Source organism: Lissotriton helveticus, chromosome 10 (genome assembly GCF_964261635.1).
Source record: "Lissotriton helveticus chromosome 10, aLisHel1.1, whole genome shotgun sequence".
NCBI classification, from domain to species: Eukaryota; Metazoa; Chordata; class Amphibia; order Caudata; family Salamandridae; genus Lissotriton; species Lissotriton helveticus.
The window spans coordinates 170,222,739-170,726,412 of record NC_136071.1 but is presented as its reverse complement, the minus strand read 5'-3'; the positions used below and the strand labels follow the sequence as shown (position 1 = coordinate 170,726,412).

Here is a 503,674-nt window from a genome sequence, read left to right as displayed (position 1 = left end):
GTGGCTCAAAGGGAGCGCACATCAGAAAGGTAAGAACAAGGTTCAAGTCCCACTGAGGCATCACAAACGGAACAGGAGGGAACATGTGTGTGATTCCCTTCAGAAAACGAGTTACAATAGGGGACTTGAACAAAGAAGGTTGATCAGGCAGCCTCAGAAAGGCTGAAAGGGCAGAAAGGTAGCCCTTGATAGTGCCCAGAGCAGAGCCCTGCTGGGCAAGAGAAAGAAGGAAGAGAAGAACCTCTGAAAGAGGGGCAGAAAGAGGATCCACAGCCTTTGCTGTGCACCATGCCACAAATTTGTTCCACCTGCAGGCGTATACCGACTTTGTGGAGGGACGCCTGGCTGCCAGAATGACATTACAGACTTCAGGAGGCAAGTCAAATGGCCTCAACTGTTGCCGCTCAATCTCCAAGCATGGAGGTGGAGACTGGACAGGTTCGGGTGAAGGACGGTCCCCTGCTCCTGCAACAGAAGGTCCTCCTGAAGAGGCAGACGAACCGGGGGATCGACTGACATACTGAGTAGTTCGGGATACCAGTACCTTCGTGCCCAGTCCAGAGCCACAAGGATGACTTGGGCCCGGTCGCATTTGATTTTCTTCAGCACTCTGGGCAGAAGTTGTATAGGCGGAAAGGCGTACAACAGACCGCAACTCCACTCGTGACGAAAAGCGTCTCCGAGCGAGTGCCGCCTTGGAAATTCCAACGCGCAGAACTGATGACATTGCACGTTCTCTTCGGTGGCGAATAGATCTAACCAAGGCTCTCCCGACTGCTGAAAGAGGCCTTGCGCCACGTCCGAGTGCAGACGCCATTCGTAATCCATCATGCACTGACGGCTGAGCTCGTCCGTCCTGGCGTTCAGAGAACCTGCCAGGTGTTGAACCACCAGGGTCACGCCCTGATGTTCCAGCCACTGCCAGAGGCGCAGAGCCTCCTGGCAGAGGGTCCACGACCCCACCCCGCCCTGTTTGTTGCAGTACCACATGGCGGTGGTGTTGTCCGTGAACACCTACACTACACTCCCCCGGACAGAGAGGAGGAATGCCTTCAGTGCTAGAAGAATCGCCCGCAGCTCCAAAAGGTTGATATGGAGCCGGGACTCCGCCGGAGACCAGAGACCTCTGATCTCCGCCTCTCCCATGTGGGCTCCCCAGCCCTGGAGGGACGCGTCCATCCCAACTACGTGCTCCGGTTGGGGAAGGGAGAGGGATCTGCCGCTGACCCAATCGCGGTCCGTGAGCCACCACTGCAGCTGTCTCGCAGTGCCCTCCGAGATCAGGACATGGTCGGATAGGTTGCCCTGATGCTGGGCCCACTGAAACTTCAAGTCCCACTGCAGAGCCCGCGTCCGCCACCGGGCGTGAGCACCAGAAGGATGCAGGAGGCCATCAGTCCCAGAAGCCGCAGCGTCAACCTGACCGAGACCCGGGATAAAGGCTGAAAGAGTGGAATCAGAGCCTGAATATCCTAAACCCACTGTTCGGGAGGATAAACCCGAAACTGCACCGAGTCGAGAACTGCTCCGATGAAGAGGAGCTTCTGAAAGGGGCACAGGTGTGACTTCGGCACATTGATGGAGAACCCCAGCTGGTGCAGGAGGTCTGCCGTTGTCTGGAGGTGGCTGACGACTGTCTGGGGCGAGCCCGCCTTCAACAACCAGTCGTCGAGGTAGGGGAAGACTGAAACCCCTAACCTGTGCAGATGAGCTACGACCACCGCCATCACCTATGTGAACCACCGTGGGGCGCTGGTAAGGCCGAAGGGGAGCACGGTAAACTGAAAGTGCTCGTGGCCAACCGCAGGTAGCGCCGGTGGGCCGGCAGGACGGGGATGTGGAAATTAGCGTCCTGCAAGTCCAACGCTACCATCCAGTCTCCTGGGTCCAGAGCAGCCAAGACCTGAGCCAGTGTCAGCATTTTGAACTTCTCGTTCCGGAGGAAGCCGTTGACGTTCCGTAGGTCCAAGATAGGGTGTAGGCCCCCTTTGCCCTTCTTGGGTACCAGAAAGTAGTGGGAGTAGCAAACACACCCTACTTCTGGCCCAGGAACGCGCGCGATGGCCCCCTTGGCCAAGAGGGCCGTAACTTCCATGGCTGGAGGGGTCGCCTCGAAGGGGAGGGAGTAGCCCCTTCGGACGATTTGCAGCACCCACCTTTCCGATGTGACAGTGCGCCAGTGGAGGAGGTGATGGCGAACCCTGCCTCCCACCGGCGTCACATGGGCCTGAAAGCACGGACTAGGAGGGTTTTGAGGCGGATGCTGCGAGGGAAGTTGTGGACTGGCCTCGCCGTTGTCCCCGACCGCCACCACGGCGGTTTCCACAGCCGCCACCGCATTGGATATTACTCTGCGGTGCGTGGCTGGCAGCACGTGTGGGGGCGCCCCTTCCTTGGCCGCGAAAGGCACCCATTTGCTAGCGCGGGCCGAGAGGCCCAAGGACCTGGCCGTAGCCCTGGAGTCCTTAAAGCGCTCAAGCGCATGGTCTGCCTTGTCACCAAAAAGGCGACTGCCATCAAACGGCATGTCCATGAGTGTATTCTGGACATCGGCCGAGAAGTTGGCGGACCTCAACCAGGCGTGGCGACGAACCGCCACTGTCGTTGCCATCGCTCTGCCCAGTGAGTCGGTGGTATCCAGCCCACACCGGATAGAATACCGTGCTGCATCCTGGCCCTCCACAAGGGCTTGGCCGAGTTTAGCTCGTACCTCCAACGGGCATTCTGGCAGCACGTCCGCAACCGTGTCCCACAGAGAGTGGGTGTAGCGGCCCAAGAGGCATGCGGTGTTGGAAGACCGCAGTCCCAGACTGAGGGAGGAAAATAACTTTTTGCCGTACTGCTTATACCTCTTGGATTCCCTGTCAGGCGGAGCCGACAGGAATACGGTCCGGGAATTTGAAGCCTGGATAACCAGGCTCTCGTGGGTGGACAGGAAACAAGGGTCACCCGGGGCCGGGTAGTGGCGTCTGGCCACGTTCCTATCTACAGGCGAACCTGTAGCGGGCCTGGACCAAGTGCCCACAAGAATGTCGGTTAAGGCCTCTTAAACGGCAGCAGAGGCTCAGCCGAGCTTGACTGCGGTTTAAGGACCTCAGTGAGGAGGTTAGTCCTTACGGCCGCGACGGTGAGCTCAAGGCCCAAGGCCTTGGCCGCCCGCGTCAACACCTCCGTAGCCGCGGTAGGAGGCGAGACAAAACCAGTGTCTGGAGAGGTGTCCATACCACTGGCATCCCCAAGTCCACCTGTCCAGTCCTCCTGGGACTGACACTCCCGTGTCAGAGGGTCCTCAGACCCCTCCCAACACTCCTCATCACCCATCTCCAGATATTCAGGGTTGTCAACTGATGGGGCCAGTTCATTGAAGTAAAACTTCCCAAATGGCGCCGAGAGCGGCGGCGCCAAGCGGCGCCGGATCGAGGGAGGTATCGGGGACGGCGCCGCCCAAAGACGGCGCCGGAGGTGACACCTGAGGGACCGGCACCGGTGAAGTAGTTAGGTCAACCGGCGACAACCCGGATCCAGAAGCGGATCCAGTGGGGCCCTGCGGCACCGAACCCGAAGGCGCCGGGGCCAAAGCCACCGACCTGCTAGGGCCCCCAGACGGGTCCGCTGGGCCCGAAGGCGCCGCGGAGCCCGCCGGAGGAGTGAGAGACCTCATGGCCATGAGGAATCGCTCGATCTCCTCTGACGTTGCGTGCGGCCCAGGGACCGGAGGGTATGGGGCCGGACGCGACGTTTGCGACTCCGACGGAGCCGCGTGGGCGGTGGCACCCGAACCCACGTCGCGCGAGCGTTGGGGGGAGTCGGAAGAGCGATGACATCTCTTCGACTTCTTGTGCTTACCTGAGGACTTCGAACCTGAGGAGTGATGTCGACTCCCGGAGCTATGATGGCTCCGATCCCGCGACCGGTCCCTCGACCTCTGTCCGGACCGGGACCTATCGCGGCGCGGGGCCGACTGCCGGAGCTCGAGTCGCTTGCGGAAACGCTCCCGTCTAGCTTTCGAAGACAGGGCCCGGCAGTCAGAGCAGGTCTTGTCGTCATGGTCGACGCCGAGACAGTGGAGACACCGGCAGTGAGGGTCGGTGACCGACATCAGTCGGTCGCAGTCCTCACAGGGCTTAAAACCTGACATCCCTATCGGCACCGTTCGGAGTCGAAGACTCGAAAAAAAGATCAAAAGGGATCGTAAAAAGTTTAGTAAAAAAATGACTAAGGTACCACTTTTTCCGGATCTGCGCTGCTGGCGCGGAAAAAAGAACTGACGTCAGCACGCGGAGGCGACGTCGAAGTACTCAGACGACGTCATCACGGCGCCCACGATGACGGACGCGGAGCCGCAGACAACGCCTACCGACGCGCAAGGGTACTGCTACGCAAAAATTTCCGGATCCAGTCTGACGCCTGGGGATATTCTAAAGTAAGGAATCTAATACTAACCTGTTTCTTTCAGATACATTTTTTTCATACGGTGGATGGAATCATAAGAGGGTTATTAAGGGATGGTGGGATCCCTCGAATCGCCTTGCCACAACTGATCAGACGCCAGGCAGATGGGGCATCGCTCTTCCGAATCTGACTTTACTACTGGACCACCCAGCTGATGGTAATGAATTACCAGGCCATCTCAGCCCAACAGAAGCCATCTTTGCAGATGGACAGTGTAGCAATGGGCCCTGAACATTACCTGCAGACTCTATGGGGGCCCATCATGCCCTACCCCATGAAAACTGTGATGACAGTGTGGAAACGGGCTATAGGGAAGCTGGGGTGGTGGGGAGGTTAATGCTGGAGACCCCCCATCCCCGTGGGACTCAGACCTCCTGGGCGGGCTGCAGTAGCTTGATGGCCAAGGTAAGTGGGAGCTCCTGGGTACCTCAAATCTAGGAGATGCCTCGAAAGAGGAGGCACAGGTCCCATTTGCTGAATTGCATACCAAATACAAGCTGACTGGAAGCCAGGTCCTAAAGTATCAGCACATAAGGTACTGGGGCCCTCCAAATCACCAGAGACGGGCAATCCGCGCTGGAATACAGAGTACTCCATGTCCCCCTGATGAGTCAAGCAGTGTCTCTAACTTAATCCACTCTACTGAACAATAGTTTTCCATTGGTTCAGAAAGAAATGGGCGAGGGACCTGGGCAGACTTGAGGAGTCAGGTGTACAGGTACCAGAGCGAGGTGTCAATTAGAGCAGGGTTGCGTCTTAGTCAGTTAAAAATACTGCACAGGGCATATTATACGCGGCCACAACCGTTAAAGATTGGAAGGGCAACTGATTACCCCCATTAGCGATGCTTGCGGTTGAAGAGCACCCGGATGCACACATTGTGGGAATGCCCTAGCGAATTGGTAAACGACTGTCAGAAACACTGGGATAGGGGTATAGCTTATTTCCCAGCTGATTTCCCTGGCCATCTGGGGGAGCAGTCCTTCAACAGATACACACAGCTTTTCAGTAACTTGGCCTTGATGGTGGCCCACAGAGACCTTCTTAAATATTGGGTGTGTAGACTATGCCGACAAAGAAGGAGTGCGAGGAAGGTATGGACAGATGTATGGCTGATCTACCAAGCAAGGGTATGCCCCCGAAAGTTTGAAAAATCTGGGGCCCATGGATGGAAAAGAGGGACGACACAGGGTAAAATACCAAGGGAGGATCGAGGAAAGCTGGGGTGGGGTTCCGACTTGTACCCTGGAACCATTATCAGGGAAGTGGGGACCAACGGAGAGACTGGTTTGTTAATTACAGTAAACAGTAGTCCCGTCCTGTAAAAATGAGAAGCAATGTATGTGGGTGGATGCACGCCAGTCCTCATGCACTCTGTATGGAGGGGAGAGGGTTATAGTTACCCATTTGGTCTAAAATACATTTAAAAGATTTAAATAAAAAAGAGCCTCCAAATAGTTAGTAAATATATCTTTCCAATCCTCCCATTTGAAGGGCGGAATTCCTGGTGTTGGCATAAAAAAAACCTGGGAGGGGTAATTATGGCTTGTGTCGAAGAACTTCTATTGCGATTTTGGTCTGTACTGCAATGCCAAGATTATTCGAACCTTAGATCACTATATGGAAGTACTGTTCTTGAAATTATGTTCTTTTGGCTTGGCTGAGCGATGCTAATTTCTAAAAGTTGCTATTACGCTGGTAACTGAAGTAGATTTATCAGCATTTTCCTTTTTAAAATGAAGCAATAGGGTTGCGAGGCACGCGGGTGGAAAAAGAAGGAAGTTTTGAAGGCTATAACTGATGTGTGTTGCTTGAAGCCAATAAAAGCATTTGTATGCACGTGGCTGGGCGTGAGAGTGCTGAGGCAAATTTAACTTTTTTCAACATGACTGGTAATTACATAGTTGATTTTTTATATCTGGCACAGTATGGTGGAAGAGGTGTAAGGTGATTTTAGGCTGTCTGTGGTTGTGTGATTTTTGAGAATTTGTTCCCACTCTCTAGTGCCGCACTAGTCGAATCATTCTGCGTATCTTTGCCCTGACATGGAGCACACCAGATTGTTGCCAACTTGTCGTGGCAACAAAACAAAGCACATGTCCTCTACTCTAAATTGAAATGATGCTTTGTTCTGCAGCAAGGAATCGTGGTAGTCAAAGGCCAGACACCACAAATTACCAGTCTCAGTGACTGAATGCCAACAATCCTGGTCCCAAACTCTAAATGTGAACAGCCATGTAACCAGGATGCTTAGACCTGGCGACTGATGGGTATAACACACTTCTAAAGATACTAAGCATATGTCCTTAAAGGTAAATAAATAGATTTAAAAAAACAAATGATACACTGCTTAGGCAACCTAAAATGTGAGATTCATGTTCTGGATGATCTAGGCATTTTACGACAACGTATGTACAATTCAACCTCCCTACCCCTTGAAAGTAAAATCCTAGAAAAAGAGTGGTACTAGTACATATAGAGAACTCATTATAGTACCTGGCTGCTTTGTTTCAGTTTCATGGAACATGGAGACAATCGTCACAAGTATTGCCTAATTGTCACCGAGTTACTCCATTCCGAATTACCGAACTGACAGTTGGTCACACTCATCATCAGACGTTTACGAAAATAAATAAAATATGAGCTGGTCCCTAGTGGCTGAAATGTTCTTCCCAGCACTCACACGTTTATCTTTTCATTGAACCATAATGTACTCCTGCCATTTACTTAAAGAGTTAGACCTACTTACTAAACAGTTGCAAAACGAAGCATTAGCATGAGGTCATGTTTAAACACTTTATCAATCTAATTGGTTGGTTGTCGACTTTGGGATTAATGTAGAGTTTGACAGACAAGGTGGTATGTAGCAAGTACCCCGTCTGCCAAATCCTGATCTCCCTGCCTGATTGTGAGATGGGCTCACCTTAAGTTTTCTGTCAAAGCCACAGTTGGCTCAGTCAATGCAAAACTTCCTTTGAAGGCCTGACCGAGTTGGGGTCAATGGAGGAAGGACACTGAACCACATCCCCGCCCCCCCTAATTACGGTGGATTGCGTAATGTCTTTATTCCTGTCAATCACTGCAAGAAAAACAAGCATTTGCAATGCAATAGGTCTTGCATTTGAGAGAGTTAGAGTTATTGGTGTTGTAAATGATAATGTCTTTTACCCATATGTTTTGCTTTGGAGTGGAGTGGATGTATGTGGTGTGGAGCAGAAATATGTGGGTTGGATTGTAATTGTTAGTTGTAGAATTGTGTGGTGTGGATTGGGTTTGTGTAGTGGAATTATATGGAATGGTGTGCAGTGGGACTATGTGGATAGTAAATATGTGTTATTGAGTGTACTGGAATTATGTGGAGTGGGATTGTGTGTTATGGAGTGTAATTAAGTGGAATGGTATTTTGTGGCTTGATGTGGATTTCTGTGTTTTGGATTGGATATATGAGATGTGTTGTGCAATTGTGGTGTTGAATTATGGGTTTGTATTAGAATTATGTGGTCTGGAATGGAAATGTGTAGAGTAGAATTGTGTAGTGTGGAAGTGTGTGCCATTTAGTGTAATTATGCTGATTGAAATTATGTGGTAAAGTGTGGAGTGTATTTGTGTGGATTGTGTTACCAAGTTTGAAATAGATGACACAATTACAAAGAAAGGCAGCCTTTCATTGTGCACACATTCACAAAAAAAACAAAAAACATGTTGCTCCCACTAAAAAATGTCAAAGGCACAACTAATATCTGTGAGATATGGGAGACTGAGAAGGGCTCTTCACATTCTGCGAGGTGGAGGAAGGGACATACATTGCATTACACCACTGTGTACATTGAAACTTAAACCTTAATGAAAAGTTGACGAGCACATGAAAGAGGTTTTTTGCGAGGCTAGAGTCTATAATTATTTTCCTGTTTCTTTGTTAATGCTGGTTGATTGTGAAACTGGATGTGCTGCTTTATCGCGAGGTTATTTAACAGTTTTTCTCACAACCATTGAAAGGGCATGGATGTTGGCGTTCTTTTTTTTACTGCAAATGTATTTGAGGCTTTACATGAGCACCAGTTATGTTACACACAGACGGAATCCTTAAACAAAGAATGCAAACCCTTGACGGCTATTTGCACTTTTCAGAGTTTATCATAAAAAATGTTTTTTAGCGCCCTTTTCCCTGCTTTGTGTTTTAATATCACTGCAAAAAAGATAAGCCAACTAAAGCAGGTGTTGGAGAGGTGTTGTAACCCAACATACGCCACAGGTATTTTATACTAATGTAAATGGTATAATTTAATAGTAAAATGTGTCATATACATTCATCAAAGGAAGCATTCTAGAAAAGTTTCAGTTGCCTAAGCACCAAAGTTCTGACAATATTTGCCAATTTCGAACTTCTTTTTGCATTCAGTAAGTGTGATGTGTGAGGTTTACTAAGTCTGGCTTTAACTGAACCAGGCTGCATTATTGGACTTGTAGTTTTGGCTTCTCTTGGTAGGCCCACCCTTCCTAGCCCAAATGGGAGCAGTGCTGCAGTACGCTAAAACATTGGGACTGAATGCAAGCTGTCCACAGAACGTGTCCGCTGGGCTTCAGTTTCCAGAGCCTTCTTCCTTTTCAATGCCACGGGCCTGTGACTTACTTCTTCAAGGCCCTGCCAGTCTTTCAAAGTCAAGCCTCTGCCCTAAGCCGGACAGTCTTTCTGAGGAACTGGACTTGCGTGACTGACTAGGTCACAGCCCTGCCTGCCTTTATGAGGTGCCAGCCTGCTGCATAATTGTCTTTTACCTGTAAGTAGATGGCGTCCTGCCCTGGAAGGTCTTGGGCATGTGAATGTTTATTTAAATAATCATAAAAGCTAATTACAATTCCTTATAACTTATGGTAAAAGGGAAAGTTTGCTTGTCTGCAGGAGGCAAGCAACCATGACATTAAGAAAAAATGCTTGTCCTGATTGAACGAGTTTCTAGAGACCAGACACCCACCCGGAGCAGCATTGGAGCAGCCCATAGCACGCACTGGACACAGGTAGTCATGACAAATGCTTTTTAGAATCCCTCCTGAGTACAGGCGAGCAACCCACAGGCATTCACCGGATAGCGGCCAGCAGAGAAAATGCAGCCACAATCAATGTGATTTAGCGACTACTCTGTAGCGACAGAGCAGCAACATACAAAACCACACTGGTTACGGGCAACCAATCTGCAGCCGCAACTGGTGTCTGTTTAATACACAGACCAGGGTACGAGACCATGTTTGCCTTTCTTTCATGCAAATATCTAATTGGTGGGACTTCAATGTGTTGCGTTTTCAACCACACACCAAATCAGCGCTCTTGATTTAGTTACTGCATTATCACATCCCCTAAAGTGCCCAGAGCATCATGCCTCACAACATGCGGTCCATATTTCCATTTAACGCTGTTACCTTGTTTGTTGTACAGGTCATGTTGAAATAGACGACGAAGAGGTACTCAAAATGGCGCGGTTAACAAAGGAAGAATGGTAAAGGTGTCTACATTATTGCCCCCACAGGGTCACACGATAAGGCCAGCTGGTGGGTGTTTGGGATGCTTCTCAGCGCTAACCCCGGAACGGGAGCTGCGTGAACAGTTCAGTGCGCACTCGCCGCGCCACACACAAACCTCTGACTTACGTGATGAAGGTGGAGCCTTTCCTTTTAATGATTACCCCATTCATGGGACACACAGAGCCCGACCCTTCCAGGCACAGCTCGACCATTTAAAAACAACCTGCGGCGACGATTAAAAGAGCACTGACTGAGTACCTGAGCGCGCAATGCCGCTGTCCCGCTCTTCATTCTGTCCTGGCTGGGCATGTCCATGGGGGCGCTGAATGCTTTACTGCGAAATGGATCCAAAAAAGAGCAAGCCCGCGAGTGGTGTGCGCGCGCCACAGCGAGCCATCTGGTTTCAATTATCGCACCCATGTCTGGGCACGTAATTGAAACCACATGGCAGCGGTGCAGGTAACCGACACCAATAGGCCCTGGGCAGAGCAATGCGCCCGCCTTTGGCCAATTGCGTGCTGTCTTAGATAAAGAGACGTACGCAAAGGCCAATATCGTGGGCCAAAAGGAAAAGCACACGCATGAGCGTGTGCGATTCCTAGGTCCGTTTTGAAACCTCCTACAAGAGGTCTCCCGCTGCGCGACCAGTGCTGCGCACTGCAACGCTAGGCGCAAGACCTAATAATGAGTGCTCAACACAATGGGGTCCTGCTTTGGGAGTTTGCTGCAGAAAAACAAAAACTTTTGAAAAGTTTGGTGAACAGCCATCAAAAACGAAAACTGCAGTCCACCAGACTTATTGTACATTGAAAGAAACATCCATGACGGTGTTTAATTTCCTTTCAATGTGCAAATGTGACCACTGGGCCAATGCTCCTCTTAATTTGGCAGATAGTAGCCCAAGTGGATGGCTGAGGTAATGCCCTCGGCTACACTGACAGAGTACCAGCCATCAAATGATATATCAGGAACTTAGCATTCAGGTGTGAAGAACTACATAAAAGCTTGTGTATGTTTGACCACAGTACTTACGTTATCATCATTTTATCACAACATTAGCAACCTGTAATGGTATAACTACAGAATTAGTGCTTGTGGAACAATTTGAAAAAGGGGCCATTTTATTCTCTCATAAAATACAAAAGACCTTAAAATAGGCAACTATATCAAAGGTTTATCACTCCATGGTCTTCCTAATATCCTCATTTCATGCAGCCGACTTCAAGTCATGTCCAGGTAATGGAAAACATCCTACTCAGAAGTAGGTACTGATCCAGGTCCACGGGCCCCCCCACCACCCAGTTCCTGTGTTGCTTTTCTTCCCACCGTTCTTGCTCTCCGTGTGAAGTTTTCCCCTCCCCATGCCACTTCCCATTACTCCCCACCTACCAGCTACACCTGCAACCCCGTCTTTTTTTTTTTTGCATCTGCACCTGCCTTATAAACACTTTGTAACCACATTTTCATAATCTTTTTGTTTTTCACTACATATTGCATTAGCAATTTTTGTTCTTTATTTTAATTTTGACGAGGTTGCACAGCGGGCTTGCAGATGCTGTACAGCATGGTCAAAAGACATTGGCAAAGTCCTTAGGTCCCAAAGATGACCTACTGGTTTTGCGAATGCCTGTCTCTTACTATTGCCACCCTACACTGTTTAGCCTACCAGATACATCTTTGTGAGACTAACTGAAAATAGAAAAAAAACTGCAAAAAGTCAATATGTGAGCAAAGCCACGTGCCAATTATAAAACTGCACAATGAACCAAAGTACAAGGTGCCTGCCTGAGCAAAGTTATCAACTTTAAACCTAGAATGCAAGGTGTGCAAACACATTTAACCACCGTTCCTGGTCTGTATTCCATTCTTAAATGTATACATGCCTTAGTAATTTATTTAGACCATCCCAAAAACCTCACTGTCCACACAGTATTACAAGTTTAATTGCTAAAACCCTCACATCTGAACAAGGGCTTTGCAGCATCCCAATGCAAGTTGGCTGAAGGGCATCGGGAACCTGAAATAAAGGCTGTACTCAATGGCCATAACATTTGAGATATAGTGCACTATTTGATGAACTGGAAAGGCTACAAATTCCAAGAAGGTAAGAATCCTATGCCCCCTGCCATGGGTCTTGTGTTGCATATTATTCTAGTAACGATTATGAAAATCATAGGAAGGAAGCTGCTCCTTCCTATGATTGGTTGTTTACAGATAATGATTCAGGAAAAAAACAATGCATTGACAAGACTACATAAAAAAACTAAAAGAACATTAGTACACAAACAACATATATATACACACATATATGTGTGAATAAACTGAAGACTTAAGTTTACTCCTGGATTGTTGTGTGGTTCCTGAGAGCGTACTTGATATTGGTACCTGTGTGGAATACACACATATATGTGTATATACATGTGTGTATGTATATATATATATATATATATATATATATATATATATATATATATATATATATATATATATATGTGTGTGTGTGTGTATATCTATACTAATATAATAAAGAACCCTTTTCCGGCTGGAGATTCGGAAACGAATGGCTGTACTTCCCACTCGTACGTAACATTTATTTTTTGATCTTCCTGGTTTCATTGGTGTTAATCCCTGTGGAAATGTCATATCTGAGGGATATCGGCGGTCAGTTTCACCTAATCCCTGCCAGTTTTATAATAGTGACAGCTTTGTCGTATCCCGTCGGTGGTTACACTAGAAACCATGGTGGAAAATGAGGACCAAAAAAAAAAGCAAAAAAAAAAAAAAGCAAGCACCGTGGACTGCTTGGCGCCATCTCATCAGTCCGCCCATGAAGAAGTGCGCTTTGCGCACGAAACGCGTTGGCAATTGGACTCTATTCATTTTGAACGCCGTTTATTTGGATGTGGTGCTGTAGCTTTCACATTAAATGCCAAGACCATACTCATCTGCTGTGTGACTTCTTCCAAGGGGACAACCGAGGGGCAACCCTTGTTTTGTTTGATATATATATATATATATACACATATACATATCCACAGCAATCCTTATTCCAGAAAGAAGGCACGCACACGAAGGCTGAAGGAATAAGGCTTCTTTATTTAAAAGGGCATCCCTCGACCCAAAGAATTTGGAGACTCGTTTTGGCTGACTCAGCAGCCTTTATCAATCTGGTGGGTGCCATTTTGTTTCAACATTATATAGCCCACAACTAGTAGACATGAAAAAAAAATCCTAATCACATAATGTGAAAAAATAAAGTACCTAAAATGTAAATATGTACATTAGACATGTAATACAATTAGTACAAAAGTGCATGGTGAAAATTGCAAATAAATAAACAATATTAGAAACACGGATTGTGCTCAAATGTAATGTATGTCAGCCGAATGCAATGACAATCCACCATGAAATGTGCATATTTATCTAATTGACATGCATAATGTATCACTATGTCTGCTAATGACCTAGGGGCATTGGACACTAACTACCAAACATTATTTGTGTGGCATATACATGGCGCCAACCTCCTTAAATAATAATTTAAAAACGAAAATACATATATATATATACATATATATATATATATATATATATATATATATCAATACACAAACCGCCCTGTCGCAGAGGGAGCAGCTTAAAAGTTGGTGCTGGAGTCGGGACCAGGAGCGGGGTCCCGGTAAGTACTTCCACTCGAAAAAAAGATATACTCCAGCACTCCGCTTGTTAAAGTAGATGATGTTTATTCAGCACTGCAAAGCCTACGCGTTTCGAACCAGAATGGTTCCTTGTCACGGCAGTTTTCACAGTTGTCCTACATCACTTTTCATTATTTATAGTGTGCATTTGTTATCGGTGCATCCTGGATATGTGGTTTTGTGCAAGTTAAAGTAGTATTTTCAACGCACATTGTTATCATCCCATTACATATATGCAGCATTACAGAAAAACATTTCCATTTTTATCATGTCTGCATTTGTTAGCAATTATTTTGTGCGTTATTAGTGGTGGCTAAGTGCCATAAAAATTAATTCAACTTAGCATCTTAGTCCCTGCACGCAGTCGCTAGTGGCACCAAAGCAGTGTTATCCTTGCTGCACATCAATACAAACAAACTTTTTTTGGTTATACCTATTAGGCTATTAATTTAAGCATCCAATCCGATCGTGCTCGCAACCGTTCATTACTAGGGCTGAGTGCCCTTGCCACTGCTTGACTAATGGTCCCCACAGCCTACATATCATTCTAGCAAACTAGTATGAACATTAACAATGTATATTAAGTCCATCGTCCACTTATTTCCATCAGTGAGGTTCATCTCAGTATTTTTTGCTGCGTACATAATTGTCATCCAAATGTTTTTTATTCTGTTTTTTTAATTTTTTTTACAGGTGGAAATGGAGTTCCTCATCCCCGTTCAATCCTGTAGGAATTTTTGTTTTAAATCGCATGATTAGTTTGGACTCTAGTCTTCGTAATTGCAGCTTTCTGTTGCCGCCCCTTTCATGTTGGTGGATCATTGCCAGACCAAAGAATTGGATGTCCTGCCATGTTTTGTTTGTGTGGGTCATGAGATGTTTCGCCATGGCATAATTGAAGTCTCCATTGTGTATAGCGCGTATGTGCTCCAATATTCTTTTCTTTAAGGGGCATGTGGTACTTCCAATGTACCTCTTTCCACAGTAACATTGAAGCATGTACACCACAAAGCTGGTTTCGCAGGTTATGTGTTCTCTCACTGTGAATATTTTTCCTCCAGGTTCTTTCACAGTCTTGGTGTTTCTACCTATCTTGCAAGCTTTGCAAGTCTGGCATTTCACAAAGCCCTTTTTCTGTTCCGTTAGCCAATTATTCGCTTTCTTATTTACAAAGTGGCTGTGTATTAACTGATCAGACAGGTTTGGTGCCCTCCTGTATGTTATTAGCGGTCGTTTTCCCACATCTTTTCCTATGTCAGGATCTTTCTGGATCAGATGCCAGTACTTGCTTAATATTTTTTGGATTTTATAACTTTCTTTGCTGTATGTTATGATCATCCGAGGTGGTTCATTTTTGTTTTTTGTCTCATTTTCATTTGTTTTGTCAGATTTGGGTAATAAGGTTTCAGCTCTGGTTTTGTTTCTGGCTTTTGCTTCTCCTGTTTGAATGTCTTGGTATTTGTATCCTCGTTGAATAAATCTTAGTCTTGTTTCATCAAAATTCTTTTCCATTTCTGTATCTTCCGAGCAGTTCCTCCTCATTCTTAGGAGTTCTCCATACAGGATGCTCTTTTTCAGTTTTTCTGGATGGAAGCTGCGACCATGCAGTATGCTGTTTGTAGCTGTTTTCTTACGATGTGTTGTTGTCTGTATTTGATTGTTGCTGACATACACTTTCGTGTCTAGAAACTTCACCTCCTTATTACTGATTGTATAAGTGAATTTTAGACCCACTTCATTGGAGTTCAGCTCATCAAAAAAGGTTTGAAAATCAGATCTTGTTCCTCTCCATAATAAAAACAAGTCATCAATGAAGCGCAGCCATAGTGCTACGTTGGCCATATGGTGGTCGTTTTCCTCTCTCCAAGCTATGCTCCTCTCCCACCACCCCATCATGAGGTTAGCATAGCTTGGAGAGAAGGAAACTCCCATGGCAGTTCCGCACTTGTTTGTTTAGGAAACTTCGTGAAATGTTTTCGAAGTTTTATACGTAAGGAAACTAAAACTTCGAAAACATTTCACGAAGTTTCCTAAACAAACAGGAACAGTCTCCGACCCGAAAGAATCAAATACAAATGTACCCAGAAATGAATTAAATATAGAGGAGATACCATGTCTACGTACAGCTTACGAGTTAGCTAATGAATCAACCTCCACACAAGTAACAGACACGCAAATGTTATCAGAGATGGAGGTAGTCACAGGAAAAAGGAGGGCTACCGAGTTCAAGGCCAAGTCCAAATTCTGTCCCATAATGAATCCAGGTAATAAAATAGATACGTTTTATGAATTAGTGCTGGGAGACCTGGACAAAATGAAACTAACCGAAAACAACAGCAGAGAGAATCTGAACAAACAAGAACGCCTGGCCATAAAGACCTTAAAAAAGAACGCGACAATAGAGATAAAAACCAGCCGACAAAGGCGGAAATATAGTAATCATGGAAAAATCAGATTACATAGAAGAAGCCAGGCGCCAGTTAGGAAATATCAAAAATTACGAATGCTTACCAAGAGACCCAACACTAACTTTCAAAGCAGAACTAGGAACAAAACTGTATGGATGGAAGAATGAAGGACTAATTACTGAGGAGGAAAGGAAGTTCCTTATGGTAGAACATCCAATCACGCCTACAATATACTTCCTTCCAAAGGTACACAAGACACTCAATAAACCTCCCGGGAGACCCATAATCTCTAGTTGTGGAAGCCTCTATGAAAACATCTCCGTGTATGTTGACCATTTTTTATCCCCGATAGTGCCAACCTTGACGTCATACATCAAAGATACTGGGGATTTCCTGCGCATTCTCATGAATACTGAATGGCAACCAACTTATCTATTAGTGACAATAGATGCCATCTCCTTATACACCTCAATAGAGCATGAGACAGGTTTAAGAGCAATTAAATATTTCTTACAGCAACGACCTATCAAAGAACGTGAACACTCAAAGATGCTGATTGAAATGATCAAACTATGCCTCTATAATAATGTATTCCTTTTTGACAAAAGGATATACATGCAGAAGTGCGGAACTGCCATGGGAGTTTCCTTCTCTCCAAGCTATGCTAACCTCATGATGGGGTGGTGGGAGAGGAGCATAGCTTGGAGAGAGGAAAACGACCACCATATGGCCAACGTAGCACTATGGCTGCGCTTCATTGATGACTTGTTTTTATTATGGAGAGGAACAAGATCTGATTTTCAAACCTTTTTTGATGAGCTGAACTCTAATGAAGTGGGTCTAAAATTCACTTATACAATCAGTAATAAGGAGGTGGAGTTTCTAGACACGAAAGTGTATGTCAGCAACAATCAAATACAGACAACACATCGTAAGAAAACAGCTACAAACAGCATACTGCATGGTCGCAGCTTCCATCCAGAAAAACTGAAAAAGAGCATCCTGTATGGAGAACTCCTAAGAATGAGGAGGAACTGCTCGGAAGATACAGAAATGGAAAAGAATTTTGATGAAACGACTAAGATTTATTCAACGAGGATACAAATACCAAGACATTCAAACAGGAGAAGCAAAAGCCAGAAACAAAACCAGAGCTGAAACCTTATTACCCAAATCTGACAAAACAAATGAAAATGAGACAAAAAACAAAAATGAACCACCTCGGATGATCATAACATACAGCAAAGAAAGTTATAAAATCCAAAAAATATTAAGCAAGTACTGGCATCTGATCCAGAAAGATCCTGACATAGGAAAAGATGTGGGAAAACGACCCCTAATAACATACAGGAGGACACCAAACCTGTCTGATCAGTTAATACACAGCCACTTTGTAAATAAGAAAGCGAATAATTGGCTAACGGAACAGAAAAAGGGCTTTGTGAAATGCCAGACTTGCAAAGCTTGCAAGATCGGTAGAAACACCAAGACTGTGAAAGAACCTGGAGGAAAAATATTCACAGTAAGAGAACACATAACCTGCGAAACCAGCTTTGTGGTGTACATGCTTCAATGTTACTGTGGAAAGAGGTACATTGGAAGTACCACATGCCCCTTAAAGAAAAGAATATTGGAGCACATACGCGCTATACACAATGGAGACTTCAATTATGCCATGGCGAAACATCTCATGACCCACACAAACAAAACATGGCAGGACATCCAATTCTTTGGTCTGGCAATGATCCACCAACATGAAAGGGGCGGCAACAGAAAGCTGCAATTACGAAGACTAGAGTCCAAACTAATCATGCGATTTAAAACAAAAATTCCTACAGGATTGAACGGGGATGAGGAACTCCATTTCCACCTGTAAAAAAAATAAAAAAACCAGAATAAAAAACATTTGGATGACAATTATGTACGCAGCAAAAAATACTGAGATGAACCTCACTGATGGAAATAAGTGGACGATGGACTTAATATACATTGTTAATGTTCATACTAGTGTGCTAGAATGATATGTAGGCTGTGGGGACCATTAGTCAAGCAGTGGCAAGGGCACTCAGCCCTAGTAATGAACGGTTGCGAGCACGATCGGATTGGATGCTTAAATTAATAGCCTAATAGGTATAACCAAAAAAAGTTTGTTTGTATTGATGTGCAGCAAGGATAACACTGCTTTGGTGCCACTAGCGACTGCGTGCAGGGACTAAGATGCTAAGTTGAATTAATTTTTATGGCACTTAGCCACCACTAATAACGCACAAAATAATTGCTAACAAATGCAGACATGATAAAAATGTAAATGTTTTTCTGTAATGCTGCATATATGTAATGGAATGATAACAATGTGCGTTGAAAATACTACTTTAACTTGCACAAAACCACATATCCCAGAATGCACCGATAACAAATGCACACTATAAATAATGAAAAGTGATGTAGGACAACTGTGAAAACTGCCGTGACAAGGAACCATTCTGGTTCGAAACGCGTAGGCTTTGCAGTGCTGAATAAACATCATCTACTTTAACAAGCGGAGTGCTGGAGTATATCTTTTTTTCGAGTGGAAATATATATATATATATATATATATATATATATAAATAAATAAAACCAAATGGTGGTCGCCAGTAGGTAGTTATAGTTAGGACCTAGTTTCCTTAGGAAGAGCGTTTTTTGTTTTGCCAATAACTTTGGTGCCATTTGACGAATCCTCATGAAATTTTCAAAACCAGTTTGCCACTCACTTCAGCTACAGTCCTAAAAGTTTCGGGATGATGCATCAAGCAAGGGCGTAGAAAAAGGGAGGGACCCAAAACGCCTTTTCCCCATGCAATTTCCCATAGGGATTTTAGACATAGCTCCAGCTTGAACCGCTGAACAGAATTACACCACATTTAGCAGAAAGGCCCAGAAAGCGACCCTTTTGGAAACTGGTATAAATCCATTCAGTAGTTTTGGAAATATTAAGGGAAATTCAAATTAGTATACACAAGGACGCAGACCCTCCAAGAATTCGACAGTCCCATGCTGAAATGTGATTAGCTCCCAACACTTCAATTAGGAAGTGTTGGCAGTCATCTTGGTACACTGCTTCAGCCGAGTCCCTGAAATGTTTACATTTTTTAAAAGCAAGGGGGCAGGGTAGGAATACCCTGACACCCTATCTCTGGTCTTGAGGCCCCCCTCCGACAGAGCCAAATCTGAACTGGGAGTCATGTATTCAGTGTGGCATTCAAATATAAAGCGCTTTTAAAAAATTACCCATCCACAGTTGTAACAGCAGGATCAGCCAGCATCTGAAGATAAAGAAAAGCAGGCCTATAATGATAAAACTTAGAGCCCTTAAGATGGGCAACAGGTATCTTCTTTGGGGGAATTCATACATTTACAGAAAATAATTAAATAGTCCAGAGTCTGTAGAGAACTGCAGTCGCAGGTGTAAATTAATATAGAGTTTGGGTTAAATTGCCCTGGTGGAAAACGTAACATAAATCGTATCGTGCTCATTCAGAATTTGGAGAAAAGAGATCCCTCCAAAGCATTTCTGACTTGGGCAAGATAGGGCTCAAGACCATCTCTAGTTTGGATTGACTTGCAGGCTCTTATAATCGGCTTTTCCAGAGCTGCAGATTCCCTTCTCTCCACATCCTGTTTTAAAAACAGCTCCTTGACCTTCCTCCTGTCACTTTTGGTGATAGTCAGGGAGAGGGGTGGGATTGGTACAGTTCAGGGCGTACCAGTTTAATAACTTCATTTTTAATATAAGACAGCCACGAGTTTTATGACAACATAACCGCACAACATAGTAGAAACAGGACAAAAACAACGTTAACCTTTGGCATGTCTTTCTCATCTGAAGACAGAATTTTTTTCAACCATTAATAGATAATAAAAATAAAAGAGGCACCAACACGCACCCCTGTCGGGCAACTCATGGAAGACTTATACATTCGGTGCATTCCCCCTCCTGTCCATACCTAATGTTAGCAGCAATATCTGTATGCAAAATTCGTTAAAAATCCAACAGGGATTGGGGCATTCCTAAATCAGCCAATAGAGTCCACATTTTAGACCGGTTAACTCAATTGAAGGGGCTACTCAGGTCCATAAACGCTAAATAAGTAGCGCCTCGCTTGGCACAACATATTTTCCAATCACCAAATTAAGGCTTAGGCATTGTTCCAATGTATCCCAACCATCTCTGAACCCATATTGGACAGCGCTAAGAATGTTGCTACGCTGCACCCATGTATCTATTCGGTTCAAAATAATTCTGCCTGTCCCTTTGATAATTGAATTCAACAGGGAGATAGGCCTGTAACAGTTTGGGTCCTTCCGATTTAATTTTTTTAATTAAGGGTACAATTGTAGCAACTTTCCATGTCTTAGGGATACCTTCTACATACAGTAGCTACATTTAGGACCTTCGTATTAAACGGTACACAAAAAAGAATGTTCAACTTGTAAAGGTCCATTGATTTGCCTTTATGCAGTGGAGAAATGGCTAGAAGAGTTGCTTTGTTTTCCTGAAAGTTTTAGTTCTTTCTATGTAGAACCAGAGTGCTCACTTCACAGCTAAGATATGATATGAAGAGCTCTGTTTGCAATGGAATCAGGGTGAGGGAAAAAAATGGGAGCTCAAAGGATTTACTGAGGTGAAACTGAGAGACTACCTTAGGAAAGAATTTATGATTGGTACGAAGAACCAGCTTGTCTCTTATCTATTAGGAAGAATGGTTCTTCTAAGGTTAAAGCCTGGAGCTCACTGACACGCCTCAGTGAGGTAATGGCAACTAAGAATGCCACTTTCCATGGTAGAGATTGAAGAGGGCATAATTGAAGAGGCTCAAAAGGTGGGCCCATGAGTCTGGTAAGAACAATGTCAAGGTTCTAAGAGGGTGCTGGAGGAACCCCAGGAGGAAAGACTCCTAAGACCTTCCATGAACACCTAAATGACTGGGATTTTGAATAGTGAGATATGCTGTCTATTTTTAGAGATGGGCAGCATTTGCAGCGCTGTGTAACCTAATGGAAGTGTATGGTAAATTAGCCTTTTGCAAATGAAGTAGGTAGCAGAAAATTGTCTTACACAGTGGCTTTCATAGGATCAATGTTAAGGTAGGTAGTAGCAAACACATTTTTCCATTTTGCAGCATAACATGATCTAGTTGTGGGTGTCGTGGATTGGCAGCAGCACCAGCATATACTCGCCACTAACCTTTGCTCAGATGTCCGGCAGAAACGACGTCGGATGCTAATATCCCCAGCCCTACCAGCTACGGATCCCACAGTGAAGGTTTACTCACTGTGTGAACACATACCCAGCAGGGAAAGGGTAAGTGGATAAAATAAAAAACAGGTAATGGTGAATCTTGAGGACCCCTATTGGTCTGGTCTAAGGATGGCAGGGGACCGACAAGGACACTCCACCTGTCCAGGGGAAACAAAGGAACAACGTTACCCCCAATACTTTTGGAGTCTGAGAACACCACTAACCCCCTTTTGGTTTCTGGATCTTACCAGACTCACACACCACCCAGGCCTTTGGAACCGGATAACAACAGCCTCCTGTGGGGCAGAGAGCCCTCTGACTCTACAGGAGGAAAATGTTCAGAGGATGGTTGATTGTTCCTCAGACAGGCGTTACCAGCACTGGACCTGTTGCAGACAAAGTACATAGACTATGACGGTTTGTTGACAGCACAAACTGTACATAGCCTGAATTCCAAGGAAGAGTACTAGTGATAACAAAAAAGTCAATGAAATATCTCTGCCTCCTATTCAAGGCTTCACAGTACAGGACGTCACAATACTACAACTCCCAGAATCCCTCTCTGGGGGGTAGCGGACGACAGTAGGCAAATCCTCGGCTTAACTGCAGACGAGGTCCCCTCTTGGACTCTTCAGAGGGGAGAGCACCCAGGGTTCTCAAAGCAAGCAAGAGCCCGGTACCAACTGAATCCCTATCTAACTATGGTACCATACAAATACAGGGCTGGAAACGGAGACGGGCCCGTCTCCGTTTAACACAGTACTTATCAGAGTGCAGGCAGCAGACGGCAGGATACAAACGGCTTCAGCTCCTCTGCAATCTTGTGCTTCTCGCTGGAATCCGGCGGGGAACACCATCCGCCTATCCCACGGCTTCCGGATCAATTGTCAAGCACCTTTCTGTAGGAAGGGAGGTGCCTATAAACGCTGGGTCTCGTGGCTCCACCCGCTTTTCCTTGTGCAGGCTGGTTCCTGTAGTTCGTGTGCCTTATCCTACAGCTACTCCCAGGCGCCCTACAGCGACGGGGATTTCCTCGGTGACCGGTACCCAGCCCCCAGGACCCCGCAATTGCTACAGAACCCCCTCTCGAGGACTGCCGACTCGGCGGTCGACCCGGCCTACCCGGATGCAGGGCATGGAAACGCTCAACCAACTCAGGACAATGCAGATTACCCACGGGTTCCCAAGACCGGTCTTCAGGGCCATACCCTTTCCATTCCACCAGATATTGGATCACACCCCTCACCATCCTGGAGTCAAGGATGGCGCGCACCTCAAACTCTTCCTGCCCGTCCACCTCATTGGGAAGGGGTCTCACCGGGAGTCTCGTACTGGGAGGGCAAGGGACGAGGAGGGAAACATGGAACACAGGGTGGACCTTCCAACCCTCCGGAAGCTGGAGTCTGACTGCAACAGGGTTGATCACCTCCTTAATGACGTAGGGACCCACGTATTTGGGCTTCAGTTTGGAATTCCCTTTAACACGGAGGTTCCTAGTGGAGAGCCACACTTTGTCTCCCACCCCATAGCTCGGCTCCACCTTCCTCTTTTTATCTGCGAAGCGTTTCTGCGCGGACTGAGCATCGGCCAGACTACGTCTAGCATCTAACAACACTGCCCTGAGATGTGCATGGTGTTCGTGAATGCTAGGGACTGGGGAACGAATAGGCCATTCAAAGGGCAGGACATTAGGGTGAAACCCATAGAGACAAAAAAAAGGAGAACAACCCAGTGTTGTGTGCACAGCGTTATTATATGCAAATTCTGCCATCCATAGGAGCACAGTCCAATCCATCTCGTTCTGCAGAGAGAAGCAACGAAGGTACTGTTCCAACGTCTGGTTAAGACGTTCCGTTTTGCCATCCGTCTGAGGGTGGTAACTGGATGAAAGACGGGCATCGATGTCCAAGGTGGTGCACAGTGCCTTCCAGAATCGGGACGTGAACTGAGTGCCCCGGTCCGTTATTAGTACTCTGGGAAGTCCGTGGGCCCTTACAACATGTTGGAGAAACACCTTCGCTAGTTCTGTTGATGTGGGTACTTCCCGCAATGGTATAAAATGACCCATCTTAGTCAGATGATCGATGACAACCAGAATCACAGTCATTCCATCACAGGGGGGCATCTCAACAATGAAGTCCATGGAGAGAGTATGCCAGGGTAGGGGAGGTATGGGCAATGGTCGAAGCAGACCCACGGGTCGAGTATGTACTGCCTTTCCCTGTGCACAAACAGCACAATTCCTTACGTAGGACCGGACGTCCTCTCTTAACCGGGGCCACCAGAAGGAACGTTCTACGTTGGCGATGGTTTTGTACATTCCCGTATGGCCACCCAACACGGAATCGTGGGACCATGTCAGAACTTGCTGCCGCAGATTCTCGGTAGGAACAAACAAGGAGGCATCGTGATAAGCGAGGTCGTCCTTCTCTAGGCGATGTTCTGGGTCTTCTTGTATCCATTCTTGTAGATTCATCCCCGCCAGTGCGATCTTAACGTCCTCAAGGAAGTCATTTGCTGACAGAAGGGCTACAGCGCCTACAGTGGTTTCTGCTTCCTTAAGTATCAAAGGAGTTTCTGCTTCATACACCCCTTCCGGTTCACCATCAATCAACCGCGATAGTGCATCTGCCTTGCCATTTTGGGGTCCAGGTTTGTATTTGATGGTAAAATCAAAATCCGAAAAGAACAGGGACCACCTTAGCTGTCTTGGAGTAAGGGCCTTCGCGGTTTTCAGGAAGAGTAGATTCCTGTGATCCGTGTAAATTTCCACAGTATGCAACGCTCCAAGGAGATAGTGACGCCATTCCTCACACGCCCTTTTAATGGCGAGTAGCTCCTTATCTGTGATGGTGTAGTTAACCTCGCAAGGCGAGAGCTTCTTGGAGAAGAAGGCGACTGGGTGTATTTGGCCGGTGGATGGGTGTCTTTGGGATAGCACGCCTCCGACAGCGTATTGAGAAGCGTCAGTCTCCAATATATATGGTCGTTGCGGATCAGGATGGCGGAGGATGGGAGCCTGGGTGAACTGATTCTTCAGATACTGAAAGGACGCAGCCGCGTCCTCACTCCAGACAAATGGTGTATTCTTCCTCAACAGACTGGAGATTGGATGTATGATTTTGGAGAAGTCTTTTATGAATCTTCTGTAGTAATTCGCAAAACCGAGAAAGCCCTGCACAGCCTTAACGGTCTTCGGGGTACTCCAGTTGATGATTGCGTCCACTTTGCTTGAATCCATCTGAAAACCTTGTGCGTTGATCACGTATCCAAGGAATGACACCTCCTGCACGTGGAACAAACATTTCTCCAGTTTTGCATACAAGGAGTTCTGTTGTAATCTTCCTAGCACGGATTTCACATGCATGACGTGTTCTGAGAGGGTAGACGAGTACACCAGAATATCGTCTATATAAACGATGCAATATGTCTCCAGACACCCGCGCAAGACTTCGTCCATAAAGTACTGAAACGCCGCGGGGGTGTTGCATAACCCAAAGGGCATTACCCTGTATTCGAATAAACCGAACTTGGTGCGAAACGCGGTTTTCCACTCATCCCCCTTCTTTACGCGCACCAGATGATAAGCCCCACGGAGATCGAGTTTCGTGAAGAATCTGGCCCCTTTTAGCTGGTCCATGAGCACTGGTATTAGGGGGAGAGGGTATCGGTTCTTGATGGTCACCCGATTGATGGCTCTATAGTCAATACAGGGCCGTAATTCCGCGCAATCCTTCTTCGGAATGAAGAACATGGGAGAAGAGGCAGGGGAAGTCGAGTGTCTGATGAATCCGGACGCTAGGTTCTCCTCTATATACACTTTTAGGTACTGAGTTTCTTTTTCGGTCATGGCATAGACCCTACTGCATGGAATGTCGGCTCCAGGTACGAGGTCAATCCGACAGTCATACACCCGGTGTGGGGGCAAATGGGTAGCTTGTTGTTTGTCAAACACAGGAAGAAACGCATGATAGTCCGCAGGAAGCGCGGTAGCGCAACAATAATGGACTTGTGTGCATGCAGCAGCCAAACATGCAGACGGTGATGTGTCGGGTATGCAGGTGTCAGAGGTATCGTTTTTACAATGTTCCTGACAGTATTCGGAGGACAGCGTGATGGTACGGGCTGCCCAACTGACCTTCGGGTCATGCTGAGTTAGCCAGGGCATCCCTAATATGAGACGAAAGTGGGGGGCGTCGATCAAATCAAACTGGATATGTTCCTGATGATTAAGGCCTGTTTGCATCAGCATAGGACGGGTGTGGTAAGCCACTGGACCAGATGACAAAACGGTTCCATCAACGGCTTTCACCAATTCAGGCTTTTCCTTTTTCTCACAGGCAATACCGATCTTCATAGCAAATTCCTGATCGATATAGTTCCCGGTGGCCCCGGAATCCACCAAAGCGTCTATGGTCATGGGTTTCTGAGGTGTGACCCATAGGGTGACCTGAAGATTCATGTGCGCCACAGCAGGATGCAACGTGTTAGCAAGAGACGGGGAGATCATTAGTGGCAAACAACCCAAGGCAGAGACCTCTTCCTGATTTGGGTTCTTCAGTTTTCCGTCGGTTTCTCGGACTGCAGGAGGGCTTGTACCTTTGGAACGAGGGTTCTTTCTGGTACTGCGTTTCTAGCTCGGCATTCTTTGATGAAATGACCACCTTTCCCACAGTACAAACATTGTTTCAGACGGCGTCTTTTGTCTTTCTCCTCCTGTGTCAAGGGACCACGTATTCCGCCTAACTGCATGGGTTCAGGGCCATCAGGCGTTTTGGCACGTTCTTCCGTAGGGCCTTTAAAGCGAGGGTAGAATGGACGATTGTCCCCTTTAGTTTTGTCCCCTCTTCTCTCCAGGAGCCGATGATCCAGCTGTACTGTGAGATCAATGAATTCTTCACACGTGTCAGGCAGCTGTACCACTTGTGCTAGGACATCTTTCAATTCCCCTCGGAGGCCTTGGTAAAACAGAGAGATGCGTTTATTAGGGGGCCAGTCGGTTTCAACCACCAGCCTGTTGAACAAGGTTATGTACGATAACAAGTCCTGTGAACCTTGCCGAATGGTGAGCAGTTCTCTATCCAGGGTCAGCATGTGGGATTTTCGGTCAAACAACTTTCGTAGTTCCACACAAAAAGTAGAAAAATTGTGCAACACTGGGTCGTTTCTCTCCAACAAGGGGATGGTCCAACTAGCAGCGTTACCACCCATATAGGACATCATAAAAGCGGTTTTAGCGGGGTCGTCCTGAAAAACCCCGGGTTTACATAGGAAATGCAACCTACACTGATTCAAGAATGTCTCGAATTTCCGGGGGTCCCCGTAAAAACGTTCAGGTGGAGCCAAGGGAACACCCACTGTCTGTACTACGTGAACAGTATGAACTGGATCCGTCGTGGGTGCCGTGTTAGGGGCTACCTGAGGGGGAACAAAAAACCCACCCCCTTCTGCTCCCAGAGGTGTAGGTGTCCTGGCGCCAGGGGGGGGTAATGTAGCAGGTTTCAAATACGGACTCCCCCCTGGTCCTTTACGGGATAGACCTGCAACCTCTCTGCGTAGGGTGCCCACTTCTTTATGCAGGGTCTGGTTTTCTGCTCTAGATGTTGCTACTTCTTGCTGCAGGGCAGCCAGGCCTTCCACCACGGAAGCCAACACGGTTTCTATATTCATCGTTTGGGCCGGCGTATAAACTTAGGCTTGACAATCTGTCGTGGATTGGCAGCAGCACCAGCATATACTCGCCACTAACCTTTGCTCAGATGTCCGGCAGAAACGACGTCGGATGCTAATATCCCCAGCCCTACCAGCTACGGATCCCACAGTGAAGGTTTACTCACTGTGTGAACACATACCCAGCAGGGAAAGGGTAAGTGGATAAAATAAAAAACAGGTAATGGTGAATCTTGAGGACCCCTCTTGGTCTGGTCTAAGGATGGCAGGGGACCGACAAGGACACTCCACCTGTCCAGGGGAAACAAAGGAACAACGTTACCCCCAATACTTTTGGAGTCTGAGAACACCACTAACCCCCTTTTGGTTTCTGGATCTTACCAGACTCACACACCACCCAGGCCTTTGGAACCGGATAACAACAGCCTCCTGTGGGGCAGAGAGCCCTCTGACTCTACAGGAGGAAAATGTTCAGAGGATGGTTGATTGTTCCTCAGACAGGCGTTACCAGCACTGGACCTGTTGCAGACAAAGTACATAGACTATGACGGTTTGTTGACAGCACAAACTGTACATAGCCTGAATTCCAAGGAAGAGTACTAGTGATAACAAAAAAGTCAATGAAATATCTCTGCCTCCTATTCAAGGCTTCACAGTACAGGACGTCACAATACTACAACTCCCAGAATCCCTCTCTGGGGGGTAGCGGACGACAGTAGGCAAATCCTCGGCTTAACTGCAGACGAGGTCCCCTCTTGGACTCTTCAGAGGGGAGAGCACCCAGGGTTCTCAAAGCAAGCAAGAGCCCGGTACCAACTGAATCCCTATCTAACTATGGTACCATACAAATACAGGGCTGGAAACGGAGACGGGCCCGTCTCCGTTTAACACAGTACTTATCAGAGTGCAGGCAGCAGACGGCAGGATACAAACGGCTTCAGCTCCTCTGCAATCTTGTGCTTCTCGCTGGAATCCGGCGGGGAACACCATCCGCCTATCCCACGGCTTCCGGATCAATTGTCAAGCACCTTTCTGTAGGAAGGGAGGTGCCTATAAACGCTGGGTCTCGTGGCTCCACCCGCTTTTCCTTGTGCAGGCTGGTTCCTGTAGTTCGTGTGCCTTATCCTACAGCTACTCCCAGGCGCCCTACAGCGACGGGGATTTCCTCGGTGACCGGTACCCAGCCCCCAGGACCCCGCAATCGCTACAGTGGGCTTGCGAGCTAGCGAATGCAGTTTTGTGGTAAGTTAAGATAGCCAAACTCTGACCTCAGCAGCGAAACTGCTTTTTTGGTGTCGGATTGGTCCTTGATTCTGAGTGAGAAGGTTCGGCCTGTTGGGGAGCTTCTCATGTGTAACTACTGAGAGATCTAGTAATATTGTGAACCAGGGCTGACACGCTCAAGTGGCCGCCACTAGAATCAGGGTGAGAGAAGTTTGCCCGTGTCTCTGAACAAGAAAATGAATGCGAGGGAGAGGTGGAAAAGCGTAGGCAAGTATCCCTGACAAACTCATCCATAGTGCGTTGTCCTTGGATAGTGGGTGTTGGTACTTAGACGCAAAGTTTAGGCATTTTGTGTTTTCGAATGTGGCGAAAAGGTCTATTTGAGGAAACCCCCACTTTTTAAAAGTAGGGAAGGACGACTTGTGGGTGGAGTTCCCACTCGTAGGTCTATTGCTGCATCCTGATAAATAGTTGTCACATTGTCCGGTCGGACTAGGATAACCTTGTGAGATAGAGGAGGAAGGAAAGCATATAGTGCAAGGAAGATCGCTTTAAGCTCCAGGTAACTGATGTTTAGTGATTGATGTTTGGCACCCCACAGACCTTGCACTTTGAGGTCTTGTAGATGGGCACATCAACCCGTCTCCAATGAGTCTGCAGTGAAAGTGGGGAACAGGGTCCAGAAGAGGTTGCCCCTTTAGGAGGCTGTGAGTGCGGCGGTCTATGAACACTAGATCTGCAAGGTGACCTGCGATTCAGACCACTGGCGATCTAGACATTGCTCTAATGGAAGCATGTGTAACCTGGTATGGGGAACTACGGCAATGCAAGAGGTCATCATTCCAAGCAGAAACCTCACAGTCCATACTGTGAGAGTTTTGTTTGGTTGGAAATGTGGTAGAGTTACCTAAAAGTTCTGACTGAACTCGATTAGGATAATCTAATACTGTGTGTTGAGAATTGCTCCTAAGTAAGGTTGAATTTGGAGAGGTTGAAGATGAGACTTTGGGACACTTATAGTAAACACTAATCTGAAGTAGTTCCACTGTCAATTGAGTGTACTGTTGGCACTGTAGGTGGGTACTGGCTTTGATAAGCTAATTGTCCAGGTATGGGAATACGTGAACGTTTTGTCTTCCAGATGGGCTGCGACCACTGGCAAACATTTCATAAAAACTCGAGGTACCGTGGTCACCCAGAACAGAAGAACTTTGAATTGGTAATGTTTGCCTGCTATGACAAATCGGAGGTACATGCGGTGAGCAGGGTGTATTAGTATATGGAAATAGGCCTCCTTCAGGTCCAGTGTTTGGCCTAACGGCTAAGGCGCTCGACCTCGGACCTGGGGATCTGGGTTCGAGCCTCGGTAACGACGCCAAAAGCCTCCTGTGATTCTGGGCAAATCACAATCTCCCCGTGCCTAAAATGAAAGTGTGTCCGCATGTAACGTAACTGGTGCCATGTAAAGCGCTCTGATACCCGATTCGGTTCGGGTTTAGTTCGCGCTATATAAAACTCTGCAAAAAAAAAAAAAAGTCTCCCTTTTGGAGCAGTGGAATAACGGCCTGTAGAGCAGTGATATTCAAAGTACAGTCCGGGTGGAGCATGTGTCCCTCCTGACCTTCAATTGCGGTCCCCTGGTGAACAGCAGCCCTGGGTTGCTGTTCACTTGATAGAGCAGGAACATTCTGAAAGCCATGAAACAAATGGGCATACTTTATTTACATGTTAACTAAAGTAACAGTAAAGAAGGTGTCCTAGACAACTTATCTTTAGGAACACCTTTAGTTTTAAAGACCTCTCACAATAAACATGTAAAAACATGATAAACTCTGCAAACTTTTTTTTAAAAGTGCATTTTATTAACATGCATGAGTATTTTACCTTAGTAGATCAGATGGTATCACTGCATTGAGAGGCATTTATTAGTAGTGATAGTTTTTAAACATGATCTTGGAAACATTTGTGCTGCTCACATTCTGAAAACAATGCCATTAATGAACCAAGAGGCAAGTCATTTGTCAGGTGCACCTTGTGTGTAGCCTTGGTTGGTATATAATTGGAACAACATTATAGTTTATCAAATGAAATACAAGGGAAGGTTTTGTACAGCACACATCCTGACCTCGTATACTTTAAGGCGCTCTCATATGTGGTAATGAAGAAATAGGAGGCTATGTGAAATTAACCAATTGCCTAGGATCACACATTTTCGTCAAGTGGGGACGTCGGTGCTAATTCCTGGTTTTCTAGTTTTCACATTTTGCAATTCACTCACCAGCTGAGTCTCTTACCCTCATGTTTTATATTAGAAGTTAATGGTTTGTCTTTAATTCTGTGTGCATGAGAATAGAGCGTTGGTGGCAGACAGAAGTCACGTGAAGCCTCGGTTTCTTGTCTACACCCATCTTTCCTCACCCCAACCCTTTCATTGCTGGAATCTGTGCGGCCTTCGGGCATGCCACAGATAGTACTTTGTGCCCCCCGGGAAAAATATATGAAAGTACCCATGCCGTAGAGTAACCATATAGAAATGTTTTGATAGGATGTATGTTCTTGAAGTGGGACAGGTTCTATAGTCGCTTTGAGTAGGGCTTTGACTTCTTGTTTGAGAAGTGTTAGATGATCCTGTGATAACCTGTGAACGCGAGATGGGATTTTGAGTTATGGAAATGTTCTGATAGGATGTAGTGTTTGAGAGGTCTGAGATTGGGCTCAGTGACCTGTCCATTTTGGGAATGATAAAGTATAGAGAATATACCCCTAATCCTTGTTCTTGAAGTGGGACAGGTTCTATAGTCGCTTTGAATAGGGCTTTGACTTCTTGTTTGAGAGGTGTTAGATGATCCTGTGATAACCTGTGAATGCGAGATGGGATTTTGGGTGGCGTGGTAATGAGCTCCCTACTGGGAGAAAAAACTGCAGTCTGCCCCCCAAGTGTGGGGTGGAGAGGGGGGGGGTTTGAGGGGGGAGGATTACGAAGTCACTGCTTTGTAGTGGGTGTTGCTCTGAGTGTGGAGACACCCCAGCCCCCTCCCTTGTTGTTCTTGCCTTTAAAGTAACCTCTAAAATATCCCTTTGTGTGCGCAGATTGGCCTTGTTTTGATGGGAAGTGGAGACGTCTGTGGTGATGGATTTAGATGAACCCCTGTATCCTGAGCGACGAAAGGACCCCCTGGGAGATATTGTTTGTAAGGTTCACTTGGCTGTGTCAGTGTCTTTTTTTACTCTTGGCACGTGTAGTGTCTACCTGTGGGTCAAAAAGAAGTTCCCTTTCAAAAGGCATATATAGTACTGCCTGCTGGACCTCTGGATTGAACCCAGAACACTCAAGTCATTTTTGTAATATAATAAGCAAACTGATATTAACACCCCTAGCAGCTGGAGCGGTCGCATCTAGTTCACATCAGATGGAATTGTTGGTAATTGCCTGACCCTCTGCCACACTTTGTTGTCCCCTTTTGCGGTGTTCATCCGGGAGGTACTGTAGGAGTTCCTCCATTTCATCCTAATAGGTTCTATCATAGTGGGCCAGAAGGGCTTGTGAATAAGCAATCCGCCAATGATTAGTTGCCTGTGCTGAGATCCTTTTCCCAGCTGCATCTATGAGCTTACTCTCCTTTTCAGGAGGTGGAGTATCCCCCGGAACCCGGCTGGAGTGTATTTCGCATCCCATGGGGCAGGATCATCTAAAGTAACCCTCAATTGTCTGTATCTGGTGACCCTGGAGGTGAAGCTTTGAGAGGGTCGGTTGAGTGAGATGTAGGAGGGGGTGGAGATGTTGGTGATAGCGGAGGTTATGGTGGTGGAGGAGGAGGCTGGTGTGTAGGACTGGTGGCCTTATCTTTCATCTTCCTTTTTTGAGAACAGGACTGCCTAGTGCCTCTTGGAAGGATAGCTTCCTCTTTGGTGGTGGAGAGAAGTATCTGCCCTGTACCTTCAAGGATTTTAATTTTCCTTTGGTGAATGTCCATTTCTGCGAGAATGGGCTTGACTGGAGACAGTTAAGACGATGAAGGTATACAGGTTTTTGGCTCTGCAATTTTCAGTACTGAGGCTTTCGGTGTGGAGACGTGATTTTGCTCAGCACCGAGGTAGATGTGGTCGGTTGTCGGCTCAATCCCGAAGGTCACTCTCGGTCGGAAGAGGTGTATGCCGAAGGCTTGGTCTTGGTATCAATTTTCAGTGCCGGGCCCAGCGCGGGGGTCCAAAACAGTTTTTCGGATCAGACCATGCCCAGAAGGCAGTGTAAGTAAGTAAATAATCTTTATTGCTTGATTAATTAAAATCTTTTTTTTTTGTACTTGTATTGCGCAACGGCTACCCAAATAGGGTTTCCTGGCACATCTCAGCCGCTTCTGTATGGGTAAAGTGTCTTTATTTATCAAACAGCCAGGTTCTTAGCAGTCTGTACAATAAAACAGATAATTAGCATTATTTCATATTCCCTTAAAAGCTGAGACTCTGTATTCTAAAAAACTAGAATTTTACTAGTTAAAATTACATGTACTAAAATTGTGGTACACTTCATTAGTTCAGGCAGAGTCTGTATACAAGTCTGAGTGTTAAAAGCTAAAACACTATATTCTGGAAAAAAAAAAAACTTGAATTTGACTAGTTAAAATTACATGTCCTAAAACTGTGTTGAACTTCATTAGTTCAGGCAGAGTCTGTGTACAAATCCTGAGCTTACGTCTTCTCCTGGGCCCATGGGTCTTAGTTGTGATCATAGGTGAGCACCTGGCAGGGAACCTCAGGCGCAGTTGAGTATACTCGAGTTTCTTCGCCTAGTTTTGCCTGTGCTTCTTCCATAAACCGGACAAAGCGGCAGAGTAGCCTGACGTTGGCCCCTTCGAAACACGCCTTCACTAACTGTCTGCAGGACCGAATATGCAGTGCGTTTATATGTGGTTTTAACAGTTCTCTCCTCTCCGGGTCGAGAGCCTTGCAGATACACAGAAGGTGCAACACATCTTCCTTGGCTTCTCCACATAGTCTGCAGAGGGTGGTTATTGGTGGTCGTTTCCAAGGGGGCATATGAGTTTGGGCAGGTAGAATCCCCATCCTCATTGCCAAAAAGCGTTCCTTCAACGTTCTAGAGAAGCTGGTGCCTAGATACGATTGTGGTAAGCATTTTGAGTAGCTTTGAATTACGAACCAGCTGTGTGCCCTCTTGTTTATGTCTGCTCAATCTTTTTGAGTAGAGACGAGGTTTATTGACTTGTTAACCAGGGTTTTTACGTTATTGTAAGGGAGACCAGATTCCCAGATGTTCTGAAGGGCTAACTCTCTGATCCCTAGTTGAAGATAAGCCTTGGCCGGGGAGTTATTTTTCCGTACAATTTCTTTCCAAAGAAATGAATTCAGTGATCCGGCCGTGGAGCTCTTTATTTTGTACCAGGTTTTAAAGTACGCACCTTTCCGGTTTATTGCCTGGCTTGGGAATCCGAATTCCAGTCTTAGTTGCGTTGGAGAGGTATATTTTGGCAGCTTGAATATTATTCTCAGCGCTTTGGAGACTATTTTGTCTAAGATTGTTTCGTCCTTCCCTCTCATGGCCTCGCTGCCGTAAGTTATAGTTGGGAGGAGCTTGGCTCGTAGTACTTCGAGCAACGGGAGCAGGTTTGGACCAGATATTTTGTTTTTAAGGTTTTTCAAGGTGATAGCTAGGAGGGTCCCTCGCCTTTGTATTGCCTCTTTTTGTTGGTCGAATAAACCTTTGTTATCAATAATTATCGCTAGATATTTGTACTCATTGACCACTTCGAGATTACAATCTCCCAGCTGCCATTTTGATCGTCTTTTTACACGTCGCTCGTTTAGTACCATAATTTTTGATTTGTCTAAGTTGATTTCCAGCCCATTCCTTGTGGCAAAGTCGTTTGTGGTGTTGAGTAAATGCTGTAAGCCTACTTGGGTTTGACTGATTAAGACCAGATCGTCGGCATACAGTAGACTTGAAAGTGAAAGGCCACCCAGATTTGGCGCGTGGTGGTTGCAATTGTCCAATTCCGTCGAGAGATAAGCTATGAAAAGGTTAAATAAAGTTGGAGCAAGAACGCAGCCCTGTTTTAGGCCTCTGGTCGTTGAAATCCGCCTGGACACAATGGTGCCACTCCTCAGCTTTATTTGAACCCATGTCTCAGTGTGTAATAAAATGAGTTGGTTCAGGAGGGGAGGAGTAATTCCCCATCGGGCTAGTTTTGACCATAATTTTCCTCTATCGATACTATCAAAGGCGGCTTTGTAGTCAATGAAGCAAACAAATAGTGATTGGCTGATTGCTTTTGCAGAGTCGGCTAGCAGAGAGAGGGCCAGAATATTTGTGGTGGTCCCCAGGTTTTCCTGGAACCCTGTTTGGTTAATTGGGATTAGTGTTTTTTCCCTGGCCCAATCCTGTAGTTCGGCCAATATAAGGCCTGCATAGTATTTGGCCTCGATATCAATAGGAGCAATAAGCCTACAGTTTTTTGGGTCGCTGCAGCCTTTTTTACAGATGGGGGATATGATAGAACCTTTCCATGATTGTGGTATTGTTCCTGTGTTGGTGATGCTGTCAAATAGTGGTTTTAGTGCCGTGGACCAATATTTAGGGTCTTGCTTGTATAAAATTGGGGGAAAACCGTTTGGCCCTGTTGCTCCCTCACGTCGGCTTTGGTTAATCCTGCTCTCGATCATTTTGGCAGAGAAGCGCTATGGCAAGACGTTCCCTTGGAGGTCGCGAGATGGTTGAGCACCATAAAGCTCAGCTTGATTTAGCCGATTGCTGAGTGGTTCAGGGTTGAAGTAAGTTTGTAAATGGTTTACCCAAACGTCCTCCATTGTATGCAAGTTGATCCCTGGTGCCTGTGGGTTCTCAATGCTCTTGACCGTTTGCCAGAATCGCGCGCCGTTGTTCCTTTTTGCGTCATGCAGTAATTTTGTCCATAATGATTCCGCGCTGTCTTTCTTTGCGCGCCAAATGATTTTGTTTTTCCTGGTCCGGAGCTTCCTTAGTTCTTCTGCAGCTCCGTCGATCAAGTCGGTTTGGCGGAGGGTGCGAATTGCTCAATTTAGGTCTCCCCTTATTAGTCTTAGTTTGGCGTGTTGGATTGAGGAGAGGTGGAAGCGGTGGTAGCGGTGGTTTTTTGCTGCCCTCTCTCCTTGTTTTCGATGGTGCTCACTTGTAATTACGTGCGAAGCTGCTGAGGAGGCAGGGAAACCTAGGGCAATGGGGAGAGTTTCCCAGGCAAGAACGATGTTCGCTTGTAGGGGTTTAATATCCTCCCACAAGGTTTTTGCTGCAGTTGATAGTTTTTCAGGTTCGCAAATTTTGCATTTGATTCTTCTATGTTGATATCTTGTTGTTAGGTGAGGGACCGGATTTGCGTTTGTTAAAGCGGTACCCTGAACGCTTAAGGTGAATTCTTCCGGTTGGTGGTCGCTGTGGTCTAACACGCCGATTCTAAAGTCCTTGGTTAGGGCAAAAAGTGGTAAGGCAACAAAGGTGTAATCAATTGCTGTATTAACTAGTTGTCTGTGAAAGGTTGGGGCTTGGGGCCTGTCCCCTAGCGTGCGGCCATTTAGCGCTACCAGCTATAGACTTTCCAGCTCTCTCTGTAAATCCTTCTAAGTCTTAGTTGGTTTGCCCCACTTGTGTTTAGCCTGGGAGGGGATCCCCCATGCTCGTTGGTTATCATCTTCTCGGCTGTCTTGTTTTTGGTCCTCTCGGTGAGAACCATATTGAAGTCACCAGTTATAATGTAACTTGATTGATCCGTCTCCGTGATTAGCTTGGTTAGTTCGGTTATTAACTGCTTTGCTCCATTCCTCTTGCTCTGTGGGTGTATATAAATGTTTGCCAAAATTAGGTGCTGTAGGTTTCTCTGTCTTTGCATTTGGAACCGAATTGCCATTATTTCGAGGGATGCTGTTTTCTTGCTAATTAGTTCTTTTGCTGTATGGCTTTAATCGAGGCGTAGATGGCTAGTCCGCCTTTGCAGTGACCATAGTTAGAGTTTTGAACCGCGGGGAGGTGGTGGGTCTTGAAGCCTTCGAGATGGAGGGGGTCCTCTAGCCAAGTTTCCTGTAGGAGTACCAGGTCAAATTTTTGAAGATCTAACTGAAATGAGTGGTCGTTGATTTTGGTCCCAAGGCCGTTTATGTTCCATGAACAAAATGTTAAGGCTCCCTCCTTAATCCCCTGTTCGCTGTTGGGTCATGGGTTCTCTGATCTTAGATTTATGGTTTTGGCTAACCAAGACCAGTCGGTTAAGAGATGGTTTTCTTGTTGGCTTCTGTGTCCCCCATTTGAGGGGTTTGGTGTGTCTGGGCCTGCTGGCGAGATACTGCAGGCTCCTTTGAGGACTGGAGTGACTTGACAGCGCCCTCTCGAGTTGGTGGATGGCCTCCTAGTGGAAACAAAATGATGTTTAATCAGTGGGTCAGGGTAACCAACTGGTCGATGATGTTGCACTCGGATCCCCCAAGCTTCTAGTTGTAATTCCTCACTAAGAATTTTCTCCACTAATTCTGATGTTGCCCATTCGGTCCTAGTTACGTCTTGGTCAGATAGATATTTAGAGTTTTCGAATTTTACTGACAGCAAATCTTGGGTTCTGATCCCTGACAAGCTGCCAATTGCATTTAAAATTTGAAGAATATTCCCACGGTTTAAGATATCCCTTCGTCCTTTTGATATATACTCTGGGATAAACAGGATTGTTTTTGAGGTTGCTGGATGACAGTTATTCAGTGTACTTCTGCTGCATAAACGATTGCAGTTTTGCTCTTTGTTTGCGGATGTTATTTGTGATTTTTCTACTTCTTTGCCTTTGCTTGGGCTTGGCTCTTTAGGGATCGGATTTTCCCCGGTACTTGATTGGGGGGGGGGGGTCATTTTGATTTCTAAGTTTGGTTTGACGGCCCAGGACGCGTGCTGGTTGGTATTGCATGTTGTTGGATGGCCATCCATTATGGGATCTTTACTTCCTTTTATCTTTAATTGGAAGTTACTGATTTATTTTTCTTGTTGGTTAAGCGGATATTGGTTGGGCTCCTTGAGCAGGGTCCCAGCTGCTTCTGCTGAATTTATTGGCGCCCGATCGTTGGTTGGAGACTGATCTAATTGTTCGCTTTTTGACGCGCTGGCTCCTATGTGCTCCTGCTGAGAGCCGGTCTGGAGATTTGGTGTAATTTGGAAGTAGGATTTTATTGGTGAGTTCTTATGCCTCCCTTTTCTCCTTTGTTTCCTTCGTTGCTTGGAGTTTTGCCCGCTGCTCTGTACAGCCTTTTCTTCTTTGATGGACGCTTCTTGTATTTTGTGGCTGCTGATAGTTGCTGCTTTTGGTTCGAGATTCATAGTCTCTGCACAACCTGCGGGTATAAGGAGTGATTGAGTGAATGGTGTTAACAGGCCGTGGGGTCCTCCTTCTGCCTCTCGTCCTACCTCGTCAGGGTTTGGGATCGTGCATTGACTTACTTCTTGGTGTGTTATTTTAACCGGCCATTTGCCTATCCTTATTGAGTTGGAGGTGGTAATTGGACTGGGGTCTTGAGCGACCGATTCTTGCGTCTCTTTGTGTGCCCTTCTGATGGGGGAAGCTGGCCTGTCTGATTCAGGACCTCTGTTGCTGGAATTTACGTAGGCGATGTTTAATTTAGAGCTTGTACCTATATTTTTAAGGTCGTTTAGAAGATCGCTCATCAGTCGGTAGTGTTGCAATTTTTCCCACTATTAAATGGCAGGTACAGCTTGGAGGAAGTATGGATGATTCACGTTGGGCTTTTTCTATGAAGTTGTTTATGTCTGAAAGCTTGCTGTCGATGCTGGTGATGTGTAGCACTAGGCAGTTAAGCAGGGTGAGCTGGATGTCCATTTTGTCGGAATGGTATTCCAGAGCTTTAGTAGAAAGTTGCATGGTGTTTAAGAGGGAGGTCCATATTCCTGTTTCGGTTTGCGAGATACTTGCGTCTGCCTTTTTGGGGGTGTTGCCTAGTCCTTGGGGGACCGTTTCTTTTTTCCCCCCCAGATGTATATGTAGTAACCAGGTTTTACCATTCATCCTTTGCAAGACCGGGGTGATGGTTATGTGCAAGGGTTGATTCCTCGGGGTCTCCTTCCGTCGTCTTCGCTGTGTTGGTTGAATTGGGTGGGGAGACTACTGAAGGAAATTCTGACAGAGTTTGCTTTGGAGGCTTATGGTTTATGGTGTTCTTGACCACTATATGGTCTTTTATCGTCTCAGTTGCTACAGGTTCCTACTTACTGTCTTTGCAGTCCAGTTTATTGGGCTCAGTATGGCGATCAATAGAATTAAGATTCGGTTGAGGCAAAGTGGGTATTGCTCTATGCGGGTTTAAGACTGTTAGGTTTTGAGGAGGAGTAGACGGAATCATAGAGCCTGTAAAGTGGAAAACCTTTGACATTAAGGCAGAAGCTCTAGGGGGTGCCAGAGTTAGAGGAACGTGAGACAGTACTGTGATTTTAGGCTCCAGGGGAATCTTAGATGGTTCCGTTGGCTCTTCCTGAGGAGAAGGCAGGGCTTGAGAGAGCGCGGGTTCAAGGTGCATTGGACTCCGTTCAAGTGCATCACCGAAGTAGCTTTCGGGGCAGGTTATGGGGGTTACTGTGGCCGCCGGTGGTCCTGTATTTTTTTTTCTTTGTGGGGCACTGGGTAGCTTGGCCCCCCTGGTCTTGTTGAGTAGATGAACGAGCCGAGGTCTGATAGTGGAAGAACATTTTCCAAGTGCTCAGGGTGTAATGGCGAAGGGAGATTCAGTTGGTTGTTGGGATTAAGATTTAATAACGCTCCTGCGTCTTTAATGAAGGAGAATTTGGAGTAGATTTTGGGTTGGTATTGTTTTTTCCCTTGAGTTGTTAGTTGTTTCTGAGCATATTTTGATCCTGGGGCTTGGGCTTGGTCTTGGTCTAAGTCTACAAGCATAATTCCTGGTTCTGAGCGGGGGCTGTAAGTCGCCTTATCCCTTACTATCGGAGGAATTAATGTTTGAGGATTACTACTGGTCGACGTATTTGTATCCTTGGTGTTTTTACTTTTCTTTTTCCTGGTGTTGGCGGCGACAGTTGTGGCTCGCCTCTCCTTGCCAGACCTCATTGCTGGGTTGCCAACCTACGTAGGAACATGCTGAATTGGTCAGCGAGTTGACTCCTTCTCAAAAAAAAATTGTTTTTTGGTGGTTGTTAGGTTAGGTTGCTAGGTTTTTTTTGTTCGGTGAATTATTAAGTATATGTTAGGTATTTGTTTATTTGCCTGGGGTTTCCTTCCCCACAGCCTTGCGAGATTCTGGTTTGCTCTGCTCTGCTTGCCTTGCTGGGTGCTGTTTTTGTTTCTTTTTATTTTCCTTCTCTGGCGGCGGAGCTCAGTCCTCATCTAGGCTGTCCTTATTGTCTCGAATTGGCTGGTTGTACTGGTTATACTGGTCCTGCCCCCCCCCCCAGGTCCTGACACTCCTCTGTCTCTCCTCTTTTGCTCTTCAGGGGGGGTCTGTAGGGGGGGGGGTCTGTTTGCTGTACTATGGCTCCCCCTGCTCAGGCTCCCCACACACGGCTGTGAGGAGAAGCAGGAACCAGAAGGGTAGAGGGGACCAGTTTGCCCGTATGTAGAATGGTGAGCAAGTGAGCAAATGAGCAGATGAGCAGGGAGGGGGTGAGGCAGCACGAACCACTATGGCTGCAGAAATCCCTGAGTCCTCAAACCTTCTTGCTGGAGCGGAGGCAGGCGACCCCCCAGCAAGGTGAGGTGCTGGGAGGCACAGACGAACAGATGAACTGAGGGACTGAGGGACAGCTGCGCACCCTCAATCGCGCCCACAAAGTCAATAGAGACGCAAAAGCTGAAGCTCGAAGTTGAGTGCCCAAAAACGCTGGCGGCGCACTCGAGAGCACAGCTTGCAGCGCGGCTCAACACTCGCCTGGTCGCCGCCTGTCCGCCGTCGCCTTGTCGATGCTACCGGTGTTTGCTGCCTCGAAATTCCATGATGGCTGGGACCCGGGTGGTCGCGGCCCGTGGAGTCCGTGAAACAAAGCAACAGGGGTGAGGACCGCGGTGATGGCGGATCGCAAAACAGCAACAGCAGCGCAGCTCCTCCTCACAACAACGGTGCGTAGCCACAAGATGGCGCACAAGACCACTTCCTGAACCAGAAAGTGCCAGAAGGCAGTGGTGGTCCTGTGACCCCTATGTTAGAATGTTTTGAGGCTTGCTCGGGTACTGGAGCAGGGTCTAGGGCCGTAGTACTCAGGTGCTGACCGGATGGAAGGTTTCGCATTTCCATGTTCACCTCCACATCAGAGCCTGAGGTTTCATTAGGGGAGAAGACCCCGTCTTCGTCCTCTATAGCTGGCTCTTTGTGGACGTTCTCTTCGCCGAAAATGTTGGGAGTGTCATCTCTGCTTCGGCAAGACATTTCCAACCGACGAGCCCTTCAATCCCGTAGAGGTTTCTTGGATGGAAAGGAGTTACATACGTCACATTCGGCTTCGCAATGGTTCGGCGAAAGGCACAATTGCACACATGGTGTTGATCAGTGTGCAGATTTTTCGCATGGCAACACGGGCAACATCTGAAAGGTGTGCATTCCATCAGAAAGGCATCTTCAATGGAAGCGAGTGCATGTGGGAGTAGGCCAGAGATGGGAGGCGCTCCAAACGGATGTCGGTCACAGGCTGAACCGACAAAATTCGAGAGCTGCGCAAAAGTGAAAAAGCACGATCAAAAACAATACCATTGAAGATAGTAAAGTACAGAAGAATCATACTGAACGAGCCGAAACATGGAGCAGAGGCACATGTATGAGCCTGACTGCAGAGAGAAAATATAACAAAGGAATCGATGTCGTCACTCAGTCTCATGACTCAAAAGACTTCTTTGAAGAAAAACAGCTTTCACAACTCAGGACCATCACTAGATGGCAGGAGTGTGCAGAGCATGTGTATCTACAACCACACATGCCATTGAAAATGTATATATGTGTGTATGTGTGTGTATATATATATATATATATATATATATATATACTGCTTCTAATGAAAATACAAGAAATATTTTTAAGAAAAGCAACCATCAAAATGGAATGGTCTTCAAAAACAGTTACTTTGAGCAAATGAATGACTGAGCAAGAGCTCATACAGTGATTTCTTCAATAGTGAAGGTATCTAAAATGGCCTCCAAGCGTCCCTGAATGGTTGGTGTAAACTGAAGTTAATTACAGTGATGGACTCCTGTTTTGGCCATCATGCAAAACATGGTATGCATTTTAATGTACCAAATACTCCCAAACCTGATGAAGGGTACTAACAGAAAGCAAGTGAATCTACGAAATATCAAACAATGTCAAACTAATATCACAAAGTCAGCATTATTTGAATCCTGGATTATGATAAAACCAAAAGCAAGATTATTTGGTTCTTCCCAAAATGAACTGCCCGGACAAAAAAGTAATCATTAGATTCAAGCATGGGCCAAGTGATGAATGAAGTTGAAAAAAGACCACCTGCAAATCATGTTAATATCAAATATGAGTGAAATCCTGTTCCTTGTTTTACTTGATTCACAGAGACCTAGAGGAAGAATTCAGCATGTTCCTCCTAACTTAAATTTATTTTACCACAAAAATCACATAGAACATATTTCCAGGTTACAAAGACACCAATTTATTTGACACCATTGAATTCACAGCATGGTTTTCCCTTATCAGTCTTACCACTTCTTCCGTTAGGTGTCACAAGTAGGAATCCTTATTAAACTAGGTCCTTTTGAGCCAACAATACGTTTATGTACCTTCATTAAGACTGAATGAACATCAAATATCTGGTCACATTTAGCCAAATGGCATGGAGTTTCAGGGTAGTTTGATTAATATTATGTGACCTGTAAGCTGCAGTGCATACTGTCAGTGCAAGAGTAACTTCTTCCAATCTTTGAGGTTAGGATTTTAATCAGTTGATATCAATGCGATGTATTGGTTTAGTAGAAACTAACTGGAGTTCATACCAGTGATGCCCATCCAAGACACTATAACTGCACATGCAACTTTTTTCTTCATATTTTGCTATTATGGTGCCTGGATTTATTACACATAGGTTTTTCCACATGAGGCATCCTTTGCCAAAAAATATGAAAGAAACAGGATGAGTTTTCAAACCATTCAAATTTTAAACTCAGGACTCCGGGTCCCAAACTTGATAAATAACTCTGAGGTGTTCCATTCAGACAAAAATCTTAAAATAATAAAATGTATTTAGAAATGACGTGGAGAGTTCAACTGCACTCATTGTGTTTTTTAATTTCCAAATACTTTGGAGAAAGAACTTATATGAAAAACACACCTTCAGCAAGGTTACTTGTATTCCCAATACTGTCTTGTTTAGCTCACTAAAGAGACAAACTAGACGTATGGGTAAGAAGATGGCTTTGTCAAGTTTTAATACAAAAAAAAGGATTTCCTCTTGTGCCTATGTAATGTGGCTTTAGTTCAAACTATAATTAATTTAAGAGAAAGGGAAAAGGAAAAGGAAAATGAAAAAACTGAAAGCTCACACAGTGGAGGGAAATTATCTTCTTGCTGGTTTTTAAATAATGGTGTATCAATTGTCTGTTTATTGAATAGGCAAGGTATGGCAATCTTGTCGTTGCTCTACTAATATAAATGTCTGCTTTTCCTGAGTTGGGCTTTGATGTGCAATGCTGAAAAAAAAGTTGCCGTGCTATGCCAATGAGAACATTGAATAGAAGTTTCTAAGTTCTGGCCGAAAACCATAATTGCACATTGGTTGAAGGCATTGAACAGTATATATGTATACACATATTTTTTTGTAGACCCATACTTAAACTGCTCAGTCTGATTGGTTTATGATCATTTCGCGAGTGCTGAATTGTTGATTGATTTGCTTTTGAAACCATCTCAATAGTGTTGTTATTCAAAATTCACTCCACCTCAGAAAAAATACATTAAAACGAGGGCATTGTAGCAAATAAAACCACAATAATAAAGACTTTGGAAAGTGACAACACATTTCAAATACTAACAGATGTCTTTATGTTTACTTTAAACAATTGTTTAAAATTTTCTGATCTGTGTATGTGTACAAATGATAGTTTTTCCCCGCTTTAAAAAATGCCTTTCTAACATGAAATGGAACTACGACAATAACAGTTACATGGTTGAGACCCCCTATTTTCGTGACCAGGAAACTGCAACAATCTGAATCGCCATGCCGAAAACAAAACATGACATGGGACTCCAGGGAAAAAAGGAAGTTGTAACATCTGTAAAAATGACTGGTCAACAAAAACTTGCAAGAAATACAGCTTTTCCTCAGTGACAGCAGGATCAGGAGCTCTAAAAAGAAGACAACGCCTTGAAACTAAACAGTGAAACACTTAAAAGTATGCAACATTAAAAAGCCTTTTTTGTAAATGGAAAGAAATTAATGCTTTGTCAGTCTCTTCATCTCCGATCAAAAGGTGTTTACTAAAGGTAACTGCTGTTTCAATGATCCGCTTGGTCAGTCCTCTCCCACATAAATCAGAAATGAAAGATTAATGGTTATTCTTTCTATGTGTTTCCTTCGGTATTTTGTCGAGTTGTGTTTGGTACCATGTTGCTTTATGGTGGTCACTGTGGTTACCTAAGCCAGCTCTCTGGCGAAGGGTGCAGCCTTTTTTTTAAGAATAGTAATCCATTTAAAAAGAAGTCACGAACGCCTGGCATCTTAAGGCATTTAAAGAAATCTTCTTCCAAAGCTGCCAACTTATAGCACGTTCCTTTCAACATGGTGAGCGATGATCCTCCCACCCCATACCCTACTCCAGCAGAAACGATTCAGAATAGCCGGGTAAAGGGAGAAGAGAGGACCTCCAGCAGCCATACAATCAGTTGTCTATATAGTATTTAAAATCTAAACTTGAAAAAATTAGCTAAGTTTTGCGCACTGTTCGCTGTAGGCTTCTTTTTTTATTCCTTGCGTCCATTTTGGCACCTTAAAATTCTAGGAACTTCAGACCGGTCCTTTAGAACTAACCAAAACAAAAAAGAGCCTTCTTTTTTCTTATTTTTTTTAAACTTTATTTCAGAATCTTTAAATCTCTTGTTGAAATTCTCTCTTCTCTATTCATTTTATACTCCTTCCTCTGACTCTATGGACCGTCAGTCCCCACTAGCTTGCGCTTGTGAAGTAGTGGAGGTGATGACTCCCGGTTGGGATGCTGGCCCCGGTGGGACGGCATCTTCCAGGCGCGCTTTTTTGGTACTCGGCTCTTCAGATGCTGCCATTGTGTTCATGGTATCTACTTCACAGGCCCGGACGACAGCTACAGGAGTGGATGAGCTAGCCTGAGTCGCAAGTAGTTGCAAAGGGTTTGTGAGAGCTGGGAGAGAAGAGAAAAAGTAGCACATTTTGTTTTAGTAAATCATACGTTTTAAGGCATCAATATCTACTTTTTGTATGTTGGTGATTAAGGTTTCAAAACTGAACACAAATATTGAAATTAAAAAAGGCAACAATATAATAAACATACATTTTAAAGCAAGATTGCAATGAGGGATTGGAATTATTGAAAGGTAATTGTTTTCTTGCAATGCCTATCATTTAAAGAGATCAAACTGTATTTCTTTCATGGACAAATTTCAGTCTATATGATTGTTTCCATTATCAACCTGTGGGTATAACTGCTACGTTGTAGCTAGATGAGAAAGTTTCAAAAGCTGTTAAATCAGATCTTTGCATTCAAGTACCAGGTGTGGCGCAGCGGCCAGGGCGACTGATGCCGGAGATCACGGTTCGATACCCGGCACCGGTGGCAGGGGTCTGCCCAGCACCATGTGACTCTGGGCAATAGCTTGCTTAATCTTCCCGACGGCCCCCAGCGCCAGGGAACCTACGGGTAGCTGTGCGCTTTACAAATACAGGATTATTATTATTTATTATTATTGACGAATACCCATCATACAGTGCTATTGAATTCACTGCATGTTTATCCGGTATTGCTAGTTCTCTATTTAAACAATTTAGCTAATTGATGTGTTTTTGACTGTTGAATGAGCGGTTGCAAAGAGTTAAAATGATGGTACAGCTTAAGGCTAAGACTAATAAAGTAAACAGAAAGGTAACTTGAGCCTAATCTTACATGTTGCCATTCCCGTATAAACAGCTGAAAGATACTGTGATAAGCATACTGCAGGTAGGATGTGATCGGAATGCTTAGTGACCACTTGCATGTCCAGAAAATACCACTGAAGCTACCTTAGTCACATGCTAGTTTTGGGCCAGATGAGAGCCCAAGACTCTCCTACACTTGACATTTTTTGATTTCTGCAAACTGTTAGGCGAGTTCATGGGCTGTGACTGCACTGATCCTTCTTGTTTCTCTGCAGGGTTTAACACCACTTGTTAAGTCTGATTTTTTTTTGGGCATGCTTAGCGCTCGTAATGAATTCGCAGCTCAGAAATTCAAAACATCAGTGCCAGATGTCACCTAACAGCCTAAAATGTGTCTGCCCTGTGCGCTCATCAATGATAGGTTGTTGGTGAAGCACAGCATGGAATGTAATTTTTTTTAGACTCGCATAATTCCGCTCTTATCTTTAGGTCTCGCGTGAATTGCAGCACAAAGCGCTGATTGCTCGGCGAGAGATTTTGTGGATGAGGGGTTTTCAGAAAGGGACTCGAAGCCCCGCCCCTCATTTCTATTGTCTGGCGTCACCGTTTCTGCTAAGCGGTGGCCTGCCATTGGAAATGAGGGTTTTTGGTAGACGCCCTTTGGCCTCCCAGCCGGACTGGGTCATCTGCTTTGTGGCTGACGCAAAGCACTTTCTTATCTTTATGGGGCCATGTGTATAAACACATGGCCCCATAAAGACAAGAAAACCCCATGCTCCGGCTGCAGCGCGGTCCTCTTTCACTTTCTGGACCACGCTTGTATAAAGATGTTATGAAGTTTTCACGTGCCATTGTGGCAGTACAGCTGCATGTAACATGAGTGCTCTGATGGGTGATGACTTATTCCTGGCACCTTCATAAAAGGAAATGGTAAATATATGGCACAACTGTGCGCTGCAGAACTCGTCGCGGCCGTGCTGTGTGTGAATTCATAGTATTGTTGGGAATGTTTCCTGCAGTTACTGCGGCCTGATTCTGTAACACACAAGTGACTACTTGTGTAACGATACATCTGTAAGAGATATTAGTTAGTGCTAGATTCCTTACCTTACAATATCCCCAGGCGTCAGACTGGATCCGGAAAGTTTTGCTTAGCAGTAGCCCTAAGCGTCAGTAGGTGGCGTCCTGCCACTCCGCATCCGTTGCTGGCGTCGTAAGCGCCGAGATGACGTCACAGAGACTACTTAGGCGCCACCAATGCACGCTGGCATCAGTTCTGTACACGACTTTCCGCGCCAGGAATGCAGAGCCATACAAGATACTGACCACTGGTGCATTGAAAACTAGGGCCCTGAAAGGGATGTCCTGAACCCTAGTAATCAGTTCTCAGAACGGGGAGGATGGGTGGGGCGGTAAGGAATCTATCACTAACTAATGTCTCTTACAGATATATGGTTACACAAGTAGTAACTTGTGCATCTGATAGAAACACATTAATGATGGATGCCTTACCTTAGAATAAATACCCCAGCAATACCAACCCCGGTGGTGGGTCTACAAACAAGATTACACCAGAAAGTCACGGAGAACAGAACGACCAAAGAAGCTGTCTCTCCGGACTTGACTGTCAAGGTAGTAATGCTTGGTAAACGTGTGCAGCGAGCCCCACGTAGCTGCCTGACAAATGTCCTGCAAGGGAACACCGCGTCCCAAGGCAGTAGTGGCTGCCGTTGCCCTGGTGGAATGGGAATGCAGCCCCACAGGAGGCTCCTTCTTAGCCAACGAGTAACATGCCTTTAATGCAGAGAACGACCCACAGAGAGATGGTCTGTTTGTGCACGGCCCGACCTTTTTGGCACCCACGTAGCCAACAAAGAGCTGGTCATCCACCCGGAACTGTTGTGTGGCTCAGGTAGAAGAGGAGTGCACGTTTTGGGTCCAGACGGTGGAGCCTCTCTTCCTCTTTGGAAGGATGTGGAGGCGGAAAGAAGGTGGGCAAAGTGATGGTCTGCCCGATGTGGAAGGGCGTGACAACCTTTGGCAAGAAAGGAACCACCGTGTCCGGATGAACAGAAAGGAAGGAAAATGCTACTTACCAGTATGCATCTGTTCTTGGCATGTAGAGCTGCAGAATTGCACACTGTGCATAGATGGCCACCTAGTGTTGGGCCCGGATGTTTGCAGTTTGTGTTTCTTGTAGAGAGTCTTTGGAAGTCACGGGATAGGTGACTCCTCCCTTGGGTGATACTGCGCATGGGCATTGGCTCCATCCCCAGATTGTTTTTCGCCATTAGGGAAGTGATGGAGCTAAGAGATAGTGATGACCATGTGTATTTGTATCTAATGTTAATAACACTGGAACAGATAAAAGTAGCCGGGGAGGCGGGTGGGCATGTGCAATTCTGCAGCTCTACATGCCAAGAACAGATGCATACTGGTAAGTAGCATTTTCTGTTCGAGGCATATGAGCTGCAGATTGCACACTGTGCATAGATTATATAGCAGTACCCACACTAGCGGCGACCACCTGTATCTGTTGCAGTTGTTTGAAATAGTGTTTTAAGTACAGCTTGGCCTACAGTAGCTTGTTGTTTTGATTGCACATCTACACAATCGTGTTTTGTAAATGTGTGCGGTGTAAGCCATGTAGCTGCTTTGCAGATGTCTTCTAAGGGAATGTTCCCTAGGAATGCCATGGAAGCCCCTATTTTTCTTGTTGAATGGGCTCTTGGAGGAATTGCCAGTGTACGCTTAGCTTTCTGATAACATATTTGGATACACTTAACGATCCACCTGGCAATACCCGTTTTTGATATTGGGTTGCCTTTATGTGGTGGTGAAAAGGATACAAAAAGCTGTTTTGTTTTCCTGAAGCTTTGTGTTCTCTCTATGTAGTAGAGTAGTGCTCTTTTGACATCTAAGGTGTGCAGAGCTCTTTCTGCGACTGTTTGTGGCTGCGAGAAGAAAACTGGCAGTTCCACAGATTGGTTTAGATGGAACGGTGAAATTACCTTTGGTAGGAATTTAGGGTTTGTACGAAGAACCACCTTATTGTAATGCATTTGCAGAAAAGGTTCTTGGATGGTAAATGCTTGTATTTCGCTAACTCTTCTTAAGGAAGTAATGGCTACTAGGAAAGCCACTTTCCATGTGAGAAATTGCAATTCGCATTAGTGTAAGGGTTCAAATGGAGGTCCCATGAGACATGTGAGCACTATGTTTAAGTTCCACACTGGTGAAGGTGGCATTCTTGGAGGTATTATTCTTAAAAGCTTTAATGGCTGGCACTCTGAAGAGAGACAGGTGCTGTCTGTTTTGTAAGTAAGCTGCAATGGCAGCTAGGTGCAACCTGAAAGATGTGTAGGCTAGATTACACTTTTGAAGATGTAGTAAGTAGCCTGTAATGTGTTGGATGGATACATCCAATGGATTCAATTTGTTGGTTTGGCAGTATATGGCAAAGCGTTTCCACTTAGCAGCATAACATGCTCCGGTGGTGGGACGCCTTGCCTCCTTGATAATATTCATACATTCTTGAGGGAGTTTAAGATAGCCAAACTCTATGACTTCAGGAGCCAGATCGCAAGGTTGAGCTGAGCTGAGCTGGGTCCGGGTGCCTGATCTCTCCATGGTTCTGGGTTAAAAGATGTGGAGATAGGTTTAGTTTTTGGTGTGGTACCACAGATAGCTGTAGCAGTGTGGTGTACCATGGTTGTCTGGCCCACGTTGGAGCTACTAGTATAAGCGTTAGTGAGTGTTGCTGCATCTTGCGTACTAGTAAAGGAATCATTGGTAGAGGAGGAAAAGCATACGCAAATAGTCCTGACCAGTTCATCCATATCGCATTGCCTTTGGATAATGGGTGTGGGTATCTGGCGGCGAAGTGTGGGCAGTTTGCGCTGTCGTGGGTGGCGAAGAGGTCTATCTGAGGTTGACCCCACATCTGAAAGAATGGATGAAGAACTTGTGGATGAAGTTCCCATTCGTGCATCTGCTGGGTCTGCCGACTTAACGGATCTGCCATGGTGTTCTGGACCCCTGGCACGTGTTGAGCTATTAGAAAGATGTTCTGAGGTGTAGCCCACCTCCATATCTGCTGAGCTAGTTGAGAGAGCTGCAGAGAGTGTGTCCCTCCTTGTTTTTTTACGTAATAGATCGCTGTCATATTGTCTGTGCGGACGAAAACAGTCTTGTTTTCCACTTGTCTTTGGAATGCTTTTAGAGCTAGAAACACAGCTAATAGCTCTAGATGGTTGATGTGGAGTAGTTTTTGCATTGGTGTCCACTTTCCCTGCGTGGTGTGATGCAGTAAGTGGGCTCCCCAGCCGGAGAGCGATGCGTCTGCTGTTAGTGTAATTTGTGGAACTGGCTCTAGGAACAGTCTGCCTTTTGATAGGTTTTTTGTGTTCCACCATTGCAGAGAGCGATGAGTCAGACTGTCTACCAACACTAGGTCTGTTAACTGACCATGAGCCTGGTTCCATTGACGTGCTAGACATTCTTAAAGCGGACGCATTTGCAGTCTTGCGTGAGGTACTATGAATATGCAAGATGCCATCATCCCTATGAGTTGCATAAACACTCGAGCTGGAAGCGAGTGTTGTGATTTGAACTTTGTTAGGAGCGTTTGCACACTTGTTATCCTTGCTGGAGAGGGATAAGCTTGTGCTAGTTGAGTATTGATTGTAGCTCCTAGGTACTGTTGTGTGTAAGACGGCAGTAGATGTGACTTGGTGTAATTTACTGTGAAGCCTAAGTTGTGAAGTAACAGTATTGTATTGTGAGCGTGCTTCTGCCTTTATGAGCCAGTCGTCTAGATATGGGAAGACGTGTATGTGCTGTCTTCTTAGGTGTGCTGCCACCACTGCTAGACATTTGGTGAACACTCTTGGCGCTGTGGTTACTCCGAATGGGAGTACCTTGAACTGGTAGTGCTGTCCTTCCAGCACAAATCTTAGATACTTTTTGTGCGCCTGATGAATTGGGATGTGAAAGTAGGCGTCTTTGAAATCTAGTGTGACCAGAAAGTCGTCCTGTAACAGGAGTGGGAGGACTTGCTGAAGTGTGACCATATGGAAGTGATCTGATTGTATGTAAGCGTTGAGTGGTCTGAGGTCTAGAATGGGTCTCAGAGATCCGTCCTTTTTTTGGAATCAAAAAGTACAGGGAATATACTCCCTTGTTCCGTTGATGTTTTGGAACTATCTCTATTGCATTGGACGCTGTTTGGGTGGTATGTTTGGGGGGGTAGATGTTAGTTTTAGACAGTAACCTGACTGAATTATTTGAAGCACCCACCTGTCTGATGTGATGTCTTGCCAGGCTGACAGTTGTTGCTGTATCTATCACCCGACAGGAGTGGAATGGGGCGGGGGAAGGGGAGGAAAGTCATTGGGCAGGGGTGGAGGCAGAGCGGGAGTTGTTATTTTTGCCTCTGCCTTTGTTTTTGTTACCGCGGTAACCTAACCTTTGATAGCCCTTACCGTAGGTGGACTGAGTGGGGCTTTTATAACCTGTGGATGGTGTGTCTGATGAGTACCCTCTGCTCGCACCTCTATATGTGGAGCGACGAAAAGAACGTCTGAGAACCTGCAACTGCAGTGCTCCCATAGACTTTGCTGTGTCCGTGTCTTTTTTCATTTTTGCGAGTGAGACATCTACCTCAGGGCCAAATAAGTGTTGCTCATCGAATGGCCTATTGAGTATGGCACTTTGGACTTCTGGCTTAAAGCCGGATATACGCAGCCAAACATGCCTGCGCAACAGAACGCTAGTATTGACTGCTCTTGAGGCTGTGTCTGCTGCATCTAGTGCGCAGCGGATAGATGTGTTGGTAATAATTTTGCCTTCTTGAATTAGCTCACTAGCTCTATCCTTAAATTGATCAGGGAGATGTTGCATTAGGTCCTCGAGCTCATCATAGTGTGCTCTATCGTATCTGGCTAGTAAAGCTTGAGTGTTAGCAATGCGCCACATGTTTGCTGCTTGTAAGGCTGTTCTTTTCCCTGACGCATCAAGGAGTTTAGACTCCCTGTCAGGTGGGGGAGCTTCCCCTAATGTCTGAGAGTTAGCCCTCTTTCGTGCGTTGGATACAACTAGAGAGTTGAGGGGAACTGGTCCCTTTATCTATGCTGGGTCAGATGGTGCAGGCATGTTTAACCACCCCTTTGAGCATTGGCAGAATTGTGGAAGACCGTTGTGCAGTGTCAAATGTGTCCAGGAGGAAGTCTTCCTCTACTGTATCGGAATGCATGTCTAGCCCATGGTATTGTGCTGCTCTGATTAGTAACTGGTTGAACCCCATGGTGTCTTCTGGTGGTGAAGGCCTGGACGGGTATGTATCGTCTTGTGGGACGTCTGGGACGTCAGGTGTATTGTAATCTACTCATGGGTCTGGCGAGTCTGGGGGATGAACTGGCTCCTGAGGATCAGCCCCTGTGTCTGATTCATCATCCCCATTATCACCATGTGTGCTAGATGGTACAGGGGAGAGAGGTGGTGAAATATGGGGTGGAGGAGTGGGTGCAGGAGCTGGGTAAGGTACATGCATAGGTGAGGTAACCATGTCCTTTTTCCTCTTTGGGGCTGGACCTGATACAGGCACCTCTGGTGGTCGTTTCTTTGATAGTGTCAATCGACTAGTCTTTGGGTCTTTAACCAGAGTCTTTTGCTTTCGATCTGGAGCCAACAAGTCTTTTTCAGGAGTATGGCCTGTCGGCGTGGAAGGACGTTTCGGCGCCGGTACGGCCTCTTTTGACCTTTTATCCTTTACGGGGGAAGCCGGTGTCCTTTTCGGATCCGAAGACTTTTTCGGTTCCGGGTGGTTTTTCGAGTCCGACACTTTTTTCGGCTCCGAGTGGTGCTTCGGCGGTTTTTTGGTTCCGGAAGCTTTTGGTTGCTCCGAAGTTGGCTTGGGTGCCGAGGGAACTGGGTGTTTCGGCGCCGATTGCTTCGGTGCGGTAGTAGATGGTTTTTTCGGTGCCGGTAATTGTGTGCCGGCACCGAGCAGGGGTCGACTCGAGCCAGAGTCTCCCGAAGGCCTTATCGACTTCTTGGCCGAGCCCGAAGGTGGAGTCGTGGAAGTATTGTCTTGGTATGTACCCGAGCCCGAGGGCGTGACCGTAGCCTTTTTTGTGGGTGTCGAGGAAGTGTGGGGGTCGACGATCTTACTTACGACCCGCTGCGCTGGAGTCAGGTCCTCGACATCTGAATCTTCTGCCTCCGATTTGCTGTCAACGTCGTGTTCTTCTGGGACGTCGACGCCTTCTTGGAAAATGTCGTCCGGAACCGGAGCGGAAGATCTTTGAGCCATGGTTCACCTGGCTCTCCGGTCCCTGATAGTCTTTTTGGAGCAGAAAGAGGCACAGGCTGAACAGTCCTTGGCCTCGTGCTCCGGAGAGGCAGAGGTTACAGACCTCGTGGAGGTCGGTGTGGGGAAGCTTCGACCCACATTGAGGACACCTTTTAAATTGCTTCCTTTCCATTAGCTGGAGTTAAGGCCTAGTTGGGCCCGAAGGCCGTATTCGACTACCGGAATGGACGTCCTTGGAGTCGAAGACTTATGTCGACTGGAAAACGCCTTGTAGAGTATTTTCTTGATGCCGATGAAGATTGCACGTCGACGGTTAATCGGTTCCAACACGGAGCGCTGGAACCACATCCGAGGCCGGTGGCGGAAAAAACCAATCTGGGGATGGAGCCGATGCCCATGCGCAGTATCACCCAAGGGAGGAGTCACCTATCCCATGACTTCCAAAGACTCTCTACAAGAAAAACAGACTGCAAACATCCGGGCCCAACACTAGGTGACCATCTATGCACAGTGTGCAATCTGCAGCTCATATGCCTCGAACAGGAGGTTTAGAAGAAAGAGCCTGAAGCTCACTCACTCTTCTGGCAGAGGTGATAGCTACCAGGAAAGCCGTCTTGAGAGTGAGAAGACAGCTATGAGGGGGCTCAAAGGGAGCGCACATCACATATGTCAAGACAAGGTTAAAGTCCCATTGAGACATGATGAACGGCACGGGAGGGAACGTGTGCGTAATGCCTTTCAGAAAACGGTTAACAACCGGGGACTTAAAAAGAGAGGGCTGATCTGGAAGCCGTAGAAAGGCAGAGATGGCCGATAGATAACCTTTGATAGTGCCCAGAGCAGTTTTTCCGCGTTGGACTGTTCGTAATGTAATACTTTCCTGCAGCTGGTGGTGTGGCAGCTTATCAAGGACTGCGCAAACATTGCTTTATGCACCATACTTAGAATACCAATATATAATTTTGGAACAGTCCGCCTATGACATCTATACTCATTAATTGACGGCCCCATGTGATAATCTTATTTCCAACTAGGACTAATTATAATAGTTCCGTGGCTTATCATACTGGCTAGAACTTCTCCATTCAACCTTACTACACCATCTAAAGACTTATCGTTCATTACAACTGCCCTGACGAAGCTCCTTTTGGGAGCGAAACGCGTTGGCTGTCTAGCACCTTGAGAGATAAGAAAATAAAAAGAAAAAATATTTTTGGAATAAACTTCTGGCTCGATTGATTCACTACAAATTTGGTGCTGCCTCCATTTATTTTTGACAGTGCCCAGAGCAGAGCCCTGCTGGGCCAAAGAAAGAAGGAACAAAAGGACTCCAGAAAGAGGGGCAGAAAAGGGATCCACAACCTTCGCTGTGCACCATGCCACAAACTTGTTCCACCTGCAGGCGTATACAGTTTTTGTGGAGGGACGCCTGGCTGCCAGAATGACATCACAGACTTCGGGAGGAAGATCGAAAGCAGTCAACTGTCGCCGCTCAATCTCCACGCATGGAGGTGGAGGCTGGACAGGTTCGGGTGGAGGACCGGCCCCTGCTGCTCCGACAGAAGATCCTCCCGAAGAGGCAGTCGGATCGGGGATCGATTGCCATGTTGAGTAGCTCGGGATACCAGTATCTTCGTGCCCAATGCGGAGCCACAAGAATGACTTGGGCTCAGTCGCGCCAAATCTTCTTTAGCACTCTGGGCAGAAGTGGTATAGGCGGAAAGGCGTACAATAAAGTGCAACTCCACTCGTGACGAAAAGCGTCACCGAGCGAGTGCCGCCTTGGAAATTCCAACGCGCAGAACTGATGACATTGCACGTTCTCTTCAGTGGCAAATAGATCTAACCAAATCTCTCCCCACTGCAGAAAGAGAGCTTGTGGCACGTCCGAGTGCAGACGCCATTCGTGATCCATCATGCACCGACGGCTGAGTTCGTCCGCCCTGGTGTTCAGAGAACCTGCCAGGTGTTGCACCACCAATGTAACGCCTTGATGTTCCAGCATGTACAGAGGCACAGAGCCTCCTGACATAGGGTCCACGACCCCACCCCGCCCGGTTTGTTGCAATACCACATGGAGGTGGTGTTGTCTGTGAACCTGCACTACACATCCCCGGACAGAGGGAAGGAGTAGTTTCTGTCTTGTAACTCCAGTTCTGTAGTAGGGGTATCTCTGTTATAGTCATAATCTAGTGAATAGTCCCACCCATGTGCGTGAACCCCGGAGCAATCAAAAATAATCTCTTAAGTTGTCAAACAATGCAGACCTGCACAGAGACTTAAGAGAGAATTTAAAGACCGATAATGCAGCCTATATCCACAGGCTACACTGTCCAGTACTTCAACTAGAAATTCCACCAAAAATCCACAAACAGCACAGCCTATCCAGATTTCTCCACACAGAAAAACTTGCTTTTACCAGCAAAACCCTCTGGAACGATAGAGAGGAAGGAGTGGACAGACAAGCCCCATAGGCTGCCATTATGTGGCTCAGAACAGGATACTGTGCCTTTAAGAGAACTTTCCAGAACTCTCTCAGTATCCCAGAATGCACAGCAGGTCCCTTTTACTTTCAGTTCTTTTTGAAGGCGTAACACGCCAGACCTGTGGCATTCCTTACATGAATATCTCTCTCCACCGGGGAGGAGGGCGGGCGTTTATGACTATAACAGAGATACCCCTTCTACAGAACTGGAGTTACAAGACAGAAACTACTCCTTCTGTAGTAGGGGATCTCTGTGTATAGTCATAATCTAGTGAATAGAATGGCAAGCCGATCCCCACACCAAAGCGGCGGTGGAGAAAAAATAAATAACACCACTACTGTGCGAACAGATTTCGCAGCGAAGCCTGCCCAACCTGAGCGTCTGTCCTGGCATTAGTGTCCAGACAGTAATGCTTAGCAAAGGTATGGACCGACTTCCAAGTGGCCGCCTTGCAGATTTCTGCAATCGGAACATTAAGTAGCAAAGCAGTCGTGGCAGCTTTGCCCCTGGTGGAATGAGCCTTAGGTTTACCCCCTAAGGTCTTATTAGCCTTCTGGTAACACAATTGTATACAGGACACAATCCACCTAGAGATGGACTGTTTTGAGGTAGCAAGACCAGTCCTGACTGATCCATAGTTGATAAACAATTGGTTTGACCTACGAATATCTTTGGTTTTATCCAGATAAAATTTCAACACCCTCCTGACATCCAGGGAATGCAGAGACCTTTCCGCCGGAGATGAAGGATTCTGAAAAAACGTAGGTAAAGTTATGGTCTGGTTAACATGGAAATCAGATATAACCTTTGGAAGAAATTTAGGGTGAGGATGCATAACAACCTTAGCAGCATGAAATACAGTATAAGGTTCTTGGCAACACAACGCCTGAATTTCACTCACCCTGCGGGCCGATGTAATGGCCACGAGGAACGCAGCCTTCCAGGACAGGTGCTGCAGCGAAGCCTTATGAATAGGTTCAAAAGGCTCCTTCATCAATCTTGACAGAACCACGTTCAATTTCCATGAAGGCGAAGGAAGCCGGACAGGAGGGAACACTTTCTTCAAGCCTTCCAAAAAATCTTTGATCACAGGGATCTGGAAGAAGGAGGTCTGTGAAGGGCATTTCCTGTAGGCAGTCAGCGCGGCGAGATGAACCTTAATAGAATGAACATTAAGGCCTGACTGCGCCAAATATAGAAGATACGGAAGGATGACATCTTCCTTACACGTTGTCGGGTCATAGTTCTTGGACTTGCACCAGATGAAAAATCTCTTCCACTTGTAAGCATAGGAAGTCCTAGTGGAAGGTCGGTTAGCCTCCCTCAGTATGTCCATACAATCTTCTGGTAGATTCAAATGGCTATTTTGCACTATCTCAGGAGCCATGCCGCCAAATTCAAAGACGAGAGGTTGGGATGCACCATCTGCCCCCCGAACTTCGTGAGAAGGTCCGGCCGGCATGGCAGCCGTATGTGAGGAAGGAGAGACCGGTGAAGCAGGTCCGTGAACCACCACTGCCTGGGCCATTCCGGGGCAATCAGGATCATCCGCGCCCTGGACTGGGACAGCTTGATGAGCACCGCCGGAATCAGGGGAATGGGTGGAAAAGCGTACAGAAAGCTGTTCGACCAGTTGATCCATAACGCATTTCCCAGCGTCCCCTGCTGGTAGTACCTGGAGGCGAAGTCTCAGCATTTGCTGTTTTCGGCGGCGGCGAACAGATCTACGTCTGGAGTCCCCCACCATGCGAAGACTTCTCCTAGTACTTCGTCGTTTATGACCCATTCGTGGTTTTCCTGAATCAGTCTGCTCAGTGCGTCGGCCTAAACATTCTGCACACCTGGCAGATGGGTAGCCGTTATCGTCAGTCCTCTGGCTAGAAGCCAACGCCAGATCGCCTGCGCCTCCTGCGACAGAGTGCGCGATCTCGAGCCCCCCTGCTTGTTGAGGTAATACATCGTGGTCGTATTGTCCGTCTGTACAAGCAGAGAGTTGGTCTGGAAGGACGGATGAAAGGCCTTCAGTGCCAAGTGAACAGCTCTGAGTTCCAGGAAGTTGATATGATACGTGGACTCCGTCTGGGACCACGTTCCTTGTATCTGTAAGTCTCCAGAGTGCCCCCCCAGCCGTGGAGAGACGCATCCGTCACGATAGTCTGTGTGGGAATGTCCTTGTGTAAGGGAACCCCTCTGAGGAGATTCTCCGCTGAACACCACCACTTCAGAGACTGAAGAGCATGCAGAGACAGTCGTATCTTGTCGTCCCAAGATTCTTTCCTCTGATCCCACTGATCCTCCAAGCACTCCTGCAATGGTCTCATGTGCAGCCGTGCGTGTGGCGTGAGGAAGATACAAGAGGCCATCGACCCCAGTAGAGAAGACACCGTCCTCACTGTTGTAGATGGAGCGGTCATAAGAGCCTGAGCCTTCCGAAGGAGTGATAATCGTCTCTCCTCCAAAGGAGACACGCTTGCTGACAGCGTATTGATGGAGGCTCCAAAGTACTGTATGCACTGGACTGGAGTCAGGACAGACTTGGACAAGTTGATGTGCAACCCCAGCTTGTTCAAGAGAACGCACGCCTTCTGGAAGTGAGCTTGAGCTTCCGAGAAGGAGGAGGCCTTGATCAACCAATCGTCCAGGTACGGGTAGACAAACACCTTGTTCTTCCTCAGGTGTGCAGCTACCACTGCATGCACTTCGAGAATGTTCTGGGCGCAGACTTCAGCCCGAATGGCAGTACTGTGTACTGATAATGATTGGTGCCGACTTGGAATCGCAGGAACTTCCTGTGTTTGTGTGCAATGGGCACATGGAAGTACGCAACCTGTAGGTCTATAGCACATAGCCAGTCTCCCTGTTGCAGCTGAGGATAAATCTGATGCAACGACAGCATGCAAAATTTCTCTCTGCAAATCCACTTGTTTGCTTGTCGCAAATCCAGAATGGCCCTGAACTCGTTCTTGTCCTTCTTGCGAACCAGAAAGAACCGGGAGTACAGATCTCTTCCCCTTTGAGACAGAGGTACGTCTTCTATCGCCCTTTTCCTTAGCAGGATATCGGCCTCCGCCTGGAGCTCGCGCAGTTGAAACTGCGAGCTGACCGGTGGAATTGCTGGATGCAGGCTGGTGAACCGAAGACTGTATCCATTGAAAACAATATTCGGCACCCACTTGTCCCGAGTAATTTTTCTCCACTCTGCCAAAAAAAATTGAACGCTTCCCCCCACCGGAGTGGGTAACGGATGTAGGGGAAGTAACCGCTCAGGGCCTAGACCCAGCTGGGCCCTTGTTTGCCGCTGCGGACTGCTGGCCTCTGCCCTTCTGGCGCTTCTGGAAGGGCCTACGGAACTGCTGCTGCTGTTTTTGCTGTCCCGAAGCCTGCCCTCGCCCTCTGCCTTGCGCCCGAACCGTCTCTGGAACGGGCGGTAGGTCTTCTTCTCCTTGGGCTTCTCCAACCCGACAGCCGTCAGGGTCTCGGCTTCCGCTTTCATGCGGGCCATTTTGTCGTCCGCATGCTTGCCAAACAGGGTTTCCCCCGAGAAAGGCAGGTTGGCCACCCGTTGTTGGGCCTCTGGCTTGAGGGATGTAAGGCGAAGCCAAGCGTGGCGCCGTTGGTTGACACCATGGCAATATCCATCCATCCATACACAACGCTCCTTAACGTTTGGAAACCATCCATGTAAGTGCCGCTACCCGGCTGAGCTAATCCCCACCATTATGCACGTTTCACAAATCGTTCACTTTTTCTGTCCAAGTGGCTCTTTTTTTAGCCACCGCACCTATCAGCACGTTCACGTATTACTCACACACACGATTAAACATGATGTTATGTATAGTACAATGTTTATATCGCATCTAGTACTTATGGCTATATCCTATTGTTTGATATTTACAGAGCTCCTCGAAAAAGGGCTAATGAGCCCGAAATGCATTGGAGCATTACAACAATATTGATGGACTTGTATAAAGAACAAAATCATGTGCTACCACTGATGATATGATAATATCTGATAAACGATGAAGAAATAAAACAAGAAGTGAAATTGAGATTACCAGAGTGGAGTCTTAACTTAAGAACCAAAGGAGTGCCATTTAAAGCAGGGATGCATCCATGTATGTTTGCACCTTATTAGTAATATCCATGCGCCGCCAGAAGGGACACATCAGCAGCCGCGCTGATGACTTGGTTCGACACCAATAGTCCCTCATTGAGAATCTCTTGAAAGTCCTCTTTCTTCTCTCGAGGAAGGAGCTCAGCGAATTGCTGGAGGGATTCCCAAAACGCTCGATCATATCGTTCTAGCAAAGCCGCGGCACTTGCAGCCTTCATTGCAGTAGACGCCGTCCCACAGACCTTCCTACCAGCCGAGTCTAACCAGCGGCTCTCCTTATCAGGAGGTACCGTGGACGACGGGGTGGTGGCATGCTGCTTCCTAGCAGCTGTCACTATGACCGAGTCCGGTGGCGGATCCATCCTGAGAAAGGCCGGGTCAAAATCCGGAGCCCGGTACTTCTTGAGGAGCCTGGAGGGAGCCGCCTTCGTCACCGCCGGAGTGCGAAACAACTCCTGAGCGGGCTCTACCAAACCTGGTACTAGGGGAAGCAACAGCCGAGACAGGTGCTTTTTATGTAGCGTCTCGAAAATCACGGACGTCGTGGGTGTGGGCACCGTCAACGTAATGCCCAACTTAGCCGCACCCCTCAGCAGAACATCTTGGAATGAGAAAATGTCGTCCACTGGCGACACCCTCGTCACCGGGGATTCCGACAAAGTCGGTGAGTAGTCCCTGGTCCCAGAAGAACCCATGTGGGATCTCGATTTGCGTCTCCTGTGGCGTCGCCTTGATCTTGTCGACGACGACTCCGCGATCTCTCCCTCCGTCCGGAACGAGAGCGCGATTTCCTCGGCTTCGGACGCTCCGCAGGTCTCACAGGAGCAGGAGACTGCGGCCTGACCGGGACCCTCGGCTGAGGAGTCCCCTTAGGCGGCGTCGGGTACCGTGGCAGCGAAACCGACCTCGGCGGAACCGGAGGCAGTCCTTGAGGAGGTAGCAGAGGATGACCATGAGGTGGAACCAGAGGTGGAAGCGGAGGCGGAGTGGGATTCCGTGGCGGAGGTTCCTTGGGCAAGGGAGGAGGAGGGGTAGCCGATCTTGACTTGGAAGGTGTATATACCTCGGAGTACACAGAGCCCTGTAACTCCCTCTTCTTCTTAGGCGGAGGCGATGTAGTGTCTCCTATTGGAGAACGTCGCCGAGGCGCCCCAGCGGACCCAGAGCGACTCCTGGCAGCAGAACTCATTCTGCGCTTGTTTGGCGTCGAAGAACGTTGTCTCGACGTCGAGGAACGCCATCTCGACGTCGACTGGTGCCCTCGTCTTGACGTTGACTCACGTCTGGACGACGAACGTCTCTTCCTCGACGGCGATCGTCTACTTCTCGGCGTCCGAGCGTTGCCTTTGTGACGTCGAACGCCTTCTCGACGGCGAACGCCATCTCGACGTCGAACGTCTCCTCGACGTCTAACGCCTGCGAGTCTTCGACGTCCTCGACGTCGAGGATCCCCTAGACGCCGACCTTCTCTTCGCTGACGGCGAGCGCCGACGCTGGGCCGAACTCCTTCGACGTCGATGACTCGACGACGACACCACCGTCGACGGCGATCTCGACGGCGGCCTCGTCAGTCCCCTCGTCGTCGAACGTCGAAACCGCTTCAACCCAGAGCCCTCGGGAGACGGGGAACAGACTGCTGTCATCCCTCTCGGCGCCGTCGTCGATGCTGTCGGTGGAGAAATAGGACGTTTGCTGGCCTTCCTGCCACTGGGGAGCCCCCCCAGAGGCCTCAGCATGGGCAGATGAAGCATGCCCAGACCCACCTTGTGTCCGCAGTCTTCTATCTTCCAGGCCTTGGAGCCTGATCTTCATCCTCTCTCTCAGGGTCCTGGTGGATAATGTCTGGCAGATGCCACACTCCTCTGGGACATGAGATGAGGGAAGGCAGGCGATGCACACCTCATGTGGGTCCGACTTGGCCTTCTTCCTCGGACACTATGGGCATTTGTCAAACTAAGCTGGCATTTTGACAAATAAAAGAGTGCACCAAGACACCCACAAGAACACCAAAGTACTTCAATGAAAGCACTCAAATACTTGTAAAAGTGAAAAATCACCAAATAAACCCTTGAAAAGGGAGAGCTCAATGCTCCAGGGTCCTGCTTGCAGGAGCCGGAAAAAAGATCTGAAAGTAAAAGGGACCTGCTGTGCATTCTGGGATACTGAGAGAGTTCTGGAAAGTTCTCTTAAAGGCACAGTATCCTGTTCTGAGCCACATAATGGCAGCCTATGGGGCTTGTCTGTCCACTCCTTCCTCTCTATCATTCCAGAGGGTTTTGCTGGTAAAAGCAAGTTTTTCTGTGTGGAGAAATATGGACAGGCTGTGCTGTTTGTGGATTTTTGGTGGAATTTCTAGTTGAAGTACTGGACAGTGTAGCCTGTGGATATAGCCTGCATTATCTGTCTTTAAAATCTCTCTTAAGTGTCTGTGCAGGTCTGCATTGTTTGCCAACTTAAGAGATTATTTTTGATTGCTCCGGGTCCACCCACATGGGCGGGACTATTCACTAGATTATGACTATACACAGAGATCCCCTACTACATAAGGAATGCTTTCAGTGCAAGTCGGATCGCCCGAAACTCCAAAAGGTTGATATGGAGCCGGGACTCCGCGGGAGACCAGAGGCCTCTGATCCCTGCCTCTCCCAAGTGGCCTCCCCATCCCAGAATGGACGCATCCCTCACCACTGTGTGCTCCGGTTGGGGAAGGGAGAGGGATCTGCCAATAACCCAATCGCGATTCCTGAGGCACCACTGCAAGTGTTGTGCGGTGCCCTCCGAAATCTGAACGTGATCGGCCAGGTTGCCCTGATGCTGTGCCCACTGGAACTTCAGATCCCACTGCAGAGCCCACATATGTCATCTGGCATGTTGCGCTAGCAGGATGCAGGAGGCCATCAGGCACAGGAGCCAGAGGGTTATCCTGACTGAAACCCGGGATAGAGGCGGAAAGACTGGAATCATAGCCTGAATATCCCGGACTCGCAGCTCAGGAGGATAAACCCGAAACTGCGTCGAATCCAGAACCGCTCCGATGAAGGGGAGCTTCTGAGAGGGTACTCAGGTGCGACTTTGGCACATTGATGGAGAACCCCAGCAAGTGCAGGAGGTCGGCCGTAGTCTGGAGGTGGGAGACGACTGCTTGGGGCGAGCCCACCTTCAACAACCAGTCGTCGAGGTAGGGGAAGACTGACACCACTGACCTGCGCAGGTGAGCTGCGATCACCTCCATTACTTTCGTGAACACCCGAGGGGCGCTGGTAAGGCCGAAGGGGAGCAGCGCAAACTGAAAATGCTCCTGGCCTACCGTGAACCGCAGGTAACGCCGGTAGGCCGGGGATGTGAAAATATGCATCCTGCAAGTCCAACGCTACCATCCAGTCTCCAAGGTCGAGGGCAGCCAACACCCGAGCCAGAGTCAACATCTTGAACTTCACCTTTCCGGAGGAAGCGATTGACGTCCCTGAGGTCCAAGATGGGGTGCAAGCCCCCTTTGTCCTACTTAGGGACCAGAAAGTAGAGGGAACAACCACCAGGTCCTACTTCCAGCCCAGGAACGAGCTTGATGGCCTCTTTGGCCAAGATGGCCATAACTTCCTGTTGGAGAAGCGCTAAGTGAACCCCGACATGCGGTGGAACTGAGGTGGCATGGCTGGGTGTAGGCTCGAAGGGGAGGGAGTAACCACTATGGACGAGTTGCAGCACCCACTTGTCAGAAGTGACAGAACGCCAGTGGGTAAGGTGATATCGAATCCTGCCACCCACCGGCGTAGTGTGCACCCTGAAGCTCAGACTAGGAAGGTTTCGAGGTGGACGTTGCAGGGGCAGAGGTGGGCTAACCCTCACGCTGGCCCCCGGAGCCACCCCGGCAACCTCCACGCCCACGGGCGCGCTGAGATTGGAACTGTGCAGGCTTTTGGCTTAACAAACGAGCAGGGGCGCCTCTGCCATGGCCACGAAAGGAATGAAAGGTAGATATGGCTGGGCGCATGGTGGAGAGGCCCAAGGACTTGGCCGTAGCTCGAGAGTCCAGTGCAGTGACGGCCTTATCACCAAACAGGTGAGTGCCATCAAAAGGCATGTCCATGAGCGAGCTCTGGACGTCCAGGAAGAACCCGGTGGGCCTCAAACAGGCGTGGCGACGAAGTGCCACGGTCGTGGAGATTGCCCTACTGAGGGAGTCTGCAGTGTCCAAGCGAAAACAAATGGCGAACTTAGCCGCATCCTTACCCTCAGCCACAGCCTGATACAACAAGCCTGGACCTCCTCCGGGCACTGAGGCAACATTTCAGCAATGGTATCCCACACCGCGTGGGAATAGCGGCCCAGAAGGCAGGCAGTGTTCACCGACCGCAGCCCTAAGCTGGATGAAGAGAACAACCACTTGCCAAATTGCTCCAATTTCTTAGAGTCCTTATCCGGCAGAGCCGTAGGAAAGGCACTCTGAGATGTAGAAGCTTGAATGACCAGACTTTCGGGTGTAGGATTGTAGTGTAGCTCCTATTATCCCAATAGGCTCTGCGCATTGGAATAATACCTCCAATAGTATAGACCTAGACCAGACGTTAACTAGGTCTTCTACTGTCGATATTAGACTTAAAGTTTTGGGTTTGCCAGCTAGCTCAGAGTTCACTAGAAACTTTCTCGAATAGGCAAGGAGGAGTTGAACCTCCCTGGATAGACAAGAAGGGATTTAGTTTCTGACAACCATAGAACATGACAACTTTGCTCTCCCCTAATCAAGAGTGTATCTTTAGAGTCGTGTGAAAACAAAAGACAACTTATTTTACTCAGTCAGTACGTGCATTCTTACTTTCACCAGATTGTAGAGAAAAGGAAGAGACGGGCGTGTTCAATAAAAGATGTTATTTATTGATCAGTCTCTTTTCTCGTACAAGAGAAATGGATCGATATTATCGCAATACTTATGGTTAAGTAAAGTGCATACAATAAAAGCAGAAATATAAAATAATACTGTAAAAACATTGATATGGTTTCTAAGCCATACGTTATTTAAAATGGATAAAATAGATACATACATATAAACATTTGACTAATCGTACTCAACTGGTGCTTCTAACTACGCCTACCCCAGTGTACCTGACCTAAGCCTAATACGTGGGCGGGGATAGAAAGTAGCAGTTTAAGTTAAGTTTGTTTTGCCAAGTGACTGATTCAAGAATTCTCTGTAAGGGGTTATTCAGCTCTGTACCTGAGATCTAGGATGGTTGAGGGATAGTATCTCTCGTCTGAGGTCTCGATATTCCAAGCTGCCTGCGAGGGCTGCTCGGAAGCGCCGGAGCTGGATTTCTCGGCAGGAGAAAGCAGCGTCTCGTTCTCAGCGCGTCAGGAAGGCGGGGCAGCGCCGGGGGCTTCGCTCTCTGCTGGGCTTCGGGCAAGTCTCGCTGCTCCGATCTCGTCACCACCGCGTGTGTTTGCTTAAGGCAATATCGGTAATATTTATACCTGTAAGGTGCCGAGATTGACGTAAGGATGGACATAGATACGTCAATAAGGATGTCATACGAGCTGGTCGTTAGCACATTCTTTTACTGAAGTTCTTTGAGAAATCAAAACAATGGCCGCAGGGATTTTCCCAGGTTGTCATAGGTTTGATTTGTTTTGAGAACTCCGTATGCCTTATCAGGGGCTGGAGGAATATTGCTTGCCTAATTAGATGGCAAGCGTTATGACCTAATCAGATAACGCGCTCCTGTGCCGTGGTCTGGCGTAATCAGATAACGGTTTCTGCATCATGGGATGGCTGCTAGTTAATTTGTTAACCAGAATAGGGTCAGGAATAGGGGGATCGATACAGAACCTATAGGAATACATCACAGGATGAGTGGTCAGAAAGGTAGGGTCACCCAGGGCCGGGTGATGATGCCTGGCGACGTTCTTATCCACAGGGGCCCCGTGACGGGCCGTGACCAAGTGTCCAACAAGACTTCGGTGAGGGCATCATTAAAGGGCAGCAGAGACTCCGATTAAGTGGACGCCGGCTAGAGCACCTCAGTGAGGAGGTTTGTCTTCGGGGTCACCGTGGGGAGATCGAGGTGAAGGACCTCAGCAGCCCGACGGAGCACCACCGTATACGAGGCGCGTTCCTCCATAGTAGGCGGGGAGAGGAAAGCCCCGGATCAGAGGAGACGTTGAGGCCACAGGCTTTCTCCAAAGCGTCCACCCAGTCCGGCTCAGAATCACACTGACGAGCAAGCAGGTCCTCAAACCCTTCCCAGTCATCCTCCTCCGCTGGCGCCAGAGGCAGAGGTCTCGGAGGCAGGGCAGACACCGGTGAGGGGATAAACGGCGCCGGCCGGGGCCAGGCCGGCACCGGTTCCCAATTCGGATCCCAGGCGCGGACAAATTCCTCCGGGAACCTGGGGCAGAGGCGGAACGAGCGGTATCCACTGCGGCGCCGCCGGCAGAGCCATGGGCGGCGTTGGAGCCTGCAGCATGGGACCTCTTGGCGCCGAGGCCGGAGCCAGGGGAGCAGGATCCTGCGGCGCCGAGGTTGGATCCGCCGGAGGAGTTGACGGACCAGCAGGATCCGGACACGGGACCGAAGGTGCACTGGCGGGAGCCCGAGGTCTAAACAGGCGGTCCATGGCAGCAAGGAACTCCTGCATTTGTGTGCGAGTCGCCGACGGACCCGGGTAAGGCGGGTAGGCCGCGGGACTCCCAGGATCCCAGACCCCTGGATCTTGAATGGCGTGGGGACGAATGTCAAACTTCAAACAGCTTCCGGCGCCGTTCCCTCAGGGCCTTCGGGGCCATAGCCCTACAGTCCAGACTGGACCAGGAGTCATGGTCGCACTCCAGGCAGTAGAGACAGACATCGTGAGGGTCCGTCACTGACATATTGCGACGACAGGTCCCGCAAGACTTAATACCAGGCATCCCTACCAGCACCAGAGAAAACCAACAAGAGACAAAAGTCTCAAAAAGATAGTTAAAAAATGACTAGGGCAGGTGCTCTAACAAGATCGGCACTTACTGGCACAGAAAAAGAAAGAACTGACGACAGCGCGCACGGGTGGTGCCTAAGTAGTCTCCGTGACGTCATCTCGGTGCATACGACGCCAGCGACGGACGCGGAGCCGAAGGACGCCACCTACTGATGCGCACGGGTACTGCTAAGCAAAACTTTCGAGATCCAGTCTGACGTCTGGGGATATTCTAAGGTAAGGAATCTATCACTTACGTGTCTCTTTCAGATTCTTAGCTATAATGCTCACCTCAGCTGGTGCCGCGGTAATGTTAGTTAAATATTGGTTAAAAGGCAGCAGCTAAGATCTGTGCTGGTGCCTCTCAGCCTTCTTAGTCGGTCCCACGTGGACAGAGGCTGCCTGGTCAGACTCAGTGATGTGTGGATTAATTGACTGTGACTCTTGCAAGGCGCCTCGCACCAAGGAGCTGTGAATTTAAGTAGCCAGCGTGCGCGCTCCATTTGTTATAAATGCAGGTATCTCAAATAGGCGGCAACATTATTTTAATGTTGTCACATAGGCTGTTTGCGGTGGAGTCCGCCTGTGGGGAAGTTGTACGGCGGTCAGCGGTGAAAACGCAGTGACGAAAGGAAGCAGAGCAAGTAGTAAATTAGAAATCTTAATCCTTATGACTGTCCCCTCCACTCCCGGTGCCCAACCCCTGCGAATTGAGAGGGAGTGACGGTGCAGGCCAGGCCTGGAGTCTGAGGAGGCAGGTGGCCTCGCAAGCTGAAGATAAACACTGTTATCTACAGTTTTTTTTTGCATAAGCGGCAGCAGATGCTACCTTCAATATGTGTTTTTGGTGTAAGTGGCAGCGCGTTATCAGCTGCTTGCAGTGTTGGTGAAGATCTGCCCTGGGCATGGCTACAGGCTCGAGGCTGCCAGTGGGCCGCGACCAAGTGTGCTGCCTCACAGAGCCTGAGGCTGCCTTGCCCAAAGTGCCCGGGGGCGCAAGCTGTTGTCTGCTGCTGTACGTTTTCACTTCCCCCTCGGCCAGCCAACAGCTCTAACTGTCCTTTACTTTCGGCAGCAGTGTTAAAACATGCAAGGATTGCTGGAAATACTCGTGTTCTGTTGTACCTGTTACATGTTTAAGAAAAAACAATGAAACTTATTAAACTAAACACGTTACTATAGGGTGCTTTTGTTTACTTGTAATTTTGACTAGAAAGCGGTATATTGTTAACATGAAAACAAACACAATTCACGCATTAGTAGTGTGAACTAACGCACAAATATTTGTGCAGTTCTCTGCATTGCTTTGCTAAAGAGTCAAAGAAGATTATTATGGACACCGAAAGCACGGCTTGGGGGTGGGACTGGTTCCCCCTTAACCACAACATTAGAAACGATATAAAGTGAAACTCTGAAAGGAAACCCAACATTTTCTAAGTATGTGCATTCATTTTTTGCCTTGCCCCGAACGCTACTTCAAAGAATAACTGCTACATTTAACTCATTAAAGTGCTGATTCAATTATGGAAAGAGTTCCGTTCAACATTTGGTTTAGGTTCATTTTAACGGAAGAAAACTGAAAACATTTCCCTTCCAACATGGTGTATATGTTTGTGTGCATTTCCAATCTTCTGGACACCACTCAGTTTGACATCCGTGCTGGCCACAGCACAGAGACTGCTCTTATCAAAGAGGAGATCAGGAAATCTTTGGACTAGAAAGGAAGAGACACTATTATCCTGCTTGATCTATCAGCAGCCTTTTTTACGTTTAATCATGGGTTGCTGATGGATCGCTTGGGCAGGATAGGGCTGTCCGGAACAGCGAGGAAGTTGTTGAATTGCTTCCTAAGAGCAGTCTGCCTGTCTTGGCGAGTTTACCTCTTTCTCCTACTCTCTTCCTTGTGGGGTCCCCCGGGGGTTCTTGCTAATTCAGACACTTGTTAATGTATATGTTACACCTTTGGTTGAACTTTTAGTTCTTATGGTTTGTCCTGACTTCCTATGCAGATGATACTCAAATCGGCATCTCCTTGGCTCCTGGGAATTCAGGTAATGGTTCGAGATTCAGGGAATGTCTGCAGGCTGCCAGTCAGTGAAGGCCCATGAACTGCCTCAAACTTAACTTGGGTAAGACTGAGGTTTTAATCTTTGGGACTAAATCCTCTTTTTGGCCATCTGATCTAGGCTCATCTCTTACTTCAGGCATTTTACATACTTAGGGTCATCAAGAAGATTCACCCTTTTATTCCAACTCATTTTCATAACTTGACAGTAACCTCCCTGATTATATCAAAGGTTCATTACTGCAATGGGCTGTACCTCAATGTCCATCAGCATTTTATTATCAAGCTACAAATTCTGCAAAATGCAGTGTCCAGGTTATTAAACAAAATTTCCATATATTATTTGGTTTTGAAGTATGTTAGGCAACTTCACAGGCTTACGGTCAGACACAGGTTTATGTTTAAGGAGCATTGTATTACTTACAAAGCACTGCAAGGCCAAGGTCCTTACTTTCTTAGGAAGAGTTTTAATTGGTACACTCTAGGTAGGTCACTTCGATCAGCCTCTGCAAAACTGCTGGCACTGCCTAGGTTTCATCATGTCCTGGGGCAGTAGAGGTTTTGTGCTGGGAGCTGCCAAAGCCTGGAATGTTCTTCCATTTTATATTAGAATTATGCCTAATCTTTGGCCTTTAGGAAGGCCTTGAAAACTTAGCTCTTCTCTTAACTAATTTCTTTTTTTAGGGCATCTTCTCTTTGTATCTCAGCAAGTGCCAAGACGCCTTCTGGGTAAACGAGCACTTTAGAAAAATAAATAGCATATCTTAACAATGCAAAGGGACCTAGACTCCAACTTAGATTGTGTTTTTCCCTATGTGTAAGTATATACAGAGATACGAAGCAGTAAAGTCTGTGTGTACTGGTAGAAGAAAGCATATAAGGAAAGTGATCGGAGCTTGCATCTATGGAGGTGTGTGGGCGTATGTCAATCTACAGAACTACAAACTTATAGTTAGAGATAAGTAAAGTTACGTTTTTCATTACAACAGCATGAGCTGCTGTAGATAAATTTCTGTGCATAGATTATAAAGCAATACCCATCTTCCTAAAGCAGTACCTATCTCCATAAAGAAGTACCACCTTGTAGGAGTACTGCAAGCATCAAAGACAGATGGAAAGCAGTACTGTATCCAGGTCTGATTTGTTACTTTTATGCTCTAAGCCTTTTCGAAGTCACTGCAAGAATTCACATCTTTTCAGCTTTTATAGTGATTATTAAAAAAATGGACATCCAGGTTTATGCTTGCAATTCACTTACACAGCGGAATTAAGTAATTGTTAACAGAAAGGCTACTTCCCTTAAGAGGCATTGTAATGGAAAACAATGTCCCAGGTTGAATGGAGGCTCCATAAGATGTGCCTAAAATGAATGCGTGTCCTCATGTAACGAAACTGGTGCTACGTAAAGCGCTCTGATACCTGATTCAGTTCGGGTCTAGTTCGCGCTATATAAAACTCTGCAAAAAAAAAAAAAAAATAATCAATATTCTAACAATATTAAAGGTGCACGAAGGGACTTGTTGCGTTCAAGGTGGGATAATAACCGTTTTGAAGTCTTCTACGTAGCGGTTAAAAAACAGGATTTTGAACATAGAAAGATGTTCCCTGTAGGCAGCTACAGTTGCTAGTTGTACCCTTACAGGCAAGCAGACTAGTCCTGCCTTTTGTACATGTAACAAGTAACAAATTATACCTAGGACTGTGGATTCAAAGGTTTGTTTGTGAAGACTGTTACGGTAATTATTTTCAACTTAGCCGCATTAGTTGTCCATGTAGTGAGCTTTCTAGATTTTTTAAGGAGTTGGAATGCACTTAAATTGTCACTGTACTTCGCCAAATTCTAAGACTTCAGGTGCCAAATCTCAAGATTGAGTGCTATGGGGTTGGAGTGGAGCAACTGACCTTGATCTTGCATGAGAAGATCCGGGTGCAGTGGTAGCTTCTTACATGGATGGATGACATTTTAAGGAGTTGCGTGTACCACAGCTGCTGAGCTCAGGCGAGAGCTAGGACAATTACCTTCATTGGTGCTTGACAGAACTTCCATTGTAAGTATGGAATGAGTGGTAGTGGATGTAAACCTTAAACTAATATCTTTAGCCAACTGATCCATTGTGCATTGCCCAAGGACTGTGGGTACCTGGAAGCAAAGCTTTGGTATTGTTGGTTTTCAGTGTGGCAAATAGATCTGCTATTGGGTTTCCTATCCGATAGCATGGACAGGTGAGTGTGATTCCCCTTGTTTTTGGAAGTACTATATATATATATATATATATATATATAGTGGTAATACTGCCTGCAAAAACGAGATCATTCTGATTTCAAAAATTAAGAAAATGCTTGCTGCACTATCTGATTTGCCGTTAGTTCCAGTACACTGATGTGCAATTGGTGTTTCTAGAGAGACCTTTGCCTCTGAAATAGTGCTTGTGCCATGTATGCTTTTTACTCCATAAGGGAGACAACTGCGTTGATGGTGACTTGCGGTTTTGTGAACTGGTGCAATTGAAAATACCATAATTCCCAACGATTTCATTATCATTAAGTGAGAAGATGCAAAGTCTGATAAAGGAGAAACCACTTCTAAAATACTCATCACTCTCTCGTTGCTGGGGCAGGCTTTGGCTCTCACTGTATTGAGTTTAGCTTTCAAAGAACTATTCCATTTGTTGGGGGCAAAGGCAAACATTTTTGGCATTATATGTGAACCCCAATGTTATGTGTATTTGTAAAACGCACTGGCACCATGGAGGGAATACTGCCGCTGAAGGTGAGGTTCTAGCCTGTCTTATTGCCGGTGATGCGTGGAAGAGTGAGATGTCTTGTTAAATGTGAGCGAACGTGGAGGGCCGAAGCACATTGGCTTTCTTGAAATATATGGGACCTCCTAACATGCAAATCTGCAATCACCGTGGACTATCCCTGAACTTGTAAAAGAAACACAGAAGCCCAGTGGATGATAAGGACTGTCCTGGATGGTTTGAGAGAGTACCATGGGAAAGGGGGGGTTTTGCTGTCTAAATATTATGACGATGACTGAAGTACTTTATGTTATGCCTTGTTGGCATTCATTTTGATGTCCTTATCCAATGTCTGATATGTATATTTAATGATGTAATTATCCTATTAGGAACAAATCAAATTAATGTTGCAAAATTGCAGTTCAAGTTCAAAATTTGTATAGCGCACTACTCACTCAAAGGGTCTCAAGGCGCTTGAGGGAGGGGGGGTATTTTACTTATCGAATATCCAAGTTTTTAGTTGCTTTCTGAAGCAGAGGTGGTTCTGAGTAAGGCGGAGGTGGGTGGGGAGAGAGTTCCAGGTCTTGGCCGCTAAGTAGGAGAAGGATCTTCCCCCCATGGTGGATCTATGGATGCGCAGAATTACGGCGAGGGCTTGATTGGACGATCGTAGTTGGCGGGTGGGGGTGTAAAAGGACAGGCGCGAGTTGAGGGCATTCGGGTCCTAGGTCGTAGAGGGCTTTGTGGGCGTGGGTGAGGAGACGGAATGTTATTCTCTTGTTGACGGGGAGCCAGTGGAGGTCCTTCAGGTGACCGGAAATGTGAGCTTGGCGGGGGATGTCCAGAACGAGTCTGGCCGAGGCGTTTTGGATGCGTTGGAGTTTTTTCTGTAGTTTGGCAGTGGTTCCGGCGTAAAGGGTGTTTCCGTAATCCAGTCGGCTAGTGACCAGTGCGTGGGTGACCGTTTTTCTTGTTTCGGTGGGGATCCAACAGAAGATTAAATAACGAGATTCTCTAGTAGTGTATAATCTCTATTGCTGAGCTGACAAATGGTAAAGATTAATCTTTATAGAGAATCCTTGCTGATAATATAGTGAGGTGCGCAGGTTCCATTAGGGATACAAGGGCTTTCCCCTTTTCTCTATATACTGTTGAAAGTGAGCAAGGCACTTCAGTCAGATGCTGCTTTTTAACAGCCATTTGTCCAGGTATGGATAGACCTGAATGCTGATGCAATGCAGATGCACTGCTACAACTACTTGGCAACTGGTAAACCCTTGAGGGGTTGTTGTGACATTGTGAATTGATAAAGAACTCCACTTACTACGAGCCTGAGAAACTGGTGTGGGCTGGGTGGATAAGCATGTGGAAGCAGGTATCCCTGAGGTTGAGGATAGCAATGTAGTCCACGAAACTGCAAAGTCTGACCTGATGTACTGATTGAGGAGAACATCTATAGGCAGTCGTTGGTGGTATTGGCAGATTTCTGCTGGAGGTGTGGTATATTGGATGGTGTGAAGTTCAAAGCAGTGGTCTTGGGCAATGATTGAGGGCACCCAATGGTCTGAGATTATATCCTTCCACTGAAGATGTAAGACTGCAACTAGAGGTGTTGAGTGGTTGGAGGAAATGCATGGAAGGTCATTGTTTGGAGGTAGATGTGCTCTTGGTTTGGAATCCCTGGACCTATTGCAGTTGTTCCTGTGGAACCATCCTGTAGTGTATGACTTTGATCTTCAAACTTCCTGAATGGACTGATACACTGGACGTTCAGAGAGGTTTGCTTTTTGCTGCAGTCAGTGATGACACCGGATCGTTTATTTTGGGCAGCTCAATAGCCCTTGCCATCTCGGTGTCTTTCATTATTTTCTCCAGTATTTCAGTCATTTGTGCCTACAGCAGAGGTCAACGTCAAATGGAAAGCAGATGAGCTGGTGCTTCACCTCCGGTCAGAAGCTAGACACTAAGCCATGTGCAATGGCATAATAGGATGCTGGTGAAGGTCTCCTGGAAGGCAGCAAAAGCGACGCTGAGAGTGCAGTTGATATTTGCATTAGAATTTATCTTTCCATCCTGGACAATTTCTTTCCCCTACTTTTGCATGCGTCTGGAAAACTTCTCCATTTGCTCCCTCCTTTCTTTCATACCAGGACTGAAGCTCAACAGTGTTGTCCATTCACCATTACCTGGCAGCCCCCACAGCTACTCTCTTGCTCGCAATATCAGTGTTCTTGCTTTTCGTATGAGGTGGAGGGTTATCTCTAGTGCCCTGCATTAATGCTCTTTTTCAAGCTTTGTGGACTACGTGTGAATCAGTGCAACCTATCTGTGAACAAAGATATTGTCTTAGAGCGCAGCTTTGCATTTACTCTACACCCTAGGGATGACCACCTGTGACTTAACTGGATTTTCGAAGTTCTCAGTGGAACACCTGAAATGAAATGAAAAATACATTTGCATAGCGCATGGCTACCCAGAGGCATCCCAGCGCTAGTAGCAGCAGATATATGGAGTCCAGCCAGCTAAGGGAACAGCCAGGTCTTTAACAGTCTGCGGAAGGCCAAGTGATTTGTTTCCATTCGTAGGTGGAGTGGAAGGGAGTTCCAGAGCTTGGCTGCATTATATGAGAATAGCTGACCCCGGCTTCTAGCTTTCTTGATCCTGGGGACAGTGACCAAATTCATATCATCTTAACAAAGCATTCTGTTAGGCCGGTAGGGCTGAATGATGGTGTGAAGAATGATGGGACCCTTTCCAGCTAATGACTTGTGAACGATGCACAGTGCCTTGAAGTCAACTCTCTCCCGGAGAGGGAGCCAGTGAAGGGGTTTCAAAGCAGGTTTAGCTGAGTGATGTTTAGGAGTACCCAGGAGAAGTCTTGCTGCCCAATTTTGTATAGTCTGGAGTTTGGAGAGGGTTGCATAGGAGGACCCAAATAAATGGCATTCCTATAGTCCAGCCGAGACAGGATTAGGGCCTGGATCATGATTTTTCTTGCCTGGAATGGAAGAAGGGAGAGGACCTTTTGAATCATTTTCAAGATGCCATAGCACGTGGCCGCCATATTCCGTGCTTGTGTCTTAAAGTTGAGGTCTTGGTCCACCCAGGCTTTTTAACTGGGTCTTTGGGGTAGGGGCAGGACCGAGGGTGGTTGGCCATATTGCGTTTAGATCAAGGGGGAACGATTCCCCAAGATTATTATTTCGCTTTTTTCCCAGTTCAGTTTCAGGATGGAATTATTCTTCCAGTGGGCAATTTCTTCTAGGCAAGCGCGAAGACTAGGGGGGGGATCTTTCAGCTTGATTGAGCCCTACCACTAGTTGCGTGTCATCTGCGTAGGTCACTACATGCACATCAAAAGGTAATAAAACCTCTGCTAAGGAGCACATGTAAACGTTGAATAAGGTGGGGTTCAAGAATGACCCCTCTGGAACTCCACAACAAAAGGGCATCTGTATAGAGGATGCCTCATTGTCAAAGATCTGAAAGGATCTGTTACTCAGAAAAGACTGGAGCCATGCCAGAGCAGTTTGGGTGACTCCCAGTTTTCTGAGTCTATGGACCAGGATATGATGGTGGCCTGTGTCGAAGGCTGCGCTGAGGTCCAAAAGGATGACCACAGCGGTGCATCCGGAGTCCACAATTTTTCTCGACTCTTCCACGACTGCCAGCAAGGCCGTTTCTGTTCCCTGGTGAGCTCGAAAATCTTTCTGGGACAGGTGGAGGAGTTTGTGTATCTCTAAAAAAGTGGACAGTACCGAATTGATTTGTTTTTCTGCGATTTTGCTGATCCCCGGGAGAAGTGATATGGGCGGTAGTTTCCCAGAACCAAAGGATCAAGGCTAGTTTTTAATTTTAAGTGCCTTTACCATTGCTTCCTTCCATAGGGGGGGACCACTCCAGTGGTAAATGAGGCGTTAATCAAGTCTAGGATGACAGAGGAAACAACTCCTGCCGCCTGTCTCAATATCTTTAGGGGTACTGGATCTTTAGGCAACCCACATACGTTTAAACATTGGCAAGAACTGTACTGAACACCTTGTTTTAGATAGGATCTCGAGAGAAATTTCCCCTCCTCTCCCACTACATGGAATTTAACTTTGTGGTGGCCTGTCACTCACAGAAAGATTGTGCAATACATTATTGTACCATAAGGCATGTATAGCATGACTAAATATTGCTTCAAAGATCGGCTGTTTGGAAGGTCCACATTGTAATTATGCCAAGGGTTTTATTTTGTGAGCACTGATGATGGCGACAGTGCAGGTGATGGTGTGGTTTCTGAGAACTTTTTCTGGTACAGGGTACCTTCTCAGGTGGTTAAAAAATGAGCCATGGCTGTGTAATTGTAAGCCTCAAAAGTGGAATTGAGGACTTCAAGGTTTTAAAGATGCCTGTTCAGTCAGTGTGGTCTGTTGTTGCCAAAACCTGAAATCTGGAGACCAGCAGAAGTATTCTGAGCTTAGTTGCTGATCCCCACAACTTCAGTGCCAGCCTGCAGAGATGGGGAAGGGTAACTCATTGTTTTCTTCACTGATATATTATCAGTGTGCATGTCACCACTGGTAGGAAGGCTTTCAGAGTATATATATATATATATATATATATATATATCAATACCATAGTGCATAGTGAAGAGGCATATCATATCTGTACCATATGGCTGTGATGGAGAGTTCCCTGCAGTGAGCTACCCAACTGAATTTTGATGATTTGTTTGTGAGAAAACGGTTGACAGAGCAGGTTGAAAAAAAAATCCCAACAAAAGGCTTGGAAACTGCTCAAGGATGTGACCAAGAATGAAAAAGATTTGGGCATTTTACAACTGGTCCCAAAGCTTAGTCAAAGAAAACTGAAGGGAGTACATTTGAAGATTGGCACGAGCAAACACATCCATGCAGGATTCCAGTACCTTAAGGACAATTCGGAACAATCAGGCTTGTTAAAGAAATGGTTTCTAAATAGGCTACTGGCCATTAGCTTCTTTGTGTCAAAGACTACCTTTGCCAGTCTGGAGCCCAGAATTACAAAGATGTAACTCAATCTGTATGGAATGCATCAAAAAGAATTTTGGCTAGTTCAGAACCCAAGTAGATCACTGCTAAAGGCTGAACTGTGTTCAAGTGTCAGAACGAAGTGGGTTCTTCTACCGCCCTGAAAAATACTCTGATGAAGCAGTAGCCCCCAACTATGGCTTTTTTTGCAGTCGCAGTCACAGAAGGGTACCCACTGGGGCCAGGATTTGTAAAGTCAAAAGCCCACATTAAGACCAAAATGCTAATTTGGATATGTAGTTGCCATTCTTAGTTCATAAAGCACTGCTTGAGAAGACTGCTCTTGGATATGCCAATTTTACACATTACAGGCTCTGCAAATTATAAGTGATATGTCGGGTCACTAATGTGTATTTTTCATTTGTAGTTCTTTTGTGAATCAGAATAGTATCAGAGCATTAAAAAAAAGACTAAAATACCTATACTGGTAGCAATAGTTTTCTATTAGTAACCGGTGGCACTTAATCCATTTATACAAGTGCAAACAGAGGTGCCCAACAGGTCCACAAAACACAGGCAGCCGTTATTCTGGACAGTAGCGATGAACTAAACCCAAGTCTTTATTGAACTTCTGTAGCAATAGGAACTGATTTAGATAGTAACGATATAGAATGGGGCAGAGTCCTCCAAAATTTCAACCTATCATGAATGATACCCCTGTCCTCTTTCTGGCAGCGGAAGATGCCTTATAGCTCTTTAAACGTTGTTCATCTGCAGAGGTTCTTGATATGCTGGGGTTAGGCAAATGTGACCAGAATAAGGGCAGTTGTGGAATTAGTACATGGATATTCCAGACTAAAAGCAAGTTCATCACCTCTTGCAATGTGAGGTCTTTGGAGATAGATAGTGGAGTTAAAGCACCATTTACATCTGCAATTGAGTGCACCAAGCCTCATTAGCCTCTGCAGAAGTTGGAGGAATGGGCATGTTCTTTCCTTGAAGGATTTCCTCTTCAATTGCTGGTGGAGTGGTATGAGAAGATGATTATGCAGTGACAGACTATATAGCCTCTGACAGCTGAAAAAGCAGAGGTGGGTCTTGGGTCTCAGCTGTACCATTTTGATGGCACTCAGCGATTTGGTCATGACGTGCCCATTTTAAACAGTGGAAGGGTGGCGTCTCTTAAGGGATGAATATGTTCTTTCCATTACATGGGAGGCAGATGACCTTCTTTAATTAGTTACCGGAGGCGGAGGCTAATCCAAGGATTACTTATTTGTTTTCTTCAGTGCAATGAGTTGCACTGGACGTGGGTCTGTTGCTTACTGTGTCACACTCCTCAGGCTACACCATACCGAAGAGGCCCAAATAGGCCAAATACTGCTGAGGTTGATTATGTTCCTTCGAGCTGGAATGTTCCTATTGGAGCAGGATCAAAGCTGATTTGCATATAGCTGGTCCAGGTCTCAGGTGACCTGATGGGAAAAATAAATATGGAGTGGGTTGCAGCCAGAGTAATTTCCAGAGGCTGATATTAATGCAGGCATTTCACCCATCACGGTTTTGTTTTCTTCAGGATGACTTTCTACTTTTCAGCTAGCTTGATGTTGAAAGATATAAGCCAAGCTTCCTATTATATAAGTGGACAGGAACTCAAAGTTTTGGTGGCAGTACTGATAAGCTCCTGTGACATAAGCAATATCTGCTCTGCTGCTTTCTTGCCCAGATTAAGCATACACTTAGGCCACTTCTGGGCATAGTCTAGGAGCAATGTTTACTGATTTACTCTTACCACAAGTGCAGCCTAAAGGTGGCTGCGATGATGTTGGTCTGTCTTAGAGAATGAGAAGACCTATATATTTTCTTTCATATTGGAGATTTTGCCTGCTTGTCTGTGTAAGACAACAATGCTTTGCACTTCACAGAAATGGGCACCACCACGCCGAGCCGGTGAGCATCTTCAGACAAAAACTGGGCTTTGAGAGGGGTGGATGGTGTTAGAGGATGTTGGACATAAGGGCAGGAAGGACTAATTTGAAGCACTTGATTTTTAAATGTTTTCGAATTGTAGGGCATGGTCTCTTGATTGCGGTCCATATCTCCACAATTTCTGCAACAACAATGCCCAGATGACTGATCTACAGGAGTATCGCACGTTCCCAAAGGCCTTCCTTGAACGGGTCTAGGTCTGGAATATACATCAGGACTATCAGTGTTTGCACAGGCAGGTGCTGGAGCTAAAGGCCAATTCTTGGTTGGTAGGCGCTGACCCAAGATTGTTAAGAGCCACATGAAAAGATGGAGGAAAGTGATGAGGAAGGGACAAGAGCAACCTCCTTATAGCTTTTCGCTTCACACTTACAGCATCCAAGAAAGTGAAAGATCTGGGAGCTTATTAGAGAATGGAGACAAAATTTGACAAGATTAGTGGGGAAGAAAATAAGTTTCTTACCAGTATCCAATTCCGGAGAAGAAAATGTTACTTACCTGTAACTGTGGTTCTCTAGTATTGGTATCTTTCATAGATTCACATGCTGCCCACCCTCCTCCCCATAGAGGCTCCCCCTAGCTCTTCTATAATTTAAAATTTCACTCATGCTTGAAAATCTGAGAGCCTGGAGCCTCTGTGGTGAGGGTTCTAAAGTGTGCTGTCGCCTGATTAGCTGGACTTTGGGCCATTTCAAATTACTATGTTGAGCTATTTAAGTGGATGATTTTTCTCCATGAACTTCAATGTTAAGGTTATTGCTTACTGCTTTATATGTACAGTGGGACTCCCACTTCGATGACTGGGAATTATTCAAGCAAGTGAATCTATGAAAGATCCAGTGCTGGAGAACTGGGAGAGTTTTCATTCAGGCACAGCTGACCCTGAACCTGTGGATTAGACAGGTTTGACCAGTTTTCAAAAGCATCCATGTTTCCTGAGAGGGAAACAACTGGCGTAAAAAAAAAAAAAAAAAAAGCTGTGTGGACACAGACTGCAGTTCCTGACACAACGTATTGAGGCTGTAGTAGCAGCGAAGATGCCAGTGGAAATGATATCCCCCACAAGATGTGGCACTGCCGGAGGGAGGTAGATTCACATATTCTATTATGTAGTGCATCTCTCTTGTCAGGGCGACTTCCTAACAAGACAGCTGTGCACTGGCTGATCTGAGAAAAAGTGTCAGAGCCTTTCGATGCTTTGAGGCAAGGATAAAACTATTTATTGTTTAAATCCTTTTATTGATTTTGAAAAGACAAGCATTACATTAGCTGCCACCTACATCCACTAGCCGGTGGCGAACATTAATTTAAAACAGAAATAAAGATGGAAAAAGAAAAGAGTAGGAAAGAGAAGAGAGGGTAAAGAGGTCTATCCCCATCACAGGTGTCCGATTCAGCAGGCAGAGGTCGCCTAGATGTTCTGGCCTGGACATCCAACTGTTATCCTTAATCCTGTGGGGGTGGGAGGGCATTAGTGAGCCAGAGCACTTTAAGGTACTTCGGGCAAGTAAGCTCAGTGAACTTGTTGGACAAGAATTCTATAGTGGTATCCCATGTTTTATCAAATTTAGAGAGGGAACGAGCGAGGACCGCTAAATCTTTTCCGTCCCCAATATTTCCCATATCTTGTAAAGCCAATCAAGACGAGTGGGAATTTCGGCTGTGCCCCATCTAGGCAGAAGTGCCTGTTTGGCCGCTCCCAACGCCAACTTAATTGCTCTGCCCCGGTTTGATCTAAGAGGGTACATGAGGGCATTCGGGAGTCCCAAAATTGTGTATGAGGGGAGTTTAGGTAAATCAGTGTGCTATATATCATCTATATCCCGCAGAATAACCTCACAGTAACTCTGTATCTTCGGGCAAGACCACAAGATATGAGTGAGCGTGCCCTGCAGACCACACTGCCTCCAGCATTGCCCATTCCTACGCGGCTTCCACTTAAGAATTCTCATTGGTGTATAATACCATTAATGTGCAATTTTCAAAAACATGTATGATGTCCAGCCATTCCTTGGAGGAGAACTCGCGTTCCCATTCAGATTCCCACCTGCGCGTCGCTGGAGATTTATTATTCTGTCTGGGTGCGTTTAAGAAAGCATAAATGTCAGACAGCAACCGTTTATCTGACGTTCTGGTAACGTACCACTTCTCACATTTTGTTTAAAAACGACCTGCATGGGGTCTTATCTGTGGTTGGGTGACCCAGTGGCTAAGGGCCAGATATTGCCAATATGCCTTTCGAGGGATCCCAAAACCTTCTATGAGGCCTGTGAAGTCTATTACCCTGTGCTCGTCAAATAGGTCCCCAATGAGTTTACAGTTTGCCTCTTGCAAATGGCGATATCCCTCCCCTGTGTGGACCGGTGGGAAGTCGGGATTGCCTATGAAGGGGGTCAGAGGGGACACAGGGGTCGAGAGGCCATGTAATACTTGTTCCCGATCCCACACACCCAGGGTGGCCCTCAAGACCGGTGACACATATTCCCCACTGTGCCAATGTTTCCTGGGAAGCCATGGGACCGTCCAAATGTACATGCACGCTATCGAGCGGTCAATAAAACACTAGTGCTTCTCCGACTCTAATTTATACCACTCTGGCATGTATCTGAGTTGTGCTGCCTGGAAAGAACGTTCTAAACATGGGACACCTAAACCCCCGTCCTCCTGCTTCAGATGTGCCAAGTTGACGACCAGTCTCGCTTTTCCCTCCCCAAACAAAGTTATTGATAAGGCGTTGCATCTGTGACAACATATTGGGCGGTGGTCTGAGCAGCAACGTCTGCATCACATAAAGGATCCATGGGAGAGTAGTCATTTTAACTGCCACCAGTCTGCCCAGACAGGACAGGAGGTGTATCTTCCAATTAGAGAGTTCATTCCTAACCCAGCTAGAAGAGTGGCGTAGTTCACTTGGGCAGACTTAACCAGGGTAGGGAACAGTTGCAAACCCAGGTACTGGACGCCGTCTGTAGCCCACTTAAATGGAAACTGTGGCCTGAGGGCCTGTTCTGCTTGGGAGAGGGTCAGGATCATAGCTAGAGTCTTAAGGATGTTAACCTTAAAGCCTGATGCCAAACTGAAAAGATCCAGTTCCTCCATTAGAGGGGGTATCGAGATTGCTGGTTGAGTCAGAAATATTACATCGTCTGCATATAATGAAATTTTATGCTCCCTATCTCCCAGGGGGATCCCAGATATTCTCTGGTTCTGGTGGCTAAAACTATTTAGTGCAACATCTATCCACCACCTGCTCCTTAAAAAAATGTTTTAGCCTGTGGGGTGAAGGGGCTTACAAACACCCATATTCGCCCCACAAACCTGAGAAACAGGTGGATTTTGCAGTTTGGGCAGCCACTGCAGGTCTCCCATTGCAGGTGGTTAACCACAAGAACTGACTGAGCCAGACAGTTTGCATACTTTCCGCTGGGCCTAATTTTGCTTCTGAGAGCTAGTCCATTCTGGCTTTACAGGCATTATTAGGTTTTCTTTTAGGGAAAAGCAAATTTTGCAGAAATGGAATATATAAAAAAGTATCCATCACTACGTACTTCATCTTTTGCCTACTGCTTTTAGGAGATAGTGGGGCGGAACAGCTGATATGCCTAATCACTGGACAAAATGGACAGTTTTTTTTGCAGATCTTAAGGTTGTATGCTGGTAAGTGCCCCTACCCCTTACATTAACCACCTTCGTAACAACCTTGGAGGCCGAGATGGTGGCAGGAAATGGACATGCCTTGTGCGGTTGTGAGTGGCACAGAGAATACCTAGAGGATCATCTGGCCTCCACTCTATTGGGCATGTTTCAGGAGCCAGTGGAGTGCATGAGACCTAGTTCACTGACATGTGCCAAGGATGGGAGACTTGCACGATGCCTCAGTGCTATGGGGATGCAGCACTGTGCTCAGAGAGATCAATTAAAAAGCCCTTAGAGCGACATTGACTTGGAACAATCAACCAAGATAGCGGAGCTCAGCACAATGGAGTGGCAAGAGCTGGAGAGTACTTGCTTCATGAAAGGCACTCCACTCTAGGGCAATTAATACTATTTTGCAGGATGTTAAAGACAGGATCAAGTTTGAAACAGGTTGTACTATATCAGAGAAAGAATGATTGAGGGAGCAATCATGCTGTTATTCTTCACACCAATTGAGTAAGGCTGTTGAGGTGACATTTACATGTGGGGGGTCTCTTGACTAGATACCATAATACATTACAAAAATAAATGCTTGGTACAGTGCTGGATGACCAATACCATATACTAGCCTCCTTAATCTTCTTAATTATGAAATCCAAAGACTCATGCAAGGTCAGTTTTCCCTTATTTAGCATAAAAGCCAGACAAAAAACAAAGAGGTTATGAGGGTCAGGTGAACATGGCTGATCACAAAGCACATAGCTTAAAGTTGGGGAGTTGAAACAAAAGCTACACAATCTAAAGGATGAAGAGTAGTGTAGGAAACAAATATCAAGGAATAGCGAATGGCTGGCACTCCTTTTAGGACAACGTAGAGCACAAGAGAATCAGGTTTAAGTTCCCTCTGTTTTGAAGATAAATGGAGTCAGCGAAGATGCATATAAGAAGGGAAGAGGGGTCTTGTAAAATATGTTTGTATGTGCAGTACAGCAAGCAAAGCTATTATGCCGATAAACGTTAGTCAAACTAGCACAGAAGATTAACTAACAAAAGAGCATCTCTAGTGTTATATGTTCAGATATTTGAAGGAAACCTTTCCGATTTTAATCAATCTCCTAAATGAGTGACTTTGCATACTTGCAAGATCTTTGGTAGGGTCCCTAGAGTGAAGAATACCAGTGAACACAAACATGTCATTCATACTTGCTGTTCCTGACCGTAGGAAGCTGGCTCTGTACATACTATACCAAAAAGGAGGTATAGTGTGCACAGAGTCCAGTGAGTCTTCAAAGATATAGCAGAGGATAAAGTAGATAACACCTTACTCTCAATTTAGTAGCTGGGCTGAGTCTTATCAGAGGGTAGTGTGAATGCATTTGTTGTACATGCTCATTCAAGGCAGGAACACACACTCAATGACTAACTGCAGGCCAATGGTTGCAAATATATCACTTTAGTGTATTATTTTAGGAACCAAGTTGAACTCAGTTACAGGTAAGTAAACTTTTCGAAAATGCAAAACTTTTAATTACAGTTGGCAAAGATTTATAGACAATACTTTAGAGATGCATGTAAGATTTGTCAAAATACTTTGTATTATTTTCCAAATCAACACTTAGTGCAATACAGGGAAAACCAATGCAATCCAATGGGAGGAAAGACAGGTAAGTCATTTCAGGTAAGTACTCAACTTAAAAGTTTGGTCTTTGGAGGATTTGACCAACACTGGGCAAGGGTCAGACCAAGGTAGGTACTCCACCACCAGCGGCACTGGAGCGGCCGGGTGCAGAGGTCACTGGGCCGAATGGTAGCCTAAGGGAGCTGGGGTACCTCAAAAAGGAACTAGTTGCAGGTAAATACTTTTGGGTCAGGGACACAGAGCCTGGGGGGGGTGGAGGTCAGCACTGATGGGGCCAACAATGAGCAGCAAAGCTGCATCACCAGTGGCACAGGGGCGGCCGGGTACAGGGTGCAAAGGAGGCATTGGGTGCCCTGTAGAAAACATTGGAAATCCTTGGTTGGAAAAAAATGCTGCAGACATGAACCAAAAGGAATCCCAACGACAGAAGAAGTCGTCCCAACACTAGATCCCAGGTTAGGATTGCCAGTGTGACGTCACTGTGTTGGTGGGCCACCTGGACTCGGGCCCTGGGTGCAGAGTGGTGTAGGGGTCGCGGATCTGCCTGGATCCAGAGTCCTGGGGTTAGGTTCTTTCCGGACAAATCTGGTGCCCACAGGAGAAAAGAGACTTTGTTGAAGACTTTCTAGGTCGTCGAATCGAAGCAACAAGGTTCAGGTAAACCCTTCAATACTAAATTTAAGGGTGTTACTGATGTCGGGGGCAGTAGCCAATGGCTACTGTCCCCAAGGGTGACTGCACCCTTTGGGTGCCTCCTCCCTTTGGGAAGAGGAGCACATCCCTATTCCTAGTGGATCTAATTCTCCAAACGAAGTAGGGGCATACTGCTCACCCGTAGTATAGTGCACCCTGCCTTAGGGCTGTTAGGCTTGCCAGAGGGGTGACTTACCTATGCCTCCGGCCTATGACCGTACGTCTCAGCTGAGACGGTTGGCGAGAGCTAAAGGATAAGCAGCACAAATGTCTACATTGTGAGAGGAGATTGCGCTCTTTTACTAAGACGTGTTTCAAACGGGGGCTGCTTGAAATCGCTTTCCCAATCTTCATATCACTAGGACCCTATTGCATGTGCCCCTGAAGAAGGGTTTTTCAAACCCGAAATGCATTGGGTCGCATTTTGAACCTTTAAGTAAAGCAATATTTGAAGCACAAAGTTTGTTTTTGTCAAACAATTCATGGCATAAAGCTACTTGATTTAACCCTTTCCAACGTCATGAGCCACGGGCGGCGTGTGCTCATGACAGCGTGGAGCCGTCATGCAACTGTCGCCTGCCCACGCTCCGCGACACAAATTCCCCGCCTGTGCGGGAGAATTAGTGAGTGGGTGGGATCATGACGGCTCCAAGCCGTCATGAGCACATGCTGCCTGTGAGTCATGACGGCGTGACGCAGTCATGAGTAAGGGAGTGCCAAGTCCAACCCCGCCCGCGCTGCGGCCGAATTCGTGCCGCAAAGGTTAATGTTTTGTTATTCAACATTGATTATTGGTTTCAACATAATCATATAACATTGAAATAAGAAATACAGGATTTCAGAAACAATTGTGTAAATATTTTATTGTATCCATAAGAAAGGTAGGAAACTAGACAATAATATATGAAAGCTTAGGGACTCAGCTGTGCACTGTGTAGGCACGGATGCTTCCGGGTCGTCGCACCTACAAGTTTTACACAGGGGTTAGGGCTATACCCCACATTGCAGTAGCATGCAAAAACAGGTCACAGCGCTTTTTGATCCATAACCATAAATTTGAGTTTTGAAGCATATTCATTAGGTGTGCAGGTCTATTCACATACAAGATAGGCATGACACCCAGGAAGGTGTGCCACGTCGACTCTTTGTTTAGTCACACCATAACACATAGCCTGCAATGGCAGGATTTATGAGTTTGGTGTGGGACCCTTTGGGTGGCACAATACATGCTGCAACCCTAAGGGACCATCTCTGGTCACAAGGCCCTTGGTATCACTGGTACCTTTTACAAGAGACTTGTATGTAGCCCAGAGGTGTGCCAATTGTGGGAGCAATGGTACAGTTTTGGGAAAGAACACAGGTGCTGGGGCTTGGTTAGCAGGGTCCAGGCAAACACTCAGTCAAGTTAGCATCAGGTATCTGGCGAAAGGTTAGGGGGTACCCATGCAAAAAGTGGCACTTTCCTACACTGACCATACTGGTTGAGGATTAGTCATTTTCCCATTGTCCATATTTGAGTATTACTCCTATAAACGGGTTAACTCCCAGTAATTATTACTGATCATTCAGGCATTCAGACCTTAAAAAACTCTTGCAGGAAATTTTGTTAAAGTGCAATGTTTTAGCAGCGTGACAAACCTTGTAACTTTCTAACTTCAAAAAGTTTGCCACCTTCACAAAAATTCGCTACTGATATTATCATTTTGCACACTGTTTTAATAGACAGTTAGCAAGACCTAATAACCAAGGTTTTTATTTAATTTTGCACCTCAAATGCAATATTCTAGATTATATACTGTACTTGAATCAAGGAATCTGGCCTTACATATTTCTACAGCATTAGTCCCACTTACCTTTTCAGATCATGACCCTTTCATTAGAACTATCTCCAATGATAGGTTAAGCTATTCAGTTAATCCACATAGGTGAACTTTTGTTAGGTCACTCCTACCAGATATAAGGCGGGTCCTAGGGCTCAAACTAAATAATAGATTGCACCAGGGACAATAGAGTTTGAAAATTCAGCATCAAGTTATAGCTCAAATGAAGCCTGAAACTGAAATTTGTGATCTATTTCAAAATCTAACCCTAACGAAAACAAATTACAGCAACTAATTTTGAAAAAGGTGGTTAAATTGGCTCATATAAGACAAAGCTTAAGCACTTTGAGAACAGCGAGAATAAGGGGCACCTCCTGGCTTTACAAATGCAAGAAAAACTAATAAAAACACCTTCAAAGCTATCAAGGATTACATCTGCTGGTATACCAAAAAAATGCAGGTTTTTCAAGAATTTTATGGGATATTATATATTCACAGATTCTCCGAAAATAACTAAGGCTATCAGGCCACTTATATTGAGTAAGGAAGCATGGCCGGATTCAATTCCTTCTGAAATTTATTGATAGCTTATCACCTGATTTAATGGAATTACTGTAAGAAACTAGGTTACTTGTTTTATTTGAAATCCTTTATATAGTGCAATAGTGACCCTAGTGGGTATCAGAGCGCTTTACAAGAAAATGAGGCAATTACATACACATCTTTAAGCATAGCAAAAGTGCACACAGGATTGTAGAACAATAAGCTCAAGTGGCAGAATTCTCTTGATCTATACCAAAAATGTGTTCATTAACAGGAGTTAGATTTTTTTCTTGATGGAGGTAATGGAGGGAGTCAGTCTTATTAGAGGGGGGAGAGAGTTCTAGATTCTGGGGGCGATGCCTGAGAAAGCTCTGTTGTAGGTTTTCTTCTTGTTGAAACATTGCTGCTTTCGCTAAAGTGTGCTGGCACTAATAGCGGATCTAGAGCCTCCCGGTAGATCAAGCTTGTTGGCGAGATAACTTGGGGTGTTGAAATGCAGAGCTTTGTGTGTCATGCATGCAAGTTTTAGTTGAATTCTTGCTGCGTAAGGGAGACCGTGGAGGACTTTCAGGTTAGGGGGGCTGTGGTTGAACCTTTTTGACCGTGTGATGAGTCTTGCCGCCGAGCTGAGTGAGGCCCTTAACGGGGCTGTTGTGGCGCTAGGAAGGCATGAGAGAGTAGCGCTTCCATATTCCGATCTGGGGATTACTAGTGCTTGCCCGGCCAACTAAGTCATTTTTGGGAGGAACGGTTTTAGTTTTCGTAGTATGCTCGTATGTAGCTTTACTTCTTTAGTGGTGCCAGTAATGTGCTCACGGATTTTAAGGTTTTTGTCCAGGATTATTCCTGGCGATCTTGCAGACTCAATGATTTCTGGTGTGCAATTGAATGCTGTTAATTGCTTCATCCAATCGCTCATAGAGTATCTGGTAGGGTGGGGAGATTAGGAGGAATTCAGTTTTGAGAGTGTTAATTTTGAGGTGGTTGCATGAGAGCCAATTTTGGGTGCTTTGAAGAATCGAATTGATGGATTGGATGTCTTCAGGGGATGAGAAGCCATTTGTATGTCATCAGCGTAAAGATGATAGGGAATGTGAATGACAATGAATGTTGGATGCCCTTAGCATTTATGTTAGTGATTCCATGAATAGGTTGAGGATAGTGGGGTAAAGAGAGGAGCCTTGTGGGACCCCAAATGTGACCGTCGCAGTGTTAAAAAGGGATTGATGTACCTTGACTGTTTGCTTTCTGTTTTGCAGAAATGAGGTAATCAATTTAAGACAGACCCTGATGTTCCCATCCTATGCTCTAGTAAATCAAGTAAGAAATCATGCTTTACCGAGTCAAAGGCCGAAGAGAGGTCCAAGAGGATTAGTAGGCATGATTAGTAGGCATGATTCATTTTGATCTAGCATTTTTAGAGCATCGTCCACTGTATGTGTCAGGGCCGATTCAGTGCTGTGTCCCAAGTGGAAACCAAATTGGTGCCAGTCAAAGAGCTTGAATTGGTCAATGTGGTTACAAAGTTGGACATGAACACGTTTTTCAAGGACCTTAACCAGAGTCGGGTTGTTGAAAATGGGGCGAAAAGTTTTTTCTATTTTAATAGGGGTGATCTGTCTGGTTTTTAGGCAGTCCGTTATTTTATCCATAAGTAGTGAAGCATTTACAATCCTAGTCCAGACTGGGAGAATAGACATTTTGATATCATTGAAGTGGGTGGAGTGAAGGGGACCACTAACATGATTTGAGGGTTTTAAGTCTGAAAGCATTTTAAGAATTGTGTTTTGCTCAATTGTTCCAAACTAACTCCAGGAGGCATGGTTTTTGAGGATGCAATCCAGAAGGGGCGCGAGATCACTTGTACGGTAAACAATGTTCATGACGAAACTTTTTTCACGCATGGAATCACAACGCGGTTGTTACGACGACTGCGTTGTGATTCCAGATATCATTACTCCGTAAGTCGGAACAAAGACTTGCGATGGGGGGGGGGGATGGTGGGGGGGGGGGGGGGGTGTTGGATTTAAAATCCAACACCTTCCCTAGTGTCCGCACAGACTAGAGTTGGAATAGTAATGAATATGCTACTTACCAGTATGCATCTGTTCTTGGCATGTAGGGCTGCTAACATTCATATCTTAGCATTAGATCGCCGCCTAGTGTTGGGCTCGGATGATTGCACATTGTTGTCCTGGAAGAGTCTTCGAAGTATCCTGAGATAGGTGGCTCCTCCCCTGGACTACAGTGCGCATGGGCATCGGCTCCATCCCCAGATTGTTTTTCGCCATTGTGGCAGAAGATGGAGTGAAAAGTGTAAAAGATGTCCATGCTAATGAATAAATACAATAGTATATCTGCAGCTGCGACAGGCACCGGGGAGGAGGGCGGGCGATATGAATGTTAGCAGCCCTACATGCCAAGAACAGATGCATACTGGTAAGTAGCATATTCAGTTCGAGGCATGTGGGCTGCTAAATTCATATCTTAGCATAGAATACATAGCAGTCCCTCCATCAGCGGCGGTTGCCCGTGCCAGCTGCAGAAACCTGAAAAAGTGTCTTGAGAACAGCCTGTCCTACAGCTGCTTGCTGCTTGGAATGCACATCAACACAGTAGTGTTTTGTGAAGGTATGTGGTGTGACCCACGTGGCTGCTCTGCAAATATCCTCTAAAGGAATGTTCCCTAGGAAAGCCATGGATGCCCCCAGTTTGCGTGTGGAGTGCGCTCTGGGGGGTATTGTTAAAGTGCGCTTGGCTTTTTGATAACATATCTGGATGCACTTAACAATCCACCTGGCTATCCCTGCTTTGGAAATTGGGTTGCCTTTGTGTTGGGGTGCGAAGGCAACAAAGAGTTGTTTTGTCTTTCTAAAGGGTTGTGTTCTGTCTATGTAGTACATCAACGCCCTCCGTACATCTAAGGTATGGAGCATTCTTTCCGCCACCGTTTGCGGGTTTTGAAAGAATGCTGGTAAGTCAATAGTTTGGTTTAGATGAAACTGTGACACCACCTTCGGAAGGAATTTGGGGTTAGTGCGTAGCACTACCCTATTTGAATGGATTTGAATGAATGGCTCTTGGATTGTGAGCGCCTGCAGCTCACTGACACGCCTCAGAGACGTAATAGCCACAAGGAAAGCTACTTTCCACGTAAGGAACTGGAGTTCACACGAGTGCAGGGGCTCAAATGGCGGTCCCATCAGTCTGGTGAGAACGACATTGAGGTTCCACACCGGAGCTGGCGGTGTCCTTGGGGGAATGACTCGTTTCAGACCTTCAAGGAAGGCTTTAATGGCAGGCACCCTGAAGACAGAGAGGTGCTGCCTGTTCTGGAGATAAGCCGCTATGGCGGATAGATGTATCCGAATGGAAGTGTACGCTAGATTGCACTTGTAAAGATGCAACAGATAGCAGATGATGTTGGGGATAGATGCATCTAGCGGGTCGATGTCATTGGCCGTACAGTAAATGACAAAACGCTTCCACTTTGCAGCATAGCATGCTCTAGTAGTTGGTTTCCTCGCCTCCTTGATGATGTGCATGCACTCCGGAGGTAGGTTAAGGTATCCAAACTCTAGGACTTCAGGAGCCAGATCGCCAGGTTGAGCTGTTGTGGATCTGGATGCTGAATGTCTCCATGGTTCTGCGTCAAAAGACTGGGCGTGAGGCGCAGCCTTTGATGCGGCACCACTGAGAGTTCGAGGAACGTGGTGTACCAAGCTTGGCGCGCCCACGTTGGAGCAACCAGGATGAGAGTCATCTCGTGCTGCCTTAGCTTTCTTGCGACCAGCGGTATTAGAGGGGCTGGCGGAAAAGCGTACGCAAATTTGCCTGACCAGTTCATCCATATCGCATTCCCCTGCGACAGTGGGTGAGGGAACCTGGCGGCAAAGAGTTGGCATTTTGCGTTCTCTGCTGTGGCAAACAGGTCTATCTCCGGATGACTCCACTGCTGGAAGTACGGGTGGAGAACAGACGGGTGTATCTCCCACTCGTGCATTTGATGGCTGTATCTGCTGAGCAGATCCGCCATCTGATTGTCCTTTCCTGGGAGGTGTTCTGCCATGAGGAAAATGTTCCTCTGAATGGCCCACTTCCACATGCTCTGAGCCAGATGAGACAGCTGTGGCGAGTGGGTGCCTCCCTGTTTTTGAATGTAGTACATCGCGGTCATGTTGTCCGTCCGGACTAGCACGACTTTGTTGCACAGATGTACAATGAAGGACTTGAGCGCCATGAAGATTGCCATCAGTTCCAGATAGTTGATGTGCATCTTCTGTTGCTGCGTCGTCCATAGTCCCTGCACTGTGTAAGTGAGCACATGAGCTCCCCAACCCTGGAGAGACGCGTCCGTTGTCAGGATAATCTGCGGCACAGGCTCTTGGAACAGTCGGCCCTTGCAAAGGTTGTGTGGAGTCCACCAATGCAGAGAGTCGTATGCCCGACTGGTAACCAACACTAGGTCTGTCAATTGCCCACGAGCCTGTGTCCACTGATTCGCTAAGCACTCCTGGAGCGGGCGCATGTGTAGCCGTGCGTGAGGGACTATGAAGATGCAGGAGGCCATCATGCCTATCAACTGCATGAACACTCTCGCTGGAAGCGAGTGTTGCGGCCTGAACCTTTGGATCAGAGCCTGCATGCTGTCTATCCTGACCTGGTTTGGCTGAGCCATGGCCGTCAGGGTATTGATCGTTGCGCCTAGAAACTGCCGGACATGCGCCGGCTGAAGATGCGATTTTGGGTAGTTCAGTGAGAAACCCAGATCGTGAAGAAGGTGAATTGTAGTCGACATGTCTGCGGCGCACTGTTGCTCCGACTTGGCTTGCACGAGCCAGTCGTCTAGGTAGGGGTAGACATGGATGTTCTGCCTCCTGAGGTGCGCCGCTACTGTCGCCAGACACTTTGTGAACACCTTCGGGGCTGTTGTGACTCCGAAGGGTAGGACTTTGAACTGGTAGTGCCTGCCCTGAATAGTGAACCTGATGTATTTCCTGTGTGACGGGTGTAGTGGAATGTGGAAATAAGCATCCTTGAGGTCTAAGGTTGCTAAGAAGTCTCCTTGGTTTAGCAAGGGAAGAATCTGTTGCAGTGTAAGCATGTGGAAATGTTCCGATAGTATGTACAGGTTGAGGGGACGTAGATCGAGAATGGGCCTGAGAGAACCGTCCTTCTTTGGAATAAGGAAGTACAGGGAATATACCCCTGTGCCTTCCTCCCCCACCGGCACGAGCTCGATTGCTCCCTTTTGCAGCATCACCACTACCTCCTGCTGCAATAAGAGCAAGTGCTCTGCGGACATAGGCCGTTGCCTTGGCGGGATGGTGGGTGGAGTGGACTTTAACTCTAGGCAATAACCATACTGGATTAGTTGTCGCACCCACCTGTCTGTGGTGATGTTTCTCCAGACGGCCAGGAACCGCTGCAGTCTCCCCCCGACAGGTGTTAGGTGGTCGGGGGGCAGTGACAGAGAGTCACTGTTTGTTGGGAGTAGAGGTGCGGGAGCTGTTGTTTCCTCTGCCGCGACCTCTGTTGCTGTTATTCCTGTAACCTCCCTTGTTCTGTTTAGTGAACGAGGATTGTGCCCCACCTTTTGTGAACTGGGATTGTTGACCCAATTGTCCTCTGGTGACTCCACGTGCACCTGAGCGACGAAAATTGCCGCCACGAAACTGCTGTGACTGTAGGGCCCCCATAGACTTAGCAGTGTCCGTGTCTTTCTTTATTTTCTCTAGGGTGGTGTCAACATCCGGACCAAACAGACTATCAGGATTGACTGGCTGATTAAGAATTGTCGTCTGAATATCCGGTTTAAACCCTGAGATGCGGAGCCACGCTTGTCGTCTCAGCATAACGCTAGTGTTGATAGCCCTAGCAGCTGTGTCCGCAGCATCAAGTGCACACTTGATGGCTGCGTTTGAGATTAGCTTCCCTTCCTCGATAAGCATTTTTGTGCCCTCTTGGAACTGTGGAGGCAGGTGTTGTACGATCTGTTCTAGGGTGTCATAGTGCGCCCTATCATAACGCGCCAAGAGCGCCTGTGTATTGGCAATGCGCCAGAAGTTTGATGCCTGTGCAGCTACTCTTTTGCCCCCTGCCTCCAGCACTTTGGATTCCTTATCCGGGGGAGGAGCTTCACCCGTAGTCTGGGAGTTGGCACGTTTCCTGGCATTGGCGACCACAAGAGAGTCCAATGGCAATTGTCCCCGAATGTATGCGGGGTCCGCAGGTGCAGGTCTGTACTTTTTTTCAATGCGAGGGTTGACCACTCTCGCTCTCGTAGGCTCCTTAAATATGTCCCCAGCATGCTTGAGGACTCCTTTAAGCATAGGCAGTGTCTTTACTGTCCTTTCAGAGACCGAAAAAGTGTCGAAAAGGAAGTCTTCCTCCACAGGGTCGGCATGCATGTCCACATCGTGATTGGCTGCCGCCCTTTCGAGTAGGGCATGAAAACCTGCTGAATCCTCAGTCGGGGATGCCCGTGCATTAAAAGGCTGCGGGTCCTGCCCCGCACCTTGGGTGTTCTGGTCACCAGTGTCATCAAATGAATCCGGTTGCACATCAGGTTCATTGATTGGGAAATTGTACTGGTCGTCCTCATCATACCCCTCACCCTCAGAGTGGTCTGGGGAGGGAGTAGGGCTCCGTCTCGGAGGAGGCTGGATTGGTTCCGTGAGGCCTGAGGCGTCAAGGGGCACCCTTTTCTTCTTCAGTGGAATGACATAGGGGTCCACTGGCTCCGAAGTTATTTTCCTCTTATAGAGGGTCAGTTTGCCTGTGTCAGCGTCGATGAAATGCGCCGAATCGTCCTCGGATTCGAGCACCTGACGTGGAAGTGGGCCAGTCGGTGAAGAAACCACCTGTTTCGGAGCCGATTTGGTTGAAAATGCCTTGGGCGCCTCCTTCGGCGGCAAAATAAAGAGAAGTTTCCCAGACGGCTTCTCTGGAGTGTCTTTTCGCGGCTGCGTTGATGGTATCGGAGCCGACGGGGCAAAGGCCTTTTCCCTGATCCTTTTCAGTGAGTCGGCAATGGGGGACGGCACACTCACAGTTTGTGTCGGCGCCGACGAGGATGGCCTGATTTTCCCCTCGGATCCGACGTCCTTGTGGGCCTTGTGCGTCTTGGGCGCGGATCCCGTCTGTACCGCCTCCGATTCCTGCGTTCGGGGCACAGACTTCTTTCCGTGTGCCTGCGTAGCCTCCTTGGAGCCGACTTTGGCGGGTTTTGACGGCGTCGGAGCCGCTGTCCCGTGCCGACCATCTTTCTTGGAGGACCCCTCCTCTGGCGTCGGTTTCGATTTCGCAGCATCGGAATCGACGGACTTCCTCGACTTCTGCGGACCGGAGGTCGACGGAGTCGATGGGGTAGCAGGCGCCGTCGGTTTCACCGGCACGGCAGCCATCTTAGGGACACTCGAGTCCTTAACTTTCAGTTTCGATTTCGGGTCGACCATTTTAGGTGTTGTCGATCCCGAAGGTTTCGGTTTCGGTTTCGAAACAGTCTGCCCAGCAAGTAAGTCCGTGGCCGGGCCCGAAGGCGGGGCTGTGGCTTGCGGCAACGGGTCTTGGGTAAGGCCGACAGGCGATCCCGTGTCCCGGTCGGTATCCTCGTAACCTTCGGGGCAGAGCTCGTCCGCTGAGCTATCCGCCGCGGCCCCATAAATCTCATCGTCGTCTCCTACCTCGTCGACGTATTCAAGGCCTGGACCCGCGACTCCGTCGTCGTCTCCCGGATCCGCCTCGACCTCCGTCCCGGGTGGGGAGATTTGGAGATGATGACCCTGGTCCTCTTCGTCTTGGTCGCCGAAGATGTTCTCCGGATCCGGTGCCGCTTGTTTAGCTTCCATGCGCACCGCGCGCCGAAGCTTGAGAGTCTTCTTCGATCGGAACTGTGCACAGGCCTTGCACTTTCCGTCGTCGTGGTCAGGCGAAAGGCATTTGTTACACACGGGGTGTAGATCGATGTGTGGGTACTTGGACCCACAGAGCGGGCAGTACTTAAACGGGCTCCGCTCCATGTCCGAAAAGGCTTGCAGTCGTGTCGCGATGAGAAGGCCTCAAAGTTCCGAGAGCGAAGAAAACTCCGCTTATTCCGGCTCCAAGAGACGGAAGACTCGAGACCGTGCGCAGACAATACCGACGCAAGAAAATCGAGGCCTTTTGGCCGCTAAAAGTTAGTTTTACTTGGTTCCGACAGTAAGACGTCGAGACCACATCCGAACCCAATGGCGGAAAAAAACAATCTGGGGATGGAGCCGATGCCCATGCGCACTGTAGTCCAGGGGAGGAGCCACCTATCTCAGGATACTTTGAAGACTCTTCCAGGACAACAATGTGCAATCATCCGAGCCCAACACTAGGCGGCGATCTAATGCTAAGATATGAATTTAGCAGCCCACATGCCTCGAACATTGTACTATTCCAACATCCAGTGCCCTTCCCCGCCCCCCCCCCCCCATCCCTCCTCCGAAAGTCATTGTTCCGACTTGCGGAGTAATGGTATGCGGAATCACAACGCGGTGGTTGTAAGGACTGCGTTGTGATTCCATGCGGGAAAAAAGACTGCGGGACCAAGACCTATATTCCACTTGCACCAGTAAAGGAGCTACTGGTGTTTAGTGATTGGTGACATTGATGTCGTGGAGTCTGAAGTTCAGCTTTCAGGTTATTAGTCTTTTCCAGGAACAAGGCAGCAAATTCTTAACTGTTGGGCAGTAGAAGCGGTCCATTTGGGGTAGGATTGGGTAGGCCTTTAGATTGCTGCTTGACTAGATTGAACATTTTTGGGGCGATTTTTGGCTTGATTCAGTTGGCTTCTGAAGAAATGCGCTTTTACTTTTGTGATAGGTATTCCCAGGAGATCTTAGCTGTATGAGGTGTTCAAGAGTTGGAGGTTCTCCACTTTCACTCTGCTAATCGGAGGTTGCGGCTTTCAGTATTGAGGCTTTCATTGTACCATGGTTGCGAGTAGTCTTTTTAGTTGTAAGGGTGCAGGTGAATCATGAATATTCTTCATGGAGCTAGTATAGTGGTCCATGAGCTTTTGTGCATCTACCATATTTTTAGGGGGTAAGAGGATATTATCACTGAGTGATGTCAGTTCGGTGAGATCGATGTTTCTCGTGTTTCTTTTCCAAATTTTCAGTTTGAGTACTTGTGTGGTAGTTGTTCTCTTAGAAATAGTGATGTGGAAGCTGACCTGATGATGGTCAGACCAATCAGAAGGGACAATAGATTCCATTTGGGTAGAGTATCTTTTGCAATGATAAGATCGAAGATCTCCCACTTGTGTGTGGGGCTATCACAAATTAAGATCCGAAAGTAAAGATTTGAGGCTATTGACTATAGGGTCATTCAGGTTGCTCCAGTGGGGATTAAAGTCCTCAAGGAAGATTTGAATGCCATGTTGACCCGTGTTTCTTGTGATGATATCTATGATTTGTTCTACGAAGGCGAGATTGTCACCAGGTGGATGTTAGAACGTGTGCAATTTGCATACAGGATTATTTTTACAGGCAATTTCGATACATGGATATTAACGGGAGGAGAGAACAGAGGACTGTAACTGTTTAAATACAAGGCTGTTACGGTGAATACACGCGATGTCAGCCCCTAATCTGATAGGTCTATCTTGTCTGATATTGTAATAGGAGGAACTAGAATGTCGAGGGCAGGAGCAGAGGATTCATTTAGCCAACTTTGTCAAGATCAGAAGGTCTAGATCCTGTGCTAGGATGAGATCGGCGAGGTCGGCAGCATGACTAACCGCCAATCTACAATTGAGAAGAATGCTTAAAAGAAAGTATTTAGGGATATTCTCAGAGGTCTGTGTAAGTGTAACTCTATTGAGGTTATTCTTATTTATCATTCTGTGATTGGGTTATACTTCTCTGTTGGGGTTTGCAGAGATCGATTGGGTTTGACTCCAATAGACAATTCTTTCATAATAAAGAGGGTTGTATGAAAGTAGGAGTGATTACATACCTTACTCCGATGAGGAGCTTGAAATCAAAAATCTACAGGGTCTAGAGGATGTTTTTGGGGAGGGATGTGTTTTCCAAATCCACTGTTGGCTATACAAGCTTGCTGAGGATCGTAAGGTTGTGGGGAGAGTGGGAAGAGTAGAAGAGGGAGAGTTGAGTTGTTCACGGTCAGGTAAAGACAAACTGAAATTCTTACTTATTCCTTCCACAGTAGTCGCCTTAAAGGTAAGATGTATAAGACTATTTAAGTCATACCTCATTTGATGTAATGTTTGTTCAATCTCATCCATCCTGTTCGCTAGTAGGATGTGCAAAGGAGAAGTGTAGGGTTGAAGTAAGGGGAGAGAGGGAGATGGTGGAGTTGGATTCTCTGCTGTAAAGGTAAGTTAAACTAGTAGTCAAAGATGTTGGGGGGAATATCCTCAGCGTTATGATCTTGGGGTATGGAGGGGAGTGGGTGGTGTGGAGATGACTCCTGGATGGCCATATTGCTGTTGGCCAGGGGGATGTGCGAGTCACGATACAGGATCCAAGGAGTCAGAGGGCTTTTGATTAGTTTGTAGGGGGTTAAGGTGAGGTGAAGGAGGCAGGGTCAGTGACTGAGGTCCGTGATGATGGATTTAGTCACTGGGACTTAAGTGGGTTGTAGCGGAGAAGGGGTGGGCAGTAAGGTCGTGTAGGTAAATGGTTACCATGGCTATGTGGTTCATCCGTGTGAGCCAGTGGGGTGGGAATGTAATGACGTATCGCAAGCGATTGAGGTTGCCTGTTGCGTGAGTGTTTATAGATGCCTTGAGAGGGGCAGGGGATATTCATGGTTGTAGCTTTTTTGATAATGGGGTAAATGTTCTCTAATAGCTCCATGTTGTGATATGAGGCTTGGATGAGGATTGTTCCGCTACTGTAGATGGAGATGGTTGCTTCTGCATTGTAGGATGAAGAGGGGGTTAATGAGAATCTTGAGCCATGGGGAGTTTTCCTGGACTGGAGAAGAGAGTAAGGCTTTCCACCAGAGTGCCCTTCTTTTCGTACAGAGGATGAGGTCACATGTGACAGCACCTTTTTTTATTAAGTATCGGTCAGAGATCAGGGTTTTAGGATAGGCTTTTAGAAGTCTGTTTTTAAACTTCTTAGCCATATTTTTAGTAAGGTTTGGGGGATAGTTTATTTTGTATACATGTTTGCCATATTTTACTTAGCTTGGATCTATTGCTGTTCCTTGATCCATCACCGTAGAAGATGCGTAGGGCAGGTATTTGAAGTTCCAGCAATTCTATTCTGTAGTCATAACTTGCAACCCACACAAGTCTATTTCCAGAGAAAGCATATCAATCTAGTACAGGCCTACAGATGAAAATTAAAGATTACAGATTTTCTTTTTGTATTTATACAATGGGATTGCAGCAGCACTGTTACTACAGACCAAATGATGCAGATTGATATTTAACAAATATTTTAAACCGTGGAATTGCTGCAGCAAAAGGAGATATTTAGCCTGTTTGTCTGTACGGTTCTTGTCTTTCAACTATCTTTAGTTAAGTGCGGAACAGGTTGCACCAGCCCTTCTTCTGTCTCCAAGGCTGAGTTAGGACCAGTCCTTTGTTAGTTTCTAATTATTTTGCGGGCCGTCCACCATTATGTGGGAAGAAGAACGAAAGAATGACAATGTCTGGCAATCAGTAGCCACCCATCAGAGTAAATAGCGGAGCACTCAGAGAGGCAGGTCAGGGTTAGGTTTTTTCCCTCCATGTAGTGAGCAAGCGTCCACTGTCACAGCTAACAATATAGAAGACGGGGGAAACCTTTCTTACATGCACAATGTAGATCGCACCAAGCATGGTTGATAAGCAGGTATCAATCCGTGGAGAAATGAGGAAGCGAACGGCATCATAAGCACCAGTCCGCCGCCACACGCCCCCAGGCAACACTATGCTCTGCTGGATTCCCTCAGTATGGGACCTGAAGAGCGATTATGGAAGATCGAGAGTGCCAAAGCTGCTCCCATTCGCAGCCGACAAGAGCACCGGCACGAACGGTCATGCCGTGCACAGCAAATTTCTTCTTGGGACCTGGAGGAACACCACGGCGATTAAGGGTATTCATGGAAGGAGCAAACCCTCCACCATGCGTTGGATGCCGCACAGTGCAAATTCGCAGAAAGTGACCGATCCATGGGGTGGCAATCACTCCCCTCTATGGCCGGGACACTTACCCCCTGCGGCAATCTGGGAGCGGGTTCCCAGCTGTCAAGCACTCACAGGGACGTCCCCAGGCTGCCACTCCAGAGTGCCAAGGCTTCCCTCACAGCCGCCAAAGTTGGACGAGGCCCCGGATACAATAGGCCAATTCATTGAATCGAGAAATTGCAGCGCCTAACCCAATATCTCCTTTGTGGATCGTGCAGTCAAACAGAGAGAGAGCGAGGGCACCTCTGGCCCTACTGGTGCAAACGTCCAGCTATAGAAGCCACTTCGGAGCAACCGAAGAAGCTCTGGCCGAATTCCAAGACTGCGATCTCACGTCAGGCGAATTAGAGGCAACAGTGTCCGGCTGCAAGTATGCACGAGAAATAAAATTGTAGTGAGATATCCTTCCGTATTGAGTTCTTGTTGCCCGGATGTGTTTTTCGAGGGTGGATGGTAGGGTACAAATAGGATACTGAGCAATATGATCCCAACCCACGGCGTTCCTTAAGGAGCTGTCTGGTCAGTCGCCATCTTGAGTTCTGTTTTCTGGTGGGGGGGGAGGGGAACCCTACTCAACCAGCAACCACAATCCTTGTTAGGGTGACATCACAAGCAAACCCCATATTAACCTGAGCCCAACTCTCTGGCAGCTTGGCAGAGAGCAGTCAGGCTTAACTTGGAGGCAATGTGTAAAGCATTTGAGCAAAATTCCAAACAGTGACAACATACAAACACACCATAAAAGGACCCCACGCCCATTTAGAAAACCTAGAGTAGAATTTTATAAATAAGACAGGACCCAAACGACAAAAATCTAACCATAAGAACCAGAGATATGCAGGTTTAGAGATTTTAGTGGAAATAGTACCTTAAAGCACAAAATCTCAACTGTGGAATTCTGGTTTCATCGTACTGGGACAAAATCACAAGTTCAGCCCTACAGCAATGGAGCACGGACCAACTACAAGAACCCAGCTATGTCCGCTGAACAAGAAAACTTTAAATTCTGGTTGTGGAGCACTCTGGGGACCCATGCAGAGGATGTGTTTGTTCCGAGGTCCTGTGATGGGTGGTCCTGGGTTGTCGCCGAGGAGCTGTAGAGGACTGCTTGCGATGCGAGGGTCTGTGTTAGGAAAGCTTTGCACAGGTGCCAGTTCCGATGCGACCAGCGAGTTCGATATGGAGTCCTTGTTCTGGGAGAATCCTCACAGCAGAGGTGATGCATCAGTTCGGCTAGGTCCATAGGTAAGTTGGCTGAGCACCTATAAGCTTACTTCCAAGGGTCCAGGAATGGGGTGCACCCACTTGGCAGGGTAGGACTCACAGATGGCAAAGTCCAGATGCTGGGTTCAAGGTTATTGGCGCCATGAGTCCCTGAGGCTCTAGTCAAGAGGCCAGCCAACAAGCCCTTGGAGGCACTCTGTGGACCTGGAGGGCAGCAGTCCTTCAGAGTGGCAGTCCAGCAGAGTGACAGTCCTTTCACAGCAGCAGAGAAGTCCTTCTTCCTGGCAGAATATCCACAGGTCCTGAAGTGAACTGAAGAGTTGGGGGTCCGAGGTTCAATTTTTATACTTAGTGCCCACTTCAAAGAGAAGGACGCTTTTAGAGGTTTCAACCCCCCAGAGGTGTCAGACATCCCTCTTCCTCCCTGTCCCGGCCCAGCTTGTATGGGGTCACAAAAGACTAGTGACAAACCCTTTGTGAAAGTGCTCAGGCAGAGCCTTTGTGATGTGAATTGGTTAAGGAACAGCTACTACCCCTCAGCTACTCCCCCTCATCAACTCCGAAAGGCCCATCCTGCCAACATCTATCTTTCCTTTCTCTCACTGTCTGAGAGCAATACACAAAGTCCAACTGCCAGCAGTCCCTAGTCATTGGACCCAGGATTGGGCCCTGGGTATCAAATGGTTAGGACAGGAAAACAGCAACTTCCTAGAAGTGGCATTTTCAGAATTGTGGTTAAAAATTTGACTTTACCATTAAAGAGGGCTTTTAATTACAATTCTTTAGACACCATCGTGATCTATCTACCTGCTCCCGATTGGAAGTTACAGCTTGTTAAATGTAATAAGGTAACTCCAATGTTATCCTATGGTAGACCTTGCAATGGCGAACAATGAATTTAGGGGTTTTTCACTATCAGGACATATAAAACTTAAAAATACATGTCCTACTTTTCAAATACATGGCACCCTGCCCTGTGGGATGTTTAGGGGCCTATGGGTGACTTATATGCATTAAAAAAGAATGTTTAAACCTGGCAAAAGGTTTATTTTTTCAGGTCGAAATAGCAGTTTAAAACTGCACCCACTGGCTACAGTAGGAGGTCTGAGGCATGTTTAAAGGACTACTTAAACGGGTGGCACAATCACTACTGCCGGCCCGCTAGTAGCATTCAATTCACAGGTCCTGGGCACATGTAGTATCACTTTCCTAGGGACTTACAATTAAATTAAAAAGGCTAATTGGTTGTAAGCCAATTCTGTATTACACAGGGAAGAGACGGAGACCAGGAGCTGATAAAGGTCCAGTACCCGTGCTCCAAAAGGCACTAGATGTTTAAAAAATGGGGGGTAACTGTTCCTGATAAGGCACAAATGCATGCCACGAGAAAAGAGACTAAACTGCTAGGTACTAAACCAGATACAGTACATGCATTAGAATGTAAATCACAGGGGTACATTTATCCTTTAATTTCCATGGGATTGAGACAGAATTACCGGATGCCAGGGGTGGCAACCGCGAATTGAGATTAAGGCAAAAGGAAGAACGGTGGATTATGCGAGTACTTGCGGTTGATAAGGGTCTTAACATCGACAATGATCTTCAGTATTTTTTAGGAAATTAATGGGTCCTAGACCGCATTGTCACCTGCATTTCCTGTCTCAATATTCGCGATGTTTGTATCCATGAGATGACACAATACTTGTCTAGATAGATTGAATCAAGAGAGATGAAGGTTATTTACAGAATTTACCACCAAACTGTTTTCTGTAATATATACGATTGGATTTATTGCGCAATATGCAGCTATTTTTGTCTCTTGTCCCTCACTTTATACTTCTTGTGAAGTCCTGCACTATCAAATAAGAGATGTACATGTGGATGTAACTCGTATATATATGGATTTTTCATCTTATTGAAACCAATATAATTGTATTTTGTTTATGTGGTAAGTTATGACTGATACATGTACAGTAACATTTATGAGATTGTCATTTCATTTGTTGAATAGTGTTATATAATGTGAACCATATTCGCATGAGCGATTTAGGATTTGAACTTCTAATAAGATCACATCTGCTATTTTTCTAATCTTCTGCAGGAGGAAGTTATGACTGATGCTAGTAAATTGATATTTATGAAATTGTAATTTCATTTGTTGAATAATGTTATATAATGTGAACTACATTCACATGAGCGATTTAAGATTTGAACTTCTTATAAGATCACATCGGCTATTTCTCTAATCTTCTTTCTTACATTAATCCACTTCCCGCTCCTTACTAACATTAATTTTGATAATAGAAATGTTACTACGTATTTTTATAACAGAATTTTGATTTCAAAAATAGGCATTGACTTCTTGGAGAGATTGCGGTATTTAAGAGCGGTCTTTACTCAAAACCCCCTTTAAGATGGCGGCCGTCTCCAACAGCGTAATAAGTCCTCTTTCTAAGTGGTGTAGTGGCAGATGCATAAATAGAACACGCAAAGATGGTGCCGTTGAAAGACGCCGATCCACATGCGCGTGCCGGGAACGCCACACTCACCGGTAAGCGCACCTTCCGATGTAGGACGTTTTTGTTTTTTTAGATGATACCATAGCCTGTCCCTGATTTTATTATGTAATAATGGTTGTTACGTTTTCAGAAAGTGACACATTTCTAGTGACACCGCTCTTTGGGATTAAAGTGTGAAATATGCCGTATGCCCGACTATATGCACTATAATCAATGTAACGATTAGATTAGGACTGTGCCACTTCTACTGGGTTAATGACTTGTAAATATGTCTGGCACACACGAGTGGTTTCACGTCTTGATTAAAGACCATATAATTAAGTGAGCATGACATACGAATATTTTCTTCCCTCTCGAGAGGTTAATGTCGATACATATTAGTGGTCGTGATTACTTTTTTTAATATAGATTATAGGTTACTTGATGAATAGATACATTGGTTTTCTCCTCTTTGCCATTGATAGGTCCATCTTCGACTGAGATATTTAAACGACACTGTTAGGAGAGGTTACACATCCTCCTCCTTACACGATTTAGCACAAGTGAGTCTGCTATTATTGTACCTCCCCCAAATATGAGGCTCTAATTATTGTTTGTTTCTCTTTATTTACAAGTGGTTTTGCTTCACAGAACTTTGACTGGGATTTTTTACGCTTCCAGTTTGTTGACACTTGCCTTTTTGCTTGAGTGCAATCACTGATACAATTAGGTGAGTGTTCTTTGAGTGATGACCTTTCTCCCGTATATGACAGGCACAAAATGCATGCGATGCAATGCCTGTTCTCTTTTATTTCACCCATAATTAACTAGGAACGATGGTTGCGATATTCACTCCGTCTTCCCTAATCATGGGACACTATAGTGTTTTTTCCTAGTATAACGATACTTTCTGGTGGTGTTTTCCGCACTTTTTTCATTACACAAACATAAAATGACTTACTGACACATCTGCCTTTCTTTTTCCGTTTCACTTCTGTTGGTTTGGATTAAATCCTTGGTGGTTTGCGCTTACTTCTCACAATGAAAACTAATTCTCTGTATTAGGATTTGGCACACTGTATGCTCAAATAGAATTCACATGCAGTTTATGTTTCGATATATTGACTGTGTGTTTTGTAACATTCTAGCCCTGACGAAGTCTGTGGTTGGTACCACAAAAGACGAGACACCTGTTGGCTAGGCTCGAGTGTGAGGATCATCACGGAATAAGAAAAATAAATGAAGAATATGAGAAGCTTGTGTGGACTTTGATTTACTATTAACATTGATTGCTGTAGAATTTAGCTCAGGATATAGCAGAGTGTAGTTGTTTATAGCAGTTGATTTTTCTCACGCTATTTGGTTGATGGTAGATGGCCGTCACCTTATCCTTTGAACTTGGAGACTGTGACTTATCCCACTAATTGCCACCCTGTGCAACTGTCACCCAGCCATCTGTTCGTGAGTGCTTTGACACATACAAACTAACAATATATCTCTTAGAGATAGTTATTAGCATAAGGGGGTCTGACTTGATCGGAGGGTCCGTTGATGTGAAGGATTGCATATGTCTGGGGCTGGTACAATCACCAGAAATAGTTTCACATAGACACACCCACAAGTATCGCCATCATCTAAAAAAGGTAATTGCGCCACTCACGTATCTGATTATGCTTCGCCATCTCAATAACATAATTATGCTCACCACATGCTCTCTTTACAATCTGATCAAGTAGGACTCCTTATGCAAATAACTATCTAATAGGGGTATATCATATGTTTGTCTGTGTCCTCATTTCTCTCTCCTTATTTGTCTAGGTCGAACCAAGAGTGTTATAAGGAGAGTGTAAAGCATTTTATCACTAGTTAGCAGTAGTAAAATATGCAGAGACCTAAAAGCCAACAAAAACAGAGTTGGTTAACAGGAGGGTGAGGGCATGAAGTTTGGGGATGACCCTGACGAAAAAGGGGCAAGTCCATCAATTACATTTATAGAAGCTGGAGCAGATATGCCATTTTCTTTGGGCAAAGCTTTTATTACAATATTTCTTAAAAACGGAAAAGGTTCCGTCTGCTCTTTTTTTGACCTATACCATTAACAAATTGTGACACTAAAGTCTACTAAAAAAAATTGGCAAATTTATTTGCACAAAGAATTTCAAACTTGATAAGCAGTTTGTCCCTCATGGTGAGTCACAGAGAACACAAATATGGCTACCTACATTTTTGAAGTTGTAGTAAAACTTGGCATACTGGCAGGTATGAATATGCTGGATGCTGAGAAGGCTTTTACAGGGTCTTCTGGCGTTTTCTTTGTGAAACCCTGTGTATCATAGTATTTGGGCCAAGAATGCTTAGTAGGATAAAGCTGTTGTATACTCTTTCGGCTTCTAAGATAGTTATTTATATATACACAAAAAGGGACCCGGCAGGACTGTCCCCCTCTGTCGGCTGCTGTTTGACCTTCAACTAGAACCCTACTGACAGTATCGGACAAAGTCCTGTCATCTATAGCCCCTTAAACCTAATTTGGCGATATTTAGAATAGCTGCTTATGCGAATGATGTAGTCGTTTTCAAATCTATACCTCAATTTGCCATCTCTGCGTTGGAGGCAGAAGCCTCATGTTTGACACGTTTTCAGGTTACAAAATGAATCTACCCACGACCCTAATTTTATATGACTAACCCAGATTATCTGGAGATTCCCATTAGGTAGAATTGTCTATGTAGAATAGGCAATGTACTTGAAAGTGCAGATTTCTCCCGCCACACACAATATAATAGCATTGAATTATGATTAGCATGTTTCCAAATCTAAACAGATGTTTAAGTGTTAGAATAGTCTGCCATTAGGCCTCATCGGCAGAGGCAACTTAATCAAAATAATGAAATTGCCTAAATCTTTTCTGCTTAGGGCAACAAGTGAATGTTAGCGTCATGCAGTAAGTTCAGATGGCAATACTAGCATTCATTTTAATGCACTTCGCTTCCTCCAACTCCCATTAGACAAAGGTGGTTGGGAATTCCCCATCTGATGATTTTATTTCTGGCCAGCCTTCTCTAAAGTTTTTATTTCACAGTGACACTTCCTCTCTTTATCCACTATTCTTTGATTTGAATTCTCAAACAGGCTTTATCGACCCAGCATAAACATACTTGTTTTACAATCTTATCTGTAAAAGCCACAATTATGAAATTATGAAAAAAGTGGCAATAACCCCAATCACACAATATACATGGATCTGGGATAATTTGGATTTGACTTCTTTCTAATATGGTTATTTTATCAATGAATTAGTAAAATCTGAGAACTTTGCGAGGGTCAGCACTTTCATCCTTTGGCGGACAATATCACCGTACATTGTCCCAGTCAAAATTATAATCAAATATATACACAATAGACATTTCTTCTCTAACAAACTTGTAGACCTCAAGTGTTTGACCAAAACACCCTGTATACTATTGCTCAACGGCAGCAACAAAAGGGCTAGAGTGGTAAACTATACGTATTATTCAATCAAGTCAATCCAGAAAATCTATTTATTTTAGCACAAGGATGGTCTGGTCAATTATCCAAGCGGGTTGATACCAACCACATTGTAGAATCTATTTGATTAAATAATCTCTGTGTTACTGTCTCTAGACTCAAACTACATCACTAAGAGGTCCTACAAGATCTTAATTACACTCCTAAAAGACTACACAAATGGGCAGTCATCCCAACTCCGCATGCTTTTGCTGTGGAAAATTCATGGCAGACACTTCTCATTTTTGTCACGTACTTCCCTCGCACAATATTAGGTTTGGATCTTCGCTGAGATTTCCAAAATTATTCAGGCATGGATTTGCTCAAATTCTAAATAAATAATATTGCGATGCTCTAAGTAAATTCCTGCCAAGATTGCAGGTATTGTACTTTTGATGATAATCTCTACTAGATTTTGCATAGCCCACCAATTTGATAGATACTAATCCCCCTTTAGTAACTACGTGGTGGAATCAGTTCTCAGATAGAAGTGTGCAGCAATTAACCATTGTTAAATACAGACTAGAAAAGAAACGGTTAACACAAACCTGGGCCCCCATTATTAACTGGATGGAAGTCCCTGACAACTTAGGCTGCCATATATTGTCATTTTACCTGTGGCTTTCTCGTGATATATATTTATCCTCTTTCCCTTTGTGTTTTTGTTTATAAGTGCATTAGTAATTTATTGCGGTTATGATACTGTGATGATTCTGGAAATGGAGTACCATGTGTTTATTTTAAAAATAATTGTCTTAAAAAATAAATGGATTGTTTGGTGAGTAAACAACTATGCTTAAAACACCATGCTGCTTAAGAAGCCCATGCAAGCCAGTGCCTTTGTGACAAATGAACACAAAACTTTATTGGTCATCCAAGAACTGTAGTGTGATGGATTTATTGGGGATCCAGTGTGCCCTGCAGAGATTATGCAGAGAGACATGAAGCTCCTAGTTATACAGATGAGCAGCCAATTCAAGCAGAACCTTTGTGAAACACCCGCAACCCAGAGGAGCATAGGGTGCTTCCTCCGTTTGGATTCCTGTATATCCAACCATGTGGACCTATTCTGTATGTTGAGGCAAGACATAATTAGAATGGATTCGACTTGGCATTATCAAAATGAATATTTTATGTGAGGAGGAGACAAATATATGGATATGTAAATGGAGATTACATTTTACTTAACTGTATTGGCGTTAGCAGTGTTCAACGAACATCATAGCGTTTAAGTACAATAGACTTTTAAATCAAAAGGAGATTTTTGGAAATCAAATATAGTTTGTACCCCATGCTGTACATATCTCTACAGATGCTCTTTAAAGAACAAGGATATCTTTTGAAGAACCTTACTATTCGCAGAATTTTACAGCATGCAGGAAAAATATTTTGGTTATACAACAAACATGCAGTACCTACCATAGGTGTTTGCAGCAGAAATGCTGTTTGTCGGAACTGCGTGCTTCCCATTCTGCATAACAGCTCGTACAGGAAGCTGATGCTGTCCGATGGTCACTGGGGTTGCCTGCTGGAGAATGGTCAGGGTTTGTCCTTGCATTCCTGAGGTCATTTGGCTGGCTACTGTCTGAATGACTCGGCTGGCAGTGGGAATTGTAGTAAATGCAATGGTAGGTTTATCCTCAAAGCCTGTTGAACACAAATCGAGAAACACGTGTTGATGCCAATCTGAATGAAGACAAGCATGAGTCCATAGAAAGGAAACAAAGGTTGCTATTTGCAGGGTTGGTGAATTCATTATCTTGAAAGTATTTTGCAAGTGAGCGAAGCATAAGGTTATCTTAAAGGTGCTTCCACTACTGCTCGCCGAATTGAGGTTCTCCGATTACCATCTACTCAAAGGTACCCTGATTTCAAAAGCTATAACAAAGTCTAACATGAATGGAAGTAGTGTAATCAGTCATGCTGCCTTTCCCTTGAACGCGTGTGTCCCCTCCCCAATTACTCTTATAAAGGACTCAAGCAGTGTGATGTTTTAACCAATAGCATAAGACAAGGGAGAAGGGTGTTGAGAACAGGACAGAGAGTACAGACTACAAGTACCTGTGTCCCTCTAAAGATACATTTAGCTAACTTTCATTGTGTCTGTAGTACTTTCTTACTGCGGGTAGATCAAGATGATAAAAACAGGAAGGCAGCAAACACAACACTAGTTGAGCAAATAGATTTCTAAGACCTCTAGGAAAAACTGAGTTCAGCCTTGTGAGGAAGTATCAAAAGTGTACTTGCTTGAAGAATGCATGTGGGATGGCCTACATCATCATCCTGCTTAAATTTAGTCGTCGTCTGCAAGGAATAGCAACAGAAGAAGCAAGGGGTAATCCATCCTGCAACTTTGTTCTTGAATATAAGCCTAAATGCACCTGTGCAGGTGATAAAAATGTTCTCAGACAAATACTTATACCTGGAATTTTTCTAGATAATAAAAAGCATCTTCGATATCGCGTGTGAGCAGCACTTTCTTAGCTGAAGAGATACAATGAAGGGCACAGAGAAACAGATCTCAAATAAATTCACAAAACGAAATCTAAGGATTAAGTGTTTGAAGTACCACTTTGTCCTAAATAAAGATGGTGAATGTTTCAGTGTCCCATAAGCATTCATAAACACTAATGTGACTTGTAGTGATATACTGCATGTGCATCACAACATGGAACTACACATCTGTGCTCTAAATAGGAGCCCATGAGCAGAGCTGGCCTCCTATTTGGAAAGGGTGGATAAAGGATGCAACAATCTCGTTTCAAGTACAAAACAAGCATTTACAATGCAATGGTTTCGCCTTTGGAAAAGTTAGAGCTATTGGCATTGTAAATGACAAAATTTGTATTTATGTGTTGGTTTTGAAAACAGATAAATAAATGGCATTGTCATTTACATTGCCATTAGCTTAATCTCTCGCAATTGTGAGACCTATTGTACCCTACGGACGAGCTCAGCAGACAGCAATTACTACCACATACACACACACCCAGAGCCACACACACACACACACCCAGAGCCACACACACACACACACACCCAGAGCCAGCCCCACACACACCCAGAGCCAGCCACACACACACTATCTAACTATCTGGACAGACGTCTTGTCAAGTATCAGGTTGGTTAGCAAGTGGTTCCTATATTCGACATGCAAGTTTTATTGACCACACTTCATTAATACACGAAGCAATGTCTTTTTTTCTACAAAAGTAGACTGTGCAGATACCTCGTGTGGCTGAATAATGCCAACTGAAAACCTAGGCTCAAATCCCAGCGTCCACGTTTACCCAAATTGTATGATCCTGGGCAGACCACCCTGCAGCGTAGTGCCTCGTGTTTCTTCACTGGCAAATTTGGGAACAACAAGAGGTGATTCTCTTCATGTTATGCACTGTAAAAATGTTATTCATATGTGCCTAAAGATATGATGTTTCTCAGTATCTAACGAGGCCAGATTGTAGGCTGGGTTTGGCCAGGGACTATGGGGTGCATGTGATTTTTCTAAAATTGCCCCACTGTACTTGCACTGTTGTTGTATTTCTAGCACTATGGAAACGTGTCTCTGCCCCTCTCACATCTCTCTGCTTCATGCCATAATACTGCCCACAGACACCCAATAAAACGCAGATTCTATCAATCAAGCACAAAAAGATTTCGCTGTTTACTCAATTCCCTAGAAAGCGCTCCGAAGCCTCGTTCGTCATTGAAAGCGCTATTGAAAATAAAATGCTAACATGGAATGATAATACTATGGGGCGGTAGGTTAAACAAGCACTGAAATACAATTAAGTAGTCACTTCTAAGCTGATGCTTGAACAGCGCACAACAATAGCACACAGAGAAGACCACATCATGCCTCACCATGAAAACACCTTCTAACAATGCCCACCAATACCAGACACCTAAAAGATCGCTGCTTCTTGACTAACTAGATCATATAATAATTTTTAATATCAACTGTATAGTAAAGCTATGGCTATATAAATGCAATTACAATACAATTATGCTATTTTTTATATTTTTAGTAAGTCAGTGAGAGACTGCACAGGATACATAGAGCATGGGCTGGGATGAGGCTCAGGGGAAGAGTGGGCAGAGCAGCGGCTTAACGAAAGGTGAGGGGGCTACCCACTTTCTGGACCCTGTCCGGAGCTTTCAGTGCACCGGCCTGCCACACCTGCAAAATTCCGGAGGGGGCCCCCTGGAGGTTGTGAGACCTCCGCATTGCGGAGGCTATGGGGCTAATGTTACCTGCTGGGGTAGAGGGGCAAGAGACAAAAGGGGTAAACAGGGTAGATAGCAAAAGATAGGGCTAGACAGCATGAGACAGCTGGCAGGGTGCAAAAGCATGTTGTGCAGCGCTGCACTGGTGCTATTTAAAACCGGTACGTAGAAAAACAAAAGAAACCGAGGGACAGAAAGAGGGGAATTAGAGAGACGACAGAAGTGACATCCTACACACAAGAGACTGCTAAGAGCAGAGGGCTGGACAGGCCTGACAGCCGGGGGGAGGGGGGGAAGGAGTATCAACACAATGGAGAGAAACCTGGAAAGAATGAGGAAGTGAGGCCGTCCCCAAAGTTCCGTTGTCCCAGGCTCGTCCCCTCCCACACACACCTGCACTTCAAGCGCTGATGACCACTTTCGGCTTCGTGGCACACACTGCACCCTGTCACAAGGTCACAGTGTGCGACAGTTACAGCAGCCTCCGTCTTAAGCACGTGAGTAATAAAGGGGTTGGCCCTTGAGTACTCGGGGACCTGGGTCCATGAAGCAGTACTAAGAAAATCGGATCCGAGTAGTAATTGACTTAATGTCTAATAATATGTGAAACTTAATTTTAACACACAATCACCATTAAATTTGATCAATTGACAATGAATTTTGCAAAAAACCCTTCAGAAAGCTCTTCATATTTATTCATGCAGAGTTATTAATTGATCATTTAACAATAAATTTTTCAACACGTATAACCAAGTTATTTCAATGTAATTGCTGAGTCATTACATTTTGGAGTGCTCTCGTGAGGAAAGGAAAGGATGTGTATAGGGAGTGAGGGACAGGGTAAAGGTGCTGTGACATATTGAAAACATCATATTAAAATCCAAAAACGCCTTTACAAACACAATTTATGAGAGAAAGTTCCCAAATGACATCACTCATAGGTTCAAATCAATTCCATTAGTTTAGTCCTATGGTGTGTGGAGATGGCGTAGTTCTACGTTTCGACCCCCGTAATAGTTAAAGGGTTAGTTCAAGCCTCATGCTGGGGTCTTCGTCAGGAAGGTGACTGGGAGAGCCTAAAAATAATAATATACAGACTGGTTACAGTTCATGAGGTGATTGTGAAAATAATACCTGAAAGGTAATAGGGGATTGGTACCTACATCAGTAGGCGGTAGCTGTCTGTACCGTCTTCCTAGAAAGGGCCATGGTGGGCTCCTCGGGTTTCTATAATAAATTAAACGAAGTCTCAGAGGACTAACATAGGACTTAGAGCCTATATGGGGGGTTGTGCGGGAGAAGGACTTACTTATAAAGTATTCATCCTGGCCAGTTATCTGCTGAAATGAATTAAACAGGTTTTGAGGTCGGGTCCCGTGCTGTGGAATCAATCTGTAATTTTTAAAATAAAATAAAAGGCGCCATCAGTATTGTGACGGGCGCGAGGACGAACTTAGTAGATGTATCAAAAAAAGCACACAAATGTGTGCGCATTGTCAATTATAGTTAAAGAACACAAAGGGTGAGAGAATTCCCTTCTTTCTCCGTCATCGCGGCGTTTAACCAAAGTGAATTACCTCTAAAGCGGGAGAAGAAATTGCCAGGAGTTCGCTGGGTTGCCTTCCAGCGTCTGTCTCACCTCGCGGTGCAGCCGCTCATTGCTGATGGAAGAGGGCTCGTCACTTGCGGGCCAATCAGGGTAGACTAACCCTGAGAGGTATGACGTATGGAGAGACTCTCTCAGGGGATCGGGTGGAAAGTCCCATTTAGTGAGAGGGGGATGTATCTATTTAAAAATATGACTAAGATCCCTGGTCTTTGCGAGGCAAACACAATAGCGACATAATGCACGGTGTTAACAGTGATTGTAAAACATGCAGCGTTATTATACCATCTTACACACATTACTGGTATAATCAAACGGTTGAAATCGGCAATAATTGCGAATACAGAGTTTCCAATGACTGCATAGGAGACGTGCAGAGCCTGGGTTCGGAATACTTCAAGAAATAATATAGTGGCAACAAGGATTTACAAAAAGGTACCGTTGGGAAAAAATTATTATATACATGGTTGGTTCAATGGTATAGTGTCAGCAATGATTTCACATCTGGTACCTTTACGAAAAAACATACATGATTAGATCAATGGTCTACTAGGAGAAGGAGATACCTAGAATTGGATTGAGTAGCTTAGAGTGGGATGACCGTGTGGTCATGGTGTGTCTGGGTTGGGAGAGAATTATCTATTCTGGATTGGGAGGAGGTCTATTCTGGATTCAAACCAGCCATTTGTGCAAAGTTGGCATCAAGTTCGTTAAGCCCTCCGCTTATGGTCTGAAATTTGTGCATCCATTTGCATTCCCTAACGTCGAGGATTGAATTTAGACTGCCCCCACGCGGTCCCCGTGAGATTTTCTCAAGCACTAACCATCTGATGCCCCCATTGTGGAGCAGCGGACAGACACAGCAAAAAGTAAAGAATCGAATTTTCCAGCACTGCAGCAGGATCCGCTGCTCCACAATGGGGGCACCACTCGTGGACCACTTCAAAACTAATGACCATGCTCCTGAATCAATCAGATGGTTAGTGCTTGAGAAAATCTCACTGCGGAGCGGAGGGCTTAACAAACTTGATGCCAACTTTGCACAAATGGCTGGTTTGAATCCAGAATAGACCTCCTCCCAATCCAGAATAGACAATTCTCTCCCAACCCAGACACACCATGACCACACGGTCATCCCACTCTAAGCTACTCAATCCAATTCTAGGTATCTCCTTCTCCTAGTAGACCATTGATCTAATCATGTATGTTTTTTCGTAAAGGTACCAGATGTGAAATCATTGCTGACACTATACCATTGAACCAACCATGTATATAATAATTTTTTTCCAACGGTACCTTTTTGTAAATCCTTGTTGCCACTATGTTATTTCTTGCAGTATTCCGAACCCAGGCTCTGCACGTCTCCTATGCAGTCATTGGAAACTCTGTATTCGCAATTATTGCCGATTTCAACCGTTTGATTATACCAGTAATGTGTGTAAGATGGTATAATAACGCTGCATGTTTTACAATCACTGTTAACACCGTGCATTATGTCGCTATTGTGTTTGCCTCGCAAAGACCAGGGATCTTAGTCATATTTTTAAATAGATACATCTCCCTCTCACTAAATGGGACTTTCCACCCGATCCCCTGAGAGAGTCTCTCCATACGTCATACCTCTCAGGGTTAGTCTACCCTGATTGGCCCGCAAGTGACGAGCCCTCTTCCATCAGCAATGAGCGGCTGCACCGCGAGGTGAGACAGACGCTGGAAGGCAACCCAGCGAACTCCTGGCAATTTCTTCTCACGCTTTAGAGGTAATTCACTTTGGTTAAACGCCGCGATGACGGAGAAAGAAGGGAATTCTCTCACCCTTTGTGTTCTTTAACTATAATTGACAATGCGCACACATTTGTGTGCTTTTTTTGATACATCTACTAAGTTCGTCCTCGCGCCCGTCACAATACTGATGGCGCCTTTTATTTTATTTTAAAAATTACAGATTGATTCCACAGCACAGGACCCGACCTGAAAACCTGTTTAATTCATTTCAGCAGATAACTGGCCAGGATGAATACTTTATAAGTAAGTCCTTCTCCCGCACAACCCCCCATATAGGCTCTAAGTCCTATGTTAGTCCTCTGAGACTTCGTTTAATTTATTACAGAAACCCGAGGAGCCCACCATGGCCCTTTCTAGGAAGACGGTACAGACAGCTACCGCCTACTGATGTAGGTACCAATCCCCTATTACCTTTCAGGTATTATTTTCACAATCACCTCATGAACTGAAACCAGTCTGTATATTATTATTTTTAGGCTCTCCTAGTCACCTTCCTGACGAAGACCCCAGCATGAGGCTTGAACTAACCCTTTAACTATTACGGGGGTCGAAACGTAGAACTACGCCATCTCCACACACCATAGGACTAAACTAATGGAATTGATTTGAACCTATGAGCGATGTCATTTGGGAACTTTCTCTCATAAATTGTGTTTGTAAAGGCGTTTTTGGATTTTAATATGATGTTTTCAATATGTCACAGCACCTTTACCCTGTCCCTCACTCCCTATACACATCCTTTCCTTTCCTCACGAGAGCACTCCAAAATGTAATGACTCAACAATTACATTGAAATAACTTGGTTATACGTGTTGAAAAATTTATTGTTAAATGATCAATTAATAACTCTGCATGAATAAATATGAAGAGAGCTTTCTGAAGGGTTTTTTGCAAAATTCATTGTCAATTGATCAAATTTAATGGTGATTGTGTGTTAAAATTAAGTTTCACATATTATTAGACATTAAGTCAATTACTACTCGGATCCGATTTTCTTAGTACTCCGTCTTAAGCACAGCGCAGCCTCACGCCGCATGAAATAATATAATATATAGATGCAATACTTTTCACTTCTGAGGTATAACTTGGCCGCAAACATGTATTACCAATTTAAATACACATTGTCAGTTCATATATAATTTACCAATAAACATATTGTATTACTCCCTGTATATTTCATACTCACTTAAACTTTCTATAATACTCACAAAGTATAGTTTCTACTTAAATTCTGTAAGTTAGCACAAAAAGTGTATTTATAGCATTTTCTTCAAAATTGTATCCTGTTGGTGTATCTTAAAATTCACCATTTGTCAAATGCTTAATTTCCCTTATAAAGTTGATAAGACTATTGTCAGCTTCATTTGCCACTCCAATGCCATAACTTATAACCAAAAATGCACTTTCATAGTTTTGTACCCATGTACAAGTTTTAATGTAGTGGTGTGAAGTGCAAGTCACTTCAGCACCATACATTATCACACACAGGTTAATTGTCATAAACATATTTCCAAACTTGTCTCTAAACGTAGACTGTTTGTATTCGTAAGGTGCCATGTATTATTTAATTTTGTCTTTAAGAGAAACAATTGTCTATACTAAACGTGTGTTAACACATAATTTTATCACACATATATTTCACCAGGCAGCAAAAGTGTTTGAGGTGTACGGATTGAGTTAGACAGATATCTGCATTTTCCCATAGAGCAGGCTGTGCAATACCCCCAGGCAATCAGAGGCAGATACCCTTGAAAGTTACAGACCCTCAGAGCCTACAGATGTCTTCTTTGTATTGACAGTTGTGTAACTAGCTTCGTGCACCGAACCTCCGTGTGCTATATGTATTTACACACTTACAGCTCTTATGACAATGCAACGACATGAAAAGTGAATGCACAGTTACTCCTGCTTAAAAAGGTCACATGGAGAAGGACTGGAATAAGAGTGCAGGGGCATTTTCTGGAAATAAAAAGAGTGATATTTTGAGAGGAAATGATGACACTACACTGTAAGGTCTTAGGGCGGTTGTGGCAAACAGAGCAGCTGTTCTTAAAGAGAGCACTTTATGAGCAGGGCTTGGTGTAGGCGCAGTTTGCAGAACGGATACATTTCCGGGGCAGGGGTCGGTGAAGGAAACTCCACCAGTCGGGGCAGGGGCTGACGCAGGAGCAGGGATAACGAGAGAACTGTAGATGGGGCGATAACGTGGCCCCCGGGAGGAAAAGATGCGGACGCAGGGACGGGGTCTGAGGTAGCAACAGAGACAGGCGCAGGAACAATGTCTGAGGCAGGACCAAAGATTGGTGCAGGAACAAGGTCCGAGGTAGGGAAGAGGTCTGAAACAGAGGCAGTTCCAAGACAGAGTGGAAACGGCCCCTCAGGCAGAAAAAGAGGCAGGAGCTGGAATGGCCGGTAGGTCACCTGTGATTAATGCGGGGTCTGTATAAAGAACAGAGAGAGGCCAGCCTACGAGCAGGGGCAGCTGAAAGAAGCTGCCACTGTGACCATGACAGAGCTGAGGGCCTCTCAGCCCCGGGCCTCTGCTCTCCAGCGTGCTGGGAGCTGTCCGCAGTGGTGGTGCTGACTCTCCAGGCGCCGCCTCGGGCTGCAGCCTGGCTCTGACTGGAGGGTCTGGCTATAGCACACTTGAAGCTGAATGAAGAGGCACGGGTGGGCCTGCCTGCCTCCAGGCATGCCCTGCCCTTAAGTTCAGACCGCGACGGCCTTGCATCTGTTAATCCCCGGGATTAACAGATGCAAGGCCGGGGTCGGTCCAGTGCACCGGACCGCTGTCCACCCTCGCCTCTTTCAGAAGCAACGCTGTGAGTTTGGCACTTACAGGTAATCTTGTTTGCAGTTTGTACTTTCACCAAGGAAGGCGGACTCAAACTTAAATATATATATATATATATATATATATATATATATATATATATATATATATATATATATATATATATCTACTCAGAATGAATCTAGTGAAGGAAACGGGTTAGCATACCCCCATGAACACTCCACCACTTCACCATTAGAAGGGACGGGCAGACCTCTGCCTGAAGCCCAAAGATATGCTTGGGGTAAAACCCCTCCACAAAGGACTACACGGAAGGTGCATGGTTTCTTGCCCCCTTCCACCCTCCACTGAAACCACCCAAGACTGAAGCCAGCTTTACAGCTGCGAGTGACTCTTCCTACTCATCTGGAAAGAGGATAGTGCACAAAGGCACGGGGCGCCATGGCACTTTTCCAAGCGGCCATTACTTGCAGCAGGAAAACCAAACAAGTCAATTGGAAGCAGGTGTGTGTGTCCAAGATCACAAAGTGAGCAACTGAATGAAACTTCCCTAATCCGTTCAAATAATGCTGTTTTGTGTCTCAGAAGACAATGCCTGGAAAATAAACTTTTTTTTACATGTAATTCAAAGTTATTTTAAGACCTTGTTGTTCACGATTTACTTTCAAAACATGCAAAAGTGGGTAAGTATGGGAAAGGCGGTCCCGGCGCTTACAGGCAATAATTAATTAAACACCTACCTGACGACGACGCCTGCATCGCTCAACAGTCGTAAGACGTAGAAACAAGAAACAAGTCAGGTCCCGGGCCGGCAGCCGATCACAGCGCGGCCCGGGAAATGACATCACGGGGGTGTCCCGGGCCGGCAGCCAATCACAGTGCGGCCCGGGGAATGACGTCACGGGGGTGTCCCGGGCCGGCAGCCAATCACAGCGCGGCCCGGGACACACGGCAACAAGGGGCGGGACTTAAAAAAAAGAGTCAGAAACGCCCACGATTCGCGTTCTGACCGGGAAAAATTGATTGACATTGATGTCTTCCAATGGCTAGCCTCCATTTATGGAGCTAGCCAATGGAAGAAGGGGCGGTTTCAAGACCCCACTACTGAGATAACATTAGATTTCGCCCTGTGCGAGCACTGCTGTGCAGTGCTACCGCCAGGGCAAAACCTAAACATTCCCATGGCCTACTCCAGTAACCTCAGTGGCCACCGCAAAACTCCGCAGATCTTTACCTTTATGCGTGACTGCACCAGGTAAGAAGATTGCTGCCAGTGAGCAAGGCCCACCAACAAACGCCTAAATTCAGGCTCTTATACGTGGAGGTGAATTTTCCAGATTTAAACTTCCATCATTCCCATAGTATGCCATGAATATCCACCATTATGCCCTGGCTAGGTGCCATCATGCCAGAGAGAGCTCCCATCAAAGGAAGTACCAAATACTCAGAATCTGGAGGCGCACCAGTAAGGCAGGTATATATAATGTTGTCCTCAGACCAAGTAAGAAGACTAGCAGCCATTGAGAAAGGCCCAGTTTGAAATACCTAAACTCTAGCTCTTATACTAGGACTTGGTGATGCATTTTTTCGAGGTAGCCTCCCATAATTGCAAAATAAACCATTATTGGTGTCCACTAAATTAAGGGTAGCCCCAAATGTCCAATGTGCTGATAGGAACCAGTTGAAGGGGACAGGCCAACAAATTAACGGGGACAGCTGAGCCAAGGATCTGGCTTGGATGTTAGAGCCCGTGCACAAACTAAGCCCTGTAAATGCTGATTTTCCAAGTCATACACCAAGCATAATGTAAAATATGAGAAGATCTCTTCAATATTAAAAAAGTTCATTTCTTTAGCATGTGGAAGTTTTGATATCAATATGTCACCTTACAGCACCGCACTGAAAAGTACTTTATTAAAAGTGAAATAAAATGTTTGCCTAATATCACACACGAAGTGGGGAACCAAAATTATCCAGGTATTCGGATTGCCTTTTGTACAAATCAGCCAGCAAATTGGTATCTATTTGTCTTTCCTTATGTTATGATTTTGTTTTTACCTCTTTATGTACTTTTCTGCAGTTCTTATCTAGAGGAGCTCAAACCGAAGGTATTGCAGTGCTTTAAATAAGCGCCTGTTACATTACACTAGATAACCAGTCATTGTTTATCGGGATGGGGAGATTAGCCCAGAACCACAGGATGCTGAGCCTACACTGACACGTGTACCTGAATCCTCAGGTCCAAAGTCCACAGCTCTGGCCCTAATGCCACATCCATCAAACAAGTAGGGAGGCAGCCCAAAGTCACATGAAAGCTTGGCTCGATATGGTCCCAAGGTTCCAACATGCCCTCCAGCTGAGCAAAAGCCAGGCTTCAGGCTCGAGCTTTCAGTGACTCACCCACTTCTAGAACCTGTCAGCCAGTCAAACACATACAAATACACATTCAATAAACGCAATCAGCAAAGGTGCCACTCTATCACTTTCAACCCCCACTCCACCACTGCAGTGCCATTGTGCCCAAACTACTCCACTCACACCTGCTAGGCAAGACTAGCGCAGAGGCATCCTCAGATCTGCTCCCGTGCAAAGCAATGGTTAAAGTGACGTTCTAGTTAGGAATTATAGTTATATCTTACTTTACATTAAAAAATATCTTAGAAATTTACAGAAAATAAAGTTTAAAGAAACATTCTAGTTAGGCCAACATTTCAATGACAACAAAACGTTTTAAACTCAAGAAAACTACTGAAATTCACCAGCTATATTTATATCTAGTAACTGAAGTAATTATACTTGGTGCCCACACCATTCATTGCTGATTACCTCACATATTACATTACATCACTCATGAAATGCTCTATGACACCATTGAGGACATCACAGCAATGTCTGAAATGACAATTGATGAAAAGACTGTGCACGACTGGGGCGCAAATGATATTTTTAGAGATACCCGTATCTGGTGCATTTCAGCTGCTTTTTGATTTTAAAATATTATGTTGTCATTTAAATGTTCGCCTAAATATAACGTTACTTTAAACTGACTTTTCAGTGAACATATATATATATATATACATATATATATATATATATATATATATATATATATATATATATATATATATATATATATATATATACACACACAAACTCCGGTTCTGAAAGAAGCCGTCTTACAGGGCGGTCCGTGATCAGGGCACCGGCTGCCCTGTACAATATCGTATCCCAACGCTTCCCCTCTTCGGAAGAGTAATCACGGACACCTCACATGTATTGCAGGTAATTTATTCAAATATTCGACTGCACCGCAACGCAACGCGTTTCACCTTTCGGCTTGATCACGCTATCGAAGCATTACAGTTTACACATTTAAATATACGTCAGTGATAACATAAACAAAGGACTTAACCACAGTGAATGTCAAAAAATAAATCACAGAGGTTCCGCCATTTTGACCTAGTCAATTTCGTCTTACAATGCACATGGGAAAGTACCACAAGTTGCTCATTCCTGAAATACTATTTGCAAAGAATTTCATTAATTACGGCATCATGATTCGAAAACATTTACCCAAGTGGGCCAAACAGTACATAATCAGAGGGGTGCCGTCCAAGTGGGCTATCCATCTCTCAAAAACAATGCATATACAAATTTATACTAAACCAAAAAATGGTTATGTGCACCAGTAGGCCGAATCCATGCCACATTCTTATGCCTAAGTAAAAGGAAGGAAAGTCTCGCCCCAGTGGGCATGAACACTCAGAGGTATTCCATGTTAAGAAGGTACAAATATTTACAAATCAAGGAAGGTCCAATTAGCGTAATTCACCATCACCAATAATGTGCCATCACCTAAAAATTAAAATAGAATGAAATAATCAAACATACACTTGAAATTCATAAAATTAATAAAATTCAAACGGCAGCAACAAATAAAACCTCATCTATATTTACACAGGTACATTGTAACCACATTTCCATGATCATTAATTGCGCTAATATGTCTACCTCAAGATATCTAGGTTCCCAGTTTTTAATGCAAGTGAATTGACAACTCTTCGCTCGAGTTAAGACCCAGTGGGTTTCCATGTCAATAATATATTTAGATTCAAGCTTACGAAGTGCCAGCTTGCGATTGCCTCCACGAATGTTATTAGGGACTTCATCAATGACCACCATTCTCAATAATTTTTCATTTTGAAAATGTTGTTCGAAGAAGTGTCGGGCAACAGGGTACTGTCTATTGTTGTGTCGAATTTAATTTTCCCCAAACTCATATTGACTTGTTTTATTTTTCGCGGAAATTGAAGCTTAAGAAATGGTTTGACACTAAGCATCATTCGAATGTGGTTAAAGAAACTGAAACACACAGTAATTTGAATATAGATGATGTTGAACTGTTAAATGTACTGACATCGCAGGAGGATGCAAACAGTGATGATTTGTTGCAGTATAACCTAAGTGGCGACAAAAACCCTTGCAGTGGATTCAAACCCAGGTCTACATTCTTACCCTTAGTGGAATGTGATGAAGTCCCTAATGACATTCGTGGAGGCAATCGCAAGCTGGCACTTCGTAAGCTTGAGTCTAAATATATTATTGACATGGAAACCATCTTCCCACTGGGTCTTAACTCGAGCGAAGAGTTGTCAATTCACTTGCATTAAAAACTGGGAACCTAGATATCTTGAGGTAGCCATATTAGCGCAATTAATGATCATGGAAATGTGGTTACAATGTACCTGTGTAAATATAGATGAGGTTTTATTTTTTGCTGCCGTTTGAATTTTATTAATTTTATGAATTTCAAGTGTATGTTTGATTATTTCATTCTATTTTAATTTTTAGGTGATGGCACATTATTGGTGATGGTGAATTACGCTAATTGGACCTTTCTTGATTTGTAAATATTTGTACCTTCTTAACATGGAATACCTCTGAGTGTTCATGCCCACTGGGGCGAGACTTTCCTGCCTTTTACTTAGGCATAAGAATGTGGCATGGATTCGGCCTACTGGTGCACATAACCATTTTTTGGTTTAGTATAAATTTGTATATGCATTGTTTTTGAGAGATGGATAGCCCACTTGGACGGCACCCCTCTGATTATGTACTGTTTGGCCCACTTGGGTAAATGTTTTCGAATCATGATGCCGTAATTAATGAAATTCTTTGCAAATAGTATTTCAGGAATGAGCAACTTGTGGTACTTTCCCATGTGCATTGTAAGACGAAATTGACTAGGTCAAAATGGCGGAACCTCGGTGATTTATTTTTTGACATTCACTGTGGTTAAGTCCTTTGTTTATGTTATCACTGACGTATATTTAAATGTGTAAACTGTAATGCTTCGATAGCGTGATCAAGCCGAAAGGTGAAACGCGTTGCGGTGCAGTCGAATATTCGAATAAATTACCTGCAATACATGCGAGGTGTCCGTGATTACTCTTCCGAAGAGGGGAAGCGTTGGGATACGATATATATATATATATATATATATATATATATATATATATATATACATATATACTCCCCACATATATACACAAATATATACATGTATATACATACCCTCCCAACACACAAAATACCATTCCAAAAGGGCCACCTGATTTACAATCCGCTGTGATGAGTTGCAAACAATACCAGCTGGGAGCTTCAAAGTGCTCCAAAAAACATAAAACCAGTAAAATACAAACATTTGCAATGCAATAGGTCTCGCATTCACGCGACTTTGAGCTATTGACATTGTAAATGACAATGCCTTTTATTTATGTTTTGTTTTTTAGGTTTAAAGTATTTTATTCAGCATCTCACACAAAGACCAGCAAACATCAACACTGGGCGTTCTGTTAGGGTGGGGAGAACCCCAATCCTGGCTGAACCGGTTACATGCAGTGAATTTTATCAGCCCCTTGCAGCTACATCTGAAGCGCCAGTCCACAGTATGAGATAATGTTCCATTTCAAACTCCCCCCCCAGACCCCAACAACCCAACTCCCGGATCCCAACCTCCCCCCCTCCCCCCCCCCACCCGCATCGTCCAGTGCACCAACCTCAATTCAGTCCAATCACAAGACCCCCACTCGCCGGGGAAGTACTCCTCCCACTAAGTTACAGAGCCTGCGCCTCAGGACTCGTAAGCCGCAGGAGGCGGAGGTATTTGGGGCAGGTAATTTCCGTGAATTCCGTCAACAGCAGGGAGTGAAATGGCTGCCAAAGCTCTGAGAATTGTGATATATCCCCTGCCACCATCAGCGACAGTTTCTCCATGCCTAACACATGCCACAACCTATGGAACCAGCCCGAAACCGAAGGTACCGTGGCCGTGCGCCAATGGATCAAGATATTTTGTACCGCTGAGCCTAGTGCAATGGCAATCTGCCTACCCCTGCGGGATCTAAGTGGGTACATTAGGCTGTTAGGGAGCCCCAGTAGTGTGTAGGCAGGGAAGCGCGGCAGTTCAATGCCAAAATGCGTATCAATGTTGTCCAGTACCTCCTTCCAATATGCAGCCAGGAGAGGGCAGTCCCATAGAATGTGTGTAAGTGTACCTCGGTGTCCACACCCTCTCCAACACACTGCCTCCTTGCTGTGGTCGAATTCGTGTACTCGCTCCGGTGTGTAGTACCAGTAGGTGGAGACTTTAGTTAGAGTATCAGTAAGGCCCATATGGTACGCTGAATGCCTTGCTCTGTAAGAGATGTTCTCCCATTCCTTAGGGCTCAGTGTCCTCCCCAATTCCCTCTCCCACCTCTCCCTTCCCGGGTTATAGAAGTGTGTGGACGGAGGTTGCAATAATTTATACAGGTCTGTAATCAGTTTAGAGTCTGAAGTGCGTGTAAGCAGCCATTGTTCATAAGGTAGAAAGCGCCTGTCAGCAGTCTCCCTCACCTGAGGCTGGAGGGCCCAGTGGCGTGCCTGCATATAGCGGTGTCTCTCAGTCTCAGGGAGGGAAAACTCCTGTCGGAACTCTGTGAAGGGGATCACCCCGCCCTGACCGTACATATGGCACAGGGCCCTACATCCTGCCCCTCGCCAGTGCGCAAACGCGCCCTGTTCCATGCCCGGGGTAAAGTCAGGGTTATCCACCAACGGCGTAAGCGGCGACGGGAAGGAGGTGAGACCGCACGTAGTGGCGGTAGCATCCCAGACCCGTAAAGGCACTCGTGTAACAAAGGAGGCGTACAGATTTTTAGGACGATGAATCCGGCGCAAGAACGGGACCTCTTGCAAGGGTCGCCCCGCCACCGCCTGGTCCTGAAAGAGCCAGTTCTTGTCGGACTCCCACCTACTCCATTCTACAAGACAACGTAACTGCACCGCTCGGAAATATCTACGAAAGTCCGGGATCCCCAACCCTCCCATTTCAGGGGCCAAGAAGGAGAGGGGTCTACGCATTCTGGGCTTTTTCCCCTGCCAAACAAAACGTGAAACGTCCGCTTGCAACTGCTGAATCCACCCAACCGGAGGCTGGAGTGGCAGAGCCCGAAACAAATACAGCACCTGCGGGAGAATAGTCATTTTAACCGCAGCAATCCTGCCCAACCAGGAAAGGATACCACGGCTCCAGCGGTGCAGCTCCTCCTTAATTTTAACACCCAGGGCCGAATAATTGGCCGTAACCATGGCCGGTAGGGTGGGCGCTATCTGGATTCCTAGATAGGGTACCGCCGCCGATGACCAGATCATTGGGAATCGGCTCTGCAAATCCGCCCTGGTGGACGGCTCTAAAGAAACATCCAGGGCCACCGATTTCCCCATATTCAGCTTGAACCCCGCAACCGCGCCAAAGGAGGCCAGCTCCTCGACGCAGGCCGGGAGGGCAGTCCGCGGCTCATCAAGCGATAGGATGACATCATCAGCGTAGAGGCTAATGGCGTGTGTAAAGCCACCCATCCTTATACCGGTCACGGCCTGGTTATCACGTATACGCTGGGCGAACGGCTCCATATAAAGAGCAAAGAGCAGGGGCGAGAGTGGACACCCCTGCCTGGTGCCCCTCTCGATGTTAAAGGCCCGGGAGGCGAACCCATTCACCCGAACCACAGCAGTCGGGTGCCTGTAGCAGTTGAAGACCATGGTGCGGAACCTGTCCCCTATGCCTGCCTTCACTAACACCTGTTCCAGGTAGGGCCAGTGCACTCGGTCGAACGCTTTCTCAGCGTCCACCGTTAACATCATCCGTTCCCCCGGGATCCGGGAGGCCTTTTCGAGCAGATGAACAATCCGCTTTGTGTTGTCAACCGTCTGTCTCCCCGGAACGAAACCTGCTTGGTCAGGGTCAATAAGACCTGACAAGTGCGGGGCCAAACGAGCCGCCAGTATCCCAGTATACAATTTCAGGTCGACGTTGAGAAGGGATATCGGCCTATACGAGCCACAGTGCACCGGATCCTTCCCGGGCTTGGGGATCACCGAGATGGATGCTCGCAAAAGATCAGGTGGAATAGCTCCCTCCTCGGCAAATGAGTTGAAAAGTCGGGTCAGGATAGGGGCCAGCGACAAGCAAAACGTCTTGTAGAAAAGCGCGGTATACCCGTCCGGGCCCGGCGCCTTGCCATGCTTAAGCCGAGCGATGGCAGAGATCACTTCCTCAATTCTAATGTCCCTGTCCAGGTGTTCAGCCTGCAGGGGATCCAGGGAGGGCAATGCGACCGTATCTAAGTAAGCGGCCACAGCCGGTTCATCCGGAGGGTCTCCAGTGTAGAGGTCCTCGTAGAACCCACGGAAAACGGCCGCGATGTGGGCGTCCTCCGTCTCCGTGGTCCCCGTATTGCTAGTGATCGCCTTTACCAGCTGACTCTGACGCGCCGCGCGGAGTCTGTTGGCCAGGAGCTTACCACAGCGGTCACCTCCCGTGTAAAAGGCATGGCGCAGCCGGAGTGCAGCGTATTCCGCTCGGTCCAAATCCAGAGCTGCCATGTTTTGTTTTTTAAAACAAACAAATAGCATTGCCATTTACAATGCCAATAGCTCAAACTCGCATAAATGCGAAACCTATTACATTGCAAATGCTTGTTTCATATTGCCAACAAACCTACCCCCATGTCACGTGTATTGCTGCATTTACCTATATCAAAATACTTCAGGCTCCCGTTAGGTACCTTCAAGCATGATTGAACAGAGCAAGCGTCCTCCAGGCTGGCCGGGTACCATAGTCCTGTTCCGAGATTTTCATTCAAAACACCAGTGCATTCTGGGAGATGCGGTCTTCATTTCTTTACATTGAAGCTATGCAGCTGCCACTGAGAATAATTTATGAAAAAATGTCAGCCAACGGTTGCCCGGGATGTGGCCTAACAGCTAGATCGGTCGACCTCAAAGCTGGGGCACCAGAATTGAGTCTCGGCAGGAACACTTAACAACCTGTACTTCTGGGCAAAATCACGTATTCTCCCCATATTCCTATTATTCCACCCCATATGGGCTACACGTTAAGCAAGATCAATTGGTGTGCTCTGAGGCTTTACGGCTTGAAGTCTATCACACAGGCTACTCTGAAAAAACCTTATCCGATCATAATCCTTTAGAATTGGGTTTCGGTTGGACATTGTTCCCACGACCATACCCTTCTGGAAATTACTACAGCTATGATTAGAGAGGGAGTGGAAAAAATTGACATATAACTACTTTGAAGAACATTAAGGCACACTGTCCTCCCTCAAGCTATAAAGGGAAGCATTTAACATTGTAATGTAAGTCAATTGTATTCACAAAACGATATGTGTCCGCAGGGTGATAGAATGTGATATTAAGATACCAGAAAACTCCATTTGAGAACTAGAGAGGGTGGAAACTGTAGTCCCTGTGCGCTCAAATGGCTTAAACAGAACAAGAACAGCGAAAGTAAATGCCGGCCAGCAAAGCGCGTGCAGCCTGGCAGACTCGGATTCCACACGCGCCTCTTGCCTGTTTATCAGCGCCGCGCGCCTCTCTGCAGACTCCCCCTGCATTCCAGAGAGGCGCGCGACGCGATCCGGTCTGCATTCGCATGCCGTGGAGACAAGACCTGGCCGCGCGCACAACGTTATCCTATGGAGAAACGATGCGCGCGGCCAGGTCTTGTCTCACTTGATCGGTCTCAGACTGCTGAGACGGCGACTATAGTTCTCGCTTGCGAGAACGCGCTTTCAGCGCGTTCGTCGTAGGCGAGACCTAAAAAAAGGACAAGTTGAGAAAAGAAAGAGGACCTAAAGAGAGGAAATGGAAACTAAACAGGTGGCTCATCAGCCCTCAGAACACTCATTTTTAGACAAATGTGAACGTGATCAGTCGAAATGCAATTACTCACAAGTCAACAGAGCAAAATGCTTAAGTTGGTAGGACAAATTGCTCTATGCGAAATCCTCTGCACTCTGGGTTTGTCAGAGGGGATAACCAAAACCAATGTTACAATGGTGTAACAAAACACATATCTGCAGGCTTTAACACAATGTAATAACACGCCACCTGTCAAGACCAATGGGCTTTAACATATACTTTTACAACATACAAGTTAGGACTACTGCCTATGTCACCTCTTTTCATAATAACTAGATCAGATCGATTGCATCTGACATAACTTTGCCCCATAAACTAGTAAGGGCAGTACCCTTTTACTATTCAGTTGTAACCTTAACCAAAGGGGGCCCTTCTTTACGGAGCATTTGCTTTCCCAAAGTTATCAAAGAGTCATAACATTACAATTATGTACAAACTAACCGTTGAAAAAATGCTACACAACCCGTTCTAGGAGGGATTAACAAGAGTTCTCACTGTGAAAATCTTCTACCCTCAAGGTTGGCCAGAGGGGTAAATTGACACCATTGCCTACCATAATAATCTGTGAGCATCTATGTAAAACAAAATTTAAAAACACCCTACCTGCCTATAGGGCTTAACACTGTGTTCTAAAAATCCAGCCTAAAGGCTTATTAACTTTAATACAACTCCTTCACAATAAAAGGCAGTCTTCTAGCCTTTGTCATAACTTTTCAAAATAGCCAGATGTGGTCTATGGCATTTACCAGAAAGTTTCCTATTGAACCAAACAAATCCTTGACCATTGGTTTGCCACCATATCCAACTCAGGTCTACTATAAAGAGTATAAACTTTCCTAAAAGGCAAAACAAGCACTCTTTGTAGTGGAAGCACACATCTTCTTCTCACTTAACATTTGTACGTAGGATGATCAACATGTGGGTGGAGCCTAACTGCCCAATCTCAGTTCTGCTTCTTAACGCTCTTTAGCTGGTGAGCACATATGGTATGATAATAGCTGTACTGCCAAGACAGACCTAAAAAGAGTCAAAATCTCTATGGAAATCTTTAATTTTGCAGACGCAAGCCAGTGCCATAACAAACAGAAAAATATTTTGACATGTAAGTTCTCCTTCTCAGAAGGCCTGAACACCTTGGCTGCTAGTCAGATCCATCCCCTGTGCTGGACCTTAATGTAAATGGGTGTGGTCATGACGAGCTCAGCTCGTCATGAGCACCCTAGAGGTATACCTCATGACGAGCTGAGCTCGTCAGGAGCACGGAAGGGGTTAACCATGCTTGTTGAGCACGGAGGCAACTGTGTAATACACCATGCACGGGTGTCTCTGAAGCCCCTGAACATCATGAACATGTGCTCAGGTGCTTTTTCACAAAGCTTGAGTATGGAGCCTCTTTCCTCCAGAAGAAACATTTGTGAGCAAGGAGGCAGAAACGCACAAGTTACTACTTGTGTAACGATATATCTGTAAGAGACATTAGTTAGTGATAGATTCCTTACCTTAGAATATCCCCAGGCGTCAGACTGGATCCAGAATTTTTTGCATAGCAGTACCCTTGCGCGTCGGTAGGCGTCGTCTGTGGCTCCGCGTCCGTCGTCGGCGCCGTGATGATGTCGTCGGAGTACTTAGACGCCGCCTCCGCGTGCTGACGTCAGTTCTTAGACACAGCTTTTCCGCACCAGAAACGCAGAGCCTTGCTAAAAACCAACACTGGTGCCATTGAAACTAGGGCCCTGAAGGGGATGACCTTAACCCTAGATATCGGTTCACAGAACGGGGAGGATGGGTGGGTCGGTAAGGAATCTATCACTAACTAATGTCTCTTACAGATATATCGTTACACAAGTAGTAACTTGTGCATCTGAAAGAGACACATTATTGATAGATTCCTTACCTTAGAATAGATACCCCAGGATTACCAACCACGGTGGTGGGTCTGCGAACCAATAATTACACCAGAAAGACCTGGAGGACGGAACAGCCAAAGAAGCCATCCCTCCAGACTTGACTGTCCATGCAATAGTGTCTTGCAAACGTGTGCAGCGAGGCCCAAGTAGCTGCCTGGCAAATGTCCTGCAAGGGCACTCCCCGGCCCAGGGCAGTTGTATTCACCGTGGCCCGAGTGGAATGAGCCCGCAATCCAACAGGGGGATCCTTTTTAGCCAAGGAGTAACATGTCTGGATACACAAGATGATCCACCGAGAGATGGTCCGCTTGTGCACCGCCTTTCCCTTCTTAGCGCCCACGTAACCAACAAAGAGTTGGTCATCCACCCGGAACTGGCGTGTGCGATCCAGATAGAAAGAGAGCACACGTTTTGGGTCCAGACGGTGAAGCCGCTCTTCCTCTTTAGAGGGATGCGGTGGCGGAAAGAAGGTGGGCAAGGTGATAGACTGCCCGATGTGGAAGGCCGTGACAACCTTGGGCAGGAAAGATGGCCTAGTACGCAACACAACCTTGTCCGGATGGACAGAAAAGAAAGGGGGTTTAGATGAAAGAGCCTGGAGCTCACTCACTCTCCTGGCAGAGGTGATGGCAACCAGGAAAGCAGTCTTCAGAGTAAGAAGGCAGAGAGGGCAGTTGTGAAGCGGCTCAAAGGGAGCGCACATCAGAAATGTAAGAACAAGGTTCAAGTCCCACTGAGGCATCACAAATGGAACAGGAGGGAACATGTGTGTGATGCCCTTCAGAAAACGATTTACAATAGGGGACTTGAACAAAGAAGGTTGATCAGGCAGCCTTAGAAAGGCTGAAAGGGCAGAAAGGTAGCCCTTGATAGTGCCCAGAGCAGAGCCCTGCTGGGCGAGAGAAAGAAGGAAGAGAAGAACCTCAGAAAGAGGGGCAGAAAGTGGATCCACAGCCTTTGCTGTGCACCATACCACAAATCTATTCCACCTGCAGGCATATACCGATTTTGTGGAGGGACGCCTGGCTGCCAGAATGACATTACAGACTTCAGGAGGCAAGTCAAATGGCCTCAACTGTCGCCACTCAATCTCCAAGCATGGAGGTGGAGACCGGACAGGTTCGGGTGGAGGACCGTCCCCTGCTGCTGCGACAGAAGGTCCTCCCGAAGAGGCAGATGAACCGGGGAATCGACTGACATACTGTGTAGCTCTGGATACCAGTACCTTCGTGCCCAGTCCGGGGCCACAAGGATGACTTGGGCCCGGTCGCGCTTGATCTTCTTCAGCACTCTGGGCAGAAGTGGTATAGGCGGAAAGGCGTACAACAGACCGCAACTCCACTCGCGATGAAAAGCATCTCCAAGGGAGTGCCGCCTTTGAAATTCCAATGCGCAGAACTGAAGACATTGCGCGTTCTCTTCTGTGGCGAATAGATCTAACCAAGGCTCTCCCCACTGCTGAAAGAGGCCTTGCGCCACGTCCGAGTTCAGACGCCATTCGTGATCCATCATGCACCGACGGCGGAGCTCGTCCGCCCTGGCGTTCAGAGAACCTGCCAGGTGTTGAACCACCAGAGTCATGCCCTGATGTTCCAGCCACTGCCAGAGGCGCAGAGCCTCCTGGCAAAGGGTCCACGACCCCACCCCGCCCTGTTTGTTGCAGTACCACATGGCGGTGGTGTTGTCCGTGAACACCTGCACTACACTCCCCCGAACAGAGGGGAGGACTGCCTTCCGTGCTAGACGAATTGCCCGCAGCTCCAAAAGGTTGATATGGAGCCGGGACTCCGCAGGAGACCAGAGACCTCTGATCTCCGCCTCTCCCATGTGGCCTCCCCAGCCCTGGAGGGACGCGTCCGTCACAACAACGTGCTCCGGTTGGGGAAAGGAGAGTGATCTGCCGCTGACCCAATCGCGGTCCGTGAGCCACCACTGCAGCTGTCTCGCAGTGCCCTCCGAGATCAGGACATTTGTCGGATAGGTTGCCCTGATGCTGGGCCCACTGAAACTTCAGGTCCCACTGCAGAGCCCGCATCCGCCACCGGGTGTGATGCACCAGAAGGATGCAGGAGGCCATCAGCCCCAGAAGCCGCAGCGTCAACCTGACCGAGACCCGGGATAAAGGCTGAAAGAGTGGAATCAGAGCCTGAATATTCCGAACCCGCTGTTCGGGAGGATAGACCCAAAACTGCGCCGAGTCGAGTACCGCTCCGATGAAGAGGAGCTTCTGAGAGGGGCACAGGTGTGACATCGGCACATTGATGGAGAACCCCAGCCGGTGCAGGAGGTCTGCCGTTGTCTGGAGGTGGCTGACGACTGTCTGGGGCGAGCCCGCCTTCAACAACCAGTCGTCGAGGTAGGGGAAGATTGAAACCCCTAACCTGCGCAGATGAGCTGCGACCACCGCCATCACTTTCTTGAACACCCGTGGGGCACTGGTAAAGCTGAAGGGGAGCACGGTAAACTGAAAGTGCTCATGGCCTAATATGAACCGCAGGTAACGCCGGCCGGCAGGACGGGGATATGGAAATACGCGTCCTGCAAGTCCAACGCTACCATCCAGTCTTCTGGGTCCAGGGCAGCTAGGACCTGAGCCAAAGTCAGCATCTTAACTGCTCCTTCCAGAGGAAGCCGTTGACGCTCCGTAGGTCCAAGATAGGGCATAGGCCTCCTTTTCCCTTCTTGGATACCAGAAAGTAGTGGGAATAACAACCACGTCCTACATCTGGCCCAGGAACACGCTTGGCCGTAACTTCCTCCTGCAGAAGTTGCAAGTGATCCCCCGACATGCGGTAGTACTGCGGTGGCATCGCCTCGAAGGTGAGGGAGTAGCCCCTTCCGACTATTTGCAGCACCCACCTGTCCGACGTGAAGGTACGCCACTGGAGGAGGTGATGGCGGACCCTGCCCCCACTGGCGACGAATGGGCCTGAAATGCCGGACTAGGAAGGATTAGAGGCAGATGCTGCAGGTGCAGGTGTGGACTGTCCCTGCCGGTGTCCCCCGGTACCGCCACGCGGTAACCACGTCCGCGACTGTGTTAAGCCTGGGTCTGCGGTCTGTGGCTGGCTGGACGTGTGGGGGCACCCCTTCCTTCGCCACGAGAGGAGTGAAGAGCGGAAGTTTGCTGGCGTTGGCCTAGGCCCAAGGACTTGGCCGTAGCCCTGGAGACCTTGAAACGCTCCAGCGCACTATCTGCCTTGTCGCCAAAGAGGCGACGGCCATCAAAGGGCACGTCCATGAGGGTGGCCTGGACATCGCCCGAAAAGTTGGCGGACCTCAGCCAGGCGTGGCGGCGAACCGCCACCGTCGTTGCAATCGCCCTACCCAGCGAGTCCGTTATGTCGAGTTCACACCGTATGGAATAGCGTGCTGCATCCCGCCCTTCTGCAAGGGCTTGGGCGGGCTTTGCCCGGGCCTCCTTCGGGCATTGTGGCAGCAACTCCACAACCGTATTCCACAGAGAGAGGGTGTAATGGCCAAAAAGGCAGGCGGTGTTGACAGACCGCAGCCCCAAACTCAAGGAGGAGAACAGATTCTTCCCAAACTGATCGTACCTTTTGGATTCCCGATCCGGAGGAGCGGTAGGTAATGCGGTCTGTGAGGTAGAGGCCTGGATCACCAGGTTATCGGGGGTGGGGTGAACGGACTGGAAGCTAGGGTCGGCCGGAGCCGGGCGGTGGCGTCGGGCCACGTTCCAATCCACAGGGAGGCCTGTGGAGGGCTTGGACCAGGTGCCCAACAGAATGTCGGTGAGGGCTTCGTTGAACGGCAGTAGAGGCTCCGAGGAGCTTACCTGCGGTTTGAGCACCTCAGTGAGGATGTTAGTCCTCACGGCCGCGACAGGGAGCCCAAGAGCCAAGGCCTTGGCCGCCCTGTTCAATACCATGCTTTAAGCAGCCCCCTACTCCATAGCCATGGAGGGAGGAGAGACGGATCCAGTGTCCGGCAAAGTGTCCAGATCACTAGCATCCCCTAGCTCGTCTGCCCAATTCTGGCTCAACTGGCACTGCAGTGCCAGAGGGTCCTCAGACCCCTCCCAGTCCCCTCGTCATCCATCTCCTGATAGTCAGGGAAAAATGATGGAGCCGGGTCGTAAGTGAATCAGAAGAGCGTTGACGCCTCTTCAACTTCTTTTTCTAGTATCTCGACTTACCTGAGGACTTGGGAGCCCGACGAGTGGTGTTGACTTGTCGAGCGGTGATGACCGCGGCTCTGCGACTGGTCCCTCGACTTCCTCCTTGACCAGGACCTCTAGCGGCGCGGAGTCGACTGCCGGAGCTCAAGTCGCTTACGGGACCGCTCCCGCCTAGCCTTCGAGGTCAAGGCCCGGCAGTCAGGGCACGACTTGGCATCGTGGTCGGTCCCGAGACAATAAAGGTTCCGACGGTGGGGGTCGGTCACCGACATCAATCGGTGACAGTCCTCGCAAGGTTTAAAACCAGGCATCCCTTTCGGCACCGCTCGAGAAGAGATCAAAAGTGATCCAAAAAGTTAGTCAATAAATGACTAAGTACTGCTCTTCGCGGATCTGCGCTTGCTGGCGTGGAAAAAAGAAGAAATGGCATCAGCGCGCGAGGGCGGTGTCAAAGTACTCCGACGACGTCATCCCGGTGATCACGACGCCGACGACTGACGCGGAGCCGCAGACGACGCCTAGCGATGAGCAGGGGTAGTGCTGACGAAAACTTTCCGGATCCAGTCTGACGCCTGGGGATATTCTAAGGTAAGGAATCCAACACGAACGTGTTTCTTTCAGATACTCACACTTAAGTAATGGTTCAAATGGAGGACCCATAAGTCTAGTGAGAACAATATTTAAATTCCATACCGGAGAGGGTGGTATTCTGGGAGGAATTATTGTTTTTAATCCTTCCATAAATGCCTTGATGGCAGGTACTCTAAACAATGACAAATGTTGTTTGTTTTGAATATAAGCTGCTATAGCAGCAAGATGTAACCCGATTGAGGAGTACGCTAAATTACATCTTTGTAGATGAAGAAGGTAGCATATGATGTTTTGTATGGTGACATCTAATGGGTTAATGTTATTTGTGCAATACACAACTAACCTTTTCCACTTGGCTGAGTAGCATGCACTAGTAGTGGGGCGTTGCGCTTCTTTAATTACATTCATGCAATCAGGCGGAAGATTGAGGTATCCAAAGACCTCAGGGGCCAAATCGCTAGATTGAGCTGCATTGGGTTTGGATGCATGATCTCTCCATGGTTCTGTGTCAGTAGATGTGGAGAGGGTTGTAATTTTTGATGTGGTACTACTGATAGCTATAGTAGTGTGGTGTACCATGGTTGTCTTGCCCACGTTGGTGCTATGAGAATCAATGTGAGGGAATGTTGCTGTAGCTTGCTGTAGCTTGCGTACCACTAATGGAATTAGTGGGAGAGGTGGAGAAGCGTAGGCAAATTTGTTTGACCAACTCATCCATACCGCATTGCCTTTGGACAATGGGTGTGGGTATCTGGCGGCGAAGCTTGGGCATTTGGAGTTGCGGTGGGTGGCGAACAGATCTATTTCTGGCTGTCCCCACTTGTGAAAGAATGGTTGAAGAACTTGTGGATGAATTTCTCACTCGTGTATCTGTTGTCTTTGACGACTTAACATATCTGCAACTTGATTGTGAACTCCTGGTAGATGTTCTACTAACAGAAAGATGTGTTGAGGAATGGTGCACCTCCATATGCTCTGCGCCAGCCGGGGGAGCTGTACGGAGTGTGTTCCTCCTTATTTTTGGATGTAGTACATGGCCGTCATATTGTCTGTACGGACCAGTACAGCCTTTCTTGAGAGGTAATGCTGAAACGATTTTAGAGCTAGGAAAATTGCTAACAACTCCAAATGATTTATGTGGAGTAACTTTTGTTGCGTTGTCCATGTACCTTGTACTGTGTGTTTCTCTAAATGTGCTCCCCATCCTGTGAGAGATGCGTCTGTGGTTAGCCTGTTCCACCACTGCAGAGAGCAATATGTCCGGTTGTCTACCACCACCAGATCTGTTATTTGTTGTTGAGGTTGATTCCACTAACTTGCCAAACACTCTTGTATGGGGCGCATTTGTAGTCTTGCGTATGGTACTATGAAAATGCAAGATGCCATCATTCCTATCAATTGCATGAACACTCGCGCTGGTAGCGAGTGCGGTGGCTGGAATTTTTGTATCAGAGTTTGCATACTTTGTATCCTTGTAAGATTGGGGAATGCAATTGCTTTTGAGCTATCTATTGTGGCACCTAGACACTGTTGAGATAGGGATGGTTGGAGGTGCGACTTCTTTTGATTTACTGTGAATCCCAGCTTGTGCAACAGGCAGATGGTCTGATGCGCGTGCTGTACACATTGGTGGTACGACTTGGATTTTATTAACCAGTCGTCTAGGTATGGAAAGACATGAATGTTGTCCCTTCTTCCCTTCAGGAAGAGGTGTGGCACCACGGCCAGGGCGACTGACTCCGGAATCTGGGGATCACGGTTCGATCCCCGGCACCGGCGGCAGATTAGCCCAGCACCATGTGACTCTGGGCAATAGCTTGCTTAATCTTCCCGACGGCCCCCAGCGCCTAGAGACCCTAACGGGTGATTGTGCGCTTTACAAATGTGGATATTATTCTTAAGTGTGCTTCGGTTGTCGCCGAGCTCTTTGGCAGGGCCGGTTTTTGGCAGATTTTGTTACAGGGCCGATTTTGCCGCAAAAAGGCCCTGTAACAAAGTCGCCCCACATGGGCCCAAAACGGGCCCCCACCCGTGCAGCGCACCGGGGGATTGCCCGGTGCCCGCTACGGCCAGTCTGGCCCTGGGTCTTAGATCCAGTATAGGTCAGAGGGACCCATCCTTTAAGGGTATGACAAAGTATAGGGAGTAAACTCCTGTGTTTTGATGGTGTTTTGGGTCTGGTTCTATTGCATTCTTTAGTAATAGAGATGCAACCTCTTGTCTTAGAAGTATTGAATATGCTACTTACCAGTATGCATCTGTTCTTGGCATGTAGGGCTGCTAACATTCATATCTTAGCATTAGATCGCTGCCTAGTGTTGGGTCCGGATGATCGCACATTGTTGTCCTGGAAGAGTCTTCGAAGTATCCTGAGATAGGTGGCTCCTCCCCTGGACTACAGTGCGCATGGGCATCGGCTCCATCCCCAGATTGTTTTTCGCCATTGTGGCAGAAGATGGAGTGAAAAGTGTAAAGGATGTCCATGCTAATGACTGAATACAATAGTATATCTGCAGCTGCAACAGGCACCGGGGAGGAGGGTGGGCGATATGAATGTTAGCAGCCCTACATGCCAAGAACAGATGCATACTGGTAAGTAGCATATTCAGTTCGAGGCATGTGGGCTGCTAAATTCATATCTTAGCATAGAATACATAGCAGTCCCTCCATCAGCGGCGGTTGCCCGTGCCAGCTGCAGAAACCTGAAAGAGTGTCTTGAGAACAGCCTGTCCTACAGCAGCTTGCTGCTTGGAATGCACATCAACAGTAGTGTTTTGTAAAGGTATGTGGTGTAACCCACGTGGCTGCTCTGCAAATGTCCTCTAAAGGAATGTTCCCTAGGAAAGCCATGGATGCCCCCAATTTGCGTGTGGAGTGCGCTCTGGGGGGTATCGTTAGAGTGCGCTTGGCCTTTTGATAACATACTTGGATGCACTTAACAATCCACCTGGCTATTCCTGCTTTGGAAATAGGGTTGCCTTTGTGTTGTGGTGCGAAGGCAACAAAAAGTTGTTTTGTCTTTCTAAAGGGTTGTGTCCTGTCCATGTAGTACATCAACGCCCTCCGTACATCTAAGGTATGGAGCATTCTTTCCGCTACCGTTTGTGGGTTTTGAAAGAATGCCGGCAAGTCAATAGTTTGGTTGAGATGAAACTGTGACACCACCTTCGGAAGGAATTTGGGGTTAGTGCGTAGCACTACCCTATTTGGATGAATCTGAATGAAAGGCTCTTGGATTGTGAGCGCTTGTAGCTCACTAACCCGCCTCAGTGACGTAATAGCTATTAGGAAAGCTACTTTCCACGTTAGGAACTGGAGTTCACACGAGTGCAGTGGCTCAAAAGGTGGTCCCATCAGTCTGGTGAGGACCACATTGAGGTTCCACACCGGAGCTGGTGGTGTTCTTGGGGGAATGACTCGTTTCAGACCTTCAAGGAAAGCTTTAATGGCAGGCACTCTGAAGACAGAGAGATGCTGCCTGTTCTGAAGATAAGCCGCTATGGCGGATAGATGTATCCGAATGGAAGTGTACGCTAGATTGCACTTGTAAAGATGCAACAGATAGCAAATGATGTCAGGGATAGATGCATCTAGCGGGTTGATGTCATTGGCTGTACAGTAAATGACAAAACGCTTCCATTTCGCAGCATAGCATGCTCTGGTAGTTGGCTTCCTTGCCTCCCTGATGATGTCCATGCATTCCGGAGGTAGGTTAAGGTATCCAAACTCTAGGACTTCAGGAGCCAGATCGCCAGGTTGAGCTGTTGCGGATCTGGATGCTGAATTTCTCCATGGTTCTGCGTCAAAAGTCTGGGCGTGAGGCGCAGTCTTTGATGCGGCACCACTGAGAGTTCGAGGAACGTGGTGTACCATGCTTGGCGCGCCCACGTTGGAGCAACTAGGATGAGAGTCATCGCGTGCTGCCTTAGCTTTCTTGCCACCAGCGGTATCAGAGGGGCTGGCGGAAAAGCGTACGCAAATTTGCCTGACCAGTTCATCCATATCGCATTCCCCTGCGACTGTGGGTGAGGGAACCTGGCGGCAAAGTGTTGGCATTTTGCGTTTTCTTTTGTGGCAAACAGGTCTATCTCCGGATGACCCCACTGCTGGAAGTACGGGTGGAGGACAGATGGGTGTATCTCCCACTCGCGCATTTGATGGCTGTACCTGCTGAGCAGATCCGCCATCTGATTGTCCTTTCCCGGGAGGTGTTCTGCCATGAGGAAAATGTTCCTCTGAATGGCCCACTTCCACATGCTCTGAGCCAGATGAGACAGCTGTGGCGAGTGGGTGCCCCCCTGCTTTTGAATGTAGTACATCGCGGTCATGTTGTCCGTCCGGACTAACACTACCTTGTTGCACAGATGTACAATGAAGGACTTGAGTGCCATGAAGATTGCCATCAGTTCCAGATAGTTGATGTGCATCTTCTGTTGCTGCGTCGTCCATAGTCCCTGCACTGTGTAAGTGAGCAGATGAGCTCCCCATCCCTGGAGAGATGCGTCCGTTGTCAGGATAATCTGTGGCACTGGCTCTTGGAACAGTCGCCCCCCCAAAGGTTGTGTGGAGTCCACCAATGCAGAGAGTCGTATGCCCGACTGGTAACCAACACTAGGTCTGTCAATTGTCCCTGAGCCTGTGTCCACTGATTTGCTAAGCACTCCTGGAGCGGGCGCATATGTAACCGTGCGTGAGGGACTATGAAGATGCAGGAGGCCATCATGCCTATCAACTGCATGAACACTCTCGCTGGAAGCGAGTGTTGTGGTCTGAACTTCTGGATTAGAGACTGCATGCTGTCTATCCTGACTTGGTTTGGTTGAGCCATGGCCGTCAGGGTATTGATCGTCGCACCCAGAAACTGCCGGACATGTGCCGGCTGAAGATGCGACTTTGGGTAGTTCAACGAGAAACCTAGATTGTGAAGGAGGTGAATGGTGGTCGACATGTCCGCGGCGCACTGTCGTTCCGACTTGGCTTGAACGAGCCAGTCGTCCAGGTAGGGGTAGACATGGATGTTCTGCCTCCTGAGGTGCGCTGCTACTGTCGCCAGACACTTGGTAAACACCCTTGGGGCTGTGGTGACTCCGAAGGGCAGGACCTTGAACTGGTAATGCTTGCCTTGAATAGTGAACCTGAGGTATTTCCTGTGGGACGGGTGTAGTGGAATGTGGAAATACGCATCCTTGAGATCAAAGGTTGCTAAGAAGTCCCCTTGGTTTAACAAGGGAAGAATCTGTTGCAGTGTAAGCATATGGAAATGTTCTGATAGTATGTACAGGTTGAGGGGACGTAGATCTAGAATGGGTCTGAGAGATTCGTCCTTCTTTGGAATAAGGAAGTACAGGGAATATACCCCTGTGCCTTCCTCTCCCACCGGCACAAGCTCGATTGCGCCTTTGTGCAGCATCGCCACTACTTCCTGCTGCAATAAGTGCAAGTGCTCTGCGGACATAGGCCTTTGCCTTGGCGGAATGTTGGGTGGAGTGGATTTCAACTCTAGGCAATAACCATACTGGACTAGTTGTCGCACCCACCTGTCTGTGGTGATGTTTCTCCAGACGGGCAGGAACTGCTGCAGTCTCCCCCCGACAGGTGTTAAGTGGTCGGGGGGCAGTGACAGAGAGTCACTGTTTGCTTGGGGTAGAGGAGCGGGAGTTGTTGTTTCCTCTGCCGCGACCTCTGTTGCTGGTATTTCTGTAACCTCCCTTGTTCTGTTTCGTGAACGAGGATTGTGCTCCACCTCTTGAGAATTGCGATTGTTGACCCATTTGTCCTCTGGTGACTCCACGTGCACCTGAGCGACGAAAATTATTGCCACGAAACTGCTGTGATTGTAGGGCCCCCATGGACTTAGCAGTTTCTGTGTCCTTTTTTATCTTTTCGAGGGTGGTGTCAACATCTGGACCAAACAGTCTATCAGGATTGACTGGCTGATTAAGGATGGTTGTCTGAATATCAGGTTTAAACCCTGATATGCGGAGCCAAGCTTGTCGTCTTAGCATGACGCTAGTGTTGATCGCTCTAGCTGCTGTGTCTGCGGCGTCAAGTGCACACTTGATGGCTGCGTTGGAGATCAGTTTTCCTTCCTCTATAAGCAGTTTGGTGCCCTCTTGAAACTTTGGAGGCAGGTGTTGTACAATCTGCTCTAGGGTGTCGTAATGCGCCCTATCGTAACGTGCTAAGAGTGCTTGTGTATTTGCAATACGCCAAAAGTTGGCAGCTTGTGCCGCCACTCTTTTGCCCCCTGCCTCTAGCACTTTGGACTCCTTGTCTGGGGGAGGAGCTTCACCCGTTGTCTGGGAGTTGGCCCGTTTTCTGGCATTTGCGACCACAAGAGAGTCTAGTGGCAACTGTCCCCGAATGTATGCAGGGTCTGCAGGTGCTGGTCTGTACTTTTTCTCTATACGTGGATTGACCACTCTCGCCCTGGTAGGTTCTTTAAAGATGTCAGCTGCATGCTGGAGGACTCCCTTGAGCATAGGCAGCGTTTTCACAGTTCTTTCAGAGACTGAAAAAGTATCAAAGAGAAAGTCCTCTTCCACTGGGTCAGCATGCATGTCCACATCATGATTAGCAGCTGCCCTCTCAATGAGTGCATGAAAACCTGCAGAATCCTCTGTTGGGGATGCACGTGCACTGAAAGCCTGTGGGTCTTGCCCCACACTTTGGGTGCCTTGGTCACCAATGGCATCATATGCATCTGGATGTGCATCTGGTTCATTGATGGGGAAGGTGTATTGGTCATCTTCATCATATCCCTCACCCTCAGAGTGTTCTGGTGAGGGAGTAGGGCTTCTTCTTGGAGGAGGCTGGATAGGTTCTATGAGGCTAGAAGCGTCCTGAGGAACCCTCTTCTTCTTTAGAGGGATGACATAGGAGTCCAGAGGCTCCGAAGTGATCCTCCTTTTGTATAGGGTTAATTTGCCAGTGTTGGCGTCGATGAAGTGCTCAGAATCGTCCTCTGATTCGAGTTCTCGACCTGAAGGTACCCCTGCCGTAGAAGAATCCGACTTCTTTGGCGTCGATTTCGTAGAAAAGGCCTTCGGAGCCTCCTTCGGCGGCAGAAGGAAGAGAAGCTTACTCTTAGGCTTTGCTGGAGTGTCTTTCGGCGTCTGAGGCGACGGCAACGGAGCCGACGTAGCAGCGGCCTTGTCTCTGATTCTCTGTAGCGAAGCGGCGATGGGGGACACTTCACTTACAGTGGTCTTTGGCGCCGACGAGGATGCCTTGACCTTCCCCTCGGATCCGACGTCATGGTGGCCTTTCTGAGTCTTGGACGCCGATGCAGTTGCCGCCGACCCAGAGTCCTTGGATCGATGCGCAGATGTGCCAGCCGCCGATCCGTGTGCTTGTGTCGCCTCCGACTCCACTACGTGACCGACGAACGGAGTCCCAGTCGGAACCGGAGCCGTACCGCTGGCCTTGGCGTGCTTAGACGGTGTCGCAGCGGTTGATCCGTGCCGACCACCCTTCTTAGAGGATCCCTCCTCTGGCGCCGATTTTGACCCTGTGGAATCGACCGACTTCTTCGACTTCTGTGGACCGGAGGTCGATGGAGACGATGCGGCGGCGGGTGCAGTAGTTTTCTGTCGGCCGGCCGCCATTTTAGGGACGCTCGAGTCCATAAGTTTCGGTTTCGTTTTCGGGTCGGCCATCTTAGGTGTAGTCGATACCGTAAGTTTCGGTTTCGGTTTCGATCCGGCCTGCCCAGCAAGTATGTCCGTGGCCGGGCCTGAAGGCGGGGCCGTGGCTTGCGGTACGGGGTCTTGGGTAAGGCCAACTGGCGATCCCGTGACCCGATCGTGATCTTCGAAACCTTCGGGCATAGCTCGTCCCCTGAGCTATCTGCCGCGGCCCCATAAATCTCTTCGACGTCCCCTACCTCGTCGACGTATTCAAGGCCTTGATCCACGACTCCGTCGTCGTCTACTGGATCCGCCTCGACCTCCGTTTCGGGTGGGGATATTTGGAGATGATGACCCTGTTCATCTTCTTCTTGGTCGCCGAAGATGTTTTCTGGATCCGGGGCCGCTTGTCTGGCCTCCAGGCGCACCGCGCGCCGAAGCTTGAGAGTCTTTTTCGACCGGAATTGAGCGCAAGCCTTACACTTGCCGTCGTCATGGTCCGGTGAAAGGCATTTGTTACAGACCGGGTGCAGGTCTATATGTGGGTACTTGGACCCACAGAGCGGACAGTACTTAAACGGACTCCGCTCCATGCTGGAAAGTCGTGGTCGTGTCGCGATGAGAAGGCCTCGATGTCCGAAGAGTGAAAAAACTCCACTGAATCAGACTCCAAGAGTTGGAAGAACTCGAGACCGTGCGCAAACAATACCGACGCTATAAATACAAGGCCTTTTGGCCTTAAAAAGTTAGTTTTACTCGGTTCCGACAGAGAGAAGTCGAGACCGCATCCGAACCCAATGGCGGAAAAAAACAATCTGGGGATGGAGCCGATGCCCATGCGCACTGTAGTCCAGGGGAGGAGCCACCTATCTCAGGATACTTCGAAGACTCTTCCAGGACAACAATGTGCGATCATCCGGACCCAACACTAGGCGGCGATCTAATGCTAAGATATGAATTTAGCAGCCCACATGCCTCGAACAAGATGTTCCTGTGACATGGGACGTTGTCTGGGTGGTATTGTTGGAGGAGTGGAAGTGAGTTCCATGCAATAACCTGACTGAATTATTTGTCTTACCCACCTGTCTGTGGTGATGGAGTTCCAGACAGGTAAGAACGAGTATGCATCTGTTCTTGGCATGTAGGGCTGCTGACATTCATATCTGTGCATAGATCGCCGCCTAGTGTTGGGTCCGGATGATTGCACATTGTTGTCCTGGAAGAGTCTTCGAAGTATCACGAGATAGGTGGCTCCTCCCCTGGACTACAGTGCGCATGGGCATCCTCTCCATCCTCAAATTGTTTCTCGCCATTGTGGCAGAGATGGAGTGTAATACAGTGAGTGATGTCCAAGCTAAATAGTAATTCTGAATGCTACAGCTGCTACAGGCGCCGGGGAGGAGGGTGGGCGATATGAATGTCAGCAGCCCTACATGCCAAGAACAGATGCATACTGGTAAGTAGCATATTCGGTTCGAGGCATGTGGGCTGCTGAATTCATATCTGTGCATAGATTATATAGCAGTCCCTCCTGTTAGTGGCGGCTGCCCGTGCCAGCTGCAGCAGTCTGAAAAAGAGTTCTGAGAACAGCCTGTCCTACAGCTGCTTGCTGTTTAGAATGCACATCTACGCAGTAGTGTTTCGTAAATGTATGTGTGGTGGACCATGTGGCTGCCTTACATATCTCTTCTAAAGGAATATTCCCCAGGAAAGCCATGGACGCTCCTAACTTACGTGTGGAGTGTGCCCTTGGAGGAATGGTTAGTGTGCGTTTAGCTTTAGCATAGCAAATCTGTATACACTTAACGATCCACCTGGCTATTCCTGCTTTTGAAATGGGGTTGCCTTTGTATTGTGGAGAAAAGGCAACAAAAAGCTGTTTTGTTTTCCTGAAATCCTTCGTTCTGTCTATATAGTACATGAGAGCCCTTTTGACATCTAACGTGCGAAGGGATCTTTCCGCGACATTTTCTTGATTAGGAAAGAAAACTGGCAGTTCAATGGATTGGTTCATGTGGAACTGCGAAATCACCTTAGGCATGAATGTAGGGTTGGTGCGTAGTACCACCCTATTTGCGTGGACTTGTATGAATGGTTCCTGAATGGTTAGTGCCTGGAGTTCACTAACTCTCCGCAGAGAGGTAATGGCTATAAGGTAGGCCACCTTCCAGGTCAGAAATTGAATCTCGCAGTAGAGTGTAAAGGTTCAAAGGGTGGTCCCATCAATCTGGTGAGGACCACATTGAGGTTCCAGACGGGTGAAGGTGGGTGTCTGAGAGGGATCACTCATTTGAGACCTTCCAGAAATGCTTTAATGGCAGGCACCCTGAATAGGGAGAGGTGCTGCCTGTTTTGAAGGTAAGCTGCTAATGCAGACAAATGTATACGAATGGAACTGTACGCCAGATTACATTTGTATAAATGCAACAAATAACAGATGATGTTTGGAATTGATGCATCTAGCGGGTTAAAGTGATTGTTGTTACAATACACGACAAACCTTTTCCATTTAGACGCATAGCATGCTCTGGTTGTGGGTCACCTTGCCTCCTTGATGACATCCATACATTCGGGGGGCAAGTTGAGGTAGCCAAATTCTAAGACCTCAGGAGCCAGATCGCCAGGTTGAGCTGTTGCGGATCTGGATGCTGAATGTCGCCATGGCTCTGCATCAAAAGCCTGGGTGTGAGGCGCAGCCGTTGATGCGGTACCACGGACAGTTCTAGAAACGTGGTGTACCATGGTTGGCGTGCCCACATTGGAGCAACCAGGATGAGAGTCATCGAGTGTTGCCTCAGCTTGCGCGCCACCAGCGGTATTAGAGGTGCTGGGGGAAAAGCGTACGCAAATTTGCCTGACCAGTTCATCCATATCGCATTGCCCTGCGACTGTGGATGCGGAAATCTGCTGGCGAAGCTTTGGCATTTTGCGTTTTCGTTTGTGGCGAACAGGTCTATCTGTGGATGACCCCACTGCTGGAAGTACGGGTGGAGTACTGATGGATGTATCTCCCACTCGTGCATTTGGTGGCTGTGTCTGCTGAGCAGATCCGCCATCTGGTTGTCCTTGCCCGGGAGGTGTTCCGCCATGAGGAAGATGTTCCTCTGAATGGCCCACTTCCACATGCTCTGAGCCAGATGAGACAGCTGTGGAGAGTGTGTTCCTCCCTGCTTCTGTATGTAGTACATGGCAGTCATGTTGTCCGTCCGGATCAACACGACCTTGTTGCACAAGTGTACCTTGAAAGCTTTCATTGCCATGAAGACTGCCATCAGTTCCAGAAGGTTGATGTGCATCTTCTTTGTGGCTGCCAGAGTGTTTATTGCCGCGCCCAGGTACTATCGCACGTGGGCGGGCTGAAGATGTGACTTTGGATAATTCAGCGAGAATCCCAGACTGTGAAGAAGATGAATGGTGTGGGACATGTGGCTGGCACACTGCTGGGCCGACTTCGCTTGAATAAGCCAGTCGTCCAGATAAGGGTAGACATGTATGTGCCGCCTCCTGAGGGGTGCCGCTACTGTTGCCAGGCACTTTGTGAAGACTCTGGGCGCCGTTGTTACCCTGAAAGGGAGGACTTTGAACTGATAATGTTGATTTTGGATAGTGAACCGGAGATACCGTCTGTTTGACGGGTGTATGGGTATATGGAAATACGCATCTTTGAGATCCAGTGTTGCGAGGAAGTCTCCCTGACTGAGTAACGGCAGAACTTGCTGTAAGGCGACCATGTGGAAATGCTCTGACAGAATGTAGGCGTTCAGAGGTCTGAGGTCTAATATAGGTCTGAGAGACCCGTCCTTTTTTGGTATTAGAAAGTACAGAGAGTACACCCCTGAGCCCTGGTCTTCTACAGGCACGAACTCTATGGCTCCTTTTTGTAGCATGCTGACGACTTCCTGCTGCAATAAGTGTAAGTGCTCTGCGGACATAGGACGGTGTCTTGGTGGGATGTTGGGTGGAGTGGTCGTCAATTCCAGACAATACCCGTACTGGACAATGTCTCTCACCCACCTGTCTGCGGTGATGGATTTCCAGACCGGCAGGAACTGCTGTAGTCGCCCCCCGACAGGTGTTCTAAGGTCGGGGGGCAGTGACAAGGCGTCACTGTTTGGTATTGGCAGAGGATCTGGAACTGTTGTTTCCTCTGCCTTTGATGTTGTTTCCACGATATCCACCACGGGCAGTTTTATGGGAGGTGGATTGTGTACTGCCTTTATTGTACTGTGTTTGTTGTGCGGATTGGCCTCTTGAAGGGCCCCTAGCATTGGAGCGACGAAAGGAGCCACCCCGAAACTGCTGTGACTGCAGAGCCCCCATAGACTTTGCAGTCTCTGTGTCTTTCTTAATCTTCTCAAGGGTGGTGTCAACCTCAGGTCCAAACAGGAAGTCAGGATTAACTGGCTGATTGAGGATAGAAGTTTGTATTTCTGGTTTGAATCCCGAGATTCTCAATCATGCATGCCTCCGCAACATAACGCAAGTGTTTATGGCCCTGGCTGCAGTGTCAGCTGCGTCAAGCGCGCACTTGATGGAAGCATTGGTTATAAGCTTTCCTTCCTGTGTCAGTAGTTCTGCACCCTCTTTGTACTGATCTGGTAGGTGTTGCTGTAGTGTCTCAAGGGTATCGTAGTGTGCCCTGTCATATCTGGCTAACAGTGCCTGAGTGTTAGCAATGCGCCTGACGTTAGCCGCCTGCGCAGCTACCCTTTTCCAGAAGTTTCCAGTACTTTTGACTCTTTGTCCGGAGGAGGAGCATCACCTGTAGTCTGGGAGTTCGCCCTCTTTCGTGCATTAGAAACAACCAATGAGTCTAATGGCAACTCTCCCCTTATATACGTAGGGTCCACAGGTGCCGGTCTATATTTTTTCTCTATCCTGGGGTTCAACACCCTGGCCCTAGTGGTGTCCTTAAAGATGTCAGCAGCATGCTTAAGGACTCCTTTTAGCATGGGCAGGGTCTTGACTGTCCTTTCAGAAGTGGAAAAGGTGTCAACCAGAAAGTCCTCATCCACAGGATCAGCATGTAGATCTACGTTATGATTACTGGCTGCCCGTTCAATAAGGGCGTTAAAGGCAGTAGTGACCTCAGTTGGAGATGTTTTTACACTGTACATATGAGTGTCAGGGCCAGCTTGCGGATCCCTAGAGTCAGCCGGGTCTGCCCATGTTTGGTTTTGATCCTCGGGATCAGTGTCCACTTGATAGGGGTCATCCTCATGTTCGACATCCCCTGCATCCACATCCGAGTATGCGGGCGAAAAAGTCTGTGGTTGTTGGCCATAGGAATGGAGGGGTTCCACAAGAGCAGGTGACGTTGCAGAGACCCTCTTTTGCTTCAAAGGAATTTTATACGACTCCATGGGTGTTTCTGGAATTATTTTCCTTTTATATATGGACAGTCTACCAGTTTCTGAGTCGATGTACTGCCTGGAGTCCTGGTCTTCAGGCTCCTCCGTAGCCTCCAGTGCCGTCGACACTTGAGGAACAGCGACGGAACCTCTTTTAGGATCGAACATCTTTGGACGCACTGGGGGTGGCAACCCGAATTTGATCGGCGCCGACGCGGTGTGAACGTGTCCGACCAGTTTTGGTGTTGGGGCCTTCTTTGACCCGACCGCTGTAACCTTTTCATTGATGCGTTGGAGGGACTCCGACACTTGCTTGGCTATGAATGGACTCTGATGCGTCGACTCGACAGGGTCCTTGGAGCCAGTCTTTTTCTTGTCCGCAGGCCTCGACCGGGGTTCGATTCCGTCTTTCGGTTCGAGTCTTTTGTGTGTGCCAACTCCTTTTGGCATCGACTTCGTCGGTTCGACAGCCTTGACCTTAGTCGCCGGTGCCCCAACCGTCGGTTCGATGACCTTCTTGAGCTTTCCGGTATCGACGGTCATTTTGTGTTTCTTCGGCTCCGAGGGGTTTGAGGCCTTGGAGCCGACCAAAGTTGGTTGCAATTTCGGTTTTGTTTTTTGCATTAACACTTTCGGTTTCGACACTTTAGGATCGACCGATGTAGGGTTTGAAACCGATGGCTCAATATTAATGTTCGAAGCCGGGCCTTTATGCGGGGCTGTAGAACGAGACTGTAGATCTTGGGTAAGGCCTAGTGGCGATCCCTCGACCTGAGCCGTGTGGAGAGCGTTAACGTCGGCCCCCGTATATCCGGAAGGGCCTAGCTCCTCGCCTGAGCTATCTTCGACGGCCCGAAGGGCCTGTGCGTAGTCTCCTACCTCTTCGACGACGTGTTCGTCTTCTTCCTGCGCTCCTTCGTCTTCGGCGTCATACTCGGACTCAGGGTCGGAAGCCGGATCGGAGCAGTATTCCTGATCCTCCAGATCCTCCTCGTCTTCGGTCCCGAAGATGTTTTCAGGAACAGGCGCTGACTTTTTGGACTCCAGTCGAGCCGCGCGTCGAATCCGAAGGGTTTTCTTCAACCTGAACCGGGCACAGGCCATGCAGTTGGCTTCGTTGTGATCCGGGGACAGGCACTTGTTGCACACCGGGTGGACATCGATGTGCGGGTATTTTGCATTGCAAAGAGGGCACCTCTTGAATGGACTTCTCTCCATCGTAGATAGAAGATCGGGTCGAGAGTGGAAAGAAATTCGACCAAGTCCTCGATGTCCTCTCGAAACAAAGGTACCGGTACCGAACGAAACGATACCGACGCTGTCGAAAGCCTTTTGGCTTTAAGGAAAGTTTTCCTAACTTGAGCTAAGATAGTAACATCCGAACCCAATGGCGGAAAAAAAACAATCTGAGGATGGAGAGGATGCCCATGCGCACTGTAGTCCAGGGGAGGAGCCACCTATCTCGTGATACTTCGAAGACTCTTCCAGGACAACAATGTGCAATCATCCGGACCCAACACTAGGCAGCGATCTATGCACAGATATGAATTCAGCAGCCCACATGCCTCGAACCTGTTGTAATCTCCCCCAACAGGAGTGGAATGGTCTGGGGGGATGGAAGGAAAGTCACTGTTTGGGAGTAGAGGTATTGCGGTTGTTGTTGCCTCTGCCCTTATTGTTGTTACCTCTATATCCGCCTCTGTAATACCCTCTGCTGGGTGAGGTTTGGGTGGGTGCTTTATAAGAAGAGGAGGTGTTGTCAGTTTGAAAACCCTTGGAGGCGCTTCTATATGAGGAGCGGCGAAAGTGTTTGAGTTTGTAAAGCTCCCATAGATTTTGCTGTATCTGTATCTTTTTTCATCTTTTCTAGTACACTATAAACTGTTGGACCAAAGAGATGTTGCTGGTCAAAGGGTTGATTTAAAATACTGGCCTGTACTACTGGTTTCAACCCAGAGACGTGTAGCCATGCATGTCTACGTAACAGTACTCCTGTATTTATCGCTCTAGAGGCTGTGGTTGCAGTGTCTAATGCGCAGCGGATTGAGTTATTTGTAATAATCTTGCCTTCTTTTATTAGTTTAGAGGCTCTGATCTTATATTGCTCTGGTAAATGTTGCATGAGTGATTCCAACTCATCATATTGAGCTTGATCACATCTTGCTAATAAAGCCTGAGTGTTAGCAATTCTCCAGACATTGGCTGCTTGTGAGATGGTGCGTTTCCCTGAAGCATCTAAAAGCTTAGACTCTTTATCAGGGGGCGGAGCATCCCCTGCTGTCTGCGAGTTAGCTCTTTTTCTCGCATTTGATACCACCAAAGAGTCTAATGGCAGCTGACCTTTGATGTATGCTGGGTTAGATGGAGCTGCTTTGTACTTTTTTTCTAGTCTGGGATTAATTACCCTGGCTCTAACTGGGTCTTTGAATACCTCTGATGCATGTCTCACCACTCCACTAAGTATTGGTGATGTGGTTGTGGTTTTATGTGACGACAGTAGTGTATCAATGAGGAAATCCTCTTCCACTGGATCTGTGTGCAAGTCTACTCCAAGAATGTGGCTGCTCTATGAATGAGCCGTGTAAACCCAATAGTGTCATCTGGTGGAGATGGTCTAGAAGGGTATGCGTCATCTTGTGGCAGATCTGGTGCATTATAATCCTCCCACGGATCATCTGATGGTCCAGGAACATTGTCCGGGTCATCTTTCTACCCCCTGTGAATAATCGTCATCATCATCATCATCCTGTGGTATAATGCTATGTGTGCTGGATGGTGAGTGTACTGGAGAAATATCTGTTGGTATCTCTGGTAATGGTGAAGGAATTCTTATGGGGGACGTTTGAGCATGTTTCTGAGAGGAACTGGAGGTGGTTTAGGATAGTCCATTTTCCTCTTTTGAGGCACTGCACTAACATGTCCAGTCTTTGGATTAATATGAAGAGTCTTTTGCTTTGGGTCTGGTCTGAAAAGCTCTTCTGCTGAAAAATCCTTTTTGGTGCCGATTTATCTTGTTTGGGACCAAAATGCTTAGGTTTTACAGTGTCTATGGTCTTTGGAGAGGATTTTGGTTTCGGTTCCGAAGCCTTGGTCTTTCTCGGATCTGCCGATTTTGGATCCGGAATCTTTGCTCCCGAAGTGCGTTTGGAATCATCGACCTTCGGAACTGAAGTGTGTTTCGATGCCGAAGCAGGCTTCGGGTCGACTTTTTTCGGAACCGGGGTCTTCGGTTCGGTAGACTTGGGAACGTCTTTCGGTGCTGAGCTAGATTTCGCCTCGACCGGTTTCGGTACTGATAGCTGCTTCGGTGACAGGGTTAATTTTGGTTTGAAGACCTTTTGCTCGTCGGGACCGACAGACTGACTCGAGCCCGAGTCGACTGGAGGCTTTTTTGTAATCTTCATTGCCGAGCCTGAAGGCGGGGCGTCGTAAGGTTTTGGTCTGTGTGCACCCAGACCCAGAGGTGGAGGTGGAACCGAAGCCTGTCCCGTTATGGGGAGGTGAACAGGGTCGACGCTTGTACTCACGACCTGTTGACCAGCTGGAAAAAAATTGTCGTCTTTTGATCGGTCCTCTGCTCCGGAAGCTGACTCCTCTGCTTCGGAAACAATGTTGTCCTGCTGCTGTTCTTCGGACTCTAATTCGATCGGAGCCTTGCCTATCATGAGGTCTGGTGTCGTTGAAGATGACTGTGCCATGACTCTTCGAGCTCGACGGTCCCGGATAGTCTTCTTGGACTGGAACGAAGCGCAGGCCTCACAGTCTCGACTCTGTGGACAAGCACAGGTTGCAAACCTCATGAAGATCAGTGTGAGGGAATTTGTGTCCACACTGAGGGCACTTCTTGAAAAGTGTTCTTTCCATGAGCCAAAGGCCCAATGGCGCAGTTGGGCCCGACGAACGATGGAATCGAGAAGCGCAAGCCTTTCCTCAACGCGGGTAACTTGTAATTACTGTCAAAGACGATACCGAAGGTATGTTGAAGTTCTGGAATTTGAAAAGAGATCGGTAACGGGACCGAATGATGAACACATCCGAGCCCGATGGCGGAAAAAACAATCTGAAGATGGAGTCGATGCCCATGCGCACTATGATCTACAGGAGGAGTCATAAAACAGACAAAGCCTCTTCCAAGAAAAACAAAGTGTAATCCTCCGGGCCCACCACCAGATGGTGATCTATGCAATAGTGTGTTGTCTGCAGCCCATATGCCTCGAACATACTCTTTTAATGGATCTGAATGGAAAGGAACTTTATGGTAGGCCGCTGCTCTGGAGAAGAAGTAATCGTCGGGGTAGGGCCTTCGAGCTGGAAAAAGATGAGGGTCGGTATCTGCTGGAGGCTGGTTGTGGGGAAATTGGGGTTGGGTCTCCATTGTTATGTCTCCAGTGTATGGAAGTGGTGATCCCTGTGGAGTGTAAGAAAGTGGGCCTCCATGCGAGGAGTGGGGGATTGAGCCTATGTGATCTGTGTTGGTGACTGGAAAGTAGGTAGTGAACTGGTAGCCTTGTCCGTATTTTTCCCTTTTTTAGGGGCTGGGACTATATCCAGGGCCTTTTGGAAACAAATCAGTCTTTTTTGGTGGCTGTATGGGAGTTCCAGGTGAGCAGGAGATGATCCGGCCCGTCTGAGGATGGATTGCCAAATGTCTGTCACGCATCAATCTCCTCTTGGAGCCGATGGAGGAGTGGCTCAACAGTTTCATCACCATCTGGGGTGGTACTCCACTTCGGTGCCGAAGGCTTCGGGACTAAGTGTTTTCGGGCCTGATGACTTATTTGATGCTGAGCCAGTCACTGTCACCGCTGAGATGCCTGTCTTGGTGTGCCAAGCCAGAACTATCCATTATGGGTGAAGTTGATGGTCAGTGCCGACCATTGCACAAGGGCAGTGGTGGCCCGATGGTATGCCGTTGGTGTTCAAAAGTGGCTGTGTCAGCTGTATTGACGAGGGAACGGGTCTGTACTCATGACCTGTTACGCTGCTGGAAGATCTTCGAAATCCAGGTTTGAGCTGGTGCTGTCCTTTGGTGAGAACATTGGCTGCAGACGCCTTGGCGTGATATTTTTGAAGCTCTTCAATGAGGAAGAGGTTCACTGGTTCTTAGCTGCTCCTCTGCGACATCTCCAAGCATTAAGCCAGATGATCACGGAGGGTCTTTTACAATCGAAAAGAGAAGGAAGCATTGCAAGCAAGCTCAATATACTTGGGAGAAATGCAAAGGTTACAGGCATAATGAAGGTCGGACTATGGATATTTAGAGTGGCACCGAGGAAATTATCTAAAGGGCGTTTGTTCCATCACCCTTGTGACCATGGTATGGAACCAATTGTAAGTCCAGAGAAAATAGGCCCCTGAAAGCGTGGCCCCACGAGGGACAGAGATCAATCTGAGGATTACGCGGGTGCAGCTGGAGTCATCAACCAGGAAAGGAAGGAAAAGAGGATACGCTTTTGAAAATCATACGGACTGTAAGAAGTACCCATGGCAACCGAAAAGTACCGAAGATGGCCTTGAACCGCTACACATTTCCGAACCTGAAGCGGAAAGAAAACGATCTGACAACTGAGTCAATGCCCATGTGCAATACCTGCAAGAGGAGGGGGTCATTAAACTTCGTGACTCAAAAGACTTCTTTGAAGAAAAACAACTTGCTCACATCCGGAACCAACACTAGATGGCAGGAGTAAGCACAAAATGTGTATCTATAGCCACAAATGCCTCGAATAGGCATTTCCCGAGGATATCATAAGGATTTAAATTTTAGGTCCCGTCATGCAGAGGAAGCTCTCCTCTATTCCCTGAAAGAGATGGTCCCAGAGTTTGATGGTGTTGGCTTGATTGTCTGTGTTGTTCTCGAGCTAAAAGTGGTTTTGGGTGTCATTAGTGTTCATTGTCATTACTCAATGAGACAAAATTTAACAAATAATACACGGCCTAAGAATTCAATCAAGTAATTTTTGCCAAAAGTAAATAGCAAATGGAAAAGCTATTGGCTGGGAGGAAGGTACAACAGTAGACTACAGAAGCTATAGGTAAGTAGGTTTGATACACCAATGATTAAGTTAATACAAATGTATTGGATGTTTTTTCTAATGTATAGAAAAAATTTGATCTAAGCTACAATTGCCTAAAGAAATATAAATGAGATCACATTTTGAATTGATAAAAAGATGAATACTTCTTCTCTGGGTGCCTGAACAAAGAAGAAAATTATTTAACTCGAAGGAAGTCCACGTTGTGAATTTCTTTAAACAGACATCTTTGAAGCTTAATGGAACACAATCTATGAATTCATATTTCCCAGTTGTTATGAGAGATTGTTCTATGCTCCATTTTATTTTTGTAGTATCATTTGGGGTTAAAAGCGAGATTAGGGAAAATCACAGTAATTTACCTCGTATTTCACCAAGTCCATCGAACACTGTTCTCTGCATTTCATGTGTTCCTCCAGTCGTGCATGGATTGGTTATTATGTATCCATTGGCCGAGTTGGCAGAAGTGGTCATGACCCGGACCATCGTGACTGTGGGTGCTTGCTGAACAACATGAATTGAGTGACCAGAAGGTTGTTGAGAAGTAACGATCGAGGCTGGCATGTACGTCACTGGTTTTGCAAGCAGATTGGATTGCCGTGGAGGCACAGCCATTATTACTGGTTGGGCACTAACCGGAGAACCTGGAAATAAAGAGAACAACGCTTCAAATCATTTTGGTTAATGAATTACAGTTAAGAATGTTAATATAAAACACTGTCAAGCTCCTTACACAAGACAAAGTAAAAACAAAATAGATCTAGTAGTCATTCACACTGTGACCTGGGGATCATTCATCGCTTTGAGACATATTCCAGGAACATGGAGGCACCTTATATATGAATTTATGTGTGGATATTTCTTTAGTTTGACCCTAGCAGAGAGCAATAGAGAACTGTACATCGAGTCACCAGGTTTCTGAACTATAGGACTGAAAGATAGAAAGGTCCTGGGCTACGCTCACCTCAATGTCCCAGCACCACTGAGAGGTCCTTGCCCTGTTCTAAAGCTCAGCCAAATACAACACCTCAAAAGCTGCACAGTACCACCACAATGGGTTGCATTGGTTGTAGCGTTTGAAAAAGAAAGTAAATAAATCACTAACTAAGGGCACATTCTTAAAAAGGCACTTTAGCATCTGTTCTACCTACAACGAACACTGACCGAACGAAAAAAATATACTCACTGAAATACTTGTAACAATTGGGTGGGTTCCATTGGTTTGGACACAACCAGTACAAAGACACATGCTTTAAAAATGAATTCCTTTGCTGAAGGTTTGTTCTCCATCTCCTTACCTATGCATTCTACAGTATGAGGACACTATGACAGTACGCTCTGTGTCTAAAAATAATGATGGTGATCCTAAGCATCTATTCATTGTTGAAAATGTAGTGCTCTGAAAATGACCATTGGCGGGAGGAGACATGCTATGGATTCTCTAGAACAATGCAGAGGTAATACATAGAAACGGTATTCAATAAGTTCAAAATGCAAACTATTCACAGACGGACACAAGTTGTCCCCAAGCAGACATGCTGTATGCTGCATGTACTGCCTCAACAATAAATTTATTTTGACAGCACTTCTGCTTTTTTATGACATATGAAACACAATTATGGTAATATAATTATGACATCATGTTATATATAACTTGGGTTGTCAAACCTGTCAACTACCAATGATCATTTTCGAAACCTAATTAGCAGAGATGCGGTAGCAAGTACCACACATTTCTCAGTAGCCGAGAGACAACTTGTGAGAAACTGAAACATCTACCATCTTGTACAGAAGACATTTTTTTTATCACTCTTGACCCAAATTGTATGAAGCCATACAACCTATGAGTCCATGAGTCAACCAATCATTGCTAGGATCACAAAATAGTTTACAAGTCGCAGAAGCCTTTATTAGATAACCATCAACATTGTTCAGTATCTATCTTTAACATACACGCACATACTCTGGTTTCAAGATTGGTACAACGTCACAACTTTGCTCTTCATAGCAGTAGCATAGAGGCTTGCAGTGTGTGCCTCAAAGTCACTCATCCTTCTAGGCCAACAACCATGTCAACATATTGGTCTTAAAAGGAGAGGATCTTACTTTTGCTTCAGTTTTAGGCAGTGAAGTCAAAATATAGGTCGTTCAGACAAAAAGGCCTGCATCTATGGGTATGAAAAAGGCGGGGGAAGATTGAGATTGATAGATTCAAAGATAAAGGTTGCCGCAAATGAAGATCCAAGAGAAAGTCAGTCAAAGTTACTTCCCACTAATGCACAAACTCGATTTTCATTTTACCTGCCTGCAATGAACATCTTGGAGAACGTCCGAGAGATCATCATCATAACTTTACACAATTATACAAACTTTAGTTTTAGTTAATTGCAACTCCCTAGCATAGGTTTCATAGTAAAGCTGGTACAGGGCAGAAGGTGAAAGTATCACAACCTGATTTTTTTTTTTAATATAACATTCATCAGGATTTTTAGGTTTCTAAAATCCATGTGGAATACACAGGGATGTGGATGGCTCAAGAGGACTGGTAAACACTCACTGGACTATTTGACAGAGTTTGGTAGTCTCAGTAGAGTCTCCACTGGTTGAATGCCAACACACCAGACAAAAATCAACATCACAATTTGATATGAATTGGTAATGTTTATGCAGTGATGTCAAACAAATCACTTATTTAGTCCATGATGTAAATGTTCCATTTTTCCAGGATCCGTCCACACCAGGGTGCAGAAGCACAATTGGGGCTAAGAAATTTGCTGACAGTTCAATTTAAATATGGTTTTATCCTGCCCACAATTCAATTACTTTTATAGTCATTAATTGAACGTGTCTTGATTTATTATTTCATTTAGTGATCTTTACCAAACTTCCCTAACAAAGTAACAATTGTCCATGTGATGGATTCTCATTGTACTTAGTCGCACCTAATTTCAAGTGCATTTATTTGTATTAATGCTACAAAAAAACAAGGCACATTTTATTGCTGTTGGGGATGTAGTACTCTAAATCTCTTTAGGTTTTATTACCTACGAAATACCAAATGTCACCAAACTAGGCTGAATTCTGCCTGAGGATTTGCACTTATATAAGCCCATATGTTTAATTTAGGACCATTTTTTCCTCCTAAACCTGTCTAAAGCACAACATTTTCCACAATAAACAAGTGAAAATATATAGGTCTTCTAAAAGTGGTATTGTTTAAGAATAACATCTGAATCAGAAACTTAGGATATAATGGCAGAAGCTTACCAGGTGCACTCTGTGAATATCGATACTCTGGAACAGAAGCTAGCTTTGATCCAATGTCGTGATCATGTGAAACAGGAGATCCTTCACGGGACAAACACTCTGGGGTCTGCATGCCCGGTGACATTAGGCCGGGGTGAGTAGGTGAGGCAGGTGCACTCCTACATCACGTGTGTAAATAAAATGCCACAGTAAACCATACAGGTAAGGAAAACAAATGCACACACATCACCAATGAGCATACCTTGACATGAAGCTATACCCACTCCAAATGCACCCTATTTTCAAAATGAGCACAACACAACCAAACATCCCCAAAGAGAGAAACGCATTGGAGAGACAGTCCAACACTAGTCTGTTTCGGCAGGCAGGTAAGTACTTGCTGAGCTGATAACGATCCATCTATATCGCATGGGGACAAGACTGGATGATTGAATGCAGACTCACAATCATATGGATGGTGCATCTCACGTGGACTGAGGGTCAAACATATATACAGTTGTTTTGGCATATTTGCTTTCCTAACATACCATTTTCAGACAAGGATTACGTTCACTTCACACTATTGTGGAAGGAATATGCTACTTACCAGTATGCATCTGTTCTTGGCATGTAGAGCTGCAGAGTTGTACACTTAGCAATAGATCGCCACCTGGTGTTGGGCTTGGATGATTGCAGGTTGTTGTCTTCTTGGAAGAAGTCTTTGTAGTCACGAGATGGAGGACTCCTCCCTTGGACAATACTGGGCATGGTCATCGACTCCATCCTCAGATTGTTTTTCGCCATGATGGGAAATGATGGAGTTAGTAGAAGTAAAAAGAAAGGATGTCCATGCGTGTGCATCTAAGTAAGATGAGTACTGGAACGGATACAAGTTCCGGGGAGGCGGAAGGGCGTGTACAACTCTGCAGCTCTACATGCCAAGAACAGATGCATACTGGTAAGTAGCATATTCCGTTCGAGGCATATGAGCTGCAGATTGTACACTTAGCAACGATTGTGCAGCAGTGTCTCCCCTAGTGGTGGTCGCTTGTATCCGTTGCAGCATACTGAAATAGTGTTTTAAGGACAGCTTGGCCTACTACAGCTTGCTGCTTGGCTTGCACGTCAACACAATAGTGTTTAGTGAAGGTGTGTATGGTAGACCATGTTGCTGCCTTGCATATGTCCTCTAGTGGTATGTTTCCTAAGAAAGCCATAGAGGCTCCTAGTTTGCGAGTGGAGTGCGCTCTACGAGGAACTGTTAGTGTACGTTTAGCTTTTTGATAGCATATTTGAATACACTTTACAATCCATCTGGCAATTCCTCCTTTAGAGATGGGATTGCCTTTGTGTGGGAAGAGAAAGATACAAATAGTTGTTTTGTCTTTCTGAGGGATTTAGTCCTGTCTGTGTAGTATAAAAGAGCTCTTCTAACATCTAATGTGTGTAAAGCCCTTTCCGCAACAGAGTCTGTTTTTTTAAAAAACACTGGTAACTCTACTGATTGGTTAAGGTGAAAAGGAGTAATCATTTTTGGCAGGAATTTAGGATTAGGTCTAAGAACCACTTTGTTAGGGTGTATCTGAAAAAATGGTTCTTCTATTGTGAATGCTTGTATTTCACTAACTCTTCTGAGAGAGGTGATGGCAACAAGGAAGGCAGTTTTCCATGTTAGGAATTGCAGTTCACACTTGTGTAAAGGCTCAAAAGGTGGGCCCATCAGCCTTGTAAGGACCACGTTTAGGTTCCATACTGGTGCAGGTGGTAACCTAGGTGGGATTATTTGTTTCAATCCTTCCATAAATGCTTTTATTGCAGGTACTCTAAAGAGAGATAGATGCTGTCTATTTTGTAAATAGGCTGCAATTGCTGCTAGATGCAGTCATATGGAAGAATAAGCCAAGTTGGACCTTTGTGTGTAGAAGGTAGCAAATAATATTTTGGATGGAAACATCCAATGGTTCAATGTGATTGTTGTTACAGTATATTGCAAATCTTTTCCACTTAGCGGCATAGCATGCTCTAGTGGTGGGTCTTCTAGCTTCTTTAATTATATTCATACAGTCTGGTGGTAAGTTTAAGTAGCCAAACTCTAAGACCTCAGGAGCCAGATCGCCAAATTCAGTTGGCTTGGTTCTGGGTGCCTTATTTCTCCATGGTTCTGTGTTAACAGGGATGGCGTGAGCAGTAATTTCTGATGTGGAACCAGTGAGAGGTCTAGTAGCGTGGTGAACCATGGCTCTCGTGCCCATGTGGGGGTCACTAGTATTAATTTGAGAGACTGTTGTCTGAGCTTGCGTACTACTAGTGGAATGAGTGGGAGAGGCGGAAAAGCGTACGCAAATCTGCCTGACCAGTTCATCCATATTGCATTCCCCTCCGACCATGGGTGTGGAAATCTGGCGGCGAAGGTTGGGCATTTTGCGTTTTCGTGGGTGGCAAACAGATCTATTTGTGGCTGCCCCCACCTTTGGAAAAATGGTTGGAGAACCTGTGGGTGCAACTCCCATTCATGAATCTGTTGTGACTGACGACTCAACAGATCTGCTATCCGATTGTGAATTCCTGGGAGGTGTTCTACAGTCAGGTGTATGTTTTGAGGGATGGCCCATCTCCAAATGTTCTGTGCAAGCTGGGACAGTTGCAGAGAGTGTGTCCCCCCCTGTTTTTGTATATAATACATAGCTGTCATATTGTCCGTCCGGATTAGAACAGCTTTGTTTTGTACTTGTAATCGCTAGCAACTCCAAATGATTGATGTGGAGCAGTTTTTGTTGGCTGTTCCATTGTCCTTGAGTGGTATAGTGCAGGAGATGGGCTCCCCATCCTGTGAGGGATGCATCTGTTGTGAGCACTATTTGTGGAACAGGTTCTAGGAACGGCCGTCCCTTTGTCAAGCTTTTGGTGTTCCACCATTGCAGAGAGCGATATGTACGGCTGTCTACCAACACCAGGTCTGTGAGCTGACCTTGAGCCTGATTCCACTGTTGTGCTAGACATTCCTGTAGTGAGCGCATTTGCAGTGTTGCGTGAGGAACTATGAAGATGCAAGACGCCATCATGCCTTTTAGTTTCATGAGCACTCTGGCTTGAAGAGAGTGCTGGCATTGAAAAAGGGAGACTAAGCTCTGAATGCTTTGAATCCTGGCTTGACTGGGATAGGCTAGAGCTGCTGATGTGTCTATGGTAGTTCCTAGATATTGGTGAACGTGCGAAGGCTCTAGGTGCGACTTGGTGTAGTTTATTGAAAACCCTAAGGCGTGTAATGTTTGTATTGTTTGTTTTGTGTGTTGTACACACTGGTTGAACGATCTTGCTTTTATGATCCAGTCGTCGAGGTAAGGGAAGACATGTATCTGTATTTTTTGAGATGTGCTGCTACTACTGCTAAGCACTTTGTAAACACTCGTGGTGCTGTTGTGACCCCGAATGGAAGGACTTTGAACTGATAGTGTTGTCCTTGTATGACAAATCTTAGATACTTCCTGTGCGCAGGATGTATAGGAACATGAAAATAGGCGTCCTTCAGGTCTAGTGTTGTAAGAAAGTCTCCCTGTTGTAGTAATGGGAGTACTTGTTGTAAGGTGATCATGTGAAAATGATCTGATTGAATGTAGTGGTTTAGGGACCTGAGGTCGAGGATCGGTCTTAAAGTCCCGTCCTTTTTGGGTATTAGGAAATACAGGGAGTAGACTCCTGTTCCTTGTTCCTGTAAGGGGACCTTTTGAATAGCATCTTTTTGTAGAAGTGCTAGAACTTCCTGTTGAAGCAGAGTTATGTGTTCTGTGGACATTGGACGCTGCCTGGGTGGTATGTTTGGGGGGGTTGCTGTGAGTTCTAGGCAGTAACCATGTTGGATAATTTGTCTTACCCACCTGTCTGTTGTGATGGAATTCCAGACAGGTAGGAACTGTGATAGTCTGCCCCCCACAGGAGTTGAATGCTGTAGGGGAGGCAGAGGGAAGTCACGGTTTAGGAGTGGAAGAGGAGCGGTTGTTGTTATTACCTCTACCTCTTCCCTTATTGTTGTTGCCTCTGTACCCTCCTCTAAAGTAACCCTTATTAGAGGGGGTTTGTGTATGTGTTTTAAAAGCTGATGTGTTATCTGCACCGGTCTGCTTGGAGCCTCCTCTATAAGAGGAGCGACGAAAAGAACTTCAAGTCTGGGTGGATTGTAATGCACCCATAGACTTAGCAGTGTCTGTGTCCTTCTTCATCTTCTCTAGTGTATTATCTACTTCTGGCCCGAACAACTGGTTCTGATTGAAGGGCTGGTTGAGGATGGTAGTTTGTACCTCTGGTTTGAAACCGGAAATGCGTAACCATGCATGACGTCTGAGGATAACACTAGTGTTAACTGCCCTGGATGCTGTGTCAGGTACATCTAGTGCGCATTTAATTGAGGCATTAGATATTAATTTGCCTTCCTGTAAGAGCTCTGCTGCCTGATCTTTGTATTGATATGGTAGGTGTTCCATTAATTTTTCTAGTTGGACGTAGTGAGCCCTGTTGTAGCGCGAGAGTAAGGCTTGTGTGTTTGCTATGCGCCATATGTTTGTTGCCTGCGCAGCAATTCGTTTCCCTGACGCATCAATGATTTTTGATTCCTTGTTAGGTGGGGGTGTGTCACCAGAAGTCTGGTAATTGGCTCTTTTACGTGCATTTGACACTACTAAAGAGTCCAATTGCAGAAGCCCTTTAATGTAGACTGGATCAGCTGGTGCTGGTCTATACTTTACTCTATTCTGGGATTTAGTACACTACACCTTACTGGAGCTTTAAAAATCTCTGGAGCATGTTTAATGACCCCTTTGATCATAGGTAGTATTTGAGTAGATCTTTGTGACTGCTCAAAAGTGTCTAATAAGAAATCCTCCTCAATGGCATCAGAGTGCATTGGAACTCCGTGGTAAAGTGCAGCTCTGTTTAATAGATGATTGAACCCAATACTATCCTCTGGAGGGGAAGCTTTTGTTGGGTAGTATTGAGGGTCAGGGATGTCTGGTGCATTATTTGGTGGGAAATTATATGCATCATCCTCTTTGGGATATTCTGGGTTGACATCCTCATCTAAAGGGTATGTATGTGGCTCTGGTACATCATCCCCCCACCTAAGTCATACTCTTCGTCAGTGTGGTGTGATGATGCAGGAGATTGAGCAGGAGAGGTTATAGGCTCAATATATGGAGTGATAGGAGAGGAGGAAGGTGAAAGAGAGGAAGGGTGCATTGGAGAAGTTGCACAATCCTTTTTGGCAGGAACCACAGTTGGAAGTGGTGTGTCTGCTGGTCTCTTTTTGTGAGGAATTGCTTCCACATGTCCAGTTTTTGGATTAATATAGACCTTTTTCTGTTTTGGATCTGGTCTAAATAGATCTTCCTCTTGTATAATCCTCTTCGGCGCCGATTTCTTAGGTGCCGATAGTGGTTGTTTAGTGTTTTTTGTCTTAGGAGGAGTGATTGAGTCCTGTGGCAATTTCTTCGGTGCCGAAGGTGGTTTAGGCTTGTCTGTATCAAGCCTTGTGGTCTTTGGTACCGGTATTGAAGATTTCGGCGTGGAGACAGGTTTTGTTGGGCCTGCAGCGCCGGAGTCTATCTTCCCGTCTTTATTTTTGGAACTGGATGGTTTCGAAGTCTAAGCTTACGGGTCCGTTACTGTTTTTGGGTTCGGCACCGATGTCTGTTTAGGTTTGGGTGCCGAAGAGTCTTTGGGCACCGAATGGCGTGTTAGCTTCGGTGCCGAAGAGTCCTTCGGTGTCGAAGGATGTTTCGGTGCCAATGGAGGAGGTGGAATTGGCACATGTGGTCTTTTCGGTGCCGAGGCACCGGAAGGCGTAGTCTTTTTCCTCGGAGCCGAGCCCGAAGGCGGGGCGTCGGAGAGTAAATTTCGGTCTCGACTGGGTCCCATGGGCGGAGTGCTAACCGTTGCCTTTGGTTTGGGCAGTGTCTGTTGTGCAGGGGCAGAGGTACTCACGAGTTGTCGAGATGGAATCGAATCGTCCGAGTCCTCTGCTCCCGATATGATCTGGAGGTCAGGCGAGTCTTCCTCGGCGACGAGTGGAACCTCGTCCTCGGAGATATCTTCGAGTGGGTTCTCATAGACATCTTCTTTGACGATCTCCTCCTCAAAGATGGCCTCCGGTGCTGGCGCTGATCTCATCTCGCGTCGACGGGCCCTCCGATCCCGAATGGTCTTATTCGATCGAAAGGAGGCACAGGCTGTGCAGGTCGACTCGTCGTGTTCTGGCAAGAGACAGAGGTTGCAAACCTCGTGATGGTCGCTATGAGGGAATTTTGCTCGACATACCGGGCATCTCTTGAATGGAGTTCTGTACATGAGGCGTAGGCCGTACGGCGCCGATAGGCCCAACGGCCCGCGTCGACGCACCGGGATGTAGCTGTGATGTCGAAAGGTTTATTCGATGTCGAAAGTTGGTTATCGAAAGTTTCACGCTTCGAAAGTGTCGAAAAATGTATTTCCTAGCCGGAGCGGAAAACTTTCATCCGAACCCAGTGGCGGAAAAAAACTATCTGAGGATGGAGTCGATGACCATGCGCAGTATTGTCCAAGGGAGGAGTCACCTATCTCGTGACTACAAAGACTTCTTCCAAGAAGACAACAACCTGCAATCATCCGAGCCCAACACCAGGTGGCGATCTATTGCTAAGTGTACAATCTGCAGCTCATATGCCTCGAACATATCATCCTGGCAGGGATGAAGAACAGAAATGTAGTTTTTATATTCTCCAATTGTCAAATGCGGTTTTGTAAGTGAATAACCTGCAACATCTTTCTACAATTCTTAATTTGATCCTGTTAAAGAAAACGCAAGTGCCACAGAATCAATTTTAATTACAGGAAAAGTTAAACACCTTGCTATTCATAGATGTCTAACAGTATTTCATAATAAGAGTAACGAAGCATGAGGGAATAAAGCAACCTCTTCAAGATGGGTCCAAATATAAACTGCCATCCCATTGCGAACAACCTATGTGTTTTACAAAAGCTTGAGCAGATAGGAAAATATGTCCTGGTTCTTATTATCCAAGTCAAGGGCACCATATTTTCAGGTTAAAATATTATCAAGTTAAGAACACAGGTTAACCTTTAAAACTAATCGCAGCCAACACTTCACCACACTATTTAATTGTACTGTAATTGCATTTATATAGCACCTACTACCCCTGACGACTATGTTGAAGGGTGAAATCAAACTTTATGATTAGGGGTTCCACCAGTGTGTGGGCAGAACCAGAAACGTTATCAAAGTTGCATAACTGATGTACAGAAGAACATGTGAACCACTTGTTTACCCCAGCCTATCATCAGTTATATCATCTGTATGCCTCATAATACTCATAAGTAATTTACCCCTCGTTATTTGCCTCTTCAACGGCAAAGGCAGAAGGAAGTGATTACACTCGTGGGTGGACGTCAGTTGAAAGGACAGGTCAGATTTTAAAGCATTGTGCAAACCAGTGATTGTTTTGTGTGGTTTTACATTGGCGCACTCACTTAGATAGTCTTGCCAGCCCGTTTTCATCAACATCGATAGTCTCCTTTGATCATCCATTTTGAAAATTTCTATCCTAGAGCACCAAAATATGGCTGCCGGCTACAATGCACCGACAACCGGGTAGTTCTACTTGAAAATAACAGGGAAAAGAGTGATCCTGACATTGTTTGGAGCACAAATGCTTAACAAACCATATTTAATGTTGGCAGAGCAGAAGGAAAACATGCAGATGACAAAGGCTGAACACTCAAGCAATTCATGAGACTCAATACAGTCACAAAGAGGATAGTTTAAGTAAGGCAAGTAAGTTAAATATCAGCATCAACAAGTGTCAAATGATCAGACTTTTATAGTGAACCTCAAACATCACCCTTACGTTTCCATCCAATATCTCGAAAATATAAAAACGAAATGAAGTGACCAAAACTGACATGACAGGTGTCAATTTGCTTTAAGCAAAGAATTAAGCCAAAAACATATTTCTCATTGGCATACTAGTACTCACTGCTGCAACAAAATCTCATTTTGGTGAATAGATATAAAACTGGGTTTCAAACACTTGTATTGAGTGAAAACAACTACCAATGTAAAACACACAATATCAACAACTAAACGACATTAGTTCCCGGCATTCCCCTGGTTCAAATGCACAATGATTTTGATATGACAGCAAACACTAACTTCATCACTATCGTCAGAAAACCTGGCACATGTTTTATGATCTGTGAGGTTTACACAGTTTTCAAGTGCTCCAATTCCGGGTGCTACTGGATTTTTTCAGGATTGACAAAGCAAATTAAGAACCCTACAAAATAAAAAAGTGCAAATGGTCATACCTGGAGGAGAGTGGTCCGAATGGAGTTCGAAAGCATGACACTCCCCGCTGTCTTCTTTTTCTAAATGCTTGCTCCACTAACTTGGCTTCTGATGCAGGGTCAATTCGCCAAAAGGACCCTTTTCCAGGCTCCTCCTGGGAACGTGGGACTTTGATAAAATATCTGTTTAAGGAGAGGTTGTGTCGGATGGAATTCTGCAGAACACAAATATATGATTAAATTGTTTGACAGCACTGAACAAGCGAGATGAATTTTGTGATTTTGTCTGGATAAATGTTCTTCCTGTGAATCACAATTCTTGCAGTTAGTCAAGCACCTCATTTTAATGCTGTATACAATGTTGAGGCGAAGACAGAACAGCTACACATCGGTCTTCCATACTCGAAACTGGCATGAAGTATTTTTCGTGAACTTAAACTAATCTAGAGGAATAATGAAAGTAGTTTTAGGGAATAATGAATGACTGTAAGCCACCTGAAGTGCAACAAGCATTCGATGGTAAAAGGTAAATGGATTCTTACAAGAAATACACCTATAGAATGCATTGGTGACAGCGAATGTATTCACATACTTTTTATTCTAAGGAAATCTGATGTTCAGTGATTACATTTATAATATGATGAAGTAAGAAATGTTAATTCCAAAACTAAAATATACAGAACAATGTGAAGGCTGTAAACATTTATTGCTTTTAGAACCAATATAGTGCTGATTTTCCTTGGGAGAATTTCAAACTGCACTAGAAAGTAATGATTTATGAATATTGCTTATCAGGTATTTCATAGCTCACATTATTGATCAGAAAGGAATGACTGAGATACAAATGTTTATATACGGAAACGATCCTGGAACTCGAATGCTTGTCCTGTTTGTATGTGCAGGCCATATATTGAAAACATGCAAATGATCTCCTCTGCTTGGGTACGCTGCTTACGCACGACATTGTTTTACTTACCCCATTGTATGAATACATTCTCCCAGAAGATGATCATATGGTCTCTAGGATTTACAGTCAAATGTAAAATAATGCATATATATTACTCTTAACAGCAGTTGTGTTAAAATGTACACCATTTCCTTATCAGATTTAGGAAACAAATGTTTCATTTCGGATGCAGGATACAGTCTACAAGGCAGTCTTTGACACACAAAAGGTTATACGTAACAGAGGAGCGACAACGTTGTTTCAAGTTATCTAAATTCTTTATGAACCCTCCACTTAGATTATTTATGGCCTGCAAGTAGAGAGGAGATAGGAAAAGTCCAATGTTTGTGTGTACTATAATCCACAAGAACTGGTCACTAACACCTCCTAGATCATATTCCATCAGAGGAGTGTACAAACCATCATTTGATACGATGGAATTCAAAAGGTTTGTCATGTTTTCAGAGAAAATGTATTAACTAACTGAAAAATCCTGGGAACGGCCTTGAATGAAAACTGGGCAAAAACTAATTTCCCAACCTCCAAATAACACGAATTATATAGACAAAAAAAGCTGGAAATGGAAACACGTGACTTTTTTTTTTTAAACATTTGACACCATTCTGTAAGTCATCCCCAAGTAATCCATTCCCACCACGTTTATGTCTTACCTGCCAGCCTTTGTCTGCAGTTCTGTAATAGGGGTAATGCTTAGTTATGTGGGCATAGATGCCACTTAGTGTTAGCTGTCTATCCTGGGCAGAGGAAATGGCTTGGACTATCAGCTGCGCATACGAGTAGGGAGGTTTGGACTCATCCTATGGAGAGAGTAACAGACACGAGTCAGTGTTGTAGAAGAACAGGATTAAGAAAATCATCTAGCAATGCATTAGGTACGTGGCGTTTCAGAATCATGATTCCAGTGCTAAAACGAAGGACAGTCTCACTGTTGATTGCACGGAGATTACTTCTACCACGGTGTGAGAATCGTTCATTTTCTGTTCTGCATCCTCACTCACAGGTTGTATAGAAACCCATGAAAAAGAACTAATATAAAGTTTAAGCAAAAAAAGTCGCAATGAGTTACCCAGACAGCACTTTTGTATGCTCACCAGAATTCAGTGCACAAGCTAAAAATGAAAATGTTTTTACACTTTCTGGAGGTTATTTCCAACATTCTTTGAAAGACTAGATCTGGGATATTTCAGAGAAAATACAATTTAATATGTGTTTTTTTACCATAAAATTAATTTTTTACATCCAATAAAATACCCTAACAAACAGAAGAAAAATCCAATAGGACTGAGAATTCACCATCCGTTCTACCACTAGACCAACTATTTACATCCATCTATTCTTCTTTTCAACCTTAAAGTACATTTTACTTCTTGTTGCAGGAACAGGAGCAGCAAGACACCTGTAGTGCTTCATAAATTTAGGTCTGTACAATCGTCTCTCATTAACTAATAAGATCTTTAAACAGACTCGATTCAGACCAAGAAAATGTGTTTTGGAACTGAGAAACCTGAGCTCAAAGGGCACACAGTATGGCTTTCCTTATATCCCCAGGATAGCAATTTTGAGTTCCAAATGTACAAACCCGGCAAAAACTGCTAGAGATGTAGAAGACCTGGGGATGGTAATCAGCTATGAGTAACAGACCCTGGTAATGCTACTGACTTGTACATTTTTTCACCTCTTAAACCCCATCTCGCCTCAAGTGTCAGCCATTTGTAATAAGTTATGAACTAGAAACGCCAACGCTACTTACCAGCAAAAATCGGTTTGCTGCTTGTGTAGTAGAGTAACATGCTTACACAGTGTCGCCATCTAGTGCGAGGTGTGGAATACTGCACTTTGTTTTTCGTCAGACGTTTTAGGATTCTCCATACATAGAATAGTCTGTGATCATGTTCCCTGAAACCCACACTGCACAGCATCACATTCCACTTTAGATTAAGTACATATTTCCCCAATTCGAATAGGCGTCTATGAGTGAAAATTGACTAAAGAAATTCTGTATCTGAAATTTCTAAAGTCACTTTGGAGATTCACATTTGGATTTGCAATTACCCAATTCTTGATAACTCCTGAAGCTGTCCTCTTGCTACCTGCATCAAAATGTATTTCCCCTTCCTTGTCAGGGAAATATGTGCTGCATCCTGACCACTAATACAACGAGCCTTGTGGTGCTGCTTTATATTGTCACCAGTTACAGGGTGACTAATCTTGCCTTGACGGGAGCCTTGAAAATCTATGATGTTGATTTTAAATCTGTGTAGCACTAACTAGGAGATACAGATTCGTTTAGTATTTCTTGCGAGAGTATCAATAATAATAATTCACATTTGTAAAGCACAAACAATCACCCACAAGGATCTCCAGGCGCTGGGGGCCGTCGGGAAGACTAAGCAAGCTATTGCCCATAGTCACATGGTGCTGGGCTAATCTGCCGCTGGCGATCGTACCGCGATCCCCAGATTCCAGCGTCAGTCGCCCTGGCTGCGGTGCCACACTTCTCCCCTCAATGAGATAGCCACACTTACCTTTATCGCAACCCAGTTGTGGAAAGCAGCCCTCTGAATGAACACTTGCTAAGATGGTTCATCTGGTGGTCCAGCTGTGATGGAGTAAACAACCAAACGGTCATCTTCAAAGCAATGTATTTCATAGGTTTTCACGCATCATTCTGTTCTTCCTACTCTACAGTGTTCACCTTCTTTACCTTGTGAGTTTGTCTGTTGCGAAGTTGAAGTCAAAGGAAACCGTGGCAGGTGGATCAGCGGATACTGTTTATTTCTTCAGTGTAGGATATGTTTTAAGCTAAAAAGAAACGGCTTCCTTGAAAGTGGATTTTACATTCTTTTGTCGCTGATCCTGCAGTGTGGGAGTCTGTGGATGTCCATCTGGCCATTATGGTACAATGTGGCTTGTCACCAAATTAATGTTCACCTTCCCTTGATTGACATTTGGTCTAGAAAGCTCTGTTGTGGTGGTTCTGCATGCATCTTTCTCCTCCTCTACAATAAACAACTTGTGGTAATGGAACATCCATTCAACTCTAGGCTCATTTTGGGGTCAAGCCTCATTGTTAAAGATGATTGTCTCTGTGGAATCTAAGCTCTATTTGAGGCTTATACGCCCTTGAATTTCTAATCTCTTTTCAAAGCCGATCCTCACAGTGAGATTGGTCTAATCTTAAACTGAGTTTATGGTTCTGGTGTATGTGCGGAGGGGGAAGGTCGCAATTGTACGGTATGAATTCTCTAGTATGTGGTTCCTTCAGTGCTGAGAAATGATTCACCACATAAATTAGCATGGTTTGCTTTCTCTTCATAAATGCTCCTCTACCACTCCAGCGTATTTCTCGAACTAGTCTTCAAAAGACCATTTGGGTGAGCCCGAGTCCCATTAGGCCATCATGGCATAAAGTGCCCAGTTGCTTTCACTCCAGAATGAAATAGTAGTTTTACATAAAAAGATGCTTTAATCTTATCTTTCGAGAACCTAGGACAAGGGAGACCCTACTCACACGGAACCAGGGTAGTTAAATGATTAAAGAAAACAATGGCTCCTGTGGAATAATATCAAAGTGATATTGAAATACTAATGCACAATGGCAATGAAGAGGGTTAGAGTGATGTCAAAAGGAAAAAAGACCTCATACACCTTACTTTTTATATTTCACAATGAAGTTTATATAGTTCTTGAAAGAAATCACGATATGTAGAAGGAAATAATATCGCAGTAGTGCATAGAGTCCCCAGTGTGAAAAAAGAAACCTAAAATATTGGTGACATATTTGTGACATATGTACAAGGTTTCCAATTAATCACAGAGTAGACCATTTGTAAGTATACAAAATGTACACCGAGTTTCTTATACAATGATAAGCGCTGGTTTAATGGTTCGCTTCTGTTATCTGCCGATGACGTTTCGACCCTTTGTGCAATGTAGGGACTCTTCAGGACCTAGAAAAGTAGGGACAGCTGAAGGGTGGTTTGCACAGCCGTGTAGATGTGTGGCACAAGTGAGTATAGGAAAGAGACACAGAAGAAGAAGATACTCACAAGGGTCCCAACCGGGAGCCCATGTGAGGGTAGAGTTGGGCTGGCAGCCTGTGGTGTAGCACGATGTGAGGATTTCACGTGTTGAAACCTGATTCTAACAGCAAGACAGTGCGTGCGTTCCTGGTACGATCTCCAGTTGCTATGAACGAAGTGCACACAGGAGGGGCGGCCGCTCTGTCCTGTGGGTTACAGATAATTTCCTACGTATAAGGCTGGATTAGCATTACTTGTTAAAAACAGATGGATGAATGCCGGAGATGCAGTCACTCCATGTTGGGGGTTAGAAGGTGGAGCAGAGGATGAGAACCTCCGTCTTGTCTGAGTTCAGTTTCAGGCAACTTCATCTATTCAGCGACGGCCTTCATTCCTTCGTAGAAGTTGGTTTTGGCGGTGGCTGGGTCCTTGGTGAGGGAGGATCAGCTGGGTGTCGTCGGCGTAAGACTATGTTGAGGGCGTGCGATCGGACGATATTGGCGAGCGGTGTCATGTAGACGTTGAAAGGGGTTAGGCCGAGGGATGATCCTTGGGGTACGCCGCAGGTGATCTCGTTGGCTTTGGATCGGAATGGAGGGAGGCGGACTCTCTGGGTTCTGTCGGTGAGGAAGGAGGTGATCCAGTCCAGGGCTTTGTCACGGATTCCTGCGTTGTGGAGGCATGTGCGTAGGGTGTGGTGGCAGACGGTGTTGAAGGTGGCCGAGAGGTCTAGGAGGATGAGGGCTGCGGTTTCGCCGTTGTCCAGCAGGGTCCTGATGTCGTCGGTGGCGGCGATGAGGGCGGTTTCGTTGCGGTCGTTGCTGTGGAATCCGGATTGGGACGAGTCCAGGGTGTTGTTCTCTTCGAGGAAGCGGGTCAGTTGTCTGTTGACGATCTTCTTGATGACTTTCTTCGAGAGCAGGGAGATGGGCCGGAAGTTCTTGAGGTCCTTTGGGTTGGCTTGGGCTTCTTGAGTAGGGCATTGATCTCGGCGTGCTTCCAACTCGCCGGGAAGGTGGCAGTCTCGAAGGAGCTGTTGAAGATCTTCCGGAGTTGGGGTGCGATGATGGAGCTTGCTTTGTTGAAGATGTGGTGGGGGCAGGGGTCCGACGGTGAGCCGGAGTGGATGGTGTTCATGGTTTTGATGGTGTCGTTGTCGTGGTTCCAGGAGAGCAGGAGGCGGGTGTGACTGGGGGACGGTGAGTAAGGTGTCGACGACTGTTGGGGGGTGGGGGGGTCTGAGTGTTGAAGCTGTTGTGGAAGTCTATGATCTTGGGGTGGAAGAAGGTGGATAGAGAGTCGCAGAGGTCTTGTGACGGCAGGATGTCGTTGGAGTTAGCGAGTTCCTTCACGATGTTGAAGAGCTCTTTGCTGTTGTGTCGGTTGTTGTTGATGCGTTCCTTGAAGGAGGTCCTTTTGGCAGTTCGAATGAGTTGGGGGTGCATGCGGCTGGCGTTCTTGAGGGCTGCAAGGATGTCTGTTCTTGGCACCATTTCTTCTCAAGTCTGCTTGGATGCCTGGAGGTCAGTGGTGAACCAGATGGCCCTTCTGTCGGTGCGCCTGTGAGGGTTTCTTGATCGGGGCAAGAGTGTTGGCGCAGTCATCGATCCATTGCCTGAGGTTGTGTGCTGCTGTGTCTGTGTGGTCGGTTGGTGGGTCTCGGGCGAGGGTGGTGATTAGCTGGTCTTTGGTAATCACTTCACAGAGCACCATTTGGTATGCTATTTGTATAATAAAATTAAACCTACAGGGTGACTTGTTGCTTTATGATCAATTCACTCAGAGAATTTGAACCATGGACTGTGGATGTGGAGGCGAAATTGAAGTATTCTGCAATTTGTGCGGTGGCAAAAAGGTCAACCCCGGTGACCCACCAGCGACAGGAGTGGAACTTGTGGGTGGAGTTCCAGTTTGTGGGTTTGTGGCTGCAGCTTGCTGAGCAGGCATGCAAAGTCGTCGTCAACTCTCGGCAGGTACTTAACCAGAAATATCTAGTGGTGAATCAACCAATGCCAAATACTCTGCACAAGTGTGGACAACTGCGGTTAGTGTGCACCATCCTGCTTTTGGCAACAGTACAAGGCATTTGTGTTCTTCTTTATGAGGAATACTTTGTGATGCATCTCTTGACGAAAGGCCTTGAGATATAGCTGGATGTCCACGAGCTCAAGTTAACTGATGTGGAGACTTCACTTTATGGTGACCACATGTCCTGAACAGTTAGGTGTTGAAGATGCGTTCCCCACCTTGAGAGTGCGGTGAGCTAGGTGATTTTACCAGTGGAACGGAGTGTGTTGCTATTCCGCCACTGCAGAGACCGATGGGTGTTGACCCTTATCAGCACTAGATCTACTAAGTGACCCTTCACCTGTGACCATTGTGCTGATAAGCTCTGCTAGAGCTGAAGTGCATTCTGGCATGGGAGACTTTGGCTACGTATAAGGTCATTATCCCCAGGAGGCGCATAACTGTTCTGTCTGAGTTGATGATCTTGCTGAAAAAGAGGCAGTAATTGCTGGAATGTTTGCAGCAGCTGGTGAATGCCAGAGAGTGTACTGAGAACAGCTCGCAAGAAGGGCAGGATGAGAAGGGGCTCGAGGTGGTACTTGGTAGTATTTATTGTGAATACCAATCTGTGCAGGAGGATATGGCGGTTTGGGTGTGAGTGAGACACTCTTGTTTGCTAGCACTCTTGATCAGCCAATCGTTGGGGAGGGAATATGAGTGCCCCACGCTTCTGAGATGGGTGCCTATCACAGCTAGACTTTTGGTGAATACTCTCTGGGCTGTGGTGAGACAGAACGAAAATACTTTGAACTGGTAATGTTGACCACTTCCCACGAAATGTAGATAATGGCGATGAGAGGGAAGGATGGGTGTGGAAGTAGGAGTCCTTCAGATCGAATGTGGTCATGAAGTCACCTTGTTGCAGCATGGGGACATTTCGCAGAGTGACCATGTGGAAATGAACAGAGAGGATGTACTTGTTGAGAGGCCTGAGGTCCAGAATGGGTCTTATGGATGCGAGGTATTTGCATGAGGTGGAGTGATGCTGAGCGCAGTTGCTTGGTGTGTTAGTGGAAGTGGAGATGGTGGTTGAGTTAGGCTGGTCCGACGTTGGGTGAGCAGTTTGAATTGACATCACATCTGGAATTGTTGCCAGTGTAGTTCTTTCAGGTGGGGCGTGATGTAATTGTTGCAGAGTATATTGAGGATAAGTCTGGCAGAGGTGGCATTCTGGTTCGTCTGGGGACCTTTAAGATGGTAGGGCTCAGCGATGATCCTTGAAAGAATAGGCAGATGAGGTTTGTGGGTTTACAGGTGTATGGCGGGAGCATGATTGCTGGGTCCTATTGGAGACAAAAGGAGACCAGCCAACTCTGGGAAAGCCCATTGATTCCAGAGTTGCGGAGTGTTGGGATGAGTGTGCTGTGGGGGACTGTGTCGATGGCTATGGAGAGGTTAAGTGGTATGAGCGCTGCAGTTTTCCTTTTTATCTATGATGAGCCGGATGTTGTCTGTTGCTACAATGAGAGAGGTTTCTGTGCTGTGGGTGCTGAGGATTTCCAGACTGCGATGTCCAGTAGGTGGTGGGGTTCAAGATGGATGGAGAGTGGTTTGTTTGTTGAAAGCTTTCTCCACGACTTTGGATGGGAAAGGAAGGAGTGAGGTGGGTCTATAGTTGCCGAGTTCTTTTGGGTCTGCCGTGGTTTTTTCAGGAGAGGTGTGATTTCTGCGTGTTTCTAGTTGTTGCGGAAGGTGCTACTTTGGAGGGAGGTGTAAAAGATGGTGGTGAGGTGGGAACTGAACAGAGTTCCTACTAGGTTGAAGATATGGTGGGGCAAAGGTCAACAGGGGCCCCGGAGTAAATTATCATCATTTTGGCAGTGTCTTCTGATATGAGGGGTTTACAGTTTGAGTTGGTCCAATTTGGCAGTGGTGGGCAGTTGGTTGAGGAATTCTTGTGTCTTGTGTTGGGAGTTGAAGTTGCAGTAGGTGTTGTGGATTTTGTTGTGGAAGAACTTGGAGGGGTTGTCGCACAGGTGATGGAGATGGTGGCTGCTGTGGAGAATTCTTTGACTATGTTAAAAAGCTCTTTGCAGTTGTAGGACGTTTTTTCCAGTTCGAGATTTAGGTCTGTTGTCCTTGCCTTGCCTAGTTCAGTGTGGTACTTCCGGAGGACAGACTTGTGTTTCTTGCAATGGTGTAATGACTGGTTCTTCATTTTTTATACTCCAGCTGATTAAAGAGTTGTTTGAGGTTTCTGATTTCTTTGGTGTTCCAGCTGTCTGGGTGTTGGTTCTGGAGCGTGGCATTCTTCTGTGGGGCTAAGAGGTCTGCGCTGGTAGTGATCCAACTGTTTGATGTCACCTGTGGAACGCAGATGAGGGTTGGTTGGTGGGCAGTGATGGTGTTGGTCCAGTCTGTGTTCTTTATCTTGTTTCAGCTACATCTGGTGTTGTAGGTAGTGATTGCGGGGCATGATGTTTGGTAGGATTGAGGGGAGCTCAAAGCCATGCTCTACGATGAACAGAACTCACTGATCGGAGGTTATCTCTTCTCAGGAAGTAACAACCCCAGAAGTTTCCACATGAACGGTGTTGTGAGATCTGGGTTTTGCCAGGTATGGAGGCTAAGGAAGTAACTGCCTGGAGGAGGCAGTTCCTTTGCCTAGGCATCCTTCGCCCCTAACCCCAGTGTTGTTCCCTCTTGAGATTTTGATGGTAGTTGGCCTGCTGTTTCCTTTGACTGGTGGCGGGAGTGTCTTGGGAGGTGGTCTTACAGCCAGCTGAACTGTAGACTGTGAAAGAACCCTTTTGAAATAGATATCTAGAGAGTTCACTTAGCCTTGGCTGTGTCCTTTTTTAATTTTCTCCAGGATCTGGTTCACCAGTAGATTGAAGAGGTGTTCGCCATTGAACAGCAGGTTAAGCAGGTGCTGTTGCCCTTTGGTTTATATCCAGAGATGGGTAGCCAGGCATGACGCCTGACCAGGATACAGATGATGATCCCACTGGCTGTGGACTTTGCCAAGTCTAATGCACACTGGATAGTGGCATTAGATCGGATTTTCCTCTCGGTTACCAGTTCTTGCCCATGCTGCCTATATTTCTCAGGGAGGTGTTTAAGGAGAATCTTCATTTTCATCCCAATGTGTCGTGTTGTATTGGTAGAATAGACCAAATGATTTGGTAATCTTTCAACGTGTGACTGCTTGCACTGCAGCTCGCTTTTTACTCTCCTGATTAGGAGGCAGAGCATCCCCTTGCATGTGCTGTGTGGACAACTAAGAGGTCCGGAGGTGCGTGGCCATGGATGTAGGTTATGTCACTGGCTAAGGGTTTATGTTTTATATTGACCCTAGGTGTGACCTCCTTTGACTGGGCAAGATGTCAGAGGAGGTCTTGAACATGCCCTTAAGCATAGGGATGAACTGAATTGTTTGTTGGGTATTGGTTAGCGTTTCGACAAGGAATTATTCGTCTTCCTGGAAAATGTGTATATCAGCTTTGTGATATATGGCTGTCTTCTGAATGTATAATGGTATGAAGTAGTGTAATTAGTGGGGTAAGGCTTTTGTGGGTACAGATCAGTGTCTTTAATACCCGAGTGATCAATCTTATAGCTGTCCCATGGGTTATCCCTAGGCCCAAGGACTTAGGGTGTGTCATAGGGATTGGCAGAGTGAAGTGGCCCGTCTTTCCTGCAAGAAGTGTGGTGAAGCCTCCGGTGGTGTAAGAGGTGGTAAACGAGGAGAAGGCTGAGCGAAGAGAGGGCTAATGTCTCTTTCCTTGAGCCTCTTATGTTTTGGAAGTGGAGGATACGCCAGAGCAATCTGCCCCTCAAAAGTCAATTTCTTCTTATGCGTGAGAGTCTTGTGTGGCTTTGGTTGCAGCAGCTTTGTGGAGATCTTACCTATCTGCTGGTGCAGGCATTTAACTCAGTCTGCAGTTGAGGGTTGGGTGATCAGAATCCTTGGAGCTGGTCAATAGCATTTTTGGAGTTGAATGCAATCTTCGATGTTGAAAGACTCTTTGATGTTGAGGCTAATCTTGGGTTTATGTGCCCATGTGGGCTTTATTGCTGATCTGGGCTTCTGCACCAACATTGGCTTTGTTAACTGTGTTAAGAGCTCTTTTGGCTTCAAAGGGTCCTGCGGTTTGTGCATTTCTTTGCGGTCAAAAGAGGGAGCGTTTTCATCTCTGAAGACTTTGGTCAGAGCCAACCATGGCCCGTAGGCAGTGGTGACCCGGGAGGCTGCTGTTTAGGCTCTGGGCTCGATGTGTGACCCACTCTGGGGCAGTGCTCTGCTACTAAACATGGGTTTAGTGTGGTGACAACAATACTGGCAATGTCCTCTTCCGTGATTGCAAAGCACTGGTACCCTGCTATTTTTCTCTGCTTAAAGACTCAGTAGGAGTTCCCCTCTGAACTATACTGGAGCAGCTGGGCTTCTGAAGAAGCAACCTCTTTCACTTCAAAGCCATTCTCCCCAAATATGTAAGGGATGTCAGTGGACTCCTGTCGCAGTCTCCAAAAGGCCCACCTCCACCCGCGTTGATACCAAATAATTTTCTGCAACTGGACGGTGAGACACGTAGCGAATTGTAGTTTAGTTCCTATATTACCAATAGGCTCTGCGCATTGGAATAATATATCCTATAGATATGACGTAAGACTTAGGTCAGTAGGTCTCTATTGAATATACTAAACTTAATAGTGAGTGCCAGCTAGCTCAGAGGTCACTAGAAACTTTCTTGAATACACAAGGGATTCGTTTCTGACAACTGCATAAACAGGACAAATTTGTTTCCCTAGGACTGGAATAACTATCTTTAGAGTCGTGGAAACAATAGATAAGTATTTCACTCAGTCAATCGTGCATGCTTCGTTTCTACAGAGTTGCAGAGAAAAATAGAGAGACAGGCGTTTCAATAAAAGGATTCATTGAACAGTCTTCTTCCTCATGCAAGAGAGGTGAACTGCTACAATCGTTAGGCAGAATGCAAAGTATAATGCGTACAGCGTAAACAGTAATATGAAATAATTCTGTAAGAGCACTGTAATGTTTCTAAGCCATATAAAAATACATACATAAATAACACAGGCTAAAATACTCAACTGGTGCTTCTAAAATACGCCTTCCCCAATGTATCTAATCCAAGTCTAGTATGTGGGAAGAAGTAAGTATAGTCTTTAGCATAGGTTTAGTTTTGCCAAGAATCTGCCCAATGTTTCTCTAGGTTCTAATCAGCTCCATACCTCAGAATGAAGGAGGTCTGGTATCTCTTTCTCAGGACTCGATTTCCCACCACCCCGCAAGGGGAGTCAGAAACACTATAGCTGCAATCTCGGCAGAGGAGGGACAGCTTCCTGATCAATGCGTCAGCTGGAGAGTCGGCTTCCTTCAGCACTTGTTGCAGCGAGCTGCGTCAGGCAAGTAGGTTGTCGAACTGCAGCAAACCACACCGTGCTTTGCCATAGCAAGTGAAGGTATATTTATACCTTGAAGGTGTTTAGGAATGCCATGTTTGACGTAAAGTCGGGCATATGAACGTCATGAATGAACCCCTAAGGAATAGATGTTCATTGTAAACTTAACTGAGTTCTTTGAGAAATCAATATTCAAGCAAGGGGAAGTCCCTAACGGCTTAAGCTGGTTTTCCAAGAAATCGTTGTGACGTTTGGTGAACGGATGGAAGTAGCCATGCCTGTATTTGGGTAGCATGGGCTATGCCTAAATATGGGCTTGATTTCTATGCCTATATAAGGGCAACGTGAATTGTATCTATATAAGGGCATGAATTGGGAAAATTAATTTGGAATCTAAAACGCCATACAATGTGGTGTCATGCTTGGGGGAGTGGCAGAGGTTGCAGAGTTTATGACGGTCTGTCCAGGGAAACGTGGGATGGCAATGGTGGCAGTACTGGAGGGCGCCTTTTCCATCACTGTCCCTGCATTCTCATCGATGGAACAAGATTGGGGGAGTGTGGCAGAATGCCACCGAAGTGGCAGAGACCCTGGCGTTGAATAGTTGAGAGGGTCAGCGGTATACACGGAGTTCAGATGAAAAACTATCAGTGATTCATCAGAGTCTTTCTGTAAGAATGGGAGTCAAGCAATCAAGTGCAACTGGCTGTAAAGCGCAATTAGGCACCAAACAAGGAGCCCAATCGGAAATTATCCATACCAGATGGCAAAAAATATCTAACAGTGGAGTCATTACCCATAGTCCGTGCCAATTAAGGGAGGGGGGGACTATAACTTGGGACTTAAAAGACTTATTTCAAGAAAAATATTTTGCAAACATCCAAGCTCAACACTAGATGCTAGGAGTCCTCACATAGAGCATGGGTATCTAAAGCCAAACATGCCACGAACACAACTTATACAGTACATTTCAAAAGTATTAAACAAAAGTGACCAGGAACACAACAATCTGGAATATATTATGCCCTTAGGTACTGCTTCTACTGCAGTTTTTAGCTCTTTCGTTGCTACTCAAGAGACCTGAGGGGGTACTCCCTTTTATATTTTCTTCTCATGTGCTTTTGAATCTTTGGAGTACAGTGTTTTCAATTACAAGCCTTATTTGGTAACTTTGGACGTTCGCTTCTTTTTCCAGCTTCATTCCTCGTTTCAGTGTACTTTTCCTGTGACAGGTACTTGCCTGGCACTTCAAGGGCTATGTGGACCCTCATTTGTTGCAGGATGACTAGCACAAGCATCTGGCAATACAATAGTACTATTCCTTGGTCTAATTTGCTTTTCGCCACAACAAAATGCCTTATTTTCATCTGTATTCATTGAGGTAAGGGGAAAAGCATACCTCATTTATGAGGAAATGTGCAAGAGCAGGTAACTGAATAAATACGGATTCATGCCTGCTGGCCATAGGTACCACCATTTAAGAGCTGGTACTAAAGGCTGTCTCCGAAACCTTCAACTCACTGGACAACAGCCGAGGACCCTAGCTGTATCCCTTTTGCGGACACACCTTTTAAAGAGGGAAAAGGACAAGAAGAATAACAGAGCCCTTTAAGATTCAGGGAACCCTTCTAGGCAAGAATTGTGCACATTGAAGGCTTGGAAAGGCTTACATCGACATTGCCGGCAATAACAGAATCCCAGGCAAGTGAATATCTGTGGATGCTGGACAGTGTTGCTCACTTGGGACCGAAATTACAAAGTCCCACATGAAATTAAAAGGGTTAGGGAAGACAGTTGATTAAAGGAGGAGTTGTAACGTAATGTGATATAGGTAGGAGAACATGCAGTAGACGCAAGCTTAAACAAGGCAACGGGGACTTGTGGTCTTCCCCAATTAACAAGCTAACTTTTGTTTTCTGCAGTGTGTTTCTTGTGATATCTAATTTTTGGTTTTCTTTCTGGAAGGGAAAGACTAAAGGCTTATTACAATTGTTTTTGTTTATATTACTTTTTGGGAGCTTGTTTCATTAGAAGCCATCACTTTGTTGAATCCTTGTGGAATTAGCAACCCAAAGTCGGTTTGCTGGCAATGTAGATTGCAAGCTTAGTTTGCGGCTTATGAGGGTAAATTGACAGAGAAGGCTTAGATTTGTCCACAGGATAGTAAACCCAAACCTTAAAGCAAATACACAATAGTCTCAGATGAAGTCCACGTTCATTTTCTCACTATTTTTGTTTCACAACTCATTCATTTTCATTCGCAGTGGACATCTTGAGGTAGTCACAAGGTCTGCATGGGAGATTGGGGACTATTCTTGTACAAGAGAATTGGGGCAAGAATATTTAAGCTACGGGAAGATCACCATTACCAGTGTAGAAATCCCTAACCTCTGAAAGACATTCCTCTCCCACCACTTTTGAGTACTGCTCATTTTCAGATGCTGTCCTGGAAAAGAACTGGATAACAAAAAAGGGCCAGAGGTACAGGGGTGCTGTAGGGAATGCACCTGATCTGCAAAGGTCATGGATGCAGTAGCAAGTTGGCAACGTGCACTGGTCGAAACAACAGATGGACAAGAGAGGAAAGAAACAGGTATCTAAGGATCAAGACAGCAACCATGTGTCGCTGTGCCAAGGCAGTGCAGTAATGCCCCCAGGGCATGCAACACCCTGTGGCAAAGGGTAACACCCAACATCCAAGGGCTAAGCATAACACCCAACACACAAGTTTGGCACTGGACACCCAACAGTCAACCCCTTAGGGCAGCATGCACACCCAAGAGCAGAGGACTGGTGCAACATCTAATGGCAGCACGCAAAAGTGGGTGTTGGAGTGCAAGATCTTTGGTAGGTACACATCAACCATGCATCACCAAAGGGTCAAGGAGGGAACACATTACCTAAACGAGAATAAAAGCATAAAAGAGGGGAAGCAACACTTAAGGGCTGAAGGTGGCCTACCAATCCCAAGGTTGACCAGCGGCACGCAGTCCCCAATGGTGCCAGGTGACACGTCGGACCATAGGATCCAAGGTTGGCAGGTGTCATGCACAAGCCAAGAGCAGCAGGTGGAATGCAGGACGTAAGGGTAGCTGGGGAGGGGCACAAAGGACCCAAAGGTGACCGGTGGCATGCATGATACAAAGGTGACAGGTGGCATGAAAGACCCAAGTCAACATGTGGCATGCAAATCCAAAGACCGGCATGTGGCACACTGGACCCAAGGGCCGAAAGTGGCCCACCACATGCAACCATGGAATGCAACCCCAAAGAGCGAGGTGCTACTCCTAGACAACAAGGGTAGCGTGCCACCCAGGGGGGCCAAGGGTAGCTTTCAACTCTAAGGGGAATGAGTTACCCTGGGGGGGGGGATGAGTTACCCTGTGGGGGTGAGGCGCAACCCTGAAAAGAGCCAGGATAGTGGCAAGCAACCACCTCAAGGGCAGCATGCAACCTCACTAAAGGCACACAAGCCACCCCCATGGCAGCATGCAATCCTTCCAAGGGAGGCATGGAACCCCCTCAAGGACTGATGGTGGTGAGAACTCCCCCCCCCCCCCCCCCCACAGGTCGGATGCCCCCTCTCCGCCCCCCTGGGTGGTAGGAAAACCTCCAAGGGTCGAGCACAAAACCCTTGGGCTAAGAGTTGAGCAAGAACAGCAGCCAACAGGGAAGGATGTTAAAAATGTCACCCTTTGGAGGCCTGAGGAGTGTTACATGGGGAGTTAAAGTATTAGTCAGACCCTCCAGGATTTCCCAATTTGCTAAATAATCGTGAAAACGGCACATTTGTATAAAAAGGCTGTGCTTTTTACAAAAGTGTCCACAGTGGCGGCTAATTTTATTGGATGCTTAACTTACATGCGGAAGACGAGCTCTGTTCTGGGACTGTGAGAACGAAATGGGCCACACTCTTGAGTCTCTCAATGAAGTGAGTCAGTTTTATTGACCCTCTTTTCTATCTCTTGCGGGTTTGACTGCTGCGTTGTAGTTCGGGCCTTCATCTTATTTTTAACTCCTGCTATTCTAGTCAGAAATAAATATTTCCAAGTATCGTAATAATCAGCACTAACATTTTAGTCTTTTTTTTCTTAGTTTATCAAGGACTGAAGTATACTTCACAGCAAAATTGCTTTTATTCTTCAAAAGGTACTCTTTCTGGAAGTGCAAAAACCGCCATGAACCCAGCGAATTACATTAGCCAGTACTCCTGGCCATACACACAAGCAAAGTCAAGATATATCCTGAAAGCAATAAATGGCTTACAAACAAACAGAATACAATGCTCAATTGAGTCACTTTGTTGTATTTTAGGATTCGTTTTAGCATACTTGTAAACACTTTGTGCTACTTACAAAACAACATTACCTGGAGTTACCACACTTTTTTTTTTTTTAACAAGCATTACACAAACATTTGAGAGACAGAAATGTACTACACTTTCGCTACACAAATATTCCAAGTAGCCATCATAAATATTCAGAACTGTAAAGTTAAAAATAAATGTTCCCTTTGGAAAAGACCTGTCAGACAATTCACTCCAGGAACGCGTCGACTCCCTGTTTATTTTTGGTGTTAAATTTGGATAAGTCAATAGTTAGTTATAGACAGGGAACTTAGGCCCATGCTTTGTGCTGTCTGTGCAAATATCCAAATTAACATTTGTAAGACAAAGTTGATTGTATTTATGTATTCTTCTTTTCAGATTTATATATTCTGCTCTTTAAATATAGCAATATTGTGCTCAGAATGTATGTAGTTTTAATGATTTTATTAATTATCTTTCTGGAATAAAATCTGTACAGTTTTATATTGATTAAAAAAATTTTTATAATTTTTTTCATAAGTGCTTTAATTTATTCTGAACAAATTGAAAAGAAAGGTCTGTTTGAGGTATGAATGTTATTGTACGTCTGGTGTGCATTGTCTGACATAGGTATTATACAAAGGGAACATTTATTTTTAACTTTACAGTCCTGGGTGCTCTATCCCTGTGGATTTGAGAGACCCCTCTCCTTGATTTCAAGGTTCTGATTTCTGCTTTTGGCTGGAGAGTACAGTTGATATAGACAGTTATTTAACGGCTAGAAAATAAAAAATTGAATTAGGGATTCACAGAGGACCAATTTAACAAGATCATTGGTACATCCTCTAAAACTGGTAGTAAAATCATGGTAGTCACAGGTAATAACGACAAATGGGGGAAAGCACTTAACTTGAAGAAAACACTAGTTTGTACCGAATTACATGCAGAATTTCTTATTTAATATGTAAAATCGGGGGTAATCCCAATAGGACTACAAGTCCGTAACGAACCTGGGTTATTTGTAGAGAATAAAAGATTTTTAGAAACTATGGACCTATGTAGCAAAAAGGTGCAGTAAAGATTGGATTCTACTAATTATAGAAACTGCACAGGAAATGGTGATTATAGAAAAACAGGAAATTGAAGAATTAGAACAGACCCTAAAAGAAATGTCCGCTCTGAAGATGCTAACAAACGTTTAGATGAACTTAACCAGGAAGTCAGCGGATACAGAGAGTACCTGATAAATAAAAAGACGATTGAATGCAAGAAAGATATTAATAAGTTTAAGTTGGAACTGGTCAACCCCTACACTACCAAAGATTATTTACAACAACCCAGAGACCAAAGAGGGGAGAGAACATATGAACAGAGATCCTTGTACTCAAAGGGAGGAAGAAATGGAGTTACTTTCTCTGAAACCTCGGGGTCAAGCAGTGATGATGATGGACCCTCAAGCAGTGAACAGTGTGGACCTGTTCAAAATGGTGCCTACAATGGTTTTTTAGAACAGCGCCAAAGACAAGGTATGAGATCCAACCAAAATCCAAACCAGAATCAGGGTAGGGGCCAATACCAAAGGAGTCAACCTCAAGAATATCTCAAAATGAGAAACATTAGAAAAAGGGTTTACATTCACTACTACGGCTAATGTCAACAAATTCACGTTAGAAAAGGATTTGAAAGCGTTTTTCCGCAAAGTTAGACTCAATAGATTCTTTGAGAACAAGGAGTACACTGGGCCAGAAAATCTCTCCGGCTTAAAGGATAAACCTACCTTTACGCCAGATATTACTCAGGTAAGTAAAAATGTAGAAATATTTGAACGTGTTGTAGTAAGAAAAATTATTAGAGTGGCACATCCAGATGTGAATAACATGTCTACAGATCATAGGATAGCCATGACTGCACTAAAACAAGCATTTACAATGCAATGGTCTCGGCAGCATTAAAGGTAGAGCTATTGGCATTGCTCATTTTTTTTAAAAATCATAAATGGCATTGTCATTTACATTGGCAATAGCTTCATCACGTGCATATGCAAGACCTATTGCATTAGCACCAACACACACAGTAAGTAGTAGAGTGAGAAGTCGATAGTGAGTAGGAGAGAGGTATTAGTAAAGAGTATTAGAGAGCGCAACAGAGCTGTGTGAATAATAACAGCTGTGAGCCCGTGCCTGAGGTGCATCATCTGAGCTATGTGAATAATAACAGCTGTGAGCACCTGCCTGAGGTGCATTATCAGAGCTGTGTGAATAACTGCGTCAGCCCCGTGCCCGAGGTGCATCATCAGAGCTGTGTGAATAACTGTGTGAGCTCAGTGCCAGAGGTGCATCATCAGAGCTGTGTGCATAACTGCGTCAGCCCCGTCCCCGAGGTGCATCATCAGAGCTGTGCGAATAACTGCATCAGCCCTGTGCCCGAGGTCCATCATTAGAGCTGTGTGAATACCTGCGCCAGCCCCGTGCCCGAGGTGCATCATCAGAGCTGTGTGAATAACTGTGTGAGCTCAGTGCCAGAGGTGCATCATCAGAGCTGTGTGCATAACTGCGTCAGCCCCGTCCCCGAGGTGCATCATCAGAGCTGTGCGAATAACTGCATCAGCCCTGTGCCCGAGGTCCATCATTAGAGCTGTGTGAATACCTGCGTCAGCCCCGTGCCCGAGGTGCATCATCAGAGCTGTGTGAATAACTGCGTCAGCCCCGTGCCCGAGGTGCATCAGAGCTGTGTGAATAACGGCGTCAGCCCCGTGCCCGAGGTGCATCAGAGCTGTGTGAATAACTGTGTCAGCCCCGTGCCCGAGGTGCATCATCAGAGCTGTGTGAATAACTGTGTCAGCCCGTGCCTGAGGTGCATCATCAGAGCTGTGTAAATAACTGCGTCAGACCCGCGCCCGAGGTGCATCATCAGAGCTGTGTGAATAACTACGTCAGCCCTGTGCCCGAGGTGCATCATCAGAGCTGTGTGAATAACTGCGTCAGCCCCGTGCCTGATGTGTATCATCAGAGCTGTGTGAATAACTGCGTCAGCCCCGTGCCCGAGGTGCATCATCAGAGCTGTGTCAATAACTGCGTCAGCCCCGTGCCTGAGCTGCATCATCAGAGCTGTGTGAATAACTGCATCAGCCCCGTGCCCGGGGTGCATCATCAGAGCTGTGTGAATAACTGTGTCAGCCCCGTGCCCGAGGTGCATCATCAGACCTGTGTGAATAACTGCATCAGCCCCGTGCCCGGGGTGCATCATCAAAGCTGTGTGAATAACTGCGTCAGCCCTGTGCCCGAGGTGCATCATCAGAGCTGTGTGAATAACTATGTCAGCCCTGTGCCCGAGGTGCATCATCAGAGCTGTGTGAATAACTGCGTCAGCCCCGTGCCTGAGGTGCATCATTAGAGCTGTGTGAATAACTGCGTCAGCCCCGTGCCCGAGGTGCATCATCAGAGCTGTGTGAATAACTGCGTCAGCACCGTGCCTGAGGTGCATCATCAGAGCTGTGTGAATAACTGCGTCAGCCCCGTGCCTGAGGTGCATCATCAGAGCTGTGTGAATAACTGCGTCAGCCCCGTGCCCGAGGTGCATCATTAGAGCTGTGTGAATAACTGCATCAGCCCCGTGCCCGAGGTGCATCATCAGAGCTGTGCGAATAACTGAGTCAGCCCTGCCTCAGCCCTGTGCCCGAGGTGCATCATCAGAGCTGTGTGAATAACTGCTTCAGCCCCGTGCCTGAGGTGCATCATCAGAGCTGTGTGAATAACTGCATCAGCCCCGTGCCCGAGGTGCATCATTAGAGCTGTGTGAATTAATGAGTTAGCCCCGTGCCCGAGGTGCATCATCAGAGCTGTGTGAATAACTGCATCAGCCCCGTGCCCCGGGTGCATCATCAGAGCTGTGTGAATAACTGCGTCAGCCCTGTGCCCGAGGTGCATCATCAGAGCTGTGTGAATAACTACGTCAGCCCTGTGCCCGAGGTGCATCATCTGAGCTGTGTGAATAACTGCGTCAGCCCCGTGCCTGAGGTGCATCATCAGAGCTGTGTGCATAACTGCGTCAGCCCCGTACCCGAGGTGCATCATCAAAGCTGTGTGAATAACTGCGTCAGCCCCATGCCTGAGGTGCATCAGAGCTGTGTGAATAACTGCGTCAGCCCCGTGCCTGAGGTGCATCATCAGAGCTGTGTGAATAACTGTGTCAGCCCCGTGCCCGAGGTGCATCATTAGAGCTGTGTGAATAACGGCGTCAGCCCCGTGCCCGAGGTGCATCAGAGCTGTGTGAATAACTGCGTCAGCCCCGTGCCCGAGGTGCATCATCAGAGCTGTGTGAATAACTGTGTCAGCCCGTGCCTGAGGTGCATCATCAGAGCTGTGTAAATAACTGCGTCAGACCCGCGCCCGAGGTGCATCATCAGAGCTGTGTGAATAACTACGTCAGCCCTGTGCCCGAGGTGCATCATCAGAGCTGTGTGAATAACTGCGTCAGCCCCGTGCCTGATGTGTATCATCAGAGCTGTGTGAATAACTGCGTCAGCCCCGTGCCCGAGGTGCATCATCAGAGCTGTGTCAATAACTGCGTCAGCCCCGTGCCTGAGCTGCATCATCAGAGCTGTGTGAATAACTGCGTCAGCCTAGTGCCCGAGGTGCATCAGAGCTGTGTGAATAACTGCGCCAGCCCCGTGCCTGAGGTGCATCATCAGAGCTGTGTGAATAACTGCGTCAGCCCCGTGCCTGAGGTGCATCATCAGAGCAGTGTGAATAACTGCGTCAGCCCCGTGCCCGAGGTGCATCATTAGAGCTGTGTGAATAACTGCGCCAGCCCCGTGCCCAAGGTGCATCATCAGAGCTGTGTGAATAACTGCGTCAGCCCCGTGCCCGAAGGGCATCATCAGAGCTGTGTGAATAACTGGGTCAGACCCGCGCCCGAGGTGCATCATCAGAGCTGTGTGAATAACTGCGCCAGCCCCGCGCCCGAGGTGCATCATCAGAGCTGTGTGAATAACTGCGTCAGCCCCGTGCCCGAGGTGCATCATCAGAGCTGTGTGAATAACTGTCAGCCCCGTGCCGAGCTCGACTGCCGATACTTACATCCATAAACTTAACTCTCTGTGCACCTACCCACACCAAAATATTAACCAACAGTGAAGTCCTGCACTCACACCACACAAAACAGCAATGCTTATTTTGAATTTCGCGCTTCTTCTGCGTTGATGGTAATTTCTATAAATTACTATTTAATTCTTGTTTTCTACTCCCAGTTTGATAGACCACCATCAATCACGTCGCTTTCATTTTTTTTTACAATATAGGAAGGCAACAGATAGCACAAAGAATTAGGAATACTGTTCCAAATAATTGGTGCACTGAAGACAAAGATTGTGACAAGGTTGTTTCACATTTGAAGGAAATTGGTTGGATAGGCAGCAAATTAGACGTGGGCAGGTGACAGTAGCCACCAGAGACTTTCAGCTTTTTAACGAGATAGCTCGTAGACGCTGTGTATAATACTTTGTGGGTGATGCACACTAACTTAAACTGAGTTTCAGCTTCAAAGCAAAGCTTTTGTAGCAATATGTTCACTAGTATAATGTGATCAAAGTTTCTTGCTTCCACAGTCAAATCGAGTGGCACCATTCAGCACTGCTCTGAGAGGGGTAAGATGGGCTCTCAATAGTCTTGTGAGTACTGAGTTGTAGTAATCAAGCTTGGATGAAACAAAGGATTGAACAAAGGATTTCAGATCCTCCTCCAGAATAAATTGTCTGTTAGTCCAGAGCGGTTCAGACCCGGTGGTCTGGGGACTCAAGAAGGTCCGCAAAGCTTACTCAAGGGGTCCCCAACTGCTTAGAAAATTAAATATTAACAGATTAAAGTGTAGATAAATAAAGCAGAAAAATCTATCGTTGAACATTTACAAATTTTCTATAAACGTGAAGGAATTTGAAATTGAAGGGTAAAAATTAAGGTTGTATCCTCAGACAGATTCGTGGGAGCAGTGCAAGTGCATCAAATAGAATACAGTATATACGATGAGTGGCCTAAAATTGAATTTAGAAAAGTGCCAAACTTTCTAATGACATTCATTTTGTTTATAGATTTGTTTGTGTACTAGATAAAATATTTAATGATTTATGTATTTGTTTGATGAATGCTTGTTTCAGTATTTTTTGTGAATTGTTTTGTGTTTCAGATCAACAAAAATGTTTATGCTGGGTTCTCAGGCCTCTAGTAATGACCGAGTGGGGGTCCTCGGATTCCAATAATGAATCAATTGGGGGCCCCTGGGTTCTAGTAATGATTAAGTGGTGTTCCACAGAACTCCAAAGGTAAAGACCCACTGTCCTACAGTGATCTGAGTTGGAAGTAAGAAGTCTTGCACATAGTAGGGATTGGTTGGATCTTCAGCATGTTGTGGAGTATGACTCCCAACAAATTGGCATAGTCAATGATGGTAGGGTGACATATGAGAAAACCTGAAAATATTCAAGCATAACCATTGAAGGTTATACTGTAATGTTGGCAACCAATGTACAGCCAACTGACTTAATTCAGTAGGGTGAACTGAATTTTTTACCTGCTGGCTGCACAATTGCAATAAGTGTATTGACTGAAGGAGAAATTCTACTAGTAGTAGTACTCAGCAGCAGAGAAATAAATCCACCAAGTTATTGTACGACTACCGAAACCTCAAACCGTGTTTCTCTAGTATTAACCACCTTAGCTCACTTAAGTTGTACCATGAGACTTGCTGGATAACAATTATCACCAAAAAGTGCTTTAACCCCCTACGAGATCCAATAATGTAGCCTGTCTGACTGATAAAGTAAGCAATAACAGCAGTTTTATTGTGCAACTGGAGGTCGGTTGAAAAACATGTTTGGTCGGCCTTATTACATGTTCTTAGGTGTAAATAGGGCAGTATTTCGTGTGAACACATTTACTAGCATATAATTAAAGTGGCTTTGAGCAGTTGTACTCAAAGTCAAAAATGTTTGAGCATGTTAAAGCAGACACAAATTAGTGTGGTACAGGGCAATGTCCCACTATATCACAACACCACCACAATTTTACAGTAACACAACACTGCCTTAGCCCAAGAATCATACAAGACTAGAGCACACACAGCAAAAGCACACACCCCAACAAACCAGAAAATGCAACAGGACACAACAAAGTCTCAAAACTAGACAACATAAAAGCATAAAATAGCAAAATATATAAAAACAAACCAACACGTTCATATAAACGTCACAACAGAAAATAACAATAAAAATACAAGAAACCAGTACCCGGGCATGACACCACAGAAAAACAGCATACCAAATAATTACCAGGACTTTAAGTGGGCCGGGTCCTGCCAGTGCTGAGCACCGTCAGTTCTAAAGAGGAGGTACTAAATGGGTCCCTATCGGGCTCTCCATTTTTGCCCTCACCCTTGGTGAAAAAATAAATCTCAACTCTGCAGCAGTAACTTCAAAGAGACTCGTTAAAGTTCTTTCATAGTCTCATCATTTCAGAACTGAAGAATGTTCAGTGTTATATACAACAAAGCTATAGATGTTGCTTATTTATCTCATGCAACTAACAATCATTGACAAAGCCAATAGTCCTGGCTTGTTGTAGGTGTAATGTAACTTATATTATATATCTGGATACATTGACAGGAGCAGCAAAATGTCAGTCAGACAGCACACTATATTAAACACAGATTTTCAGATTACGTGTATTAAGCCACACCCTTAATTACATCGGCCACGTCGCTTTGAGAGACACTCCCCCCCCATTTTTTTTCATCCCACTTAAAGCTCCGATTATTGCAGATGCAAACACACATCGCCAATACAACAAAATACAAATACAAACGCCACCGCAAAACATAACACACCAACAATCCTACGAAATATAAAAGCCAACACAAACATTAACAGTGTTAGCATGTAACTTCGGTGCCTTTTTTAAGCGTTCGATCGTGTTCTTAGTGGAATGTGTTATTTTGTCGCAATAGTGCTGTTTTGTGGTTTTATTATCTATTTTATAGCGATGAGCTTTCTATTTTGAGCATGCGTACTTCTGCACCCAGGATGTTCAGACACGCATTCTGTATCTTTCTCGACTTTGCCCCAAACAAAGCAGACGCAATACCCTTTCACTTGCTCACTATAAACTGTCATACCCAGTGTTCAAGTAGGAGGAACTAGGCAGGACTCGTTCTATCAATTTGAGAATTCAGTTCTGGGCTGGTTAAAATGTTATTCTATAATTTTGTTTAGCCATGTATACTCCCCTCCCACTCACCTGCACGTTCTATGGTTAACTTTAGCCATTGAAGAACAAGTTACTTACCTTCGGTAACGATATATCTGTAAGAAACAGTAGTTAGTATTAGATTCCTTACCTTAGAATATCCCCAGGCGTCAGTCTGGATCCGGAAACTTTTGCGTAGCAGTACCCCTGCGCGTCGGTAGGCGTCGTCTGCAGGCGTCTCCTGCGGCTCCGCGTCCGTCGTCGGCATCGTGCGCCGTGATGACGTCGCTGGAGGATATAGACGCCGCCTCCGCGCGCTGTCGTCAGTTCTTTGTACATAGCTTTTCCGCACCAGAACACGCAGAGCCATGTGAGAACCAACACTGGTGCCATTTGAAACTAGGGCCCTGAAAGGGATGTCCTTAACCCTAGGTATCAGTTCGCAGAACGGGGAGGATGGACGGGGCGGTAAGGAATCTAATACTAACTACTGTTTCTTACAGATATATCGTTACCGAAGGTAAGTAACTTGTTCATCTGAAAGAAACAGGTTAGTATTAGATTCCTTACCTTAGAATAGATACCCCAGCAATACCAACCCCGGTGGTGGGTCTGCGAACCGATACAATCCTACACCAGGAAGTCCTGGAGGACCGAACGGCCAAAGAAGCCATCCCTCCGGACTTGACTGTCCAGGCAGTAGTGCCTCGCAAAAGTGTGCAGCGAGGCCCACGTAGCCGCCTGGCAAATGTCCTGCAAAGGGACTCCCCGGCCCAGGGCAGTAGTAGCCGCCGTGGCCCGAGTGGAATGGGCCCGCAGCCCAACAGGAGGCTCCTTCCGAGCCAAAGAGTAGCACGCTTTGATGCACAGAACGACCCACCGAGAGATGGTCCGTTTATGTACCGCCCGTCCCTTCTTAGCGCCCACGTAACCAACAAAGAGTTGGTCATCCACCCGGAACTGGCGTGTGCGATCCATATAAAATGAAAGCGCGCGTTTTGGGTCCAGACGATGGAGCCGCTCCTCATCCTTTGAAGGATGCGGAGGCGGGAAGAAGGAGGGGAGGGTGATGGACTGCCCGATGTGAAAAGCAGAGACAACTTTGGGCAGGAAAGAAGGTCTAGTTCTCAAAACCACCTTGTCTGGATGAACGGACAGGAAGGGAGGTTTGACAGAAAGAGCCTGGAGCTCACTCACTCTCCTGGCAGAGGTGATGGCAACCAGGAAGGCCGTCTTTAAAGTCAGGAGACGGAGAGGACAGGAATGAAGTGGCTCAAAGGGAGCACACATCAAGAAGGTCAGAACCAGGTTCAAGTCCCACTGAGGCATCACAAACGGGACAGGTGGATACATGTGTGTGATGCCCTTCAAGAATCTTGTTACAATAGGGGACTTGAACAAAGAAGGTTGATCAGGCAGCCTCAGAAAGGCCGAAAGGGCAGAAAGGTAGCCCTTGATAGTGCCCAGAGCAGAGCCCTGCTGGGCAAGAGAGAAAAGGAAGAGGAGAACCTCGGAAAGAGGGGCAGAAAGAGGATCCACAGCCTTTGCTGTGCACCATGCCACAAATCTGTTCCACCGGCAGGCGTATACTGACTTCGTGGAGGGACGCCTGGCTGCCAGAATCACATCACAGACTTCAGGAGGCAAGTCGAATGGCCTCAACTGTCGCCGCTCAATCTCCACGCATGGAGGTGGAGACTGGACAGGTTCGGGTGTAGGACCTTCGAGCCCAGTTCGGAGCCACAAGGAAGACTTGGGCCCGGTCGCGCCTGATCTTCAGCACTCTGGGCAGAAGTGGTATAGGCGGAAAGGCGTATAACAGACCACAACTCCACTCGCGCCGAAAGGCGTCGCCGTGCGAGTGCCGTTTTGGAAACTCCAACGCGCAGAACTGATGACATTGCGCGTTCTCTTCTGTGGCGAATAGATCTAACCAAGGCTCTCCCCATCGCAGAAAGAGGCCTTGCGCCACGTCCGAGTTCAGACGCCATTCGTGATCCATCGAGCACCGACGGCTGAGTTTGTCCGCCCTGGCGTTCAGAGAACCGGCCAGGTGTTGAACCGTCAGAGTCACGCCCTGACGTTCCAGCCACTGCCAGAGACGCAGGGCCTCCTGGCAAAGGGTCCACGACCCCACCCCGCCTTGTTTGTTGCAGTACCACATGGCGGTGGTGTTGCCCGTGAACACCTGCACTACACTCCCGTTGACAAAGAGGAGGAATGCCTTCAGTGCTAGACAAATCGCCCGTAGCTCCAACAGGTTTATATGGAGCCGGGACTCCGCCGGAGACCAGATGCCTCTGATCTCTGCCTCTCCCAAGTGGCCTCCCCAGCCCTGGAGGGACGCGTCCGTCACAACAACGTGCTCCGGCTGGGGAAGGGAGAGGGGTCTGCCTCTGACCCAATCGCGGTCCGTAAGCCACCACTGCAGTTGTCTCGCAGTGCCCTCCGAGATCAAGACATGGTCGGACAAGTTGCCCTGATGCTGGGCCCACTGAAACTTCAGGTCCCACTGCATAGCCCGCATCCGCCACCGGGCGTGATGCACCAGAAGGATGCAGGAAGCCATCAGCCCCAGTAGCCGCAGCGTCAACCTGACCGAAACCCGGGATAATGGCTGGAAGATGGGAATCAAAGCCTGTATATCCTGGACCCGCCGTTCCGGTGGATAGACCCGAAACTGCGCCGAGTCGAGAACCGCTCCGATGAAAAGGAGCTTTTGGGAGGGACACAGGTGTGATTTCGGCACATTGATGGAAAACCCCAGCCCATGCAGGAGGTCCGCCGTCATCTGAAGGTGGTGGACGACTGTCTGGGGCGAGCCCGCCTTTAACAACCAGTCGTCTAGATAGGGGAAGACTGAAACCCCTGATCTGCGCAGATGGGCTGCGACCACTGCCATCACCTTTGTGAACACCCGTGGGGCGCTGGTAAGGCCGAAGGGGAGCACGATAAACTGAAAATGCTCCTGGCCTACCGTGAACCGCAGGTAACGCCGGTGGGCCGGCAGGACGGGGATGTGAAAATACGCATCCTGCAAGTCCAACGCTACCATCCAGTCTTGCGGTCTAGAGCAGCCAAACCTGAGCCAATGTCAACATCTTGAACTTCTCCTTCCGGAGGAAGCCGTTGACGTTCCTTAGGTCCAAGATAGGACGTAGGCCCCCTTTGTCCTTCTTGGGTACCAGAAAGTAGTGGGAATAGCAACCACATCCTACTTCTGGCCCAGGAACGCGCTCGATGGCCCCCTTGGCCAAGAGGGCCGTAACTTCCTCCTGCAGAAGTGTCAAGTGGTCCCCCGACACACGGTGGTTCTGCGGTGGCATGGCTGGAGGAGTGGTCTCGAAGGGGAGGGAGTAGCCCCTTCGGACGAGCTGCAGCACCCACCTGTCCGATGTTATTGTGCGCCAGAGGGAGAGGTGATGGCGAACCCTGCCGCCCACCGGCGTCACATGGGCCTGAAAGCATGGACTAGGAGGATTTAGAGGCGGATGCTGCGGGGGGAGGTGTGGTCTGACCTCGCCGCTGTCCCCGACCGCCACCACGGCGGTTCCCACGGCCGCCGCCGCGTTGAGAAGTCTGTTGCGGCGCGTGGCTGGCAGCACGTGTGGGACCGCCCCTTCCGTGGCCACGAAAGGAGCGAAACGAACCCGTTTGCTGGCGCTGGGTCGAGAGACCCAAGGACTTGGCCGTGACCCTGGAGTCCTTGAAGCGTTCCAGCGCGTGGTCCGCTTTGTCGCCAAACAGGCGACTGCCATCAAACGGCATGTCCATCAATGCATTCTGGACATCTGCCGAGAAATTGGCGGATCTCAGCCAGGCGTGGCGACGAATCGCCACCGTCGTGGACATCGCCCTGCCCAGTGAGTCGGTCGTATCAAGACCACACCTTATGGAGTATCTTGCTGCGTCCCGGCCTTCAATCATAGCCTTGCCGAGCTTAGCCCGTACCTCCAGCGGGCATTCAGGCAGCAGTTCCGCGACCGTATCCCACAGAGAGTGGGTGTAGCGGCTTAAGAGGCACGCGGTGTTGCAAGACCGCAGTCCCAGACTCAGGGACGAAGAGACCTTCTTACCATACTGGTCGTACCTCTTAGATTCCCAGTCGGGCGGGGCCGACGGGAATGCGGTCTGGGAAGTCGAGGCCTGGATCACCAGGCTCTCAGGGGTGGGATGGGTGGACAAGAACTTTGGGTCATCCTTACACGGACGGTGGCGTCTGGCCACGTTCCTATCAACAGGCGAACCTGAAGCGGGCCTGGACCACGTGCCCAAAAGAACGTCAGTTAAGGCCTCATTGAACGGCAGCAGTGGCTCCTGTGGGCATGACTGCGGTTTGAGTACCTCAGTGAGGATGTTAGTCCTCACGGCCGCGACGGGGAGCTCAAGGTGTAAGGCCTTGGCAGCCCTCATCAACACCACTGAATAAGCTGCCCCCTCCTCCGTAGCCACGGTAGGAGGCGAGACAAAGCCAGGGTTGGGGGAGTCATCCAGACCACTGGCGTCACCCAAGTCACCTGTCCAGTCCACATCGTACTGACACTCGCGGGTCAGAGGGTCCACAGACCCCTCCCACTCCTCTCCGCAATCTACATCCTCACCATATTCGGAGTCAACAATGTAGACCGGTTTCCCGGGGTCAACAGGCCCCATCGGCGTCGGGCGATGCCGGTTCGACTCCGCGGCCGGAGTCGGAGAGGGAATGGGGGCGCCGCCGCCCGGAGCCGGCGCCGGAGACCCGGCGCCGTGGGTTGCCCCGATGGAATCGGCGCCGGAGAGGCCGGTTGACCAGCCGGCGTCGACCCTGAAGGTCCCTGCGGCGCCGGAGTCGTCGGCGACGTCGGGGCCGGAGCACCCGACGGCGTCGAGGCAGGAGCACCCGAACCGCTAGGGCCCCCGGACGGGACCACCGGGTCCGCAGGCGCCGTAGGCCCCGTCGGAGGAGACAGTGCCCTCATGGCCATGAGGAACGCCTCTATCTCCTCGGGCGACGCGCCCTGCCCAGGGACCGCAGGGTATGGAGCAGGCCGTGTCGGCGACTCACGCGGAGCCGCGGGGGTGGGGCCACCCGAACCCCCGGCCGCATCGCGCGAGCGTCGGGGGGGAGTCGGGGGTACGATATGTCAGGCAGAATATAAATTCTTAAATAACACAACACATCATTCCAGGAATATATGGACTCCCTAAGAAACACAAGAACGAAGAAAATCCACCCATGCGGCCCATAGTTAGTTGTATAGGATCCTTATTAGGATCCTTATTAGAACCCCTTAGCCAATATGCCGATGCTTTTTTAAAGTCTTTAGTTCACAAACAGAGATTGTATGTCCGTGACTCAGCCCACATTATCTCAATGATCGAAGGTGCTCCCTTCAATGCCTGCAATCAGATGTTGGTGACCCTCGACATAGAGGCTTTATATATGAACATCCCCCAGGACGATACGATTAAGGTCATCCATGACACCCTTATACAATCTATGACACCTTAAGTGAAGATGATCTTAGCGGTGCGAGCAAGGAGTCATTATGGAGTGCATCACCTTGGTGCTTTAAAGCAACATGTTTCTATTCAAGGAAGCCATATACCTTCAATGTAAAGGGACCAGCTTGGGAGCAACTTGTGCTCCCAGCTTAGCATGCCTGTATGTTTGGAAATTTGAGGACAGGCATATTTACAATGAGGCGGCGCTATTCTTTGAAAACATCTTTATGTGGCCCGCTTCATTGATGATATTTCTTCATCTGGGAACATTGAGAAATCTATCATGTTAAAATTTCTGGAATGGTTGAACTTGGGCAACCTAACCTTAAATTCACCGCAAACTAGAACAGCTCGGTTAATTTCCAAGATATAACAATTAAAAACGTTGAAGGATTGCTTGAAGTAAAACTGCTCACAAAGCCCACTGATGAAACACACTACTCCATTACAGGAGCTATCATCCACAATCTCATTTTTTTTTTTTTTTACTTTTTATTATTGAAGTTCTTGTATCATATTCAAAAAAAGGTAATACAAAAATGAACAACCAAAAAGTACGAAATCATAGTTTACAGAAAGCATCTTCCAATATTACTCAAAATACGATTTCCAAATTTCCTTATCCCCCCAATTCGCTGTGCATAACGAGATTCACTGATTCGAACGTTCCTCATTTTCTGAAGCCAGGTATTAAACGAAGGAGCTTGTGTTAATTTCCAATTCTGGAGCACCAGAGATCTCGCTACTGCCATCATAATAAATAATAATTTAACCATCTGTTCTAACAATCCAAGATCAGAATCATATCAATAAAGTATTAATTTAGCATTATAGACAATCTGAATCCCACAATACTTTCGTAAATATTCGAAAATTTCATTCCAAAAGGGCACAATTTTAACACAGTGAACTATAGTGTGAGACCAGTTAGCGGGACTATATTGCTGACATCTAAAACATGTGGGACTAACATTTACATACATTTTGGAGATGACGGCAGGAGTTCGATAAAGGAGCCATTTACTGAAAAAAGTCATTCTCCTCCAATTAGAGCCTCGAAGAACACTAAAATTCATCTTATTTATACATTTCCAGGTATTCAAAGTAAGAACATGATTTTCTTGATCATACCATTTTTTAATGACTCTTATACTGAGATCTGTTTCAATATGTTGAGCTAAACATCGTTTCCATTCTCCTACTTCTTACTCTGAGGAATCAAAAACAAATCGTCCCTCAACTGAGAAGGAGGGTCAATCATTCTTGGCTCAACTTGTCCCAGTGTTTTAAAAATTGAAACATAAGAATTTAATAACAAAGTTCCCTGAGATTAATTGCTGCATCTCTCCTGGTAACAGCCAGGCCCTATCATCCACAATCTCAACGAGATAACTTCCCTTTTGGACATTTCCTCCGTTTAAGGAAGAACGGTTCAACCATTGAAGATGTTTATAAACACTCAGAATACCTGAAAAATAAACTACTGTAAAGGGGTTATCCAAAAAAACGTATTAAACATGTGTGAAAACGTGCTCGCTTTTACAATCGCGACAAAATGCTGAACCCTGACCCTAATGACGGCCGGAAAAAAAGAAAAACCACAGAGAATAAAATAGTGTTTGTAAGTCAATTCTCCAACATAAGCAATAGGCTAAAAAATGTGATAAACTCTAATTGGAATATTTTAAACGAGGGCAATGAGGTGAAATTGCCAAAACCCTTTTTTGCCTTTAAGTGCAATGACAACATACGCAAAAACATAGTCCACACCTATAGGGAGGCTGGCCCTACGAGACAGAAGACCCTTCATGGGGACAGGGCCCTGGGCAATAGCTAGTGTAGTAATTGCTCTATATGCAATAACTGTATTGTGGCAAAAACATTGACCTATAATGGATATAGTATCACGTCTAGAAGTTTGAACAATTGCAGAAGTAGCAATGTGGTATATGTTCTCCACTGCCCCTGCCGGCTAGCATATGTGGGCAAAAAAGGTCTGGAACTTCGGCTGAGATTGCTGGAACACAGATCAGCCCTAAAAACGAGTAAACAGAACGCCCCTTTGGTAGACCATTACAATACACTGAAGGACAAACACACAGAGTTTGAATGGTTTATTGCGGAAAAAATAACTTCAACCAGGAGAGGGGGCAACATGGAAATAAAGAGGAAAAACAGGGAGCAATGGTACATTTCCACCCTAGACACAATATCAAAATGATTGAACACCTAAGAGGACTGGATGAGAATTGCCTCTTAGAATGGTAAGGTAAGGTAATATTTTTATTTGTGCATGATTAATTAAAATCTTTACAAAAATATAAAATACCAGTAGCAACATTAAAAACCAAACTGTAATTAGGATAAAAAAAAGAATACTGCATTGCTGTGAGCAGGTCAAAGATGTCCTCAGGTGCTAGTGAAGAACTTCAAACGATGTCAAGTCTTTTTTTTAATGAGTCAAAGAACTTCACGACCTGGCAGTTAAATTTTGTGTTGCTAGAAGTAAAGCATAGTATAACTGCCTGCCTACAGGTCCGTACAACATGCGACTTAAAAGATGGAAGCAGGAGATTGCGCCTCAGGTCCCTCAGTCTAGGGCATATACATATCACGTGGACAATATCCTCCGTGCTAGAATTGCACAGGCGACATTGTTGCAAAGCGGGAGGTCTCACCCAGGGGGGAAGGTGTGGCAATATCGGGATTACACCGAGGCACAGTTTTAAGAACTTTTCTTTGACTTGTATTTTCATCCCGATGTTAAGGTATGCTTGTGGCTGTGTTTTACCATAGCCACCCAGGGTTGTCCATCCGTGCGCGTTTGCTAAGACTTTCTTGTCTTCAATCGCAGAGATGATGCATGCTGATTTTTTAGCCAGTTTTTTAAAGGACTGGAGGTCTGTAGATGTTTCCCAGGTGTCAGACAAACCTAGGACTTCAATTGATTCAAAAAGATAAACTCTATGCGGCGACGTGCGGTGCCGTAGTAGCTCAGACCATATGTTGCCGTTTAGGGAGTCGGCTTCTGCATTACGGATTTTGCACCAGGTTGCTACATACGCACTCCGCCTTTCTAGAGTTTGTTTGATGATGCCGAATTCCAAACGAATCTGGGCAGGAGAGACATATGTAGGAAGGTTGAAAATGGCCCTATAGGAGTTGGCTATGACCGTGTCCAGCAGTTCGGCATCCTTCCCATGAAGTGATTTACTCCCATACGTGAGAGTTGGTTGTAGTTTTGCACGCAAGATTTCAAGAAAGGGTTTTAGTGTGAGATCAGGGAGTTTTGCCTTTAAAGATTTTAATGCCAGGTAGGTCATTGTGGCTTTCCCTCGGATGGAATGGAGTTGAGATCTAGAGTTGTTGTTTGAATCCAAGAGGACACCCAGATATTTATGTGAGGCTACCCTGTCAAGTTTTTCTCCATTCAGGTACCAGCAAGGATTTCGTTTTTTCCTATAATTGACCGTCATGGATTTTGACTTATGAAGATTTATTTGAAGGCCGTTCTTTGCTGAGAAGGCATAGGTTGCGTTCAGGAGGTGCTGTAGGCCTACTTGGGAGCAGCTTATCAACACAAGGTCGTCGGCATACAACAGATTTGAGAGAGTGATGTTCCCTAACTTGGGTGCGTGATTACGGCATTTCTCTAATTCTGCAGGCAGATCCGCTAAAAAGAGATTAAATAGGATGGGCGCTAGAAGGCAACCCTGTTTTAATCCCTTTGTCGTCCTGATCGGCTTCGAGACGTGTGTGCCAGCCCCAAGCTTGATTTTAATCCAAGTATTGGAGTGGAGCATGGGGCGTGCTGCCTCAAGGCACCACAAAAAATAATACCCGAACGAAGCTCTCGAAAAAATTCCTTTCCCATTTGGAACAACTCAATCTAAGGGCCTTAAACGGTCGCTACGCCGACGACGACCCTCCAGTAGCCAGCTTCCACTCTAACTTGCACTCCTCGCACCTCGACTACATCTTCGTTTCTCTGCACATGTTTTGTTGGGTTTCTTCCTTCAAAATTGGAGCGAGCGACTTCAGCGACCACCTGCCCCTAGTGGCTGAAATAAGACCCAGCTCGAAACTGGAAATTGCGCCCTTTACTGGCCCAGTTACAGATGTTAGTTCAAACTTAAAGCGGCTACGGTGTAACTCCGGCAACATTGACTCCATCAGCCTCACCGCGAAAACCCTTTTTTCTCAAATCTCTGGGTTCTCCACCAAGCTGACGGACGTCTGGCAAAACTTCTGCGACGCCATGATGGGGAAAATGATAGGTATGGCGTCCAAAAACCCAGGACAAATAAAGGGGTCTTCGATCGGGAAACACTTAACCATGGACATGAAAGTACAAAAACGAATAATAAATCAAACCTTGAGACTAATGAGAAAGGATCAGGCAAACTGTAGCTTGCAAACAGTTCTCCGGGAAGCTAAAAAACAGCTTAAACGGATGAAATGGGAAAGTCAAAGGCAAAGAAAGGACGATTTTTGGATAAAACTTGTCCACGAGGGGAAGCAGAACAACAGCTCCAGGTTTGGGCAAATGGTAAAAAGATTGCAGAACCCCGACCATTTAGGGCAAAATTCTCATATATCTGAGGAAGTATGGACAAAATACCTATCATCACACTTCAATGATAATGACGCTATAGGTGTCACGGCAACAATGTCTCCTGGCTTAACACCTCTAAGGCCTGGTAACGAGGCACAACTCAATTACCACGATATCGCGAGCATACAGGGAACATGGGAGGGTGATGGAATAAGGCCAACGAAATCTGACTATCCAAAAGAGGAAGAAAGTCTAGCAAAGGACGCTGAGCAACAGCGAATGAAAATTATCCCAGCATACATCAGTCGGCAAATAAAAAAAAAGGGAGACCTAATGGAGCGCCAGGGCCAAATGGAATACCATCTATGCTGTATAAATCAGATGCAGATTTTTGGAGTGCATCTCTGGCCCCAATATTCACCAACATAAGCTCCACTTTGACGCTTCCTGACTCATGGCATGGGTCCGTCATAAGTCCTATTTACAAACATGGGAACAAGAGCCATCCAAATAGTTATCGTCTCATTGCTTTGCTTGACGTTGAAGCAAAATACTTTGCAGGACTTATCCTGGAGGAATTATCATCATGGGCCTCCGAAAATGCCATCATTCCCTTCAATCAAACGGGTTTCTGCAAAGGTCAAGGGACCATCACCAACATCATGGCTCTGTCCCTTGTGATGAGTGCAGCAAAAGCCGCTAAGTCACCCTTATTCCTTACATTTATTGATTATTCTGCAGCTTTCGATCACGTCGATCGCAACAAACTTTGGCTGAAACTTTACAACTGGGGCATTCCGAAGCGCCTCCTAGATGTTTTAATACTGCTCCACTCCAATACTTGGATTAAAATCAAGCTTGGGGCTGGCACACACGTCTCGAAGCCGATCAGGACGACAAAGGAATTAAAACAGGGTTGCCTTCTAGCGCCCATCCTATTTAATGTCTTTTTAGCGGATCTGCCTGCAGAATTAGAGAAATGCCGTAATCACGCACCCAAGTTAGGGAACATCACTCTCTCAAATCTGTTGTATGCCGACGACCTTGTGTTGATAAGCCGCTCCCAAGTAGGCCTACAGCACCTCCTGAACGCCTCTTAGAAGGAGTCTGGTTATCTATAAATAAATAAGGGTGGTTGAATGTAACACCCTAACTGTAACATAACATATCTATCTTTCCGACTAGAAGGTAGACATCTAATATCGGAGTCTCTATCACTACATATTAAGATGCAATAGTTTTCGTTACTACAACTAAGAACTCAAAAATGGCGACCACAACGTATGGATGCCACTTGCGGTTGCATACAATGTGTAAATAACAAATCTTAATGCCTGACTATAAAACGAACGCCCATACTGGTACTGTAAGAAAGGGGGAGACAGTATATGCAGATAGGAATAGTTTCCGTTTCATTAATTAGGAACTTCTAAACGGTGACCGCGATAGACTAACGTGATGTGACCTAGATGGACTGCTGTCACACATGGTCATCCATAATGGGCTAATAAACTTTGATGCCTGCCTTAAAAATGAGAATCAATATGGGCACCGCAAGGAAGTGTTTGAAACATATGCTTATATCAATATCTTTTCACTCTTAAAACTAAGAGTTTCAAGATGGCGACCGCGAGAGACTAACGTGAGGTGTAGTCGCATGGGATGTATGAATAACGTTTTTTAATTAAAAAAAACAACGAGGCAACAGATCGACCCACGTTACGTAAATAGGACGCACTAGGTAGGATAAATAAGTGGTAGTATTACGGATTGGTTTAGTTATAGCCAAACCACGGTCGAGAGAAGGCTCCAGGATAAGGAGACTTCGTCGGAATAAAAAGGTGAGGACCTGAGAGCTATGTGCGATACCTCTCCCACCAAGCAGGATTCAGACTATATAGTTTTACGTTTTGAGCTAACAGCTCAGCCGCCATTCGCACGAGATTAGGTCAATACCTAAATAGACCATTATGCATCTATCGGGGGTGTTGTTTTTTTACTTAATAGAAGAAGGGAGTGTCCTTCTTAATCCATGTTCTAATATAAAGTACTAGGGAACATGGCATTTGTATTATACGTGACCATATAGACAACCACAAAATATTTGTGCATAAATATAATCTCACATATGTTTCACATTACATTTAGCCACAAAAACGCGCCCCTGCTGCCAACTATACAGGAAAGTTTGAGACCTGCTATTTGTGCTATACTTGGTGAGACATGCTTTTTTGTTTCAACAGTTAATGTAGACGTTCTTGAATAAATGACATTGATGGCTAAAATGTTGTTGTTTTTTTTAAATTTCAGAGACCGAGATGTGTTCCGGTTTTAAGCATTAATTACATATGACTGATCTCTCAAATCAGTCCAATAAGGTGAGGTTGGGTCATATTAAACTAAATTTATATAGAACAAAACGATATAGTTATTGATCACTAAAATAAACTAAATTAATTAAGCTCACCAACCTTGCCTGTAAACTTTTTTTTAGGGAACAACAATATTGGGCCCACATTGAACCGGCCTTTCACGCTTCAAAATTGAGGACCTTTTATTTTATAAGAAGAGAGGTAAACGTGATGGGATTAATTGAAAATATCCTAGCGATCTGTTATGATGTTGATAACTTAGTAATACTAAAAATGATTAGTCTTTTCTAACATTTTAGATTTGGTTGAAACATCACCCTTTACTCCCTTTCATCTGGAGAATCTCCCACTTGAGTGCAGAGGCACCAGTGAGTTACAAAATGAAGTATAGGTGTGCCTGATGATGTGCGTCTCCTTTTATTAATAAGTATGTGTGTGGAGTATTCTGTGTTTTATACAGAGTCCCAATTTGGGAAGATTAGAGAACTTATAAATTGTGAACTGTATATCCTCAAGGGATCTGGACCAAATTGTGATATTACATTATGTAAATTGTTATTCTCTTAAAAATGAGTTTAATTTAAGTATGAGCTAATTTTGTATATCAATGAAGTCCATGAAAGTGGTATGCATTTTTTTATTTCTACCTTATAATAGGTGTGATAAAAAGTTGCTATAAGATATTTTCTCATTTAAAAATCGAACAATGTCCTGAAGAAGGTGGTCCTATTGTGAATGTGCCTCTGAAACGCGTTGACGCCCTGTTTATTTTTGGTGTTAAATTTGGATACGTCAGCAGTTAGATATAGACAGGGAACTTAGACCCATGCTTCGGGCTGCCTATGCATATATCCAAATTAACATTTATAAGACAAAGTTGATTGTCTTTATGTATTCTCCTTTTCAGATTTATATATTCTGTTCTATAGATATAGGAATATTGTGCTCAGAATGTATGTGTTTTTAATGATTTTATTATTTATCTGTGTGGAATCAAAATCTGTACAGTTTTATACTGAATAAAATATATATATTTTTATATACGTGCTTTAATTCATTCTGAACAAATTGAAAAGCAAGGTCTGTTTGAGGTATGAATGTTGTTGTACTTCTGGTCTGAATTGTCTGACATAGGTCTTATCCAAAGGGAACATTTATTTTTAACTTTACAGTCGTGGGTGCTCCATCCCATTGGATTTGAGAGCCCCCTTCTCCTTGATTTCAAGGAATTATAAATATTGCACATACAAAAAACTATATTGCATAGGTTAAGAAATTAATTTGAAAAACACAATAGGCCTGACTATTTATTACTAGAGGAGTATGTAAGTGCTAGTGTGTTTATTACTATAGAAGGGTATGTATGTGCATGGAATGTGAAATATGGATAGGTGAGCCACCGTTTGGAAATATTGTGTGAGTGGGTGTGTGGGTGAATCTAGATAAGTGGTTGGTGAAGTTCCTGAGTACTTACTGGTAATCTTCATTACTCCTAGTCCTGCTCATCCTCGTTGTATTCATTATATGTATGGTAAATCCCACTGTGACACAGAAAACTCTTGGTAAGTGCTGCAAACAAAAGCCTGAGCACCCATATGTGGCTGTCAAAAAATAAGCCGTTAAGCAGGTAATTGATCCAGTCAAGAGAGGGTGGGCAGTTCGTATTTTTATTTGATAAAGGATTACAAGTAATAAAAATGGTAAATAACTTGCATATCTTTAATACTTGACCAAGTTACTAGTTGAGAAGATTACCAAAGCTGAAAAAGCCTTCTCAACCCAACAGTAAAGACACTATCCACTGTGCCTCTAATGCAGTATACCCAGTGAGTAAGAAGTAAAAAAAAGTTTTAAACAAAAGAGTCATGTCAGTTCTAACTTGGGAGGAAACAGCAGGTTGCATCGAATCACAATTAGAAGTGATGGGGGCGTGGTCTCGCACCGCTGAGAGATGGTGGCTCTCCTGTGAGCTCCGGGCATTCACGGAGCTTCGAAAAGGATTACAGCCCGCATCCTGACCTCAGCGGGACTGCAATGAAAAAGTCTCCCACCTGAAGTGTTGAAGCGGTGATTACGATCGCTCGGACGACTCCAGCGTCTTGAAATGTCCCGGTGGCAGCGGCGGTGATATTCCACAACTCATATCGAGCGGCGGCTGCCATTTTATATCGGCTGCTTGCATAATACAGTCCTGAGGTAACCGGAGTTTTTAGAATACTATATATAATAACGCGCGGCAACGTGTGCTGTTTTTTTCTAATTATTCCGCTTCTTCTTCTCTATCACCTGCCACATCGATGCAAGACCTGTCATTGCTGGAATTACTGTATTATGCCAATATTTTTTGTCACATTAATATTCATATGCTGCCATTATTCTCAAGTTCTTTTTTTCGTCCTATGCGCCCATTTTCCAACTACGACGAATGGAAATCATTTCAGGAGTGGCTGCATTTTATGAATATATGGCATTTTGGGCTATCTTCGGTCAGTTTTAATAGTTTTTCTTTATTTTCATTCCATATATCCTTTATTTCTGTCAAACCTCCTACCCTCATGTAAAAATTGGCATTTGGAATACTACTTCCCATATTGCTTTCGCTACCCTGCCAACTAATACCAAAGTGCTGATGTAGGGTGTCTTAATTCCTCTGATATATTGTTTGCCGGAGCCTTATTCATTACTGTGATCCTACAAGTCATATGGGCAGATTGAAATCATTTTTGAAAATTTCGTCTCATCCGCTTCGCCATTTCAAGATGGCTAATGAAGCTTCAACTTCTGTCAGAGCCTCCTCTACTGGTACCAAATCTAAAAGAGTCAAAAATGACCCCCCCTTCACCTATCCTATCCTCTTAGAACCCTATTCTTGATATTATTTTGGATGAAGTGAGAGGTCTTAAGTCTTTTATGTCTACGACCAACGAGAAACTTCAACACATTGAGGACAGATGGATTAGTATGGAAGCTAAGGTCTTGTATATGGAACAATGCATCAGTGACCTACACGATGTCTCTTCTAAAATTCCGACTTTAGAACAGGAAATTCAACGTCTAAAGATTCACACAGAGGACCTTGAAAATCGAAATAGAAGTAATAACCTACGCCTTTATGGTCTGCCAGAAAATCTTGAAGGACAGGATATGCTTCTCTTTCTAAAGAAATTCTTTTGGAATTTACTGATTTAATGCGTGTCCTCTGCAGCCAAAGCAAAGCGTCATCTCAACTGGTCCGGCCACAACATCTACATATCGAAAGACTTATCTAATGCTAGAAGAAATGAATTCTTGGCTCTACGTCCTCAAATGCGGCAACTGAATATTCGTTATGGTATCTTGCATCCTTATTTGTGTAAGATTACTCAAGCTGGCTCCACACGTTCGTATGAGGATCCTCTTAAGTTGAAGTCATTTCTCCAAAGCATCTCTACATATTCTGCAGCTGGTTCTTTCTTTTGTCCTTAATGGCCTTGTTGCTTTTTACACATATCATATTCACTATGGCAGTTTGTAATTTTATCACTTTTTTTCTTTCTCTCTGTCGTTTAATCCCTCGTCGGTACAGTTTTGCCTCATGCATCTGTTGCTCTTACTTTCTCATAGATCTGGACTTCTTTCCTTGATCCATCTTCTCTTTTTTCTATCTCCATTCCATTTTATCTTTTTGTCCTTTTTTTGTTTTTGTTCATCTGTTTGTTTCATTCAATGAGGCTCAATTTGTTGCATGTGTCCATTCGGAAGGTTTGTTTTCCTGTTAACATATCTCTTCTATTTCTCTTATATGTGGTATCTCTCCAGTTTTAAATGTCTCCCCGAAGTGTATCAACTCCTTCCGTGTAATACCCCTCCTTCCTTCCATTATGTGTAAATTTGTTACGTGGAACGTTCGTGGTCTTGAACATTCCGTCACAAGGCAAAAGGTATTGTCTCATTTATCCAAATTGAATTCTCAAGTTTCTTTTCTTCAAGAAACACATTGTAATGAAGTGGAATCGCTTAAATTAAAAAGACAATGGGTGGGTCAAGTTGTTTATGCTCCTGTATCTAACAAAAAAGGGGGTGTTGCTATATTATTTCACAAATCATCTGTACAAATTGTATCTACACAAAATGATGATGGTGGACGTTGGGTAATGGCCAAGGTTGTTATACAAAACAAAACTCTGGTCTTGTTGAACATCTACGGCCCAGTTAAACCAGACCCTAAATTTTGGAATGACATTAAGACTTTAATTTCCTCTATATATTGCCCTAATCTTGTTATTGTCGGTGATTTCAACCAATGGCTTGACCCCCTCTCTGATAGATTATTTAAATGTAAATTTAATCCTGACAAATCCCATAATGCGTTTCAGTCAGCCATTGCCTCTCGTCCATTATTTGATGTTTGGAAGACTTGTAACCCTGACTCTCTTGAATATACTTTTTTCTCCAATGTACACCAAACAAGTTCCAGGATTAATTATTTTCTGGTTGGCAAATCCCTACTTCCATCCATTCAATCATCGGAAATTGGGTCTATTTTCATCTCTGACCATGCACCAGTTTATACTGTTTTGGATCTTTCCTTTAGCTCTCCAAAATTCAGCCGTTGGAAACTTAACAACTTCTTACTATCTGATACTGCTTTCACTAAAGAAGTCAATACTTTTATTAATTAATTTTTCTAGTTCAATAATCCTTTAGACACTTCAGTTTCCAATAATTGGGATGCCTTTAATGCCTCTTTTTGTGCATTTACTATTTCATATGTTTCAAGGGAAAGAAACTAATCAGAAAAAATATGTACACCAATTACAACACTTTAAATTATTAGAACATAATTATTTCACGTCCAAATAGTCGACTCTGAGTTGATTAAGGCCAAATCTGAGCTTAATAAACTTGCAACAGTTGAAGCTTGCAATACCCTTCTTAAAATTAAATCTAAATATCATGGATGCCAAAACAAAGCGGGGAAGATGTTAGCTAATTATTTGAAAATCTAATCCGAACGTAAAAACATTGGACCCATCTTAAATGATTCCACTAAAAACGTTGTGTCGTCAGATGAGAATATTGCAAATGTTTTTCATGATTACTATCAGTCACTTTACTCAGATGACACAAATCCCTCTAGTCAAAATCTTGACACTTTTTTTGGGCCTTCCCTCCCCTCCTTCCTTGCCTGATGAATTCAACTCATTGGAGGGAGAGGTTACTGGCCAAAAAATAAGTAATGCAATTAAATCCCTTAAAAAATCAAAAGCTCAGGGGCCTGATGGCCTATCTGTTGAATTTTATTCTACTTTTGCCTCCATTTTTGTCCCCAAACTTCTGGCACTTTTTAATTCTATTCATATATTAAACTATTATATTCCTGCCCACGAGCCAGCATTTTTGTAAATAATCACTTTTCTCGATTTGTTTCTTCCTTGAATGCATTTGTGTTAATACTCATATGTCTGGCTTCTCATATAATTCTATAGAGACCAAAATATCAGCTTATACTGATGATATATTAATTTACATGTCCAACCCCCTTACTTCCCTACCGCCATTTCTGGATGAGGTTCGGTTATATTCCAGTATTTCTGGATATAAGTTAAACCTCTCTGATGACAGAAGTGCTACCTCTGAATTCTATTTGTTACCAATACATGTTTAATGAAACTAATTTTGCTTGGTGCCCCTCAAAAATCAAATACCTTGGTATTTGGTTCTTCGCTTCATTGTCTGCCACAATTAAATATACGTTTGATGCATTAATTACTAAAATTCAATCACTCCTATCCACCCGGACTCCCCTATTTCTCTCATGGTGGGGTAGGTTAGACACTATCAAAATGATGATTGAAACTCATGTCCTATATACAATATCTATGTTACCTATTCGGATTCCCATTTCATAAATTAACTCCATTTGCTCAAAATTTTTATGGAATAACAAACATCCACGAATTACTCTTACAAAACTTATACGTCCTAAATCTGAGGGGGGTGTATGTTTTCTAAACTTTAAAGCCTATCACTCGGCCTTTTTGATTAAACAATCCTTTGCATTATCCTATAATTTTGCTGATGTCCCTATTCCCAGATGGATTGTTTTTGAACGGTCATTGTTAAAGGATTTTTCCTTTCAGGATGTTCTATATATGTCCAATTGTACTTTTATATTTAATAACCCAATTTTAAAATATTCTCAGAATTTATTATACAATACTTTTACCGTTGGTCTAACTCCATTTCAATGTTTTTTATCCTCGGCGATCTGGTACAATACATTTCTCAAATATAAGGGTAAATCGTTCTATTACAAATACTGGAAGGAGAAGGGAATCATTTTTGTACACCAATTAATTCACCAAAACTCTGTTGTTTCATTTCTTGACCTGCAGATACGTTATCATTTACCTAGCTCTTGCATTAATGAATATACCGTAATTTCAACTACTTTACAATCACACTTGGCTTCTTTTGATCTACCTGATACAACCTCTCTTACTCCACCCTCTCTGTATATTAGTTTATTTCAGGTACACAGACCTAAAGCTGCTCTTGTATACAAGTTATTATCGTTACCTGTCACTGAAAGACCTAAATCCCCTATTGAACTTGCGTGGGAAACTGATTTGTCTGTTTCTTTTCCTATTGCTACTGGGACAAATTATGGTCTAAGTAATTCAAAGTTTCGGCTGCTGTCCATATAACCCATTCTTTGTATTTTATTTATAATAGAGCTATTATCACACCTGTATATATTTCCAAGTTTTCCCCGTCCACCTCTCCATTATGTTGGTCTTGTTCTAATGATAATGGTACTTTGAGACATCAACTTTATGATTGTTCAAATGTTTTGACATTTTGGAAATTTGTTTGAGATATTTGTATGAAATGTTTTAATTGTGAGTTTGCATTATCATTACAAAATGTTTTTCTATGTTCCTCCTCACCTGATGTTGGTGAATCCTCCTTTTTGACGTTTTTATTGCACTAGCATTTAAAGTTATTTTATCACCTTGGAAAGATAATTCTAAAATATCTTCATTGACTTGGTGGAATTTTATTTGTGATGAGCACAGAATTGCTAATGTCTCTTCTTCCATTCTATCTCAAAAAATGAAATCTGATCTCCTATGGCTGCCTTTTACAACATATCTTTCCACACATGCTCCTGTGCATTAATTCTTTTCTTTTATCATATAATTTTTTTTATCATTCTCTCCCTTTTCTTTTCTCTTTTTCCCCTCTCTTTCTCTTTTTTCTCTTCTTTTTCTTCTCCTTTTCCTTTCCTCTTCTTTCTATTGCTCTTCACATTTTATATCTATAGGTTACTTGTTCATTTATAATTTGTAATATGGTTATAATTTGTGAATGTTATTACCTTTCCTTTTGTCACTTTTCTTTGAAAACCTAATAAAACTCTTAAACACAAAAAAAGAATTGGAAGTGATGGGAACAACCGCTCCCTGTTGAGGGGGAATTCTAGGAATGGAGTAAAAACCTGCAAACATCAGTACAGAAATACTACATTCCACTGTAAACACCCACGGCTAGAAGGAAAGCTTGTGATGGCAGGGGACGGGTACAAACGAGGCACAAGGAGGCAATAGCAGGCACAAGCAGATGGGGACTGTAAGCAAACACGACACCTGGATAAGGAAAGTTTGAGCTGGATGAACTTTAATTCCGTGAATATCTTGAAATGGCGGGAATTACTGACTGGACATACCAATGCATTCCAATCGTCCCGCCAGCTGTGACTTCACGAAAACAAACAGAAATTGCAATATCTTCTGAGATGCTGTCCCCTTTCTTGTCAGAATGATTTTCACTCCTGACCCCTGCTCGACGCTAAAGCTAAAATTGATGTCAAACCTCCCCAGAGACCCGGGGACTGAAAACAACTCCCCAAGAGAGATCACTTCCAGTGATGCCACATTCAATGCCATGAGTCGTGGTGTCATGTTCTATGGTAGCACACGCCATGATGTCACTTGCAAACTACCTAACTTGGTTAGTCCCCCCCACTTTTTTTTTTTTTAGGATGTGTGCCCTGGAGGAGGGGATGGTAATAGGTGGAAGATGGGGGCTAGGGAAGAGGGGTCAGTCGGTATAATCATGTGTGCAACTTGTTGTTTACTGCGCAGTTTTAGTTGCATGAGCAGTTGTGTGAATTACAGCAAACTATGATGTAGGCTTGCTTGTAAGCAGGGTCAGTGGTGGGAGAGGGATGATGCCACTGGTCAGGGTAGGGGTGCCTGCACCCTGACCTGGGGCGAGAGTAGACAGATAGTAGGGAGCAGCAATGGGCACCAACGTATTCACTCTCTTCTTGTTTTGGGACCCAGCAGGGGTGCATTTTGGCTTGCAAGAGTGTATTAGACTACTGTGGGCACGCCAATTTAAAAGTAGAGAGTTATGATTGGCCCTGGCATCTTTATTTCCCTCAGGCTATCTCGCTCCTGGGGAAATTCAGAGACACTCAGGTTCTCTGATTGGCTGCCAGCCACATGAGAAAGTGTTGCTGCCAGCCATTACAGGACTCGGGGATTTAGCATAGCAAACAAATATTCTCATACACTTTAAACATGCCCATTTGAAAGTGGAATACTCTTCTATAACAGTTTCCATTATTTAAGACTGAAAAGGAATGATTACGAGTAAAATAAAGTGCTTCAATAATCTCGCAAAATTTCAATTTTTGTGCTGCAAAATTTCAATTTTTGTGGGACAAAATGTAAATGTTTGTGCCGCAAATTTTGAATATCTATGCCGCAATATCCTGGTGGGCTCTGATTATTGCCACACAAAGGAGGAGAGGTCTTAGTCATGAACAGAAGAGACCAAGCTCTGGCGAAAAGCAAGAAGGGGGAAACCAGAAATCCACTCTATACCGATAGCCACATAAGAAATCATATGCTAGGTCGCAACATACATTTCTTTTTTCAATTAATTGGTTTTCAAGAACAAACGTCAGACACTTCACCATATATCCTGGAGTAACAACAAAAGGAGGTAACAGTCCTACATAAAGAAATAGCTATACGATAACCGGGATTCTTCCTAAACAATCTGAGAAATTTGACTAGGACACTTATTTGCAAAAAAGAAAATATGATAATTTTCATGCACCTTCGGACTGTCTCCTCCAGACGCGTCTGCTTGCTGTTCCGATGCTGCCTTTGCTGCAAACTCTGCTGCCAGCTGCAGATCGGAGGCGATGTTCCGAAAGCGATACCCCGAGGATCCAGCCCCACGAGGACTTGCTGGGCAGGAGTTGGGTACACTAAAGATGAATAGAATGATGATTAGACTGACTTCTAATATCAGATCACAAAATGACACTCCCTCCACTTGCGACTTTCCTGAAGTTGCATTTAATGAATAACAGCATCACAGTTCAATTTATTTACACAATGACTAACCTGAAGAAAATTATCTGAAAACATGCACCGTGTACATATTCCACGTTCTGTTCACTCGTTAAAGTGAAAGAACCTAGAGAACTTGTCCTGTTCCTACAGTTTAGCAATCTAGTTATTCACTGAACCAGACCACCATTTATGTGAGCTATTCAAAATCTAAGCACTACAAGCTAAAGTTTTAAAAAGATACAGTCAAAAACAAGATATAATCAGTCTTAACAAGCAAATCCAATGTTATTTTCTATATTGTAACTTTCTATGGGCAGAAAACATAGTAAAGTGGATTACCATTAAACACTTATTATTTAATCCCTTGTATAACATATACACACTTCAATGTGTAGTAACATGTTATTTTGATACTCCAGTCAAGTAAAGCAGACAATACGAAATATCATAAAAGGGGCAGAATCTGAAGACGTGTTCTACTGACTGTAAAAGTGACATTGTCATATGAGCATAAATATTTGTTTTTAGATTGTTCTCTTTCCAAATTGCTTTGATCAGAAGTACTGGTGGCTGGCGACACCTGAATTGTAAGAAATGTTATGAGCCAAGTTAAAGAGAATTTTGAAATCTGGCAAAGATTTAGACGCACTTAAGAGGTTTCTTCAGAGGTGTGTACTTATTAGAACATTGGAATGTTGGGAGCTCCATTGAAAACAGTAGAGTGCGGCCGGAAGAAGTCCAAAGCTCCAACATTCTAATGTCTGTTCACAGCCATTGATACCAGCAAAAGGCCTCATGGAGCCTGAGAGGATTTTCATCCCCTCAGTCTCCGTGAGGCCTTTGTTTTTACAAATTAAAATATTCTGCCCTCTAGGGGCAAAATGCTCTAATAGCCTTAGAGTCCTCTGAAGCAGGCTCTACCGACCACAGATTTTGATTGCCGGTCGTTTGTATGATGGAGATCGCACACAGAGGCCTGTCTGAATAATTTATTTTGGACGGTTCTGATGTTGTTAAAGAGGTTTTTTCTCTACCTGAATTTTGCTCCATTGGTGTTTTTTCGCTGACCTCTGCATTTGATGACTCTACATTAAGTGTATTTGTTTCCTATTTACAGGACTCCCCTGTTTTATAAATTACTTTCATTAAAATATTATTCTTGTTGGACACAAGGAAGAGTATCATGCTGAACAGCTTTTAGTTTAGAGAAAACTGTGTTAAGTGGTCACTTCCCACTCCTGAAGCTTTTGTCCTGATGATGACCCTTTAAACAACTTTGGGTTGAAACGCCGTCGACGCTTCCAACATGGCCTAAATCTCAGAGGACACTATTGCTTGATTGTACACTGTGTTGATTGTTGTATATATATTTTCCTCTGCCATTGTGTTTTTGATTTTCTGAATGTTATGTGTTGTTTTATGTTTTGTAGGAGTGTAATTGTTTTAGTGTTTTTTGCTTCTCATTAAAATTATTTATACTATGTACATGGTTACTCACTGTAGTATGTTCCTATCAGGCCTTTTCCTTATGTTTTCTTTGTTCTTGTGATTTATATTTATGGGTATCTAACTACACAGTGTTTGAGTATTGCTCAAGAGCCACTGTTTGGATAATAACTACCGACCATTAAAGGCCCGCTCAAAAAAAAAAAGTCAAGGGCCCTCGCCTTTGGCTCAAGCCTTTAATGCTGGAGCACCCCTTTAAAGGCCGGTAGAGCCCGCTACAGCGCGTTGTACGGTTATATTAAAGTCGTTCTAAAATAGGGGGCTAGTTCAAGGGAAAATGACAGTGGCTACATCATGCTTTAGCGATATATCTGCAATAGCATGCTCCAAAATGCACCACTATATACATACCACACCCATCTCCTGCAGAATGGGAGTGGCTTGTTTACTATACATGTTCTGTGTGTGATGCTGGGATTTTCACAGACCCCTGTGACTATTGTGATGTATCATTGATGACAGCACTGCCCCTCTGAAAATTGTTCCAGCACCACTGCCTCTAACCATGTTCCCTAGCAGCAATGCAGACTACTTTCTCTACATTGGCTGCGATGGGACACAAATCAGTTTAGAGTCTACATTCTTCTTCAATGTTTGCCCTCTCTGGTTTGGACGTTTCAATTGAGTTCTGATGGTGGTTGTATGCGAATCCTGCACACTTGCAAACGAACGGTGACCACATTAACATGAGGTATAAGAGAGATCACCAGTTGGTAATGAGCGTAAATCAATGCCAGTGCTCAATTTGTAAAGAGAACGAGTGCTGGTGCCAAAAGCTCTGTTCAGAAGCCAGTGGCCGGTGCTATTAAATGTCAGCGCTCCGAATACCAAGGCTGGGTAGTTTTGATTCACCCTTAATCCACCACCAGACACTCCATGCGCATTTAACTGGCTCCATGCCGAGGACGTAACTGTTACGTCTTCAGCTGTGGCGCTTGTGTGCCAAGAACGTAACCGTTACGTCCTATGTACACCACCGAGAAATCCCTTTGCTATTAACCGAGGGATTTCCTTTTCATTTTTTTACCTTGGGAGGTGGGGGAAGAGCCTCCACAACCTATCGAGGCATTTTATATTTTTTCAGTGTAATGAACTCTTGCATGGCGTGCTGACGTCATTACATTGAAACTGAAATGAACCAGCTATATCAGCCCCCCAAGCACAGAAACACACAGGAGAGGTATCGCTGGAAAGGGGGATCCACCACTAGACACCAGAGAAGGGGGGGAAAAGCCCTTGAGCAAGGGCTTTTGCCCCCTCCCCCCTCCACATCAATTCTGGGCACTTTTAGTCTTGGAGGGCACATAGGGGCAGAAAGTCCACTAGGTAGGCAGGGACTTTTTTATATATAAGTTCAAGGGTGGGAGCTGCCCAGAATGGGGATGTCAATGCCCAACCCCCCACCCCCTCAAAGGAATGTCCCCGTTTTTCTGCCCCCTCTTGGTGGCACAGCTAAGGGCAATTACCCCTGATCTATCCCCCAAGGGGGCAGAAAGCTCACTAGCACCATAGATCTGTTGCTGAATGTCAGGAAGCGGCCCCTATGGGAAGGGTTGCCCCCCCCCTTTTTTATGCACACATTTAGGCAGTTTCTCCCACCCTTGGGGGCAGATCAGCAATATTTTTAGGTTCATCTACCACTATCCACTAGGTAGAAGGCCACTACACAATAGCGAGTGTGTGTGTGTGTATGTATGTGTGTGTGTGTGTGAGAGAGAGAGAACTGGCTATTGGCTGGCTCTGTGAGAACCAGCATTTTGCTGCTGGTGTGTGTGGACTAGCACTTAGCTGGAAGTGTGCATGGACTGTCGCTAGGCTAGCGGTGTGCATGGATGGCACATGTCTGGCAGTGTGCATGGACTGTCGCTTGGCTGGCAGTGTGCGTAGACTGTCGCTTGGATGATGAAGTGCATGGATTGCGCTTGGCTGGTGGTGTGCATGGATTGCGCTTGGCTGGTGGTGTGAATGCATTGCTTGCCAGGATCCTCTAGCGTTTTATTATCAAGATTCCCCTGCAAACCTCAAATGTATCTAAAAAGTTACAATGGGATCACCGCGCTGGCACAAATTTCCCACCACCCAGCATTCCCCTCGATCTCCTGATAAAAAGGATACCTCACTTGTGTGGAGCCACACAAGTCACCCCACAAGGGATTCCCCTGGGTATCTAGTTTTCAAAAATGTACAGGTTTACTATCCACAACTAGGCACTTTGCAACAAAAAAAAGGGTCAGTTTTCAGTGGAAAAATGTGATGTGTCCACATTGTGTTTTGGGCCATTCCTGTCACGGGCCCTAGGCCTACCCACACAAGTGAGCTACCATTTTTATCAGGTGTCTTTGGTGAATGCTGAGTGGATGGAAGTTTGTGGCTCTCTTCCGCAGACCTTGGTATTACCGGTAGGCTGGGTCTTCATTACAACTATTCTGCACCCCCAGGGCCCATCAGCACTAGCCTGCTGCAATTGAGATCTCCCAGTTGATTCCATGGCACTGGGGTCAAACTATCCTGGCTGATGAGGGCTGAAAGCCTGAAACCGGCCCTAGGATGCTTGTTTCCAGTCCAGGGAAGACCTGGTCTGACAGTTCGGGCTGGACTGTTCCCATTGGGCACAGGGTCAAGATTGATTTGCATATGGCTGGTTCCAAACTGGATTGGCACTGTGAGCAAAAAAAGGATGGATATAGGCCCAGATCTCTGTACTGGGGTGAATGTATGACATTGTTCTGCATTCTGTCCATCAATTGTTCTTTTTGCAATTGGTATTTACAATGCCAATAGCTTAAACTCTCGCAAATGCGACACCTAATACATTGCAAATGCTTGCTTAAATAGACTTTATTATATTTTACGTGATGTTTGTTGTATGTTTTCCACAGCAAATATATTCAGGGCTTGGCTGGTGCTCGGGCTCTAAGATCCGAGCAAGAGTCTTGGATCGGCTCTCCATAAATTTCTTGGCGCGCCCACTTCTGCTCTTGCTAAATGTCATATGAGGAAAAATGTGTGCCAGTCTCCAAAAGTAAGTGCCAGTGGCCCCCACCGGCTCAAATTAAGCGCTTATCACCGTCACCAACCAAAGACGTAGTAAGAACGACTCTGCAGTCTTGCAGCAAAAAGTTTCAGGGGTCTGCGATGTGATAGTATGGAGAACAGACTATTTCATTCAAATCATTTACAACACAGTGAGGAATGTAAAGGAAACAAACTCCCAGCTACCACCAGATGGCGCTTTAGGAACATCTAAACGTGAGCCGTAACCAAGTACCAAGAATATGACATTAAACCGGAAACATCTCTTTAAAAGAAGGCTTTCTCGTGTCAAACTGTCGGAAAAAGCAGACAATGACAGGGGCTGAAGTCATCGACCTCCGCCCCAGACTTACAACTGGGCATGCAGCGTCTGAGATGATGGTGTGTGTATATAATAAATGCCCGTCCTGCGCTTACTGAATGTAATCTTACGACCTATACAAGTAACAGAATGCGGAGTGCGTCACAGATATCAGGGGAGGCTCAAGACCGAGTTTATCTCTGTCCCCACGCCTGGTGGGTTACGAGTCAATGAATAGTTGACAAAATGCATGCATGCTTTGAACGAACCCCCGGAATAGTGGCATCACCCATGAGCAACACGCACTGGCTGCATCTCGTCGGTGGGGAGATACACTGCTCAAGCACCCACGTGAGGATGGTGAGGATGGAAAGAAGGACCGCTCAACAGTTCGCTGCAACATTCATACACACTCAATGCAGGGAATGGAGGAACTTTACTCTACTCTGACAACCCATACACATGGCAATTAAAGGGTGAGGCCAAGAGCAGCAGAGTTCTGATCATCAGCATAATTAGGAGAAGGTAGTCGGTTTGTACCCTGTTAAAGAAAAAGAAACTGCTTCCAGATATACGGACAACAAAAACAAATGTGACAGTAACGTTGTTCGGCTTAACAGGTACAGTGTGTACTGCAAATCATCTTATTGGCTTAAGGCACCTGCTGCAAGGCTCTGTGTCCAGAAAGGTAATTCCGGTGCTTGAGATACCCGGATGCAGGCCTGCCTGCCTGCAAATAAACAGCACAGAGGGTTTATGCGCGGCAGCAAAGCACACAGGGCACCAGTTAGGGATATACATACAATGCTGAGGGATAAATGTTTTTTGTTTCAGAGATCCTTAGGTCAAAAGCTGCAATCCTAGTAAACAGCTTATCGTCTTACTTAAGAGCTGCAAGTAACACGCAAAACAGAAGCCTCTGCGTGCTAGATTGATCGCTTAATGATTGCTGAACTTAAAAGATACGTTTGAGACAAACCAAAAATACATCCAAGGGTAAATTGCATGAAAACGTTTTTTCTGTTTTCACTATTACGCTGGTGATTGAATGGCATAGGGTTTAGGATTGTTAAATATTTCCCCTTACATTCACAAGCAGAATAAACAAATCAATTTTAAGTTATCAAATTTCAATTACAATGGAGATATTACCACAGTCAACATTAACAGTTTTGTATACGAAAACAAGTTTTGAATTTTTCGTTTAATGTTTCAAAAAATAAATCCACGTATCTAATAAATAACCAATTAGAGTAACATTTAATACACATTAATTTTGATGTGAGCATGGCCAGAAGGCCCCTGGTGAGAAGTGTTTCCCCCTTGTTATGGCTTTAGCAAAAACCTTTTGATTTTAATAAAAACGATATCTTTAATATACTTGCTTCAGGAGCTCTCATTCAGCCCTCTTCATCCATTGGTCTGTTATTCGGGCATTCACATTTTTATTCTGCCTACTACAGCATGAGGCAAAGGGCCAGCTCACGTTAGCCACTGGTTAACTTCTCTGTTTTTGGGGTTGGTTAACTTCACTGTTAGTGAGGGCATTCTGCCCTTTCACAAGAAGCACATTCAGACACGACGTAGTTCCCTTCAGTGCCAGTGATTTCTACAGCAATGCTTTTTGACACCAAAAAGTTATTTTTGTTTTTGACCACAATATGTTTTTAAAAGACTAAAAGGGGCATGGCTCCTAACAAAGTTTTTCAAAAACCTCGACAAAACAAACAAACATTGGCAATGCCAAAATGCTTGGCAGCAACATCAGGCATTTCGGCCTCACACAGTATAAAAAGGCTGAAACCAGATAGTATAATAGCTCAGTCCAGAACTCCTGCGCACATTTAGATGTGTGTAATCTGTAAGAGGGGCAAACACCATGTGATTACTGTTTAAAAAGTGTGTTATACTGAAGTACGGATTTAGGGAGCAGTGTGAACTACTCACATTCTCCAAATTTGGTTGACCCTGGATAAAGCAATAGAAAATGTTTTAAAGATATTTTTCTGTTTTGACTGAATTACTAAACTGTTGCAACCTTTGTGCAAAACGTACTTAAGTTTTATAGTGATTATATCCTGTTAATGACAGTTTTTTCAATATTGGTGCTTTTGTGAGGAACTGAAGTAATGTGCTGCTAGGATAGAAAAGCACTCCTGGATGACAATTTAGTTGTTGGTTGTAGAATCAGGAACTCTCTCAGCAACGTGAAGAGAATGAAGCATGGAAAGTAGGCATTTTAGAGGAAAAGTGTCATACGAAAATATATGGGTCTGTACACGTTTCCCCCACTTGAAATACACTGTCGCTTTAATTGCCCCATTTCTCACTAACCCTGTACACCACTCATATCTTTTTGTGGCACTTTAATATGCACATCTCTGTTTGTACCGCTTTATTCCTGGTAAATACCAACAGACGACAACCCTCTCTTGTCCTGGTGAGGTTTGCCCAGCATTTGGACTGGTTCCTGCCTTTGAGTAGAAAAAGTTGCTTAACTAAGAACTGAAGGAGACACAGCAATCTAAGTTGCATCAAGTGTTCCTATGTCCAGCTAGAAGCAATGAATGGTTGGCACAGATCTCACTCTGCCCATTGAATGCTTACCCAGAGTGCAGATGGAAATGCTCTCCATTTAACAGAGACTGCGAGAGTGGCAGAAAGGAATCAGAATCATCCACATTCACAAAGAGTTTGAGTTTGGCACTCGAACTGAGCCAATCAGCGACTTGTTGGAATCCAGCCAGCCTCGGTAGCCTTGGCAGCCACATCACTGTTGGCATGCAGCTAGTGCACCTCCAGGACAAGAGTCTGAGTCTTAGCCTTAGGCACAAGGGACAAAACTGCAAGCAATTCCTGTTCACATTATTTATACTTTGGACAACCAGGAAGTAGTTGCAGGCCTGCGGAGCAGAGATCAGAACCTGTGGCTTTTAAAACCAGGGAAATGAAGTTGAAAAGGACCTCTGCAAGTGATGCCCACAGATGGCCCATGCATCACCCGAGGCCTCGATAGACCTTGATGTGAGGCTGCTCTATTTTGAATCTACAAAGTTTCTCCACTTTCTTTTGCGTCGTTTCAACCTCAACCTAGTTAAAATGTCATATTCAGTCCTTTGGGTTCGATTGTGCACAAATGTATCGATTACAGTAGCAGCTACACAAGGATACAATTATTTTCAATCACCAGACACCCCCTCATGATTCAGTGTACAATGAACACTACCTTATAAATGCCTGAAACAAAGTGACCCTCACTGCTGCATAGTAAGCAGACCAGCTACACAGCTAAGAACAAAATGGCCTGTTACGAGCGTTATTTCTGGAAATCCCCAGTAGATGGCGGTGCCTAAGCGGCTTATATAATGTACCCATTTCAGAATGTACCTGTGCAAGAGGGAAGGAAAGTCCACACTTTCTCTTTATCGTCAATGAGAGCAATTTCGTGGAAACAAACCGGTAACCAACTAGCATTTGCTCGAATATTCTCTCCATAACATTTAACACATTCAGCAGAAAAGAGTCAATATGACCATTTAAAGCAAGCAGGTTTTGCAGTACTGTTCTTCAGTTTGAGCTACGTCTAAGTGAAAGCTTCACAAACGTATGCTATGCACACTTGTAAAGATTAAGGGAGAGAACAGCACGTGGAGGCCTTGTCCTCAACGGAATTAGTCCAGATTATCCCGTCAATGTTGCCCCACATACTACTAATACTGCTAAGGAAACAACTAACCTCTAAGTTAACAGTGATTTATTTTCACTATAAACACATTTTATTGGTAATTATAAATTACATGCAGTACTTTAATAACCTCACAGGAATAAACAATAAAGCAGTTTGGCACGTGTTACTTCTACATACAAACCTCTTCTATTCACTGTCAAAGCTATGTCTGCCACTTACATGAAAGTCTCCAAAAATGGATAAAACCGCCAGCACACAGACCACAAAAGAACCAATTATGGTACTGCAATATTCTAATGCATCTATGAAGGCGCTCATATTTTTTTCATGCCTCTCGCTTTATAAATGGGAGCTTTGCTAAATAAGGCAATAATTTTATGCCCCAACTGGCAGTGGGGCAGGAATGTGCAACAAACATTTGCAGGGATGACCATGTGCCCTTCTCGTGAAGGACAGACAAGGGAACAACTCTGGTGAGAGCTGTGGAAGCAGACATGGACCTACCTGGGTTGGGACACACAACCACCATAGGGGCTACCTTGGTCATCACTCAGCATATTTTAGTTATAAGATGACCTTATACGAAATGATATGTATGGTCTCCATCTTGCTTTACTTAGCTCGCCACCACACACACAAAGAGCTGGTTGTCTACTTCGTACTGTCAAGTAAAGCTGACGTAATATACGTGCTAGTCAATGTAGTTTCTTCTCGTCCTTGGTTAAAAGAAGGAAAGGATAGAAAGTCAGAAGTACGATAGACCTACCTAAGGTCCTAACAAAGAGTCCATGACCCTAGGCCACCATGTCTGTTGATATAACAGATGGCGGGAGTGTTGTCCGACATGATCTGAATAGCTTTCCTTGAAGGTAGGAATGCCTTCAGGGCAAGCTGAACTGGCTGCAGTTGTAGCACGTTTATGTTTAGACTGTTCTCATGCTGATCAAAGCCCAGGGCCGCCAAGCTGTCAAGGAGGGCATCCCAGCCCCGGGAAGAGGCATCCGGGAAAATGGTTGCATGCACTTGAGCAGGCTGAACATACAACCGACCATGAGACTGTAGAGGTACATCCCCCAATGAAGGTCTGGGTGAAGTGCCTGGAAGGTCTGCACCCGAGCCAAGACACTTGGAGATGGAGTCACTATCATCAGAGGCACCACTGCATGGTCCACATTGGCTATTTAGATAATGGGACCAGCAGGATACACAAGGCCGTAAGGCAGATCAGAATTGAGACCGGTAGGACCAGAAGACACATTTGATTCGAAAAAGTTGCAATCCTCTCCCAAAAACGCATGACCCTCCGTGGATGAGAAAAAGGCTTAATGCAGGTTGCTTCTAGCCCCATACCTAAGAAGGTGAACAATTGCACTGTAATGCAGGCTTTGGGGCATTGATGGTAAAGCCCATGTTGTGGAGAGGAATCACTGCGCACAAAGATGTTTTTAAACAAGCGCCGGTGAGGTGACTCCACCTTCATCGACCGGTCATCCAAGTAGAATCAATAGAGTCCAGGCGGGTTCAGTGTAACCACCAGCACGTTTGGAAAAACAGGATATGAGGTGGTCATTCCGAACAGCAAGACCACAAACTGGTATTGCTGGGATCCTGCAGTGAACCTCAGCTAACTACTGTGAGCAAGGAGAGTTGTACAATGAAAGTAGGCACTTGAAGGTCCAGAGTGAACAACCAATCTCTGTGGTCAAGGCCAGCAGGACTTGGCTCAGGGACAGTGCTTGATCATGTCCTCACAATGAACGAGTTCAGAAGGAGGAGGATTTCAAAAAAGGGTGTCAGACCATCATCCTTCTTGAGGACTAAGTAGAGTGTGTAATACACTGTCGCCCTTTCCTCAACAACTACCATTTCTATGGATGCTTTGCTCAGAAGGGCAAGGACATCCGCCTACGTAATCAAGATGTAAGCTGGAGATCACAGGGGAAGGGCAGAGTGGAGGCCTTAAAGTTCTAGTGGAAGGACCAGCAGTCGGTCATGACCTAACTGGTGGAAAATTGGCATATCCTTTCATCCCCTGGAAAATGGTGGTTTGGTTGACAAGAAGAGGGGAAGGGAGGGGGGAGGAAGAGAGGAAAAGAGGGGGGACTAAGGGGAAGGAGTGGCCAGGGAGGTTTTGAGGCACTAAATTCACCAGAGGATGGAAGAAACTAGTTTTCTGCTTCTGATCCACCCTTACCTCGAAAGGAGGGGTACATGTGTTGTGGTAGTTGGACTGACTCCGGCAGCTCTCTCTATCTGGACTTCTGAACTGTAGAGCAGCACCGGCTTTTCTAGCAAAAACAGGTAAAAAAAGCAGGTTACAGCCCTAGAATTCTTTAGGCACTCCAGAGAGATATCAGACTTTTTGCTACGAAGCTGCTCACCGTAGACAGGCATGTCAATCAGAGTGGCGTGCATGTCTCAAAAAAGCCAGTAACACACAACCAGGCATGGGCACCCATGCTTTAGCTTAAGATGTTTAAAGCAAAAGTTCAGGTTCCTCAATTGTAACAAAATGAAGCAAATAGAAAGAAAATGGGGTCCACGCTCTTTAAAAAAAGATTTATTTACCTTTGTTACAATAGCGGCATCCGCGCTTTAACTTTAAACACCATAAGCTAAAGCGCAGGAGCCGCAATTGCTTCAAAAGTAAAGAAATAGAAAAAAAGGCAATGCGCTTTAGCTTTAAACATTTTAAAGCTAAAGCGTGGGTGCTATTATTTCGTCGAAAGTAAAGAAATAGAAAAAATACTTCTCTATGCCTTTTTTCTATTTCTTTACTTTTGAAGCAATCACTGCACCCGCTCTTTAGCTTAAGATGTTTAAAGATAAAGCGCGGGTGCCACTATTGTAACAAAAGTAAATAAACAGAGAAAAAAAGTATGTTGCTGCCATTTTTTTCAATTTGTCCAATTTTGTTACAATTGAGACACCCACACTTTTGCTTTAAACATCTTAAGCTATAGTGCAGGTGCTGTGATTGCTTCAACTGTAAAGAAATAGAATATATTGCAATCCCAACTAATAATAGGAAGGCGCGGCCGCAATTATGCCAGCTGAGGTGTGCCTCGCTGGTTAAATAAAAAATAAAAAAAACGTAGCTGGAGAGCGTGTCCGTTGCAGGCAGGAGAAAGCCATTTAAGAAAATAGTGCTCCGAGGCAGCAATTAAAACGTACAGAGTAATATTAATACATTTAACTGGGAGTGTCCTCATGGGATGTTACAAGAAGAGAAAAGGCGGTACTAACGGGGGACTACTCAGCCTATTGGCCAATGAAAAGCCACCATTTACAAAGGACAGTGACAGGAGACAATTAAAAAGATGGGTGGAAAGTGAGCGGAGCTTCATGTCTACATCTAGAATTACAGCATATCTCAAAGAGACCGCACAAGCGCTGCCTAGGCAAGACCTAAAAAAGGGTTTCTGCATATGTTGCAAGAGGGTTATGACTGGCTGTATTAGAAATGTCCACAAGACATGGAGAAAGAGGTCAAGTAGCCATGTGGCATTCGCTCTTATGGAGAAGTAGACTGTCCAAAGATAAACATTCCAGCTGAGGATGTCTAGCCATTATGACTCCCTGTCCAGAGGAGCTTTAGAGAAGACTCTGGGGTTTAGTTTGGAAGAAGAAGCATGAATCACCAGTACCTGCCGCCAATCCTTGAGTTGCAGTTTTAGAATTCTCACTTGGGGACTGAGTCTATCTTCTGTTTTAATCCCTTTGCTTAGGACGCTTTAATTATATGTTGAAGCTTTGCACACATTTTTCATGTTGTTGTCTGTTTGTACGAAATTGCGCTATATTAACGTTGCAATATTAGCTCAATGAATGTTGGTACTTGTTACTATAACGGTTTTAACTAGACACACAATAAAGGTTAAATTATATGAAGTGATGCTCTGGCTGGGGAAAATACCTGCTACAGGTTTTCTAAAGAAGATACATTTAACATATCCCACTTTATGTACTCAAGCGCAAAACAAACGTGAAGCTAGAAAATGGCAGTATCTGCATAGGCGTTCAACTAAAACAGGACCCTGGTTTAATGGCTCATCTGGTGTGCGTTTTACATTAAATCTGCTGGCAACATGACATTCATCATACCGGCAAGGCTGTGCATAAAGATGCTTAACCTGTCACAAACATTCATACCTCTAACAAATACCTAAAGCTCAAGTACACAAATGAGTTCTAGAAATGGAGATTGCATTTGATTGCGCGAGGAAAACATTTTTGGCAGTGCTGAAGAGAACGGAAATTCATATGTATAGCTGTGGAAAAACAAACAAAACCCCTTTGTGTTTGTCCAAGTGGAATCTCTGACAACTTTCAGGTTGTGTGCGTTTAATGAATGCCTTAGTACAATTTCCCAGTTAAATGCTTCTTTGGTGCACATTCACAAGGGCTTCTGGCAGTAAAACTGAAACCATAATATTTCAGCTTGTCAGGAAACTGGTAATTAGGGGATGAGCAATGGAGGCAACGCTGGTTCAGCGTGTACAATGCTCTTCTTACAAGTCCGCATTTCATAATTAGCACTCATGGCAAGATGATGGCCACAGATAAAGAAACCAACGACTGCAGGCACTTATGGCTCACTGCACGCTAGTTGGTGAGATATTTCCTGCAGAAAATGAGCCTTGGCAAAGCCAATAGTTCTTGCATTTGTGACCGACTGGCTTTGCCAATGTTTTTTAGCCACGCTGCACTGCATTCCAGATGATTCGCAGCATGGCTAAAGAAAGCAAAAACAAACAAACACAAATAGCTTTTTGACAGCCGACTGGTTCCTTCTGTAGTCACGAGCATGTCCCACATGGGAGCCTACAAAATGATGCAGCCGTTTTTTTTCTTTTTAATTAGCGATAGGTGTCAGATCAGTAACTAATTACAAACCATGCAAAAGCATAGTTTTCTGAGGTGCTGGAAGGAAATGCCAGTGTACAGGGTGTTGCCATAGTCGAGGTGGCTGCTGACGAGGACCTGACTGATGGTCTTTCAGTGTTAGTTGGGATCCCTCTGAAGATTCTGCGGAGCATGCAAAGTTTGTGAAAGCAGGAGGAGGAGACTGTGTTGACTTGTCGTTTCACGGTCAGTTGGCTGTTGAAAATGATGCCAAGGTTGTGTGCATGGCTGGTCGGTATGGGTGAAGGTCTGAGTTCTGCAGGCCACCAGCTGTGGTCCCATGCGGAGGTGTTTTTCCCCTAGATCAATACTTTAGTCTTGCCAGAATTGAGTTGGAGGCAGTCGTCTCTCATCCATTAGGCTACACTGGTCAAGGCGGTGCAGAAGTTGGTTTTGGCGTTGGAGGTTCTTCGGTGAGCAAGAGGATCAGTTGAGTGCCGTCTACGTAGAAGAGTATGTCGAGTCCGTGGGAGAGAGAGGGCGTTGAGCAAGATACTATGAAGTGGTTGTGGGGTGTTCTTGGTCTTTGGGGCAGGAGTGGTGCAGGATCCTTCGTAGGTTGTGTTGCAGGAGAAGAGAAAATGCCGGCAGGCAAAAGGCCCTTCTGTGCACCGTGGGGAGGAGAAGATGCAGCTGTTGTTTCGGCATCTGGGTCCAGTTCTAGGAGTACCTTGGCGGTGTACCCTCGGTTGGCGGGAGGGCCAAGTCCTTCTATGTTCATGGTTAGCACCAATATACCCCTTAGGAGACCGAGCACGCGCTGTCTAGTAGGCTCAACCTAAACAGAATTGGCACATTTACTGGTATGTATAATGACTGCAGCAAAAGTCCACAAACAACCATGAAAAGATTATTGCAAACGTCTTGCAATATAAATTAATTTTGGGTGTCGTTTTATTTAAAACAAAGTCTACCAACTTGCGATCCATGGAAATGAAAACGTTTAAAAAGAAAAAGCTGAAATAGCGAAATTAAGCTTGCAGTCACCACCTTCTCTTCTACTTCGCTGTCCATGCTTGCTAGCCCTCTTACACATGTAAGGAGAGGGAGGGCTGCATGTGAAACATATTAGGCAGTGATAGGGTCTTGCGCGTGCACTATTAGTATGCACTACATGCCTCATGGTCTTTTGAGTCCCATTTTTCAGTAGTCAAGTACAAGTTAATAAGGTATTTATTTACTTTAAGCATACCAACATCTGACATATACATTTTGCTGTACCAGTGCTATTTTGATAAGTTTTAAATGACATTGTTGAATTAGTCGACTGATGCTGCATCATACTTCTAACCTGGTAAAATATTTCACATATGGTGATGGCTTGCCAGAGGCTAAAAAAGCCCAACCACTGTCAAGGTGGTAACAGTAGCATCTTACATCTTAGACAGCTGGTGCTGATACATGCAAGTATCCATGCATAATTTTACGCAATGGTGTGTTCAGATCTGAGTTACACAGGTGACACTGTGTTCCGATGGTGGATATTCACTTTGGAACCGAAAGCGTTATTGCTCCTTTGTAATACAAAAGACTACCAACTGGTATGGACCAGATACCCTGGAATCTGCACTCTTCTGATATTTATGTGTTATTTAATTGTGATTTATCAAACTCATTACACATACTAATACAGATACATATAATAAATAAAATGAAGTTACAGGCGGACTGGCCCTCATTTATGAAATATAAAAAAATGAAATCACAGAGCCACTGTAACAACATATTAACAAGCACTAGCATTGCCAACAGGTCTCACCTTTTCAAGTACAGTGCTTTTTGCTGATGCTGTGCACAATCTGCCAATAATTATTTTTGGGCAGTGAGGGGTGGCGGAGTAACGGGGAGTGGGTGTGGGATAGCAACAGGCAAGCTTGGGGCATGAGGGGGTAAGTATAAAACAATGTAAAAGAAAAAAATGAGTTACCCGAATGTGAGAAGAGAAAGCATAAAAGAATTCCAACCAAAAGGATGATAACAAAGCTATACTCTAGGGAGGGACAGACACAAAAAGAGGAAGGAGAGTCATTAAAAGAAGCAAGCAAATGAGTGACAATGAAACCAACAAGTAAATGCTAAGCAGTGGTCTGGCTCGAAGCTGACTCGGTTTTTGTTTTGGTCCACATGAGGACTTTTGACAACAGATAACTTTAACAGCATCAACTTCTGATCATGCTCTTGTTTTTGTTAATACTTCGATTCTTGTTGTACTACTCTGGTGCGTTTTATTGTATGCTTTTATGCTATTTTGCTCTTCGCGCAATAGGGCACCGCTGACAGCCCCAACTCTTAACCTGATCTACTTCCCACATTTGTTGTAAACCTCTCCAACTGGCTCATCTTGTTTATACCCTTGCTTTCGCCAATACTGTACAGCGCTCTGATTGATACCCGTATGGTTCTTGTTTGCGGTCTATACAACTATTCAAATAAATAAATAAGATATTAAAACTGTCTGCAGGCAAGAACTAAAAAACCTAGGAAAATCAAAAAATGTAATTCATACAATTTAAAAATTACAATATTTTCATCAAAAACTTTAAAACAAAACGCCAGCCAGCTAGAGCTTAAGTATTAGATTCTAACATAAATGGAAACTCCAATGCTTCCTTAATAGACATCGTTATTTTCCTTCTATACTGGTTTTGAAACTTATTTTCCACGAAGATTAAAGTCGGGACATGTCAGCGAAACAAATGACTTCTGATGACGGAATAGGGACTTTTGGGTTCACTGGGTACAATTGAAATAAACAGCAACAGGAGCAGGCAGAGAAAGTAAGATGACTGGGTAAAGGGACAGAGGGAGAAACCACCGAGGAGTGTTGGTGTGACATGCACCTGGTGAAGGTACCGTATGTGTATCCACAGCTCATGCCCTCTACGTATTCAATTAGTTTACCGACCAGTAAGATTAGTGTTGTGCTCTCCCTATATAATTTGCTAACCATCTGCTTGCTGGTATAAAATGAGGCGGCAAGAAAGGGAAATAACCAGAGGTTCAATGGATGCATGTGCAGTTGTATGCGCGTTGCTGCCACAAAAGAGTAGATTGCACCAGATGCTCATACTGTACACAGGCTTGCTTGATTCCCATGTGGCCCAATAGTGTAAGGCATCACATACTGGCAATCTTGGCGCTGAAGCCTAAAGGGTGCTAAAATTGCTTAAATAAACACCACTAATGAGCTTCATGACATACATATTGTGATCCCTGAGCAAAAGATACAGCTACCATTGCCAGAATCGGAGACTTTGGAGTCCTCAATCCATGTTTGGTCCTACAATAAACTCCAATATCGATTAAACCAGTCATCTGCAATAGGACATTAAAATATCAGGAGTTTGTAAGTTTTTAGAACCCATTAAACAGTAACCACTCGGCAGGCTTGTGAGCTAGGTGAATGGATAGAAAGGACGGGAATGATAACAGGAAAAGTTGAATTTGGTTTAGTGGGGTTGGGGGGTGTAAAGGAGTGTGAACCAGGCATAGCTATTAATAGATGCAGTCCCAGAAGTGACAGAGAACTCTGTATTAAACTAACCAATGTGTTTTGTCTACAGATATATTTCAAAGATGTACTTGTAGAACTTTCAGCTACTGTTTGATTTGATGAAAGGGGGTGTAGAATTTTTACAAAATACGTAAGTTGTCCAAGCACCAACTCATCCTATAAAAAATCCACTTGACTCTCTTAATGTCATGCTGTCAGGTGATGAGGCAGAGTTCCCAAAATATCAGACTTCTGATAACGGCCTCTCTGATTAGATTATGGCCCATATTACATCAGGGTTTTGGTTTTAGAAAGGGACTGTTTTTTTGGGAAATATTGTCAATCTACATAGAGGAGTATGTAGCCAAGAAACGGCTGTTTGAGGGTTGGAAGGCCACGCAAGTCCGTGCACCAACTCATCTCCGAACTCTTCCAATACTGGAAACGGTTGGAAATGTACTTGAGAGAAGAGCAGGAGTAAAACATTTTCCAGGGTGGGAAAACGGGATGCAGGGAAAGTGAATTTGCAACCCTAAAGTGGATTTTAGGAAATGAAAATGAATTAAAAATGGTTACTTACAGGCTTACTTCTGTAAATGCCGGTGAATAAATGCTGGGCATACATCTGCACCAAAGCAAGGGCATATACCAGTTGGGGTACTTTTGTGACTGTCTTAATGAATACAGGCTTAATGTTATCTTTATGCTGCCCATACTGCTTACCATAATGATTTTACATCTATTCTCTACTATTAAACTTTTTTTTTTTTTTATATATTGGGATGCAAACACGTTTTAGTAACTGATGTCCCAGAAAAATGGTATTTAAAGTTGCAAAACAGTTATACGGAGTTAAATTTTTTTGTGCATACTTTATTCTGAAAGTAAACAATCACCAATCTTCCTTTTGTGAATTTTCATATAATTAGGGAGCATTTAAATTAGCCTTAACTTGTTATATTTTGCTAATATGTGTACACATTTGTACAGTGGAATCACTGCAGCAATGCAGGCTGAAATAACAGTGCACTGCACTTCCTTTGCACACTCCCCTTTATAAGGAATATGCTACTTACCAGTATGCATCTGTTCTTGGCATAGAGGGCTGCAGAGTGGTACATTTATGAATAGATCGCCATCTGGTGTTGGGCTCGGATGATTGCACTTGTTTTTCTCTTGGAGAAGTCTTTTGTGGTCACGAGACCGATGACTCCTCCTTTGGGTGCTAGTGCGCATGGGCATCGTCTCCATCCTTAGATTGTTTTGCCATAGTAGGGTTAGATGGAGTAGTATAATAGAATACAGAAAGAGATGCCCATGTAAGTGTATCTAAATAAGATAGTGTTGGAACAGACACAGGTTTCCGGGGAGGCAGGGAGGGCATGTACCACTCTGCAGCCCTCTATGCCAAGAACAGATGCATACTGGTAAGTAGCATATTCCGTTCGAGGCATATGGGCTGCAGATGGTACATTTAAGAATAGATTATACAGCAGTTACCTCCCTAGGGGTGGTCACCAGTGTCTGTTGCAACAGTTTGAAATAAAGTCTTTAGTACAGCTTGGCCCACTCTAGCTTGTTGTGTTGCCTGCACATCAACACAGTAGTGTTTTGTGAAGGTATGTGGTGTAGACCAAGTTGCTGCTTTGCATATGTCATCTAGGGGAATGTTTCCTAAGAATGCCATAGATGCCCCTAGTTTACGTGTAGAATGAGCTCTAGGAGGAACAGTTAATGTTCTCTTTGCTTTTATGTAACATATTTGTATACATTTTACAATCCACCTGGCAATGCCTGCTTTAGAGATAGGATTGCCCTTATGTGTTGGGGAAAACGCTACAAATAGTTGTTTAGTTTTCCTGAAAGTTTGTGTTCTCTCTATGTAATACAATATTGCCCTTTTGACATCTAATGTATGTAGGGCCCTCTCTGCTACAGTCTGTGGTGTTGGGAAAAAGACTGGTAGTTCCACTGGTTGATTGATGTGGAATGCTGAAATTACTTTAGGCAAGAATTTTGGGTTTGTTCTAAGAACCACTTTATTCTGGTGTAACTGTAGGAATGGTTCTTGTATTGTCAATGCCTGTAATTCACTCACTGTTCTGAGGGAGGTAATGGCTATAAGGAAGGCCACCTTCCATGTAAGGAATTGTATTTCACACCTATGCATAGGTTCGAAAGGTGGTCCCATTAGTCTGGTGAGTACTATGCTGAGATTCCAGACCGGCGAAGGTGGTAGTCTTGGTGGAATGACTCTTTTGAGGCCTTCCATGAAGGCTTTAATTGCTGGCACTCTAAACAGGGATAGATGTTGCCTGTTTTGCAGGTACGCTGCTATAGCTGCAAGATGTACTCTAATGGAGGTGTAAGCAAGGTTACATTGCTGTAAGTGTAGTAAGTAGCAAATAATATTTTTTGTTGATGCGTCCAGAGGGTTGATGTTACTGTTACAGTATACAGCAAACCTTTTCCACTTTGCTGCATAGCATGCTCTGGTGGTGGGACGTCTGGCTTGCTTAATGATCTCCATACAGTTTGAGGTAAATTTAAGTATCCAAATTCTAAGACCTCAGGAGCAAGATCGCTAGGTTCAGTTGTTTGGGATCTGGGTGCATTATTTCTCCATGGTTCTGTGTAAGGTGCATGGGTAAGATTCTTAATTTTTGATGTGGCACCTGTGAGAGCTGCAGGAGCGTGGTGAACCACGCCTGTCGTGCCCACGTGGGTGCTACTAGTATCATGGTCATTGAATGTTGTTGTAGTTTTCGAACCACTAATGGAATTAGTGGGAGAGGGGGAAAAGCGTATGTAAATTTGTTGGACCAATTTATCCATAATGCATTGCCCTGCGACAGGTGGTGTGGGTACCTGGATGCGAAGCTTTGGCATTTTGCGTTCTGATGAGTGGCAAAGAGATCTATCTCTGGTTGTCCCCATCTTTGGAAGAATGGTTGCAGTATTTGGTTGTGCAAGTTCCCATTCGTGTATTTGTTCTGACTGTCTGCTTAAGATGTCTGCTATCTGATTTTGAACTCCTGGTAGGTTTTCGGCTAACAGATAGATGTTTTGAGGAATGGCCCATCTCCAAATTTCCTGCGCTAGTCTGGATAGTTGGAGAGAGTGTGTCCCCCCCCTGTTTTTGAATATAATACATTGCTGTCATGTTGTCTGTTCTGATCAGGACTGCTTTGTTGAGAATCTGCATTTGAAAGGCTTTTAATGCTAGAAACACTGCTAGTAGTTCTAGATGATTGATGTGCAGTCTTTTTTGCTGTACACTCCATCTTCCCTGTACTGTATATGTCTCCATATGCGCTCCCCATCCGGTGAGCGATGCATCCGCTGTTAGTATCACTTGTGGAATTGGTTCTAGGAACGACCGCCCCTTGGAAATGTTTGTTGTGTTCCACCACTTCAGAGAGCGATGTGTGCGGTCGTCTACCAACACCAGATCTGTAATCTGACCTTGAGCCGGATTCCACTGTGTTGCTAAACATTCTTGCAGCGGACGCATTTGTAGTCTGACATATGGTATTAGCAGTATGCAAGAGGACATCATCCCTAATAGCTGCATGAACACTCGCGCTGTTAGTGAGTGTTGTGGTTGGAATCTTTGAATCAATGTGAGCATTGTTTGAATCCTGACTGGATTGGGGTATACTTTGGCTTTTTCTGTGTTTATAGTAGCCCCTAGATATTGTTGAACCTTGTTTGGTTGCAGGTGGGATTTTGTGTAGTTCACCGTAAACCCTAGCTGGTGCAGTAACTGAATTGTCTCTTGTGTGTTTTGAAGACATTCTTCTTGTGACTTGGCCTTTATTAGCCAGTCGTCCAAGTAAGGGAAGACATGTATTTGTTGTCTTCTTAGGTGAGCTGCGACCACTGCTAGGCATTTTGTGAACACCCTTGGTGCTGTTGTGACCCCAAACGGAAGGACTTTGAACTGATAATGTTGTCCTTCTACCACAAACCTGAGGTATTTTCTGTGGGCTTTGTGAATTGGGATATGAAAGAAAGCGTCTTTTAGATCCAGTGTAGAAAGAAAGTCCCCTTTCTTCAATAAAGGAAGTACTTGTTGGAGCGTGACCATGTGGAAATGTTCCGAATTTATGTATGCATTGAGAGGTCTGAGGTCTAGTATTGGCCTTAGAGACCCGTCTTTTTTGGGAATTAGGAAGTATAGAGAGTATACTCCTGTTCCCTGTTGATGTTGTGGAACCTTCTCTATAGCATGCTTTTGTAGTAGTGATAGTACTTCCTGTTTTAACAATGTTAGATGATCTTGACTCATTGGACGCTGTTTGGGAGGGATGTTTGGTGGGGTAGCTGTGAGTTCTAGGCAATAACCATGTTGGATAATTTGTCTTACCCACCTGTCTGATGTGATGTTTTCCCAGACAGGTAGGAACTGTGATAGGCGTCCCCCGACCGGTGTTATATGGTCTGGGGGGAGTTGTATGAAGTCACTGTTTTGGGGTAGGAGAGTTGCGGTTGTTGTTATTTCCGCGACCTCTACCTTTGTTGTTATTACCTCTGTAACTGCCTCTAGAATTACCTTTGGGTGATGTTGGCGTAAAGGAGGTTGATTGCTGGCTTGTGCCTGTATTCTTTGATCCTCCTCTATAGGTGGACCTACGAAAGGAACCCCTTTGAGTTGGCTGTTGCAATGCTCCCATTGACTTAGCCGTTTCTGTATCTTTTTTCATCTTTTCTAACGCCTCATCTGTACTTGAGCCGAAAAGTGTTCTCCCATCAAAAGGCTGGTTCAATAAGGATGTTTGTACCTCTTGTTTGAACCCTGAGCCATGCATGTCTTCTTAACGTGATACTGGTGTTTATGGATCTTGCTGCAGTGTCTGCTGCGTCTAAGGCGCACTTAATGGAAGTGTTAGTTATTATCTTCCCTTCTTGTATGAGCTGATCTGCCTTTTTTTGATGTTCCTTAGGGAGATGTGTAATGAGTTTTTCTAACTCATCATAATGAGCTCTATCATAACGTGCAAGTAGCGCTTGCATATTAGCTATGCGCCAGCTGTTTGCCGCTTGGGATGCTACTCTTTTGCCAGAGTCATCTATTAACTTGGACTTTTGGTCAGGAGGAGGAGCTTCTCCTGTAGTTAATGAATTTGCTCTCTTACGAGCGTTTGTGACTACTAGCGAGTCGAGGTATTTGTCCCTTGATAAATATTGGGTCCTTTGGGGCTGCCTTATATTTTTTATCAATTCTTGGGTTTAATACCCTAGCCCTCACAGGGTCTTTGAATATTTCTGATGTGTGATTGAGGAGACGCTTAAGCATTGGTAGTGTTCCTGATGTTTTTTGTGCAGCAGGTAGTGTTTCTAAAAGGAAATCCTCTATTTGAGGTTCCGCATGTAAGTCTACCTTGTGGTATTTTGCTGCCCTATTAATTAACTGTGCAAAACCTGTATTATCATCAGGTGGTGAGGGTTTTGAGGGATACAGTTCATGGTCGTTATCATTATCTGACACTGCGTTATAATCTTCCCATGGGTCTGCGTCTTCTGGGACAGTGTCGTCATCATCCCTAGGAAGTTCCCCCTCCCCTGTGTCACTTTCTACATCTGTTTGAGGTAGAGGAAGAGGAAGAGGAGAAGAGGGTGTCTCTTTAGGTTGTGGAGAGAGGAGAGGAGTTGTATTTGTCCCCATTGTTCTCTTTTTAGGAGGAGGAGGTTTGTCGTCCAACTGTTCATTCTTCCTCTTTTTAGGCAGTTTTGTCACCACCTTGCCAGTTTGCGGATCAATAAACAAAGTCTTTTGTTTTGGATCTGTCTGATGCTCTTGTGTCGGTACCTAAGTTTTTGGTTCCGAAAGGTGCTTTTGCTTCTGTCAGTTTGTGTTTTCGGCACCGAGAGTTTGTTCGAATCCGATATTTTCGGTGTCGAGGAAGTCTTCGACGTCGAAGCATGTTTCGGTTTCGACATGGAATGTTTCGACTTCGAGCTTTCCTTGGTATGGAGCTTCGGTGTCGATGTCGAGGTCGACCGCTTCTCGGATCCAACATGGTGGGAGGCCGAGTGTTTCGGTTTCGTTGCCGAGCCCGAAGGCGGGGCGCCGGAAACTTTTTTCGGTTCTCTGACCGGGCTCGAAGGCGGGGTCGACACCAAACGGGGTCGGTTTTTTGGTAAGGGGACGTCGTCATTCACGGTTTTCTGAACGTCGATTTCTTCGACGTCAGACTCGTCCGCTTCCGACCCCGACTCGTCCTCATTCTTCTTCGGGGTGCTGGGCCTCGAACAGCTCCGGGATTGCCTCTGACTGCATTCTTGACGCTTCGTGTCTTCGGGCTCGACGGTTTCTAATCGTCGACTTGGAGGAGAATGCCGCGCAGGCTTCACAGTCCCTGGATTTGTGTTCAGGTGATAAACAGAGGTTGCACACCTCGTGTAGGTTCTTGTGTGGGAACTTAGCACCACACGTTGGACATTTTTTGAATGGAGTCCTTTCCATGGACTCCGGGCTGGACTACGTCGAGATAGACCTCCCGGTCTCGTCAACGTAGAAGTTGGAAATGTTGTTGTTGACGTCGAAGCGCGTCGAAATGGAAATGTACTCGCGCTCGATAACAATACCGTCGAATTGGAAAGGGAATACGCGCCGAAATATAACTTTTTTCTCGAAGTCGATCTGGAGCGCTTCGATCCTCATCCGAACCCATGGCAGGAAAAAACAATCTAAGGATGGAGCCGATGCCCATGCGCACTAGCACCCAAAGGAGGAGACATCAGTCTCGTGACCACAAAAGACTTCTCCAAGAGAAAAACAAGTGCAATCATCTGAGCCCAACACCAGATGGCGATCTATTCATAAATGTACCATCTGCAGCCCATATGCCTCGAACTTAAGGTTTTGATTGAACGAATTATAATTATATAAGTCTGGCCAACTTATACATATGGATACAAACATTTGGCTTGAACCTTCTAGTTAAGCGAATAAAAGAAATATGAAAACTTGTTCTCCTTGAGCACAATCAATGTCCTGGGCATAGGGCAATGGGAATTCTACATAAGGGATCAAACAAGAATGCTAGTTTTTGCAATCACATTAAAATGCAATAAGTGAAAATTTGGACTTTCCATGACCACTTTTTTTTAAAGTCTAATCTGTGGGTCAAAGCCGGAACAGAGTTACTCAACAAAAAGGTGAGGATGTGGCCTAACCACTAGAGCGGTTGACCTCGAAGCTGGGGAACTTGGTTCGAGTCTCGGCAGGGACGCTCAACATCCTGTGAGTCTGGGCAAATCCCTTGATCTCCCAGTCCCTAAAAAATGAATGTGTCCATCTGTAACGCAACTGGTGCTCACGTAAAGCGATCTGATACCTTTGGGTCTAGTTTGCGTTATCTAAAAGTCCGGGGGGGGGGGAATTTTGCTAGTATGAATATTTTATATGGATTCTTCTTTTAGGTCTTGGCTACAAACTGTTTTAGTACATATACTTTGAGCTTCGTTTGGTTCAGCCCCTTGCCTATGACCAATAGCGGCTGCCTCTGAACGGGTGTGGTGGTGTTGGGGGATTGAGCGGGAGGGACAGGATTTGCCAGGATGAAACAAAATAAAAATACATACTTGCTTTGCTGCCGCATCCGCCGAACCGAACCTCCATCTTCTAATCTTCTTTCCCACTGCTGCCTGCAGCATGCACTGAAAGCACCCAGTCCTCTGACTCTGCCGGCCAATCATGACGCTGCAGGAGCAGCGGCGTGATTGGTCTGCGAGGCCTATTTGGCCGCTCAGGCAGTGCCGCGAGAGGATGGGTATGTTCTCCACGGGGCTGTGCAACACAGTCCAATGGAGAACATGCCAAAAACGCATGAATGTTTGGCCGGCCCTACAGGGCCGATGAAAAGATCATGTGCATATAATATAGGGAGGGGGTGCAAACCACTCCTGCTCCCTCAATGGCAAGCCAACCATGCCCGGAGCCACAAAGGAAAACAAAATAATAGCTTCTTGTTTTTATCCTTTTATTTTCCACTGCTTAACGAGCAGTTGGGCAATGCTCCACTGCCTTAGCGGAGGAGCCACCACTGCCTATGACTGCATGGATCTGTTGCATATCTCAGGTGTTTATCCGATGTCTTTCTTCCTTATTCTTGTGTTTGTCCCGCCCAGGAGCTTTTCAGTCTGTGTTCTTTACTCCTGATATAATGCTGCATGGAAGTGCATGTATTTTCATGCTCTCTCTCTCCCTCTCTCTCCCCTGCTTGAATTTGTATCTGTCCCCACCTGCATTTATTTTTTCTCATCTCCTTCTCTGCTCCCCCACCCATTTTTATTTTTATTAAAGTATTTATTTGTACGAGGGTCTGGCAGCTGCAGGATGCTACAGGGCCACTCACTTACTTTGCAGTCTGAGCACTTTGTTTACTTTTTCTTTTAATGTACAGTTCTAACATGGCTCTCTGCCAAGTTAGAATAAATTACAAACAGCCACCATGTGTCCTCAAGCGTGTCAATGAATGAAATAGCTTAGGAGATATTATATTTTAAATGTCCATCCAGAAGTCCCCTATTAGGCAATATTTTATTGCAAACAATACCTTGCTGCTTATGAACTAGCATATCAGTGATTTATAATTCCCATGGGTGAATACTATGTCATGCTTCAATATGGAGTATGGCTAAAGGCGAATCCATATTTGCATTGCAAATACTGCAACAATGCTCATTCCCGCACTTCCTAGGATTTCTGACGGTTTTACAAGATCTATTAATCCAAATGTCAATATGGACATTTGATGGAGTATTTACAAGGAGTGGTGACAAATGCAGCATAATGTTTTGGGTGACTGATTAACTGGTGCATGGGTGGTACATGAACTCTAATTTCACAACTTTTTGCGCAGTGGGTACAATTTAAAGAAGGAAAAGTAATATTTTTGCCAATGTAGATTATTACACACCAAAGGCCTAATGTTGCTAGTACTGAGGTCAAAATTGTCAATAGCCTTGACGTTGTCCTCATCCACAAAGTCACAGTCACTACTATTGTTAGTGGTTGCTTCATAGTCTGGATCATTGCCAATACTCTTGTCCCTGGCAGAGAGGTCATAGTCAATGGAGTCTTGGTCATCATCAACGGAGCCCCAGATGGTATTTCCTTTGTTACGGATGCTGTTGCCGATGGAAACTGAACAGTTTAACTGGAGATACTGCTGCTGAAAAATATTTGAGAGATCTCACAAGGGTTGCCTTAAAGCCATCAATGTGTTTTCTAGATATTTTCAAATAAATAGGGCTTGGCAGCTGCACCATAGGTCTAGTGCTTGCTGAGCGAACCAGAGAGCACTTCAAAAATAGTGGATGATTCCTTCACTGGATACCCAGGGGTGTTTGGTTCAGGACTGCAATTCTTAGATGTTGTCGCTCAGGGAGTTCTTTTAACAGACTAGGTGAAGATATTTCAAGTGCTGAACAAAGTCAGTCCTCGCCACCTTGTAAGGTTATGGCACTGAAGTTCGTACATAATGACCACTTACTTCGAAAAAGGTTTGGAGCTTAGTCACCTGATTCGCTGGACTTCGGATCACAGAATGAGGTAGATGGGCTGCTGGATTTCAATTTGTTTTCAATGGAAGTAACTGTAATAATTAATTTCTGAGTTAATACTCATTACGGAGGATTATCAGGCTGACATCGAGGAATACTTCGAGCATGTAAATCTATGAAAGATCCAATGCCGACGACACACTATTTTCAATGCACTCATGATGGGTAAAATATTGCATAATGCAACGTGACAATGCAACATGGTGTCTATCATGAGTGTATAGAAAACAGCATTTTCTATACTTTTAAGTATAGTCCCATACTTTAAGGATCATATAAAACGATTCTATACTTTAATAAAGGCAGTAGCTGGGGGCGTGGCCAGGCGCCGATGGGAATGGCCGCCTGAATCCCTAGCTCCGCCGGGACTGTCAGTGTCCCCTTGAAAATCCGCACTAAATCCTGGATGGGAGGCTTTCCGAAGGCGGCCCCCAGCTCCCTCAGGTGCGGTGACTCCTCGGTGAGATCTCCGGGCTGACCGGACCCTCGGAGGCCCCAGAATCCGACCGCGACTGATTGCGGCGACCAGACGTTCCACCCCTGGAGCCCGCGTACGGCCGAGTCGGCCACTCGAGGTCCCGGACTGCGGCGGCCCGCGGCTGTGAGGCGCGAAGGCGGGGGGCGTGGCCTCAGCATCGGCGCGAAAACGCCGGAACGCCAGAGAAGTGTGGCGGGGTGCCCAGCGAGGCTTTTTGAACACGGGAGACCCGGGTCCTCTGCTGCTCGTCTACCCAAGCGGTCAGAGGGACTGCCGCGCACAGCGTGTCTACCGCGGGGGCTGGGGTGAGATAGCCCGGCCTGTGCTGCTCCCAGCCTTCCACAGACTAGCTGCCCTTCACTACTGCATACAGGTGGCCCTGTGAGCCGGACACGTCCCACGGCTGTGGAGGAGGCTGGCCCCGGGGGAAATTGACGGCAGGAGGACCGGCTGGAGGCAATAACGGACCTGGGAGGCATCGGATCGCGACGTGAACTCCCTGACACACCCCTGGAAGTGGGCCCCGCACTATTATAGCGCCTGGACGGCGGCTGCTGTGAGTCAGAGTCTCTGTCATTGCCTGAGATCGGCTGGAGCGGGGAGTGGACCAGACCTGGTGGCAGTCAGGAAGACGGTGGGCGACGTACCATCGGACCCCAGAGGCACCAGATCAAGCATGAAGCCTAAAGGGGGTGCGGTGTCCCAAACGAATAAACTAGACCAGTATACTGTGCCTAAGAACCAGACACAGCCTGGGGGAGAGACGAGGGATGTCAGGGAGAAGGCGGAACCCTCTCTAACGTCCATCATGGCCGCGATCCAGACACTTGGCACTAACCTAGAAACAAAGATGGACAAGATCACCATCGAGGTGAATCTGCTCCGTACCGACTTGGGGAAGACCGCGGACCGCTCGAAGGCCAATGAGGTGGACATTAAGGCCCTCCAGGACTCGGAGAAGAAGCTCACAAGCAGGGTCGACGAGCTGGTCCACCAGCACCGACAGATGGCACTGCGGCTCGATGATCAGGAAGGCAGGGCTCGAAGGAGCAACATACGGGTGGTGGGCGTGGAGGAAGACCTGGAGGGTGACAGTATGGAGCTTTTCCTCGAAGACCTGATACTCCATCACCTTAAGCCTAAGAGACTTTCCAAGATTTTCACTATAGAGAGAGCCCACCGGGCTCCAATTCCCAAGCCTAAGCCTGGAGCCCCACCGCGAACAATTATCGCCAAAATCCTTAACTACCGTGACCGAGATGCGATACTACAGGCTGCCAGGCAACACGGTGATCTACAATACGAGGGGTCCACGGTGCGGTTTTTCCCTGACTTCACGCTGCAAGTGCAACAAGAACGGCGGTCCTTCCAGGGGGTCAAGGCGGCGCTCCGAGACCATGGAGTTCGGTACATGATGTTCTTTCCCGCAAAATTGAAAGTTCTGCACGATGGCCGGTCCCATTTCTTTACCTCGCCAGCAGCAGTACAGGACTGGATCGACGCAAAGTTGGCTGTGGCCCGCCCTCTCCAAAATGGCGGACAGTGGAGAGACAATGGACAACCATCTCCGGGATCGGCGACGGGAGGAGCTGAGGCGGGGGGGCAAAGTCAACGATCCTGGCGCTCGAGATCTAACAGTCCCCGTTGGGACTCACCCGGAGAAAACACAGCGCGAAGAAACGACGCACACAGGACTTGGAAGAAGCCGGACAGTAATGTATAAAGTGTGCTTGTTTGTATGCCTGGGCGCTCCGAAGGGGCGGAATGGGGCTTGCCCGGGGATCTAGGGCCGGGCTCCCTTTTTGTGCTTGCGCACCCAAGGCCTGAGGGACTGAAGGACCTGGGACACTGCCGGGGGGCAGCCGGGACGGAGCTGGCCACGTGTACCCCGAGTTAGAAGTTCCTCGGTTTTTTACCGGGGTAGGGTTGGGCGACAGGCGCTCTGCTAATTGGGGTGGTGGGTAGTTTGAAACCCACGGAGCAGGGGGCAGGGAGGGGGGGGGGTTTGTTTTTGCAGAGGCGGGCGGGATGGTTGGGGTCCAGGCAGGGAGGAGATCAAGGGAACTCTCGAATATGCATATTACTGTCTGCACTGTTAGAGCATGTTGGGGGGGTTCCGGGATGGGTGGTGACCACTGGGGGGGATCCGGGGAGGGACGGGAGTTGGGGGTTTGTTATGGTCGTACAAAGTGATTATCTATGATGTCATTCATGGTTCAGTGGTGCGAAGTAGAAATGGTTTACAAAGCAATGGTTATGGCTAGGCAATGGGAAAAGAGCTTGAGAATCATGAGCTGGAATGTGAATGGACTTGGGGACAGACTCAAGCGCACTATAGTCCTTCAATTCATTAAACGACACCAACCGGACATAGTAATGTTGCAAGAAACTCACCTACTTGGTAACACATGTCACGCCCTCAACAGGTGGGGCTATACTCTAGCTTCGCACTCTGGCTTCACCTCAGGTTCCAGGGGGGTGGGGATACTATTGCGCCGTTCGCTTCCCTTCCACATTGATAGTACTAAAGCAGACCCACAAGGCCGCTTCACGGTGGTCACAGGACGATGGGAGGGGTTCACGCTTAACCTGCTTTCGACATACATCCCGCCGGGCCTGCAGGTTCCTGCCTTTGCAGACTTGGGCAAATTACTGCTCTCCCTTCCCGAAGGTCAGTTAGTCCTGGGTGGGGATTTCAATTCCGTAGTGTCAGGACTCCTGGATAGGCAGCCCCCCAGGGACCTTCCCCAAGGGCAAAGATGGTTAGCTGACTTTCTTGAGGCCTTTGGACTCACCGACGTTTGGCGTCACCTTCATCCCACAAATAGCCAATTCACCTTCTTCTCAGGGCCTCATCATACCTTCTCCCGACTTGACTACATCCTCACCTTCATGCAGCACCACACTACAATACGGGAGGCCACACTCTTGACAAGGGGTATCTCGGACCATTCGCCAGTTACCACGCACATAACGTTCGGTACCAGGAGGGAGGGGTGTGTAGCGCCGATAAACCCCTGGCACCTTAAAAACGAGGACACGCGGGGGAAACTTGACACCTCCATCTCACACTACTTTGAAGAGAATTTGGGATCGGTAGACTACCCCGTCACGGTATGGGAGGCATTTAAAACAGTGGTAAGAGGGGAGGCGCTTTCCGCCATCGCAGGTAAAAGACGGGAACGGCGCTGCCAGGTCACTACAGTTGAGGCGGACCTTGCTATACTGGAGGCTGAGGCACTCGAAAAAGGGGCTAGGATGGTTAGGCATAAGTGGCAGGTCAAATTGGCAGAATACAGAGAGCTGGTCTCCCTGGAGGCCCAGACGGTGGCTAGACATTAAATGGGTAGGTTGTACGATCAGGGCGACAAAGCTGGAAAGCTCATCGCCTGGTTGGATAAAAAACAGCTAGCCAAGAAGGTAGTACCCTTAATTCATACGCAATCCGGAGCGATTCTCACAGAGCCTCGAGATATAGTGGATGAGTTTGCTAGACACTATAAACAGGTCTACACGAGGGTATCTGACCGCCCGGAGGAAGATTCTATTGCCCTCCTTGCTGATATCCAAATGCAGTGTCTATCTGATGATGATCGTGAGACTATTGATAGCCCACTCACAGAGGCCGAAATACGGCGCGCGATAACGGAACTCCGGCCTGGGAAAGCATTGGGTCCCAACGGCCTCCCGATAGAATTGTACAAGATTAAACCGGATACTATCAGTAAGCACCTTAAAGCCATGTTTGAGACAAGCAGAGAGGAGGGAATACTGCCGCGTGACCAGCGAATTGCCACTATAGTGGCGATCCCAAAGGAGGGAAAACCGGTTGAGCACTGTGCCTCATATAGGCCGATCTCACTCCTCAACGCTGAGCCCAAAATACTGGCAAAGGCACTTGCCAATAGACTCAAACCAGTACTGAGTACGCTGGTACATCCTGACCAGTCCGGCTTTATGCCACACCGGAATACGGCCCTCAATATCCGACGCTTACACGGGGTGCTTGGCCAGCGCCATAGACTGACGGAGGACGCGGTGGTGGTCTCCCTGGATGCCACTATGGCGTTTGACACCCTAGAATGGCCGTACATGTTCGCTGTCCTGCGTAAGCTGGGCTTCGGACCCCGATTCATATCGTGGATTCGTCTCCTTTATTCGGAACCGCTGGTGCAGGTCCTAGTGAATAATAAGGTATCGGAGATCTTCACTTTAGAGCGGGGTACTAGGCAGGGCTGCCCCCTTTCTCCTCTCCTGTTCGCCCTCTCCCTCGAACCGTTGGCTGCCTGGATCAGACAGGACGTTTACCTTCGCGGAATAGAGTGGGCGGAGGGATGGGTAGATAAAATATCCCTATACGCTGACGACATTCTTTTATACCTCTCCAAGCCGCGACGTTCGATCATTGCTGCACTCGACATCCTCGCTAGCTTCGGTCGTAATTCCGGCTTCAAAGTCAACTGGAGCAAATCCTATCTCTATGTCCTCAGAGGGGGGACCCCGAGGCTTCCTGACACTTGTCCCATCACAGTTGTAGAGGAGGGCTTCAGGTACCTGGGAGTGTTCATCTCCACGGACAAAGCCTTATCCTACGAGCGCAACCTACTGCCTCCCCTTCGGCGTCTCCAACGAGAAGCCAAGTCCTGGCAAGGTCTGCCATTGTCGCTGCTAGGCCGGGCTGCCTTATTCAAAATGATGGCGCTGCCTAGGTTCCTATACGCCCTCCAAAACTACCCTGACCTGGTGCCCAACGCCTACTTCACAGCGATAGAAGCCGCTCAGCGTACCCTCCTCTGGGCGGGCGCCCCCCGTATTGCCTTGCAAAAACTCACACTGGGGTGGTACGACGGAGGCATAGCCCTACCCGACATCCGTAAGTACTACTGGGCGGCCCATCTCTCAGCGATTAATCAGGGGACCTACGGGGATGGCAATGATCCAGCCTATGGGATGGACAGATGGCAGCTCCCGGGGGGGGAACTATGAAATCGCACTCTACTCCAAATTGGGTAAACATCAATTCACTGGCCCCACACAGCATTCGGTACAGATATGGCACATAGCCCAGAAAAAACTTGGCTGGTCCGGGGTCCTCACCATGGCCACGCCGCTCTGGGCCTCTGGCACGTTAGGCAACCTGGGTCGTTCTAAAGGGTTCCGGAATTGGGACTTGATCGGGATCTCCCAAATTAAAGACATCTGGGGCCCTAAAGGTGTCCACACATTTGATCACATGCAGGCAACGTACGAACTGGCGCACACCGAATACTTTAGATACTTACAGTTGCGACACTCACTTCAGACAAACATTCCGCCAGACACTACACTGCCTTTATGCTCACCTCGTGAAGACAGGCTGTTAGATGGCCTTATTCCAGAACATGCTATATCCCTCACATACAAAAAATTACTTAATAACTCCCCCGACCTACTCCTTCCCTTAAAAGAGAAGTGGGCGGCAGATGGACTAGAAATTGATGAGGAGGAGTGGACCTATGCTCTGGCATCCCCCCGTGAGGTGGCAATATCAGCCCGATTGCGCCTAATTCAACTGAAGATCCTTCACAGAATTTATATTTCAGGTGCAAGGTTGCAGAGAATGGGAGGTGAAGGGGACGGACTCTGCAGAAGGAGTTGTGGGGCGGAGAGTACTTTCTTTCATATCCTTTGGGGGTGTCAAAAAGTGCAACAGTACTGGGGGAGAGTGGTACGCTGCATGCAAGAGGTGTGGGAGGTAGAAATACGGCTGGAGGCCAAAAGATGTCTGCTCAACATTTGGGGACCAACGGACCTGTCACATAAAGGGAGGCTTTGGGTCACGCTTGGGCTGATGGTGGCTAAACGCAACATTGCTAGGCTGTGGGGTGATCCCAACCCGCCGAAACTGAGAGACTGGAAATGTGACATGGACTGGTGCATGCTGCAGGAGAAGACGGTGTATGTCTCACGAGGCTGTCCTCGCAAATGGGTGGAAATATGGTCCAGGTGGAACGACTACAGGGGAAACATCTGTGAGCCCCCGCTGACCTCACAGTCTAGCTCACTGGAAATGTAGGGCAGCCCATTGCAGCCAGACTCCTAGCACTCGTTCTCGTTTAGGTATCGTATATGCACCTGAAATGCTCTGAACCTGATAGTCATATAACGTATCGACCAAGTTAAAGGGGGGGTGTTTTCTGTTTGTTTCCCTTTTCGGGGATACCTCCACACATTGACCTTATTATATATGTGTTAAACTTGAAAATGTGACCTTCCTCATCCCTCATTATCCTTTGAGATCCCACGGTTGTGTGCTCTGCAACGCCGCCGTACCCCCGGGTTGACGGTCTGGGCTGTGTTTTTAAAATTTTATGTACACTGATTGGGTCTTCACTGTTGGCCGGCCCGATGGGTTGTAGGCGAGGAATGTTTGATGTGATCTGCTAAATAAAGGTCTTTATAAAAAAATAAAAAAAATAAAAAAAAAATAAAGGCAGTAGCTGCTATTGTCTGTCAATGTCAGCCTAAATTAAATGCGTCTGACAAAGGACAAAGCCGAAAGAATCGACAGCAGAATAATGGCAAATTGCATCCAATTGGTCCTGCCAATACTTGCTCTCTGTAGTCAACCACTACTAAAAGCAAGCATAGAGGGTCAAAGAGGCTCTATCTCCAAAAAAAACCAAGGCATTCTTAGAGAACAGGAGCAGAGGACGACTGGTGAGCTGAGGACTTCAGTAGCCCTAGTGTTGTCCACTGTGCTTCCTTAGACCGACCTTGCACTCAAACTTTCAGGTCCTCTGCACTAGTTATGGCATTTAGGAGCCCTAAAAGAGGGGCTTTAGCCCAAAACAGGGATAAGGCAGGCTAAAATCTGCAATGACTTTCCTCTATTTGGCAGTGAGAACTCATCTGACATCTAGTCTGCATTTGCAGCAGAGGAAATGCCTAAATTCTGCAGAGTCTCAAATTAGGAAGTATTTCCATTCCGGCTCTGCCTTTACATTTACATTGCGCAAAATTGTTGACAGCCAGTTCGTAATTTGCACACACAAAAAAAACATAAATTGAGGGGTCGAAGGTTTTTTTGAGAGCCACTACTTGTACTGCTGAGTCCCACTCTTACCTTTCCTGTATTTCAAACCTACCATAGTAGTTTGAAGTGGTCACAAATCACTGTCTAAAACGACTATATACATATTCTAATGAGTAGCGAATTTATTGTATTAGTTCACACTGTTTGCTGTTACTTACTGATATTCACTTCAGTGGAGGTGTAGATGAGGAAGCAGAACTAAAAAAATAAATATTGATAGTGGTGATTTACAACGGCTACACAATGCACTGGTCTCCATTATCTCAGCCTATTGCCGTCCTTTTCAGCACCTATCTGAACCCAACCATATTTATCTCCTGCTCAAAGCAAACATGAATGAGTCACGTTGAAAGAACAAGCCTCCTAGCTTCAAACGTCAAATAGATGAGACCGGAAACAGTCTTGCAAAAGATTTCATGCTCCACTTCGGCGTCCTATGGCAAAAAGAACTGCCACCAGAAAGAAGGCCTGGGGCATACAATGTCCTAGTAGTGAGTGAAGGGGATGGCAAATGTGTAAAACTGTCTTCAGAGGGAGAATACGCCTTGTTAAAATTCACTGACCTGATTCATCACTTCAGAATACTCTCCAAGACTTGTAAGCAAAGCGGCAACCACCAAAACCAACAAATAGATGATTATACTATGTTCTTGCTACATCGTTTAAATCTTAAACACATTTGCAGAGCAGCTGCAACTCCCATCAAACAGACAAGAATCAAAGTATCAGCCAAGGAGATTGATCAGCATATCTAAAGGAAGCTGTGGGCTGATAGAGACAAACATAAGGCTGCAACAGCAAGCTATCTCTTATATAACAGAGCGTTATGAGGAAAGCAGTATTGTTTCACCTAAGGATACTGGCCCTTACAATGTGCTAGCCAAGCTTACCTTATCTTTGATTTAAAATGTTGTAATGTTTAGTCATTTGGTAGTTCAACTACCCTCACAATGTGGAAAATATACATGCAATTTACAATCTGTAAAACAGATTCTAAATGATATTTTTACATTTCCATTAGTGATAGTTTGTTTTTGTATAGACCTCGTATAGTGAGGACGTGCTCTAGATCACTAATAAAAACAAAACATGAGAACAAACCTCTTGGATTGCTGCATATTTAGCTGCAAACGAGTCCAATAGCACACTTCTTGCAAATGAGATATCACGAATAAGTGTATTTGACACGTGTAATATCTCATATTACCTTGCTGAGTTCCACGTAAAAGTTAGGAACAGTTCAAAGCTTTTTAAAGCAAACTCTACATTCCTAGTTTCTGTTTAACACAGGAGCCATTGTTGAACATTTATACAAGCACGGATTAGGTTTTAAATTAAAGATTTAGTGGTACCTTAAAAATTCACTGCTTTGTGGCACCAACTGTATGGTCAGTGATGATCAATTTAAATTAGCAGTGTGCGAAATTTGTCTAATTTCGTCTTATGTAGATTATGTGAAATTTTGGAAAAATTATGTGAAGTTACACAAAATGTACACCAGCTATTTTGCACCATATTTCAGAATGAAATTTGTCCTTTCGTCCATTTTGGAAAAGAAGATGCATATTGCGCTGAAACAAAAAGCAAGAGACGCTAGTGCTGTGAACAACAGCGTGCTGGTTGGTGTTTATGTGTTCCTGTGATAGAATTTCTTTACCGTAATGGTCTTTAAGTATGTGACCAGGCATAATTTCCGGAATTTTGCATAGTAATCCTAGCACTGGAAATTCACAAGATTATGCTGGTATAATGGAAATTTCTCAAATTCCAAATAAAAATACGAATGTTTTGTCGTGCTGGGGGCTAGTCCTTTGACCAATCATTTACAATTGCATCTACTTTTTAGTATTAATTCGCAATATATATTTTACCTTACAAGGTTCCGGTTAGGAACAGTGCACTTTTTGGCAGCATTTCCATAGCAAGGAGGTTGGCCAGACCATACCATGCCCTTGTGACAATTTGTCTAAACAAAGCACTTTGTATTATTTTGTACACTCTACAAAACAAGAGCTAGGTTTTTGCTCCCACTAATGAGAATTGCAAAAAACACAGTTGATGGACAGAATGTAGAACAATGTCATACATTCACCCCAGTACAAGGATCTGGGCCTAAATCCATCGTTTTTTTGCACTCCACACCAACCTGGGTTAGACACTGGCTATATGCAAATCAGCTCTGACCCTGTGCCTCATGGGAACAGTCCAGTCCGAACTACCAAGCCATGTCTTTCCCAGACCGGAATCAAGCATCCAAGGACCGGTTTCCGGCTATCAGCCTTCATCAGCGTGGATAGCTTGACTCCAGTGGTGTGGAGAGCCTGGGACTCACGTCTGAGCATCCCCAGCCCACTCGGGGTGAAAATTGCAAAAAACACACTAACGAGAAAGCAACATCCCTTTCCCCTTTAAAGGCGGCTTTAGATATCTGTATTCATTGGCCTCTATTGACAACTGTACTGCGGTTGTGAACTTTATCAGTGGGCTCTTGTTATTAGAAAGCGCTATGGGCAAGATTGTTAGGGCAATGATGATCTAGTTCATGGTTTAATCTGAATACGGTTTACAATTAAGTCTGTTTTACATAACTCTGGGTTGCATCCCCCTTTTATATTGTCGTGTACATGAATTGTTCGAAGATTGGATCAAATCATTACTATGATGATTGGAATTGATGGGAGACATGCAACCCATTTAGGTTTTATAGTGTAAGCATTTTTATATTGTATAATAATATAAGTGCACAACTTTTTCTTAGCCATCCCTGGGAGTTGTTGAGATGCCCTTAATTGAAAGCCATATAGATAGTTCCGAGTGGCATAGCAGACTACTTAGGAGATCCTTCATAGATTCTCTTGTTGATGTTTTTGTCTCTTTGGTTATGATCCTAGTTTTGGAGGTAGCATCTTGTTAATTGATGTATTATGACTGGAATTTTTTTTAAATATTTTATACTACAATTGTGATGTGTTTTATATTCATGGATTTTTTGTGCGTTTAAAATGCTTTTACACTGTGCACTTTTATGTTTCATTGAACGAAATAAAGTTAATATGACTAACTCAAATACAAAAAAACACATTACAAGTTGCCTATTAATGTGGTGAGAGCACTCCACATGAGAAGTGACAATTACCCCCCCTCCACCCCCCCACACCTTTTTTTTTTAAGGCTGTTTTTCTGCTTGGAGGTTCAAGGGATTGAAGCTTGGGTGTTCAGCAAAGGGTTGGTCAGTGCAACACAAAATAAATTAGCAGCTTATCAATGTTTCTGGAATGTCAAGCATCTATCACATGGGCCATGCTGGGCACCACACCTCTCATCCTCATTTGGAAAATTGCACCCTCCTTGGGTTCATCTTCAACACTCATACAAGAAAACAGTCTCTAATAGACTTTAATAGGATCACCCAATGTGTTCCTTGCCTGCAAAAAAAAGATTTCTTTCATATTCATTTCAATGGGCTTCGCGCACTCTAAAAACACACCTGACCACAAGTGTCGGACTGGCCTGTAGGGCAATCAGACAGTGCCTGGTGAGCTGATCTGACAGGTTAGTAGGCAAGCTGTTTTTTTGGCTGTTTGTGGGCCTGTTTTATTGTCTGGTGGGTATGTTCGGTCGAGCCTAGCAGCTCATTGAGGCTTCTTGTAGCTACCCTGTGTGGGTCTGACTCCTCCCACACATTTGATTGGCTTTGGTGTGTCTTCCAAGAATGAAAGCACGCAGATTGCTAAAGGTAGGTGCATGTCCCACCTCTTCTAAAAAGATTCACTCCCACTGCATTTTGCCTTGGGAGCAAGCAGCGGCGCTCAGGGCGGCAGCAGCAGTGCCTCCTTGTCTCTGTGTGCCAGCCCCCACCACTCCTCTTAAGTGTCTCTGTGCTTTTTTTGCCCGCCTGCACCTTGTCTCCCTTTGCGTGCTCCTTAAAGCTCTATTTGCTTTCCCCCCTACCGCTTCGCATTAAGAGTCCTCCCCTCTCTAGGCACAAACATCCCCTCCAAGGCCTCTCAGCTCCAGTAACTCCCCCTCCCCGAGCTGTCCTGTAGCTCTTCTCTATGCCTCTCCGTGAGGCTCACGGTCACATACCTTCCAAGGCCTCTCAGCTCCAGTAAACCCCACGACGAACTGTCCTGTAGCTCCTCTCTATACCTGTCCGTGAGGCTCACTGTTCCATCCCTTCCAAGGCCTTTCAGCACTAGAACCGACGCCCACCCCCGGGATTTGCAGCCTCTTCCTCCCTCCATTAGCTGCCTCCCCTCTCCGCTGCCTCATTTCGCCACAACCCCCCTTCCAGGTGCTGTGTCCCAGATGTAATTACATCTTGGGGTTCTGCCACACGCCATACATTACCGCTGGGATTGTCTGTCAAGGCCAATCTATTAGTGTTAAGAAACGATGATCTGCAGCTCGTGGAGCTGTGTCAGAGGTGGGGGGGGGTGCTGCTCCTCAAGCCGGAAGCGGTCGGGGAGGCTTCTGGTGGCCCTCGCTGCCAGGTGCCTGTGATAACAAGGGCATCCATATAGAGTCTAGTGTGGGGGTGAGGGCTTCACAGCACTACCCGGGCACCATGGGCACCCCATGAGGCCTGCCTGAAAGAACAGTAAGTCGGGGACTGTGTTAAGACCCCCAGGGGCCACTGGCCTAAGCGGCATTGGCAACAGGAACCGCTGTCACTACAGGCACTGAACGTTTCACCAATAAGTTGTTGTTTTCAGATGTTGGTCTAATCTGTTCAATTAATTTATGGATTACAACACCCATAATGCACTGGGATATTGCAGGAAAGTCCGGGACCCGAAACAGTGTCCATTAAAGACATGGAGCCAGATGGTACCCCTAAGAGTGGCCTTTTTAGGTCTCGGCCTGCGAAAGACTGCGCACATGCGCAGTTGAGCTAGCGAGATTGAATGAGGTACGGTATTTTTTACTAGCGAGGTTAAGCCTTGCCCCTCTTTTCCATTGGCTGGCGTGACCGTTCATGCTAAACGGTGTCCAGCCATTGGAGAAGAGGTCCTAGTGACGTCGTTCTTTCTTTTTAAGCCCCGTCCTTTTCAGACTGGCTTACTTGACTTACTGCTGGCGTAAAAGGTTTCTTATCTTCTTTATGGGTCCAGATGGCCCCATAAAGAAGATAAGGAACCTTTTATGCCAGCAGAAAGTCAGGTGCTTGTTCCGAGCGCTTTTTAACCGTCACAGGGAAGTTTTTTCTTCTTAAGCACCCGTGACTAGGACCTTGCTACCGAGGATGGTTATCCCTACATAACCCACTGTGACCCACCCTGAGATGCTGTCTGCCCCTCCACCTTGATTTATTCTGACTGGGGACGCTCGGTCACTCACCCCAGTCTTCGCTGCTCAGCAGGTTATCGGCGAAGAAGCGGCTGTCCAGCTCGCTGAGGAGCAGTTCGCTCCCCATGCTTGTTGCTCGCTCGCTGTCGCCGGGCCGCAGATCTGCTTTTGCGGTTACTGCCTGTGACAGACTGCTTGGGGGCAGATCATCACAGCTTCCGCCAGCCTCACCATCTTGACTTGGTTGTCGTTGTGGTCTTGCTGATGCGTTTTGTCCTGCTCGGATTGTGGGTACTGGTGTCTGAGGCAGGCGTTGGTGATTGCATGCGGCGAGTCTGGGCCCCCCCCTTTGAGGGGCAGTTGTATATGCCTCATGGTTGGGCCGGTTGCCACTAATTGCCTTTGGGCATGTTTTCCGGCACGGGGGCCCCGATCAACATGTATGATGGTTAGGCGGTGCGAAGACAGACACTCTCCGAGTCTGTCCAGGGTTGTAGGCGGCGTGCGATGGGATTCACAGCTGCACATTTAAATTGGGGCGGCATTGCGGAAATACCGTTGTTGCATGCACAAGCGAATGACCACTGGAATACTTCCGGTCGGGTCACGGGGTCAACCATAAGATGCATAATTACGGAGCTCGGGTTCAGAGAAAAGATTGCTGTACGTGGCACTTCCAAAAGCGCTATATAAAAAATAAGCTTTCGCATTCCTATTACACTAGTTATTAGATCAGCCGCACGGAAAGGCTGCATAGTCGGCGGCTGTCTGTACGCGCCACCCAAGTGGTGCATACAGTGTGCTACGCGCAATGGAGCATTGAGTTTGGGGAATGATGCCTGCTTACAGATGCTGCGGTTGCACGGGCTGCCAGGGGCCTTCGCGGTGGCGTGAGTTTAGGGCACGGACAGCGGTGGTGGTCATGCGGCTGAGTATGGATGGCACGGGTCAGGGTACCCGGCGCCAGTGGAGCATGTGCTTCGTTGCACCCCCTGGGAACATGTTGTCGGGCTCCCCACCCAAGGCCGGCCTGCAGCCCCCCATTTTGGCCCGCTCATGGTTAGTACTATGTCGTGGGAGGGGAGAGAAGCATGGCCGTCCCCTGGTCTGGCGGTTCCATGTACGTCAGGATTCTTGGGGTCAGCATGGGGGCTTTTACACATCCTCCCTAGTGTAATCCCCCCCGGAGCCTGCAATATTGCCTTCAATTCACGGTCAGCATGGGGGCCTTAACATCATCCTCCCTAGTTTAACCCCCCCAACACTCGAGCCTGCAATATTGCCTTCAATTCACCTTTCTGACTGCTACTATCCTTTTTTTAAAATTTCAATTAGATCCCGGGTCGTTTGCAGAATAGAAAATGCTAATTTCGAAGGAAACTACATATATTCTCATCTGCTTCATAAGAGGTGGACCAGACGGCGCCTAATGCAGCGGAATATTTCACTGCCTCCGATATGATCAGTCAGTGTCCTGGAGGAGCACGTGCATAAAGTATATTTCACTGGAGTTCACTTGTCAGCGGAGAAGTCGTTTGATCAGAATCAGCATACACAAATTGTAGCATATAGATAATTTTACAAATGCAGCGGTGTAAACATCTGGCAGGGTGCAGCAGCTACTCTGAGTTTTCTCTCAGCCCGAGACACGGGTCCACCCGTTCATGTGCATCCAAGAAGAGCTCTGGATTCCAAAAGGAAAACAAGCATTTGCAATGCAATAGGTCTCGCATTTACAAGAGTTCAAGCTATTGGCATTGTAAAGGACAATGCCTTTTATTTTTGTTTTAGTTTTTAAAACATAAATAAAAGGCATTGTCATTTATGATGCCAATAGCTTAAACGCGCGTAAATGCGAGAGCAATTGCATTGCAAATGCTTGTTTTTACTGTTGATTTCCTTAATATTGAAACAAACATTGCCTACAGCAAACTCAAATCCGCGCTGTCCACCATACATGGCAAAACATTTGTACAAAGTGTCTTTACAAATTCAAAATATCCCCAATGTGCAAACGTGCCACAAACGTGCCACTGTTTTAGCTATCTAAAACACAAATTGGGGTCACTATTATTTCAGTGCCCGGGGCAATTTTCTGACCCATCTCGACCCTACAGACTTCACCCTTCTTCGAGACTCAAAAGGCTGAAATGTATGACCTTGGTGAACCTGGCTACTATGCTGTTATCACTGCATTTCAGTAATACAGGAAGAGATTGGGTGAGTAGTTGTTTATATTTTACCCACCGCATGAATTAAAACGACTTAAAAAAACCTAAATCACGCCGTAATGCTGTATAATGCTAAAAACGAAAAGCTATCTGCCACTGGGGAACTTGGAAATAAAAGGCTGTTTCTATTTCGTTTCGTGTTAAAGACCATCCCCTATCCAATTCACCCCATCCTCCCTCCTCCTCGCAAACCGAGTTCCTCCCCGTCGAGCTGCTGAGATCAGCGCCATTTGTTCTCACGTATTGGCTTTAGGTGGCACATTTCCTGGAAGGACATTATGTTTCTGAAAAGGCGACCGTTTCCAAGCTGCAGCGGCGTCACAGCTGAATGTAAACACAAGTGCGGGTCAGGGGGTTGGCTGTGCGTGTTTGTTTTCACCAGAGAGCTGCGTGTCTGCGCATTCCGGACGCTTGTCAGCATACCAAGCAGAGAAAGTTCACTGGAGACGAGGGGAGGTGCTGGGGAAAAAAACACTTTCCAAAAAGGAAAGTGGTCCGTACTCGGAGCTGCCACCATAACCACCCTGGGCCAGCCAATCACGGAGAAGCGGCGCGAACACGCACCAAATTAGGAAAGTAAACATGGAGGGGATGTGACAGAGGAGGGGCGTGGAGCGCGAGCCTTGTGAAAACATTCTCCTGCAGAGCCAGCAGCGGCGCTGGAAGGGAGCTGGCCCACGGCGGCTCCAGGCCTGCTCCTTTCAGGCACACCCCACGCCATGCCCTGCCCTGCAAGCCAGATGCAATGTTTACTAGTAACACTGCAGCAGCCAAAGTCCATGCAGCTATACATACACAACACACGCGCCACGTGATTACAGCGCTGCTTTTACACGCTGGTTTCCTGTAGAGTAAACATCGACCAGTGTGCTAATGGCATACAAATGTACACAACATCTTCCTCTGCTTCCCGCATTCAACTCTTAAGTGCTACCTGCACCTCATCCAGTACTGGATGTCCAGCACCTACTAAAAATCACCAAACCTGAATGCCTCCTATTCACCAAAAAACTACAAAAAAAGACTAATCTACACAGGCTCAATGACTTGAATCTGGATTAAATAAACCCCCAACTTTCTTTCAATGCCAAATCACTTGAATCGCCATAGCACCAGTCCTCAAACTCAAGGAACACGTCATCGAGCAGGCCAAGACCAAAGTGGCAGACCCCATCTTTCATTATTGAATAAAGTGAAACTATTCCTCCCTGAATGCTACTTCAAAACTCTTTTTCCAGCGCTGGCACTTGCACCTAGATGGTGGCAATGCCCTGCGCCAAGTTCCTCCAAACACCACTCTTAAAAGGCACCCTACACACAGCACACGGTGGCTGAAATTCTGACATCACTCCCACCCTGCTGGAATTCTACTGACTGCCAGCATCATTGTCAAGACTGATTGCATAGTCTACACAGCCTTCACAACCAGCATCCCTGAATCTCTAGCTGACAAGCTCATCACCACCAGTGGCTCGTAACATATCAGCAGCCAGAATACTTACACTGTATCAATGGCAACGATAGTCCCACTCAGAACTAAGCAACACTCACCACCTGGGAAACAAGTGTTGTAGTCCTACCTTTGGCCAAGTAAGGCGGTGCATTCCTCTTGCTACGTCCCCCCCATAATAAATAGTGCATGCATACAATTTAAGCCTTGCACTTTGCAGGTGCTTTTGGCGTATAAACGGTATGTGGAAAGTCTTTGCACTTCCAAAGCTTTATGCCCTGGGATTTCTTGCCTTTGCACCTTGAGGATACTTCCAGAAAACTCCTCGAATACTGGCAAACCAACAATTTCCATAAATCATTTTAAGTTTAGAATGATACTTTTTTTATCATTCTCCATTCCACCCCAGCTTTGTTCACCAATAACTTTCAATCATTCACTGGCTGCATCCGAAGCCCTTTGCAAACACAATACATATCTTCACGGTTCCATACAGATTGCTGCAGGTTACACACATGGAATAGGGTGAGCAATAGGGTGGTGTCATTTAGATCACAACCATTAAGGCCCGTAAAAAAGTACTAAACATATTTACCCCGCAGATCTTCTAATGACATTAGTTTAGGAGAATTTCTCCAGAATTAGTCTTGAATGCCGTTGATGTTATTTTCGGTTGAAATATTAAACATTTACAATTAGGACAACAATGCTGTGACGCTGTTAGGCCGAACTACGCCTAAATTAGGCATTGCCTCGATCTAGGATTTAGAAATTGACGTTTTCACTTCTCATTGACATTGCAAGCAGTAAAATATGCACTGATGGTTTGTGCTGACAGGCTGTTCCTGAAGAGCCTGTGAGGGAATTCTTTGTTTAAATTGTTGCACTCCAAAGTCGCGTCCTCCTCTCTCACTCTTGGTCTATTAATCCACAAAACGCGTATGGTTTGTGTAACCAGATTTGTGCTCACACTTCGAACAAACATTAGGCCAGGGAAGATTCATTAATATTCATTTAGAGGGGCGTTATGAAATGCCATGTAATATCACCTTGGTGGTATTACATGACGATGTAGGATGGTAATATTACATGACGTTTTATAACGCTGCATTATGATTTGATGTTATGTGATACATTTGCTCACGGAATGCTGACAGTACAATTTTCATTGCTTTCTATGGAGAAGTTGTGTTTCTGGGTGAGCCAGATCGTCCAGGGATGCTGTCCGATTTTCTATCGATTTGCTGTATATTCTGGACTGAAAAATGTTTTTTCAAATTGTATACAGTCTGTATCTATTTTAAATGATTTCGGAGCTTTATGCTTATGGCTGAAAAATTATACATCTGGATTAATTTTGATATACTTTTGCCTTCCGTATTGCACTTAATATTTTAATAAACCTTTACAATTTCCCAATTACTAATCTCAAGCCTCTGAGTCGTGGCTAATTCTTACCGACTTACATTTAAAATGCTGTTTTGAATCTGATCTTTAAGGACGGATTACCTCCTATATGCTTGAGGAAAACACCATTCCTGAACCTGCATTAGGTGCTATATTTTTAACATGACCGACTATTAAAATAGCATAAACAATACCAAGCATAGTCACCATCTACTATGAACTGTGTTAAGTGATGTTTTTAAAACCCTATAAACACACCTTGCAAAGTTACCAAATGTTTTCGTCAACCTACATTCCAGGCATTAAGTCAGTATTCTAAATATATGCACGTCATTTGACTCTCAGGTTAAGTATTTTTTGGTCTCGCCTGTCAATGCGCATGCGCATTGAGCAGAGCGAGACTATGGGGGCTTAAACAAAGCTTACCTACACTGGCGATTCACTGGCGATTTGATGAAGTGCATGAGCACTTTTAACTCAATGCGCAAGCGCAATTAGTTAAAATGCGCGTGCACAGCATCGAATCGTCAGCTTAGTGCCGCCAGCAGCTCTTCCCGCTCCGCCCCCTGCTGCATCAAAGGCTTGGCGCTGTGCCTCAGCCCAGCCATTCTCCTACCCTAATTACCCCCTGCGGCATCAAAGGCTTTTTCACGGCCGACCGGCCGTGTCTCCTTTTCTTTTTTTCATTTTCATTAATTGAATGTCTTCCAGCAAGTTCTCCTCATCCGTAGCTTTAGGTGTGATGACAGCATTTCCTTATAAGATTACTGCTCTCTTGGGAATATATGAGGGCAGGAAGCCTTCTGAATTCGGCTGATCATTATCAGAGAGTGTTTTGGTGAAAATACGGGACTTTTCTTATGCGTGCTGCTACAAAAAGAGCTCAGCTCTCCTTAGCTACGGGAAAGCTGTTTGGCTTACTTCTGCTCGCTCAGCCAGCAATTGTGCCATGTGGTGTGTTTTTAGCTTTACTAGCTCATTGGTGTGTACTGGCTTGCCACTTTGCTGGAATAAAGTACCGGCCATAACGCTGAATACGACTTTCTTTTAATTAATTCACCAGTTTGCAGCCAAGGGAATTTGAGAGTAATAGTGGCAATCATGTTTGAAACTGCATAACGTGAGCGGAATAAGCTTGCAAGCCGCAATCACCCCACCTCCACATCCACCACCACCGCATCCACCACCACATCCACCCTCACCCACCCTCAACCCCTCACCCTCAACCCCTCACTCTCACTCACCCTCAACCCCTCACCCTCACCCTCACTCACCCTCAACCCCTCACCCTCACCCACCCTCACCCTCACTCACCCTCAACCCCTCACCCTCACTCACCCTCACCCTCACTCACCCTCAACCCCTCACCCTCACCCTCACTCACTCACCCTCACTCCCCCTCACCCTCACTCACCCTCACTCACCCTCAACCCCTCACCCTCTCACCCTCAACCCCTCACCCTCACTCACCCTCACCCTCACTCACCCTCAACCCCTCACCCTCACCCACTCACCCTCACCCATTCACCCTCACCCTCACTCACCCTCACCCACCCTCACTCACCCTCACTCACCCTCACTCCCCCTCACCCTCACCCTCAACCACTCACCCTCAACCCCTCACCCTCAACCCCTCACCCTCAACCCCTCACTCACCCTCACTCTCACTCACCCTCACCCACCCTCACCCTCACTCACCCTCAACCCCTCACCCTCAACCCCTCACTCACCCTCACTCTCACTCACCCTCACTCACCCTCAACCCCTCACCCTCACTCACCCTCAACCCCACTCACCCTCACCCTCACTCACCCTCAACCCCACTCACCCTCACCCACCCTCACCCTCACTCACCCTCACCCACCCTCACTCACCCTCACCCTCACTCACCCTCAACCCCTCACCCTCACTCACCCTCAACCCCTCACCCTCACTCACCCTCACTCACCCTCACTCACCCTCAACCCCTCATCCTCAACCCCTCACCCTCACTCAACCCCTCACCCTCACTCACCCTCACTCACCCTCACTCACCCTCACCCTCACTCACCCTCACCCTCACTCACCCTCAACCCCTCATCCTCAACCCCTCACCCACCCTCAACCCCTCACCCTCACTCACCCTCACTCACCCTCACCCTCACTCACCCTCAACCCCTCTCACCCTCACCCACCCTCCCTCATCCTCAACCCCACTCACCCTCAACCCCTCACCCTCACTCACCCTCAACCCCTCACCCTCACCCTCACGCACCCTCACTCACCCTCAACCCCTCACCCTCACTCACCCTCACCCTCACTCACCCTCAACCCCTCACCCTCCCTCACCCTCACCCTCACTCACCCTCAACCCCTCACCCTCACTCACCCTCACCCTCACTCACCCTCAACCCCTCACCCTCACTCACCCTCAACCCCTCACCCTCACTCACCCTCACCCTCATTCACCCTCAACCCCTCACCCTCACTCACCCTCAACCCCTCACCCTCACTCACACTCACCCTCAACCCCTCACCCTCAACCCCTCACCCACCCTCACAACACATATTGTGTTACAATAGGTGTCACATTTGCGAAAGATAAAACTATTGGCATTGTAAATAACAAAGCTATTAATTTTGCTATTTTCAAAACAAGCACATAAATAAAAAATGTGTCCTTTACAATACCAATAGCTCAAACTTTCCTAATGCGAGACCTATTGCATTGCTGTGCTTCTCTCCCCTGCTGCACTCTCCTGCTCTCTAGAGATGTGGCCTAACGACCAGAGCTGCCATCTAAGTCACGTAAATACAAAACATGTTGCATTCCAAATGCTATAGGTGTCACATTCGCGAAAGTTATAACTATTGGCATTGTAAATGACAAAGCCATCAATTTAGCAATTTTAAAAACCAACAAATAAATAAAATATGTCATTTACAAGACCAATAACTACAACTTTTCTAATGCGAGACCTATTGCATTTGCAATGCTTGTTTTTTAAGCCAATGTGTTTTTTAAAAACAGCTTCGAAAGTGAAGCATTTTATTATTTCAAATCTTATCTTGGTGCAAGTAAACAAACTCAGATCTTGCCTAATTATATGCGTGCTGTCATCTTTGAATGTGTTTATTTTGCTTGATTAAATCTGTTGTAGGTTGCCCATGTTGGACTATTGCTTGACTTAGCCAGGTGGAAATAACGCCCACCACTGAGAAACAAAAGGCAACCTTCCACATTTAGAGTACTAACATGTCCCTCTGAAGGTGTAAGGTTTTATAGTCACTGAACTAGAAGATTCCAAGTCTGCTATATCCTTTATAAAGGTTTTCCACTTTTGTTTTGTTTTTTTCTTCCGTTTGTTTGTCGCTTTCTTTTTTTGTTTTTATGTACCATTACTCTGTTGACTTCTTAGATATTCTACTGTACACAAGGATAAACCATTTCTCTGGTTTACTGTAAAGCATCAGAACCCATCAACGAGACCTCAGGGGAATCACTTATTTCTTCTTAATACTTTTAATGTATTTCTTTTATTTTCTCCTTCTTACTGACAGACGGCTGGCTGTTGTAGATTGCTAATATTCCGAGAGAAAAGTAAGGATAGATAGCAAAAATCAGTATGCATCTCATTTACCGTTGTTTTTGGGTCTCAGGATCAAACTGCGTTAGTTAATTTGGATTGATACTACTGGGTATCGTGGTAACCATACCCATGGAACTGCAATCTGGATCTTAGAACTCACACAACAAAAAAATAAGGATCTCTAGGTCAAAGCGGGCGAGCATTACATGCAAAACCCACAAACTGTGAGGAAGCAGCAAAAGAAACTATAGAGCCTAGACCCAATAGATTCAGTAAGAACTCCCGATTGCATGATAGCTAGAGTGTAAAACTAGCTGAACAGGGCTTTTGCTTATGTTTGTAGACGATCCATGTTTCCAGCACAAGTTTCCTGGAGGTAAAGTGGTGAGACATTTGTACTACATTTGATGTAGCCGGAGTGAACGAAGGGCAGAAAGACTTGTTTGGCGTCTTCACAAAGAGCACATTTTAAAGGATTATGTAAAGTGGAGCTTAAGACTTAGATGCAATTCAGATGGGAAACACCACAGACTTTGGTGATTGCACCTGAGGGGTTGGCAATGTATGTTTGTAGGAGTGAACTAGTCCTGGCTCCAAGACTTACCAAAGAAAATTATCAAAGAATTGGGAGAATTACATTCCAGTGTCACTGTCTAGGGTTGCACAATTCATAACATGACTTTGAATATACAATTTGTGCCTTACTATCTCATAAACTCTTGAATTTCGTGTGCATCTTCCTATCCATACCCTAAAACTGGACACAGTACAGGAGGAGCCCTGTTTGATTTACATACAGATGCAGACCTAAAGGGAGTCAAATAACTCTGCTGCATTGCAGAAGACAGGGGAAGATTAGGGATTAGTGTCTCTGTTAATCTGATATTTCACAGACAATTGGAAATCTGCACTTAATTCTTGTTTGCATTTCTTTTTTTGTTTTTGGGTAGAAGACAATTAAATTTGCAGGAGTTAAATGAAATTCAGTTTTCTGAGAAAGACCACAAAAGGGGGGCTGAGAATTTGCATGGAATGAGGATCAACCTCCTGAAACTCCAACCACAGTAAGAGATAAAGGATGTCTTTTTCCTTTGGTAGGCCGAGTGTTAAACAAAAAAGATGAGTTAACGTAAGTCTCAAGAGAACACCACTATCCCACAAGTAGTTTGAGATAATGTCCCTAGGAAGATCTACCTTTACTCATCCAGTGTGCAATGAGAAAAAATCCTTCATCTAGCGATGGGAGACATCCTGAGAAAAGCTGGATTGTAATGCATTTTTATTGTGCTGGAAAGTGACCCAGGACGTGTGAGAGTCAGCTACAAAGATCCGCTTATATACAGTGTGGAAGAAGAAGCCATGTGTGATAGTACACACGTCTTGGAGAGGTCCAGCATTTGAGGATACTAAACCTATTTCTGACTCAAACTGAACACTCTGTGCACATGCACGAGTGTGCTAAGTAAAACTACTGTTAATCTGACAAGGGGCTTTAGTACAGAGTGGAATCTGTCTCTATTTGTAAAATAAGTGGATTGTCAGACATCAGGACACAAAACACTAAGTGGGTACTGCTGAAAAGAAGAGATCAGTCAACGGGCCAGGCTATGATAAGTGCTTGAAGAGTTGTGTGCTAGGTTTGTGGGGAGCATGAATTTTCTAATCTTTATGGAAGAGATTGTTGTTTTCACTACTTTACGTTGCTACCACCAGCAATATTCATTAATGATCTGGATTAGCCTTGAAGGAAAATGGTGATAGTGTCCTCAGCCTACAGGATTTAACTTTGTTAGAGAACAAGATCTCCTTTCGAAATGAAGTCCCAGGCATTCAGTATTCAAGTGGTTTAGCAAAATTAATTTTTAGGTAAACTGGTTTGTATTTATGAGATGTGCCATGTTTTGATCATATCTAAGTCGGAGACCAACGAAACCTTAAATACAGCTTAGTGCCATCTGAGTTTTGGTGGTCAAAGAAGCCTTTGACTCTCAAGGTATCTCCTTACACATCTTGTAGTGGAATCGAAAGTGGACAATGACTAACAGGTGCCAAAGTGCCTGTTCCTCAATATAATCTTTAAAATTGGGTTTCACATCATCTAGGTAGAAAAGCCAAAGTCAAAAATTCTCTTAAGTGCTCCTCAGTATTCACACAATATTGGAAAATGATTGATACTTTCCCTGGCCTCTGTTTTCATCAAAAAAGTTGATCAAACATGAGAACCCGGTCAATGTTTTGAAGCTAAAACATAAAAAAAAAAATTGTTTTAGGGTAAGCAAAATGAAAAGATCGTATGGCCAAAGCATATGTTTTATACGGTTAGTATAATAACGCTCTTTCTATGATTGCCCCGACATCACAGCTACCTAAAAGACCCACTGTTACAAAGAAAAGTATTTCTCTCACTTCTTGTCATTGGTTGTTTGGGTAAATGCGTGCACTGCAATCTAATAGGAACTATTTTACATCCCAAAAAGTACTTTGAATCCTCTTGCATTAAATTCTTTGTCACGGAGATGCTCGGTAAGCAGAAAGCAAACTTTTTTTATTGTGCTTTTACATTTCAGCAAGCTTGTTAATGTCTGACGAATTCTATTGCTTACTAACTTGCTCTTCTACCTGGCGGGCAATGTTCTTTGAAGTCCCTCACACCGCCCTGCAACATCTTTCGGGGAGACCATTCCACTGGTGGTGACGCAAACGGTCGTGAACTACCGTTACCGGCATCCTCGCTGGGCGCAGCGCACAGGCATCATCTTCAAGCGCCAGGAGAGGCTTAAAAATACACCGAGCCTCCCGCGGCGCAGGACGCCCGCGCGTGCCCGGGCAAAGGGTGGGCCCGTCCGCGCCCGTCAGAGCCAGGAGGAGGCGGGGCCATACCACTTGGCTCAGACCTGTTGCACGAGACACTAACAAATGGCGGCAAAGCGGGGATCAGGACGCACAAAGTTCACAACCCCAAAGACATCGGGGACATCGACACTAGATGGATACCTATTACGAGCAACGAAGGTGATAGAAAAGGAGACACAAACAGCGGAAAGAAGGTTATCAGTAGAAGGTGGTCGTGCAATTGATAACATCCTAGCGGAAACAGGTACTATTAACATAACTGAGGCTATCACTGTTAGTGAACCACTCAACAAATCTCCATCACTCCCTATATTGGACCTGGAGTTAATGCACAGCCAGGGGACTCCAGAACAGGCACCTGCCCAATCAGAGAACATTATGGCCCTGAAAAAAAGGAGAAAGACTAAACATTTTGAACCCTCCTGCTCTACCCATACCAGGTCAAAGAAAAACAGTAAAGGCCTAACTGTGGTTACCGGGAATGGGTCTCTGACCCGGAGGAAGCTTTTGATAAAAAAAATAAGAATGCAGAGTTTCCACCCTCCATCCCCCCTGAGATTTTAACATGCCTCTTAGAAGAATTCTTGGCAAGAACCCTCTGCCCATTAATCTGGAGACTGGAAAAATTAGAGGCTGACATTGAACTGTTAAATGCTGTAACATGGATTAGGGTGGGATTGGACGGGGAGCGGAAAGCTGGGTACAATAGGAGGGTGGGTGCAGAAGATGCTTTGTTAATGCACCATGACCATCGCAAACAGGGGACAGAAGCTAGGGAAGCTAGGGACCAAACCAACAGTCACTTGGAGCTGTACACTGGTGCTACGGCTAGAACGGAAATAGAACCCGTATTAAAGAAAATTCTAGAAACGGGCAACAGGTTAGATAGCTCAGCAGGGGAAAGGGGAAAAAACGTACCACCTGCTGCCCTAGGAGAGACGGAGGAACGCATTGCACCAGCAGGAAAATCCCCGCTAGCCAATCCAAAATCCAGTCCAGCTAGAGGCGACGATAAAATTACACTGCATCTCCCACCTGAATGCTCCCCGTATGTAGTAGTGCTAACTAATACCCCACCTCTCACAGAAAATCATAAGGAATCCCACGTGGGGCTTAAGAACAAGGTGTGCCACTGGTTGGCTCAAAACGTGGATCTATCTATTGCTTAATTTGGAGACATTCTGTTTGTAAGAAGGGTTGGGTGGGTTGGCCCTATGCCTAAGAAATATAAAGGGGATTGCATTGTAATTAGCTGTAGATCCCGCTCGCTAGCAAAGTGGCCGGCTGACCGGGGTTTGGTACTAGCAAATCAAAGCTCAGGACAAGGCCCCAACCTACTACCAGTGGTCTGTTTTTATAGGAACTTCGCACCTAATGAGGGGGTACTGATGACGAGTAGGCATGGCCCCTTGTATGAAGCCATTAATAGGGGGCACAGGGCTTTAGAACTTAGAAATAGATACCAGCCACTTTCAAATCTAGACGATCTAGATTGACTCAATGGAGTCCCTAGACAGATGTTAGGTGAAGGTAAGGGCCTTATTGTAATAAATGGGACACAACCAAATGAACAGGTAAAGGATCATTTAAATCGCCCTAGTACGATCGCCCAGTCCAATATGTATCCTGAGGAGGGGGGAAAACAACTGAACAACAGAGACCCCCAGATAAATATTGCAAATGCTAGCGATCTAACATTTCTGTCTTGGAACGTGGCGGGTATCAACTCAAAGCTTAATGATCCTGAATGGTGCATTTTTATTGATAAAAACCATATATGCTTATTTCAGGAGACCTGGGCAGTAGAGAAAGTGTACAAACTGGATTTCACCACCTTCAGTATTGAGGCAAAGAAGGGACCAATGGGCCGCCCTGTAGGGGGCAAACTGAAATGGGTGAAAAACTCTCAACCTTGGGTGCGATTACATACTTGGGTTGGATATACTTTTCCCCATGGGGGGGCACCCCCCTAAAGATCTTGAATGTATATAACCGGTTGAGCAGTCCACATAGGCCCTCTGAAACACTGACACTTTTGGGGAACCATCTTGACTTAGCAAGAGGGAGGCACCAACTAATAATTGCTGGACATTTAAATATAACCTTTGAGCCTGTTGATTATATCCAGGAACTTACCTAAGAGGAGGATGAGGCAAGAGGAATCCCTAAACTGGAAATTCTACCAATAAAAAAGGGTACTAGGGCAGTTAAACAAGTAAATTCTCTGACCATTGATCATGGGTTACGAGCATGCAATGGTAGGACTGACTCCGATAGGAGAGCCGGGTTTACTTTTAAGAGAGGGGCATGTAAATCCAGAATCGACTATTTTTTAGTCGATATTGAACTTTGGGGAAATATAAAAGATATGGTGGTTGTAGACAGAGTTGACAGTGACCATAATGTACTATTTTTAACAATGGTTAATATGTTGAATTGTCATGGTCCTACATCACAAAATAATGCTCCAGTGATTACAAGTAATAACGAGAGAAGTGTTAAATGGCTGATGATTCTTTTAGATCAAACAGCCCTCTCAAAAATTTACAAAAGGTTAGAGTTAGCCCTAGTGGAACTAGCCCCAACAAATGAGAATAGGACCGATACTCTGCACATATTTAGGGAACTAAATGATGCCATAAACCCTTTTTTTGCAAAATAAATGATAATATTCTCCCACATAAGCATACCAAGCCATGATATAATCAATCATGTAGACAGGCTAAGGAAACCCTAATGAAGGCGGTAAAGACCAAATCCCTAGATAACATAAGAGCTTGCAGAAAAAAATTACCTTTGCAATGAGAAAAATGCCAGAAAAGATTGAGAAGTTGAGAAATGGAAAGTTCATGTGGAAGCTTCAAAGATGAGGAGCAGTCAAACATTCTGGCACTTCATGGTCAAAGGCTCTAGTAGCCTGAAAATAGAAAATAGTTTCCACTTGCAGGCCAAATCTGGGAGGAGTACTTTGGGAGCCTGTATGCAGCCCCGAGGGGGGAGGAAAAAACAGATACCCTGGAAGCCCCGCTCTCTTTGCCCTTAAGGGAAGATACACCCATTACGGTTGAAGAGACTATTCTGGCCATAAACTCAATTCAGAAAGGGAAGGCCCTTGGCTTGGACAAACTACCAGGAGGTATGTATAGGGCAGAGCCTGAAATATGGGGGGTATTATTAACTAGAGTCTTCAACGCAATCCTGGAAGGGAGAGAGGTTCCACTGTCCTGGAGGGGCGCTGAAATTATCCCCATATTCAAGAAAGGAGAAAAGGGCTCCCCTGAAAATTACAGACCCATCAGCCTCATTGATGTCTCCCAAAAAATCTTTGGGAAGGTTATATTGCCCAGAATCCAACAGTGGATGGAGAAAAATCAGGTACTCTCCGAGTTCCAGGCGGGCTTCAGGGAGTCCACGAGCACAATGGATCAGGTCCTCAGATTCCTTATGTTAATCTGGAAGAAAGTGGTTATCAATAGAGGTCACCTGTACGTTGTGTTGTTGGACTTAAAAACAGCTTTTGATTCTATTAATAGAACCCCACTGTGGTCCGTCCTGAGAGATATGGGTCTACCACCATACCTGCTTAACATCTTGGTTTGCTTGCATGTAAACAATTTCGCAAAGGTTAGATGGAATTCGAATGGTGGACTCACAGGCAGCATAAATATTCAAAAAGGTGTCCGCCAGGAGTGCGTCCTGGCCCATGCTTTATTTACACTCTTTGTAAATGGAGTTATAGATCAGCTTTTCAATTGTGATGGAGATCCTCCTAAAATGGCGGGTAGAACTGTTCCCTGCTTGCTATTTGCGGACGACACCCTTTTGATTGCAACACCACCAAGGGGAATCCAGAACCTCCTCAAGAGGTTTAAAGGGGCCTGTAATTCTAGGGGGCTTGTAATCAATTGTAGCAAGACCAAATATATGGCGTTCAACCCCTATAAGCACCAAAATGGAAAGTTGCTCCTCAATTCCCAAAGTTTGGAACGGGTAAAATCTTTTGATTATCTTGGGGTTCGAATTAATGAAAATCTTGTTTGGTCTAACCAAATAGAAAATAGCACATTAACACTCCAACATGTAGATTGTGCAATAAACAAGAGGGTCAAAGCTTCTTCATATAGGCCAATATCCCAATTGATAGAACTGCACAGAGCAAAAGGGCTAGGTGCAGCGCTCTATGGAGCTGAACTTTGGGGTTTGGAAAACCTAAAAAGTCTATAGTCTAGTTTTAGCAGAAAACAAGTTCATTAGGACAATTTCAAATCTTCCTATGAACACGCCGCTTTTAACCTTGTGATTGGACCTTGGCCTTAGATCCATTGCCCATTTTGCAATCTTGAGGGTACTAATTTTCTGGATCAGGATTTTGGTTAACAATTCTCAAGTCCCTCTGAGATGCTGTTTAACTGAGCTAATCAATCTACATAAAATGGTACATTGATCTCTGCCTTTCTCAAAATTAAATCCAGTTATAGCTTTGAACTGTTCCTTGATGAGGTCGAACCACCCCGCCGAGAATGTTGTTTTTACAATTTAGGTATGGCATTCTACCTTTAAATTCAGTAAAGAATAAATGGGGACATGATTTACTCCCTTCGACATGTCCTATGTGTCATTCTGCCACAGAGACTAGTAATCATTTTATTCTTTATTGTACAGCTTATGCAGACTTTCGTAGGAACTGGATTGAACCAATTTGTTGCTTGTTATCATGTCGAAGCCCAGTAGATGCAATGAGAATTTTTAAATCAGAGACGACTAGATGGATGGTCTTTGCGCTCTCGAGATTTTTGCTATATGCTTGGTGGAGGAGAGCGAAGACCATTAAAAACTGCCTAGCTGGTAAATTGTGATTATGAATTGTGATAAAAAAAGCATGTGGAAAAAGGCAAACAAACTGTGATTAATACTATACTAAGTAATGCATTTTTGATTGTGAATATATTATAGGGATCGTGTTTTAATAGTTTTTAAATGTATGTGGTGGTATCTCTTTAATTTTTTTATTAAGTAATCTGTTTTAACAATGAACTGTAATGTTTCTATTTTGTTATGGTCATAAATACAATTTTACTTACTAATGTCTGACTCAAAATTCAAAATGCAAGTAAGACCTATTGGCTTTGCTAATGATTCTTTTTGCTACTGTTAATGAACTAGCAATTATAACAAAGAAGAAGAAAACATATCAACGATATAAAAGTGTTGTAAGGTGCGTTTGGAGAGAGAGTTACCAGAGGTTTCCCGGATTGCTTAAGTACTAAGATTTAAATTAGTTGCTTCCACTCCAGCTAAGAGGCTAGAGAGTAAGAACATGTGTTTTAGGGATTCTCCACCTGAGGTCACTACAGATTCCAACAGCAAGGTCACTAGAAAGACTGAATAATATGTGTGTTCTATTAGATTAAGAATGTTAGTCTAGAACAATATCTCAATCATTTCTATTAAAGGTAGTCTTTATAATCCCACTTTTAGTTTCTCAATCGTGGCTTTTACACAGGTTCACATGGTTTCATTTTGGCTTGACAGCACAGCTGTCTGGTTTCCTATTGTTATCATTAAAAAAAGATATATATATATATTCTTGAAGTGGACTTTTACTCCACCCAGAGGAGTATTTCTCGGTCATGCTGCTGACTGTTTAGTGGATCATTCCACTGTCTAAGAAGTGCTTCTTTTGGAATATATACGGAAAGTACTTTACATCTAAAAAGTACCATCAGCCACCCCAGTGTGTCACGTTCAAAAATGGATTTCTTACTTGTGTTTGCAACAGAAAGAAATCTTTTCTTACTACTTCGTTTCCAGCACTGGAACAGAAACGTCTTGACAGTGCGGTAGAGCCTAACTGTACATGGCAGAGCAATCAATGCTGGGAAGTGGGGTGGGGAGGTAGAAAGAGAATTAGAGGCAGAAACTGGACGAGAAAGAGAGACAGACCATTTTTTCAGTGAGGGAGATGAAAATCAAGGCAACAAAGCTTCCTAATATAAAACAGCATCAGCAACATCCGTGCCAATTGTTCCTTCAGACGTGAATTCTTGGCACATGCATTTTAGGGAACACAATATTCTTGTCCTTCAAGCTGGAATCTTTAAGAAACTATAGATTTTGCAGACACAACAGACATCAGCATTTCATTGAATAAACTAGATTAGAGTCAAGGTCATAAAAGAGCTGTGAGACACCCAACCACTGTTATGACCAGGGGATCAAGGAATCTGAGACAGGCTGCACCAACAAGAGAGAAAAATTAAAGGCTACTACGGAAGTAAGTGTTATCATGCACCGCATTTACCATGATGTATAGTGGCAAACTGAGTGCTGGGATGTGAGGCAGTGCCCTCACCCTCCTCCTGTTTGAAAAGGCCCCCTCGAGCTGCTGAGCTGACAAGCTTGCGTTGATGCACTTGAGCCGAAGTGAGTGGTGCAGAGAACGAAGAAGACTTTAGGCAGCATTTCCAGCACCCCAAAATAACGTGTTACTCTCTACTGATAAAGAAATTAATCCAAAACACTTGACTAGATTACACAGCACAGGCTGCACCAACAAGAGTGAAAAAGTAAAGACTGCTATTGAAATACGTGTTATCATGCACTTCCTTTACCACGATGCTTTGGGGCAAATTCAGTGCTGGGATGTGAGGAAGTGTGCTCCCTCCCTCCTCCTGTTCAAAAATCATTTTAACTTAATTTTTATAGCTTAGCTGAACTACCTGAAGAAACACTCCGGAAAGACCTACAAGCTGTCGACAGCACCTAATGTGAACCCGAGGAGACCAGAAAAGTGTAGGCTTGGATCAGACTGAAGTATCTGATTGGCAGGACAAGGGAAATAGTATAAGAAGAACGCAAAGACACCTGTCAGTAGGCAAGAAGCTAGTTAAAACACTCCTCTCCAATCAGACGGTGCTTTCACTAATCGAAGTGTGACAATAGTTTTCGAAGCTATCTAAACGTGCATATGTGACAATTAAATGTAGTTCTACAACTGATGTGTTTAAACAGTGAGATGAAATATCCAGCAAATACTGATGTGCTATACATTTAGTATCCTGTATTCAATTACCCTAAATTAGTGACATAAAAGGGATGCCCCAGCCCTAACCTTACTTGAACTCACAGATTTCCTTTTGGTCCCATGAGTGGCTTTTATTAAAATCCATCCAGCAAAACTTTGCCAGAAAAAGAAATGGGCTCTGGATCATAAATTCATTTTCTGGCCAAAAGATATCAAAACCTTCCTCAGTATGTCCAATTGAAATGAAAACAGACTTAAAAAGTAGATGAAAAAGAAGCTACGTGGACGTACATGTGTTAAATACTAGAGTCCGTTTTACAGAATGGGAACAGTGCACAACCGGCGTGTGGACCAGTTGTTTGCACTCGTTGCACACTTTGATATTACACACAGATGGGTGCTGGAACAAAATATGCCACAGCATGATCACGAAGGTGCTTCCCTCATGTGTACGTAGGCATGGTTCCATGGAAATGAGAGAACCCTCGGACACTGGACCCGTGCCATATTAATTCCGTGGGCACAGTAGCAAAGGAAATGTCAGGCGGTGCAGTGATTCTGAGCCAAATACAGCTGGCGCACAGCCAGTGCACTCTTGAGGGCTTGGAAGGATGCAAGGAGTTCCCAAGGACCCTCAGTCGTGTGCAGTGACTCACAATGCCTGCTTGCGGTGGGAATCACTGCCCCTCTTTCAAACTCCGGATGGCAGTGAAAGGCTGACCAGAGTCATCGAAGAGCTGGTCCCTCTGTCACTAATACGCTGGTCATTCGTTCAGGAAGGGAGGGAGGGGTAAGGATGTGCCTGGGCTGTAGAAGGGAGTACTGTCCCCAGGTCAGGGAGACTGCAGTGTAGGACAGGGCATCTTATGCGTAATACAGGCGCTAGTATGTAACACGAGAGCAGCGGTGTTGAATTCGGTTTCCACTATTAACATGGAAAGCAGCATAATATGTATAGTAAAATGTCGTACATTTATATGCATAATTAATCTTATGCTTGTATAGCCTTGTAATATGCTTAATATCATTACCCAACTCAATGCTCTAAGAAATGAGCTTTGTTTTACCCTTGCAAGGATTTAAAATTTAGTTACAAGTTAACAGGCTGCTAATTGGAGGTAATAAGCATGCTCTCCCTTCGCATCCATTTTAAGCAGCTCCAGTTAAAACACCAACAATGATTAATTAATGATTGTCCAAGCCGAGACACCCACAGGGTAAAAATAACATTGAGCACTTCCTTCTTGACTTTGATGCGTAGAGTATTTCAACTATGTTCACAACAACGTTGCGACTAATGCTCCATTCGGAAAGGACATAAACAGTAATCACCACCCTGGCAGGAAGAGATGGCTAGGCGAAGAGCAAGCATGTTCCACGACGGCAACCGCACTGAGAAAAAACACCCACGCAGTCTGGTCAAACACTCGACCTAAATGTATTAGAGCTGACGCGGGGGCCGTGTGGGTTTCTTAGAGAACACGAGAAAAGAACGAGATGTGCAGCAGATACTGGAAAGAAGGTGCAACATGTAAAAATCAGCTCCGAGTATCAAAAAACACACCAGACTCCACAAACTGTGGCCCACTGAACAATTGACAATATCTGGCTCTTGCGCTGAACTTAATGAAAATCAAGATAAAGTACTGCGAGAAATGGGCGAAACATTAATATCAGCAGTACTCTTAAACTTTGTCACACTGACCAAAAATCATTGTTAAAAAGGAAAGCACTGCAATAAACGCGGATAGCGCAAACTTGCTAAGATTAAAATAAAACACATGTAAATGCATACTTGAAAACCAACTGAAAGAAAAGGAAACATTTGATAATGGGTTTCAAGAAGTTTCTTTGAGCAAACTACCAGAAATTCGAGTTTTATTAAAGTCCATTCCCTCCACATGGGGGGAGGGGGGGGGGGGGAGAGACAGGGCACGACTGAATCATCTAGTTACAGCCACTCCTTAGAGATATCGTGGGCTTTCCCTAATAGGAATATCTTTTTCAAAAAATCATGTTAGTCAAAGATAAGATACATAGCCAGTAATTGCCAGAGTGTCATGGAAATGTGGTGGGCCAGTGGGGGGATCGAGGTTCAGCACGGTGGGGAGGGGGTGCATTGGAGGTGGTCAATAACAGATAATATAAAAAGAACTTACCTGCCCTACCCCCTCGCCGCTCTTCTGGCTTCACTGCTGCACAGGCTGCTTACATGCAAGCAGTGCATTCCTACCCACTTTTACTGATAAAAGACTCTCGCGAGCCACTCCAAGCTGACGAGCTTTGGAACGCCTGCAGGCTATGAATGGGATTATACCTGAGAAAATTGGCAGCGTGTCCAGAAACCCGGAAATACTCTCTACTGATGAAGGAGGAATCTCAAAACACTAGTTTCTAGAGATAAGATTTCGAAAGACGGCATAAACTGAAAAATAATATGAACTTTGTGTGGAAAATTGAACTACAACTACCAAGACACTATGGGGTCATGATGCTGTTACATGCAAGCAGTGCGTTCCTACCCACTTTCACAGCTTACAGTCAACCCAGACGTTGCGCTCATGCTTCTGGCAACATGAGAGAAGAGCCGGGATTGGCTGAGCAACCCGGATTTGCATTCCCAGAGAGACTGGGATCCCGTGCCTGCTGCCTCCAACCCAGCAACACATCTCAGGTTGGAGACATTTCAGTGTGCATATCGGTGTGGCCAGCCAAACAGACACGTGAATTTGTAGCAATGCCCACCACTCCTCCTTCATGAGTCGTCTCGATGGATGGCCCACCCCCGCAAGAGGGCTCTGGGAAGAAAAATTAAATGATAATAAACCTGTTTTATAATAATTTTATTTTTCCCAGGTTTGCATCTGCTGGCAGGGGGACGACGCTCCTCCGCCAAAACGGAGGAACCACCCTTGTAAATAGCAATTATCCAAAGAAAGTAAAGAATTGATACTTTCATTATGCAAGTTTTTGTGAAACGATTTCACATCTTCGGCCAGTTTACTTTCTAAATGAGGTTCTGAAAAAATAGACACAATTTTGTTCTACAAGTCTTTTGCATCCCATCAATTATGTATTAATATTAAGGAACGCCGGACTTCCCATCTTTGGCATAAAATGTGTAGAGATAATTTCATATTTTAAAATCACAATACCCTGCACTATCCATTTCATATTTAGTGCTTCCAAAAAACAGATTCAATCTCCCTATAGGTGTGCTTCACACCTTAGTGAAGCCCATGTTGGCTTCAAAACTTGCTGTAGTTTGTTCAGGTAAAGAAACAAAGCACACCGAAATAGGATTATGATGATTTCTTGAAAATATTGCGGGATAAATTATATCCAGATTACTCTGTCTCTCTAAAGGTTTGTTACAAGTTTAGACTATAAATGGTTCTCCTCCAATGGTCTAATTGACCATCCTAGCATAGTATTGCTCATCTTTAAATGCACATTACGTTGTGCTTGGTGTCACTATTCAAGAATGACGCTTGTTTCTGGCCTGAAGGCTGCATTTTATTATCTACAACCACATCCACTAGATGTTTTTTAGGTCTCATCTCAACTTAGACAGCACGCGCTCTGTTGCTTGCAAGACATTGTTAGCCTATAGGAGGCTTAGCACTGTGATATAAAGTATTTAGGAGTTTAAAAACACTTGCTAGAGAGTTCCTTCAGTTTCCTACAGTTTTTAAGTAACTATACAAATGTAAGGATAATTCTGATGATTAACCCTATCAGTGCTGCCGTCGGCCGCTGAACGTTCGGAGCACTACCTGGCTGGTGCTGCGAACGTTCAACGGCTGACGCGGCCCCACCCACTCTCTAGAAAGCCCGCACTGCGCCGAAATAACGGCCGCAGAAAACGGGTTCATATTCCTGCTGGTGCGAGATCAGTTTTGCCTAATGCGGTTTTAACTCATCATAAAGTGTCGCAGGTTAATATGCCTGCTGAAAAGAACCTGTACCATGCAGATCACAGAACTGTATTTTATGTGGCTAGCTTAATAGGATAGTGCTTTAGTCACAGAGATCCTTTTGTTACCTGCAGTTCATGAGTTAGAATACTAAGTTTCTACTTCTCTGGATAAAACCAATTAAAAAAATACTCTCTACTAGTATGGATGACGTGATTCCTGGACCTTCTAATCCTCACCGTCTTTAGTGGCCGAGGAGCGTCGCAGGAGTGGGCAGTAGAAACATAAAATGATAATAAATTTGCAATATTATTTTATGCTGCTTCCTGCTGCTTCCTGGGTGGCGCGATCCCCCCATTCCCCGCCCGGCCACCCTCGAGCCATGCCGGCCCCCACTGACTGTATTATGTTCCATTTCCGATAGACTAATTTACCCTTGTATAATTCATTAACTCTGTATAGTGTGTGTTTGTGTGTGATGTAAAGTGCTCTGACATCCTACACTGAATGGGTAGCGCTATAAAACAAATACAATTTGTGTGAGAGGGTGCTATGGACAGATGAGGGGCTCTGCTGGAAGGTGGCAGTGAGGGAATCTGGTGAAAAGGAAGTCATAAGGCAATGCAGGGGCACTAACAAAGATTGTGGCATTGGGTGTCACCAGTCCTTAAGCCAGCCCTAGTCAGGCTTTATCACAGATATCTTTTACCCAACTAGAAGACATAAAGTACGCCAGCTGTAGGAAAGCATTCCCGAAACCTGTATTCACCTAGAATCTGAGAAAAATATTTTACTACTCACATCCTTGCTTGCAACGTTGATAACAAAACGTAGGAGACATAACAGTGACAGCCTTACCTGATAGTGCCAGTGGGTGAAGGGAGGGGGCTGATGAGACTCCGGAGATCCGGCTCCGGAATGTGGATCTTCAGTGGTGAAATCTGGGGATAAAGTGGTCGAAGCGGGGAGGAGGGGGCTTCTTCCTTCACCTCTTCTTTGTGGTAGAGAGCGGTGAACTGTATCTTTATAACAGTACTAGGGAAACGGAACGTACATCTGTAAATGAGAGAGAGATCGAGTTGTTTGAAAATAATATTGTAAGTTACTTGCTTGACAAGTGCTGTATACAAAATAGCTATGTAACTAGTTAGCAAATACTTTACTCAAACTTAACATTTTATGCAAAACTATTCATGTTTTGTAGCAGATATGATTCACCGTGCGTGGGTCCTCAAAATTGACCAAGACGCAGTCACCCTGGATTGTTTTCCTTCCATGCCCCACCCAGGGAGCCCTGCGAACCATTAAGATCTTACTCGACCAGTAAAGTGGTAATGGTCGGTTCTTATTGAGCCAATGTTGGACCTTGTTCTTTAATGACCAGCTAGATTCCTCTGTGGTGTTTACCAACTCTGGGACGCCAGTCATTACCACCACAAAAGGGCTAGCATCGGGGGGAAGGTTGACAGCAGGTCTACTATCGAAGGCTCCCCTGTTACAATCCCTATTCGCATTTAAAGCGGGGGCTTTGGAGGTATTATTGTCCATCCTGACCTGCACGGTCGATACTTTGGGGTTATCTGCAGTTTTCTTCTCTGCTACTGCAGGGGTTATCGATGTTACATTTACCCCTGCAGCCACAGTTTTTGTTATTTGTGGTCCCACTAGTTTATCAGTATTCAGTTTGCTTCCCCCTGTCTTTGATGCCCCATGAATTAGCGTTTTTTTTAGAGGGTTATCAGTTCAGCTAACTGTTTTTCAACGTGCTGTAGTCTGATTTCTATCGGGGAAAGATGAAATTTAAGTAACTCTCCCATTTTTATTAGAAGTTGGTTAACAATCTCTTTATCATTGCCTCCCCCTGCCGTGTTAATCAATGCCTCAGTGCTTTCGCATCCCAAAATCTCATTTGTTACAAGATTTGGTGGCTCAGTGTGCCTATTTTTTCCCCTCTCTGTGTAGTTTGGTTTGAGTTCTCCCCCTGGTTTTTTGGTAACTCACGTGTATTCTTGACCCTTGTAATTTTTTGTTTATCCCTTTTTTTTTTTCGTACGGCGCCCTCCCTCCTTCCCCTCAACTGTCTCGTTACCTCTGGTGTGGTGAGCATAGATAAATCTGGGGTCGTTTCCAGTTCCAAACTTATTTGGGAGTCGGACAGAGGTTGTGATGCTGATAGGTCCACCACATTTGGTAGGCTATGCAGATCAGCACGGACTTCTATCGGGGGGGCTTCTAGCGGTCGCAAAGTGGCCCAAGGAAGATCTTTTTGCCAAAGCTAAAGCTGGATCTTGGGACACTGCGTTCCAGGTCGGAGATACCTTGGTCTATAAAGGAGTTCGCCCTTAAAATAAAATTATCTAAGGGGCCTACTACCTGAACCCCTTCTGCAGCTGTTTTGCTCCTACTTCCTCGTGTAGTTATGGTGCTAGAAAAACACAATATACAGTCCCAAATTTACACTTATTTTCATAAAATAGTTTAAGAACTGTTAAGAGAGGAGTAGAGCATACATACAGTTCGTAAATAGTTCGTACGGTAGGAAGACTTAGAGAGGGGGCCCGGTCTTTCACGGTCTTTAACGGGCTAAAACGGGCCCGCCCTTGGCCCAAGCTTCGCCCGCGCGCGCCCCGCGTTTGCGGTTGGGGGAAGTCCTAAATAGGAGGAGGAGGGGCGGGAAGAGTCAACAGGTGCGTGAGATTGAGACAGCGCTAGCACCTCTGGGACTCGCAGTCCCGCTCCCCCAGCAAACCCAGATGAAGAAAAGGCAAAGGTGAAGCCAGCGGCAGTTCCAGGTGACAAGACACAATTTGAACAGCTAGAATCCCATTATGTGCAGCAGACAGGGTTTTTAAAGGACACCAGGAGCTTTCTTCACAAATCCACGACTTCGAGCGGCTCCCGCGTAGCGGGGGCCGCGAGTCGTATTTAAAGTCCAGCAGGGATCAGCAGGGAGGAGGGGCGGGAAGAGTCACCAGGTGCGCGAGATTGAGACAGCGCTAGCACCTCTGGGACTGGCAGTCCCGCTCCCCCAGCAAGCCCAGATGAAGAAAAGGCAAAGGTGAAGCCAGCGGCAGTTCCAGGTGACAGGGCACAATTTTAACAGCTAGAATCCCATTATGTGCAGCAGACAGGGTTTTTAAAGGACACCAGGAGCTTTCTGCACAAGTCCACGACTTCGAGCGGCTCCCGCGTAGCGGGGGCCGCGAGTCGTATTTAAAGTCCAGCAGGGAGGAGGGGCGGGAAGAGTCACCAGGTGCGCGAGATTGAGACAGCACTAGCACCTCTGGGACTCGCAGTCCCGCTCCCCCAGCAAGCCCAGATGAAGAAAAGGCAAAGGTGAAGCCAGCGGCAGTTCCAGGTGACAGGGCACAATTTGAACAGCTAGAATCTCATTATGTGCAGCAGACAGGGTTTTTAAAGGACACCAGGAGCTTTCTTCACAAGTCCACGACTTCGAGCGGCACCCCCAACTATTCATGTTAATTAACCAAAGTCGAGTAATACAGGCATTTCGTAGGCAGCTCAAATAGTGTTTAAAACTGAATAACAAGGCTTGTTACTTGTACTTAAGAAGGTAAGCACACCAAAGTCACTAATTGCTGGTAATCTTTTATTAAAAGACGAGTATATGTAGCTTCCAATTATCAGATAGCTTGTTGGACGAAGATTAATGTCCCCCTGAAACTAAAAAGTAGAAAGTATATTTTTGTTTCTGTGTGTGTCAGAGAGCTGCAATGCGAGAACATTGACCTGTTTTTGATTCTGTACACATGCACAACGTGGACAAGAGCACAGAAGAGTATACCTACACTTGAGGCTCCTACCCACCATGCTTTAACAGTGGGTGGTTGTAGGAAGATGGCTCAGTATATGGTAGACCACTAGGTGGGTATACCATGCACAGAGTCCAAAGATTTCTCCAGAAGTGTACAGGGCTCAATGCAACCCAAATTGCTCTATTAGTGGTAGTGTAGGCAAGCAGCCTTAGGTCTAACAGAGAGGAGTGCAAGACATTTCTTGCACACACACAAACCCAAAAAGGACACAACTCAAAAATGAGACCCACACCAATTTTAGAAAAATAAGCTTTGTTTAAGTTTTATTTTAAGACTAAGATCTTCGCAAAAAGGTCAGTATGTTTATCAGGAAAAATGCTTTAGTATTTTAAAAGTTAAAAGTGCAATTTTCAAACAATTCAATGTTATGCTATTGAGGAAAACAACAATGCAGTTTCACGGGTAGGTACCCAACTTACAGTTCCAGTCTTCATGGATTAAGGTCAGCAGAGGGCAAAGTTCAGGTAAGCGCAAAGTTTGCACGACCAGTGGAACGGGAACGGCTGGGTGCAGCCGTCCAATTCAGAGATACGCATAATGCATTTCAATGGAGACTGGGGTGTTCGGAGCCACACTAGTTGCAGGTAGGTAAATCACTTGCAGGAGCCAAGCTTTGGGGGGTTAGAGCACGCACCAGGGGTGGGGGAGGGAGAGAGGGCATAAAGCAGCACTAAACATACACCAGCAGCAGCACTGGGGCGGCCGGGTGCAGGGTGCAAATACAGCGTTGGGTGCCCAATGCTTTTCAATGAGGAATCTCAGTTTGACAAACAGGCTACAGGTGTCGAACTGGGACTTCACAGAGGACACCATCAAAAGCAGAGTTAAGTTGAAGTGTTGCGGGTCGCAGGGACACTGTCGGTTCAGATCACCAAGGCCCTGGGCTTCGGGTACAGGGGTGTCCTTTGACATTGGATTCTTCTTACCGGAGCAAGTCAGGGGGAACGTCAGGATTCAGTTTGTAGGTGGCGTTGTGGAGTTCAGGAGGGGTCAGCCAATGCTGGACTTGGACTCATGATCGCTGGGGAACCTTTTCTGGGTTGGTGGACCACCTGGACATAGGCCAGAGGTGTCGGGTGTATATAGTGGCCTAGGATCGTGGATTCTTGGGCACCAGAGTCCTTGGTGTTGTATTATTTGTGGACAAAGCAACTGTCCTCAGGAGTTCTTGTCTTCTTCAAAAGTAGGCACCCCTCCCAGGGGGTTTGTGGCGGTCGCTGACTGCAGGATAGGCGTAGTTTCTTAGCAGGATTTAAGAGCTGCAGACAAGTTGGTAGGGCTGGGGCCAATGCAGTAGGCGTCGACAGTCTTCTTCTGCAAGGCGTCTTCTTTGTCCTTTTTCTTCTTTAGTCGGCAGGAATTCGTTTGCAGGTCTGGGGGACCCACCTAAATACAAAACTTAGGGACGTAGCAGGTAGGGCCAATGGGCACCTTACCAGGGGAGACTACACCTTCAATTCTACCACCCTCCTGTGGGAGGGGCATAGGCCTAGCCCTGATTGGAGGGGTCTCACCATCTTCAAGACGACGTGCTTCACCTCACCTCCTCCAACTTAGGGGTGGAGTTGGCACAGGTGGGCACACCTCCTAATCTTCCTAGGTTTTCCCAACAAAAGTGGGGATTTAAATCGGGGGCTGCAATCTGCTGCTAGAAGCAGAAGCTGGGAGTTGAATTACAAAGGCAGTAGGCCTTTGAAGATTCACTCTCGAGCACTGGGCCCATCCTGAGGGGGGAGGTGCAACACCTCCACCCAGGATATGCATTGTTTCTGGTACCAGAGAGCAGAGGTTCTCAACCCAGGAGTCCAGAAACATGTCTGGTGGTAGTCTGTGACCACATCAGGGTTGGTAGATTTTCAGGGGGCACCTCTGAGGTGCCCTCTGAGTACATGGTTTAATAAATCCCACACTGGCATTAGTGGGGGTTTATTGAGAGTTGTAGTTTGGTACATAACACTCCTGGATTCAGAGAAGTCATCATGCTGCTGGGGAACTCGAGTTCTTGAGTTTCCATTCCATGTACACTCTATTGCTTTCCAACCAAAATCAATATCTAGGAATGTAATTAAATATAGTTGGGGCATACCTGATCATGCATATATGCCCACACATGTGGTATAGTGCACCCTGCCTTAGGGCTGGCAGAAGAGTGACTTACCTATACCGTAGCATTACAAAAGGGGGTGGTAAAAAAGGGGGTGGTGATGGACGGTGCATCTGAACCAATCAAACACTCACACCAGGGGTGTGGAATTTAATAAAATATCTACTTGTCCATGGGGCAGGCTACTTAATAATTCTACTTGTCCTGTAACAAAATCCACTTGTCCCCTTTGTGCCATGTAGTCCAGAAAGCAAATTACGCAGCAGTCTCATTATATAAGAGTTCTGATATAGCCTCTGATTATGCCAGGGTTCATACCATAGTAGTGTTTGAATACTAGCAATTCCTTTATGCTGCTATGTTTCTGCAGGTCTACATGCTGGGGCTGAAGATAGTGGTAAGCAATAGTTCCAGGGTTGGAATGCCCTTTTTAGTCTGTGCAAACCTACTAACGTGCATGTTTTAAGGGTTTTCACCAATTCTTCTCTAATCATTTCCCATACTGAGAACGGTTGGAAATTTACTACTGACAGTGGCAGACTTAACTTCTTCCAGGGTTGGGAAAAAAGTGGTTGGAGGAAAAGTGAACTTGAAAACATTCAGATTTTCACATGCTAAAATGCAGTTTACAAATATTTACTGGGAGTACTATTTCTTGGCCTACTTCTGTAAATTCTTGTGAATTAATGGAAACTGTACATATGCACTTAATGCAAGGATATATACCATGGATGCACTTTTGAGACTTTCTTTAATAATTGGGCCTCTAATTAGGCCTGGCATTAACCATGACCTTTTTTTTTTTGTTTTTTTCTGTTACTCTCTGTCTGTCTATCTGCTGGCGTCCCTGTAAGTGACACTATTTTGCTCTTTTAGAAGAAGCATATTGGCACACAAAGTAGTTTTGTTCAGTGCCCAGAACCGCTGCGGCAATGTGTGCTGAGACCAACATTTTTTAATTTTTTCTTTGCTTTTGCCAATGCTTGTTATAATGGTGAGGACCCCGCAGCTCCCACACTGTTAAGGTTTTACAAAAACCATGCCTAAACAAGTCACGCCTTGACAAAACCAAAAGGCTGACCACCTATTTCAGACCTACTAGCTTTGCCAATGCTGGTTTGTTCTTGTTTTCCATATTCATATTTAACCACTTGGGAGCTAGTAAACAAACCTCCCCAGTGCTGCGCTGTCCATTATCCGGTGCTGAACTGGACGTCCAGCGGTCGCACGCAGCACTGGGGAGGTAGTGCCCGTGACGACCGTTGGCCGACGGCAGCACTTAAGGGGTTAAACTGGTTACACTGATATTCCATTCATAACTTACATCAACATGTTACTAAATGATGCTGCAAAGATATGGTACCTAAAATCTTACAGTAGTTTAGCTAAATGTTTTCTTTTCTTACATGCATTTTTTTGTGAATGTTTTATTTTGAAAGCAAAGAATCATCACTCTTGCTTTCCAGCTTCTGCAAATATTTGCATATCATCAGAGAGCATTCTGGGTGTATTATACAGAGCCTCAAATTATTAAACTTTGAAAATGTGTGTACACTTTTATACTGGAACCACCGTCAGTATTGCAGGCTGAGCCTAAAACATTTAGTGCTCACCCTAATAATAAAGGCTTTGCGTTAATGAACCATATATACAAGTTTGAACAGCATTAACACACATATTACATATAACACACACTTTACCTCAATTGTAGAGAATGCCCTTCCCTGAGCCACAATGTGGTACTGTAAACTGGCAACAAAGGGTTTGTGCTGCAGGGGGTTGGGCCTACTTGTCCCAAGGACAAAATGCACATTAAAACTTGTAGCCCTTGACCCCAAACAATATGTCCCGGGCGTCGGGCTATAGGAATTCCACATCCCTGCACACCCAGTCAACAGATCTGGGTTTAATCCATCACCGTTCTTTTGTACTGCTTTGTTCGCCATAATTTGGCAGGGTATGCTCAGACGTGAGTCCCTTGCTCACTTTGCCACTGGATTCAAGCAAGCCTGGCTGAAGATGGCTGAAATGCCAGAAACCGGTCCTAGGAAGCTTGTTTCCCGTCCAGGGAAGGCATGGCTTGGCAGTTCGGCTGGACTGTTCCCATGGGGCACAGGGTCAAACTGATTTGCATATGGCCGTGTCTGAACTGGGGTGGCAGAGTGGGCTAAAGAACGGTGATGATCACCTCCGCGTGGATCTTTCTCAACTTTTACAACAAATTTTGATTTGCAGTTGCTGAAGGTATCATGTTTCCATGAGATTCCTTTATGTTGAAACAGAGATCCTTCGATGGTATGTTCACAACTTACACATTTACCACATTTGTGATGGCCAACTACAGGATTAAGGCCCATTAAATGTCTTAATGTGGGTTGGACTTCTCTTGGGGTTGCAGCTCGTACTACATGATTGGAGATAGCTCATGGAAACATGATCCCTTCAGCAACTGCAAATCAAAATTTGTTGTATATGGAGTACTGTGTCCTTGCGGACTTCTGTATATCGGCAAGACGAATCAGGAAGTCCGCCAATGCATTTCACAACATAAATCTAGAATCAAAAATAAAGTGGAAACAGCACCATTGGTGAACCAATGGACAAGATTAAAACACCAAATTGGTGACCTGAAATGGACAGTCATCTCCAAAGTTGAGAAAGATCCACGCGGGGGTGATCATGACTTAAAATTATCAAAAAGAGACGCACTGCTCATCGTTAAGTTTGATACGGCTGTATCAGGCTTGAATGAATTATCGGAGATCTACAAACTATAAACTTTAGAGTACTGTACCTTTCCGAATTGTCCGTTCTGTTCTCTCCATCCAGGTAGCCAAATCATGACAGCCCTATATGCCCTAGCCTGAGGGCCCTATCCCTGCGATTTTATGAGCCTCCCCGCCTGGGGCGAGTTTGCCGCACCATCACATACGGATGACAGCAAAAATTAAGGAGGATTTGAACATTTGGTTGCGATTTTTGGATGAGTTCAATGGAGTGTCCATTAACTTCGTATCGGAAGACACTGTCTGGCCAGTGCAGATCTTCTCTGATGCGGCCGGGGCTTTAGGCTTCGGCTTATTTTGGGATGGACGGTGGTGTGCGGAGCAATGGCCTGCACAGTGGTTACATCAGGGTCGCAGCATTGCTTTTTTAGAATTTTTTCCCTTGTTGGTGGCGCTGCAGATTTGGGGTGAGGAGTTCAGAGACCGATGTGTGTTGTTTCATATCGACAACATGGCGGTGGTTTATCTGGTGAATGGGCAGCGGGCAAAGGATCTGAAAGTATTGCAGTTGTTGCGGGCTTACATGTTACGGGTGCTGCAGCTGAATATTGTATTTAAAGCGCAACACATCCCTGGTGTCAACAATTCAATTGCCGACGCTTTGTCTTGTTGTCAGTGGCAGAGGTTTCGGGATTTGGCACCGGGAGCAGACCATTGCAAGACACCGATTCCGCCGAACATATGGGACCTGGGGAATTGAGAATGGCTGAGTTTGTCGAGCAATCCTTGTCAGAATCTACACGACGCAGCTATCAGCTGGCATGGTCTGGTTTTTTGGGTTATACGGCTCAACATGGCAGGGAGGGTACAGCGGTGAGAGATGAAAAATTTATGTTGGGCTTTGTGCTGAGTTTAATAGACAGAGGTTTGTCTCCGTCCACCATTGTGGGCAAGTTAGCAGGCATTTCTTTTTATAGCCAACTGGAATTGGGGTGTGAGGTTCAAAAAGGTTTTCGTGTACAGAAAATGCTGAAGGGTTTTGGGAGGTCTTTTGGTCAAGCATCAAGGTTGAGGGACCCTATTACTTTTGACTTATTACATAAATTGTTGGGTGTGTTGCCTTCATGCTGCTATGATGAATGGGAATGTTACAGGTTCAGGTTAAGCATGATATGGTTGTTTTTCGGTGCCTTTAGGATATCAGAATTACTGGGATTACGAAATCTGGGTGGGATACGTTCGTCTGATATTGTTCTTCTGGATAATGATATATTGCAGATCAAGTTGAGAAGGTCAAAGACGGATCAAGCAGGTAAAGGGTCATTGGTGCGTCTTGGCAGGAGCGGGGTGATGGGTTGCTGTCCAGTGGGGGAATGGGAGGCATTTGTGAGTTCAAAGGTTTTTCGGGATGGTGATATATTCTGCCATGAAAATAAAACGCAGTTAACTTGTTTTCAATTCTTAGCAGTTTTGCGGAAAGCATTAACGTTAGCAGGGGAAAATCCACATTATTTTGGGACACATTCATTCAGAATAGGTGCGGCTACCGAAGCTGCGAGGTTGGGTTGGGGGGCAGAGGAGTTACAGCGCATTGGCCGATGGAAATCCAATTGTTGTTTTAAATATGTTAGGTTTAAAAAACAAAAAAAAAAAAAAACACAGCAATGCCATCCGCTTTATATGGCCAGTTAGTTATAGTGTTTTTTCCATCACAGGTCGAGTGGCAGATTTTCCTCGAAAAAAGAGGACGTGGATCGTCGGCCATTCCATCGTGAAGTGGGCGGCGAACTTTGCCGAACAACAGCTATGTGGTAGAGGTTTGGGGTTGTATGGTAATGACCATGAGGTGATTTGGAGGGGTTTAGGGGGGATGAAATGGGGGGGAGTTGTTTTCGGTCTTAAATAAAATGGCAGAGGTGTGGGGCATTCCAGACTTGTTGATCCTGCATTTAGGGGAAAATGACTTGTTGGAATGTTCAGGGCTGGCTTTAATCAAGCAGATGAAACTGGATTTGGCTGTCATCAAAGACAGATGGGAAGGGACCAGGGTAGTTTGGACTGAATTTCTTTACAGGAGCCAATGGAAAGGAGCCAGAGTTCAGACAGCTGTTGAGAGGGCCCGCAAAAAGGTTAATAAAGCACTGAAGTCATACTGCGTGGCAATGGGCATTACGGTCATTGCACACGAACATTTTAATGGTGACATGCTGCATTTGTTACGGAGCGACGGGGTGCATCTGTCACAGATGGGTCAGTCCTATTATTTAATGGAACTAAGAGATACTTTGGCAAACCTTTGGTGTGTTGACTTGTGGTGCTCCAAACCGACAAAATGAGTTGCAATGGAACAGTTTTTCCTTCACAGTTATTCTTCATTGACTTGAGCTGTCCGTTTTTTCTAGATTTGGGGAGGGATTTTTTGGGTGGGGCAGGAAAACTCAAGGGTTTTCCTGGGTGGCGTGTGTGATGGGGATTGGATAATCTAGAGCGGATTCATCCTTTCTCTAAGGGGGAGGGCTTGGGAGGGTAGGTGGGGAAGAGATGGAAAGAAGAAGGAAAACACAAGGATGGTATTAAAACAAGTTATGGTTATTGGAAATAGAAAGAATTGGAAAACGTTATGGTTTATATGTAAAAGGTTTGGAGAAGAAATAAAGATAAAGTTTGGTTGGAAAAGTTATGTTGCGGGTCTGTCTCTGGCTGTCCTGTAATAAAGGTGACCTTTTATACTATATTCAGAGTTGTGAGAGAGTCCTTATTTGCGCGATGGGCCCCCAGGGGCACTTGGCAAAGCCAATGTCCCCCTGGGGCATTTCGCGCGAGGGACGACCTCACGCAACCTGATTGGGTGGTGGGAGGGACTAGGTCCAAAGGAAGGGAGGGGAGGGAGGGCTGACGTCACTCTGAGCGAGTGAGAGGAACGGTGGTGTCGCTTTTTGACCCACCCACCCACCCTGGTTGCAAAATCAAAGGGGGGGTTGGTTTTTGTCGTCTGTCATGTCTTCATGTTCAAAAATAAATAAATAAATAAATAAATAAATAAATTTAAAAAAAAAAAAAAAAAAAACTAGGCAAGCATATATACATCTTGCTACAGGTCGAGATGTCAGGATGTCACCTCAGGACTACTCAGGCAGACTTTTTTGTTGTCTTCGTTGGCGTGTGTGATGGGGATTGGATAATCTAGAGCGGATTCATCCTTTCTCTAAGGGGGAGGGCTTGGGAGGGTAGGTGGGGAAGAGATGGAAAGAAGAAGGAAAACACAAGGATGGTATTAAAACAAGTTATGGTTATTGGAAATAGAAAGAATTGGAAAACGTTATGGTTTATATGTAAAAGGTTTGGAGAAGAAATAAAGATAAAGTTTGGTTGGAAAAGTTATGTTGCGGGTCTGTCTCTGGCTGTCCTGTAATAAAGGTGACCTTTTATACTATATTCAGAGTTGTGTGAGAGTCCTTATTTGCGCGAAACAAATTGGTTAAAAATTAATGAAATCTAAAATTAAGTAAATAACACTCGCGTCAGCTACCTGATTTAAAATTAACTGCCTTCAACCTCCGCGCTGACGTACTGGATAAAAGTCGTAATGCTAGAGCGGAGGGAAGAAGAGAGAAAAGGGGGAAGACAGATTACTATTTAACCACAACCCTATATATATAGGGATCAAACAATTTTTAAATACAAGATATTAATTACAGGGTAAATTAAGAAAAATAGACCCGATTATAGGGAACGATATTCGACAATTTAAACAAAACATTAAAGTCAAGGAGAGCTTTGCCGTCCCCACCCCTTAATTCAAATCATGTCGATATACAAATACAATAAGGCATGAAGACGACAAAGTAAAGCAGCCGATACGCATCAAGCGAAAATAGTGCGCAGTCACCTATGGTAGTCTAAGAAAACGCATGCCGGTATGTCTGTACCTGTGACTGATAATCCAAGCAGCATAGACGTGGAGGCTGCAATGAAAGGCAGAGACCCTCGTGGTCTGGCGGATGAAGACGCAAGGAGAAAATCAAAAGCAGCTGAGTGAAAACTTTGTTTAAATATTCACTCATAGTAACACCGATTGGCTGCTTACCGATCACATGGTTGTAAAGGTCATCCATTGATGGGCAAAACGTAAAGCCCGGTCAATGGAGTGTGTCGCTGGGTGCTTGCCGATCACGTGAATGTACAAGGCATCTTGACGGGTAAGAATTAAAACCCGGTCGGTGAAATGTATCATATATAGCTCCAACAATTACCCGAAATAGAATTATATTCACTGATATCGGACACTAAAGGCACACATCAATATTAACAAGTATCCATGGGCAATCTTCAGCCTCGACAACATTAAGTGATATATAGACACACTAAATATCGTCTTTTTCAGAATTCACTAAACAAAGCTTATATTCCGGCCATGTTAATGAATAGTTTTTATGATATTCAAAAATAAAAACCAGCAGTCAAGGTTTTACATTTGTGACATAAGATGTTATTTCAATTTCCGCTCATAGAGGTGGATTATTAGCAACGTAACCAAGAGAAAAAGAAAGTTCAAAAATCAGGATCCGCAATCACCAGTATGTAAGATAGGCGCTGGCAGGACCACTGTTTATACCTCCTAAGTTCTAGAAATAGATTTTTAATCGCAATGCTCAATAATTATAGAATATTGGTTTCGTTGATAATATTATCCACTGAAATGCATTCGATCAAGGTGCCATCAATGTGCCATCATATGGCCATGTCTGAACTGGGGTGGCAGAGTGGGCCAAAGAACGGTGATGGATTAAAACCAGATCTGTTGACTGGGTGTGAGTGTTTGATTGGTTCAGATGATCCGTCCATCACCACCCCCTTTTTTACCTATACCTTAGGCAGTGCAAGTGGGCATGGCACACAGGCATTGCTATTTTGTCTGCACCACGCCATACATGCTGCAATGGCAGTCTGCAGGGCCTAGATGAGGGCACCCTCTTCAGTCCCAATGCCTTAGGTACCCAGGTACCATTTACTAGGGACTAACAGGTGGGCAGAAGGGCCAATTGTGGAAATGTTTTGGGGAAGAAGCACTAGCACAGGGGACCTGGTTGGCAGGTACCTTGTGCACTACAATCGAAACAAAAAAATTACCAGACAAAAAGTGGGAGCTAACCATGCCCAAAGAGGCAGTTTCTCACAGTCGTAAACACCCTATAAGCAAGGAGCAGAGAAATATTTCAGATCCTGCCAATCTTCAGTTCCTTGCCCTCCAAGTTAGGAGGAGAGAGAAAATGGGCTATTTAGTGCGTAGAAGTCTGCACTTTGCCGGTTAGCACCCATCTAGCTAATACTGGATTTCATCTGTAAACAGCTGTGAGGCCCTGATGACATTAGGTCACTATAAGCACCATGTTATACACTGTGCAATCCAGTCAACCAAGGAACAATTTCCTTTAAACCCTTTATCGAAAGAGGACACCAGGCACAAAACCAAGGAGAATAATTGTTCCTTGATGGAAAAAAACATCTTTCCAACTCGGAAGAAAATGTTAATCACATATAAAGATTTAAAAGTCTTCAAGATGGTCAATGTGATTTGGAGATCCTAGGAAATTACATAAAAAAAACGTTTGCAATTTCACACATATGCTTGCTTTAAAATAGTAATACAATTTAAGAGTTATTACCTTAAGACGCATAAACAGTAGGGAAAGTAAAACTAATAAGCAATTAAAGATGGCACTGATGCAAAAGCTGAAGAAGAAAACACAAACTAGTCTTACACATACAACAGCGATAAAAAGCTGTTTATTTATTTATCAAGTTTTATATAGCGCGAACTTGACCCATGAGGGTATCAGAGCGCTTCACATTTAGGATTGTTGTGTTAAAATTGACATCAGATACAAGAGCATAGTAAGATACAGTACACTTAAACAATGTTTCAAGATTCGTAGGAGGGAGGGGAGGAAGGAGTAATAGCAAGGTGACGAGGAGGAACTGTGCCCAATGTCCGACTGGATAGGTGACGGTCAAGGGGGAAACCAAGGCCAATCTCTTCATTAGCTGTCTAGCAGCTCCATCGGTCATCAACCATGTTACTCAGGTCTCAGCATTCAGGGAAAACCATTTTTTAGTTTATTTGATTTGCGACAGTTATATAGCACTGTCTAGACCCGGAGGTATCAGAGCGCTTAATCGGAGGATCGTTGCATTACAAGGTACATCAAAAAGGATTATATAGCGCTGGCTAGACCCGGAGGTATCAGAGCGCTACAAAAGAGGAACATTGCGTTACAAGTTACATCAGTTACAATAGTGTAGTAAGGTACAGTAAATAAACAATGAGGTTGAGAGAATTTGTAGGAAAGGAGGGGAAAAAGGAGTCATAACAGGGAGACGAGGAAGAAATGTGTCCAATGTCCGGCTGGGTAGGTGACGGTCGAGGGGGAAACCTGGGCCAATCTCCTCATTAGTTGTCAAGCAACTCCACCGAGCATCAGCCATGTTGCTCAAGTCTCAACGTCCGGTAAAAACAGATTTGAATAGATACATAGGCTACAAAGGTTGAGGAACAAGAAGGCGGTGGAGGGGAGGGAGTCAAAACAAGTCAGAGAGGGAGCTAGGGCTACCATGAAGGCCGATGGGGGGTGTGATCAAGGTCTAGTCGGAGTCCGCTAGTAGGGAGAAACTGTGGCAGCCATCTTGGGGTCAATCGGCTTAATGTTGTTGCCAGGAAACTAAATTTGACAAGCTTTGGATCGCTCTCCACTTGAAGCAGGCGCTGTGGGAATAAACATGTTCACACACTAGAGTTGCAATGCTTGTTATCAACAGGGGAAAACAGTAAAACTTGGTCTTCATGCGACCTCCATTTGGGGTCAGGCACCATTCTTTAGTACGTTTGCCAGGTAGCGGACCTCTGTCTCTGCAGGAAGTGCTGCACCTAGGCCACACGCGCTGCAGTAGCAGCGGTATCACACATGCATGGGCTGCCCTTCACATCCACGCAGTATTCAGATCGTGGCTCCCCGTTTTGGGTTCGCCTGAGCCATTTAAAGGTCATGGTTCGTCCCAAAAGGAGCAGCGCAGAGTTGTTGCCAGGAAATGAAATTTAGCAAACTCTGAATCACTTTCAGGGTCGGGACCAAGAAAGGGCGCTGCAGGTGGGGCTACGGGTGCAATGCAGGATCTTCACCGGTGAGTAATGCTCCAGAGTCCCCGAGGTGAGCGCTGCTGATTTTCCGCTTATGGAGCGTCTCCGCTGGGCGCCATCTTAGAGTCAGGCACCCAGCTTCAACCGCTCCTTGCAACCTCAGAGCCCCAACCGACCCCAGGCTTGGCCGTGTCGCAGTCGCAGCAACACCGGAACTTCACGCAAATCTCGTCGTTGAAAGCACCACTTATACACCCGGGGCCAGGGCCTGCCTTCTATTCGCGCCTCAGGTCTCGCGCTCCCCACTCACAAGCCTGGCAGCCTGCCTGCACTGTGTCCGAGAGGTCGAGGCTCTGCGAAGTCCAGGGCAGTTACTTCAGCTTTCTGCCGCTTATACTCAGAGCCCCCGAGCTGACAGCCTCTTCCAAGATCTGCTCCAGACCGCGGTTCAGGGGAGCGTGGGGGCTGAAGCTGGCCCATCCGCAGCCAGGGCCCCCAGCGGCTTCCCCTGCAGCGCCAGGGGGCTGCGGCGGGCACTGTGGCACGGCGGGGAACGGGTGCGCCTCGCCGTCCAGCTGAGCCATGTCTGGCGGAGGTGAAGTAAATGTAGAATTACGGCTTTTGCCAAATCACAACTTTCCTGAAGTTCAGTGTAAAATACGTCAGTCGCAGGTAATCCCATCCCGAAAGGGATTTATTGCTGCCATTGACAAGAGTAAATGACAATTTCAAGAGTGAGAAGGGGTGAGAGGATTTAAAAAAAAATACCCTCAAACTCTCCAGTTCGCTCCTTTAACTTTCTAGTGAAACGTTATCTGCCCCCCCTCCCTCCCCCCCCTTAAGTGGGATTTACTCTCCTGCAATATAACATTAGGGTGGCATATTATTAAAAGTGCGTAACAGAAATCACATTTATACAGAATTCTTTTGTGACAACCTTGCCCTCATGAATCCAGCAATTTGCGTATGTAATTCGGATTCTATGTACCGTTGTCTGTTGATTATCCCTAGACTAGTGTGTCTACTGTTTCCACTTCCTTGTTAGCAATTACCATGCGAGTTTGACCAAACCTCGAAACAGTATCATGAACAAATTTAAAAAATAATTGAAAAGTTTAAATAATTGCATGGAGCGTGAGGCAAAAATAAACACGCACCGCTATTGCCAAAGCCATTAATGGGAAAAAAATTCCTCAAGACTGAACAAAGGAGACAGTATCATGCCGCCAGTACATGATCCAATCCTGGTGGGCGTGGCCTAAAGCAGACAGGGTGGCAACCAGGAGGGTCTAAAAACCCTCCGGTGCAATCAAAGAAGTTTGTTTACCATAAGTAATGACGAGAAACAATGCACGCCAATGGAACTTGCAGGCGGAGCGGACACAGGACTTCTGGAACCGTATCGATTCCAAAAAGCCCTCGCATGGCGAGTGCAGCGCAAGCCGGCTGCTAACACCAGGCGAGACCTAAAAACTGTTTGGGGCATTTTCTTACTCATAAGAAGCCCCTCAGTGACCGCTACAATGTACCCAAGGGGGCTGCGTACCCCTAACCTGACCTCTTCTATAGTTCTTCATCTTTATTTTCATCCCATGGGACATAGTCCCAATTTACAAAACGAAACGGTGGGCTGCAACTTTCTACACAGGTAGTGGCCAGCCAATCACAGCTCTGCTCCTGGCACATCGGTTCGTAAAGCTCCACATAGGCGTTGCGATGGATCCGCATCCCCACATATACACATTTGGATTTCTTTTAATATCTAAAAAACTACTGAACTCATTTACACCAATTCACACAAAGGTCACTGTCTGGACCAACTGCTACCTTTCCGCCAAATTTGGAGTACTTACGTTAAGCGGTTCGGACTGTTGTCATGTCTTGAATTCCTATGGCAAACTCACATTATTTTACACTACCCTTTTTCTCAGCCCCCGCTTGCCGGATCTCCCTGAAACTTTCCATACACAACTACTATAACCGTCACACTTGTTTGGGAAACTTTCATGAAGATTCGTCAAACTGCATCAAAGATATAGACAAATTTAAAAAAAACGCTTTTCCTATGGAAACTAGGTCCTAACTACAACTACCTACTGGATCTATAATAATTATTTTAGACAACAGGAATTACATTTGGCAGTAATAACTAATTACAAGTATGTTTGCTCTCTTGCGCCTTAATTTCTCTTTTACCCTAAACCTTGTACATGTGCAATTGCCTGGTATGGTCTAGGCAGCATGTGTAAAGTGTATGCAATACACATAATGCATGAGTTTTTTTCTTGAGGTCCTTTACAGTGATGAGGGCCATTGCATCATTAAAATGATGGGATTCAACTACAGGGGATTACAGAAGTATAAATACTATTGCAAACATCCAAACCAGCTACTGCGGTTTTGATACCTAAAAGGTAATATGAGTCGATATGAGAGAAAGAAACCACACAACTAGGTACCAAACCCTAGTCTACTTTTTCAGGTATGTTTACTTGTCCTCCAGTAAATGCAAGTATTTTTTGCCAGCATGAAGGCAATAACTCGGTCTATCAAAAGCTGCTCCGAAATTAACATTCCCATTAACTCGCCAGGTAAAAGATGAGAACTAGAAATTAAAAGATCAGAAAATATAATTGTGGTGGACTTGTTGATCCAAATCCACAGATTTTCTCCTCTCTTCAAATATAAGTCTTCTACCTGCCCAGACCTTCAAGAAGATAAAAGCGTAAAAGAAAAGATGGCCTCCAGCCCTCCCCATAACTTCTGGACTCTAGATCTATAGCACTCTATTTTGGCTGGGATGAGGTGTGAGATCAAAGGGAGCACAGATATATGGAGTCATAGACTTTGTTTTCGTATCACAAATTTCTAAAGACACAAACAGTAATGGTAAAGTCTACGCTTTCGCTAAAAAGGCAAACAACTTCCCAATACAAGTGATCAAAACAGGAATAGAAAATTGAGAGGCATTAGAACGTGGCTAATGATATTCTGCATCTGGTCTTCGATTAAGGCATGGAAATTAACAGGTCTAGTCAATATCTCATTTGTAAAGTATTATTGTAGATATATACATTCAATATTCGTATAATTATTTGTTTATATTGCACGCAAGAAAAACGAATTTAGTTCTTGCCATTAAATTAGTGTTATGTGCACCCAAATGAACGGTAGTTCATGTATCTCCTTCAGATTAATATAGTTTGAAATAATCATGGGCATTTCGAGTAGGGATCTGCACTAGGTGCATATTTGACTGAGCTATATTGTCAATCTTATAAGAACTTTATTTTATACTAATGGAGAAAACAACTGAAAAATAGAACTGAACAAACAAATCTACACGTTTCTTACATGCAGACTGAAGTAAAACTGCATTTGGTTAGCTCAAAGTACGCGGAGAAAGGAAAAACGTAAACACGGCCTCCTGCAAGGTGCTGGAATGCGGCTTTTCTTAGAAAAACGCACAGCACTGCAGTTCCTGCAGAACGTGCTCCCCCTTTCCAAACCCTGTTAAACCCCGGAAGAGCACGTGCCTAGCACGAGCTGTAACAGGACTAACAAGGTCTGTATGAGGGCGCTGAGACCCACAGAGCCGCTCACCTGAGTGCATCAAGCAAGGTGGCGGTTGGCAGTACAACCCATCACGCTACCGCTGCGTCAGGTGACGTCTTCTGGAGATATTTAACATACGCTGTAAAGCACCACTAGATGGCTAAAGCATGCAGCGCAATACCATGGGGATGAAGAGATATATACGTGGATTTACGGTACACGTGATGCAGAGGGCACAGAGGCAGCTATATTTGCTCTTTAGCCACAGAAATTAGCCATACCGTACGTGACTGACTACACAATGCCTTGCCCAAGCCTGAAAACTAATAGAATGGATGACTGTGCATGAACATACGAAAACACCATCAAATAAAGTGGACTATTGTTTTTTTTTGTGTTCAAAAGATTTTTTATTAGGAGCTGCAAAGAGAATCATCAGTACAGGAATAGTCGGTTCAGTACGAAAAGTTACAGTCACATGAACAGGAATACAGAAAGTTGGTATCAATAATGCAATTGAGTCCATAAAACAGAAAACAAATAGTCCATCACGGTACATAAAATTCCCCTGAAAGTGACCACATACATTCCGATGATAACTGGTGTCATGTATAGCCTGACCTTGAAGTAGGTAGGCATCACCCCACTATCGCTGAGGCTACATAAGATGTACATTTTCGTATCTCAAACCTGTAGTACATGTGGAAGCTGGAGACCTCACTCTGTGGTTAAGAATATACAAAAACACAGACTGGCTAATAATCAGAATGAACCATTGTGAGATGACACGCTCTAGGACCTTGTAAACAAGATTCAAGGAGGTCTGTATGTATCAAAATAAGTGTCTAGCGAGGACCAGATTTTCCTCGATGGGGGTCTCCACGGGGTGGAGGTCAAGGATATATTGTCAGCACCTCTCAAGTACGATACCCAGTTCAACCAGTGAGGAAAGGAGGCTTTGGACGTGCTTTTCCAGTTGTTAAGTATGATTTTAACCCCAGCCGTCAGCAGCAGGTCCAGTAGGGCTTTATCGTTTTCATTGAGAGTGACGGCTTTGGCAAAACCTAGAACAAGCGACGAGAATTCTCTTGGTAGAGTAATATGTAGGACTTCCTTCATGAAACCAAAGATCTTGTCCCAGTACGAGAGAACACAGGGGCATTTGAAGACTAGGTGCTCCAGATCTCCTCCCACCCCCAAACAGTTCCAACACGTGTCATCGTCCTTAATTTTGTGAAGAAACAACCTCCTGGGAGTCCAGAATGCTTTATGTAGAAGCCAGAACTTGGTTTGAGACAGTGTAGGGCATATTTTGTGGCGGGTGGTGGATTCCCACGTTCTGGCCCAAATTGTGTCCGAGTTCGGTACGGAGGAGAATGAGTCCCAGTATCGTTGGATGGGTGCATTTAGGGAGGACGCTTGAGGACGCATTAATTTGTATAAGCTAGAGACTTGGTGTCCTTGCTTGTTAAGGGAGGGGAATAAATCTAGGAGGGATGGAGTGGCATCTTTCAGGTTAGCCTTTGCTAAAGCTACTTTAATGTGTAGGAAGTTATAAAATTCAATATTATTGAGGTGGAACTTATCCTGAATTTCTTTAAAGGTTAGGGGTAGCGCGTTTCCGACGAGTTGGTGGGGGAATATGACGCCCTTGTCTATCCAGGAGGGGTAATTGAGAGGTTTCCCTTTGTATGTGATGGCTGTGTTGTGCCATATTGACTCCCACTGTGAATGTCGGAATTGATGTGGTAAATATTTACTGACTTTTAAGAGAGCCATTTTAGTGTTTTTGAAGATTAGACCTGGACCTAGGTTGTGGTTGGGTTTGACAGTGAGTAGGGCGCTGGGGCTGAGCCCCTTCAGTATCGATTTTTCTACAGACAGCCATACTGGGCTATAGTCAGGTTGGGAGGATATCCAGTAAGACCCCTGTTTTGCTAAGAAGGCTATTTGGTATGTTTTAAAATCCGCCAGATTAACTCCTCCTAATTTCTTATCCAATCGAAGTTTTTTTAAGCTGATTCTCGCTTTTTTGCCCTGCCATAGAAAAGCCGAGATGTGTTTATCTATTTTAGCATGGAATTCTTTGGAGAGGACGAGTGGGAGCATCGTGACGAGGTAGTTAACCATGGGGGATATCATCATTTTTATAGTTTCAATACGGCCCCACCAGGTGATGAATCGGGGTGACCATCCGTCCAGCAGATTTTTGATTTTGTTCAGGATTTTGCTTTCGTTATGTTTAAGGGTACTCAATAAATCATCCGTGAATTCGATTCCCAAATATTTGATCACTCCTGTTTGCCAGAGAAGGCCGGAGTCGCCCAGCACCTCTTTCGAAGTGTGGACATTTAGAGGTTTTACCTCGGATTTATCCCTATTTAATTTGTATCCGGAGAGGGAGGAGTATCTGTCTATCGAGGTCATTAGGGCAGCAATGGAGGTAGTAGGGTTTTCGGTCGCAATCAAGATATCGTCTGCATATGCAGCTAACTTGACTCGCGTGTCCCCAAAGGAGATACCCTCGATGTCTCTGTTAATTTTGATGTCTGTAATGAGGGGCTCAAGGGCTAAGAGAAAGAGTGCTGGTGAGAGAGGGCAGCCCTGTCTTGTACCTTGGTAGAGACGGAACGGTTCCGAGAGGGTGCCGTTTATAGCTATCCTGGCCGAAGGTGCAGAGTAGAGGGCCATCACCATCCTGGAGTAGGTATCGCCCAGGTTGAAGGCGTACATACACTGGCGCAGAAAGGACCATGAAACCTTGTCAAATGCCTTTTCCGCGTCCAAGGTTATTGCTACCATTGGCGCGGAAGAGGATTTTGCCTTTTCCAGGATGTGGCATAGTAGTCTAGTGTTGTCGTTGGACGTCCTGTTCTTTAGGAAGCCAACCTGCGAGGGGCTAATTATTTTGTGGAGAATGGAGTTTAGTCTGCTCGCCAAGATTTTAGCATAAATCTTGCAGTCCAGATTTATCAAGGATATGGGACGGTAATTTTTAGTGAGTAGTGGGTCCTTTCCCTCTTTTGGTAGTACTATTATTGTGGCTTCGCTCATTGAAGGAGAAACACCGCCCCTGTTTGCAGTGGAGTTAAAGAGTTTTAGGAGTGGGGGGCTAATTTGGTCCGCAAAGGCCTTAAAAAAGGGTGCGGTGAAGCCGTCTGGGCCGGGGGCTTTATTGTTCTTCAGGGTGTTAATCGCTGTTTTGATTTCCGAACCGGATACTGGGGAGTCGAGATGGGATTTGTCAGATTCCGAAATTTTCGGGAGGTGGAGTGAGGAGAGGTAATTTGCGCAGGCAGTTTCATCTAGTACCTTGTCATTTTTGTAGAGGTCTTCATAGAATTTTTTAAACGTGTCAAGGATGTTAGATTGTTTGGTGTGTGTGACGTTGCCTGAGTCTTTGATGGACGATATGGTATTCAGTTTCTGTTTGTGTTTGAGATAGGAGGCCAACAGTTTCCCTGCTTTGTTGCCCTCGCACAGTTTCAGGGCCTTGAATCGGTTGACCCAAACCCCCGCCCGTTTGCTGGTGATGGTGTTATATTCATATTTTTTCTTGGTCAAAGTATCAAAGACAGTAGAGTCAAGCGGGTTGGATTTGTGTTGGGTTTCGAGTGTGGTAATCTGCTGCTCTAGAGCTACTAGCTCATTATTGAGTGTCTTGTTTGCCCTTGCCCTAATTGTGATGATGGTCCCGCGGATTGTGGCCTTCAGAGCATCCCACAGGGTGGTAGGTGTAGTGTCGGGGGTGTCATTTAAAGAGAGATAATCTTCAATGGCCTCCGATATTAATAATTTGTTTGCGGGATCTGTAAGTGTCTCGTCATTGAATCGCCATCTCCTAGGTGGCAAAATCGATCTGGAACCAGCCAGTTTGGTTCTGATACATGCGTGATCAGAGACTAGTTTGGGGGCTATCTCTGTCTCCTCTATAAGGTGAGTGAAGGGGCTTGAAACTAATATGAAGTCGATACGTGAATAGGAATTGTGAGGTGCAGAATAAAACGTGTAATCTCTACCGTCTGGATTTTGTAGGCGCCACGAGTCTTTCAGGTGATATCTGTCACATATGCGAAGGAGGGCTTCATGTGAGCGGGAAGGGTGGAAGGCACATTTGGATTGCCTATCGAGGATCGGGTCCAGGGGGAGATTAAAGTCACCTCCCACTATCAACAGATCTTCCGTAGGGATAGGTTCTAGGGACTGTGAGACCGATTCCCAGAATTCTGGGTCGTCTGCGTTTGGGCCGTATATATTTAGAACATGAATAGGGTCATCTTCCCTGAGAAGATTAGTAATGGACAGCCGGCCTACGTCGTCGTGTGAGTGTGAGATTAGAGTAAGGTTTGCTTTTTTCGCTAAGATGGTAATAACCCCTCCTTTTTTGTGGGAAGCTGGCGAGGACAGGATGTGTGAGGCCCAATGAATATTAAGGAAACGAAGGTCTTCCTCGGACAATTTGGATTCTTGCAGTAAAATAATGTCACCCTTTGACTTGGTGATATAATCAAGAATTTTCCTCCTTTTTACCGGGTGGTTTAGGCCCTTGACATTCAGAGAGACTATTGTGAGGTCGTCGGCCAACGAGTTTATCTTAGCCATTTGGGATGAGGAACGTCGTTGAGATAGAGCGCTGTGATCTAAGGCAGGCAGTGGATAAAACCCCCGGCTGCTCAACATGTGGGATAATGTGTGGACTCATAGTGGACTGTAAAAAAATATAATTGACATTTGTGACATAGGTAACCTTAAGAACAAAACAGCATAGAACGTACAGAAAAGACATTAGGGCTCTTTGGACCCTTTCAGCTCCATTTTCTCCCCTTCCTACCCCCCCCCCCCCCTCTACTCCCCACTCCCACCCTCCGTCCCTCCCCCCCTCCCCCCCAAAACGTACATCGGGAGTGCGACGGCAGACCCGTGCAAGGCGGAGTTAAGGGATACATATAAGATAACTAGTACTTCCAGTCTTAAAATAAAACATTGCAATAATCTATACTATAGAAATTCGAAACATTGTAACTATCCTGTGCTGGTGAGCACATAGGAGCATCTTCTGAGCCATAGGGAACAATATTGTTACATCAACGTGGCCTATAACATGACGGAGTAACGTACGTGAGGAGAACACGTAAAATTAATAACGCATGGGGCACAAGGCCTACTCACATTACAGATGAGGATACCTGTGTAGACATGTGGAGACCATGTAACCGCAAGTTAATGACAAGTGAATGACTAGCACCATTAAAGCACGACCAATGCACTAACTCTGTAATCTAGAAAACTAAAACCTTGTAACTGTCCTGTGTTGGTGAGCACATAGGAGCATTTTTCTGAGCAGTATAGAACAATATACTAACATCAAGGTTACCTCCTCCCATCTGGGCACAAACCAAATTGCAAAAACTAGATTGTGGAGGAATCAATGTAGCCTATAACATGACGATGCAACCAAGGTGAGAAGAACACGTAATAACAAAAATGCATGGGGCACATGGCCTACTCACATTACAGATGCGGATACCTGTGGAGACATGTGGAGACCTGAAACTGCAAGTTAATGACTAGCACCAAAAAAGCACGACAATGACCCTTTACACAAGAGCTCGAGACTGAAAATGAGCCTGATTGCGCGTGAAAGCATTTGCTGTCAAGTTTTCCTCTTGTTCGAGAGGCCTAACGCTAGGTCCATTTCTTGTTCCTGACGGTCTTCCAGCAGAGCTGCAAGGGCTTTGGGGTCTGTGAAGTATCTCGGATGGCCGTTTACGACGATCCTGAATTTCGCTGGTCCAGCAAAAGAAAAGGGAATGCTTTTGGATCTTAGTCTGTCTCTGAGTTCCAGGAACCCTTTGCGGATTGATACTGTATCTCTAGAGTAGTCTTGTGTGAAGATGATTCTATGGCCTTCCCATGTGATGGCGTGGTTTCTTCTCGCGAATTGGAGGATCATCTCTACGTGTTGAAATCTGAGCGGTTTGCAGATCAGCGGTCTAGGGCCGTTGGAGTTCTTGGCAGTGAAGGTGGGGATCCTGTGTGCCCTATCCAGTTCCAGGCCGTGTGGGAAGGACAGTTTGGTTATCATGGGAATCCATGATTCGAGGAAAGCCACGCAGGAATCCGCATCTTTTTCGGAATTCTCCGGCACACCAAAGATCTTGATGTTGCCTCTTCTATTCCGGTCCTCCAACTCTGCATTGTGACGCTTCATCTCTTCCGTGATCTTTTCTAAACTTTTGATTTTGGCGACTGATTGTTTCGAAATGTCCTCCACGTCGCTTATTCGTTGCTCAGCTGCGCCCAAGCCAATATTAATCACATTTATATCTGCTCTGATTGCAGTGAGCTCCAGTTGCATTGAGTCGGTGTTGGATTTGGTAGATTTGGAAAGTTCATGTAGATCTGCCATCTTCTTTAGGATCATTTCAATATTGGCTGCCATGTCGGCCTTACTTTTGATGGGTGAGTCCAACAGACTTCCAGGCTTTACTTTTTTTGGGTTATTCCTGTCCTCTGTATTTGCCATTGTTGCTTGGTTTGTGTTCGCCCTCGTTTGGGAGCCTGCTCGAACTTAATCGCTTAATCGCTGAAGAAGGGCACTGCTTGTTGACGAGGCCGGGCGTCTACGTGCTATGAGATGGCAGTGGAATCACTGATGCTTGTCACTGATCGCGTTAGTGAGGAGCCAGCCAGAACTTAGATACTGTAGATACTGTAGAAGACACTGCTGGCTGTCGTGACTGGCACCCTTTGGCCCCTGAGGGGGACAGGACCAGAATCCAAGGGATGTACGACCCTGGGTAATGGCTACTGGATTGCGGGTGAGCAGGTGCAGGTATCGAACAGTGCTTGTTAGCGGCGGTGTGCTGTTCTTGTATAACGTGGAAATAAACTCCACCTAGGCTGTTAGTGCTGCCTGTGGCAATGTGGTCGGACAGGAAACTCCACGTGGTGAAGCAGGTAGGTTGCATATACCTTTAATTGGCAGTAGGTTAGGTCAACAGATGGCAGGACGTGGCAGCAGATTTGGCTTGTGGAGGGCCCCGAAGCTCATCGAGGGTCTATGAGCACGTTCCTCGTGGGGGTCGCTATCAGCGCCATTGCCATTTAGCACCTTAGCACACCTGATGCACTCTTCGGGCGTTAGTGCTTCCCTGTGGTGTTGATGCAGACTTGTGGAAGACCTGTGGCAGTGAGGCAGGAAGTTGCTCCCCACATGGGTTTAAACATATAGGTACAGGCACAGGCACAGGGACAGGCACAGGCAGCTATAGACAGATGTGTAGGTAGGGCTGTTTGCATCAGCACATGAATGGGTCATGGTACTGTTGTGGCACTGTTGTGGCAGAGGATGTTGGTGGATGGGAACGTGAGGGGTCCAGAAGCTCACCGTGGGTCGGTGTGTGCCCTCCTCGTGAAGCTCGCTGGTGGCGCCGCTGCCATTTTAGGGTCAGGCACGAGGAGCTGAAAGAAACGTCCACCGCCGGTCACTCGCGCCCCCCCCACCGACATACAACCGCTGACTGAGGTCTAACCTGGGCTGTGTGTCCTGCAATGCCGGCGGTAGGTCGGAAAATCCAGTGGGAGCCCCTCCGGAGCCCTCGAGGGTCAGGCGCCGCAGCTGAGACAGGGCGCCGCCATTTTGGCCATAGCCCGGGCGAGAGACGCGTGGTCGACCAAAGGCCCGCTAAGCCTCTGAAAAATGCTCATGGCCCGAATTCAGGGCATTGACATGTGCCGCTGGGGTCCAGTTCCCGGATCCTGGGTTTTGGCTCGCTTTCTCGCCGCTGGAATCGATGTAGCCACCGAGCTCGCTCTCCCTTCTCCGCAGAGCACTCGGATCAGGCGGCCATTCCTCCTGCCGTCCAAGCCACGCCCCTAAAGTGGACTATTGTTAACCAAAATGGAATCGGATTAGAGTACACACAGAAATCGAAATAACCGACAAGAGGACATGACGAGGTAACCTCTTGGCCAGAGCACACCCCTTTGAAGAAGGCACACATGCCCTCCACTGTCAGCCACCCTCCCCTGCTACTTTTACTGACTTCATGCCCTCTTCCGCCCCTTCCCAGCCACTCACATGTGTTGGGTCCTTTGCTCTATTCCCCTCTCCGACAATCACCTTCCCCCGGTACAGCGGTTCATTGCTTTGCAGCTAGGCGGCAAGCTCTACGTGAATTACCTACACCCTTACACTGCCACAGACAAAGGAACAGGATCCTATGATTGAAAGCTTACAACTGAGGTACAGGTACTTCAAAAGCTAGCACTTCCCTGCATTAACGGCATATAGTGCAGCTAAGGCATGAGCGCCCCTGCCCAAACAGTAGGATCCTTCGAAGAAGCTCTTGCATCAGTTAACCGAAGATCAGGGTGCATGCGAAGATGTCAACCCACTCCAACTCATCTGCCAATCGATCATTTAAACTCTTCTTTATGGGAAAGTTAGGGAAGAGCTCTTGTTCACAAGTATGCAGTTTACTGACATCAACACTTCAGTGGCTGTGGTACTTCCTGGGTGTGTGTCACCTATGAGACAGCTTCATATTTCCATCACTGAAGGCATGTTGTCAGGAAGTTAACAAGTGGATTCGATATCACAAGCCTTTCACCACATACACTTTTAGTTAACCTAAAGAGGTCCTTCCACATATGCAGTTTCCTTTACTATGCCGCCTCCACTAACCAAGTCATTTATAATTCATTTGCATCCTCTCCTGGAGGCAGGCAATGAAATACTATTGTCACAAACGAATACCATTATCTAAAAGTAATCTCACCCAAACTTCTTCACTGTTCTCCCAAATAGCCTTATGTTTAACAAGAGTGAACTCTTATCCTACAAATTCTGGTGAAAGAAGTGTAACAAGAAAATTGCAGGGTCTTTCTTGTGGAATACTCGCATACAGGCAGCTTCAGACAACAAACTCCAGTCCTATCATTGGAGGGACACTTCTTCTCAAAGGAGAATAGCATAATAAATGTTCTACTAAGAGTCCAGAAATGAAACTAAGCAGAAAAGCACTCCTGGTTCAAACAGAGGCTCCCAAATGGCCAATGCGGGCTTACCTCAATAGAGGCATGGTCAGAACTATGTAGCCACCTCTTCTCTCCATCCATTGTGAAAATAGTTCTGATCCAGCTTTTTTTAGGACAAGCTCATCTCTTGAGGGCAGGGTCGGACTGGGAACCAAAACCGGCCCTGGCAAAGACCTCGGACGGCCCGGGGGAACGGGGGTGCTAGCAGAAAGCTTTTCTTTGTGCTACTTTTGTTGCTGAGTGCCAGTATACCGCCCCTCTTGAAACAAAAGCGGCCCATCAGGTGTCTAAAACCAGCCCCCACCCTGGCGGGCCACCGGGGAAATGCCCTGTGCCCGCTAAGGCCAGTCCAGCCCTGCTGGAGAGCCACAGTGCTCATGGTATGCTTGCTCCCTCAGAGGCCAGGTCAGAACTACCTCGAGCACCCTTGGTCAGGAAAGTATCGAAGACTAGTCAAAGTGACACACCAGTTACAGGTGAAGAAAACCAGTAGGTTGGGAAGCAGCAGCACCATCATTAATTCCATCAGCGAGACGCTTGTCTTGTAAAACTGATAACTTTAATTAAACCAGTCAAAAGAAGAAAATCGATAAAATTGAAGAATGCTTCAAGTTCATTCAAAAAAAGAGCACTGCAAGCCTCAAAATTAAAACACCTATACCAATGCCTACATATGATTGTGAAGTTGTGAATGACCAGTTAATTCTAACCTGGTGGAGTCCGAAATTTCCTTGACGATTAAACAGAAAAGCTATTTCATAATGTGGAAGCAACATAACATAAATGCGTATTAATGTTTCAAGTAAAAATGATTACTACTTCAAACAAAACAACCTATGCATGACCTTCAAATTACCCAGCTGTTTTCATACAACAGACCAGACAGTGAAACCGTAAATTAGTGCGAAAAAAAAAGCCGATTAAAGATTTTAGGGGATTAGCTGCCATGCCTGGCACCATTAACATCTTTGCAGTCATAACACCACAATTCGATGTTGTTGTAGGGATGAAAAAATATACACTTGCATAGGTCTCGTTTCATAGAGAAAAAATAAATAAAGTCTACATTTTACAAAATGATCACCCATTTCCCGTGAAATGAGTGCCACAAAGGACCACCAGCGAGGCACCAAGCATGCAAGAGGGCAGACACATAATGTAGCCTAAAACAAAATGCTTGTGGCCAAAGACTATGAGTCAGACTTACTGTGTGAAAACTCAGTTTGCAATGATCAGATTCTGTAATGAGCAGATGTCAAGTAAGATCATGCAAAACGCCGACATTTACATTAATATCTTCCCTGATGAACATAATGCAACACCAAGAAAGGACAAAAATGGAATAGCCTCCGGGTTCGGCCACCACCCATTCCCCTTTCAACGCGAGTTATGATGATATAACTGTGGCGCGCCGCAGAAAACGGTAATCTCCTGCCTTCAGTTCTTAGTGTTGCAAAGACCTCGATGTTTTGCTTCCGAAAAGATTTCCAGTTTATCTTTTCCTATGCAAAGTTTTTCTCCACATTGCAGTATCATTTCACCCCCATTTCGTTCTTACTAAAAGATGTACCCGACTTTCCTCTGCAAGTTTACCTTTTGCTGAGATTTTATAAGCACGAAGAAATTGCACAGGAGCACAAACACACCAACTGTTCCTTGGGAAAGTTTATTTTATGCAAAACCACGGGCAAGATGGAATACATTTTAAAAGCGTCAAACTTTAGAGACTTTACAAAGCTGTAAAACATTCTTTAGTTTTACAAAAGTTTTTCATAAGGGAACATGTAGGACTTGTGACTTCTGTTATGAAGCAACTCCATTGTTAACATCGACTTCCTCTATTTTTAACGGAGAGTTTTCAATAAACAATAGTTTATTCTTGATCCACAAAGGCCTAGAGCAAGCGTTCAAGATGTCAATGTCCACGGTTTTCGTGAATGAAACCCAATGCCCCCTTCCATTAACAGACTTTCTCCCACTTCTTCGTCTTAAAAATAAACAATTTACTGGTGACTACAGCCTGTGCCTAAAAGAAAATGATATAGCAATTTTTTATATATAAAATAGAAGACTGTATGCAAAGAGCTGAAGCAAAATTAGGGACTAAAAAGTATAAATGAAAGGATTTGGCGAAATTAAAGGAGTAAATGGCATCTGTCAGTTCATTTCCAAGCTCCCTCTGAGGAGTATTAATGAATGGAAACCTTTCTTGCCAGTTCAGAAAATTAACATTTGTTTCCATGTTCTTATATGTGGGTGAAACATTTGTTTCGCTTCCAAACAGGATAAGGACCGCTGAAGAGGCTTTTACCATTTTTCCAACAACTAGAACGCTAAAATACTTACGATTATAAAGAGTGAAAAAACATTTACTCCGATTTGCGGGAAGGTTTCATGATTTAGCGATTAGCAGACAAAGGCAATGTTAATCTAAACACCAGAGCAGCACAGTCCCGGCCTCGAGGGCCAATGTCACAAGGCTGGCCCAGGAGCACAAAAAACTTTTCTGAATTAACAGAGGGCGGATTACATAAACTTAATGGACATCTGCACCCGTTTTCGCACAACTTTGGCAATGTCCAATCGTTGAGGCCAGAGATGCTTGCGTGGCCCCTTCTAGAATACCCACCCATGTGGGTGGGCATTTTGCACCTGAATGATGTTAAGGGGGAGGGGTCTGCCTCAATTGCATGGGGGTTGCACCATACAAATAAAAGTAAGTCATTGCCAATGCGCCTGTGCCATATGCAGGGTCAGACAAGTCCTGTTTTTTTTTTATTGCATATACTTTGGAGAGCTCACCAATTGCCATTTGCTAATGGGCACTCCACCTTACAACAAACATTTGCAATGCAATAGGTCTCGCATTAGGAAAGTGTGAGCTATTGGTATTGTAAATGACACTTTTTTAATATGTGTTGGCTTTGAAAATATATAAATTAATAGCATTGTTATTCACAAAGCCAGCATCTTACACTTACCTAATGAGAGTCCTATTGGCTATGGCAATGCTTATTGGTAGCAAGCAAGGACAGTGCTGTTGTGGTGTTGAATGATGATGTGGTTGGGCTGAGTGATGTGGTGGTGTCCCTGAGTGATGTGGTGGTGTCCCTGAGTGATGTGGTGGTGTCCCCGAGTGATGTGGTGGTGTCCCCGAGTGATGTGGTGGTGTCCCCGAGTGATGTGGTGGTGTCCCCGAGTGATGTGGTGGTGTCCCCGAGTGATGTGGTGGTGTCCCCGAGTGATGTGGTGGTGTCCCCGAGTGATGTGGTGGTGTCCCCGAGTGATGTGGTGGTGTCCCCGAGTGATGTGGTGTGTGAGGGTGACGGTGTGTGGGGGTGTGAGGGGGTGAGGGTGTGTGGGGGTGAGGGTGAGTGAGGGGGTGAGGGTGAGTGAGGGGGTGAGGGTGGGTGAGGGGGTGAGGGTGGGTGAGGGGGTGAGGTTGGGTGAGGTTGGGTGAGGGTGAGTGAGGGGGTGAGGGGGTGAGGGTGAGTGAGGGGGTGAGGGGGTGAGGGTGAGTGAGGGGGTGAGGGTGAGTGAGGGGGTGAGGGTGAGTGAGGGGGTGAAGGCGGTGAGGGCGAGTAAGGTTGAGAGGGTTGTGAGGGTGAGTGAGGGTGAGTGAGGGTGAGTGAGGGTGAGTGAGGGTGAGTGAGGGTGAGTGAGGGTGGGTGAGGGTGGGTGAGGGTGATAGAGGGTGGGTGAGGGTGATAGAGGGTGGGTGAGGGTGATAGAGGGTGGGTGAGGGTGATAGAGGGTGAGGGTGATAGGGGGTGAGGGTGATAGGGGGTGAGGGTGATAGGGGGTGAGGGTGATAGGGGGTGAGGGTGAGTGAGGGGGTGAGGGTGAGTGAGGGGGTGAAGGCGGTGAGGGCGAGTAAGGTTGAGAGGGTTGTGAGGGTGAGTGAGGGTGAGTGAGGGTGAGTGAGGGTGAGTGAGGGTGAGTGAGGGTGAGTGAGGGTGGGTGAGGGTGGGTGAGGGTGATAGAGGGTGGGTGAGGGTGATAGAGGGTGGGTGAGGGTGATAGAGGGTGAGGGTGATAGGGGGTGAGGGTGATAGGGGGTGAGGGTGATAGGGGGTGAGGGTGATAGGGGGTGAGGGTGATAGGGGGTGAGGGTGGGTGATGGGGGTGAGGGAGGGTGATGGGGGTGAGGGAGGGTGATGGGGGTGAGGGAGGGTGATGGGGGTGAGGGAGGGTGATGGGGTGAGGGAGGGTGATGGGGGTGAGGGAGGGTGATGGGGGTGAGGGAGGGTGATGGGGGTGAGGGAGGGTGATGGGGGTGAGGGAGGGTGATGGGGGTGAGGGAGGGTGATGGGGTGAGGGAGGGTGAGGGGGTGAGGGAGGGTGATGGGGTGAGGGTGGGTGAGGGTGTGAGGGTGAGTGAGGGTGAGAGGGGGTGAGAGGGGTGAGAGGGTGTGAGGGGATGTGAGGGGGTGTGAGGGGGGTGAGGGCCCTAAGTAAATGGTGGCAGGGCAGACATTATAAGACAGAGAAGAGACTGCGTGATGACTGCGTTGGTAAGTTTCAGAATCAGGAGGGGCAGAGTCAGCACAGTCTGTGAGGAATCAACGTGTCTAGATGCAAGCATAGCGGATGAAGAATTGCAGCTAGCAAGTCGAGTGTTTTCAAGCTGAGTGTCCCTAGAGAGATGGCAACACAGCAACAGCATTTGAGGAGTAAGGCTACTGTAAACAAGCACGGTATGCTTTCACTTTCATCCAGAAACAAGCTCTCGGCCCGAGGCACAGACAAATGGTGGTGTGTTATGTGGCTGGCATTATGTGTGCACGCGCATAGATCACATTAACTGTATGTGATCCGCAGCCGTTTTGGTAGACTGTTTTTTTCCGCTTACTATAATCTCGCCGGAGCAATGCGCAAGCGCATTGGCTCAGGTGAGACCTAAAAACAGATATGGAGGCAGGTGGGGGAAGGTAGGTGTGTTTTATTCCAGGGAGACATTAAGGGTGATGTAAGAGATGGAGAATTTGGAAGACATCTTAGAAGAGGTAAAGTAAACAAGCATTGGCATAGCTAATAGGTCTCGCTTTTGGGACCTAAGTATTTAGTTATGCAGCACAATATCCTTGGTGCAACAATATTAACTGATGCATGGTTAAACACTTATATGGTCCCAAAGGCAAGACCTATTGCTATGCCAATGCTTGTTTGCAGTTTCAAATATGGCAAGTAGTGCAAGGGTAGCACCAAAGAGAAACACTGGACTCGGCCTCAAATAATTGGTGGCATCTCAAATCTCAGTGCTCACTGCGGAGATGTGAATTTCATGTAGTCACATCATGTCTCTGATAAGTATGTGCGGTGTGGAAATGCAGTCTGTCGCCAGTGACATCTTCAGATGGCAGTGTGAAAGTCTGAGACCCATCTGCAATGCCTAAAAACCATCCCTGGCTCTGTGTGCTTGAAATGCTAGCGGTTGGGGGTTAATTGATTTGATTTATTCATGCATTTATTTATCTTGTTGTTCGCTCATGTGTCACCTTGCAGCTACGAAGCAACCCTGTCTGGCATAAGTGTAAGTTGGAGCGCAGACTGTTGATAATAGATGGCCTCAGACTGCAGTTTCAATGGATCCTGTATGAACTGCAGCCTTGTGGAATCCTGTGCTATACTTCCAATGCCAGGAGGATGGACTTTGCTGTTGATGTGGGGGTGATCGATGTTTTCTAGTTTTTTAGTGCTTTTGACAGGCTAGTTAGGGCTCTGAGCAGGGAGTCCAGAGTATTTCACAGTCAGGGCCTGTATCTTGATGGTTTAACCTCCATATGAACTTAGCTTGTGTGATGAATAGGGGAGTGAGAAGTTATAACAGCAATTTTAAGGAAATGTGAAAAACTTTTCATAGATTTAAACATTGTCACTTCCCATGCAGGTAAAGGGTAATTGTTTTTATCAGCCAGAGGCTGCATTCTAGGGCGAATTAACCCCTACCTCAAAGTCATTACGGATAATTACTGTTTCCGTAACTGGACTTAGTGTGATATCCTAATGAATTCTGTGTGGTGTTGTCCTGTTTTGCGTCCGTTGAACTAATTAGAATACTACACCTGAAATTAATGTTTTGTAGGTGAAAATTTCAGGGTTGGACGCAAAGCCTTAATGGTCGGGAGTGATGTGGTCACTCCAATTCTGGGACCTCCACGTTAACTTTCAGTACTCGAAGCACAGGGCAAACATCACTGCATGTAAAGTGCTGTTATTTAAAACGCCGATAAGTTATACATGGAACGGAGATAATCACCGGCTCTGAAAAAGGAAATTATGCCTGCAGGTCTTTCATTGTGAAGTGGCTGAATTGAATCCAATATGTAGAAAACAAACAATTGGAGTAAAAAATAAAAGATCTCGGGTGACGTTCTCTCACCAATGTCCATGCTTCAGCATATGGTGAACGTAACAGACTATTTTCGTAGTGTGGCCATCCACTTGCTAGGTGAACTTTCAGTGTTCAACTGCTGCTGCCAGGGCATCGCCAGATCAGGTCTGCGATTCTGCCATCAAGAGACAAAAGCAAAGATAAGACCCGCAAAAGCATGTCAGTCAAAGTGACGATTACACTGGGACTCCCAGAAAAGGGTTACATGGTGCACTCGCCAGGCGCTGTGTGATATACAGGGCACTGTGTACGATCCTAATGAGGAGGATCTGGTTTCTTTGCTGAGCTTAGGGGTCTGATAGTTACTATGGGCCCAGGCACAGTGGTCTGGGGCAGTGATTTAAGTGTGATACTCGATAGATGTGCAGACTGCTCAATCTAATGGAGATTTGGGGGGCAGGGTTTGCCTGAAGATGGGATGCGCTTTGAGCGAGCTTCTCCGGCCACGCTCACTATCGTACAGATATCCTGCACTAAAATAAACTCCATTGAAATAAGATTCTACCAGCCTGGAGAAGCTTCTGGCACCAGGGGCGACGATAAACAACAGCCAGAATCGGAGCATGGTGAAGCAGTGAAGTAGTGGGCTTGGGCACAGGAAGGGCTGCTGCGAACGAGATTGGTGCCCAATCGACAAACGGAAACACAGCAGAAGAGAGGCTGGTACGGGACGAGAACCAGAGTAAAAGGGAGAGTGGGAGGCGAGCACTGAAGGCAGAGAGATACAAGGGGGGGCCAATAGGCCCCCACGCAAGCATGGCGGGGCCCGGCCCCTCCCACATCCCGTCCCCTTCGGGGCCGCGTTCCTCGCCCCCTCGCCCCGGAAGTACTGGTGTGCTTCCGGGGCGAGGGGGCGGGGTCGCGGCGGCGAAGGGGTTAAGAGCCTGGGGAGCGCGGGAAGCGGCCTCTTTGTGCCCGCGCTCCCCGGGCTCGCTCCTCGCCCCACCGTGGGGCCGTTTAATTTTCTTTTTCTTTATTTCAGGTTTCAGGTTCCTGTGTCGCCGGAGGACTTCGGAGCTTCCAGGAGCCCAGACCGCCGCGTGGATCGGAGCTTTCCGAATTGGTCGCTGCGGAGGAATCGGAACCAGCTGGACCTGGCGTGCGACCAATACAGTGGAGGGGCTTGTCGGCGGAGAAGGCAACTCTCCTGGAGGAAGAGCTGCGTCGGTCGGCGGCGGTGCGAGCGACTGCCTCCACCCAACTCTCCCCCTTTATTGATGGTGAGCGTGCGCCTAGTTGGCGCGTAATTTATGTCGCATTGTAAGACTTGCATAGAAGATATAAATCTACAAGTCAAAACAGCAACACTCCCGTTGAGCTCAATTTATGTTGCCTTTGTCTATCCGAAGTAATGGTTAGTAGTATAGTGGTTAGCTCATTCGCCTAACACGAGAAAGGTCCCCGGTTCGAGACCGGGCGGAATGAGTTTCTAGATGCGGTTCTGTAATGGCCGTTTTAACATGGTAATAAGCCGCTCTGCTGCCCTGCGTTTCCATTTCATTGACCGCGAGGGATGTATTAGCCTCATTGTTTGAGTTTCTGTAGTCTCGGTAATTATTTAACTAGCCAGCAGTGCCGATAAAAAGGCTGCCCTTAAATGTGGGTCACCCTCGCACGATAGCATCTCGGGTCAGGTTCCCTGGGCTTTGTTCCTGCTCTGGGCTTCAGTTTTTGTATCCTTTCATCTGAGCTTCTTTGCGAGGTTATTGTTCCCACGAACAGGTTAGGCAGTGCAATGTGGGAGAGCAAACACTCAGTCTGTCTTCCAGTCGTATGCTGGTTGGTGGTTGTTTCACATCAAAGGCCCCATTTTCTGCAGTACCAGATGCAAAATGTGAGTGGAGTGAGGTCGATGGTTTGAAGAGTGTTCAATGTACTAAAAATTTTTTAAATATGCCTCACAGACTGCTTTCTCAGAATTGTAATCACTTTGATCCAGGCTACAGAAAGAATGTCGACCCGAACAAAAGGATGGGGGGGTGGGAGTTAGAGTCTTATACGCGGGTCTTCATAAGGACAGAGTGAAAACTGAGTGGGGAGCAACATGAGTTCCAGTTACCGTCAATGTAAGAATTAACTGATCATTGACGTACATCAAGTCGTTAGCTCGGTCATTAGATCACTGTGCTCATAACCCTCTGTTCATGGGTAGATTCTCCTTATAACATGTAATTAATATATCCCTGGCAGTGAAGGGGACTACCTTTGGTGCAGGTGTGCCACCTTATCAAATACCGAAATACACCCACAGTGTATTTTCTAGTGACTGGAGTGGGCTGGGCCATTGCCCTAAGTTGTAGTGAACGGAAGGGCGAAGTGAATGGCACCTAAATAGACCAATGGAAAATGAGGGATGGCTAAATGCTCATGTGAGTAAGTTTTGGCTAACACCAGACGTAAAAGAAATAGACAATTGCATTCTCAAAGTGGTCACCATACACACGTAGGTGGGGCTTTTTTAAATAACATCATCATTCATTTTACCTATCTATTAGTAGTGACATTCAAAAAATGTTAAGCAGTAGGGGGAAATGTGTGGAGATATTTCGAGTGTACGCCATGGGCCCTGTCAATGGCAACATGTCACAGTGCTGCACATGGAGCCCAAGAGATTCACTTAGTCCTGCTCCAATTAATGAAAGTCCTACAGCAGATTCACGTCATGGTGTAATTTTATTTGTGTAATTTTAAAAATGTGATATGCACGTCGAGGTTGCCAATTACTTATCTTAGGCAGCAAACAGCCATTGACAAAGCCAATGGTCCAGGTATGCTACAGGTAATATATAGTTGGGGGAAATGATGGAAAAATTACAAGTGGCCGGCACATTAGGCTAGTCCACAGTTTTGGTCCTTTACTTGTCATGGTGTCCCCAGGGCTTCAAATGTAAGCTCTTCAAACTGTTAGACAAACCATGGTTGCTATGTACTTATCTTAGGCAGCAAACAGCCACTGACAAAGCCAATAGCCCAGTCTTACAGGTAAGATACTTGTAATATTAATAATTGTGGTAATGCCAGAAAAGACTACAAGTGGGTGGCTAGGCCACAGTTTGGGTTTTGTGCTGTACCTGTGGTTGAAGAACAGCGCCATATGAAAATGCATAAGTAAATATTAGTCACTTTGGTAAACGATCCCTGGTATTTAATGATGCCACTGCACTTATAAGTTTTGAAACCGAATTGTCGCGGGAAGGGCCCGGTGCGCCGCACAAACATCATGTTCATGCGCGGGCTGAACTGTCAGGCAGAGGTGAGCTAACATGCAGTTGCTTTAGCAATAGGTTCATGCTCTCAATGGGACAACAGGTGCAGTGACACAGGGGCCCAAAGTTATAGGAACCCCGCTAAACATCTAATATTGCTATATTTTGCTACTGACCAGGCAGTTACGAGTACTGGTAGCTTGCAGACAACAGCACATGAGTTGAAGGGTTCAGTGGCGCCCAATCAGAAGTTCTCAGAATTCCTCTAGACAGTTCATTTTGCTATTATATAGGTAGTGGTGGATAGCCAACGAAAGCTGAAGAGAAATGATAGGCTCAACTCCTTTCTGTATAAAGAACCACAGTGGAATAATATTTGATGCTAGAAGTGACGTGATCAGTCCAGTTCAATTTCGAATGCCCAAATGCTACTGGGGATAGCAATAAGGCAGTGGGACTTTTAAGTAGAATAGTGTGGGTAGGTAAAGTACTATCCCACATCCTTTCACACCTGTTTACAAGCAAGTTGGTTCAGTAAATAGTTGGCCAGGGTGAGCACCTGCTACTGGGGATAGCAATAAGGCAGTGGGGCTTTTAGCTCACAAGTTAATCAAAAGGATGGTTCAGGGCCACAAATAATTGCCCGCTGAAATTGGGAGATCTTTATCTCTTTCTTTAAATGAAGAATGTCCAATGTAGGCCCAGGAGGGCGGTATCCATGACAGATGTGCAGGATAATCAACACGCTTTAAAATGTGTTATATTGAGAGGCACTGTATCTAAATGCATTTAATATGTTGATACTAATCTCAGAGATGCTGCCCATTGCATACCTACATTTCGGCAAGAACACTGTAAACGACCATTTGTCAGTTTGGTTGAGTGCAAGGAGCATGAAAAGCTGCCCACATGGGGTTAAACGCTGTGACATTAGGATGACAATTACTGTGCCCTTGTTTTTCCTTTCTGACTCAGCGACAAGACAGTCGTGCTTGCTATTTAGTTAGTAAATAGACAATCTAACCATAATTGCTGACACTTTTGAATTACTATCTTTGGGGTCTGCTGAGGTGATAGAACAAACCGTGGATCCATTCACGGATAGGGTATACCCCTTTTCTTGGGGTCCTCCTGGTGAGTAACGCACATCTAAGGGTAGGGCTTGACGAGGCTGTGAAAGACAGTTTCTCAGGTCCCACATTTCCTTTGCAAGCCAAAGCAGAAATCCAAACAAGGGACTTATTGCATTATGAAGGTAATCAACATCTGAGGTGCTGTTCACTACTTTAGGGGGACATTGCACCAGCCCAAACGACCCTTCATTGATGGTAGGTTAAAGTCAACCTTATTAGACAAGCTATCCTAGTGGTAGCTGTGGGGGAGCAACCTTCAGCCTAAGTCTTGAAGGAATATAGAGCAGCCCGTTTTACCAGCCTATAATATCAGGAATGAGTAAGTGAAAAGAGAACAGGTGTATGACAAATATATCTATTTGTTCTAAACACACCCCTCTAGCTCCTTTACGAGGCTATATATCGGGAATATTGACAATACCAGTTCTGGTTCTGGATCAGCCACGAAATTGCCATTCCATAGTAGACCTGTTAGTTTCAGGTAATTTCCTCAGAGGACGTAGAGCACGCACAAAACTCACTAGAGTAGAGTGGATCTAAAGAGGAGGGTCGTGACCATGCCTAAATCCCATCTCTGATACTGCGGGTGCTCTTATATGGGCAGGTGGGTCAGACAGATTTGCAGATGAACAAGGCTGAACTGGGGGAGGCAGAATGGGTTGATGAACGGTAACACATTAAACCCTGATCTGTTGAAACTAATGTTGCATCATGATTTACAATAGGTGGCGGTGTACTATCAATTGATTGGACAATCATGGGTGGCAACGGGGGGGCCACCTGCTACTTGCAACTTGTTAGGGAAACGATGCTCAGTCTGGGATCATGAGAATAATACTTATAGGTTATGGTTGCCCCTTAGTTGTATTACGCGTTACCACTGTCAGCCACGATCCAAGCCAACAGTCAGGCGCAAGGGGTTCGATACTTAGAACACGTATATCTCATCAAGTTGTGATTGGGTGGGTGCCAATACAAACGGACTGTCCCTTTTTAACTGTTATCCTAATCATCGTTAAGGAGTCATGAGGGCATTATGGTATGCACTGGGGACTCCATGCTTTGTGGCAATACACTACACACTGGGTAGTATTTGTTAATGAAGGCCAATTTTTCAGGGTACTCTTCATAACACTGATACAGTCACGCTACAGGGGACACAAACTCAGGCTATGCTCAACACTTAGTCGGAAGTGTTTAGGAGTAGGCATCTGACGCTAATCGTATCTCAAACGTGGCAAGGGATGGCAATGTAAGACTAGCACATGTACTGCAGTTATCGCCAGAAACACTAATGGTTTGTGTTTATCTTTTCCATTTATGTGTGGCCGGGTCCATGGTGGATATCTGGAGTGCTCCGCATCACGAAGCTGCTACAGGTGGACAGCCCATGGGATGCTGACGTCAGGTAGAGGATGGCAAACAACAACGCAAGTGTGATGGTCGAGCGATTAAAAAACGCAGGAGGTGCCAACACAGAGTTGATTGTTTCGGTGTGTAAGCCCTTATATGGGGCCGGCGGCAGTAACGTAGCAGGATGTGGCTTCACAAAAAATTGCAGTATTTGCCGTCACAGGAAAATGTACCCTCAGCAACGGCGCCTGTGCACGCAGGGCCACCAGTGTCAGATATGCATAGATCACCAATTGGTAAGTGACAACGGTAGAGATGGGACAATACACAAGGGTATGCAGTCCTAGCCCCGGCAACCCCAGGAAGGATAGGCCTATGCAGCGCCTCGTTTCCCCGGTTCAGGAAGTGGGGACTTCCATGGTAAAAGTAGTATCAGGCACTTAACACTTTCCAGGCGTAATGGCTGGGTGTGGATGGTTAACAGACTGTACAGTATACCAGTGGGAAGGGTAGAATGTAGTACCAGGTTTCCCCCGGTCATAGCATCCGCAGGGAGCCTCGAGAGGCGTGCCCCCCACACCCTCAGTCATGTTAGGGCATGGGGTAACGGTGATAGGACACAGACGGCACCATAGGGGGGGCTCGGTTTCCCCCAGGCTGAACGTAAGAGGAGTGGGGGGGGCTAGGCGAGTGCAAGGAGTCACTCGGTGAAGAATCACTCGGTAAAGAGGATCAACACTTGGTTTGAGAAACTATGTCATACACATTAAGCGCAGAATATCCCACAGGGGGTCATCGCAGGACCAAGTAGACTAACAGTCGGTGGATCAATCACAGGGTGGGGGTTCCGGTGGACAGTTGGGGATGCCCTAGGGATAGGGAATTAAATAGCAGGGGTAGAGGGTTTTTGGATTAGGAAGTTATGACCTTTCAGTGTAGGCGGTTTGGGGGGGGGCCAGATAGTCGGTTAACTACCTGGCCTGTGGCGGTAAGGTCATTAATCGGTGAGCAGCATTTTAAGGTCCTTACGGGGGGGGGCGGACCCATTCACGAAAGGGGCCGCCCGCGGGAGGGGCCATTTGGTCTCTCTCAGAACTTCAGGGGCAGGAGATGGTCTCCATTAATTTAAAGGGTGCGGGGGAGGGAGTTTACGCTTTCCTCAGGCTGGTAGCCACCCCTCACAACACTATGACGTCATTAAGGTGCGCGAGTGTCTGGGCCCTCCTGTTATGGTTAAATGGAGTTCGGGGAGCGCACGTGGGTGTAACGTGCCCTGGGTTGCGCATGCGCATCTTCAACGCGAGAGCGCAGCTGTAAAAGGATCTGACACCGGTTGGCGACCTTGCCCTAGGCCTTTATTAAAGTTATTAAAAAGTTATTAAGTATTGGAAATATTAGAATGCAGTTTAATTTTCAGGATGATTAGATTACGTTAGGAGACACGCTGTATTAGCTATTTGTTAAGGTTAGCCCATCATACCATGTCGAAACGGATGTCAATCTAATATTCTGAAAAGTGTGCATTTTAATAATTATCAGAAATGTTTATTTGATTAAAATTTTTGATTTGTTTTTATATTTTAATAAATACGGCCAGGGGGGGGGCCCCGTACCCCCCCTTGACTTCCAAAGACCCCCATGTGTTGACTGGTTGAGTTGGGTAATTCAGTCAGTGTTCAAGGGGGGAGGTGGCCGGCAGTCCAAGACCATGATACAAGGGGGGGCCAATAGGCCCCCACGCAAGCATGGCGGGGCCCGGCCCCTCCCACATCCCGTCCCCTTCGGGGCCGCGTTCCTCGCCCCCTCGCCCCGGAAGTACTGGTGTGCTTCCGGGGCGAGGGGGCGGGGTCGCGGCGGCGAAGGGGTTAAGAGCCTGGGGAGCGCGGGAAGCGGCCTCTTTGTGCCCGCGCTCCCCGGGCTCGCTCCTCGCCCCACCGTGGGGCCGTTTAATTTTCCCCACCCTCCATCCCTTATTTAGCAGACCTTGGGGCTTGGCAAAATGGTGAGTATCAGGTTTTGTCAATGTGCCGGAACATAGATGTAGGGGGACTTGATCCAGTAGGCCTGGAATTTCCTGTGTACTGGAAGGAAGTACAGAATTTAAACGTTGGTGCAGTGCCGTGATTTTAACCAATTCTTTCCTTAGGCCCCTTTTTTCCCGCTTACAGGAGTAATTATATATGTGATGTTATGCTTTGCTGTGTGTTAACAATTTTATCCTTAGGCCTCTTTTCCTTTTAGAATAGCATTGTCGTATTTATTATGTGTGTCTGGCGGTAAGGTCATTAATCGGTGAGCAGCATTTTAAGGTCCTTACGGGGGGGGCGGACCCATTCACGAAAGGGGCCGCCCGCGGGAGGGGCCATTTGGTCTCTCTCAGAACTTCAGGGGCAGGAGATGGTCTCCATTAATTTAAAGGGTGCGGGGGAGGGAGTTTACGCTTTCCTCAGGCTGGTAGCCACCCCTCACAACACTATGACGTCATTAAGGTGCGCGAGTGTCTGGGCCCTCCTGTTATGGTTAAATGGAGTTCGGGGAGCGCACGTGGGTGTAACGTGCCCTGGGTTGCGCATGCGCATCTTCAACGCGAGAGCGCAGCTGTAAAAGGATCTGACACCGGTTGGCGACCTTGCCCTAGGCCTTTATTAAAGTTATTAAAAAGTTATTAAGTATTGGAAATATTAGAATGCAGTTTAATTTTCAGGATGATTAGATTACGTTAGGAGACACGCTGTATTAGCTATTTGTTAAGGTTAGCCCATCATACCATGTCGAAACGGATGTCAATCTAATATTCTGAAAAGTGTGCATTTTAATAATTATCAGAAATGTTTATTTGATTAAAATTTTTGATTTGTTTTTATATTTTAATAAATACGGCCAGGGGGGGGGCCCCGTACCCCCCCTTGACTTCCAAAGACCCCCATGTGTTGACTGGTTGAGTTGGGTAATTCAGTCAGTGTTCAAGGGGGGAGGTGGCCGGCAGTCCAAGACCATGCTGCGTGAGGACGCGAGAGTGGGACAAAAAGGGGCTAAGCTGCAGAGTACTCACAGCACGGCCCACGGGAGTGACGAGCAAGTAAAAAGCGCTGCTCACCGCAAGAACACGCCACCGCTGGTTGAACCACAGGCAACTCTACCCCACCGTCAAAAGGAGAGAAAAATAACAGGCGGAATTCAAACCCCGGAGCAGAAATAAACTATTGTTGTGCTGTGGCAACACGAGATCGAGTACGAAGAGAGGAGTGTGGGGTAGCGATATGAAAGCGGGAAGGCTGAAGATGAGCATGGGTGTGGTAGAAGATGGGCAACACAGGGTGGCAGGGGAAGGGCTGGTTGGGGCAGGGGATGGGAAAAGGGTGACTGGGGCACCAAGCTTCACTCTTATATAAAACCCTTAGCCTACAAAAATCCAAAATCAACAACAGAACAAAAGAATACTGGGACAGCCGTAAACAACCCTCCTTAAGCGACCAAGAGTGGAACACCTTATGGTCATACGCCACTCGCAATAAGATCACTTCAGTGCTAGCACAAACTAAACTATGGCTGCTCCACAAAACATTCTGGACCCCAGACCGCTTACACAAACTGGGGCTCATGGACAGCCCAACATGCTGGAACTGCAACACGGGTAAGGGGGACCTAGAACACCTCATCTTTCTGTGCCGGATACTCAAGGGTTTCTGGGAGGGGGTGTTTGACTTCATGGACAAATCGTTCAAGTGTAAAATCATAAGGGACTTCGCTTCTCTCACCACGCCGGGGTGTCTTATGCCTGTAAAATAAGAATAAAGATGGAAGCGGGGAAAAAAATGCTGGAAAACGTAGATGGAATAGAAGGCTAAGTAGTGGGAGAAGGGTTAGGAAGCTGAGAAGGCTTGGATTAGAGAGGCGGATGAAGAATCAACAATTGGGGAGCAACAGCTTTGTGGTGTTGATACGAAGACAAGAGGGCCACGCAAAAGAAGGAAATAAGGGGCGGTGAGGTGAGCAAGTGCAAAACAAGCATTTGCAATGCAATAGGTCTCGAATTGACTTAAGTTTGAGCTATTGGCATTGTAAATGACAATGCCTTTTTTTATGATGTGGTTTTTAAAACTTAAATCAAAGGCATTACCGTTTACAATGCCAATCACTTAACCCCTTCCATGCGGCCGCGATTCTGCGCCTGTGCGGCAAAATCGCAAGTGGGCGGGTTTATGACGGCCCGCAGCCGTCATCAGCACACGAGCCCCGTAGTGCATGACGGCTGGGGGCTGTCATCAGCATGCAAGGGGTTAAACTCGCGTAAATGCGAGACCTATTGCATTGCAAATGTTTTTTTGTTTTTTTTCATTTCGCTAAAATAAATGCACCGCTGTAATGCAGCTACCTCGAAATACAATTGTGCACTCGGAGCCAGACCCTTAATCAGGACGGCTCTGTACCTTGTTCTTCTGCAATGAATTGTTCTGTGTTTATTACTCTGCCCCCCTCGAGAGAATCTAGGCTTATATTGATGCATACATTCTAAATGAGAACACAAACAGCATCCACAGCATAAAGTGAGCTAATGTTCTCAAAGAACTTTTTTTATAAAATTGACACGGCATACTTTGAGAAGTTACCTATGTGAATTTTATGGATTCATTGTTTTTTTTTTTTTTAACCAGAATTCACTGGGGTAGTTGAAACCAGCAGGCCACTTCGGAGACTGCTGCGCTGCCCAAACGCGACACATTCAGGGTCTGACTGGCACAGAAAGAACTCGACAAGGAACGAAAAAAAAGTGACTCCCACACCCCCCATTGGCGATTCAGATACCTAAAAAAAGCTCACATATGAAAATCGGGGCATTTTCGCACTTGTATGAATAGAAACCCTGTATAAGTGTTTTGCAGGTTATGGGAGACATGTATTTGTCCTTACTACTGTTTTTTTGTAGTAATGTAGGCGAAATCAACAGTAAAAAAAAAACGAGTTAAAGCTATTGGCATTGGAAATGACAATTTATTTATTTTATTTATTTATTTATTTAATTTGTATAGCGCGTTATAACCACGGGGTCTCTAAGCGCTGTTTGTCCAGAATTACGTAGTGGGGGTTCGGCCTTTACTTGATATTACCACAGCGCCTACAGGCTACACCATGCTTGCCTAAACAGAGTGGTTTTTAATTTTTTCCTAAAGGATAACAGGTTACATTCCTTCCTTAGTTCTGGGGCCAATTTATTCCATAGTGCAGGAAGCGTGTTGGAAAAAGCACGTCCTCCCACCGTGGCCAGTTTGAAACGGGATTGGGACAAGAGGGTCGCATCCGACGAACGCAAAGTCCTGCTCGGTGTGTAAGGGGACAGGCGAGATTTCAGGTATCTCGGTGCATTGCCATACAACACCTTGTGTACGATGCACAAACCTTTAAAAACAACCCTCTGCCGAATCGGGAGCCAATGTAGCTCCTGCATCAGTGGGGAAGAGTGGGCAGTTCTAGGTTTTTTATAGATCAGCCGGGCTTTATCGTTCATAACCCCCTGTAGCATATCCAACAGCCGTTGAGGTAGGCCGATATACAGGGAGTTACCGTAGTCTAGCCTAGCCAGAATTGTGGCTGAGACCACGTGTCTCATGGTGGAAAAAGAGAGTAAAGGAGAGATCTTTCTCAATTGTCGCAGCAGGCCTATACAAGTGCCCACTACCGTGGTGACTTGTTTCTTCATGGAGAGTTTATCGTCCACGTATAGACCCAGGCTTTTTACTGCAGACGCCGGCTCCGGCGACGCACCCAGCTCCACAGGCCAAAATCGCTCACTCCAAGGGTTGCCCGTGATGGAGATAGGCAGCACTTCCGTCTTGTCCGGGTTAATTTTTAAAGAATTCTCGGACATCCAGTTAGTGGTGGCTTTAAGTATATCCTGCAACCTGGTGGACGCTCCCGGACCATCATCCAGCCGGATGATTATCTGGGTGTCGTCAGCGTAGTTGTACACTAAGCAGTCCATCCTGTTCAGGAGTGCAATTAGAGGCTGCAAATATACATTAAAGAGTAGGGGTGACAGGGCAGATCCCTGTGGAACCCCACAAGTAATAGGGGAGGAAGTGGAAAGCAGATCCCCCAACTGTACTCTCTGTGTCCTGCCCTGCAGGAATGATGTGAGCCAATGCCTTTTATTTAAGTTTTTAAAACGAAAACAAATATAAAAGGCATTGTTATTTGCAATGCCAATAGCTCAAACTCGCGTAAATGCGAGACCTATTGCATTGCAAAGGCTTGCTAAAGGTGGAAGAGATTTTTTAAGTGCCACATATGCTGATAAGTGAGAAATGGTACCAAAGAAATGCCAACTCCTGGGCCTACAAAACCAGCCATCAGATTACGTTTTCTTCTCTTTCCTTCCTTCTGGCTGAGTGGTAGTGAACAGAATAAATACACATACCCCTCCAACTGCTTAAGAACGCTATAAAACATAAGGTTACTAGTGTAAAAATAAACATTATTCCTCGTAAGACAAAACAAGCAGCTGTAACTTTCGGTGCTGAGTAGGTGATGTAGAGACTGTGATGTGTGATCTCTGTTGTGTTCGGCAGCTGTAAAGAGATCAGCCAGGATGCCAGTCAGAGTGGGTGAATATGTCATACCTTTTAGAATAAAGAAATATCATTTTATACATCTGCAAGAAATAATTCAGATTTGTAAAGAGCGAAGATATCACCCCTTATGCTTTCAAGGCGCAGGTGGCAGTCGGGGAAATTAAATGAGCTATTGCCCAGTGTCGCATGGTGCTGAGCTGCCACCGGCACTGGGGATCGGACCGATCTCTGGACTAAGACAGCCGCTCTGGCCGCTGTGCCACACCTCTCTCCCAAGGAAGGCCACTTCATCCACGCGTGCTTCACATTGGCTCTGCTCTCTTAAATCTGCAGGACAGGTTCGCCTGTCCAGCGACCTTGCATCCAATCACACATCCGCTGGATGTCAGCTTCGGGTCACTGAAAACAGAGCTGTCCTTGGGGTCAGATGTCATTTAGACTCAATTAACTGTGCACAGCACGGACGCGGCCTGTATCCTGGTGACACTTACATTTTAGTTTTACTTCGCAGTGGTTTTCACTCCCTTATTCCATCTAACCTTTTCTTTGGTATTAAATAAATATATCTCTGTGCAGCGCTGGAGAACTTAGAGACAACAGAATTAGTTTTGTGCGCTACATAATAGACTCCATTCTCACAGGCAAGAGACAGATGAAGTCTCATTAGCAGGGGGAAATGTTATTTTTATTTATTCTATTAAATAATAGCACCGATATGAATAATATTTACCATTTATAAATATAGCTGACTCTACACAGCTGTCCTGCATTACATGGAGATAGCATGTTCAAATCAGCTACCTTTAACCTACATTTCCATGGTGATGCTCTTGTCCACATAAAGCACTTAGGCCAGACCACATCCGGATGTTCGAGTGAAATTATGGCATTTAACCCAGACCACATGAAGGTGGACGCGCTGAAAGAAGGCACATTTAACTCAGAATGTCTGGTTCCAACTTTAGCATGCTGTGCACAGGCTGCATGATGATTTCCCCGTCGACATAAATCACACGTACTCTCGCCAGCGTGGTGACATCCTTAATGACATAAGCTGGGTGTAGCCCAGACTACAGGGTGGCAGCTATATGAAATATATGGTATATTGCTTGTATTACATGGAAAGAACTGTATGCCAGAATATCGAGCACATAAGTAGGATGCTCCAAAAATATGGTATACTATGGCACACATCACGCATTAGCCGTGACACTTACCGAGTGAGGGGCGCTGCGGCGGGTGCCCTGCCCTCTGCACAGATGCGGTAGTGACAGCCATTGTTGCGTCCTCCACCCTCCCGCCTCCTCCGTGAGTTTTCATTTCCCAGCAAAGGCTCGCGAAAGTGAAAGTTACTGCCCAGAGGCGGCCGCGTGCACAGACCCCGGCCCGCACCCTCTGCTCTCCTCAGGGACCGTGAAGCTATTTCAGGGGAGGTACTCCCACACGTGACTCACTCCGCAGCTCAAAGTTACTTCCGTCAACACTCGCAAAAGCCACCTGTCCGCGGGTGTCTCTGCTCCAGACACTAAGCACTGCGGGGGAGAGGTCGGCGGCAGTGCTCCCTCATCGGTTTTTCGCCTTATCAAGGAGAATGAACACTTTGGCCAGACACAGAAGCATGAGCTGAACTGTGTTAAGAGGGAGGCACTGGTAGGTACTTGCTACGTGCTACTAAACACCCGGCACCGAAAAGCTGCGCCTGGTAGTAATTTAGCCATTTTTTCTTGAGAAAATTTGAGATAATATTGACACATTGTTCCTCCGTAATGCTAATTCATGGCAATGTTACTGCATAATCACAATTGCTGAAATGTGGCATAACCGTGAAAAAATCCATGTCTAAATAAATGTACCGCTTGCTTTGTGTAGCCACACAGAAATTCCTGAAAATCAGCTCTGCTCGGTGCCAAAATCAGTGCTGATTGTCATGTGTAAATAGAATGCCCGCGATTACAACTGGTCATAAATCGCTTTTCATGTGCGTGCAAAATCCCAGTGTCCCCAAAACAGAGCTACAAAATGTTCACAAATTGAGCACAACACAGAAGTTTGCCCGCGTTGCCTGCTGCAAACTGCAGTGCAAATCATAAGCAACTGGCGCTTGCAGACCCAATGTAGCGGGTGAAATCATTTACACAATTCCCCATCAGGGATGCAAGTGGGCGTTATGCAAGTCGCAGTCGGGTGTAAATTGGACCCTCATAATTACTGTACCCAATAATATCAGTATTTTGCAGTTTGCACCCGTGACTTGTTGCACACGTCCTGTAATCAGTACTATACTGGGGGCGTGGGGTGTGTATGTGGTGTGTGTCTCTGTATGTGTGCGCTCGTGTGTGTGCATGCGTGTGTGTCTGTGCCTGTGTGTAACGCGAAGCGAAAGCGGGTGGGGGGGTGTGTATGTGTGCGTCGGCGGGGGGGTGTCTCTGTATGTGTGCGTGCGTGTATGTGCGCCTCTGTGTGTGCGCTCGTGTGTGTGTGTGCGCGCATGCGTGTGCGAAAGCAGGGGGAGGTGTGGCTGTGTGTGTTGGAGCTTCCCAGGAGACAGGAGATGTGCGCGCGCGGCCCGCTCCAATCCCATTCTTGAAGATGCGCGTGGCCATCTCTTTTCTCCTGGGAAGCTGAGCCGGTGACTATAGGTCTCTGGCGAGACCGCGCGGTAATCACCACAAAACCTAAAAATGATCTGTCCGGGGCAGTAGGGCCTGATTTTGATGCAAAACATTAAGATGCAGGATGGGTGCAACTCCAGCTGGAAAATGTCAACAATGCATACAAAGCACCACAAAAACTTGTTATTAAGAGTGAGTCACTTTGTAAATGCGCTCTTAAAACAATAAGGCCTTTGAATGCATAATACTCTTGTCAGGATAAACACTTCATCATGCAACTGAAATTGTCGCCAGGCGCAGCTGTTGGAATTGAGATTCCAAGATAGCTCACCTAACCAGCACAAACAAGAAAAAGATCTTGAATAGTTTTTTACCACGTCTACAGTAGCAACACGAATAAAAGACAAGTTGTAAAAGCAGCGGAAAAGGGGCCAATTCCAAAAGATGGTTTGAATAAATAGAGTGAACAGAACCGATGAACTGAAGATTCCAACACACGATTAACAGTACTAACGTGTAATGACTACTCACAAGAAAAACACTCCTGTTTGAAATAATTACTACAGCTGTACTAATGACCACAGTCAACGTGACAAGCTAAATCTAGAGCTCAACCTTAATCCCTTAGTACAATCTGGAAAACGGGCACAGGCAGAGCAACTCGGAGAGGTTCCACTCTCTAACAGGAGAGGGATCGGCAGATTCAGGTAGTTGTGCCACCTGTGCCTTAGCTGCAGAGTTAGGTGCCAGACGTAGAACACTTATCTGGTAAGGCCTGTGATAGAAACTTTCATCTTTTTAACCATATCAGGGAGCAGAGGGAGTATCACATAAAAAAATCTGAGAAATAACTTAATTTGGAACAAAGGGACTTGCAGAAACATATAAAATACTATCCAGTTTTATAGCAGAATCAAAAAAGAGGGTCGTGAAAGACTGAACTACTAGAGAAGTTTCGCCTTACAATCTGAAAAAAGCAGTGATAAAGCCAAAAGGTCTTATCTTTTCGAGCGATTGGCTTTGGCAATGATTTTTGCCAATGTTGTGGTGCAGCAGTTTTAGATCTTGCCTAAAAAGCACACACGCTATGCTGCGAGACGTATTGTATAGTATTCAGTGGGCTAACAGCCCACACACAGCATACTGTTAGTAGTTTTCGTTGTCACTATCAATTGCAATCTTTTGATTATTTATTTCTAAAGTGCATGTGTGCATCCTCGTCTTTTTGCAACACTTTTGTTTATTCGTTCAGCATTGTTCCAGGACATACAATGTGACTCCTACATTTAACACAGGTATACCACTTATTAATTATGTTGCTTACACTCGATCTGCCATCTCTACTACAACTGTAGTACTCTAAGCCACTCTATTCAACTCCATTCCACACAATGCCCCTCCACGCAATGCCACCCTCGGCCACTCCACACAATACTACTTCACACAATGCCACTTCTCCAATTCACTCTATTTTAAGCTACTACTCCATGTCACTGTGAATCACTCCATTCTACTCCACTATACTCTACGTCACTCCACTCTATACCAATCTACTCTACACCACTCTATGCCAAACCATTCTACGCCACTCCCCTCCTCTCCACACCACTCTCCTCTATGCCATACCACTAACTTTCAGACATACTGAACAGCAACCCCACTGCTGTACAACATGGCTAAAAGATATTGGCAATGCCAATATCTCTCCATAGGCATGAACTATTGATTTTGCCAAAGCTTGTTCACTATGTGCCCGCTTGGAACAGTAAATATAACACGCAACGCAAAGCCAAAATGTCATAACCTTTTGACCTATTGTATGTGCCAATGCTTTTTGCTGATGATGTGCATCATATGCAAAAGCAAAATTAATGATGTGGGACAGCATCAGGGGAAATAAAAAAGAAAAATACCTGTTCATGTAGCAAACTGGCAGCTACGTCATTCCTTAGGCATGTTTATGTGTGATGATGTGTGTGTGTGTGTGTGTGTGTGTGTGTGTGTGTGTGTGCGCGCCCGTGCATGCGTGTACCATCATGCACATGCATTCCTACAGAATGATGCAGGCACCATTTTCTTTTGTTTTTTATTTAGCAAATCAACAGGGAAGGCATAATTTCAATTGATAAATTAAGAGATTACGCTTTACTTGCACAAAAGTGTAATATGACTTGCAGAGCAGAACAGCAATTGGTAGTGGCCAGTTCCTCTGTTGTGGCGTAAAGTGTCACTGAATGCATGGATAGAGTGGGCATGTGGTAGAATGTGATGTGCATGGAATGTTGGCGTTTGTGTGGTAGATGAACCCTGGGAGTGGACTAAAGTTTGACGCACAAAGCAGCCCTAACACGAGATATCAGGCTGTGGCTGTCTGTAACCTATTGGGCAATGATTAAATAAAGAATCTAACTCCTAGTGGAGTAGCTCCAGGCTCTTGTGAAGGCCCCGCCTTCCAACTAAAAATACCCTCTCAAGAACATAAATGAAAAAAAATGGTAAGGCAGAGCAACAGAGGAGCAAGTGGGAGAAGCAATGGGGAGTAGGTGGTGGCAAAATAGCTTAGGCGCTTGAGGATGGGTAAAAAAAATAATAATAAAGGAATTGTCAGGGAGATGGGAAAAGCAATGGACAAGCTTGCAGGGGGGGATGATGGAGCAACATGGAGCACACATGAAGGAAGTTTTTTTTTTAATAACCCCCTAAAACACCTATTTTTTAAAATAATTTACACCTAACCTTCATCACTACCCACCCCTACATCATACCACCCATAAACATAAAACCTTATTTCCCTTTACCAATACCTACCCCCAAAGTTATTAGCAAACCAAAAAACCCATTTCCTAAAGAAACCCGGTCCCAACTATTATTGCGCAGTCACACCCACCACTGTGTAAAATGTAAATATATATATATATATATATATATATATACACACACACACACACACACACTTACCTATACTTCCGGAGCGTGGTCCCTATACTTGCAGAGGGCGGTCCCTATACTTGCTGAGGGCGGTCCCTATACTTGCTGAGGGCGGTCCCTATGCTTGCTGAGGGCGGTCCCTATGCTTGCTGAGGGCGGTCCCTATACTTGCTGAGGGCGGTCCCTATACTTGCTGAGCGTGGTCCCTATACTTACTGAGCGTGTTAAAGGCATTGTATTGTAAAGACTGTTTATTATCTTCAGTGGTACTGGATGATACACTGATTAACAACAATCTTGATGTGTGTTACCCATATCATTTTTTAAGCCAGTCTCCCAACATCATCACATCCAAAAAGAACACCACTCCGCCTCATTGTACACATTTTCCACACTTCTAGATTACAGTCATAGAATTTGGCTTCTGGTTTACTTTTCTTCAAGTTTCATAATGTTTTAGCTCCATTTTGGTTTCATGATGAGGGAGAAACTTCTTTGCCAGAATTCCCAAATATGCCCTTGATTTGCATATTGCATCCCGATTCTCTACTCTTCCTCTTGTTCTGCCACGTGACACTTTGGCGCCCAAACTGCTGCTGTCCAGGGTGTGGACAACCGCAAACGGTCAGCCACTAGTAGGGTAGCTACAAAGCCACGTTCTGTGTGCCACAAGCTCAACATGGCAACATAGGGAAGAGGACCAGAGAGCAAGATGGAGGAAATGAAGGAACAATCCGGTAAATACGGTAAAAACTAGCATTTGCAATGCAATAGGTCTTGCATTTGTGAAAGTTTAAGTTATTGGCATTGTAAATGTCAATGCCTTTTATTTACCTGTGTTGACAATTAATATGACTAAAAGGCATTGTCATTTAAAGTTCAAGTTAGAAATTTGTATAGCGCACTACTCACCCAGAGGGTCTCAAGGCGCTTGAGGGAGGGGGGGGGGGGTACGTTACTTATCGAATATCCAGGTTTTTAGTTGTTTTCTGAAGGAGAGGTGGTTCTGTGTAAGGCGGAGGTGGGACGGGAGAGAATTGCAGGTTTTGGCCGCTAAGTAGAAGGATCTTCCCCCCATGGTGGATCTTTGGATGCGTGGGATTGTGGTGAGGGCTTGATTGGACGATCGTAGTTGGCGGGTGGGGGTGTAAAAGGTCAGGCGTGTGTTGAGGTATTCTGGTCCTAGGTCGTAAAGGGCTTTGTGTGCGTGGGTGAGGAGACGAAACGTTATTCTCTTGTTGACGGGGAGCCAGTGGAGGTCTCTCAGGTGACCGGAAATGTGAGTTTGGCGGGGGATGTCTAGTATGAGTCTGGCTGAGGCGTTCTGGATACGTTGGAGTTTTTTCTGTAGTTTGGCTGTGGTTCCGGCGTACAGGGTGTTTCCATAGTCCAGCCGGCTTGTTACTAGTGCATGGGTGACCGTCTTTCTTGTTTCGGTGGGGATCCAACGAAAGATTTTTTTGAGCATACGTAGGATGTTGAAGCATGATGATGAGACGGCGTTGACTTGTCTGGACATCGAGAGGGAGGAGTCCAGGATGAAGCCCAGGTTGCGTGCGTGGTCCGTTGGTTTGGGTGCGTTTCCCAGGGCCGGTGGCCACTAAGAGTCATCCCAGGCGGAGGGGGATGATCCTAAGATGAGGACTTCCGTTTTGTCCGAGTTCAGTTTTAAACGGCTGTTCTTCATCCACTCGGCTACTTCTTTCATCCCGTCGTGTAGGTTGGTTTTGGCAGAGTTTGGGTCTTTGGTGAGGGAGAGGATCAGCTGGGTGTCGTCTGCGTAGGAGATGATGTTGAGGTTGTGTTGGCGCGCGATGGATGCAAGGGGGCTCATGTATACGTTGAAGAGGGTGGGACTGAGTGATGAACCTTGTGGAACGCCGCATATGACTTTAGTGGCTTCCGATTTGAAGGGGGGGGGAGGTGGACTCTCTGGGTTCTTCCAGCGAGGAACGAGATGATCCAGTCCAATGCTTTTCCTTGTATTCAGACGTTGCTGAGGCGTTGTATAAGGGTGCTGTGACAGACTGTGTCGAAGGCTGCAGGGAGGTCGAGTAGGATGAGGGCAACTGTTTCTCCGTTGTCCAGAAAAGTTCGAATGTCGTCTGTTGCTGCGATGAGGGCGGTCTCGGTGCTGTGTTTGGCTCGGACTGTGATGGGTCGAGGGAGCCATTGGATTCGAGGAAGGTGGCGAGCTGACTGTTTACGGTTTTCTCAATGACTTTGGCAGGGAAAGGGAGGAGCGAAATGGGGCGGTAGTTCTTAAGTTCAGTGGGGCCAGCTGTGGGTTTCTTCAGGAGGGCGCTGAGTTCGGCATGTTTCCAGCTTTCCGGGAAGGTAGCGGAGTTGAAGGAGCAGTTGATGACATCTCGGAGATGGGGTGCGATAATGGAGTCTGCCTTGTTGAAAATGTGGTGGGGACATGGGTCGGTTGGCGATCCTGAGTGGATGGAGTTCATCAGGCGGATGGTGTCTTCAGTGGTGATTGGGTTCCAGGCGCAAAGGTTGTTGGTGGGGGGTATTTGTCCGGAGGTGGGTGGGGTGGATTGGTCACCAAAGCTGTTATGTATGTCAGTGATCTTGTTGTGGAAGAACGAGGCTAGAGAGTCGCAGAGGTCTTGAGAGGGAGTGATGTCGTTGGTGCCAATAGCTCATTCTCTTGTAAATGCGTGATGTATTTCATTTCAAAGAAGCGGCCGCCATTGTCCCGGGCTGCTCGGAAAGTGATATTGCGCTTGGTTCGCTGAATGTTGCAGGAAACCACGTCATGCCTGCAGTAGGAGAAACGCATTAACTCTTCGGTGCGTCAGACGGCCCCCGGCCGTCCGACTTAACAGTGGGCCTGTGCGGAGGATGGCCTCTGGCCATCCAAACTAGCCCACCCTTTATTTCACCCGCACCTCGGCGAAATTCACACCGCGGTAAACGAGTTAAAGAAAATAGTGCTTACAGACTAAATAAGACCTACTGTGCAACATCAGAAGTAAAAGGGCAAGTCCTCCTGGGTGGTTACAAATGAAGACAAGGCGGTACTAAGGAGGTACTAACAAGCCTAGTAACAAATCAGATGCCAGCATTTACATAGGACAATGACACAAGCCAATGAAAAATATGGGCAGAGAGTGGGGTGAGCTTCTAGTCCACATTCAAATGCAGCATGCCTCGCAGAGCACCACATATGCTGCACAGACTCCACCAAAAAAGGACTACGCAATACTGATGGAGGGAAATTCATGTGATCTCACCAGCATGAAATGGTAGGGACAATCTTAAAACAAATAGGAGTGGGATAATGAACAGGAAAGAAATAAAGCAATTGATCGTGATGCTTCAGACTTAGGGCATTTTAACACAAAAAATAATGTGCCATTTAATGAGTTACAGAGGATTCTACGGCAGGATTAAAGGAGCGAATTATGGTGGTTTTTTTTACCACTTAACATAGAAGCCAAAACAGTCTACAATACCTAAAGTTCAGTGGGAAAATGAAACAGATCATATGGACCACCCAAACATCCATCAGTGGAGGGTTTCAGTCTCCCTCCGCAAGTTGCTAGCTACTGCAGGACCGTACACCCATCTGAGTCCTCCATCAGTATCGGAAGCACAGACAAGGGAGCCCCATTCTTTTTAAGGTTTCAACCTTTTCTATTGAGGTAGATATGTAAACAACAATGGCTCAAACAACCCCAGGAGACTTCAAAACAACATGCATCAACCATCAGATTGTAACCCATTATATTACTACTATAACCCACCAACCTCTACAATGATGATACTAAACAGTGGAGTGTGTTGCAGGAGTGTTGGGGTAATGGAAGAGGCGGGAAGGAAAGAAAAGGTATCAATCCCTCAGGCCTAGATTTAAAATACGAAAAACTCCCTACAACATTCCAGCTCCAAGGTCTCACAAATTAAGGAACTGCTTCAATGTTACAGGGGTGACTACAATGAGTACCAACGCACACAGGTTTGTTGTAAAGCAACTGCCATTTAAACGTTAGTTTTTACTCACTAGCAAGAAGTTCTCTGCTACCTCCACCCTGTTCAAGACGTGAGCATCAGATATCACTTCATTTTTTCAGTATGCAGGTTCAAGATCTTAATAGTTTTTCACAGTTCTCTGTTTTTTTGCTATTTAAGCATTATAAGACTGTAATCCCCATGCATGCTGAGGGTTGAAGGCTTGAGTTAAGCAGGAGGAAATTTCATACAGCTTTAAATCCGGGCCTGTGTAAGCACTGTATACCTCTTTCCACGATGTGTTGAGGCTGCTTTAAGGTGCCTTCAGAATGTTCCCACATCTGGCCAAGAGAGTAAGCCCGATGTCATACAGCTAGACCATCTGGGCAGGAAAGGCTCCCAATACAGCCGATTTGCCAAGGACAGGTGGGCAAGGTAGAGCTCTCGGAGAAACTACATATAAAATGTAGTTAATCAACAAACGTTTTGAACTGAACAGATCCATAGGGAACTCTTAAAGGACTCAGCAAAGGACTGCAATCTATGTGAACATATCAGCAGTCTATCAACATTCTGAAGAAGGCCTCATGATTCGGGGACAGATAATTCAGAAAGCCCAAATACAGCATCCAAAAGATAGAGGGATTGGAGGGTGAGGCCATCTTTTGACTAGGAACTTAGTCAAGGCAACATGTTCTATCCTGTATACACCGGACATCCTCAGTGCGCCATGTGTGAACAAGACCCTTAGAAGCTGCCCCCACATGTGGCCAAGCTGCATAGGCCCACGGATAGGAAGCTAAGGAACCACCACTGGGTGGGGTGTCACAAACCTTTCCATGAGGGCAAGGGCATGATCACGTCCTGATTGGAGTGCAAAATGGTGCTTCACTTTTTTTGTTTTTTTTAAGACTGGTTTACTTTTAGCTGAGAGTAATTCCAAGGCTCTGAAGGCAGCCAGAGCTTTAAGAGAGGTGGTGGACTGCATGACGTATAAAAGTTCATTTATTTATTCCAAACCGGAAAAACATTATATCAGGGAAACTTTAAAAAAAGGAGCTAAGGGTAGTGCAATCTAGCGCATATCAATGCCAATGAGCAGGTGGCCCTAAAAAATCAGGAAATGTGTGATCTAAAGATGTACAGTTTTATTTGGCATATGTCCTGTTACCAATCTCAGAGAATTAAGCAAGTGCTTAATAAACATGCCCTACAAGGTGAAAGTGATCATCCTCTTGAGTGAGAACAAATGGTTTGTCAGAAAGAACTTAAACATGTACACCGCTTGGTGCCCATGTGCAGCACCCACCAAAGATGTCCCCATTGTCTCTGGAAGTAACAGGTATGGGTAGTCAAGGAATTTGAGGGAACTATCTTTCAGTTTGCCTTCTGCCATGTGGTGCTTTTCGAAGCACCACAGGAATATAATTTGAATATATTTGGATACAATTTTCATGGTCCTGGAATGGGATGGGATACCTTACTTTCTCAATTGTAGCTGGCAATCCACTTACTGGATGACCTGGGATTTCTAATCACTTGTGAGACATCGGATTTGGTGCCCAAGATGCAAATTGACTTTCTGGGCTTCATCAAAGATTCAAAGTCCCAACACTCCCACTGATCAGGTCTAAAATGACATCCAATAAGAGAGTACTATAACTGGTTTCATCAACAGACAGTTTCGCTCATGGGGACTGCTAAAGGACTCCAAACAGCCAGAATATTTTACTGGGCTCCATGCACAAACAGGCTCGTACAAGCCTTGTATTTCAATGCAGCCATCTCCCAGAGGACACCAGGGCAGAGATAATATCGTGACTGGACAACATGAAAGGATGGTATGCCCGGACAACTTCTGGGTCGACCCCAGCTGGACACCGGCAGACTAGGTGAGGAGGAGGCAATAGGGGAAAAGTGTCTAAAGAGGAGCTTACGGGGCAAAAAATGGGGAAGTCCTACAGCTCAGCAATGTCAGTAGGATAAGTATATGCCTTGGAGTGGCCAAACCCAACTGGAGCGGAGTATGGTTTTAGGTTGTTGAATAACATGGGATTACCAGATTTCCCAGTGTAAATATTCTTGGCTTTCAAATATAAATAGGGAGTAGAATCTGCTTTGTGCCTATCCAACTAAGAACAATAGTTACTTACCTGTAATCTGTGGTTCTCCAGTATTGGTGTCTTTCATGGATTCACATGCCTGAATCATTCCCCGTCGTCGAAGTGGGAGTCCCACGTTACCTAAAAAAGCAGTAATATGCTATAATTACATTGGAAAAAACACTAATTCCCAACCAGGAAGTATAGTAGCTCAAGCTACTATAGAAAAAATGTCCACCTTCGTGCCTATCCCAGTCATTATGTGTAGTCTAAAGTCCAGCCAATCAGGTGCCAGCACCCACCAGAACCTTCTCCCCAGAGGCTCAGGCTCTCAGATTTTCTCGCAGGAGTGTAGGTAAAACCCTTATAGCCTAAAAGCCTCTGAGGGGAGGTGGGCGGGTTGCATGTGAATCTATGAAGACACCAATACTGGAGAACCACAGATTACAGGTAAGTAACTATTGTTCTTCTCCAGTATTAGGGGTGTCTTTCATTGATTCACATGCCTGAATCAGAGTAGCTAGCAGTACATATCCTTGCTGGGCAGACGCTAATGAAGCCAAGCTTGTCAGCAAGTGACGCATATAACAATGCAAAGTGAAAATACACATATCGTATTAAGCATAACATAATGCAATCATGGAAATATGTGTGAACAGAACATAAGAAGCGTCTGACAGCAGAAACAAGGTGGGAAAAACAGAGGCTCACCTTAGTGAAACAGATTCCGTAGAACAGCTCGACCCACAGAAGTATCAGCCTCGCAGATTGATTCTAGACAGTAATGTCTGGTAAAGGTATGGCGACTAGCCCAAGTAGCCGCTTTGCAGATCTGCTGAAGAGGGACTCCAGCAAATAAGGCCGTAGATGAAGAGACCGCTCTTGTAGAGTGCGCTCGGGGCGCTGACAGTAAAGGTCTCCCAGCCTGTGCATGGCAAAAGACAATGGCAGCAGAGATCCATCTTGAAATAGTCTGTTTTGAAACTGCCTGCCCCTCACGAATCGCACCGTAGGTAATGAACAACTGGTCAGAAGTGCGTACAGTAGACGTTCTTTGTAGGTAGAATTTAAGACATCTTTTAATGTCAAGCGAGTGTAACGCTCTTTCCGCAGGTGTTTGCGGGTCTGGAAAGAACGACTTAAGAACAATAGGTTAGTTCAGATGGAAATCCGAAGGTACTTTCGGAATGTATTTTGGATTTGTGCGAAGTATCACAGAGTCACTTGAGAATTGCAGGAAAGGATGATGCACAGTGAAAGCTTGGATATCACTAACCCTCCTGGAGGATGTTAAAGCCAAGAGCAGTGATACTTTCCACGAAAGGTACTTCAAGTCGGCCTTGTGGATGGGCTCGAATGGGTGACGCATGAGTTGAGCTAGGACCACATTCAGATGTCACGAAGGAGGTGGACGGCGTACAGGAGGGAACATTCTAAAGAGGCCTCTGAAGAATTGTTGGACAATTCTTGCTGAGTACAGAGAATTGGTCCCATCCTGTCCATATCTGGATATTGCAGCCAGAAACACCTTTAAGGTAGCATGAGACAGACCTGTTTGTGCTAACTGCAGGAAAAAAGGAAGAATTTCCTCAGGTTTTGCTGAAAAAGGGTGAACCCCTGCTGAACGGCTCCAGATGCAGAAGCGCTTCCATTTCAGACTGTACGTCTTGATGGTAGCAGGCGCTCTAGCCTTGGCCAACACCTCTTTACAGTCCTCCGGGATGTTCAGGTGTGCGAACTCACGGTGTTCAGGAGCCAGGCCGCTAATCTCAGAGATGCTGGGTCCGGATGGAAGACTTGTCCTTCCTGAATGCTGAGCAAGTTCGGGATTGGATGTAACTGAATTGGCTTGCACTCTGACAGTAGGAGGAGCTCTGTAAACCAATATTGGCGCGGCCATCTGGGCGCAATCAGGATGAGTCGGCAAGGTTCCTTCTTCATCTTCCGCAGAACCTTGGGGACTAGTGAAATCGGTGGGAAAGCGAACGCAAACGTCAGAGACCAATTGATGGAGAATGCATTCCCCAGAGAGTTCTTGTGGGGATGCCAGCTTGCGAAGCGTTGGCATTTGCTGTTGGTCTTTGTCGCAAATAGATCTAGGTCTGGCCAACCCCACTGAAAATATGTGTTCCACTGTCTCCTGGTGAAGCTCCCATTCGTGGGTGGTGACCGTTGTTCTGCTGAGCGCGTCCGCGAGGACGTTTTCTGTCCCCGGAACATGCACTGCTTGCAGATTTACATTGTGGTGTAGAGCCCATGTCCATAAATCCTGCGCCTCTTGAGACAGGAGAAGAGATCGTGTTCCTCCCTGCTTGTTGACGTAGTGCATGTTTGTTGTGTTGTCTGTTCGTATCAACACATTGGCATCCTGAATGATGGCACAAAACGCCTTGAGTGCAAGAAAAATGGCTCTCAGTTCTAAACGGTTGATGTGCCACCGTTTTTGCTGCGCAGTCCATTTGCCGCTGATCGTGAGGCCTTGTAGATGAGCCCTCGAGGGACGCATCTGTAGTGATGGTTAGACTTGGTGCGTCTTGAAGGAACGCGCACCCCTGCCTCAGATGACTTATCTGTGTCCACCAGAGAAAAGTCTTCTTTATGAGTGGCGTGATTTGAATGAGGTCCTCGAAAGTGCCCGAAACCTGTTGCCACTGTAAGGTCAGTTCCTCCTGAAGCGGCCTCATTCGGAGCCGGCAATTTGGAAGTAATGGAATACAAGCCGATGCCATCCCTAGAAAAGACTTGTACAGTCGGACTGAAGCTGACTTTCTTTGCATCAGATCTTGTGCTAGCCGACTTATTTTTATCTGTCTCTCCCTTGAGACGAAAGCTTTGAGTTTTTGAGTGTCCAGAGTCGCTCCTAAGAAGGCCCTTCTTTGAGACGATTGCATGTGGGATTTGCTGAAGTTGATTGTCAGGCCTAGAGACTGAAATAGGTGCAGACACTGTTGAAGGTGTTGATGAACGGTTTCGTGAGAACTGGCCTTTATAAGGCAGTCGTCTAGGTATGGGAAAATTTGTATTCCCTCCAGCCGGAGGTGCGCAGTTACTGGAGCTAAAACTTTCGTAAATACTCTTGGAGCTGACCGTAAACCGAAGGGAAGGACCTTGAATTGGTAGTCCCTGCCAGCCGCCCTGAAGCGAAGAAATTTCCTGTGACGAGGTAGAATGGGGATGTGGAAATATGTATCTTGGAGATCTAAGGTGACCATGCAATCTCCTGCTGCTAGAAGATGTAATATTTCCTGAAGTGACAACATCCGGAATGTCAATTTCTTTAGTATTTGTTCAGAGCGCGGAGATCGAGGATCGGGCGCCACTCCCCGTTCTTTTTCTTTACCAGGAAGAACCTGGAGTAAAACCCCATTCCTCTCATCTTCTGTGGAACGCTCTCGATCGCTCCTTTTTGTAACATCACCTTGATTTGGGCAAACAGCTCCCTCAGGTGAGCTGGAGGCTGTCCTTTTGGCGGAACATTTGGAGCGAATTTTTCGAATTCTAGGGCATGGCCCCTGGCCCCAATTTCCAGGATCCATTTGTCTGTTGTTATTGACTGCCAGTTGGAGTAAAAATTCGATATTCTTCCGTCAAGTTTTTTGTGAGGGTGGGGAATTGGTGGTGGCAGGTGAAAAGACTCTTTGGCGCTTGTCTTTGCCGCGGTAGTTTGTCTTACCCCTGTTCTGGGTGTAGGTTGATCTTTTTTGTCCATAAGACTGGTAGCGCTGTGTCTGATAGCGCTGGTTACTTTGTCTGTATGTGGATTGTTGTTGGTATCCACCTCTATTGGAGGACGTTCCTCGTCCTCTTGCTCCTCGAAAGGGCGGCTTGCGGAATTGCAGGGTGCCTAAGGATTTTGCTGTTTCAGTATCCTTTTTAATTGTTTGCAATGCTTCCTCTACTTTGGGACCAAATAAATATTCGCCATCGAATGGCATGTCTAAAACTCTGTTCTGGACTTCTTGCCTGAAAGAAGTTGAATGTAACCACCCCTGTCTGCGCAGGACAGCAGCTCCTGCTAACTGTCGAAATCCTGTAGATGCGACATCTATAGCTGAATCGATAATCCCTTCAGAGATTCTTTGGCCTTCTTGAAGAATTTGAAGTGCTTCAGCTTTGGATTGCTCAGGGAGGAGATCGATAAATGGTGCGATGTCAGACCACAATTGGCGGTCGTACCGCCCTAAAATGGCCAATGCATTGGCAGCACGAACAGTTGTTGCAGCCATGCTGGAAACACGCTTTCCGATTGAGTCTAGGCGTCTGCCATCCCTGTCCGGCGGTGCCGTGACTGCAGAGGATGGATTTCTGGCCCTCTTCTGGGCCGCCTGAACAATTACTGAGTCAAGTTTTGGATGTTCGATCAGACATGCAGGCGATTTTTCAGGGGCTTTATACTTTTTATCTATACGTGGCAAGACCGGAGGAATGGAGGCCGGCGTTGACATTACCTTAATCCCTTCTTGCCAGATGAAATCAATGATGGGTATTGTCTTTATCTGTCGTCTGGGCTGATCCTTGAAATCGTACAAGAAACAGCCTTGCTCCGTCTGTTCCATTTGTATATGAAAGCGTTTGGTTGCACGCTCCATTAGTAAGTGAAAACTAGCCACATCCACCAGAGGAGAGGCCGACGTAGTCTGAGGAGATGTTGAAGGAGATTGTACTTGATAGTTCTCCCACTCCGACAAATCATCCACTTCTCCTTCTTCCCTTTGGTCTTCATCCTCCGAAGACTGCGGAGCTCCTTCTTGAGTAGGTTGTGATTGTGAAGATGGACGCACCGGAGGAAGCACGGGTGGAGGTGCTTCAGAAGTTGGAGTTGTCGGCCAAGAACCTGCTGACTGATGGTGGGAACCTCCTATAGTAATCGTCCAACATATATTGTAAGTTGGATAGTAAAGCCATAGGCACTTGAGCAACCGGGTTATCTTCCACTGGTGTCGATATATGAACAGGAGATTGAGAAACATCATATTCTTCTTCTTGAAGTTTGATATGCAAATCCGATGGGCTAGTTGCTTGTCCAAATGTATTCTGGACCATCTCATCCTCACTTTCAGTGTCCAAAAGTTGGTCTGGCACTTCAGAAGACACCTTTTGAGGCGAAATACGAAGGGGTGAAAACTGCATTGTCGTTTCACGTGTTTGCCCTGATGCTTGTTGAGGTGTTAGAAACACTGTCGACGGAGACCAAACCTGTAATGCCGTGCATGATGATAATTGTGGCGTCGACGGAGGATTCCCTTCCGATGGTTTTGTCGTCGACGAGGCATCCTTCGTCGACGGGACAGTCTTCGTCGACGGGTCACTCTTCGTCGACGGGTCACTCTTCGTCGACGGGTCACTCTTCGTCGACGGGTCACTCTTCGTCGACGGGTCACTCTTCGTCGACGGGTCACTCTTCGTCGACGGGTCACTCTTCGTCGACGGGTCACTCTTCGTCGACGGGTCACTCTTCGTCGACAGGTCAATCTTCGTCGACGGTGTTACTTTCGTAGACGATGTGGAGCCCGTCGACGAGCTCGTCGACGATTTCTTTTTCGTCTACGGTAGAGCCTTCAGAGGAGTCGACGACGAGGCGTCAACGACAGACGTCGACGGAACAGGCTTCACAGAGACAAATACCATAGTCGGTGACGACATCGACGATGACAATCATACGAGGTTTAGGTGAGGAAGAAGTTACCGTCGATGTCACTGAAATCGTCGCTCTCGTCGACGAGGTTGAAGTGGACATCGCCGTTTGAGGAGATGAGGTCTGTGGTAAATTCCTCTCAGATGACTGAGGAATCTTGATGGTAATTCTCTTTTGAAGGTCAGAAGTGCTCTCCAAGCCTTTGCCTGTGGGGACAGCCTTGGATGTTGAAGGCTTATCCAGTCCCTTAGTAGGTGGTTGTTTTTTAGTCACCTTTGCCTTAGGTGATGACATTCCTTCAGGCGCAGGCCTCTTCCTAGAGGCTGCAGTTGAACCAGAGGCAATGCTGCCCACCTCAGATGCAGGATTAGAAGAATCCTTTAGTCTTTTCAACCACAGAAGTAAACGACCCTCTCTATCCCTGAGAGTCTTTTGAGGCATGGTTCTGCAGATCTTACAGTCAGAGGCCTGATGATCTGGGTATAGGCAATATATACACTTTTTGTGTGGATCTTTCTCAAAAAGCCGAAGCTTACCACAACAATCACAGGCTCTGAAGAGAGACTTCTTAGAAGACATCCTAGAAAGTAGTTCAAATTGAAGTAAAGTTGAGAAAACTGAGCAGAGCTCAGGGAGACTCCCTAACACACGACGTGCGGTAAAAAATCAGAGCCTGAGCCTCTGGGGAGAAGGTTCTGGTGGGTGCTGGCACCTGATTGGCTGGACTTTAGACTACACATAATGACTGGGATAGTCACGAAGGTGGAAATTTTTTCTATAGTAGCTTGAGCGACTATACTTCCTGGTTGGGAATTAGTGTTTTTTCCAATGTAATTATAGCATATTACTGCTTTTTTATGTACCGTGGGACTCCCACTCCAACGACGGGGAATGATTCAGGCATGTGAATCTATGAAAGACACCCCTAATACTGGAGAATTACGCTTTGTCCCATAAAGAGTTGTTTGCGAAACCAGCCATGTTGTTATGCTTAATTTCGCGTCCTCAGGTATCGGAAGCTGGATTAACTTCAAAGGACGTTTTACTCGTGAGAACGTCATGCTAACTATTTCCACGACAACTAATACACTGGACATTTCATGTCATGTTTGTGAGACTACAAGAGTTACCGGTTTGTGGAGCCCATGCTGAGTGAAGCAGTTGCTACCCTCTTTCAGAACACAGTTTTTGGCAGTTTCCTGTCCTAATTTGGCATTGAGGGGCTCGGCGAGGCACAAGCAGGTATAAGCCTTTCAATTCCTGGTACAGTGTTCCAGTAAGCATTCAATTATCTTAATACTTGCCACCGGTCCTGCCGAAAGATGTACTAGCTATTGTGAAGGAAAGTTAAGATTCTACAAAGGACAACGAGGCATAGATAATCTCTTATTGTATTAAAGCTGAAGTTGCTACTTGTCCATTATGGTGTTCCATTACGAACGTTTTAATGAATAGGATTTGCTTTATAATGAACAGATTACTGGACTATAGAACTACTCTATATTTCTTAATCCTTTTTATGAATTTTAAGCCACAATGAGAAGCCAAGTATGAACTTGAATTAAAGAATCTACCCGATGTGCAAAGAAAAGAGATACAAGATGTTGTTTGGCCATTTTGTGGAGTTTCTTGTACTACTGGACATTTAACGTCCAAGTGATGTGTAGTTATTTCACAATGCCTATGGCTGTTGTGCTTTTAGCTTGATCTCACTGCTATGCTACATTATTTATAAATAAAGATTTGGTATTATGCGCACCTCCGTGGTCTTAACAGAATCCTAACTTTCCAATTAATGTTGCTTTCTTAAATCAAATAGAAGTTGGGAGTCTTTACAAAAACATAGAACCAAACTGATGGCAGGTGTATGAGAGGTCAATAATTGCCAACATTAACATCCCTCAGTGTCAATCATTGTTTAAAGGGGTTAGTACCAACAGGTACAGAGTGCCAGCACTTTTTAGGTCGAGCCTAGCAACGAACATGCGCTGTTCTGAGAGGCATTTAGTATTTAGTCAGGTTGGTTAGGCCACGCCCACTGCTTTTCATTTGTTCCCAATAAAGCCCTTCTTAATTCCTTTCTTCTTACTGGCAAGACTTTGCTCTTTGGGCGCCTTTGGGTGTGTTTTTCACTTTATGGCGACCACCCATGTTACACGTCCCCTTACATTCCGATTGTAAATCCGTGTTTGCCACACTATTTTTTCACTCCATTGGACTTGTGCCGTGAACAGAGCAGCTCTTTGTGTCTTCCCTGCCACGCAACTTTCAAAAGTTCCACGTTTATTTTTATGTTTTTGCAGAGGTGCGACAATTCGGATTGGAGAGTACCAGTACTTCTCGGATACTATGAGATCGAGTTCCTGAACTTCTAGGTTTCCATTTCAACCATGGTATTCACAAAAACACATCTGAAATGCACCTCCTTTGTAATCTAGCTGCAGCATGGCATTACGTCCAAGAGTCATCAAGCAAACGGACTGGACCTACTCACAGAAAAATCCCAATCCTACTCAGCATTACTAGAAACCCATGGTGGCAGAAATGCAATGAATGGAGAAGAGCAAAAGCAGGTTCATGACCTCTGTTGCCAGGAAGCCTTGTGGTATGTGCCCACAAGGGCATGAGGCTTTAATCCAGCTGCAGTGCCAACTGCAGGCGAACAGCAATTCTAAACCTCCTGCGGCCCTCAAAGGAAGAAACAGCGCAAGCAAAGCCCAACTGCATAAGGATGTTTAAGAAAGCATTTTAACTGTAAGTGACTTAAAGCAGATACATTGGCGGTGCTAGCCTTTACACCCACGGCAGTAACAGCAAAGTGCCTTTGAAATCAATTCAGACAACATCAGTAAAATTATTTGGTGCGTAAATGAAAACCTAAATCCACTCTGAAAGGTGCCTTGGAAACCATACTTGGGACGAGAAATGCTGCCTCTACGCTGCTTGCACGGCGAGCTTCGAGCATTTGAAAGTATTCCTTCCGGGAAAAGCCACAGTGGAGAAAATACAGTCACCGGCAGTGCTGCTCCAATAATTTACAAAGCCAAGCTGTAGCAGGTGTAATAGCTATCTCTCAACAAAGATAAACAAGCATCGACTATGCCAACAGGTCTGGAGTTGGCTGACGACCTTTTAGCTTTGCAATGCTTATTCCGTTCATCATTTTTTGCATGAAGACACATGTGACAAGCGATCCGACAGCAGTGTCAGAGAAGGTGACAGCCTCTTACCCAAAACAAGCATGTCTAAAAGGCAAAATTGATTTTGTAGTTCACAAGACCCTGCACCAGTAGTACCTGGCTCTAAAAGGGTCTGCATATTTTTGCAGATGTTCACACACTGTGCAAGAACATAATGCGTGACTCACAGCCAAGTAACCCAATGGCTGAATTGAGCTAACCTTGTGCCCCACACTATATACACTGAGGTGGGTAGAAGCAAAAAGTGAATTACACTACGGTGCAGCAATGGATAAAGAGGGCAGACTGAAATCCTTTGTATGTAAGCGTATATTATATAGTTTTATTAAAAACAAAAGACCTAAAAAAAAAACCTCCTTCCAATTTACAACCATTTTTTAATTTCTCCTACTTAAAATGTTCACACAGCAAAATGTAACTGCGTCAAGAGACCTACGTACTAAACTGCTAAACACAGATTATGCAGCAGCATTTGCCTGATACCTATCCCTGACTGGTTAGCTTTGGTTACAAGTGAGTCTGGATCATGTTAATGACGACGAATGGAGCTGAAAATGCCTTTGTAAACCAGATAATTATCCTTGTGGTACCATGATTGGTTGACCACGGTGACTGTCAGGCATTTTTGAGTCCCATTATGAATGAATGAAAATAATCTTATAAAGTGCGCACATACCCAAGGGTGTCTTAGCGCTAAAGGAGAGAGCAAGAAGAGAAAGGGAGAGGCAGGAAAAGAGAACACTGTAAAGTTGGTAGGAGTGAACCTGGTACATACGGCAGCATATTCTACTGCTTTCATGAACAGCCAAGTTTTCAACTGCTTCCTAAATTGCATCAGAGTGCTTGCCCTCGCAGTGAGAGAGGGAGTAGGTTCCGCCATTTACCTGTACAAATGGAAAAGCTCCCCCCAATCTAGCTTTGTTAAATCTGGAAATGTTAACAAAGCGTAGAGTGCTGGATCTAAGGTCCCTACTTGGAAAATACCAAGAGAAGCGCTCTTGTAGGTACTTTGGACCAGTCAGATAAATTATGTAGGGCACATTAAGACATATTTAGACATGGGTATTATACAACCAGCAGGAACCGTATCTGAACGCAACACAGAAGGGGAGTTGCAAAGAGAGACTGAATGCTTGATCTGCAGGGTCTTGGATCACAATCTGAGCTGCAAATATGTTCACTCCTGTGTTTACATCTGGTTCTAGGATTGACCTGGATGCAGTATTGTGCGGACCACGAGTTGCACGGTTAAGGGAGTAATCCATTTTTAGATCTCGCCTATGCAGCGCTTGCGCGATCTCTTCGAGACATGCTGTAGTCATGATACGGACATAAAGCCCCGCCCACTTTCCTTCCATCTTTATAATTAGCTCCTGTCCCTGTTCTTTGTAAATTGTAGCTTTTCATTGGTCAACAGGCTTAGTAGTCTCTCCTTAGTACCGCCTTGTCTCTTTTTGTAATCTCCCATGAGGACATCCCCTGTTACATGTGTTGTTACTCCCTAGATTCTAATTGCAGCCTAAGAGCACTATTTTTTTAAAGGGCTTCAGGCAGGACACACACTTGGTCCTAAGAAAGGCTAGCAGTGGTTACTTTACTCACTAGCACATCTCACATTTATATACCTTCAATAACATCTGCTCCACACAGAGTACAGCCCAATCCGGAATGAATATATTAATTCTTTTGTCACATTTCAAAGCTACTAATTGTATATATGGACATAGCTATTTGAATGTCTTGTGGTACTGTCTTGCATGCAATGCATTAATGGTAGGGTGGATTTACCATATGCTCTGCAGGATGCAGTACCATATGTGATCAAAAGAGGTCCCATGGTACCTCTTTTGGGCACACATGGTACTGCACCCTGCAAAATGGCTAGGTAAAAAACATTAACTCCAACAAATGCAAGACCAATTGCATTTCGAATACAATAGGTCTTGTATTTGTTAAAGTTAGAGCTGTTGGTGTTGAAAAGGACAATTGGCAATAGTACTATGCAAATATAGTAATTCCACTGCAAATAAAAAAACAGAAGTAAAAAACATTAATATTTTCAATGCCTACAGCTCTAACTTAAACAAAAGCGAGACCTATTATATTGCAAATGCTTGTTCTTACAGGTTTCTCAGTCTGTGTCTTTCATGCATTTGTACAAGAGGCTGCAAAACCTAAATATGAATTGGTTGTTTATTGGAAGCCAGTGCAGGCTTTGGAGGTGAGCAGCAATGGTTCATGCTTTTTCAGATTAAATATCAACCTCTTCACTCATTTGTACCTTCTGGATTCTTCATATGATAGGCTGCCACCTTGTGGTACAAAGCATTCAAATTGTCTATTCTCAAGTTCACCAATTTCCCTACTGCCATGTGAGGGCAGGGTCGTACTGAGAGGCATTTAGAGGTGGTTGATTTGGCGGCAACAGGTTGTCACTGTATTTCTCGCTTGCAAGCTCAGAAAGATGTGCTGGGACCTCGACCAGGATTTCTGTTTTGGAGCTGTTCAATTTGAAGTAGATATCCTTTTCTCAATTTTGAGGCCTTTACTTATGACTGCAAACTGACTGGTAAACCCTATGAGTTTAGAGTATATCTTTATGTCGTCAGCGTAGGACCAAAGGTGGTCAGAGAAGAGCTGGAGGTGGTCAGCGTGGACCTTTTATATAGACATTAAAGGGTGGAGGGCTATAAAAAAAGAAGATCCCCGTCAGACTTGTAGGTAACTGTACGGTCAATGGTGTGAAGTGCTCCTATTATACTTTGGGTGCAATCCTCAAGGAAGGCGTTGGACCATCTAGTAGCTTTGTTTGAGTATTACACACCGTTTGGAATCTATAGAGCTGAAGCGCCTACAACATCCAATGTGGCTGAGTGGTCTAGTACAGCATGACCACCAGTCCTTGAATTTTAATGGATCGTGCTATATATTTACTAGTGTGGATTCTCTTCTATGTTTAAATGTGATTTATTCAAAGACTATCCAGCCAATGCAATTAAAACAGAGACAAAGAAAGCCATTTTTACTTTTTCTGCATAACTCACAGAGTTTCACAAAACATTTCAAAATGCTCTATTAAGTTGAATTAGCAAATACAGCGACAACAGTATTCTAGGTTTTATTCATTCTTTTGGACTGGAATCCCACAAGTGAACACATTCTGTTTAGATCTTGTTGGACAATGGACATCTACTCCTGCCATTCATTAAACACAAGGAAGCCTACAGATACATCTAGCTGGCTGGCAGGGGAAATGACTGTAAGAGAACATCAGAATCTGCTCCACAGCGAGATAAGCAGAAACACTAGCCGACTGTGAGCATTAGAAGCATTAGAAGCTATTCCGAGAGCAAGATTGCTTTGTCATGTCAAATGTATAAGCTGAATTGTAAAGAGAAGTAGGGGTGGGGAGGACTGGTGCTCCATGGCTCCCAAGCAAGGACCAAAAGGTAGAAATACTCATCAGAATATTATACTTGAAATCAGCAGACAAATAATGCCAGCAGATCAACTGATTAACAAGGCAACAATCGGTTGAGCTGTGCTGTGTAACAGCTCCTTTTGATTAATAAGTGCTCTATGAGCATAGCGATCTATACCCTGGACGCGGAAGGTAGTCTTGGTCTAAATTTAATTCTCTTTAATTTCCCTAGGCTTTTAGGACTTTCCAGAAATGGTGACAGCACCCACCCACCTTCATTAAAATGAAAATGAGTTTTTCATGTGAGAATAAAGTTGTTAACTCCTGCTCTCCAATTTAATAGTTGGCTATATCTAGCTGCCTTGAAAGACCAGGCTGTATTCTTCCCATGCGGAGGTAAAATGTGGAGACGTGCATCGTAGGACGTCAGTGTGCTCATGCCATTTTAGCATTAAGCAGCCAAACAGATTAAAAGTAACCCCAGCACACATACACACAACAAGCCAAGGGGCATTGAGCTGCTCCCTGACTGTTGGGTGGGGGGGCGGTAAGGGGTAGTTATTGCACACTAACAACAACCAGTGAGAAGAGGATTTGCTTGTTTACCTACAGACCCTGAAATAAGGATCTCTATATCAAAGCACACATAGAAGGCTAAGCACACCCGAGAGAATACACTCCAGTATACACAACCACAGCAAGTGCAGAAATCTTTTTTCAATTATTACATTTTTTTACTCTTATGGGCATGGTTTGATCCAATCAACCCTTTCAATGATATGTGCTTACCCCATTTCAGGACCATGTACTTTTTTTCTTATTTTGGAACGACACTTTTAAGAGGTGTACTTAATTTGCCATGAAGACAAGCCATGTATAGTTTATAGTTTGAAGCACACCATATCTTACCGTTACAGCATCACAGATCTGCTCACACAAGCAAAAATATTTAAACTTTTGCTTTTTCTTCACACATGCAAACATATCTTTGTAAAGTCGGAGACCATATGTTTTCCAGAATAATTTATTAAAAGTTGAAACACCATACACAGCTTCAAAGCATGCCTGTCCAAGTCTCCGTCCTCCAGCAACTGCCCACTCCAAGTTCCATCTAACAGATTCTGGAACTCCAGGAGCGTGGATGAAATGATAGAGGACCTACCAATATAAGCATTACCTAACACAAAGTGATATACTATATGCATAGTATGAAGCTATACTAAACATAATAATCAATAATATAAATAAATATAAAGCCAAACATAAGTTTCCTAAGACACAACACATCTTCCTGTTTATGAATTGCAAAATTCACATTCCACAGGAAAATCCTATGTATCCTTTCCACACACACAATCTTCCAACCGCTTCAGCCTGACACTCGCCCTTCTATAAAGTCCTTCCTTCTATTCCTCATTAGGAACACTTTGCACCTCCTTTTGTTACTTTTCCAGGACTGTCTCAGCTTCATTCCCAACCACCTCATCCAGCTCAACCAACTCCGCACCTTCTGCCTCTCCATGCAAATTGTCTCCACTACTTGCGCCTACTACCTCCCTCTGCGGAATATTACCATTGTTAACTTCATTTGCTTTCCTCCTTCCATTTACGGCATCCACAATCATTACCGCAGTATCTGGCAAGAACTCAAATCTTTCTTGAACAAACTCCTGTTCTCCTTGAGAACAGCAATCCTCTGAGGTTCCACACCTTCCCATTACTCAAAAGATAGGCAATACGTAACACTTTGGATACTTACAAACATTCTGAAAATTTACTTTTTTTTTAACCTTCCATGGCTTTTTCACCTTGACCCACATGCCTTCACGGTTTTCCACACTTCCTGACCCTCTTTTGTAATCAAACGCTTCCCTACATCTCTGATGCTTATTGATTATCCTCTTTCTGACTTCATCAAAAGATACATTGAGATCAGCGGCCTGCAATAAACACTCGGAATTCCATTTAGTCCTTGGTCCCCTTCCTCTCATTGCTTCATGGATGGTGGTTCCATATGTCTATATAGCTTTTAAAACTTGGACCTCCCAATCTTCACCATTCTTACAAGCAATTTGAATGGCATTCTTCAAAACTTTGTTAAATCTTTCATCATGCCATTTCCACTGGGATTGTAGAAGGACCTAGTTCTATACTTCACACCTGACATCTAGAAATACTTATTGGCTAAATTTGACATAAATTGTACTCCATTATCACTGAAGATTTGAACTGGTCATCCACAAACATTTTGTCCATAATCTTCAACACCTCTACAGAATCTACTTTCTCTACGACGTTGATAACTGGCCAGCGAGAAATTACAAAAATCATAGTAATGATATACACTGAAGGCGTACCAATAGGATCCATAATATTTATGGCCACCGTGTGCCCTGGTTTATCCAGATTAATTGGCTCACACATGTTGGGTCTATAAGTCCTTAAAGATTTGTCGGCATTAGCACACACCATACAGTCCCTCACATTCATGTCTATGGCTGGCCCCCAACACCACTTCTTGGCTCTTTGTTTGGTTTTCACTATGCCACAAAGATCTTTGTGGCACAATGACGTAATGCTGTCTCTATGCATTAATGGGGAATAGCTCCATCACCTATGAAAACGGTTCTATGAAATATTGTCAATTCATTTTTAATTTCCGAAAAGTGCCATACACTCTTCGATATCCCTGATATACTTGGCCAACCTTTCACCACCCACTCTATAAGTTGTTGCAAGTCCTTATCCCTTGTATATTCATCTCTCCATCATCAATCAGCGCAACTTGTAACTCATCCCACTTATTTCTTGTCACACTCCAAAGTCTGTTGGCATGCGGGATAAGAAATCAGCCAAAACATTGCTTTTTCCAGGTACATACACAATCTCAAATGCAATTTTACAAACACATCAACATTCTTGCAATCTTGGCAGACGCCTTGTAAAGACCTTCCTTGTTTAACAGCTTAAGAAAAGGTTTGCAGTCACTCTGAATAATGCATTTCTTGCCCAAAACAAAAGATGGGAAATGTTCTAGGGCCCAAACACATGCAAGAGTTTAGTTCTCTAGTACTGAAATTTTTTCTTCAATAGGCGACAAGGCACTAGAAGCAAATACAATTATTGCTTCTTTTCAGTCCTCAATTTGAGCCAAAACACCGCCAAACCCTTTACTTGCATCCACAGTGACCACATTTGAAAGATCAGGGTCAAACAGCTTAACAAAGGGACCTGCACAATAGCATTTTTTTATATACTTGAATTCCATCTTGCATTTATCTGACCAAAAAAATGTCATTTCACTTTTGAGCAATTGTGTAATATTGTACATTCTGCTTAAAAATCCATTTACAAATTTCACACAGAATTCCACCATGTCTAAAAATGATCTGACCTCATCCTTATTTGAAAGATTTGAGGCATTATGGATGGCCTCCACCAACTTAGTTTTTGTAGCTACACCTTCACCACACAGATCATGTCCAAGGGAAGTCACTGATTGTACACCAAACTTACAGTTGGAATGCTCTACAGTTAACCCCTTCTTCTCCAACATGCCTAACACCATCTTCACAACTTTGTCATGGTCCGACCCATCTCTGCCAAAAAGCAAAATGTCACCTTGGAAGCACCTTACTCTTGCATGACTTCCAATCAGTTGATACATGACACTCTGAAAGATGGTTGCAGCCGAAGTTAAGCCAAAAGGCATCCTCATATTGAAAGCACCCAGTAGGAGTAATAAATTCTATGTAGTGCTTGCTTTTCTCACGCAGCCGAATCAGATGATACACTGCTGACAGATTTATGGTAGAAAACCATTTAGCATCCTTTATCAGTGCAAACATTTCAGATAGCTTAGGTTATGGTAATGGATCTACTACAATTTCACTATTCAAATGGCTAATAGATCTTTAAAGTCTGAATCTCCATTTATCCACAAGCTCTTGAATCGCGGAATCACTGGTATGTATGACCACTTGATACCGGATTAACTGTTCTTGCAAATAATCAAATTTACAATCCCCCGCCAAATTCTTAAGTACTGAAAAAATGTATACCTTGAAATACCAATGCATACTTTAGGAGCAAAATGGTTATTACAATCTCTCAGTGAATCATTAAAACATTTGACTCCCTAATACCAGCTGTTTTGGTCATTTCCTCATACACTTTTAAACCTTCTGGACCATCAGAATGCAAGAAAATCTTTATCCTTTCAGACTTCATTTCGCCTTCCTTGACAATCGTTTCCAAGAAATTAAAAAGGCATGCCTTCCGTTACACCCATTTCATACATGGGTTTCCACCAGTTGGTCATATTGACTGTGTGACCTGAATTTCAAAATGTTCTGTTACAATGCTGATAATCAACCCAAATATACAACAAACATGGTAATTTTATTAGCCAGTGTGACTAGTTTGCTGATTGTTGTGTCAAGGAACAGTGTCCTGACTCAATCACTTAAGAGACTAGTTCACTATGCCCCAACCTGACCAGAGGGTCAATAATTTGCTGATTTACCGTCTTATACACCGGTCTAAATTAGAAGCTGAGGCACAAACTGACACGATCGTAGGGGAGAAGACACTAACTATGTTGTTCGATCGTAAACTGTCACTTTGCTTCTCAAAAGCTTTTGCTCTGCCTTCTGACATCTGTAGAACTAGTAGAGTACAAACCAAATTGTACATACAATATGGCTGCAGGTATGCTGATGCATATATGCAAAAAGTGATGAAGATCCAATGAAATGGTGTGTGCTTTAGTACTTCCAATATGGCCGCATGCACAATGACAAACGCAAGCAAATGCGTGACGGTGAGGAAAGGAAACACCACTCTGTAATCCAGCAACGCGCACCACATTCTACATGCGAATCCACTTTTGCCATAATGGCATGTAACAACCATCCACGCCGACACCACGCCAACTCCATGATGCACATGTTTGTAAAATGCAGTTGCAGCCACCAATGTGAAGCCAAAAGCACCCACGAGTAAAAAATAATCACTGCAAGTAAAGACTGCGCTGTGATCCCAGAGTACGAGGATTGCAAGGGCTGCACTCAACACATCTTTAAAACGCACAAAAGGAACTTTACGACATCGCAAATCCAAAGCTGTGCATAAATACCAAAATGAAGAAAATCCTTCAAATTGCACCGTGGATTATTCTTTGGTGTTAAAACTGCTTCCTTCCAGCTCACTGTCAATTTTGTAAAGTAGGAGACCATATATTTTCCAGAATATTTATTAAAAGTTGAAACACTATACACAGCTTACATGGCACGTCCTGTCCAACTCTCCTTACTCCAGCAATTACCCACTCCAAGTTCCATCGAACAGAATATTGAACTCAGGGAGCGTGCATAGAATGACAGAGGACTTACCAGTATAAACATTACCTAACACAAAGAGATATACTATATGCATATTATAAAGCAATACTAAACATAATAAGCAAAATTATAAATATATATAGAGCAAAACATAAGTGCCCAAGGAGACAACAATCTTTCAAAAAAATTCAGCTGCATTTTGCCCAAGACGCCATTGTCTGGCAACAGTATCTAGGTTTTCAAAGGCTGTGGCAGTCGTCACAGGTGATAAGTAAGCATCTATGAAAGTCATAAAATTAAGGCAAGATCACTGCCATGGTGGAACCTTTTTTCAAGATAGGAAGCAACACAAGGGATTAAGTTATAAGCTCATTAAAAGTGCTTGCCAAGACACAAGATCACCCTTTAGAGTACAGACCTAAGTGATGGTCAAATCTGAGAAATAGGGCACATTCTACAAAGGTCTGGACAGACATATGCAGGAAATTTCACAACAAGGCTAATGCCTCAGACAATGCTTGATCTCCATTCCCACCTTTCAAAAGCGGAGATATAACCACATATTTCAAGTTACTGTACCTAAAGTTTTGGCATGGAAAACAAAACAATAGTTTGACATGAGAAACACTATCTTCAAGTAGAAGTTTGTAGATATTGCACAATGACTAACTGAACAAGGTTACACCCACAGGGGTCACTGTGAAATTACGAAGATGTGGAAAATTGTGTCCTCTTATTGAGCACTAGTACAAGTACTACAACAGATTCTACTACTGCTATTACAAACCTTTCTGTAGCATATTGGATGCTACACAGACATACATTAAGCTACTTTTCAAACTCTTTAGTCCAGCCTGGAAGGAACTAGGTCTGTTATGTTTTTTAAGATAAGAAAACAGAGGGGGATTGTCGCTTTGAGTTACATAGGAACAACAGAAAACTGAGGACTCAACTGTCAGTCCCATAAACATCCATTTGATCAGTTGGCCACATCTCTTCACTTAGTAACTATAAAAACATTATACACATCAAATACACATTATTGTATTTGAGCAAGAGACTTAAAAAAATTCAGAACGTTTAAATTTCCAAAAAGGTGATATATTGCCTCGCTGATGAGATTGTCATATAGCCAACAGGACGAAAAGGTAGCACCTGTGAAGTGTTTATTACAGTCCTTCCAAATGATTTAGTTTGGGTATGTTTTTGCCGAGCACATCAGTTGATTTTATGGAGAACAATAAACGTTATGATCCCAAAACTGTTCCAAAGGTTCGATGCAATCAAATGGGAAAAGTGGGCCATCATCAGCCTATTATCAGATTAGAGAGGTACAAAAGGGGGTGATGATGGACGGAGCATCTGAACCAATCAAACACTCACACCCAGTCAACAGATCTGGGTTTAATCCATCACCGTTCTTTAGCCCACTCTGCCACCCCAGTTCAGACATGGCCATATGCAAATCAGTCTGACCCTGTGCCTCATGGGAACAGTCCAGCCCGAACTGCCAAGCCATGCCTCCCTGGAACGGAAACAAGCTTCAGAGGACCCGTTTCTGGCATTTCAGTCGTCTTCAGCCCGGCTTGCTTGAATCCAGTGGCAAAGTGAGCAAGGGACTCAGATTAGGGCACAGGAACTCCCCAAATGACAGGGGCCTAGGCCATCGTTCACACAACAAGCATTGACAAGCCAATACATTTTACTTACGCAAAATCTATTGGCTTTGTCTGGTTTTTACATGTACAGCAGCTGAGGTGCTGTGCAAAATGGCTCATCGTAAAAAAAGAAAAAGAAAAACAAGCATTTGCAATGCAATAGGTCTTGCAATTTTGAGAGTTTGAGCTATTGGCACTGTAAACGACAATACCTTTTATTAATATGTTTTGAAAACCTGCAAGCGGTGCGTAAATACGCACTCTGTACTTACAAGAAGCAAGGTTGGCAGTAAATGAGACGCAAACTCTTGCATAATGCGAGCCCTATTGCATTGCAAATGCTTGTTCATAGATCTTTCTTAGTTTGAGTGCTGAAGCCTGTTGACTCAGCAAAAAGGCGGCATTCTATGCTTTACAAATCGTGTAAATAGCTGGAAGCTAGCTCCCAGGTAACAGAATAACTACATTGTAAATTCACCCCAAATTTAATATACTGAAACAACTTTTTTTTCCAAACACTACATATTGATATTTAATGTCGTTAATCAAATGTAGTATTTTCTGCAGTTTTGAAGAATCAGATTTGTCTCAAAGTGTAATTATTTGTTTAGGAAAATCCGGCGCCTACTGTGCCCGCAGTTATCTTTTACTGTAGCACTCAATCATCTAATTCCAACCATTGGTCACACTTTATTAATGTTTTTGTGGCCCGGCGTATCGGGTGGCAAATGTGAAGAGAAGAACAAAAAAAGCAATAATCTGATCCGTACACATGCTATGAGAAACATGAGTGTACAAGAGAGCATTGGAATGTTTGTATTTTTTTTTAACTCCAATTTAAACCCAGTAGCTGGCAGGGTCCAACCCTTACAGCAATTTGATACATCATGTATCGCATCAGTATGGCCATATCAAGAGTACAATCAGCTAAAATTCATGTCAAATGGAAAATGGACACTAAAATCGTGTAAAAAAAAAAGTCCTCCTTCTTACCCACTTGAGGAATTCCTAGAGAAACTCACTCATCGGTTTATAAAAAGCGTAAGATCGTGCAACCGAACAGATATTAATTATGTACTACTTATGGGCAAGGACTTTTGCGATGGCCGACCAAAAATTAGACTTGTCCGGTGCAAATGCGGTTCGTCAGCTCTCCAGCACCTCAATGCAAAGAGCGCTGCTTAATTTGAAAAGGAAATCAATTGTCCCAGCGGGGAATGATCTAACAAAACCGTTGCGCGGAAATCTTTCCACAAGCAGCCGTGGCTGATTCCTTTTCCCGCCCATAGACAGGTACCGCGTTTCAAGGGAGGAAGTGCTGTCAGCGTGAAGCGCTTTGTAGTTGCTTTTCAGGTGCTCTGCCAGTCATTATAAAATTTATACAGTGACCCCTTGAACCCGCCGACCACCTGTTATTTTCAAACGGAGTTATCTGGTCATGGCGAGGCGGGCAGTCAGCGCGCTCTGCTGGGTTATGTCCCTATCTGAGGAAATGATGCACTCCTGAAGCAGCTTTCAAGACCCCAAGGAACAGCAGAACCTGCCCCGCTTTGAAAAGAAAGCTTTCGCCATTGCGCAGAGGAAGCCACTTTTTAGGTCGAGGCTACCGTCGCACTGCGAAGCAGTTGGCGGAGCCGAAGATTTTATGATTTCAACAGTGGGGCTTTAACCCGCCTCTCTCTTCCATTGGTTAGCTTCGTAAATGGAGGCTAGCCATTGGAAGAGATGTGCGTCACTCATTTGTAGTCCCGGCTTGAGCAGATTCTGGGGCGTTTTCTCTCTTTTTAAGCCCCGCCCCTTTTCTAGTGGTGGGCGTTACACCCCCTCTCTCGCCAACACGCCCCTCAATCCAAAAAATGATGGGCGTTTCTCTGAGCCATGTGAATGACCTCGGAGAAACATGGTGTGGATCTTGAATAAGGAGGCAGGAGTACTGTACGTATACCCCTACCCCCTCGACACCCCCTCCTCCCCCCTCCATTCTCGTGTGAACCTGGGTGCAGATTGGGTTTTACACCCCGGACCACGCTGGAATGTCGCTCTCATACTGCTCGTGTTTTCAGATCGTTAAAAGATGGTGTTTGTGTTCATGATTGCGATGTAGGAGGGGAACGGAAAATCTGTTTCCTGACCCCTTCCCCGTCTGGGTCTATTTCGGGCCATTTGGCCTCCTTTGAAGTAACATTGGCCTCTGGGGGTCGTTTAATGGAAATTTGGGACAATGGCAGACCCGGGCCTGCTCCGGGCTGGGGGAGAGATAAGGGTGGGCGGATGTGGAAAGTGCTGGCTGTGCAAACAAAGGGGCCCAGCTGCAGAGACACCCCCGCCCCCACCCCTGCAGAGAGGCACGCTTCACACCCCACCCGCCCCTGCCCCGACAGCCTCGGCGAGTCCCCCTTACTGGGCTCCCCTCCTAAATTAATCTCCCCTCCAAAAATATTAGGGCTTCGGGGCTCGAGCACGATTTCCCTCGGTTAGGACAGAACTGATAGCTAAGGAGGTCGCGGGTTAAATGTCCGGTTATTCAGACCAGAATCTTCCTGTGGCAGTTTAATTCGTGTTTCTTTCAGGCCGACTGTGGAACTGGGGGACCCGGTTCCATTCTCAGCATTCGCTCAACATCCTGTGATTCTGGGCAGATCAGTACTATCCCTGTGCCTTAAAAAGAAAGAATACGAACTTGTTTTGACATGAGACGTGCCTGGCTATTTTTTCCGTGACTTTACCCCTCAATTTTCAATAGTCCATTTTCTATTTCAACATCTTTAGAAGGCCTGGGCCGTGGCTGGTGGGCTGGGCAATAGCCCTACCTAACGGCACTGTGACCTATCTGGGCCTCGGCGTCTCTCGCACCCCCCCCCCCCCCCACTCCCGGACAGGCCCGATGAACCCGGAGACCCGCCTCCCGGATTTGATTTAAACACACAGACGCCTTGTCGATTCCGTGCCAACCCCGGCCTTGAGGGGCGGCGTGCAGGGAAGCAGCCGGCTCGGTGAGGACATCTTGAGGGGGAGGAGGGGGTACGGTGTGCACGGTAAGGCCACCACCACCAAGGAGGGGCCGTCTGCAAGGCCGTGCGCTTCTGGGCCTTGCACAGAGTCCCCATGTCTGGAGGTGCAGTGTGCCGGGGAGACGTTACGGGGGAGGGGAGAAGTGGAGTGTGATAAGGGCATCCCGAGGGAGGGACCCATCACGACCTTCCAGGCGAAGGGGGTGTCTGCAGCGAGCCACGCCTGGCCGTGCAGCAGTTGTACGCTGCCGGGTGGAGGGACATGTGTGCAGCACAGCCCCATAGCTCCTGAACACAGCTGCCCGCATCCTTCAGGCAGGGGGGTGATTGCACCGGCATGGCGGAGTCTGCTGGTACTGGTTAAGTGCTCCTCTGCTAATTCCAGTGATCTACCCCCGGCCCCACGCCCCGTTTCCCTGCCGCTCCCCTGCGTTTTATGCCCGCACGCATCTCTGTGTGGCCAAGCCGCCCCGGCTGCCATCTTGGTTGAGCCCTTTGTAACGCTGTGTTTGTTTCTCTCTACCTGGTGGATGTCTATGCAGCATGGACCAGGCCTGCGAGCTGCCTACCCGGAACCCCGTGCTTGCGTTGGTGGGAAGCAGCGCCCCCCTCGGGAAGAACACTCCCCCAATGGATGTCTGCCCGAGCCCCCAGGCCTGCCCAGGGACAGGACCCCGCCTCTTGCTACATCCCGCTGCGCAGACTGCAGGACCTTGCCTCCATGAGCAGCGGGGACAGTCTGACCCTTCCCAGGGATGGTGTTGATTCCGGGTCCCGGGACCCCACCAACCACTGCACTATGGAGTTACTTGAATAGGCGGCACTGTGTGCCAGCCGGGCCCTTCCATGCCCCCTCCCCCCCCCACCCCGAGGTCACCCTCAAGATGTCAAAGGCTTTTAGGAACGGGTTGCTGCTGCACGTGGAGCCTTTGGGCGCTGCAGCGGGCATGTCAGACCGTGCAGGAACAGATGAGAAAGGAACCTGCACTCTGAAAGCACCCAAAGCAAGGAAGCCAAGAACTAAACACACGCACCCACAGGAGACTGGCGCAGGGGGGAAGTAAGGAGATACAGAATGGGACACTTCTCCATTAAACAGGAATGCCACAGATCCTCTATCGTACCCTGCAGACCTCACTTTGGTGGACAACGCTATGGCAGATTGCATCCCTTTGGACGTGCCTACGGCGTCCTCTGTTCCATTCTCCCTGAGCAGAGACAACCCCCAGGATCACGAAGACCTTGACCCTTTGATGTCCTCTCCCGAGAACCAGGTTGTCATCAGCAGCCCCACGTCTACCACCAGACATGCCAACCCTCCCGATTCAGGCGTGAGACTACCGATTTGAAGGCTAGTCTCCCGCCTCCCGATTCCTATAAGCAAAAACCCGATTCCTCGATTCATCTGACAGGGCTTGGTATTGTGTAAAGTGCTAATTCTTCCAGAAAAGAGTGGCGATGCACGGGCTCTCGAAGGGGTGAAAAGCCAACAACCGTCATTAACAAGGGAATGGTCTTTTAAAGACCTGTGAAGTACTGGGGGGGGGGGGGGCTGGAGCTGTTTCAGCCCGGGCTGCCACAGGGAGGGGGGGGTGCATACACTGCAAGCAACCTGCCAGGAGGGGGGTTTGGGGGAGCTGTTTCAGCACAGGCTGCCACAGGGGGGGGGGGGGGTGCACACACTGCCAGCAACCTTTGTACTTCAGTTGCTTCTGGTGGGTTCCGCAGGATGCTCGAAACCAACCCAGTCTCTCTAGGTTACCTCTCATTAAGGTCCCTCGAAGAAATGCTTCTGTTTTGGAGTGAGCACTCCACACAGTGCCCCTCCCTCCACAATGACATGACATCCTTGCGCAAAAAAAAGGGGTTGCAGGTAGCGAATTTCTCTCTGCAATTGTCTGTGTTGGTTTTTGCCTTTTAGCAGCCCCTTAGGTTTGTTGTTTGTTTTTATTTTTGTACGCAGCCATAACTGGTAATGAACCACCATATCACGTATTTTCTTGCAGAGAAATGACCCGCCTTATTTAGAGTAAGTTAGTAGATGGAAATCTAAAAATTTGTGAACGAAGTGCAAAATACTCCCGGGGAGATTCCACCAACATAAATGACCTATCTTCCCAGAGGCTGTTAACCGTTGCTCTCAAGCAAGGTTCGCGTCACACACATACACTTCACTTCACTTACATTGGTTGTACCATGCCATTAGTGGGCTTGATTTCAACAGGCATTACCTGACTTTCCCTTGTTAGTCGAGTTCTGCGAACACCTAATTCTAAATCACAAGCCCCTAGTCTTGGGGGTGGGATGGAGGGGGAGGAGAGCTCACACCCCCACTGAGTATTGTAATTGCCTTCATATAGAGTAGTAATTTTAGAGTGTTGTTCATAAAAGGAAATCCACTTGCTTAGGATCTCGGGGCTCACTAGCCTGCCACAAGCATGGAGTATTGTGACAGGCAGTATGCAAATTTGTCTGTGGGCATGTCAATTATGCCTTGCTCAGAGTTCTGTTTCCAGTGGCCTAGATCGGAAGCAGTTGGCTCTTAATGTGATTGTTTATTAAAGCATGGCCCACAACAATATGGACGTCGAGAGTCCCCGCAGTTCAGCAGCTGTAGTTGTGTTGAGGGTCAGGTAATGTCGGGGGCTCTCCACCGAGCGAATTAAATCATTTCGGGTGAAAGTGGACGTTGGGCGAGTGCTAGATAAGTGGGTTGAGAGGTACTCTACCTCAGAAAGGTGCTTTTAATTCAGTATTGTAAACACGCAAGCATGGCTTGTTTCACTTTATAACCATTGTATTATCGCTTCATTTTGTATTTTTCCACACTTTTTCTACAGTAGTGTGCAGTACAGAAAGTACCTTATGATCGTGCACAGTTCTGCCTAGCGCAGTCAGAGTAGGGGCTCCAGGCGCTTTACCCTGGAAAGTTTTGTGCTGTGCATCCGTCTGGTTACTGTTCCCTTGCACTAGGCCTGGCTAGTGTTTGGCGTGGTGCTTCTGGTGTTGCTCTCAGTTTCGCACGGGTGGCTTGTTCACGGAGCTGCAGTGTGTGTTGGGAAGGTGTAGCCCTAGGTTTGCTGGTTGTGTAGACACTCCCCACACCAGTGAGATGTCCGTCCCTGGCAGGTGGCAGTACAATGGGTGCACTCCCGGTGTCTGCGTGCGGTGGATGAGGGGTGTTAAACGTGTGTGTGTGTGGTTCTGTGTCTTTGAGATGGATGTGTGTGGTGTTGTGCCTGATGAGTTGTTCGTGTTTGTGAGTCACTTGCCTCCACAGCGGTTGCTGAGGTGGGCATGCCTTAATATCGTGTTGAATTTATATTGAATAAGATTCAGAATGTTCTGTCAAGAATTGTTCTCTGTCTTTAAGTTATAGAGAGAAAGAGTGTGTCACGTTGTGTTTCTGTGTTGCTTAATTTAGTGAAGGACTTCACAACTGTTCTTATAGAGTTGTGCTTGGTATGCGGCGTGTTGGCTATGTCTGTCTCTCTGTGTGTCTCTCTGTGTGTCTCTCTGTGTGTCTCTCTGTGTGTCTCTCTGTGTGTCTCTCTGTGTGTCTCTCTGTGTGTCTCTCTGTGTGTCTCTCTGTGTGTCTCTCTGTGTGTCTCTCTGTGTGTCTCTCTGTGTGTGTCTCTGTGTCTCTCTGTGTGTCTCTCTGTGTCTCTCTGTGTCTCTCTGTGTCTCTCTGTGTCTCTCTGTGTCTCTCTGTGTCTCTCTGTCTCTGTGTCTCTCTGTCTCTGCCTGTCTCTGTGTCTCTCTGTCTCTGCCTGTCTCTGTGTCTCTCTGTCTCTGCCTGTCTCTGTGTCTCTCTGTCTCTGCCTGTCTCTGTGTCTCTCTGTCTCTGCCTGTCTCTGTGTCTCTCTGTCTCTGCCTGTCTGTGTGGCTCTGCCTGTCTGTGTGGCTCTGCCTGTCTGTGTGGCTCTGCCTGTCTGTGTGGCTCTGCCTGTCTGTGTGGCTCTGCCTGTCTGTGTGGCTCTGCCTGTCTGTGTGGCTCTGCCTGTCTGTGTGGCTCTGCCTGTCTGTGTGGCTCTGCCTGTCTGTGTGGCTCTGCCTGTCTGTGTGGCTCTGCCTGTCTGTGTGGCTCTGCCTGTCTGTGTGGCTCTGCCTGTCTGTGTGGCTCTGCCTGTCTGTGTGTGTGTGTGTGTGGCTCTGTCTGTGTGTGTGTGTGGCTCGCTGTGTGTGGCTCTGTGTGTGTGGCTCTGTGTGTGTGTGGCTCTGTGTGTGTGTGGCTCTGTGTGTGTGTGGCTCTGTGTGTGTGTGGCTCTGTGTGTGTGTGTGGCTCTGTGTGTGTGTGTGGCTCTGTGTGTGTGTGGCTCTGTGTGTGTGTGGCTCTGTGTGTGTGTGGCTCTGTGTGTGTGTGGCTCTGTGTGTGTGTGGCTCTGTGTGTGTGTGGCTCTGTGTGTGTGTGGCTCTGTGTGTGTGTGGCTCGCTCTGTGTGTGGCTCGCTCTGTGTGTGGCTCGCTCTGTGTGTGGCTCGCTCTGTGTGTGGCTCGCTCTGTGTGTGGCTCGCTCTGTGTGTGTGTGGCTCGCTCTGTGTGTGTGTGGCTCGCTGTGTGTGTGTGTGTGGCTCGCTGTGTGTGTGTGGCTCGCTGTGTGTGTGTGGCTCGCTGTGTGTGTGTGGCTCTGTGTGGCTCTGTGTGTGTGTGGCTCTGTGTGTGTGTGGCTCTGTGTGTGTGTGGCTCTGTGTGTGTGTGGCTCTGTGTGTGTGTGTGGCTCTGTGTGTGTGTGTGGCTCTGTGTGTGTGTGTGGCTCTGTGTGTGTGGCTCACTCTGTGTGTGTGTGTGTGTGTGTGTGGCTCACTCTGTGTGTGTGTGTGGCTCACTGTGTGTGGCTCACTCTGTGTGTGTGGCTCACTCTGTGTGTGTGTGTGGCTCACTCGGTGTGTGTGTGTGTGGCTCACTCGGTGTGTGTGGCTCACTCTGTGTCTGTGTGTGTGTGGCTCGCTCTGTGTGTGTGTGGCTCGCTGTGTGTGTGTGTGTGTGTGTCTCGCTGTGTGTGTGTGTGTGTCTCGCTGTGTGTGTGTGTCTTGCTGTGTGTGTGTGTGTGTCTCGCTCTGTGTGTGTGTGTGTCTCGCTCTGTGTGTGTGTGTGTGTGTGTGTGTCTCGCTCTGTGTGTTTGTGTGTGTATGGCTCGCTCTGTCTGTGTGTGGCTCTGTGTGTGTGGCTCTGTCTGTGTGGCTCTGTCTGTGTGTGTGGCTCTGTCTGTGTGTGTGGCTCTGTGTGTGTGTGGCTCTATCTGTGTGTGTGGCTCTGTCTGTGTGGCTCTGTCTGTGTGTGTGGCTCTGTGTGTGGCTGTGTGTGTGTGTGTGTCTGTGTGTGTGTGTGTGTCTGTGTGTGTGTGTGTGTCTGTGTGTGTGTGGCTCTGCCTGTGTGTGTGTGTGTGTGTGTGTGTGTGGCTCTGCCTGTGTGTGTGTGGCTCTGCCTGTGTGTGTGTGTGGCTCTGCCTGTGTTTGTGTGTGTGGCTCTGCCTGTGTGTGTGGCTCTGCCTGCGTATGTGTGTGGCTCTGTCTGTCTGTGTGTGTGTGGCTCTGTCTCTGTGTGTGTGTGTGTGTGGCTCTGTCTCTGTGTGTGTGTGGGTGGGTGTGGCTCTGTGTGTGTGTCTGCTAATACTCTCTAATGCTCACCTATTGCCATTGTAAATGACAATACCATTTATTTATGTTTTAAAAAAAATGAAGAATGAAAAAATGCCATTTGCAATGCCAATAAGCTCTAACTTTAATAAAGCCGAGACCATTGCATTGTAAATGCTTGTTTATATTTACATCGCGCTTTCACTTTAAGTGAAAGCGTGATGCAAAAATAAACACGCGGCCGCCCTTGCCAAAGGCGACTGAAACAAACTCTCGCCATTACGCGAATAAGAAAAACAAGCATTGGCATAGTCAACAGGTCTCGCCTTTGGGACCTTATAAGTGTCTAGCCATGCAACAGTTGATGAGGATGTTGAAGCAAGGATATTGTGCTGCATAACTAAATACTTATAAGGTCCCAAAAGCAAGACCTATTGGCTATGCCAATGCTTGTTTTGTTAAGGGGCAAACAAGCAGTTCTGCAAAAAAAAGCAGATTGCCACAGACTAGATTTTCTTGTCAAATAGCAGGCATTCTGTCAAAGGCTTTTTTGATGTAAGACTTCCAGTAATTTGCAGATTTTGGCATGGTTTCTTGTTATTGCGTTAAACTTGGCGGCGTTTCTTCAATTTGTTTGCAGTGATTTTGTAGTGCTGGTCTGTGAAATGTGGCGAGCAGCCTCTGAGATACTCTGAGAACACTTAAAAGGTATGAGCACTTAAGGACAGCAGTGACACAATTATATTATGCACATATTATAATATGTGACACAAACAGACAAACACTGAGAGGTATGAGCACTTTAGGAAGGACAGCAGTGACACAAAGGGCCAAACTCTCACGTTTTGTTATGCCGCTGTCACAACGCAGCACAAAAGCAGAGGTTGCTGCACTGCATTGATGAAATAAACACAGCAGGACTGTGCCATATCTACTCAGATTGTCGATGCTGCAGTTCGCTCTCTACCCTGGGATAGTTCGGGCTGTCAGCTCCACGTTCACACCCTGGCACCACAGTACATGGATGTTAATGTGACATATAGCATATGTTTTGTACTTTAATGGTGCCCTTCCAGTAAACAATAGTATGATTGACACAGTTTAAAATGTTTCTACGTTTGTATGTGATGTGCAAAGTACAGCACACACTCACAATTGGAAATGTTTGGAGGAAAGACACTTTTCGACCACGTTACTCCTACTTCCAGGAGGTATACAGTTTTGGCACACAATACTGTTGAACTTTTTTCAGAAGATGCAGTTTTGCATCAAACTATAAGTGGTTGAATAGGAATGCCCAGGCACAGCCTTGGTATAATCCCTCGTTGCAAAGCTGCACAACTTTGAGTTACTTTATGGCTGCTATTCAGCCCCAAAGATGGTTTGCGCTCATAAGTAAATCCCAATTAAACACTTTACTCGGTTTGTGTCACTTTTGTGATGCAAACTTGGTACAAAGTGTTATTAATTCTGGACCTCGGGGTCTGCGCCAAGGAGATCTGTCTAACCTGATGAACAGACCCACTCCCTGCTGACTGAGATTATGGGATCTGTGTAATGTTTTGTATTCGTATTTGGAAGGTGCAAACTGGAGAAATGAAAGGAAGTGGCGGGCTGAAGTTACGACACCTCTGGGACCACGTTGAAGAACTGAAAGGTTATGGGAGCCTCACTTTGGAAGAGTTTGCAAAACAGATGACTGTATAATCGGTTAATTTATTTGAAATATTGTTTTAAAATGCACTTCTCCGGGAAACAACACACCTCGCCTCAAGGGAAAAGAAAATCCTCACTAAATCCACACCTCATTTAACAAGGTCTGCGCTCATTTTTATGTCTGGAGTTTGTCGAACAGGTTAATGTCACATAACCCTGAAGACAAGAACGTAGCACTCTACTGGTGGGCGCTGCAAAACCAGTAAGGTGCTATACGAATGTTACACTAGAACATGGCAAGTGCACTGCTAACGACATTTGACCTTGGTTTGTCCTGCGTCTGGGTGTAATGTGGTGAGGTGAGTGAGTACTCTGTTAGAAGTGTCTTGGATGATGAACGTGTTGTGGAAATGAGCACCTCTGTACACTGTGCTGTAAGTAAGAGCTGTGCAGAAATGAAACATCAACCTCCAGGCAGCCTATAGCGCTATGAAGCCATGCTGCAGCCGAGCTTTATACAAATACTTGAAAATTAACAAACACCACTAAAAACAACTGTGCAGAACTGTCTGCCACCACTTCTGCTCTTCATAATAACGTAGTGTGTGCGGGTTCTCTCTCTTGCACACAGAGCGAGGGTGAATTTCATCTGCAGAACACGCACATAAATCAACCTTTTAAATATCGGTTGGATCCTTCCTAAAAAATAGTAGCAAATTACATCAGATCTGCATAAGAGATTGGCACTTCTGCTGGCGGGTCCTGGTCTGAAAACTATCGACTGGCGCCATGTCCCAGTAGCCGGAAGGGACATTGCGCGTTGGCAATCATTAGCCATTTAAGGGCCATTAATGGAAATATTTAACCTTACATTATGGCGCAGCAAATTCACCCCAACACCTTCTGTCTTCAAACTGCAAAGCCCCGAATTAATGGGGCACTGCAAACACGGCGTGATGGCTGGTAACAGCTAGTAATGTGTGCACCCACACGGCATTATAAGGGTTATAGCAGAGAAACGACAAGCGTCTACATAAAGTGAAAGCAGGGAAAATCAAGACTAATAAAGCGCTCCAATACCTTCGGGTCGAGTTCGCGCTATATATATCTGCAAAAAAGAAACCGGCATGGGAAACGAAAGTAAAGTCTCGTAAAGGAGCAGGAGGGGAGCCTGCAAATGGTAAGCGCGCGCTCGGGAGAGCAGTCTTCACTTATCAAGCACTGAACTTGTGCTTGTGGCGCGCCGCTTCTCGTTCTCGCAAGATGGATGCCGCCAAAAGCATGAGTGCAGTGCTTGAAAAGTGAAGACGGATGGCTAAAGGCCCTCCTACGGCATCGCATGCGCGTGCTTAGGTGAGACCTAAAAAATGCTTACCCATAAATTAAAGGAGACTGTATAACTCTGCAAGTAAAAGATCCAGTCCGGATGGACCGTCCAAAAAGGAAACAGGGCGGTAACAAAGAAGCCTCATTTTGAATCGGAAGCCAGCGTTTAACACAAACGATTACGCCAGCCAATAAGAATGATGGGCGGGGCTTCAACTCCACTTCTGAAATCTCCTCGATTAAAATAAGCCTCGCTGAGCAATCAGCGCATGCGCGCTGCAACGCAGGTCTGCGAGACCTAAAAAGGACTATAATTCAACCAACGTTGACACGTCATGCCGCTTTTTTAACCTTTAAACCATGTTGCACAGCTGCCCGAAATGCTATGCAACATGTAAAAACAAACAGCACAGGGGTGTTAGGGAGTGTGGAGGGGAAACACATTGAGACCGGGAGAAGGGAGGGGATAGGTGAATATCAATGGAGGACGGGGGTGGTAGAGGAAAGTTACTTTTGTGGCGGGAGGAGGACAAGATTGAGGGGGAGGGACAACACAGCATGTACTATCCAAGTGCATGCCAGCAAGTAAAAAAAACAAGCATTGGCATAGTCCATAGGTCTCGTCTTTGGGACATTCTAATGTTTTGCTAGAGCTATTTTGGCTTTGCCAATGTTTTACAGGTATGTTGTAGAGCAGTGTGGCTGCTGTCTAGAATGCTTGAGGCAGCACAAAAGGGCATGCTCTTTATGTGCCTTTGGCATCATGAATCTAAAGTTTCAACAATCTACTCCTAATGCACTGGAGATTACGTCTTAATAAAACACAGCCCTCCTCCCTGTTGATTGGTGGGGTTTAGTGGCAGTCAAACGCGAAAGAGCAGTTTTAGGTGAGAGTGGAACAAAATACTTGGCACATTTATCTGGAAAGCTGTGATATTTGGATAGACTAAATACAAGTTTTAAATCGAAAAACAAACTAAAAAGAATTGGCAATGTTTCTACAAACTGTGGCGCGAGCCGGCATGTAATCGTGCCCTGAAGGGATCCGGAAGTCTACGACATGGATAATAAATCTTTTAGCGCAAGCTTTGACGTTCTTAGTATGTGTCCCTACCAGGGGGAGTGATGGCGGACACAGATATTTTAAGGGGATGCAAGGGTTTGTAAAGATTAAACCAGTACGAGAAAACATAGTTCCAAACGAACCGAAATTGAGCAAACTAACAACCTAAAAATGTGTTACTAGTTGGAGAAAGTGAAAGGCTGCTGGCTGACAAGGCAACAATACGGCTAAAAACAAAAACAAATACTGCTTTTGGTTGTAGAAGACTGCTGGGAAAGCTGCTGGGCTACTCACAATCGTGCATGGCTTCAGCTACAGTACACAGCTGCTTGCTGCAGTGTTGCTGGGCTGCTGCGAATAGCAGAAGGCTACTGTGCTCGTGGAAGGAGATTGTTAATCAGGCAATGATACTGGGGCTAGTGGCACGATGCTTGAGATGTTAAAGGGCTAGTGACAATAGAATGATGAGTGTGTCAGTGGAATCCTTTTACTGATGTTGCCTGGTTAATGGCGATAACGCTAAGTTAATAGCGGAAGGCTGCTGGTGACAGTGGATGCAGCAGGGCTACTGATGATGGAGTCAGTCTATCAGCAATAGAGGAAGACTGTTGTTGATAGTGAAATGTTGCTGTTGATGTTGCTGGGCTACTGGCAATAAGGCAATTCTGCTAGCCTTTCTCCTGGTGATTTTGCCAGGCTACAGGCAATCCTGCAAGACCACCAGCGAAAGGGAAAGTATTCTGCCATTGGAGTGGTTGTTGGGCTGCTGTGGTAGTGCAAGGCTACCGACATTGGTTCAGACTTTTACATGCTTCCTCTAACCCTCCATTGTCACGTTGTGAAGCTGCTGTGTTAAGCTTCCTTTCCCCCTCCCTGAATACAATGAACTGCTGCATCAATTGGCTCGGCTGGGACGAGAGGGGCAACAGCCAGAAAGCTTCAAAACAGCAGTCCCAGCGTGAGCAGGGCTGGATCAGCAACAAGAAGCCAATACTTTTATTAATTGAAATACACACCTGCATCACAATCTAATACATACGCATCACCCACAAAATAATTTTAAGGTGGGTAAAGGTATATATTTTCAAGGGACTAGCATTAAGCATGTAAGCACTTCAGTGAATAAAATTATTCGCTGTTCTGGCTCGATGATATAGATGGTTGAAAAACAAAACCAGCAGGTGAAAGATAATGAAATGCCCATCACCAACAGCCACTGCGAAGCGAGAATCCTCTGTGAGGCTGAGGGGGCACAAATTCCCGGCTCTCTGGTGCTGCTCCATAAAAGTCACGCAGAGTTGCAGCTCGTACTGCAACAGCCAGAAAGCTTTAAAATGTGAGCCGGGCTGAGAAATTCGCTGCTTTACAACGCATGCGTGGTTACCACTAAAGCCTTTACCACGCATACCTTTACTACGAAATTTCTAGTAAAGGCATATGTGGTAAAGGTAAAAGGTAAAAAATTTGGGGGGCTTGGGGGGGTCTCCCCCCCCCAAAAAAACTCACCAGAAGTCACGTCGGGATATGAAGATAATCAGCGTCGTTTAAGAGAAATCGGAAAAAAAATTCCGTTTCCTCTTAACGACGTATGACGTCACCACGCAAGTATTCAAGTTAAAGGATAATGCGTGGAAAACGAATTCCTTTTGTAATGCATACGTGGTAAAGGCATGCGTTGCAACGGAATTCGTTGTAACGTCATACATTCGCCGCTGAGCACAGCAGCCCACACCAACATCAATAATGTTCGATTGGATGCCTTCTACCCGATTAGCCACGCTGCCACACGGAGGCCCTTTAAGGCCATTAACAAAACACAGGCATGTGCTCACTAATCACTGGGCACCTGTCCCCACAGACTTTCGAAAGCAATTCGAAAATCACGTGATCAGATGCATCATTTGTTTCGTGGGGTATTTATTCTTTAATTATGCAGTAATTATTTGTAGATGACAGAGCTATAAATGGCCACGGCAACTGGCCAGAGCTTTGTACCTCGGTTTCAATTTACAACAAGTATTGGCATAGCCAATAGGTCTCGCCTTTGGGACCTTATAAGTGTTTAGCCATGCAACAGTTAATGTTGTTGCAGTAAGGCTATTCTGCTGCATAACTACATACTTATAAGACCTATTGGTTGTGCCAATGCTTGCTTAAAGGAGGCCTCGAAACAGGTCTCTATCTGGCTCTGTTTGGTGCCCTGGCACAGGTGGTCCGTTTTTTCCAGACTGCAGTGACAACAGGCACTTAGACGTGCACGTGCTCACACTGCTCATTTCTCACTACTGAAGAACTTACGGCATGACATCATGCCAGGTGAGCGTTGTAGGGAAAGGGAAATCCTTTAAAGAGACTCTGGATTTCCGTTCTCTTTTTGAAACTCTGGAGCAACAACATTGACGAGCTGTCACCAGGGCTTTAAGTGGAAGGTTTTTCAATATTATATTCAAGCCGTAGTTATTGCTCATTTATCTTATGCAACTAACATCCATTGACAACGCCAATTGTCCTGACTTGTTGTAGGTATGATGTTACTTGTTGTGTCATATCTGTATGCAATGACAAACAGTAAAATACAAGTTGGGCGGCACACTATGCTAAGAACAGATTTTATGCTTATGTGTTTTTAAGCCACGCCCTTAATTACACTGACCACGTCCCTTTGAGAGACCCCCCAGTTTTTTCATCCCACTTAAAGCCCTGTAGGTACCTAATGGTGGAACTCACTAAGTTATGCACAGGGGCCGGCAACGTGAGGCATACCCCTCCCAAGCTGAGCAGAGGTCTAGGCATCTTTCATCAAAGCCGGGTACTCTGTGCACATCACTAGTCTTCTCATTGACACCATGTGTCCATTTTCCGCATCTTTCCTGGTTGGTGTGGAGGCCGAAGGACGGTAAAGCTCTGGTCATCGTTGTGGGGGAATAATGCAGAAGATATACACAATCAATGCACAGACACTATTATTTTGAAATCAACCAAGGACAGCACTGAGGTTGCGGATAAACATTTTATTCAGTGTGAATCCTCATCAGGGTGCATTTGAGACGCTGGGTAGTAGTGTAGAGCATGAGGCTGCTTCGAGGGCTAAGACCCTAAACCTGATGGATGGTGGGGGGGGGGGGGGGGGGGGGGGGGGGACGGCCGGGGTGTCTTAGGAGGAGGGAGACAGGTTCAGGACATACGTCGGATTAGGCAGCGGCCAGGGATCGCTTCCCAAGATGCAGGGAGTTTCGCCTGCTTGTATGTGGATGGCGTGTAAATGGACCCTGTGTGCCCAAGGGCTGCCCTGTCCTTGTGACCCTGGTCATATAGTATAGTACTGTGAGCTGTGTGATTGGTTTAAGACTCTTTACATTATCAGCATATCAAGGTGTTTTTACTGATATCTGAATTCCTTCTTAATGCTTTGATAATGGATTACGTTTTTAAAAATATTTTATAATAAATTTGACGATGTGAGAACTCACATCAGTGTTTGAGCCACTGACTCCGAGGCCAATATGTCCCCCTGAGGTCAGGGGAAAAGTACAGGACTGCGTGATTGAAAGTGTGACCCGGAAGTAAGGGGGCTTAGGGGTCAACAAGAGAGGATGGATTTGTTCTTGGGGATATATAGCAATCACGAATTATGAGCTTACCTATATAGTTTGTAAGGCAGAGGATAAAGAAATGGCAAGCGGTTTTTTTTTCTTTAAATACGTAACACCCTTTATCAGAATGCCTTTGTTAGTGTCTGGATGTCCTCATTCGAACCATTGCACTTCCGGTGACCAATGTAGCACTATAGCTACAGATGAGGGGGAGAACAAGAAGGGAGGACAGAAGTGGTGAAGGAAAGAGAGAGTGAAGGAAAGAGACAAAAGGAAGAAGGAAGGCGAAAGGAGGAAGTGAGAGACAGGGCAGAGTGAGGAAGAGAGGCCATCAAGAAGGAAGAGAGGCAAGCAAGAAGAACAAGCCGCACTTTAAGAAAGGCGCATGGATGCCATTGCTCAAGATCAAACTAGGCATGCCAGTCTGCTTACAAAAGTTTGGCGAGCCGCGCATAGGAAACCAACAAGCATCGGCCGCACGCGTGCATGTGTCCGCGCGCAGTCTGCTCTTTTTCAAAACTCACAATTGTGCTTATGGCGCGCCGCTGCGCACTCCCTCAAGCTGTATGCCGCCACAAGCATGAGTATGTGCTCGGAAAAAAGAGCTGTACAACGGCTAAAGGTCTCCTATGCAGCTCATGCGCACTGCGTAGGCGAGAGCTAAAAAGGAAGGGTCAAAACAGAACGACATGTGGGGGGTGGTGGGGAGATGCCAGCATAAATGGAAAAGCAGCGACCAAGGAGAGGATGGCCAACAAAACATGAATACGACTCCGAGCGGCGGCAGTCGTGATTATAATAAAAATATACTCCTTGGAAAATGCAAGCGCGGCGTCCGTGAAGCAGGTGCCATGCTGATACACAAACCCAAGTCAGACCCCCCCAAAAATGTGCACGAAGGAACGTAAATTCAAAAAAGTGTAAGACCACATGTAGCAGGGGCAGTCTGCTGGGAGGGTCCGAAACATGAAAAGGTGGGACTAATTAAGTATGCTGACTAAACAAAAGCAGGCAAGTATGAAGGGCATGAACAGGAACAAATAGAAAAGATGGGAGGTGTTTCAAGACACAGTCTAGATTACAGCATGCCTCGCACAGCAGCGCATGCACTTACCAGGCTCGACCGAAAAAAAATTGTACTTCCTAGCCAGTGGAAGGACAGTGGCCATAGGAAGCAGTACTCTGTCCATGCTCCACAGCGTAGATGAAGACCCCCGAATTTGCGGAGTAGGGCGATTCCAGTTTTAATGCCTCTAGTTCACTCATTAGAAGAGCTGACTATCACAGTAAGGAAGACAGTCATCAAGGTCAGGAGAAGCAGTGAGCAGCTATGTATCAGTTTTAAGAGCTTACACATGACAAATGTCAAGACAAAGTTAAGGTCCCACTGCAATGCCTTGATGGGAGAAAGGTAAAACAAATAAAAGAAATTCAACAGGCTTGCCTGCAAGAGGCAGTCTCCATCCAGGCATTCATGGAGGTCCTCCTGAAGTGGCAGTCTGATAGGAGAATAGATATTTATGCTCAGGAGTTCTGGGAACCACACTCTCTTGGCCTAATTCAGGGCCACCAGGATGACTTGTGGCCGGTCGATCTAAATCGTCTTCAGAAACATGGAGCAGGAGAGAAGCGGCTGGAAGGTGTACTGGAGCGCCCCAATACGTCCACTTTGGAATTCAGGGACCTTGCCAGGTGATTGGCAACTGGAAAGATAGTTTGCAGCTCAAGCCGCCTCCAGTGACACAGAGCTTCTTGGCACAGGCCCCGGGCCCCTGCCCACCGCGCTTGCTGCAGGACTGCATAATGGTGGTGTTGTGTGTTGTCCATGAGTACCTGTACCTGCCTCACCTTGATAGACAGTAAGAAGGCCTTCAGGTCGAGATAAATTGCCTAGAGTTAGAAAAGACCGATATGGAGCAAGCCCTCCACTGGAGAACAAAGTCCTCTGATCTCCAGCTCCCCCAGGTGGCACCCCTTACCCCGCAGTTATGCGCCTGTCACAACTGTCCGCTTTGGGTGGGGATGAGAGTGTGCCTGCTTCAGGACAAACTGCGATTGGTCAGCTACTAGTGGAGATCTTGAGCTGCTACCTCAGATTGCTTGATGGAGTGGATAGCCAGTCATTGCACTGATTTCATTGAGACTTCACCTACCACTGTAGTACTTGCATGTGCCACCTGCCGTTGTTGACATGTAGGATGCATGAAGGTAAGTGGCACAGAAGCCTCAGAACCATCCTCACTTGTATCCAGAGACAAGCCTGAAACAGTGGGATCATAGCCCAAATTCGTGGACTCGTTGCTGCAGAGAGAAAACCCAGAACTCCACTCCTTCCAGGTTTTCCCCAATGAATGGGAAGCCTCAGAGCAAAGAAGGTGGGACTTCAGTTTGTTTATAGTGAAACCTAATGATGTTCAAAGTTCTGCCGTCATCCGGAGGTGGTCTATGAATGACTGTGGTGCGCCTCCCTTCTTCAGCCAGTCATTGAGGTATGGGAATATAGCAGCTCCTGACATCTGAAGATGAGCAGGGACCATCATCACTTTCATAAACTCCGGAGAGGCATAGGTGAAGCAGAAGGGGGGCATGGCAAACAAAGTGCTCCTGGCTCACCTTGAACCACAGAGAATTCCTGTGGGACAGCAAGATGGGTATATGAAAATACATGTCCTGTAAGTCCAAGGACAACATCCAGGCGCTAGAGTCCAAAGCAGATAGATCTGGGCAGAGTCTCCATTTTGAATCGGTTCTCCCAAATGAAGTCCTTGAGAGGGCGGTGCTCCAAGATAAACAGTAGGCCTCTCTATACCTCATCCTTTTCCGTATGAGGCTTAGTGAGAGTTACAACCCGACCTTTCTCTGAGTCTATTACCATCCCTGAAGCGTTTTTGGAGAGGGAGAGGTGTACCTCTTGTAACAGGATAGACCGATGTTCTTGTGAAATCTATTCTGGTGTAGGACGGATACTTGGGGGGCGTAGGGAGGGGAGAGAAAGGTAGGGCATAACCGTTTTGAATAATTTTCAAGACCATCGGAAGTGATGGATCGCCAACCCAGATGGAAGTGCTGGATCCTGCCTCTCACAGGGTGGGCATGCACCATGGAGGTCAAAATAAAGCGGTCAGTAGGCCACTGTAGAAGGAGAGCGGTTAGAAAACTGGGGACACTGCAAACCTGCAGAGTATCTGCCGGACAGCGGTCCGTACTGGGTTGTCTGTTGCACCACTTTTTGGGAAAGCAGTCTGTCTATATGCCAGGCCTGTGAAGTAGCCCTAAATTTCTGAAACTGGTGCTAGAATTGTTTGGCAGGGGGACCAACATCCAAAAGGAACATACTGTAATTTGAATATCTTTAAACTGTTCCATAAATGGAGTCTGTCTTCTCACCAGAGGCGAGACCCCATCAAAGAGCATGTCAATCAGCGAAGCCTGCACATTACAAGAGAACCCAGAGGACTTCATTTAGGCATGTCAATAACAGACAACACTGATACCAATCGCACTACCGAGGCAACCCGTTGTATCCAAACATGCATGGATAAAATATGTGGCTGCGTCCTGCCCATCATGTATCGTACGGGCCAAAGAGTTCCTACGAGATTCCAGGAAGATCAGCAAAATCAATCTGGCCAGGTCCCAAAGGGCACAGGTGTATCAGCGCTTCAGATAGACATACATTGCCAAAGGCGCCAACGCTTTTAGATGTTCTATCCGTATGAGTGAGGAAAAGGAGCAGGGATTCACTTTACTGTTCGAGGGCTGTACGATAAAGGATTGGTTAGTAAATGAGGGTCACCACGTACTGAACTATGATATCTGGCTACTTGCCTACAAACAAACAGGCAAGAACACTGTTTTGACCAAGTAGTCATTAGAGTATCTTTGAGGGCATTATTAAAAGGAAACTAGGGCTCTGAAGTTGCGGCTCAGGCTCTGTTAAAATATGAGTTTTAGTTTCAACGAAAGGCAGGTGTAACTCTACCACCTAAAATGACTTCCGAACCATGCCTGCGAATGAAGCACCCCTTCCTTCTTTGGTCCACAATGTGCCAAACCAAGTTCTGTCTCAGGGGAGTTTTTGTTTTCAACTCCACTTATAAGATACCAGCAGAATTCTAACACATGTCTACTGTCGATATGCAATGTTCAAATGAGAAAAGGGTGTATTTCTGGAGTATGCTGCAAAATTGATTAAACGCGGACTCAGGGCCATATGTATGAACATTTGACCAATTAAATAAGATGAGCAATGAGGCAATAAGGGCATCCGAGGGGATACCCTTAAGGGAAGTTAATTTTACAATTTAAGGTGCACAACTGAGGTGATGTGGACTTAATTTTTTTTTTTTTTTTTTTTTTTAAAAGACCGCCTGAGTAATGAGGGGGAAGCAATCCGTCCCACACATCACACTATCAAAAACAAATACTGATTTGCAACCTGCTTCGGCACAGGGTCGGAATCAGAACCAAAAAGATAATTAAGCCTCTGCTCATGGTGATATTGTGGTAGTGGCACAAAAATAGAGGAGGGCTGCAAAACAACTGGTTTATTTTTTTACAATTTTGTAACATATCAGTCGAGTGCAGGCCGATGTTAGTTCAGGGTCTGACATGGGTGCAGACACCGGATCATGCATCGGCTTCTGCACCAAATTCTCCTCCAGTTAAGATGGCGTCTGCACAATTGGTATAAGGGAGGCCAGAACCAACCTAGAACTTGAGCCGTAAGTAGAATTCATAATCAAAGTCAGTAGGGCCCAGAACGGGACTTAATGGAAAGACTGTGCTGGGGAGTGAGCCATTGTCAATAAGCAGTATCAAGGTCTATTCAGTTCTATTGTGCCAGAATGAGAGTCTGAGGGAGCCAGGAGGGCAATAAATAATTGTAATGAAAAAGTTACTTACCTTTAGTAGCGTCGAAGGGCCCTAATTCGAGTAGAGATAGGTTGACCCCTTCGCAACCGTGGTATTCGCCCCAACTACGCTTACTTAAACTTACTTGTAAAAAATTGGAGCGGGTGTGGCGGGCGGCTTACTGCCCACAAGCCAAGGTGGCATATCGCACGGCACAACAGGAGTATTATGCCAGTATTAAACTGGCTAAATCGGAATACTTTGCCAATAGAATTGAGATGGCTAATAATAACAGTCGTGAAATTTTTTCTATTGTCAAGACTTTTCTCTCCCCCTGTGCAGAACAAGTATCGGTGAAGCCTTCTGCTGAATGGTGTGAGATTCTTTCATCTTTTTTCCTAGAGAAAATCGCTAAAATACAGCAGAGTCTCAGAGCTATTAATGGTGGGAGTAGGATTTTCGATAATATTAGATCTATAGCGCCCCCCACCCATGCGTTGGAGGCTTTTTCCCCTCCCTCAGTGGAAGACACGCTGGTAGCGATTAAGTCTTTGAGATCTGGCGCCCCTGGCGATACTTGTCCGGCTCGGCTGCTGGCAGGAGTGGCAAGGGAGGTTTCGCAAATAATGGGCTTATCCTTTAAGACATCTAAGGTGCCTAAGGAATGGAAACAGGCAAAGCTCCTACCCTTGTTGAAAAAGACGGGCGCTGATCCTGATGTGCCGGGTAATTATCGACCAATTTCCCTGCTTCCAGCTATGGCGAAAATTGGAGAGAAACTTGCTTTTCGTCAGTTGAATGCCTTTGTTGAATCCTCTGAGGCTCTCCACCCTGCTCAGTCCGGTTTTCGTGCAGCGCATAGCACGGAGTCAGCTTTGGTGGAGATCACAGAGGCTATTAGGGAGTGTTTGGACGGTGGCAGTAGAGCGGTCCTAATTTTATTGGACCTCTCTGCCACGTTTGACACCGTCCCGCACGCTCTTCTTCTGACTCGACTGGCTGAGATAGGTGTGTTGGGTTCAGCTCTGGAATGGGTGAAATCTTTTCTGTCTGACAGGTCCCAGCGGGTTTGGTCTACTCTGAGCCCCCTGCTTTTTAATGTTTATCTTACCCCGTTTATAGTGATGGCTGAACAAATGGGGGCCAAAATGATAGCGTATGCAGATGATACGCAACTATTATTTACTTAGCCTGGTACAGCAATAGGGACGGAGGTTATCCAATCCTGTCTTTCTTCGGTTTTCAGCTGGCTAGCGGCGGCGCAGCTGAAATGCAACAAAGATAAAACAGAAATGTTGTTGTATGGCCAATTTGCGCCCAATTTTAGAGAACTCCAATGGGTCCGGATTTTCCCCTGCCAAGTTTAGTCACCATCCCTGCAAAAAACCTGGGAGTATGGTTTGGGGAGGACCTGAGGTTTGAGGCACATATAAAGAAACTTACAGGGCTGTGCTTTGGGTCTCTTAAGGCTATGAGAAAGTTTTTTCCATATCTTCCGTCTTCGGCAAGAGAGTCTGTTGCGAGGGCTTTAATACTATCACAGCTCGACTATGCCAACTCTCTTTTTAGTGGAACCCCAGCCTTTTTAGTCGCTAGACTACAGATCATTCAAAATGCGACGGCGAGACTTCTCTGTAATGTGCCCAGTAGAGAGAGTGTACGTATCCATCTGAAAGAACCTCATTGGCTGCCAGTGTCACGAAGGATTATTTTCAAAATCCTGACGCTGGCATTTAAGGCAGTTAATGGTCTTGGGCCTTCGTATCTGATGAAAAGATTTAGCCGCTATGCCCCCACTCGATCTGTACGGTCAGCTGATCATAATTTGTTGAGTGTACCTCGCTTTCGGCGAGTGCGCCTTGGAGGCCAGTCAATTGCTGTCCTTGCGGCATCTGCTTGGAATACTCTACCACTGTTCTTAAGATCAATCCAGAATTGTGTGCCTTTTAAGAAGGCATTGAAAACCCATCTCTTTAGATCTGCTTATTAGACCATTCTCAAATCTCCTGTGTTTTTTTTGGCCACCTGCTTGTTTTGTTTCCTCCTTCGCGCCAGGATACTCTGGTAGTAGCAGAGCGCGTTATAAAACAGCGATAAATAAATAAATAAAACAGGATAAATAAATATATCTGTAAGAGACATATTAGTTATAGATTCCTTACCTTAGAACTACCGTCAGGCGTCAGACTGGATCTGGAGATTTTTTTCCTCAGCAGTACCTCTGCACGTCGGTAGGTGGCGTCGGTCGACTCCGTGTTTGTCGTCGGCATCGTGATCGCCAGGATGACCTCGCAGTATCTACTTAGACGCCGCCCCTGCGTGCTGACGTTTGTTCTTTTACACGACATTCCACACCAGAAGCGCATAGCCATGCAAGACACTGACCACTGGTGCACACAACTAGGGTCCTTTAAAAGGGAGCACCTTAATCTAGAAGTCAGTTCGCAGAACATAGAGGATTGGTGTGGCGGTAAAGAATCTATAACTAATATATGTCTGTTACAGATATATTGTTACCGAAGGTAAGTAACTTGTTCAACTAAAAGAGACTTAGTTATAAATGACTTACCTTAGAATAGATACCCCAGCAATACCAACCCCGGAGGTGGGTCTGTGAATTAGGTTCACACCACAAAGTCCTGGAGAACTGAACGGACAAAAAAGCTGACTCTACGGACTTGACTATCCTGGTAGTAATATTTAGGGAACGTGTGCAGAGATGCCCACGTGGCTGCCTGGCAGATATCACCGAGGGGGACTCCACGTCCCAAAGCCGTAGTGGCTCCCATCACACTGGTGGAATGGGCGCGCAGCCCTACTGGAGGTTCCTTTTTTGCCAAGGAGTAGCAGATCTTATTGCAAAGGACGACCCATCTAGAGATGGTCTGTTTTTGCGCGGCCCAACCTTTCTTGGCGCCCACATAGCCAACAATGGGTTGATCGTGAACCCGGAATTGTTTCGCGCGACGTAATAAAATGATAACGCACGTTTTGGATCCAGACGATGGAGTATCTCCTCCTCCTTGGAAGGGTGCGGGCGGGAACAAGGTGGGCAAAGTGATTGTCTATCCTATGTGGAAAGAGGTAACCACTTTTTAAAGAAAAGAAGGTCTAGTTCGAAGGACAACCTAGTCTGGATGAACAGCAAGGGAAGGAGGTTTAGAAGATAGAGCTCACTCACCCTGCGAGCAGAGGTGATGGCAACCAGAAAAGCAGTATTTAATGTCAAGAGTCTGAGAGGACAATTATGTAGAGGCTCGAAAGGAGTACACATAAGGTAAGTTAAGACAAGAATCAAGTCCCACTGGGGCAATACTAAAGGAATAGGAGGAAAGAGGTGAGTAAGGCCCTTAAGAAACCCATTTACAATAGGGGACTTGAAAATAGAAGGCTTATCAGGGAAACGAATAAAGGCCGATATGGCCGAAAGATAGCCCTTAAGGGTGCCCAGAGCAGAGCCCTGCTGAGTCAAAGAAAGAATGAAGAGGAGAACCTATGAAAGAGGGGCAGAAAGGGGATCCACAGCCTTTGCTGTGCACCATGCCACAAATTTGTTCCATCTACAGGCATATACCGTTTTAGTGGAGGGACGCCTGGCTGCCAAGATGACATTACAGACTTCGGGAGGAAGGTCAAAAGCTGTCAACTGTCGACGCTTAATCTCCACGCAAGGAGATGGAGGCTGGACAGGTTCTGGTGAAGGACCGTCCCCTGCTGCTGCAACAGAAGATCCTCCCGAAGAGGCAGTCTGATCAGAGGATAGATGGCCATGTTCAAGAGCTCGGGAGACCAGACTCTTCGTGCCCAGTCCGGAGCCACAAGAATGACTTGGGTCTGGTCACGCTTAATCTTCTTCAGCACTATGGGCAGAAGTGGTATAGGCAGAAAGGAGCATAGAAAACCAAAATTCCACTTGCGACAAAAAGCATCGCGAGCGCCGCCTTGGAAATCCCAACACGCAGTTCTCTTCGGTGGTGAACAGACCTAACCAGAGCTCTCCCCACTGCTGAAAGAGACCTTGCACCACCTCTGAGTGAAGACGTCATTTGTGATCCACGTTGCACCAGCTGCTGAGTTTGTCCGCCCTGGCGTTCAGGGAACCTTGTAAATAACAAGGACCCCCTGAATTAAAAATTCATTCAATTCCTAGGTCAGGGACAAACATATATGAGAAGTAACAACCTAGGTAATTATATCAACTTGTCAGTACAATGACAAATGGGAAAAGTAACACAATATCAACTATGGTTCTTGTTTTTATTAACACAGTTACATGAAAAATACATATCTCATTAAAAAACTTGTATCCATATCTAATATAGATCAAATCACACAATATGAATAAAACAAAATCATAGAGATAAAATACACAGAAAAGCACAGTTAGTGGCACATTAATAAAGTCGACGCGCGTTTCGGCGACCAACGCCTTCTTCAGGAGTAGCCACGAATTTCTTATAATGTTTCTGGCAGATCATTAAAGTTTGATATCTTAAAGATGTATTAAATGATATATTAAAAAGTATAGTTGATGTCTTCTAACATTCTATTCCAAACAACGATCTGTTTTTAGGTATGATGTCAAGTAAGACCAGTTAACATCCGGCAAGGTATGTTCTTGCTCATCCGTTGCTGGTTTGAGACACGCAAGGCGTGTAACAATGAAATCTAGTTATCGAGGGTGTGCAGACACTATTAAAAACACGTCTTGTCCACGTTTCTATTTATTTAAACAAAATAGAGTCAGGTTTTGGTATAAATGTTGCTCGTTGCGACGAAAAACTAATGTTTTATATGTAAGGAGTTCAAGGCCGCCCTCTGGTAAGTGGATAAAATTCCAAGCAACACCTTTGATGATGGTATGCCGGAAAGGTCCAGAGGTAAACGGCGTCCTACGTCATCCACGGTATAATGGCGGGAATATATTGTTCAGGGAACCTGCCAGGTTTTGAACCACCAGGGCCATGCCCTGATGTTCCAGCCATGTCCAGAGGCGAAGAGGCTACTGACACAGGGTCCACGGCCCCACCCTGTTTGTTGCAGTACCACATGGCGGTGGTGTTGTCCGTGAACACTTGCACTACTCCTCCTATGACAGAAGGAAGGAATGCTTTCAGTGCAAGACGAATCGCCCGGAGCTAAAGAAGGTTAATGTGGAGCCCAGACTCCGCCGGAGACCAGAGGTCTCTGATCTCCGCCTCTCCCATGTGGCTGCCCTATCCCAGAAGTGACGTACCTCTCACTACTGTGAATTCTGGTTGGGGAAGGGAGAGGGATCTGCCGTTGACCCAATCCTGGTTCGTTAGCCACCACTGCAATTGGCGTGCAGTGCCCTCCGAGATCTGGACGACATCGGAAAGATACCCCTGATGCTGCGCCCACTGCAATTTCAGGTCCCACTGCAGAGCCCGCATATGCCACCTGGCATGATCCACCAGCAGGATACAGGAGGCCCAAGAGCCTCAAGGTCAATTTCACTGACCCAAGATAGAAGCTGGAACATTGGTATCATAGTCCGAATACCACAGACTCGCTGCTATGGAGGATAAGCCCGAAATTGCACTGGATCCAGAACTGCTTCGATGAAGAGGATATTCTGAGCGGGAATCAGGTATGACTTCGGCACATTGATAGTGAACTCCAGCGAGTGCAGGAGGTCCGCTGTAGTCTGGAGGTGGGAGACGACAGCCTGTGGGGAGCCGCCTTCAACAGCAAGTCGTCGAGATAGAGGCAGACTGGAACCCCTAATCTGCGCAGATGAGCTGTGACCACCGCCATACCTTTCGTGAACACCCGAGAGGCGCTGGTAAGGCCAAAGGGGAGAACGATAAACTGAAAATGCTCGTGGCCTACCATGAACTGTAGGTAACGCCTGTGAGCCGGCAGGACGGGGATGTGGATGAGAATGAAAGCCTCCAGCAGGTGTTTCATAACCAGGATCCCTCTGGATGACTTGTCTTATACAATGGAGTGTACCATTACAACTCTGCATCCCCTCATTGTTCCAGATCAATGTTCTAGATCAGTGCTGCAGCATGTTGAAAGCCATTCTTCAGGAGTTTATGTGTCTAATCACACTGTGTTTCTCCTGGAATGGGATTGTGGATAGGGCTGGGATCTTATTGTGGATACTGGATGTGTTTACAGCTTTGCTTACATCTTGAATGTCTTCTGACTTGACTATGGCAATGTTTTGTACTTGGACTCTGATAAAACCCCTGTCCATCGCCTACAGCTCATTCAAAATGCGGCTGCCTTCTTTTCTGGCTGTCTCGACCCGCCTCAGTATCACCATAGCTCCATCAAGTCCATTGGCTCAAGGTGAACAAACGAGTCAAGTTTAAGGCCCTCTAGTATATGTACTAGGGCAAACATGGGAGGGCACCCACTACAAAACAAAGTCTGGTCAAACCCTACGTGCCCACTCGACAGCTGAGATCAGCGAGCCTTTCTCTGTTCCCAGAGCCCATCTCTCTCGTATGAGAGGCCACTTGTTCGCCTATCTTGGCCCCAAACTGTGGAACTCACTTCTGTTACAACTTAGGTCGTGTCATTCACTCTTAGTCTTCCGTAAGAATTTAAAGAACTTCCTTTACAACTCAGCATAACATTTCTGTGCTTCTTCTGTAATGTGTGACTTGCGTATTGTTCTGCTTAGAGCCTGGAAACCCTGTTCGTTAGCTGTGCGCTCTATAAATATATAAATAAATCTATCAGAGGCAACTTTTAGCATGTTGCCATGCTATGGTTAAACCAAAGTTCAATTAATAATGTTATGTGACTTAGTCTACTTACAATACTGCAAGCCCCTCCTCCAATGACCCACTATGATCTACTAGCGATTGATAGGCAGCTGGTCATTCCGGAGGAAGACTATGAAATCTTCATCTATGATCGCAGTATGAAGAATGCTGAGAGGTTTGAAAACGGTGCCAGCCTTCAGGAACTCCAGTATTAATGTTATTAGACCTAGATAACAACATAATAAATATGCCGATATTAGCAAGAATCTAGAAAATGTCAGCTGCAGTTCAATGGAAACCATAACCCACTGTAGACAGACAGAGGAAGGACAAGAATAAGTGGAGAAAAAGATGGGCTACTAAGGATTGGAGTAGGGAGCATGATGCCCTAGCCTTTTACCAAATTAATGATCTTCACCACGTTTTAATTGGCGAAACATATGCATTACATCTTATGTACATCTTTGAAGTATACAACATCCTACAGTCTCCTATTAGAAGCATATTCACAATGTTTCACTTTAATAATTTATAGCACTCATTCAAAGTACTTGACTGATGCATCTAAAAACACAACAGACAAAAGATCTATCCTTTTCTCCAGAAATGAGACGCACTACTACATCTTTTGATTAAATTAAATATTTCCTTTACAAAACTATGCGAAAATGACGATAAAATTAAGAAAGCTACCATAAGTACAAAATTAGGAAACCTCAACTATAATTTTTATTACGGAAGTTATTACAACGAATGGGAGGTAAAGAACAATATGACCTTGAAAGAAATACTCTTATTCCTACTTTTTTTTTCCTGAGAGAGTTGGCACTGTTAATACTTTCCCTACCTCATCGGCCAATCCTCTCTCCCCCCCCCCCTTTCCTAGCTCCTTTATAGTGCCTGGCTACAAACAGCTCGAGCTTGTCGGTTGTGTGATCAATATAGGGCCACTTCATACACTGGATGTTTACACTGTGCGGGTAACTTTATATTATGCTGTCAGGGATGGCCGGAAGTTATGTTAAACATAGGTAGTAAAGTACATTACACACCCGAGAATCTCTTTGCGCTCAGACAAACGGTTTCAGATTCTTACGAAAAGGTAATTAAGGAAGAACCCCCTTCAAGCACAGGAGGAGGAGGTTCCATAATTTAGCTGCCGAAACGGCAAAGAACCATCCACCTCACAAGGCCTTCTTGAACCGAGAAATAGTAAGAGGCACAGCCAGATGAGCAAATGGATCAACGTGATCTATATGAAGAAAGTATATAACTGAAAAAGACAGAAAAAACATTTCCTGAAGTGTACATAGCACCTTTAATGCATTTTTTTTTTTTACAACAGCCAGCTGTAGTGAAGCGTGTCGACTATGGGCTTCGCTGAAGAGACAAATGCTCCAACAGTTTGGCTTTGGAAGACTTGTAGCCTTTGAATCAGGTGTTTTGGTATTCCAAGATACAGGGCAATACAATAGTTAAGATGAAAACCTATAATGAATGATATGGCGGGTCTTTGGCCTTCTTCAGAAAGAAGAGGAAGTATAGGTCTGATTCTTAGAGTATATAGCCCACAGGCAGATATTCCAACTGAAACTTGTGTACGCATTTTAAGTTTTGGATTCAGTTTAATACTACTGTTTTGGAGGTGGGGGAAGGGATGTAGTCATGATAAGAGGAGATTACACAGAGGGGCAATTCCCGGTCACCAACAACTGGGTTTTGTCCAAATATATTTTCAACTAATTAAAGTCCATTCACTTAAGGATATCATGCCCCCCTGCCTTACCGATTTGGAAAATAAGCAGTGTGCCAGCTGCATAGGAATAAGAAACAAATCCTTACTTCTGGATTAGAGGAGCCAGAGAAAGAACATAAATATTACACAGAGGGGAGAGAGCCTGGAGCCTTGAGGGACTCTCGTACTTACTGAAATGGAGAAGAGTTAAAACTGTTGTTCATAATCTTTTAAAGTGCTATATCAGGTAAGATGTAAGTAAACAATCTATGTGTGGTGCCTTGGACGGCGGACCACTAAAGCCTATTACGCAAGTGGTTATGGTCCACTGTGTCAAAGGCAACAGATAGATGTACTAATATCACAGCAATAGTAAAACTGCTGTTGGAAGCGATCTTCAGGTTATCTGTTGCTGCTAGTAAGGCGATCTCACTGCTTCTGTATGGCATAAAACCTACTGATGAAACATCCAAAAGGTCTTGATCGTCAATAAAAGAGGAGTGCTGATGGGCCACTCAGCTTTCTACAATTTTAGTGATAGCAGGCAGGGGGATGAGGGGAGGATAGTTGGCTGAAAAGGAAGATGCAAGGCTGGTATATTTCCCACAATGGTTTTAATAATAACTTCTTTAAGGTCAAGTGAACAATACCAGACTTTTTTTGTTTAAATCTTTTTATTAAGGTTTCTCGTATCACGCCCCCCGGGGGGGGGGGGGGGGGGGGAGGGGAGGCAGAAAAATATTTACACATTATTACACACATTGTGAACAATACCAGCCTTAAGAGACTAAATGATTTGATAAATGACTACTTCGATAAGAAATGTTATTATTGAAGATAATGTAGCTCCTACATTAATTTTCTGCTTCACAATTTCACATGAAGAGAATAATGGCGCCACCATATGCCTACGGTATGTGTTACAGTAATACATTCATTCCGGGCTCATTTGACATAACACATCAACACAATCCAATACAAAACAAACACTTTGCCAATGCTAGTTTCTTATTAGGAGCCTTGGTAGGAGGCGGGAGGGCCGTCAGCTGAATACCCTTCACAAGTGTCCCTTCCATATTGTTCCCTCAGCCCCTTACTTCCTTGTCTCACTCCACTCACCATTCTTTATTTCAAGCTAATTATTTACATCGTTTACCACTTTTTATTATTTTTTGACAATCACTGGCGAAACGTAATGATAGTAATTAGCATAACTCATTTGCATTTTTTGCAACAATAATTTATGAATTAAGTAAAACAGACCTAAATGTGGCCGCCACATGTTTGCTTTAAAATGTTTAATTGAAAAAACCACCACCAGTGTGGCATTTTACTAGCAATGTTTATAATAACACGTTTTTCCGTTTTAAGCTGAATGTTATTATTGTTATTTGTGAAGGAGATTAAAAAAATCACCACATAATCAAGCACTCCAATCACATACAGCTACAGGGTTACTTAAAGAAATCATAACTTTAAAAAAGAACCTGGGAATGAATAACCACCTGAGCATCCAAAGCGCAGGAAAGATAAATAAGTAGAATTTAAAGTTGAACAGTAAAATAAAGCTTTGAACTGTCATTCAAAGTGAAGGTAGTCAGTGGATAAAGAGGGCTGATCCACTGCCCCATGCTATATGCGGTTTTGGATAAAAACAAAATCTGATTAACAATTTAAAAGGTCAGTGTATGATGAATCCCGCTGACCAAAAGCCCCTCCAAGTATGTTTATTTATTTTTAGAATACCAGTCAGGTAAGAAATCTAAAGCAGACTCAAAGGTCATTCGTTAAAAAGTTTTTAAAAAAACACTTGTACCTACAGCCCTGAAGTGCACTACGTTTATGGCCGCCGTGCACAATTCACACAACCAAAACATCATCACTTACAATGCTGGGAGCCTATGCATGAAATGGGCTGATGCGTTGCCACACGCTGTGGTTTGTAGAAACAAAATGTGAATGGAAATGCAAAAGACCAATCGATAGATACAGGGGAGGGGCTGAAAGACCCTTAAAGGTATCTTTTTGCAGATGTATTCTTTAAAGAATAATATTTAGAAAATCAATAATCTTGAATAAATCTAGACCTATAAAGTGGGCATGTGGAAAATAAATAACCAAGGCCTCATTGACTATTTGAAGAACAGGCAAGAGATAAAAAAAAAAAGATATAAACCTAAATAGATGGACAGTTTTCACGAGTAACCAACAAACGTAAGAAAGTATAAGAGAAAACCGAAAAACACAGACGAGTGCAGTTGTTCTTGATGGTAAGTCATCAAGCCTCCAACATTTTCCATACAGTGGTCAGAGACTAACAAAGTCGGGCCTCGAGTTAAAGGGAAAACAAGATGTGCAAAATCACAGCATTTGTTTCAGCACCATATCTGACCTAGCTTCTCCTAAGCATCAAAACACGCACAAGGGACTGCAGAAATATTGACAGACTCCGAAAACAGCAAGAACAAATTAAAACATTTGGCGTCTACAGCTCTTTAAAACAGTCTTAAAACTTTCTGAAGGGCTTCGCAGTAGCTGAGATTTGCAAAGTTTCAAATCTGTAAAAAGACTTACTCATAAGATAGGTTGTGCTTGTCAAAAATTGCACAAGGCAACGTTTTGTGCAATACTGTTCTAGAAAAGCAAAGTAGGAAAACTCAGAAAAATGTGCAACCTTCTTGAAATGTTACGTTTTTCCGACACGGCAGGCAACGTTTAAACTTTATACCTGCTGATTAGAGGGCCTGCACTCAAGCCTCGCCATTCTATTGAAGCTTAGACTTCTGGACAGCATGCCAGGATACTGGACAACGAAAACAGTAAAAGCATTAATGGTGAAATTAAAAGTATTCGAACAATACTTGAACATGGATTTCGTTCATCAGTCTTGCGGACTAAAAATAAGAAATAATTTATTAACAGACGTTTGTAGCTGGAACCAACAATTAAGTACAACATTATTTAATTGAAAGCAGAAGCGAGGGCTTTGGAAATTCCAAAGCACACGAGCTTGCCTCAACAGAAAATCAAAACAGTGGAACATCTGTTTGGGCAGTCACATGGATGCTTCCTGCTCCATGTATAAACATCTCCTTTTTTCAGAGTCCATGCAAAGTCAAAACTTGCTGCTGCCAGAATACAACACAGCTTTCAGCTGAAGCTTTCATGGTGCAATCTTCATGTAATAATACAGTTTGATTCATCGTACAGAGGTTGCGAGAAAGTTCTACCGTCTTCGGCAGCTGTTTACATCTCCATGAACATGAACTGATTTTGGTCTGAATCCATATGGAGGGTGCAGGGGGTGTCAATCTGTCGGTCTTCTTTAAGCAGCAGGCAAAAAGTCATGCTGCAGTAAAGCGAGCCATCTGTAAAAGTGTTATTGTCCTAAATAGATGCGCGTGAGTGCACAGACAGGAATATCAATCAAAAAGGTGCAAAACAGAGGAAGAGAACGAGGGCTCGTGTACTTGGTTATGGTCCCTCAAAGCCACCAGTGAAAATGGCTCTAGCCTATTACCGATGCTCTGTGGCCTATGCAAAAGCAGATCGTATTGACAAACACCACTGGCACATCTGCAAAAGCCATTCCACATTTCTGCACACATCCCGTAGGTAGTCCTCTCCAGCAGTGATTTAAGCCTATTTATGGACGGTTCCAGCATAGGAATCTCCAGTTCATACCTCTATCCTCAGCATTGAACCGGATTTGTGGGTAACGAAGGGCTTAAAAAATAACGCTATAACTACTCTTTCTTTGTTTGTGCCATCTGTTCCATCTTCCCCCTGTCTATCTGCTCCTTTTTTAGGTCGAGCCTAGAGCAGTGCATGCGCTTTTAGTAAGGGGCTTTTTAAAGTGCTACCCACAAGCTTTTCCTGGCCTGAAGCTAGCGTGCACACGCGCAGCCGCCATCTGCCTTTCTTATTTCTTCCTCCGCAGACATAGCACACCTCCCCACTTGCAAAAACAGTAAACTTAGCTTCCTTCATTTGATCCTCACCTACCTCCTTCCAATATGCTTGTATTTCCCCACACGCAGTGAAACACTTGCAAGTGGGGGAGGTGTGCTACGGCTTTCACTTTCGCCGCCGTGTTTGATTTTCCTTTGGGTGAGGGCTTGTTTTTTAATAAGAATCAATACAAAATGCAATAGAACAGAGTTGCCACATGATGTTTCCTTTCCAACATCAGTAGATTTCGAAAAACCATCGAATATCTAATTATATTTCTGAAAACAGCACATCTAACTGAGAGATGGGTACTTTACAAAGCGAAAAGTACATATTTTAATGCCAGTCGCAGTGCAAACATGTACACAGAAAATCAGCAGCTGCGATGCCGGATCTCACTGTCACTGCTGCTCAACCTATAGGGAACCTTACACGCTGGCCATGACATTAAAAATGTAAAAAGAAACGGCGAGTGTTGATATAACGACAAACAAGTTGTCACGCTGCCCGGGCCTCGATCCCCGAAGACGCAGAAGTATTCTTCAGAAGTCCTAATTAAAATGGGGTTTCTGATCCGGCTGCCGCCTCACCAGCCGTGACCAGACACCTCCCTGGATGCTCTGGTGCTGAGGACCAGTGATCACAAGCGCCACCTGATGTTAGGGAGCCTTCAATCGGCAGCTCCCCCGTGTGACCCGACAACTCCTGCGGCCGTCGCCTGAAGATAGAGAGCTGTCACAGCCCGATACATTGATTACACTTCTAATGCAGTGAGCCTAGAGGCTGGCGGTCAGCTGCTCTGTCCGTGCGCGCAGTCAGGGGCCAAGCACCTGCAAGAGGGCTCGCGACACAGAGCTTCCTTTATTGAATGGTTGCGGTGTAAACAAAGAAGCCAAAGCGTGTTATGACATGCCACATGGGTGGAGGTTTCATGTGGCATTTCATAACAAGCTTTCGCAAAGTCAATAGGTCTCGCTTTTATAAGGCGCGTTCCCAGTTGTTGGCTTTGGCACGGTTTGTAACATATTGTTTAAAAAAAGTATAAGAATTAACATTTCAAATGGAAGAGGAAAAGCAAACTTACAGTCGGGGCCACTGAAAGGATGCGATTTTTGGTTGGCAGAGTTTTCTGTATAAATTATGGATTTGCCGCATTTGCTACATAATCCCCAGATTTTAGGTTGACCGCCCTAACAGTTAGGCCACATCCTTTCTGTTACTGTAGCAATATAGATGTCTTGTTCCCCTACACTGACACTGCAAGGAGAATGTTTTAGAAGTCTTAGACTGTTTCTAAGGGCAGTTTACTCAGCCGAGTACCATGATAAACTCAACTGTGCTCCAGATTAGGAGCAATGGAGGAAAAAGTTGAAGATTCAGGAAAGAGTTGAAGAGTCATCTCCTTAAAGAATATCACATCACAGTAATTTAGTGGTCTACAAGCTAGATACATTTTCTGTCACTCATTGACTTTATTCCTGTATTCAACTCTGTACAGTGCTCTGCTGGATTCGGGCTAGGTTCACACTATACAACTACCACAAATACAAATACACACATGCTAGCGTATGTATCTGTGTTTCTACTCCACACTTGCCATCAACAATAAGCCTTGACTGCTTGCCATTGCTGCCGCCTAAGAGTCAAATCCAAATAGCAAGGTTGTTGACAGTCAGAGGTCTTGTTCCTGAGGTTTCCAAGGACTACAGGTACTAGGATTTACCACGATTTTCCAGTTGTCCATGCACTCCTTACACAGTGGTGAACAGCCACAACTAGTGAGCTGAGCTGCCTTCATCTAGGCAGCTCAGGCACCATCTAGGATCACAATGCACACCTTTGCTTTCCGCATATGGGCTCTGTAAAGTACAGTTAAACAATGGGTTTGTTCAACATAACTCTTCGCAGTGTGTATGTTTTTTGATACCTAAAATTTTATAAAGATTATAGGGAGTGCTCTAAAAGATATCTGACCGCAGGCAGATATTACATCTGTTTCGGGGTGCAGAGATGATACATTTGAAATTGTGTAAAAAGTTTATAACATAGAATGTTTTAAAAGCACATGCAAATTCTTTAGCGACCATTCTCTCACAAAAATGCCTAACTCATTTTAATGTGTGTATTTTTGTACAGGTTTTCTAATGCACTGCATTGACTAAGGGTGGGGTGGGGGCAGGGGGAGGTTATTGTTGTGAATAGGCCTGAAAATGCCACACGTTACAAGGAAATACATTTTCTGCTTAAATCGGTATTCAGCAGTGTCTCATACTATACCATGTGAAAACAAGCATTGGCATAGCCAATAGGTCCCGCCTTTGGGACCTTATAAGTGTTTAGCCATGCAACAGTTGATGTTGTTGCACCAAGGATATTGTGCTGCATAACTAAATACTTATAAGGTCCCGAAAGCGAGACCTATTGGCTATGCCATTGCTTGTTCATCTTATGTTCCTCTCAACTGGCCCTTTGCATCTTTTGCTCCTCTTACTACTGTTTTGCTTCTTGGTCTCTTCCATCAGTTTTTGCCCCCCTCCCCACTTGCTCCACGAATCGTGCTTTCCCACCTTGGCACTCCCGCCGATCTTTACCGCTCTCCCCACCAGACTTCCCAGCTCCAGCTGGGCTCACCCACCATCCCTCCAAGCTCCTCGCACTCTCCAAAGCCCTACTTAAAGGAGGCCACAGCGCAATCACGCGTACACCAAAGGCAAGCTCATCTGCGCCCAGACCGCACACAGAACCAGGAATCCTGGTCAAAACATCCTTCTGTAGCAATATCGCTGACTAGCTCCACCAGCTCAACCCTGGATGCTGCCACATAACGCCACTGCCGAGCCACACCTCAGTCCACAGTGGGCCCCTTTGCCAGCTTGCATTGCTACTTCACATGCCCCCACACGCCTGCTCCCACTGCCCACAATCACATGACAACCCTCACCAAGTAAGAAGTCATGGCCCGCACTCGCACAGCCCCACACACCCACCTCGCAACAACACTCACTCGCGTTCCAAGTCAAAGCCATTCCCTTCACATGCTTCCACATGCTATGTAAAATTTTCAAGTGGCTTTCTCCGGACATCAGACGAACTATCATGCTGGCCCTAATCACAAGCAGATTGGACTACAACAATGCACACTATGCGGGCATCTCAACTCATCTTCTTCACAAACTTCAAACCTTTCTAAATGCCACCGCCAGGCTCGTCGTCGACCTCTTGCACCAATCCAGCACCACAACACTCCGTAGAGAGCTCCACTGGCTCTTCATCCAAAAGCACTGCCAGTTAAAATTTCTCACACATACATTCAAGTCACTATATAACACAGGATTTGCATACCTCAATCACCGGCTTAATGTCCACCAACCCACCAGACAACTTCGTTTAGCATCACTCTAACAAGTACCCAGCATCCACAGAAGCAGAACGAGGGGTTCAGATCATTCTCCTTCCAAGCCACCAAATCCAGGAATGACCTTCCCTCAATACATCAGGGCCTCCTGCTCACTACTTGAATTCCGCAAGAAGCTGTAGACCTGGCTTTTCAATTAGTCTTCTTGTGGGACCATCAAGACTGTCTGTACTCAGGCCAGTCTCACCACACGCCTACTGTTACCTACTTAGTACCTGGATACCCTCATGGATGAGGGTGACAAGCAGTGCTCTACAAATCCACCTTACATTACATTTTGATCACCCAAGGAAGCTTGCCCTATGCTTGTGGCATTGTTTCCACCCACAGAAACATATATCTTATTCTGTAAACGTAAAGTCTCAGTTCTCTAAAGCTGCCATAAGGAGGCATATCATGCAGCTGCCGGGCAATGGCAAGAGTTTTGATGACACAATACTTAAATGATGCTACCCTTTCAGCAGGTGCTCTCTCAAGAAAAGAAATAGAAAAATAAGGAAGCAGGATAGAAAATGTAAATGTAAATCCAGTACTTGCATAGCGCACAAATCACCCCCGAAGGGGTATCTCGGCGCTGGAGGTCGTTGGGAAGATTAAGCAAGCTATTGCCCAGAGTTGCATGGTGCTGTGTGATGTAATCCAGGAGACAGAAGTGATAGTAGACAGGAGGTTTAATGAAGGAGAACAGCTTGCACATTCACAATCTTCAGGAGACAGACTTACACTGCATAACTCCCACATATGGAATGTAGAACCAAGCTAGAGCCATAACAATTCTAAAAGAACAAGAAAGAGGAATACAACACATCTTCCCCCTTATGAAAAAAAACACAAAAAAAAAAACAGATTAATGAATAAAATCACGCAATTTGATAGGAGAATAATTAACACGAACACTCCTTAAAGCATCATTGCCAGATTGTTCAACGACATGTCCAGTGATTTCATAATCAGCATTCACAATACAATTATCATATAAAGTACCACAATCATTGATGGGTAAGTTAACTTCACCAATTTGCGAATCAACATTCTCAGTTTGTGGCGAATTGACAATCTCTGTTTGTGGCTCACACCCAAAAGTATCTAACAAGGCTGAAAAAGTTACATCATCTTCAGCATTTGAGCTTGATTGCGAAGTTGCCTTAGAATCCACGACTTTACACAAAGAAATCCTTCTAAAATTCCAGACCTTACCACCTTCAACTCTTACAGCCTTTGTAAAAACCTCGGAAACCTTACACGGGTCAGCCCATTTATTCCACTTATTGCCAAACATTCTACCAAATTTTACTCCCACAAAATCACCTACTTTAATCTTAGGACTGTGAGTGGCAGAACCAGAACAATTCCTTTTCATCTTTTCCTGATATGCTAACACCTTGTCCTTGACTTTAAAAGGATCAAAAGAATGCTCGCAAGGAATTTTATTTGTCATCCACCAGGGTAAAAGTTTAGAGCCTGGTTTCCTGCCCCTTAACATCTCAAAAGGAGACAAACCCGTAACGGAATTGGGAGAAACACGATAAGACAATAAAGAGGCACGTAGTGCTTCTCTCCAATTTAAATTGCTTTTAACAGCAGGTTGGATGGACTCTTTAATCACTCTATTAAAACGTTCTGTTTGACCATTGGCCTGTGGGTTATAGTTTGACACCTTTTTGTGTACAATACCACATCTTTCAAGGAATGAAGAAAATTCTCTGCTAATAAACTGTGGACCATTATCTGAAACAATTTAAGCAGGAATGCCCTCTCTACAAAACACTTCATCCAAAAATTCCACAACTTGAGTTGAACCTATTTTATCCACAACTTTTAACTCTGGCCATTTGGAAAAGTAGTCAATCAAAACCAAAATAAACACGTCTTTGTTAGGTGACAAATCAAGAGGTCCAACAATATCCACCCCCAATTTTTTCCAAGGAGACATAACAAAATCAATGGGTGAAACACCAACAGCTAGAGGTTTCACAGATTTATCACTCAAAGAACAAGGCAAACAAGAACTGACCCATTTATCAATCATATTGTCAATACCTGGCCACCAGTAGAATCCACAAATACGCCTTTTGGTACTGGACAAACCCATGTGACTTTCAAGAGCCATTGAGATAATTTTCTTCCTTAAATCACAAGGAGGAACTATTTTATCTCCTCTAGTTACAAAACCCTGGTCAAACATGATTTCATCCTTTATCTTATAAAAAGATAGAACATCGCCTGACAATTTGCGTTCCTCAGGCCAACTATGTTGTAAATAAGTCACTACATTAGACAAACCGGAGTCCTTGTACATGGCATTTCTCCATTCAATTTCTGAAATTATTCCAGACAATTTGTTGTTACCTTAACCATTGATATCCCCAATGGAAAACACAACATCAAAATCACTATGAACATTGGAAACTTGCGAATCTAAAGGCAATCTAGACATGCAATCGGCATGTACATTCAAACGTCCCACCACCAGCCGCTAGCATGTTGATTAGAGGCTTGTGGTCGGTTCGTAAACGGAATTTAGTTCCCCAAAGAAACTATCTGAAATGTTCGACAGCCCAAGTGCAGGCCAACAATTCTTTCTCAATAGTGGAATGATTGTACTCAGCACCATGGAGAGTTCTCGAGGCATAAGAAACAACATACTCCTCACCTCTATTCTTTTGCATTAATACAGAACCTAAATCTACATTGCTTGCATCCACACATACAATACATTCTTTACCCAACTCGAAAGGTCTTACAAATGGAGCGTTAAGAATCTCCTTTTTCAGTAGGTCAAAAGCAAATTGTTGTTCAACAGTCCATAAAAAATTTGCATCTTTCTTTAACAGTAATCTCAACGAATGTACTTTTGATGAATAATCTTGTACAAATTTACTGTAAAATTCAGTAAGTCCTAAGAAAGACACAAGTTGTTCTTTACAAGAAGGTGCAGGAGCCTTAAGTATACTTTGGATATGATTGACCTTTGGCTTAATACCTTGGGAAGAAATCTCGTGTCCAAGATATTCCACTTTACTCTGTCTAAACTTGCACTTTGAGAATTTTAAAGTTAGACCTTTGTCTTGAATCTGTTTTAATACAGAGTTTAAATTTGTCATGATCTTCAAAATTCTTCCCAAAAATTAAAATATCGTCCTGAAAAGCTATGGCCCCCTCACAACCCTCAAGGACTTCTTTCATGAGTCTTTGAAAGACTGATGCTGCACTGGCTAAACCAAAAGGCATGCGACAACATTGAAACATACCTTCTGGCGTTATAAAGGTAGCCAAAAACTTAGACGCTTCATGCAAAAGTACTTGATGGTAAGCACTTTCCAAATCTACAGTAGAGAATACACACGCACCTGAGAGAGTAGAAATCAACTCATGTATATTGGGTAGCGGATGCCTATCAACCCAAATCTCTCGGTTTAAGCTCCGAAGGTCGACACATAGTCGAAGTTCGCCGTTGCTTTTAATGGATAAAACCACTGGCGAAACCCAAGGAGAAGATTCAACAGGTTCCACTATCTTTCTGGCTACAAGATCAGATAGAATTACTTTTAGTTTATCACGATACGCTAGTGGCACATTTCTAACTCTGTGCCTCACAGGAATAGCTCCTTCCTTGAAAATAATGTGATGTTTGAAATTCTCAAATTTACCTAACTTGTCGGTGAAAATAGCAGGAAACTTTTCCTTTATGAAATTGGTAAACTCATCAGCCTCAGGAGATATAACATATACAGGATGTGATGCATTGGGGTCAAGTTTAATACCTAATTCATGTTGATGAGGCCAACTGAGAATGGAAGCACCATTAGTAGCGACATAAACTTTGCCTTTAGAACTCCTGCCTTTAAATGTGATGTCCGCCCACATGAAACCAACCAAATCAATTTCATGACCAGTGTAACCACCGGGTTGTATATCTGGTGGTGACAACTTCAAAGAACCCCAAAATTTATTAACACTAGGCAGACCCCTGCTGCTGGAGCCGGTGATCAAACCGTAATCCCCTGCGTCAGTCGCCCTGGCCGCAGCAAAGTTAGATTACAGAATGGGTAACGCGTTATGAATGCCTCTGACTGAACAGGACTTCACCCATAATTTCGGTAACAAGAAAATATTTATAAAGGGTATGAAGAAAGATTTTGTTGCAGCTTTATCTTTAAAAAAGTATGTCTCAGAAAGGGCAGTGTTGTAGTCTTGACAAAGCACGGGCACCTGGGACAGCCAAATGGAGATATTAAGGTCAAGGATCTGAGATACTATTCAGAGTACTCTTTGTGCCTGAGGGATACCCCCTCTTGTAGCATTCTTACACTGCATGACTAGAAGAGACTAGATCATTACTGTTCAGGGATCACTTTCCCTCTTCCAATGAAACTACTATACATCACTGTTTTCTCTGGTGGAGAAAATAAACACCATGGCTGGAAAACAGTGCATGCCAATAAAGGGTGATATTAAGCTTGCCTGCTTACCTAATTCATCCAGTTCCCCACTCACACACGTACACTGCGCAGCTCGAAGAAGGTCTCCAATCAAATGGTACGGTGATCCCTATTCAATCCCACACTACTCTAATGGGACTACTGTATCGAAGTCACAAAAGAACTGACACCATCCCACTGAGACTTTATTACCATTATATCATTCAGAGCACCAAAGTTCATTTTAAAGGAACTCCAAAAAAAAGTCACCTGCAGGATTTGTGGAGTTCACTTCTCCACTCTCCAACACTATGAAGTGCTCCATAGCAACACCTTAGAGTATCACAAAACGCAAACACTGACCTAACCTGCCCCAGAGAAAGGGAAGGCAGTTTATTCACATCTGCTTATTTACATAAAATTAGAGGGGATGTCGACTGCAATCTGTGACCACAAGCCCAAAATGTGATAAATTCCTTTGAGCACAATACTAGGGTAGACAGCATAGAATATAACCATGTACCACTTCTGTACAGTTCCAGAACATGCTTCTTCACTGGAACTATCTACAGAAAAGAATAACCTCAAAAATAACATTTTAGCCGGTTGCATGCACTGAACCCGAGGGAAAAGGGGCATGCAAAAGATGTAATACTTGTGTAAGGAGAGGGAGTGAGAGAACACATTGAGTTCATGACATTAGCTGCCAGGCCAACGCCTGTGATGTCTATCATTAGAATTTTGAGTACAAGCTGGCAGTTTGGAGTAAGAGCCGAGCATCTGAACTTAGAAGGGGAGTGCATCAGAACATGCAGGTCTGTCTGTTTATTATGTGTATCCTTGCAGGCCTTTGACCTCGAAAATGTCAGGGTAGTGTTTGTTTCAGGGACTGGGAGCTATTCAGAAGAGGTGCGGGGAAGACTCACAACTATATGACTAGCTGGTTGACCCGAATCATTTTATCCATGAAGTACTCGCCGAGATGCAAACCCTGAAATTAAAGAATTGTAGATGAATTGTCAGGCTCCATTCTGGAGACACTGACAAAGTGATGTCAATATAATGACATGGCCCAGTAGCATTTAGGACGGAAGAATGGCAGACGACTCAATGACGCCAGTATTTTAGTTCTTATGAAGGATGGTGACAGGATGACACAAACTAGTATCTCATAGCTCCCACTTCACAAGCTAAACTCTTCAGAATGTATGGGTTATACTTATATCAAAGTGGAGGGAAGAGGATTGTAGGTCCATACAGTTCCCCTGGACAGATAACGCAATAATCAAAAATAGAATGGACACTAGTATCTACAGAACCATTGGTTTGTACTCGAAAACCCTCATAGACATCCTGATTTTATCGTTGCGGTGTATCTTTTTTCCGCCCCACCAGGAGTCGTGGCTTATTCATAGGGTAGTCGATTAACGTGCTGGGTGCCAGCCTCACCCGAGGCTACCTCCGGTACAAGTAGAAGTGTCCAGAAATAGTAAGAAAGGAGGTAAAAAATAGTGACTAGCCCAAAAAGTTATTTATTGAAAAAGAAGAGGGATCTAGGCACTATCAGTAAAAAAAATTACGATATGAAGGTAATCATGCTACTGGATTACCACATGTCTATAGAAAATATGTCAACATGTTTCAGCTCTCTAAGCCCAGCCGGGTCTACGGAGCTTTCGTCAGGACAAGAACATATACAAAAAAGAAATTGGATAAAAATAACTCTCACAACTTGTGTAGTTTTCGGTGATAAGTGTTGTTGACTTATATTCAGATTTCCAATGCTGTGGAAACAAAAGCCAACAATATTCATTGTATATGTGGCTAATAATTTAGGTTTAGGCAAGCAAACATGTGAAAATGACATGTGGAGCACGAAAAAACTCCTTATTGGGAGCAGCCACCATGTTAATGGTTTCAACGCAGTGTCGAGGAGGAAGAGGAATTTAAAACAAAAGTCTGAGCTTAAAATTACAGTCTAAGTTAGAGACTAGGAAATGAAGTTCCTACACGGAGCCTGCTATCGGACACATTACACTCTCTACTGGATATGGACAGATTTGAAGCCCTTAAAACAGTGGTAGTTTAAAACCATACGCTATCCTTTACACACTTCAAAAGTTATCTGTGGTAGTTTGAAACCAAACGCTATCTGTAAAATACTTCAAGGGTTATAGTGTAGTTACCTGTATTAAGCTCGATAATAGCTTCAACAGGGGTCAAAGAGTCGCTTATTGGTCTTTGCTGTGAGGGTTACAAACAGGTACCACGCATTAATAAAACTGCTCAGTCGCTTACCAGATTAAGGAGAAAAGGGTTTGCTGCCATTCTTACCCACTTGGAACGGTGTAGATTCCCCTGTGCTGACTCTGCCCCTGGCTATGGGCGTTTCTCTTTTTGGTCCGTCTTATGAACCAGGACCTAGGCATCAAAAACGGACTACAGTTTATACATAGGACTCCATATAAGATGGATGCCTCTCGGTTTAAAAAACAAGTCCTATTCACTCAATAGAATCGAAATATCAGGCACATACGCTATTAATATATGCGCTCACCAATATTATACAAATAAAAAATATATAGGTCTTATGCTGCCAGAGGAAATACATCCTCAACATTAGAAGTGTGTGTATTAGAGGGCAATACGTCACAAATAGAGTGAGTGTAGATTATGACTGATTAGTAGTGGGACTAGTCTGGCCAAAAAGGGTGGAACAAAATGTATCAAAATGATCACTATTCACAGTAAATCCACATTTGGTTCAATAGAACTGGTGCCACGGGATATTATCGTTCATCCCCACAATATCCGTTCTAAGGCGGTCCACCCACCTTTGTTCCTTTTCAAAAAGGATCTGCTCGGCATTATTGTCTTTGTCTCTTAGCATTTCAAGGACCGTCCATCTCAGGTCGTCACACGTGTGTCCAGCTTCTACGAAATGTGTACACAGTTTGGTGGTGTTCTTCTTGAGTCTTACATTACTCCTGTGTTCTCCTATGCGGAGTTTGACTTTACGACAAGTCATTCCTACGTATTGTCGTAGGCAGGGACAGGTCACCAAGTAAATTACATGGGTGGAATTGCAATTTGTATGTTGTTTTTGAGTCCATAACAAGGTGTCCGTCAACTGTAAAGTCTTGGTGGTATTAGTGAACTTACAGATTCCACACGTGCCACATGGATAATGGCCTGTAACTGGGGCCATAGTTATATCTCTTACTGCTAATTGCAATGGTTTCCTTTTCGGCCTAGTGTGTACTAGGACATCTTTGATGGTTTTAGTTCTCCTGTTGGCAAATCTCGGTTTGGGCCAATTGAATTTGCCTGACGTCACTATCTGCCAATTCTTTCTAATTAGCTTCTGTACATCGTACGTGGCAGGACAGTAGGTGGTCACGCATGTGACTAGATCCTTGATAGGTTCTTTATCATTATTCTGTAAGAGACATTCACGGGGCTGGTGTCTTGCCCGTTTTTTGCATTTTGAGATTACAGCTGCAGTGTAGTTTCTAGATTGTAACTTCTGACTGAGCTCTTGTGCCTGTTTCTTATAATCACTTTCCTTGCTGCAGTTACGTTTATGTCTTAGGAACTGACTGTAAGGCAGATTATCCCGCAGGGGTCGTGGGTGGAAACTCTGGTAAGAGAGTAAACTGTTCTTGGCTGTTGATTTTGTAAAGGTTTTGGTCTCCAATTTATCATTTTCAACGAAGATCGTTAAATCCAAGAAATCAATGTGATCATTGCTGGAAGTATGGGTGAATTTCAACCACCTATCCCTCCCATTCAGCCATTCCATAAAGAGAGAGAGATCCAATCTGATATCCCAAATTAGCAAAATGTCATCAATGTAACGTTTCCAGTGTAGTACACTGGAAACGTACGGGTTAGTGTTATTGAGGACAAATTGTTGTTCAAACTGACTAACATAGAGTCCAGCTACTGACGGCGCAAAGGCACTGCCCATGGAAGTGCCATGACACTGCAAGAAAAGTTGGCCGTTGTATTCAAAATAATTCTCTTGAAGGGCTAAACAGCAACACTCGAGGATGAAGTGTCGTGGGGTTTTATGTGTCCAGTCTTGCATATAGAGAAGATCTTCCAGCATCCTTAGAGTATCTTCTTGGGGTAGGCTGGTGTAAAGGGACTCAACGTCTAGCCCCACCAGTAACATCGTGTTGGAATTGAATTGACGGTCCGCAATCTGGACTAAGAGATCCCTAGTGTCTTTAAGATAGGTTGGAGTCATCTGTACTAATGGTTTCAGGTACTCATCAGCAAATTTTGACAGCGATTCTAATAAAGATCCAATTCCCGAAACTATCGGGCGTCCTGGTGGGGGGGGACTTATTTTTGTGTGTTTTTGGCAGTGAGTAGAAAAAAGGTACCTTTGGTTCTTTAGGCGTCAAAAAGTCGGCCTCTTTCTTTGAAATCCAGCCATTAACCTCTGCTTCATGTATCATGATTGCAATGGTATTGGTTAACCTCTCAGTGGGGTCAATGTCTAGTTTTTTATAGAAAGTCTCATCTGACAATAGAGCTAGGCACTGCTGGTTGTATCCTTCTTTGGTCAGGATTACTACCCCACCGCCCTTGTCCGCTGGTTTTATGACTATATTGTCATTGTCCCTTAATTCAGCTAGAGCTTGTTTCTCTTTGTTGTTCATATTTTGAAATGTCTTCTTCCTGGTGTCCAAGTTATCAACCCTTTTCATCACTGCCTGCTCAAAAGTTTGAATTTCAATAGGTACTGCAGTAGTAGGTGGACAAAATTTGGATTTCCTTCTCAGGGTGGTATCACCCTCTACAGGTCGTGTGATAGAATCATTAAAAAAAGCTTTGAGTTTAAGAGTTCTGCAAAACTCTGAAACTTCACATTTCAATCTAAAGCGATCCAAAGGTGGAGTAGGTACAAAACCAAGTCCCTTATTAAGGACGGTCAGCTGCTCATCTGATAAAGTGATATTCGTTAAATTCACTAGGGGAGTGCATCAGAACATGCAGGTCTGTCTGTTTATTATGTGTATCCTTGCAGGCCTTTGACCTCGAAAATGTCAGGGTAGTGTTTGTATCAGGGACTGGGAGCTATTCAGAAGAGGTGCGGGGAAGACTCACAACTATATGACTAACTGGTTGACCCGAATCATTTTATCCATGAAGTACTCGCCGAGATGCAAACCCTGAAATTAAAGAATTGTAGATGAATTGTCAGGCTCCATTCTGGAGACACTGACAAAGTGATGTCAATATAATGACATGGCCCAGTAGCATTTAGGACGGAAGAATGGCAGACGACTCAATGACGCCAGTATTTTAGTTCTTATGAAGGATGGTGACAGGATGACACAAACTAGTATCACATAGCTCCCACTTCACAAGCTAAACTCTTCAGAATGTATGGGTTATACACCTGTGAATACTACCCCTTTGCAAAATGATTGTGTCCCATCTGCAAATATAAAGACCATAGCACTTATGTCAATGGAAGTCCTAACGGGCTTCCTGACTACTGGGTAGCTTTGCCCTGAACAGTAAACAACTGGGTGGTGGGCAAAGTACTACTGATCATCAAGCACTCTATGGTTAGCTCAACTACCTGAAACAATTCAATGGCTTTATATAGGAGATAAAGCACCCCTGCCACAATTTATACAGTATTGCAAGCCTCCGAGGACGTTTGAGACCACATAGATGCACAAAATTGAAGTCAGAGTTCCTATAAAGATATGGAACTCGGAAGCGGCTAACAATATCCGTATAATGTACAGCTGGGGTACACATGGTCACACCATCACCCTTCCCACAAATTGCCTATATTCTTGGTGTGTTGCACTTTGATATGAAAGATAGGATGTTTGTAGACATGAAGAATAAAAAGTACATTCCCTAGTCAAAAAGTAAACATACCAAAAAGCTGGAAGGCGACCTTCCTGCTGTTGGTTGGTGTCTGGAATAAAGCAATAGATTATTGTATGGGCGCAGAGGTGGTGGGGTTCCGGGTACGCAGCTGCCCCCAAAAACTTGCAAGGATATGGCAGTGGTGGACAGAGTTTTGAGGCATTTTATTCGTACCTATACAGCCTATCCAACCACAACTGGACAGTGAAATAGAGACATAGGGCTCAGAACAGCGAGGGTGCCTCATGTTCGATGAGGATGTACACTTTAACACCAGGTGAGTCTTGGGGTGAGGAATAAATGCCAGTGATCTATTAAAAGGGAGACTTTTATTATCTCTGTACTTTGTTCGGAGACATTGAGCCATGTGCTATAACTGTCAGTGTATTATCCTGTGAGTCGGTATAGGCTTGATGCACTGATTAAATACAAATAAAATTTGTTGTGAATTTTTTTTTTAAACCAAAAAAGCAATTAGATATTTGCTGAGAGAAAGAGATCAGAATCAGTTTAATACAAATCAGATATAAAAAAAATGCTGTAGCTCAGAATGTGTACAAACAAGCAAAGAGTTTCTATCTTTCCTATAATTAACCCGTTGGCTGCTGCCGTCGACCACTGGCCGACGGCAGCACTACCTCACTGGTGCTGCCGTCGGCCAATGGCCGACGCGACCGCGCCTGTTTTTTAAAACGCCCGCACTGCCGCAAAAAAGCGGAAGCAGCCAACGAGTTAACTAAAGCTGCACACAATAAACATGTTGCCAAAAGTAAACATGTTGCCATAAAGATCTCCTTTATGTTTTCACGGTTCATCTAGAAAACCAGAGAAGATAAAGGAAAAGCCAACGTTTTAATTGATTAAACTGCAGCTTTAATTATGCACCGTGACATGTCTTTCACTGTAGCTGCTGGCTAGTGCAGCAGGCATTTTGGTGTCACATCTCAACTGCATTAAGTTATTACAGTTGAGCAGTTTTGTCATTTCTTTATTTCAGGCAACCAGAGATGTCACAAGTCACCTATAATAAGGCAATTTGAGACGGGCTTTTTATACAGGGGTTGCAGGATTGCGTGCATTATAAAAGTATTCGGTTTGTTATATAAAAAAGTCTGTTCACCTTTCGGTGAAGAGACTGTTTCTGAGATATTATCCAATTCAAAAGGTTTGCTCAATCATTTATCAACTTACATAAATTTATTACTACTAGGATGCATCCGAGACAAGCTATAGTACTCCCCATAGCTACCTCTCATAACATGAGAAACAATATATTAGCTGGGAATGGATATATTTTGGTCCACATGACATAGTAATAAGGCACATATAATTTGTGCTAGCATACCTAGTCCGCAGCCTTTTTTTCTAAAAAATAATTGTTTACAGTTTTGAAGAGAGAAAATAGAATATTGGAGATCACAACCATTTTGTGGATCAGATTTCTTAATTAGACCAAATCCTCGGATGGACATGTCTTTTTTGATTAACTTCTGATTACACAAAATGACTGGCCTGACCCGTAAGATGGCACATTCATTTTGTGCGGGCTCGTATTCCACTGGCGACCGTTAGCCAGCTACATTTTTGATAAACTAAAGTCACTGACCCCGACTACTGAGGAAACAAGAATCCCTCCACAAACCACCACACTTAGTAACGCACAGTGCAAGTGGGGCAGACACCGTGCTATGAGGTTCAGTGGCAAGAGCTTGGACTGATTCAAACACCACTATAAACAAGCATTTACAATGCAATGGTTTCGCCTTCGGAAAAGTTAGAGCTATTGGCATTGAAAATGACAAACTTTTTATTTATGTGTTGGTTTTGAAAACCGATAAATAAATGGAATTGTCATTTACAATGCCAATAGCTTCATGCAGCAGCACTGCCAAGGGACTCTGCGTGTGCCGCGTAGTTGTTTGCCTCTGTATTGAGGAGAGGGGGCCAAGTGCAACCTGACGACTCACGACAGGTCAAACTCCTCCCACGCCCGGGGCCAGCAGACACTACCGCTTGCACCTTCCTGACACTTTTTAAACCGAAGACACCTGAGGTGCAGCTACTGGAGCAGGCTTCAACTCCGCGTCAGAGAGCCGGCCTGAGAGCCACGATGCCTGTGCAGCTCACCCCAGGCTCTACCGCTTGCACCCCTCGGTCCCCTTTTAAACCGACAAGCACCCGGTGCGCAGCTGCCGGACCAGGCCTCAACTCCGCGTCAGAGAGCCGGTGCTAGGCCTGTGCGGGAGCATGCCGGGCCGGGCACTCGACAGACATGGGCTAGGCTCTCCGCCGCCGCTCTGGGCAGCTCGCCAGCAGCCTCTTGCCTCCTCAGACAGGCTTCATGCAATAAGGCTGCGCAGGGGCCCCGGGTCGAGGGGCTAAGGGGAGGGTGGTGAGGGGCAGAAAGAAGGAGGGCTCTTGATTGGCACGCGTGACACAACAAACAAACTAAGCCAATGGTCAAAGAAACGTGCTAAACACGAGGGTGGGGGGGGGGGGGGGGGAGTTAGCGACACCGGTTAGCAAAACCAGGGAAAGGGGCAAGGCGCGGGTGGGGGGGAGTTAGCAACACCGGTTAGCAAAACCAGGGAAAGGGGCATGGAACAGCCAATAAGATAACAGACCGGGGGATGAGCAACAAAGAAATATATAGTAGACTGGTGGAACATTATTCTAAGGCAAACAAATACGGTGAATTAAAAACAAAGAAAATATTTTTTTTAAAACACGGAGGAAAAAGTAATAATTACAAGTTGAAAATGTAGTGGGCGAGGAAAGGAAGAAATAATTCACAGGACTGCAAGCGAGGAGAGGAGGAGTATTAGAAAATGCAAAAGGGAAACGAGAAGAGGCCAGGATAAGACTAAGAACAAGCACCTACGGGCACACGGACAGCGGGAGGGGGGCGGGAACAGACAGCGGGAGGGGGGCGGGAACGGGCACACGGACAGCGGGAGGGGGGGGCAGGAACGGGCACACAGACAGCGGGAGGGGGGGCGGGAACGGACAGCGGGACATCGCGCAACCCACCCCTGAAAACGACATTTTGGAAGTGTGGCGAAAACAAAGCTTAAAATTTTTTTTTTTTAAAACACCGCCCACCGCCGTATGACGATCGCAAAGGGGCGGGATGAGTAAAAATCGCGGGAACGCCCACGAATCTGCTCCGGCCTTGACGGACAGATCTCTGTTCCAATGGCTAGCCTCCATTTATGGAGCTAGCCAATGGAACAGAGGGGCGGGACAACACACATACTGTACACAAGATTTCGCCTGCGCCGAAAAGCTGCGCGGTGCGCAGCTTTCGACAGGCGAAACCTAAAAAACGGCTTGATAGATCTCAATCGTTTGTAAAATTGCTACACATATGCCCACTCGTGGAAGAAAGCAGTCATCATGATAACAGCTGACACAAGGACCCGAAGGATGTTTAACCTTACTCAGTATATCAGAAGTCCCAGATATTTACGTGTTGAGTAACACAGATAGCCTGCAATCACTGCCATCAACTTGGAGATCTTGGAGATCTTCACAGATATAATATAAGGTCCCTTGAAAGGGTCACAACTAGAAACTGAAATAGACATTAAAAAACTATTTGCCATAAGAGAGAGTACAGGTAAATGGGAATTGACATACTGGGCTAGGCAGGAGATTTATTTTCAGCTGCCTGCAAATCTAAGACCAGAGATAAGGTAGCCTTCTTGAACATTTGTTCTCATTAAAATGCTCACTTCTTTCAGGCACTGAATCTGTGGGTGTTCAATGATGTCCTACAGAAAAGACAATGTAGAATTCAGTAGTCCTTGGAAAAATTCGGTCTAGAACTACAAGCTGTATGCAATCTGTGAACAAAATATGAAATATGGGATTGGTTCGGGGGACTGGTACCTACAAGTGATTTCAGGATATTTTTTGAGTTAGGATGTGGTTTGTAACAAACAGCACACGAATTTTAAGGAGATAATATATTCTCCTCTTCAACTGAACAAGGCACATATCTTCTGGGGTTACATAGAAGGGACTTTGCAAACAAATGAGCGACTGGTACCTCAAATTACATTAGAAGATCTAGCAGAAAAGAGACTTGTATGGAAATATAATTCTTATCACTGTTAGAATGCGACAAATAGTGTACTGATAGTGAAATAGGGTTGCAATGTCTCTAGGAACAACAAAAGCCAGTGAACTAAAATAAGTTGGTGTGGCATTACTTCCATTTTCCATCGAAACAGGTCAGCACCATTATTACAGACATTACCTTTGAACGACTGTGTTGCAAATGGATGTTTAAACAAGCATTTGCAATGCAATAGGTCTCGCAGTTACACGAGTTAAAGCAATTGGCATTGTAAATGACAATGCTTTTTACTTGTTTTTAAAACACAAAAAATATAAAAGGCATTTTTATTTGCAATGTGAATAGCTCAAACTCGCATAAATGCGAGACCTATTGCATTGCAAATGCTCGTTTTAAATGGCATAAGTATACTATACACACACACATACATACATACATATACATACTCTGTCATGTATATATCTGTGTTTAAGTCCCGTGTTGAAAAGTACCATGCGTTGTGCTTACCTGTGGTAAATGTGCTGCGTTGTAATGGACGTGTGGTAAAGGTCACATGGTCAGTGGATAAAGGAGTCCCCGGCCCTCGCTGCACTTTACACAGGGAGGCATTTCAGTGCAACGGTTTTTTAAATGCCCCGGAAGGGTGAGAGGCAGGGTTGCTGGGCGTACGATTCTCTATGTAGGTCATACTTAAAAAGACCGAAAACGGAACGAGGCTGTGGGATTCCGGTAAAATGGGAGACAAGAATTAAACTGGTTGAAGAAATGAGAGACCAGATAAAAACAAGTTTATGCTTGTGTAGCAGCACATGCAAATGTGTGTCCTTTTCTAGAAGAGCAGAACCAGATACACATGAAGACAGCAGAACTGTCTCTGTAAGCTGCATGTGACAAAAATTAACGTGCTCCTACAGGAAAAAGCATTCTTTGAAATGCGCGCTAAGTTAACAAACCCTTGACTCAGCGAGCACTTTCTGACAACAGACGTGCTGGACCGCTGTTTCCGGCAATGCACCAAAAACAACAAACTTCCTCTAAGAAAGAATGCATAAGAAAGCGACTTCCTTAGTAAGCCAACCTCTGACTCAGCGAGCCGCTTGGGATACAAATGCACTACATTGCCCCCTTCCCCGGCGCACATTAAAAACAATCACGGTCAGTGTAGGCATTTCTTAAAAAATATAGAAAAAGTTCGGACACCCAGACAGAGTTACAGCGAAACGCAAAGCAGCTCTCGGGACTGAGCTGCGACTGAGGGCGGGGGCTGCCCGCGCATGCGCGCTTTTTGCTGGAGAGGGAGCCCCGGCGCTAAGGCAGCTGAAGTCCCGGGTCCCGTCCCGAGTGACCACCAGCGCTGTGAAGCTCCCACGCCGAGACACACCCAATGGCTGCCGAGGGAGAGAGGGACACGGACGAGGCAGAAAGAGCACGGTGAGTGGGAGGGGGGGGTTGTATCTGTGTGTGTGTGTGTGTGTGCGAGCGCCCGTGAGTGGTGGGGGTGCGTGCGTGGCTGTGGTGGGGGGGGGGGGGGGGCGGGTGCATGTGCGTGTGCGTGTGTGGCTGTGTGTGCGTGCGCTTGTATGTGCCTGCGTCTGTGTGTGTGCCTGCCTGCGTGGGTGCCTGACTGCGTGTTTAGGTGAGAATCACAGGCAGGGGATGTGCACGGCGACGTGCGCGCCCTCGAGAGCAAATCGAAGACGGCAGAGGCTCGTGCATGGACACAGTCTCACATTCCCCCAGACACGCCAGCAAAAGATCTTTCGCAGACAAAAGCATGCTTCGCATGCTTTTTATGTCTGCTCGACCTAAAAATGTAGGTGCAGGCTTCAGCTCCTGGAGGGAATGTCGTCATTTTGGTTGTAAACTGTCAATTTTCTTGTTTTTAATACTTATCAGTATCAATAAGGGTAGTGTACTAAAAAAAGGATGGCCTAAATCAATATTCCCGACACAGCGAGACGAGTGATATTACCATGGCCTTATAGAGGCTTGGTCCAAGTGAGATGCCATGAGCACTGTTGTGACTGTCCACTTAATGCACAGTACTGAAATTGTTTTGTTGAGACATTAGGCACAAGCAAATATCTAGCCCGAATAATCCTGCCCGCAGTTTAAGAATACAACAAGGTTAGCCGTAGCGCTCCACCACCTCCCCTGCCTCGAAGGCTTTGATCCTTTGGACAGTGGCATTAAGTGGTTTATTGAGAGGGTGAAGCAAAAGCATATAGTATTTCTGCTTTCCCCGGCTGCAGTAGAAGCTTGTGAGTCTACAAAAGTAATGGCTTGGCTGTCGATGGGAGTCACAAACTTCCTATCCCCACTGAAACTAGGTTAAATTCGGAGGTAGCATTGTATGGCATCAATGGACAGTGTCTTGCATCTCTTCAGTCAGAGCCACAATGACTAGAAAGGGAAGAACCTTAATTAAGATGTGATTTGCAGATGTCTGAAAAGAAGATTAGCTCACAGTAATATGGCCATTTACAAAACAGGCTCATTAAAAACTGATCTCAAAATAGACATCTTCCCTTATGGACTACGAACAACTCAAACAGTAAGGGTGCTTTGGATATTGATGTACATCAGTACTTCCAAAGAGGACTACTATGCACTGACCAAGTACTTCCTCTTCTTCTCAAACTCTATTTAAAGTTTTAGAAACCCCACAGGGCATGAGAAACATGGGTCAAAATGCTGCAGCCAGTTTTATTTTCAATCTGCCCCATCACTCGTCTGTCTCTCATTTGCCTCCTACACTTAGCTGTCTACCTTGAGTCAAGCGTTCACTGCTCAAAAGTGTTCAGCATAGGTCGCTCACCACAATGGCCCTTATTATCTTCAACAAAGATCTAATCTTTTTCAACCAACACAATCCTTTTGGTTTGCCACTCTGGACCTACTAGTGGTTCGATTTATTTATCCAGATGCCGGGGTCGCACTTTTGTTCTTGGTCCTAAACAGTGGACCTCGCTTCCTCTTTCTCTTAGCAAGAAGACCAATTTCCTGGCTTCTGAGAGGTTTGAAAATGCAGCACTTCCAATCACATTTTTCTTTTTCTCTTAAAGTTTTTCCTCTTTTGTATGTCATCATTAGGACACTATTTGGGTAATGGTGCACTCTATAAAACCTCATCATATGTCACCTTACAGAAGCATCTGCCAGAAGCCATGATCAGTCTATGAGAAAAGTGAGAAATTAGAAAAATGTGGTTACTTGCCTCTTTAATATACGATAAACTGTGTAGTGGGTCTAGATCTAGAGGATGGATTTTAGTCACAATTCTGCAGGACAACAAATGTCTTCATCTCAAATAGATGGCCTGTTTGTACCACAGCAATGTACCTGGTAGGCAGGTGCAAGAAATATATGATCTGGATCACTCCTATGCTTATAACATAGACCTTTAGCAGTATCAGGCTTGAACGTAAGAGCACAAACTTTTGACTTTGTTGTCTGTGCATCATTGGCAAGAGCATTGGCTCAGGATATATCTGAAGATGAGATCAGAAGCTGCTCTCACACACAATGATATTAAGACTGCAAAAGACTTGAAAAAAAGTTGGGTCTAGGGAGAAATTAAGGACTCATCCAGAAGTCATATTGCGTTTGAGCAAGCCAAAGGACATACTACAGTACCCTGGATACTGAATGAAGATCAGGAACTAGTGTAGAAAAAAAATAATTCTTTCAAACATTGCAACTATGGCTATTTAAATTCACTTTAGTCACAAGTTGTCCTGTTTTGGTCACCATCAGAGATGCCTTCCACAAATATAGCCAGCCATAGTCGAATGGCAATACAAACCATGTCGGTGTTCTAGGCACAGAGCAAAAAAGAACATGCTGAGCCATATGATACAAACCCCAAACACTGAGATAATGCAGACTTCATTCCTTTCTCTGTCGTAGCTGAGATGCAGTTATGTTGTGGTGCCTGACAAATCTCTGACCGCCGAACACCCAGTAAGATCAAACACAGGGGCAATTTAATGCAGAGCAACGCACTACTAAGTGGACCCTGCTTGGCAATGAAGAGAACTTAATTTCAATCAGTGCACCTTATAAAACCAGACAGCAACCTGCATCACAGGGGCGGCTCCTCCGCTAAGGTGGAGGAGCATCGCCCCACCACTCTTTGAGCAGGAAAAATAAAATGATAATGTAGTTATTTTATTTTTTGCTGGTTCGCTGCTGGGTTAGGGCGGGTGTGGCTGGTTTGCACATTTCAAGTGCGCATGAGTGCTTGGCAGGCAGTCTTGGACCGTCCAAACAGTGATGCACACTTTGCATGTTCCCCACCAGGCTGCATTATACAGCCTGGTGAGGAACATGTCCAAGCCCCTAGTCCCCAACTGAGGGCAATCCACAATGCTCAGACCAATCACAACACTGCACAGCAGCGTTGTGATTTTGGCTTCGGGGGAGCCTGGGTGCTTCCTTGTTCCGGAACTCACCAGAGAAGCACAGTAGAGAAGTGACCAGCGGAAGAGGCAAGTGATATTTTGTTTTGTCCACCCCCTTTTCCTGCCAGCCTCCACCCCGCCTCTCCCGCCTCTCCACCCTCCTTCCCTGCCTGTCGTTATTGCTGCAGCACGAATACAACATCTAGCAAAATTCGACCACTTAGGTGAAAAATACACGACCAAACAACCAAAAGGCACTACACACGAGTCCCTCTTCTCTCAACAAAAAATAATGAACTAGAAACAGATAAAGGTTCCCATTTATTCTGATGGTGGAAACAAAGTACTCAAAGCTAATGCAGGACATAAGGTAGGCCTAAATGTTACACTATTATCTGTTTCATTTTCATGGCATTCAAAGGTAGCTGTAATCCTAATGGATAGAAAAACCTTGATAGGGGTAAGACCACAACTTAAATGAACAATTGTTGTGGTATTGAAGTAAACAGAGCAGACAGACATTACCCTGTGACGCTCCGTGCATTTGGCTTGGCTGCTTTGTCAATAAATCCTGGACTGGCTGTTTGAGCAGTGTTTAATCATAAACGGATCTGAATGTGCTACAGAATACAAACCAGAATGAATGTACCGCCTGCTGCGGGCTCCCCGACAGCCAAAAGAAAATAGTGAGCCGCAGGATTAAGCTCTATTTACCGACCGATGAGCATAATTTTATATTTTTGTAGAGGGACTACATGCTGACTTTCAGCAATTTCGGAGGGTTATGATTTGTATCCGCAAAGCAACATGCAGCGCATTACAGGATCCTTAATAGAGTGAGCAAAACGGAAGAACATATCAAGGTCACATGGAACTAAATATGGAGGTTAAAATAGTTTGGTTAGTTACATGGGCACAGCCAATGTTCAGCTAAAACTTTCATATCTGATGTGCTAAAGCAGAAAACTGGTACTGTTAGGGATATGTTTGGACTACAGATGTCCATGAAAACTTCAATTTCGCAGACACATAGCAGTAATCTGAACCTCAGCAAAATGTGTTGCTATTTCTGAGGACAATACATTTCGAGTATAGGACCAACTAACCAGTTTGCTTTTCAGTAATATCTGAAAAATAATACATATGGATGGCCCTCATGGTATGTTTGAGAGAAGCTCTAGAATTGGCCAGTGTACTCCCAGGTTCATACTGTTTCTGAACACTAGTAACAGGTTGGATGGTGTTCCTGATTGCAACATACTGTATGACCCACTACTACATGCATTTCCAACAATCGCTCCAAACGGCTTGAGCAGGACACCCATAACTTTGAAGATGATTGTGACTTCAGTAGGGGAGGAAGAGCAATGGCATGCCTCAAGTGCAGGATTGTTGTAGTATGGTTTCTTCAAGCTGACGGATAAACTTGTTGATCCATTTATTTAGCATGTTTCAATTATATTAAGCACAACCCAGGCCAAAAATGACCAACATATTATTGTAAACGGAATGAGGTAGACATGAGGTCTTTCATGGAGGAAAATATTTTCGTCTGAACAAAGCATTTAAATGATTAAAGTGATAAAGTTATACGACAATTTGCAAATCTTTAATTGATATCGTTAAGGGATGAAATATTTTTAAACAGCAGAGAAGAAACTAGGTCTTTGTTACTATCCGTTAATGTTCCTTGTGGATAGGTCTTCATGTTCAAAGGTTTATGAGAGCATGCATGCTAATTATGGAAGCGCAATTATGCACTATCTAAAGGAAAGATAGGAACCCAAATAACCTCATCTGCCAACTTGCCAACTTCCTTCTGATTAAAAATCTGTAATGTCTAAGAAAGAATTACGTAAACACAGCAAAGATATTTCTAAACTAGTCCACGGAGTATTACCCCTCGTCACAATTCTGTATTCAATTGAAACTTTTTTTGCACGACTAGCTCAGCATTATTGTAGGATGCGCAACAAGTGAGATTACTACTAAAATCTTAACCAAAATCGAGCAAACATAAAATGGCAATCGTAATCCTATTTCATAAACCAACTAAAATAAATATACACAAATTAGCTAAGAAACATCCAAAATACTAAGGGAGAAGTCAGGAAATAAAAGTGATTTAAACTTTTTCTGTTACTTATTTGGATTTTGCCGAGCGAAACACATCACCTAGACTAACACCGTAGAGCTGGAACAGCAAGACAAATATACACAGAAATGTAGGAAAGTCTTGTACTCCCTTTTCAATGAATCGCCAGACTTCAAGGTAAGACAAAGGGATGTTTATTCTTCCATAAGGTACTTCTCCTGCAACAGAGAGTAGCGCCCAACAGCCAGCCTCTTCGCAACTGACACTAGTAGAACGCCTGCCCCATACACAGGATACAGAACGAGGGTAGGCTCTACACTCCACATTCCCCAACATGATCCCCAATTGTTGTATTCACAGTTAATAACACGACCCACCCCTGACTCGTGACATCATGCTTTCCACTGCTCTCCTGCGCGTGAGCTCCCTTTGTCCTCCCTGCGCCCCTGATTGGTTCCCCCATATTCCACCTTGCCCTTCCTTCAGTCCTCAGTTACCCCAATGGTCGATTCGTCAATTGGACATCAACTGTGACTACAACACCAATAACTATGGATTTGGGATTACAACAAATCTCCCCCTTTCACATACACAACCAGCAAACCCCACACAAAGACACAACAAACATCCAAAAACAGAAACTGGATTTGATGATCCAACAACCTGATATGACCGGACACCGTACCCACATTATTGAACAAAATCCCTTCAATAACAAGCATTTGCAATGCAATAGGTCTCGCATTAGGAAAGTTTGAGCTATTGGTATTGTAAATGACACATTTTTTATTTATGTGTTGGTTTTGAAAATAGCGAAATGAATAGCTTTGTCATTTACAATGCCAATAGTTATAACTTTCGCAAATTTGACACCTATAGCATTTGTAATGCAATATGTGTTGTATTTACGTGACTTAGATGTATTGATATTACAAATAACAATGGCTTTTAATTTTTTTAATAATTAAATTTTTTTTTTTTTGAAAAACCTTTATTGGTGACAAGTAAAGTGTACATAGCCACTTGCCTACAACCTGTTACCGCAGGCCGGCAGCGTTCACAGTTCAAGTATGTATGTAGGTTCTTCATGCCAGGATGAGAAGTAACAATTTAAACACAGCATGCAGCCTACAACCCATTGGGCCGGCCGCGATGTAAAGGCTTTGTAAACCGTTCATGGTTGCCGCATCAAGCCTGCAAGTTAGCAGGGTACGAACAAACATTTTCAACATGAGGTTTCATTTATCTGTTATAACAAAGCAAATAAATCAACAGAAATCTTCCCCACCCATGATACCCAACATACAAGGAGAGTGTGAGAGGTGTCTGGAGGTGCAAAGTTGCATGCCTCTACCGGCCCGTGGCAGGGGGGGGGGGGGGGGGGGGGGGGAGAGGAGGGGCAGTCTATAATCCGATCGAGGAAAACAATAGTACGTGACATGGTGAACGCAGCGCTACGTGTGACATGCGGGTGTAAGGCAGAGTTGGACCGGTGACGGGGATGGACGACGTCCTAGCCATCGGCAAGGGGGCAGTGGTAGATGCAGCTTGTGATCTAATCTCCTATGGTGTTATGAACAGCCCAGTGCCCCAAGCCTCCCACTCATGTGGCAATCCCCCATGCGGTCTTGAAGTAGGACAGTGCCCAGGGGAGGGAGGGAGGGAGAGGGGGGGGGGGGGGGGGGGACTCTGCTGTCTCCCAACGACGAGGCTCTAGGGCCCGATCCATATAGAGGGAACAGGCTAGCCTAGTCTATGTCTCCGCTGCCTCCCGCCTCCGATGTGTCTACCTCCTGCAAGGATCGAAGATATGTGGTTAGGGGACCCCAGAGGTCTTTAGGGCGCGACTTTTGTGACAGGAGTTCGGCATATGTGTGTAGATGTTCCTGCCATGATGACATCGTAGACAGCCATATCTTAAATTTGGGCGCGCGGCCTTGACCCCAGCGGCACGCGACATGTCGCTTAGCTAATAGGAAGCCCAGCGCAAAAAATTTCCGATGCGCTTTGATCGCTGGAGTCGACTGTCCCAATAGAGCAATCCTAGGACAAGTTGCGATGACCACGCCGATCATGTCAGACATCGCCTTAAATACCTCTTCCCAATATGCTGCTACAGCCGGGCACGACCAGGCCAAGTGGAAAAAATCCACCCCTTCGCTCCTACATCTCACGCATCTGTCGTTGTCCCGGAGACCAAAGCGGAACAGTTTGGCAGGGGTATGGTAGAGTCGGTGCAAACATTTTAAACGTGCTAGTCAGAGACGCGCGTTGCCCGTAGCCGCGTTGGTATGCGAACAGCATTCTTCCCATTGCTCTTCAGACAGTGGCGCGTCAAGATCTTTGTCCCAGTCTCTACGCGCTCTGAGCAGCGGGGGGAGAGGGGGGGGCCTGTGCATGTTTGTACAGCATAGATACCACGTGTTTCGCGGAATCAGATTGGAGGAGAATGTGTAGAGAGGTGTCACAATATCCGGTTCATCAGGAAAATTGGGTGTGACCGCTTTGACGTTCTGGCGCAGCCGGGTATAGAGGAAAGTATCCATAACTGAAGGGATGGAGTCCCCAAAGAAGTGAGCCGACGTGCGAAACCTCCCCTGGAGATACAGATCGCCCCAGGTGTGGACCGCATACTTCGTAAGCAGTTTACGGCCTATCTCTTCGCAGGTGACACTTAACCTGGGATCATGCGCTAGGGACATAAGTGGCGAGTATAAGAACTCGACCCCCATCTGAGCAGCTATGCGATTCCAGGCTTGCACCGTACAATCAACCGTGGTAGGGTCTCGCTCTGTAGCACGGGTCGGGGCGTACAAATACCCCGATGGTTGGGCGGGTCTCATATATCAGTCCTCTACCGACAGGTGAGCCATGAAGGGAGGAGGATGTAGCCAGTACACAGCGAAGTGGCCTTGGGCGCAGTCATAGTAGCGCTGAAAATTCGGGACATCGAACCCACCTTGGCGATAAGGCAACATGAGCGTCTTGAGGCTGAGCCTAGCCTGCTTGCCACCCCAGATAAGTCTAGACAGCTGGGAATTAAGGACGCGGAAGAAGCAGGCGCCTGGATTGTACGGTATATTAGTAAATAAATATAGGAGCTTGGGGAGGACCACCATCTTAATCAGGGAGATACGCCCCGCCATCGACAGTGGGAGGTGGATCCCCTTAGTGATGGTGTCAGTCAGCTTGTCCATGACTGTGCCATAATTAGCTCGAATGAGAGCTTCACGGTTCCTAGTCACTATTATGCCTAGGTACTTTATCTCATCAGCCTCCCACATCAGAGGGTAATCCAGAGGGAAGGAGACGGTCTTGTCCGTCAGGGGAAACAAAGCTGACTTCGACCAGTTGATCTGTATCCCGGATATGGCTCCAAATTTGGTTATCTCGCGCAGCAGAGGGTTAAGGTTCTCCTGCGGTTTGTCTACATACAAGGTCATGTCGTCAGCATACAATGCAATGAGCAGCTGCCGTTCCGGGTAAATTAAAGAGCGGTGGTTGTGGTGTTGCCGGAGCTTGGCCGCCAGGGGCTCAATGGCAATCGCAAAGAGAACCGGCGAGAGCGGGCAGCCCTGCCGGGTACCCCTGTGGATCTCAAATGGGGCAGATCGGGAGCCGTTCAACAGAACAGCGGCCTGAGGCCTGCAGTATAGCAGTCGGATCCAATCAAGGAAGGAAAAGGGGATCCCCATCCGTTCCAGAAGGGCCAGAAGGTAGTCCCACTCTAGGGAGTCGAACGCCTTTGTTGCGTCCAGGAAAACGGCTGCTGCCTCACAGCGAGGGTTAATGTCCTGCAGAACAGCCTGAAGGGTGCACAGGTTGTGTGACGTCGCCCTGTTGGGGACAAACCCAGCTTGGTCCGGCAAGACCAAACGCTCCATCAGTAAATTAAGACGCGTCGCGAGTACTTTCGCCAGGATTTTCACGTCAGTATTAAGCAATGACAGAGGCCTATAAGAGTCGCAGTGCTCTGGAGGCTTGCCCGGTTTCAGCAGGGATGCTATAAGGGCTTCACGCATAGTGGTCGGCAAAGTTCCCACCTCAAGGGCAGAATAGTAAACTTGTTTCAGTAGAGGAGCAAGTAGATGTATATAGGCCTTGTAAAAGTCAATTGGCAGCCCGTCCGACCCTGGTGATTTGCCGGACTTCATGATGCAAAAATTTCTGCTGAGAAGGACCTATCCACGCAACGGCAGTGTCGTCAAGATAAGACTGCAAATCAATGGGCGTCAACCGGTGGGAAGTATAAAGAGTGGAGTAGTGATTAGTAAGGATGCGCAGTTGTTCCGTGAGGTCTCTCTGCGGGGCTTGATGTTCGTCCATAAAGGTCACAACATAGTTGTGATACTTCGGGGGCCTAACCGCGAAAGCAAGTGCCCTGCCGGGCCTATCGCCCTCGCCGTACAGGCGCGCCGTGTATGGTTTCCCGAGGAACCTGCATTCTTTTTCCGCCGCTTCCGTGTAGTCATTAAGCTTTTCCCGGAGGAGGGCCTTAGATGTATGTCCATGTGGGTCACGGGTCATGTCTCGTTCAAGATCTCGGAGCTCAGTTTCCAGTTTGCGCAGCTCGCCACAAAGCGACTTGAGGACGCCTCCCCCCTTCGCAATGCACCACCCTCTAACAGTGACCTTAAAGGCCTCCCACACCGTCGTGAAAGATGGTACGGAACCTGCGTTACGTTCGAAAAAGTCCTGTATGTCATGTTCAAGTTCCACCCTGAACGCCGAGTCCGTGAGGTGTGCGGGATTGAGGCGCCAACTCAGATACGGGGAGACGTCAATGGGTATTCGTAATGTGAGGAGGACTGGCGAGTGATCTGAGAATGTTCTAGCAAGGTGAAGAGCGCCCACCAGCCAAGGAAGAAGGCCAGCTGATAGGAACACGTAGTCAAGCCGCGCCCATGTAGAATGAACCGCTGAGTGATGGGTACCCTGTTTGAGAGAGGGGTGTAGGTGCCTCCATGCATCAATGTAATGGTGTTCCTCGACAAGAGTAGACAATGTACGTTGGGTATGCGTGTAGTGGAGCGCTTGAGGGTGGGATCTATCTCGGCACGGTTCCAATGCCGTGTTGAAGTCGCCACCTAATAGGACGTGGCTGATGTCCAGTGTTTGAATCCTACCCCACAGCGTAAGGAGTGCGGACGTGTCATCAGTATTAGGGCCATAATAGCAAGCAAAGAGGACCGTGTGCGAGTGTAGTGTCCCCCATACCATGCAATACCTCCCTTCCGGGTAAGTCTCAGTTCCCGCTGGTGTAAACCGCACCCCCCTCCGAACCAATATTGTTACTCCCCTGGCATAATTTGAATAAGAGGAGAATACCTTGCAGGAGGCCCATCTAGATGCAAACAAAGGGGAACCATCAGTTCTTAAGTGAGTTTCCTGAAGCATGGCGATAGATACCCCCTGCCTATCCAAATATCCCAAAATTTGCCTCTTCTTCCGCGGGTCATTCAGCCCTCGAATGTTCCATGACACCAGGCGAAACTGCTGCGCCGGTGGTGGCGGCGCTAAGTCACCCATTCAGCCAAGTGAAAATATGTGTAGCATATTAGTACCTCAGAACGGATCACAGCAGTATCAAATGCAAGAGAATAACATATCCCTCCCGGCACCCTCCCAGCAGACCAACACCTGCCCCGCATCAGCATCTCAACACTCATGACAGCGTGGAATTGGAGTATCAACCCACCCACAGCGGCAACCCCAACTAGCCGTGCATTAGTTACCCACCCTCCCACCCGAAACCATAACAAAACGAGAACAAAAGCCAAAAAATGTACTGCATAAACCTCTGCCCTTAGAGGGGGAGAGGAACTCAGGGGTACACCCATTGGGGGTTTGAACTAGGGGCACCAGACCTGCCAACCATCTCCCTACTTACACCCACATGCAACCAGGTTACCCAGTCGGTACTGCGGGACGGAGGTGGTCTAGCGAGCACTCATTATACACTTAGACCAGCAAGATGTAAAACAGATCGAATACCTCACCAGAATACACAGGAATCAGTTCTCGCAAAGCCAGCGTACAGGGGACAGTTGACTCAAAGGGTCCACCGAACAATGCATCAGGTTAGTCCTGCTGTGACAGTGGTGAATGTGACCTGGAGCGGCGGCGAGTTGATTCCTCCCTGTGCTGTTCCTTCCTACACTGCTTGAGGAAGTCATCCACTTGCTGCGGATTTTGAAAAAAGTGGTGCTTGCCCTGATGGGAGATTTTTAGCTTTGCCGGGTACAGCATGGCATAAGGGATCTCCTGGGTTTGCAGTTTCTTTTTCACCCCTGCGAATTTGCGTCTGGCTTCTTGGACCGAGGGGGTGAAGTCGGGGGAAAAAGGATAGCGTTGTGTTTTCATAGTGCACTGTCTTCAGTTCCCTTGCGCGTCGCATCACCACATCTCGGTCTCTGTAGTAAAGAAAACGCGCTATGATGGGCCTCGGCGGGGCTCCGAGGGGAGGGGGAGCGGCCAAGGACCTGTGAGCTCTCTCAACAATGAGGTGTGGGGAGAATGATTCCATTCCAAACAGTTCCGCTACAAGGTTCTGGACAAATATCTCCATCCTCCCCGTGTTGGTGGTCTCCGCAAGGCCCAAAATTCGGACGTTGTTCCGGCGCCATCTCGCCTCCAAATCCTCATTCTTGTCCGCTATGATTTTGAGCAGCCTGTCCATTTGGGTGAGTTGTCGATGTAAAGAGGTAGCTCCATCTTCCAAACCCGAAATTCTATCCTCAGCCTCCTTTATACGAGTGTCATGATGTTCCAGCTTGGCCACCACGCTGTCCATGCGTGCATTTATGGTGTCAATTTTAGAGTCTATTGTTGACAGGCTTTGTTTCATGCCTAGCAATAATGTTTTCCAGTCTTCCTCCTGGGGGGCCGAGGCCGAAGGGCTGCCCACCCCCTCCGGCGCAGCCTTGGAAGTCTTCTTAGATTCTAATGGAATTTTCGATTGCCTAGCATAATTTCGACCCATGTCGCGCCCCGGTGTCTGCGACACTGCCGAGGAGGTGGACGCCAGTTTTCAGGAGGGTACAGGCGTAAGGGGACGGGGGGGGAGACACGGTGGGGAGCTCGTCGCCGGTTCTTCGATCTCTCTAGGTCCAGGCGGGGGGGGGAGGAGGGGGGGTTACCGGGCCAGATGCTGACGATAGCTTGCTGAGGATGCGCCACCTGCGAGATGTGAGTGGCAGGGCGGGGTAGGGAACGGGTCCTGACAGGGGGCGAAGGTGCTTCAAGAGGAGCCAATGTCGGGGTTGTGAGCAAGTCCGCGCGCAAAGGCCTCCCGCCCGCAGTTTGAGGAATGTCGGTATGACTCTGTAGGAGCTAAACGGGGTACGCAGTAAGGGGTATGGAGCCCGCACTGTTCTTCATGGAGCGGTGTCCGAGGAGGCCCAAGTGTGCTAGGAAGGAGTAGGTGCGAATTGCCGCCTAAATTGCAGCCGTGGCGACCAGCAGCAGACCGGGTCTCACTTCAAAATGGCCGCGAATGCGGCTGTGATGGCAGCTGGAGTTGAGGCCGATCGCGGCCAAGGCAGGGGGGAGGGAGGGGTGTCCAATGAGGTCCCTGTCTCCAATATGGAATCGTGGCAAAGCGACATGTAGCCGGCGCCGCCGCAGCTCCCCTCCGGGCCAGAAAGAGTCAGCCGCCGCACGGATTCCGTACAGTAGGCCCTCCCGCGGTGCCAATTGTCGTGTCCGGGAGCAGCAATGGCGTGAGTCTCGTCGGTGGCGGCCAGGGTGCGCTCCGTGTCCGGCCGCAGCCAAAGGCGCTTGGCGGGCTGCAGTAAGCGGAGGATCCAGCAGCGCAGGTAGGATGGCTGGCGAGCTCATACCTTAGGCAGGGGGTGGTGATCTCCCCTTCGAAGCGGGGCCTCCCGGCCAGGAGCGGGACAGCAGAGCAGGCCACACGCCACACGAGGGTTGGGGCGCCTAGGCCCCGAATCCCCGGGCTTTCCCAGTCGGTGCGCCCGGGAGTGCGGAGCGGCTGTAGAGCGTGAGGCGCCGCTCACGGGAAACGGGCCAGTTTTCTCCGGCTCTGGGGGTGCAACGCGGGAGACGATGACACCGGAGCGTGCCTCGCAGCCGGGCGCGTCTGATCCCGCTATTCACAAGGCAGTGTAGCTGGTCAGGATGGTGCGAAGGATGGTTTTTAGGCTCGACTGGGCGAGAGCCTCACTGCAGTGCGGCCATCTTGGTCCGGCGCCACCTAGCGCCCCCTAATAATAATAATTAATACTTAAATAAAAGTTATAGTAATTTATAATGGCAATAGCTTAAACTTTTGCGGCGATAGATAGCGTGAGGGCAATAGATAGAGTGAGGGCGATAGATAGATAGATTGATAGAGTGAGAGCGATAGATAGATTGATAGAGTGATGGCAATGGATAGAGTGAGGGCGATAGATAGTGTGAGGGCGATAGAGTGTGGGCGATAGATAATAGAGTGTGGGCGATAGAGTAATTATGTGGCACTGAGTGGTATTTGGAGTGTATGTTGCGCTGAGCGCAGTGTAAATATGTAGCATATAACTATGTGGCACTGAGTGGTATTTGGAGTGTATGTTGCATTGAGTGAAGTGTAATTATGTGGCATGTAATTATGTGGCACTGAGTGGTATTGTGTGGAGTGTGTGTTGCATTCAGTAGAGTGTAATTATGTGGTGTGTAACTATGTGGCACAGAGTGGTATTTGGAGTGTATGTTGCGTTAAGCGCAGTGTAATTATGTAGCATATAATTATGTGGCATTGAGTGGTATTGTGTGGAGTGTATGTTGTATTCAGGAGAGTGTATTTGTGTGGTGTGTAATTATATGGCACTGAGTGGTATTGTTTGGAGTGTATGCTCCATGCATAGAGTGGGGGGCTCTTTTTTTAACGTATATCCTTTTAGTAACATGACACTGCCCCGCCTGCGGTGGAAACAGCCAGAGGTAGGCTCGAGCAGTTGTGGTGACCTGACCTCTGATCTTTACAAGAAGGTGTGACTCTACCTGGCTTAAGTCGCTGCTTGCCCGGGCCTACTATAAACCACTCCTAACATTATGTTGGGTGCATTTCTCAATAAAGATCGTTTAAAAAAGTAAAATTACATACCACTAGGTGTCAAAGTTGCCATTTCCTGTGAGGCCATCGGTATCAGTGGCGAGGGGGTGTGATTGTTTCTTTTTTTTGCCAGGGAAGTGTACATTCCCACCTGGGCTACAACGTGACCAAGATGCCCAACCTGGTGGGGCACGAGCTCCATACGGACGCCGAGCTGCAGATCACCACCTTCACGCCCCTTATCCAGTACGGATGCTCCAGCCAGCTGCAGGTAGGTGCCCGGCGCGCGCACTCGCGCATCTCCACCCTGTGCCCAGGAGCACATGGCACCTGCCGCTCGGGGTGGGTTGAGCCTGTCACTGCTGGTGCCTATGTGGGAGAGAGACAGGGCTCCTAATGCAGAGAAGCCAGAAACCCTGCATTCACTGGGGACATACATTCCTATACAGAAGTGGAAGATTGTTCTGTACCTCCTGTTGTATGAATTTAAAATGACTATATCAAATAACACTTCCTATTGGTGTTATTTATTTTTTCTTCGTTCTTCCTGGTTTTAGGGAAATGAGGCAAAGAAAGATAACTTAAATTGTCTACGGTCACATGACTTGAAGCAATAAGTAGCCGGGATTCGAACTCAGTTAGCGATGTTTTACAGTTGACAGCGAAGTCAACTAGATTAAAGAGAAGTGGCAAGACTATTTTTTTGAGTTTTTCCTCTATATGTATCTCTTGCGTTGAGTCTTTTTCACCATTGAAAAGTCTCTTGGAGTGTCAACAGTTCGGATCACCTGTTAGGTTTCCTCCTTGTGTGTTTTTTTGTGGTGGCGGCTAAGAATAGGCGTGCCCTTGCCAGGCTCGTGAAAATGATGCCCCCTTTAGTCTTTGGCTGTTGTGTGAGGCTCATCTGACGTCACCTCTTGGCGACTCACTGTTTTCTGGTACACGCAGAAAGTGCCAGGTGTGCCTGGGGGTTGTGGAGGGCGCCCCCCCTTAGATGTCACTTTAATGAGTTCTGAACGAGGGTCCAGAGGGAGGTGACCCCTTGCGCGCCTCACCCACAGCTCCCTGCTCAGATCTTGGACGCACTGGGATGGCATTCAGGGCACAACACGGAGAACCCGTAGGTAACATCACTGGTGCGGAGAGTTTTAAGAATGGGGGTGCTGCCATCAATGTTAGTCCTGAAGCCGTAGGGGTGGTGAAAACCCCAAGCATTACACAAATCACAAGTGCAGGAAGCGAGCCACGCTTGTTCGGCAGGAGTGTGACAGGAAAGCAATATGTGTACAGTGGTGTATTTTTGAGCATATTGTCCGAAATAAACTAAAGCATGGGACGGTATGCTACTACTGTTACAAGGATCAGAGTTTACATTAAAAGGCACACTAAATATGCACCAGACATGCCTAAATGGTGCACAATACTTGTGTGGCACCAGGATACCTAAAGCACCTCGCGGCAACTCTTAGCGCCTGGCAGTGGACAGATGTGCGCCTTCTAAGACCTGTGTGAACCTCAGCAGTGAGCAGGCTGCTCTGCACCCCTGCATGGGAAGTGGGCAGGGTGTGCAGTGCCGTGGTGCAGGGGGCAACCGGTGCCCTGCTTGAGTGCAGTGGAAAGGCTGTCCTGTGCCATAGTGCAGTGAGCAGTGCTGTTTCTACATGCGGCGGGCAGACAAGCGCGCACCAGAGTCTGCGGTGCCCATCACTGCTGCACACAAAAAACTTCATTTTGAGGAATGGGTTTCAAGACGCTTTAAGTAGCAATTTATTTTATCACTCTCGGCTTCCGGGAGAGGAGCCTGGCCCTCGACACTGAAAAAAAAATAATAATAAAACACACAACAGTGAGAAAAGCAGCTTTTGTTCGCCGTCCAAGCAGGACTCTAACAGGGATCCGGTCTCATGTTTACTAAGCCTCGGTTTATCCCTGCACTGACGGTTCTGACACGAGGCGTGAAAACCACCAGCTGCTAAACAGAGCCCATCCTTAATCAACTCAGTCATTGATTCCAGCCTTGTTAGCTATTGTCCAATGTGACTCATCTGCATCATGCATGTACTGTCAACAGGCCACGCACTCCGGGTCGGTTGCAGCCCTCCCCACGGAACCAAATCCTTCCCAGGTACTCTCAACCTGCCTGGTCTGTTGCGCGTTTTTGCAGGATGCTGTCCCTCCGTAACAGTCCGGTGCTTCTGATAGTCCTTTATATGTGTCGGTTAATATTGACACGGCCGACATGGAGTTAACAATACATTCGAGGAGACCTGGGAGGGCGGGGGCTGCCCGGGAGGGCGGGGGCTGCCCGCGCATGCGCGCCAGCGAGCCCGGAGCCAAAGCAAAGTGCGGGAGCCGAAGTCCTGGGAGCGCGTGTGTGAGTGTGTGTGTGTGCATGCGTGCGTGTGTGTATGTGTGGCTGTGTGTATGTGTGCGCGACAGAGAGGCATGGCGGCATGGATGACTTCCTGGGAATCTGAGATAGGAGATGTGCACGGCGCCGGGCTGGGCGTGCGCGCCCACGAGGTGCAATCCACGCTCGTGCCCGACCACTGTCTCAGATTTCCAGGAGACGGGCGACAATAAATGTCAAGCTAGACGCAATGCTTCGCATTGCTTAGCTCGACCTAAAAAGGTGTTCTCCGTACCCTTTGACCTCTTAGCACAGCCCCATTCACGGGAATGGCACCAGCGCCACTTGTGCTTGACGAAGAACTGGTTTGCATTAAAGATGCATTCAAGTCATTATCACTTATAAGCATGACAGTACTGTCAACCCTTTCCTCGCCATTGCAACTCTGACAACCTCTCTGGTATAAGTCCACCCACCTATTGTTCCAATTTTCTCCATTCTCCAAGAGTACAGAGAAGCGACGACCCAATTTGACTCCAAAAGGCCCCCTGAACTTGGACAAATCACCTCCTACCCAGGGACACCGAATTTTGACCAATCACCCACTTGAAGGCGCAAGTGGACTCGCTTCCTGTCACCAAACTGATCGCGCATTTCCATCTCAACATTAAGCCACACCTTGTCCCTCATCCACGTTGGCAACTTCTTAGACCCAGCTATCCTCCCCCTTATCAACTCAAAAGGAGACTTTTGAGTTGTTTCATAAACACTCATGAGATACGCAGCCACCATGTTCAAAATCATGTTACCAAACTCATACCCACCTACAAGAGCCATCTTCATATTTTTTCCCATTTTTTTGGTGAAAGTTTTTGAATTAATTTTTTCCATACCATGACAAACCAATATTCAGCACTACTTACAATCATTGCACAGCATGAAAACCATCGCCCCATTTAAGAATCACACTGTTTCCCATCTTCGTGTCCTCCAGATTACAATGCCTGCCTTCTAAGGGCCGTCCCACATTAATCCTTCTTCAGTACCTATTGCAGCAAATATACAGTGGCCCATCCCTTGTCGATTATCAGGGGTGTCGGTTCCATAATAACTGTCTAACATAACACAATATGCTGTCACCCCATCCTCCCCCACCCATCTCACCCTCTGCCACCGGTGTGTTCCACTACTGACCGCATATACAGTCTAATCCACTAATTCCTCCAGCATAGCGTATCATAGTATCTATACTACAGGACACCTGAACCTCTAACCAAGCCTGTACCATAACTACGCCTCATGACTGCACGAGGGGAACACCTACTGCACTTACATTTCAGGGTGGTCCTGTCCGTGCAGTCAGGACTGACTCCATATCTGAATCCACCTCCGGCGTTTGCAATAGTACAACCAATGCCTCCCATGCCCTTACAGTCTCCAGCGCCTTATCATTGTTGGTTCGCTTTCTTTGCATGTTGAAGCCAAACTGCTCTCTCACTCATCGGCCATTTAATTAGTTCAGCTGTCCACTTTTCAAAACTAGGCCCTCCCCTTAACTTCCAATGCGCTGTGATATCCTTCTTGGCCAACAACAATCCAAGGTCCAGAAACTTACTCGTCACTTTCGTTTTAGGGGTGTGCGGGAACCAATATAACAGACAAGTCCCCATGTCAGTATCAATTCTATTTTTCCGTGACCCCACAGAGCAAGTCCACCACCTCCTCCCAATAGGTACCCAGTTGGGGACAGCTCCACATCATGTGGCAGAACTCCGCCCCTTCTAAAGTACAACGGGGACATTGAGATGTATCTATTTTAAACTACTTATTAATCTTAGCAAGAGTAAGATATGCCCTATGTAAGATGAAAAAGTGAACCAGCTAAAATATGGCGTTTCTGGTACTCTTCCACGCTCTCTTAACTATTTGGGCCCTGCTTTCTCGGGGATCTCTTTGCCTAAGTCTGCTTCCCATTTCCGTTGCAGTTTCCTCATAGGTTCCATTCCCTCTCCTACCATGCGCCTGTATAAACAAGTAACTGCTTTGAAGGTCCCCGCTGCCATCACTATATACTGACAAGCCATGGGTGTCCATGGCTCCGAAAGTCGCTCCCTCCAATGTCACTGTACCGCGGAAACCAGGGCAGAGTGTAATAAGCAATCCCCGCGTGGAAGATTATACCTATCTTGCAAGGTCTGATAAGCAATAGAACTCCATCCTCGTACAAATCCCCCAATACTTGTACTCCCAATGTCTCCCATTCAGCCAACGCAGACCAATCCCCTCCATGCGGTAAAGCCGTGCACATACCCAGCGGTATCTCCGGAGCATAAGGACGGGCCATTCCAGCTCTACGCTGGCTCCAGTTCCAGCACAGCTTCAGCGTCCGCTCCTCATTAGTGAGTGATTCGAGATGCAGCCGCTGCTGGAGTAGTATAAAGGACAATACATGGCGCGATATCCACTTCCCCTCAGAACCAGCAGGTTCTCTGTACTCCAACGCCACCGCTTGGTTAAACCATTGCAGTTGGGCCGCCAAATAGTAGAGCTCAAAGTCTGGCACCGCCAGTCCCCCGTCCGCCCTCGGGTGCATCATTGTATGCAGCGCTACCGGCCATCTTCCAGTCCCCCATAAAAAAAAAAAGACCAAGGTACGCAGCTGTCGAAATGTAGATCCGGTAGCCAGTTCGGTAGTGTCCGAAAATAGAACAACAACCGGGGGAGTGCCACCATCTTTAACAGGGCTACCCGACCGGCCACCGAGAGCGGCAAGGTACTCCAAAATGCGAAGCTGTCTTTAAGCCCTCGCAGTGCTCTGCCTATGTTCCCCCCCTACTAGGTCGGCAGGCGAATGGTAGATGTTGGTTCCGAGATAGGTGGAATTAGATGGGAATCTCGTTGCTTGCCCTATCTGAGCAGGGCCATGCTCCAAAGGGGCCGCTGGAAAAAAGCAAGTCTTTGCCCTATTCACCCCCATCACTGAGACCTTATCCAAATTCACGAAGCAAAGTCATCGCACCACTTAAAGCCTCCTCTGTGCTGGCCAGAAACATAAGTAAATCGTCAGCGTATAGCGAGATATACTGTACCACCCCACGGCAGGCAAGCCCCAAATAGTGCTGCCCCAATCTATATTGTGCTGCAAGCGGCTCGATGGCCAATGCAAATAACAAAGGAGAAAGCGGGCACCCCTGTCGTGTCCCTCGTCCTACTGGGCAAGAGGCTGATATCATAGCTCCCGTCCGCACCCGGGCCGTCGCCGAACTGTAGAGGATTTCAGTCCATCCCACAAATGCCTCCCAAGACCAAACGCCCGCATGACATGGAAAAGGGACGACAATTCTAAACTGGCAAACGCTTTCTCAATGTCCACCGATAGGATGGCGCGGAGGTGAACACCCCAGAGCTCTCACCCAATATACGAAGCAAATGGCGCACATTAGTGGCTGTATTCCGGGTTGGAATAAATCCTGCTGGACCCCGATGTACCAGTTGCGTCATACACGGGACGAGCAGAGTTGCGAGAATCCGACTCAATATATTATAATCAGACCTGATCATGGATAAGGGACGATAATTTGTCTTATCAGCAGCATCCTTCCCGGGCTTCAGTAGAGGAACAATGATTGCCTCTCGTGAGGAGGCGGCTAAGACTCCAACCTCTCTTGCCTCCGCGAACACCGCCAACAACTTAGGAGCCAATAACTCAACGTAAGCCGAATAAAATTCTATAGGCAGCCCGTCCGGGCCAGGCGTTTTGGTTTGTGCCAAATGCTCAATTGCACTCCTAATTTCCCCCAGCGTAATCTCCTGTCCGAATAAGTCTGCCTGCATCTTTTCTAATTGCGGTAGCGCAATGTCTGCCATGAAATCTTCTATATCACCCCCGGTAACCTGTAGTTTGCCACAATATAACTTGCGATAATAATCCAGGAACAGCCCATTAATCCCAGCCTGAGTATACACTAGGGTCCCATTCAGGGGAGTCAAATTCAAAAGAGGAGTGCCTCAGGGGGCTGGGTTAGCCAACCAGGCTAGTAGGGAACTTGCTTTATCTTGCTACGCGTGCGCTCGCGCCAAGTATTTCTTGTGGTCAAAGCAACGCAACCTCTCTAGCTGTGCAGCCACAGATTCCCTAGCATCCAAAAGTTCCCCCTGCACCTCTGGGTTCTCAGGGCGGGCCCTCTCAGCCGTTCATAGGCAGTGCTCTGCCAACTCTACATCCCTCAGTAGCGTCTTACGAACTCTCACCATTTTAGTGATTCATATCCCCCTCACTAACACCTTAAAAGCATCCCATTTATTTGCAGTCGACGACGTACCCTCGTTCGAGGAAATATTGGGTGAATCCAGTGCCAACCTCGTCGCGGAAGACCGGGTCCCTCCAACGCCTAAGGCCGTAACCTCCAAACTGGTATCGCTGGCCTCTACTGGGCCCATTTAATCCTCAACCATAGCATATTATGATCGGAGAGCGTTCTCATCAGATATTCGCTGTAGCTCACTGTGGAGTGTATATCCGGGGAATTGGGTGAATCCAGTGCCAACCTCGTCGCGGAAGCCCGGGTCCCTCCAACGCCTAAGGCCGTAACCTCCAAACTGGTATCGCTGGCCTCTACTGGGCCCATTTAATCCTCAACCATAGCATATTATGATCGGAGAGCGTTCTCATCAGATATTTGCTGTAGCTCACTGTGGAGTGTATATCCGGGGAACATAATATCGTGTCCAGCCGCACATGTAGTTCGTGCAGTGTAGAAAAGAAAAAATAGTCCGGCTCCCACGGATGCTGCACACGCCACGTATCAATTAACCCCCACATATCCTGCCAGTCTTGTCTAATTTTGGAAAGTCTATGGATGGGCGCTTCAGGCAATGGTGGGTGAGTTCTGTTCAAGTCGGTGTCCATTATAGAGTTAAAATCGCCCGCCAGTATTACTGATCCAGTCAAGAATGGTGCCAACCGCTCTGACAGTTGGGCAAAAAAGGCCGCTTGATCTACATTGGGGGTATACACACTACACAACGTCACATCCTTCCCGTTATGACGCCCCGCTACTGCCACAAACCTGCCCTCTGGATCCACTAGGTGTCGCTTCGGCTGAAAGGGGACCCCCGCTAACCCATATCAACGCCCCCCTGGCGAAAGAGGAGTACGTCGTGTAAAAAAGTTGCCCTCTCCATCTGCGCTGCAGAGCCAATCATTCAGAACGATTAACATGTGTTTCCTGAAGAAACGCAATATGGGCTCCCCTGCACACCAAGTATGCGTGTACCCTATGACGCCTCAACATTGTGAGTAACCCTCGTACATTCCATGTAATACATTTCACCTAAGGTAACGTCCCCATAGTGCATTTGACATCTCTTGCAGGACTGCTCTCTCCCGTCAGACACACCGGTGGCCCCCAATTCCCCAACAAACCCCTCCCCCCCCCCCCCCAACATAATCACCCCAAAACTCCCCAGACCCTCCTCCCCCAGAACAGGCGCTAATACACTACAACACAAAATCCCAACCTATGTCCCCCAGTATCTACTGAGGACGATCAACTAAAACAGGGTAAGTGACCAAGGGCCTAGAAGACCTGAGTTATTATAACTTTTCCGCCCAACGCCCTAGCCCCTCAACGCCCTACCCCCATACTTATGCAGTCCCGAGTCCGCTGGGGACCCACTTTAATGTGAGAGCCGCCACAGTACATAACTAACATCCCCAGGGCCCGCCATCCACCAACGCCCCTATAAAACACAAGAAAACCTCGTACAATTGGGCTGGAAAAATCACTAACAGCTTACAGTCCCGTACCATACTCATCGAAGTTCTCCATCTTCTTATTAAGCATCCAAAAGTTAGTCTGCTGTCCCAAGTTTTACATTCGGCATAGCCGTGCTTCCAGTGTCAGTCTTGTCCGAGTCCGCCCCTTCCGAGCCCTTCTCCAAGTCCTTGTCTATCACCAACAGAGAGCCTGTCTTGGGAGATTTCTGAGACTGCCTTCAACGCTGCAGACCGCTCTGTCTCTGTTTGGGTCTCAGTGGGTGCTCTCGTACCAGGTTGGCGTCTCCGGTTATGTTGCGACCTACGAGGACGCGGTTCCCCTCCAGGCCGTCTCGCCCCGCTCTGCTTCTCCCGCACCTGCATGGTAATTCTCCAGCCATGTCCACGCCTCCTCCAGAGTATCATTAAAATGTGTTTTACTATCCATTACTATTCTCAGGCACGCAGGGAACATCAACGAGTATTGCAGGCCCTCGTTCTGCAATGCCTTCTTGACTGCCAAGAAAGAGGCTCGACGTTGTTGTACTTCAAAAGTGTAATCTGGGAACAGTGTCACAGTGCCGTTGTCCACCTTATAGGGGCCCAGTGAACGGGTGTTGCGCAACAACAGGTCTCTATCTTTATAATGCAGCAGTCGTGCCGCCACCGGTCTAGGGGGGCCTTCCTGGGGCCAGGGGTCGTGCAGGCACCCTATGTGCTCTCTCCAAGGTGTAGAATGAAGACAGGCCTTCTGGTGTAACTTCAGTTTGTAGCCAGTGTTCCAGGTACTCCACCATACTTGCCCCTTCAACTCCCTCCGGCAGCCCCACCACCCTCACAGTGTTCCTGCGATTTCTGCCTTCAGTGTCCTCGGCCCTCTTGTCCAAGGCACGTAGTCGGTCAGTGACATCTCCCATCTGGGCCTCCAACGTTCCTTGCGCCGGCGCCATGGATTCCAACGTCGTCTCTCTCTGTTCACCCGGTCCGCTAGCTTAGCATGGTCTGCTCGTAGGAGACCCAGACCCGATGCCACTTGCGTAATGTCTTGCTGGAGGGCCGCTCTGGTGTCGGTGATGGCTTGCAATATTTGATCCACCAGTTGTTGCATCAAGGGTGCAGGCGACAAATCCACTGCCTCGCGTCTCCCATGGTCCATCGCTGCATCTTGGGTGTCCAGGGACGCACCGCACCCCCTTGTTTTCCCCATGGTTTCCCCCATGCCCTGTCGTGCTCCTTCTGTCCCACTCTAAGCCGCAATAAAACTGCAATGGTCAAACCGCCGGTCAGCTCTACTAGGTGGTAGCCCTCCAATGCGCAACAGCCCCTAGGATGTTTCAACTTATCCAAATAAGGCCTGGCCCTGAGATCCGCACTCTTCCCAGTCGCACTGATGGACAATTGTACGGGACTTGTCCGCTAGGCACTCCAATGTTAATGCACCCCACCCGCCAACCGCACTCCGCTCCCACTAGGCAGATGGTAGCGTTTCCAATAACCAACAGTTTTTCCCTGTCAGGAGCTCCGCTTCCGTTCTCAATCCCCTCATGGTCCCTGTCCTGCTTCCATGGATCAAGAGCGGCAGGAGGGCTGCGGCTCCCTACTCAGCCTATGTGCACCAAGTATCAGGTGTGCCGCGTCAATGCCTCACTCGCTCTCCATCTCTTGCCTCCCAGCGCAACAACCTCCTATCAATTGCTGAGCCAAAATGGCGACTGAGTCCTCATTCCAAGTCTCCCAGTTATGGTGCCGATAGGAGACCCGAGGCAAGCAAACTCTGCGACTACACCCCCCGCTGGGCCCCGCTCCTCAGCTCAATCATCCCGACTCTCTCTCTCTGTAGGGATCTTCAGCGCATTCGGGTTCCCCCCGCCTTCATTTCAGGCAGCTCCAGCTGTTCGCTTCTGTGGCCCCCGTTCAGCACATCTTGTCTCAGTGAAGCACGGCAGGCACAAACAGCAAGCAACCTCGGCAGCATTCCTGTGCAGTCTCCCGCCGCGTTGCCTCTCCAGACCTCCAATATGACGGCTCCCTCCGCACTCTATAGTCATTAAGCGATGCCACCCTCTGAACTCTCATTACCGGGAGCCCCCTCCGATCTCCCCACGAAAATCAGCACGGCAGGGGTTATCACCGCCCACCTGACTTCCTCCTCTCAACGCGCCACCAGTCACTGCCTCTGCGTTCTTCTCTACCAGCTGCTGGGCCCTCATGGGTCATGAAAGCCACCGGACCCATTCCACTCTGACCTATAAAATGCTCCAACAGGTGTCAGGGATTTGCTTCCAGCCAACCACGATATCCACTCAGCTCTCGGGGCTCCGCTCCTTTCCGACCTCTGGGCGCTCTACCATAGCTGATTCACTGATACCAGCACCATCTTGGGGACGTCTATAGCGAGCTCTCTTTGTTACTCGCTCTCCAGCCTTCTCCGATTGTCACCGCTTCGCTAGCACGGCTGTCCGCGGCTCCGAGGACCAGTCAGCTCATGCCCTGGCTCCTGTGCGAACTTCTGCGGCTCTCAAACCAGGAGAATTAATGGGGTAGGGACACGGCTCTCAGCTCACACGTCCATCTCTTTCGGCCCCTAAGCCATGCCCCAAGAGCCATCTTCATAGAACCATTGACCAATCTATTTGCACTCTCCACAATACCATTTCCTTGAGGATTATAAAACTAAGTGAGACTATGCACAATACCACAAGACTCCAAAAACGCTTGCACTTCTCCCGAGAGCAATTGAGTACCATTGTTCATCATAATGACACAGGATACATAACTGTGACTGACCCACAACTAGGATCAGGTCTATAGCATCCTTCAGCGATGGATTTTTAGCTGCCCATAAGTGCTCTTGTATATTCTTTCTTTTACAATGAACAATTAACTGATCCCGTACCAACTCATCAGCCATTGCCCCAAACACGCACTTAACAGACAACTTTCATAAATTATTAACAAACTTATCAATACTTTCATTCTGCGCATGAGGACAAGTGTCAAATTTAAATCTATCATGACAACATTGATGTCCTTCGCAAATCTGCCTTCCAATCTTTTTTTGCTTCAACACACACACCAGCAATGAGATCACTCATCACTGGCTTGCGTACACACTGGAAGATATTTAAAAGCTGTTTGCCCTTCTTTGCCAATGGTATTTAGGATGAAGGCTTTCTTCCTTGCTGCACAAAATTTCTGTCCCTCCAATGCCTCAATGTATGTTTCGAACATCTCTATCCAATCCTCCCACTCCACTTTCAAAGGACCACAATAAGCTCAAAATAAGGGCGGTGTAACTATAGTACCCTGTGTCTGCATTGAACAGCTGGTAAAGGAAACAAAAACCAAAAAAAACTATAATATACAGATGAATGAACTCACTATGCAATCGACAGAAATAAAAAAAAGTGTCTGTGCATCACCTCACACACAACACTGCATGAGAAGTACCTATTGACCACAAAAATTTAAAAAATCTTCCACAAGCAAAATCCAATTCATACAAATTTCAAATTATGAGAATGGCAAATTGTTCCACGCCTTGAAACGCACTGAAATAAGCGTGTGTGTCGCTGACCTGCATGTGTATTTGATGGAGCAGATTTCATCTGCAGTCATGCATTGTTTTATTTTTTGTGCTTCAGACAGGCTGCATTTAAATTGCCACGCACATTTTGGTGCAGGTTAAAAACATGGCACATGAAAAACATGAAAAGTGAGGCCTATTCACTTCAGACTGAAAATGCTTTTGCTGAATTAAATTAACATGTGTTTTTTTTGCAATGTAGAGAAAAAGTGGCCTTTTTACCTTTGAAGATTTTTAATAGAATGTGTTTCTCTCTTCCCAGCACATCCATGTAAACTAAATGTATTATTCCTGTCTTAATAGACTTTGACTTGTTGCATATTTTGATAAACATTTTCAGTTAATAACACCTCTTTTTATAATGTGTGTGAATTAATAATGCACTTGGGACACATAATGGACTGATTTACATGAAATTAATATTATCTTTGTGTTTGTTTTATTTTTGGGGCCTACACAAAACATGGCTGCCTGTGAATCCATCAAGACTATGGCTTGAAATTTAATGAGAAGGGAGCATGCACAGACTGTGGCAGCTTTCCTCATGACAAAAAGTCAAGGACAACCTGAATTCTTGTCATTCTGCCAATGTACCAGTTAGTTAAAAGTGTCCATCTACTGCGCTGAGAAGGAAGGAAAAGATGAATTAGATTGAAACATTTTTCCTAGTAAATGTTGCAATGTTTATAAATGTAGTTATTCATGTATGCTTCTTTTGTTAAGACTAGTGAAGTCAGGTTTTTAGAATGAGTCAGGGAAGTGTGACCTCATGCCTTTATGACTGACCAATCACGTAAGGTTCTCCTGAAAAATGTTACATCTTTGTGTACTCTGCCAATAATTATGGTATAAATACTGTCCTCTCTGGATGGGAGCCACCACTTCTTCTTTTTTCTCAGCTCAGCTGGCTTCTATGGGTTAGGTACGAGAAACGTCCCGGGAGATTGCTGAAGGGCGGGCTTGCGTCCGAGGAGTGTCAGGGGGAGGTTTCTTGCTTCCACGTCATATCTTGGCACTTTATGCCACATTCCTTTGAGGCCTGTGAAGGGCGGGCTGTTTTCCCCTTTAGACACAGACAGACAGAGAGTGCAGTGGATCAGGATAGATGCTAAACTTTATCATGTTTTGACTAATTAATTAGGTCTAAAAGATTTATTTGTCTTATGCATTTATTTCTCTTAATGGGAGATTTTTTGCCAACTATTTAATTATTGATTAGCTTTGCAAGACTATTTTTCTTAGAAACTCTTTAAGAATTGTGACTGAAATTTTGCGCCACATTTTCATAACTACATGTAATGCTTATATGCAGACTGTAATGTGTTCTGTATTATTGATATTTTTCCTGTTTTCCAAAATTCTGTAACCTAATTGATATTTTACTAATGAATAAAGGGTCAGAGAAAAATTAACTTTTTGACTAGAAAATAAAACCCTTTAAAATAATCAACAACTCTCTTTATTGGCTTACAATAATAATTGCATTTTGACTGTTCATCTTTATTTAAATTTCTCCTGATGGTAATACATGGTGTGAAGGGCCCAACACCTTTTGAGCGGTAAAATAGAGGTAGCATGAGGGTTTTGCATTGAGAAACTACCAGAAGAAATTACCGCTCTCTATCAGTTTTTGGTAAGCAGAGGATGGTCATTATTGATTAGTTTGGTGATTAGTAATTTTTTGATTTCACCATCAACTACTCAACTAATGGATCATTGACCTTAAGAGGGAAATAAAATAATTGCCCAAGTTAGATAAATGTCCAAGTCCTGATTCCTGACTCCAATGCTCAGAACCTGAAGACTGGCAAAGCAGTACTGGCAGGTGATGCAAGAAGAGGTGTGAGTATCAATAGGGTTGTGAAATGTTGTTAATATGCTAGCATGTATTTTTGAAGTGTTGAAAATAGTAAGGATTTTTATTGTTGGTGAAATTTAGCTCATTTTGAAATAATGGTGTTATTGATTATTTTGGTAATTTCGTAGGACATACTTTTTTGGTTATTGATTACATGTTTTAACTCTTCATGTTTAGTTAGTGTCTTGTTCTTTGTTGTCTGGAACACGCAGGTATGCACACCTGTGGAATCCCGGGAAGGAATAGCGGGTGGTAAATGGAAGCCACACTGCACTGAGGTTACTCGTCTGTTGGAATAGCACTGAGAAGCTAGGTAGGGCTGGCAGTGTTAAATTAGGGACTATTGTCTGTGTGAGTGATTAATAGCAAAGAGTTCGCTGGTGAAACTTTGGTCTGATATCACCTAGAAAGGGTCACACCAAAGGAGTAGCAGGTTCTTCTGAGCTTGATTGATAGCAAAAGGGTTCGCTGGTGAAACTTTGGCCTAAGATATATCCTGAAGGATAAGTCCAAAGGAGTAGCAGGTTCTTCTGAGCTTGATTGACAGCAAAAGGGTTCGCTGGTGAAACTTTGGCCTAAGATATATCCTGAAGGATAAGTCCAAAGGAGTAGCAGGTTCTTCTGAGCTTGAGTGAAAGGTAAGCGGAAGGGATTTACCTGTAGTGTTTGAAGAGTAAACGGAAAGTCTTACTTTGTGAAGGGTAAGCGGAATGTGTTACTCGCAGTGAATATAAATCTATCCTTTATTTAGCACAACAGACAGAGTAGCGAATGTATTTATGTTGTTACTAACAGAGTTATTGATTAAGAGAAATATTGCAGTAAGATTTTGTGGAGGGTCAGTGGTAGGTGTAAAACTGACTAAAATTTGAGACTGACAGCTTTGGAGAAAAGAAATTGCATTGAACTATTGCAAAAATGAAACTGTTTGAAGGTTTAAAGAAGCTGTTAGGAGGTAAAGTGAAAAATTCGTTTTTTATTGGTGATGCTCCTGAAGGAACACCTGTGCATTTTATGTCTACCAATTTGGGACAAAACACATGTATGTGGGTTCACCAATGGTGCAAGATCACTGAAAAAGAGGGTGCTTTGAGGTTTCCAAAAGATGTTACTTTTGAATTGCAAATCATTGACAAATTAAGGGAAGTGTTATGTGAAATAAAGATGCCATCTAAAGCTGCACAATTTGAGGCCTTAAGCCTGTGGGAAAAGACAGCAAGAGAAAAAGCAAGTGAGGATAAAAAGGTAAAGCACCAGATACAAGAGAAGGGAATTAATGCTGACAAAGAGCTTCAAATAAATAATGATTCAGGGGATGAAATAATGGATGCATTGATAACTGAGTGTCCACCACTTTATGTGGTTCCCATGAAAAATACTGAAAATAGTGCACCAGTAAATACTACAGGGGCTACTGCTTCTGTTGAACAGAGAGAAATACAGACAGAGAAATGTGCAGACATTTTATATTGAACCATTACCTGTTGATTCAGTACTGACAGTGATACCTCCAGGTGTTACTGCTTTAAATGTGCCTGATTTGGTCCAAGAATTGCAAACTGCAGATGCACAGATAATGCCTAGAAAAATTATGACTGTCCCAATTAATATGGTCCCTACTGAAAAGGTTCAAAGAGCTGCAGAATCAGTGATTTTGCCAGGGTTTATTTCAGAAACTAAGAACACACAGATTATGGAACAGAAAGTACACCAAGCACTGAAAGGTGAGAGAAAAATGGTATTTACAACATCTGCAGCCCAGGATAAAATAAGTATATTTGAAAATGGGATTTTTCAAACCTGCTCTGAGGAAGCAGCAGTGATTAAAAATATAGAGAACATGGGAGAACATATTAACACAGGCCCTGAAAAAGAGAGACAGCTTAGAATTTTAAATGGAGCATTTGAACATGAAGAAATTAACAGTCCTTGCTGTTTAAATAATGAAAATGTGAACCAGTGTCAGGAAAAAGAATTAATTTCCCTGAATAAGGAAACAGCTGTATGTGCATTAATTACACATAATGGACTGACAGATTTGGCTCAAAAATATAAAACTGATGTTTCAGGAAGTTTTCCATTTCAGAAAAGTTTTAGGGTACACATGGATGATGAAGCAAATGAGAAAATGTGTTCTTCAGGAATGCATTTGCACATTGCAGAAATAAAATATGGTTTTAAATGCAATGAGCTTGAGAAATTAGGAGACAAGTGGGCTAGAAAACATGAGAAAAAAAAGAAACCACCAGATCTAGCAAGGAAAATGGATAAGGAAAAGAAGCCACCAGATATAATTGAGAAAAATAATAAGCAGAATGAGGGAGAAGCTTTTGCTTACTCATTGAGAGAAAAGGTGGGAGAAATGTATGTTCCTATGCTACAGAATAAAAGTGAACTTGCAGCATTTCTGAACACATTCCCACAACTGAGAGACAGAATTGTGCTGTGGTACCCACAAGTTGATGGATTTGATGACTTTTTAAAAGAGTTGTGCATTAATTTGGAAATGTTCTTTTATATTGCCATGCTGACTAAATTGTGCTTTGAATCTAAAGTTGTTGTTCAAGGGCCAAGTGAAGAGACAATGAAAAGGGTTTGCATGAATGCACCATCATTTTCTGTTGTTATGGAGGAAAATATAGCAGTGATTATTTTCCTAAAGGGCAGAGTGCTAGCAAAGGATGTTGATTGGGTACAGATTAAAAGAACACAGGATGGAAGTAAAGGTGTTTTGGTTTGTGCAAATTCAGGTATGGATGTTGTACTGCTGGAAAATGTGTCATTTTGCCATCTTTATAACAGATTTGAGCATTGGAAGAAGAAAACTACATTTAAACATGATGCACAAAAACATGGAGAAATGCAGGTGCAAAATATGCCAGTTAAGCAAATGCAAATGTCAGTTCAGAAACAGGTACCAATGGCAGAAATTTTTCAAGCACAGATGGTCCCACAAAATATGGAAAATGCTAAAATTAATTTAAATGAGTTGCCCAGAGTAAATGTGAATTGTTTCCAGAGACAAAAACAGAACCCAGTCCAACAGGTTGCTCTTTTTGCAAATGAGAGTTTTAACACTCACAATTCTGAATTTACCAATTCCATTGTGAGGGCAGTGGAAAGTCCAGATTTAGTTGCAGGAGTTTTAAAGAAAGAAATTACAAACCAAGTATTAGAAAATTGTGCACCAAAATTAGGCCCATTTGAGGAAGATTGCAAAACTGTTGTCTGTGACTCAGGCCTAGCAGGAAAACAATTATTTTGCAAATCAAGCAGTACAAATTACTGTACACCAGATAATGCTATTTTTCAGATTCCTGATGAGGATGTACATTTTAAAATGGCCCATCAAGAGACAGTTGTAGCATTGTTTTCAGAAAAGACAGTTGAAAAATTACCTTCTGCTTTGGAAAAAATATTAAACACAGAAATAAGAGAGTTCACAGAGAAGGATGCCAGGCTAATAAAATGTGCTGAACATGTCTTATTAAAATTTGAACCAGATGACATGTATTCAGGAACACAATCAGTTGCAGGAATTTTACCAATAAAAGGATTTTTGATGGAACTGATTGGAAGTTTGTGTAACTTTCTGATCATAGGTTCACAGAAAATAAATGAAAAGAACAGAATAGTGCAGGAGATTAAAAGCATATTTTTTCCATGTTGTCCTGTGGTACCGAATCCAGCCAATATATTTTTTCACATTCCATGTGGTGAAGAATGGCTTACTTTTATTAATTTTTGCCAAGTTCATGTCACAGTGCCATTGCATGAGAATAGTCAGGAGTACTGTCAAAAAGAAGATGAATATCTGGGACACAAAATTGGAAAGGGAGGTAGAAAGGTGTCACCAGAGAAGGTGGAAATAATTTCCAAGATGAATCCACCTCAAATTCAGAAAGAAGTCAGGACATTTTTGGGAATGGTTAGCTGCTGTAGAGAGTGGTTAATAAACAGTTCCCTAGTGGCTAAGCCTTTACTGAGGCTGACACACTCAGGTGTGTCTGATCCGCTTCCATTGGACAACAATTGCACAAAAGCATTCCTAGAGTTGAAAGAGAAAAAATGGCGCGCCCCAGCACTAGGAATGAAAGTTTATTTGAAAGAAAATACACTAATTTGCAGTGAGAGGGAGGGCTGCGCTCTCTCATTGCTTATTCAAAAAGATGAATGTTTTCAAGGGTCTGTGATGTATTGCCCAATGACCTTTGACCATAACTTCACAGAAATGGCAGCAAATGAATTGGATTATGATGAAACTGAATATGAGTGTCTAAATATCATGAAAATATGCATAAAGCCAAATTCAGACTTGAAGGATGAACATCTGAGTCAGCCCAACAATGTCCATTTTGTAGATGGCCCATGTTTGAAAGGTGACACATTAAAAGCAGCACATGCTGTGCTCCTTATACATGATGTTGTCAAAGCTTCATGGCTTTTAGTAATTACCCCAGCCCAAAATTCGAAATTGATTGCCCTTACCATAACATGCAGTATATCTGCTCAATTGGGAGTCACTGTTGTCATGGGAGAGAGAAATGCTAATTCAGTTGCACAAAATTGTGTTCTGTTAGCATATACATTCTATGGAATCTTCACAGTTAAGTTTAAAGAGGCTCAAGAAAATGTTTTTGAAGCAGCACAACAGGGTTGTATCAGAACTGTTTTTGAGAAAAATGACAACTGCAAAGTGACAAATGTGTTATTGCAAAGACTGATGCCCAGGTATAAATTGCCAGTTTCTCTGAAATCAGATCATAATGTGGTCTCAAAGATAATGAGTGCAGAACAACAGATTGGACAAGAAATGGATTGTAGCTGTCTGCCTGAAGTGTCACGCATAATAAAGCAACACAATGGCAGCACTGAGTTACCTTTAGCAAAAGACTGTTTCAGCAACACTAAAGTGGCTTGAAAATGCATATGCAAATGCACTTGTGGAAAACACGGAGGAGAACACTAGCCATTGCTGTGTAGGTCTGGTTGATGTACAGTGTGCAGTTTCTCACCAGATTGCAGCTGCTACACAAGATCTGCATAATGGATGGTGCAACGGTTTTGATCTGAGAGATGTTGTGGTGAAACATCTGAATCTGATCAAAGTGAAAATAAGAGTGAAAGGCCTTGGTTGAAAAAGTGCAAAGGATTGATGGTGCTCTGTCAGAATTTCTCAGCACCTAAGTAGTCCAATTTGCATGGAAAGTATGAGCCATACTGATGACAAGCTGATGACAATGAGTAAAGAAATGCTGAAACTGTCATGTTGAATTCCTTTTTTATTATTTTAGTTACTTATTTTAAAGAAGACTAACTGTTCCAAGAAGCTACTTACAGATCTCTGCACTAAAACATTTGAGCTTGGCTATATATGATCTGATTACAGACCAAACTTGTGTTTGCCTTAGAAATAGAAGTAACATTCTTATATGCTCAGCTTTTGCAATTAAAAAAAAAAAAAAAAAAAAAAAAATTGTCACTTATGAAATGAAATATGTGTGATGAATTATAAATCATTTTATTATGATTTGAATTATCAAGAGGGTGGGTTGATGGAGCAGATTTCATCTGCAGTCATGCATTGTTTTATTTTTTGTGCTTCAGACAGGCTGCATTTAAATTGCCACGCACATTTTGGTGCAGGTTAAAAACATGGCACATGAAAAACATGAAAAGTGAGGCCTATTCACTTCAGACTGAAAATGCTTTTGCTGAATTAAATTAACATGTGTTTTTTTTTGCAATGTAGAGAAAAAGTGGCCTTTTTACCTTTGAAGATTTTTAATAGAATGTGTTTCTCTCTTCCCAGCACATCCATGTAAACTAAATGTATTATTCCTGTCTTAATAGACTTTGACTTGTTGCATATTTTGATAAACATTTTCAGTTAATAACACCTCTTTTTATAATGTGTGTGAATTAATAATGCACTTGGGACACATAATGGACTGATTTACATGAAATTAATATTATCTTTGTGTTTGTTTTATTTTTGGGGCCTACACAAAACATGGCTGCCTGTGAATCCATCAAGACTATGGCTTGAAATTTAATGAGAAGGGAGCATGCACAGACTGTGGCAGCTTTCCTCATGACAAAAAGTCAAGGACAACCTGAATTCTTGTCATTCTGCCAATGTACCAGTTAGTTAAAAGTGTCCATCTACTGCGCTGAGAAGGAAGGAAAAGATGAATTAGATTGAAACATTTTTCCTAGTAAATGTTGCAATGTTTATAAATGTAGTTATTCATGTATGCTTCTTTTGTTAAGACTAGTGAAGTCAGGTTTTTAGAATGAGTCAGGGAAGTGTGACCTCATGCCTTTTTGACTGACCAATCACGTAAGGTTCTCCTGAAAAATGTTACATCTTTGTGTACTCTGCCAATAATTATGGTATAAATACTGTCCTCTCTGGATGGGAGCCACCACTTCTTCTTTTTTCTCAGCTCAGCTGGCTTCTATGGGTTAGGTACGAGAAACGTCCCGGGAGATTGCTGAAGGGCGGGCTTGCGTCCGAGGAGTGTCAGGGGGAGGTTTCTTGCTTCCACGTCATATCTTGGCACTTTATGCCACATTCCTTTGAGGCCTGTGAAGGGCGGGCTGTTTTCCCCTTTAGACACAGACAGACAGAGAGTGCAGTGGATCAGGATAGATGCTAAACTTTATCATGTTTTGACTAATTAATTAGGTCTAAAAGATTTATTTGTCTTATGCATTTATTTCTCTTAATGGGAGATTTTTTGCCAACTATTTAATTATTGATTAGCTTTGCAAGACTATTTTTCTTAGAAACTCTTTAAGAATTGTGACTGAAATTTTGCGCCACATTTTCATAACTACATGTAATGCTTATATGCAGACTGTAATGTGTTCTGTATTATTGATATTTTTCCTGTTTTCCAAAATTCTGTAACCTAATTGATATTTTACTAATGAATAAAGGGTCAGAGAAAAATTAACTTTTTGACTAGAAAATAAAACCCTTTAAAATAATCAACAACTCTCTTTATTGGCTTACAATAATAATTGCATTTTGACTGTTCATCTTTATTTAAATTTCTCCTGATGGTAATACATGGTGTGAAGGGCCCAACACCTTTTGAGCGGTAAAATAGAGGTAGCATGAGGGTTTTGCATTGAGAAACTACCAGAAGAAATTACCGCTCTCTATCATATTTACTTGAAAAGCCGTAGCAACAAGGCAGAACACACAATGAAATTCAGGAAGCGTGCACTGTAATCCACGACGTACTGAAGATTACTCCACACAATATGATGGAAATGTGATGCACAGCACTTCGTTATGGAAGGACGCGACGGAGTATGTGTGCATGAAGCACGTCACATTCGCCGGCTCAATTGGCTCCGTCGCGCTCGAAAGCTCGTGCCGAGAAGAGGCGACTCAAAAACTTGAATTGAAGCCAACACCTGTTGAGGACAAACTGCCGGTGTATCCTGCGGATAAATTACAGACGATAGCTCTGAGCTGTAACGCGGTCAGTGATGTAAAGCACACGCAGGTTCACCGCTATCTCCAAAGGTTGCAGGGGGCTGGACAATTTGTCACCAAATGTTTGTACCACCTTTTCAATGAATCGCCAGACTCCACTGTAAGATAAAGGGAGGTTTATTCTTCCATAAGTTAGTTCTCCTGCAACAGAGAGTAGCTCTCAAATGCCAGCCTCTACGCAACTGACACCAGTAGAACAGCTGCCCCATACAAAGGATACAGAACGTGGGTAAGCTCTACACTCCACATTCCCTGACATGATCCGGTGCCCTAATAACCATGGATACGGGATTACAATAGATGCGCAGCAAGTGAGATTTCTCCTGAAATCTTAACTAAAATTCTAGCAAATGTAAAATGGCAATCCTAATCCTATTACATTACACAATTAGGATAAAAATACATAAATGAGCTAAGAAACATCCAAAATACTAAGGGTGAAGTAAGGAAATAAATGTGATTTCAATTTTTTTTGCTACTTATTTGGATTTTGCCAAGCGCTACACATCACCTAGACTACACCGTAGCGTTGGAACAACAAGACAAATATACACAGAAATTTCAGAAAGTGTGAAAGTTATGCAGTCCAGACAAATGTGAAGATTTGAAATTTTGTAACCAATCCCAGGGTGATGCTAGTTTTAGTTGAAAGTCTATTTGAACAGTTCAGTTTGCAGCAGTATCTTGTTCTTAAGGTAACAAGGTTCTCTTCACAGTGGAAGGCACAGCTTGTTCCAATGTTCGGTGCCCTGTTTCCCCAAAGGCCTTCCAAGTTACCTTTGTCTTTTAAAAGCATATTGTTGGGAGTCCATGAACGAAGAAGGGTGGTAGGTTCCAGCCTGCAGCCTAGTGAACTGCCAATTGTTGAAGGCAGCAACAACCTTTGCATTGCTCCTAAAACAGCACATTGATTTTATCCTGAATTCAATCAGAAACCAATAGACTGCTTATAGAGCTGGCCTAATACGTTCCCATTTACCTATTTGAAAGGACATTGCTGCCCAATATAATTTTCACAGTCTGGCGATGAGCCTTTTGGGACATGTGTATACTACATTACAATAGTCTATCCAAGCCCCGATCAATGCTCATGTCGGCACAATACAATGGTTGGTTTGGAGGAATTGAAGGATTTTTCTAAAGCAGAGAACGTAGGAAATTAGTTCCTTTGTCTAAAGAGTTGATTTTAAGAGTGAAGCTGAGGATAATCAAAAAATATCCCCAGATTTCACACCTGCTATCTTAGAGGAGGTGTCGGCTCATGGTAGAAAGTTGAGTGAAAGGTACGGATACCGAGCTCGTAATTATGAAAAGCACTACCATTTTTTATATGTAAATACAGAGGTAACTTTTCTCCAGAAAGCAGGCATGGCCTAAACAGTAAACACTCCTATGGATCTGCACCCTGTTCTCTAAAAGTATGTATATCTGGGTACCATCTGCATATATCCACAGTTTACCTCTTGATGGTCAAGAACTTTTATAATGGGAACAAAATGTGGAACTGAAGATAAGCATGGAGAGGAACACTATTGTACTTTACGGGAGAGTGAAGTAGAAGAGCCAATCGGTCTTGTTGACTCTGTTAGTAAACAAATGTGTGACTGCAATCAAGGGCCCTCTGCTACTCCTTTTCTCTGCTCAGTAGCAAGGTGTGATCAACTGTGTCTTAAGTTGCCAAGAAGGTTCACAGCTGCTTGCTGCTCTCGATCAATGCAAATCAGTGCTGATCGTACCCCAGCAGACCTAATTCCAGATTGGCAATTATTCAGAAAGAAAATCTTGCAATTGATCCACAACTTCACTTTCCAAGATTTTACAAGGGCATGGAAGATTCCAGACTGCCCAGCAGTTGGAAAGCACGTATGGGTCTGAAATAGGCTTCTGAAGGAGTGTGATGATTTATAAAAGCAGCATTAATTATGCTTTTCATGTCAGCTGTGAAGGTTGGGAAAACTTCACAAAAAAGAGCTAGTCAGAGATCGGAAACGCAGTAACTTTTTCCTTGGAAAAAGAGTCAGAAGTCCTGTGTTACTGACAACAAATTGTTGGCAAATCAATGTTCATGTCCATCCTCAAATCGCAATTTTTTTTAAATGTAACTTTGTATTGTGCGCAAGTTTATTTATGCTCTACCACGTGGTAGGGTGAGTTACAAAAGAACACCACTAAGATAAATGCGTCTCATTACCCGTTTTCTAATTTTCCCCAATGCATTTTGCTGCACGTTGGGACACTCTAGAATTCTATGGTTTGTATATTCTAATGATTCTGCTATTCAATAAATAATTTTAAAAATGCATTGCTGAATAGATTTGGAGCGGTTTTCTCGACTAATAACGAAATCATGGGGAAGTACACATTGAAGCTCAAACAGGCTCTCCTCCATTTTATATCTGAACAGGATACACCGCCCTTCACCTCCCAATGCATCATAACAAAAAATAAATGCAAATATGCAAACATTTGCCATAGCAGAGCTACACACTGCAGGTTTCACCGCCTGATAGATGTATTCAGCTGTAAGCCTGGTGACCTCTCAGGCGGAAGGCCTACTTTAAAACGTTAGACCGCATACGTCTTTAACCCCTTCCATGCTGGGCCGATTCTGCTCCTGTGCTGCAGATTTCAGCGCGGGTGCGGTAATGACGGCCCCCAGACATCATCAGCACACGAGCACTGTAGTGCATGACGGCTGGGGGCCGTCATCAGCATGCAAGGGGTTACTATCGCGTGGCGCAATGTGTTTTGGTTTTCTCCAGGAACAACATGAGGCACTGCCCGCATATACAATTGACAATGCAATGTGCTATTTATACAACTTTTTCCAGTGTTCTTCATTCATTTAATTAAGAGCATTGGCGTTCTATCGTCCTTGATGTAAATGCAATGCCCATTCAGGCACTGCTATGAAGCTACGTTTTCCAGCTCTGGTCCCTGGCCTCACCAATGTTACACCAGAAGACGTCTGCAATGTGCAGATATAGAAATTCCTGAAATACCACACCCGTTTACTATTGATGCTTTATATATGTACTATTCAAAAAATTACACTAACATAGAAGCCTCTGCCTCCTGCAGGCATGTATGCAGACCACACCCCATTTATGTATTTTCTTTTATACACACACATACTACAACAGAGGGGTAATTACTTTACACAATGTGTGACTTTATTACCTAGAAATTACATTTTAACAGACATTGCTATTGACACTACTTGGATTCCAAAACGTCAGAAAAAAAGATCTTCAAAATATGCTTTGTTGAGACTGCTAAATTCAGAGAGCTCCAACATAAATATGTTTTCGAGAATTCGGTGATTATTACAGCAAATTACATCAACAAGAATAACATTTATGACAACAAATTAGTTATTCTTGCTGGGAAGTTTGAACTATATCAGAATGAGTGAATGTGTGGACAAACACACTGCCATTCATTATGACTAAAACACCATCTGGGAGAAAACCTCACCTCTTTGGGGCCCATCGGGAGACGGGGGGCGGGGGGGAAAGAACCGACTGGAGGCAATATAAGGTGTGATAAAGGCCGGTTTATTGGGAGAACAGGTGCATCCTGAGAACATACCACAACCTTGGCCTTTGCCGTACAAAACTAGGCCTAACTAAATATACACATACCTGACCAGCACCCCCACCCCCACCCCTAAACAGTTCCCCCGTCGACAACATAAACATAAGTACCAAGTACCAAAACGCCTGCCTCAACTGTTTAAACACCTGCCCTATGTATACTCCCTCCCCCTCTATCCAGGACAACTCATTCCTCCTATCCTACCCCCCCCTCTACCTAGGAAAAAGCGCCACCCTAGTAACAACTTTCCAGCACCTGCTCCCAGCGACATCAACTCCACCATCCTGACCAAAGAAAGCACCTGCTCCCAACAAAACCCTTTCCACCAACAAAACCCCTCTGGACCCAAGAAGAGACCCCCCTTTCCACAGAACCCCACAAAAAGAAAATAGGGGAGGGCGGGACAACAATTTTTCTGCCCCTCGGCTGCTGGGTCACTGTCCCACGAAATGGTGCACAGTGACCCAAAATGGCCGATCTTATAGCCCCCCGCCCAAAAGGAGCCCAAAGGCAGCCCAAATCCCCCTGACCAGCCAAACAGCCCAATCCCGCTTCCCGTCCCCCAGCCTAATCCTTCCCCCCACCCTTCCTCCCGGGGCGCCAAATTCCCCGGGGGGGGCGAGCCTCCCTCCGGTCGGCCACCCTCCGCCAAGCCCCATTTAGTACGACAGGGAACAAGGGGTTAAAAAGCGAAGTGTTCGCAGCTGTAGTGAATTTCACATGCAGTATTGTGTGGCACTTCCATAGTTACTTGGAAAACACTAAACAGTGAGGCCACAGAATGAAATAATCCCAGTGGCTCTGATAATAGCCCGATGCGTATATGGTGCACACCTAAAACTACCTAGAAGAACAATAACGTTACAGTACAACCTTATGTCACTTGTTATAAAAGGGTATGACTGACATGTCATGCTTCTAAACTGTGATCTGCAGGTCTCTGGGCAGTTGCTCCACCAATTTACCAATCTAAGCGTGTGCAGCAAAGCCCAAAGAAGGGACACTAAATCTAAGAACGATTTGGTGGGTATAAAATGAAGTTTCAATTCACAATGCTAATCAGCGGAAATGGGAACTAATATCATTGCAACACCAACTATTTGAATACAATCATTTATATCAGCAACGGACGAGTGGGTGGTGCTGGAGGGTACTCTTTAGTAGCATTATTTTTTCATTGTTCGGAGATGGCACAGCATGTCAAGACGGAGTGGTTAAGGTATTTCAATAGGTAGACAAAAGTTTGGTACAATTAAAGGTTTCTAAACCAAAATAATTCAACAGGGAATCGGGATGAAAATAGTCCTAAGACGCAATTTTTCTGTGGTTTGGATTCCCATTTCTGAAATGGCATTAGCTACCCCAAAAAAACATGCAACCGACCAGCACTCATGAAATGTATAAGAACAAAGAAAATACAGGCTATTTTATATGCCCGCAACACCATTTGCACTGAATAGCCTTGCATTTCTGTAACAATAAATTGTGTGTACCCCATTAGTAAAATTTAAGGCCCCAATCACACGAATGGTGGTTCAAATCACAATCAAACAGTAGTAACCAAAAGAGTTTGTATTTACCCAAAAAAATGTAAACTGCTGCAAGAAGCAGACTCCAGAGCACCAAACAGCTTTACACAAGCCATGTGCACAGAATCAATACTCATCTATTTAGTGGATGGCAGAACTGGACAGCAGATGGGGCTATGTCTGTGCCTTAATGTGATAAGAAGAACTTCCAGGAAACACAGGTCAGTTTATGAACCAAATTCTTCTTTATTGCATTAAAGATATTCAGCCACAGCGCGGAGCAGTGCGTTCAGCACGTTACCCAGGATACTTTGCAGCTACGCGCTAAGTGACACGTCACAGTAGCGCAGACACACCAATGCCTCGCACTGCTCGCAACCGTTGGCCTCAGCGCGAGCCCCCCGCTCGAGCCACCCAACGACTGCCGGATCCAGAAAACCAAAGCCAAAACAAAGATGGATCCTACCGGGCTTTTCCAATTCTTTGAAAAACCGGGTCTTTACTCCTGCGCCAAAATATTTCCACCGTTGCAAGGACAGGGATGACGAGTAGCCTTTCAAAGCGGAGTTCCAGCAAGAGATCTTGCAGGTGGCTGAAGACACTCCCTGCGTCGCCAAATGTGATAAGAAGAACTTCCAGGAAACACAGGTCAGTTTAAGAACCAAATTCTTCTTTATTGCATTAAATATCTTCAGCCACAGCGCGGAGCAGTGCGTTCCCTTAGATCTCGATCTCAACAGACACAGCTGATCAAATCCTCGGGGACGCACACTCCAAGCTCAATACATAGCCAGTATTCCTAACGTGGTTACATACTAACATTCCAAAAAGTTCCAATTCAGACCCACTACACTTAATATTCCTTCATTTAGCTAGGAAATTCAACCCCTCCTGCCATTACTTTATTAGAGAGATGGAATGTTGAGCACTCTATTGAAGACAATGGAGTGCTCCGGGCTTCTAATGGCAGGTAGAAGTCCGGAGCATCAACATTTCAATCTTTGTTCACAGCTGTTGCTGTGACCAAAGTCCTCACAGAGCCCAATGGGATTTCAACCCCCCCTCTGGCTCAGTGAGGCCTTTGTTTTACAAATTAGAACAGTCTGCCCTCTAGGGGCGGAATGTTCCAATAGCCTTAGAGCCTTCCGTAGCAGGCTCTATCGGCCATAAAAGCAGCATTTTAAAGGCCGGTAGAGCCCGCTATGGCCGGTTCTAAGGCTATACTAAGGCTTGGACAGCTGAGCTCATGGCTGCCTAAACCCGTCGCTCTACGCTACGAAGGTAGAACTGCATTCCATTCTGAAGCTTATCGCGAGCGGAGAAGAAATGATTAACAATATAATCATTATAAAGTGATGCTGCATAAGTTGTTGCGCTCATCGGTAGCGGGAGACTTCTGTATCATCGCCTAACCAGTCCTGATCCTGACGAGGTGTGAGGAAGACAACAACACAAAATGGTGGGGCAGGAACCCTACCCTTGAGGATAGTGACACCGCATTTCCTCTGGAACACATATATGTCGGTCAGCTAGGCAAGCGGTACGATCTACAGACCACCCGCAAAGTAACAATAGTTGCCTTAGCCTTAAAACCAGTACAATGTGTCGCAACGTTAATATAGTCACGAGTTGCCCGACTTTAAAATGGAGCCTATAATAAGCATTGCTGAACACCTTGAACCTTTGATTTTATAAGCGACAAAGAGTATGATTCAATGATGCCTGCCAATGCTAGTTCTTCAATTCATTGCTGATTATGTTCTAAAGCAAAGCCTGCTTGTGTCTTGATATCGTCTGTGTAGAGCTGGTGCAGAGCTTGCCTCCCAATCATTTGCCTGACCTTGGAATGGCGATAACTCAGATCTCTGTATGTAAATTAAATGCGCCCGATCCTCCACGCTGATCCGCAGCTACATGCTTTTGGAAGACACATGAATGCTCCCTAGGGTCAGCTCAATGTTGTTTGGCATAGGGGCTGTTACACTAAAGTGATTGATCAGATGATAGGCCTTCCTTGATACTACCAGGGCTAGTTAAATTGTGCATCTTTCTGGGTCATATACTTGTCTTTTGAGCACATTTAACACAATTCTGTGCCCCAATAATATCTCAAACGAACACTGGCACCCACCATGGTGAATATATAGCTTTACAAGAGATAATTATAACACCAGTCAAATACAGCCATAACGATCACAAAAGCCACAGAGGCCACTTTACTTGACGCCCATTTTGCGTTAGGGGTGCTGTCACAGAGCCCCCTAGACAATTACATTATTTAGTGGCTTTAGGCTGCACCTTGTATCATTACGCTACATAGAAGACTCCAAGTGGTACTCGCAACCAGATATACATCAACAGACATCATCAGCAGACAAGTAGCAGTCAATAATAAGAGCTGCGAATCTGGGCCGACGATTAATGTGAGAGTCCCTTACTTTCACAGTTGGGTCACCCTCAGGCACTAAGGAGACAGGATTGTCTGCCTAAACCTGGACCACTTTGTCAGTACTTATCGCCAGATATAGAGATTATATTGCTTAGTAATAACTCTATATCTACTTACAACTCAGCTGCTGACTAATTAAGCTCCAAGCACACTCAAGTATCGGTCCCCATTTGTTCCAAGGGCCTCCAACTATATGCTAGTGCCCTACTTACGTGCGCTGCTCGGACCCAAGATGGCGGATAAAGAATCCAGGGCGCAATACAAAAAATCTAAAGCTGAGCCTTCACTATCAGATTCACCGATCAAGGCTAAAACAGACATTAACAGCACAATGGAAATGATGCTCAAAAAGGTAGCCGATGTTCATGATCTAGCAAAGTCGACGAAACAAAACACAGACACCATGCAGCTGGAGCTAACCGCCATACGTGCAGACATGAGCACAATCAACTCTAAAATCACTGACGCAGAACAGAGAATAAGTGACACTGAAGACACCGCCTTTCAGTCCAACAAAGAAATCAAGTCCCTTTTAGAGAACACCAGCAATCTTAAAAGACAAGCTGCCGATTTGGACTGCAAAAGAAGAGGCAACTTCAGAATTTTCGGTATTCCAGAGGGCCCAGAGGACTCCGCTGAGTCTTGCGTAGCGTTTCTAGAGTCCTGGATACCCCAGATTACAGGCATAAAAGTTAATCAAATTCTAGAACTGGACTGGGCACATAGAATACCAACATTTAACACCTCTATAAGGAAAATGTCCCGGTCTATCATTTGTAAACCTTTATGCTATAAACACACGGAAGCCATCCATAACTTTGCCCGGAAAAAATGGCCAGGTCTCTTGGGAAGGCCATAAAATAACTTTTATGCAGAACTATTGAAAAACCACTGTGGATACAAGGAAAGGATGTCTTCTATTAAGAGATAAACAGAGAAAAAAACATCCAATTTTCCTTTGCAGGTCCTGCGAAATTTCGAATTTTTGAAAATGGACGTCCGAATTTCTTCACAAACCCAATAGATTTGGTAAAACACCTAGAAGCAACTACAACTCAGGACATGGATCTAGCTATATCAGCCTCAAATAAAAGGAAATCTTAATATCCTTTTGTTGGACAGTTTCACACATGTATGGCAAAAGTTAGGATTCATTAGAGTTTACGAGTTGTAATAGATAATACTTTTTAGCCATTATATTTTAAAACATATTGTTAACTATGCAGTCTCTAAATAATCACAGGGGATACACGGATTACCTCTCAGGAAACAGCTTTCCAGTTGTACTTTCTGTTCTATGCTTATTACACTATTGATTGAGATCTTATCTTATGTTTAGGGTTTACGATGTAATGGGGGGCACTATATGCTTATGTATTACGGTAGCCCTTTCAGGTTAGTTTACTTTGGTTTAAAGATATTATAACTGTTGACCTAATTTTTGTTTGAATATCTTTTATTTAGTTTCCAGTGCATGGTCACAATACAAGGCAAAATATCGAGGAAATATAATAAGTCATCCTTTCAGTTTACAGTAGTAGATATAAACATCAATAATGTTTTACAGGACATTGCTTTCATGTCGCGACCATCAATTTGGAAAGGATAAAAGTAAGAAGAAATAAAACAACAGTTCCACATAATACTGCGTATCTGAGAGTGTTTCCCATCTCCATAGAGCTGTGGGTCGTCGACGGGATGGAAGAAGGTGTCGAGGAACTGAGCTAGTGGTATATTTCCCAAAACATGGGCCCATCTGGTGTAGCAGTTGTATGTCCAGTGGAGTGTTAAAGAGTAAGCTGTCATCTGGATCGGCCATAAGTGTGGCTTATAGCATATGAGCGTGTCATTCAATGACACAGCCTTGTGCGTGTGTAACATTCCAGCCCTCTTCTTATCATGTCTAGGAGACTTGTCATTTAGGGTAATCCCTTAAATTTAGGTGTAGGTATTGCGAACCAATCAGAGAACAGAGTGTATTCCAAACAATTTAACCATCGTGTCTGTTAATGAACTCGCCGGGACACCACTAACTTGATCAACTGGGGGGAGAAAAAATATGCATAAATACGGTAAATGAAAGAGGTCGATATAAAAGAAAGAAGAGAAAGAAAAAAAATAATAATAAGCCAAAGAAAAGCCAAAAGGGTGAACAAGCAGGCAATCCGGTCATGCGTGCCTACTGGTGTATTGTGTTGATCCCAAGTGTAGGAATAATGATGTGGGAGCGGTGACATGCACAACATCTAAACTGGAGCTATCTGTCGGTGGTATGAGAGAAGCATCTCGTAATGCAGGCATAACATGTCCTTCGTAGTCTGGGACCAGATTCCCTCCTATATTTGCGCTGCTCTCCCTCCCGTTCGTCATCCAGGTCGCGCTCAGTGAGGTGGGCGCCTAGGTGACTCCCTGGGCAAGACACGACTGTTGGAAGGATTTCAACGTGTCATCCCAGAGCTGCGCTATTGGGAAAGCTCTCAGTCCCGCCATTTCCTCCCTGTAGCGTTGTTACGGTGTGCCAACATGTCTGTATCCTGGGGCAGGTCCAGAGCATATGAAGGATATTCGCATCCGCTAGAGAGCAACGTGGGCACGTGGACGTATCGATTGCGAAATACTGGTTAATTTTGTCTGGTGACAAATATGCTCGGTGTAATATGTAGAATTGGATAGTCTTGAAGCGTGAGTTTTGCGGGATATTGGCGGGACCTTCCAGTATCCTCGTCCATTCCTTATCTGTCCAGTCCCTTCGCCTGTCTGCTGCCCATTTGTCTCTCAGTGGTTGGAGGGTGCAGAGTGTGTGTAACAACAGTGCCTGTGCTAACCAATGGATCACATGGGATCCATTCCCCATGACGTGCAAATATTGCACCAGGAAATGTGTCGGCAATTCCTCGGATTTGTCGCCCCAGGCCTTCGTGTACGTGCGTATTAGAGATGTATGTAGCAGAAATTGCCCTACAGGTAAGTCAGTGTCCGCAGCCAGCCTGTCAAATGGGAGCAGAGCGCCATCTGTGTACAGCTCAGCCACCGTGTCCACCCCGGCTTGTGTCCACCTTTCCAGTGTGGTCACCGTTACGATCCCTCCCTCTCTGGGAGTGCCCAACAATGGGAGGGCCGGGGCATAGGGCGTCGCTTTTCGTGTGAGTCTCAAGCCACGTTAGTAGCACTTGCGGGCCACTGCTAAGTGTATTTGTGTCGGGCAAGGTGTCTTGGTTAGGGGATGAAACAGTGTATGAATCTGAGTATGGGTCAGAGTTAAGGTGTCAGAGGTCGTGTCATTCAAATACGTCCCACTCAACCATCCAGCCACCCATTGTAGCTGTGCCGACAAAGTAATAGACTTCCTGATTGGGTACCGCTAGTCCTCCAGCGGCCACCGGTGCATAAAGCTTAGTCAGCGCCACTCGGGGCCTGCCGGTGTTCCAAATGAGAGCTCTGACCATGGTTTCCAGTTCTCGAAAAATGCGGGTCTGGACATACACCGGTATATTAGAGTAATAATATAGTAGCCTTGGTAATACTATCATTTCCGTCAGGGTTACTCAACTGGGTACATTGAGGGGGAGCGTTTTCCAAAAGGTCATTTGTGCTTGTAAGGAGGAAATAGCCCTGACAAGATTGCCCTCTAATATGTCCGCGTGGGATCTGTAAACATGAACACCCAGGTATTGGAATGTGGTAGGGTACCAGGTTAGCCGTACTCTATCAATTCGCACCTCGCATTCCTGCATATCTGGGCTGAAGGAGTACACACCGGACTTGCCCCAGTTGACCCTGAGCCCCGAGAGGGCTGCAAAGGTGCAGAAGGCATCTGATAGCGTCTGCGGCACGTAGGTTAGATCCCTGACATATAAAAGCAGATCGTCTGCATATAAGGAGACTGCATGGATTCCGTCCACTAAGGGTATCCCCCAATCCACACCCTGTTCTCTTAATAGTTCTGCAAGTGGCTCCATTGCCAATGAGAAAAGTAATGGTGACAGGGGACAACCCTGTCTAGTACCCCTCCGGACCCTGATTGCGTCGGACAGTAGTCCACCGGTGCGAACCCGCACTGTGGGTGTCTGGTATAGCAAGTTGACCATATCTATATAGTCATGTCCGAGCTTATATTTCCGCAACACAGCCCCAAGATAAGGTCACTCTACTGAATCAAAGGCTTTTTCTAGGTCAAGTACTAAGCATCCCGACCTTGGCCATTGTTGCACAGCATCTTCTTGGATTCTAAACAGTTGACGGATATTGTGCGAAGTGCTCCGTGTGGGCACAAAACCATTCTGGTCGGCGTGCACCAGTGTGGGTATTAAGGGAGCCAGCCTCTGTGCCAAAGTAGACGCCAATATCTTATAGTCAGTATTTAAGAGAGCTAGCGGTCGATATGAACCTAGCTGCTTGCTATCTCTGCCTGGTTTCAGAAGGGAGATACGGTTGGCCTCATTAAGCGTAGGGGGGAGGGATAAATCCTCTATAGCCATCTCATACACCCGTATCAGCTCCGGGATCAGTAGATCCGAATAGGCCTTAAAGAACTCCGCTGGCAAGCATCCGGTCCTGGGGACTTGCCATTGGAGAGTGCAGCTATGACCACTCTGAGCTCCTCGGGCGCAATGGGTACTTCCAGGTCTCTGCGCTGGGCTTCTCCCAATGACGGTAGGGGTATGTCCGTAAGGTAGTCAGTAATGTCAGGAAGGGGAGCTTGCAGTTGGGAGCAATATAGTGCACAGTAGTGGGTAACGAAAGCCTTGTGTATCTCACCCTGCGTGTATAGTACGTCATCATGACTGGTTTATCTCGCGGTTACTGGCGTCGCACTGTCCTATCGACTAATCAGCCAGGCCAATAGCTTGCCGGGTTTATCCCCCAAGTGGCGAGTGCGTGCCGAGTGTGCCGTGTAGTTAAGGCAGCGCAACCTGTCCAGCAACCGCCCATGTTCCGCATGAGCCTCTAACACACTCTCCTCATCACCCTCATTCACCATCTGTTCTTTCTGCATGAGTTCTTACTCAACCCGTGTCAGGTCTTTCTCTATTTGCCTCCGTAGGTTAACTTGTGTGCCTAGGCAGTGTCCCCTGATCACGACTTTGAAAGCGTCTCATTCTATTTGGGGGGTAGATGCCGTGCCTGTGTTTTCCTCAAAGAAGTGTGCTATTCGCGCAAATAGGGAATCACGAAAAGGGGCGTCAAGGAGTAAGTCTGGTTGTAATCTCCAGGTGGGGATAGGGGGACGTGGCTGTGCCCACGTGAGTTCTAGTACATGTGGGTTATGATCTGAGTGTGGACGGCCCATGTAATAGGCATCAGTTATGTGAGGGAGTAAGTCGCTGGACAGTGCACGTGCAAGCCATGTGCGCCTGAGTAGTATGAATACATCCTGACATCATAACTGTTGACCTCATGTGGCTGTTTTCAGAACTACTATCAGACCATTAGGCTGCAACGATCTTCATTTTACCTGTTCAAATGTAGGCGCTGTATGTTCTTATATTCAATTGCCTATATACTTACACTATACAGTTATAGTTTATTACTAGCTACAGTACTGCTAGTGTTAAAAAGAACGACTGTTAACTTGTTTTATTCCAGATTAATATCATAATGGTATATCCCTCCAAGATATTAGACTCCAAGATATTAGACTGACGTTCCTGTTGTCGCACCCCAAATATTCCAATTCTTCTGGTAGGTGAGGGTGGGGTAGGAGGAGGGAAGGGGGGTTTATGGGTAAGATTAGTCTTAGTTATTTTTGTTCCTGACCTTTCTTGCCTTATTTTTTTCTCCTTCTCTTTTTTTCCTTCTCAAACGTCTAGAGTCCATATGTACGGACTGCTCTGCATATACTTGCAACGCCACTGTCTTGATTACAATAAACATGTGGCACCTTAGAGTATATGAAATCTATCAACACTACATTTGCTGACCTACACAATGTCTCAGAATACTATAGAGACCTATATCATTACGGAGGGCCTGAATGTGGTTTCTCTAAATGTGAAAGGACTAAAACACCCAATTAGGTGCAGGAAAATATTTGATTAACTGGCTAAAACAAAAATATTATTCTCTTACAGGAAACAAAACTTTATAAGGAAGATGCTGCCTTTATAAAACATACCTGGATTTCACATGTTGCATACACACCGGCAGGTCACAAAAAGAAAGGCGTAATTACTCTGATAGCTAGAAAGGCTAATATCTCCCTCGAATCACATTCACAGGACGATGAGGGAAGAGTAATAGTTCCTCATCTGAAAAAAGGTGAAGATCTTATACATGTGATAAATGTATACGGCCCTAATACAGTGTTGTATGGCGTTTTAGATTCCGAATGGATTTTCCCGATTCATGCCCTTATATAGGTACAATTCACGTTGCCCTTATATAGGCATAGAAATCAAGCCCTTATTTAGGCATAGCCCATGCTACCCAAACACAAGCATGGCTACTTCCATCCGTTCACCAAACGTCACAACGATTTCTTGGAAAACCAGCTTAAGCCGTTAGGGACTTCCCCTTGCTTGAATATTGATTTCTCCAAGAACTCAGTTACTTTACAATGAACAACTATTCCCCAGGGGTTCATTCATAACGTTCATATGCCCGACTTTACGTCAAACATGGCATTCCTAAACACCTTTAAGGTATAAATATACCTTCACTTGCTATGGCAAAGCACAGTGGTTCAGAGCAGTTCAAAGACCTACTTGCCCGACGCAGCTCGCTGCATCATGTGCTGAAGGAACCGACTCTCCAGCTGATGCACTGATCAGGAACCTACCCTCTTCTGCCGAGAATCCAGCTCCAGTGTTTCTGACTCCACTTGCAGAAATCGAGTCCCGAGACAGAGATACCAGACCTCCTTCATTCTAAAAAGGTATGGAGCTGATTAGAACTTAGAGAAACCTTTGGTAGATTCTTGGCAAAACTAAACATATGCAAAAGACCATACTTACTTCTTCCCACGTACTAGACTTAGGTTAGGTACATTGGGGTAGGCGTATTTTAGAAGCACCAGTTGAGTATTTTAGTCTATGTTATTTATGTATGTATTTTTATATGGCTTAGAAACCATACAATGCTCTTACAGTACTATTTCATATTACTGTTTACGCTGTATGCATTACACTTTGCATTCTGCTTAACGATTGTAGCAGTTCACCTCTCTTGCACAAGAAAGAAGACTGTTCAACAAACTTTTTCATTGAATATGCCTGTCTCACTATTTCTCTGCAAACTCTGTAGAAACGAAGCATGCACGATTGACTGAGTAAAATAGTTATCTATTGTTTCCACGACTAAGAGATATGTTCTTATTCTTGAGGAAACAAAGTTGTCATGTTTATGTGGTTGTCAGAAACTAATCCCTACTTGTGTATTCGAGAAAGTTTCTAGTGACCTCTGAGCTAGCTGGCTGGCACTCACTATTAAGTTTAGTATATTCGATAGAGACCTATTAACCTAAGTCCTACGTCAAATCTATAGGATATATTATTCCACTTTGCAGAGCCTATTGGGAATAGAGGAACTACACTACAACAGACGAGCCCAATTTCTGGGAAAGTAAAAAATCATAGAAAATCTTCCCCAAGATGATCTTATAGTCGGTGGTGATTTTAATATTCCATTGGATCCTATTATTGACCGCCAATCTACCTGCAAATACCACTTTACTACATCTCATGGAATAGTTAAGAAACTATGCTGTAAATTTCACCTTAAAGATTCTTGGCGCCTGCAACATCCAGATTCTAGGGATTACACATTTTACTCTGCCCCACATAACTCATACTAGGATAGATTATATACTTATTTATTTATAAAGTTTTTTATAGCGCAAACTTGACCCAAGAAGGTATCAGAGCGCTTTACATTTAGGACCGTTGCATTACAAGTTACATCAAATACAAGAGCATAGTAAGGTACAGTACACATAAACAATGTTTCAATAATTTGTAGGATATAGGGGAGGAAGGAGTAATAGCGGGGAGACGAGGAGTAACAATGCCTTATATCCGGCTCATTCACTCATCTAATTGACCAAACAGACATCTCGCCCAAGTTAGTATCAGATCACTCATGTATTAGTACTAAATTAGCTGGGAGCCACACTACACCTTCGCCCAAACGATGGCGTTTTAACAACGATGTCATTTCAGATCCTGCTGACAAAAAGAAGATTGAAGAAACAATCACTGATTATCTTAAGTATAACGACCTCCCTGAGACAGATGTAAACATCCTATGGGACGCATTGAAGGAAACAGTTAGACGAGTCCTCATTGGAATTAAAACGTGAATTAATAAAAACTTAAATCTGAGCCAATTAATTTAGAATGTGAGATTAAACTCCTGGAGACCTCCCATGCCAATTCGTTAGACAACAATAACACAAAAGAAATTTGAATATAACAAAATCCTAAATAATCGTGCTGGACTATGGATTAATAAATGTAATGCTTTTAAACTCAGCAAAGCTAACAGATCAGGTAAATTATTAGCCTCCTATCTTAAACATAAATGAAGACAAAACACTATTTTCTCTATCAAAGATGCTGATAAAACACAGACTAAACAGAAAGACATTTTAAATACCTTTAAATCCTTCTACGAAGATTTATATAAGAATAATCAAGATTTTAATCCGGAAGAGTGCGCCAACTATTTGAATACACTGAATCTCCCTCAACTGAGGCAGATAAACTAGCTCTAGGGAACCCTATAAGTGGATTAGCAGAAACAAAATCGGTTATATCTCTTAAAAAAAACAATAAGGCCCTGGATCCTGATGGCTTCTCAGACACTTTTTATAAGACTTTTGCAGAGTCAATACAACTGACCATGCTAAAAGTATTTAATACTATAGCTCTTCAGGGTCGTACAACTAACTCAATGAAAGAATCCAACATCATAGCTATACCCAAAGAAGGGAAGGGCCCACTATTACACAAATATTACAGACAAATATCCCTCATCATGTTGGTTTTCTTAAGAATCGCATGTCAAATAACAACACCTGCCTGCTATGTCATGTATTACAAAATGAGACGTTGAAACCGGACCCATCTGTAGCAATCAACCTGGTTGCAGAGAAGGTGTTCGACAGAGTTTCATAGTCGTTTTTGAAACAATGCATGCAGTCATTTGATTTTGAAGAATCCTACAACAATATGGTTATGGCACTTTACTGGACTCCCACGGCACGTGTTGCAATCAATGGGACACTCTCTGAATCTTTCATTCTCCAACAAGGCACAAGGCAAGGCTGTCCACTCTCTCCATCACTCTTCCTTCTTGCTCTTAAGCCCTTAATACAAGACAAACAAAACCCAGATATAAAAGGAATAAGGTTCAATGACGCTAATGTTAAATTGCCCGCCTATGCGGATGATATCCTTTTAGTGACGGAAGACCCGGGTCTCTCAATTACGCTCAGATGCAGACAATAGGTAAATGCTCTATACACTCGGGATACAAACCAAACAGGGACAAATCAGAGGTAAAGCCCCTAAATGTCCATTGTACCAGGGAGATTTTAGGTAATTCAGGTCTTCCGAGGCAACTGGGCCATATAAAATATTAAGGCATAGAATTTAGTAGCAATATAATAGACACTTTACTCCATAATAAAAGTACCACATGGAAAAAATTAAGAAACTACTAGATACATGGTATCCAAAGTTTATTACCTGGTGGGGAAGAATAGAAACAATACAGATGATGATTACACCCCAAATTAATTATTTAATCACCATGCTCCCTCTTACATTAACTGGAGATTTCCATTGTAAAATAGATGTCCTGTTCTCCAAATTTATATTGTAAGGCAAGAAGGCTCGTATTGGACTTAAAAAAAACTATGATTGGACAAATCATTAGGTGGAGTCAATGGAGTTGACTTCAAACATATCAAACAGCGTTGCTCGTGAAACAGGGCTCTTATTGGATTTCGCCTCCCATCAAGTACACTCCAGTATGGCTAGAGGTAGGAAAATCCGTTCTTAATAATCTTAACCCTTTGTCCCTGCTTACCACTAACCATACAAATCTAGTCAGATCAAAATCTATTCTTAAAAAAGCAAAGGCGGCATTACTAAAATTGGATAAGAAACTTGACTTCTGCATTAAACCCTCCAAATTGGAATCCATATGGGACAACTGCAACATTTTATATAAAGGCAAAACGGTGCATTATGATACCTAGATCGAAAATGGGATCTTCTTCACCCTACCCGATTACCTTTAAAGAACTCCAAACTAAATATAATTTGGACAACATAGAATTTTACAATTTTCTTAAAGTTAGGGCTGCGCTGTCAAATGCCAATTTACATAATTCAACTCCATCCTTACAAAACTTTGTAATGAAAAATAATAAGCTAGGTCACCAAGTTTCATGATTTACAAACTACTCCGTCCTAAAAACTCATTGCTTAACAAGCATTTACAATGCAATGGTCTCTGCATTATTAAAGCTAGAGCTATTGGCATTGCTCATGACTTTTTTTTTTTTAAATCATAAATAAATGGCAATGTCATTTACATTGCCAATAGCTTAATCGTTAAATAAATGGCATTGTCATTTACAATGCAAGAGTGACCCATGCTCTGTGGCTGCACGCGGAGTGTCCCATGCTCTGAGACTGCACTGCAGATGTGAGCGGAGTGACCTGTGCTCTGTGGCTGCACTGCAGTTGTGAGCGGAGTGACCAATACTGTGTGGCTGCATTGCAGTTGTGAGCTAAGTGACCCATGCTCTGTGGCTGCACTGCAGTTGTGAGCTAAGTGACCCATGCTCTGTGGCTGCTTTGCAGTTGTAAGTGGAGTGACCCATAGTCTGTGGCTGCACTGCACTTGTGAGTGGAGTGACCAATGCTCTGTGGCTGCACTGCAGGTGTGAGCGGAGTGACCCATGCTCTGAGACTGCACTGCAGTTGTGAGCGGAGTCACCCATGGTCTGTGGCTGCACTACAGTTGTGAACGGAGTGACCCATGCTCGGCGGCTGCACTGCATTTGTGAGCGGAGTGACCTATGCTCTGTGGCTGCACTGCATTTGTGAGTGGAGTGACCCAAACTGTGTGGCTGCACTGCAGTTGTGAGCAGAGTGACCCATGCTCTGTGGCTGCACTGCAGTTGTGAGCAGAGTGAACCATGCTCTGCGGCTGCACTGCAAGTGTGACCCATGCTCTGCGGCTGCACTACAGTTGTAAGTGGAGTGACCCATGCTCTGTGGCTGCATTGCAGTTGTGAACGGAGTAACCCGTGCTCTGTGGCTTCACTGCAGTTGTGAGTGGAGTGACCCGTGCTCTGCGGCTGCACTGCAGTTGTGAGCTGAGTGACCCATGCTCCATGGCCTGAATTTTGACCTCCTGTCCTGAATTTGTGTCCTGAATTTTGTCCCTTTGTCCTGAATTTTTACACTCACCGTCCTGAATTTGCACCAATGCCAGTTGGTCACCCTAGTGACAACGGCCCCTTTCCCGGCTATTGGAAGAAAAGCTGACACCCCTGCTCCCCCCGGGCAAACCCTCGATTCATAATGTTTTCCAACCCTGTGCTGGAGGGCCACCCCACAGTACCTGCTGCAGCCATTCACTCCGCTGCTACAGCTCAACGGAACTTGCGCCCCGTCTCTCCAGGGGCACAGATTTCAAAAGCGAAAACAGCGCCCTACTTGAAATTTACAAAATCTGTATGAAATGAGAGGACTTTTGAGATGCATACAAGACAACTTGAACCCTCCAAGTGGATTCTCCCAAAAACATCCGGCACCTTATGTCAAACGTTTCAACGCGCTCTGAATGTACAGCTGAGAAAGTAAGGGGGGGGGGGTTGTATGCAGGAGCTAAAGAGAGGATAGATATACAGCATTAATGTTCCAACATGCGATGAACTGGTTTCTCGTGGGTCTCAATATTTGACATATTAGGGTGCTGAGGTCCTCAGGTACTTCCCCAAGATCAAACCTTGCGTGACGTTTCCTTCGTCGAAGGTGTGCAATTAAGGCAGTATGTCATATCGTCCTATTAAATATAAACATCGCTGCGTTTTTCAAAATGGCTCAAGTCGTGCGAGCTCCAGGGCCCACTCTGCGAGGGCACACTTTATCCCCCTCCCGCCCCGCCCCCCCACACCAGGGCACAAACAGCCCACGAGGGACGGTGCACAGGAAGGTCTACCTGCTGCTTTACCCCTCAGAACATTCTTTCAAAATATGTCAACTGTACCGAAAATGTTATTAATACAGCATGCTATGTAGAAAACACAGTGTCCGCAAAAACGGATACAGAAACGTTGCTTTCGCTTTGCAAAACATATTACACGGTGGCAAGCACTGGAGCAGACCTTCCAGCCGCCTTCCCCAAGAGGTTTATACCAGCACCGTTTCCAGCAAGAACTCTTGTGGGCGGTAAAACAAGTCTTGCCATGATAGGATAGAAGATCCGGGCTAGTCCAGTGAAAGTCCCTCGTCCTGGGAACGTCTTCTCCAAGTCCCTCCCGCCCCACGAGCCGCAGACATGCCTGGCACAGAGCAAGCACACTGGCCCAGTCCCAGACTGTAATGTGTGCAGGCAACGGTAACGTCAGGGCACCCAACCCCCCCCCCCCCCCCAGCCCCTGCTTCATTTATAAAGTGCAAGTTTCCTCCAGTCCAGGTCACAGAAAACACATATCCGCTGGAGTGCGCTCTGTACTCTGCTCTTCTGGGGGTGTCATACGTGTGCAGTAGGCACTCACACACAGGTCTTTGGAGACGCCACCTCTTCCCCACCAGCACTGTCTTGGGCTCATTCACAAAAGAGTTTGCTTCAAAGCGCCGCTCGCGTGCATTATCCCTCCTGGCTCTGGCGCTGCCCACCCTCTGCCCTGTCACGCTCACTATCCACCCTCTGCCCTGTCACGCACGCTGCCCACCCTCTGCTCTGTCACGCGCACGCGCCCTCAATGCCCAGATCTCACGCGCGCACCCACGCTGCCCCCGCTGGTTGTGCGCTGCCGCCCAGAGGCGCCTGGAAGCCTCTCTAAGGACAAAGGGCGCTGAAGGGACTCACCCCGGGCAGCTGCTGCGTTTCTGGATCCTCTTCAGAGTGTGCGAGGCTCCGCCCGCCGCTGCTCACGTGCTGCTGAAGGAGGAGAGGACCGAGTGCGTTCTGTGGCTGGGAAGAAAGGGCGACTCCAGAGGTGGGCAGAGGAGCGGGGCAAGGGGGACAGGGACGGACACTGGAGAGGTGCGGGAGGGGAAGCCGTAGCTGGTAAACCTCTCCAAGCGAGGCAGAATGTCAGTCCTGGTTTTCAGGCTCACCCTTCCCTCTCTCGGTCTGAGGAATCCAGTTCACTCCAAGGTAGGAGCCCAGAGCAGCTTCGGAAGTGCCATGAGGTCCCGCGTCAAGCACGGCATCTGTCCAGGGCTAGCTGAAAGAGCTACAGCATCACACGTAGCTTGGAATCACATAGTTTGCGCTTTCCGCCTGGCCTCTCTGCCAAAACACACACAAGAAGGCCATTCCTGCCTTCTCAGTTAAACTCACTTCACGGTTCCAAAACCAAACTACAAATCCCATAATGCAAGACCCTGCAGGTTCCAATGCCAGGAACTGGTAGACATCATAGTGGTATTAGCAGTGAGATCGGAGTGCAGTACTAAGAGTGAGATCAGAGTGCAGCACTAAAATTGAGATCCGAGTGCAGCACTAAAAGTGAGATCAGAGTGCAGTGATTAGAGCACAGAACTAACAGTGAGATGAGAGTGCAGCACCAAGAGGGAGATGAGAGTGCAGTACTAACAGAGAAATCAGAGTGACGTTGTGACTCATTGTTCGAGGTAATGTTGACACTGAATCCAGCTGAGGTGTGAGTGCGCTTCTAGCAGGGAGGCTGGAGACAAGTGGTTTGTGGCCTATGGAATCACTGTGGCATTTTCTGTGCTAGTGCACGTTGGCTTTTATGAGTAACGGGGCGTGTGGAAGCAAGCAGATGGATGCCAGCACCGGACGCGGTCGGGCAGAAATGGCTGCCGCAAAGAGCCGACATTTTCGGAATCGGGCGTGTTTTTTGTTGAGTGACGGATGATGTCACGGTGAGAAAGGACGCAAAAAACACGCCCCCGAATCCGAAAAAGACGGGGCTTAAAGAGAGTGACGACCCTCTCCTCCAATGGCTGGCCAGCATTTATGAGGCCAGCCAATGGAGAAGAGGGGCGGGTTCAAGCCCCCTAACTAAAAAACATTAAATCTTCGGACCGAACTACGCAAGCGCAGCCTACGGTCCTCGACCTAATAAAAAGCTTATAGCCTTTTGGGAATCGCATTCCTCTAACCCAATACCTGATACCGATTGGTCTCAGATATGGAGCTCTACCACCAGAAACAAAATATCCCCGGTCCTATCCCAAACAAAATTATGGATCCTACACAACGCCTTCTGGACACCGGCTCAATTACATTTACAACACCTTCGAGATGACTCTCTATGTTGGAATTGTAAGGAAGAAACAGGCGATTTAGCTCATCTTATTCTGCCTTGCAGAACTGTAACACCATTTTGGGACAAGATATTTGATTTTATTACAAAACTCTTCTCTTGTAATCTAAAAAGGGAACAATCCACTTTAACAACCGGCTTTCTCGGCATTAATACATTGAATTATGCAGATAAAGCCCTACTGGACCTTTTATTTACATCTGCAGTAAAAATTATTTTGAGTATTTGGAAAGACGCGCATAAGGTTTCATATAAAAACTGGATGAACTGGATTATTCACCTTAGAGGCACAGAGAATATTGTTCTTCAAACCTCTCCCTGGAAACCCTCCACTCGACTCATGTGGGATAGTCTGGACACATTTTAGTACACACACCTCCATGATTGACTTTAAAAAGTCTCTTTCTCATAGGTCCTTTTCTCCGACACACATATTGGACAAATTGTCATTGTCAAAGATTATTATATAGCGCATCTTCTCACTGCATGGTCTCAAGGCGCATCCATCATTAACAGAGGTAGGCCTCTCATTTATTCTGAACTCAATTTCTCTTCTCTTATTAGTTTCTTCTATTTTCTATCTCTTACTTTTCTCGCTTTATTATTTATAGTATATAGGATAACCAGCTATTAATGTACAGCGTGACTTAATAATATACTTTATATGTTCCCCACGTCCCATATAGTATTGAAGTTAATAATTATTGTTTATTGGGAAAACTACAAAAGCCACGTACTTCCTCAATCAACATTTTAAGATAATGCTATCATGCAGTACATCGTATGTCATTACTGATCCTTTTTATGTACTATTTTGAAAACAAGTAATACAAATATTTGAAATCAAGAACAGTCTGCCCTCTAGGGGCAGAATGTTGTAATAGCCTTAGAGCCTACCGGCCATAAAAGGCAGCCTTTTAATGGCCGCTAGAGCCCACTACGGCCAGCTCTAAGGCTATACTACATCAAATGCAATAAGCTGGTGTCTCTGTTCTCAATTGGTACTGATCCTTCAGTTAAACTGTTTCACTTTAGTGCAAGGAGGGTCGTACTTGGTGAACAAAGTGCCCAATAAATGCATTTAAACATAACAAGGCCCCTGTATTGAGGGTTCTCTCTCATTATTTCTTTATTGACTCAATTCTAACAGCTATTGATTTCGCCAATGAAATCAATATTGATTTCAAAACTCGGGTATCTTAAAATTATGTCAGATTAAAAGAACTCCAAATGTAGAGAAGTACTGTTACAGTGTCTGAAATAACAGAAATACCTACAGACATGTTGCATCAGCTTTCACCCTTTTATAAAAAAATATAGCACAATCCAGGATCTGTTGGAAATGTTAAATTGCTAGAAATTATATATTTTACAGCAAAATGAGTGCCCAAGTCCATTAAACATCCAAATATCTCGCCACTCTTAAATGCTCTGCCAAACAGCTTCAGCTCGAAACCTTGGCAAACACTTCAAAATCAACTATGCACTTTGAATTCTTCTTAACTGGTAAAGCTGCCAGATATCAAATAATAATTCCACAAAACAATGACGAAATGCACACCAACATTTATCCTCTTTGATACTTGTACTTGTGTCCATTCGTTGGATTATTCATACTTTTGCGTGCGGCCCGAATGCTGTGGTTGTGCCTTGCAACCAGGGTTAATTCATCTCTCAAGAATGGAGCGTATTTAACGCTCCTAGACGGACGCACAGCGGGTTCAATTTAAACAAACAATAACTCTGTTTAATTCCAAATAAATCTGTGTGTTTATTTGTCTTCATTCATCCAATGTTCAAAATACTTCAAGTGTGAGTGAACAATCACATATGTGACAGTCAAATGCTTATGTCGCTTTACATATGCTGCAGTTTGCCAATGGCCTTTTCTTCCTGCAGCACGGCGGACACATTTAAAAAACATCCTTAATCCAATGCATTTCGGGCGCATTCTCCGCCCTTCGTCAGGGATTTAACTGCAAGTATTAAAAATAACATCATTACCTCGTGAAACACAATATTGTAATTCTCAGTGCATTAAAAAACGTTACCCATGTCTATAAAACGCGAGTCCTTATTGAACGGTTTCCCTCTATTTGTACATAGCATTGAATTGACCACAAGACAAATAAACACACAGATTTATTTGGAATTAAACAGAGTTATTGTTTGTTTAAATTGAACCCGCTGTGCGTCCGTCTAGGAGCGTTAAATACGCTCCATTCTTGAGAGATGAATTAACCCTGGTTGCAAGGCACAACCACAGCATTCGGGCCGCACGCAAAAGTATGAATAATCCAACGAATGGACACAAGTACAAGTATCAAAGAGGATAAATGTTGGTGTGCATTTCGTCATTGTTTTGTGGAATTGATTCAGTTTTGCCTACCTGGCATGTTGCACCCACTCATGGATCAGCAAGAATTAAGGACAATCACATAGGAGACATATGGACATCTGGTTGAAAATCAGCAATTGTTTTAAAGGACATGAAATACCCGTGAATGATCCGTTAGATTAACATCACGATAGTTGTTATCATTTGAACGTTATGCTTTGATCTAGTTATGCGCTGAAATTCGGATTGAACGTGTATCACATACTTGAGGGAGGGCGGGGAATAAGACTTGTCAACTTTTGAACATCAGCAGTACGATTTAATGCATTGTGACTAACAGAGATTTTTCAATAGTGGGGGGCATGATGGGAATTGTAGTTTGGTGAAAAGACGGGGTTTAATGATTGGAGGATATGCTGGGTGGAACACGCAATGATGGTCATAAAAAGCGAGAAAGGGTAGTTAGAAGTCTTAGATGACGGTGGAAGTAAGGAGGAAAAGGAATATGGCGGGATGCGTTGAAAATACAAACGAAGTGAGTACGTAGGAAGAACAGATGAAGGGGTCTTGTTAGAACATTGAATGAGGGGAACGATTTGGGTGGTAGTTATAGATGGAGTAACTTCTGAGTGTGGGCGAGAAACATTGTGGTCAATTCAATGCTATGTACAAATAGAGGGAAACCGTTCAATAAGGACTCGCGTTTTATAGACATGGGTAACGTTTTTTAATGCACTGAGAATTACAATATTGTGTTTCACGAGGTAATGATGTTATTTTTAATACTTGCAGTTAAATCCCTGACGAAGGGCGGAGAATGCGCCCGAAATGCATTGGATTAAGGATGTTTTTTAAATGTGTCCGCCGTGCTGCAGGAAGAAAAGGCCATTGGCAAACTGCAGCATATGTAAAGCGAAATAAGCATTTGACTGTCACATATGTGATTGTTCACTCACACTTGAAGTATTTTGAACATTGGATGAATGAAGACAAATAAACACACAGATTTATTTGGAATTAAACAGAGTTATTGTTTGTTTAAATTGAACCCGCTGTGCGTCCGTCTAGGAGCGTTAAATACGCTCCATTCTTGAGAGATATCAAATAATACACATTCACACATTCTAAATCAACACCCCTTGCCACACACCACAAATGTTCTCAATAAATTAAACTATTGTAATTGTGCATTTTAACAGTCTATCAATGGTCCTTCCACTGCACTCATTCTCAACACTGGACAAAGTATTAAACTTTGTCACGACCACTTCTCAAAACCTTTGCAGGGTTAGTCTACCCTGATGCTACGGTTATCAATTGGGGTGAATTTCACTCAAAACAGAGCTTCATACAAGTTGCTAATTCTCCCTTGCTTCAAAGCTAACAATAAACTGACGTCTATTTAGCCAAGTGCCATCTCAGGCATAATTTTAGTGCTACTAACCCAAACCTTAGCCAGACCCAGACCCACATGTGTAGCTTCAAACTTCCAGTAAATCAGCTAATTTCTGACGGAGCTTCTATCGATTGGGTCACTCGTACATTCAATGTTCCATTTAAAGGATTAGCTATAATTCAGTAACAGTTTCATGAACCAAAGGGAGAAGTGCGCCACAAGGCGTATCGTCGGGGTCGAACCGTCTGGGTATAATTTGGGGAAGTAGGGTCAGAGCCCCAAATTATACCCAGACGGTTCAACCCCCATAACACGCCTTCCATCGCAGACGTTCCCTGACGCTGCGACCTCTTCCCAGGGTCAAACACCTCTCTCCTGGGCTCCATCATTTACCTATTACAGCACCTACCTACTTGGCCACCCAGTCCTGATGATGATCCGAATCTGAAAAGATCAAAACGCCGTCGACCCACCAGTGCAACTTGTGGCGCACTTCTCTCTTTGGTTAATGCAACTGTTACTGAATTATAGCTTATCCTTTAAAATAAATAATTGTATTGAACCAACTATTCTGTATATATTGTATATTACGTTTCACTTTGCGCCTTTCGCTGTGTTTTTTCACCTGGTCACTTGCGCCGTCACACCTTGTCACAAGCACAATGTGCACTCAGTCCTTTAGGGTTGCCTATGCATTTTTGCCTAACAGTGCTGTTACAACTGTTGTGTATAACCTAGTCTTCTAAATATATGATGCCTTTAGCACATGCAACGAATAATTCGAGGTCTCTCTCCTTTATGTCCTCTTCCTGTAATGTCCTGTACATACAAGTGTATTTATTTCTAATCGAACCAGGTTGAGATATTGTTGTATATTTTCACAGAATGTGTACAGCACTAAAAGCGTTCCCCCAAATAAGGATCATATTCACACCTCTATGTCACGATGGTTCATATGTTCCACGTTTGCCCTCTGAGGTGCAGCTTCATTGATTTTCAAGAACTTTAGTTAATAATGCTTAAGGTTCCTAGGAAGGAAGTCAAAACCAACTCCCATCACAGGGGAACTTTCAGCACCAAAACCACTCACCCAGACTTCTATTAACATGACATACAAAGCGCGGGCGGCAGGATATCTTGAAGTCGAAGCTGAAAATAGCCCAAGTTGGCAGCTCTGATAGCTTCATACCAATATGTCTAACTGATTTTATCATGTGTGCTTAGATTTGATTCTTAATTTAGGATAATGATATGAAAATCTGGCAGTAAGACAATTCTTGGGACAGTGGGTGGATGAAAGGCAGCTTCTAATGCCACTTTTAACCAGGAAAGGTAAATGCACGTAATACATTGAAGATAAGGGCAGCCTGATGGCATAAAGCCATAAGCAAAAGAGGGGAGGTATTCCAGGGCACTCAACTGTTTTCTGCATTACAACTACAATCTGCTCTAAACAGAGTCAGAGTCCACTTGGCAGGCTGGCACATTTTGCTAGCTCTTTCATGCAGACGTACTCAAGGTTAGCAGCACACAAAAATAATTCCCGTAATAAAACAGACCACTGTTTACTACTGCAGAAGTGAACGTGTTTACTTCCTGAAAGAGCAAATCGTACTAGATCGTTAGTTACCAATCATATTCGCACTTTAGTGGAACATGCTTGCTTCTCCTGTATTAGATCACAGTGGACTTATGAACTGTATACAAATTACACCAATATTTGAACTAAAAAAAAATAACTGTAAAACTACTGACGGTAACCAAACGTATTTTCCAAAAATTAGAAGTTCACTATCCACTTAACCAAGTTAGGGGTAACATTAAACAGTTCAACTAGGCATTTTAGTTACTTTCCCGTCAGCTCTTTCTTCGAATTAATCAAATTTTCCAAATGACATTTTATGATATTCGAACATATTTCGTTTTACTCCCAATGTTTATCACTTTACTGAAAAAGGTACACAAAGTCGAAAAAATAAATATCTAAATTAGGTCACCCACCTCTCTGATGTGTCCTAACAAAATGTGTTTTTCTTACTACAGGAATGTCAGAAATTTGGGAATTAAGAGTAGCAAACACAGGCAGTATTACTCTGAGACTCCAACTGGCAACCACATGATATTAAGTGATACATTTACAAAAATTGCATTCCTTCCCTAAATTTCCACACACTAATCTGCATCTTCTACAAAACTGTTTTCATGTCATAAAGTGTTTGTCCCACTTTCACCTGTATCCTCTGAAAAATTGGTGTTTCACAAATAGTTCTATAGAGGCTGCTTGTTGAAGAGACACTTTATATATGCCCTCAACTAATAAATGTTTTTAAGTAGCTATAAGAACCTTTAATAACAGACACCGTTTCACATCGCACTCTCGCAGCCAGACTGCACAACGTGGGAATTCAAGGAGCCGCTCTCGACTGGATCCAATCCTTCCTCTCTGTCAGAACCCATAGGATCCGACTCCCTCCCTTCCTCTCCGAACCCAGGGAAATCAACTGCAGTGTACCCCAGGGATCTTCACTCAGCCCCACGCTCTTTAACATCTCCATGGGCCCCCTCGCAGCCATCATCAGACAGCATGGGTTCAGCATCGTATCCTATGCCTGTGATGTATTCCTATAGGTTCTGTATCGATCCCCCTATTCCTGACCCTGTTCTGGTTAATAATTAACTAGCAGCCATCCCACGGTACAAAATAAAACCGTTATCTGATTAAGCCACACCACGGCACAGGAACGCGTTATCTGATTAGGTCATAACGCTTGCCATCTAATTAGGCAAGCACTATTCCTCCAGCCCCTGATAAGGCATACGGAGTTCTCAAAACAAATCAAACCTATGACAACCTGGGAAAATCCCTGCGGCCATTGTTTTGATTTCACCGAGAACTTCAGTAAAGAATGTGCTAACGACCAGTCCGTATGACATCCTTATTGACGTATCTGTGTCCATCCTTACGTCAATCTCGGCACCTTACAGGTATAAATATTACCGACATTGCCTTAAGCAAACACACGCGGTGGTGACGAGATCGGAGCAGCGAGACTTGCCGAAGAGGCCAGCACAGAGCGGACCCCGCTGGCGCTGCCCGCCTTCCTGGCGCGCTGAGAACGAGACGCTGCTTTTCTCCTGCCGAGAAATCCAGCTCCGGCGCTTCCAAGCAGCCCTCGCAGGCAGCTGGAATATCAAGACCAGAGACGAGAGATACCAGCCCTCAACCATTCTAGATCTCAGGTACAGAACTGAATAACCCCTTACAGAGAATTCTTGAGTCAGACACTTGGCAAAACAAACTTAACTTAAACTGCTACTTATCTACTCCCGCCCACGTATTAGGCTTAGGTCAGGTACACTGGGGTAGGCTTGGTTAGAAGCACCAGTTGAGTACGATTAGTCAAATGTATATATGTATGTATCTATTTTATCAGTTTTAAATATCATATGGCTTAGAAACCATATCAATGCTTCTGCAGTATTATTTTATACTCCTGCTTTTATCGTATGCACTTTACTTAACCATAAGTATCGCAATAATATCGATTCATTTCTCTTGTACGAGAAAAGAGACTGATCAATAAATAACATCTTTTATTGAACACGCCCGTCTCTTCCTTTTCTCTACAATCTGGTGAAACTAAGAATGCACTGAACTGACTGAGTAAAATAAGTTGTCTTTTGTTTTCACACGACTCTAGAGATACACTCTTGATTAGGGGAGAGCAAAGTGGTCATGTTCTATGGTTGTCAGAAACTAAATCCCTTCTTGTCTATCCAGGGAGGTTAAACTCCTCCTTGCCTATTCGAGAAAGTTTCTAGTGAACTCTGAGCTAGCTGGCAAAACCAAAAACTTTAAGTCTAATATCGTCAGTAGAAGACCTAGCTAACCTCTGTCCTAGGTCTATACTATTGAAGGTATTATTCCAATGCGCAGAGCCTATTGGGATAATAGGAACTACACTACATGGCGCCCAAACGTTTGGATAGGCGATAAAACTAACGCAAGACATTAGAGTAACTCAGTCGTGCTTTTTCACACAGAACCCCTTTTTTCCCATAATATTCCAAAGACGTCTGGAGTGGGTGAAAGGTCATATCCGCCAAACCTCGCAGGAGGAGACTCCTATGTATGGTTCTTAGTTTAGTCAACGTTGAAGGATACACTGTTCCAAAATATTGTGCATCTAATCTTTGTTTCCATAGAAACCTGATCTGCAAACAAACAGAATAACCTTCCTGATGGTAAAATGATAGACAGTGATGAAGAAAGGGAGACAGTTAGACTAGCAGCTGAACTCCTAGTAGCAGACAATACTCTGCTGGAAAATGACCCAAATGCAATACTCATCCCGGTCAACATAAGGAAATCTATAACCTTAAAACTTATAGAAAATGGACTGACATCGAGAGGTGGTACAGTCATATTCGTAATTGAGGCACACGAATATCGGCAGACAGAGGTATTCTATTCATGGATAAACTTTCCAGCAGCAAACGCTGTAACAAAAGAGTTCCACTATTATAAAATAGAGGAACCACCGGATATCTACACTCCTTTCGAGGAGGTTGAAATACCACTCAAATTCCAAGAGCACCTGCTCTTGTTTCATGGCGCCCTAAAACATAATAATCACATCACCAGGCTCGGTCCACTAGGTAGACCAGGAGCAACGTGGCCGGTCCTAGCCGCATATACACCACATCCAGACATTGAAGAAATGCCTGCAGCAGAGCTTTTAATACAGCTAAAACAACTAATCAAAATACATAGACAATTAGTCCAATATGTAATGCGGACTTCAACAGTCCAACCAGCAATTAAAATTCCACAGCTGAACCCTCATCAGGGTAACACAAATAAAATTACACCACAGAACATACAGTCCTGTCTGGGTAAAGTACCCGCAAAACGGGAACAAATACCTTTCTGGCTAGCACAAAAAATCACTCAAATAGAGGCGGTGTTTCCAGACACCACCCCGGTAGAAAAACACAGGATTCTGACTATCTGTCTTCCAATGGGAATCGCACCACACGTGGAAGACTGTGACACTTGGGGTACAGTCTTTGCTTCCATATACACAAAAACACATGGTGTACCATCCATGTCAGTAATACCAGATGTGCTAAAACAGATTCAAGATGAATACGGTCCAGAACCCGCCTTAACTCTCGGTATGAAATTACTGAAAGACTTCAAGCAGGTCTCGGCTATATTATTAGCCAACATAAAGGGAGAAGCAGCAAACGTGGCGATCCGCCAAAGGTTAAAAGAGACAGATATAGCAGACCAACCAACTGAAATTGCCAGAATCATAGAGAAATCCTATGAAGAACTAGGAAGAGATAGTCTGGGTGGAATACCGGTAAAACCTCAACTGATTGAAAGTCCTGAAAAGGTATTTATTAAAAATAATTTAAACACTCAAAAAAAGAGCTGGGATGGAAACAAACAATCCAATCCTAAAGAAAAAAGATTCCAGTCCAGAGGAAGGTCTCCTCGGCGGAGAGAAAGATCTCCGAACCAAGGACGCAGGTCTCCCCAAAGTGAGCCCTCTGGGAAAAAATACAACCTTAGAAATAGGGATAATATAAAGAAACCTGATAGATATCAAGATAATGATACACGTCCCTCTCAATCTTTTCAGACTTCCTCGCAGAAATCGGAAAGAAGAGGACGATCAGAACACAGGGAAGAGCAAGTCAAGTCCAAAGACAAGGAACCTGCTCATCCAAATAAAAAGTTACAATTTCCAAAAAAGAAGGTAGCCAGTATTAAAGTAATCAAAGATGCCGAGAATACTGAGAACACAGCTGAAAAACGGAGAATGGGCTCAGACAATGCTAGACAGCGCAGCATAAGTGAGCATAGCTCGCAAAGTCCTTATGAATCATCTGGAGACAGTGGACACGAATGAATACATTCAGGTGGAAACTGCAGATACCAGAGTTAGCAAACCTCATAAAATATATGAAATTACATTGCGTATAGAGGGGGATAAGACTAGAAAAATAAGGGGACTATTTTGGGATAATCTGTCCAAGGGCTATGACATCCTTCTAGCTGAACGAGACTGGCCTCCAGAGTTTGTCAGGGAGTGTCCTCATGGCGAAGAAATAATTATGCCTGCCTTCTCAAATCATATTCCAATTCATAAAAAATATACACTTGCTAGAAAGTGGGCAGTAGCTCAAGCTCCTGCTTTATATAAAAATCATGTAGGATGGGATGAGGACTCTCCTCCCCACAAAATCCAGTTAAAATCACAACCTACTGCACAGAGGCAGTACCCAATTAAGCAAGAAGCTAAAAAACAGGTAAAAGAGATCCTAGATCAACTTGAATACCAGGGGGTGATTGAAACTTGCACCTCACAAATGAACAATCCTTTGTTTCCTGTCTCCAAACCAGACAACTCATATCGTCTAGTTTTGGATTACAGACACCTTAACTCATGTTGCAAAACATTTGCAGTACAAAACTCGCATAGTGCTGCACTAATGAATAATATAGTGCGCAAAAAATACAAAACAACATTAGACATCTCTAATGGATTCTTTTGTCAAAATATAGCACCAGAGAGCAGATATTTGACTGCGTTCTCGGTAAATGGCTCGCAAAAAAGTTTCTGCCGTTTACCCCAGGGGCACAAGAACAGCCCAGGATTATTCTCAACGAGAGTAACAGAATTACTACAAACATACGATGACGAGGCATTATCATATGTCGACGACATTTACCTAACAGATGATGACTTGGATACTCACTTCAAGAGAGTGAACACCATAATACTTGGGTTCGCAGCAGAGGGTTACAAATTCAACTTTAAAAAATCAAGAATTGCCCATCTAACAGTCCTGTTTTTAGGATATGAATTATCAAGTGAAGGCAAAAGCCTGGCTGACAATTTCCTAGAGAAATGTGCTGTACTCCAAGCTCCTAGAACACTAAAAAACTTACAATCAATTCTAGGCTTCCTAAATTTCGGAAGAACATACATTGCAAATTACGCAGAAAGGATCAAACCCCTTTATGATCTAATAAAACCAGATTTTAAAAGAATCAATTGGACTCAAAAAAACACAGAAATTTTGAGATCTTTACAAACAGACATGTTAATTAAAACAAAATTAGAAACACGTGATAACACACGCAATCTTGTGATTCGAGTCATCCCAGGAAGATGCGGATTCACATACCTGACCTCTAATGAGGGAGAAAAGGTACCAATTGCATACAAATCACACTTGTACACAAAGGCTGAAATGAAATTTAGTCCAACGGAAAAAATTCTGACCGCGGTACAGACAGCTGTAGCAAAGGAGCGGGCCCTAGCACAAGGTAAACGAATATTCATCGTGACACCGATACCAGCCCTGGAGGCGGTAACAAAGGCAAGCATTCCGAATGCTAAAGCACTCCATCCAAGGTGGATACAGTGGGATAAATCTCTTGCTGCAACAGACGTGGTATACGAATTTGATCCCAACTTAAAAACACAAGAATTTCTCCAATACGAATTTGAATGTCCTCCGCCAATCGAAATTCTGCCTCTAGAACATTACGGCTGTATAATATATACAGACGGATCAGCACAACCCGCAGTTGGGGGTAAACAAGCTTACAGTGCTGCGTGCGCGATTGTTAAAGGTCGCTGGCACGAAGGGAAATTTAAACCAGCGGTCACTAAAACACAATCTCTAGGAGATTGTACAGCTCAGCGAGCTGAACTACTGGCATTCAAGATGGCGCTTGAAAATACCGATCGAGAATTCCCCACACTCATAGTGTGCGATTCGTATTATTGCGTTCAGTCTTACAATGAATACTTGCAGATCTGGCTTCAGAATGGTTTTAAGGATGCAAAAGGAGGCACAATCAAGCATAAAATGCTTTGGGAACAAGTAGTTCATTTGCAAAAAAGAACTACCAAAGACTCACGTGATACATACACTGAGTCATCAACGTGATGGCGTTCACGTTGCAGGGAATTCATTGGCTGATGAGGCCGCGAAGGCAGCTGTGCAAACGGCTTCCGTAGCTGCCATCACACGGTCAAAAACAAAAATAGACAGCGATATATTGCAAGCTGTCAGCGCTACAGAAAAAGATTCGATAGAAACACTCCCGAAAGGCTTTCCAGTGAAGTACTCATATATAACTGATACAAACAATGTTCCGTTTGCTCGAATCCCTGGAGTGGGGGATAGGGCAATTCCAAACATGGAACATAGGTTAGGACTAATCATAGCGGCACACGAAGGACTTGCTTCTGTACATGCTGGCGTCTCAGCCACAGTATCGTTATTAAAACAGAGATACTGGTGGCCACAAATGAGAAGACAAACACGGAACTATGTTCTAGAATGTGAAATATGTCAAAAAATGAAAGTATCAACAGTGAGACGACCAGCGCAGACGCCCCTTCTAATCTCGGATAAACCATTAGCCTGTGTTTACCTGGACCACTGTGGTCCCTTACAAAGGGATGGTAACTATAAATATATCTTGGTTGCAGTGGATTCATGCACGAGATTCATATGGATGTGGCCCCAGTGATCGGCTGACGCCAGAACTGTTATAAAAGATTTGCGGGTCTTTATCGGCACATACGCAATTGGCATGCTGCATTCTGACCAGGGTCCTGCTTTTAGCTCTAGAGCTTATAAGGAGGCCATGACCAGCGTGGGCATTGCATTGCGGTATTCTTGTCCATTTCATCCTGAGGGAAACGGAATTGTAGAAAGAAAAAACCGTGACATAAAGCAATCTATAACAGCGAAGGTATTAGGTTCGGGAGCTGGGTGGGTCAAACATCTAATAAGTGTCCAACGTAGTCTGAATAACCTGCCAAGAAATTCTCTGAGGGGATTCAGTCTGTACGAATTATTGTTTGGAACTAGAATGATGGTCTTAGATCTTGACAGTCAGACTTCAGTGGTTAAAGAAAAAAGCTTTGATATCAAAGATCGTTTGGCTATTTTACAGGACTTAAACGAAACAAGGAAAGACCTGAGCAACATAAAGTTGAAACAACAGCCAACGACCACTGAAGAAAAACCACCTGTCCCAGCACGAACTGTCTGGATTCCAAAAGTCGGGGATCTAGTCAGACAGAAGATCGCGGTAAAGAAGGAATTTGGGCCTTCTTACAGAAAAGCAGTTCCTGTCTTGTCTATCAACGGGACAAGATCAGTAGTACTACCGGCTCTTGCTGGTAAAAAGGAGAACAGAGTTGTATCAATCGACCTGATAAAACCACAATCATGTGGCCGATAACGAACAGTAGGCCGAGTGGACTCCCGATAAGTAGTAGAACACCAAGGTTTGCTACAAACACAGAGGTTCAATCTAAGAGGCTACTCACATTTGAAATGCCAACAGAAAAACAACAAGGACTATGCAACAATGCTATGGAACTTAAACCTCTAAAAACCCAAATAAAAACATTTAGCAGAGACACACCAATCTATAATGAAGTAACAAATGACTATGCTGCTGCAACAAAACAGAAAAATAAAGCAAACAGCAAACCTGAAACAATAGGAACAATAGACAGAACGGCATCCGGTTACTTCATCAACTTCAATGATTCATCTGAAAACCTGAGTGAATCAAAGGAACAAACATCAACAAAAACCTTTAAAGACAAAGCTAAGGAACTTTTTCAACATCTGAAAGAAACCTATCTGATTTCTCCATGCATTGAATTCTGGGTGGCCTTAGGTGCACTTATCCTCATACTTTGGCTCATCATGGTACTATGTTTGGGACACTTCATTGAGGGAAAATATGCTAAAATGGACACAGCAAGCCAGAAAATCAACTTGGTCCTCAAGCCACACACGTCTTCACACATCGAGAAAAGAGAACTTTCTTCAGTCAACTTAACAGCCAATCCTATACCCGGTGGGGTAGCATGGGACAATACTGATTATGAAATCTATGGTCCGGTTGAAATCCTGGAGGATCCACATCAAATCAAGATCTCATTGAGTGACTTTGTAAAACCAAGCTCAGTTGCTGATGATTGGGACGTTGAAAGCATTAATAATATGATGTCTGACCTAGTGATGTCTGCTAAATTTACAAAACATGATTATTTGCAGGGTTCGTCTAATTATGATAAAATGTTCTGCTATAATCACTATAGTAATCATTATCTGCATAAATCTGCACAACCTAGAAATGTTTTAAATTATAATCAATGGGAACACTGTGCAACCCATCCAAAAGGTAGCTCAAGAACTTTTTATGACAAATATTCATATTTCTCAGGGTTCAACACAAGTAATGCAGAAACATTTTATTTCAAATTATCAAATAAGACAGGTACAAAGACCATGCTTACAAACACTAAATTGATATATTCAGACTCATTTTTTGAGCAAATGAGTACATTTGGTTTTGAATACTGGGACAAAAATGTTGAAGTAAAAAGTGTTTGGGGTACAAAGGAATGGCAAGTACAAGGTATAGAATCATTGTTTAGAGCCTGCATGATCCCAGAACAAATTATATTTTTGAATGACACTGTTCAACAAACTACCTGTCTTGGCCTAGCCAAAATCAAAGACTTAAACAAACCGTCTATTCCAAAGCCATCAATGAACGGTAATATATCTTTAGATGAGGAGATAGATGTAAACCATATATTAAGCCAAAACAGAACACATCCTGATTGGAAACAGTGGTTGATCTGGCCCACAGATACTAATAACTGTCAAGACAGATTCCTGAACAAAATCCAGGGGTTCAAATTGACAAGGCCAGACCCTAGATATTCCCAAAGACAACACCCAGGGATAATTACCACGTACAGTGTGGGCAAGCTCTGCCTTCAATGGCTACAAACATCCACACTGGCAGAAATTAAGCAACACCTGACTTTACTTACTGATGGTGCTGACTTGCGTGATTTCATTATGGGACCGCGCAAACAGCGTCAAAAACGCTTCATAGCAGCCTCTGTATATGCAGCTTATAACGAAGCCTGGAAAATAACTCAAATTGAAACGTCAGAGAGAATACGGGAAATTGACCGTATTAATTTGGAAAAATCACTTTCTGTAGTGGACAATGGGTTAATGACTCTGTCCTCCAGAATATACTCTTTGGACAGCATTGTGTCTTCAGCAATCGACATAATATCGCAAGGCTTACTGTTGTTACAACACGGTCAGTCCCAATTGCGTTCTATTGTACAACTTGGCTGGACGTTACAAAATCTGCGTTCAGGCTATGTGCCTTGGCGTTTAATCAACACAACGTCACTATTCAATATCTTTAACCTTACTGATAAACAAATCAGTATGGCACAGAAGGGTGCTGATTATACAATCCTGAGCATTGAGAAACTCAAGAGATTACCATTGACAATGTCAGAACGACCTGTCAGTGAATGGATAATACATGGAATAATTAATATTCCAATATCTACTTTCAGGTTTCAATACTGCCAAAAATATATACAGGCTGGCATGTACGAAAAATAGGGTAAAGGGTTCATTAAGTCAACATGGAACTTGCCCTATTCACATGCTTGTGTCAGTAATAAAGGCCGGAAAGTGTTTCTTAGTGGCAATAATTGTGCGATGTCACTAAGCGGTACACTTCTGTGTAATGGTATTAGTTTACACGGAGCCTGTGAAGGGTCCTCAAATAACCTTTCATGTCACCAGCTAGGCACACCTGCGACACAAATAGAACCATTCTTTAGGAGACTATCGAACGGGAGTTACATTATAATTGTAGACCGCAGATGTTGTAGCTTAGTGCCCGGAATACCTTATCTCATAACTACGACGGCGAAGGTCATGTGCTGTGAACGAGTATTGTTCCCCAGCGCAATGCCAGACAGGGAGGCAAGGTTATGGCCGAATTTGAAAATTGCTTCCATTCGTGTTGATACTTTAAGCAGAATGAAAACAGTGCTCCTTCAGACGCCGACCAGGCTCACGTCATCAAAAGAAACGTATGATCTCCAAGTTGCAAGGACAACGGCAGAGATTCATTCATTGTTATCAACTAATTCCCCCATACATTTCGCAGAAATCCTGAACGAAATCTTAAATATTTCTGATACCAGTGGAGTCTCAAATGTATTTAAGACAGTGTTTTCGGGGTCTTTAACACCATTTAAAACCATTCTGGGTATTTTTCCGGACTTTGTCCATTCCATCTTTGGTGGACTTCCGCTCCTTTTGGGACTAGTGGCAGGAATCCTATTTTTGATTCTGTTATTTCGCTATGGCAAACCGTGTCACAGACAAAACACCTGCGACAAGGGAAGAAACAATCCTAGCCATTAGATACCGGGACCAGATATCTAAAATCCTTGGACTGTCCCGGCTTAGAGACCTGAACATGACTTGGTTTCTTTCATTTAGACCAATGTGGCAAAGCTGTGTTTTACCTGTATTAAGGTGCTTGCTATGCGGAGAAGAATGCGTGTTGGACACCTGTCTGACGCTACAATCGGATGCGCCAATGGATGCAGAAACTTTGTTGGGTCCGGTCACGGCTCATGCATTGTGCTGTCCCCAGCGGCTACCAATCCTGATGACGGCATTCGTGGAGACTTCACCACTACGATTGAGGGGTAGTGAGGTTCAAGATGAAAGCAGCATCGATCAGGTACGACCTTCTGTCAGCTATGCTGATCGAAACATCAATGAAGGCAATCATGCTCATGAATGCATGGTAACATCTTTTTCCGAGTTAATGGAACTTTCACAGGAAGCTGTTGGCAGCTTTTTCGAGAGTCTAAATGATATGATGTTCTCACCAGAGCAGAAATAATGGCTTTTGAGCAAGCTAGCACACGGCGTTCCCAACACCCTGAATTTGGCCTTCAACTTTGATAATAAAGTATTGTGAACAATTTTTCTCCAGTTTACGGACAGCGGAACATAATTTTTTCAGCGGCCCCAAAATATGTTGCAATTTTTCGGGACACTTATCTTCTGCTTAAAGTAGAAACTATTCTTAGAGAACTAAAATTCTATTTTAGGAACTTTAGAGACATTAGCTGCCCTCTGGCATGTTCATATATATCTTACTTTGTGATGAAATGGTCTCGCATTTTTTTCTTCTGTCTTAAGAGCCATTTCATGTGTAATTTTCATTTTTATTAATAATGATGTATGAATATGCGTAATTTATTTAGCATTGTTATACTGCTTGAGTGCATATAATGCATATATATATCTTTTCGTATATTTCATGGTTTCAAAATGCATATGGATGTATTTTGGGGTGGTACGGTATACACGTGCTCTATTAGTATATTTACTATGCCTAGATTTGTAAATATGGACATAGTCTGCGTGGAGTGGGTGTGATGTATTCCTATAGGTTCTGTATCGATCCCCCTATTCCTGACCCTGTTCTGGTTAATAATTAACTAGCAGCCATCCCACGGTACAAAATAAAACCGTTATCTGATTAAGCCACACCACGGCACAGGAACGCGTTATCTGATTAGGTCATAACGCTTGCCATCTAATTAGGCAAGCACTATTCCTCCAGCCCCTGATAAGGCATACGGAGTTCTCAAAACAAATCAAACCTATGACAACCTGGGAAAATCCCTGCGGCCATTGTTTTGATTTCACCGAGAACTTCAGTAAAGAATGTGCTAACGGCCAGTCCGTATGACATCCTTATTGACGTATCTATGTCCATCCTTACGTCAATCTCGGCACCTTACAGGTATAAATATTACCGACATTGCCTTAAACAAACACACGCGGTGGTGACGAGATCGGAGCAGCGAGACTTGCCGAAGAGGCCAGCACAGAGCGGACCCCGCTGGCGCTGCCCCGCCTTCCTGACGCGCTGAGAACGAGACGCTGCTTTTCTCCTGCCGAGAAATCCAGCTCCGGCGCTTCCAAGTAGCCCTCGCAGGCAGCTGGAATATCAAGACCAGAGACGAGAGATACCAGCCCTCAACCATTCTAGATCTCAGGTACAGAACTGAATAACCCCTTACAGAGAATTCTTGAGTCAGACAATTGGCAAAACAAACTTAACTTAAACTGCTACTTATCTACTCCCGCCCACGTATTAGGCTTAGGTCAGGTACACTGGGGTAGGCGTGGTTAGAAGCACCAGTTGAGTACGATTAGTCAAATGTATATATGTATGTATCTATTTTATCAGTTTTAAATATCATATGGCTTAGAAACCATATCAATGCTTCTGCAGTATTATTTTATACTCCTGCTTTTATCGTATGCACTTTACTTAACCATAAGTATCGCAATAATATCGATTCATTTCTCTTGTACGAGAAAAGAGACTGATCAATAAATAACATCTTTTATTGAACACGCCCGTCTCTTCCTTTTCTCTACAATCTGGTGAAACTAAGAATGCACTGAACTGACTGAGTAAAATAAGTTGTCTTTTGTTTTCACACGACTCTAGAGATACACTCTTGATTAGGGGAGAGCAAAGTTGTCATGTTCTATGGTTGTCAGAAACTAAATCCCTTCTTGTCTATCCAGGGAGGTTAAACTCCTCCTTGCCTATTCGAGAAAGTTTCTAGTGAACTCTGAGCTAGCTGGCAAAACCAAAAACTTTAAGTCTAATATCGTCAGTAGAAGACCTAGCTAACCTCTGTCCTAGGTCTATACTATTGAAGGTATTATTCCAATGCGCAGAGCCTAATGGGATAATAGGAACTACACTACATGCCGACGACACCCAACTCATCCTCTCACTCACGAAGAATCCCGAAAACACCAGACACTGTTTCCAGGAAGGCATGAAGAACGTGGCAGATTGAATGATGGACAGCTGCCTGAAGCTAAACTCAGAGAAGACCACGGTCCTCATCCTCGGTCCCTGCACCTCCGCCTGGACAACACCTGGTGGCCCTCCGCCCTCGGAAGCCCACCCACCCCTACAGACTACCCTCGGAACCTCGGCATCATCCTCGACTCCTCCCTCTCCATGAACCGCCAGATGAACGCTGTCGCCGCCACCAGTTTCAACTGCCTTCGCATCCTCTGTAAGACCTTCAAGTGGAAACCCTCCGACTGCAGAAGGACCGTGACTACAGAAACGCCCTCTACGTCGGAATCAACAAAACTCTCCTGCGTAGACTCCAGACCATCCAAAACGCCGCAGCCAGCCTCGTCCGTGGGAAACTGTGCCATGAGCACATGACCCAACACCTACGTGGCCTCCACTGGCTCCCCGTCGAAAAAAGGGTCACCTTCAAACTCCTCACCCACGCCTACAACTTCCTCCACAACATCGGACCCAAATTACTCCACGTGAAAGTATCCTTCCACGTTCCCAAGAGGAACCTCCGCTTCGTCGACCTCGCCCTGGCAGAGGTCCCCCGCATCCGCAGACACAACGGCTGGAGAGCTTTCTCCTACATCACAGCCAAAACCTGGAACGAGCTCCCTGTGAACATAAGACCCTTCCCGACCCTGCACACGTTCAGGAAGGACCTCAAGACCTGGCTCTTCGACTGATCCGGAATCGCCCCCTCCCCCGAGCCTTGAGACCCTCACAGGTGAGTAGCGCGCTATATAAACCCCGATTGATTGAACAGACCTTCATTTAACTACACACATTTTGACTGTGGACAGCGGGCGGAGTGGTGGTTGAAGGCCCCATTAAAGATGAAGGAGGGTTTTTACTGCCCCCTGGTGCTGAGGCTATTTGAATCGCGCCGAGTTCTCGCGCGCTAGCCAGATTGTTAGAAACGCTTCCTGAGGCACAGCCGGGAAAGCAAGGAGCTTACGTGTATTTTAAAATTGATTGCTAATTTTTTTAAGTGCTCGTTTTAAATTGTGAATTGTATTGTGTGATTTTGTAACTTACACTTGCCCACGCTGTGCTTATTTCTTCTGCACTGCCACTGCCACCGCGAACCCAGGCGACATGCGTGGACCAGTCTGGGGTGACTGTCTAGTTGTTGGGAGAGCCCCGCCCCCTCCCTCCCTCCCCCCTATACATGGCAACCAACAGCCGTCCGCGCAGCAGGCGGGCGCAGCGGGGGCGCGCCAAAGGCAAGCCCGTCTGCGCCCGACCTCGCCAAGTCCTCGCCTTTCGCCAGAACCGCTGGTCGAACGATACCGGATGTCCCGCTCTATGAGAGAGAGGTACTAATATCTTTGAATCAAGGGGGGGGGGAGAGATGTATATCTCCGCTGTCACAACTGGGTGAAGCCTGCTTGGAATGTACTGGGTGTCAGTTTAGAACCCCCGTCCCTGGTCGAGTGAGACTGGATACTAAATCAGGTACTTTGACCCCGATATCGGTCCTCCAGTTGAACGTTAGGTCTCTTGGTAAACACTATCTAGAAGTCCAGACACTCATTAGTGAGGCATCTCGGATGTTTTTTTTATATGTGAAACATGGCTGCTAGATGATGACATGACAGGGATAATTAATCTCACTCTTCCGGCAGGTTACCTAATGAAGGCACTAAATAGGGAGACTAGAGGCGGTGGTATCGCGGTAATTTATAAAGCCCAGTACCCCTGCTCCTTTATCAAGGAAGAGTTATGTGGAGGGGAATGCGCCCGTTTTAAGATTACCATCAATGCACATTTCACACTTTCAGGACTTTATATTTACCGTCCGCCAGGGCCTGCCGCTAAGTTCATTGAAGCTATGTTAGACACAGCTAACTCGCTTGTGGCGAGGTCCGCCAATTTGACAATTCTTGGGGACCTGAACCTGCATTTTGATTTGGCCCAGGACCCAACTATTCATAATCTATTGGCAGACCTAGCGGCCTTACAGATGGACCCGCTGGTGAGTGGGGCTACGCACCTAGCCGGTCATACCCTCGATCCAGTGTTCTCTAACATTCCAGAACTGTCCTTAGATATTCCGGAACCTATGGGTTGGACCGATCACTTTTTGATAAGAGCCAACTTGGAGATTTTGGCGCCTTTTAGGGTGGAGGAAGTGAAGAGGGTCCTGAAAAGACCTTGGCATCAGCTTAAATTAAAGGACTTCCATGCATTCCTTGGAGGGCTCTCCCTGGAAAATATGGCAGATCCGGATACGGCGTATACCGCCTTCTGTGATTGGATTACCAAAGGCTTGGATGCCTTTATACCTATGAAATGTACAAAGGGACGTAGATCCACCTCTAATCCATGGTACAATGGCGCTCTAAGAGCGTTGAGGAAGGAATGCAAGGGAGCCGAACGGTCATGGAGGAAAGACTATAAGGAGGGGGACAAAGCCATTTACCTGGCTAAGTTGAAGGTGTATCACAAAGCAATTTGTTCCGCTCGGGCCTCATTTTATAAGGAAGAAATACAATCTAGCCCAAACCCTACTAAATGCATCTTCAAAATTTTGCAAGATCTTAAAGAACCCCAGAAGTACAGCGTCTAAAATATCCTCAATACAGCACTGTGAGGAACTAGCCACCTTTTTTATTGAAAAAGTGCAAAAGATTTATAAGACCTTCCCACAGTTCGTATCAAGCCCTCAAATTCCTGGTGAAGTTAGGGTGGATGTCCCTATCTTGGAAACCATCCCTAAAATTTCTGATGCTGAGTTAGGTAAACTCTGTAGGAAAGTGAAATCAGGTTCCCCAGCAGATCCAATGAGACCAGCACAATTTTTGGAGTCCCTGGCGCTTTTCCAACAGCCGCTCGGCGACATCATTAATTTATCCTTTTCCTCTGCTAAAGTACCTAGAGCCTGCAAACTGGCTTGGGTCTCTTCCATTATTAAAAAACCCTCTCTAGACCCTTCTAAGCCAGAAAATTTCAGGCCCATCTCTCTCCTTCCGTGGGCTGCAAAGATTGCGGAAGCCCATGCGAGTGATGTGCTGTCCCGGTATCTGAACAACAATGATATCCTGGATCCGTCCCAAAACGCGTTCAGGCCGGGTCACAGCACCGAGTCTGCCCTACTTGCTACAGCTGAACATCTTAGGATGATCCTGGACGCCGGTCGGACTGCAGCTCTGCTTTTATTAGACCTCAGTGCTGCCTTCGACACGGTGTCTCATGCCATCCTCTTGTCTCGGCTGGAAGCGATAGGGATCACGAAATCCGCCTTAGAGTGGTTTCGATCATTCCTTGAGGAGAGATCCTTTCGGGTCTCAGCCCCACCATTCATTTCTAGACCTCATCCCATCGGTCAGGGGGTCCCACAGGGCTCTGAACTCAGTCCATCACTTTTCAATCTCTATGTGCAACCCCTGGCCGATGTTGCAAAAAAGTGGGGCCTTACGCTGGTCATCACTCTATCCGAAGGGCCATCTGATTCGGCCACCAGGTTAAAAGATGGAATGACAGCTATTGCCCAGTGGATGACGGACAACTATTTGCAGCTCAATACCAGCAAAACCGAGGTTTTGCTGGCAGGGAAGAACACCACCCTCTGGACTGAGCACTGGTGGCCGGCATCGCTGGGCGAAATGCCAATACCAACGACTCTTGTTAAAAACCTGGGAGTCTGGATGGACTCTTCACTAACCTTCCAGACCCATACTAAGAGAGTGGCAGCTACCTGCGTGGGTCTGATGAGAGACCTTAAACCCATCCTCAAATACTTTGAACCAACGGTGCGGCAGATCATCATGCAAGCCTTGATATCCTCACGCTTGGACTATGGCAGCGTGTTGTTTCTGGGGGCTAATAAATCTGAGATCCAACGACTGCAAAGAGTTCAAAATATGGCCGCGAGAACACTGATAGGGCTCCCTCGTTGGTGCTCTGTTAGAGCTACAATGAAAAAACTACACTGGTTACCGATTTCATCTCGGATCCAGTTCAAAACCCTGGTGATGGCCTTTAAGATTCTTAAGACTGAGAGCCCGGCCTTATTACGCCCTTTGCTGACCTGGTATGTCCCACAGCGCAGTCTGCGCTCGCTGGGGCAACATTTGGCGAAGGTGCCGCGCTTCAAATTATGCCGCATGGGTGGACGCTCCTTCCAGGTGTTGGCAGCTAAATTATGGAACTCCCTACCGACCCATATCCGTGGCATTGAGAATATGCGAGACTTCCGGAAGGCCATTAAAACTTTTCTGTTTCCACTACCATAGTCTTCCCCTTGAAACCTTCTGGACGGCCTCCGCTTTCTGTTTCTTTATCTGGCAGCGCCGGGACGCCCCTTTGCTGGGGCAGCTGTTGCGCTTAAAAAATCTAATAACATAACATAACAATAGGAGTTGAGAGCACAGGTAGCTCACCATCACATAAAATATACTGGCGTGGCATGGCAGAGAACGACAATCGGAGGGCAATATGGAAGAGAAAGAGGCTGCATCATGGCATAAAAGGAAATAGGCTGGGTGATGCTCTTCTCGGGGCTGTTTCAATTAGAATCCAAGCTGTGCTGAGGGCTAGTGGATACTGCCTAGGTAACAAGTGGTGGCAGAATATTCCCATTAATATGAAAATAAATTTTCAGCGATGCAACTGAACCAAAAGACTGATGCAGAGAGGGCATGATCCTTGACTATTGGGGGTTTCTTAATATGTATTGGGGGTTCGCACCAAATGGAGTGAGTGAAGCAAGACAGAACAATGTCAAAATCTGGAGCGCTCAGGTTGGACAAGGTAGTGTACCAGAGGCTTGGTTGATGCTTCTAGGCCTGGTATCACCAACAGGTGCTCCGTCAATTTGGTGTTGCATTGACAAATACTAGAGGGCTGCATTAAGAAAGACGACGCTCAACAGAACAAACTGCCATTAGATCCAAAAGGAACAGACGCAAGTGAATGGACCCAGGAAGTCAAGCTGAATCAGCAGCTTTCCAGTGAAGTTGAAAGAAGGGCTATCCTACTGAAAATGATTAGTAGGCTCATTTCCATTGATAACAAAACAGACACGCTCTCAGTGTGAATGGATCATTAGGGGACCTCTTGATAAATATGCTTCAAAGACTGACATTGCAGAAAGCAGGTCACTGTTCTGGGGTAGTGTTCAAATACTCTGAAAGATGCTCCAGATGAAGAAAGTGTTGGAGGGTGATCAGTGCCAAGAAAACAAGGATTTTTAGGTAGGACGACACAATGTTAGAACAGTGTAGTAGCTAGGGTTAAGAGCAACCTGGAAATATTCGTGGAATTCCTGTTGTCCAATCTAGTGGGTGGAGGAAATGCCTATGTTGAGATTATAGTCGAAAGAGTACACTGTTCCTTGAGACCGCGAAGCAGTACTTCGTCTAGCCGGAGAGTAAGGGACTTTCTTACCAAGCATGCCCATAATCCTCTTTCCCAAACTCACACCAGCAGTGCAGGAGGCCGGCCGACCATTAAGTATGTAATGCTTTACTCGGCCTCGTAGATCACCCTGACAGGACACAAAGCGGATATCTACACGGACTCCAATGAGGCTGCTACGACGCAGCGACGATGCTTGGAAAAAACAATAATAAACATGCATCACCAAGGTCAGACCCCAAGGGGCAAAGGGAAAGGCCCCCCTCCACCGATACAGACTGAAATACGGACTAACTGAACATGCAACTTTTGTCTGGAGGTCCGATAGGGCCTTCTCGTATTCAGATGAACTGTACTGACAAGAGACAAATGCTATGAACTTCCATGATTGCTGAGTTTCATCCTCTAATGCCGGATGCGAGTTACAATGTTGGATGTGAAATACCCGAGGAGGTATGGTGCCTTGCAATTACCCAAGAGCAATGTGCCTTTTTCAGGCCCCAGGTAGGGCAGTTTCTCGTTCTCTAAAAGTGCAAGGAAACCCACCTGGGCTAGTTGTGTGCTCCACAAGTAAAACATAACATAAAATTGAGGAGGAAACATGGGATATATAGAGATGTTAACTGTCCATGTGGGGCGGGAGACTTATTTGGAATTCAAATGTGGTAATACTCCTTATACGCCAGTAACCATAGGAATTGTCCAACTCTCCACCAATTAAAGAAAGATCTGAAGATTCGCCGCAACACATCTCAACATCCTCATTTAGTCTCTCTCGCTCTTCAATGACACCAGTATCCTCCTTCCCTCACTCTGTAACCAATTGAGGATCCATGCAATACCCATTGACCCCTACAGTACTCCACTGCGCTTTGCTAAATTTGCATGACACAAATACACATAGATTTGATTTGTATTGCATGGAAATATACCTTCTGGTTAAGATTTTGACAATCTTAAATAAAATATCATCAATAAGTAGTGCTAGAATGCAGACATCCTACTGCAGACGTTTTTGACGTTTGTCGCAAGGACGATGTAGACGTTGCCTATTTCTATTACTCCATGAAGCTACAGTCTGGCCACTGTAAGAAATCAAGAGTTTTAGCCATGAAATGTGGCTGACGCGGGTGCAAGTTCACTAATGTCGCTAGGACAAGAGCAGGCTTACTTTTTAGGATTAAGTTATTCCAATCTTTACTTTACGGCAGCGGATACAAGATTCGAGGTACAGTTCTGAATTTCATTAGCCACTTCAAATAAAATTTTAACTATATGGGACCATTAACAACAGTGACGCATTCAAGGGCATGCAAGCCATTTACTGACTTTTTCCCTTTAGCAGCAATCACTGGGTCTGCAAAACGGTTTAAAAGCATAATATAGCATAATTGAAAACAAATATGCACTGTTTGTGGCTCCCACATGCATCAACCCAATGAAAGAAACGACCAATAACCCGACAGTCTGTATTCCATTAAAAAGATCTGCTTCTAAACTGAAAACAACTTGTAAATGTAAACTTCCACTTTCTACCCAATTACTGTGACAAAGTTCACGTTGGAGAACCAATGTGTACAAAGACGGCATTTTCCTTAAAAGCTTAGCAGCGCATCACTGATGATCATCGCACCAAGAAGGTAACTGTATTTGACGCTAAACAAATTCGAGCCACTTCGTGTACGCCTCTTCACCGACTCTGTAGTGGTTTACAAACAGCAAAAATTACAAGTTGAAGTCACCATGCACCACATCAAAAGACTTCTCAAATGGACCACACAACATTCAACATCCTTCCAACCAAGGAAGGCCGACAGAGAAGCATGCTACCAATCCACTGCGGCACAAGCGCCCAGGTGTCCAGTCACAGCAATTAGGAATTTTGAGGGCAGATTTTAGGTCCACCTAACTCGATTTCAGAACAGCATCTACATTGGACAATGGTCAAACTGCAACTGGTCCAACTGCAAGAATGTAACTACAAAGCTTTTCTTCTCTTTCTATTGCCCATTTCTGTCTGAAAGCTAGTAAACATCTACTGAGAACCTTAGTGCAACTGCATGATGCGAGGAAGGACTTCTACAGCCCTTTCCTTCTTAAAAGGAAAGACAATATGCCGCAAGACTTTTACGAAACAGTATTGATTAAAACCCAACCAATCTTGTTGTGGCGCAGAGTATGAGCGACACAAGAACTTGGCCTAAATCGGGGTATAATCAGAGATGTTATGGGCCTGGATAATGTAAAACGCATTAAATGGCTTGAGTATGTCAGGAAGGTCTTAACTGACCTACAAAGGTCAGAGTGGTATAGCAACCCTGAGTTAATTGGGGAAATCCCCAAAAAAGTTTTGAAAAAACTATGCATGGAGCACTTTGGCCTAATAAGGTGTGTAGAGGAGGTCGCAAAAAAAACGGTGACTGAACATCAACTGTCACTGACTACCCATAAAATACAACCGTATTTAAACCTTGTGACTTTGGGGTTTGAACGCTTTATCCTGACCAGATTCAGGTTTAACCTATTCCACCGACTAGTGACGTTCCCAGTTAAAAATGATTGGAACAGAACCCTTGCCTTATGTCCATGTGATAACATGTCATCTCAAACAACTTTCCACTTGGTTTTGTTTTGCAAACTGTATAAAAAGGAACGTTGTAGATGGATTAAACAATACTTGAGATGTGGTGCATGGCAGCAATGTAGGCCGGCGTACCTCAGTTTGCAGCAGTTGGGGAACACCGTATGTATAATGACTATGACAGCGTTTTTAAAAAGTGTTTTAAGGCTACGGAATTTACTTGATTAGCTAAATATTCGATAGATTTGTTGTACTGATTTAATACTTCTCTAAATCTAAATGTTATTTATTATTGTTGTATTGTATAGATGTATTTTTGTATGTACCTGCTTTTATGATTTTTTTATATTGTGAAAATCGAATAAAGCTAACTGAACTGAACTACAAAGCTTATCTTCACTTTCCATTGCCCATTTCTGTCTGAAAGCTAGTAAACCTCTACTGAGAACCTTAGTGCACCTGCATGATGCGAGGAAGGACTTCTACACCCTTTCCTTCTTAAAAGGAAAGACAATATGCCGCAAGACTTTTACGAAACAGTATTCGGCCCATCATTGTGGCGCATTCTGTACAAGCGCTGGATACATCAGAAGGGCGTTTCTCTCTCTGCAGTTTTGCTAATGCCAATGTCTGCAGTGTTACTGCTGAATTTCGACAGCTCAGCTTGAAACTACTAGATCTTAGAGTTACTTGTGGGTCACAACATTTACCGATCCTCGTGCCATTGAGCCACCAATGCCCTTAACAGCATCCCTGGCTTTCCATGTCCTTGCCACACTGAAGGTGGTTATATTTCAGAATTTCCATGAGGAAAGTAGTTTTTGGATGATTCAGATTCCGAGATCTGAACACAGGGACGATTGTTGCCTTCCATCCTTCTTAATCTTTTTTTTGCTTGTGCCAACAGCCGTACTTTTCTCATCTTCCGCTGAGCCAGTGGCCAAGAAAGGTGCATGGCGGGTAAGGTGAGGTTGCTTGGAGGCTCTCAGTTGTGGGCAATCATTATGCTTGATCAGAGTTAGTCGGTGGCGGACTCAGAAGTGGAGGAGCTCGTGGGTGCTGTTCTCTTGAGGAGTACCTCTCATTTATGGTGTGATCCCTGTGGCGTTACAAACTATTAAAGTACATTTTAAGCAGGAATTAGCAGAGTCAAGTAGAGCAATGGAGAGCGAGGTAGCAGTGGAGCTCAGTGTGTTCTGATAAAAAGTTTTAAACTAGATTTAAGAGCATTTCCAAATAGAAGACAAACTTCTAGTCATGCACTGAGAATAATACGGCTCATGAACCTACCTTCTCTGGAGAAAACTTTAGTTTAATGAACATTAGTTCTCTACTGTATTAGATGTTATTAATGTCAATTCTAGCCTGCACTACGATATTAGAGCCTTCAGCCGCACAAAATTAAAAGCAGGATAGCAAAAAAACTCCTAGGTAAAACAGTTGAATACAATGTCACAACATGGATTAAATGACCTGCACAATTTAGGTACCTCAGTAATGCCTAGGAAAAGTACATCTAAAATGGCAAAAAGAAAACTAAAGGAAACCACGAGAACCGACTCATCAGGAATGGCCATAGATATCATAAAGTATGAAGAAGCAAAAGAACTGATTGATCCATTTTTGGATCCTGAAACATATATGATAGCTGATCTTTTAAATATAGGAGTACAGAAACTAGAATTACAACAAACCCAGCAAGAGGTTATGCGACCTGTTGAAGGAACAATTCAAACCAAAAACATGGACATTCAAAAACGGATAAAGATGCATAATAGTGAGAGCAAAAAATCATACACTACATCTCTCGCCAATGACAGACCAGTACAGAGCGTAAAGAGCGTCTCAAACAGTAAATTTAGAAAGTAGTAATTTCAGTTGGTTAAAATAAATCTAAATCACGTAATATTTCCCCTCAATGACGCCTCTATCCAGGAAGCAGTAGCCCATGTTCACGGAGATGTTATCTTACTGAGGAAGATTAAACAGTATAAAATTATGTCTTCACTATGTCTGGTGCAAGCAACATCCCAACAACAATCTAGACGACTGCAATTAAAATTCTCTCTACATTGTAACAAGAACTAAACATTCACGTATCTCAGCAAAGCAGTTTTAGAACCGTAGAACCCTGAACACAGTGAGCTTTGCACATTTGCATCAATACCACACAGGCCCTCCTAATTATACCAACCAACATACTAATGCTCGCTAGGAAATAAACATCGCCTTTGGTAACCTTTGGAAAGTTACTGATTGACCACGACTAAACAACAAATTTGATTTAGAGCTGCTTTTAAAGTTAAACACATGCTTATGGCCACGGACAATACCAACACTTTTTTTTTTAAAACATGCAAAATAAAGGTAAGCTCTTGCAGTATAAATGAAAATACAATCCATTACGAGACGATAATGTGACATCTTCTTGGTACTCTAATAATTCTTCACAAGTACACACATCTTTGAGCAGAACTAATTGTTAACCTGGAAATCACGAGTATGGGTACTATTTATGGTTGCCCAAGTTACCCAATAGAACCTTAAGGCAATATCAAACCGCAGATCCTGTGAAGAGCTACGGAAAATTACAAGGGCTCATTCCTTGACCAGTACAAAAGTCATCCTATTCTGTAATACTGAGTTCAAAAGCACAAGAACATATAAATGCTTTAGAAAACTTGAATCAGCAGATACAAAGACAAATATTTGGATAAGAACTTTCAATCAGGATTCTCAACTGAATCCATGCTCTTCACACCGCAGGATGTACATCTTTTTAGCAAATAGTAGAAGGTGTCACGATTAAACAGTTAACAGAAGCCCTGCTAACTTTTTTAACAAAAGAATATCCACTTTGACCATTTCTACCATACATGAAAGTCTGAGAAACGCCATTAAGAAGTGCTATAGGGTTAGTCAAAGCTGCTCAGAATCGCGCACACCTAATTTGTGCGTACAAAGCCCATGATGGAGCAAGAATTTGCACGTAAAGCGTCTTGCTTGAATTCATGAACCTCAAATAACCCTAATAGTCTTAATCAGACTGTCTGTCTTATTAATGTTCCCTTTATTCTGACATTTGGGGTGTCCCAGTGATGCTTGCTTATGTGTTTACTAATCCTAATACGCTTGCAACCTAAAATGGCTGCTGCTACGCGGGAATTTCTTCTGCGCATGCGTCGGTCACACCCATGTGACGTGACGTACTCGCAGTTCTGGTGGGAAACCTTTTGCACTTGTGCACTAGACTTAAGATGGCCGCTTTGTGTCCTCACATGCCTGATGCTTGTATTGCTGCTTTCGCTATACTCTTTGTTTCGCATTAATCCTAATGCTATAGTTATTATACAGTAAATGGGAGTAGTATAAGGATTCATGGTATACAGTGCATTTATTTTTTCTGTGTTTTAAACTGTTTCTATTTGCTTTTCATGTATCGTAAATCCGTGAGCATGAGGGACGGGAATACTCCATATTGAACTGCCTTTCTCTGCGCATGACAGGCTTTCGCCAGAGGATGAACTCTGTGACATTGAATAAGTGCCAACCCAGAGGTCTCAGCCAAGATGTGCCGGGGAAGATGCACCTTCGCCTAGTAGAAGATGCTGAGATGTACTAAATGTATCACATTGTAATAAAAGTTAAATTCATCATTGTTTCGTGTAGAAAGAATGTCATGGGAACCCCAAATTCAATGGGCGGTCCCAGAAATGTAAATTATGGGCTTGAGAAAGTCAAGTCCTAGCTGGTGTATATAACTAGCCTAGTTTGAGCTAGAGAAATTGTCAGACTTGTCCGAATAGCTGACCTGTCACTGACCCAACGCACACAATAGCTGATCGAGAAACAGAGGTGCTGCGGAGCACTCTGTCTGACTGACTCACAGACCCATTCAGGGTTTTGAGAACCTTTAGTGCTGGCGGAGCACTTTGCTGGGGAATTCGAGAACCTTATCGGGGTTTTGACTAATAGCTGCAGGGAGGGTGTAGCGCAGGCGTTGCAACTGAACTGCGGGTGCTGGTCTTACCTTGGTGGTCCTGTCCTGATCCTAATCTGGTCTTCCTGTCTTGGGTTTCCATTCTGCACCTGCTGGCCTACTGGCGACCGTATTACCTCGGGGTTTCTCCTGTCCTTAACTGACCCGTGACCAGGGTTGGTCTCCACATTGTTGTAGGTAAATATAAATCCTGTGTGGGAAATACACTTGCGCTCTTTCTTGCTCTCTTAAATTACTAAAGTCTGGTATTACACTGTGTTCCTTTTCTTACCCTCCCTGTGCTGACAAATGATAAAGTCCTACATTTTAGTTGTTATACTAGCATGTTCCATTCTTCTCCATCCTTTAAGAAAATCCGGAAATACAGTTCATGAAATATATAGATGTTCCTTTTCTTACCCATCCTTTAGTCGATTTAAAGTGGTTACACTGAATTATTAGCGTGTTCCATTCTTACCTTCCCTATAGCTACATGGTATCTTCAAAATTCTCTATAGATTAATTCAAAGTTCTTTTGCCTTGCCCACCTTCGAGGGGTATTCAAACTGTGACATTCTAGTATGTTCCTTATTTTTCCTGTCCTTTAGACACATCCTACTAAAGTCTGATTTTTGAAAATACTTACTAGCATGTTCCCTGTTCTTACCTTATTTGAAAACAGAGCAAAAGAGACAAGATAACAAGATTTAAAGGCATTTTTATTGCTCACAAAGGGACTGAGCAATAAAGATGCCTTTAAATCTTGTTAACTTGTCACTTTTGTTCCATTTTCAGAGACAGAGGTCAAGTAGGTCGCAGTTGGGTCGAGGGGTTTTCCAAGATACTAGATCTGCAGGACTAGTACAATTTTTCAGATTTGTCAAACCCTGCCTTCCTTTTACAAATATAAATGGTTGGCATAATCTATTTCTTGCATAGTTACACTATTTTTATGATCTTGGTTGTTGATAGCTTACTCACTGTTAACTTTTTGCTTGCTGAGATTGAAGAAACTAGATAAAGGTTTTCTTCCTGAGACTGTGGTTATTATAAAGAGTGCAAATATTATAAACGTTATGGTATTTTGCGACTACTTAGCTTTTACAGCTAGCTCCCTGATCCATTGTGATCATAGGTACCCGTGACGAGGATTGGTAAGTCGGGTACATTGGTAATAAATAGAAAGGAACTGGGTTGCTGGTAGTAGTGTGGAGGTTACCTGACTAATAAATATGATAAATTGAATTTATGGACCCAAATGTGCATATGGTAAAATTATAGTCGGGTGACCTGCGCGCTCTATCACCCATACACCCTTTATCCTCCTAAACTGAGAATTCAAAAATAGATAAACTCTCGGACTCCACAAGCAAGACTCCTCATTCCAACACCTCTGTGGTTGCTACTCTCCAATCAGTGCATTCCTACTAGAAGCATTGTAACATCTGCTATCTTCCAAGAACGGAATCGCCTCATCTTCAGTGACCAAAAGAGGTTGCTGTAAAAAGGTTCATAACTCAAGTCATGTTCATATAATATGTATTCACAAATCATGTCTTATATAATACAGGAAACATTTTTTCCATAGCAACGCTCCCTAAAAGACAAATGGAAAAGGAGCATCTTCACGTCTACATATTTTAAGCAGCAATATCAGTGTTTCCAAAGCATCAGGTTTATCTACGTGCCACACATTTCATGGACAGAAATTGAAAAGACATTTACTGTCATCACGGATATGTAGGTAGATTTTAGCTCACATTCACACACAACCTCTTCCTTGGTATGAACTTACTCCTTTCGTTTATTAATACATTCTTCCTTTCCAAATACTGCTCTCCTGTCTGCATTACTTGTCAGTCTAAAAGATCCGCAATAAGGCACAACAGCATTCAATCACCATAACACAGATATCCACCAGCCAAGGTGGTCCATTACTGAACTATTTCATTGTAACTGACTTAACAGCAGGCATAACACCCAGGACGCAGCAGCTGTGCAAAGCTACACCAGCTAGAGAATTGGACACAGAAACCGCCATACACACAGGAGTGCTGCTCGTGTAAACAACTGCTACCCAAACAATGAAACAGTTCCGGAAAATAGGTGCACAATGTTCCTTAACACCCTGACATTTGTCATGGGATTCACTCCTGGGCCAGACACGCGGTGCGGAAATTTGGATGCAACAACCAAGAAAGGGATAGGAAGCTTGCCACTAAAGGCAGTCAGTAACAACAAAGAAAGTTAACCGTTGTGGTTCAGAACCAAAGGGAGTTAACAGTTTACTGTTTCCATTATTTTAGAGTCGCAAGCGTTATGTTCTGTACTGGATGGACCACTTCCCTCAACAAACACCTAAGGGGCCTCTGTGACTGAAAAAAGGCACTTGTTTGTACGAATCCTAACACTGCATCTTTCCCTTAGTTATTGGCCTCATTCTCATTCTGAGTGCCTCAATGTCTTAGGACATTACAGATGCCCATATACAAAAATTATTTCAAAAATGAATTGTACATAACACGCAGATCTCAGGGGTAGAAAACTGAACACTAACTCTTAAAACTCCTCCTCCAATCTCCATGTTCATGAACCCACTTTATCTTTGCTCACCTCCGAACGCTTTCGGACTCTAATATTGTTATGTATGCTACTTAAACTTATCTTGGCCCATCTCATCATCTTTCCACTCTTGTACAACACATTTACCATGTGCATTCTTCTCTTCTTTGCAGTTGGTCCCATACACTTCAAGCATTCATTTATAGGACCCCAATCCTAGAATCCTTGCTTGTCATGTCTGAACTGCTCCCCAACCCTTTCCATAAATACACATATAGGGAGGTGTGCTACTTCCTTGACAAAGACTCCCTTGAGATAGCTCCACCTGTTTTTAATTTGTATTTTCCCACGCTGCCTTCTGCCACCTGACTTTGCTATGTAAAGCACTTTTACATAAGAGCGTAATAAACAAATACAAGACACATGGATGCCATCAGAAACTCCCAGTCACACAACATGTTCATGGAGACTCGATGATAAAAAAAACATTAGTGCTATCCTAGACTGGTGAAAGCCTTTGTTGTTGCATGTCTGTAAATACACATCGCATTTCCTCGCGGGTGATCAACAGTTCTAAAGAGACCTAAATGCTACTGTACCCTGGAGCACCTTTTCCATACACTGTTGTGTGCACTACTCACATGCCATACAAGAACTTCAGAAATTGGCCTTTCACTCGCCACGGGATTCAATAACAAAACACAAAGGGACAATTATCTGGGAATGGATGAGCCCATTCAGGAATTCTAGGAAAGCAGAGTTGCTTTAGCCATGCCAAGATGCTAATGCTTAAAAATAGTATTTAAAATATATGGCACAATAATGGCAGCATACTTTAACTTCCTCTCACTACAAGTCTTACTATATAACAACAGAGGCAATAAAGAGCACTTAATGCCAAATCTGTATCACAGCAGGATTTATCTAAAAATTGTGCTATCTGTTGAGACATAGAAACTCTGATGACGCTTGCTGAAGTGACGGCAAACCAGTGCAACTCCTTGTTTAATAGCGAGGCAGTGATGCACATCTCACAACCTAATTTGAAATGGATCATTTAAGTGTTTTAGGTGAAAAACAAGAACTTGCAATGAGTCAATTTTCTTATGGAAAGCTGCGGTGTGCTTCATACACGGAAAAGGGATTAAGTCTCACATTAAGATGATTTCTATTCCATGCAGTTAAAGGCCAGGGTACGCCTCATTATATTGAGGGCGGTCTACAGACGTTTCCACGGAATGGCTCCGTAGCATCTGGTGTCCGAGAGAAGAGTACAAGATTCCTGCCCAGTAGAACGAGGTATTTAGCCAGTCTTCTTCCTATATTAGTTCCCAACTAGATGTAAAACAAAGGCTTCTCTAAGGTTCTCTCTAGAACTAACTCCCTCTTCAGATTTAGAAAAAAGCATTTTGATGTCCTTTCCGGGGGCAGTTCATAAGTAGCCATTTTGCTAATCAGCACATGTCCCTTTTTGTTGCTAAATAGGGATGGGGCTGCCTAGTGCTTAGTCACAGGAGTAAAAAAATATATATAATATATACACCCACATACACTTAAAGCAAGTGTGCGATCACCACAACACCTGCATTTTCCCAATGAGCTTCTGAACAAAACCTGGCATTTGCTTTTACTATCGCTATACACTCCAGGGACATGGACCCCACCTCCTTACGTTTCTGAACAAGGGTAAACATTGAAACAGCTGAGTGCCATTAACATGCAAGTGTAAACATGCCAGTTTAATTTTCAGAGCTCTAACTTTACTAGTTTGCATTAGTATTCATCCAAAAAGTTCACAAACAAGCACAATTCTTTAACGAAGGGAGATGAAACATGAGAAATTACAAAACGAGAACAAAAAAGTGGGATATGATCACAAAATGATTGGAAGAAAATAAGAATATTTTCAGCACATATGCTGTTCTTATGCATGTTCATATTTTTCAATTTCTTGCAATTTTTGTTCACATGGCAGAGGCATAAACTGTGGTATTATGTATGCACTATGAAGAATTCATGTAGAATTGTAACTTATGCATAATTTCCAAACCACACGTGCACAAAGTAAACATTTTAGAAGAAACACAATTTGTCCAAGCAACTTTCGCTATTAATTTTAACGGAACATATATCTTTTCAATAAGTTGCTTTTCAATTGACCTTTCTGCCCTACTTGTGCAGATCGTTTGCTATTCAAGACACTCAAATACGTACAGTAAGAGTGTCCCTGAATGTCTGTCAATTCCCAAACTCTACTGGTTTGTCACTCAACTGCTTGTCCTTGGCCACTCCTTTGACATTCCCATTAGGACACGTTTCCAAAGGCATTCTTTACAAATATGACTAAAGTATTCATGTTTTATGTACATTACAGAGAGCTCTGGCAAACTTGTGTGCAGTATTTACTTTAACGAATCTTGCAAATGTATGCATTTTTCAAGTCTAGCTATTGTCATCTGTTCAGATTGAAGCTTACAGTAAACTATAGAATAGCTAAAAGGCAGCATATTACAGCTGCAAAAAAAATCTAACGTAATTTATGCATCCGTACATTAAGACTTAGCTGTCCTACTTCTGAATTCGGCCAGCAAAGTGTCGTGAATGTGGCCTACTGTTTAAAACCAAAAGAGAGTAAATAGAATGTCCCAAACACGTGTTCTTGTTAAACATCAAAATCCGGTAGGAGGTGGCCCAAGGGTTTGACTGGAAAACACTAACTAACCATTCTGTAATACAGGATATAAAAGTTGGTGATCCATTAGAAAACATTTACCCAATGCAAGTAACACCACACCTAAAAAGCTTCTTTTAACAGCTACTATGTGCACAAACAAGATGGGATACAACAACAAAGAAAAGAGTGCAGACGAACTCATATCTCACATTACTGATTAATTGCTGCCGATTAACTAGGTAGTGCCCTGGCAAGGTCTGGAAATGCGCAAGTTGGTACATCAAAGGGAGGTCAAACTACAACCGAGCCTAAACGGCCCATTTGTATTTTTGCTCCATCATGGTCATAACTTAACAGGAAATAGCATCTCTAGCATTCAGACCATTTTTATCAATTACACCCAATGCATTGTCAAAACTCTTCCAAACAGTGGAGTAGTCGGTGTGCAATGGACTATAGTGCATGGAAAGAAACCTCCTCGTAGCATGTTTCAACTAGGAAATACAGCAATAACCAGGGTTCAGGCGGCCATGAGGCCTTGCAGCGCTTGGTGCCACTGCACCTGCTGTCCTAATAGAAATCATGCTACTGCTGTCAAATTGGGTCTTCCACTCTGAATCCTTAAAATTCTATGACTTCTATTCATAGCAAAACCATGCCCATGCAAGTTTTTAAGATCACTCCTATTTAATAAGAGGAGAAAATAATATGCTGAAAACTGGTGGAGGAGTGACATCAAAAAAGGACGCTTATTAAACCCATGCTAGGACTGATTTGCACTCTGCCTAGCAGACCTATGTGAACGGCTGATGGATGAATGAAGTGCCAGTGCAAGAAGTTCTACAGAATATCACACCGATTCTTCGATTAGCCGCAATCAGTGCCCTTACAGGTTGAAAACTGTTTGAAAATGGTATATAGCGCTCCACAGACAACACAGTATATCTTATTACATACAACTGGAACAACAGAATATACAAAAGAAGTTTGGATCTTACATGGAACTCATATACACATCATAGGTCTGAAAGGCATTTTGATAAATCAGTAGTAAGTATTAAGAGAGAAAAGAGTATTAGTGTTAAAAATGAAAATGTGTGCCTTAAGTGCTTTCTGAAAGTAAGATGTATGGGTTCTGCTAAAATATCATTAAACAGATTTTCCCAGGCAGTAGCTAGGAAGCTCTGAATAATGTTTCTTACGTATGTAGGTTTCAGCTTCTGATGTATTTGCAAACACACCTGTGTACAAGCAACTTAATCACACCAATAAAGTTACTTCAAACAACAAACGGAAACTATGAACACCTTAATTTTACTCTACAATGCAGCACAGCAGCGTGCACGCAAGGGCCGTTTCAAGGACAGGAAGTTAAGACGAAATTCAAACATCCGAAGGCAAAATACAAATAATTCACCTCGTAGCATGTGTGCCTAAAAGTGGCAGCGTAGATACCCATAATAAACAGAAAATATCTTCTCTGCATAAAACATGAATTTAAAAAAAGAGAATGGCTACTGAGAAGTATGACAGACTGGCAGTCACGTGGAAAAATCAGAGATGAAAGAAGCCTAACCTGAGAAACAACTTTGTACAATGGAGGGTTTTCTGAGAGCATGTGTAGAGAGGGAGTGGGGGTAGAAGGTAAATAAGCCTCTCAGCATGTCTGAACTGGTCCAGATTCAATCAAGACATCTTTCAGCAAAAAAAAAAAAAAAAAAAAGGCTGTGGTTTTCCGAGTCCAAAGATTAAGCTACACTTCACATTTTCTAATCACCGGTCCCTAAAACACAGCCATCTTACTCAATAAGTGCCCTTCGCGGTGTTTTTTAAAGGCCAATATGACAGAACGGATGGGATTATCAGCTTCAATGGCAAGATTACCACATAAATGTACAAGCAGAATGCAATTCTCTCATCCATCCAGGTTCCCCACTAAGGGTTACTATGTCGTTATCATGCATATCAGAAGACTAATGAGCAACACGTTAGACTTCCAAACGTGAATGCCTTTAACAAAAAGTCTACTTAGGTGAAATCTAACTTCTAATGATGCACCTCGCAAAACAGTCTAACTCTACCCATCCCTAGGCAAATAACTCCGCCAAGATTCTTGGCAGAACACTTGGGCATCCAGAGCGAGGCCATTCAAAAATGTGAGCTTCAAAATAGTTGATCGTCTAGAAAGCTACAAAATCAATAGCACGCTTTCAGTTAGGAGAAAGGAGGGCATGCAAAAATTGTAAAGCATTGTGTCTTGGTAAGAATCACGACCAAAACGATTCTTCGGTAGGGATGTGTATGAAGGAAGAACCGACTACTCCAGAGTTTATCCTAGAACTTTGATCGTCAAGAAAGAAAAATGAAATGTGTGATTGAGTGTAGACGTTTATTACGGTTTCCCATGAAAACTATTTTCAACAATAAAATGTGATTATGCAAAAAGTATACGAAATTGATTATTAAGTAATAAAAAGGCCAAAGAGGTATGCAGCTGAGAAGGGGATTTGGGTAGCCAGAAGGATGAAAGCCCCCTGGTTTTTATGGCTTCTCCCTCTTGCCCATTAGAAAAGACCACAGAATATTAATGGGTTGCGATTACCTCCGTGAGAGTCGCCTTTTTCATCATAGCTCACCTCGTTATTGTCGCTTTAGGATATGTTTTGACATATATGGATCCTGAGAGTTAGTAACATACAGCTAGATTCATCAAGCCGAAAACGGCTCGCAAAGGTCCAGATTCTGAGAATCTGGCCCTTTGCAAGCGCAATTTTTGCATTTGGGATTCATCATCCCAAATGCAAAAATCGCTAATACAGAATTCGCATTTTAGCGAGGAATAGCATTTAAGGAATCTCTATTTGAGATTCCTTAAATGCCATTCATGAAACTTTTACAAATTGCGAATTCGCAATTTCCGGCCGCTATTTACCACGAAGTCTGACTTCGGGGTAAATAGCGAAAAATTAGAAAAATGCACTTTAGTGCATTTTTCTAAGTGGTATGTTACACACACACACATGTCCTTTGGACATGTGTGTGCGCAACACCAGGCTACATTTCCATTTCAGGGGTGCTACAGGGTGTCCTTTGGACACCCCTGGCACCCTTGAAATCGCATCCTTATTTGCTTTTAGCAAATTGCTAATCGCAAATAAGGAATGACTCCCCATTCATTCCTATAGGCCCATAGGAATGAATGGGGAGTTATTCCTTATTTGCGATTAGCAATTTGCTAATCACAAATAAGGAGGCTGTAGGAATCGCAATTTATTTTGCAATTTCTACATGAATCCCGATTTGAGAGTCCTTAATAGCGATTCCTTAATAATCGCTATTAAGGACTCGCAAATCGGGACCATGATGAATCTACCTGATAGTTCTTAAAAACTGCGACTCAAATGTTATTACATAGGTTCATCTCTATGGCATTAAAAATGGCGGTAGGGCCAAAATACTATACTATTAACTAGTGGATTTGGAATCTTTACATCTCACAATTTCTCCAAAGTAAGCCTTGTATCCGAGGTTGGTAATTTTTTTAACACAGACATGGGGCAAATACCTTTATCTCTCAGTTGTCACTAACCCTAAAGGAACGCACGGGAGAAAAAAAGAGGAGCAGCTCGTCTAGAGATTGTTACCCAAAACCATCATAATTAATATTTTGCTGTTTAAGCTTAGCAATGCCACAATAAAGTTACATTTTATTTGTAGGAAAGTGGGAAGCATGGATTGGGCAATCAATTGAGCACAACTCTATTAAACTACAATGTTGGCCTTTTAACATGTAATATTTAACATGGATCCTGAACTTATGTGATTATTTCATGAGGTTTGCCTTTAGTCTAAGTTTGGGCCATACAACAGCACATATATACACTTTGTTTAATAAATAAGATCCAGCTATGTTTTCCAAAACAACTGAGATGTATCACCTGGTCCAGTCTATGCATAACTTATATTAATTATTAACAGAGAGCGCCTGTCCACTTTTAACTACCAACATTTATCACTTAACGCTCTGTCAGTCCTCAACATTCCTCTCAATCGGCACCAACCCCACACATTACCACCTACCACACACTGCACCCACACTTATCACCAACCACTTGCTAACAGCCCAATCGCCATCACTTAAGTAGACTTCTAAGTATATTTGTCAGTGCCAACTTCCGTTATCTTATGCCAATGTTCTTCACGTTTACCATCTATTACTAAGTAACTTACCCATCTGACACTTGCTGCAATTGCCCTTAAAGCCTAACCCAACAAACACTTACACATAACATATTCCAGCTAGTCTGCATGAACATTTTTGACCTCAAAACTGCAAGGTCCCCTGCACCCACAGGTCATGACTACGAGGGCACCTGCACCCACAAGACTGCCAGGGCACCTTTTACCACAACTCACGATTGCAAGGACCCCTTTACCCACAAGTCACGACTGCCTGGGTCCCTGCACCCACAAGTCACAACTGCCTGGGACCCTGCACCCACAAGTTAAGATCTCAGGGACCCTTCACCTACAAGTCACAACTGCCTGGGCCCCTGCACCCACAAGTCACAACTGCCTGGGTCCCTGCACCCACAAGTCACAACTGCATGGGCCCCTGCACCCACAAGTCACAACTGCATGGGCCCCTGCACCCACAAGTCACAACTGCCTGGGCCCCTGCACCCACAAGTCACAACTGCCTGGGTCCCTGCACCCACAAGTCACAACTGCATGGGCCCCTGCACCCACAAGTCACAACTGCCTAGGCCCCTGCACCCACAAGTCACAACTGTCTGGGACCCTGCACCCACAAGTTAAGATCGCAGGGACCCTTCACCTACAAGTCACAACTGCCTGAGCCCCTGCACCCACAAGTCACAACTGCCTGGGTCCCTGCACCCACAAGTCACAACTGCCTGGGTCCCTGCACCCACAAGTCACAACTGCCTGGGTCCCTGCACCCACAAGTCACAACTGCATGGGCCCCTGCACCCACAAGTCACAACTGCATGGGCCCCTGCACCCACAAGTCACAACTGCCTAGGCCCCTGCACCCACAAGTCACAACTGTCTGGGACCCTGCACCCACAAGTTAAGATCGCAGGGACCCTTCACCTACAAGTCACAACTGCCTGGGCCCCTGCACCCGCAAGTCACGACTGCCAGGTCCCCTGCAAATCACAACTGACAAGATTCTCAGTACCCCGCCTGCAAGACCAGCAGCACCCCGCGCCCAGGCCACCCTCCACCACTCCCTCGTGTCACTCACTGCCGGGGCAGCTGCAGGGCGGGCGCCCCCCGCCTCTGGAAGGCACCGTCCACGAAGACGCCGTTCTTGCCGAGGCAGCGAAGGTAGAAGTGCGGCTCCTGGAAGAAGAGCTGCAGGTGGCGGCGAGAGATGAAGCTCGAGTGGCCCATGTTCACGTCCACTGAGCCCTGCGAGGAGTTGCGGCCTACAGTGACGGCCGGCTGCCGCATGAGAAACTCCAGGCCGCGACCCTCCAGGCGGGCCAGGGCCGGGCCCTCGCACACCCCGCCGCCGGCCGAGCTGCGCAGCGGGCTGCAGGGGGCTGAGCGCAGAGCCAGCAGGGCCCGGGCCCCAGTGTCCTCCCCGGCCTCGGCCATGCTCGGTGCTGGGGAAGCGGCGGCGGCGCTGCTGTTGCTGGCGGGTCCCCTGGGCGGGCGGAGCCGGGAAGGGGAGGCAGCGGCCCAGCCGTGTCACAGACAGGAGGAGGCCGGACCCCGGCGCTGCTCGTCCGGAGGCGGCAGCAAAAACCAGGCCTGGATCCAGCCACGGGGATCTGGAGCCGCCTCCGCCGCACACCCAAACAGAAACAGCACATGCACTGGGAGACGGCTGGGCGCAGAGCAGGCACCACGTCACGCGGGATGTTGTAAACACTCGAACTGCAGCGGAGCAAAAACAAGCCCATTAGAACAGGATTCTTTGGTAACAAAAGCATCACAGACACAGTTACAAGAGGCATTGGCAGAGCCAATAGACCGGGTTCTGGCAACCCTGCATTTTTATTTATTTATGTGTTTTTAAATGTAACATTACGGGGTTACACATAAAAAATGTCACTGGCGAACTGCACACTTCCATGCACAAAAAATGTAAAAATAAAAAAAGTAAATTACAAAGAAAGGACATGAAGGCTTACCTGCCCTGGCACTGGAGAACACTCCTTTTCAAATGGATGTGCACATGTGACAATAATTTGTGGACACCTGACCAAAAGCCTCTCTAGAGACTTGATTATGGGTGCACTGGAGGGGTAGTAGGTATGTATCACACCCAATAAAATCTGACACACCTGGCTCAGAATTTATCATGTGTGATAAATAGCACCCATTCTGGGTTTTTTTTTGCCTGAAGTGATGAATAACAAGCAGATATTGGTGAGCACTATACCAACATTCGCATGTTAGTAATTACTGTGCCTTTTACCCCTCTTATATTATGATAGGTTCGACCTTATGAAATTCATCAGTAGTTGCAGGTTTTATCACACCCAGTAATTACTGGTGGCAATTAAGTTTGCACAACTCGTAAATCAAACCATAGCACAGAGAGTTCACGGGTTCGTTAGTTTCTATCCCAATCATAATCGGGGTGTACGTATACATTTAATGTACTTATTACTTTTAATACAAAAGGCTGCAGAAACAGCCTAGACTGTCTCTAGGCCTCACCTGAAAAAATTAACACATGTAATATTAATAATCAGATGCAGGTATTTCTAATACACCCAATTTATGACACACCTGGTTCGGGACTCATCATGTGGAATACATAGCATCCATCCAAGGTTTTTGCTTCTTGTGAGGATTAACAAGCATATCTTGGTGGACATACTATGCACATTAAAAAAGGTTTTAGAAAAACATAGGCCATGATTAGAAGGGCATTGCTAAATTCCACTCACGGTGCCAAGAGGAGTATGCACTGTGATCGGAAGTATGACTTCTGATTAGTATGCCATCTTGCAGCATTCCCCTAATAGATTTCAACAGATCAAACCTCCCAAAAATTATCAAGAGAAAAGGCCTAGAAAAAACTGTAAAACATGCATAATTGGGAGTGTTATATACAGTTCTCTAGGTAATGTAATTGTAAACTTAAAATATTTCTCATGTTCAGTAAATAAAACAGCTTTGGGTAATGATGAATTACACACTGATGTATGCTATGTAAAACCACAAGGTATTTCAATTTCTTCACTGTCTTGATGCTGCATATTTCTCCAAATACCTGGAGTAATTTATACATCCAAAAGCCTGGGACTGCGTGCACCTTGCGCCCAAATTCTAATTTGAAACTGAGCACAAAAACATTTTTGCCCAATTTCAAGATTACTACAGCGTTTGTGATTGGGCCTTGAGAGTTTACTCTTAGAGCAGTCAATGGCACATTTTCTACTTCATCAGCCCTAGCATCAGCATTCCATTCATCATCGTGTGTTCATACTCCATGCATCAACAGAAGATATACTACAATTCCATTATGCAAACTGGGCCTCAGTACACGCAGTATCAGTAAGTCCCATAAATTCACCTCAACATAATCTTCATGCTTTTTACAGAAAAAATACATCTCACATATGTACCATTACTACCAATAAACAAATACAGCTTCACTATCAATGCGCACTGGGATAAACATACACACTTCACAACAGCCAGATGGCAGGCACCATGTCATATCAAGTAATTCAGAACACAACACCCCTATCCCTACAAGAATATCAAAATGTGTGATGTCAAGGCCAGGACTATAGTAGCAAGCACTGGGCTCCAGGGTACAGGAGATCCAGATAGAGTTATGAGTTCTAGTATGCATGGAATGCCTCTTAAGTTACAGTGCATTGGCAGTCAGATTGGTTT

At 45.3% G+C, this 503,674-nt stretch overlaps 1 protein-coding gene across 1 annotated transcript; it reads right to left on the bottom strand.

Moving 5' to 3' along the window:
* Positions 1-41,880: 41,880 nt before the first annotated feature.
* FOXK1 (forkhead box K1) lies at positions 41,881-501,542 on the bottom strand. Its single transcript, XM_078665011.1, has 9 exons — positions 501,057-501,542; positions 273,038-273,235; positions 210,146-210,299; positions 165,275-165,421; positions 163,679-163,872; positions 155,348-155,505; positions 152,443-152,724; positions 107,172-107,399; positions 41,881-44,620 (listed from the first exon to the last, which is right to left on the bottom strand). The coding sequence occupies exons 1-9, from the start codon at positions 501,410-501,412 to the stop codon at positions 44,400-44,402; spliced, it is 1,938 nt and encodes a 645-aa protein (XP_078521137.1). The 5' UTR covers positions 501,413-501,542; the 3' UTR covers positions 41,881-44,399.
* Positions 501,543-503,674: the final 2,132 nt, after the last annotated feature.

What these genes read in the sequence shown, in the direction of transcription:
- FOXK1 (XM_078665011.1), bottom strand. Translation starts at nt 501,412, where the DNA reads ATGGCCGAGGCCGGGGAGGACACTGGGGCCCGGGCCCTGCTGGCTCTG. An exon ending in CTGGAGGAGACAGTCCGAAG is followed by an intron (nt 165,422 to 210,145) that starts GTGCATGAAAAT and finishes CTCTCTCCATAG; the next exon opens with GATGAGTCCAAACCTCCCTA. An exon ending in TTCGGACCACTCTCCTCCAG is followed by an intron (nt 155,506 to 163,678) that starts GTATGACCATTT and finishes CACGTGATGTAG; the next exon opens with GAGTGCACCTGCCTCACCTA.